This window comes from Heterodontus francisci, chromosome X (genome assembly GCF_036365525.1).
Source record: "Heterodontus francisci isolate sHetFra1 chromosome X, sHetFra1.hap1, whole genome shotgun sequence".
Lineage (NCBI taxonomy): Eukaryota > Metazoa > Chordata > Chondrichthyes > Heterodontiformes > Heterodontidae > Heterodontus > Heterodontus francisci.
Genome location: NC_090421.1, coordinates 20,411,719 through 20,988,434, shown reverse-complemented (window position 1 = coordinate 20,988,434; position 576,716 = coordinate 20,411,719). Strand labels below are relative to the sequence as shown.

The window sequence follows — 576,716 nt, the reverse complement described above, 5'->3', positions numbered from 1 at the left end:
GCTGCTAAATTTGATAGATAAGAAAGCAAATTGTGAGGCGGACACAAAGTGTCTGCAAAGGTCTAGGTTAATTGAGTGGGCAAAATTTTGGCAGATGGAGTACAATGTGCAAGGTTATCCACTTTGGTAGGAATAGAAAAGCAGATTATTTCCATGTAGAGACTACAGAATGCTACGGTACAGAGGGCTTTGGGCGTCCTTGTACATCAATTACAAAAAGTTAGCATACAGGTAGAGTACGTAATTAGAAAGGCAAATGGAATGTTGGCCTTTATTGTGAGGGAGGGAATGGACTATAAAAGTAGGGAAGTTTTGCTACAACTGTACGGGTGTTGTTGAGACCACACCTAGAGTACTACATATAGTTCTGGTCTCCTTATTTAAGGATGGATATACTTTCATTGAAGGCAGTTCAGAGAAGGTTCACTAGGTTGATTCATGTAATGAAGGGTCTGCTTTATGAGGAAAGGTTGGGCCTATACTCATTGGAGTTAAGAGAAATGAGAGGGGATCTTATTGAAACAAGATTATGAGGGGGCTTGATAGGATAGATGAGAGGATGTTTCCCCTCGTGGGGGAATCTAGAACTAGGGGGCACAGTTTCAGAATAAGGGGTCGCCTATATAAGACGGAGATGAGGAGGAATTTCTTCTGAGGGTTGTGAATCTTTTGAATTCTCTAACTCAGAGAGCAGTGGAGGCTGGATCAAGGTTAAGATGAACAGATTTTTCAATGATAGGGGGAGTCGAGGGTTATGGGGAACAGGCAGGAAAATGGAATTGAGGCCAAGATCAGATCAGCCATGAACTTACTGAATGGCGGAGCAGGCTCAATGGACCATACGGCCGACTCCTGCTCCTATTTCTCATGCCCATACGTACTCCAGCCTAACCAGATGGAATAAGATATTAGTCCTGGGTAGGGTGAACTCAAAGGGTTAGTGTTCACCACCACTCCTTCCTCCACCAACCATTTCAAAAGCTCCCCATTATAGGTACCATCCTGACTATTTACACATCTGAACATCGCATCTTTACGTTCCTCTGGGCAGGCAAGAAGCGGTGAATACTCACAAGCAAGGGAAAACTCAGCCTCCCAAATTTCAGAGATGATCACCAGGCAGCCAGACCCAAGCAATTGCAGCCTGGCCCCTAGCGCCCAACATAAATCAGTGGCTAGGAATGGAAGGCAGGAAACCTGATTCCCAACACTACCTTCCCACCACTGGCACAACCTACCATTCATACACTCTAAAGCAACCAATAGAAAGCCAAAGCATCCCATCACTGCAACTCTCAGCCTCCAGCCAGATCTGTGCTTTCCTAAAGATCTCACTGGGTCATTCAGCCCCTCCTCAATATCATATACTGAGCAACACTCAACTGCTCACACCAGCTGGATGCAGAACCTAGCTCAAGAGAAAAGTAGTACCAGACTAAGTCAGCTAGTACATCAAGGCCAGATTATACTCTTACACCAATTAGCGACACATTTCACCTCAAACATGACTGGTATCGTCACCTTCAAAACCCATCAATACTTTGCAGATTTCAACATAAGTGAACTCCTCCCTTCACTCCCACTCAGAACTTTTCCTCCACTTCCCAGCAGCCTCCTGAGGCTGCATAGTCCAGATTTGCATTGAACTCCACCACCAAGGATAGAACAGAAAACCTGAGGGAAGCTTGGAAATGAGACTTAGGCCAGTCATTAAGAGACGACAAGTAGCAAGAAGCAGAAGTCACGTTCTAAACACCAGCACTTGCAGAACATACAAAATTGATGGGCAAGAAAGAAAAACAGCTAGTCCATCAAGCCTGTATAACACTCCATGATGGCAAGAGCATCATGATGAGACACTTGCTATGATTATACACCCAAGATTAAAATAATCTCTCAAATATCTATGTGAATGTACCCTTTATTGTACAATGGTTCATGAAATGTGTGAACGTACACCTGTATTATAGCTTCATAAAATGTGAATGCACTTTGGGAACAAGAAAAGTTTCAGCATCACAACATACTATACATATGAATGCATAACTCAGCTTCAGATTCTGCCCCATGGATTAGTTTACATACAAACTAACAGGCATTTAGGTTCTGGATTTTAGACCCTCGTGAACCTCTTCACTCAGGAAGAGTGTGCATTGCTGGGTTGAAGTTGAATCTATTCCAATGAGCTGGCTTCATCTCTTTTGTGAGACGTGCTGTTTACGGAATACAGGTTATATACTCCGTGTTGGTCTCAATACGTACTATTGCTCAATTTGTCAGTTGTCTTCCTCTGTTTGATCTATATGTATTTAAGGTACTAGAGAAACTCCAGTGTTACTGCTTACAATGAGTCAAAGGATAAGGTAGAACTTTAGAGATGTGAAGACACTGAAATGTATACTGGTTTTTTTTTTAAATGCCAGCAGCTCCCAGAGAAACACAAGATATTTTCATACATTATTTTGGTGAGCTGGGTGATATGTGCAAAAATCTATCTAAAATCTACACTAAAAGATATTAGTGTGCATGCCCCTGTAAAAGGATGGCACTTGTGTTAAGTGAATATAAAGGCTCATTGTGCTTCATGTGAAGTTCTTTGAATGTTGTTTAGGTTCACTGTCCTTGTACTGATGAAATGCAGAACAAAGGGGACCAGAACATATTTCCCACATCAACACTACATAACTTGAGGCAAGTGTCAAGATTCTTCCAAATTATTCTGCAGCCAATTCTTACAATTTAAGAGGAGACTTTTATCCAAATTAGTGTGGGTATGGTAGCATTGTTACTGGACAAGTAATCCAGAGACCAATAATCTGGAGACAAGTTCAATTCCAACCATGGCAGCTGAGGAATTTAAATGTAGTTAATTAAATAAATCTGAAATAAAAAGCTAGTCTCAGTAATGGCGACCTTGAAAGCTACCAGATTGTTGTAAAAAAAACATCTGGTTCACTAATATCCTTTAGGGAAGGAAATCTGTTATGCTTACTTGGTCTGGCCTCTGTGCGACTCCAGACCCACAGCAAGGTGGTTGACTCTTAACTGCCCTCTGAAATGACCTAAAAAGTCACTAAGATGGCTCTCAAGGGCAATGAGGAGATGTGCAATAAATGCTGACCTTTCCAGTGATGCACATCCTGTGAATGAATTAAAGAGAGATTCAACTTCATATCCTCCAGGTTGTATATTCTGATACACTGCCACCCACTCCCAGTTTTCGCTCCTTCCTCTTCCACATTTTAAAACCATTTCAAAATTTTTAACTCTCGAATTTTATTATATTTCCACAGGGCAGATTACACAAACAGTTTTACACCAGGCCCAGATTACAAGGCTCTTGAACTATGGTACAAATTAAACAATTTTAAGGGAATCAAAATTTTGTCCTCATTTACTCAATTTCCAGACAGAACCCTGACAATCACAAACTAGAGACAACTAGAAAATTAAAATCACAATTTAGTATCATTAATTCAACATAGGGAATTGTACATTTTGCAGATTATACATTTATAGAAAAAAATTACGTTACAGGTAGTGATGGGCAACACGTCGCCATATCACATTAAGTTGTACAATACATAAACAAGCTGGCCATTTCGTCTTTCACTTAGCTTTTTTGTTACACATTTTGTAATCTATTTGCATAGGAAAAACATGTAAAAAAAATTGTCACAACATATTTGTATTGCGACGCCATTACATGAAATGTCACATTAATAAAAAGGACATTTGCCATCACCAGACTGCTTTCTTCCCCAATGCCTCTCTGGAAATTCTACATGTTCCAATTAAATCTGATGCCTTATTCAGGGTCTGCAAACACACAGTAGCTATGACTGAAATGGCATCATTTCATATCATTAATTCTACACTGTTGCAACTAGTCTACAAGATCCTCTTCACCTCAATCCACAATATAAGCAAAGATATTGTTAAGATAGTCTGTGACACCCCACAGAGCCTAAGGTAAAACTATTTTTTGGAAAAATAATCTAATTTCTTCAACATTTTGAAGGTTTGATTAAATAATATACTTGCATATGAACTAAAGTGTGAACTGAAGAGAGTTCAACTGCACTGAACTAAGCTGCTTCCCTCATTATCCACTCCCTTAACCCCCTGTAACAATAAGTCCCTACGTTAGTTTTACTCCACAAGTGGGCAGGGCAGGTTGATCAGAAACTTTAGTTCAATCCTCGAGGGGCCCTCAGCATTTCCACTGCTGATGCATTCCCTTAAATTCCTTTACAGAAAACCAATTGGACTCTTAAAAGACACCGATAATTGTCACTGGCTGAGAAGGCAACTGGCTGACCCTAAAAAGTGTATAATCAGACGTTTGTACTTAAATATTCCCCAATCCCAATTGATACCACTCCCAGAGGCCAAGTGTCACCAACCTCTTTTATAAAATAGCTGAGGGAGCTTAGTTAGGCAGCTGTGCTTGAGGGTAAGGAATGTCGAAACATTCTCTGGTTGGAGATGCTTCCATTGATAATCTCCACTCCTTTTAACATTATGGGGTCTCACCATTGTAGGTTTCCTCCTCTGCAAGGAATTTCACTGACAACTCATTGGAACCATACTAGCAAGGAACTCAAAAGTCCCATAGATAAGCATGGATGCGAACAAAATTCAGCATTAGTCCAATGGAATCCTCAGTGCGAACTTTAGTGGAGACTGAAAGATTGTAATTCTTTACAGGGTTGATTTAGATTTAGAGATACAGCACTGAAACAGGCCCTTCAGCCCACCCAGTCTGTGCCGACCATTAACCACCCATTTATACTAATCCTACACTAATCCCGTATTTCTACCACATCCTCACCTGTCCCTATATTTCCCTACCACCTACCTATACTAGGGGCAATTTATAATGGCCAATTCACCTATCAACCTGCAAGTCTTTTGGCTGTGGGAGGAAACCGGAGCACCCGGAGGAAACCCACGCAGACACAGGGAGAACTTGCAAACTCCACACAGGCAGGACCCAGAATTGAACCCGGGTCGCTGGAGCTGTGAGGCTGCGGCGCTAACCACTGCGCCACTGTGCCGAATTAAAGAAACTTCTCCCATCTGGCAGAAGTGTCTTCCGGAAGACAGCAGATTTTTCCATTGTAAATGCTTCATTGGATTAGCTTAGATCGGTGTATTGGACTTATGTTTCTACACTGTTACAACCACATGTGAGATAGGATGTAGGGTAGCACTTCACTGAATAATGATAGGAGCACCTAATTTATGTACCATCCAACGTCTTGGACAAACTAGATTCATTTAAGTGTTCAAATTAAAGTTCAAGAGCACATTGATATGCAAGCTTCAATATTGCTAGTATTGTTGAGAACCAGTCTGATTTTACATACCGCAGAAGCCATTTTAACTTGTTTTACTAGCTTATCGCCTTCGCACTTGTATTGAATTTTCACTTGGCAGGGTTGGACTATACAGAGCACTAACTATTATCACAAGTTTCCATCAACGTTGCTCTATAAATGATCAACATTAACTACATATATAATGAGACAGGCCAGACCATCCCTGGAATTAGTGGAAGTGTACAACTGGCTGGTTGGGAGAGGCATGAGGAGACAAGAAAGCGAATGCAAGAGATGTCATTCCACCCATTAGCTCCGATCTTCAAAACTCACTGATCCACAAGCAGCTGACTTTGAATGGCAGTCAGGATTAGGATCTCAACTGGAATCCAACATCCAGTTAAAGGACTATTGCACTGCTTGAATATGAAACTTTTCTCAACTGATATCCAAAAACATTCTGCTTAAAAATCTTTTCGAAATTTTGCACACAACCAACTTGACAACTGCAACCTCATATGTACAAGGATATGACTTGGATGAAATGGCAAAATGCTGGAATAATTTATTTGGTATGGGTGTGGGTGCCATCACTTCATTATGTTACACACTTTTAAGTATACGTGCATGAGAGACACACATACGAAACTTCCAAGTATAGTCCGAGTAAATAAATAAGTTATGAACTTAATCCGCTATTTCAGTAGAAGCAATGTACCCAAAGAAGATTTCAATCATTCCAGAATTGTACAAAAGCTTGGGCCAGATCACTATGGACTGAAAATTAGGTGATCTGACAGACTATGGGGTGATTCAAAAAATGTGCAATACATGACCATACAAATATGCACCTCAAGTGGAACTTGGAAGCAGGCTAAACCAGATAAAATGCATACCTGAACTAGTTTCCACCCATGGCACTAAAGATGGCACACAAAAAGAAGTGATGTAAAAATCAAGAATGAAGAACAACCAGTAGATTTGTTAAGCTCTGAGCAGCCCATTCTTTCTTCCAATCAAGAACAGCAGTGAATACACTTTTAATACATGGTCATCAGGAGCAATTTTCTATTATAGCTAAACAGCGCACATTCAATTTCTGACAGAAACACATACTCGCAAATTTTCTTCTTTTCCTCCCTACCCACTCCCTCACCCCCAATTGTCAGTGAGAATTTGCTTCAACAAATGTTAGTCACTTGTGTCAGGCTGCTGAACGATGTATACAATCCCATTGAGATTCCTCCTGCACTACGAAGACAGGCAGCAACATCCTTTTATCTTTTTAAGGGGCTGTAAATATTTTGCTCCCGAGAGTAGGAGCCACAACTTAGGGGTAAAGTCATTCACTGAAGACACTATCCACGGAAATTACTCACTTGAGGATTATGTGGTAACTGTCACTGCCCTCAGCTGTAGGAAAGAAATGGAAAAGTAAAGATGGTGAAACAAAAATTAGCACAATCTACCCCTCTCCAAAAAGGTAGATTTACTATTTCCATTTTCCTGAGGGAAAATTTTCAGAATGAACAAGCAAAAATAATTGCAATGGGGTTATACAACAACTTTATTTCTTAGATGGGATACTTCAGAAACGATCAGTATACATGGACATAATTCATACACGTATAATGGTCACCAACACTGAGGGAAAGGGGGAAAACAAAAAGGAATCTCCAGGATAAGGGCTGTGGCAGTTACTGAGCTGTTTGAAGGAAGAGGAAAGTCATGGAGGGAAACTTAAGTTGCTGGAGCTACCTACAAACAATTAGCTGAAGTATCTTCATGTATTTGGCTTGCTATAATGATCTTATATTGAACAAATAAGAAGGCGAACAATTTTTGAAAACTTGACAACCTGGGTACAGTAGCATAATGGTTATGTTACTGGACTAGCAATACTGATCTGGAGACATGAGTTCAATTCCCACCCCAGCAACAGGGGGGGGGGGGTTGAAAAAGAATAAATCTGGAATTAAAAGCTAGTCATCAGTAATGGTCACCATGAACCTACCAGATTGTGGTTCAAACCCATCTGGCTGACTAATGTTCTTAAATAGGGGAAATCTGCTGTCCTTACCTGGTCTGGCCAATGTGTGACACCAGACCCACAGCAATGTGGTTGACTCTTATCTGCCCTCTGAAATGGCCGAGCAAGTCACTCAATTGTATTCAAGGCCCGCGGCGGCTCTCCACCACCTTCTCACAAGGGCAATAAATGCTGACATTGCCAACGATGCAATACAACCCATGAACAAAAAATACCAATATACCTTGCATACAATTATTTTCTTATTCAAGAGAGCATGAGCAGTACAGCTGTAAAAACAATTTTACAGAAATTCTATGAAGTCTTCAAAGATGAGTGAAGCAGCTCAGACTATTCAATAAGCAGTTATAATTGAATTTGACCTCCCATTTTTTCCCAGCATGTGCTTGGGAGAATTGGTTATTAATTGAACTATACGGTACTATCTGAAACTGACATGGTTAAGATCTGGAACTAATTGCATGGGGATTAGCACGATGCAAGATATATGTAAGTCTTTTTCCTCGGATGGTGATGGCAAACACGAGGGGACATAGCTTTAAGTTGAGGGGTGATAGATATAGGACAGATGTCAGAGGTAGTTTCTTTACTCAGAGAGTAGTAGGGGCGTGGAACGCCCTGCCTGCAACAGTAGTAGACTCGCCAACTTTAAGGGCATTTAAGTGGTCATCGGATAAACATATGGATGAAAATGGAATAGTGTAGGTCAGATGGTTTCACAGGTCGGCGCAACATCGAGGGCCGAAGGGCCTGTACTGCGCTGTAATATTCTAATTCTAATATACACACCTCGCTGTAGCGAGACATATCTAGAGGTCTAGAGATAAAGGCCGAAGGGCCTGTACTGCGCTGTAATGTTCTATGTTCTAAATGTATGAAACTTCAGAATTGAGTTTGTAAACAGATTTATAAAGCTCAGGAGGGCTGAACAAACTGAACTAGAAAAGATTGGATTTTACCTTTTAATGTGTCTAGAACAAAACAACATTCATCCTGGAAGTTTTGGATCATCTGAAAAAGAAAAATCAGTAAAATAGTCCAAACTACACAGAAGATTTTCCCTTGATGAAAGACCAAAATCACATGAGCAATGAGAGATTACCTACCTGCTTCACGAATGCAGATGATCTAATGATCTGCATCCTCCAAACATTGTACTATAGCCTAGCTTGATAGGTTCTGAGAAACCACAATGAGCATACACATGATTCATTACTCCTGCCTTGTAAACAGAGAATCATTAGCACCATACTAATTAACTTTGACCTAAAGCTAAACTGAAACCAACCATCAACCTTTCCAAAAGTCAAACCTTCCACTGTCAAACCTTCAAGAATGGGATGGTGGCATGTGTAGGATGCACATCATTTGAAAGAATAAAAACTCAACAGATAAGGTCATTTATGTTTCACATCCACCACAGATAGTAAAAGTATATCATAGCATTAATTTAGGAGTGGGAGGTCTCTGCACAGCAGCCACAACAATCAGAATGATCTGTAAAGATGCTGCACACTGCAGTTTAAATCCAGATGGCAATATTTAGTGCACATGAGGATTGTGGCAGTGACGTACGTGCTATCAATTAGAACCTGATTGAAATATGTCTAGCAAACATCCTAAGTGCAGAACAAATGGAGTGGCACTATCCACAAAACGCAGGACACATCCAATCCGGCCAATTACCACCCCATCAGTCTGCTCTCAATCATCAGCAAAGTGATGGAAGGTGTTGTCGACAGTGCTATCAAGCAGCACCTGCTCACCGATGCTCAGTTTGGGTTCCACCAGGGCCACTTTGCTCCAGACTTCCTGCAGATTCCTGTTCTTTTCCCTTTCCCTCAGATGGCCAAACATGGACAGAAGAGCTGAACTCAGGATGTGAGGTGAGAGTGACTGCCCTCAAAATCAAGGCAGCATTTGACAGAGTGTGGCATCAAGGAGCCCTAGCCAAATTGAAGTCAACAGGAATCGGGGGGAAAACTCTCCACTGGTTGGAGTCATACTTGGCATAAAAGGAAGGTGGTGGTGGTTGTTGGGGGCCAATCGCTCAGCCCTATTACATCACTGCAGGAGTTCCTCAGGGTCGCGTCCTAGGCCCAACCATCTTCAACTACTTCATCAATGACCTTCCTTTCATCATAAGGTCAGAAGTGAGGATGTTCAGTGATGATTGCACAATGTTCAGTACCATTCGCAACTCTTCAGATACTGAAGCCTGCATGCAGCAAGACGTCCAGGCTTGGGCTGATGAGTGGCAAGTAACATTTGTGCCACACAAATACCAGGCAGTGACCATCTCCTATTGACATTCAATGGCATTACCATCGCTGAATCCCCCACCTTCAACATCCTGGTGGCTACCAATGACTACAACTTAACTAGACAATAAATACTGTGGCTACAAGAGCAGGTCAGAGGCTGGGAATTCTCACATCCTGTCTCCCCAAAGCCTGTCCACCATCTACAAGGCACAAGTCAGAGTGTAATGAAATACTGTCTACTTGCTTGGATGAGTGCAGCACCAACAATATTCAAGAAGCTCAAGACCATCCAAGGTGAAGCAACCTGCTTGATTGGCACCACATCCACCATCTTAAACATTCACTCCCTTCACCAATGGCACACAGTGGCTGAAGTGTGTACCATCTACAAAATGCACAACAGCAACTTGCCAAGGCTCCTTCGACAGCACCTTTCAAACCTGTAACCTCTACCACCTAGGGGAACAGCAAGTGCATTGAAACACCACCTGTAAGTTACTCACCATTGTCATGCACACAAGTGCGACGATACAAAAATTATGGACAAAATCTGAAGAGTTATAAAAACTGACTCTTTAAAAAATAGACCTTTCTTTTAAAAATGAAAAATGCTCCATAATGGCTACAGAAGGACAAAGGACTTGGCCTTTGTACATTGTTATGACCAGGTGAGGAAGGGGTCTAGGGCTCCCCGCTCAGCTTTTTCCTGGTTTGACCATAGCAGGGTTTAACTTTTAAAAGTGTTTTTAGCTTCCCCTCAGTGAGGGGAAGTTGCTCACTGTTCTCTAATTGTAATTGTAAAGGAATCAACCAGACGGGTTTTCTCAGATTTAAGCAAGTAAGGTGCAAGTTTATTAACTTTAATACTAACTCAGCTAAAACTACTAAAAATACATGACAATGCTACCATGCATAAATAAACACACGCAAATAGAGACAGAGGAGGAGAAAGAGTTAAAGGGGAAAGGTTTGAAGTAATAGACGGAGTTCAGTTACTCGTTTTGGGTTAGATGTAAAGTCGTTGATTGAAGTTAAGTCTTGCAGTTCTCGTTGGGGCCCAGTGCACACTTCCAAACCTGTGTAGCTGGTACAAGGCGGCTGCAGGAGTCATTTGCCTTGAGTTACTTCCGTGGGTCCCTGGAACAGAGCGCGAGAGAGACCTTCCTCCTTGACGTTCAATTGCAGTCTCAGCTAAAAGACTGTTCTGTGAGCACAATTCAATTAACTCCAGGTTGGTCAGCAGGTTAGTCATGTGACTAGCTTTTGCTTGAGACAGCCTCACCTGCGAGGTTTGTGGATTCCTTACGGCGTACCAAACACACAGTGGGGGGATGGAATGCTGGCTCTTACACAGTGACTCGCAATGTCTCTTGATCATTACTATTGACAAAACCCATCTGGCTAATTGAATCCAGGAGTACTCCCATTGTCTCTCCATGCCGCTGCCTTTTAAAATGCAAATGTGCAGCCATGTTTTCAGCCACTGTTCTGTGGTCTTTTTAAAAGAAGTTATGCTCAATGTCCAGTAACAGTTCAAAAATAATGTCCCATGTGACAATATTAATTTGTTTCATTTTGACAGGTGTGGTCTCCGTCAATATTCAAACTGTCTGACAGGGCCAAAGTAAAACACTCAAAGCTATGAGTTGTCAATTGCACCCATCCTACATTGTATGCTAAAATATTACAGCATTGAATGGGTTCTTCTGAAACAATGAAGGTGTGAAGCAGTCACATCCTGGGCTATTGTGAGATCACCATGGAGGAAGAAACCAAAGTGTCTCCTATCTGGAGGCGAGATTTAACCCCTTAAAAAGCAGCCTAGAGAGTGGCACCCAAAAAGCAGCATCCCAGAAGCTTGTTTCCAGCAAACCAGAAGGCATGCACCCTGCTGTAGAATTCAACAGCTACACTTATACAGCAGTGAACAAGAAGTGATCCACTATCTTCAACTGAACTTTCAACCAAGAGAGAAATCTACAAACACCGCAGGCCTGCAACCAACAAGAACTTGACTTCCAAGAGAATTCAACAGGTTTACCGTGACTCCCACCGCCACCCACCAAAACCTCCCCTCCTCTTATAATTGCTTACCCCTTTTTTCGTCACTATCTCTTCATGTGCGCATGTGCACACAAGTGAATGCATGAGTGGATGCGGTTGCGACAGTTTCAGGATAAGGCATATTGATCAATAAATTTATTTTCTGTTTTAAACCCACAAGAAAACCTGTCGCGGTCTGTTATTTGACAAGTATAGCACCAAGGGGTTAAACCCTAATAATAAAATACTCACTTGCTGCGATCAGGTGGGAGTTGAACAGTGGGAACCACCCATGACACAATCCTGATTTGGAACTATAGACATTGATTCAGTATCACTGGGTCAAAAACCTTGAACTCCCTCCCTAACAGCACTGTGGGTGTACTTACACCACATGGACTGCAGCGGTTCAGAAAGGTGGCCACCACCACCTGCTCGAGGGCAATTCAGGATTTATAATGCTCCTGTGAAGCACCATGGGATGTTTTATTAAAGATGCGGTATAAAAATAAGCTGTTGTTGTTAACGGACAGCAAGTGCTGGCCTTGCAAGCGATGCCCACATCGCATGAATAACTTTAAAAAGAAATTGTACCTAATGGCTATGACAGCAGCAGTGCAACATGCCCTTAGCCATCCATTTGGCCATCTGCTGTTTAGACACCAGTCTCCTTTGGGTCTTTGAAGCACAGGAAACCAGTCAGGATTTCATAAACTACTCTGTGACAAAGTTCAACGAACACTAGCATAGTGGAAATCACATTCCAGTACAGACTTGTGGCAGTAGGGCAAGTAAACAGGCAAGAGGTAAGGAAAATGAATTACAGGTGGTGATCAAAGCTTTTGAAGATTAGGAAAGATGCAGAAAATGGGCACATGAAAAGAATTCTGGAAAGCAGCAGCATAACAGCAAAGGCTTTGCCACTAATGAAGGAGCTGCAAAGGAGGCAAAACTATCAAATTGAATTGGAGGAGCAAAAGTGTGAGTGAGGACACAGTGCTAGAGAAGGTTGCAGAGAATCAGGAGTGAAATTAGCAAACAGTTCTACACACAAAGGGTGGTAGAGGTGTGGAACTCTTCCACAAATGGCAATTGATGCTAGATCAATTGTTAATTTTAAATCGGAAATTGATAATATCTTTGTTAACAAAAATCTAAGATATGGGGCAATGTTGCATCATGCTCAAGGGGTTAAATGGCCTCCTCCTGTTCCTAGCAGGGTAGTGCAAGGCCATCAAGCAATTTACAAATAAGAATGAGGATTTTGAAATCAACGTACTGGGGACAAGGAGACAGTGGAGGTTCAAGATGGGTAGAATAGGTGAGTGGAACTTAGTAAGGGAGGGGATGCAAGCAACTGAGTTGTAATTTATGTGAAGTGCAGGAGACGAGCAATAAAATAACTGGAGAAATTTAGCCTGCAAGAAACAAAGTTGAGGCCGAAACACAAAGAAGAAATGCTGGAAATACTCAGCAGGTCTGGCAGCATCTGTGGAGAGAGAAGCAGAGTTAACGGTTTAGGTCAATGACCCTTCTTCAGAACAAGTTGAGGCCGTCTGTGGCAGTGGGGGCAGAGTTGGGACAGGGATATGAGATATTAATGGAGACAGAAATAGGTGGTGCTCGTGGACCGTATGTGTTGGGGGTGAAGCTCAAGAAGCTCAGCTCAGGGCCATCCAGCTCAGCCTCAGCAGCCAGGACGACAGATGGAATCAAGGTGCGAATAGCTTTGGTCCTGCTGCCTTCAGCAACGTACTGGAAAAAGGGGATTAGGGAGGGGGCCCCCCAGAGAAGGGCTGGAACAAGGAATGTTCCACATATCCTACAAAAAGGCAGGCATAACTAGGACCCATGTGGGTACCCATAGCAACACCTTTTATATGGAGGAAGTGAGTGGAGTTAAAGGACAAGTGATTCAATGTGAGAACGAGTTTAGCCAGGTTGGGCCTCTGTTCAAGGTAAAAGTGGAGAGCCCTCAGACGGTCCTGGTGGGTGATGGAGGTGTAGAGAAATTGGACGTCCATGGTGAAAAGGAGCCAGTTAGGGCCAGGAAATTGGAAATGGTTAAAGTGACACAAGGCATCAGAAGAGTCATGGATGTAGGTGGGAAGAGATTGGACAAGGAAAAATAAGAGTTGAGATGGAAGAAATCAGTTCAATGGGGCAGGCGCAGGCTGGAACAATGGGTCCACCAGGGCAGTCCTGTTTGTGGATCTTGGGAAGGAGGTAGAAGCAGGCTGTATGGGGTTGGGGGTCTATGAGGTTGGAGGCTGTGGAGGGAAGATCTCCAGAGGAGAAAATTCTTCTTGGCAGGTAATGGGATCCCACCTGACCTGGTCAGAGAACTACAGTTTGTGAAGCCACCAAACAAGTCAACCAGGATAGCTTTTGCTCCTTGTGTGCGCATATGTTTTAGTCATCAGGGAAAATTTAGGAAATGTGCAAATAAACCTTAATGTCCCTAGTTGAAAGATTGTTCAGCCTCCATGCTGACATGGCCTCAGGTGAGGATGTGTGAACTGGTGCACATCTAGTGAGGCAAGCAGGTCTATTTCCTGGTGCCTGCAAATCCTGAATATTTCTTCAATTATTGATGATGGTTTTTCCATTCATGAGGTTGAATCATGTGAGGAGAGTGTATGCAATTCTTGTCTATCCCAACTAAGTACTGAGCACAGAGTATTGACATGTGATTCAGGCAGCACCAGGCCAGAGTGAACCTCGACAATGGATCGCAAGCGAGTCTTCCCCGCTGGTTGGTGTAGGACAGGGAAGTCCTGTCTGGCTGTCTGTATACCAATTTGCTCATAAAGTCTATAAATGCTTTACATGCAGCTTTACTGCGAGGTAGCAAAGCAGTTGGACTGTTCTATTGTTTACCTGCCCAGATTTCAGTCTCCTTATATGTGGGAATATATAATAAAGGTGCATGATATTGGTCACTGACTGGTGTCATCACATCCTGGACAATACCCATCCTGAGAGTGGCCATGTACATCAAGCTTGGCAATTTTCAATTCTGTTGTTTTCCTCCAATTGTCAATATTAGGACATTTTCACATGTGCTCTGAGCATATGGCTTCTGAAGATCAAAATCAAGCTAGGTTACACTCCTTTGATATGTGAAGGATTAAGCGCTCCGTAGGTATCACTACTATTTTCTTCACAACTTTGGGCGGCACAGTGGAGAGCACCGCAGCCTCACAGCTCCAGCGACCTGGGTTCAATTCTGGGTACTGCCTGTGTGGAGTTTGCAAGTTCTCCCTGTGACTGCGTGGGTTTTCTCCGGGTGCTCCGGTTTCCTCCCACAGCCAAAAGACTTGCAGGTTGATTGGTAAATTGGCCATTATAAATTGCCCCTAGTATAGGTAGGTGGTAGGGGAATATAGGGACAGGTGGGGATGTGGTAGGAATATGGGATTAGTGTAGGATTAGCATAAATGGGTGGTTAATGGTCGGCACAGACTCGGTGGGCCGAAGGGCCTGTTTCAGTGCTGTATCTGTAATCAAATTAAATCCATTAGGTATTTACCTCATCGCTCACAAGCACGTGAATACCCGTGGGTCCCTGTTTGTAGATCTGATGAATTTGACGAGGAGAAATATTGAAAAGTTGAGCAATCTTCTCAGTCATTTCAATTGCTGTTAATTCTTCCAAATAGATTGCATGGTACACTGAAATAGAGGAATCCACTAAGTGTTACAGTTTTAAATTGACCTTTTTTGTATTAGACTAGCTAATAACAGACTTCAACATGCAGCTCTTCTCATTTACGTTTAACCACAACGAATAGCACTAACACAAATAATAAAGTAAATCACTGGAAATGGAAGACACTGAAAACTTCCAGTCACCAGACTGCACAGGTCACAGTCAGCATTGCAGTGTTAAAGCCCCTCTGTGATCTATACTCCCTTTGATTACAGCTCCCTGCTGACAGCATGAGACTTGTGAATTTATCCTCTAGTTTCCCAACTGCTCCTTGCAAGAAACCCATATTTGCCAATTTGAGATTTTAGAGAACATAGACACGGAGATGACAAAATTTCATCCAATTCTATTCCCTCCCCCCACTCCAACATTTACAGCAACTTCTAGAAGCAGGGAGAATTGACCTTTTCCAAGTCATCCCAATACAGCCTTCTATTGGGGAATAAGTGGGAACAGGATACTGAATTAGACAATCAGCCATGATCTTTTTTTGAATGGCGGAGCAGGCCCGAAGGGCCGAATGGCCTAGTCCTTTTTCTATAACAGATCAACCACATGACAGTTAAGTTTTCAGAACTGAAGTAGTTGGGAATATACGACTCAAAAATGCAAGATGCAGCTACAAAGCTGCAAGAAAAATGAAGGACTTAGGAAAACAACCAATCCAGATTGCAGATGCCCAAAATAAGCTTTTGAAACAAAACAAAAATATCAAAAAACTATACATTGCACAATTACATTTGCCCACTGAATGGTCTTGTGTTTTATGATGGCTTCACTGAGGTTTTTCCTTCAAGGCTGTGGATAGCTGAGAGATGAGTGGCGACATAATTGAGGGGTGGGGATAATAATCTGAACGTGTGCAACAATAGTCCAGGCCCTATTATCGTGGGCCCCCTCACTTGGAATGCAGTCAAACCCCAACAACACGCAAAGAGCAACAGACTTAGACAGTCCTCAGATGTTCCCAGAACACCATTTCCAGTTACCCAGGCTCCTCTCAGACCACCTCCGGCCAATATTTATAAACCACCAGCCCACTCGGCTGCAGCTCCCATGGCCAACTTCCCTACCTTCTCTGGATAGAAAGCAAGACTAACCCTTTTTTCTGAGGCTCCACCCACAGCATAGGGCCTTGATGGCCATGGGTAGAGGTCAGAAAATTAGGCCCTTGACCTCAAGCCCAATTTTCTGACAGATAAGTTGGAGTAAGAAAATTAAGGATGTATTACTGTTATGCAGAGGCCTGATTTACATTTAAGTCATGTTGAAAACCATCCCCACACAATCTAAAACTTGAGACTTGCCAATGGTCAAGTCATCATCTTAATGTGCGATTTCTGCTGATAGTACAAGTCTGTTGTTTTGCAACTTCAAATGATGTCTTGCTTCATGTATTAGTTGGTTTGGTTGGGTAATTGCCATTTTCTGGATTTTTCTTGACAATACTAACCATCATTGCGCTCAGCTGCTGGTGGCATTTAAATTGCACTGAAGCATGAGGATGGGCATTCCAAATACCCGCTTGATTTACAGGAGAAATAGGACTTCTGAGGGGATGAATGTAGTTACAGCAACACCAGATGACTTTGTTTTCATCCATCACTACTATAGTACCTTCATTTAAAGACTCCACAACACAAGACAGAGGTGATCATTCCTCTCTGCCTCTATTTCCCAAGATAGGTCTGTCAGTACTCTATCTTTTGCTACGGGATCATGGCTCTTGCCATAGAAATGGAGTTAATCCAGCACGTTTTACATCCGATCAGATCCCTCCAAAATACTCGAGCATACCTGCCAACGACAGCCTGCAATGCACTGCACAGCAAGATCCACAAACCGCAATGAGATGAAAGACCTCTTAATCTGTTTATGATCCTGGTTGAGGGAGAAATGTTGGCCAGGGCATGGGAAGAATTCTCTGTTCTATGATTAGTGTCTCATGCACCCGCAAAGGCAGACGGGGTCCTCAGTTTATAACATTAAAGAACAAAGAACAGTACAGCACAGGAACAGGTCATTCGGCCCTCCAAGCCTGCGCCGATCTTGATGCCTGCCTAAACTAAAACCTTCTGCACTTCCGGGGACCGTATCCCTCTATTCCCATCCTATTCATGTATTTGTCAAGATGCCTCTTAAATGTCATTATCGTACCTGCTTCCACCACCTCCCCCAGCAGCAAGTTCCAGGCACTCACCACCCTCTGTGTAAAGAACTTGTCTCGCACATCCCCTCTAAACTTTGCCCCTCGCACCTTAAACCTATGTCCCCTAGTAACTGACTCTTCCACCCTGGGAAAAAGCTTCTGACTATCCACTCTGTCCATGCCACTCATAACTTTGTAAACCTCTATCATGTCGCCCCTCCACCTCTGTTGTTCCAGTGAAAACAATCCGAGTTTATCCAACCTCTCCTCATAGCTAATACCCTCCAGACCAGGCAACATCCTGGTAAACCTCCTCTGTACCCTCTCCAAAGCCTCCACGTCCTTCTGGTAGTGTGGCGACCAGAATTGCACGCAATATTCTAAGTGTGGCCTAACTAAAGTTCTGTACAGCTGCAGCATGACTTGCCTATTTCTATACTCTATGCCCCGACCGATGAAGGGAAGCATGCCGTATGCCTTCTTGACTACCTTATCCACCTGCGTTGCTACTTTCAGTGACCTGTGGACCTGTACACCCATATCTCTCTGCCTGTCAATACTCCTAAGGGTTCTGTCATTTACTGTATACTTCCCACCTGTATTAGACTTTCCAAAATGCATTACCTCACATTTGTCCGAATTAAACTCCATCTGCCATTTCTCCGCCCAAGTCTCCAACCGATCTATATCCTGCTGTATCCTCTGACAATCCTCATCATTATCCGCAACTCCACGAACCTTTGTGTCGTCCGCAAACTTACTAAACAGACTTACTAATTAGAAGGACATCACCCCAACAACGAGCAATCTCTCAGTGCCTCAGTGGAGTGTCATCCTAAATTGTGTTATGTTCGGAAGTGGACACTAAAGGCTCGCTTTAAACATAAGCACATTGAAGATGGTTTTGTTTGTGATGTGTCGGAACAGAATATGCGTTGTCCAACACCAACGAATCACCCACTCCACGGGATTGGGTAGGCAAGTGATGACAGGCAGGGCGGGGCAGGGCAAGGAGGGGAGGCGGGGCAGGGGAAGGAGGGGAGGCGGGGCAGGGGAAGGAGGGGAGGCGGGGCAGGGGAAGGAGGGGAGGCGGGGCAGGGGAAGGAGGGGAAGAGGAGAGAGTGGGTGGGGGGGCGGAGAGAGAGAAGAGGAGGAGAGAGTGGGTGGGGGGGGAGGGGTGGAGGAAGAGGAGAGAGTGGGTGGGGGGGGGGGGAGAAGAGAGGAGAGAGTGGGTGGTGGGGGAGAGGAAGAGGAGAGAGTGGGTGGTGGGGGGGAGGAAGAGGAGAGAGTGGGTGGTGGGGGGGAGGAAGAGGAGAGAGTGGGTGGTGGGGGAGAGGAAGAGGAGTGAGTGGGTGGTGGGGGGAGGGGGAGAGAGGAAGAGGAGAGAGTGGGGGGGGGGGAGGAGAGGAAGAGGAGTGAGCGGGTGGGGGGGGAGGAGAGGAAGAGGAGTGAGCGGGTGGGGGGGGGGGGGAAAAGGAGAGGAAGAGGAGAGAGCGGGTGGGGGGGGGGGGAGGAGAGGAAGAGGAGAGAGCGGGTGGGGGGTGGGGAAGGAGAGGAAGAGGAGAGAGCGGGTGGGGGGTGGGGAAGGAGAGGAAGAGGAGAGAGCGGGTGGGGGGTGGGGAAGGAGAGGAAGAGGAGAGAGCGGGTGGGGGGGGGAAGGAGAGGAAGAGGAGAGAGCGGGTGGGGGGGGGAAGGAGAGGAAGAGGAGAGAGTGGGTGGGGGGGGGGGGAAGAGAAGAGGAGAGAGTGGGCGGGCGGGGGGGGGGGGGGAAGAGAAGAGGAGAGAGGGGGTGGGGGGGGGGGGGAGAGGAGAGGGTGGGGAGAGGAAGAAGAGAGAGTGGGTGGGGGAGAGGAAGAGGAGAGAGAGTGGGTGGGGGAGAGGAAGAGGAGAGAGTGGGTGGGGGGTGGGGGAGAGGAAGAGGAGAGAGTGGGTGGGGGGTGGGGGAGAGGAAGAGGAGAGAGAGTGGGTGGGGGAGAGGAAGAGGAGAGAGTGGGTGGGGGGTGGGGGAGAGGAGGAGGAGAGAGTGGGTGGGGGGTGGGGGAGAGGAAGAGGAGAGAGTGGGTGGGGGGTGGGGGAGAGGAAGAGGAGAGAGTGGGTGGGGGGTGGGGGAGAGGAAGAGGAGAGAGTGGGTGGGGGGTGGGGGAGAGGAAGAGGAGAGAGTGGGTGGGGGGTGGGGGAGAGGAAGAGGAGAGAGAGGGTGGGGGGGTGGGGGAAGGGAGGGAAGTAGGGGTATGCACATGCACGCATGCACTAGAGAAAAGAGGGGTGAATTCTTCCCATTTATCGAGAATGGCTGAATGAGCATGCACATAACGCAGCAAATAAAATTGGTTTCAAAGTAGTAGTCTGGCACACTGGTTTACTTACCATAGAAAGAACTGTTTACAGAATCACCATTTTCGTGTTTCTGCTGTTGCTGTTCTCGGAGTTGCTGCGATTCCTGACAAACATAAATGGTTAGCCTTGGTCTGACCATCCTAAATGCAGAAGGGGAAAATATGAATTATATTCCAATGTAACAAGTATATGAAGAACCATCAAAAAAAGTTCACAATCAAAAACCTGAAAAGCTTTTCACAGGATTTGTTCAATTCAGCATGTTGATTCCCAAGTTACTCATCACAAGATCTACACCCAAATCAAAGGCGAACATTAACAGGAACAGGAATAGGCCATGCAGCCCTGAGCATCTTCCACCGTTCAATTAGTTCATGGCTGATCTGCATCTCAACTCCATCTACCCACCTTGGTTCTGCAATCCCAATACTCTTACAAACACCTCAGTTTTGAAATTTTCAATTCACCCCCAGCCTCAACCAACTTTTTTTTTTGTGGGGGGTGGGGAAATGAGGAGGAGAAAGTGTTCTCGATTTCCACTACCATGTGTGTATAAAAATGATTCCCGACATCACTCCTGAACAGCCGTCTACTTTTTTATGCCCATTGTTCTGGACTCCCCCACCCAGAGGGTCGATATAAACTACTTCCTATCAATTCCTTTAATCATCTTAAACACCTCAATCAGATCATCTCAATCTATATTCAAGGGAAAACAAGCTCATCTATGCAACCAGCCCTCAATTTAACCCTTTAACTCCCAGTATCATTCTGGTCAATCTATGCTGCACCCCCTCCAAGGCCAATACATCCTTCCTGAGGTGCGATGCCCAGAACTGAATACAGTTACTCCACATTGGGTCTAACCAAGGCTCTGTACAGCTTAAGTATCACTTCCTTCCTCCCTTTGTATTCCAGCCCTCTTGAGAGGAAGGCCAACATCCCATAAGCCTTTTAAATTTTTTTTGTACCTACCCATTACTTTTTTGAAATTTCTTTTTTTCTACATGGACCCCAAAACCTCTCTGCTCCTCCAGTTCTGAGCAGCTTACCATTTAGAAATATCCAAACCATCTTTCCTAGGTCTAAAGCAGATGAGCTTTCATTTCCTACACTGAAATCCATCTGCCAGAGTTTTAACCACTCACTTATGTAACTTTCTGTGCCCATCTACACTGCTTTCCTACAACACCACAGTGACTACACTTCAAAAGTACTTCACTGGCTGTAAAGCACTTTGGGACATTGAGGTCATGAAAGGTGCTATAATAAATGCAAATATTTCTTTCTTACTTACTGTGCCACCTAGTACATACCCATTATCCCTGTTCTGCCTCCTATATTCTTACCAATTCCCTCTCTCCATGTCAAAAGGTTGCCTCCAATTCCACATGCTTTCAGTTTTACTAACTTCACAAACACAACTCCAGTGTCACTATCTTTCAAAAAGGGGAAAGAAAAAGTCCAAGTACAATCCTACACAGAAGTATACTCAGCTCAGTATTATCTGCATATAAAGTACTTCTGTCTGCAAACCATTTAAAACAAGAATGGATTAGAAAGGGTGAATTCATATTGATGGTAAAAGAGTGACACAAATGCTATCTTACTCAGGCTTTCGCCCTCGCTCTGTAAAGCATCTTGAACTTTTAACTTCATGGGGCAAGATTTGGGGTTTTTGTGTAGAGAACAGTCACCCAGCAGTGATTCTCCCCGAATTGGCCAATTAGTGGCCAGAAGGTGGGCTTGCCATCCAATTAATTTTGGTCGATAGGCTCTCGAAGCTGGAGGGCCAACAGGAGGCCCTCCAGCTCAGAAAAAGCAGCAGCCTGCAGTTCAGGTTACAGGGAGAGAGGGCGCCACAAGATGGAGGTACCCTCAGTAACTTTCAAAAGCTCTAAATTTTTTTAAATGCCCTCAGCAGCCAGGCCACCATTTATGGAGGGAAAACTCTTCCACAGGGTAGCCTATGGCTGCAGCTGTGGACAGGGAGGGCCTCAAAGCCTGGCTGAAGCATGGCATATTTAAGCTTAGTAATGCAAGATTGTTCCACTTGCAACATGTTTACCATAGCTATTACTGGTCGGGATAAGCTGCAGCAGTGGTCAGGGACAGGAGAGTGTGGCTGCAGCTGAGGCAGGTAAGGGGACCCAGAGGGCAGGAGTGCAGGAGCCTCAGCCTTTGCGATTGTGCAACAGGTTTGAGGTTCTTTCAGCTTGTTTGGATGAGAGTGGGGGCTGCAGGGTGGATGAGCAACCTGACCATGGCACCATGGTACAGGAAGCCATTCAAGTGGAGGGAGAAAAAAAGGAATGTAGTGGTAGTAGGGGACAGTATAGTTAGGGGGAATGACACTGTTCCCTGTAGCAAAGAGTGAGTCCAGATAGCTGTGTTGCCTGCCCGGTGCCAGGGTCCAGGACATCTGCTCTGGGCTGTAGAGGAACCATTCGTCATGGTCCATGCAGGTACCAACGACAGAGGCAGGACAAGGAAAGAGGTGCTGCACAGTCAGTATGAGGAATTAGGTGCTAAATTAAGAATCAGAACCTCAACGGTAATAATCTCTGGATTGCCACCTGACCACATGCAAATTGGCATAGGGCAAATAAGATTAGAGAAATTAATGCGTGGTTCAAAAACTGGTGTGGTAGAAGTGGGTTCCGGTTTGTGGGGTGGTGGCACCAGTAATGGGGAAAGTGTGGCTTTACTGTTGGGATGGGTGGCACCAGAACCATGCTGGGACCAGTGTTCTAGCGAGCCGCATAACTAGGGAAGTAGAGAGGGTTTTAAACTGAATAGCGGGGGCAAGGGATCAAATTTGGGAAGATATGGTAAATCAAGAAGTCGAGACAAGGTATTAATATGGTACAAAAAAAGGTATTAATATGGGAAATGATAAACAGACTGTGACAGGAAGGGACAGAACTTACAAATTTAAGAGTAAATCAACAGATATGACTAGAGGTTACAAAAATAATAAAAGGACAAAACTAAAGGCTCTGTATCTGAATGCATGTAGCATTCAAAACAAAACAGATGAACAGAGAGCACAAATAGAAATAAATAAGAACGATCTGATAGTCATTACAGAGACATGGCTGCAGGATGACATAGATTGGGACCTAAATATTGAAGGGTACGTGGCATTTAGGAAGGACATGAAGCTCGGAAAAGGCAGAAGGGAAGCTCTGTTAATTAATGATGCTATTAGCGCAATAGAGAGGGATGATATAAGTTCAGGAGACCAGGATGTAGAAGCAGTTTGGGTAGAGATGGGAAATCATAAAGGCAAGAAGTCACTTGTGGGAGTGGTGTATAGGCCACCTAACATTAACCACACTGTAGGACAGGGTATAAAGGAAGAAGTAATGGCAGCTTGTCAGAAAGGTACAGCGATAACTATGGGGGATTTTAATTGACAGATAGACTGGAAAATAACAGATGGGCAGAGCTAGCCTAGACGAGGAGTTCATAGAATGTTTTCAGGATAATTTCTTGGAACAATAAGTTCTGGAGCCAACCAGAGAGCAGGCTATACAAGACCTGTTATTGTAAAAAGAGATAGGATTAATTAATGACTTCACAGTTAAGGCGCCCCTAGGTAGCAGCGATCATAAGATGATTGAATTTTACATGCAGTTTGAGGGAAAGAGTCGGTCCAAGACTAGTATTTTAAACTGAAATAGGACAATTATGAGGGCATGAAAGCAGAGTGCGCTAAAGTGAACTGGCAAATCAGGTTAAGGAATAGGTCAATAGAGATGCAGTGACATACATTTAAGGGGATATTTCAGAATATACAGAATAGATATATTCCAACGAGAAAGAAAAATTCCAAGGGTGGGACCGACCATCCGTGGTTAACTAAAACAGTTAAAGATAATATCAAACTTAAAGAAAAAGCCTATAATTGCGCAAAGATGGGAGGCAGGTCAGAAGATTGGACAGAATATAAAAAACAGCAAAAAATGACTAAAAGATACGGAAAGTAAAATTAGAGTACGAGTGAAAGCAAGCTAGAAATATAAAGACAGATAGTAAATGTTTCTATAGATATTAAAAAAGAAAAGTGAACAAAGTGAGCATTGGCCCTATAAAAAGTGAGTCTGGGGAATTAATAATGGATAATAAAGAGATGGCAGATGAATTGAACAGATATTTTGCATCGGTCTTCACTATTGAGGATAAAAGTAACGTTCCAGTATTAGCTGTAAGTCAGGAAATGGAAGGGAGGGAGGAACTCAAGAAAATTACAATCACGAGGGAAGTGGTACTGAACAAACTGTTGGAGCTGTGGGCTGACAAGTCCCCGGGTCCTGATGGACTTCATCCTAGAGTGTTAAAAGTGGCTAGTGAGATAGTTGATGCGTTAGTTTTAAATTAGATTCAGGGAAGGTTCCGTTAGATTGGAAAATAGCGAATGTAACTCCTTCATTCAAAAAGGATGGGAGACAGAAAGCAGGAAACGACAGGCCAGTTAGCTTAGCATCTGTCATAGGCAAAATATTAGAAGCTATTATTTAGGATTTTATAGCAGGGCATTTAGAAAAATTCAAGGTAATCGGGCAGAGTCAACATGGTTTTATGAAAGGGAAATCATGTTTAACCAATTTATTGGAGTTCTTTGAAGTAGTAACATGTGGCGGCACAGTGGCGCAGTGGTTTGCACCGCAGCCTCACAGCTCCAGGGACCCGGGTTCGATTCCGGGTACTGCCTGTGTGGAGTTTGCAAGTTCTCCCTGTGTCTGCTTGGGTTTCCTCCGGGTGCTCCGGTTTCCTCCCACAGCCAAAAGACTTGCAGGTTGATCGGTAAATTGGCCATTATAAATTGCCCCTAGTATAGGTGGGTGGTAGGGAAATATAGGGAAAGGTGGGGATGTGGTAGGAATATGGGATTAGTGTAGGATTAGTATAAATGGGTGGTTGATAGTCGGCACAGACTCGGTGGGCCGAAGGGCCTGTTTCAGTGCTGTATCACTAAATAAATAAATAAAAAATAAATAAATCGGCGGGCTGTCTTCCGTGGAAAGATTGGACAGGCTAGGGGCTTGTATGCACTGGAATTTAGAAGAGTAAGAGGCAACTTGATTGAAATATATAAGATCCTGAGGGGTCTTGACAGGGTGGATGTGGAAAGGATGTTTCCCCTTGTGGGAGAATCTAGAACAAGGGTCACTGTTTAAAAATAAGGAGTCGCCCATTTAAGACAGAGATGAGAAGAATTTTTTTCTCTGAGGGTCCTAAATCTATGGAATTCTCTTCCTCAAAGGCTGTGGAAGCAGAGTCTTTCAATATTTTTAAGGCAGAAGTAAATAGATTCTTGATAAGCAAGGGGGTGGAAGGTTATTGGGGTAGGTGGAAATATGGAGTAATCAGATCAGCCATGAACTTACTGAATGGCGGAGCAGGCTCGAATGGCCGAGTTTTATTTTTTATTCATTCATTCATGGGATGTGGGGGTCACTGGCTAGGCCAGCATTTATTGCCCATCCCTAAATGCCCTTGAGAAGGTGGTGGTGCGCTGCCTTCTTGAACATAAGAACATTAGAACTAGGAGCAGGAGTAGGCAATTCAGCCCCTTGAGCCTGCTCCGCCATTCAATACGATCATGGCTGATCTCATCGCGGCCTCAACTCCACTTTCCTGCCTGTTCTCCATAACCCTTCAACCCTTTACTAATTAAAAATCTGTCTATCTCCTCCTTAAATTTACCCAATGTCCCGGCATCCACCGCACCCTGGGGTAGTGAACTCCACAGACTCACGACCCTTTGAGAGAAGTAATTCCTCCTCATCTCTCTTTTAAATCTGCTACCCCTTATCCTAAAACTATGACCCCTCGTTCTGGATTGTCCCACCAGAGGATATTCCTCAATTAGATCTCCTCTCATTCTTCTAAACTCCAGACAGTAAAGGCCTAAACTGCTCAATCTCTCTTCATAAGACAAGCCCCTCATCTCTGGAATCAATCTAGTGAACCTCCTCTGAACCGCCTCCAATGCAACTACATCCCGCCTCAAGTAAGGGGACCAAAACTGTACACAATACTCCAGGTGCAGTCTCACTAATGCCTTGTACAGTTGCAGCAACACTTCCCTACTTTTATACTATATTCCTCTAGAATAAATGCCAAAATTCCATTTGCCTTCCTTATTACCTGCCGTACCTGCATACTAGTTTTCTGCGATTCATGCACGAGGACACCCAGATCCCTCTGCACCGAAGCACTCTGAAGTTTCTCTCCATTTAGATAATAATTTGCCTTTCTATTCTTCCGACCAAAATGGATAACCTCACACATATCCACGTTAAACTCCATCTGCCAAATTTTGGCTCATTCACCTAATCTATCCATAGCCATTTGTAGATTTCTTATTTCTTTATTGCAACTTACTATCCCACCTATTTTAGTGTCATCTGCAAATTTGGCTTATAATACCTTCTATCCCTGCATCCAAGTCATTCATATAGATTGTAAATAGTTGGGGCCCGAGGACTGAACCCTGTGGCACCCCACTAGTTACATCTTGCCAACCAGAAAAAGACCCATTTATCCCGACTGTTTTCTGCCAATCCTCTATCCAAGCCAATAAATTGCCCCTAACCCCATGTGATCTTAGCTTGTGTATTAACCTTTTGTGCAGCACCTTATCAAATGCCTTCTGGAAGTCCAGATATACTACATCTACAGGATCCCCATTATCCACTTTACTTGTTACATCTTCAAACAACTCTAGCAAATTAGTCAAACACAATTTACCCTGCATAAAACCATGCTGACTCTGATGGATTGCGTTTTGACTTTCTAAATGTCCTGTTATTACTTCCTTAATAATGGATTCTAACAATTTCCCAATGACAGATGTTAAACTAACTGGTCTATAGTTTCCTACTTTCTGCCTCCCTCCCTTTTTGAATAAGGGTGTTACATTAGCTTTTTTTCCAATCCACTGGAACCTTTCCCGTATCCAGAGAATTTTGGAATATTATGACCAATGGATCCACTATCTCCGCTGCCACTTCCTTTAAGACCCTAGGATGTAGGCCATCAGGCCCTGGGCACTTGTCTGCCTTCAATCCCAATAGTTTGCTCAATACTTTTTCCCTAGTGATAACGATTGCTCTAAGTTTCTCCCTTTCTATAACCTCTGCATTACCTGGTACTATTGGGATGGTACTAGTGTCCTCCACCGTGGAAACTGAGGCAAAATACTGATTTAGTGTCTCTGCCATTTCTGTGTTCCCCACTACAAAGCAGACAAATTGCTCCACCAACTAAGAACGGCCATGCACCACCACCCACAGAATCAAGAAAGAGCCATCAATCGGTCAATCCTTTCAGTGTCCAGGCCGGGTGAGGTTTCTCGTGCTGGGTGAGGTTTCCCGTGCTGAGTCAAATTAAGCCGCAGGCTCCACTCCTGGTGGTGCCTTTCCGTCAATTCCTTTAAGTTTCAGCTTTGCAACCATACTCCCCCCGGAACCCAAAGACTTTGGTTTCCCGGAAGCTGCTCGGCGGGTCATGGGAATAACGCCGCCGGATCGCTGGTCGGCATCGTTTATGGTCGAAACTGCAACGGTATCTGATCATCTTTGAACCTCCGACTAGCGTTCTTGATTAATGAAAACATTCTTGGAAAATGCTTTCGCTTTTGTTGGTCTTGTGCCGGTCCAAGAATTTCACCTCTTGCGGCACAATACGAATGCCCCCGGCTGTCCCTCTTAACCATGGCCCCAGTTCCGAAAACCAACAAAATAGAACCGGGGACAAAAACAAGAAATGCTGGAATCACTCAGCAGGTCTGGCAGCATCTGTGGAAAGAGCAGAGTTAACGTTTCGGGTCAGTGACCCTTCTTCGGAATAGAACCGGGGTCCTATTCCATTATTCCTAGCTGGAGTATTCAGGCGACCAGCCTGCTTTGAACACTCTAATTTTTTCAAAGTAAGCGCTTTGGACCCCCAGGACACTCAGCTAAGAGCATCAAGGGAGCGCCGAGAGGCAGGGGCTGGGACAGGCGGTAGCTCGCCTCGCGGCGGACCGCCAGCTCGATCGGGGTGGCACAGTGATTAGCACCGCAGCCTCACAGCTCCAGCGACCCGGGTTCGGTTCTGGGTACTGCCTGTGCGGAGTTTGCAAGTTCTCCCTGTGACCGCGTGGGTTTCCGCCGGGTGCTCCGGTTTCCTCCCACAGTCAAAGACTTGCAGGTTGATAGGTAAGTTGGCCATTATAAATTTCCCCTAGTGTAGGTAGGTGGTAGGAGAATACAGGGAAGGTGGGGATGTGGTAGAGAATATGGGACTAATGTAGGATTAGTATAAATGGGTGGTTGATGGTCGGCACAGACTCGGTGGGCCGCAGGGCCTGTTTCAGTGCTGCATCACTCCATGACTATGACTATTAACTCCCCAGTCACATCCAAGGGACCAACATTCACTTTAGCTACTCTCTTCCCTTTTATATACTTATAGAAGCTTTTGCTATCTGTTTTTATATTTTGCGCTAGTTTTCTTTCATAATTTACCTTTGCTCTTTTTATTACTTTTATCATAACCCTTTGTTGATCTTTAAAAGTTGCCCAATCTTCCAGCCTGCCACTGGCCTTTGCAATATGGAATGCCTTAGTTTTTGTCTTTATGTTATCGTTAACTTCCTTGCTTAGCCATGGATGTTGTTTCCTCCTCTTACAATCTTTCTTCCTCTCTGGAATATATTTCAGTTGGGAGGAACTGAATATCTCCTTAAACATCTGCCACTGCTCATCAACTGTCCTACCTTTGTCTTCCTGCCCAGTGCACTAGGGTCAAATCTGTCCTCATGCCTATCTAATTACCTTTGTATAACTCCAGAACGCTAGTGTGGGACTCCAGTTTCTCGCCCTCAAACTGAATATGAAATTCTAGCATGCCACGTTCACTCTTCCCTCGAGGATCCTTAACGGAGATCATTTATTAATCCCACCTCATTACATAATACCAAATCTAGAATAGCCTGCTCCCTGGTTGGTTCCACAACATATTGCTCCAAAAAACAATCTCTAATACATTCAATGAACTCTCCCACGAGGCTACCCTTGCCAATTTGATTAATCCAGTCTACATGCATATTAAACTCACCCATAATTATTGCCGAACCTTTCTTACAAGCCCCCAGTATTTCCTGGCTTATACTGCGCCCCACTGTGGAACTACTGTATGGGGACCTATAGATTACTCCTACCAGGGACTTCTTTCCTTTGCTATTTCTTATTTCTACCCAGACTGATTCTACGTCTTGATCTCCAGTGCCTGAACCGCTGCAGTCAATGTGAGGTAGGTACACCTACAGTGCTGTTAGGAAGGGAGTCCCAGGATTTTGACCCAATGACAGTGAAGGAATGGCGATATAGTTCCAAGTCAGGATGGTGTGTGACTTGGAGGGGAACTTGCAGGTGGTGGTGTTTTCATGCATTTGCTGCCCTTGTCCTTCTAGTTGGTAGAGGTTGCGAGTTTGGAAGGTGCTGATGAAGGAACCTTGATGCGTTGCTGCAGCGCATCTTGTAGATGGTACACACTGCTGCCACTGTGCGTCGGTGATGAAGGGAGTGAATGTTTGTATACGGGTCGCCAATCAAGCAGGCAGCTGTGTCCTGGATGGTGTTGAGCTTCACCCATCCAGGCATGTGGAGAGTATTCCATCACACTCCTGACTTGTGCCTTGTAGATGGTGGACGGGCTTTGGGGAGTCAGGAGGTGAGTTACTTATCACAGGATTTCCAGCCTCTGACCTGCTCCTGTAGCCACGGTATTTATATGGCTACTCCAGTTCCGTATCTGGTCAATGGTAACCCCTATGACGTTAATAGTGGGGGATTCAGCAATGGTAATGCCATTGAATGTCAAGAGGAGATGGTTAGATTCTCTCTTGTTGGCTATGGTCATTGCCTGGCACTTGTGTGGCGCAAAGGTTACTTGCCACTTACTTGGATATTGTCCAAGTCTTACTGAAGCAGTCCGTGTAGAAATGCAGCATGAGGAGTCGCAAATGGTGCTGAACATTGTGCAATCATCAGCGAACATCCCCACTTCTGATCTTATGATTGAAGGAAGGTCATTGATGAAACAGCTGAAGATGATTGAGCCTAGGACACTACCCTGAGGAACTCCTGGAGCTGAGATGATTAATCTCCAACAACCACAACCATCTTCCTTTGCGCTAAGTATCACTCCAACCAACAGAGAGTTTTCCCCCTGATCCCCATCGACTCCAGTTTTGCTAGGGCTCCTTGATGCCATACTTGGTCAAATGCTGCCTGGATGTCAAGGGCAGTCACTCTCACCTCACCTCTTGAGTTCAGCTCTTTTGTCCATGTTTGAACCATGTAATGAGGTCAGGAGCTGAGTGGCCCTGGCGGAACCCAAACTGATCGTGATTGAGCAGGTTATTGCTAAGCAAGTGCCGCTTGATAGCACGGTCGATGACACCTTCCATCACTTTACTGATGATTAAGAATAGACTGATGGGGTGGTAATTGGCCGGTTTGCATTTGCCCTGCTTTTTGTGTACAGCACATACCTGGGCAATTTTTCACATTGCTGGGTAGATGCCAGTGTTGTAACTATACTGGAACAGCTTGGCTAGGGGTGTGGCAAGTTCTGCAGCACAGGTCTTCAGTACTATTGCCAGAATATTGTCAGGGCCCATAGCCTTTGCAGTATCCAGTGCCTTCAGTCGTTTCTTGATATCACGCAGAGTGAATTGAATTGGCTGAAGTCTCGCATCTGTGATGCTGAGGACTTCAGGAGGAGGCCGAGATGGATCATCAACTCGGGACTTCTGGCTGAAGATTGCTGCAAATGCTTCAGCCTCATCTTTCATACTGATGTACTGGGCTCCCCCATCATTGAGGATGGGGATATTTGTGGAGCCACCTCCTCCAGTTAGTTGTTGAATTGTCCATCACCATTCACGGCTGGATGTGGCAGGACTGCAGAGCTTAGACCTGATCCATTTGTTATGGGATCGCTTAGCTCTGCCTATTGCATGCTGCTTACGCAGTTTGGCACGCAGATAGTCCTGTGTTGTAGCTTCACCAGGTTGACACCTCATTTTGAAGTATGCCTGGTGCTGCTCCTGGCATGCCCTCGTACACTCTTCATTGAACCAGGGTTGGTCTCCTGGCTTGATAGTAACAGTAGTGGGGAATATGCCGGGCCATGAGGTTACAGATGGTGGTTGAGTACAATTCTGCTGCTGCTGATGGCCCACAGCGCCTCATGGATGCCCAGTTTTGCATCGCTAGATCTGTTCGAAATCTGTCTCATTTAGCATGGTGGTAGTGCCACACAACACGATGGAGGATATCCTCAATGTGAAGGTGGGACATCGTCTCCACAAGGACTGTACGGTGGTCACTCCTACCAATAACGTCATGGACAGATGCATCTGCAGCAGACAGATTGGTGAGGATGAGGTCAAGTATGTTTTTCCCACTTGTTGGTTCCTGCACCACCTGCTGCAGACCCAGTCTAGCAGCTATGTCCTTTAGTACTCGTCCAGCTTGGTCAGTAGTGGTGCTACCGAGCCACTCTTGGTGATGGGCATTGAAGTCCCCCACCCAGAGTACATCCTGCACCCTTGCCTCCCTCAGTGCTTCTTCCAAGTGGTGTTCAACATCAGCTGAGGGAGGGCAGTAGGTTACCTTGCCCATGTTTGACTTGATGCCATGAGACTTCATGGGGTTGGGAGTTGATGTTGAGGACTCCCAGGGCAACTCCCTCCCAACTGTGTACCACTGTGCCACTACCTCTGGTGGGTCTGTCCTGCCGGTGGGACAGGACATAACCGTGGATGGTGACGGCAGTGTCTGGGACATTATCTGTAAGGTATGATTCCGTGCGTATGACTATGTCAGGCTGTTACTTGACTAGTCTGTGGGACAGTACTCCCAACTTTGGCACAAGCCCCCAGATGTTAGTAAGGAGGACTTTGCAGGGTCGACAGGGCTGGGTTTGCCGTTGTTGTTTCTGGTGCCTAGGTCGGTGCCGGGTTGTCTGTCAGGTTTCATTCCTTTTTATTGACTTTGTAGCAGTTAGATACAACTGAGTGACTTGCTGGGCCATTTCAGAGGAATTTAAGAGTCAACCACATTGCTGTGGGTCTGAAGTCACATGTAGGCCAGACCAGGTAAGGATAGCAGATTTCCTTCCTTAAAGGCCATTCGTGAACCAGATGGGTTTTTGCGGCAATCGACAATGGTTTCATGGCCATCATTAGACTAGCTTTTTTTTTTTAAATCCAGATTTATTCATTGAATTCAAATTCCACCTTCTGCTGCGGTGGGATTCAAACCCACGTCCCCAGAGCAATACCCTGGGTCTCTGGGTTACTAGTCCAGTGACAATACCACTAGGTCACTGCTTACTCCTGCTCCTAATTCGTATGTTCGTACAGAATTGCTGTAGTATTTGAGAGTTACAGTACTTACCAAAATAGTGTGTAGTATTTTATATGGTTGTGAGTGGATTGTGGAGGAAGGGAGTCATGTCAAAATTCTTAAAAGATCTAATAATTTTGAAGAGTTGAGTAAACCACCTTGTAAACAGGTTACCTGCCCATTTCTTTCCACTTGGTGTGTTTGAGGGGGGCGGGGGAAGAAAGGTCATTTAAGTTATTTTGGCATTGCCACACACCCATTGTTTCCTGGTATAGCAGCTTCCTCAACTTAAGCACATGTCTAGCCCCCTTCCAACACAGATGGAAGGTCTGCTTTAAGTCATTGACGATTTGAAAATAGGTATGCAATTGGAACAGGCCTAGATTTACTTTAATTACATTTCTAGCAACAATATAGAAGTGGGGATTAAAGCCTGGCCACCCGACCTGAACCCGACTAGACCCAATTACGTGTTGGGTTCGGGTCAGGTTGAAATTCCGAGTCCAGCATTCGGGCTCGGGTCGGGTCGGGCTGGACAGTGCTGCTTCCGGGAAGTCACGGGATCATGCTGACCCACAATTCCCCACAACTCCAACTGCAGGAATAGCCTGCTGCCGTAACAGATGAAGGGTCGGGTCAGGCGTGAAAAAAAAATTGAAGGGCACAGGCTCGAGTCGGATTCGGGTTGGCTGTGGTCGGGTTTTAATTTTATACCCGAGCCAGGCTTTAGTGGGGATAAGATTGTCATTGCTGATAATTCCCGCATATAATCAGTAAAACAGATTAACCCGTCATTTATTGCACTGCTGTGCATGGAACTTTGCTGTGCGCAAATTGGTCTACAAAATAAAAGTGACTGCACTTCCAAAATAATTGTTTGGGTGTGAAGCACTTGGGAAGGTCCCAAGGGCATGGCAGGCATTGCATAAATACAAGTTCTGCTGTTCCGAAGAAGGGTCACTGACCCGAAACGTTAACTCTGCTTCTCTTTCCACAGATGCTGCCAGACCTGCTGAGTGATTCCAGCATTTCTTGTTTTTATTTCAGATTTCCAGCATCCGCAGTATTTTGCTTTTCTTTTTATTTCTCCTTGGTTTAGTAGACTGGCATAACCTGAAGCAGGTTAGTCTCTTATAGGTTGTTTAATACCTTGTCAACTTTGAGAAGGACCCCAGTCTCCTCCTTTAAAGACTGAAAAGAGCCTCAATTTCTCTAGTCTCAATCCTTTCGAGACAAAGGATCAGCCTCATGCAAAAGATCCTGCAGGAAGTACTTGAAGAGCAGCGAGTGTCTCCAGTTACAATAACAGAATATGCTCAATATGATTTTATGGTTTTACACCACATAAGTTTGCTCTGAAAAAAAGAGCATTCCCCCTGAAAAAGGGAAAACTGGCCCTCGACTTTTCAGACGTCATATTCTGGGTGGGAACAATAGGTTTATATGTGGGGGAGAATGGGAATGTGGGCAGGATCTTACCGCTGATAAGTCATTATATGTTTTTGTTCTTGCTGCTATTCGTCAGCCAATCGTGTTCCGTGATAGGTCAGTACTTGCTACTGATTGGTCAGCTATTTGTCTCATGGTAAGTCAATACAATCACAGAACGTTTACAGCACAAACTTGGCCCATCGTGTCTACGCGGCCAAAAAACGCACCACTGAGTCTAACCCCACCTTCCAGTATTTGGTCCACAGCCCTGTAGGTTACGGCACTTGAGGTGCATAACCTGACACCTTTTAAATAAGTTGAGGGTTTCTGCCTCTACTAGAACAAAGAAAATTACAGTACAGGAACAGGCCATTCGGCCCTCCAAGCCTGCGCCGATCCAGATCCTCTATCTAAACATGTCGCCTATTTTCTAAGGGTCTGTATCTCTTTAAAGAACAAAGACCCTTTCAGGCAGTGAGTTCCAGACCCCCCACTACCCTCTGGGTGAAAATCTTTTTCCTCATCTCCCCTCTAGTCTTTCTACCAACCACTTTAAATCCGTGCCCCCTAGTCACTGACCTCTCTGCTAAGGTAAACAGGCCCTTCACATCCACTTTATCCAGGCCCCTCACAATTTTGCACATTTCAATCAAATCTCCCCTCAGGAGAACCCCAGTCTATCCAATCTTTCCACATAGCTGCAATTTTCCAGTCCCGGCAACATCCTCGCAAATCGCCTCTGTACTCTCTCCAGCGGATACCATTTGTTCTCGTCGGGGTATGTTGGCTGCAGAGCTGATTATGTGTTTCTGAGTAGGGGTAGGCAGATATCACTGATAAGCAGTCCACTGTGTTGGGAAACAGACTGGTGTTTGTAGATCTCCATAGCCTCCCTGGCGTGTCTTGTATGCCAGTGTGTAATGGATGAGTTTGGAATTGGACCAATGTGGTGGTTATTGAATTGAGCATGCTTGACAATGGCTGACTTGTCCCTTCACTGTGTTTGAAGCAGGCTTGGTGTTTCCTCGACTCTAGTGTGTAGGTTGCAACCTGTTTTTCCAATGTAGGCGAGTCCACAGTCGCGGGATATGCTGCAAATTCCTGGTGTGTTGCTAGATGGCTTCTTGGCTTTGCGGGTATGAAGGATAGCATGGAACTTCTTGGATGATTTATGTCGGATTTCTACATCCGCCAAGTTAAGTACGCGCTGTAGTCTGTGAGGTGGAGCCTATGTATGGGAGGCCTACTCTTGTCTTGGTTGAAGTAGTTGTTGCAGTGCAAGTAACAAGTGGACATGTGTTGATCTTATGGGAAGGAAATCCACTGAGTTGAAGTACAAACTTGATGTATTGCAGTTCTTGTGGTTCTTCTTATCGCTAATGGAGTAGGCCCTTCTGAGAGTGTTGGAGACTGGGTGAAGAGTGGAGGGATGATGAAAAGAACGATAGTTCAGGTATCTATCAGTATGAGTGGGCTTGCGGTAGACTTGGTATGCCGCCATTATGAGACTTGGTGTGCTCGTATGCCGTTATCAGACTTGGTAATGAGATCAAGAAATGGTATGGAAAGTTCCTCTGTCCCCATGGTGAAATTAATGTCCGGATGCTGGTTATTAAGGCGTCATAGAAAACGAAGATCCAAGTGGGGGAGTCCAGAACCAGGGGTCATAGTCTAAGGATATGGGGTAAACCCTTCAGGACTGAGATGAGGAGAAATTTCTTCACCCAGAGAGTGGTGAGCCTGTGGAATTCGCTACCACAGAAAGCAGTTGAGGCCAAAACATTGTATGTTTTCAAGAAGGAGTTAGATATTGCTCTTGGGTCTGAAGGGATCAAAGGGTATGGGGCAAAAGTGGGAACAGGTTACTGAGTTGGATGATCAGCCATCATAATGAAAGGAGGAGCAGGCTCGAAGGGCCAAATGGCCTACTCCTGCTCTTATTTTCTATGTTTCTATCCTATCATGTTCCCATATGACGAAAATGTCATCGACATATCGGTTGACTAATGTGAACAAATGTGAATAAAATCATTTGAAAAATGTGGAAGTGAAATTTCCTGTTCTGCCTGCCCCAGGATTCTCTCAGATCTGGTGCTGTTATAGCTAAGTATTTAAATTGTGACACAGCAATTGTACTGTCTTTTCCAAAGAGCTCAAGATGAAGTTCAGGCCAAAGCCTTGTACAAGATAGGGGAAGACAGCACACAAATTTCTTAAATGTAGAGTATCACTGCATCATTCCTCCCTCCTCCACAATTCCCTGCTTCCCCCCGCCCCCCCCCCCCCCCAATCCCTGCCCATCTACAGTTACATGTGAAGGTTGAAGTTATTTGAAAATATAAATGCTACTAACCTTCAAATGCTTAGAATAATAGATTTGAAGCTGAACTGAAACGCACACTTACCTTCCTTTTAGAGCGTTGAAGAGTCTGATTCCATCTGCAGGGCCACAGATCTGGATAACATCATCTCTAGTCAGCTTTAACAGATCTCCACCTGTGGATGGAGGCAATAGAAGTTCAAAACTTCCTGGTGGTGTAGCAAAATGGAAGAAATTTGCAGAGAACTACTGGTCACATGAAGCTCCAGTGGGACAGTCATAGTTTTGACATTAACTGAAGGTGTGGAAGAATTACTTAATAGTCAGAATACAGAATTACAGCATGTTTGGCTGTCTCATGAACCAGCGTATGTAGGATTATCTTTCTGCTCATCCAGTTCAAGCCTGCAGAATCTTTCTTTCAATCAAATGCTTATTAAAAACTGCCACTTTAAACACCTTCCTGTTTTATATTAAAAAACTAACATTCTCATCTAAATATATAAATTCTATTCCTCAAAGTCCACATAGATCCATGATGTTTTAATACCAGTTTGAGGCTATACTTGCCCTGAACACATCATTATTGAATTTCCTTGTACAAACATACAAAAAGATGAATAGAAAAAGACTGGCTGGTCCATCAATTATGAACCAGGCAGTCTTCTTGTAACAACCTCCACTCCACCCATCAGCAGCCACGAAACCTCCTAGGAAAGGCCAAAACAAAAAACTTCGACAATTTAGGGGAAACAAAATCTGAAATATTCATCTCCAACCCTTGAGGGTGACCAAAAACTAAGTTGCAGGAAATAGATCACAAGGTACATTACCCAACAACCAATACAGTTCTACGTGAGTGACTACAATGTTACAAATTAAATCTCAAAAATTCTCTGCTCCAAGCTGGAATACAAACCAAATTTCACCTAAATTGTCTCCAAAAGATACTTTGATACAAGTTTAAATTTCCATTTTCTGTGATTCCTTTCCAGTAGAACAAAGTTCCAAAGATAAACAGTAACTTACATACAAGTTTATTTAGCTGCTCAGAAGACAAAAGGATGAGAAGAAGGATCAAGAGCTGTTCACATTGCTCTCATTTAATTGAGCAAAGGGGAAAGGAGAGAAAAGTAAAGGCTGAAAACCTTGTCATATTTAATATGTTCAGACTGGCAAAAAACAAAAGCAGCTTATATTTATAAAGCATCTCATCATATTCTCAGGATGTTGCAAAGCACTTCATAACCAATGAATTAATTTTGAAGTGCAGTTAATGTTGCTATACAGGCAAATGCAGCAGTCAATTTGCGCACAGCAAAGTCACACAGCAAGTGAACTGAGCAATCTGTTTCTGGTGATGTTGGTTTGAGGCAAGAATATTGGCCAGGACACAGGGAAATCTCTCTGTTCTTCCAATAGTGTCATAGTATATTTTACACACACCTGAACAAGCAGATAGAGCCTTGGTCTGGCATCTCTTCTGAAAGACTGCACCTCTTAAAAAAAAAAATGCTGCACTTACCCAGAACTAGACCAAAAGGTCAATTGAGATTATGCACTCATGCCCCAGAGTGGGGGTTAAACCCACGGCTTTCTGACTCAGGGGAGTGTACTAATGGGACCAAATAGACCCTATTGCTCGATTTATTTCAAAAACAGGTGCATCACATGCACTCAAGAGTATCACTGTCAAATTGCAGCTTTCTGAAACCTACCACAAGCTCTCAGCTGAGCTGATGGGGATATGCCATGACTCTGCAAACCTTTGAGTGTTCCTTGGCCAAGAAGATAAGAGTGAATTTACATTAATATAGCGCCTTATCACATACTGAGGACAGCCCAAAGTGTTTTACCACCAATGATGCACTTTTGAAGTGCAATTATTATGTAAGCAAATGCTGCAGCCAATTTGCGCATGGCAAACTCTTAAAAACAGCAATTAAACAAACAACCAGATAATCATGTTTTAGTGGTGCTGGTTGATGGGTGAAGGTTACCCAGGCCACTGGGGAGAACACACTCACCCTCAAATAGTGCCATTGAATCTTTTATGCCCACCTGAGCTGGCAGTCAAGACATCATTTAACATCCCACCTGAAAGGTGGCATAAGACAACATAACATACCACTTTAATACCGCACTGAAAAGTGGCAGTTTAAGTTATGTGCTCAAGTCCTTGATTGGAGCTTGAACTCATAACTTATTGACTTTGGCAAGAATGCTGACAATAGGGCCAAGCTGACCCAAAATGCTTGAACGAGCTCCATAGGAACTTAATTTTAAAAGATAGATCACTTGGGCAGCATATGCAAAGTGGTTCATTACTGAAGAGTAGTTTCCTGAGCCTCCTACCTCCCCCAACCCCTGGCAGTACCAGAGAGCTTTGCCAAAACATCAGAAACCTTTTGAGTTTCCTGGCCCAGATGGAAAGAACTGGAATTTATATAGCACCTAAATTACATATTCAGCAGATCCAACAAAGTACTTTTGAAGTGCAGTCACTCATGCGGGCAAAGTTAACAGCCAATTTGCGCACATTTGCGTACAGCAGGTGCCACAAAACAAAATGAATGAGCAATAGCAAAAACTTCTTGACAGTGTTAACTGAAGGAGCAATCTTGGCAAGGATAGTGGACAACTTCCTGCTCTTCTTCTAATACCATGGGAGCATTACTGACCACCTGAGCAGGCAGAAAAGGCCTAATCATAATGTCTCTTCTGAAGGAGGGCCTCCAGACATTACTGCACGCAAGTGTCAATCGAGGTTTGTGCCCAAATAGGTAACAGGACTGAACCCACAGCCTTTTGATCCAGAAGCAAGCGTAAGACAAACTCAGCCAAGCTGACAGTTAGGATGGCCTGGTGGCCAGATGAGTTCATAGCAAATTCTTGCTACTTGTTTTGCCAAAGGCTCTCCACTGTATTTCCAATGTTTTACATAGTTTTACGTAGTATGTATAGCATGTACAGGCCATTCATCCCAACTAGTCAATGTCAGTGCTTATGTTCCACACGAGCCTCCTCCCACCCCTCTCATCTAGCCCCAACAGCATAACCTATTCCATTCCCCTTCATGTGTTGCTATAGATTCCCCTTTAATGCATCTATGCTATTTGCCTCAACCACCCATGTGGTAGCAAATTCCATATTCTACCCACTCTCTGGGTAAAGAAGTTTCTCCTAGGATCATAGAATGACACAGTACAGAAGTCTGCCATTTAGCCCATGCTTTGGAAGAGTAATCCAATTAGGCCCACTCCCCTGAATTTCCAATTGGTTTTATTCGTGCCTATCTCATTTTTATGGTTCCCTAGTTTTAAATTCCTCCACAACTGGAAACATCTCTATGTCTTCCCCAAACACCTTCATAATATTCAAGATATCTATCATGTCACCCCTCAACAGTCTCTTTTCTCGAGTATAAAGTCCCAGTTTGTTCAAAGTTTCCTGATGATGGCTATAACCTCAGTTCTGATATCCTTATAAATTTTCTTGGCACCTTCTCCATATCCTGCCCCATATCCTTCTTATAACTTTTTTTGCATTTATGTATTTTTTTCCGACATTGTCTTTCTGCAAAGAAATAACTCTGTCGTTCAAATTAAACTTAGTTTCCCCCCCTACCCTAGTGTTATATAATCCCCTTTCCCTAATCATTTTATAAAGCAATTATTCTCACATCAAGCCTCTCAGTCCCCATCTCAAACTTTCTGCTCTCTCAATCAATGTTACGATGGTCAGTATTGTTTGAAGTATTCCTCTTGTTCCTGCTCAACTCCTAATACACCACGCTCCTTGCACCGTCTCCTCTCGGACTTACAAGCTTGAAATCAAAATTTATCCCATCATCTACTCGAACTCTTTCTTTCCAAGGTTCACTTTAAAATTGAAATTCTTTCCCGCTAAAATCAATAGTTTAAAAGTGAGTTTGGTATTAGCGATTAACTACATCTCTCTCCTGTTCTTTTCAATCTCATTGGTAGCGTGCACTACAGGGTTTGGCCCTTCATTTGGGTTTCTCTTTTCTTAAAAAAACTCATGTGTTGCTAAGGCCGGTAAACATGGGTGCTTTCTCCATACAATCTTGACCTTAGTCTCAGATAAACACCCCTATTAAAGTGCAACATGTCCATTTCCCACACCAGCCACACTCAAAATCTCATTTAGTGACTTCCGATTTAACATCAAACTATGAGAAAATAGATTTACGTTGTGGACATGCTGCTACTAGGAGCTTTGCAAACATTCTGAACATAGTTCACCTAGGATCACTACAGCATGCCAAGACTTAATCCTTCTGGCCCAAATGAATCAAACCTAGGTCCTGGAGATGGAAGGAATGTGTTGCAATCCATTCCGACATCCCAGGTAATTTTGACAAATATTTTCATCCAAATAAGTTAATAAGCAAAAGGTACCAGAAAAATTTGCGAAGAGCCTGCAGTATGGAGAAAATCGATTTCTGTGCAACCACTGTTGAGCGTCCTGAGGTGTGGCTGTTGGTAACAGATTCTGCAAAAATAAAGTTCCAAGTCAATTCTTAGATATTAGCCCTGAAAGGTACACACAGATACAATGACCCAAGAGCACACTATGCAGTCAGTCATTTACAGCACAGGAAGTGGCCATTCAGCCAGAGTCCATGCCGGCTCTTCACGGAGCTATTCAGTCGGTCCCGCTCCATCCCCACAGCCCTGAAAGTTTATTTCCTTCAAGTGCCCATCCAATTTCCATTTGAAATCATTGTCTTCGCTTCCACCATCCTCGTAGGCAGGAACTTTCAGGTCACTACTACTCGCTGTGTAAAAAATGTTCTTCCTCACATTCCCCCTGCATCTCTTGCCCAAAACCTTCAACCGGTGTCCCCTAGTCCTGGTACCATCAGTTAACGGGAACAGTTTTTCCTTGTCTAACTTATCTAAGCCTGTCATAATCTTGTACACCTCTATGAAATCTCCCCTCAATCTCCTTTGCTCCAAGGAGAACAACCCCAGCTTCTCCAAACTAACCTTTTAACTAAAATCCTTCATCTCTGGAACCATTCTGGTAAATCTCCTCTGCACCCTTTCAAGGACCCTCACATCCTTCCTAAAGTGTGGTGACCAGAACTGGACACAATACTGTGGCCTAACCAGAGCTTTATAAAGGTTCAGTATAACCTCTATGCTTTTGTACTCAATACCTCTATTTATGAATTCCAAGATCCCATATGCTTTGCTAATACACTCTCAATATATGTCCTGCCACCTTCAAAGATCTATGTACATGAACCTCCAGGTCCCTCTGTTCCTGTACACTCTTTAGAACTGTGCCATTAAGTCTATATTGCCTCATCTTATACCTTCTGCCAAAATGCATCACCTCACATTTCTCTGTATTAAATTCCATCTGTCACTTGTCTGCCCATTCTGCTGGCCCATGTCCTGCTGTAGGCGACTGGCATCATTCTCACGGTTTGCCGCTTCTCCAAGTTTGGTATCACGGTAAATTTTGAAATTTTACTCTGTATTCCAAGATACAAATCATATATATAGCAAAAAAAAGCAGTGACCCTTGGGGAACACCATTTACCACCCTCCAGTCTGAAAAATAACCATTTATGACTTGCTGCTTTCTGTTCTTAAGCTAATACTTTTTATCTAATTGGACAATGACCCTCCTATTTCAAGCCTCAATATTGTTAACCAGCCTTTTATGTGGTACTTTATCAAAAGCTCTATTAAAATCCAGAAAGAAAACATCCACCGTCTTCCCCTAATCAAAGTTCTGTGTTGCTTCATCAATAAATTCCATTAGATTAGTCACGGTTAGATTAGAAGCTGGCTTAGATGAGTGCAAACACCCTGGAGTCAATCACTCAATCCCACAAACCAATGGGTGTCAGTGACTTTCCTCAGTCCGAAGTCTTCCTCAGTCTTTTGGAAGACAAACCGACTAGGGAAAAAAAATGACTCTCCTTATTGCTCCATAGAAAGTATACTACCACATCAACTATTTCACGCCAAATAAAAATTCAAGGAAAAGGACTAGAATTCTTGGCTTTAATGATAAATGGATAAAGATGGTATTTAAATCTAACAATTTAACTTATAAAAATGATTTATGGCTATTTCTGTTTGTGAAGTTTTTTTTCTGGTCACGCTGTCAGTTTGTGTTAAATTATTCAAAATTATGGGAAGTCAAAAGGTTTTGCTCTAACTTCCTAGGAGTCCTCGTGGGTTTTTAAACAAAACAAAATGCCTCTCAAGACATCGAGAGCGTCAGCACCTTTACAACAAAAGCCCCTACCTGATTTTCGGAGACGGGATACACGGACAGTTCCCGACAAACCCACTTTCGAAAGGATCCCAGTGTCTAATAAGAAAAAGTTACTCGTGAACTTCTGTAAAAATCTAAAAGTGCTTTTCACTTTGGATACATGTACAAATGCATGTACAGTTTCCATCGCATACAATTTGAAAGAAACCAAAAGTCTGATGAGGCAAAAATCACTTACCAAATCTAGTGAAAATCCAACAGAATTACTGAGCTGAAATTGTACAGAAGCATGAAGAGGTCAAATGTGAATTTTCAGGAAGAATCCAATAGCCATTGAGAAGTTGATTATGTTTATGCAAATTTAGATTTCAATTGTTAGAGGTGAGAAATTAAAAGTAATTGGACAAATGGATGGATAACCAGTTCAATAATTCTCCCTCCTCCCATGAGCAGGATAATAATTATCAACTCAGTGCAGACTTTCTGTAGTACCCATACAAAATAGAAACACTGCAGGATCAGAGTCTCTGGATTAGAGCTATATTATAATCAGGTCAGGGACAGAGAAAAAAAGTTGCAGTTTTTTGGCACCTTGCATATCCTGAGGACATGTCAATGAATTACTTTTTAAATACAGATAGGTGAATACAGCAGCCAATTTGCGCTCAGCAAGATACCACAAGCAGCAAATACAATGAATGTTCAGACAGTTTTGATGGTGTTGGTTGAGGGATAAATATTAGTCAGGACACCAGGAGAACTCTCTGCTCTTCAAATAGTGCCATGGGATCTTTTACACCCACTTGCACAGGGAGATAGGGCATCAGTTTAAGCTCTCAACTGAAAGAGGGCACTCCGACAGAATTACACTGAAGTGTCGGCCGATATTATGTGCTTCCAAGTCCTGGAATGGGGCTTCAACCCACAACCTACAGATTCAGAAGCAAGAATGCTACCACTGAACGAACCAGTAACTATGACACAGTAAAGATACCTATACAACTAGTTGCAAAGCAAATTAAAAAATCAGTACTCACTGCTTTAATGATCAGTGCAAAGCAACCAGCATATGTACACCTCACACAAAAACAAGATTTGTATTTATACAGAACCTTATTACAGCTCAATGCTTTACATACAATGAAATACTCTGAAGCGCAACAACCGTTCTGTAGGTGAAGGTTGCAGCCATTTTGCACAAAACGGCTCCCAAACAGTAAATGAATAAATAACCAGGACAACTCCATGTTGTTCTTTGAACAGTACCATAGGCTCTTCAAATCTACCCGAACAGGCAGACAAGGGCTTGGCTGAACAGTTCATCTGACAATGTTGCACCCCCCCATCCCCCTTAAATCTGCAGTGGACAATCAGCCCAGATTATGTGCTCAAGTCCTAAAGTGAGGCTTAAACCCACAATCTACTGACTTGGAAGAGCAAAGCTAACATTATGCCTCAACCCTCCTGTTATGAACACTGGACCTTGTAACATGATTATGTTTCTAAAATTGCGACTGTTAAAAGTTCAAGATGGAGTCCAGAAGGTCAGGTGATCTCACATCCACTCTGCAAAAGGACAAGACAGAAGTCCTGGTTACCACGACAACAGAGAACACAGATCAAATACTTTATTTTGAAAAACAGAGACTGCAAGGGTAACACCTGAAGAACAATCGTTTTGCCCTCCCAGACATTCAGGTCATAAAACAAGGAGTCAGTGATTCTCAAGATGCAAATGTACCAGCAGCTGTTAACACCTCGAACAATGGAAGGCCCAGGTGGCTCTGTGAAACCAGACTTCTGGACTTTGCATATTGGAAAAGGGCAATAACTATTGACTTTTGGGTCCAAATAAATGTAACAGATTTTCTGGAGGAAGACAGGCTGTAAGAAGGGAACCTAGCAGTTGCAGCCTCAGAGCAGGCTGTAAGGAAGACAATCAGCAGTGGCAGCTCAAGAGACAGAGGGAGGGAGGGAACATTTGCTCTCAGAAGCCTGATACAGCAAAAGACTGTGAAGACTTGAACCTATTTTGAAAGTCGAAGTTTGTAGAGAAGACGACGACCAGCAGGATCACCAGGAAGCGCCTTATTCACGGATATCCAGGTCGGAAGTGTTCAGAGAAGTGAGCAAAGAGGACAATGATTTGTGAAAAGGTCTGGAAGATCCAACCCATTGCAACTGGGAGGAGCTTGAGATTTTCAACCGCAAAGATTTCACCATCAAAAAAGACTGTGCAACGTACAAGTGTGGTTTGAGGTTTTCAAGTGTTTTAAGAAGTAAAGAAAATACCTATGTAATTTGGGGTATCAGCGACTTACAAAGTACTGTTCAGTTAATTGGGGATTTTTTTAGTTTAGTTATAATAAAAGTCAAAACATGAAATCTTGTATAATTCTCTAAATTGGTCTGGGGGTTCATATCTTGTTTTTTTTTTCACGTTAACGATCTCACTGAGGTCATAACACCATCTTATGATGACAACAGATTTCTCTCATCACAATAGACAAAAGGAAATCTGGAACTCAAGTACAGATCTGAAAATACTAATCCCTACCCCACTGTATTGTATTTACTGAACATTCCAGGGCCATTGTGCAGTAGTGCAAATGAGCAGACCAGATTTGACAGCTTTGTTTCGTTAGAGGAGTGACTAGTACATGGAAATCATCAACAATGTTCAAGTTTCCAAACCACGCCACTGAAATTGCCACAGATAAAGTTTATTTTCACAAAGGGCCACATCCCACTTACAGAAGTTCAAAAAACAAAAGCCCAGGTTTAAGGATTCCAAAGTATGAGCACACATACTGTAATAGTTTAACATGCTTACGAAGTACAGAGCACTAATCTGCTTCTCATTGCTTATCCAACCAGAATTATCCTACTAGTTACAGCATCAATTTTCGGAGTTATCCCAGACCCCGTGGCAGGATTCCCATTTCCGGTCCCATTAATAAGCCAGGCTGGTTGGTCAATCACAAAAAATGCCCTGTAGTACTGCAGACCTGCTTGCTTGGATATGTGATTGAGTGGACTGCAGCAGGTTGACTTAGCACTAATTTCCATTGCCGGGCATATCATCTTGAAATCACCTTGACCCTTAACTTGTACTGCTTTATCTAGTGTGACACATTGCTAACGGTTTGCAGAGGATGGAACCATGAAATGAACAGCAGAATTAGGAACAGAAGGACCATAACGCCTGCAATGCTGTTTTTGTTAGCCATGGCAGTTGGTGTTTCCTCTATATCCTTTAAAACCTATGAACAGATGACTATCTATATCATTTTTGAACACCTTCGTGATTTTGAATTTTGTTTCTATCACCTTCTACAGCAGCACATTACACATGATCAAATCCGTGAAGAGTGCTTCCTTAAGAATTCATATTTTAATTGGCTTAGCTTGATTTCCAAGATTATTCTGGATTCCTTGGCTGTATTCCCGCCCAAGGAGACGCTCCTGTCTGAAATAACTGAAAAGTTTGGGACGGGGCAATAGCAGCCCTTGCCTTCTTCCCAAATGTTCACTTTCAGCCTCTCCGATATTCAACAGGATACAACACTGAAGTGTATTACATACACACATATTTATAAGAAAAAATCAAGAGGTCAGAGCTGAGAATAAGCATAATCTGAAAGGTACGAACAGCACAGTTCAGTACCAACCTCCACAAAACATACCTGAAATCACACAGAGCTGAATCTAAAGTAATATATGCTCTCTGTTGCAATTGGAAAGCAAACCACAAACCGGGGTGGGCATAGTCATTTTTAAATAGATCATTGTAATGTTAAGCAGTCCCTTGTTTAGATTTTGAATTCCATTCACAAATCTACACTGTAAATCTAAAATCAAAGCCAATTAGTGTGGGGCACCTGGATCAAGGCTCAACTTTTTTTTAAATTTGTTTTATGGGATGTGGGCATCACAGGCTGGGCCAGCATTTACTGCCCATCTCTAACTGCCCTTGAGCTGCTTTCCTGAACTGCTGCAGTCCATGTGGGGTAGCTACACCCACAGTGCTGTTAGGAAGAGAGCTCCAGGATTTTGACCCAGCGACAGTGAAGGAACGGCGATATAGTTCCAAGTCAGTATGGTGTGTGGCTTGGAGGGGAACTTGCAGGTGGTGGTGTTCCCATGCATCTGCTGCCCTTGTCCTTCGAAGTGGCAGAGGTCGCGGGTTTGGAAGGTGCTGTCCAAGGAGTCTTGGTGCGTTTCTGCAGTGCATCTTGTAGATGGTACACACTGCTGCCACTGTACGTCGGTGCTGGAGGGAGTGAATGTTCGTGGATGGGGTGCCAAACAAGCGGGCTGCTTTGTCCTGGATGGTGTCGAGCTTCTTGAATGTTGTTGGAGCTGCACCCATCCAGGCAAGTGGAGAGTATTCCATCACACTCCTGACTTGTGCCTTGTAGATGGTGGACAGGCTTTGGGGAGTCAGGAGGTGAGTTACTCGCTGCAAGATTCCTATCCTCTGACCTGCTCATGCAGCCATAGTATTTATATGGCTGATCCAGTTCTGCATCTGGTCAATGGTAACCCCCAGGATGTTGATAGTGGAGGATTCAGCAATGGTAATGCCATTGAATGTCAAGGGCAGATGGCTAGATTCTCTCGATGATGATCAGTGCCTGGCACTTAACTGGCAAGTAATATTTGTGCCACACATCAGCTCAAGCCTGGATATTGTCCAGGTCTTGCTGCATTTCTACACGGACTGCTTCAGTATCTGAGGAGTTGCAAATGGTGCTGAACATTGTGCAATCATCAGTGAAGATCCCCACTTCTGACCTTATGATTGAAGGAAGGTCATTGATGAAGCAGCTGAAGATGGTTGGGCCTGGGACACTACCCTGAGGAACTCCTGCAGTGATGTCCTGGAGCTCAGATGATTGACCTCCAACAACCACAACCATCTTCCTTTGCGCTGGGTATGACTCCAGCCAGCGGAGGGTTTCCCCCCGGATTACCATTGACTCCAGTTTTGCTGGAGCTCCTTGATGCCATACTCAGTCAAATGCTGCCTTGATGTCAAAGGTAGTCACTCTCACCTCTTGAGTTCAGCTCTTTTGTGCATGTTTGAACCAAGGCTGTAATGAGGTCAGGAATTGAGTGGCCCTGGTGGAACCCAAACTGAGCATCACTGAGCAGGTTATTGCTAAGCAACTGCTGCTTGATGTCATTATTGACAACACTTTCCATCACTTTACTGATGACTGAGAGACTGATGGGGCGGTACTGGAGTGCTGACTTGGGTTGCATTAGAGTGCTACAGTGGAAGTTTGGTAACTGAGGATAATTAAAGGTTAATTTTATCTTAAATCTAATCTGTCTTTTATTTAGCAGATTAACTTAACAGTTGCTGTTAGGGTTGCAGAAGGTGAGTTTTAGACCAACTTTAAACAGGGTTCACTCAGGCTCTGCTTGCAGCTGCACCCTGTTAATTAGAGAATTGGCTTAAACCAGTTTTCAGGGGGCGAGAGTCAGTCAGTATAAAAGTGAGCCATCTTACAGTGCTGACTTTGTTTGCATTGGAGTGCTACAGTGGAAGTTTGGTAACTGAGGAAGTTCGGTGAGGAGGGAGCGAGGAGCTCCTTTCATTTCCTACCTGTCCTCAGTGAGGGGAGCCGAGAGCTTTCAAAGACCACAGCTGACTGGGAGAAGACTCGGAGGGTGGCATTCTGGACCGGTAAGTGTAAAAAACTTAACTCTGGTTAAAAAAAAACTGAAAGTGACGTCACAGGAAAGCTGTGACCTGATTGACAGGTGGGGAATTTCTTTTACTGAATTTGAAAATAAAATATTGATAAAAATTGATTAAAACCCTAATTAACTAATTAATAAGTAGAGTAACTAAACCAGAGGAAGGCGATTACTGTATTCAGTTAGCATTTAATATTTATAGTAGGAATCTAGCACGAGGGACCATATAGTTAATAACAATTTAGGAAGGATTTAATAAGTATTTATTTATTTGAAATTAATTTATAAATAAGTACTAGAAATGTCAGTTGGAGGGGTGAAGTGCTTCACCTGTGAGATGTGGGAGGTCCGTGACGCTTCCAGCGTTCCGGACGACTACATCTGCAGGAAGTGCACCCAGTTGCAGCTCCTCACAGACCGCATGGATCAGTTGGAGCGGCAACTGGATGCACTTAGGAGCATGCAGGTGGCAGAAAGCGTCATAGACAGGAGTTTTAGAGAAGTGGTTTCACCCAAGGTGCAGGCAGATAGATGGTGACCGCGAGAAGGTGCAGGCAGTCAATGTAGGAATCCCCTGTGGCTATCCCCCTCTCTAACAAGTATACCGTTTTGGATACTGTTGGGGGGGTGCCTATCAGGGGAAAACAGCAGCAGCCAGAGCAGTGGCACCACGGCTGGCACTGTTGTTCAGCAGTGAGGGACAAAGTGCAGAAGAGCAATACTTATAGGGGACTCTATAGTCAGGGGCACAGATAGGCGCTTCTGTGGACGTGAAAGAGACTCCAGGATGGTATGTTGCCTCCATGGTGCCAGGGTCAAGGATGTCTCTGAACGGACAGGGGGCATTCTGAAGGGGGAGGGTGAACAGCCAGAGGTTGTGGTACACATCGGTACCAATGACAATGACATCGGCAGGAAGAGTGACGAGGTCCTGCAGGGGGCGTTCAGGGAGTTAGGTAGAAAGTTAAAAGACAGGACCTCCAGGGTTATAATCTCGGGATTACTCCCTGTGCCATGTGCCAGTGAGGCTAGAAATAGGAAGATAGTGCAGCTAAACACGTGGCTGAACAGCTGGTGGAGAAGGGAGGGTTTCAGATATCTGGACCATTGGGATCTCTTCAGGGACAGATGGGACCTGTACAAGAAGGACAGGTTGCATCTAAACTGGAAGGGCACTAATATCCTGGCTGCATGGTTTGCTAGCATCACTCGGGAGGGTTTAAACTAGTGTGGCAGGGGGGTGGGAACCAGAGCAGTAGGACGCAAGTGAAATAAATGAGGGGGAACTAGTAAATAAGGCCAGTAGGACTAAGAGGAAGAGCAGGCAGGGAGATGTTGCTGAGCACAGCGGGACTGGTGGTCTGAAGTGCATTTGTTTCAATGCAAGAAGTATAACAGGTAAGGCAGATGAACTTCGAGCTTGGATTAGTACTTGGAACTATGATGTTGTTGCTATTACAGAGACTTGGTTGAGGGAAGGACAGGATTGGCAGCTAAATGTTCCAGGATTTAGAAGCTTCAGGTGGGATAGAGGGGGATGTAAAAGGGGTGGGGAAGTTGCATTACTTGTTAAGGAGAATGTCACAGCTAGACTGCAGGAGGACACCTCGGAGGGGTCATGCAGCGAGGCAACATGGGTGGAGCTCAGGAATAGGAAGGGTGCAGTCATGATGTTGGGGGTTTACTACAGGCCTCCCAACAGCCAGCGGGAGGTAGAGGAGCATATATGTAGACAGATTTTGGAAAGATGTAAAGGTAACAGGGTTGTAGTGGTGGGTGATTTTAACTTCCCCTATATTGACTGGGACTCACTTAGTGCTAGGGGCTTGGATGGGGCAGAATTTGAAAGGAGCATCCAGGAGGGCTTTTTGAAACAATATGTAGATAGTCCAACTAGGGATGGGGCCGTACTGGACCTGGTATTGGGGAATGAGCCCGGCCAGGTGGTCGAAGTTTCAGTAGAGGAGCATTGCGGGAACAGTGACCATAATTCCATAAGTTTTAAGGTACTTGTGGATAAGGATAAGAGTAGTCCTCGGGTGAAGGTGCTAAATTGGGGGAAGGCTATTTATAACAATATTAGGCAGGAACTGAAGAATTTAGATTGGGGGCGGCTGTTTGAGGGTAAATCAACATCTGACATGTGGGAGTCTTTCAAATGTCAGTTGATTGGAATCTAGGACCGGCATGTTCCTGTGAGGAAGAAGGATAAGTTTGGAAAGTTTCGGGAACCTTGGATAACGCGGGATATTGTGAGCCTAGTCAAAAAGAAAAAGGAAGCATTTGTAAGGGCTGGAAGGCTTGGAACAGACGAATCCCTTGAGGAATATAAAGACAGTAGGAAGGAACTTAAGCAAGGAGTCAGGAGGGCTAAAAGTGGTCATGAAAAGTCATTGGCAAACAGGACTAATGAAAATACCAAGGCTTTTTATACATATATAAAGAGCAAGAGGGTAACCAGGGAAAGGGTTGGCCCACTCAAGGACAGAGATGGGAATCTATGTGTGGAGCCAGAGGAAATGGGTGAGGTACTAAATGAGTACTTTGCATCAGTATTCACCAAAGAGAAGGACTTGGTGGATGATGAGCCTAGGGAAGGGAGTGCAGATAGTCTCAGTCATCTCATTATCAAAAAGGAGGTGGTGTTGGGTGTCTTGCAAAGCATTAAAGTAGATAAGTCCCCAGGGCCTGATGGGATCTACCCCAGAATACTGAGGGAGGCAAGGGAAGAAATTGCTGGGGCCTTGACAGAAATCTTTGCATCCTCATTGGCTACAGGTGAGGTCCCAGAGGACTGGAGAATAGCCAATGTTGTTCCTTTGTTTAAGAAGGGTAGCAAGGATAATCCAGGAAATTATAGGCCAGTGAGCCTTACGTCAGTGGTAGGGAAATTATTAGAGAGGATTCTTCAGGACAGGATTTACTCCCATTTGGAAACAAATGAACTTATTAGCGAGAGGCAGCATGGTTTTGTGAAGGGGAGGTCGTGTCTCTCTAATTTGATTGAGTTTTTTGAGGAAGTGACAAAGATTGATGAAGGAAGGGCAGTGGATGTTATCTTTATGGACTTCAGTAAAGCCTTTGACAAGGTCCCTCATGGCAGACTGATACAAAAGGCGAAGTCACACGGGATCAGATGTGAGCTGGCAAGATGGATACAGAACTGGCTCAGTCATAGAAGACAGAGGGTAGCAGTGGAAGGGTACTTTTCTGAACGGAGGGATGTGACGGGTGGTGTTCCGCAGGGATCAGTGCTGGGATCTTTGCTCTTTGAAGCATATATAAATGATTTGGAGGAAAATGTAGCTGGTCTGATTAGTAAATTTGCGGACGACAAAGGTTGGTGGAGTTGCGGATAGTGATGAGGATTGTCAGGATACAGCAGGATATACATCGGTTGGAGACTTGGGCGGAGAAATGGCAGATGGCGTTTAATCCGGACAAATGTGAGGTAATGCATTTTGGAAGGTCTAATGCAGGTGGGAAGTATACAGTAAATGGCAGAACCCTTAGGAGTATTGACCGGCAGAGAGATCTGGGTGTACAGGTCCACAGGTCACAAAGTGACAACGCAGGTGGATAAGGTAGTCAAGAAGGCATACGGCATGCTTCCCTTCATCGGTCGGGGCATAGAATATAAAAATTGGCAAGTCATGCTGCAGCTGTGCAGAAGTTTAGTTAGGCCACACTTAGAATATTGCGTGCAATTCTGGTCACCACACTACCAGAAGGACGTGGAGGCTTTGGAGAGGGTACAGAGGAGGTTTACCAGGATGTTGCCTGGTCTGGAGGGCATTAGCTATGAGGAGAGGTTGGAAAAACTCGGATTGTTTTCACTGAAACGTTGGAGGTGGAGGGGCGACATGATAGAGGTTTACAAAGTTATGAGTGGCATGGACAGAGTGGATAGTCAGAAGCTTTTTCCCAGGTGGAAGAGTCAGTTACTGGCAGACATAGGTTTAAGGTGAGAGGGGCAAAGTTTAGAGGGGATGTGCGAGGCAAGTTCTTTACACAAAGGGTGGTGAGTGCCTGGAACTTGCTGCCAGGGGAGGTGCTGGAAGCAGGTACGATAGCGATGTTTAAGAGGCATCTTGACAAATATATGAATAGGATGGAAATAGAGGGATACGGTCCCCGGAAGTGCAGAAGGTTTTAGTTTAGGCAGGCATCAAGATCGGCGCAGGCTTGGAGGGCCGAATGGCCTGTTCCTGTGCTGTACTGTTCTTTGTTCTTAATTGGCCGGGTTGGACTTGCCCTGCTTTGTGTGTACAGGACATACCTGGGCAATTTTCCACATTGCCTGGTCGATGCCAGTGTTGTAGCTGTACTGGAACAGCTTGGCTCGGGATGCAGCAAGTTCTGGAGTACAGGTCATCAGTACGTTTGCCAGAATGTCGTCAGGGCCCATAGCCTTTGCAACATCCAGTGCCTTCAGTCGTTACTTGATATCATGCAGAGTGAATCAAATTGGCTGAAGTCTGATATCTGGGGATGCTGGGGACTGCAGGAGGCAGCAGGGATGGATCATGCACTCGGCACTTCTGGCTGAAGATTGTTGCAAATGCTCCAGCCTTATCTTTTGCACCGATGTTCTGGACTCTCCCATCATTGAGGATGGGAATATTTGTGGAGCCATTTCCTCCAGTTCGTTGTTTAATTGCCCACCACCATTCACAACTGGATGTGGCAGGAGCTTGGATCTGATCTGTTGGTTAGGGGATCACTTAGCTCTGCTTACACTGTCTGGCATGCAAATAGTCCTGTGTTGTATCTTCACCAGGTTGACACCTCATTTTGAGGTATGCCCTCCTGCACTCTTCACTGAAGCAGGGTTGGTCACCTGGCTTGATGGTAATGATATAATGGGGTTATGCCAGGCCATGAGGTTACAGATTGTGGTTGAGTACAATTCTGCTGCTGCTGATGGCCCACAGCACCTCATGGATGCCCAGTTTTGCATTGCTAGATCTGTTCGAAATCTATTCCATTTAGCATGGTGATAGTGCCACACAACACGATGGACGGTATCCTCAATGTGAAGACTGGACTTTGTCTCCACAAGGACTGTGCAGTGGTCACTCCTACCAATACAGTCATGGACAGATGCATCTGCGGCAGGTATACTGGTGAGGACGAGATAAAGTACATTTTTCCCTCTTGTTGGTTCCCTCACCTCCTGCCGCAGACCCAGTCTCTCAGCTTTGTCCTTTAGGACATGGCCAGCTTGGTCAGTAGTGGTGCTACTGAGGCACTCTTGGTGATGGACATTGAAGTCCCCCACCCAGAGTACATTCTGTGCCCTTGCTGCCCTCAGTGCTTCCTCCAAGTGGTGTTCAACATGGAGGAGTACTGACTCATCAGCTGAGTGAGGGCAGCAGGTAGTAAGCAGCAGGTTTCCTTGTCCATGTTTGACCTGATGCCATGAGACTTCATGGGGTCCAGAGTCAATGGTGAGGACTTTCATGGTAACTCCCTCCCGATTGACTATACACCACTGTGCCACCACCTCTACTGGGTCTGTCCTGCTGATGGGACAGGACATACCCTGGGATGGCGATGGCCATGTCTGGGACATTGTCTGTAAGTCATGATTCAGAGAGTATGACTGTCAGGTTGTTGCTTGACTAGTCTGTGGGACAGCTCTCCCACCTTTGGCACAAGGCCCCAGATGTTAGTAGGGAGGACTTTGCAGGGTCAACGGGGCTCAGTTTGCCGTTGTCATTTCTGGTGCCTAAGTCAATGCTGGTCCGTCTGGTTTCATTCCTTATTGACTTTGTAGCGGTTAGGTAAAACTGAATGGCTTGTTTGGCCATTTCAGAGGCATTTAAGAGTCAACCACATTGCTATGGATCTGGAGTCACATGTAGGCCAGACCAAATAAGGACAGCAGATGTCCTTCTCTAAAGGCCATCAGTGAACCAGATGAGTTTTTATAACAACTGACAATGGTTTCATGACCATGAGACTAGCTTTTTTTAAATTCCAGATTTATTAATTGAATTCAAATTCCACCTTCTGCCATGGTGGGATGCGAACCCATGTCCCCCGAGCAATACTCTGGGTTACTAATCCAGTGACAATACCACTATGCCACTGCCTCCCCGAAGTCATCTATTGATCAACTGGTTCAAGCTGGTTGGCTCTGCATTAGATACAAAAGCCTCACATATTGAATCATTTTATTTCAAAGACTCTATTTATTTTGCTGAATGTGCACAATCAGAAAACCAATCTTCCTATTGTTTTACACAACTGGTCCATCTGTGATTTAATGGCTTTATTTTCTCACTCCCATCTCGTACAAAAATTATGCATTCAGCTTTGTCGGTATCTTTATAAATATTTGTCTCTCTGACAACAATACAATGCTCAAGATTTCATTTTACCTTTTAAAAAGCCTTTCCGACATTAGAGGTTGAGCAAGTGATCTATACCCAGACCTCGTCTCAGCTTCTTTTACAATACTCAAAGTCTACAACAGAGTTGCTCGACTTCCTGTGTCCCTCAGACATCAGTCCATTTGTGTAATCGGGATTCAATACTTGTCATGAAGAATCAGGGCCCAAACTTGCATTATGCTGGGACTCAAAGTCCATCTCCCTCTCATCCCTTTGTAAAATGAAACCCTACATTGCTTCAACTAGATTACTTAAATTCTGTTCTTCTTGCCCAATACTGCTTTGAAATAAACTTAGCGAAGTGAAACTGTTGCACGTTTCAGGCAGGTTTGCCCCATCCACAGATATATTCTCAACTTGATGAGGTGAAGACACACCCCAAAATGTCCTCAGTAAAATATCCCTCCCCCAACCCAAACTAAAACTTCAAAACCTTATTTTCAGAGGTGTGTTTTTGAAGACAAAAACACTTATACAAAACCTTTTGATGCTACAAATCACTATGGTGGTTCTGGGTTAAGCAACCGGACAGAAAAAAGACTAGAGAGGCTATCATGATCGAGTGTGCCGACTTGCTTACCTGCGATGGTTAAACAAATGGCCAATGCCTAGGCTCTAATACATAAAGAGCTGCCAAATGAGTGAGTGTAGGAAGCACCTGTAAAACCACAACTGAACAACCAGCATCAAATGGAGTGCTTTGGTGGGGGAGGGGGGAATTCAATTTCAATAACAATGCTCATTAACACTTCAGTTACACCATACAGTTACAGCTTCACAAGAAAGACATCTGCCAGTGCCCAGCCAAATAATTCATTGGTCATCTGGACAGGTAGGGAGAAGAGGAAGAAAAAACAAAACAAGGAAAGACAGCTGCCCAGGAGGCAGATGACTTTTGGGCATGCAAAAGTTAAATGTCTAAACTGCTCTAGGACACAAATTGAAGTCAGAGTTAGAACTGGGTGCATTTCAGACCCTCTCTCCACCAATTTAGAACAGTTTACACACTAAAACTGAAATCACTGGGATAACAACGCATCCCTGTATGGAACACTGAATGACTAAATGTTAGGGGCACAGACAGGAGTTTCTTCAACTACAATTCCTGAACAGTATGTTGCCTCCCTGATGCCAGGGTAAAGTATATCGCCGATGGGGTGCAGGATATTCTGCAAGGATGGGGAAATAGCTAGAAATCATGGTCTGTATTTGAACCAATGATATAGGCAGAAAAAGTGTTGAGGTTCTTTAGGCAGGGTTTCAAGCGCTAGGAAAAAAGATTTTTTTTTTTTTTAAAACAAAAGGACTTCAAATAAGGTAGTAATCTCAAGATTACTCCCTGTGCCGCATACTAGTGAGTATAGAAACAGGAGGATAATGCAGGTAAATGTGTGGGAGAAGTGCTGCAGGAGTCAGTCATTACAGCACCAGGAGGCCACCATTCAGCCCATTGAGTCTATGCCGGCTCTCTGTACAGCTATTCAGTCAGTCCCATTCCCCTGCTCTATCCCCATAGCCCTTCCAGTTTATTTCCCTCAAGTGCTCATCCAATTTCCTTTTGAACTCATTGATCGTCTCTGCTGCCACCACCCTCGTAGGCAACGAGTACCAGGTCATTACCACTCGCTGCATAAAAAAGTTCTTCCTCACATCCCCCTGAATCTCCTGCCCATAACCTTAAATCTGTGTCCCCTAGTCCTTGTACCATCAGCTAATGGGAACAACTTTTGCCTACCTGATCTAAATCGGTCATAATTTTGTACACCTCTATCAAATCTCCCTCAACCTCCTTTGCTCCAAGGAGAACAACCCCAGTGTCTCCAAACTAACCTTGTAACTAAAATCCTGGCTTTGTTCAGATGCAATGCTCTGAGGTTAACTGGTACTGTTGGGAGGGTTTAAACTAATTTGGCTGGGGAAGAGGAACCAGAAAATAGCAAAAGCAGAAATGAGATCAGTGGAGAGGGGGATATAAACAGCAATTAAATTAGAAATATCCCAAAAGTTGCAGGGATCAGATTGAGGAAATCGCAAAAGTGACAAAAGAGGTATTAAATTCTACGCTAGTGAGCTGCAGGCACAAATGTAATACTCCTGGTTATCAAGCATTCAGGAATGCTAGAGAAGGAAAGAAGAGGGGGCATGGTGATATTGATTAAGGATGAAGGTTCAGTTCTAAAGAGAAAGGATTCACTAGCCGGTTCTAGGACTGAATCTATTTGGTTTGAGTTGAGGAACAGAGGGGGAGCGGTTACACTGTTCAGAGTTTTTAAATAGAGCTCTAAACAGGGAGAAAGAGATATGAGAAAATTTGTCAGCAAATTTCAAAGGTGTGCAGTAAAAACAGTAACAGTAGGAGACTTTAATTACTTGAATACAGAATGGAAAAAGGAGTGCTCAGGGTAGGAACTTCTGATGTGAACATAACACTTTCAATCAATAGGTCTCCAGTCCAAAAAGGAAAAAAAAAAAAGAGTGCTGGTTCTGGGAAATTAAGTAGGGCAAGTGGACTGTGTTACAATAGGAGATCATCAAGTTAACAGTGACCACAACATAATTCGGTTTAGAGTAATTATGGAATGAGACCAGAAAACATCAAAAGGTAACAACGGTCAACTGGGGAACAGCTAATTTATGGAGGGACCTAGCACAGGTAGATTGGAAAGGTAATTGCAGGGTAATGCACTAATGGAGGCCATTCAGGGAAGAGACTGTTCAGGTACAGTTTAAACATATTCCTTTGAAAGGAAAAGGTAGAGCATCCAAATCCAATGCAATGGGCATGACCAGGAAATAAAAGCTAAAATAAAACAAACATGAGGCTTAAGACAAATGTCATGCTAAATTCAGTTAAATTGTATATCAATTATGTTTAATAATATCCAGGTGAAAGGTGTTAATTAGGGTTTTACTTGAGCACAGATAAGGAGACACATGAAACAGAGTGGAGGTTTGAGTAAGGAGCTACATGGTGTACCTTTTTACTCGAAAATAAATGCAAGACTAAGTAAAGACTGGCTCCAGCATCACCGTTCAACAAGCTTTCTGGAATAGGAAATTAATAACCAGGAAGATAATGGAAAGTACAAGAGGGAATTGAAAAGGTTAATACAGGAGACAAAAAGCGAGGTTATGAGAAAGGATTAGCAGGCCACATTAAATTGAACCCTAAAACATTTTATAAATATATAAAGTGTAAGCATTTGCTGGGGAAAATCCTTATTAAAAAGGACCCAAAGCAAAATCTTCAGGTAGAGGCAGAGGCTATGGTAAAAGTATTAATGAGTACTTTGTATCTATCTTTACAAAGGGAGTGGATGGTGTGAAGGCTACACTAAGAGGAAAGTTATGGACAGTATAATAGAGGTGTACTAAAAAGATTACTTAAAGTTGTCAAGTCACCTGGTCCAGGTGGAATGCATCCTAGGTTACTGAGAAGCAAAAAGGCAGCAATAGCAGAGGCATTGGTCATAATCTTTCAATCCTCATTGGATACAGGAGTAGTGCTGGAGAACTGGACGATTGTTATCATATCACTATTCAAGAAAAGGGAGAGGGATAAACCAGGAAACTACAGGCCAGTCAACCTGAAGTTATTTGAAATTATCAGGGACAAAATAAACTTTCATTTGGTAAGGCATGGGTTAATCAAGGAGAGCCAGCAATTTTTTAAAAAATTCTTTCACGGGATGTGAGCGTCGCTGGCTAGGCCAGCATTTATTGCCCATCCCTAACTGCTCGAGGTGGTGGTGGTGAGCTGCCTTCTTGAACCGCTGCAGTCCATGTGGTGTAATCACACCCACAGTGCTGCTAGGAAGGGAGTTCCAAGATTTTGATCCAGCGACAGTGAAGGAACAGCGATATAGTTCCAAGTCAGTATGATGGGTGGCTTGGAGGGGAACTTGCAGGTGGTGGTGTTCCCATGCGTCTGCTGCCCTTGTCCTTCTAGTTGGTACTCACCACAAAATTCCCAGCCTCTGACCTGCTCTTGTAGCCACAGTACTTATAAGGCCTGTCCAGTTCATTTTCTAGTCAACTGTAATCCCCAGGATGTTGATTGTGGGGGATTCAGCAATAGTAATGCCATTGAATGTCGAGGGGAGATGGTTGGATTCTCTCTTGTTTGAGATGGTCACTGCCTGGCACTTGTGTGATGCGAATGTAGCTTGCCACTTATCATCCCAAGCCTGAATGTTTCCAGATTTTGCTGCATATGGACACAAATTGCTTCAGTATCTGAGGAGCCGCGAATGGTGAACACTGCCCAATCAGCGAACATCCCCACTTCAGACCTTTGATGGAAGGAAGGTCATTGATGAAGCAGCTGAAGATGGTTGGGCCTAGGACACAACCCTGAGGAATGCCTGCAGTGATGTCCTGGGACTGAGATGATTAACCTCCAACAAACCATCTTCCTTTGTGCTAGGTGTAACTCCAACCTGTGGAGAGTTTTCCCCCTGATTTCCATTGGATTTCAAATTGTGTCTAACTAACTTGATTGAATTCTTTGATGAGGTAACAAAGTTGATCAAAGTAGAGCAGTAGGTGTTGTATATATGGATGTTCGGATGGCATTTGCCAAAGTGCCACACAGGAGGCTTATTAAGAAGATGGAAGCCCATGGAATTAAGGGGAAAATGGAAGTAGGGATACAAAATTGGCTCAATGACAGGAAGCAGAGGGTGGTGGTGGATGGATGTTTTTCAGACTGGGAGGTGGTTGCAGTAGTGTCCTCCAAGGGTCAGTTTTGGGTCCATTACTGTTTTCAACTTTAATGAATAGCCCATATTTGGGTGTAGAAAGCAGTGTTATGATACAAAGCTTGGCAAAGTGGAACATAATGAGAATAGCTGTAATCTTCAGGATGACAGACAAGATGGTGAAATGGGCAGAAGCACGGCAGATCAAGTTCAGTGCAGAGAATTGCGAAGAGATGCATTTTTGGAGGACTAGTATGGAAAGAGTACACTATAGGGGAGGTGGCGGCGTAGTGGTAATGTCACTGGACTTGGAATGCAGAAACCCAGGCTAATGCTCTGGGGATAAAAACAAGAAATGCTGAAACCACTCAGCAGGTCTGGCAGCACCTGTGAAAAGAGAAGCAGAGTTAACGTTTCGGGTCAGTGACCCTTCTTCGGAACTGATGCTCTGGGGACATGGGTTCAAATCCCACCACAGCAGAAGGTGGGATTTGAATTCAATTAATAAATCTGGAATTAAAACGCTAGTCTAGTGGTGACCACAAAACCATTGTCGAATGTTGTAAAAACCCATCTGGTTCACTAATGTCCTTTAGGGAAGGAAATCTGCTGTCCTTACCTGCTCTGGCCTACATGTGACTCCAGACCCACAGCAATGTGGCTGACTCTTAACTGCCCTCTGAAATAGCCTAACAAGCCACTCGGTTCAAGGGCAATTAGGGCACTAAATGCTGACCTAGCCAGCAACGCCCACATCCAAAAGAAAACAAATGGCAAGATTCTGAAAAGTGTCGATGAGCAGAGAGAGACCTTGGTGTCCGTATACACAAATCCTTAAAAGGTGGCAGTTGATAAGGTGGTTAACAAAAGCATGAGTTACTTGGGTTGAGAAAGTGGAATGTAATATAAAAGCAAAGGGATTATGTTAGAATTTTAAAAATTACTGGTTAGGCCTCAGCTGGAGTATTGTGGACAATGAAACCATTGTCGATTGTTGTAAAAATCCATCTGACTCACTAATGTCCTTTAGGGAAGGAAATCTGCTGTCTTTACCTGTTCTGGTCTACATATGACTCCAGACCCACAGCAATGTGGTTAACTCATAAATGCCCTCCGGGATGGTGTAGCAAGCCAATCAGTTCAAGGGCAATTAGGGATGGACAATAAATGCTGGCCTATGCACTCAAAAAAAAAAAAAATGCTGGGCACCACACTGCAGGAAAGATACAAAGACATTCAAAAGGGCATAAGGGACTTGAGTTATGAGGAGAGGTTCAAAAAAAAGTTAGGATTGTTCTTGGAACATAAAGTGACCTAATAGAGGTTTTCAAGATCATGGAAGGTTTTGATAGAGTAAAGAGAGAAAATATATTCCTTCTGAAAAGTGGGTCAATAACTAGAGTTCATAGATTCAAAAATCATTGGAAAAAGATTTAGAGGGGAGATGAGAAATTTTCTCAGTTGTTGGAATCTGGAACACTATCTAAATAACTAAAAAAAAAATCTGAAAATGTGGTGGAAGCGCATTCCATAAATAATTTTAAAAAGGAGTTGGACAGGTACTCCAGGATGAGGAACTTACAGGGTGATAGACAAAGAGCAGGGATGTGGGACTAAGCATGACTGCTCTTTCAAAGAGCCAGCACAACGGGCTCCTCCTCCTCCACAGTAAGTTTCTATGATTCTATCACACACAATATTCGCATGCGACCACATTGATCAGGTTAGATTTATGGAATGCTGGAAGACGCCACTTACATCAGTGGTTGCAGGAACTGGGTCAGGCTGATGATGAGGGGATCCATTTCTGAAATTAGATCAATAATTTCTATTAACAATAAGCTCAAATGCTACAAATTACGGGAAGAAAATAGCATTGAGACCCACCCTTCAGCAATAGTAAAACTGCTGTGTGAACTGCTGTGTGAACTGCTAAATCCAGGAGATGCTGTATTGTTAACATAGGAGATGTCTGGCCAGGGAGAACACTAGATGGAGAAAAAAGTCAAACACTTATGAATTATGTGATGACAACTTCTCCAAATTATGCAAAACTATATGTACTATATTCATCTAAAGTATTAAAGAAGATTCCTTCTGGTTGCTACATAGCTTTCCCACAGTCTATTCTGCACTGAAGTTTACACATCTTTTAATCACATTGGTCTCTTAGTTAATTCATGGCAGTTTTTGCTGAATACTGCAAATTACTTCACAAATAATCCGTAGAATACTTTCTCCCCCAAAATGAAACAAAACAGAAATCAAAATGAAGTATCATAAGCCAGTTTTTTTCTCTTCCCCTATACTCCAATTTAGTAGTTTACATCAAAACATTACACAAGCTTACCAAAAAAAACAGATCTAGCAGACTTAAGAAAACAAATGCCAGATCTCAAACATTTGTTAGAGTGCAGTCTTACCTCTGTGAGAATGGTTGTATCATAAGAAGGCTGATACTTTTCCTTCTCTTGAGGAGTTCGTTTTTCCATCTTTTCTCTATCTGTTTTCTGTTTTCTATCAGCACCTTTTGGCTGCAAACAAATCAAAAAACAAATCATATGCAACAATGAAAAACACAGCATTGTGTATGTTGTCGCATGCTATTGCCCACAGCCTGTAATACATGAATGAGAATTCAACAATACATTTGGTGAGACTAAGAAAAATATTACTTTCCTACTTTAGGATTGGGAGCTGGGAAGTACTCCAGTCTTTATTTTCCAATAGTACAATCACCATATCATTAATGCCCAGTTCTCTTAAGATTGAGAAATGACCAAAATAAAGTAGGGGTCATCCACAGTTGGGACTACAAAGTGAACGGAGTGGATTCAAAAAGGAAGAAAGGCCAATGCTGCCCAAGGAAAAAATTTCCCATGACTGAATAATTTATGAATGCCCCAAACTCATTGAAGACAGACAGTTCTCACTCTCTCCTCTGCATACTGTAAGTAAGCATTTAACACTTCATTCAGGGAAGCAGTGCGCACCTTCAATTACAGAGAGAGGAGAGAGCCAAAGATGAATGAATAGTTGCATGGATGCTGCTTGTATTTCTGGCCTACTACTGGGTGTACAAAAGATGTGAAATGGAAAGGGGGATCCTTCCAAGCCAGTTCTCTTCTCCCTGGATAGTCAGTCAAGAACAGAAGGCAAAGTGCACAAGATATCAAATCAGGCTTACAACCAATGTCTCCAAGTTGAATGCTCTAATATTTCAACAATAGGTTTGCAAAACTGAAGGTTTAGTGGCACCGTATGAGCCTCCGTTTCATCCCCATTACTACTCAGTACCTTGCTGCTAACAAAAGTCATGCCCTCGGTCACCAGGACAAAATGGTTACTGCTTTTACACGTTATAGTGCAGCCAACAGACATGAAAGGAGTTTACTTGCACACTAAGTCAGATGGCAAGCTGTACAATCTATCAAGGCTGAAAGCAAAGACAAAAACACATCACATCCTGATCAGAGAACTCCTCTACGCTGATGCTGCACTAGTCGCTCACACGGAAACTCTGCTACAAAGACTCATGGACTGTACTTCCCGTGCTTGTAACTTGTTCTCCTTATGAGAAGCATCAAGGAAACCATAGTTATGGTGTTCCATCTCTGCCCCTGATCACACTGAACACTAAGCGGTTAGCAAATTCTTCTACCTTAGGTTCACAATGAGACAATCTGTCTCTTGACGTAGAGCTCAATACACACATAGGGAAAGCAGCTACCACTTTTGGCCGACTTGCTAAACATGCATGGAACACCACCAAGCTGATGGTTTATAAGGCCTGTGTTCACAGCACCTTGCTGTATGGCTGTGAAACATGGGTGACTTAAAGCTACCAGGAAAAGAAGCTCAATAATTTCCATCTTCACTATCTGCGGTGCATTATGGGTATATCCTGGCAGGACAAAATCACAAATGCAGCAGTCCTCTCAAAGGCAGAGCTCCCAAATATGTTGGCACTAATCAAACAGAGGTGGATCGGACACGTCCGCAGGATGGAAGACAGTCACATACCCAAGGATCTTCTGTATGGTGAAGTAGCTGAGGTCAGATGACCAGAAAGACGGCCAAAGCTCCACTTCAAGGATCCTTGCAAGCATGACATGAAGGCCCTAAATGTCAACAATCGCACCTGGGAGTCACTAGTTGGCGAATGAGGGAAATGGCGACACATCCTGTGGACTGGTGTGCACTACCAGTTAACTGCCAACAAGAAACCATTATGAACTCAATCCAGAAAACTTGCCAATAAGAAGGGGCAAAAAAAGTGAAGCAGCTGAATTGTACAAAATGCTTTTAAAAAATATTGCACCTTTTTAACCTCAGTAACTGAAATTTGTTGTCCAAAATAAGGCTTGTAGCATAACATTTAAAATTGCATATTTCACATAATTAAGCACAACATTTTTCTGTGTCTAAGTATCTTTATGCTCTCTCAGAAGCCTGTGGCTAGGCTTGATTTTTTTTTTTTTTACGCAAAGCAGTGGCAGACAGTTCCTGCAGTTACCATGTGCAGAATGTGCAATTTCCATCTATCAGAAACATCTAGGTGTACATGGTCCCACTGTACCATTCACAGAATAGGTTCATACAACTGTTTTAGAAAGTGTAAAATTCCAATCATTTGCAGTTGTGTGGAAAACTGCAGAATCTGTGCGACGTAATTAAAAAAATATTAATTCTCAGGATGTGGGTGTAGCTGGCAAGGTTAGCATTTATCGCCCATCCCGAGGAGTTCCAAGTTTAAAGCGAGGCCACTTCAGAGGGCATTAAGGAGTAAACTACATTAGTGTGGAAACGGAGTAACATACAGGCCAGCCCCTGTAAAGACGGCAGGTTTCCTTCGCTAAAAAGGACATGAATGCACTAGTTGGGTTTTTAAACAATCTGACAGATTCATGGTTATGTTTGCTTTATAACTAAAACTGATGGCATTTTATTTCCAGATTTTTTACTTGGTGCTCACTAATTTATAATTCATACCCACATTTACCAGTACTCCTTGCTTAGATTTTACATGTCAGCCTTTAAAAAAAGTGGTTTTCCCTTGATTTAATTGTTCATACCTTTCAAAATACACATTTTCCCTCATTGTCATTTACCCAGATACATTGTATAACAAAAAGGGAACAATGTAACATTTCACTCTTCAGTAACACTACAGGAGACTTGTGCCTTTCCAGAATGAAGGCACACATGAATACAAGAATTGGTTGCTGACCTATAGCTTTAACAAAAGTGAACAGTTGTGGAATTCAATCCTCAAATCAGAATAAAAATTTCAGAAAGTCACGGAAGAAAAAAAATGACTCATTTGATCACAGTAAATCAGTGCACCCCCCAGCTCCCCCAAAACACATGGTGCATTACACAATTATAAACTTCAAGTGAAGGCATGATCAGGCTCAGTTGGGATGACCCCTCTCGGTTCCCATTTACAACCACTTTAATTGATACCTGGGAGCTAGCAGCCCTCCAGTATAACTGTACAGCAGAAAATCAGCCCTTTCAAGCAGTGAAGTGAATCTTCATTAAGTCAGTCACAATGTAGCCAATTTTCTGCTTCTGCACAAGTGGAATGTTTTGCTCCAAATTGATTTTCTAGCATCTTCAGTCACCATACTCAAACTCTCCCAAATGTTGTTGATCTCTCCAATCTCATTCCAGCAACAACAAAAATTGAGACAGCTGCCATGTATCTCACTCACACCTACATGTCCTAAAAATAAAGATCATCCCCACTGCTTCCACAAACAGGCCAACACAGCCCACTGGGGATGAACACCCTCGACTCCAGGTGCACTTGCTTAGTTGACTCTCCATATTCAGAGATCTTTCGACTACAATTCTAAAGGACCAGCAATACCAGGGCTCCAACACAAGCAAAAGAACAAGCTTCTTTCTTCATTTAAAAAGACTAGTTCAACCTCCACTAGCAATGTCTGGAACTTACTAACTGGCTTACAGTTTTTAAAATGCAATTACCTTTTGATTGATACTGGTTCTAAACATCCATTTTAAAAATAAAACTTCCGATGCAAATGAAACATTGGTATTTTGGATTTAACAAGGGGGTACATAATAGGCATATTTCTAGAGGAGGTGCCGCCCACTACACCAGATTGTATCCAGCAGGCAGCCCAAACCCAATCATTCATGGAGATTTATTTTTAAACATCCTGACACCTGCCATAACATACATATAACAGCTTTTCTGTGGAAAGAAATGAATATTCACTGCACTGTTGCAAATTATTTTAAATTAAGGGTTTTTTTGCATCTTAATCTCAGTGTCAACTTCAGTGAAAATTCACCACTTCCAACTCTGACCACTTCAAAATTAGACAATATGGCAGATTAGATTAATATGCCAGAAGGGCTGCTGGCAGCAGTACAGTGGTTCTGGTATCTCCAAGGCAGCACTGCCAGATGCTACAGAATATGTACAAGTGGCTGTGGAGTAACAGGCAACTGTTACAAATTTGATTAAATTTTTCAAGGTATGTAGATGAGGGTAAAGCAGTTGATGTAGTCTATATGAACTTCAGTAAGGCTTTTGATAAGGTCCCGCATGGGAGATCGGTTAAGAAGGCAAGAGCCCATGGGATCCAGGGCAATTTGGATCCAAAATTGGCTTAGTGACAGGAGGCAGAGGGTAATGGTCAAGGGTTGTTTTTACGATTGGAAGCCTGTGACTAGTGGTGTACCGCAGGGATCTGTGCTGGGACCCTTGCTGTAGTGTACATTAATGATTTAGACGTGAATATAGGAGGTATGATCAGCAAGTTCGCAGATGACACGGAAACTGGTGGTGTTGTAAATAGTGAGGAGGAAAGCCTTAGATTACAGGACGATATAGATGGGCTGGTAAGATGGGCAGAGCAGTGGCAAATGGAAATTAATCCTGAGAAGTGTGAGGTGATGTATTTTGGGAGGACTAACAAGGAAAGGGAATATACAATGGATGGTAGGACCCTCAGAAGTAGAGGGTCAGAGGGACTTTGGTGTGCTGACTGAAGGCAGCAGCACAGGTAGATAAGGTGGTTAGGAAGGCATATGGGATACTTGCCTTTATTAGCTGAGGCATAGAATATAAGAGCAGGGAGGTTATGATGGAGCTGTATAAAACACTAGTTAGGCCACAGCTGGAGTACTGTGCACAGTTCTGGTCACCACACTATAGGAAGGATGTGATTGCACTGGAGAGGGTGAAGAGGAGATTCACCAGGATGTTGCCTGGGCTGGAGCATTTCAGCTATGAAGAGAGACTGAAAAGGCCAGGGTTGTTTTCCTTAGAGCAGAGAAGGCTAAGGGGAGATATGATTGAGTTATACAAAATTATGAAGGGCATATATCCTTCCTATAGTGTGGCGACCAGAACTGTACACAGTACTCCAGCTGTGGCCTAACTAGTGTTTTATACAGCTCCATCATAACCTCCCTGCTCTTATATTCTATGCCTCGGCTAATAAAGTATAGCTAGGAAGAAATGTTTTCCCTTAGTGGAGGGGTCAATAACCAGGGGGCATAGATTTAAGGTAAGGGGCAGGAGGTTTAGAGGGAACTTGAGGGAAAAAAATTTCCCCCAGAGGGTGGTTGGAATCTGGAACACACTGCCTGAAGGGGTGGTAGAGACAGGAACCCTCACAACATTTAAAAGGTATTCAGATGAACACTTAAAATGCCATAGCATACAAGGCTACAGGCCAAGTGCTAGAAAATGGGATTAGAATAGATAGGCTTGATGGCCAGAATGGACACAGTGGGCCGAAGGGCCTGTTTTTGTGCTGTATAACTATGACACTAACTCAAACAGTGGATATGTAGCGCAATGAAGCTGCTGACCATGGTGGAAGTGGGGTGGGGTGGAGAAAAGAGAGAGAAGGGAGGAGCAGGACAGGAGACAATTTATTAGAGCAGGCTCCTCCTACTGCCACAAGCAACCAAAGGTGGTAGCAGAGGAGACTTCTCCTGAATGGCAAAGCAGCTGCAAAGTACTAACTTTGAGACCTTTCCCAGCACCACTATCTTATGTGGAGACCAACAGTGTCCTTCTGTCAAGGGTATACATTTAATCCTAGAGGAGCAGAAACAGAAAGAACAAGGGCTGGTGAAAGGAAGATCAAAGCTAAAACAGCTCACAAATTTGAAAACAATTACCAACAAGTTCAGCTGATACAGTTTATCAGTCACTCCCATATGCTGCGTCAGATCATGGCTGACATTACCCTGTGTGAGTGAAGTGGAAAGCAAGTAAAGAGTGTATGGAAGGAGGGTAGAAGGTCGCAGCTCTGGCACATGTGCTGGCAGATCATGGATTTTTTTGTGCATTTTTCAGGGTCCACATTATTAAACATATCCTCCAACACATGGAGCAAATTCCACAGTATTATAATCAATCTCATCTAAATCTATGCATAAAACGATCTTATTGGTGGGAGGGTGCAAACACAGCATGACAATTGTACATTGGAGTTTCCATTAAAACTGAAGATGCAAGAATTTACATTGTAAAAATAAAAGTGAATGGACAGAATGTATGATTTCAAAATTTGGACTAAGTTACATCTGCGCGCCCTGGTCAAATTTTCCCTCGCCCTCCAACTTTACTTCACCTGAATACACTTGGTTTTGACTGACATCTAGGAGATCAACTAGTCTATATTTAAAACTCAAGTCTGTGTGTATTTCCTGTCTCAAAAACTCGACTTCCTGTCAGGATTTTTGATTAATGGTTTATGTCAACATTTATAATGGAAAATCCCTATCTACCTCAGTCAACAATGGGTTGTCACGATTCTGGATTCCATCTAGTAGGTGGCACTGTGGCAGCTCCTCTGTCCGTCTCCAAGCAGATTAGGTTTTAGTACCGACACCTAGGAAGTTCCTCCGTTCTGCTCCAGTCTCTGCTTTTGAAGTTCCTGCAAGTTTTCAATTTTTGGAACCATTTTTTGAAGGTTGTGACTAATATATATTTTTAAAATATATTTACATTTGCCTCCTTCAACTTTTCCTCCTTTCATTTTGAACTCTAATCTTCACCCAGGCCTTACTCTAAGTACTGTGGGAAACACTACAGGAGATATGCCAGCATATATATAACTCCAATTCCTTCACAAAAGGGTGTTACTAATTCAAAACAACATTACAAGTGCTCCCATTACTTTCTTGCTTGCTCCACAGAAGACACTCTCAGCCTCTTACAACAATCACAGCTAAAAGTATACCATTTCCTCTGCTAACTGTGATAAACACCACAGGATGCATCTGAAAATACTTCAACATTTGGTGCCGAGTTCAAAGTCTGACAAAGTAAAGCAGCTACTCAATCAGGGAAACATTTTAATCTAATTTTAAACCTCATTACAGAGTGTAAATGTGACTGATGTGATTGCAAGCTATAAAACCAGTGTACCATGACAGTCTGGCTTAAACCTTAAAAATACAAGATCGCTATGAAGAATTATTGATAGTTCAATGGTTGTCTTTGGATCTAAGCTACCTATTGAGCGCAATGAATACCAATTAAAATTATTGGTTCAACAATTTTGGTGAAGGGCAAGAACAACTGAAGACCAGGACAGTAGTTGCATTTTTCCTCTTTTTGGGTCCCACATTGCATTATGTGCAAATAAATATATCTCTTACTTCATTTTCATGATATCTGTCCTGAAACTACACACAGTATTCAGAATTGCCAGCAATATATGGCAAGAAATCAGGTGCACTGATCTGGGCAGCGTATCCTAGGACACAGAAGACAGATGAGAGCTAGTATTGAACCAGGTGGAGTGGCAGGGGGTGAACAGGAGAAGAGAGAATAGAATTGACTAAAGTCCCCAAGTGGGGGTGGGGGAGAGTAAAGAGAATGCCCCGAGGCACACCTCTCAGCTGAAGTGGCTGGTGTGCAGCATAACTTACAGCATGGCCCTATTGGGCCAAATGGCCTGTTTTTGCACTTTAGATACTATGTAATGTGAAGTGAAAAGATAGCTAGAGGCGGAGGAGTTTGTGGGGTATGGAGGGGGAGTGGGGACATGAGAAAAAGGGGAGGGAATGAGCTGAAAAGAAACAAGTGCCTTCTTCCCGCCCCCCCCCCCCGTCTCAAACAATTGGTGCACCTCAACCAAGAAATTTGCATATTGGTTTCCAGCAAAGCATAGTTCAGTATTACACTGCAAAAAATTATTTATATAGGACAGGGCATTTATAAAAAAAAGAATGTAGGTCATGATGCTGGATTGCCACCCTGCATACACCTACAGACAATAATCTAGCATTGAAAAATGGGATTTTTTGATTTTTTCTGCAGATACATTTTCAGAGCAAAATTGACCCTGAAACAGGAGGAGAAATCAATTTAAAAGGGTGCCCCCTGAAAATCAGTACCATATCTATTATGCTAACTAGTCACAACAATTAGACAAAGATTTTTATTCAGCAGTGGCCATTTTGAAAATGCTGCAGAAGAAACTTTTTTTTGACACCAAAACACCATATACTTCTGTCCCAAATTCACGGTCACTGACATTAGACACTTGATAGTACGCTGCTCTTTAAATGCAAATAGTTGATTATTTGGGGGGTGGGGGGGGGGGGGGGGTGTGGGGAAGGAAGAAAAAGAGAGGAGTAGAAGCAGCAGAGATGCTGACTGGGAACTGAGTTAATTTACTTTAGATCGGTCTCATGCCTTCCGAGTGTACTGTTTTGTTTATATGGGAGACGTGGTGCCAGTAACTAATCTACCTTTCACGTTTTTGACATGTTAAACCCTACAGACTCAAGATTGCAGAACACTACCACATTCAAAGAAATGCGCCAGTCTCCAAATCACAATGCATAATCAACTTTGCTGTAAAATCATTTATTACAAAACTTGGTAGGTTTGGTTTCCAATCCTTTAAGTGCCATCAGTCTTGACATTCAGGAAGAATTCAGTAGCTTAGTAAGATCCTGGTTCCTTTGGGACATGGGCTAACTTATCAGTGGCCTTGAGACCATAAGCTGAATTAAAGAGAAAGAAGTTTGTTCAGATTCTCCAAGGAATGAGAAAAATGTCCATGTTAACTAGATTTTGTACTTGTTCTGGTTACAGACAGGCCGCATTATATAACTATGTTGGTTACTGCATAAAATGTTTTTTTTTACATAAAAATAAGCTTGACCACAGACAAAAACCAGTCCAAAGCAACAATGTGTCATTCGGTCCTGCTGTGCCACTTGAGACAAGGTTCAATGGTCAGAATCTGCCGCTGTCAAGCGCATTAAAAGAATATCCATTTTTGGGAGCTGTTTATGACTTCTGTTCCACAATGGTAGCTTTACTATTCACATCAGGTTTCTTTTTTGATAAAATCTTAAGCTTTGAATTCAAGCCTTCAGAAATAAAAGTACTTTGCAAGCTGTTTTGTTAGTTACACTTTAAAGCAGAAACATTCTTTAGCAGATTTCCATTTAGGTTCACCCCATAGTTCATATGGGCAAAGGCAGTTTACAGTAATAGTGAGCCATAGTGACCAGGAAGGTCTCCCGGCTGTACAGTGATACGCAACTGGCACTACAACTAGTAATGTCCAATCCTCCTGATCACTGTCAAAAGACTATAAGGACAAGAGTAAGCTCTTGTCAAACAGACAACCAATGCTCACCATCTGCTCAAATACATAGAATGGCTAACCAGACCAAGTATTAATGGACTACTGGATCCTGTACCAGCCAGGACATTGCTTTGCAGGGCCATCTGCAGCCAAGAGGGTAGAAACCCAGTCTCCAGCAATAGGTCTGTTCCTCTGGGTCCTGTTTATGACCAATACCTTATTTGTAGGATTGAAAGCAAAGTTAAGTTTAGCCACAAATAACGCTAGATATATTTTCAAGTTCAGTGTTCTTACAGATGTACATCTGCTACTTAAGAGTGCGCAGAAACTTTAAAAGAAAGACATTGCCTGGGCTATTTAGATCAGTTTTAAACTGTGAGTAATCAAATAAATGCAGGTGTAAGGCTTAAGCAAAAAGAAGGGGATGATCAATTTTAGATCAAACAATTCATCAAACAAATCAAACACATTTCAGACACCAAGAGTTGAAATAATGGTCACTCAGCAGAACAATCCAGCCTTTTCTCCTTACCTTGAACACTTTGATTTGGCAGCTAGCTGAATGAAGATGCTCTGTATATTCACCGTTTTCATTCTCTTTGAATGTATCTATTTGAATTCGGAAAGGCACACCTTTTTCTCCTCCATGTTTCCTCGTTGTGAATTCTGTACTAATACAATGCACCTAATGAAACAAGCAGGTATATGTCAAGAGAAAAAGGAAACACCACAATATAGAGGTACAAAATATCGGAAGCTTTTTCTAAGAAATTTCCTCTGGAAACATCTATTTAATATTTTCTGACTGAGATATCGGAACAATCAAATGGTTTATTACCAACAAATATCTGCTGGAAAAAGCAAATGTCAGTAACAATGAATCTAAAACCACATTGTGTTTGTTTTTTTTTTTAATTCATTTGAGGGAAAGCATTGCTGGCAAGGCCAACATTTACTGCCCATGCCCAATTGCCCTGGAGAAAGTGGTAGTCAGAGCGCGCACCCGAGAGTGTCATTACAGCACAGAATGCAGCCACTTGGGACCATAATATCCATGCCAGCTCTCTGCAGAGCAATCCAATTAGGCCTATTAGCTCACTCTGGCTACATAGCCCTGCAAGTTTATTTCTCTCAAGTACCCATCCTTTACAAATCATTCATACTCTCCGCTTCCACCCCCACCCTCATAGGCAGCCAGTTCCAGTGAGCTGTGTTCTAGAACCGCTGCAGTCCGTGTGGTATGGGTACACCAACAGTGCTGTTCGGAAGGGAGATCCAGGATTTTGACATAGCAACAGTGAAGGAACGGCGACAGAGTTACACAGCACAGAAACAGGCCCTTTAGCCCATCATGTCCATGCCAGCCATCAAGCACCTATCTATTCTAATCCCATTTTCCAGCACTTGGCATGCTATGGCGTTTCAAGTGCTCATCTGAATACTGCTTAAATATTCTGAGGGTTCCTACCTCTACCACAACCTTCAGGCAGTGTGTTCCAGATTCCAATCACCCTCTCTTACCTTAAATCTATGCCCCCTGGTTACTGATCCCTCCGCTAAGGGAAACAGTTTCTTCCTATCTATCCTATCAATGCCCCTCATAATTTTGTATATCTCAATTAGCCTTCTCTGCTCCAATGGAAACAACCCTGGCCTTTTCCGTCTCTCTTAACAGAAATGCTCCAGCCCAGGCAACATCCTGGTGAATCTCCTCTGCACCCTCTCCAGTGCAATCACATCCTTCCTATAGTGTGGTGACCAGAACTGTACACAGTACTTCAGCTGTGACCTAACTAGTGTTTTATACAGCTCCGTCATAACCTCCCTGCTCTTATATTCTATGCCTCGGCTAATAAAGGCAAGTATCCCATATGCCTTCCTAACCTTATCTACCTGTGCTGCTGCCTTCAGTGATCTATAGACAAGTACACCAAGGTCCCTCTGACCTTCTCTACTTCCTAGGGTCCTACCATCCATTGTATATTCCCTTGCCTTGTTAGTCCTCTCAAAATGCATCACCTCACACTTCAGGATTAGATTCCATTTGCCACTGTTCAGCCCATCTTACCAGCCCATCTATATCGTCCTGTAATCTAAGGCTTTCCTCCTCACTATTTACAACACCACCAATTTTCGTGTCATCTGCGAACTTACTGATCATACCTCCTATATTCACGTCTAAATCATTAATGTACACTACAAACAGCAAGGGTCCCAGCACCGATCCCTGCGGTACACCACTAGTCACAGGCTTCCACTCGCAAAAACAACCCTCGACCATCACCCTCTGCCTTCTGTCACTAAGCTAATTTTGGATCCAATTTACCAAATTGCCCTGGATCCCATGGGCTCTTACCTTCTTAACCAATCTCCCAAGCGGGACCTCATCAAAAGCCTTACTGAAGTCCATGTAGACTACATCAACTGCTTTACCCTCATCTACACATCTAGTCACCTCCTCGAAAAATTTAATCAAGTTTGTTAGACACAATCTCCCCCTGACAAAGCCATGCTGACTATCCCTGATTAATCCCTGCCTCTCCAAGTGGAGATTAATCCTGTCCCTAAGAAATTTTTCCAATAGTTTCCCTACCACTGATGTTAGATTCACTGGCCTGTAATTACCAGGTTTGTCCCTGCTACCCTTCTTGAATAATGGTACCACATTCGCTGTCCTCCAGTACCTCTCCTGTGGCCAGAGAGCATTTGAAAATTTGTGTCAGAGCCCCTGCTATCTCCTCCCTTGCCTCACTTAACAGCCTGGGCTACATCTCATTTGGACCTGGGGATTTATCCACTTTTAAGCCCACTAAGACAGCTAATACCTCGTCCCTTTCAATGCTAATATGTTCAAGTATATCACAATCCCCCTCCCTGATCTCTACACCTACATCGTCCTTCTCCATAGTGAACACAGATGAAAAGTAATCATTAAAAACCTCACCTATGTCCTCCGGCTCCACACACAGATTGCCACTTTGGTCCCTAATGGGCCCTACTCTTTCCCTGGTTATCCTCTTGCCCTTAATATACTTATAAAACACCTTGGGATTTTCCTTTATCTTGTCCGCCAGTGTTTTTTCATGTCCCCTCTTAGCTCTCCTAATTACTTTTTTTTTTTGAAGTACCCACCTTACACTTTCTATACTCCTCTAGTGCCTCCACTGTTTTCAGTGCTTTGAATCTGCCATAAGCCTCCTTTATTTTCCCTTATCCAATCCTCTATATCCCTTGACATCCAGAATTCCCTGGATTTATTGGCCCTACTTTTCACCTTTACGGGAACATGTTGGCCCTGAACTCTCACTATTTCCTTTTTGAATGACTCCCACTGGTCTGATGTAGACTTTCCTACAAGTAGCTGCTCCCAGTTCACTTTGGCCAGATCCTGTTTTATCATATTGAAATCAGCCTTCCCCCAATTCAGTACTTTTATTTCCAGTCCCCCTCTGTCTTTTTCCATAACTACCTTAAATCTTATAGATTTATGGTCACTATCCCCACTGACACTTCTATCACTTGTCCAGCTTCATTCCCGAGCATTAGGTCCAGTACTGCCCCTTCTCTTGTAGGACTTTCTACGTACTGGCTCAAAAAGCTCTCCTGTATGCATTTTAGGAATTCCGCCCCCTTTAAGCCTTTTGCACTAAGACTATCCCAGTTGATATTGGGGAAGTTGAAATCCCCTACTAATATTACCCTATTATTTTTACACCTCTCTGAGATTTGCCTACATACCTGCTCCTCTATCTCTCCCTGACTGTTTGGAGGCCTGTAGTACACTCCGAGCCAAGTGACTGCCCCCTTTTTGTTTTCAAGTTCTACCCATATGGCCTCATTTGAGGAACCTTCTAAGATATCATCCCTTCTTACTGCAGTAATTGACTCCTTGACCAACAGTGCAATGCCAGCTCCTCTTTTAAACCCTCCCCTGTCATGCCTGAAGATTCCATACCCTGGAATATTGAGCTGCCAGTCCTGCCCTTCCCTCAACCATGTCTCTGTGATAGCAACAATATCATGTGTGAATCAACGCCCTCAATTCATCTGCCTTACTGGTAAGACTCCTTGCGTTAAGAAATGCAATCTAGCCTTGCATTGTTCGCTTGTGCCTTAATAGGTCTATATTTGCTCTGCCTTCCAGACTGACTCAATTTCTCTTCTACATTTGACTGTACATCACCCCTTACTGTATGTACCACCACGCTGTATCCCATCCCCCTACCAAATTAGTTTTAGTTTAGTTTAGAGATACAGCACTGAAACAGGCCCTTCGTCCCACCGAGTCTGTGCCGACCATCAACCTCCCATTTTTTATACTAATCCTACACTAATTCCATATTCCTACCACATCCCCACCTGTCCCTATATTTCCCTACCACCTACCTATACTGGGGGCAAATTACAATGGCCAATTTACCTACCAACTTGCACGTCTTTTGGCTGTGGGAGGAAACCGGAGCACCCAGAGAAAACCCACGTTGTCACAGGGAGAACTTGCAAACTCCACACAGGCAGTACCCAGAATTGAACCCGGGTCGCTGGAGCTGTGAGGCTGCGGTGCTAACCACTGCGCCACTGTGTTTAAACTCCCCCCAACAGCACAGCAAACCTCCCAGCAAGGATGTTCATCCCGTTCCGGTCAGGTGCAACTCGTCCAACTTGTACAGGTCCCAGTTTCGCCAGAAACAGACCCGTTGATGTGGATATGCTGTACATAGTTTTAAGATTTTCTTTGCACTTTTAAATTTCCACTATGGGTAGGTAGAGGTTTTTAATCACCATTCTCACTGACGATGTGCCCTCCCTCCTGTACCACCTCCTCAGCCACGCATTCATCTGTTCTATCCTCCTATTCCTATACTCACTAGCACATGGCACTGGAAGTAATCCAGAAATTACAACCTTTGAGGTCCTGCTTTTTAATCTGCGACCTAGCTCCCTAAATTCTTGTTGCAGGACCTCATCCCTCCTTCTACCTATGTCGTTGGTACCAATGTGTACCATGACCTCTTACGGTTCACCCTCCCCCTTCAGAATGTTCTGAGGTCGCTCTGTGACATCCTTGACCCTAGCACCAGGGAGGCAACATACCATCCTGGAGTCACATTTGCGGCCACAGAAACGCCTATCTGTACCTCTTACAATAGAATCCCCTATCACTATAGCCGTGCCACTCTTCTTCCTCCCCTCCTGTGCAGCTGACCCACCCATGGTGCCATGAACTTGGCTCTTGCTACTTTCCCCTGAGCCATCTGCCCCAACAATATCCAAAGCAGTATATCTGTTTGGGGGGTGGGGGGGCGTGGGAAAGAGATGGCCAAGAGATGGTCACAGGGGACTCATGCGCTACCTGCCTTCCTCTACCTTGCCTGGTGGTAACCCATTCCCTTCTTGCCTTTGCATGTAGTGACATCTCATGCACCTGCTACCCTTGTCCTTGTCGAGGTCTCGGGTTTGGAAGGTTCTGTCTAAGGAGCCTTGGTGAGTTGCTGCAGTGCATTTTGTAGATGGTACACACTGCTGCCACTGTGTGTCGGTGGTGAAGGAAGTGAATGTTTAAGGTGGTTAATGGGGTGCCGATCAAGTGGGCTGCTTTGTCCTGGATGTTGTCGAAGCTGCACTCATCCAGGCAAGTGGAGAGTATTGGATTATATTACCGATTGTGCCTTGTAGATGGTAGAAAGGCTCTGGGGAGATGGGAGGTGATTAAGAACTGCAGAATTCCCAGCCTCTGACCTGCTCTTGGAGCCACAGTATTTATATGGCTGGTCCAGTGAAATTTTTGGCCAATGGTGACCCCCAGGATGTTGATGCTAAGGGATTCTGCAATGGATCAAAGGGAGATGGCTAGATTTTCTCTTGTTGCAGATAGTCATTGCCTGGCACTTGTGTGGCAGGAATGTTACTTGCCACTCAGCAGTCCAAGCCTGGATGTTGTCCAGGTCTTGCTGCATGGAGGCATGGACTGCTTCATAGGAACATAGGAAATAGGAGCAGGAATAAGCCATTCAGCCCTTCGAGCCTGCTCTGCCATTCAACTCGATCATGGCTGATCTTCTACCTCAATGCCATTTTCCCAGACTACCCCCATATCCATTGATGCCTTCAATATCTAGAAACTTATCAATCTCTGCCTTGAACACACTCAATGACTAAGCTTCCACAGAATTCTGAGGTAGAAAATTCCACAGATTCACCACCCTCTGAAGAAATTCCTCCTCATCTCGGTCTTAAATGGCCTGTCTCATATTCTGAGACTGTGCCCCCTGGTTCTGGACGCCCCAGCCAGGTGAAACATCCTATCTACATCCACCCTGTCAGGCCCTGTAAGAATGTTGTATGCTTCAATGAGATCACCTCTCATTCTTCTAAGTTCTAGAGAATACAGGCCCAGTCTCCTACCAATGTTTGCTGCCCCTTGCTGTTTCTTAGCTCCACCCAAACTGATTCCATATCTTGATCCTTCAATCCAAGATCCTCTCACTAATGTACTGATCTGATCCTTTATTAACAGCTCTACCTCACCTCCTTTTCCTTTTTGCCTATCCTTCCAAAATGTCAAGTACCCGAGATCATACCTGTTTATTTCTATTTGTGCTGTCAATTCATCTACCTTGTTGTGAATGCTGTGTGCATTCAGATAGAGTGCCTTAAATTATTTTTTATTATTTTCACAACCTCTAGCATTATCTGCTGATGCACTCTTAAGTTTGTATGCTCTGTCTCTTCCTGCCACACTTTGATTATTACCCTTATTGCTGTCTTGCTTCTCTCAATTATCACATCTTCCCTCACTTGATCACTCACCCCCACTATTTAGTTTAAAGCCCTCTCTACTGCCCTAATTATATGACTCGCCAGAACACTGGTCCCAGCACGGTTCAGGTAAAGAACGTCCCAACGGTACAGCTCCCACTTTTCCCCAGTACTGATGGTCCCATGAATCAAAACCCATTTCTCCCACACCAATCTTTCAGCCATGCATTTAATCCAGAAATTATTACCTTTAAAGTTATGCTTTTTAAACTTAGCTCCATTTTACTCATAATCCCCAAGCAGAACGTCCTTCCTCGTCCTTTCTATGCGTTGGTATCCACGTGGAGCATGACAACTGGATCCTCCCCCTCCTACTGCAAGTTCCTCTCAGCCTTGAGCAGATGTCCCAAATCCTGGCACCAGACTGGCAACACAGCCTTCAGGGCTCTCACTCTTGGCCACAAAGAACTGTGTCTACCCCCCCTGACTATACTATCTCCTACTACCACTACATTCCTATTTACTCTCCCTGCTTGCATGGCGTCCTGTACCACGGTGCCATGGTCAGCTTGCTCATCCACCCTGCAGCCCTCACTTTCATCCAGAAAAGCTGCAAGAACCTCAGACCTGTTGGACAGTTGCAGGGGCTGAGGCTCCTCCACTTCTGCCTTCTCTATCCCCTTAACTGCCTCACTCGCAATCACACCCTCCTGTCCCTGACCACTGACCAAATCAAAAGACCCTATCCTAAGGGGTGTGACTGCCTTCTGGAACAAAGTGTCCAGGTAACTTTTCCCTCCCTGATGTATCACAGGGTCTGTAGCTCAGCCTCCAGCTCATCTACTCTCAGCCAAAGCTCCTCGAGCCAGACACTTACTGCAGACCTGTTTGCCGTGGATCATACTGGTGTCCACCAGCTCCTACATATTGCAGCCTCAACACATCACCTGCCCTGCCATCTCTATTGTGTGTTAATTATAAATTAATTTTAAAAATAAATTAATAAACCCCACTACCAAGCCCCACCACTACTAATAAGCTTTACTACTGCTAGTAAACCTTCCTACTAATAAAACCTTACTAATAAGTAACTGAGTTTCAAAAGATTATTTCAATTAATGTCATACTGACCCCAATTAAATTTCCTTAGTTCAGGTAAAAGAAACAGAAAATGTTCGCCATTACCTTCTTTGCTCTAAAGTCAAACGCCAATTTTCTTTGGAATGCTCTGAACCCACAGAGCAGAGGCCTGCTACCTGACCCGAACCTGACAACGTGTCGGGTTCGGGTCAGGTCAAGTCCAGATCGAGTCGGGTCAGGTTGGGCCAAAACACGCGGTTAGTGTGCTGCTGGTAAATATTTTTTAAAAATTTTAAAACTTACTTGAGCTGGGAGTCCGGGAGGAAACTGAGACTGCGCAGTGAGCAAGGGACGTCACTATGACGTCTCGCGCATGTGCTGCAACTTTTTAGAGGTTCGATGTCAGGAAGGTAAGTAAATGGAAGTTCGGGTCCAGTTGTGGCGGGTTCGGGCCGGGGCGGACTCGGGGAAAAAATAGGAGGGACTCGGGCTGGGTCCGGCTCGGGTTCTTTTTCTCGACCTAAAGCAGGCCTCTACCACAGAGTCACCACCCTAGCTCTTCAAACTCTTGCCGCTGTTTCTAGATTAACTGTTATTTCTGGGAAGCAACTTGCGTATTCTACAGTTACAGAAGGCTGAAAAAGGCACACCTCTTTCCCCCTCTGCACCAAATTCCCAACGACACACAGTGTCAACGTCTCACTCAGACAAACTGCCCTCTCCACGTGCCCCCTACTCTGTGCTGTTTGAAAATGTGACTGCTTCTGATGAGTCACTAGCTAGCTAAGCTTCTTGTTACAGTGACTAACACCTCTTGAACCAATTACCTCCAGACGATGGACCGGACAGTTGCCACTGCTAGGCAGCTCCCTGTTTAACAAGGTAATTTAACTAACTTGAAGTCTGAAATTTCTACTTCAGAGCCTGAGGCTTATTCTAAATTGAAACTTGAGAAAAACGTACGTGAACCAAATTCCCACCTTCACTAAAATAAAAGCAAAATACTGCGGATGCTGGAAATCTGAAATAAAAACAAGAAATGCTGGAACCACTCAGCAGGTCTGGCAGCATCTGTGAAAAGAGAAGCAGAGTTAACGTTTCGGATCAGTGACCCTTCTTCGGAACTAGCAAATATTAGAAATGTCACAGGTTATAAGCAAGTGAGCCGGGGGTGGGGCAAGAGATAACAAAGGAGAAGGTGTAGATTGGACAAGGCCACATAGCTGACCAAGAGGTCATGGAGCAAAGGCAAACAATATGTTAATGGTGTGTTGAAAGACAAAGCATGAGTACAGATAGGGTGTTAACGAACTGAAGATTGAACAGCAGCAAGTACAAACATGAAAAAAAAAGTGGGTAAGCCTCTACCAAACGCATATTCCCCTCCCTTCCCCTGTCAGCATTCCGAAGGGATCGTTCCCTCCGCGACACCCTGGTCCACTCCTCCATTACCCCCACCACCTCGTCCCCGTCCCATGGCACCTTCCCCTGCAATTACAGGAGGTGGAATACCTGCCCATTTACCTCCTCTCTCCTCACTATCCCAGGCCCCAAACACTCCTTTCAGGTGAAGCAGCGATTTACTTGTACTTCTTTCAATGTAGTACACATACTGTATTCGCTGCTCACAATGTGGTCTCCTCTACATTGGGGAGACCAAACGCAGACTGGGTGACCGCTTTGCAGAACACCTCCGCTCAGTCCGCAAGCAGGACCCTGATCTTCTGGTTGCTTGCCATTTCAACACTCACCCCTGCTCTCATGCTCACATCTCTATCCTGGGCTTGCTGCAGTGTTCCACTGAACATCAACGCAAGCTCGAGGAAGAGCATCTCATTTTCCAATTTGGCACACATAAGCCTGCCGGACTGAACATTGAATTCACTAATTTCAGAGCATGACAGGCCCCCCATTTTACTTTTGTTTTTAGTTATTTTTTCTTTTTTCCATTTTTTTTTACAATGCTTTTTTTCTTTTGTTTCTTTCATTTCATCGTAATTTGTTCAGTTTGCTTACCCACTGTTTTTTTTTTCATGTTTGTACTTGCTGCTGTTCAATCTTCCGTTTGTTAACACCCTATCTGTACTCATGCTTTGTCTTTCAACACACTATTAACATATTGTTTGCCTTTGCTCCATGACCTCTTGGTCAGCTATGTGGCCTTGTCCAAACTACACCTTCTCCTTTGTTATCTCTTGCCCCACCCCCGGCTCACTTGCTTATAACCTTTGACATTTCTAATATTTGCTAGTTCCGAAGAAGGGTCACTGACCCGAAACGTTAACTCTGCTTCTCTTTCCACAGATGCTGCCAGACCTGCTGAGTGATTCCAGCATTTCTTGTTTTTATCCCACCTTCACTACGTGTCTCAGGTGAAATCACCTCTCCATGCGCCCCTTACTCGCTTCAGCATCTGAGGAGTTGCGAATGGTACTGAACATTGTGCAATCAACAAACATCCCCACTTCTGACCTTATGATGGGGGGAAAAGGTCATTGATGAAACAGCTGAAGATGGTTGGGCCTAGGACACTATGGTGAGGAACTCCTACACAGCTGTCCTAAGGCTGAGATGATTGGCCTCCAACAACCTTCCTTTGTGCTGGGTATGACTTCAACGAGTGGCGTGTTCCTCCCTATCCCCCCTTGGAGCAAAGGAGATTGAGGGAGATTTGATAGAGATGCACAAGATTATGACAGGTTTAGATAAGGTAGACAAAGAAAAGCTGTTCCCATTAGCTGATGGTACAAAGAAGAGGGGACACAGATTTAAGGTTTTGGGCAAAAGATGTTGGGGGGGCAGGAGGAGAATGTGAGGAAGAACTTTTTGTTTTAAAACGCAAAAACTGGTAATGAAACCCATGGAGTCTCATGGTCTCAGGTGAAACATGAGCAAGGAAACCACCAATTGCACTCCCTCAGCTGATGAACCAATGCTCCTCCATGTTGAAAACCATTTGGAAGAAGCACTGAGGGTAGCAAAGGCACAGAATATACTCTGGGTGGGGGAGTCAGTTATACAGCACAGAAACAGGCCCTTCAGCCCATCGTGTCTGTGCCGGCCATCAAGCACCTAACTATTCGAATCCCATATTCCTGCACTTGGCCCGTAGCCTTGTATGCTATGACATTTCAAGTGCTCATCTAAATACTTCCTAAATGTTGAGGGTTCCTGCCTCTACCACCCCATCAGGCAATGCGTTCCAGATTCCAACCACCCTCTGGGTGAAAAAATTTTTCCTCAAATACCCCCTAAACTTCCTGCCCCTTGCCCTAATTCTATGCCCCCCTGGTTATTGATCCCTCCGCTAAAGGAAAAAGCTTCTTCCTATCTAACCTATCAATGCCCCTCATAATCTTGTATAACTCAATCATGTCTCCCCTCAGCCTTCTCTGCTCTAAGGAAAACAACCCTAGCCTATCCAGTCTCTCTTCATAGCTGAAATACTCCAGCCCAGGCAACATCCTGGTGAATCTCCTCTGCACCCTCTCCAGTGCAATCACATCCTTCCTATAGTGTGGTAACCAGGACTGTACACCGTACTCCAGCTGTGGCTTAACTAGCGTTTTATACAGCTCCATCGTAACCTCCCTGCTCTTATATTCTATGCCTCAGCTAATAAAGGCAAGTATCCCATCTGCCTTCCTAACCACCTTATCTACCTGTGCTGCTGCCTTCAGTGATCTATCGACAAGTACACCAAGGTCCCTCTGAATTTCTGTACTTCCTAGGGTCCTACCTTGGCTAGAATAGGTCCTACCTAGACTGAGTGAGACTGGCAGAGTTTAAAAGTGCAGCGGCAGCGGGAAGGAACGAGACTGAGTGAGACCGGCACAGTTTAAAAGTGTAGCGGCAGCGGGAAGGAGCGAGACTGAGTGAGACCGGCACGGTTTAAAAGTGTAGCAGCAGCGCGCCAGAGTTTTGAAAAAACCGCCAACAGTGACGTCACAGGAGAGCTGCAAGATGATTGGTTGGTGAGTCACTGCTGTTAGGGAATAGCTCTAAATAGCTGGGTAAGTATCTCAGGTAAGAAAAGTTTAAAGTTTATTTCAAATATAGTAAGTGGTGTTTTTTTTTTAGGGAGTTCTGTAGTAACGAGGACCAGGGAAGAAGGGCCCTAGAGTAACTGATATTATTGGACATCAAGATCTTCCAGAAGGTTTAATTTAATTTAAAGGGTTAAGACACGGCAGGAGAGCTCAAAGCTGTGGTGTGCTCCTCGTGCTCCATGTCGGAAGCCGGGAACATTTCCAGTGCCCGGGACCAGCATGTGTGCAGGAAATGTGTCCAGCTGCAGCTCCTGGAAGCCCGGGTTTTGGAGCTGGAGCAGCAGCTGGGGACACTGTGGAGCTTCCACGAGGCGGAGAGTATCGTGGATAGCACGTATAGAGAGGTGGTCACACTGCAGGCTCAGACCCCACAGGCGAGGGGAATAGGTGACCACCAGGCAGAGCAAGAGGACGAGGCAGGCAGTTCAGGAATCTCCTGTGGCTATTCCCCTGCAAAACAGATATACTGCTTTGGATACTGTTGGGGGGAATGGCCTCTGAGGGGAAAGCAGCAACAGTCCAGTTCGTTGCACCACAGTTGGCTCTGCTCCACAGGGGAGGAGTAAAAAGTGTGGGAATGCAATAGGTATAGAGGATTCAATAGTAAGGGGAGTAGATGGGCGTTTCTGTGGCCGCAAAAGAAACTCCAGGATGGTATGTTGCCTCCATGGTGCTAGGGTCAAGGATATCTCAACGCAGTTACAAGACATTCTGAAGAGGGATGGTGAACAGCCAGTGGTCGTGGTACACATTGGTATAAATGGCAGAGGTAAAAAAAAAAAGGATAAGGTCCTAAAAGCAGAATATAGGGAGCTAGGAAGCAAGTTGAAAAGTAGGACCTCAAAGGTAGTGATCTCAGGATTACTACTAGTGCCACATGCTAGTCAGAGTAGAAATAGCAGGATATATCGGATGAATACGTGGCTGAAGAGATGGTGCGAGAGGGAGGGTTTTAGATTCCTGGGGCATTGGAACCGGTTCGGGGGGGGAGGTGGGACCAGTACAAACTGGACAGGTTACACCTGGGCAGGACCGGGACTGATGTCCTCGGGGGAGTATTTGCTATAGTGGTTGGGGAGGGTTTAAACTAAAATGGCAGAGGGGTGGGAACCTTTGCAAGGAGTCAGAGGAGGGGGGGGGGTCAAAGACAAGAACAAAAGACAGTAAGAGGAATAAGAAAAGTGATAGGCAGAGAAATCAAGGGCCAGAATCAAACAGGGCCACAGTAAAAAAAATAGTGGGAAGGGGACAAGTAATGTTAAAAAGACAAGCCTTAAGGCTTTGTGCCTTAATGCGCAGAGCATTCACAATAAAATGGATGAATTAATCGCGCAAATAGATGTAAACGGATATGATGTAGTCGGGATTATGGAGACATGGCTGCAAGGTGACCAGGGATGTGAAACGAACATCCAGGGATATTCAGTATTTAGGAAGGACAGACAAAAAGCAAAAGGCGATGGAGTCGCATTGCTGGTTAAAGAGGAAATTAACGTAATAGTGAGGAAAGATATTAGCTCCGACGATGTGGAATCTGTATGGGTAGAGCTGAGAAACACTAAGGGGCAAAAAACATTAGTGGGGGTTGTATATAGACCCCTAAACTGTAGTGGTGATGTTGGGAATGGCATTAAAACAGGAAATTAGAGATGCATGAGATAAAGGAACATCAGTAATTATGGGTGATTTTAATCTGCATATAGATTGGGCAAATCAAATTAGTCACAATACCGTAGAGAAGGAATTCTTGGAGTGTATACGGGATGGTTTTCTGGACCAATACGTTGAGGAACCAACTAGAGAACAGGCCATCCTAGACTGGGCATTGTGTAATGAGAGAGGAATAACTGACAATCTAGTGGTGCGAGACCCCTTAGGGACGAGTGACCATAATATGATAGAATTCTTCATCAAGATGGAGAGTGACGTCGTTGATTCTGAGACAAGGGTCCTGAATCTTAGTAAATGAAACTACGAAGGTATGAGGCACGAGTTGGCCATGACGGATTAGGAAACGTTACTTAAAGGGATGATGGATAGGCAATGGCAAACATTTAAAGAGCGCATGAATGAACTGCAACAATTGTTTATCCCTGTCTGACGCAAAAGTAAAACGGGAAAGGTAGCCAAATTATGGCTTACAAGGGAAATTAGAGATAGCATTAGATCCAAGGAAGAGGCATATAAATTTGCCAGGGAAAACAACAGACCTGAGGATTGGGAGCAGTTTAGAATTCAGCAAAGGAGGACCAAGGGATTGATTAAGAAGGGGAAAATAGAGTACGAGAGCAAGCTTGCAGGGAACATAAAAACTAACTGTAAATGTTTCTATAGGTATGTGAAGAGAAAAAGATTGGTGAAGACAAAAATAGGTCCACAGGGCTGAGTGAGAGAGAGGAATTGAAAGAAATCAGTATTAGTAGAGAAATGGTGTTGGGGAAATTGATGGGATTGAAGTTCGATAAATCCCCAGGGCCTGATAGTATGCATCCCAGAGTACTCAAGGAAGTTGCCCTAGATATAGTAGATGCATTGGGCGTCATCTTTTAAGATTCTATAGACTCTGGAACAGTTCTTACAGATTGGAGGGTAGCTAATGTAACCCCACTATTTAAAAAGGGAAATAAAAGCAAAATACTGCGGATGCTGGAAATCTGAAATAAAAACAAGAAATGCTGGAAATACTCAGCAGGTCTGGCAGCATCTGTGAAGAGAGAAGCAGAGTTCTGAAGAAGGGTCACTGACCTGAAACGTTAACTCTGCTTCTCTCTCCACTGATGCTGACAGACCTGCTGAGTATTTCCAGCATTTCTTGTTTTTATTTAAAAAGGGAGGTAGAGAGAAAGCAGGAAATTATAGACCAGTCAGCCTGACGTCGATAGTGGGGAAAATTCTAGAGTCCATTATCAAAGATTTTATAGCAGAACACTTGGAGAACAGTGGTAGAATCGGACAGAGTCAGCATGGATTTATGAAAGGGAAATCATGCTCGACAAACCTACCAGAATTCTTCGAGGATGTAACTAGGAGAGTTGATGAGGGGAGCCAGTGGATGTGGTTTATTTGGACTTTCTGGAGGCTTTCGACAAAGTCCCACATAACAGATTAGCGTGTAAAATTAAAGCACATGGGATTGGGGTAGTGTATTGCGATGGATAGAAAATTGGTTGGCAGACAGGAAACAAAGAGTAGGGATAAATGGGTCTTTTTCCAAATGGCAGGCAGTGACTAGTGGGGTACCGAAGGGATCGGTGCTAGGACCCCAGCTATTCACAATATATATTAATGATTTAGATGAGGGAACTAAATGTAATATCTCCAAATTTGCAGATGACACAAAACTGGGTGGGAGGGCGAGTTGTGAGGAGGAAGCAGAGAGGCTTCAGGGTGATTTGGACAAGTTGACTGAGTGGGCTAATGCATGGCAGATGCAGTAAAATGTGGATAAATGCGAGGTTATCCACTTTGGTAACAAAAATAGGAAGGCAGATTATCTGAACGGCTATTAACAGAGAGAGGGGAATATGCAGCGAGACCTGGGTGTTCTCATACACCAGTTGCTGAAGGTAAGCATGCAGGTGCAACAGGCGGTAAAAAAGGCAAATGGTACGTTGGCCTTCATAGCGAGAGGATTTGAGTAAAGGAGCAGGGATGTCTTGCTGCAATTATACAGGGCCTTGGTGAGGCCACACCTGGAATATTGTGTGCAGTTTTGGTCTCCTTATCTGAGGAAGTATGTTCTTGCTATACAGGGAGTGCAGCGAAGGTTTACCAGACTGATTCCTGGGATGGCGGGACTGACATATGAGGAGAAATTGAGTCGGTTAGGATTATATTCGCTGGAGTTCAGAAGAGCGAGGAGGAATCTCATAGAAACCTATAAAATTCTAACAGGACTTGACAGGGTAGATGCAGGAAGGATGTTCCCGATGGTGGGGGAGTGCAGAACCAGGGGTCATAGTCTAAGGATACGGGGTAAACCTTTCAGGACTGAGATGAGGAGAAATTTCTTCACCCAGAGAGTGGTGAGCCTGTGGAATTCGCTACCACAGAAAGCAATTGAGGCCAAAACATTGTATGTTTTCAAGAAGGAGTTAGATATAGCTCTTGGGTCTGAAGGGATCAAAGGGTATGGGGGGAAAGTGGGAACAGGTTACTGAGTTGGATGATCAGCCATGATCATGATGAATGGTGGAGCAGGCTCGAAGGGCCGTTGGGCCTACTGTGCTCCTATTTCTAAGTTACCATCCATTGTATATTCCCTTGCCTTGTTAGTCCTCCCAAAATGCATCACCTCACACTTTTCAGGATTAAATTCCATTTGCCACTGCTCCGCCCATTTTACCAGCCCATCTATATTGTCCTGTAATCCAAGGCTTTCCCCCTCACTATTTACAACACGACCAATTTTCGTGTCATCTGCGAACTGACTTATCATAATTCCTATATTCACGTCTAAATTATTAATGTACACTACAAACAGCAAGGGTCCCAGCACCGATCCCTGTGATACACCACTGGTCACAGGCTTCCAATCGCAAAAACAACCCTCGATTATCACCCTCTGGCTCCTGCCACGAAGCCAATTTTGGATCCAATTTGCCAAATTGCCCTGGATCCCATGGGCTCTTACCTTCTTAACCAATCTCCCATGCAGGACCTTATCAAAAGCCTTACTGAAATCCATGTAGACTACATCAACAGCTTTACCCTCATTGACACATCTCGTCACCACCTCGAAAATTCAATCAGGTTAGTTGGATAGGATCTCCCCCTGACAAAGCCATGCTGACTATGATTAATCCCTGCCTCTCCAAGTGGAGATAATCCTGTCCCTCAGAATTTTTTCCAATAGTTTCCCAACCACTGATGTTAGGCTCACCAGCCCGTAATTACCTGGTTTATCTCTTCTACTCTTTTTGAATAATGGTACCACATTCGCTGTCCTCCAGTCCCTCTCCTGTGGCCAGAGAAGATTTGAAAATTTGTGTGTCAGAGCCCCTGCTATCTCCTCCCTTGCCTCACATAACAGCCTGGGAAACATCTCATCTGGGCCTTAGGATTTACCCACTTTTAAGCCTGCAAAAACAGCTAATACTTCCTCCCTTTCAATGCTAATATGTTCAAGTATATCACAATCCCCCTCCCTGATCTCTACACCTACATCGTCCTTCTCCATAGTGAACACCGATGAAAAGTAATCATTTAAAACCTCACCCATGTCCTCCGGCTCCACACACAGATTGCCACTTTGGTCCCTAATGGGCCCTACTCTTTCCCTGGTTATCCTCTTACCCTTAATATACTTCGGATTTTCCTTTATTTTGCCCGCACGGTACTTGTGGAGACAAAGTCCCGTCTTCATACGGAGGATACCCACCATCATGTGTGGCACTACCACTGTGCTAAAAATGAGGTGTCAGCCTGGTGAAGCTATAACACAGGACTACCTGCATGCCAAACAACATAAGCAGCATGCAACAGACAGAGCTAAGCAATCCCACAACCAACAGATCAGATCTAAGCTCTGCAGTCCTGCCATATCCAGTCGTGAATGGTGGTGGACAATTATACAATTAACAGGAGGCGGCTCCACAAACATCCCCATCCTCAACCATGGTAGAGCCCAGCACATCAGTGCAAAAGATAAGGCTGAAGCATTTGCATCCATCTTCAGCCAGAAATATTGAGTGGATGTACCATCTCGGTCTCCTCCTGAAGTCCCCAGCATTACAGATGCCAGACTTCAGCCAATCCAATTCACTTCATGTGATATCAAGAAACAGCTGAAGGCACTGGATACTGCAAAGGCTATGGGCCCTGACAACATTCCGGCAATAGTACTGAAGACCTGTGCTCCAGAACTAGCTGCGCTTCTCGCCAAGCTGTTCCATTATAGCTACAACACTGGCATCTACCCTGCAATGTGGAAAATTGCCCAGGTATGTCCTGTGCACAAAAAGCAGGACAAATCCGATCCAGCCAGTTACCACCCTATCAGTCTACTCTCAATCATCAATAAAGTGATGGGAGGGGTTGTCGACTGTGCTATCAAGCGGCACTTACTTAGCAATAACCTGCTCAGTGATGCTCAGTTTGGGTTTCGCCAGGGCCACTCAGCTCCTGACCTCATTACAGCCTTGGTCCAAACATGGACAAAAGAGCTAAACTCCAGAGGCGAGACGAGAGTGACTGCCCTTGACATCAAGGCAGTTACGTTGGGCGGGCCACGTTGTCCACATGCCTGATACAAGACTCCCAAAACAGGTTTTCTACTCCGAGCTCCATCATGGCAAGAGGCTGCCAGGAGGGCAGAGGAAATCCTTCAAGGATTTCCCTTAAGCCTCCCTGAAAAAATGTGACATCTCCACTGATTCGTGGGAATCTCTTGACTGAGACCGCTCAAAATGAAGAAACATCCACGAAGGTGCCAGCCAGTTTGAATGTCGACATTCTCAGGCAGCAACCAAGTGCAAACGGCAGAAGGAGCATTTGGAAATTTGAGCATCCTATTCACTTGCCTCACCAAACACCACCTGCCCCACCTGTGTCAGAGTGTGCGGATCAAGAATTGGACTATTGTCACCTAAGGACCCACAACCTTGGAGTGGAAGAAAGTCATCCTTGTTCCCGAGGAGCCCTAGCAAAACTGGAGTCAATGGGGATCAGGAGAAAAGTCTCCGCTGGTTGGAGTCATACCTAGCACAAAGGAAGATGGCTGTAGTAATTGGAGATCAATCATCTCAGTCCCAGGACATTACAGCAGGAGCTCCTCAGGGGTAGTGTCCTGGGCCCAACCATCTTCAGCTGCTTCATCAATGACTAGCTGGGTGGCTAGTTTTTTCAGACAGTGCCGGCATGATGGGCTGAAAGGCCTCCTTCTGTGCTGTAATTTTTCTATGGTTCTATGGACCTCCCCTCCATCATAAGGTCAAAAGTGGGGATGTTCACTGGTGATTGCACAATGCTCAGCACCATTCGTGACTCCTCAGATACTGAAGCAGCCCTGCTTCAAAGAAGGGCAGGACTGGATGCTAAATGTTCTTGGATACAAGGCACTCAGAAAAGATAGGAAAGGGAAAAAAATGGGGAGGGGTGGCTGTATTGATTAAGGAGAGCATTGCAGTGCTGGAGAAAAAGGATGTCCCAGAGGGGTCGAGGACAGAATCAATTTGGCTGGAGCTAAAGAACAAAAAAGGTGCAGTTACATTGCTCGGTGTTGTCTATAGGCCACCAACTAGTGGGAAGGACGTGGGAGGAACAAATCTGTAAGGAAATTACAGAGGTGCAAAAATAAGAGGGTAGCTATAATGGGGGATTTTAATTATCAAATCATAGACTGGGATAATAGTCACGTAAAGGGCAGAGAGGGGCAAGACTTCCTAGTGTGTGTCCACGAAAGTTTTCTGCAACATTATGTTTCTAGTCCAACGAGAAAGGAGGCACTGCTGGACCTGGTTCTTGGGAATGAGGTGGGCCAAGTGGATCAAGTATCAGTAAGAGAGCATTTAGGGGAGAGTGATCATTGTATCATAAGGTTTAGGCTGACTATGGAAAAGGACAAAGAGCAATCCAGGGTAAGAATAATTAACTGGAGGAAAGCCAACTTCAATGGGGTAAGAATGGAGCTGGGGTGAATAAACTGGAGTCAAAAGCTGGCAGGAAAACCAGTAGCTGAACAATGGGCTACCTTCAAAGAAGAGATAGTTCGGACACAGTCAGGGTATGTTCCCTCGAAGGGGAAAAGTAGGGCAAATAAATCCAGAGCTTACGGATGACAAAAGAGATTAAGATAAAGAAGAAAAAGTGTGCTTATGACAGATGCCAGGTAGAAAATACTATTGAGAAACAGGCTGAATATTAGGGGTAGGCGGTGGCGTAGTGGTATTGTCACTGGACTAGTAACCCAGAGACCCAGGGTATTTCTCTGGGGACATGGGTTCGAATCCCACCACAGCAGAAGGTGGAATTTGAATTTAATTAATAAATCTGGAATTAAAAGCTAGTCTAATGATGGCCATGAAACCATTGTCGATTGTTGTAAAAACCCATCTGGTTCACTAATGTCCTTTAGGGAAGGAAATCTGCTGTCCTTACTCTTACATGTCCTCTGAAATGGCCTAGCAAGCCACTCAGTTGTACCTAACCTGAAATTCCTCATCCCTGGAACCAGCCTCGTGAATCTTTTCTGTACTCTCTTCAATGCCCTCACGTCTTTCCTAAAGTGCGGAGACCAGAACTAGACGCAAATACTCCAGCTGAGGCTCAACCAGTGTCTTATGCAAGTTCAACATAACTTCCTTGCTCTTGTACTCTATGCCCCTATTAATAAAGCCCAGGATATTGTATGCTTTATTAACCACTCTCTCAACCTGTCCTGCCACCTCCAATAACTTATGCACATATATACCTCGGTCCCTATGCTCCTGCACCCCCTTTGGAATTGTATCCTTTATTTTATATTGTCTCTCCATGTTCTTCCTACAAAGTCAATAAAAAAAGAATGAATACCTACCCCAAATGGACTGCAGTGGTTCAAGGCAGCAGCTCACCACCACCTTCTCAAGGGCAATTAGGGATGGGCAGTAAATGCTGGCCTGGCCAGTGATGCCCACATCCCATGAATGAATAATGAAAAAAAAGGTCCGGAGGGGAAGTGAAAAAGCAATTAAGAGAAGCAAAGAGAGAGCATATAAAGAGACTGGTAGCTAGCATTAAAGGAAATCCCAAAGTTTTCTGTACACATATAAATAATAAAAGGGTGGTAAAAGGAGGAGTGGGGCCGATTAGGATCCATAAAGGGATTTACATGTAGAGGCAGAGGGCATAGCTGAGGTATTAAATGAATACTTTGCATCTGTCTTTACCAAGGAAGAAGATGCAAACCCAGGCAATGGTGAAAGAGGAGGCAAGTCAGACACTAGGGGGGTTTAAAATTGATAAAGAGGATGTATTAGATAGGCTGTCTGTACTTAAACTGGATAAAGCACCAGGGCCAGATGAGATGCATTCAAGGATACTGATGGAAATGAGGTTGGAAATTACAGACGCCCTGCCCATAATTTTCAAGTCTTCCTTAGACTCAGGGGTGGTACCAGAGGACTGGAGAATTGCAAACATTACACCCTTGTTCAAAAAAGGGTGTAAAGATAAGCTCAGCAACTACAGGCCAGTCAGTTTAACCTCAGTGGTGGGGAAACTTTTAGAAAAAATAATCCAGGACAAAATTAATAGTCACATGGACAAATGTGGGTTAATTCAGGAAAGCCAGCATGGATTTCTTAAGGGAAAATCATGTTTAACTAACTTGCTGGAGTTTTTTTTGAGGAGGTAACAGAGGGTTGATGAGGGCAATGCTGTTGATGTGGTGTACATGGACTTTTAAAAGGCGTTTGATACAGTGCCACACAACAGACTTGTGAGCAAACTTGTAGCTCAGGGAATAAAAGGGACGGTAGCAACATGGATATGAAATTGTGTAACAGCCCCGACAAACAAATTTTTCTGCAACACCTGTGGAAGAGTCTGTCACTCTAGAATTGGCCTTTCTAGCCACTCCAGGCGCTGCTCCACAAACCACTGACCACTTCCAGGTGCTTACCCATTGTCTCTTGAGATAAGGAGGCCAAAGAAGAAGAAGCAACATGGATATGAAATTGGCTGAGTGTCAGGAAACAAAGTGTAGTGGTTAACGGATGTTTTTCAGGCTGGAGGAATGTTTGTAGTAGAGTTCCCCAGGCATCAGTGTTGGGACCCTTGCTTTTCCTGATATATATTAATGACCTAGACCTTGGTGTACAGGGCACAATTTCAAAGTTGGCAGATGATAACAAACTTGGAAGCATTGTAAACTGTGAGGAGGACAGTGTAGAACTCCAAAAGGACATAGACAAGTTGGTGGAATGGGCAGACAGGTGGCAGATGAAGTTCAATGCAGAGAAATGTGAAGTGATTAATTTTGGTAGGAAGAACATGGAGACACAATATAAAATAAAGGATACAATTCTAAAGGGGGTGCAGGAGCAGAGGGACCTGGGTAAATATGTGCATAAGTTATTGAAGGTGGCAGGACAGGTTGAGAGAGTGGTTAATAAAGCATACAATATCCTGGGCTTTATTAATAGTGGCATAGAGTACAAGAGCAAGGAAGTTATGTTGAACTTGCATAAGACACTAGTTCGGGCTCAGCTGGAGTATTGCGTCCAGTTCTGGGCGCTGCACTTTAGGAAAGACGTGAGGGCATTGAAGAGAGTACAGAAAAGATTCACGAGAATGGTTCCAGGGATGAGGAATTTCAGTTATGAAGATAGATTGGAGAAGTTAGGACTGTTTTCCTTGAACAGAAGTCTGAGAAGTTATTTGATAGAGGTCTTCAAAATCATGAGGGGTCTGGATAGAGCAACAAATGCTGGCCTTGCCAGCAACACTCACATCCCATGATCAAATAAATAAAAATATGTTCGAGAATGGGTGAAAAATCAGGGACGCCTTGTTTCAGCAAAAGTGACAGATGTGATTGGATTGACAATGCCTCAAGGAGACATTTCAATGCCCACCCCCCACCCTTTTCCCTTAAATCAGTATAACCAAGCACCATGGATGCATAATGCTGTACTTCAGTGTAATACTGGACTGAATCGGAAACTGTTGGGGAAGTTAGCTACAAGGCAGTATAAATCAGTAGAATCGTCCCCCACCCATTACATGAAGACATATTTATTCAAACATGAATGAGAAATCTGGAGAATTTTTGATAAAATTAACAGACAATTCAGATTAAAACCTTTTTAATCCTCTCCACCCTGCAAAAAACAAACTTTTCACATTTTGTTTTGGTCTTTTTTGGGTGGGAAGTGGGTTTCAATTATTTTAAGTTTGAAATTCAGCAAGAAAGGTAACAGTGTACAGCTTAGCTGAACGTAGTGGGTAGGGGTAAAAGTATTCAAGAAAAGGTTAACCAGTTTTACCAGCAACACAAGCACTGAACTCCAGCCTTGCATACAAGTTTCAAACTGCACTGTTTGCATTTATATTTTTAAAAAATTCAGTTTTTCACTCCCCATCGCTTTTGAGTCTACAGGCTCATGCTGAGCACAATTCCAGGACCTTGTCTCAGTTTCCATCCTTCACATGACAGCCAGTGTATGGCAGCAGGCTACTGGACTGCAAGGCATCACAGCCAAGTCAAAGCCTGTTGTCATGCAGGCCCCCACCTGCCAAGAATGAGGCACATATATTTCACCACATGGACATTAAATTTCAAAATTGTTGCTGGGAAGAACAACAGGCCTATTACAAGGGGTTGCCAAGCCCTTGGCTGGAAAGACTTTTATTTCATACTAGCAGTGTTGGAACAAAGGAACCAGTCCCTGCCCCAATACACAGAAGAAACCTAGTGAAACCAGTCAGTCAAGTGACCACCTGCTGGCCAACTAGGGGAGTTTTAAATTGGAAAAACAGAATTTGAAGTCAGAAAGTTGTTTGCTCCTGGACTGAAAAGACCTTGCTCCCATGGCTGGCTTGCCACCCCTCTCCTGTCTGCTCTCATCTCTCTCACCAGCTTCTGAAACCATTGAAGACATATGAACCTCAAGAGCAAAAAGTCTCCGACAGTGAACAAGGTTCAAGAAGAATACTGGACCCCAACGAAAAGCAGGATCTACCTACAAGCAAGGACTCTACAGTGAGCTCGAAGCACAGTAACAAAAATCCCTCTTCAGAGATTGCCTCAAACCTCTCTACTTTATTTTTCTTCTGTTCTTTTCTGTCTCTATTTGCATGTGCGTATCGCGTATGCATCCTAGCATGGGGTGTAGCATATATCCGTAGGCGTTAACTGAACTAGAGTTTAGGTTTTAATAAATTTCACTTTTCTTCTTTACACCCAAGAAAGCCTGTTTGTGCTCATTTCTTTGCCTTATAATTGGAAAGTGGCGAACAAGGATTCACCAAGGGGGAGCTCAAAACACTGTTTAAAAATTAAATCCTGTTACAGTAAGACCAAGTGAAGGCTGAAAAGAGACCCCTAGACACCTTTCTCACCTGGTCACAACACTGTTCTCACCATACATCCAGATGTGCGCTTTTCAGTAGGGATCAGAACCATTTCAGTAGCAGAGACCCTGGCCGTTTTTAAACTGCCTAGTCCAGGGGCACTGATGCAGCCAAAGCTGAGATTAAACTCAGCACACATCAATAATCAACTCAGGACCTTTTGTTCTCTGTGGCCTCCTGCCTATTGGGTCATCAGGAGAGCTCTCAATTCTAATCTGGACTGGGATGTTCATATAAGCTTTCCCCTGCAGATGCCTGGTCTCAACTGGGTTTCTCACATAACCTACTGATCAAGGATTAGGTCATAGTGCAACTCCTTCCCATTTCAGCCAAGTTACTGAAATATCAGTATGTTGGGGCAGAAACAAAATCAGTGTAGAAGTAAAGGAATAAAAATTAAAAATTTACATACCAATGTTTTCTATTTCTATTACCTTCTCATAAAATTGGTACATACACAACATGGATGTGAGGAATATGCTTGAGAAGTAAATAATCAGGATGTACTAAACCCTGAATAATGGAAGAGACATCATACCTGTATAAATACAGAGGTTCTTTTTGAAGGGTCCCAAAGAAACTCCACTGTATTTAGTTGTGTTGGATTTGCTCTGGGGTCAACAATCCCTACTGACAAAGGAATATCTGGAAAATAAAAACAGGAATTATTGCAGCAACATGCTAATTCAATCTGAACTGCCAATCAAGGAATTATTATCTCAAGTATATTGCATTTGGTAACGCTATCCAGACAAAAAGCAGAAAATGTTGCATTTGTTGGCTCATCACTACCTTCTCAAGGACAAGTGGGGCTGGGCAATAAATGCTGGCCTTGCCAGCAATGCCAACATCCCATGAATGAATTAAAATCAAAAAGATCAGCAGCCACATGGATTACTCTTGAAGATAAAGTGCAGAGTTCGATAATGTGCAGCTTTACAAATCTTACTTTTGTGGGGACGGGGGTGCTGTAAATTTTGAATCTTGTATTCTTAGTCCCAACTGATTTTAGCTTTCCTGTAATTTGGGATAAAACAGGTCATTTTAAAAAATGCCTCAATTTACTAATATACAAACTAAGGACAATATTCTGCTCCACCGAAAACACATTAAATATTTCCAGTACAACCAAGGGGGGTTACCAAAAGGGCAACATTTACCATGTGCCTTCATTATTCCTCCAGACCCCAATGCTCTCAAAATATGATCTAGGCTTGGATATTGGGACATAGTAGCAACATTTATGGACCATGACAATAGTGAGTGTGGTTAATTTTGTAGAGAACTGTAGTGAGTCAGGAGTACATAAGGCATTACTAGACTGGGCAAATAGATGTCAGATGAAATTTAATGAGGAAAAATGAGATACATTTTGTCAGGCTGGGGTAGGAAGAATAAGGACAGAAAATATATAATAAATTGTAAAACTTTCGAAGGAACAGAGGAAGAGTAGAGGAACAGTGAAATTTAAGGGATTAAATACACAAATATTTACATGTAGGAAGACAAGTTAATAAAGCTGTAAAATAGAACACACAGGAATCTACATTTTATAAATGGGGCAAAGTACAAAGGCAATGTTATATCTACAAATTATTGGTTAGGCCACAGTGAGATTATGCTTAGCTTTGAATGCCCTTCTTTAGGAAAGATATCAAGTTATAGCAGATGAAGGAGGATTCACTAACAATAGCAGGGATGAGCAATTATAATTTAATTCTAAGCTATTAGAGAAACTGCAGCTCTTCCGGAAGTGAACATATATTAAAGAAAAAAATATAAACATGTATGGTGGAAAAAGAGTGAAAATTAAAATGAGACTAAATGGATAGCACTCTGAGAAAATAGGTACGATGGACCGAATAATTTCCTCCTGTGCTGTAATATTGTACAATTCTGCATGGTGGAAGATAAGATCATCTACGTTGAAACAGAGGGGTGAAGGACAAGGGATAGCACGGTGCAGTGGCAGTCGCAGGAGACATTAACTGAAGTATTCAGCGCTGGGACTTAGGTGGAAACCAAACTGAAAAATTAAAGGAAGTGATGGGCACAGAATTGAGAGATAGCAGCAAGTTTCTTGAATGGAAAAGAATGCTTAGAAGTGGGTGGTAGCTGGAGAAAATGGATGCAGTTGAAAGAGCAAAAAGGAACAATGCCTGGACAAAGGGAGAGGTTGACACTATCGAGTACTACTTAGCTGAGGAAAGAAAATGGAATTGGTGTGAACTTGGTCAGGTTGTCACAAGAGCTAGCGATGGGTTCCAGCCATGGTGATATCCGATGATGGCAGGCCAAAGTAGAGGCAAGAATAGAAGCATAAAAAGGTAGAGGATGCAGAGTGATGTGGGTTTTGGGAGGCAGAGGGACAGGGCAACAGAGTAGATAGCCTCAAATTTAAATCCAGAACTCCTCACAATTGATGTCAGAAGTGAGAACGACCACATGAGACTGTGATGAGGAAGAGTTTAAGATTATCCTTGCTCTACAAGATGAGCATTTATCAAGCATTTTGAATATGCAACATTTGGGGAAAATACAGCTTTTAAATCACAAGAGTTACTCCCCCTGCAGAAGGGCATATCCCTCATTTCACACTGGAACAATCTAGATACATCCTGGCCATTCAATCACAACATGCAAAAGTAACTCCAGTAATTCTATTCCAACAAAATGCAAGGCTCCTTCACAAGCAGTCAAACTGCCTGCGTCACAAGTCCCTCAGATTTGTAGATGGGAAAGGGACAAGAACAAAGATCTTGAAATCCAGGACAAATTTATATCTAGAACAGCAAAGTATAACTAAAGATTTTTTTTAAATAGATGTCTATTCTTGCTTCCCCTTTCCAATTTTAGGTCCTCAATGCCAAACACCATTCAGCAGCCCAGAGGGAAGCAGCTGGCCTGTTCTCAGACATTACAATCAGCTAGTGGGAGGAATGTGAATATAGCCAGGGAAAACCTGACTTCAAACATTTTATCCCAGGAAAAACACGCCTCGGTTCAACACATATTCCACTTGTGTGTGGGGAAACTGCAGCTACGCATACCTTGCCATACCACATTGGCACACTATTATGCACCAAGCCAGAATCACCACAAAAGTTTCCACTTTAGCATAGCGACATGTGTTAAGAGTAGTTCATTTGGCATTAAAGGCCTTCCACAGTTGATCAAGACTATAAGCAGCTCAGGTTCAGTGTTTAGTACAATCATTGAACTTTAATCCATTAAGTCAAACATTAGATTAAACACCGACTTGGTCTGAAGTACATAAAACAATGCGTGCATGTCTGAAAGTCTGCACTGCACTAAATGGACAAAGTACCCAAATCTAGGATCCTGTCTCCCGGCCGGTTCCACCTCCATCCCTCCAACTGTTGGTGTTCAGTGTACTGTAGACGCCGGTCATGAAATACCACTCTGATAATACTCTAGGGGGAAAAAAAGCAAAGCAGCGGTTTTAGAAACTATTAGCTCAATTGCACACACTTTTCCCAAATTTATATTTTCGTCAATATAATTGAAGTCAAAAATAAAGTAAATAACTAGGCTGTTTCACCATTGCAATGAGTTACAAGCATGGAGACTTATTTTTGAAGACACATGAGAATAATTGGGAAACATTTCCAACAAAAAAAAGTTTGAAAAGTCAATACAGCTCAAATAATTAGCCAGAAGCTAAATTTTCTCCTACGGTTAAAATGGTCTGTCTCGGTACTGTTTACAGGGTTAGTGACTCCACTCAACCAGTGCCTTTAATATCTGCATTAGTTTTAAATCAAAACATTTTATTTTATTGGATAACACTGAAAATGTGGTTTTGTGTAAAACTCCTATCTAGTTATGTTACTAGATGAAGTTGTACTGCAAGGCTCCACAAACAGACAGGAAAATGGAAAAACAAAATCTTGTAAATGCAAGAAATCTGAAATAAAACATGCAGAAGGTCCATCTGCATCTGAATGGTGGGCGGCGGGGGGGGGGGGGGAAAAGAGGAGCAGGGCAGAGAGACACACATCTCACTAAAAATGACGAATCAAGTTCCCATCCATGCTGCCCCAAAGGACATAAGTATACATTTGTCGACATTTATTTTTCTTAATGTTTTACTTTCCTTTAACACATTCACTATTTTAGGATGTTTCATTGTAGCACTGAACTCCAACACATCAAAACTAGCATCTGATCCAGTATTAGTGTTAACCAGTTCACCTGACAAATCCACCTCCACAATTGCTCTTTCTCTTCTTCAGATATTTCATCTTTCTGTGATGACCTAGTACGATTAACCAGGATGGGAGTAACACTCCCAACATACGATCGTTGATTTCAAGTTATTCCAGACCTACTCTGCTCAATATCTAAACCAATATATTGAAAAGCCCCACAAGCCTGACTTGCAATCTTAAATCTGACTCTAATCTTAACACAATTCTCAAATTCTGCAGCACCACCCCATAAGAAATTAACATGCGTCACAAAGATGCCTGAATGTTTTCCTTTATGGTAGCAATAAAGCATTGAAGGATTTGCTTTTAGTTGAACACAACCTATTTTCAGCAAAACAGATGAACAATTAAAAATGCCACACCCTGGAAGCATCATTCAGGTCATAGATGCATTTTAGTTTCCACAGTTTCCTTCTGCATCTGCTTTGGGTAGTTTCAAACATTTTTCTGAAAAGTATTGCTCTGTAGTACTTTTTTTTTAAATACAGTATTTCTAGTTATTCTTTCACCAAAGACTTGAACAAATTCAACCTTCTCACTCTGGAAAAAACTCTATAAAGCTGTCCATATGTAAAAACATGTCTAGGAATAGAAATACAAATTTTGTCAAAAGTCTGGCCTTGTGACCTGTTTATAGTCATAGAATATGAAAGGCTAATTGGGAACTGTTTTCTCCAGAGTAGAAAAGGCGGGTTTACATCTGATTTGTTCAATATTACTCAAGAAATAAAAATTATTTCCTTCAAATCTTCCAGTTATAATTTCAGCATCTATCATCAAAGGAAACAGCTTCCTAACTACCAATCTTGTTCCATGACAAAGTCCTTGTTTAATATGCACGTTTCGTAGCAACATTATAACAGCTCCTTCCTTGAGCCTAAGGCTGGAATTTAACGTTGAGGCAGCGACCCAGCCCGCTGGCTGAAAAGGGACGAGCCCCACTCCACGGGGATAATTTTGCGTGGTCCAGGCCCTTAATCAGTCTCCGTCGGGACTTCCGCCCCTCTGAGACAGGAAGTCGCCCACCCCCCCATCAGGACTGGCAGCATCTTAGCCCCAGCAGCGTCACTGGAAGAGGTGGCTACTTGAAACGCCAGAGCATACAAGACTATGGGCCAAGTGCTGGAAAATGGGATTAGAATAGTTAGGTGCTTGATGGCCGGCACAGACACGATGGGCCGAAGGGCCTGTTTCTGTGCTGTATAACTCTATGACTCTATTGGGACTGCACCCAGCAAGATGAGGACGATGGAAGTCACCCTTCAAAGAGGGGTCAGACCTCACTGAGGACAATCGGCTAGGCTCCGGCGTGGTGGGGGTGGGTTGGAGAGCAGGCCAAGGGGGGTAGTTTTAGCAGGGATGGCCCATGGCCGCTGGGGGCATTCCTTGGGGCACAGGATGCCCAGTCAGTAGGGCTCCCCCAAGCCAGCAAGGCCCCTTGTATTACTAGGTGGCCTCCTCAGGTGCCGAAGTGCCCGTCCGCTGATTTTAAAATACCAGCGGTGGCGGGAAGAGGCCCTTAAGTGGCAATTAATTGACCACATAAAGGCCTCAATTGGACTGGGGCGGCTGGGCTGTTTTACCAGCAGCAAGGGAGGTAGCAAAGAGCAACGGGCACAGCACAAATGCCTCCCACACGATTTTACAGCCCCCCCCCCACCCCGCCCATCTAGCCCACTCCTGGAGTCGGGAGGGGGTTGTTAAATTCCGACCTAAGTTTGGATGGTGGCATACCCTTTTGGTTTTTTTTGCCACACAACCAATTTCATCAGCTCACCCACCCCACCCCATGCCATCATCTCCCTCCCATACAATCCACATCCCATCCTTCCCAAACCACCATCTCCTTCCCATGCCACCCACATCCCATCCTACCCCTCTCATGCCACCCACAACGCATTTCATCCTTCCCATGCCATTCCCCTCCCTCCCATGCCATCCTCTCCCTCCCATACTACCCCTCTCATGCCATTTCTCCCATCCCACCCATCAAATCCATCCCACCCCTCACAGAAACAAACTCTCCAGCCAGGGTTACCACAAACCAAAGCTCACGGTGGCCATAAAATCTCATGCAAAACGTTTGTCACTGGGATTACAACATAATCTGACAAAGGACATGCAAGAATTTATTCACTTGAATAGTGAAAGGCAGTAGTACAATTATAGATTTTGTGCTTGCACACTTAGGTTAAGACCAATGAAACTGTGACGAAGGATGGGTGGTTATCATCTCTCAATGATTATATAACTAAAAAAAAAAGTTTAAATTATTCCCACTATTCATTCATGGAACGTAGATGTCGCTGGCTAGGCCAGCATTTGTTGCCCATCCCTAGTTTCCCTCGAGAAGGTGGTGGTGAGCTGCCTTCTTGAACAGCTGTAGTCCAGGTACACTCACAGTGCTGTTAAGAAGGGAGTTCCAGGATTTTGCAGTGACAGTGAAGGAACGGTGGTATATTTCCAAGTCAGGATGGTGTGTGACTTGGATGGGAACTTGCAGGTGGTGGTGTTTCCATGCATTTGCTGCCCTCGTCCTTCTCGTTGGTAGAGGTCGTGGGTTTGGAAGGTGCTGTCTAAGGAGTCTTGGTGCTTTCTGCAGTTCATCTTGTAGATGATACACACTGTTGCCACTGTGTGTCAGTGGTGGAGGAAGTGAATGTTTGTGGATGGGGTGCCAATCAAGCAGGCCGCTTTGTCCCAGACGGCATAGAGCTTCTTGAGTGTTGTTGGAGCTGCATCCATCCAGGCAAGTGGAGTGTATTCATCACACTCCTGACTTGTGCCTTGTAGATGGTGGACAGACATTGGGGAGTCACGACGCGAGTTACTCGCCACAGGATTCCGAGCCTCTGACCAGCTCTTGTAGCCACAGTATTTATATGGCTGCTCCAGTTCAGTTTCTGGTCAATGGTAACCCCCAGAATGTTGACAGTGGGGGATTCAGTGATTGTAATGCCGTTGAATGTCAAGGGGAGATGGTTAGATTCTCTCTTGTTGGACATGGTCATTGCCTGGCACTTGTGTGGTGTGAATGTTACTTGCCACTTATCAGCCTAAGCCTGGATATTGTACAGGACTTGCTACAGATGGACATGGGCTGCTTCAGTTTTAGTTTTAGTTTAGTTTAGAGATAACAGCACTGAAATAGGCCCTTCGGCCCACCGAGTCTGTGCCGACCATCAACCACCCACTTATACTAATCCTACACTAATTCCATATTCCTACCACATCCCCACCTGTCCCTATATTTCCCTACCACCTACCTATACTAGGGGCAATTTATAATGGCCAATTTACCTATCAACCTGCAAGTCTTTTGGCATGTGGGAGGAAACCGGAGCACCTGGAAGAAACCCACGCAGACACAGGGAGAACTTGCAAACTCCACACAGGCAGTACCCAGAATTGAACCCGGGTCGCTGGAACTGTGAGGCTGCGGTGCTAACCACTGCGCCGCCCAGTATCTGAGGAGTCGCAAATGGTGAACATTGCACAGTGAACATCCTCACTTCTGACCTCATGGAGGGAAGGTCATTGATGAAGCAGCTGAAGATGGTTGGGCCTAGGACACTACCCTAAGGAACTCCTGCATCGATGTCCTGGAGCTCAGATGATTGACCTCCAACAACCACAACCATCTTCCTTTGTGCTAGGTATGACACCAATCTTAATGACTCCCTCCTTAAATAAGGTGACCAAAACTCTACTTGAGGTGTGGTCTCACTAACCCCCCCTGTACAGTTGTAGCAAGACTTTCCTACTTTTATACTCCATCCCCCTTGCAATAAAGGCCAACATTCCATTTGCTTTCCCAATTACCTGCTGTAATTACAGTCAGTGTAATTTACAACACAGGAGACCATTCAGCCCATCGAGTCCATGCCAGCTCTTCACAGAGCTATCCAGTCAGTATCAGCTTGCATGCTAACCTTTTGGGATTCATGTCCAAAGACACCCAGATACCTCTGTACCGCAGCATTCTGCGGTCTCTCAATTTAAATAATATTCTGCTTTTCTATTCTTCCCACCAAAGTGAATGACCTCACATTTCCGACATTATACTCTATCTGCCAAATTTGTGACTACTCACTTAACCTATCTATATCCCTTTGCAGATTCTTTATATCCTCCTCACAACTTGCTTTCCTACCTATCTTTGTCGTCAGCAAATTCGGCTACAATCCATATCTGCTGAAGGTGCTTTCAACCTCATTCAGCCTGCCTTATATTAATAGTGTCCAGTATGTGGACCATTTTGAAACCTGGCAATCACGGAGTGTTCTATTTTTTGTATTATCGCAGAATGTCCCATTTGTTCCACCAAGGCTGAAGGGAATGGCCGTTTCCCCAGGAATTTGTTCAAGGCAGCAGATAGCCGATCCAACCGGGTCTCCCTCTCCAACAGCTGAAAACAGTTCGAACCAGGAGCCTGTCCATATGAGACATCTTAGCACAATCGAGCAATTGAAATGCTAGTACTATCCCAGGGATCCCCACATTGTATGGACGATTGATGAAATAAAGGCCATGATCTTTTCTTTCATGGAATGACCACCTATTTTCCAAAATCTATCCAAGTCTGACCATGCTACACAGGCATTTAACATATCTTTCTTATAGGATTTCATCCAATAACTAACAGAAGGTGCAAACCTCCATCATTATTCAACTGACGTCCATCCATCTCACAAAATACTTTACTTCTGCTTTTACTTCTTGTACAAAGCGACAAAGCCATATCTTGTTCCCTCTTTGATAGGGACGCAACCCCCATGTCCATATATCTACTTCATTCTTCCACTAGTCATATGGTTCAGACTTTAAGAACATCCGACCGTTTACACTTTTATAAGCATTTATTTCCAAAATTACGCATTATATTACAAGCATAGACCTCCTAACCCAACAACCACAGTTTCAGTCTGTGTCTATTTATAGGGGCACAAGTGAATCCTCAGTAAATGCCCACCACCTGAATACAATTAATATACAATTAACAATTTCCACCAAATGAAGTGTTTTTTGGGCTGTGCACAGTTGTTTACCATCACATTAGTATTGCCACTGGTTCTCGGAAATCTACTCCACAATGAAAGCGGGTTCCAGAGTATAGAAAGGCAGACCATTTCATAGCAGTCATACAATTAAAAACTCAATCAATGCTGGATTTATACAAGCCATTTGACTCAGTTGATGGAGGCTTGCAATTTTTATTCAACACAAATAAACTTAGAATGAGCAAAATGACACTAACAGGTAATCTGATCCCTCATCTTCAACAGACTGATATTCGAAAGGATAATTACTGAGCTTGCATTTATGCAGAGAATGAACATTAAAATCCATTGTTCATTAACAACGCCTTCCTTGCACCCTCCAAGGTGTAGAGGTTGAGTTACATATTGATGTATAGATACATTTTCAAACCTAATCTGTACATGTGAATTCGATCAAGCTTCCACAAAGAATGCCTGTCGCAGCATTTTTTTTATATGAGGGGATGCAATGCAGGGGAAGGGTCAAGGTGAAGAATTGCGCTGCCTATTATAATATGCAAAGCAGTGCTACTTTTTTTTTTTAAACCCTTAACTCCAAATAAGATTTTGCTGTCTTCAGGACTGCTGGTTCACAGTGATCTCAATCAATACACTAAAGATGGTGATAGATTCAGGAAACTACACATGATGCATCACACTAATTTTCCCAACATAATAAAAATGGCATTTTCATGTAGAACTTGCAACAAATGCAGCTCTGCTATTTTACCAATATTCTATTTTTCTCACCTTCACATATTTGCCATTGATTTCAGGCAATTCCCCAATTTTTCGATTGTCAAGCATCCGAATTTCATAAGACTGCCCTGAAAACAGAAAAAACCAGAACATTATACTAATTTTTAAAAATAAATCAAGAAAATAAAGTTTCCTTTGCTTAAAAATATCGGAAAGATCGCAAGAAACCAAAAGAGAATCCAGAGGTGAGCTGCATTTGAAGCATCACTGGCCACCAGTCATCTTGACTACAGCACAGAGTTTTGAAAATACGTAGTAACACCACTGGCCTAATGCAAAAAAAAATGAGCTGTTGTGCAGTCCTAAACCTTACCTTGATTAAGGTACGTAAGTGTTTCATCGTGAAGTTTTACAGCCGGAGAGGTAGCAGCACACAGGACATACTGAAAAGGGAGTAGTTTATTCTCGTTTTCTGGAGGCAAGTTGGACTCTTCCTGTTTGAAGATTGGCAGTGCAAGGACATCACTAAATTTGGAACAGAATTAAGATATTAAATACATCATCATGCGTTATGTACCCCAACAAAACCGAGATACATTTAAGTACTAATATTTGAACATCAAGACTCAATCAATAGGCAGCACATTTTCCATGGACATGAACAGCAGAGCCAAGAATTTCTGCTTTGGGTAGTCATCCAGGTGCAAATTACACTAGTTTTAAGTGGGTTTTTTTGCTCAAATCTCTGCTCACTTATTTGCATAATCACAAACCTTCCAAACACTCGCGCAATCGGTCTGCATCTTAGAATGGAATTTTCTTTTTCAAAAATGCATTAATAGATATATTTAACAGTGGTAACTAGGTGCAGTTTATTAACATGGCCAAAATGGGTTTGTCACAAAAAAAATAAGCATTTAATCAGAGTATCTAATCCACTAGCGAGTTACTCAATTTTAAGTAACTGCGCAGAATTGGCCAATTTTGAGCGAATTGCACCGAAAAAAAAACAGCACAACCGAGCTGAAACTCCACCTGCAGATTTGCACAAACTGCAAACCACACAACAGTGACAGCACAAGTCTATTTTTTTTTGCACTGTGCACTTGTAGGTACATTGTACCAGTAAGTGTACTTGTATACACTCAACATTTTCCAGCTCTTGCACTTTGAAAAGTTTACTACATCTGGTTTCAGGGAAGCCTTGGGAAACTACCGTTTGTGCTTCCAATTTAATAAGAAACTTGCTTTATAACCCATCTTGCAGGTTGTGCTTGCAACCAGCCAAAACTGAAGCCAAGCTCTCTTTTAGACACCAGTCCCTTTCTTTAAAAAAACATTCCATCCTCTGCCTTCCTTTTCATTGCTTCATCCACCTCTGCATATGACACTGGCCTGGTGCTGACATCTTTCTCTGCGTATTTTATGAAATATAACCATCGTACACAACTAGACATATTAAGTTCAGTACATGGCACATATGGTACATAAGCTTTGATGTACCGTGTCACCACTGTAGATGATGCTGTAATGGGTATTTTTCAATGTTAAATGGGTCATGCTTCCCCATCACAAAGCAGCTATTTGAGGGTGAGCGACAGACACAGAGAAAAACAGTTTTCTTTATATCGAAGAGGAGCACTAAATCTTCTGGGTTGTATAACTGTGTCCTCAATCCAGTTCCCAGTAGGCAGGTGACAAAATTGCCCCCAATGTAACGGAAATCACACCTGCCAAATGGAAACATATTAATTCTGTCATATGGGACACTGCTTGAAACTTTTTACTGGACATTGCAAATAACATTAAAAAGCAGAACAGCTGAAAAAAATGGTCGCATATTTGCATTCTGAGAAAACAAGGCCTGGCTGACAGACAGATGAAGAGACAATGGGGGTGCTCCTTGATTCAATTAGCAAGACTGGTCTTGGCAATAGTGGTGATCAACACCCTCTGACTTTGTAGGAGTCAAACTCGATCCCCCACCGGAGTATGTCTGAAAAAGACTGAAATTACAACAACCCTCCAAGAAGTTGCTGTTTCAAACAAAGAGGGTCACATGACCTACCTGTTGGTTTAAGACTGGGGGGCTTTTGAATTGCGCCACACAAAGTAAAAAAGACTGCAATTCTCAAGAGGAAGACATCTCTCCCTCTGCAGCCAAGTCCCAGGGAAACCACAGTGGCAGCTTCTACACTTCAAGACGACAGACAAAGCCTCTCGTTGGCCTACCGGTACCAGAGAATCAAGCCTGAAATTGTGCACGTGGCCCCAGCAAAGACTCGAAGACCTTCGCTTCAATCAAGGACACTACATCAAGGACAGTATCTGCATTTCATTTCTTACAGGCGCTACTTCAACCTAACTTTGTTCCCCTCTGTATCTATTTGTATGTGTGTGTATGCACGCACGCGCCTCTCGTATGCCAATGAGCTTGGTCTCACCAAGGCCTTGTATAATTGCAGCAAGACAACCTTGCTCCTGTACTCTAATCCTCTCGCTATGAAGGCCAACATACCATTTGCCTTAACTGCCTGCTGCACCTGCATACTTACTTTCAGCAACTGGTGCACAAGGACACCCAAGTATCGCTGCACCTCCCCCTTTCCCAATCTATCGCCATTCAGACATTATACTGTATCTGCCATGTATTTGCCAATTCACTCAACTTGTCCAAATCACACTGGTGCTTCTCTACATCCTCCTCACAGCTCACACTCCCACCCAGCTTTGTGTCGTCTGCAAACTTGGATATATTACATTTAATTCCCTCATCTATATCATTAATATATATTGTGAAAAGCTGGGGTCCTGGCACTGATCCCTGCGGTACTCCACTAGTCACTGTAGCCTCCTTCGCACCATCAGCTGAGAAATTTCATTAATAGGAAAAAGTCATCAAGTCCAAAACGTCCACCCTGTTTTTCCAGAGATCAACCCTACCTGCTAACCATATCCCTTAACTCTCCTCCCTTGAGAAATATACCCATTGCTACAAACTCAATTATAGTGTACGTTTGAGGAATCTACACTGGCAAATTACTCCACATTTGGGGTAATTATCAGACTTCCCTAGTTACCCCTAACTACCCAAGGGGAGGCAGTGGCATAGTGGTACTGTCACTGGAATAGTAACACAGAGACCCAGGGTATTGCTCTGGGAACTTGGGTTCAAATCCCACCACAGCAGAAGGTGGAATTAATAAATCTAAAATTAAAAGCTAGTCTAAATGATGGCCATGAAACTATTGTCGATTGTTGTAAAAACCCATCTGGTTCACTAATGTCCTTGAGGGAAGGAAATCTGCTGTCCTTACCTGATCTGGCCTACATGTGACTCCAGACCCACAGCAATGTGGTTGACTCTTACATGCCCTCTGAAATGGCCTAGTAAGCCACTCAGTTGTACCTAACCGCTACGAAGTCAATAAAAAGGAATGAAACCGGACGGACCACCCGGCATCGACCTAAGCACTGGAAACGACAACGGCAAACCCAGCCCTGTCGACCCTGCAAAGTCGTTATGACTAACATCTGGGGGCTTGTTCCCAAGCTGGGAGAACTGTCCCACAGACCAGTCAAGCAACAGCCTGACAGTCATACTCACAGAATCATACCTGACAGACAATGTTCCAGACACTGCCATCACCATCCCCGGGTATGTCCTGACCCACCAGCAGGATAGACCCACCAGAGGTGGTGGCACAGTGGCAGTCGGGAGGGAGTTGCCCTGGGAGTCCTCAAAATCGACTCCGGACCCCATGAAGTCTCATGGCATCAGGTCAAACATGGACAAGGAAACCTCCTGCTGATTACCGCCTACCACCCTTCCTCAGCTGATGAGTCAGTACTCCTCCATGTTGAACACCACTTAGGGAAACAGTAAGGGTGGCAAGGACACAAAATGAAGTCCCCCACCCAGAGTACAATGTCCATCACCAAGTGGCATGGCAGCACCACTACTTACCGAGCTGGCAGAGTCCTAAAGGACATAGCTGCTAGACTAGGTGGCGAGGGAACCAACAAGAGGGAAAAACATACTTGATGTCGTCCTCACCAATCTGCCTGCCGCAGACATCCATGACAGTATTGGTAGGAGTGACCACCGCACAGTCCTTGTGGGGACGGCGTCCTACCATCATTGAGGATACCCTCCATCGTGTTGTGTGGCACTATCACCGTGCTAAATGAGATAGATTTCAAACAGATCTAGCAACGCAAAACTGGGCATCTTGAGGAGCTGTGGGCCATCAGCAGCAGAATTGTACTCGACCACAATCTGTAACCTCATGGCCTGGCATATCCCCCACTCCACCATTACCATCAAGCCAGGAGACCAACCCTGGTTCAATGAAGAGTTCAGGAGGGCATGCCAGGAGCAGCACCAGGCATACCTCAAAATGAGGTGTCAACCTGGTGAAGCTACAACATAGGACTATCTGCGTGCCAAACTGCATAAGCAGCATGTGATAGACAGAGCTGAGCGATTCCATAACCAACGAATCAGATTTAAGCTCTGCAGTCCTACCACATCTAGCCATGAATGGTGGTGGACAATTAAACAACTAACTGGAGGAGGTGGCTCCACAAATATCCCCATCCTCAATGATGGGGGAGCCCACTCATCAGTATGAAAGATAAGGCTGAAGCATTTGCTACAATCTTCAGCCAGAGGTGCCGAGTTGATGATCCATCTCGGCCTCCTCCTGAAGTCCCCAGCATCATAGATGCCAGACATCAGCCAATTCGATTACTCTGCATGATAGCAAGAAACAACTGAAGGCACTGGATACTGTAAAGGCTATAGGCCCTGACAATATTCCAGCAATAGTACTTAAGACCTGTGCTCCAGAACTTGCTGCGCCCCTAGCCAAGCTGTTCCAGTATAGCTACAACACTGGCATCTACCAGGCAATGTGGAAAATTGCCCAGATATGTCCTGTACACAAAAGGCAGGACAAGTCCGACCCAGCCAATTACCGCCCCATCAGTCTACTCTCAATCATCAGTAAAGTGATGGAAGGGGTCAACAGTGCCATCAAGCGGCACTTGCTTAGCAATAACCTGCTCAGTCACGCTCAGTTTGGGTTCCACCACGGCCACTCAGCTCCTGACCTCATTACAGCCTTGGTTCAAACATGGACAAAAGAACTGAACTCAAGAAGTGAGGTGACAGTGACTGCCCTTGACATCAAGGCAGTATTTGACCGAGTATACCATCAAGGAGCCCTAGCAAAACTGAGGTCAATGGGAATAAAGGGGAAAACTCTCTGCTGGTTGGAGTCATACCTAGTGCAAAGGAAGATGGTTGTGGTTGTTGGAGGTCAATCATCTGAGCTCCAGGACATCACTGCAGGATTTCCTCAGGGTAGTGTCCTAGGCCCAACCATCTTCAGCTGCTTCATCAATGACCTTCCCTCAATCATATGTCAGAAGTGGGGATGGTCGCTGATGATTGCACAATGTTCAGCACCATTCACGACTCGTCAGATACTGAAGCAGTCCGTGTAGAAATGCAGCAAGACTTGGACAATATCCAGGCTTGGGCTGATAAGTGACAAGTAACATTCACACCACACAAGTGCCGGGCAATGGCCATCTCCAACAAAAGAGAATCTAACCATATCCCCTTGACATTCAATGGCATTACCATCGCTGAATCCCCCACTATCAACATCCTTGGGGCTACCATTGACCAGAAACTGAACTGGACAGGCCTGAATAGTACTGTGGCTACAAGAGCAGGTCAGAGGCTAGGAATCCTGTGGCGAGTAACTCATCTCCTGACTCCCCAAAACTGTCCACCATCTACAAGGCACAAGTCAGGAGTGTGATGGAACACACTCCACTTGCCTGGATGGGTGCAGCTCCAACAACACTCAAGAAGCTCGACACCATCCAGGACAAAGCAGCACGCTTGATTGGCACCCCATCTACAAACATTCACTCCCTCCACCACCGACACACAGTGGCAGCAGTGTGTACCATCTACAAGATGCACTGCAGCAATGCACCAAGGCTCCTTAGACAGCACCTTCCAAACCCACGAACTCTACCACATAGAAGGACAAGGGCGGCAAATACATGGGAACACCATCACCTGCAAGTTCCCCTCCAAGTCACACACCATCCTGACTTGGAACTTCACTGTCGCTGGGTCAAAATCCTGCACCTCTCTTCCTAACAGCACTGTGGGTGTACCTACCCCACATGGATTGCAGCGGTTCTAGAAGGCAGCTCACCACTCAAGGGCAATTAAGGATGGGCAATAAATGCTGGCCTGGCCAGCGTCGCCCACACCCATGAATTAAAAAGTGTTTTTTTTAAATCATGCCAGTTACCCAAACCCTTTCCAAAAAAGTTCAATTCATAGCCAAGGTGCTGGGATCATTGCAACTAAACCCTGCATTACAGAAATCAAAGACTCCTTTAACAGCAAGAAGGATGAAAGACGTGCAAAAATTATGATTTAAATTGCATGGTATGGCGCAGCAGTTACCTGTACTCAAGACATCGCAAAGAGGTAGCTGAAAAACTCACTGCTTCTAGCTCTGGCTGTGAACAAAAAACCTTTCCAAACTATGTTTGCTTGAAACAATTTAGTCAATGTGAAAACTACAACCAAGGCACCTCAAATTCCAATTTTCAAAGAAAACATGCCCAATTTCCTTAGCCTCCCTTGTAACTTAAACTGAAAAGTTATCTTTGTTGCTTGCTTCTGTAACTTCAAGGACAATACCCTGGTTACGATTAGGTAACTAGAACAGTAGAGTTTTGATGATGAGATATGACCAACACCATATACAATAACAATCTGTTCTAGTTCTCTGCAGATGCATGCATTTGCTTTTTAAAAAATAATCTGCAGCTAAGCACTGTGCAGACGAACAAGGTTCAACCTGGTGCAGTTTCGCAGGTGTAGAACCTTGAAGCCAACCACCTGGCCGATGTATGGAGTCCTCACCAGTGCAGCTGGCTATGCGGAGTGTAGTGTATTTGGAGCCTGCACACAGAATGTGCACGAGGCTCATAAGAGCCAATGGATTAAGTGCTCCCACTTTCATCAGAAGCTGGAACAGACAGCTTCAATTGAAGAGCAAGCAGTGCCACAGGCATGATGGCAAAAGTTTCCTCCTGGAGTTACAAATTCCAAGGATTCTATAATCAATAATTTTTTTTTATTGAGGTAATAACATTGTTCTGATCCAAACATTTGAGTGATTACACAAACATTAGACAAAACAATCAGAAGTCACCAAGGTTTTTTTTTTGAGAAAGCCACTAAAAAAGTAAACATTCTATAAAACAAACTGCTCCTAGGCAAATACATTCACTGAAGACTGACGTTGCAGTCCCACCCTTTTTCAGCATTGAAATAGCTTGTTTGCTAATCACAGCCATCAACATTTTCAGCACTGGAAAGACAGATGGGATCCATGCTGTAGCTTTCTTTGTGGAGCACAGGTGTACTGCAGCAACCCCACCCCAAAACGTACAGTGAATGAATTCACATTTCAGAAATCAGAAAAAAGGCACATCCAAAAGGAAAGGGAGGAGGGCAAGATACAGGGAACCACAGTGCCGCTTCTTTAACTGGAACAAGCACGTGGACCACACACGATTCATTCACTGCTCCAGTGCACTCGTTACTTACATTCCCTGTTGCGAGCAAAAAATTTTCCATGTTATTATTTTCTAACACTTAACACCCTCCTACATTTATTAAACTGACTTGCCAAATTTTATCTATGGCAAGCTGCAGCCAGCAAGAATCATTCAGGCAATTTTAATAGGTTTAATAATTTAGCAACTCAATGGCCTGTACTACAAATATTTTCCAACTGGCTGTTTTTAATGTGGGGTTTACAGCAGTACATTCCTTGAAGCATAGTTACACAGTTATCAGTAGTTATGTTGCAATTTTAATGAGCTTTCCTTTATTTGCAAGGTTATATTTTATAGTCTCAATTACTTCTCAACCAAATTACTCTAATTTTAAATAAGTTCTAAACCAACTGACCCATTTCAGGAGCCTGTGGACTGGTGGTAGCATAGTAATATTTTACACTCATTATAGTTTTTAAACTGAAATTTCAATTTGCATGTCTTTTTTTGCCTGATCCGATGTCAGGCCAATTTGTGCAAACGTAGGAGTGAAAACCAGGAATAGGTCCCAGTCTCCAGCACTCCCTGCCTTTTAAAACTTGAAAACCCAATACTTTTGTCACCTCTCCTAACATGCATTAACACTCAACAACTGCTCCTTTATTCCTGCGATGCAATGCAGCTTGTGTTTGGTTTGAAACAGCCCCCGACTTGAAATTGAAACTCAAGATTTCCAAGTTTGGGGAATCAAACCCAGGTTAGACAAAAACAATCAATCCTGTCACTGAGAACAAACAGCTTTTTTTTTTAAACCTAAGCCATGTGACTGGAGGTTTTAGTTTCAGTTTTGTCAAGAAAACTCTGTTAAGCCAGCTAAAAGGAGAGCGGGGGGGTTTTTTTTTTAATTCATTCATGGGATGTGGGCGTCGCTGGACAGGCCAGCATTTATTGCCCATCCCTAATTGCCCTGGAGAAGGTGGTGGTGAGCTGCTTTCTTGAACCCCTGCAGTCCATTTGGGGTAGGTACACCCACAGTGCTGTTAGTAAGGGAGTTCCAGGATTTTAACCCAGCGACAGTGAAGGAACGGCAATATAGTTCCAAGTCAGGATGGTGTGTGACTTGGATGGGAACTTGCAGGTGATGGTGTTCCCATGCATTTGCTGCCCTTGTCCTTCCAGTTGGTAAAGGTCGTGGGTTTGGAAGGTGCTGTCTAAGCAGCCATGGTGCATTGCTGCAGTGCATCTTGTAGATGGTACACACTGCTGCCACTGTGCGTCGGTGGTGGAGGGAGTGAATGTTTGTGGATGGGGTGCCAATCAAGCGGGAAGCTTTGTCCTGGATGGTGTCGAGCTTCTTGAGTGTTGTTGGAGCTGCACCCATCCAGGCAATTGGAGAGTATTCCATCACACTCCTCACTTGTGCCTTGTAGATGGTGGACAGGCTTTGGGGAGTCAGGAGGTGAGTTACTCGCCACAGGATTCCTAGCCTCTGACCTGCTGTTGTAGCCACAGTATTTATATGGCTACTCCAGCTCAGTTTCTGGTCAATGGTGGCCCCCTCGGATGTTAATAGTGGGGGATTCAGCGATGGTAATGCCGTTGAATGTCAAGGGGAGATGGTTAGATTCTCTCTTGTTGGAGATGGTCATTGCCTGGCACTTGTGTGGCGCGAATGTTACTTGCCACTTATCAGCCCAAGCCTGGATATTGTCCAGGTCTTGCTGCATTTCTACACGGACTGCTTCAGTATCTGAGGAGTCACGAATGGTGAACATTGCACCATCAGCGAACATCCCCCCTTCTGACCTTATGATTGAAGGAAGGTCATTGATGAAGCAGCTGTAGATGGTTGGGCCTAGGACACTACCCTGAGGAACTCCTGCAGTGATGTCCTGGAGCTCAGATGATTGACCTCCAACAACCACATCCATCTTCCTTGGTGCTAGTTATGACTCCAGCCAGCGGAGGGTATTCCCCCCAATTCCCATTGACCTCAGTTTGGCTAGGGCTCCTTGATATCATACTCGGTCAAATGCTGCCTTGATGTCAAGGGCAGTCACTCTCACCTCACCTCGAGTTCAGCTCTTTTGTCCATGTTTGAATGAAGGCTGTAACGAGGTCAGGAGCTGAGTGGCCCTGGCGGAACCCAAACTGGGTAGCACTGAGCAGGTTATTGCTAAGCAAGTGCCGCTTGATGGCACTGTTGATGACACCTTCCAACACTTTACTGATGATTGAGAGTAGGCTGATGGGGCGGTAATTGGCCGGGTTGGACTTGTCCTACTTTTTGTGTACAGGACATACCTGGGCAATTTTCCACATTGCCGGGTAGATGCCAGTGTTATAGCTGTACTGGAACAGCTTGGCTGGGGGCGTGGCAAGTTCTGGAGCACAGGTCTTCAGTACTATTGCCGGAATATTGTCAGGGCCCATAGCCTTTGCAGTATCCAGTGCCTTCAGTCGTTTCTTGATATCACGCAGAGTGTATTGAATTGGCTGAAGTCTCGCATCTGTGATGCTGAGGACTTCAGGAGGAGGCCGAGGTGGATCATCAACTCGGGACTTCAGGCTGAAGATTGCTGCAAATGCTTCAGCCTGATCTTTCACAACTGATGTGCTGGGCTCCCCCATCATTGAGGATGGGGATATTTGTGGAGCCACCTCCTCCAGTTAGTTGTTTAATTGTCCACCACCATTCACGGCTGGATGTGGCAGGATTGCAGAGCTCAGATCTGATTCGTTGGTTATGGGATCGCTTAGCTCTGTCTATCGCATGCTGTTTACGCAGTTTGGCACGAAGATTGTCCTGTGTTGTAGCTTCACCAGGTTGACACCTCATTTTGAGGTATGCCTGGTGCTGCTCCTGGCATGCCCTCCTGCACTCTTCATTGAACCAGGGCTGGTCTCCTGGCTTGATGGTAATGGTAGAGTGGGGGATATGCCTGGCCAGGAGGTTACAGATTGTGGTCGAGTACAATTCTGCTGTTGCTGATGGCCCACAGCGCCTCATGGATGCCCAGTTTTGCATTGCTAGATCTGTTCGAAATCTATCCCATTTGGCACGGTGGTAGTGCCGCACAACATAATGGACGGTATCCTCATTGTGAAGGCGGGACTTCGTCTCCAGAAGGACTGTGCAGTGGTCACTCCTACCAATACAGTCATGGACAGAAGCATCTGCGGCAGGCAGATTGGTGAGGACGAGGTCAAGTATGTTTTTCCCTCGTGTTGGTACCCCCACCACCTGCCACAGACCCAGTCTAGCAGCTATGTCCTTTAGTACTCGGCCAGCTCGGTCAGTAGTGGTGCTACCGAGCCACTCTTGGTGATGGACATTGAAGTCCCCCACCCAGAGTACATTCTGTGCCCTTGCCACCCTCAGTGCTTCCTCCAAGTGGTGTTCAACATGGAGGAGGACTGAGTCAACAGCTGAGGGACGGTGGTAGGTGATAATCAGTAGGAGGTTACCTTGCCCATGTTTGACCTGATGCCATGAGACTTCATGGGGTCCGGAGTCGATGTTGAGGACTCCCAGGGCAACTCCCTCCCTCCTGTAGACCACTGTCCCACCACCTCTGCTGGGTCTGTCCTGCCAGTGGGACAGGACATACCACGGGATAGTGATTGCAGTGTCTGGGACAGTATTACTATGTCAGGCTGTTGCTTGACTAGTCTGTGGGACAGTACTCCCAACTTTGGCACAAGCCCCCAGATGTTAGTAAGGAGGACTTTGCAGGGTCGACAGGGCTGGGTTCGCCGTTGTCATTTCCGGTGCCTAGGTCGATGCCGGGTAGTCCGTCCGGTTTCATTCCTTATTGGCTTCTTAGTGGTTAGGTACAACTGAGTGGCTTACTAGGCCATTTCAGAGGGCATGTAAGAGTCAACCACATTGCTGTGGGTCTGGAGTCACATGTAGGCCAGACCAGGTAAAGACAGCAGATTTCCTTCCCTCAAGGACATCAGTGAACCAGATGGGTTTTTACAACAATCGACAATGGTTTCACGGCCATCATTAGACTAGCTTTTTAATTCCAGATTTATTAAATTCAAATTCCACCTTCTGCTGTGGTGGGATTCGGACCCATGTCTCCAGGGAAATATCCTGGGTCTCTGGGTTACTAGTCCAGTGATAATACCACTACGCCACCACCTCCCCATTGTTGCTTTACCAGAAGTTTTTTGAAAAAGATGGAAGCCAGCTGCGAGGTTGCTTTGTGTTTTGTAAAAAGACCACTTTTGGAGAGTTGAGGACTCTGCAGTGGATGGAAAAATCAGCCAGTTTGTTTTGAGAAGACAGGTTGAGAGCTTCAAGTTTCTGGGCTTCGAGAGCATGAGAATACAAGGCAGCTGGTTGAAACAGTTTGGCTGCTGGCAAAGAAGCCTGAACTGAAGGCTAACCACTGGCGAATGACTTATGGCAGCTGTCTTCAGTGACTGAAAAGTTATCAGGTGATACCACGCCATCAAGACAATAGTGGGCAAGGTCGGGGTGGTTCAAGAGATGACAAGACTGAACTGTTAAAGGGAAGATTGCATCGCTCGCTATTGATGGAACCTCGTTCCTTCTGTATTTCCATCCTGGAGGACAGAACTTGAACGACCTAAGGAAGATCCTGATTTTATTTTACCGTGGGACTGTTCAGCAACACTTTGCTGAAAAGACTATTCTGACAATCCGTAAGGACTACCTTTGATGTTTCTGCTAATTATTCTGTAACCTTTAAGATTATATATAATCGGCCAGGAGTTAACTAGTAGTTGTTTAATTTATGTTGGTTTTGGTTTGAATGTTGGTTTGCTAAATTGAGATCAGTCGGTGGATTCGATTCTTTTCATTTGTTGGTGGTCTCCACAGGGATCATAATTCCTTTTGTCGTTTTTATAAAGCAGACATCTTCTACAAAAAATGCACTATATAAATACAAGTTGCTGTTCCAAGAAGATATTTGCCCCCTCATTGAAAAAGGTAAAAACAAAACCTTTTCAAGGTGTAGTATTATACTTGGTGCATTTCAAAGCAAAATGGCTAACATATTGTATGGGGAGATTGGCCTATGGGGATCATGGGATACTTGGCATAAAATTTAGGCCCCTGAAACTTGAGAAAAGCTTGTCTGTGAGATCCTGAGAACCACATGAATAACTTAATCAAGAGGTTGACTAGGTGAATAATATGATCCAGGAAGGATGATCAAGGAAAGAGGAGATCAGGGAAGAGAGCAAGATGGGGAGGTGATGTAATTAAAGAAACAGCTTGTTAAGTAAACCTCCTGCAACTGTATAAAATGACTGCTCAAACATTGTAATCGTAGAACCCCTATGATCATTCGGGAGAGTAGGACTTCTCCTTGCATGCTCGTAATAAAGATCGCTCGATTGGACAAGACATTCGACTCTTGAGGCGTTTTCGGGTACCAGGGCAAGCCCTCACCCCGTACAATATGCTCAGTACAATAAGCTGAAAATATTTTTCCTTCAGTGCACATGATCCTTGCACATACACCAATACAAGTACTCAGATTATAAAACGCCACTCCACAACTATACAATTTGCTCACCACAAGAGTTGAAGTAGAAGCTACTGTTATACTATTCAGCAGATACCAACACAACTCATGTTCTTGGACCGTGGGAAGTAGCAATCAATGCATGCTTCACTGCTGCAAGTCGCCTTCTTTTGCCTCCTTCTCTGGCTGATCATTTGACACACATCATCCATCCTGTCTCCTGAAGCAGCTCAGTCAATGCTTCAGATTTTTACAGCACTGTGGTTTCCTATATTACAACAGTGACTACACTTCAAAATGACTTCATTGGCTGTAAAGTGCTTTGGGACATCCTGAGATTGTGAAAGGTGCTTTATAAATGCAAGCTGTTTCTTTCTTTACTGTTCACTAGTCAGCTATCAAGCAAGATCACAGAAAAACAGAAACTTGAGGGGTGGGCATGACAAAGAGGGAAAAAGGCACTTAGTACAAGAATATTTTGACATCAGTCAACTGCTACTATTGCCCTTCCCTGTGCCTCCTCCACTTTGGAGGTTGGATATCAGCAGTGCATACTTGGATCTCTGTACAAATTGACTGCATCACATCACATTCCCTATGTCTCAAACTGCCATCAACTTATCCAGACAGTAATAAACCCACAACAGCCCTTGCAATTTCAAGTAATCGTCACCTTTCTCATCCCAATCAGCCTCTCTACTACTTTCTTTACATGCACAGGTTCAAGGATCGCTTTCCAGAAAATGTCCAACATGTCTAACACCACAATGTAAAAACCTCTGTTCAAGCTCCAAATTTACTTGTCTATAGAGTGTTGTTCACCACATAACACATTCTACTTAAATTGTAGTTCCCAGTTGCACAGAAATCCCTTGATGTTGCTGAATGCCTCACTGAACTTTGTTGTTACTTCAGCCATCAGATGTTATGAAACTATCCATTTTTTTTAAAAAACCTACTTGCTCCATTTCTATATTGACTCGAAGGGCAATTTTTTTGGGGGGGGCGGGGGGGGAAAAGAGAAGAGTCACCTTCCTTCACTAGTGAGTCTTTTCAGCTTTAATTTTCAATGCATATTTAAAGTGGTCTAAATCTATATTCAGAGCGACCTCTTGTAATATCTCTCATACCTGCCATTGGTACTGTATCAGAATTCAATAACTTGTATTTATTTATATAGAGCCTTTAAAGTAATAAAACAACCCAAGGCGCTTCACAGGAAGTTATCCATTTTCCGTTAATACGGAAGTCAACTTGGAAGTTCTTCTATCATATTGAGAACATGAGGTGATTTAACACATCCTGTTTTATTCCTCTTCTGATCTCACCCATTTTGTTAAATCAAATCACCTGCTCAATACCAAACAAGCTTAGGGCACAGAAATGGGCTGTTCGACTCGATATGTTTGTGCCAGCTTTTTGCTCGAGCAATCCAAAGCGAATTCCATTGCCCAGCTCTGGATACTTATCCACTTTACCCGAAAAGATACAATGGTTTCTGCAAAGATACTAATAACTTTCATGTCTTCCCCATCTCCATATTCTTAATCTTTTGTGCTTCACCCTGTGAAACATGTCTCAATTTATGAAACACATCTATGTTTTCACATTCTAATATTATTAAAAACCCATGTTCAATTAATTGCTTCGAAAACTAGCACAATAATTCACAATTACAAAATACCAGGTTTTTTTTGGGGGGGGGGGGGGAGAAAGGTTTTGCTTCCTTTTTCAGTTGCTCCCTTACCAATTTCCCAGAATTTTTCCCCCCAGAATTAGCCTCATATTTTTGCCTCTCCAATGATTGAGGGTGACTGTGTAAGATAGTAATGAGGGTTATAATGCAGTTGCACCCATCTGCTATCGCTGTATGTTTGAAAGCAATCCCCTCGCTGTATTTGCCAAGCAATTCATTACAAAACTAAGACAATCACAGGGTTATACAAGGCTTTGGTACAACTTCAGTTGGAGTACTGCAATCAGTTTTGGTCCTCTCACCTTAGAGAGGATTGTGTGACTCAGGAGAAGTTGCAGAGAGGAGCAGCAGATGATTCTTGGCCTGAGATCATTGATTTTTGAAGCTGACTTAATGACTTGGGTTTGTCCTATGAGACGACAAGAGCCTGGGGGGTGGGGTTGGAGAAGACCTGGTATTTAAAAAGTATAAAAAGCAAACATCATGAAAGTAAATACTGCGTTTGAGATGATGGGGCAAGGTAGAAGTAGAGATCACCAGTATAAATGATGCAAACTAGGGGAATGGATGGTTTGAGTGAGTCTGGATAGCAAACAATCTGTGGAACAGGACTCCAGAGGTGTGACTGGAAATGTCAGAGAGATACAGCACCGAAACAGGCCCTTCGGCCCATCGAGTCCGTGCCGACCATCAACCACCCATTTATACTAATCCTACATTAATCCCATTTTTTCCTCTCACATCCCCACAATTCTCAGGTTTGCACTGGAGTGCTGAATTGGGTTGCATTAGAGTGCTACAGTGGAAGTTTGGTAACTGAGGAAGCTCCTTTCATTTCCTACCTGCCCTCAGAGTGAGGGGAGCTGAGAGCTTCCAAAGAGCACAGCTGACTGGGAGAAGACTCGGAGGGTGGAGTTCTGGTCCAGTAAGTGTAAAAAACTTACATCTGGTAAAAAAAACTGCAAATGATGTCACAGGAAAGCTGTGACCTGATTGGCTGGTAGGGATTTTTTTTTACTGAATTTGAAAATAAAACATTGATAAAAATTGATTAAAACCCTAATTAACTAATTAATAAATAGAGTAACTAAACCAGAGGGAGGAGATTACTGTATTTAGTTAGCATTTAATATTTATAGTGGGAATCTAGCACTAGGGACCATAGAGTTAATTATAACAATTTACTAAGGATTTAATAAGTATTTATTTATTTTAAATTAATTAGTGCTAGAAATGTCAGTTAGAGGGGTGAAGTGCTTCACCTGTGAGATGTCTGACGCTTCCAGCGTTCTGGATGACTACATCTGCAGGAAGTGTACCCAGTTGCAGCTCCTCACCGACTGCATGGATCGGTTGGAGCGGCAACCGGATGCATTTAGGAGCATGCAGGTGGCAGAAAGCATCATGGACAGGACTTTTAGAGAACTGGTTACACACAAGCAGCAGGCAGATAGATGGGTGACCGCTAGAAGGGGCAGGCAGTCAGTGCAGGAATCCCCTGTGGCTATCCCCCTCTCTAACAAGTATACCGTTTTGGATACTGTTGGGGGGGATGGCCTATCAGGGGAAATCAGCAGCAGCCAGAGCAGTGGCACCATGGCTGGCACTGTTGTTCAGCAGGGAGGGACAAAGTGCAGAAGAGCAATAGTTATAGGGGACTCTATAGTCAGTGGCACAGATGTGTTCTGTGGATGTGAAAGAGACTCCAGGAAGGTATGTTGCCTCCCTGGTGCCAGGGTCAAGGATGTCTCTGAACGGACAGGGGGCATTCTGAAGGGGGAGGGTGAACAGCCAGAGGTTGTGGTACACATCGGTACCAACGACATAGGCAGGAAGAGTGACGAGGTCCTGCAGGGGGAGTTTAGGGAGTTAGGTAGAAAGTTAAAAGACAGGACCTCCAGGGTTGTAATCTCGGTATTACTCCCTGTGCCATGTGCCAGTGAGGCTAGAAATAGGAAGATAGTGCAGCTAAACATGTGGCTCTACAGCTGGTGGAGAAGGGAGGGTTTCAGATATCAGGACCATTGGGATCTCTTCAGGGACAGATGGGGCCTGTACAAGGAGGAGTTGCATCTAAACTGGAGGGGCACAAATATCCTGGCTGCGAGGTTTGCTAGTGTCACTCGGGAGGGTTTAAACTAGTGTGGCGGGGGTGGGAACCAGAGCAGTAGGACAGCGTGAAATAAATGAGTGGGAACGAGTAAATAAGGCCAGTAAGACTAAGAGGAAGAGCAGGTAGGAAGATGTTGCGGAGCACAGCGGGACTGGTGGTCTGAAGTGCATTTGTTTCAATGCAAGAAGCATAACCGGTAAGGCAGATGAATTTAGAGCTTGGATTAGTACTTGGAACTATGATGTTGTTTCTATTACAGAGACTTGGTTGAGGGAAGGACAGGATTGGCAGCTAAATGTTCCAGGATTTAGAAGCTTCAGGCAGGATAGAGGGGGATGTAAAAGGGGTGGGAGAGTTGCATTACTGGTTAAGGAGAATATCACAGCTGTACTGCGGGAGGACACCTGAGGAGTCGTGCAGCGAGGCAATATGGGTGGAGCTCAGGAATAGGAAGGGTGCAGTCACTATGTTGGGGGTTTACTACAGGTCTCTCAACAGCCAGCGGGAGGTAGAGGAGCAGATATGTAGACAGATTTTGGAAAGATGGAAAGGTAACAGGGTTGTAGTGGTGGCTGATTTTAACTTCCCCTATATTGACTGGGACTCACTTAGTGCTAGGGGCTTGGATGGGGCAGAATTTGTAAGGAACATCCAGGAGGGCTTCTTGAAACAATATGTAGATAGTCCAACTAGGTATGGGGCCGTACTGGACCTGGTATTGGGGAATGAGCCCGGCCAGGTGGTCGAAGTTTCAGTAGGGGAGTATTTCGGGAACAGTGACCATAATTCCATAAGTTTTAAGGTACTTGTGGATAAGGATAAGAGTAGTCCTCGGGTGAAGGTGCTAAATTGGGGGAAGGTTAAAGAATCCAGGAACAGCACATTCCTGTGAGGAAGAAGGATAAGTTTGGCAAGTTTTGGGAACCTTGCGGCGGCACAGTGGTTGGGCGGCACAGTGGCGCAGTGGTTAGCACCGCAGCCTCACAGCTCCAGTGACCTGGGCTCAATTCTGAAGAAGGGTCACTGACCCGAAACGTTAACTCTGCTTCTCTTTCCACAGATGCTGCCAGACCTGCTGAGTGATTCCAGCATTTCTCGTTTTTGTTTCAATTCTGGGTCCTGCCTGTGTGGGGTTTGCAAGTTCTCCCTGTGTTTGCGTGGGTTTCCTCCGGGTGCTCCGGTTTCCTCCCACATGCCAAAGACTTGCAGGTTGATAGGTAAATTGGCCATTAGCAATTGCCCCTAGTGTAGGTAGGTGGTCGGGAAATATAGGGACAGGTGGGAATGTGGTAGGAATATGGGATGAGTGTAGCATTGGTATAAATGGGTGGCTGATGGTCGGCACAGACTCGGTGGGCCGAAGGGCCTGTTTCAGTGCTGTATCTCGAAACTACACTAAACCTTGGATAATGTGGGATAGTGTGAGCCTCGTCAAAAAGAAAAAGGAAGCAGTTGTAAGGGCTGGAAGGCTAGGAACAGACAAATCCCTTGAGGAATATAAAGACAGTAGGAAGGAACTTAAGCAAGGAGTCAGGAGGGCTAAAAGGGGTCACGAAAAGTCATTGGCAAACAGGATTAAGGAAAATACCAAGGCTTTTTATACGTATATAAAGAGCAAGAGGGTAATCAGGAAAGGGTTGGCCCACTCAAGGACAGAGAAGGGAATCTCTGTGGAGCCAGAAGAAATGGGTGAGGTACTAAATGAGTACTTTGCATCAGTATTCACCAAAGAGAAGGACTTGGTGGATGATGAGCCTAGGGAAGGGAGTGTAGATAGTCTCAGTCATCTCATTATCAAAAAGGAGGTGGTGTTGGGTGTCTTGCAAAGCATTAAAGTAGATAAGTCCCCAGGACCTGATGGGATCTACCCCAGAATACTGAGGGAGGCAAGGGAAGAAATTGCTGGGGCCTTGACAGAAATCTTTGCATCCTCATTGGCTACAGGTAAGGTCCCAGAGGACTGGAGAATAGCCAATGTTGTTTCTTTGTTTAAGAAGAGTAACAAGGATAATCCAGGAAATTATAGGCCGGTGAGCCTTGTGTCAGTGGTAGGGCAACTATTAGAGAGGATTCTTCGGGACAGGATTTACTCCCATTTGGAAACAAACAAACTTATTAGCGAGAGGCAGCATGGTTTTGTGAATGGGAGGTCGTGTCTCACTAATTTGATTGAGTTTTTTGAGGAAGTGACAAAGATGATTGAAGGAAGGGCAGTGGATGTTATCTATATGGACTTCAGCAAAGCCTTTGACAAGGTCCCTCATGGCAGACTGGTACAAAAGGTGAAGTCACATGGGATCAGAGGTGAGCTGGCAAGATGGATACAGAACTGGCTCTGTCATAGAAGACAGAGGGTAGCAGTGGAAGGGTGCTTTTCTGAATGGAGGGATGTGACTAGTGGTGTTCCGCAGGGATCAGTGCTGGGACCTTTGCTGTTTGTAGTATATATAAATGATTTGGAGGAAAATGTAGCTGGTCTGATTAGTAAGTTTGCGGACGACACAAAGGTTCGTGGAGTTGCGGATAATGGTGAGGATTGTCAGAGGATACAGCAGGATATAGATCGGTTGGAGACTTGGGCGGAGAAATGGCAGATGGAGTTTAATCCGGACAAATGTGAGGTAATGCATTTTGGAAGGTCTAATGCAGGGGGGAGGTATACAGTAAATGGCAGAACCCTTAGGAGTATTGACAGGCAGAGAGATCTGGGCGTACAGGTCCACAGGTCACTGAAAGTAGCAATGCAGGTGGATAAGGTAGTCAAGAAGGCATTCGGTATGCTTGCCTTCATCGGTCAGGGCATAGAGTATAAAAATTGGCAAGTCATGTTGCAGCTGTCCAGAACCTTAGTTAGGCCACACTTAGAATATTGTGTGCAATTCTGCTAGCCACACTACCAGAAGGACGTGGAGGCTTTGGAGAGGGTACAGAGGAGGTTTACTAGGATGTTGCCTGGTCTGGAGGGCATTAGCCAGGAGGAGAGGTTGGAAAAACTCGGATTGTTTTCACTGGAACGACGGAGGTGGAGGGGCGACATGATAGAGGTTTACAAAGTTATGAGTGGCATGGACAGAGTGGATAGTCAGAAGCTTTTTCCCAGGGTGGAAGAGTCAGTTACTAGGGGGCATAGGTTTAAGGTGTGAGGGGAAAAGTTTAGAGGGGATGTGCGAGGCAAGTTCTTTACACAGGGTGGCGAGTGCCTGCAACCTGCTGCCGGGGGAGGTGGTGGAAGCAGGTACAATAGTGACGTTTAAAAGGTTTCTTGACAAATACATGAATAGGATGGGAATTGAGGGATATGGTCCCCAGAGGTGCAGAAGATTTTGGTTTAGGCAGGCATCAAGATCGGCGCAGGCTTGGAGGGCCGAATGGCCTGTCCCTGTGCTGTACTGTTCTTTGTTCTTCTATCACCTACCTACACTCGGGGCAATTTTTACAATGGCCAATTTACCTATCAACCCACAAGTCTTTGGCATGTGGGAGGAAACCCACACGGTCACAGGGAGAACTTGCAAAACTTGCAAACTCCGCACAGGCAGTACCCAGAACCGAACCCGGGTTGCTGGAGCTGTGAGGCTCTTTACCATCTCTTCAAGAAGGCATCAGGTGAATACCTCATCTTTTTCAGGAAATCATGGCATATGGAGAAGTAAATTATTTCTAAATGTCAGTCTGGACCTTCTGTAGTGTTAACAAGATGCCAGTGAATTTTTTTTTTTGCCAGAGGGGACCTTCTGAAATAGCTCCAGATCTTAGGTTTTTTGCTTCACCTGAAGGATTTTTTTCTCGGGATGGAGAAAATAGAATGGACGGTTGGTGCACGAGATGAACAAATCAGTCAAAACAAAGATAGGGCTGAGAGCATTTGAGTCCGATGTCTTTTTCTTGCCTGGATTTATAATAGGCATACAAAGTTCCTATGTCTATTACTTTTAAAAAAAAATGGAGCTGCTCATTTTTTTTTTAAAGTTTCACACAAGCATGTTGGTTATTAATACTGTACAATACAATTTCAGTTCACAAGTATCTACTGACTAGTAGTCTTTGAAATCTGGTGAAAAATTGCTCAGCCTCTGTTCTACCAGAGAAGTTGAAAAAGTGTGTAAAACAGCAGCATTATTCATTACCCTAGGCTGAGAGCAAGAATGGGTTGGTAATACTGTAACTTCTCAGGTTATGAATGCTGAGACAGCATCAATCGGTCAAATGGTCTCCTATGCTGTAAATGACTGACTCCTTAAAAAAAAACTCAAACAAGTGTCTTAAGCCTGCAGTCAATGGAGTTGTGTATCAACATCTTTAATGCTGCAAAAGCAACTGAACAACTAAAGGCTTGTTTCTGATGCTGAAAGTGACATCATTCAGCATAAAAGTGCTAAAATTTTCAAACATTCTATAATTGCTTGACATTGGTGCTGGCAGGAGAGTGTGACAAGGTTTGATTTTCTGACTTCTAAAAATTGCCAATGCACCATGAACTGCAAATTATAAGACTTCATGCATAGCAGCTTTGATGGATATTCTAAAATGCTCAAACACACGATAAAAAAAATCCATATTTCAAGAAACTATCTTGAAAGCATTCTATGAACTCCTATTCCAGGCTACTATTGCCAATCTGATTTTTCCAGTTTATATGTAGATTAAAATCACCCATTATTAGAATCATAGAGATACAGCACTGAAACAGGCCCTTCGGCCCACCGAGTCTGTGCTGACCAACAACCACCCATTGATACTAATCTTACATCGCCACCTTCCCTCAATTCTCCTACCACCTACACTAGAAGCAATTGCTAATTGCCAATTTACCTATCAACCTGCAAGTCTTTGACTGTGGGAGGAAACTGGAGCACCCGGCGGAAACCCACGCGGTCACAGGGAGAACTTGCAAACTCCACACAGGCAGTACCCAGAACCGAACCCAGGTCACTGGAGCTGTGAAGCTGCGGTGCTCACAAGCAGCCAATATTTCTTCTTGGATACTTCATCCTACTTTGTTGTTACTGTTAGGGGGCCTGTAGACCACTCCTACTAGTGACTTCTTTCCCCTACTATTCCTCATCTCCACCCAAATAGATTCTACATCCTCATCTCCTGAACCAAGGTCATCACCAACTTTTGCACCAATGCCATCCTTAACAGCGCTACCCTTCCACCTTTACCTAGCTTCCTATCCTTCCTGAATGTTTTATACCCCTCAATATTGAGGACCCAATCCTGGTCATCCTGCAGCCACATCTCTGTAATGGCTATCAGAACGCACATTGAAGTAAATAAATACGATATCCGTTTGTCTACTTTGTTATGAACGCTACGTGCATTCAGATACAGAGCCTTCAGTTTTATCTTTGTTATCTTTGGAACATCTGGTCTTGACTATTGGGATGTTCTTAGGGTTTTTTTCTCTGTCCCTTCCTTCCATTCTCTGATCTTTTCCCATATTACTATTCTGCTCTCCTGCCTTGACTCTACCCCTTGATTTACTACATCTAAGCATGCTTGATCCCTCTCCCTACTTGTTTAGTTTAAAGCCCTCTCTACTTCCCTAGTTATAAGTTTTGCTAGAAGACTGGTCCCAGTGCAGGCCATCCCAACAGTACAGCCCCCACTTTCCCCGGTACTGGTGCCAGTGCCCCACAAACCGAAACCCACTTTGCCCACACCAGTCTTTGAGCCACATATTCATTTCACTCATCTTATGTGCCCTCTGCCAATTGACACATGGCTCATGTAATAGGCAACAAATTGAATTATTGGATTAACTCCTCACACTGTCTAAGCAGAACTTCTTTCCAAGTCCTACCAGTACATTGATACAGACATGGGCCATGACAACAGGATCCTCCCCCCTCCCACTCCAAGTTCCTGTCCAGCCCTGAGCAGATGCACCAAACCCTGGCACCAGGCAGGCAACACAGCCTTCTGGACTCACGCTCTCAGCTGCACAGAAGTGTTGATCCCCCTACTACCACTACATTTCTTTTTGCTCCCACCACTTGAATGGCTTCCTGTACCACAGTGCCATGTCCAGTCTGCTCATCCACCTTACAGACCTCGTTTTCATCCACACAAGTTGAGAGCACCTCAATTGCAAAGTCTGAGGCTCCTCCACTACTGTCTACTTGGTCCCTTTACCTGCCTCATTCATGGTCACATCCTCCTGTCCCTCACTGCTGACCAAAACTGCTGACCCTGTTCTAAGACGTGTGACCATCCTCCAGAACAAAATGCCCATATATTCTCCCCCTCCTGAGATCCCACAGACCACACTGCAACGTAACACCTGTCCTGCCATTGTTACTTATGCTATTAATTTACTTTAATTACTTAATTAACTTAGAATTTACTGTGCTTATTAAATGAGAGTACCACCTTCAACTAAAGATATACTTTTCTTGATTACACAGATATGGAGACCTTCCTACTGGTAATAGACCTTATCAATGCTAATAAAGCTTTGCCAATACTAATAAACCTTAGCACTATTCGTAAACCTTACAAATACTGACAAACGCTGATAAGACTTAATATAGCTTATGTATTAAGTTAGTGTGAGAAAAGATACAGGCAGCAGCGTTTTGGACAAGCTCAAGTTTATAAAGGGTGGAGAATGGAAGTATACCAGGAGTGTGCTGGAACAGTCAAGTCTGGAGGTAACAAAAGCATGGATGAGGGCATCAGCAGATACGACCATACGAATTAAGAGCAGAAGTAGGCTACTCAGACCCTCGAGCTGCTCCACCATTCAATAAGATCATGGCTGATCTGTTTGTCTCGCATTCCACACTCCCATCTACCCCCAATAATCTTTGATTCCCTTACCTAAGAACGTATCTACAATCCATTAACCTCCGCCTTAAAAATATTCAATGACCCCGCCTCCACCACCTTCTGAGGCAGAGAATTCCAAAGACCGACAACCCATTTCTCGACTCTGTCCTAAAAGGGCAACCCCTAGTTTTAAAACTGTGCCCCCTAGTTGTGGACTCACCCACAACACAAGAAATAGGAGAAGTAAACCATATGGCTCACCAAGCCTGCTCTACCATTCAGTACGATCATGGCTGATCTTGGGCTTGAACTCCACCTTTCTGCCCATGCCCTGTATCCCTCGATTCCCTGCGAGACCAAAAATCCATCTATCCCAGCCTTAAATGTATTCAATGATGGAGGATCCACAACTTTCTGGCGTAGAGAATTCCAAAGATTCACAACCCTTTGAGTGAAGTAATTTCTCCTCATCTCAGTCCTGAATGACCCTCCCCTTATCCTGAGACTGTGTCCCCGTGCTCCAGATTCCCTGACCAGCAGAAACAATCTCAGTGTCTATCTTATCAAGCCCCTTCATAATCTTGTATGTTTCAATTAGATTGCCTCTCATTCTTAACTCCAGAGAGTATAGACCCAATTTACTCGGCCTCTCATAGGACAATCCCCTCAACCCAGGGACCAATTTAGTAAATCTTCGCTGCACTGCCTCCAGTGCAAGTCTATCCTTTTCTTAAATGTCGAGACCAAAATTGCACACAGTATTCCAGGTGCGGTCTCACCAAAACCCTGTACAATTTTAGTTAGACTTCTTTATTCCGTTACTCCAATCCCCTTGCAATAAAGGCCAACATGACATTTGCCTTCCTAATAGCCTGCTTCACCTGCATATTAACTTTGCGCGTTCCTTGTACGAGTATTCACAATATATATTAATGATTTAGATGAGGGAACTAAATGTATTATCTCCAAATTTGCAGATGAGACAAAACTGGGTGGGAGGGTGAGTTGAGAGGAGGATGCAGAGAGGCTTCAGGGTGACTTGGACAAGTTGAGTGAGTGGGCTAATGCAGATAAATGTGAGGTTATCCACTTTGGTTGCAAAAACAGAAAGGCAGATTATCTGAACGGCTACAAACTGAGAAGGGAATATGCAGCGAGACCTGGGTGTTCTCGTACACCAGTCACTGAAGGTAAGCATGCAGGTGCAACAGGCAGTAAAAAAGACAAATGGTATGTTGGCCTTCATAGCGAGAGGATTCGAGTACAGGAGCAGGGATGTCTTGCTGCAATTATACAGGGCCTTGGTTAGGCCACACCTGGAATAGTGTGTGCAGTTTTGGTCTCCTTATGAGGAAGGATGTTCTTGCTATAGAGGGAGTGCAGTGAAGGTATACCAGACTGATTCCTGGGATGGCGGGACTGACGTATGAGGAGAGATTGAGTCGGTTAGGATTATATTCGCTGGAGTTAAGAAGAGTGCAAGGGGGGAATCTCAGAAACCTAGAAAATTCTAACAGGACTTGACAGGGTAGATGCAGGAAGGATGTTCCCGATGGTGGGGAGTCCAGAACCAGGGGTCATAGTCTAAGGATACAGGGTAAACCTTTCAGGTCTGAGATGAGGAGAAATTTCTTGACCCAGAGAGTGGTGAGCCTGTGGAATTCACTACCACAGAAAGCAGTTGAGGCCAAAGCATTGTATGTTTTCAAGAAGTAGTTAGATATCGCTCTTGGGTCTAAGGGGATCAAAGGGTATGGGGCGAAAGCAGGAACAGGTTACTGACTTGGATGATCAGCCATCATAATGAATAGCAGAGCAGGCTCGAAGGGCCGAATGGCCTACTCCTGCTCCTATTTTCTGTTTGAGTACCCCCAAGAGACTCTGAACATCAACACATACCAGTTTCACACCTTTTATTAAAAAAAATATTCTGCTTTTCTATTTTTACAATCAAAGTGAACAACTTCACATTTCCCTACATTATACTCCATTTGCCATCTTGTTGCCCACTCACTTAACCTGTCTACATCTCTTTGCCTGTCGAGATCGCTACATCCTCCCCTCGGCTTACTTTTCCACCTGGCTTTGTATCAAAAAACTTAGATACATTACTCTCCGTCACTTCCTCCAAGTCATTAATATAGTGTAAATAGCTGAGGCCCCAGCACTGATCCTTGTGGCACCCCACTATTAACTGCCAGCCTGTTTGTTAACCAATCCTCTATCCACGCTAATATATTACCTTATCTTGCATGTGGCACCTTATCAAATGCCTTTTGAAAATCTAGGTATACTACATCGATTGGTTCCCCTTACCTACCCAACCAGTTACATCCTCAAAAAACCTCAATTTGTCAAACAGGATCTCCCTTTAGTAAAACGATGTTGACTTGTTCTAATCATACTATGCTTTCCCAGATGCAATGATAAGACTTCTTTAATAGTTTCCAGCATTTTCCCAACGACTGATGTTCGGCTAACTGGCCTGCAGTTCACGATTTTCTCTACCTCCTTTCTTGAAAAGCAGTGTAACATTTGCCAACTAGGGGTAGGTGGTGGCGTACTAGTATTATCACTGGACTAGCAACCTAGAGACCCAGGGTATTTCTCTGGGGACATGGGTTCAAATCCTACTGTAGCAGAAGGTGGAATTTGAATTTAATTAATAAATCTAGAATTAAAAGCTTGTCTAATGATGGCCATGAAACCTTTGTCGAATGTTGTAAAAACCCATCTGGTTCACTAATGTCCTTGAGGGAAGGAAATCTGCTGTCCTTACCTGATCTGGCCTACATGTGACTCCAGACCCACAGCAATGTGGTTGACTCTTACATGCCCTCTGAAATGGCCTAGCAAGCCACTCAGTTGTACCTAACCACTACGAAGTCAATAAAAAGGAATGAAACCGGACGGACCACCCGGCATCGACCTAGGCACCGGAAACAACAGCAAACCCAGCCCTGTCGACCCTGCAAAGTCCTCCTTACTAACATCTGGGGGCTTGTGCCAAAGTTGGGAGTACTGTCCCACAGACTAGTCAAGCAACAGCCTGACGTAGTCATACTCACAGAATCATACCTTACAGACAATGTCCCAGACACTGCCATCACCATCCCCGGGTACGTCCTGTCCCACCGGCAGGACAGACCCAGCAGAGGTAGTGGCACAGTGGTATACAGTAGGGAGGGAGTTGCCCTGGGAGTCCTCAACATCGACTCTGGACCCCATGAAGTCTCATGGCATCAGGTCAAACATGGGCAAGGTAACCTCCTACTGATTATCGCCTACCGCCCTCCCTCAGCTGATGACTCAGTACTCCTCCATGTTGAACAGCACTTGGAGGAAGCACTGCGGGTGGGAAGGGCACAAAATATACTCCAGGTGGGGGACTTCAATGTCCATCACCAAGAGTGGCTCGGTAGCACCACTACTGACTGAGCTGGCCAAGTCCTAAAGGACATAACTGCTAGACTGGGTCTGCGGCAGGTGGTGGGGGAACCAACACGAGGGAAAAACATACTTGACCTCATCCTCACCAATCTGCCTGCCGCAGATGCTTCTGTCCACGACTGTATTGGTAGGAGTGACCACCGCACAGTCCTTGTGGAGACGAAGTCCCGCCTTCACATTGAGGATACCGTCCATCGTGTTGTGTGGCACTACCACCGTGCCAAATGGGATAGATTTCGAACAGAGCTAGCAATGCAAAACTGGGCATCGATGAGGCGCTATGGGCCATCATCAGCAGCAGAATTGTACTCAACCACAATCTGTAACCTTATGGTCCGGCATATCCCACACTCTACCATTACCATCAAGCCAGGAGACCAACCCTGGTTCAATGAAGAGTGCAGGAGGGCATGCCAGGAGCAACACCAGGCATACCTCAATGAGGTGTCAACCTGGTGAAGCTACAAGACAGGATTATCTGCGTGCCAAACTGCGTAAACAGCATGCGATAGACAGAGCTAAGCGATCCCATAGCCAATGTTTGAAGGTAAATCAACATCTGACATGTGGGAGTCTTTCAAACGTCAGCTGATTAGAATCCAGGACCAGCATGTTCCTGTGAGGAAGAAAGACAAGTTTGGCAAGTTTCGGAAAGCTTGGATAACATGGGATATTGTGAGCCTCGTCAAAAAGAAAAAGGAAGCATTTGTTAGGGCTGGAAGGCTGGGAACAGATGAAGCACTTGACGAATATAAAGACAGTAGGAAGGAACTTAAGCAAGGAGTTCGGAGGGCTAAAAGGGGTCATGAAAAGTCATTGGCAAACAGGATTAAGGAAAATACCAAGGCTTTTTATACGTATATAAAGAGCAAGAGGGTAACCAGGGAAAGGGTTGGCCCACTCAAGGACAGAGATGGGAATCTATGCGTGGAGCCAGAGGAAATGGGCGAGTTGCTAAATGAGTACTTTGCATCAGTATTCACCAAAGAGAAGGACTTGGTGGATGATAAGCGTAGGGAAAGGAGTGTAGATAGTCTCAGTCATCTCATTATCAAAAAGGAGGTGGCGTTGGGTGTCTTGCAAAGCATTAAGGCAGATAAGTCCCCAGGGCCTGATGGTATCTACCCTAGAATAGAGGGAGGCAAGGGAAGAAATTGCTGGGGCCTTGACAGAAATCTTTGCATCCTCATTGGCTACAGGTGAGGTCCCAGAGGACTGGAGAATAGCCAATGTTGTGCCTTTGTTTAAGAAGGGTGGCAAGGATAATCCAGGAAATTATAGGCCGGTGAGCCTTACGTCAGTGGTAGGGCAACTATTAGAGAGGATTCTTCGGGACAGGATTTACTCCCATTTGGAAACAAACAAACTTATTAGCGAGAGACAGCATGGTTTTGTGAAGGGGAGGTCATGTCTTACTAATTTGATTGAGTTTTTTGAGGAAGTGACGAAGATGACTGAGGGAAGGGCGGTGGATGTTGTCTGTATGGAGCTCAGTAAAGCCTTTGACAAGGTACCGCATGTCAGACTGGTGCAAAAGGTGAAGTCACACGGGATCAGAGGTGAGCTGGCAAGATGGATACAGAACTGGCTCGGTCATAGAAGACAGAGGGTAACAGTGGATGGGTGTTTTTCCTGAATGGAGGGATATGACTAGTGGTGTTCCGCAGGGATCAGTGCTGGGATCTTTGCTGTTTGTAGTATATATAAATGATTTGGAGGAAAATGTAGCTGGTCTGATTAGTAAGTTTGCGGACGACACAAAGGTTCGTGGAGTTGCGGATAATGGTCAGGATTGTCAGAGGATACAGCAGGATATAGATCGGTTGGAGACTTGGACGGAGAAATGGCAGATGGAGTTTAATCCGGACAAATGTGAGGTAATGCATTTTGGAAGGTCTAATGCAGGTGGGAGGTCTACAGTAAATGGCAGAACCCTTAGGAGTATTGACAGGTCGAGAGATCTGGGCGTACAGGTCCACAGGTCACTGTAAGTGGCAACGCAGGTAGATAAGGTAGTCAAGAAGGCATTCGGCATGCTTGCCTTCATCGGTCGGGGCATAGAGTATAAAAACTGGCAAGTCATGTTGCAGCTGTACAGAACTTTAGTTAGGCCTCACTTAGAATATTGCGTGCAATTCTGCTAGCCACACTACCAGAAGGACGTGGAGGCTTTGTAGAGGGTACAGAGGAGGTTTACCAGGATGTTGCCTGGTCTGGAGGGCATTAGCTATGAGGAGAGGTTGGAAAAACTCGGATTGTTTTCACTGGAACAACAGAGGTGGAGGGGCGACATGATAGAGGTTTACAAAGTTATGAGCGGCATGGACAGAGTGGATAGTCAAGCTTTTTCCCAGGGTGGAAGAGTCAGTTACTAGGGGACATAGGTTTAAGGTGCGAGGGGCAAAGTTTAGATGGGATGTGCGTGGCAAGTTTTTTTTTTTTTACACAGAGGGTGGTGAGTGCCTGGAACTTGCTGCCAGGGGAGGTGGTGGAAGCAGATGCGATAGCGACGTTTAAGAGACATCTTGACAAATATATGAATAGGAAGGGAATAGAGGGATATTAGAATTAGAATTTTTTAGAATTAGAACATTACAGCGCAGTACAGGCCCTTCGGCCCTCGATGTTGCGCCGTCCTGTGAAACCATCTGACCTACACTATTCCATTTTCATCCATATGTCTATCTAATGACCACTTAAATGCCCTTAAAGTTGGCGAGTCTACTACTGTTGCAGGCAGGGCGTTCCACGCCCCTACTACTCTCGGAGTAAAGAAACTACCTCTAACATCTGTCCTATATCTATCACTCCTCAACTTAAAGCTATGTCCCCTCGTGTTTGCCATCACCATCCGAGGAAAAAGACTCTCACTATCCACCCTATCCAACCCTCTGATTATCTTATATGTCTCTATTAAGTCACCTCTCCTCCTCCTTCTCTCTAACGAAAACAACCTCAAGTCCCTCAGCCTTTCCTCGTAAGACCTTCCCTCCATACCAGGCAACATCCTCGTAAATCTCCTCTGCACCCTTTCCATAGCTTCCACATCCTTCCTATAATGCGGTGACCAGAACTGCACGCATTGGATATGGGCCCCGGAAGTGCAGAAGGTGTTAGTTTCAGCAGGCATCAAGATCGGCGCAGGCTTGGAGGGCCGAATGGCCTGTTCCTGTGCTGTACTGTTCTTTGTTCAATGGATCAGATCTAAGCTCTGCAGTCCTGCCACATCCAGCCTTGAATGGTTGTGGACAATTAAACGAGTAACTGGAGGAGGTGGCTCCACAAATATCCCCATCCTCAATGATGGGGTAGCCCAACACATTAGTGCGAAAGATAAGGCTGAAGCATTTGTAACAATCTTCAGCCAGAAGTCCCGAGTTGATGATCCATCTTGGCATCTTCCTGAAGTCCCGAGCATCACAGATGCCAGACTTCAGCCAATTCTATTCACTCCACGTGATATCAAGAAACGACTGAAGGCACTGGATACTGCAAAAGCTATGGGCCCTGACAATATTCCGGCAATAGTACTGAAGACCTGTGCTCCAGAACTTGCCACGCCCCTAGCCAAGCTGTTCCAGTACAGCTACAACACTGGCATCTACCTGTCAATGTGGAAAATTGCCCAGGTATGTCCTGTACACAAAAAGCAGGACAAATCCAACCCGGCCAATTAACACCCCATCAGCCTACTCACAATCATCAGTAAAGTGATGGAAGGGGTCATCAACAGTGCCATCAAGCAACACTTGCTTAGCAATAACCTGCTCAGTGATGTTCAGTTTGGGTTCCGCCAGGGCCACTCAGCTCCTGACCTCATTACAGCCTTCATTCAAACATGGACAAAAGAGCTGAACTCAAGGTGAGGTGAGAGTGACTGCCCTTGACATCAAGGCAACATTTGACCGAATATGGCATCAAGGAGCCCAAGAAAAACTGAGGTCAATGGGAACCAGGGGGAAAACCTTCCGCTGGCTGGAGTCGTAACTAGCACCAAGGAAGATCGTTGTGGTTGTTGGGGGTCAATCATCTGAGCTCCAGGACATCACTGCAGGCGTTCCTCAGGGTAGTGTCCTTGGCCCAACCATCTTCAGCTGCTTCATCAATGACCTTCCTTCAATCATAAGGTCAGAAGTGGGGATGTTCGCTGATGATTGCACAATGTTCAGCACCATTCGTGACTCCTCAGATACTGAAGCAGTCCGTGTAAAAATGCAGCAAGACCTGGACAATATCCAGGCTTGGGCTGATAAGCGGCAAGTAATATTTGTGCCACACAAGTGCCAAGCAATGACCATCTCAAACAAGAGAGAATCTAACCATCTCCCCTTGACCTTCAACGGCATTACCATTGCTGAATCCCCCACCATCAACATCCTAGGGGCTACCATTGACCAGAAACTGAACTGGAGTAGCCATATAAATACCGTGGCTACAAGAGCAGGTCAGAGGCTCGGAATCCTGAGGCGAGTAACTCACCTCCTGACTCCCCAAAGCCTGTCCACCATCTCCAAGGCACAAGTGAGGTGTGTGATGGAATACTCTCCAATTGCCTGGATGGGTGCAGCTCCAACAACATTCAAGAAGCTCAACACCATCCAGGACAAAGCAGCCCGCTTGATTGGCACCTCATCCACAAATATTCACTCCCTCCACCACCGACGCACAGTGGCAGCAGTGTGTACCATCTACAAGATGCACTGCAGCAATGCACCAAGGCTCCTTCGACAACACCTTCCAAACCCGCGACCTCTATGAACTAGAAGGACAAGGGCAGCAAACACATGGGAACACCACCACCTGCAAGTTCCCTTCCAAGTCACACACCATCCTGACTTGGAACTATATCACCGTTCCTTCACTGTTGCTGGGTCAAAATCCTGGAACTGCTTTCCTAACAGCACTGTGGGTGTACCTACCCCAAATGGACTGCAGCGGTTCAAGAAGGCAGCTCACCACCACCTTCTCTAGGGAAATTAGGGATGGGCAATAAATGCTGGCCTGGCCAGTGATGCCCACATCCCATGAATGAATTTTTAAAAAAACTTCCAATCTGACAGGACCATTCCTGAATTTAAGGAATTCTGGAAAATCATAGCCAGCGCATCCACTATCTCTGTAGCTATCTCTTTTGGAACCCTAGGATGTCGGCCATCTAGTCCCAAGGACTTGTCAGATTTTAGTTCCTCACGTTTCCCCAATACTTTTTCTTGGCTGCTATCATTGTCCTTAATTTCCTCACTCTTTTTAGCCCCTAGGTTACTGCCTGTTTCTGGTATGAACTAGTGTTTTCTACTATAAAGACAGACACAAAATATTGGTTCAATGCCTCTGCCATTTCCTCATTCCCCATGATGATTTCTCCTGTCTCTGTCTCTAAGGGACCAACATTTACTTAAGCTACTCTGTTCCTTTTTATGTACTTATAAAAACAGATTGTAAGAGCTTTTATATTATTGGCTCGTTTACTCTCATTCCATTTTTTCCCTTATCAACTTTTTGGTGGTCCTTTGCTGGTTTCTAAAACACTCCCAATCCTCAGACTTCCTACATTTTTTGCAACATTGTAAACCTCTTCTTTTAGTCTAATACACTCAACTTCCTGAATGAGCGACGGATGGGTCTTTCTTGACGAGTTTTTGTTATTCAATAGAATGTACTTTTGTTGAATCCTTTGAATTGTTTCTTTAAATGTTGCCCACTGTTCACTTACCACCATCCCTTCCAGTCTATCTACCAATTAACCATAGCCAGTTCTCTCCTCATACCTTTGTAATTGGCTTGAAGTTTAACATTCTTGTTTGTGATTGAAATATGTCACTTTCAAACTTTTAACATGAAATTCAATCGTATTATGTTCACTATTTCCCAGGGATCTTTTACGATGACATTGCTTATTAACCCTGCTTCATTACACAATATGAGATCTAAGAGAGCTTTATCCCTAGTCGGTTCTACAACGTATTGCTCCAAGAAAGTGTCACAAAAGCATTCTACAAATTCATCTTTAGATTTAGAGATACAGCACTGAAACAGGCCCTTCGGCCCACCGAGTCTGTGCTGACCATTAACCACCCATTTATACTAATCCTACACTAATCCCACCACATCCCCACCTGTCCCTATATTTCCCTACCACCTACCTATACTAGTGGCAATTTATAATGGCCAATTTACCTCCCAACCTGCAAGTCTTTTGGCATGTGGGAGGAAACCGGAGCACCCGGAGGAAACCCACGCAGACACAGGGAGAACTTGCAAACTCCACACAGGCAGTACCCAGAATTGAACCCGGGTCGCTGGAGCGGTGAGGCTGCGGTGCTAGCCACTGTGCCGCCCCGCTCTTCTAGACCACTATTGCCAATTTGATTGCCCCAGTCTATATGCAGATTAAAGTCCCCCACAATTAATATATTCCCTTATTATATGCTCCAATTATTTCCCATTTAATGTTCTGTCCAATAATATAACTACTGTTAGGGGGCCTGTAAACTACTCCCACCAGTGTTTTTTGACTCCTTCTCTTCCTAATTTCCACCCAAACTGATTCTACTTCATGATCTTCTGATGCCAGATCCTTTATTAATATCCTTATGCCATCTTTTACGATCAGGGCGATTCCTCCTCCTTTGCCATTCTGTCTGTCTCAAAAATATAGTGTACCCTGCAATATTCGTTTCCCAACCTTGATCTTCTTTGCACATCCACCTTGCCAAGACTGTTCAGGATCTTTTAAACTTCAATCAAGTCTCCCCTCACTCTTAACTCCAGTGAAAACAAGCCCAGTCTGTCCAACCTTTCCTCATAAGACAGCCCGCTCATTCCAGGTATCAATCTAGTAAACCTCCTCTGAACCGCCTCCACCGCATTTACATCTTTCTTTAAATGAGGAGACCAAAACTGCACACAGTATTCGAAGTGTGGTCTCACCAATGCACTGTATAACCTGAAGCATAACATCCTTACTTTTATTTTCAATTCCTCTCTTAATAAAGGGTAGCATTCCATTAGTCTTCTTTATTACTTGCTGTACCTGCATACTAACTTTTTGTGACTCATGCACTCGAACACCTAGATCCCTCTGCACCACGGAATTCTGCAGTCGTTCCCTGTTTAAGAAATACTCTGCTTTTTAATTCTTCCTGCCAAAGTGAACTTCACATTTTCCCACATTGTACTCCATCTGCCAGATTTTTGCCCACTCACTCAACCTAGCTATAATGGTCTGCCATCTCATGTCCTCTTCACAACATACTTTCCGACCTATCTTTGTGTCATCTGCAAATTTAGCTACCATGTCATCGCTCCCCTCATCTTAGTCATTGATATAAATTGTAAAAAGTTGAGACCCCAGCACAGACCCCTGCAGGACTCCACTCGTCACATCCTGCCGATCAGAAAAGGACCCATTTATGCATACTCTGTTTTCTGCCAGACAGCCAATCTTCTATCCATGCTCATATGTTACCCTCTACACCATGAGCTCCTACCTTGCACAATAAGCTTTTATGCGACACCTTGTCAAATGTCTTCTGGAAATCTATGTACAGTACATCAACGGGCTCCTCTTTATCCATGGCACATGTTACTCCAACAAATTGGTTAAACACAATTTCCCTTTCAGAAAACCATGCTGAGTATTCCCAATTACTTTGAGCTTTTCTAAGTGCCCAGCTATAGTCTCCTTAATGATCGATTCCAACACCTTCCCCACGGCAGACATCAAGCTAACTGGCCTAGTTACCTGTTCTCTGCCTTTCCTACCACTCCCCACCCCACTACTTGAATAGAGGGGTTATATTTGCTACTTTCCAGTCTGATGGGACCTTTCCAGAATCTAGCAAATTTTGAAAAATTACCACCAACACATCTACCTCATGAGGCACCTTTTTTAAGACCAGAGGATGAAGCCCATCAGGACCCAGGGACTTGTCAGCCTGCAGCTCCACTAGTTTGCTCAGTACCACTTCCCTGGTTGTAATTTCTTCCTTCCACCTCCTGATTTACAGCTATTACTGGAATGTTTTTTGTATCCTCTATAGTGAAGACAGAAGCAAAATATTTGCTCCTTTCATCTGCCATTTCCTTATTATCTATTAACTCCCATTCTCACTCAAGAACCAACACTCACTTTACTTTTTTTCCTTTTTAAATATCTGTAGAAACTCTTGCTATCCATTTTTACATTTCTAGCTAGCTTCCTCTGATACTCTAATTTCTTTCTCCTGATTAACCTTTTAGTCAGTCTCTGCCATTCTTGATATTCTGACCAATCAGCTGACATGCCACTCATCTTTGCACAATTATATGCTTTTTCCTCAAGTTTGATGCTTTCCTCGATGAGCTGAGACGGAGCAGAGGTGGCCTTTCTGATGGACAGGATAAAAGGTCGGAAGCTCAGTTCAGATAGGACGGAGGTTGCAAGCACTTGGCTTCAGCCACACAGTAGCTGGGGTGGGGGATGGAGTTTGTGACAAAAGCGCAATGACTTCAGTCTTCACTTGCAGAAATTGTGGCTCATCTAGAACTGTACATCAAGACAAGCACTCTGACTATTTAGAAGCACTGGCAGGGTTGAGAGGGGTGGTGACGCAGTAGAGGTGTGAACTGTAGGTGTAGAATCTGATATGTCTACAGATGATGTCATGAAGGGTAGCATGCAAAAGAGGGAGACACGATCAAGGATATATCCGTGGGGAATCCAGAGGCAACACTGAAGAAGCAGGAGGAGAAACCATTGTTGGAGATGCTCTAGCTGCAATTAGACAGGCAAGAATGGAACCAAGCAAAGGCAGTCCCACTCAGCTGGGCAACAGAAGAGTTGGAAAAGGATGGTGTGGTCAACTGTGCCAAGAGCTACAGAGATGTCGATAAGGACGAGGGGAAATAGTGCAACACAGTCACAGTGGATCTCATTTTTGACTGATTTGAGCCGTTTGTGCTGTGGCGGGGCAGAAACATGAAAAATTTAAATATGGAATTGCAGGAAAAATACATAAAGATTTGAGGTGACATATTCCAGGCTGTTTGAGGAAAGAAAGGTTGGAGATGGGCCTGAACTTGGCAAAGACAAAGGGGTCAGCAGTGAGGTTTTTTTGAAGATGGGATAATGACCGTTTTGAAATTGAGGGGACAGTACCAGAGGACAGGGACCCATTTGCAATGTCAGCTAGCATGGGGGACAGGAAGAGAGGCTGGGTGGTCAGTAGTTTAGTGTGAATCAGGTCAAGGAAGCAGGAGGTGGGCATCCTGGACAAGATGAGCTCATGTGGAGATAGGACAAAAAGTAAAGACACAGGACCAGGACAGGAAGTAACAGAGAAAGTGGGGGAAGCATGGAAAGGGTTTTCAGGAGATAGTTGGTAATGGAGAAAAGCCCAAGGTTATCCTTGCTCGCCAGTATGCCCTGGAGAAGTCAGCATTTTTGGCAGAGGATAGAGAGGCCCAATCGCGCTTGATGGATTGTTAAACAAGTTGGGCACCAGATATGCACACATCTGCATCCCCATCTTTGCTTCCTCAAGTCTGGGACCGTACAAGGTCAGGAGAGGGAAACAGTTTTACTGGGGGCAAGGGCATCAGAAGTGGAAGCAAAGGAACAACTGAACAAAATGGCACCTGACAAAAAGGAGGGCTGAAGGTTACACAGTCAGGAGTTTAAAAGCGCAGTTGTAAGTGACACATCTGCAGTATTTTGCTTTTATTACACAAATGAGAGTTGCATTCCCTGGATTTTAGACAGTTAACGGATGATGTGATTGAAGTTTTCAAGATATTAAAGGGAATCGTTAGGGTAGAGAGGGAAACTATTTCTACTGTTTGGGAGTTTAGGACTGGAGGCATAATCTAAAAATTAGAGCAAGACCTTTCGGCAACAAAATTAGTAAACACTTCTACATACAAAAAGTGGTTGAAGTTTGGAAGTCTCTTCCACAAACAATTGACACAAGATCAATTATTATTTTTCAATCTGAGATTGATAGACTTTTGTTAACTAAAGATGTGAAGGGATATGAGCATAGGTGGGTTAGAACTATGGAAAAGTTATGGCACAGAAGGAGGACATTCAGCTATGGAGTTAGGTCACAGATCAACTATGATCTCATTGAATGGTGGAACAGACTCAGAGCCAAATATACTCATGTTCCTTTATTCCTATTTCCATCTAACAGTTTAGATTAAATTAATCAGGCTCCCATAGCACGAATAAATTTTACTTATTGACTTCAGGTTAGTTCTGTTCTCAGGGTTACAATCTTAATTCAACCACTTGGAGAGTTAGGTGGAAAGATGTCTACTACAAACATATAACTTGTCACTCTTCGGCTTAATCAATTCTAACAAATTTGTTCAATATTTTAAACTTAAAGTACAGTTTCATGTGATGCCAAGACCAGACTGAGAACTTAGAGGCTGAACATAGTCTTGGACATTTTGTCAAAAGCTTGCTAGATTCAAAGCAAGGATAGACACTCGACGGTATGAGGAGTTGGAATTCAATTGCAACTATAATTCATGGCAAGGTTAGAAAAACATTTCAAACTTAACTGACTTTGCCTTTATCGGTGTTATACACTGCACCAATTGATCATTGAAACACCCTACTACCAGCATCCCCCCAATGCAACTCCTGTGCTTTCACAGTATTGTTAATTGTACTTCTCCAGTCTCATCAGCTTGTATTTCACATCAACTGAGATTTACAATTTCTCAGTTCAATGGTGCAATTGACATCTCTATCTGATCCTTTTCTATTATTTGTAGCCCTTCTCCCCAAGTTCCACATCAGCAAACTCAGCTTTGTTTCACTGCCCCCTTAGAAATCATTTAAGTATTAAAATAATGGCTCTTACAGGAAGAAGCCCTACTAACCAACTCCTTCATTTCTGATATACATGGCACTCCAACTATTTCTTCAGATACTTTTCAATCCATTCCAAAAGACATGGTCATCCCTAATCCCAGTTTCTAGAGAATCCTTAAAAATGCCCACCACCTATTGACAAGTTAACCAATAAACCAAGGGATCCCATTGTAAACCGATACAAAGTAGTTAATATCTGCCATTCTCTGCCTTTATACTTGTCCAGTATATTGGTTTCTTTATCTGTTACATTTCCCTCCCCACCCATCCCACTAATAGAGATAGACACAAGTTGCTGTTGAATAAGATACTCTGTATTCTAAGCATTCCATTTATCCTCGCTACTTCTCTGTGCACCAGACTAGCTTACCGCTCTCATCCTCTCAAAATCCACTAGATTTAAGTTGAGAGTTTGTTACACCATTGACTTTGTGGTCATAGTTTTCAAAGGTGCACTAACCGCATTTTCTGTGGAACCTCTAATTCACTTTCAAGTTCATCCTTGCAGTTGATTGGACCCATCACCCCCCTTGTAGCCTTAAGTTAGTCTTTCTAGTTTTGCACTAGTAGTACATCTCTGATCACAATCATGCCTCTTGGACGCCTCTTTCCCCAAATGCATATCCTTCTAATTCCAGATGACGACTAATGGTCCTTGTATACGTACATAAGAATTTCAGCTCGCGCTTGAGCCTCATCCTAATCTTCTAGTTTCATTTTATTTGCATTCCTCTTTACCTTGATTGATAGTCATCTTCATTCTGTCCAGTTCAGGGGTCGCCAACTTTTTCCTGAACGAGATCTACTTCTGAAAAAGGAAAAGAACACATTCGCTGACGTCTCAGGCAGCTGCCAGTAATAAAGATGGCGCTGCACATTTTGGCACAAAAGGCCCTTTCTCCCAGAGCAGCTTCTCTTCGCTCCCACACCTGCACCTCCACTCCAGCCTGCTCGTTGCCCCCACCCAAACACACCCTCACCCCCTCATCATTTGCAGCATGATTTGAGAGCGATCAGGAGCATTGTGAACTACTTAAAGCTAACGGGAACCACCAGCAGCTCACAATCGATGTGTTGGCGACGCCTAGTCTAGTTTAATTTCAACTCCTCCACCCTGAACTCTGTTCAAATGAGTCCCAATACATCTATCATATTCTGCAACAGTTTACCTATCTCATATTATTCCATCCAGCTCATTCGTTTTTATTAACGTTTGTCTACTCAGATTCCAGCCACTGATTAAAAGTCAACTGCTCCTCATACACAGCATTTTGAAGTCTATTAAAGCTAACCATATACTCATGTTCTCAATATGGAAGCATAGATAGTCAGGTTTTGTTTGGGGGCTGGGGGGAGGGGAGAATGAGAGAGGTGGGAATTAAGTTGCCCAAAACAGAATGATTAGAATTTGCATTTCCTGATTTATAATGGAAGAGTACTAGTACTGGCTCCTCCATTATGCCTGAAGACAATTTTAAAAAAAGTTTTGGTTCAGAGATCTGGTTCAGCACAATGGTCAAAAACAATAGCTCTACACTGTTGCCTTTCCCAGCAAGTTACAGAGAAGGTGGTTTTGAAACTGAAGCTCAGAGCGGAGATGAATTCTGAAGGCAAAACTGCCAAGTACATTGTGCTAAAACTTGTTTAATATATTGCTCCAGAGGCAAAGCACAATACAATAACCTGTCAGAAGTAGCAATAGTACGAAAGAGAAAAGCAAAACAAAAAGAAAAAATCCACCAGCAAGTCTTTGGCCTCAAACAGACCAATTGGATTCCCAAGCTCCAAATTGCTAGAACATAAATGGGTCCATTAACCACCCCCCTTATGCAGTGAGAAGGCTGTGGGGGAGGGAGAGCCCTCACCTCCCTCGAATGAGGGTACACCCAACCCCATTCCGATCATCGTGCGACCATCGACGGCCAGAGACCAGGCCCTTGGGTCCCCAGCTACAGCCAGATTCTCACTCTCGCCTAACAACCAGGCAGTGGGTCTGAGCAGGTTAAGGTGGGACAGGAGGAACTTTATTTAAATAAGGCCCTGCCATTAAGATCACATCTCCTTCCTTTCCATCTCCCAGCCCTTTAATGCAATCACATCACCCCTTCCCACCTCCCTGCAAATATATTTAGTTAATGCTGGGAAACCAGCAATAAAAAAAGTGTTCTGACCTGGGCCAGAACCCCAAGTTTTTTAAAGATTCATTCATGGGATGTGGGCATCGCTGGCTAGGCCAGCATTTATTGCCCATTCCTAATTGCCCTCGTGGTGGTGGTGGTGAGCTGCCTTCTTGAACCGCTACAGTCCATGTGGGGTAGGTACACCCACAGTGCTGTTAGGAAGGCAGTTACAGGATTTTGACCCAGCGACAGTGAAGGAACAGCGATATAGTTCCAAGTCAGGATGGTATGTGACTTGGAGGTGAACCTGCAGGTGATGGTGTTCCCATGCATTTGCTGCCCTTGTCCTTCTAGTTGGTAGAGCTTGGTTTGGAAGGTGCTGTCTCAGGAGCCTTGGTGCGTTGTTGCAATGCATCTTGTAGATGGTACACACTGCTGCCACTGTGCGTCGGTGGTGGAAAGAGTGAATGGCACCCCATCCACAAAGAATCAAGCGGGCTGCTTTGTCCTGGATGGTGTCGAGCTTCTTGAGTGTTGTTGGAGCTGCACCCATCCAGGCAAGTGGAGAGTATCACACTCCTGACTTGTGCCTTGTAGATGGTGGACAGGCTTTGGGGAGTCAGGAGATGAGTTACTCGCCGCAGGATTCCTAGCCTCTGACCTGCTCTTGTAGCCATGGTATTTAATTTGATTTAGATATAGAGATACAGCACTGAAACAGGCCCTTCGGCCCACCGAGTCTGTGCCGACCATTAACCACCCATTTATACTAATCCTACACTAATCCCATATTCCTACCACATCCTCACCTGTCCCTATATTCCCCTACCACCTACCTATACTAGGGGCAATTTATAATGGCCAATTTACCTATCAACCTGCAAGTCTTTGGCATGTGGGAGGAAACCGGAGCACCTGGAGGAAACCCACGCAGACACAGGGAGAACTTGCAAACTCCACACAGGCAGTACCCGGAATCGAACCCGGGTCCCTGGAGCTGTGAGGCTGCGGTGCTAACCACTGCGCCACTTGTTGGAGATGGTCATTGCCTGGCACTTGTGTGGCTCATATGTTACTTGCCACTTATCAGCCCAAGCCTGGATATTGTCCAAGTCTTGCTGCATTCCTACACGGACTGCTTCAGTACCTGAGGAGTTGCGAATGGTGCTGAACATCGTGCAATCAGCGAACATCCCCACTTCTGACTTTATGATTGAAGGTCATTGATGAAGCAGCTGAAGATGGTTGGGCCTAGGACACTACCCTGAGGAACTCCTGCAGTGATGTCCTGGAGCTCAGATGATTGACCTCCAACAACTTCAACCATCTTCCTTTGCGCTAGGTATGAGTCCAGCCAGCGGAGGGTTTTCCCCCTGATTCCGATTGACCTGAGTTTTGTGAGGGCTCCTTGATGCCATACTCGGTCAAATGCTGCCTTGATGTCAAGGGCAGTCACTCTCACCTCACCTCTTGAGCTCAGCTCTTTTGTCCATGTTTGAACCAAGACTGTAATGAGGTCAGGAGCTGAGTGGCTCTGGCAGAACCCAAACAGAGCGAGACTGAGCAGGTTATTGCTAAGCAAGTGCCGCTTGATGGCACTGATGACACCTTCCATCACTTTACTGACTACTGAACGACAGGCCGGTGAGCCTAACATCAGTGGTGAGAAAGTTACTGGAAGGGATTGAGAGACAGGATTTGTATGCATTTGGAAAGGCAAGCTCTGATTAGGGATGGTCAACGTGGCTTTGTGCATGAGAAATCCTGTCTCTCTAATTTGATTGAGTTTTTTTTGAGGTGACCAAGAGAATTGACGAGGGCAGGGCGATGGACGTGGTCAATATGGACTTTAGCAAGCCCTTTGGCAAGGTCCAGCATGGTAGGCTGGTCCAGAAGGTTCGATCACATGGGATCCAGGGTGAGCTAGCAAATTGGATATAAAATTGGCTTGGTGATAGGAGGTGGTAGTGGAGGGTTGTTTTTCAGATTGGAGGCCGGTGACCAGTGGTGTGCCGCAGGGATCGGTGCTGGGCCCTCTGTTGTTTGTCATATATATTAATGACTTGGATGTGAATGTAAGGGGCATGATTAGTAAGTTTGCAGATGACACCAAAATTGGTGGTATAGTGGACAGTGAAGAAGGTTGTCTAAGGTTACAACAGGAGAGAGATCAAGTGGGCAAGGGATTGGCAAATGGAATTTAACGCAGACGAGTGCAAAATGATGCATTTTGGGAAGTTAAACCAGGGCAGGACATTTGCAGTGAATGGCCGGGCCCTGGGGAGTGTTCCTGAGCAGAGAGACCTAGGGATGCAAGTACATAGTTCTTGGAAAGTGGCAACACAGGCAGACAGGGTGGTGAAGGTGGCGTATGGTATGCTTGCCTTCATCAGCTGAGGCATTGAGTACAAGAGTTGGGACGTCATGTTACAGTTGTACATAACGTTGGTTAGGCTGCATTTGGAGTACTGTGTGCAATTCTGGTCACCTCACTACAGGAAAGATGTGATTAAGGTAGAGAGGGTGCAGAAAAGATTCACAAGGATGTTGCCTGGTTTGGAGGGCTTGAGTTATAAAGAGAGATTGGATAGGCTAGGCCTGTTTTCCCTGGAGCAAAAGGAGGCTGAGAGGGGACATGATGGAGGTATATAAAATTGAGAGGCATAGATAGGGTAGATAGCCAGAGTCTGTTTCCCATGGTAGGGGTGACTAAAACTAGAGGGTATAGATTTAAGCTAAGAGGGAGGAGGTTTAAAGGGGATCAAAGGGATAAATTTTTCACACAAAGAATAGTGGGTATCTGGAATGAGCTGGCAGAGGTGGTGGTGGAGGCAGGTACAGTAGCAACATTTTAAGAGGTATCTTGAATGAGCAAGGCATAGAGGGATATGGAATTAATGCAGGCAGGTGGGATTAGTATAAATAGGCATTATGGACGCAGTGGGCCAAAGGGCCTGTTGCTATGCTGTACGACTCTATGACTATGATTGAGAGCAGGCTGATGGGGCGGTAAATGGCTGGGTTGGATTTGTCCTGCTTTTTGTGTACAGGACATACCGAGGCAATTTTTTCTGGGGTGGCGCAGTGGTTAGCACCGCAGTCTCACAGCTCCAGTGACCCAGGTTCAGTTCTGGGTACTGCCTGTGCGGAGTTTGCAAGTTCTCCCTGTGACCGCGTGGGTTTCCGCTGGGTGCTCCAGATTCCTCCCACAGCCAAAGACTTGCAGGTTGATAGGTAAATTGGCCATTGTAAATTTTCCCCAGTGTAGGTAGTGGTAGGAGAATTGAGGGAAGGTGGGGATGTGGTAGGGAATATGGGATTCATGTAGGAGGGTATATGGTAGGGAATATGGGATTAATGTAGGATTAGTATAAATGGGCGGTCGATGGTCGGCACAGACTCGGTGGGCCGAAGGGCCTGTTTCAGTGCTGTATCACTATGACTCTAATTTTCCACATTGCAGGGTAGAGGTCAGTGTTGTAGTTGTACTGGAATAGCTTGGCTAGGGGCGCAGCAAGTTCTGGAGCACAGGTCTTCAGAACAATTGCCGGAATATTGTCAGGACCCATAGCCTTTGCAGTATCCAGTGCCTTCAGTCGTTTCTTGATATCATGCAGAGTGAATCGAATTGGCTGAAGACTGGCATCCGTGATGCTGGGGACCTCAGGAGGAGGCCGAGATGGATCATCAACTCGGGACTTCTGGCTGAAGATTGTTGCAAATGCTTCAGCCTTATCTTTCGCACTAATGTGTTGGGCTCCCCCATCATTGAGGATGAGGATATTTGTGGAGCCACCTCCTCCAGTTAGTCGTTTAATTGTCCACCACCATTCACGGCTGGATGTGGCAGGACTGCAGAGCTTAGATCTGATCCGTTGGTCATGGGATCGCTGAGGTGTGTCTATCGCATGCTGCTTATGCAGTTTGGCACGCAGATAATCCTGCGTTGTCACTTGGTTGACACCTCATTTTTAGGTATGCCTGGTGCTGCTCCTGGCATGCCCTCCTGCACTCTTCATTGAACCAGGGTTGATCCCCTGCTTGATGGTAATGGTAGAGTGGGGGATATGCCGGACCATAAGGTTACAGATTGTGGTCGAGTACAATTCTGCTGTTGCTGATGGCCCACAGCACCTCATGGATGCCCAGTTTTGCATTGCTAGATCTGTTCGAAATCTATCCTATTCAGCACGGTGGTAGTGCCACACAACACGATGGAGGGTATCATCAATGTGAAGGCAGGACTTAGTCTCCACAAGGACTGTGCAGTGGTCACTCCTACCAATACCTGTCATGGACAGATGCATCTGCGACAGGCAGATTGGTGAGGACAAGGTCAAGTATGTTTTTCCCTCGTGTTGGTTCCCCCACCACCTGCCGCAGACCCAGTCTAGCAGCTATGTCCTTTAGTACTCGGCCAGCAGTGGTGCTGCAGAGCCATTCTCTGTGATGGACACTGAAGTCCCCCACCCAGAGTACACTCTGTGTCCTTGCCACCCTCAGTGCTTCCTCCAAGTGCTGTTCAACATGGAGGAGTACTGAGTCAGCAGCTGAGGGAGGGTGGTACGTGGTAATCAGCAGGAGGTTTCCTTGTCCATGTTTGACCTGATGCCATGAGACTTCATGGGGTCCGGAGTCGATGTTGAGGACTCCCAAGGCAACTCCCTCCCGACTGCATACCACTGTGCCACCACCTCTGCTGGGTCTGTCCTGCTGGTGGGACAGGACATACCTGGGGATGGTGATGGCAGTGTCTGGGACATTGTCTGTAAGGTATGATTCTGTGATTATGACTACGTCAGGCTGTTGCTTGACTGGTCTGTGGGACAGCTCTCCCAGCTTGGGAACAAGCCCCCAGATGTTAGTAAGGAGGACTTTGCAGGGTCGACAGGGCTGGGTTTGCCATTGTCGTTTCCGGTGCTTAAGTCGATGCCGGGTGGTCCTTCCGGTTTCATTCTGAATCGGCTGATCTCAGAGCAAGCGAGCATCACCAACGGGAAGGGATTATTTAATGGTTCCCTTATAGCTGGCCATTCATGCATGTTAGATTAACAGTGGCTACTACAAGACGACCTTTTAAAGTATATAGAATAGGCTTAGCATCTGAGATGCGAAAGGGGCACTTCAGATGCATTATTTCCAAGAAGCAATTCTGGACATCTTACAATTCACTTTGGTCAGCTTGGTGAAAAAAAACAAATCTTAAATAAATCTACAAAGGATTTTGCATTTTTCTATCTTAAGCTGAAACTCAGTCAGAGCAAGCAGGTGAGGCAGTGACTCTGTGGTAGCATTTCACCATGCAGGAAGCAAGCATGTGTTTCATGATCAATTTTATGGCAAAGGTGAGCGCAGAAGTTTTTTTTATTTGAGAGATCAGCAATCTTTGAACCGGGTACTATTTATTAGGCCGTTTAATGTTAAATAAATTTTGTTTATAGCTTGAGCAAAGGTTGGCGTAGATTTTTGCACTTATTGCAATCAAGATTAAATGCAAACACAAAATGTGTCAGTAAGTTGGAGTGCAGTGGCAAGACCCTTGACTCCAGATCCATTCAATCAGATAGAAGGCAAGTAAAGGCACGCTCGAGCTCATAGCAAATAATATGAAGCAGTTTACAGGAGTGGTCACTGATCCCTGTCGCTCTTGGACACTGCACAGTTGAAAGTTATGCAAACTAATGAACTATGACTTGCTACGAAGTCTAGAAAATGCTGGTATGCCATCTGTCCTGTACAAAATTTTGCAAGAGAAAGAAATGAGCAGCTTACAATCAAGCCATCTTTACACTAAAAACGAAGGAGCAAATTAATTCATCCACTCAGTCCACAAGAATATTAGCAGGAAGGTATTTACTCCACCATCTCTTTTTAAAAGGCAATTTTACAGGCACCATCACCTTCAGATGCCATTCATGTGCAAACCTAGCCAGGTAAGGCCAACAAGCTAACCAACCACATGGGACATTACAGCAGTGTCTGGGGACAGAGAAGGGGATCTCTCTTGACAGATAGACATCTATCCAGACAGAGAGGGACACAGACAGATTTAATGAACTGTCTTAGAAACTTTGCCCACTAATGTTCTGGAATTGTACAAGCAGCTTGCAATTTCCTCAGTATGTACATCATTTGGCAAAAGAATTTCTCCCACCCCTGCAAACATCCACTTCTTGTGGACAATAACTTGAGAGCAGTCAAACTCTGTGGCTCATGTAACTTTTAAACAGGTATGACGAGAGCTTTCAGAGTTAATTCAACAACCAGTAGCACCTGATCACAGCCTCTGATGGTGTTCATTTTGCCACACAAGGTAATTTGCATATGCAGGACGTTCCCCCATTTCACACAGGCTTGCACTGGTTTTTTTTTTATTTCCAAAATATACATTCATACAAATCTGTAAAAATGACATTGCCAAACAGTTTCAAACAGCACCAAAAAATACAAACATTGCAAGGGAGATCAGTTTCCTTCAATACAATCATGAGTTTCTTCACAACCCTTCCACTTCATTTGTCATGCCATTAACATTTTTACATTTTACAGCAAATGAAAATTTTCCCGATACAGTTCGAGGGGTTTCCCATGGATCCAGCCCCTCCGTTCAGCTTGGTGGGGGGACCTTACACTGTGGTCTTTCCCCATTGAGCCTTTGCTGCGGCTGCCCCAAGCTTTAGTGCGTCCCTCAGCACGTAGTCCTGGACCTTGGAATGTGCCAGTCTGCAACATTCGGTGGTGGACAACTCTTTGCGCTGGAAGACCAGCAAGTTTCGGGCAGACCAAAGGGCGACTTTCACCGAATTGATAGTCCTCCAGCAGCAGTTGATGTTTGTCTCGGTGTGTGGCCCTGGGAACAGCCCGTGGAGCGCAGACTCCTGTGTTAGAGCTGCTTGGGATGAACCTCGACAAAAACCACTGCATCTCTTTCCACACCTGCTTTGCAAAGACACATTCCAGGAGGAAGTGGGCAACCGTCTCTTCCCCACCACAGCCACCGCGGGAGCATTGCGCGGAGGGGGCAAGACTTCGGGCATGCAGGAAGGATCTGACGGGGAGGGCCCTTCTCGCCACCAGCCAAGCTACATCTTGGTGCTTGTTTGAAAGTTCTGGTGATGAGGCATTCTGCCAAATGACTGACTGTCTGCTCGGGGGACCATCCGACAGGATCCACCGTCTCCTTTTCCCATAGGGCCTTGAGGACATTCCGTGCAGACCACTGCCTGATGGACCGGTGGTCAAAGGTGTTTTCACGCAGAAACTGCTCCACGAAGGATGAGTGGTACGGCTCGGTCCAACTGGATGGAGCGTTCCACGGCAATGTGACCAGGCCCATCCTTCGCAACACCGGGGACAGATAGAACCTCAGCACGTAGTGACACTTGTTACTGGAGGTCTACACAGAGCTTGATGCAGCCGCACACGAAGGTGGTCATCAGGATGAGGGCTACGTTGGGTACATTTTTCCCGCCCTTATCCAGAGGTTTGAACATCGTGTCCCTCCGGACCCGGTCCATTTTAGATCCCCAGATGAAGCGGAAAATGGCTCGGGTGACCGCCACAGCGCAGGAGTGGGGTATGGGCCAGACCTGCGCCACGTACAGCAACGTGAGCGCCTCGCACCTGATGACCAGGTTCTTAGCCACAATGGAGAGAGATCGCTGCCCCCACATGCTCAACTTTTGTTGTACCTTGGCTACTCGCTCCTCCCAGGTTTTGGTGCACGCCCCAGCCCTTCCAAACCATATCCCCAGCACCTTCAGGTAGTCAGGCCTGACGGTGAAGGGGACAAAGGATCGGTCAGCCCAGTTCCCAAAGAACATGGCCTCGCTCTTGCCGTGGTTAACTTTGGCTCCCGCGGCCAGTTCGAACTGGCCGCAGATGCTCATCAGTCTGCGCACAGACAGCGGATCCGAGCAGAAGACTGCGACGTCATCCATGCAGAGGGAGCTTTTAACCCGAGTGCCTCCACTGCCTGGGATTGTCACCCCTCTTATGGTCGCATCCTTCCTAATAGACTCAGCAAAGGGTTCAATACAGCAAACAAACAAGACTGGGGAGAGAGGACAGCCCTGTCTGACTCCAGATTGGATCGGGAAACTTTCCGATTCCCACCCATGGATTGAGACTGCACTACTGATGTTTGCGTAGAGCAGTTTGATCCAATTGCAGATTCCCTCTCCAAACCCCATTTTGGAAAGCACGTCCATCATGTAGGTGTGCGATATCCTGTCAAAAGCCTTCTCCTGGTCCAGGCTGATGAGGCAGGCGTCCACCCTCCTGCCCCGCACATAGGTGATCGTATCCCTGAGTAGCGCAAGACTATCAGATCTTCCTGCTGGGTACAGTACAGGTCTGATCGGGGTGGATCACCAACTCCAGAGCAGACTTGACTCGACTGGTTATGACTTTGGACAGAATCTTGTAATCAACATTAAGTAGTGAGATGGGCTGCCAATTTCTGATTTCTGCCCTCTCCCCCTTCCGCTTGTAGATGAGGGCGATGATGCCTTTCCTCATGGATTCTGACATGCTGCCGGCCAGGAGCATACTCTCGTATACTTCCAGCAGGTCCGAGTACAACTCGACCGGTAAGCCATCGCATCCGGGAGTTTTACTCATCTCCAAGGACTCGACGGCCTTTGTCAGCTCGTCCAGAGTTAGCGGCTTGTCCAGTCTCTCCCTCGTGCTGTCATCTGAGACCTCTGTGATAGATGACAGGAAGGACTGGGAGGCTCTGCTGTCTGTGGGCTTCGCGTCATGCAGCCCAGCATGAAAGGATTTGCTGATCCTTAGTGTGTCGGACTGCAAAGACGTTACCGAGCCATCCTCTTCCTTCAGGCTGCTGATAACAGAGCTCTCTCTGTGTACCTTTTGGAAGAAGTAACGCGAGCACGTCTCATCCTGCTCGATGGAGCGGACTCTGGACCGGAAGATGATCTTGGAGGCCTCCGTGGCAAAGAGCGAGGCCTGCTGGCTCTTCACCTCTTGGAGGTCCTCCTTGACCTCGACCCCCATTGACTGCAACCGGAGCAGATTTTGCATAATTTTCTGGAGTCGAGACATTTCCCTCTGTCTCTCTCTCGCCCTCTGAACACCTTTGTGGATGAAGAACCTCTTGATGTTCTCCTTGATCGCTTCCCACCAGTGAACTGGAGACTCAAAGAGGGGTTTCACGGTCCTCCAACCTTCGTAATCCCTTTTGAGTTCAACGTTCTCTGGGGTCAGCAGTGTAGCATTGAGCTTCCACGTTCCTCTGCCAACCCGCTGGTCGTCCTGTAAGTGACAGGCCAGTAAGAGGCAGTGGTCGGAGAAGAACACCGGCTTGACGTCGGTGGATCCGACCGTGACAGCACGGGACACAAACAGGAAGTCAATCCTGGAACGGGCAGACCCATCCAATCTTGACCATGTGTATCTGCGCTGCGCTCAGTCTGCAGGTTTGCTGAAGACGTCGTGCAGTTTGGCATCTTTAACTGTTTCTATTAGGAATCTGGACGTAGCGTCCAGTTTGCTGTCGTCACTGCCGGATCGTCCAGCCGCATCGATGATGCAGTTGAAGTCACTGCCTAGGATGACCGGCCTGGACGTCGCCAGCAGCAGTGGGAGCTGCTGGAAGACGGTCAGCCGCTCGCTGCGTTGTACCAGGGCGTACACGTTGATCAACCGGAGCGGAGCGTTGTTGTACATTACATCTGCTACGAGGAGGCGACCGCCCACCACCTCAACTTCAGAGATGAAGTTACCTCCCCGCAGCAGAATACCCAGGCCGGAGGAACAACAATCATTACCCCCCGACCAGATCGATGGCCAGTGGAACCACCATCGCGACCACTGCCTGTAGGTGCTGAGGTGTGGTATTCCACACTCCTGCAGAAACAGTAGGTCAGCTTTGACCTTGGCGAGGTAATCCAAGGTTGAAACACATCGCGTAGTAGATTTAATGCTACGCACATTAATGGAAGCAATCCTTGCACCCATTTTTGCATTGTTGAAAGCACATTCCTAGCTTTCACAGATGAGCTTAGATGTTCACTATTCCCAACCAAATGTTGTCAATTGTACTCTCCATCAAAGGCACAGAATGAAACCACCTCACAATAAGAGTTGTTAACTCATTAGCATGTTCATCATTGCAGGCTATCTTGTAGGGCAGATAGGAGTAAAACATACCTTCCAAGCAGTTACTATGTCGCATTTGCATCTACCCATTACATTATGGGATCAAAAAAGATTCACTTTACAAGACTGTAACTGTTTTGGTTGAAGTAATTCCTTTCACAACAATGTAATTTATGGCAATGATAATTAGTACAAGATTAAACATTTCTGGACAATTTCAGACCATTATCGAACTACTTTCTTTCGATATTAACTAAGCTATATGAAAAAGGAAGAATGTGCGGGGTTATGGGGAGAAGGCAGGGGAATGGAACTGAGGGAACTGCTCTTTGAGAGCGCCAGTATGGACACGTTGGGCCACATGGCTCCTTCTGTGCTGTAACAATTCTGTTATTCTGTAAGTCAACAGGAGGAAGTCTCCTAAATAGCCATGAATGCAACACACTGATTAGTTAGCCAACAGAAAAACTGTTGGCATATGAGGGAGTTCAGTTTTATTTTTTTTTCCTTGTTCAAGGGATGTGGGTGTCGCCTGCAAGGCTAGGCATTATCGCCCACTCCTAATTGCCCTTGAGAAGGTGGCGGTGAGCTGCCTTCTTGAACTGCTGCAGTCTATGTGGGGTAGGTACACCCACAGTGCTGTTAGGAAGGGAGTTCCAGGATTTTGACCCAGCGATAGTGAAGGAACGGCGATATAGTTCCAAGTCAGGATGGTGTGTGGCTTGGAGGGGAACTTGCAGGTGGTGGTGTTTTCATGTGTCTGCTGCCCTTGTCCTTCTAGGTGGTAGAGGTCTCCGGTTTGGAAGGTGCTGTCAAAGGAGCCTTGGTGAGTTGCTACAGTGCATCTTGTAGATGGTTATTGCCTGGCACTTATGTGGCGCGAATGGTACTTGCCACTTATCAGCTACAGTCTGAATGTTGTCCAGGTTTTGCTGCACGTGGGTAGGGACTGCTTCAGCATCTGAGGCGGTGCAAATGAAACTGAACATTGTGCAGTCATCAGCGAACATTCCCATTTCTGACCTTATGTTGGAGGGAAGGTCATTGATGAAGCAGCTGATGCCGGTTGGGCCTCGGACACTACCCTGAGGAACTCTACATGTGAAGAGACTAGAGAAGCCAGGATTGTTCTCCTTAGGAATAGGGAGAAACTGTTTCCAGTGGCAGGAGTGTCGGTAAGCAGAGGACAAAGATTAAAAATATGGCGGAAAGAACAGGGGAGTGGGACTAATTGGATAGATCACTCAAAGAACCAGCATAGACACAATGGGCTGAATGGCCTCCTGTGCTCTAAATTTATAAAAAATGATAGAAACACTCAGCCTGTCAGGCAACTGTACTGAAAGGAAAAATATTAAGCTTTAAGGTATAACCCTCCTCATCCTTCATCAACGCGGTTACACCTGAAACCTTGGCATTCTCCTGATGCTGCCTGACTTGCTGAATGTTTCCAGCATTTATGTTTCAGATTTCCAGGGCTTGATTTTTAGGTTCTGCTGGGGCTGGGATCGGAGGTTGGCAAGAGCTAAAAATAGCCAGTCAGCATGCTGGTTTCCTGGCTCCATTTCACCCTGGGCCTTTTTCCTGGAGGTGGTGATGGGGTTATGGCTACCCACCCACACGCGGTGTGTGGCCGTCACGGCTCATTAGGGGCCACTTAAGACCAATTAAAGGAGGCTGACTGGGATTTTCCAGTCAGTCTCCAGGCTCCCACAGGCAGCGGGGACCAGTTTAACTGCCTAGAGGCAGCCTCCCGGAGGCATACCAGAGGGCCAGTGCTCCAGGCCCACCCTGCTTGCCTGGGTGCTGAAGCAGCCACAGGCATCCTGTCGAGAGGCTCCCTCCACCCCACACAGTTGTGGCCTGACTGCAAACCCGTTTTTAGTTTAAATTTGAAAAGGTTTGAGAGAGAGTGCCTCCTTTTTGAAGCACCCTCTCCTTCACATTCCATTGCATCCTGCTGCTCCTTTCAAGCTGAAAGGCCTCTGATTGGCCCTCCAGCTGCGAGAACCCACCCGCCCGCCGCCCCTAATTGGATGGTGAACCTGCCTCTGGTCAGTAATTGGCTGCCCTGGGGAAAATCACAGTGAGTCACTGTTTTCCACACAGGGCTGGATTTTGTGTTGGAGGCGGGCGCCGAGCCAAAAAGGTGGGGGGGTATCCTGCCTCTGCATTTTCGTGACTCCCTGGAATGATCGTCCAGTGTTTTTCAATTAAAGTTTCAGAGGCGGGATGCCTCTGGAAAGACTTTAAAGAGACAGGACTCCTGCGTCCAAGAGCTGCTGGCCAATCAGAAGGCCAGCAGCTCAGCAGTATTGGCAGCACCACTGGGAGTGGTGGCCACTGCCGGTACTGCAGAGGCCTCGGACCCAGACCCAGTGGTGGAACCCCAGAGAAGAGGTAGGTGAGGTGGGGTCGCTGGGGCCCGTCTAGAAGGTCCCGGGAGGATGGTGGGGGGTGTGTGGTCATGAAGTCCAGGGGAGGGGGTTCCCGGTGGGTAAGTTGTTCCCGGTGGGGGTCCTCCGTGGGCCACAAATTGCCCACAGAGGAGGCACCCCGCCCCCCCCACCACAAGCCCACAGGGAGGGCACCTAATATAGCAAGGTGTCCTCCCCGCATGGCGGAGACCCCTTCCCCCCGCTGCTGGTAAGATCCCATTAAGAGGCTAGTTAAGGGCCTCAATTAGCCTTTGGGCAGGAAGGCTGTCATTGGCCTATCCCGTCCCCAGGAAGATCACTTGGCGACGGGGAGGTGACATCCCAGCACGCTTCACAATATTCTGTGCCCCCGCCTCAGGGGGGCCCATAAAATCCTGGCCACAGTGTGGGTTTCTGACACACATTTAAGCCTGGTGGTGGTGTTCAGAAGCCCGCAGTGAAAATCCAGCCCCGGTATCTGTACTATTTTGCTTTTGGTGAAATTTTTCTCTATTTTATGTTAATTAATTTTTTCAACAAATTTTCAAACATCTTTCAGTTAAAAGGAAATCACTTTGTTGGCTGGTAGGAGACTGGATTGATCCAGCAATCAGTAGGACCCAGGATTAAATCCCCTATTTGCTGTTAGGCACATTAAAAAAAGAAAATTAATTAAACTGGGGGAAGAGAAAACAGTTTTCAATAAAATTTAGCAGAAGTTTCTTCCTTTTTATATGAGAAATGCAGTAGCCATATCATTGTAGACGTCAAAATACTGGGAAATGGACCAAATAAAGTGCCCAGCATCCACCTTTCTTAGAGTGGGGGTTGTCCCCAAGACTGTTCTAGAAAACAATTCTTATGTCTGCTACATGTTTTATCCCCTTCAGGACTTAATTATGGTTTGTTTCATCCAATCCCAATGAGTGAAGTGCATACCTACAGGTTCAGCTACAACCCTATGTTCCATTGCACTTTCAGTGGCGCAGTGGTTAGCACCGCAGCCTCACAGTTCCAGCGACCTGGGTTCAATTCTGGGTACTGCCTGAGTGGCAAGTTCTCCCTGTGTCTGCGTGGGTTTTCTCCGGGTGCTCCGGTTTCCTCCCACAAGCCAAAAGACTTGCAGGTTGGTAGGTAAATTGGCCATTATAAATTGTCCCTAGTATAGGTAGGTGGTCGGGAAATATAGGGACAGGTGGGGATGTGGTAGGAATATGGAATTAGTGTAGGATTAGTATAAATGGGTGGCTGATGGTCGGCACAGACTCGCTGGGCCGAAGGGCCTGTTTCAGTGCTGTATCTCTAAACTAAACTAAACATATCCAATCAGCAGTACAACAGTCAGTGACTCAAAGATAGTTGGTACAACACTAACTGCCACTGCACATATCAAGAGATCATCTACAGAGCTGTTAAACAGTGACTGACTGTTTATACTGCATGGGATTATAGAATTTTTACATGTGTTTTGGGGATTGTATTCCATGATTCCATCCATCTTTGTGAAAACTGTTAAGGCAGCAGCCATGATCATTTATTTGCTCTGCATTCCCACAGGAACAAAGTGCCCTTAAGCAGAGCAGGACTGAGAAAGGGCTTTTCCAGCATTGGGGAAGTCTGGCAGTATTAGGGGTTACTAGGTTCCAGAGGGAGATGAGGACCCAAACTGCCTTCGACTCCTTTCAAACAGACTCGCACCCTGTTCCATTTGGCAGCATCTTCTCGACTTTGTTTGTAGCCTTTTCTGTGCCCTTGAGTATATCTGGCCCTCCCCCACCCCTCCTCTAAATCTTTATTCCCATTGTCAGATGCTCCCATCTTAAGGCACATGAGTAAATTGATGCTTTCTTAAAAATTAGTGGATGGAAAATCATGCACTGGGGGCTCATATTTTGCAATGTGCACTCTATGCATAGGCCTTGGCAACTTAGTATGTAGTTAAAAAAAATTCCATAAACAAAAATCACCTCAAAACACTCAACTTACAGTTTAAGCTTTTAATATCTATTTAAAAAATCCTTAAGCCTAAAGTGGTCCAGGAGAGTTTCTTTTGTTTCTCAAAATTAACTTTTCAAAGTCTTGTGCAAAAACCAAAAGCTTCTTACATGATGAGATGCACCTTTCTACTCTTCAAGTCACACTAATGACTGGATTACGTGCTGACACAGTCTACACGTGCTTAGAATGCATAGATACAATTAGACCTTCGCTCTAATCACTAAAGGTAAAATCTGCAATTGAAGCCAAAAGCTTCAGAGACTGCCTCTGGCCTCTAAGTAAAGTTTTATTGAAGTTATTAAAAGAAAGCAAGTAAAAAGTTAATTATGATGGAGATTATATATTTTAAGTAGTGTTTTCAGCGTTAGAAATTGCAATTACTAAGAGGTATTGATGCATTTTTCCCCCAAAATGTATTTTGAGCAATTCAATTGGTTTAGAAACAAACTGTGGTGGGAAGGTGTTTAGATAGGGGTTTGTCATTATGATGGTCAACATTTAAACATTGAAACTCCATATGCAAACATGCAGCTCAAAATTGACTAGTTAAGTTTGCAGGCAGGAAGTATGCATCAGACAATATATAGATTTAGATGTGGAAATCAATTTGATTCACAACAGTAATTCTTGGCTTTTCTTCTCCACCCTTCAGGAGAAAAAGTTGTACAGGTCACTATATTGGCTTGTTGGGGGAGGAGTATATATGTCAAGAATGGTGCCGAACTGGTTACCCTGGATTGGAAGTCGTAGGGATATCAATCAGAAAAAACAATGGGGAGGTTCTGAAGCCTGCTGGCAATGGAGTTCTTAATCATAAATCCAACACCTGAGGCGTTATTCATCTTCACCTTTCCCTTAGCAGAAAAGCATATAACCTGATCCATGCTCGGTCAATGATCCCTGCTCTGAAACGAGCTCCAGAGTGCTGTGATATCAATGTCTAGCCAGGTGTGTGAATATTCCAGGACCAGCAAGGCAGTTTCAAAATGTTTTGTTTTCATTTTTGCATTCATATTACTTTCTTTTGCAGCGCTGTAGGAGATGCCCATTGGCTACAGTAAGCCAAGCAAGTGATTTGAGACGAGCAATGTTTGGGCCACCTTTTCTAGGCCCGACTCCATTTGGAGCAAGCAGTGCTAGCCCCAGAGGAGGCCGCTTGGTGACTCGGGGCTGCCGGATGATGATGTTGCCTCAGGTCAACAGTCAAATGTCCCATACTATTTAGACAGTCGTACGCCGGACTGAAGCTGCAGCTGCCAGTGTCATTTTGTGCATGCCGTTTTCGTCTCTTCCTGCCATCACTGTCAGACTTTTCTTTCGATCTGTGCCAAGTCTGTTTAAAGTGGAAATCATTCGGTTAAGTGTTACACCACAGTTGCTCAGCAGACTGAACCGGTTGCAGCAACCGAAAAGCTGTAGGTGTTATTGCACCGGAAACGACAACAGCAAACCCAGCCCTGTCCACTCTGCAAAGTCCTCCTTACTAACATCTGGGGGCTTGTGCAATGGTGGTCCCACGGGCCATCGATCTTGTCAGGGGAAAATGATTCGCGTTCCTCTGACCTGGGTATTCTGCTGCGGAAAGGTAACTTCACCATCTCCGAGGTCGAGGAGGTGGTGGGCAGTCGCCTCCTCATAGCTGATGTAATGTATAACAATGCTCCGCTCTGTCTGATCAACGAGTACACCCCGGTTCAGTGCAGCGAGCGGCTGACCGTCTTCCAGCAGCTCCCACTGCTGCTGGCGATGTCCAGGCCGGTCATCCTAGGCAGTGACTTCAACTGCATCATCGATGCAGCTGGACGATCTGGCAGTGATGACAGCAAACTGCATACTACGTCCAGATTCCTAATAGAAACAGTTAAAGATGCCAAACTGTACGACATCTTCAGCAAACCTGCAGATGGAACGCATCATAGATACACCTAGTCAAGATCAGACGGGTCTGCCCATTCCAGGATTGACTTCCTGTTTTTGTCCTGTGCGGTCACTGTCAGATCCACCAACATCAAGCCGGTGTTCTTCTCTGACCACTGCCTCTTATTGGCTGACTGTCACTTACAGGACGACCAGCGGGTTGGCAGGGGGACATGGAAGCTCAATGCTACACTGCTAACCCCAGAGAACGTTGAGGATCTCAAACGGGATTACAAAGGTTGGAGGACCGTGAAACCCCTCAGTCTCCAATTCACTGGTGGGAGGCGATCAAGGACTTCAAGAGGTTCTTTATCTTCAAAAGGTGTTCAGAGGGCGAGAGAGAGACAGAGGGAAATGTCCCGACTCCAGAAAAGTATGCAAAATCTGCTCTGGCTGCAGTCAATGGGGGTCGAGGTCAAGGAGGACCTGCATGAGGTGAAGAGTCAGCAGGCCTCGTTCTTTGCAACGGAGGCCTCCAAGATCAAGGTCTAGAGTCCGCTCCCTCGAGCAGGATGAGACGTGCTGGTGTTACTACTTCCAAAAGGTACACAGAGAGCTCCGTGCTAAGCAGCCCGAAGGAAGAGGATGGCTCGGTAACGTCTTCACAGTCCGACATACTAAGGATCAGCAAATCCTTTTATGCTGGGCTGTATGATGCGAAGCCCACAGACAGCAGAACCTCCCAATCCTTCCGGTCATCTATCAGAGGTCTTAGATGACAGCACGAGGGAGAAACTGGACAAGCCGCTAACTCTGGACGAGCTGACAAAGGCCGTCAAGTCCTTAGAGATGAGTAAAACTCCCAGAAGCGACGGCTTACCGGTTGAGTTGTATTCAGACCTGTGGGACTGGGTCGGCCCGGACCTGCTAGAAGTATACGAGAGTATGCTCCTGGCCGGCAGCATGTCAGAATCCATGAGGAAAGGCATCATCACCCTCATCTACAAGCAGAAGGGGGAAGAGGGCAGAAATCAGAAATTGGCGGCCCAACTCCCTGCTTAATGTTGACTACAAGATTCTGTCAAAAGTCAGCCAGTCAAGTCTGCTCTGGAGTTGGTGATCCACCCCGATCAGACCTGCACTGTACCCGGCAGGAAGATCTCTGATAGTCTTGCGCTACTCAGGGATAGGATCGCCTATGTATGGGACAGGAGGGTGGACACCTGCCTCATCAGCCTGGACCAGGAGAAGGCTTTTGACAGGATATCGCACACCTACATGATGGACGTGCTTTCCAAAATGGGGTTTGGAGAGGGAATCTGCAATTGGATCAAACTGCTCTACACAAACATCAGTAGTGCAGTCTCCATCCATGGGTGGGAATCGGAAAGTTTCCCGATCCAATCTGGAGTCAGACAGGGCTGTCCTCTCTCCCCAGTCTTGTTTGTTTGCTGTATTGAACTCTTTGCTGAGTCTATTAGGAAGGATGCGAGCATAAGAGGGGTGACAATCCCAGGCAGTGGAGGCACTCGGGTTAAAAGCTCCCTCTGCATGGATGACGTCGCAGTCTTCTGCTCGGATCCACTGTCTGTGCGCAGACTGATGAGCATCTGCGGCCAGTTCGAACTGGCCTCGGGAGACAAAGTTAACCACTGCAAGAGCGAGGCCATGTTCTTCGGGAACTGGGCTGACCGATCCTTTGTCCCCTTCACAGTCAGGTCAGATTACCTGAAGGCGCTGGGGAGATGGTGCGTAAGGGCCGGGGCATGCACCAAAACCTGGAAGGAGCGAGCAGCCAGGGTACAACACAAGCTGAGCATGTGGGAGCAGTGATCTTTCCATTATGGCTAAGAACCTGGTCACGTTGTTGGCATACATGGCGCAGGTCTGGCCCAGACCCCACTCCTGCGCTGTGGCGGTCACCCGAGCCATTTTCCGCTTCATCTGGGGATCTAAAATGGACCGGGTCCAGAGGGACACTATGTTCAAACCTCTGGATAAGGGCGGGAAAAATGTACCCAACATCACCCTCATCCTGATGCTTACCTTCATGTGCGGCTGCATCAAGCCATGTGTAGACCTCCAGTACGCAAACTCCAAATGTCACTACGTGCTGAGGTTCTATCTGTCTCCGGTGTTAAGGATGGACCTGGTCACATTGCCGCAGAACGCTCCATCCAGTTGGACCGTGCCGTACCACCTATCCTTCATGGGAAAGTTTCTGCGGAAAAACACCTTTGACCACCAATCCATCAGGCAGTGGTCTGCACGGAATGTCCTCAAGGCCCCAGGGGAAAAGGAGATGGTGGATCCTGTCGGATGGTTCCCCGAACAGACTGCCAAAGTCATTTGGCGGAATGCCTCATCACCAGAATTTTCAAACAAGCACCAATATGTAGCTTGGCTGGTGGTGAGCAGAGCTCTCCAAGTCAGATCCTTCCTGCACGCCCGAAGTCTCACCCCCTCGAGGTGGCTGTGGTGGGGAAGAGACGGTTGCCCACCTCCTTCTGGAACGTGTCTTTGCAAAGCAGGTGTGGAAAGAGATGCAGTGGTTTTTGTCGAGGTTCATCCCAAGCAGCTCTAACACAGGAGTCTGCGCTCGACGGGCTGTTCCCAGGGACGCACACAGAGATAAACATCAACTGCTGCTGGAGGACTATCAATTCGGTGAAAGACGCCCTTTGGTCTGCCCGAAACTTGCTGGTCTTCCAGCGCAAAGAGTTGTCCACGACTGAATGTTACAGACCTGCACATTCCAAGGTCCAGGACTACGTGCTGAGGGACGCACTAAAGCTTGGGGCAGCCGCAGCAAAGGCTCAATGTGGAAAGACCACTGTGTAAGGTCCCCCCACCAAGCTGAACTGAGGGGATGGATCCATGGAAAACCCTTCGAACTTTATCTGGAAAATATTTGTTTGCTGTAAAATGTACATGGCATGCAAAATGAAATGGAAGGGTTGTGGGGCAACTCACTCCTGTATTGAAGGAAACTGATCTCCTTTGCACTGTTCGTATTGTTTCACTTGGTGCTGTTTGGAACTGTTTTGCAACGTTTTTTTTTAAAAACAGATTTTTGTGAATGAAGTATTTTTGGAAATTTAAAAAAAAAGGGGGCTTGTGCCAAAGTTGGGAGAGCTGTCCCGCAGACTAGTCAAGTAACAGCCTGACATAGTCATATTCACTAAGTCATGCCTTACAGACAATGTCCCAGACACTGCCATCGCCACCCCGGGTATGTCCTGTTCCACTGGGAAAACAGACCCAATAGAGGTGGTGGTACACAGTTGGGAGAGCGCTACCCTGGGACTCCTCAACATTGACTCCAGACCCCATGAAGTCTCAAAGCATCAGGTCAAACATGGGCAAGGAAACCTCCTGCTGATGGCCACCTACCACCCCCCACCTCCACCCTCGGCTGATGAACCCATACTCCATGTTGAACACCAACTGGAAGAAGCACTGAGGCTGGCAAGGGCGCAGAATGTACTTTGGGTGGGGGACTTCAATGTCCATCATCAACAGCAGCTTGGTAACACCACTACTAACCGAGCTGGCAGAGTCCTAAAGACATAGCTGCTAGACTGGGTCTGTGGCAGGTGGTGAGAGCCACAAGACGAAAAAAACCTACTTGACCTCACCAATTTACCTGTTGCAAATGTATCTGTCCATGACAGTACTGGTAGGAATGACCACCGCGCAGACCTTGTGGAGACAAAGTTCCGTCTTCACATTGAGGATACCCTCCATCGTGGTGTGTGGCACTACCACTGTGCTAAATGGGATAAGATCTAGCCTAGGTATGTCCTGTACACAAAAAGCAGGACAAATCCAACCCTGCCAATTCCCACCCAGTCTACTCTCGATCAGAAAAGTGATGAAGGTGTCGTCGACAGGGCTATCAAGCGGCACTTACTCAGCAATAACCTGCTCATTGACGCTCAATTTGGGTTCTGCCACAGCCACTCAGCTCCTGCCCTCATTACAGTCTTGGTCCAAACGTGGACAAAAGAGCTGAACTCAAGAGGTGAGGTGAGAATGACTGCCCTTGACATCAAGGCAGCATTTGACCGAGTATGGCATCAAAGAGCCCGAGCAAAACTGGAGTCAATGGGAATCAGGGGAAAAACTGGGCGGCGCAGTGGTTAGCACCGCAGCCTCACAGCTCCAGCGACCCAGGTTCAATTCTGGGTCCTGCCTGTGTGGAGTTTGCAAGTTCTCCCTGTGTCTGCACGGGTTTCCTCCCACATGCCAAAAGACTTGCAGGTTGATAGGTAAATTGGCCTTTACAAATTGCCCCTAGTGTAGGTGGTAGGGAAATATAGGGACAGGTGGGGATGTGGTAGGAATATGGGATTAGTGTAGGATTAGTATAAATGGGTGGTTGATGGTCGGCACAGACTCGGTGGGCCGAAGGGCCTGTTTCAGTGCTGTATCGCTAAATAATAAAATAAGTAAATAAAACTCTCCACTGGTTGGAGTCATACCTAGCGCAAAGGAAGATGCTTCTGGTTGTTGGAGGTCAATCATCTCAGTCCCAGGACATCACTGCAGGAGTTCCTCAGGGTAGTGTCCCAGGCCCAACCATCTTCAGTTCCTTCATCAATGACCTTCCTTCAATCACAAGGTCAGAAGTGGGGATATCCGCTGATGATTGCGCAATGTGCAGCACCAATCACGACAGCTCAGATACTGAAGCAGTCCATGTCCATATGTAGCAAGACCTGGAGAGCATTCAGGATTGGGCTGATAAGTGACAAGTAACATTCGCACCATGTAAGTGCCATGCAATGACCATCTCCAACAAGAGAGAATCCAACAACCTCCCCTTGACATTCAATGGTATGTGTTAAATCTCAAAGCTGGTTATGGAAGGATAATGCTGGAGCCTATATTTACTCAGTTTCACATTTATTGTGCAGAGTAACTGGATTAGAAACATGTAGCTTCTCATTCAAAACCCTCCACCAGTCTGAGTGAGTGTCTACTTATAAGTGCTCATCTGAGCCCCAAATTAACACCCTTCACCTGCATATAATCAAACCACTAATCCAATTAACAGATTAACATCCGGGAGGTTAGCACTGGCCAGAAACTGAACTGGAGCGGCCATATAAATACTGTGGCTTCAAGAGCAGGTCAGAGACTGGGAATTCCGTGGTGAGTAACTCACCTCGTCTCCCAAATGCCTGTCCACCATCTACAAGGCACATCAGGAGTGTGATGGAATACTCTCCACTTGCCTGGATGAGTGTAGCTCCAACAACACTCGAAGCTCGACACCATCCAGGACAAAGCAACCCACTTGACAGGCACCCCATCCACCACCTTCAACGTTCACTTCCTCCACCATCAACACACAGCGGCAGCAGTGTGTACCATCTACACGATGCACTGCAGCAACTCAAGGCTCTTGAGACAGCACCTTCCAACCCACGACCTTTACCACATAGAAGGAAAAAGGGCAGCAGATGCATTGGAACACCATCACCTGCAAGTTCCCCTCCAAGTCCCACGCCATCCTGACTTGGAACTATATCGCTGTTCCTTCACTGTTGCTGGGTCAAAATTCTAAAACTCCCTTCCTAACAGCACTGTGGGTGTAACCACCTCACATGGACTGCAGTGGTTCAAGAAGGCAACTCACCACCATCTTCAATGGCAATTAGGGATGGGCAATAAATGCTAGCCTAGCCAGCAACACCCACATCCTGTGAAAGAACAAAAAAAATTGGAACTGCACTGGGAATGTGGTGAGTGCATTCATAGAATTTTCCTCCTCCTCCTGTCCTCTGTTACCCGACTCAAAACACAGATGGGTGGGAAATAAACTGCCCTATTTAACTCACTTAAGTAGCTCCAACTGTTCCAATGGATTTCTCCATCGGTCTGGCTCTCGCAACAACCAAGAAATATGTAGTCAAGTATTATAGCGAAGTATCAGATGATCTGGAAAATCAAATCACACTTTTAACGGTTGACCTTTCCCTGTTGAGAAAGAAGTTTGATAGATCTGTGGCATCTGTTTTCACAAAATCTTTTCCAGCAAGTTTCCTCACTTCTTGTTTCTGTGGCCATCAAAATATCACCATCACTGTTGGGCAGAAACCACTGTAACAGTGATGGACCATATACAAAAGATACCAAATCACAAATAAATGATTTGTTTACTATTTGCATCACTACCATTGGGACTTAATCAGCTATTTCCTACATATCCCTCTTGTTATCACTTCTATTTGTGTATCTTAAGACAGAAATCAAACAATAGATTGCTCAGTAAAATAAAAGCAAAATACTGCGGATGCTGGAAAACTGAAATAAAAAGCAAGAAATGCTGGAAATACTCTGCAAATCTGGCAGCATCTGTGGAGAGAGAAGCAGAGTGAACACTTCAGGTCAGTGACCCACTGAACTAAAATGTTAACTCTGCTTCTCTCTCCACAGATGCTGCCAGACATGCAGAGTATTTCCAGCATTTCTTGTTTTTAATATAATCGATTGCTCAGGATGTCAAACCATAATGTTCTTAATTTTTATTCATTGGTACCACCACTGAAAATGTCTTTTATTTCCAAATCACTAATCAGCTTCTTGTCTACATATGGAGAAGGAAACTTATTTACATTAAATTAAAACAAAGCACGAGGTAGAAAAGCAGTCTCTCTCCAATTATTCTTTTATGCACCTTGGAATTGGACACTTACTGTCAAGGTGCACAAATTCTCAATGATAGAAAGATTACTGTCCTTTACTCTGTTAGGTTTAGTAGGGTGCTAGTGTCACAGGCTTCCAGCACATGGATTCCACAACTGGCAGCAACCAGGACAAAAAGGTCTTCAGGGCTCAGCAAATGCAACACGTTTACTCTGGGGCTGTTGCACAAGACACTCATGTCAGGAGTCGGCTGCACCAGCGCCTCGCCAAACACAATACATATATTTTTTAAAAAGAGCTTTAGATTGAATAGAGAAAGAGGCCCATTCACTCAGGAAAAACTTCTAAATGTGTAATAAACTACATAAACCAGGAGTCTCTTTACCTACAAGGGATTTTAAAACTGCAGCACATGAACCAATCTCCACACTAATTAATTTTAATATATAAATAACAAGCTTAAAGGACCTTTTATACCAGAATTTACTATTTGGTGACAATACAAAAGGCATTTGGAGTGAGCAAAGAAGTTAGATAAGGAAAACCATTAAAACTGCCCAAGTTTAAGCTGGTGAATGCAAGATTTAAAAAAAAAATTGGTATTACACACAGAATTCTATGATATCTACAATAAATTGTAAGCAGTATCAAACAGTAGGTTAGCTGAAGTACTCGTAAAGACTCAACAGTACTTTGCTATATCTAGATACTCAAGGAATGAGATTCAGAGACCAGATCTGTGTAAACAAGAGCATTAGATTCAAGATAAGCAGACAATTTGGATTTTGAAAAATGGGAACCCAGGTTATATGGGAATAAAGGAAATGATCAGATGATTCACACGCTCCCCTGCCACGCTAAGACTTTTGCAGTTGAAGAAAGAGCAGGCTTAAACCCAGGGCACCAGCATTCATTTTACTGACTGGACATTGAAATCAGATGCATTGTGAAATTCTGAAATGTTCACAACAACTTGCATTTACATAGCATCTTTGACACAATATAAAACAATGCAATGTGCTTCACAGGAGCGTTATCAAACAAAAACTGACACCAAGCCACAAAAGGAGATATCAGGGCAGAATAGGCAGGTTTTAAGGACCGTCTTAAAAGGAGGAAAAGAGGCAGAGGGGTTTAAGGAGAGAATTCCAGAGCTTAGGGACTAGGCAGCTGAAAGCACAGCCGCCAGTGGTGGAACGAGAAAAATCGGAGATACTCAAAAGGCCAGAATTGGAGGAACACATACCTGGGAGGGTTGTGGGGCTGGAGGAGATTACAGAAAGGGTGGGGGGGGGAGGGAGGCCATGGAGGTTTTGAAAAGGATAAGAATTTTAAAATCAAGGCATTGCTTAACCAGGAGCTAATGCAGGTCAGCAAGCACAGGGAAGATTGGGGAACAGGACTTGGTGCAATAAAAGCAAAATACTGCGGATGCTGGAACTGTTTATTTTTATTTATTGATTGATACAGCACTGAAACAGGCCCTTCGGCCCACCGAGTCTGTGCCGACCATCAACCACCCATTTTATACTAATCCTACACTAATCCCATATTCCTACCACATCCCCACCCATCTAACTATACTAGGGGCAATTTATAATGGCCAATTTACCCATCACCTGCAAGTCTTTGGCTGTGGGAGGAAACTGGAGCACCCGGCGAAAGCCCACGCGGTCACAGGGAGAACTTGCAAACTCCGCACAGGCAGTAACCAGAATTGAACGCAGGTCCCTGGAGCTGTGAGGCTGCAGTGCTAACCACTGCGCTGCCCAAATCTGAAATAAAAACAAGAAATGCTGGAAATACACAGCAGGTCTGGCAGCATCTGTGGAGAGAGAAGCAGAATTAACGTTTCAGGTCAGTGATCCTTCTTCAGAACTGGCAAATATTAGAAATGTGAAAGGTTTTAAGCAAGTAAAGCAGGGGTGGGGCAAAAGATAACAAAAGAGGTGCAGATAGGACAAGGTCACAGAGAATAACCGACCAGAAGGTCACGCAAAGGCAAACAATATGTTAGTAGTGTGTTGAACGACAAAGCATTAGTACGGAGAGGGTGTTAACGGACTGAAAACTGAACAGCAAGTACAAACATGAAAAAAAAAAGTGGGTAAGCAAACTGAACAAACTATGAAATAAAATAAAAACAAACAAAAAAATGTAAAAAAGAAAAAATAATTAATAAAAGTAAAATGGGGGCCCATCATGCCCTGAAATGATTGAACTCAATGTTCAGTCTGGCAGGCTGTAGTGTGCTTAATCAGTAAATGATATGCTGTTCCTCGAGCTTGCGTTGATGGTCACTGGAACACTGCAGCAATCCCAGACAGAGATGTGAGCATGAGAGCAGGGGGGAGTGTTGAAATGGCAAGCAACCGGAAGCTCAGGGTCCTGCTTTCGGACTGAGCGGAGGTGTTCCGCAAAGCTGTCACCCAGTCTGCGTTTGGTCTCCCCAATGTAGAGACCACCATATTGTGAGCAGCGAATACAGCGTACTACATTGAAAGAAGTACAAGTAGGACTCGGTGTAACACGGGCAGCAGAGTTTTGGATGACCAAGTTTACAAAGAGTAAAATGTGGAAGACCAGCCAGGGGTGCCTTGGAATAGTCAAGTTCAGAGGTAACAAAGGCATGGATGAGGGTTTTAGCAGATGAGCTGAGGCGGGGTAGATTCGGGCAACATTACAGAGGTGGGAATAGGTGATCTTAGTGATGGCTTAAACATGTGGTCGAAATCTCTTGGTCAAATGTGACGCCCAGGTTGCAAATTGTCGTTTAGTCTCAAGAGAGCTGCCAGAGGAATGGAGTCAGGAACAAGGGAATGGAGCTTGGCAGTAGGGACCAAAGACAATGGCTTCAGTCTTCCTAATACTTAGTTTGAAGGCATTTCAGTTCATCCACACTGGATGTCAGACAAGCAGTCTGACAGTATAGAGACAATGGAAGGGTTGACAGAAAGATGGTGGTGAGGTATAGCTGGTTCACATCCATTATTTCAAAGCAATTTAAATCTGATCAATGTGAGTGATATTTTCTCCACAATACCGTGGAAATGGTATTTCCTCTCCCCTGTAATAGAGCCATTTGTACTGAAGCATAGCTTGGTGGTCAGCAACAAATTCCCAACTAGCCATTCTTAATGCCTGAACACATATAGTGAGTTTTGGTACATTATTTAACCAGGGAGGGAGCAATCCCAACTAGATAACGTCCATACTGACATTACACACAAACATTTTTTCTCTAGCAAATATCACTGGATAACAATCTGCAGCAGCAGCAACAGCCCTCCCGAGCCTAGGGGCCACTTAAACCATTCATTTTGGTCGGAAAAACACGAAGAGACAATATAAAATAAAGGGTGAAATTCTAAAGGGGGTGCAGGAGCTGAGGGACTTGGGTATACATGTGCATAAATTATTGAAGATGACAGGACAGTTTGAGAGAGTGGTTAGAGTACACAGCATCCTAGGCTTCATTAATAGGGACAGTGTACAAAAGCAAACAAGTTATGTCGAACTTGTTTAGAACACCGGTTCAGCCTCAACTGAAGTACTGCGTCCAGTTCTGGGCACCAGACATTAGGAAAGATGTGAAGTTATTGGAGAGGGCGCAGAAAAGGTTTACGAGAATGGTTCCAGGATAAGGAATTTTATTTATGTGGATATTTTGGAGAAGCCGGGACGGTTTTCCTCAAAGAGAAGGTTGAGAGGAAATTTATTGAAACAGATGAATTAGGAGCAGGAGTAGGCCACTTGGGCCCTCTAGTCTGCTCCACCATTCAACAAGATCATGGCTGATCTGACTGTAACCTCGACTCCACATTCCTGCCTACCCCCGATAACCTTTCACCCCCTTGCCTATCAAGAATCTATCTACCTCTGCCTTAAAAATATTTAAAGACTCTGCTTCCACTGCCTTTTGAGGAAGAGAATTCCAAAGACTCTCAAACCTCAGAAAAAAATTCTCTCCATCCCTGTCTTTTTAAATAGTGACCCCCCTAGTTCTAGATTGTCCCACAGGGGAAACATCCTTTCCACACCCGGTCAAGACCCCTCAGGATCCTATATGTTTCAAATCAAGTCACCTCTTACTCTTCTAAACTCCAGCAGATACAAGTCTGTCCAACCTTTCCTCATAAGACAACCTGCGCATTCCAGGTATTAGTCTAGTGAACCTTCTCTGAACTGTTTCCGACGCATTTACATCCTTCCTTAAATAAGGAGACCAGAACTGTACACAGTACTCCAGATGTGGTCTCACCAATGCCCTGTATAACTGAAGCATAACCTCCCTACTTTTGTATTCAATTCCCCTTGCAATAAACTATAACATTCTATTAGCTGTACCTATATACTAACCTTTTGCGATTGATGCACCAGGACACCCAGATCCCTCTGCATCTCAGAGCTTTGCAATCTCTCACCATTTAGATAATATGCTTTTTTTTATTCTTCCTGCCAAAATGGACAATTTCACATTTGCCCACATGATACTCCATTTGTCAGATCTTTGCCCACTCACTTAACCTATCTATATCCCTTTGTAGCCTCATATCCATTCACAAGTACTTTCCTACCTATCTTTGTCATCAGCAAATTTAGCAACCATACCTTCAGCCCCTTCATCCAAGTCATTTATATAAATTGTAAAAAGTTGAGGCCCCAGCACTGATCCCTGCAGCACACCATTACCTCTTGCCAACCAAAAAATGGCCCATTTATGCCTACCCTGTTTCCTGTTAGCTAGACAAACTTCTATCCATGCCAATTTGTTACCCCCTATACAATGAGCTTTTATTTTCCACAATAAACTTTGATGTGGCACCTTATCAAATGCCTTCTGGAAATCTAAGTACAGTCCATCCACCGGCTCCCATTTATCCACAACACATGTTACTTCTTCAAAGAACTCCAGTGAATTGGCTAAACATGATTTCCCTTTCACAAAACTATATTGACTGCCTGATTATCTTGAATTTTTCTAAATGCCCTGCTATAACGTCTTTAATAACAGCTTCTAACATTTTCCCTTTGACAGATGTTAAGCTAACTGGCTGTAGTTCCCTGCTTTCTGCCTCCCTCCCTTTTTGATAGAGGTGTTCAAAATTATGAGGGGTTTGGATAGAGTAGATGAGGAGAAACTGTTCCCACTGGTGGAAAGATCATGCACCAGAAGACACAGATTTAAGGTGATTGGCAAAAGAAGCAATGGCGGCACGAGGAAAAACTTTTTCACAAAGCGAGTGGTTAGGATCTGGAATGCACTACCTGAGAATGTGGTAAAGGCAGATTCAAACCAAGGCATGCTGGATTGGTGAAAGGTTATTGGGGGTAAGCGGGAATGTGGAGTCGAGGTTACAATCAAGGGAGATTGTTATCTGAAAAGGAAGAATATGCAGGGTTATGGAGAGAAGGCAAGGTGAGTGGCACTAGGTAAACTGCTCTTTCAGAGAGCCAGCATATATGTGACATGCAAAATGGCCTCCTTCTGTGTTGTAGTGATTGTGAATTAGAATCCTCAGAGTAAAACTCTGGCAAGATCAGCAAACTCAGTGCAGACCAGAAATAGAACCTGGCTTCTATGGCCCATTATCACACAAGGTAATGCAATAATTTGCTGTTATGTTGCACTTGAATGTTGAACAGCAGTACAAATCATTTCATAAGAGATGGGGGCGGGAATACTAACTGAACCCTTAGGGAACATCAACGTTTGAAGCCAAGCATATTACGAACATGCAAGGTCTGTCTGAAGTAGCACGTTGACGATGTGTTTTGAAGTTTTGATGGATTTTGAGCAGGACCTTCTACTTGTGTAAATCCAGGTTAGTACCAATGGGAAACAGCTCAACACCGAGAGAGCAGATCGTACACTTGTTTTTTTGTACAGTGCTTCTACATGTATGTATATATAAAACAAGTACCTCATACTGTAGGCTCCCGCCCCCAATTCCTGGCCGATTCCAGACAAACTGGCATCGAAATCCTGCACCAGCCCAGATTCAATCGCCTCATCCGGCATCGGCATCTTCAGCGCCCAGGCCATGGCCGCACTCAATAAAAGGGTAACAATCCGGGCTGGAAAAAAGCTGCACTCCTCAAGAGGGGAAAACGCTCAGAGAAATCACCTTTCCCGGTGAGAGGTAATAAAGAAGCGAGAATGGCGCAGAGAGAGAGGGAAGATACCGTTCCCCCAGCTCACACACCCCGCACCATATTCTACCCATCAAAGATGGCGCCGCTGGGAGCTTTCCAGGAGACACTGCACTCTGATTGGCAGGCGAATTACTGTCAATCAAGCTCCGCTGCCCAATCGGGACCGGGGATCCTTGCTCCGTGTGGCGTCATTTACGAATCTACCAATCACAACCCGCGAGAGAGCGGGGCTTATTCCTCGCTATCAGGATAATGTGACGCGCAAGGAATGGGTTGTCCTTTTTTAAATTCAACAATTTGGTTCAACAGTGAAGTCCGCGCAATAGTTGGGGAAAAAAAGCAAACTCTTGTAATTTCCTCTGGACCAGTTCCCCCCCCCCCAAAGACGTTTTAACCCCTGGCTGCGCTTTCCTTCCAGTCCCTGGTATCTTTCCCAAAGGACTATTCACCTATCAGCCCAGTCAGTGCTGGGAGGCTAAACAGTCACCTGATGCCCACTGGTGCATTTTCCAGACTAGCAATTTTAAAACACTGCTACCCAACTTGTACTGAACATCAGGAGAGCAACACTGAGGCACTTGCATATGCAAAAAGACCCACAGTGCTGACAGAACAATAAGGTAAATATCCCCAAGAACTGATGAAGCATCTTCGCCACCTATTCAAAAGTATTTGCTCTGCGTGCCGACATTGCAACAAAAAAAAAGTTTCAAAAAACTTTGTCCCGAAAAATCAATACAGGTCTGCAGAAAATATACAAATTCTGTCATAGCTGTATACATATTCTAAAATTACTAGCAAATTACGAAATTCACTACAGCTAGATGAGCAGAAGGACAACATTGGATGAACTGTCGGGAACAGTTGTCAGATGTGACACCTTTCAAGCAAGATATTAAAGTGAGACCTTGTCTGACTATTCACGTGGCCATAAAAGATCCTGTGGCACTCCCTGATTTACAGCAAATTCATCTTGTTTATGTGATCTTGCTGTGCAAATATTGGGTGCCACATTTCCCAACAAAAAAGCAACCACTATATTTCAAAACTAATTCATTGCCTGTGAAGCATATGTCCCGTAAAGGTGAACAGTGCTGATATTAGTGCACAGATTTTCCAGAACTAAGGTGAAATAAAAGGTGGAAAACACTTTACATACTCTGGTCAGTGATTTTAAACTGTTAACATTCCTTCCAGGTCACATCCTGTAACTATTTTACACTGGCATAGCTAAATGTCAAATTTCACAATATAGGTGACAAATTTCAAAATATATTTTAGAGTCATAAAGAGTCATTCTGGCATAGAAGGAGGCCATTTGACTTACAAGCCTTTACACTGGCATCTACCCTGCAATGTGGAAAATTGCCCAGGTATGTCCTGTCCACAAATGCAGGACAAATCCAACCCAGCCAATTACCACCCCATCAGTCTACTCTCAATCATCAGAAAAGTGATGGAAGGTGTCATTGACAGTGCCATCAAGTGGCACCTAGCAATAACCTGCTCACTTATGCTCAGTTTGTGTTCTGCCAGAGCCACTCAGCTCCAGACCTCACTACAGCCTTGATTCAAACATGGACAAAAGAGATTAACTCCAGAGGTGAGGTGAGAGTGACTGCCCTTGACATCAAGGTAGCATTTGTCTGAGCGTGACATCATGGAGCCTAAGCAAAATTGTAGTCAATGGGAATCGGGGAGAGGGGGACAAACTCTCCACTGCAGCACAGTGGCGCAGTGGTTAGCACCGCAGCCTCACAGCTCTAGTGACCCAGGTTCAGTTCTGGGTACTGCCTGTGTGGAGTTTGCAAGTTCTCCCTGTGTCTGCGTGGGTTTCCTCCGGGTGCTCCGGTTTCCTCCCACATGCCAAAGACTTGCAGGTTGATAGGTAAATTGGCCATTAGCAATTGCCCCTAGTACAGGTAGGTGGTAGGGAAATATAGGGACATGTGGGAATGTGGTAGGAATATGGGATTAGTGTAGGATTAGTATAAATGGGTGGTTGATTGTCGGCACAGACTCAGTGAGCCGAAGGGCCTGTTTCAGTGCTGTATCTCTAAAAATAAATAAATAAATATCTAACATAATGGAAGATGGTTGTGGTTGTTGGAGGCCAGACATCTCAGCCCAGGACATTGCTGCTTCATCAATGACCTTCCTTCAATCATAAGGTCAGAGGTGGAAGATGGTCGCTGATGATTGCATAGTGCTCAGTTCCATTCGCGACTCCTCGTACTGAAACAGTCCGTTCCCACATGCAGCAAAACCTGGACAACATTAAGGGTTGGGCTGATAAGTGGCAAGTAACATTAGTGTCACACAGATGCCAGGCAATGACCATCTCAAACAAGAGATAATCTAACCATCTCCCCTTGATGTTCAATGGCATTGCTATCACTGAATCCCCCACAATCATCATCCTGGGGGTTACCATTGACTAGAAACTGAACTGGAATAGCCATATAAATACCGTGACTACAAGAGCAGGTCAGAGGCTAGGAATCCTGTGGCGAGTAACTCACCTCCTGACTCCCCAAAGCCTGTCCCATCTACAAGGCACGAGTCAGGAGTGTGATGAAATACTCTCCACTTGGCTGGATGAGTGCAGCTCCAACAACACTCAAGAAGCTCAACACTATTCAGGACAAAGAAGCCCACTTGATAGGCACCCCTTCCACCGCCTTAAACATTCACTCCCTCCACCATGTGTGCACAATGGCAGCAGTGTGTACCATCTAAAAAATGCACTGCAACAACTCACCAAGGCTCCTTTGACAGCACCTTCCAAACCCACGATCTCTACTTCCTCGAAAGACAAAGGCACATGGGAACACCACCACCTGTATGTTCAACCCCGAGTCACACAACAAGGCAGCTCACTACCAGCTCCTCAAGGGCAATTAGGGATGGGCAATAAATGCTTGCCTTGGCGACACCCACATCCCACGAATGAATAAAAAATATGCATAGTTGAGGTACTTGGTTAAGGACTCAAAATCCTGTTAGGGCAAGAGGTAGGTTTTAAGGAGCATCTTAAAGGAGGAGAGAGCGATAGGCAGGCAGAGAGGTTTAGGGAGGGATTCCAGAGATTAGGGCCCAGGCAGCTGAAGGCACGGCCACCAGTAGTGGTGTGATTAAAATCAGGGTTGAGCAAGAGGTCAGAGTTGGAGAAGTGCAAATATCTTGGAGAGTTGTGGGGCTGGAAGAGGTTATAGAGATAGGGAAGGGCAAGGCCATGGAGGCTTTGAAAATAAAGATGAGAATTTTAAAATCGACATGTTACTTAACAGGGAGCCAATGTAGGTCAGTAAGCACTGGGGTGATGAATGACTGGTGCGAGTGAGGATACGGGCAGTAGAGTTATGGATGAGCTCAAGTTTACGGAGTGTAGAATGTGGGTGGCTGGCCAGGAGTGCCTTGAAGTATTCAGGTGTAGAGGTAACAAAGGCATGAATGATGGTTTCAGCAGCAGATGAACTGAGGCAAGGGCAAAGTTGAGTGATGTTACAGAGATGGTAATAGGCGGTCCCAGTGATGGCATCGACGTATGGTTGGAAGTTCATCTCGGAGTCAAATATGACACCAAGCGTGCAACAGACTAGTTTAATCTCAGCCGATTGCAAGAGAAAGGATAGAGTTGATGGTGAGGCAGCGGAGTTTAATGATGGGGACCGAAGACAATTGCTTTGCCCTTCCCAATATTTTAGATGGTGAAAATTTCTGCTCATCCAATACTGGATGTTGGACAAGCTGTCTGATAATTTAACAACAGTGAAGAGGTCGAGAGATGCTCAGAATTGAATAGAATACTTCAGCTGAGGCCTACCATGTGATTTATAAAGGTTTAGCTATGAAAGGAGAAATTGTGGTGGTGATGGAAAGGTTACCAGTTGTTCACAATGGCACAGTGGGAACGTATAAGCAACATTTCTCCCTCTGGTGCTGAGGAGTTGGAGGTCCTGCTGTAAAAGAACTGGACCTCTATTAAAAGCACAAGTGCATGGATGCAGGTCATTGATTGAGTTAATGCACTCAGGTCCCTCATATCTGGCTCCCAATAAGGAGGAATTGCATTGGTATCAGAAGTGAGGCAAAGCAAGCTGTACTTGTTCATTTTGCTCAGACTTTGAGACCAGTCAACTGTGTCACAAACCTCATGGGAATTACTGGACTCTTTGGGAAGCACCATTGCAAGCTTTGCACACAATCATTGCCCTGTTGTGAACACTCTTTTATTGTGCCTAAGTTGCATGGCATATTTCTCTTTCAGGTGGAGGTGACAGCTGAGGAATTGCAAACAGATACGGAGGCATCCAGGCCGAGAATGGGCTTTCTCGAGGGATCAGCAGCCATGGATGCAGAGGGTAACCCTGATCACCAAAGGACTATCCACCCAATGTTTATTCTCTTTAAATAATATGGACATTTTGGGTACTGCCTAATGAAGACATGTGGCTGTTTTCTGGTTAACAGGCACTGATGTGAAAGATGTTTCTGGGGTGATATACCATTTAAACATTTATTTAGTGGAACACCTTCCTAATTATGAAGGGCAAGGACCTGAAGAGCTTCGATGCCCACATTGATACTGGATTCAACAAAGAACAAAGAACAAAGAAAATTACAGCACAGGAACAGGCCCTTCGGCCCTCCAAGCCTGCCCCGATCCAGATCCTCTATCTAAACATGTCACCTATTTTCTAAGGGTCTGTATCTCTTTACTTCCTGCCCATTCATGTATCTGTCTAGATACATCTTAAAAGACGCTATCGTGTTCGCATCTACCACCTCCGCTGGCAACGCGTTCCAGGCACCCACCACCCTCTGCGTAAAGAAATTTCCACGCATATCCCCCCTAAACTTTTCCCCTCTCACTTTGAACTCGTGACCCCTAGTAATTGAATCCCCCACTCTGGGAAAAAGCTTCTTGCTATCCATCCTGTCTATACCTCTCATGATTTTGTACACCTCAATCAGGTCCCCCCTCAACCTCCGTCTTTCTAATGCACTCGAGAGAACGCTGCCATCCAGTGAAAGCTGTGCATCCTGTCCACAGGAAAAGCGATGAAGGTTTTGTCCCTTTCAAATATAGCAGTTGTCACTTCCCTGACACATGGTGCATTGATGTGTCAGATCTCTCCTGCTGTGGCACGTGGCATGGAAGCTTAATGCTGTGGTAACCTTCATGCCAACAGGAAGGTCCGTTTCTGATGCAGGTGCTGTGTGCGGATCATTACAGCAAATGACATAACTCTGTTGCAGCCTGTCATGTGAAGCAGAGACTGAGGACAGGAATCCTGTGACATCTCCAGGCGCAAGTTCCAGGGGAATGATGGGTGTGGTCATATTGCTTCAGGGATGTTGCAACTGCATTTATTGACCCCTCGGGCACTTCTCTTCATCATTTCAATTACGTAACATGTTTGGGACCTCCAAAGGAATTCCCATCCTCACCTTTTTGCAAATTGTCATGTCAAAGGCAGCTGTACATGAGAATAATCTTTTGGGGGGGGTGGGAGGGAGAAAAGAAGAATCCAATAAATGGTGATCTTCCCAGAAAACTAATTAATATACTCAACAAAATGCAGTTGAGAGTACACAAAAATGCAAAAAAAAAAATTAAATATAATATATACATAAAATGAATGGGTTCACATTGTGGGTGGATCCTCGCCTGAAGCTGCATCTAAAGAGGGATTTTTAATATTTTAACAGGGCCATGAATCAACAAATGGAGCAACCACAGAGTTGCAGTTCACAGACTGAATGACTTGCACATTGCTGAATAAAAAATGGATGGATGATATAAAAGATCACCAGTGAGATGGAGAGTTGTAAGAAAAACAAAAAAATGTGCAAATAGTGAGAGGGTACAAAGAGGCAAGGCAATTACAACAAGGAGGAAATGGAGAAAGAGAGGGGAAAAATTGCTGCAAATGCATCAACTCCAACATTGAAACAGAAAATGCTGACAAAGCACAATGATTTTGAAAAGGAAAAAAAAATAGACAGGTCAATACCATAGGCTAAGACACCCATTACTAGTCTGTTTCGATGTACGATGGCTGAATTAAGAAGAACATAAGATAACGTAACATAAGGCGTTTAAGAGGGAATAGGATTGTTATCTGAAAAGGAAGAATGTGCAGGGCTATGGGGAGAAGGCGGGCGAGTGGCAGTAGGGAAATTGCTCTTTCAGAGAACCAGCACAGACGTGACAGGCCAAATGGTCTCCTTCTGTGCTGTAACAATTCTGTGATAAGAAATAGGAGCAGGAGTAGACCATATGGCCCGTCAAGCCTGCTCTGCCATTCAATATGATCTTGGACTTCAACTCCACTTTCCCGCCCACTCCCCATATCTCTTGATTCCCTGAGACACCAAAAATCTATCAGTCTCAAATATATTCAACGATGGAGCATCCACAACCCTCTGTGGTAGAGAATTCCAAAGATTCACATCCCTCCGAATGAAGTAATTTCTCCTCATCTCAGTCGCGAATGATCCCTTATCCTGAGAACTGTGCCCCTTGTTCTAAATTCCCCAGACAGGGGAAACAACCTCTCAGTATCTACCCTGTCAAACCCCTTCAGAGTCTTGTATGCTTCAATTAGATCACCTCTCATTCTTCTAAACTCCAGAGAATATAGGCCCAATTTACTCAGCCTCCCATCATAGGACAACCCTCTCATCCCAGGAACCAATCTCGTGAGCCTTTGCTGTACCACCTCCAGTGCAAGTATATCCTTCCTTAAATATGGAGACCAAGATTGCACACAGTATTCCAGGTGTGGTCTCACCAAAGCCCCGTACAATTGTAGCAAGACTTCCTTATTCTTGTACTCCAATCCCCTTGCAATAAAGGCCAACATGTCATTTGCTTTCCTAATTGCTTGCTGTACCTGCATGCTAATTTTCTGCATTCCTTGTACAAACACACCCAAGTTTCTCTGAAAATCAATATTTACAAGTTTCACTTCTTTTAAAACACATTCTGCCTTTCTATTCTTATCAAAGTGAATAACCTCACACTTCCCCACATTATACTCCGTCTGCCACCTTGTTGCCCACTCGGGAACAGAGTCGGTGGGGGGGGGGGGGGGGGGGTGGTGGGCCAAAAGTGCGCCGGCAATGTTAACCAGGGCAGCGGAAGGGTGGGACAGCGATCCCACTCTGCTCCTTATTGAGGCCAATTAAATTAGTTAAAAAGCTCGTTAAGATCTTATTGGAGGAGAGGGTGGAATATTTAAAGGATTGCAAAGGTGTCAGGAGCTGTCAGTTTCTGATCAGCTGAAGGGAGACAGGTACACAGTAAGGAGCCAGTCAAGGCTGCCCCGGGGCATTACCCCAGCCCCATAAGAGGGTCAGCGGGGCAAAAGGGGACTGGGCACTTGGTAAGGGGTGCGCTTGGCACTGCCCTGCACAAGTGACAGGGAGAATGCGCAATCAGCACCAGGACTTTGAACATGGTCGGCATCCCTCCGGCATCACGGGGGCAGAAGAGGAGGGGGAAAGGCTGTCAATCACAATTGGGCAGCCACGTGCTCAGAAGGAAGGCTCCAGCTGGCAATGAGAGCACGACTGTCAGATTCTGGGCCCAGTGGCGTTGAGGGGCAGCACCCTCTGCAGGAAGGACAGAACCCTGAGCAGCAGGAGGGTACGGGAGAGGAAAGGAGGGCAGGAAGGCAATGGAGGCCATACCCTCAACACAGGATTTACCGCTGAAGATGGAGCTACCTTGAGATGACCAAGACCCAGTGCTGCAGGAAACTGCAACTCTCCAGGCAGACATCTGTGACCTCGTCGCCGAAGGCCTTGCACCTCACAGCACTGGTTGTCATGTCCTGCCAGTAGCCATCAAAGTCATTGTGGCCTAGAACATCACTTCTGGCACCTTCCAAGGATCAGCTGCGGACCTTAGTGGCATCTCGCAATTGGCTGCACACCACTGCATCTCACAGGTCACTGATGTCTTCTTTGCCAGAGCTGAACAGTTCATTCAATTTCAGACAGATGAGGCCTCATAGGGACAGAGAGCATTGGGTTTCGCCACCATTGCTGGATTCCCCCAGGTGCAGGGCATCATCAATTTCACCCATGTGGCCATCAAGGCACCCAGTGAGATTCATCAACAGCTTCCACTCCCTCAACGTCCAACTGGTCTGCAACTCCACGTGCGTGCTCGCTTTCCTGGCTGCTGCCAAGACTCATCCATCCTGCCTCAGATCTTCACTCCAAACCCCAAAGTGCATGGATGGATCCTAGGGGACAAGGGATATCCCTTGAAGAGATGACTACTGACCCCTCTACAGGAACCACAGAGACACAAAGGTGAAACAACCAATGCCACCTGCTCAGCAAGACAACAATCGAACAGGCCATCAGGCTTCTGAAGATGCGATTCCAGTGCCTGGACCAGTCAGGTGGTGCTCTCCAATACCCTCCTGCAAGGGTCTCGGTCATTGTGGTGGTCTGCTGCACTCTCCATAACATGGCCTCCAGAGAGGTGTGGACTTTGAGGACGGTGAGGCCCTGGAAGGAGACAGCTCATTGCAGGAGAAATAGGAGCAGGAGGTGAGAGGAGGCGGAAGAGGAGGCAGAGGGAGATGACACTGAACTTAGAGGGGCCCCTGCTGCACGACGAGGTGGCCTCCTCCTGCCACCATCCGGGAAATGGACATCCCTCCTCTTCATCACAGCCTCCAGCATTAGATCCAGGTCATTATCAATGAAGCATGGGGGCTGCCTTGCTCCGAGTGCCAGGCCTCCAGCTCTCCTGTGAAGTCTCGCATCCCTCTGGTGCAGTGGAAGTATTTGGCACAATTAGCGAATCTCTCCCTTAGGACAACCAGCAGCCTCAGTGATGGCTACCACAGGGAGTCTAAATCAGTCCACACTTCATCTGACCCGTCTCCATTCCTGTCCCCACTGGCTCTAATTGGACAGGAAATCTCTCTCATCAATTAAGGGCTTCCGTACGTGAAAATCTTAACTTTAATCAGATTCCCACCGGAGGCAGGTTTCTGACCCGAAATCAATCCTGGCTCCTGTTTCCCACCTCCATGGTGAAAATTCAGCCCATGGTCTCCACCCCAAATGTCAACTATTTTGCCCTCCCCCAGGCACTCACAATCCACCTCAGATCACAAACATTCCTTGTTTTAAAGACAATGGGGAGAATAAAGCTAAGGTTTGAAGTCACTAAAAAACTAAAGGCTGCAGATTGCCCTACAGAAAGGGATAAGCAAAACCTTTTGAGTGCAGGCCTGGTGCGTGGAGCTCATGCCTGTCAGGTGGACACAATCCCTTGTATGGGACTGGAGATACATTTTATAATGCAGAGGAAATAGAATTTTCAGAGAGTGATGCTAACCAGGAGTCACCTGGTTAGGCTGCCACCCTGATCATGATATTAAGGCTTAAAGTATCAAGTTTAAGGTATTACATTAATGTTGAAAAATTTGTGGGAATTAAGTATAGAATGAATGGAATTGAATTAGCAAGGAAGACATTGAAAGAGTTGTTCCAAGTGCCATTCTATGACTGGACAATATGGAAAAGCAATTTTTTAAAAAGCAAATAGAATTTTTAACAAAAACAAAAAGTGCTGGAAATACTCAGCAGGTCTGGCAGCATCTGTGGAGAGAGAAGCAGAGTTAACACTTCAGGTCAGTGACCCTTCTTCAGAACTTTAAGTTGCCTAACAAGAACAACAGAGTGCAAGTGCACAGAGGTTATGCCAAGGCTTTGCAACGACTGAATTCAGTTTTGGTTACCATGCCAAAAAATGCACAATATTTGCATTAGAACAGACAGAGAAAAGAGAAGTAAGTTTGATTGCCAGTGTAAAGAGATGCATGGGGTAGAAATGTGTCTTAGGCAGGAAAAGAAAGCAGGCAGTAGTCAAAGCATCCACGCCACAGACCCCATCCATGCCACAGCCCCCATCCCAGTTATACCCCCCATCCCCGTTTTACCCCCATCCCAGTTACACACCCCCGTCCCCATTATACCCCCATCCCAGTTACACCCACCTGTCCCCATCATACCCCATCCCTGTTACCCCCCATGCCCATTATACCCCCATCCCAGTCACATCGCTCGCCCCCATTATGCTATCATCTCAGTTACACACCCCCATCCCAGTTACACCACCCCCTGTCCTCATTATCCACCCATCCCAGTTACACCTCTGCATCACCGTCATACCCCCATCCCAGTTACACACCCCCGTCCCCATTATACCCCCATCCCAGTTACACCCACCTGTCCCCATCATACCCCATCCCTGTTACCCCCCATGCCCATTATACCCCCATCCCAGTCACATCGCTCGCCCCCATTATGCTATCATCTCAGTTACACACCCCCATCCCAGTTACACCACCCCCTGTCCTCATTATCCACCCATCCCAGTTACACCTCTGCATCACCGTCATACCCCCATCCCAGTTACACCACCGGTCCCCATTATTCCCCCATTCCAGTTACCCCCCCCCGTCCCCATTATACCCCCATCCCCATTATACCCCCATCCCAGTTACAGCTCCCCGTCCCCATTATACCCCCATCCCAGTTAAACCCCATGTCCTCATTATCCGCCCATTCCAGTTACACACTCGTCCCCATTGTACCCCCATCGCATTTGCACCCCTCCCATCCCCGTTATACCTCCATTCCAGTTACACCCACCCGTCCCCGTCATACCCCCATGCCAGTTAACCCCCCGTCCCCATTATTCCCCCATCCCAGTTACAACCCCCTGTCCCCATTCTACGCCCATATCAGTTACACTCCCCGTCCCAATTACACCCCCATCCCAGTTACAACCCCCCGTCCCCGTTATACCCCCATCCCAGTTACACCCCCCCGTCCCCGTTCTCCCCCGTCCCAGTTACACTCACCGATCCCCGTTATAAGCCCATCCCAGTTACACAACCCTGTACACTTTATATACCCATCCGAGGAACACCGCCCCCCCCCGTACCCATTACACCCCCCATCCCAGTAACTCCCCATTGTCCCCATTATACCCCCATCCCAGTTACAGCACCCCCTGTCCCCGTTATACCCCCATCTCAGTAACACCCCCCCGTCCTCATTATACCCCCATCCCAGTTACACCCCATGTCCCCATGATACCCCCATTCCAGTTAAACCCCCTGTCCACATTATACTCCAATCCCAGATACACGCCAGTCCCCAGACTACCCCCATCTCAGTTACAACCCCCGTCCCCATTGTACACCCATCCCAATTACACCCCCCTTACCCCAGTATACCCCCATCCCAGTAACACCCCTCTGTCCCCATTATACCCCCATCCCCAATATAACCCCATCCCAGTTACACTCCCCTGTCCCCATTATATCCCCATCTCAGTCCCCATTGTACACCCATCCCAATTACACCCCCCTTACCCCATTATACCCCCATCCCAGTAACAGCCCTCTGTCCCCATTATACCCCCATCCCAGTTACTCCCCCGTCCCCAATATAACCCCATCCCAGTTACACTCCCCTGTCCCCATTATACCCCCATCCCAGGTCCACCCCCCTGTCCCCATTATACCCCCATCCCAGGTCCAGCCCCCCGTTCCCGTTACTCCCCATCCCAGTTCCACCCCCCTGTCCCCATTATACCCCCATCCCAGGTCCACCCCCCTGTCCCCATTATACCCCCATCCCAGGTCCACCCCCCCGTTCCCATTACTCCCCATCCCAGTTCCACCCCCCTGTCCCCATTATACCCCCATTCCACTTACACCCCCTGTCCCCGTAATACACCCATCCCAGTTACAACCCCGCCGTCCCCATTATACCCCCATCCCAGTAACAGCCCTCTGTCCCCATTATACCCCCATCCCAGTTACTCCCCCGTCCCCAATATAACCCCATCCCAGTTACACTCCCCTGTCCCCATTATACCCCCATCCCAGGTCCACCCCCCTGTCCCCATTATACCCCCATCCCAGGTCCACCCCCCCGTTCCCATTACTCCCCATCCCAGTTCCACCCCCCTGTCCCCATTATACCCCCATCCCAGGTCCACCCCCCTGTCCCCATTATACCCCCATCCCAGGTCCACCCCCCCGTTCCCATTACTCCCCATCCCAGTTCCACCCCCCTGTCCCCATTATACCCCCATTCCACTTACACCCCCTGTCCCCGTAATACACCCATCCCAGTTACAACCCCGCCGTCCCCATTATACCCTCATTCCAGTTACACCCCATGTCTCCATTATACTCCCATTCCAGTTACACCCCCCGTCCCCATTGTACCCTCATCCCAGTTATACCCCCCGTCCCCATTCAACCCTCATTCCAGTTACACCCCCCCGTCCCCATTATACCCCCATCCCAGTTGCACCCCCCGTTCCCGTTACTCCCCCATCCCAGTTCCACCCACCTGTCCCCATTATACCCCCATCCCAGTTACCCACCCGTCCCCGTTATACCTTCATCGCAGTTGCAACCCTTGTTCCCATTATAACCCCATCCCAGTTACACCCCAAGTCCCCATTACACCACCAACCCAGTTATACCCCCATCCCACTTAACCCCATGCCCCCATCATACCCCCATCACAGTTACACCCCCCATCCCCATTATACCCATAGTTACAACCCCCCGTCCCCATTATACCCCCATCCCAGTTCCAACCCCCCTGTCCCCGGTATACAATCATTCCAGTCACAACCCCGTCCTCCTTATACCCCCATTCCAGTTACACACTCCCCCCGTCCCCGTTCACCCCGTCCCAGTTACACTCACCCATCCCCATTATAACCCCATCCCAGTTACACCACCGCCGTACACTTTATAAACCGATCCCCGTTACACCACCCCCCCCGTTCCCGTTACTCCCCCATCCCAGTTCCACCCCCCTGTCCCCATTATACCCCCATCCCATTTACACCCCCTGTCCCCCTTATACCTCCATCCCAGTTACCCCTGTCCCCGTTATACCCCCATCCCAATTACACCCCATGTCCCCATTATACCCCCATTCCAGTTACACCCCCTGTCCCCATTATACCCCCATTCCAGTTACACCCCCTGTCCCCATTATACCGCCATCCCAGTTACACCCCCCCCCGTCCCCTTTATAGCCCTGTCCCAATTATACCCCCATCCCTGTTACACTCCACTGTCCGCGTTATCCGCCCATGCTAGTTGCACCCCACTGTTCCCGTTATACCCCCATCCTAGTTACACCTCCCGTCCCTGTTACACCCCCATTCCAGTTACACCTCCCCCGTCCCCATGATACCCCCATCCCAGTTATTCCCCACTGTCCCCATTAAAACTCCATCCCAGTTACACTCCCCCGTCCCCATTATACCGCCATCCCAGTTAGAACCCCTATCCCCAGTATACCCCCACTCCAGTTACACCCCCCTGTCGCCATTATACCCCCATCCCAGTTACAGGCCCCCGTCCCAGTTATACCCCCATCCCAGTTACACCCCCGTCCCCACTATATCCCCATCCCAGTTACACCCCCGTCCCCACTATATCCCCATCCCAGTTATACCTCACCCGTCCCCGTTATACCCCTCGTCCTAGTTACACACCCCATCCCCATTATACCCCCATCCCAGTTACCCCCGTCCCCGTTATACCCCCATCCCAGTTACAACCCCATTCCAGTTACAAACCACCGTTCCAATTATGCGCCCATCCCAGTTACACCCCCCCCCCCGTCCCCATTATACCCCCATCCCAGTTACAACCCATGTCCCCATTATACCCCCATCCCAGTTACACCCACTTTCCCCATTTACTCCAATCCCAGTTACACCCCCCGTCCCCATGCTACCCTCATCCGAGTTACACCCCCCGTCCCCATTATACCCGTATCCAATTTACCCCCCTGTCCCTGTTATACCCCATCCCAGTTGCACCACCCTATCGCCATGATACCCCCAATCCAGTTACACCTCGCTGTCCCCATTATATCCCCATCCCAGTTACACCCCCCTGTCCCCATTATACCCTCATCCCAGGTGCACCCCCTGTCCCCATTATACCCACATCCCAGTTAACCCCATGTTCCCATCATACCCCCATCACAGTTACACCCCCATCCCCATTATACCCCCAGCCAATTTACACACCCCTGTCCTTGTTATACCCTGATCCCAGCGAACCCCTCGTCCCCGTTATTTCCCCATCCCAGTTACACCCACCCTCATCCCCATTACCCCACCATCCCAGTTACACCCCAAGTCCCCATTATACCCCCATCCCACTTACACCCACCTGTCCCCGTTATACCCCCATCCCAGTTACAGCCCATGTCCCCATGATTCCCCCATCCCAGTTCCACCCCCTGTCCCCATTCTCCCGCATCCCAGTTACACTCACCCATCCCCATTATAACCCCATCCCAGTTACACCACCCCCGTACACTTTATATATCCATCCGAGGAACACCCCCGTTACACCCCACCATCCCAGTAACTCCCCACTGTCCCCATTATACCCCCATCCCAGTTACAGCACCTTCTGTCCCCGTTATACCCCCATTCCAGTTTCACCCGCAACCCATCCCAATTACAACCCCATGCCAGTTACACCTGCCCTCATCCCCATTATACCCTCATCCCAGTTACACCCCATGTCCACATTATACCAACATGCCAGTTATACCCACCCCCAACCCCGTTATACCCCCATCCCAGTTACAGCCCATGTCCCCATGATTCCCCCATCCCAGTTCCACCCCCTGTCCCCATTCTCCCGCATCCCAGTTACACTCACCCATCCCCATTATAACCCCATCCCAGTTACACCACCCCCGTACACTTTATATATCCATCCGAGGAACACCCCCGTTACACCCCACCATCCCAGTAACTCCCCACTGTCCCCATTATACCCCCATCCCAGTTACAGCACCTTCTGTCCCCGTTATACCCCCATTCCAGTTTCACCCGCAACCCATCCCAATTACAACCCCATGCCAGTTACACCTGCCCTCATCCCCATTATACCCTCATCCCAGTTACACCCCATGTCCACATTATACCAACATGCCAGTTATACCCACCCCCAACCCCGTTATACTCCCATCCCAGTTACACCCCATGTCCCCATTATACTCCAATCCCAGTTTCACGCCAGTCCCCAAACTATCCCCATCCCAGTTACAACGCCCGTCCCCATTGTACACCCATCCCAATTACACCCCTCTGTCCCCATTATACCCCCATCCCAGTAATACCTCTCTGTCCCCATTATACCCTCATCCCAGTTACTCCCCTGTCCCTAATATAACCCCATCCCAGTTACACTCCCCTGTCCCCATTATATCCCCATCCCAGTTACAGCTCCATGTCCCCATTATACCCCCATCCCATTTACACCCCCTGTCCCTGTTATAACCACATCCCAGTTACCCACCCGTCCCCGTTATACCTTCATCCCAGTTGCAACACGTCCCCATTATAACCCCATCCTGTGATACCCCCATTCCAGTTACACCCCCCAGTCCCCATTATACCCCAATCCCAGTTACACCCCCCGTCCCCAATATTCCCCCAACCCAGGTACACCCCCCGTCATCATTATACCCCCATCCCAGTTACAACCCCCTGTCCCCATTCTACGCCCATATCTGTTACACTCCCCGTCCCTATTACACCCCCATCCCAGTTACACCCCCTGTCCCCGTTATACCCTCAGTTACAAGACCCCGTCCCCATTACACCCCCAACCCAGTTATACCCAACCCATCCTCATTATCTCCCCATCCCAGTTAACCCCATGTCCCCATCACACCCCCATCACAGTTACAACCCCCTGTCCCCATTCTACACCCATATCAGTTACACCCTCCGTCCCTATTACACCCCCATCCCAGTTACACCCCCCGTCCCCCTTATACCCACAGTTACGACCCCCTGTCCCCATTATGCCCCCATCCCAGTTACAACCCCCCTGTCCCCATTATACCACCATTCCAGTTACAACCCCCGTCCTCCTTATACCCCCATTCCAGTTACACCCCCCTGTCCCCGTTCTCCCCCGTCCCAGTTACACTCACACATCCCCGTTATAACCCCATCCCAGTTACACCCCCTTCCCCCTTATACCCACAGTTACAACCGCCCCGTCACCATTATACCCCCATCCCAGTTACAACCCCCGTCCCCATTCTACGCCCATATCAGTTACACCCCCCTGTCCCTATTACACCCCCATCCCAGTTACACCCCCCGTCCCCCTTATACCCACAGTTACGACCCCCTGTCCCCATTATGCCCCCATCCCAGTTACAACCCCCCTGTCCCCATTATACCACCATTCCAGTTACAACCCACGTCCTCCTTATACCCCCATTCCAGTTACACCCCCTGTCCCCGTTCTCCCCCGTCCCAGTTACACTCACCCATCCCCGTTCTAACCCCATCCCAGTTACACCACCCCCGTACGCTTTATATACCCATCCGAGGAACATCCCCCCCCCTGTCCCCGTTACACCCCCCATCCCAGTAACTCCCCACTGTCCCCATTATACCACCATTCCAGTTACAACCCCCGTCCTCAATATTCCCCCAACCCAGGTACACCCCCCGTCATCATTATACCCCCATCCCAGTTACCCCCCCCTTTCCCGTTACTCCCCCATCCCAGTTACAACCCCCTGTCCCCATTCTACGCCCATATCAGTTACACTCCCCGTCTCTATTACACCCCCATCCCAGTTACAACCACCCTGTCCCCGTTACACCCCCATACCAGTTACACCCCCTTGTCCGCGTTCTCCCCTGTCCCAGTTACACTCACCCATCCCAGTTATAACCCCATCCCAGTTTCACCACCCCCCGTACAATTTATATCCCCATCTCAGGAACATTCCCTCTCATCCCCATTCCCGTTATACCCCCATCCGGGTTACACCCACCCGTCCCCATTATACCTCAATCCCAGTTACACCACCCCCCCCCCCGTCCTCATTATACCCCCAGTTACAACCCCCCTGTCCCAATATACCCCCATCCCAGTTACAACCACCCTGTCCCCGTTACACCCCCACTCCAGTTACAACCCCCGTCCTCCTTATACCCCCATTCCAGTTACACCCCCCCGTCTGCATTCTACCCTGTCCCAGTTACACTCATCCATCCCAGTTATAACCCCAACCCAGTTTCACCACCCCCGTACACTTTATATCCCCATCTCAGTTACACCCCGCCATCCCAGTTATAACCCCAACCCAGTTTCACCACCCCCGTACACTTTATATCCCCATCTCAGTTACACCCCGCCATCCCCGTTATACCCCCATCCCAGTTACAACCCCCCTCGTCCCCGTTGTAACCCCATCTCAGTTACACGCCCCCTGTCCCCATTATACCCCCATCCCAGTTACAGCTCCATGTCCCCATTATACCCCCATCCCAGTTACTCCCCGTCCCTAATATAACCCCATCCCAGTTACAGCTCCATGTCCCCATTATACCCCCATCCCAGTTACAGCTCCATGTCCCCATTATACCCCCATCCCAGTTACTCCCCGTCCCTAATATAACCCCATCCCAGTTACAGCTCCATGTCCCCATTATACCCCCATCCCAGTTACTCCCCCGTCCCTAATATAACCCCATCCCAGTTACACCTCCCTGTCCCCATTATATCCCCATCCCAGTTACACCTCCCTGTCCCCATTATATCCCCATCCCAGTTACACCTCACTGTCCCCATTATACCCCCATCCCAGTTACACCTCCCTGTCCCCATTATACCCCCATCCCAGTTACACCACCCTGTCCCCATTATACCCCCATTCCAGTTACACCCCATGTCCTCATTACACCCCCATCCCAGTTACCGCCCCTGTCCCCGTTATACCCCCATCGCAGTTACACCCCTCCCCGTCCTCATTATACCCCCATCCCAGTTACACCCCCCCGTCCCCATTATACCCCCATCCCAGTTACACCTCCCTGTCCCCATTATACCCCCATCCCAGTTACACCACCCTGTCCCCATTATACCCCCATTCCAGTTACACCCCATGTCCTCATTACACCCCCATCCCAGTTACCGCCCCTGTCCCCCTTATACCCCCATCCCAGTTTCACTCCCCCGTCCCCGTTATACCCCCATCCCAGTTACACCCCCCCCCGTCCCCATTATACCCCCATCGCAGTAACACCCCTCCCATCCCCATTAAACCCCCATCCCAGTTACATCCCCCCGTCCCCATTCTACCCCCATCCCAGTTACAACCCCCCATCCCCATTATACCCCCATCGCAGTTACACCCCACTGTCCCCGTTATAGCCCCATCTCAGTTACACCCCCATCCCCGTTACACCCCCATTCCAGTTACACCACCCCCGTCCCGATTATACCCCCATCCCAGTTACTCCCCACTGATTCATTCGAACCCCATCCCAGTTACACCTCCCTGGCCCCGTTATACCCCCATCCCAGTTATAACCCCTACCCCATTATACCCCCATCCCAGTTACACCCCCCGTCCCCATTATAACCCCAACCCAGTAACACCCCTCCGTCCCCATTATACCCCTATCCCAGTTACACACCCGTCCCGATTACACCCCATCCCAGTTACAACCCCCTGTCCCCATTATAACCACATCGCAATTACACCCCCCCTGACCCCGTGATACCCCCATCCCAGTTACACCCCCCCCCGTCCCCGTCAAACTCCCATCCCAGTTACACCCCCCCCGTCCCCGTTATACCCCCATCCCAGTTACACCCTCCCGTCCCCATTATTCCCCCATCGCAGTTACACCCTCCCGGCCCCATTATACCCCCATCCCAGTTACACCCCCTTGTCCCCATATACCCCCATCCCAGTTATGCCCCCCAGCCCCTTTATACCCCTATCCCAGTTACACCCCCATCCCCGTTATACTCCCATCCCATTTACATCCCACACCATCCCCATTATACCCCCATCCCCGTTACGCTCCTATCCCTATTTAACCCGATATTCAGTCGTAGTTTTGCACTCCCACCAAAAACAGTGTCTACCAAATGCAGTGTTAAAAAAAAGGCAGTTCACAACATTCCATTGAACTATGTAACCTATTATATGGTATAGATAACATAAACACAGATTATGGCTTCAAAGTATTCCAAAAAAGTAGGACCAGAGAATATAATTGGATATTAGTGTGTCGGAGAGTTAGGTCTGCTATCAGGAAAGCATAGTCACTCAACGAGTGAGAAATGTTACAAACCAGTTACCATGCAATTTATTAGAAGCATGATATTTGGGTATTTAAAATACCACGAGATACTGTAATGGGAGATTTATTTATTTTATTTATTGAGGGATGACCATAGATGGACTGAATGGCCTTTTCTTACCCCTGACTTTTCTTGTGCTCTTAGCACAGTGTGCCAACATGTTGTGCTAGGATTACAATTCTCTGAAAAGTAACTCAATCCAGACACAGTTTTTGAATTAGCTTTTCATACTGTACCTTGTCTGGCTTCTAAAAACAGAGAAATGTGTTCCACCTCCAGGTAGTCCTAGCAGTTCATGTTGAAAGCACATTCTATCCTTTCATCAAATTTTATCATTTGCCATTTATCAATTACAAGTCAGTACCAGCAAACTTCAGTTTTAGAAACATAGAAAATAGGAGCAGGAGTAGGCCATTCGGCCCTTTGGGCCTGCTCTGCCATTCAAAAAGATCATGGCTGATGGTCTAATTCAGTACCCTGTTCCCGCTTTCTGTCCATATCCCTTGATCCCTTTGGCATTAAGAAATATATCTATCTCCTTCTTGAATATATTTAATGACTTGGCCTCTACTGTCTTCTGTGGTAGAGAATGTCACAGGTTCACCACCCTCTGAGTGAAGAAATTTCTCCTCATCTCAGTTCTAAATGGCATACCCAGTATCTTGAGACTATGACCCGTGGTTCTGGACTCCCCAGCCATCAGGAACATCCTCCCTGCATCTAGCCTGGCTAGTCCTGTTCCAATTTTATAGGTTTCTATGAGATCCCCTCTCAGTCTTCTAAACTCTAGTGAAAAGAGACCAGGTCGACCCAATCTCTCCTCATATGTCAATCCTGCCATCCCAGGAATTCGCCTAGTAAATCTTCTTTACCCTCCCTCCATGGCAACAGCATCCTTCCTCAGATAAGGAAACCAAAACTGCACACAATACTCCAGATGTGGTCTCACCAAGGCCTGTATAACTGCAGTAAGACATCCTTGCTCCTGTACTCAAATCGTCTTGCAATGAAGGCCAACATACCATTTGCCTTCCTAACTGCTTGCTGCACCTGAATGCTTGCTTTCAGCGACTGGTGTACAAGGACATCCAGGTCTTGTTGCACCTCCCCCTTTCCCCATTCCCCCTATCACCATTCAGATAATAATCTGCTTTTCTGTTTCTACAATCAAAGTGGATAACCTCACATTTATCCACGTTATACTGCATCTGCCATGCATTTGCCCACACACCCAACTTGTCCAAATCACATTGGAGCCTCTTTGCATCCTCCTCACAGCTCACATTTCCCCCCAGCTTTGTGTCATCTGCAAACTTGGAAATGTTACATTTAGTTCCCTCACCCAAGTCATTAATATATATTGTGAATAGCTGGGGTCCTAGTACTGATCCTTGCGGTACCCTACTAGTCACTGCCTGCCACCCGGAAAAAGACCCATTTATTCCTACTCTCTGTTTCCTGTCTGTCAACCAATTCTCAATCCATTGGATTAAACCTTATTTTTCTATCAAATACTATTAAGTTGAATATTTTATTCCTAAAGTATGGGATATCAATAATCTTTTTGCCACATATGCCTTTAGCAATAATATGTCTGTACACTTTGCACTTCCATTAAACACTCAGCTTGTAGTCACAAGATATATACAGATGAGGAAGGCCATACGGCCCATTTTAGTACATCCATCTTAAAACAACCTTACACTTTCCTCACCCACACTGACCCACCCCCTACCGCCAACCTCACTGCTGCATCTAATTGTTTATTAAATGATTCCAGGGTTTTCACCTTCTTGATATCAGTTCTAAAGTGACCTTTTACTTGTTTGAACCTGTGTCCTCTTGTCCTACTCCCACTGTTTAATTTAAAATAATATTCCGGATTAATCTTTTCCATACTATTTACTATCCTATATCCCTCCATATTTTGACATCTCAGAGGCTTCATTTCCAGGCTGAGAAGCCCAAGTTTCTTCATCTTCCCTCTGGCACGAAGGGTTCAGCCTCCTGGCTCTTCTCTGCACTGTTTCCAGTGCTTGAATATCTCCCTGGTTTCTCATCAACTAGAACCAGACACACATTACTCAAGATGCAATCTGACCAAAGCCCTGTACAGTTTGATCATTACTTCCTCAGACCTGTATTCTACTGTTGTTCAAAATCCTATTGGCTTTGATGATTGCTGCTCTGCTTTGGTTGGGCATGTTGAGTATTGAGTCGACATAGTCGAAGGCATCTCCTTCAGCTTTATTCTTTGCTATTTCATCTGCATTGTTCAGCCATCTCATACATTTTGTTTTACTGATTCTGTAATTTCTAGGCTGCCTCCTTTAATTCCACTCTTCCTCTGAGTTTTGTACCATCTGCAAATTTGACAAATTTGGATTGAGTTTCCGAATCCAGGTTGTTGATGCAAATCAGAAATACTGAGCCCTGGGGCAACACACACACACTCCCTCCCTCCTACCTAGACACTGTTGCTCTAACTCTGAGGTGAGGTGAGGTGAGAGTGACTGCCCTTGACATCAAGGCAGCATTTGACCGAACATGGCATCAAGGAGCTCCAGCAAAACTGGAGTCAATGGGAATCAGGGGGAAAACTCTCCACTGGTTGGAGTCATACCAAGCACAAAGGAAGATGGTTGTGGTTGTTGGAGGTCAACCATCTCAGTCCCAGGACATCATTGCAGGAGTTCCTCAGGGTAGTGTCCTAGGCCTAGTGGGGGGGGAGTCCTCGGTTGAGGAAAAAGGAAGACATATCAGAAGCATTGTCGTGGAAGGTAGCATCATCAGAGCAGATGCGTTGGAGATGGAAAAACTGGGAGAATGGAATGTAGTCCTTACAGGAGGCAGGGTGTGAAGAAGTGTAGTCGAGGTAGCTGCGGGAGTCGGTGGGCTTATAATGAATATTAGTAGACAGCCTATCCCCAGAGTTGGAGACAGAGAAGTCGAGGAAGGGAAGGGAAGTGTCGGAGATGGACCATGTGAAGGTGAGAGAAGGGTGGAAATTAGAAGCAAAGGAGCAGGAAACGGCACCGATACAGTCATCAATGTACTGGAAAAAGAGTTGGGGGAGGGGGCCTGAGTAGGACTGATACAAGGAATGTTCGACATATCCTACAAAAAGACAGGCATAACTAGGACCCATGCGGGTACCCATAGCAACACCTTTTACTTGAAGGAGGTGAGTGGAGTTGAAGGAGAAGTTGTTGAATGTGAGAACAAATTCAGCCAGGTGCAGAAGGGTGGTGGTTGATGGGGACTGGTTGGGCCTCTTTTCAAGGAAGAAGCGGAGAGCCCTCAAACTGTCCTGGCGGGGGATGGAGGTGTACAGAGATTGGACGTCCATACTGAAGAGGAGGCGGTTAGAGCCAGGAAACTGGAAATTGTCAAAATGATGTAGAGCGTCAGAAGAGTCACGGATGTAAGTGGGAAGAGACTGGACCAGGGGAGAAAAGATAGAGTCAAGATAGGAAGAAATAAGTTCAGTGGGGCAGGAACATGCTGAAACAATGGGTCTGCAGGACAGTCCTGTTTGTGGATTTTAGGAAGGAGGTAGAAGCGGGCTGTCCGGGGTTGTGGGACTATGAGGTTGGAAGCTGTGGAGGGAAGATCTCCAGAGGAGATGAGGTCAGTGACAGTCCTGTGGACAGGAGCTTGATGTTCGGTGGTGGAGTCATGGTCCAGGGGAAGGTAGGAAGAAGTGTCTGAAAGTTGGCGCTGAGCCTCTGCAAGGTAGAGGTCAGTACGCCAGACAACAACAGCACCATCCTTGTCTGCAGGTTTGATGACAATGTCGAGGTTCAACCTGAGAGAATGGAGTGCAGCAAGTTCAGAGGGAGACAGGTTAGAGTAAGTGAGGGGGGGGGGCAGAGAAATTGAGATGGCCGATGTCTCGCCGACAGTTTTCAATGAAAAGATCAAGAGCGGGTAAGAGGCCAGAGGGAGGGGTCCAGGTGGAGGGAGAATGCTGGAGATGGGTGAATGGGTCTGCTGATCGGGGTGAGGACTCTTGGTCAAAGAAGTGAGCCCGGAGGCGGAGGCGACGGAAGAAGAGCTCAACGTCGTGCCAAGCACAAAATTCATTGAGGTGGTGGCGTAAGGGGATAAAACTGAGACCTTTGTTGAGTACAAAACGTTCAGCATCACAGAGGGGAAGGTCAGAGGGAAGTGAAGGGGAAGAAGGATCTGGATGGGGTATTAGTCCCCATCAGCTGCTGGAGCTTGCGTTCCTTAACACCTGAAAGGAAGAAAAAAAGTTTTTTGTTAATGCGTCAGATAAGACGAAGGATGAAATGAAACTGCTGAGTAGAACAGCTTTGAGATAAGGTGAGGTGGTGCTTCTGGAGAGAGAGGTCCAGTGTGTACATGTGGTGGCGCATGGCACTGAGTGTGGATCTCAGGATGCAGCGAGAACAGCAGTCTGAGGAACATTGTATCTCTCGGAGATACCTATAATCCTGGGTGGATTCAAAACATGAAGGATGAAACTTCAGTTGGAATCCACATGGAATAAGTCGGAGCCAGAGACAGTCAGTGAGAAAGGAGATGTGGCTGTGAAAACGAGTTTTGGTAGACACTTTATCAAACACCAGGAAGGAAATAGAAAGCAATGAAGGTGAGCAAGGTAAAAAAGACAAACGAAAATCCTGTCGGAGAGAAGAGCAGAACTTCTTCAAGGTAGGCAATCCTGGAAGAGAACTGGCAGTGAATTAAACACTAAAATAAAAGCAAAATACTGCAGATGCTGGAAATCTGAAATAAAAACAAGAAATGCTGGAAATACTCAGCAGGTCTGGCAGCATCTGTGGAGAGAGAATCAGAGTTAACGTTTCAGGTCAGTGACCCTTCTTCAGAACTGGCAAATATTAGAAGTGTTAGAGGTTTTAAGCAAGTAAAGCAGGGGGTGGGACAAGAGATAACAAAATAGAAGGTGTTGATAGGACAAGGTCACAGAGAATAGCTGACCAGAAGATCATGGGACAAAGGCAAATGGTATGTTAATGGTGTGCTGAAAGACAAAGCGTTAGTACAGAGAGAATGTGAATTGACTGTAAAGCACAAAGGACTCCAAGCACAAACATTAAAAAAAAATTTAAAAACAGAAACAGTGGGTAGGCACAGTAGAAACCATATAGCCATATAAGTACTGTGGCTACAAGAGCAGATCAGAGGCTGGGAATTCTGCGGCGAGTAACTCATCTCCTGACACCTCAAAGCCTGTCCACCATCTGCAAGGCACAAATCAGGAGTGTGATGGAATACTCTCCAGTTGCCTGGATGAGTGTAACTCCAACAACACTCAAGAAGCTCGACACCATCCAGGACAAAGCAGACCGCTTGACTGGCATCCCATCCACCACCTTAAACATTCACTCCCTCCACCACCGATGCATAGTGGTAGCAGTGTGTACCATCTAACAAATACAATGCAGCAACTCACCAAAGCACCTTCCAAACCCATGACCTCTACCAACTAGAAGGACAAGTGCAGCAGGCACATGAAAACACCATGACCTGCAAGTTCCCCTCCAAGCCACACACCATCCTGACTTGGAACTATATCGCCGTTCCTTCGCTGTCGCTGGGTCAAACTCCTGGAACTCCCTTCCTAACAGCACTGTGGGTGTACCTGCACCCCAAAGAAGACTGCAGCAGTTCAAGGAGGTGACTCACTACCACCTTCTCAAGGGGAATTAGGGATGGGCAACAAATGCTGGCTTAGCCAGCGACGCCCACATCCCATGAAAGAATAAAAAAAACAGTGCTCATTGTTTTCTGTTCAATAGCCAATTTCTTATCGAGAACCAAGTTTGGTCCTAGATCACAGCTTTGAATTTTATTAGAAACATTTTGTACACAACAACTTCGGGTTTACCACAGTCAACATGGTCTCCCACTGCCTCAAAGAAATTATGGAGGTTGGTCAGGCAGGAGTCTTCTCATCTAAACGGGTGCTGACTGCTGGTTACTAGGTTGTTATTGTACAGATAATCCTCACTTTTTAAAATTTTATATCTGATAAATGACTGGATAATCTGTTTTACTGATGTTGGTTGAGGGATTGGCCAGGATACTGGGCAGAGCTGTCCAGCTGTGAAATCTGCCAGAATTACATTATGGGGTGCATTCCACATCCTTGGTGGCAGCAGAGAAACGACTATGTAGGTACAGAATTTGTCCTGTATTTCTTGTCACCGGACCTCCCTGATGCTGGGTATCGGTCTGTATATCTGCAATTTGAAAAGTGCATCACTGTCTGTACAGCTGGGCTGAATGTTCAGTCTGTCCACAGACAGAAAAAGTGTTCAGCACTGCTGGAGGAATCCATTTGCTGTAAAACAACAGTAAAGGATACAATTTAAGCATTTGAAAGTGATGATTTTTTTAAACAGAGAGCAAAGTTGTTATTTGCTATTTTTTCTACTGTTAGACATTTGTCATTTACAGCTTTTTCTCTTTTAAAAGCAGCAATTATTTATTTTATGGACAAAACTGTCAAGTACAAACCATCTAATTTATTGAAAAGAATCAGGATGGAGTGGACTTACAGCAGCAACAACAACTTGCATTTCTTGGGCACAAAGGTCAAGAAAAAAGAGGGTGGAAACTTGTTACGTCAGATTCACACCATCTTTACTGCCCCAGGATTTCCAGAGCTTCACTAGCGGAGGGCAGGAAAGCAGAGCCTGCATCCTGCAATAGGTCCAAGCCCAATGGTGCCATGTTAGTGAGGTTGGTGGGGGTATTCGCAGCCCTCTCACCCAAATTACCTCTTCCCTCGTGGGTTGAGCGCCCACTTTCAAAGATACTTTGCACCAATGACTCTCTCCTACCAGGTGATCTGAAGAGACCTGACATCAAGGCTGGAAGGTGGGTGGCCAGGGGGGATTTCCAGCCCTGGAGACCTCCAGTTGTTGTTATCCAGGCCTCTCAGCTTGCCAGCTGTGCTTCAGTTTCTTATTCTCTTTTTGGCACTAGGTCCAGCCAGAGGTTGGACTGCACCAGGGATTCACCCAGGCCATGTTAATAGCACTGAGCAATGGATGGCAGCAGATGGCCACAGATAGACATGGACAGTGAGGAGCTCCCTAGGGAGCTGACTGCCCAGGAGAAATCTTGCAGAGTAAGTTTAAGTTCCCCTGATTCTGACAGTGGGTACATTTTTAGCCCAAACTTCAAGTTAACTGTTAATTTAAACGGCCTCCTACTGATGGTACAAACCCCATCCCCCGACCTTACCTTGTGAGCTCTGGTAAAGATCTGGGTAAGACCTGGATGTGGTTTTTCTCTCAAATCAGGATTCAAATTCCTGGCTTCACTGGACATCAAGATCATGCTTTTGTGCTGGACTAGATTGGAAAAACTGTAAGACTCTGCTTCTGTCTGTAATCTGCTGCCTTTTTTTTCTGATCTGTGAGCTGTGGAAAAGATCTGGAAAAATCTAGATCGTCTTTGAAATTTGACTTCAAATTTCTGGACTTATCTCAACATCAAGATGCTTTTGCTCTGGACTACACTGGTTATAACGCAAGACCCAACTTCTGTCTCTGAATTGCTGCTCTGTTGTAACATTTAAAGTAACTTTGATCAGTTTACTGTCCTTCCCCCACCACTGCTGTGATTGAGAGACTTCAGCCTCCTGTTGAGTCTGTGACCGACCACTGGTTATACTGGTTTTTCTGCTTCAACCTAATCCTGCCAGCTCCATGAAGGGTCGCGGGGAGCTCTTGTCACAGGAGCCCTTGGAGCAGGCTTTCAGCTACCCCTTCAAGAACACCCTGACACAGATCCACACGGCCTGCATCCGGGCTCGCCAGCTGGACATGCTGGCCACGTGTAACCTATTAGTCCCCGTTCGTGTAGCGGAGCCTGGTCTCCAATCGTCTCGGCCATCCCTACCATTGGACAAAGACCTTGTTTCGCTCGGACCACGTGGTAGTCAGTGTGCAATGGCCACCCCATGTTAAAAGAACTCACGCACAGGCATCTTCCACCCGCTCAAAATGAACTTCGGGACCTGGAGTATCGGGATTGGACGATTCAGTCACCTAAGGACCCACAACCCTGGAGTGGAAGAAAGTCATCCTCGTTCCCGAGGGACTGCCTGAGAAGAGGAAGTTAATAGCACAGCACAAGAAATTCAGGCACAGGGTAGGCTGTTCATGTCTAGCACCAATGTATTGCTGAGAGTTGGAAAGTTGGCCCTATTGTTTCTGAATGCATTAATGAGAGGAATGTACCATCCAACATATTTCACATCATTAATATCTTTAGCAATGCCGGCCATCAGGAACCCTTTAGTTTCTGTCATTCAGTGTTGTTCAGGTTTTCAGGGAATTTCAAAGTTAAAGGGCAACTGCACCAGGCAAGGTGGAAGATTTGAACACAAACTTTCATGGTATTTTTTCTGCCAGTTGAAAATTCATGCCTTATTAACCAATTTCTCAACCTGCTCTGCCACCTTCAACGATTTGTGCACATGTACCCCAGGTCCCTCTGCTCTTGTGCCCCCTTTAGAACTGTATCCTTTAGGTTATATTGCCTCTCCTCATTCTTCCTACCAAAATTAATCAGTTCACCCTTCTCTTCATTAAATTTCATCTGCCACTTGTCTGCCCATTCCACCAGCCTGTCTAAGTCCTCTTGAAGTTTATTGCTATCCTCCTCACAGTTCACAATACTTCCAAATTTTGTGTCATCTGCAAATTTTGAAATTGTGCACACCAAAGTCTAGGTCATTAATATATATCAAGAAAGGCAGGGGTCCTAATACTGACCCTTTGGAAACCCCACTGCATACCTTCTTCCTCCAGTCCGAGAAACAACCATTCACCATTACTCTCTGTTTTCCTGTCACTCAGCCAATTTTGTATCCATGTGGCTACTGTTCCTTTTTTCCAGTCACTTTGCTGACAAGCCTGTTATGTGACACTTTATCAAATGCCTTTTGGAAGTCCATGTGCACCACATCAACCGCATTACCCTCATCAACCCTCTCTGTGACCTCATCAAAAAACTCCAGCAAGTTAGTTAAACACAATTTGCCTTTAATAAATCACACTGGCTTTCCTTAATTAATCCACATTTGTCCAAGTGACTTAATCTTATCCCAGATTTTTGTTTCTAAATGCTTTCCCACCACTGATGATAAACTGACTGGTCTGTAGTTGCTGGGTTTATCCTTATGCCCTTTTTTGAACAGGGGTGTAACATTTGTAATTTTCCAGTCGTCTGGCACCATCCCTGTTACCTAAGCAGGATTAGAAGATTATGGTAAGTGCCTCTGAAATTTCCACCCTTACTTGCCTCAGTATCCTCAGATGCATCTGATCCAGTCCTGGTGATTTATCAACTTTAAGTACAGCCAGACTTCCTAATACCTCCTCTTTATCAATTGTAAGCCTATCCAGTGTCTCAACTGCCTCCTCTTTCACTATGACTTGGGCAGCATCGTCTTCCTTGGTAAGACCAGATGCAAAGTACTCATTTAGTACTAGTTACGTTGAAAGAGAAAGTGTAGTATAACAGATATAACTAAATGCAAAGCGTTAACTGACCTTAGTGAAAGAGAACAGCTGTCAAACCAAGCAGAGATGACTGCAGATGACGACGCTTGTTGAAGATGAACCTCTGAAACCAGAACCATCATGTCCCAGAGGACTACTGAATTGTTTCAAATCAGCTGCTAATCTGCCATCTGAGGAAAGAGGTTGTATATTTTTATAATAACATTACCCAAGTGACAGGCACTGGATGCCTGCCAGTGATATCATGCCTTATATACAATAACAACTAATCTTGCCAAACTTTAATCATGGAATCTGGATGTTATTTTGTTGCACTGTATTAGCTGGGTAATGTGCTGTTGCAATTCATAATCCAAATTATTTGCAGCCACTATGTTGATATTAATTTTACTTTTGTCGATGTAAAAGTGGTGAGAGGAAGTATGCTATAATTGTCAGTAATGCCTCACTATGTCCTGTCCAATCCTTGTTACTTCGCTGAGCCAAGAATTAAATGGCATTTCAACTGTGTTGTACTGCAGTTCTACCAGAGGTTGAACAGTGACTTAGCGAATGCTGACTGAATTGGTTCAGATGAAACACAAAACAACTTGGCACAAATGTAAATCCTGATCCATTTTTCCTAAACAATCCAAGCTTGATTGGTTATGTTCTACAGGTGGAATTTCCATGGTCCCAGGAGGGCAGGAATCAGTGTTTCACAGTGTATTCACTCCTCGATATTCATGCTCTTATAATCGTGCACCCCATTCTCAACTGGATATTTATTCAGCTTCTTTTTAAAAAGTGATCAACACAACATTAATTTTTTTTTGCTGGGAATCTAGTCTACAACCCTGTGGGCCAAAACAATTCTGTTACTTTTTAATTTCACCTGCCAATTTTTATACTTGGGTCCTGTAGTTTTATGAATGTCGAAGTTAAATAACCCATTTACATCCATTTTTAAAAATTCATTCATGGGATGTGGACGTCGCTGGCCAGGCCAGCATTTATTGCCCATCCCTAATTGCCCTTGAGAAGATGGTGGTGAGCTGCCTTCTTGAACCGCTGCAGTCCATGTGAGGTAGGTAAACCCACAGTGCTGTGAGGAAGGGAATTCCAGGATTGTGACCCAGCGACAGTGAAGGAACGGCGATATAGTTCCAAGTCAGGATGGTGTGTGACTTGGATGGGAACTTGCAGGTGGTGGTGTTCCCATGCATCTGCTGCTCTTGTCTTTCTAGTTGGTAGAGGTCGTGGGTTTGGAAGGTGCTGTCTCAGGAGCCTTGATGCATTGTTGCAGTGCATCTTGTAGATGGTACACACTGCTGCCACTGTGTGTCGGTGGTGGAGGGAGTGAATGTTTGTAGATGGGGTGCCAATCGAGCGGGCTGCTTTGTCCTGGATGGTGTCAAGCTTCTAGAATGTTGTTGGAGCTGCACCCATCCAGGCAAGTGGAGAGTATTCCATCACACTCCTGACTTGTGCCTTGTAGATGGTGGACAGGCTTTGGGGAGTCAGGAGGCGAGTTACTCGCCGCAGGATTCCTAGCCTCTGACCTGCTCTTGTAGCCATGGTATTTATATGGCTACTCCAGTTCAGTTTCTGGTCAATGGTAGTCCCTAGGATGTTGATAGTGGGGGATTCAGCGATGGTAATGCCATTGAATGTCAAGGGGAGATGGTTAGATTCTCTCTTGTTTGCCTGGCACTTGTGTGGCGTGAATGTTACTTGCCACTTATCGCCCAAGCCTGGATATTGTCCAAGTCTTGCTGCATTTCTAAATGGACTGCTTCAGTATTTGAGGAGTCGCAAATGGTGCTGAATATTGTGCAATCATCAGCGAACATCCCCACTTCTGACCTTATGATTGAAGGAAGGTCATTGATGAAGCAGCTGTAGATGGTTGGGCCTAGGACACTACCCTGAGGAACTCCTGCAGTGATGTCCTGGAGCTCAGATGATTGACCTCCAACAACCACATCCATCTTCCTTTGCGCCAGGTATGACTCTAACCATCAGGGAGTTTTCCCCCTGATTCCCATTGACTCCAGTTTTGCTTGGGCTCCTTGATGCCATACTCGGTCAAATGCTGCCTTGATGTCAAGGGTAGTCACTCTCACCTCACCTCTTGAGTTCAGCTCTTTTGTCCATGTTAGAACCAAGGCTGTAATGAGGTCAGGAGCTGAGTGGCCTTGGCGGAACCCAAACTGAGCATCACTGAGCAGGTTATTGCTGAGCAAGTGCTGCTTGATGGCACTGTTGATGATACCTTCCATCACTTTACTGATGATTGAGAGTAGGCTGATGGGGCGGTATTATCCGCTATACATTAAATACCTGCATATGTCAAAGCAACTATTCAAAGAAACCAAATTCAGTTATGTTAAGTCACTCATAACGTAATTCTTTTTGCCCTATATCATCCTTGAACCCTTTCTAATTCATTCATGCCTTTTTATAGGCCGCTGACCTGAAGTAAGATGCGCTGAGGGATCTAGCGATTTCTATAGTGAGAACTTTAACTCTCTCACCATGGAATTGTCTGTAGCAGAGTTTAATGGGGATTCCCAGCATGGAGCTGCAGTGATGTCATCAAGCTGTTCAAACAGCCAATAACATGAAAGAATTTTCTCAGATAGCCAACCAGGAAATGAAACGCACTAAAATCAAATCACTTTTTAAACATTTTACAGAGAGCAAAATAAAGATTGGGCATATACATGTGGTTAAAGTAGTAGATGAAAGATCATGAGCAAACTTAAAAAAAACTTTTTCAATTATTTAAAAAACCTAGTTTTAAAAAATCTAGTAATTCATCACAATGGAGACATGATAACAACATTCAATAAATCAATAATACTTGGTTTTTGTCTGTCCGGACTGTTTTGATTGGTCAGTGGGTTTATTTGGTGGGCGGAGCCGAGTGCACGTGGGGCGCGCGAAGGACTGCAGTAACTGATGCACGTGCAGCTGTGAACGGTTGGTGGCAGCGGTGGCAACAAAAACAGTGGAAGGTAAGGGTGTGACATGAGATGCTTAACAGTATTCTACAATACAGACAGGGATATAATTGGTATCTGGGGGTGTATTATCTTTAGACCAAATTAACATGCTGGGATCAATTCAATCTTACCTATAGTACAATACTGTGTTTGAGTGTTACACCAATTTAAATTATTCCCACTACTTATATAATCATTGAGAGATGATAACCACCCATCCTTCGTCACAGTTTCATTGGTCTTAACCTAAGTGTGCAAGCACAAAATCTATAATTGTACTACTGCCTTTCACTATTCAAGTGAATAAATTCTTGCATGTCCTTTGTCAGATTATGTTGTAATCCCAGTGACAAACGTTTTGCATGAGATTTTATGGCCATCGTGAGCTTTGGTTTGTGGTAACCCTGGCTGGAGAGTTTGTTTCTGTGAGGGGTGGGATGGATTTGATGGGAGGGATGGGAGAAATGGCATGAGAGGGGTAGCATGGGAGGGAGAGGATGGCATGGGATGGGGAGAGCATGGGAGGGAGGGGAATGGCATGGGAAAGATGAAATGGGATGTGGGTGGCATGAGAGGGGTAGGATGGGATGTGGGTGGCATGGGAAGGAGATGGTGGTTTGGGAAGGATGGGATGTGGATTGTATGGGAGGGAGATGATGGCATGGGGTGGGGTGGGTGAGCTGATGAAATTGGTTGTGTGGCAAAAAAAACCAAAAGGGTATGCCACCATACAAACTTAGGTCGGAATTTAACAACCCCCTCCCGACTCCAGGAGTGGGCTAGATGGGCGGGGGGGGGGGGGGGGCTGTAAAATCGTGTGGGAGGCATTTATGCTGTGCCCGTTGCTCTTTGCTACCTCCCTTGCTGCTGGTAAAACAGCCCAGCCGCCCCAGTCCAATTGAGGCCTTTATGTGGTCAATTAATTGCCACTTAAGGGCCTCTTCCCGCCACCGCTGGTATTTTAAAATCAGCGGACGGGCACTTCGGCACCTGAGGAGGCCACCTAGTAATACAAGGGGCCTTGCTGGCTTGGGGGAGCCCTACTGACTGGGCATCCTGTGCCCCAAGGAATGCCCCCAGCGGCCATGGGCCATCCCTGCTAAAACTACCCCCCTTGGCCTGCTCTCCAACCCACCCCCACCACGCCGGAGCCTAGCCAATTGTCCTCAGTGAGGTCTGACCCCTCTTTGAAGGGTGACTTCCATCGTCCTCAACTTGCTGGGTGCAGTCCCAATAGAGTCATAGAGTTATACAGCACAGAAACAGGCCCTTCGGCCCATCGTGTCTGTGCCGGCCATCAAGCACCTAATTATTCTAATCCCATTTTCCAGCACTTGGCCCATAGTCTTGTATGCTCTGGCGTTTCAAATAGCCACCTCTTCCAGTGACGCTGCTGGGGCTAAGATGCTGCCAGTCCTGATGGGGGGGTGGGGGACTTCCTGTCTCAGAGGGGCGGAAGTCCCGACGGAGACTGATTAAGGGCCTTGACCACGCAAAATTATCCCCGTGGAGTGGGGCTCGTCCCTTTTCAGCCAGCGGGCTGGGTCGCTGCCTCAACGTTAAATTCCAGCCTTAGGCTCAAGGAAGGAGCTGTTATAATGTTGCTACGAAACGTGCATATTAAACAAGGACTTTGTCATGGAACAAGATTGGTAGTTAGGAAGCTGTTTCCTTTGATGATAGATGCTGAAATTATAACTGGAAGATTTGAAGGAAATAATTTTTATTTCTTGAGTAATATTGAACAAATCAGATGTAAACCTGCCTTTTCTACTCTGGAGAAAACAGTTCCCAATTAGCCTTTCATATTCTATGACTATAAACAGGTCACAAGGCCAAGACTCTTGACAAAATTTGTATTTATATTCCTAGACATGTTTTTACACATGGGCAGCTTTATAGAGTTTTTTCCAGAGTGAGAAGGTTGAATTTGTTCAAGTCTTTGGTGAAAGAATAACTAGAAATGCTGTATTTAAAAAAAAGTACTGTTGCAATAAAAATACTAATTTGACCAGAAATGTTTTGCAGGTCTCTGCTAGTATAAAATTATTTCTTCAGGGCCAGATTGGTTGCTCAGCAATAGTTATTACTCAGGTCACTGTTAAAAGCCCAGTTACACCTGATTGAACAAGGCTTAACCTTTTATGGGGTTTCTAACAGTGATAAATCAGAAAAGGGGAAGTTCTCGCCAAACAATTAATTTCACTGATTGTCAGCTCTGGCAAGTAGAGGGTTTTAGAAGGGGGGGGTGGGGTTATGTTGACAGCTCACTATCAAAAACCCTGCAAATTCCAGGGCAATATTCATTCTCAGGATGTGGACAGTGTGAGCTTGCAGGCGGGTAGCCGTTCCACCCCCGATCCGGCCTCCAGCAAAATGGTTTGGGGGGAAGGATGGTGCGGCAAACTGGCACGCCAGTTGGCGGCTCAAAATGATGCACCTGCTCACCTCTGTTCCGACCGCCATATTCGGAAGAAAATTCTACCTAATGGTTCAGGTCCATGACCATTCATCAGAACAGGAAGAAGTTCTCTCCAGTAATCTTGTTGATATAACAGCTTCAGCTTGACTGGATACTTTGAGTAAACGGTTGACAATAATCAACAACCTTTGGTGATAGACAGCCTTTTGTTGGGTTAATCATCTGCAAAAACTGTCAGTACCAAAGTTGCTCTTGTAGAGGAAGGTAGAACATTTGTATTGCTCGGCCCTGACCCAAGGACATTGTTGTGAAAGAAAAAAAACTAAGAACAAATTTATCTGTGGGGTGGGGGAGAGGAGTAGTAGGATGTTTGTAGCCCTTGTAAATAGATTGACAGAGAATTTAATGCCAACATTTTTGATGACTTGGACTTCAGTAAAACCTTTGATGGACTTCAGTAAAGCCTTTGATGGACTTCAGTAAAGCCTTTGACAAGGTCCCTCATGTCAGACTGGTACAAAAGGTGAAGTCACATGGGATCAGAGGTGAGCTGGCAAGATGGATACAGAACTGGCTCTGTCATAGAAGACAGAGGGTAACAGTGGAAGGGTGCTTTTCTGAATGGAGGGATGTGACTAGTGGTGTTCCGCAGGGATCAGTGCTGGGACCTTTGCTGTTTGTAGTATATATAAATGATTTGGAGGAAAATGTAGCTGGTCTGATTAGTAAGTTTGCGGACGACACAAAGGTTCGTGGAGTTGCGGATAGTGTTGAGGATTGTCAGAGGATACAGCAGGATATAGATCGGTTGGAGACTTGGGCGGAGAAATGGCAGATGGAGTTTAATCCGGACAAATGTGAGGTAATGCATTTTGGAAGGTCTAATGCAGGTGGGAAGTATACAGTAAATGGCAGAACCCTGAGGAGTATTGACAGGTAGAGAGATCTGGGCGTACAGGTCCACAGGTCACTGAAAGTGGCAACGCAGGTGGATAAGGTTCCTTCCTACTGTCTTTATATTCCTCAAGGGATTCGTCTGTTCCTAGCCTTCCAGCCCTTACGAATGCTTCCTTTTTCTTTTTGACGAGGCTCACAATATCCCGCGTTATCCAAGGTTCCCGAAACTTGCCAAACTTATCCTTCTTCCTCACAGGAACATGCTGGTCCTGGATGCTAATCAACTGACATTTGAAAGACTCCCACATGTCAGATGTTGATTTACCCTCAAACAGCCGTCCCCAATCTAAATTCTTCAGTTCCTGCCTAATATTGCTATAATTAGCCTTCCCCCAATTTAGCACCTTCACCCGAGGACTACTCTTATCCTTATCCACAAGTACCTTAAAACTTATGGAATTATGGTCACTGTTCCCGAAATGCTCCCCTACTGAAACTTCGACCACCTGACCGGGCTCATTCCCCAATACCAGGTCCAGTATGGCCCCATCCCTAGTTGGACTATCTACGTATTGTTTGAAGAAGCCCTCCTGGAAGCTCCTTACAAATTCTGCCCCATCCAAGCCCCTAGCAGTAAGTGAGTCCCAATCAATATAGGGGAAGTTAAAATCACCCACCACTACAACCCTGTTACCTTTACATCTTTCCAAAATCTGTCTACATATCTGCTCCTCTACCTCCCGCTGGCTGTTGGGAGGCCTGTAGTAAACCCCCAACATCGTGACTGCACCCTTCCTATTCCTGAGCTCCACCCATATTGCCTCGCTGCATGACCCCTCCGAGGTGTCCTCCCGCAGTACAGCTATGATATTCTCCTTAACCAGTAATGCAACTCCCCCACCCATTTTACATCCCCCTCTATCCCGCCTGAAGCTTCTAAATCCTGGAACATTTAGCTGCCAATCCTATCCTTCCCTCAACCAAGTCTCTGTAATAGCAACAACATCATAGTTCCAAGTACTAATCCAAGCTCCATCTGCCTTACCTGTTATACTTCCTGCATTGATACAAATGCACTTCAGACCACCAGTCCCGCTGTGCTCCGCAGCATCTCCCTGCCTGCTCTTCCTCTTAGTCTTACTGGCCTTATTTACTAGTTCCCCTTCATTTATTTCACTAGCTGTCCTACTGCTCTGGTTCCCACCCCCGCCACACTAGTTTAAACCCTCCCGAGTGACGCTAGCAAACCTCTCAGCCAGGATATTTGTGCCCCTCCAGTTTAGATGCAACCCGTCCTTCTTGTACAGGTCCCATCTGTCCCTGAAGAGATCCCAATGGTCCAGATATCTGAAACCCTCCCTTCTACACCAGCTGTTCAGCCACGTGTTTAGCTGCACTATCTTCCTATTTCTAGCCTCACTGGCACATGGCACAGGGAGTAATCCCGAGATTACAACCCTGGAGGTCCTGTTTTTTTAACTTTCCACCTAACTCCCTAAACTCCCCCTGCAGGACCTCGTCACTCTTCCTGCCTATGTCATTGGTACCGATGTGTACCACAACCTCTGGCTGTTCACCCTCCTCCTTCAGAATGCCCCCTGTCCGTTCAGAGACATCCTTGACCCTGGCACCAGGGAGGCAACATACCTTCCTGGAGTCTCTTTCACGTCCACAGAAGCGCCTATCTGTGCCCCTGACTATAGAGTCCCCTATAACTATTGCTCTTCTGCGCTTTGTCCCTCCCTGCTGAACAACAGTGCCAGCCGTGGTGCCACTGCTCTGGCTGCTGCTGATTTCCCCTGATAGGCCATCCCCCCCAACAGTATCCGAAACAGTATACTTGTTAGAGAGGGGGATAGCCACAGGGGATTCCTACATTGACTGACTGCCCCTTCTAGCGGTCACCCATCTATCTGCCTGCACCTTGGGAGTAACCACTTCTCTAAAACTCCTGTCTATGACGCTTTCCGCCACCTGCATGCTCCTAAGTGCATCCAGTTGCTGCTCCAACCGATCCATGCGGTCTGTGAGGAGCTGCAACTGGGTACACTTTTTTTTTTAGAGATACAGCACTGAAACAGGCCCTTCGGCCCACCGAGTCTGTGCCGACCAACAACCATTTATACTCATCCTACATTAACCCCATATTCTCTACCACATCCCCACCATTCTCCTACCACCTACTTACACTAGGGGCAATTTACAATGGCCAATTTACCTATCAACCTGCAAGTCTTTGGAGGTGGGAGGAAACCGGAGCACCTGGCGAAAACCCACGCAGACACAGGGAGAACTTGCAAACTCCGCACAGGCAGTACCCAGAATCGAACCCGAGTCCCTGGAGCTGTGAGGCTGCGGTGCTAACCACTGCGCCACTGTGCCGCCCATTCCTGCAGATGTAGTCATCCGGAATGCTGGAAGCGTTACGGACTTCCCACATCTCACAGGTGAAGCACTTCACCCCTCTAACTGACATTTCTGGCACTAATTAGTTAATTAATATAAAATAAATAAATAATTATTAAATCCTGTTCTTTGTTCTTTGCATGCTAAGCAGTCGATGAAGGCTGAACATTCCTGGAATCAGTTGATGCCCCTATGAAGAGGGGTGAAGGTAGGGAAAGGCTCAAATCTATTAGTCAACTGCCTGTGTAGTGCTGATATTTATACTGCTTGTCCTGGACAAGAGGGGAAGTGAGTCGGACTTTGGGTTGGCCCAATGAGGAGAGGTGAAGAAAAAATCTTTCAGTTTCAGCGAGGGCATAAACCCGGCAGTAGCCGATCGGATGCTCGTTACACACCCTGCCCAACCTGATTCTGCCAGATTTATTTCCCCCAGCGCAGTTGAGGGTTCTGCCCTCTGTGTGATCTATCCCAGATATGTGAACTGCCTGGGCTGAGACGACCATGTCTCTGTGAGTTCTGTTGACTAAGTAAAGACCTACACCAGAATGTTCACTGGGAATTTTCCTCAAGGGCTTTCCCTAGTCGCTTCCGTAACTTTAGCCGAAGATTATCAGAAACCCCAGATTGACCTGGAAATGGGATTTTCGCCAATCTTCTGCGAAGCTATGGAGGCCAATTGGGAGAGCGTCAAAGAGAAGAAATTCTGGGCAATAATATTTATATCTCTTTGATGACTTTATATTCTCCAGGTCCTTTCCTCTCTCCTTTCCCCATTTCTTCAGGACATTGCATTGCCACACCAACTGACAGTCACAGCTTTATTAATGATCATCAAGCAGGCACAGCTGCACCTACTGTTGAGAGAACAAATTCATTGCAACATCTTATAATTCTCCCCTTCCTGTAATAATAACTAGTCACCTTGAGCCAATAAGTGGGGAGTAGGCCAGAATGACTGTCACACCTGCTCTTATTGAACTCTTAAGCTGTAAGCATAGGGTGAAATGCTACATTAATTGTCTCAACATCTTAACATCTCAATAATAGCATGCATACAGAATATAGATTGTTGGACCTAGTCTGTGGTTGTTGCCTCTAAAATGTACACTGAGGCTGTCTTTGCACCCTGAGGGAGTGGTCACATTGGCCATCGACGAATAGTTGACCATGAACATTAACAAATTATTACTCACAGGCTTAGCTCTTGCTAACTACAGCAGAGAAGGTTATCATCTCCATTGTATTGTCCTCCAGCTGCCCTCTTTAAGGGGGAACTCAGATTAGGGCACATATTTCTTTCAAGATAAAACAAGTGGTCTCCAATTCCACAGGGGAGTCAGTGGTGGTGTCTGACAATGTTTCATTTCTCTGCTCATGGATGGTGCCCCAATTTCTCCTATATAATTCCCATTGATACAGATAGATTCTTGGTTTTGGACTCAAAGTTGTCATTTCTGTAGTGATGGAAATTGTCAGGTTGGCAACCCTGAAGGTAGGTCCTAGTCTTCTGGATACTGTAAGGGACAATTAACATCCCAGACTTGTATATTGATTTTTGTGAGCTATATATACAATGGTCTCTGCAGACCTAGTCGGATTGCACCCCCGAATGACTGGTCTTGTGTATTAGTATGAGCACCGCACCACCCCCCCCACACCCCCACCCCAGAAAAACTCAGTAAAATCACCTGAGCCACCTCCAAGCTATTTCATTCTGCACTGAGGATGTTTCTATATTCTCTACACATCCTCCACTTTCTTGCCATCATTTCCCAGAGGGCCGATCCCTGATGGGAGATAATGCCAACGACTAAGGGTGAGCATCTTCAGCAGAAGACCCTATATTTCAGCCTCTCCAGAATCTCTGGGGAATTTGGATGGAAAATATTATGTAGCATAGTTGGTTCCAACAAGCAGTTGTGCTGGTTTAACTCTTTGCTGACTGCAACAAGGAAGATTCCATGTTTCATGCGTGCAGTGTCAGAGAATGCAGCTCCCGTTCCATCATCTCAAATAGCTGTATTTCAAACTAGGTTAACCTTTCACTCGTGGTCACCCAGTGCACAGGGCAAAAAGATTGTGGACCCCATGGTTGGTCTGTTGTTGGATGAGAATAAGTCCACTCTCCACTGATAGAGGATGTGCAAGATCATTGAGCAGGGCTCCATTGACCGTTTGCCAATGTTTGAATGTTAGCTTGTGCTACAATGACCCTTGAGTACAATTGAGGAGTGTTCACTCGGACGCCTTTTGTGCGTATCACAGCATGTAAAACCTCAGAGGTGAAATTCCTCCATTTGTTAGCCTTACCATTCCAATAATGCAAATGCTAATGATCATCAGTTTTATGAGTTTCAAAATAAAAACAGAAAATGCTGCAAATACACAGCAGATCCATCGGCTTCTGTGAAGGAAAAGGCCAGATTAGCTTTTCAGAGGTGGGCTCTTATCAGGTTGGCATCACAATTCACAAAGTATCCACACCTGAGATGTTAACCTGTAGATGGACGTGTCTATTTCCAGCATTTTGTGTTTTCATTTTAGATTTTCACCATTAGTACAATTTTATGCTCCGGCTGTAATGAATTATAATCATCTGCTTCTCAAATTTTTTCCTCACATAAGCCACTGTTGTGAACATTTATGAAAGTTGCTGGTTTAGCTTGCTATTTGCTTGTGAAAAGCTAGATAAGGTTTCTTCATTCCAGAATTCTGCAGCCTTTGACTTCTGAACAGTGTGGTCAGTTTGCACAATATAAATACTAGGTTACAGCAGAGGGAGTTAGTGCAGTTTGCAAATGGGACAGAGCAACTCACAGGTACAGAGGAGTTTTTTTTCATGCATCAAACAGCATTGTTGGACATTAAATGAGTGGGAGCAGGAACTGCAGAAGAGAGAGAGTTCAGAGGACATGACAGGCACACCAAAGGGACCGACAACAGAGTGAGCTCACAGAATATCAGTGCCTGAGGAGATTCCAACTCAGCAGGGGTTGCCAATGAGAGATGCAATCTGATAGGACAAGATATGTCGGCACAATGCAATGATGGTTACCTCAGTCCTCAACTTCAATGCCATGGCATCCTCCAGTTATCCACAACAGATTTACATCTGGAGTTGGCGAAATTGTCGCACAGTGTTAAATAAAATAGGTGTCCTATTTTGCCACAAAAATAACTACATCGACTTTGATATCAAGCAGCTGGATAGGCAGGCACATTATATTTCCACAGTTATGACTCTGCTAAGCTATGCCTTGTCTTTCTTGTCAAGAAAACCTGCTATGCCAAAGGAGGATTTTTTAATTCGTCAATTAGAAACCTACATTAAACTTAAAAAAGGAAACCTGGAATATTACATTAAATTTTTGCATTTGAACACCTTTCACATTCCAAGGCATCAAAGGGAGATGCACATCTGATTAGCCTTTACCCGACATAATGGCTTGCCCTATTGAGTGAACTACCTGAGATGGCTTTCATTAGCAAGACATTCAAAGCCATCCTGAGGTATCCATGAGTGGAGATGTCTCTCCAGGGGGTAAACAATGACAATGCCACCTGAGAGAGGCTTTGGGTTTTAGACTTTGGACCTCCCCAGACTCTGTAAAACTGGGAGTTTTGTTACACATGGGAGACAAGCTACTGAGACCTTGAAGCAGAGGCTTCATGTGCTAACCAGACAGAACCCCAGTGGGACTGTATGTCGTTCTCTCCCTCTCCCGATAACATCACAACTTTAAAAACCATCTGTGACTGTGGACCATCCAAGCCTACAGATTGTTACAGACAGAGACTCCAGGGGAAGAAAGCCACCTACAATTCAGTCTCCAAGAAAATCCTGAGCCAGCTGGGCCAGCCACAAAGTGCACTGCTACCAGCTAAAGACTTCAAGATTGCAACTTCAGCCAGAAGACAATGGAATCATCCAACCCCACAGACGGTGTATTAATTTTTACTTGTTCTGGACTCTAATCCAAACCAAACTATTTCTTATCACTCTGTACTCTATTTGTGTGTATGATTCTCGTGTGTGCGTGTGAGTGAAAGTGTAGTGTAATTTTATTATTTTTATCTAGATTGGGTTTAGTTTTTAAGTACAATAAACTCATCTCTTTCTTATTTAAACACAAGAAAATCTGTCCGATTGGTTCTTTACGATCACAGCAAAGGTAAAAGGTATACTGAAGTGGTAAGCACAACCACTGTTTTAAAAGAGAATAAACCCTGTTGCGGTCAAACCGGGAGGAGGACAAGAGGGGAGCCTTGTGACCCCTTCTCACCTGATCATAATAGACTGTACACATGTTGGCACTTGTGCACCCCTACACAATTCTGTCCTGCAGCGACAGGAAAGGTTATTCTTCTATGAACATGCAAATGGTATTTGACCACCTCAAGAGAGCTTACACACATCTTGGATGATCATGCATGCTCCAACTCTTTAAAGGATAGAGAAGATTGAAAAGCTGGCTTCTGGGAGAACATGCTGTAACACTACATATTTATCCACTGCCATTCCTTATCATGGCCAGGAGACATCAGACATACTCAAGCAACACTTCAGATATTCGAATCTGCTGCAGAAGTGGAGAAGCTAACCATGTCTCGGAGAAGGTTTTGGAATGATTGTCGTATGGCTATTTCTTTCGTGATAGAGGCTTTGTTGTAGATTTATCTGAGCAGCAGCAACAAGCCATGGATGATGATGACAATGAGGTGCAGGAGCCACTAGTAGCGAGACAGTAAGGAAAGCTGTTGTGTCAGTTTATCATTAACTATTTATTTCTTCCATGCCTGCCCCATGTGGCTCTTGCAACACTGAACAGATCCACTATCTTGTATCTTCTATTTGCCTTACCTTTCCTGTGTGACCCTGGCACTTCTGTTATCTAAGCATTTTGAGTGCTGTTGCCAACTTTTAAGAGCCCATTTACATGAAGTGATCCATTTTTATTTGTGCAACAGTGCATGCAAGGAATATAGCCACCCCAATGTGCTGAGGGAAAACACACATGGAGGTTGTATCTTGAATTTGTAACCCTAAGTTTAAGCATAAAGATCCATTACTCATATTTTCCTTTGTGGATTGGGTGGCCATCTTGAGATTTTACATATTACTGAGGTTGAGGATTAGCTGGAACTTATTGCCCTCTTGGAAGAAGTAACAAGGAGTCTAACTTAGCATGGTTGGCTCTAAGCAAATTATGTGCACCACCTATCTGCAATGTCATGACAAGATTTTCAGTGTGTGCAGCACATGGTTTCCATAGAGCCAATTATGCTACGCTAGACACTTGTACTGTATGAAGCTCCAGGATCTTCTCCATTGTGCCAGTTCATTAAGACCTGAAGCTAAATTCAAAATAGCTTCTCCAAATCTATACCCCAGCAGGGATGGATGGGTGTGTTCATGTATGTTGAGGATGCATATCATTTGAAGAATGAAAAAGACCTGACCAGAAGAGGTTAGTTATTAGTCTGTCTGTCTATCTGTTTGCATTCACCACGCATCATAGCAGCATATCAAAGTAATATAAATTTAGGTAGGGAAGGCCCCTGCATAGGAATCATAACACCAGCTGCTGCAACTGATTTGCCAAAGGTGTTGTTGTGTTCTGCATTTAAATCTAGACAATAATATGTGAGGATTATGACATATAGTAACCCTTGGATCATCTATAGGACCCACATGCATGTGTAGGACCCATCACACTGCTGGGAGTGTACTATAGGCCCCCAAACAGTCAGAGGGAGATTGAAGAGCAGATATGTAGGCAAATCTCTGAGAGGTGCAAGAACAATAGGGCAGTAATAGTAGGAGATTTGAACTACCCCAATATTAACTGGGATAGTTTTAGTGTGAAATGAATTGAGAGAGCAGAGTTCTTGAGGTGCATTCAGGAGAACTTTTTTGCCCAGTATGTAGCAAGTCCAACAAGAGAGGGCACCGTTTTAGACTTAGTTTTAGGAAATTAAGATGGGCAGGTGAAAGGGATGGCAGTGGGAGAACATTTTGGTGATAGTGATCATAATTCAGTCAGTTTTAACATAATTATAGAAAAGGACAGAGATAGAACAGTGGTTCGAGTTCTCAATTGGGGCAAAGCCAATTTTACTCAACTGAGGAGTGATTCAGCGGAAGTGGACTGGAAACAGCTACTTGAACGTAAATCAGTGTCAGAGCAGTGGGAGGCATTCAAAGGGGAGATTCAAGGGGTTCAGAGTAAACATGTTCCCACAAAGAAAAAGGGTGAGACGGCCAAATCGAGAGCCCCATGGATGTCAAGGAGCCTACAGGGTAAAATAAGGCAGAAAAGGAAAGCTTATGTCCCACACCGAGAACTCAGTACTATAGAAGGCGGAGAGGAGTATAGAAAGTGGAGGGGTGAAATCAAAAAGTAAATTAGGAAAGCAAAGAGAGGGCATGAAAGAATATTGGCAAGCAAAATCAAGGTGAATCCAAAGATGTTTTATCAATACTTTAAGAGTAAGAGGATAACCAAGGAGCCCATAAAAATCCAAAAAGGTAACCTATGTGTACGGGTGGAAGATGTTGGTATGGTTCTTAATGAATACTTTGCATCTGTCTTCACAAAAGAGGGAGATGATGCAGATATTGTAGTTAAGGAGGAGGAGTGTGAAGTATTGGATGTGATAAACATAGGGAGAGAGGAAGTATTAATGGGATTAGCATCCTTGAAAGTTGATAAATCACCAGGGCCAGATGACATGTACCCTAGGCTGTTAAAAGAAGCAACAGAGGAAATAGCAGAAGTTCTGACCATCATTTTCCAGTCCTCACTGGATACAGGTGTGGTGCCAGAGGATTGGAGAACTGCTAACGTTGTACCTCTGTTTGAAAAGGGAGTGAAGCATAGACTGAATAATTACAGACCAGTCAATCTAACCTCAGTAGTGGGCAAATTAGTGGAATCTATTCTGAGAGACAGGATAAACTGTCACTTAGAAAAGCACAGGCGAATCAAGGATAGTCAGCATGGATTTGTTAAGGGAAGATCTTGTTTGACCAACTTGATCGAATTTGTTGAAGACGTAATAAGGAAAATAGATGAGGGTAGTGCAGTTGATGTGGTCTACGTGGATTTTAACAAGGTTTTTGACAAGGTCCCACATGGCAGACTGGTTAGAAAAAATAAAATCCCATGGGATCCAGGGAAATGCAAGGTGGATACAAAATTGGTTCAGTGGCAAGAACCAAAGGATATTTGTTGATGGGTGTTTTAGGGACTGGAGGGCTGTTTCCAGTGGCATTCCGCAGGGCTCAGTACTGGGTCCCCTGCTTTTTGTGGTATATATTAACAATTTAGACGTATATGTAGGGGGCACGATCAAGAATTTTGCGGACAATGATTGGTCGTGTGGCAGATAGCGAGGAGGATAGCTGTAGGCTGCAGGAAGATATTGATGGTCTGGTCAGATGGGCAGAAAAGTGGCAAATGGAATTCAACCTGGAGAAGTGTAAGGTGATGCATTTGGGGAGGTCAAACAAGGCAAAGGAATACACAATAAATGGGAAAATACTGAGAAGTGTAGAGGAAGTGAGGGACCTTGGAGTGAATGTCCACAAATCCCTGAAGGTAGCAGGACAGGTCGATAAGATGGTTAAGAAGGCATATGGAATCCTTTCCTTTATTAGCCGAGGTATAGAATATCAGAGCAGGGAGGTTATGCTGGAACTGTATAACTCATTGGTTAGGCCACAGCTTGAGTACTGAGTGCAGTTCTGGTCACCTAATTACAGAAAGGATATAATTGCACTAGAGAGGGTACAGAGGAGATTTATGAGGATGTTGCTGGATCTGGAAAAATGCAGCTATGAGGAAAGATTGGATAGGCTGGGGTTGTTCTCCTTGGAACAGAGAAGGTTGTCGGGAGATCTGATTGAAATGTACAAAATTTTGAGGGACCTGGATAGAGTGGAGGTGGAGGGCCTATTCACCTTAGCAGAGAAGTCAGTGACTAGGGGGGCACAGATTTAAAGTGATTGGTAAAAAAATTAGAGGGGAGATGAGGAAAAACGTTTTCAGCCAGAGGGTGCTGGGGGTCTGGAACTCTGCCTGAAAGGGTAGTTGAGGCAGAGACCCTCAACTCACTCAAAAGGAGTCTGGATATGCACCTCAAGTGCCGTGATCTGCAGGGCTACGGACCAAATGCTGGAAGGTGGGATTAGAATATGTGGATCATTTTTCGGCCGGCACAGACATGATGGGCTAAATGGATAATAAAAGCAAAATACTGCAGATGCTGGAAATCTGAAATAAAAACAAGAAATGCTGGAACCACTCAGCAGGTCTGGCAGCATCTGTGGAAAGAGAAGCAAAGTTAACGTTTCGGGTCAGTGACCCTTCTTCGGAACTAGCAAATATTAGAAATGTCAAAGGTTATAAGCAAGTGAGGCGGGGGTGGGGCAAGAGATAACAAAGGAGAAGGTGTAGATTGGACAAGGCCACATAGCTGACCAAGAGGTCATGGAGCAAAGGCAAACAATATGTTAATGGTGTGTTGAAAGACAAAGCATTAGTACAGATAGGGTGTTAACGGACTGAAGATTAAGCAGCAGCAAGTACAAACATGAAAAAAAAACCATGGGTAAGCAAACTGAACAAACTACAATGAAATTAAATAAACAGAAGAAATTTTTTTTTTAAATGTAAAAAGGAAAAATAAAAAATAACTAAAAATAAAAGTAAAATGGGGGGCCCGTCATGCTCTGAAATGATTGAACTCAATGTTCAGGCCAGCAGGCTGCAGTGTGCCTAATCGGTAAATGAGATGCTGTTCCTCGAGCTTGCGTTGATGTTCACTGGAACACTGCAGCAATCCCAGGACAGAGATGTGAGCATGAGAGCAGGGGGGAGTGTTGAAATGGCCAGCAACCGGAAGCTCAGGGTCCTGCTTGCGGACTGAGCGGGCTGAATGGCCTCTTTCTGTGCCTTAAACTTTCTCTGATTTTATTCTATATATCCAGGGTGAAGCTTCCCCATCTGGCCACAAGTTCTTGTAGGAAGCCCCATACCCAGGTTCCAGGTGGGAGGGGGAACGTTCGACCAGTTATTAATGCAAGTCCTGAGGTTAACAAATCAACAGGAGGATCCAGTAGCTTCTGGCCATGATTATACCGAGAAAAGGGAATTCAGCTCATCCATCTAGTATTCTAACTCTCCCATTTCAGCATTGTTTTCTTTTTAAACTTCACCAATGTTCCTGCTGATATGAACGCACCCAATAGATTTTTCGAAACAATTCTCACCCTGGATTTTATGCCCTCCCCATGGTGAATTTGAAGTCGGGGAGGGATTTAATCAGGCAGGATGGTGGCGGGTGGGGACCCCGCCACCTTCCCGTCTCCACTCCAATTAAGTCTGTAGCAGGTAGGCCCGTGAACAGCCTTCCTGCCCCACCGCCAATTGAGGTCCTTAAGTGGGCAATTAATGCCCAATTAAGGGCCTCATTCCAGCGCCGCTGGTATTAACCCAGCAGGGGGTGGGCCTGTTGCCATGCGGGGAACACGACATGCAAACCTGTGCAGGTTGCTTGTGGTCTCCCAGGGGCGGGGGGAGGGGGTCCCTCGTTCAAAGGCACTTAGTGCCTGATTGAGGGACCTGGCAGCATGAAGTGGGGGCTCGCTGAGAGCCACCCCCCGCCCTTGCTGCCAACCCCCCACACCCCCTCTCCCATGACCCCTACCCCACGAAACCTCTCCCGCATCACTCACCTGTGGCCTGGGTCCATCGACTATCCTGGGCCTCAGGTGGTGCATTACTGGTAGCAGCCACTGCCTCCGCAGCGGCACTTAGTGAAAGAGCTGCCGGCCTCTGATTGAAGCTCTCAGCAGGTAGAATTTCTATCCCCAGGATTAAACCCCGCTGCTGCTCTCTGAAGTGCATGATTGGCACGTAATGCAGTGGGATATTCCAAAAAGAGGTGATGCAGGGCTCATGCCGGCTTTTCATTAAATAAATAGAAACACAGAAATTAGGAGCAGGACTAGGCCATTTAGCCCTTCGGGCCTGCTCCACCATTCAAAAAAGATCATGGCTGATCATCTAATTCAGTACCCTGTTCCCGCTTTCTCCCCATATCCCTTGATCCCTTTGGCATTAAATACTATCCATTGTGTAACAAGGTTGTCGCTTATTTCTGTATTCAATTTTTAATGTGACTTAGACTGATGCTATGAAAATGCATTAAAAGAAACAGAGGCCAGAATTTTACAGGGCCTTTGGAGATGGGCTCAGAGGTGGGAAGGCTGGCAAAATGGCACTGGAAGGCGTCGGGTGGCATGCCTCATGTCTTCCTGCCACCATGCCATTTTGCCAACGGCAGGAAAGCTGGCAGATGACCTGCCCACCTGCCCGGTACTCAATTGAGCTACATAAGTGGCCAATTAAGGGCCTCTTCCTGCCTCCCCTGACATTTTACCGCGGCGGGGGCGGGGGGGCGTCCTCTGCCACATGGGGACACCAACGGATAAATCCTGGCAGCCTCCCAGCGGGCTCCAGAGAGGCAGCCCTCCTTTTTGGGCACTCTTTAGTCCACAAAAGGGTCCCCCAGCGGCAATGGCTGCTCCCGCGACATCAGCGCTGCCTGCCCTCAGTGCCGCAGCCCCCCAATCCCCGCCCTCCCTCACTGGGACCTGCCTGACTAGACCCGGCGGTCTCAGACCCCATTTACTTACTTTGAGGGCACACGTCCATCAATGCGCTCTCGTCCTCCAGGTGCAGCCCCCGCAGTGGTCACCATTAGCGGAGGAGCTGCTGAGCTGGCAGCCCTCTGATTGGGCCGGCAGCTCTTGGGAGCGGACTGCCATCCTTAATTAGATGGCAGCCACTTAATTGGCTGCCGTCCATAAAATATGGCCCCTGGCCCTGCCACCCACCGACGCGCGGTTGCCCCCACCCCCCCTCCGCTTTCAGCCCCCATGGTCGGGCCCCTGCCGCCTCTGAAAAATCCCAGCTAGAAAATACAGAGCCGGTCTCAGTGAGGATACATTTTTAATAATGCTCAAAAAATTGCAATAAAGCACCAGAAAAATGACGTACTTTCCTGCTGCACCTGAAAATCTGGTCACAATTTGGACAGACCCCCTGAGCAAATGCAATTGCAGTAAACTCATCAAGTTACAAAGCCTTGTAACTTGGAGTAGGACCATTATTATGGGCAAAAATGCATTCAGGTGGATTGGGAGGGATCGACAGATGATCGTAAAAATCAAGGAGGTTTGGGCATATTGTCCTTATACACATAACTGACTTATGCCAACACTTCAGCAATCTTTGAGGCCGCACATATGTTTTGCGCTCTGATTGTGCGTGTCTCTGTGGCAAATAAGCAGGAAATTCCAGGCCCAGATACAATTTTTTGTACAAATGCAAAACCCTTTTTAAGAAAATTGATTTGGAGCCTGAAATTTGAAAATAGTTACAACTGCCCTTTAACCTCAGCAACAATTTACTCCCCTGGATTTACATACTTGGAGGAGTAACCTTAAAGACACAGGCCAGGTTGGCAACTAAACATCCACAACCTTGCTCCAGACTCTCTGTGAGCAATGCCCTGAGAGACAATAACCATTGTGTAACATGAGTGGCAGAAAAAAACCCAATAAAATATGATATTTTTTCACCATTGTGTGGGATCCTTTGAGCTCAGATATAACCACTGAAGTCAGTCAGCCAGCCAGCTAGGCCCAGGCCTGTTCAGATGCTGGTCAATGGAGATGTGACTGTGGGGAAAACCACCCAGGGACAGTGGAACATAAACAAGAGCTGCAACAAGAACTACATCTCCACCGTGAGAAGTAAAGGGGATATATTTTATAATCATGTAAATAATTGGAGAAAAAGGAAGAAGGGAGAAGAATAAACAAATAAAGTGCACTTGCATCCCAAAGAAACACTACAAATCCACTGGAGATGGATGGCAGAGCAAAAAAGGACATATTTTATAATATCATCTTGTTCGTCCTTCGATGTTGAAAAAGACAGAAGGAATATCATTTCATTTTTACGTTACTATATAAATAACTGGATGGTAATAAGAGGTTCTGAGGAGGGAGAAACAAAATTACTTAGAGTCATAGGGCTGAATTTTGCCTGTCAAGTCCCGTCACTGAGGTTGAAAACGCAAGGTGACTCCACTTCAGCGGGTGGTGGGAGGCAGGGGGGCATCTTGCCACTGGGGCCGCTGTCCAATTCAGGATGGCAGCCCACCCCTAAGAGCTGCATGCCCAATCAGACACTAGCAGCTCAGCAGTACCACTGCTAGTGGTGGCCATTGCTGAGGCTGCAGCTCCAGGAAGAGGGCAGCTCAATGATGGGGCACCCTCGAAGAGGGGAAGCCAGGGGCTGGAAGCCAGGTACCGACGATTGGGTTGGGTTGTGGATCACAGCAGAACCCTTGCCGCGAGGGCAGCCATTGCCGTTGAGGGGCCCCTCCATGGGATGGAGTTCCACCACCTCCCCCCCCTCCCCCGCCCCAGAGCCTGCGAGGAAGCCACCAAATTTGACTGGGCCGTCTCTCCATATGGCGGCAGGTCCTCCTGACACAGGCAAAATGCCTGTGGAGGCGGGAAATGGCCCTGAATTGGTCACTTAAGTGGCTCAATTGGCCCCCCGGCTGGCAGCTAAGCCACTAACATTCCTGCCACCTTGTCGTATTACCAGTGGTGGGAAAACATCAGGCTCCCCCCCGACACCTTCCCCCGCCATTTTGCCAGCCCTCCTGCCTCTCACCTGTCGCCAATGGGCCGGGAAAATTCAGCACCTGGAGTCATAGGATCATTATGGCACAGAAGGAAGCCATTCGGCCCATCGAGTCCATGCCAGCTCTCTGTAGCGCAATCCAGTCAGTCCCATTTGCCCGCTCTATCCCCATAGCCCCTGCAGGTTTGTTTCCCTCAAGTGTCCATCCAATTTCCTTTTGAAATCATTCATCGTCTCTGCTTTCACCACCCTCATGGGCAGCGAGTTCCAGGTCATTATCACTCGCTGCATAAAATAGTTCTTCTTCACATCCCTCCTGCATCTCTTGCCCAAAACCTTAAATCAATGTCCCCTATTCCTTGTACTATCAGCTAATTGGAACAGCTTTCCTTTGCCAACCTTAGCTAAACCAGTCATATCTTGTACACCTTTGTCAAATATTTTATATTTAGAGATACAGCACTGAAACAGGCCCTTCGGCCCACTGGGTCTGTACTGACCATCAACCACCCATTTATACTAATCCTATATTAATCCCATATTCCTACCACATCCCCTCAATTCCCCTACCACCTACCTACACTAGGGGCAATTTACAATGGCCAATTTACCTATCAACCTGCAAGTCTTTGGCTGTGGGAGGAAACCGGAGCACCCGGCGGAAACCCACGCGGTCACAGGGAGAACTTGCAAACTCCGCACAAGCAGTACCCAGAATCGAATCCGGGTCGCTGGAGCTGTGAGGCTGCAGTGCTAATCACTGCGCCGCCCCTCAATCTCCTTTGCTCCAAGGAGAACAACTCCAGCTTCTCCAACCTAACCTTGTAACTAAAACCCCCATCTCTGGAACCATTCTGGTAAATCTCCTCTGCACCCTCTCACATCCTTCCTGAAGTGTGGTGACCAGAAATGGACACAATACTCCAGTAGGGGCCTAACCAGAGCTTTATAAAGGTTCATGTAATATCTAAATGTAATATCTCCAAATTTGCAGATGACACAAAACTGGGTGGGAGGGTGAGTTGTGAGGAGGATGCAGAGAGGCTTCAGGGTGATTTGGACAGGTTGAGTGAGTGGGCTAATGCATGACAGATGCAGTATAATGTGGATAAATGTGAGGTTATCCACTTTGGTAGCAAAAACAGGAAGGCAGATTATTATCTGAATGGCTATAAACTGAGAGAGGGGAATATGCAACGAGACCTGGGTGTTCTCGTACACAAGTCGCTGAAGGTAAGCATGCAGGTGCAACAGGCGGTAAAAAAGGCAAATGGTATATTGGTCTTCATAGCGAGAGGATTAGAGTACAGGAGCAGGGATGTCTTGCTGCAATTATACAGGGCCTTGGTGAGGCCACACCTGGAATATTGTGTGCAGTTTTGGTCTCCTTATCTGAGGAAGGATGTTCTTGCTATACAGGGAGTGCAGTGAAGGTTTACCAGACTGATTCCTGGGATGGTGGGACTGACATATGAGGAGAGATTGAGTCGGTTAGGATTATATTCGCTGGAGTTCAGAAGAGTGAGGGGGGGATCTCATAGAAACCTATAAAATTCTAACAGGACTTGACAGGGTAGATGCAGGAAGGATGTTCCCGATGGTGGGGGAATCCAGAACCAGGGGTCATAGTCTAAGGATACGGGGTAAACCTTTCAGGACTGAGATGAGGAGAGATTTCTTCACCCAGAGAGTGGTGAGCCTGTGGAATTCACTACCACAGAAAGCAGTTGAGGCCAAAACATTGTATGTTTTCCAGAAGGAGTTAGATATAGCTCTTGGGTCTAAAGGGATCAAAGGGTATGGGGGGAAAGTGGGAACAGGTTACTGAGTTGGATGATCAGCCATGATCATAATGAATGGCGGAGCAGGCTCGAAGGGCCGAATGGCCTCCTCCTGCTCCTATTTTCTATGTTTCTATGAGACCGACATTAACATATGTAAATAAATTTAAATCACTGCATTAATTACCTATACGTCCCCGCCATCTGTCCGGGTCAGCATAACTTCCCTGCTTTTGTACTCAATGCCTCTATTTATGAAGACCAAGATCCCATATGTTTTCCTAACTACTCTCTCAATATGTCCTGCCACCTTCAAAGATCTATGCACATGAATCACCAGCTCCCTCTGTTCCTGCACACTCTTTAGAACTGTGCCATTAAGTCTACTTTGCCTCTCCCTATCTCTGCAAAAAAAAACTGCTTCACATTTCTCTGTATTAAATTCCATCTGCCACTTGTCTGCCCATTCTGCTAGCCTGTCTATGTCCTGTTACAGTTGATTTGTATCATCCTGATTGTCTGCCACACCTCCAAGTTTGGTATCATTGGCAAATTTTGAAATTCTACTCTGTATTCCAATATCTAAGTCATTTATATACAACAAAAAAAAGCATTGGTCCTGGCATTGATCCTTGGGGAATATCAGTGTTTACCATCCTCCAGTCTGAAAAAGCAACAATTTACCACGACTCGCTGTACTTGCATGTGATATTACATTGCACCTTATATTTCCCACATTACAGTAGTAACCACACTCCAATTTTGTTCACTGGATCACGCTTTGGGACGTCCTGAGGTCGTGAAATGCACAATCTAACTGCATTTCCTTTCTTCTCTGTGAAACAAGTTTATGAAATAACTGGTAAATAGTATAATAATCAGTATGTCAGTGAGGCCTGTATCTTTCAGTATCAGTAAGGTGTGTAATATTTTAATTTTGAATTAGTCATGTGATATATTATTTCAGTACATTTGCTGTATTATAGCGAGAGACAAAATGCTGTCCCATTAAGGATGCGGCAGAACTGCAGTAAGCATCAGGAACCACATTACAGATATTGGACAACACATGAGCAATACCAGGAGAGATCTACTACAATAACAACTTGTATTTGTATTGTATTTAACTCAGTAAAACGTCCCAAGCATTATCAAGCAAAATTTGACACTGAGCCACATAAGGAGACATGAGGTCAGATGGCCAAAAACTGGGTCAAAAAGGTAGGTTTTAAGGAGTGTCATAAAGGAGGAAAGCGAGGTGGAGAGGCAGAGAGGTATAGTGAGGGTATTCCAGAGCTTGGGGCCTAGGAAACTGAAGGCGCGGCCGCCAATGGTGGAGTGATGCAAATCAGGGATATGCAAGAGGCCAGAATTGGTGGAGCTTAGATATCTTGGAGAGTTGTGTGGGGCTGGAGGAGATTACTGAGATAGGGAGGGGCGAGGCCATGGAGGGATTTGAAAACAAGGATGAGAATTTTAAGATCAAGAGGTTGCCAGATTGGGAACACCAGTTAGGTCAGTGAGCACAGGAAGTGATAATGGGTGAATAGGACTTGAATAGGAGTTAAGATATGAGCAGCAGAGTTTTGGAAGAGTTTACATTTATGGAGGTACTGCTTAATATATTCTTTACCTCCATGAGTTCCTCTACTTCGGGGAACAACATTATTGGAGCCCCACTCTGCCATTGGAATTATAGCAGGGCAACTACCAGTACCAACTGAGAGAGCCATTTCCCTTGTTCCTAATCTCAGGGTCGGCTCATTTTAATAATTGGGGTGGGTAGTCTGCACCTGTAAAGGCACAACAGAGGCTCCTGCCCCAACTGCTGAGCGGAAAATCAGAGTGGCATCCTGATGCTATGGTTTTGTGAGTTGGCTGGTGAGCGGGCCTGCCAAAGGACCTTATCAGGCTGAAGGAGACAATAGAATTTTCTCCCTCATCCTCAAAGGGTAGCTGGGCCTACAATCAGCAGTAAATCAATCTCCAATGGGATGCTGCACAAACTATGGAAGCTCTTACTTTGTTTTGATGCAGGCAGGATATTGCGTGGATCAATGTCAAAGGGTGTACTGTATCACCATAGCCCTGCTGCAGCAGTGTTCTTGTGGTGTAAAATTCCAATCTATACCTTGTGAATATGCTCATTCTTGGCAGTTTTTGCCTGTTTTATTTGCTCTTTCTATTGCTGCCTGGGAGCCGTGGATTGGCCATTGGTGTTATTGTTGCAAAAATGAAGCTTATTTCTTTGTAGTTTTGTCTTGGCGGCAGTCCCTTTAAATCTAATCAATTCATAAGGAGTCAAAGAACCAGCTGCAGCCAGAATCTTGCACCAAGCTGTATTTGATAATAATATTGCAAGTTTTGTTTGATTCTCTGAAAGCTGCAGGGAGGAGCCAAGCTCCTTTCGAACACAGGCTGTGTTATTTGTTCAGTTACGTGTATGACAGCCAGTTATTTTAAAATATGGTCAGCAGTTACTTAAAATCTGGGAAGTTCTGATGTTTGGTTTCAGTGATATTCAATCTGGCTGTTTGAATCTTGAAGTCTGGAGTTCTCAAAGAGAATAGTGTGTGCTACTATCAGCTCCTGCAATGGTAAGGAATACAAGAAAATACTTTGTATATAAAAGTATTCTACAAATGAACAGCTGAGCATTAGATTGTAACACCTTTTATATGTTGTGTGGAGGATGTGGAATGAAGAAAAGTGACACATTGTCCTGAGAGACTTTGTTTGGGATCTTGGGACAAGTTTTTAAAGTTTTGGCATTCCTGACCTAGGCATCAGTGGTAACTGGCTCACACTCCATTACTGAGTGTGCCCTTGCTTCAGACTAATTCAGCGCAGGAGAAATGGTCTGTATGGGTTAGTATCATACCACACAGTGAACTATCCACTGAGACATAGTTTTAATTGGACATTTGCAAATAATTTCCATACATTTTGAGATAAAGTAAAGTAGAATGAACCTGGTGGCCAGGTGGTACCAATGCAGGAAACTCGATGCAGTCATTCCAAATCCGAACTTTATCTAGAACTGCAGAATGGAGGTAAGGAATTTACCCACAGATCGATTCAAGAGGATGGCCAGTTGCAGAGAAATATTGGAGAGATCTGAGAACAGATCATCGGCCAACCTTTCAGCCAGTAAATGGTGTGTGACCGGAAAGATAGGAGAGTTGAAAAGGCAATACATGCTGGGAATTGCCGTATTAATAACTGGATTTACTTTTTAATTTGATGCTCAAGTTTAGAACAGCTAAACTTGTATTTAGTGTACAGTGTTTTACAAAGGAAATTGCAATTTCAGTGTGATACTCACCCTTCAAAAGGAAACAGAGGGGAGGGTGAATGAAGTACATGGAGAAAAATCAAGCATAGTGCAGCTGCTTCCCCGGAGAAAGTGAAAACCATAAGTAGAATCATCCCATGCTGCTCATGTGGAGCTCCGAGCAGTTCGTTTCATCCTGTCGCTCCAACCTCTCAGATGCAAATGGTGTGGAGACCAGGGAAAAAGGTGCAAATAACTAGAAACTGAGGGAATCCTACCCTTACAAAAAGAAACAAGATAATGGACCATGGGAGCAGTACATGTCCTGTAGTCACCAACCTCAAATCTCAAAGCTGACTAGTTCCATGTAACTGTTGGAGTGCTACAGCAAGTATGTGATCCTCTTGTGCTCCAACATCTGCATTTAGCATCTTCCCCAAGTGTCTGCCTAGAGCTGCTGCACCGCATGAGGTTATATGTGTACTCCAGGCATGAAAAGAATTGAAGTTAGAGGCTCAGAGAGCTGCAAACAGATTGCTGGTTCCTGACCTAAGCTCTCAAAGGGAAAGACACCCCTCTGTCAGATAGGCCACAATAACCAAGGTCTATGGAGTATAACAAATGAAGAGCAATCTAGTTCAATGTAATCAGTTAACACAACACAAATGAAAACATATTTTATTCTGTACTGTTAAAATAATGCTTTATTATTTTTCTTAACAGCTTGTATTCACAAGTAATTAGTAGCAGACCATTATTCACAATTGTATACTGTTTGTTTGCAGACACAGTGGGATTTTCCGTTACTGATTTCCTCAACTTTTAATTACAATCTTAGAATTCAAACTCGGCAACAAAAATCACTACCACTAATAACAAAGAGCTCATGAACTTATTTCACCCTTTCGTGACAGGGAGCCATTTAAAAAAAAATCATCCATTCCAGCTTATTTCCAATATATTTTAAACCACATACATTTTTGAGTAAAGCAAAAATGGGATGGGGGAGGGGGGTGATGAAGTAAATTAAAGACTCCAGTTTTCAACAAACCGAATGCTGATGACTGCATTGCTTTCTTGAAGTCTGTTCGGAATACTGAGCAACAGAGTGTTAAAACATTTGTTGTTTTCAAACTCCATACCTCTGTTTATAATTTCAACTCGATAGAGATTGCATTCAGTCAGGTCAGAATGGCCATCGTGAAATGTGATCATCTGGAGTTTGTACTGAAATCTGAAGGAAATTACCATCACCTAGAAGGACAAGGGCAACAGACGCATGGGAACACCACCACCTGCAAGTTCCCCTCCAAATCACACACCATCCTGACTTGGAACTATCACTGTCGCTGGGTCAAAATCCTGGAACTCCCTTCCTAACAGCACTGTGGATGTACCTACACCCCAAGGATTGCAGCGGTTCAAGAAGGCGGTTCACCACCACCTTCTCAAGGGGAATTAGGGATGGGCAATAAATGCTGGCCTAGCCAGCAATGCTCACAGCCCATGAAAGAATAAAAAAAGGTTCACACCAGCCAGCTATGAGTTTGAATGCAGACAGTTTCACAGCTCTGAACAAACCCAGCAGTTTACAGGATGGGGTTTGCTACAGGTTGGAGCTGCATTATTGTTCTCTGGAGTGTTTGCGCCTATGGAATCTGATGCGTAGCGGCTGCCAGATTGCCTTCTTGTTCAAAGGTGTCTACCTTAATACAATCAACACTTTGCTGCCCCATGGAATTTTACAGCATGGGAGGCCATTCAGCCCATCTTTCCTGAACTAGCTCTCTGAGAGATGGGGATGCCAATGACCATTCATGCCACCCCTTATAAGAGACCAATTTCAAGTCTTGCAACCACACTCGTGACGGATCAACTGATCACTGCATTCCACCTCATATGCTGACCACAGTCCACATCAACCTTATGACTGACTGATCACATTCCTTCCACAACATTCTCATTACAGGCCGTGTCCCTCCACAATATGTTTTCTAACCTCTGCATTCCCTCTGACGACATGCTAAGTACTGACGACATGCTAACTCCTGTCCACATTCCCTTTGTAGCAAGCTGATTGCAGCCCCTTTCATGATTGGCTAATTACAATTCTTACCGCCACTCACCCTCCACTCTCCCCCACCAACGTACTGCTAATATTCCTTCTCATGACAGAATAATTACAAGCTGTACTATGACTAAAATGACATGATCAGGGATTAAAACCTCCAAATCCTCCAGTTTATTTACTTTTGAAGTATTTTCATTAATAAACCATGAAAATGCTTGTGATGACGTTTATAAATATATTTGAAAATTACAGCAAAATATTTTTCAGTACAGATGAAATTGCACCGAAGTAAGGATTCTGTAGCATTTTTTTGATGGTTCTTAGGATGTGGGCATCACTGGCTAGGCCAGAATTTGTTGCTCATCCCTAATTGCCCTTGAGAAGGTGGTGGTGAGCTGCCTTCTTGAACCGCTGCAGTCCCTGTGGGGTAGGTACACCCACAGTGCTGTTAGGAAGAGAGTTCCAGGATTTTGACCCAGTGACAGTGAAGGAACGGCGCTATAGTTCCAAGTCAGGATGGTGTGTGACTTGGAGGGGAACTTGCAGGTGGTGATGTTCCCATGTGTTTGCTGTCTTTGTCCTTCTAGGTGGTAGAGGTCGTGGGTTTGGAAGATGCTATCGAAGCAGCTTTGGCGAGTTCCTCCACAGCATTAAGATTAATGTACTTCAACAGTTTTGTGATTCAAAATCTCTCGCTTGTTTCCTGACACCACAGTAACAGAGGCTTGGTCTGGTCTAAACTTAGTTTATTAGATATTGAAATACCTTAAATTTTAATATACTAAAATAATCAGAAAAGAACCACCTCATGAATTTCACAATACAGGTTAGAAAAATAATGGATGGGAACAAGCCATTTCAAGGTTGTAGTTTCACCTTGAAGGTCAGAACTTGAACAAAATTAGATTTTAGAATCACTCCTGGGTATTTATCTTTCTCAAGGAGAATTTTTTCACCTAATTTTTCTCCGCTCCCTTGCCTTAGTGAGGTGGGAACTTGCCCCAAAAATGTGCATAAAGTCACAGTTTAGAGTTTTCCTTTTCTGTGGTTGCTGGCTTATGATTTTCCACTCTTGAAAGTGAATTGGCAGAAAATTGTGGCTTGGCGAGCACAGAAGCGGGAAACCCTAGCCTTAATGTTAGGAGGCTATTCAACATAGCACCATCATAGTCCATACCAATCCTGTTCTTATCCAACAACTGGATCTGTGCACATTCCAGCATAAGTTACTTGACCAGGAGCTTATGTTTTCTCGTTCTCGTCCCTCACCCAGCTGTTCCTCGTTCCCCCTGCTGTCTGGCTGGTGATTCAACCTAGAACCTTTGCGTCCATATGACTTTGAACAATGTTGTGCACTGCCTTTACCCAAAAGACCATTGGGGAACCTGCATGTCAGTTCACACCTCATTTAAAGCTCACCATTTATTGCTATTTCATAAAAGGGAATAAATTCATATAGCAATCAGAAACTTTCATTGCGCATAGCATGAAAAATATATAATTTGTCCAAAAACTGCAGGAACAAATAATTATGTGTAATCAAAACTTTGTACTAACTAATTATCAGGCTGCAACTCTGTTACTTTATTTAAGTACTAGTTTTAGGACATTACTTAAATGTATATTGTGCAGTTATTGAATAAAGTGCCCTACAATATAGGTTCTTTTATTTATAGATGGAGGAAGGGACTGCAATGATGTGAGTGACTGCACAGTTACGTCACTGCATCAGAGTATGTTTGTTGCCATTAAATTATTTTAATTAAAGGTAACATCAGGTCTCCAGATGGCTGAGTGAGCAGAGGCTTTGGCATGATACTAAGCAATACAAACCAGTCCTAGGTTTGACGACTGGTCTGTGCCAATCACTCAGTAGCCCATACACTATCATTTGTCTGAGAAATCATGTGTTAGAATACTAAACAATTGTTGTTCTTGACTACCATCAGTGACTCCTCCTGGTAAGTGTGCATATGTGGACATTTGAGTGAAATGGGATTGCGCTTGTCTATGATGCTCTCATGGTGAAAAGAACTGGCAACACTCCCTGTTTAGGTTCACACATGGGCAAGGGCCATTAGTACCTATGGAACTGTATCTCAACAAAAGCCAGTACCTTCAGAGGAGGTGCAGAAAATGGGACTCGGTGTTAACCCAGAGCACATCAAAAAGCACACCAGTACTGCAGCAGACTCCAGCAAAGAGACAAAGGCAGAGACACCTGCACAAATTAGCAGTCACCAAGCAGATAAAACCTCCAGTGACAAAAGGTGGTTGGAGAGACCAGTGAGGGGTTTTAGAAGTACAAGGGTTATATGTGAGAAGATCATGACATACACACTTTCAGTATATATTCCATACCTGCAAAGCACCCATTTTGTTTTAAAGGCCACTTTTGTTTGTATCCCCATTGTTGCATATATTTCTGACTGGCATCGACAATAGTAAGTTTAAGCAGTGGGAATGGTTGCTGGGGTAACAAAAGGAGAATAGGTTTGGCTACTATTGATGATCAAGGCCACAGGTTTTCCACTCTTGCATGAAAAAATGGCTAAAATCACAGAATGCGAGTGGCATTTTGAATTTGGCATCAGGATCATTACTGTATCAAGAGCTGGCGACGTCTTTATTAACAGAAAAATACATAGTGTCAAGACCAACTGTAACCTGGCTCTGTGCTCGATCTTCAAGCCACTGCTGCTGCTTTGCTCTACTCTCTTTTCAGGGTGCTACTGCTTCTGTGTACATGTTCTCTGCGAATGCCACCACATTACAATCACCATTTATGGCGAATTTCTCTGCTGATGCACAAATTTGACACACTTGCCGCTTTGCTCCAGGAATGCTAATTTACTGTCAATGCTGATTTATTGTAAAGTCAGTGCCAGCAGGTTGAGCAGTGGGAACAATATAGTCAGCATTTACAGTAAGCGAGCATTACGGGAGCATAAGCAAAGCGGCAACAACATAACAAGGCTGGGAGTTGGCAATACAGTTGGCATTTTATTTCCATTTGCAAATTAATTCAGAAGTCTTGTGCTCCTACTGCTGCCCCTGCCAGACCTCTGTGATTCGGGCATCAAATTATCAGTTCCCTGCCCTGTTGTTATGGCTAGATACTGCTGCTACTTGCTTGCTTATGCTGCTTACTTGGCTTGCTGTTTGCTTGCTGCCGCTGCTTGCTTATGCTGCTTACTTGGCTTGCTGCTTGCTTGTTGCTTGCTTGCTGTTGCTTACTGGCTGGCAGCTTGCTGCTGTTGGACAGCTAGCTGGCTGCTCCTCATGGATAGCCAACTTCTACTAGAGCTCTCTATTTCCTGCTCTGCTGTTATTAATGTTTATCCAAAAATTATACCTTTTATATATAACTTTTGTAGCTGCTCCGAGTAACCATGGTCCTGTGGTGTTTGCCAGTGCTTTAGGGGTATTAAAATACCAAATAAACCCCACGAACTGGGGTGACCACAGATAGGTTAAAAAATTGAACAATGTTCCCAGTCACTGTGACCTGTGTGGTGTCTAGTGGGCAGTGTATATTCTTTCACTTGTTCCTAATCACCAGAGCATGTGTGGTTTTTAGGCTGTATATATGGGCTGCAATTTTCCTTCAGTGAGCTGGGAGGCGGGTGGTGGCCGGGGATGCTTGTTGTCTTCTCACCTCTGCTGTTATTTTACTAGTGGCGGGGGAGGTGGTGGGCGGCCCGCCAGCCTTTAGGTTAATTGAGGTCCTTAAGTGGTATTTTGCCAGCGGCGGATGAGCACTTCACCACCTGAGGAGGCTGCCCAGTAAAACTTGGCCTCCCTGCGGGCTTGCTGTGGGAGGGGGTGGGGGGCCGGGGGGTGGGCGTCCCTCCTGATCAGGCACACTGTGCCCCATGGAGGGTCCCACATGTGGCACAGGGCTGCCCCTGCTGGAAGACTGATTGGCTGGCAGCTCTTGGAGGCGGGACATCCTGCCTCATGGGAGCAGAAACCATGACCTCAGGCTGCCTGAGCCACACAAAATAGCTTTGTGGCTTCCAGGGTTGGTTAAGGTGGGCTAGCCCCCAACTTTCCAGCTGGTGGGTGGTGTCACCGCCTCGGTGTTAAAGCCTGCCCATGGGGTTTTATGATGCCAAACAATGCCCAAAGGAGTGTGGCGACTAGGAACAACTAAATATCTGTGCAATATTATATGTGTAACCGTACGACAGACATTCATTTTCAGAGCACCAGTACAATTCAGAATGTGATCTCCAATCGGCGGTAGAAATCCCATGTAACAAAAAACAAATTTGACTTATTCAGTCAATCAAATCCTAGTGATCCTGCTGATGATATATTCTATCTGTAATACATAAGTCTGCAAAATGATTCCTATGAGCGTAAGGTTGCTGTGATGGGCCAGAATTTGTGCCCTGCTATCAGACAGACCAGAATGACCGTTTTTTTGCCTTGACTTCACTTAATTTAAATGAGCGGCAATCACATTTTACCAAATCTCCCACTTGACCATCTCCTCATTTGGAAGGATGACAGCAGCTGATGGGTGACAAACTTAATTCCATACTAGTGGGTTCAGCAAAAAGATTGTTCTATTCGTGCCAACTGAGCTGAACTTGAGTAACAAGTTTGCAGGCCCCTCAAATATATGGAAATTACAATGTCATTTGCTTTAATTGCATACAGCCTCCATTTCCCTCCACTTAATGTACCTCACTGGTATTTTGACAATTTTGCCAAGCTGTTTCTAAAGTCGGAAACACAGTTGGAAACTTGTGTTCTCCATCCTCAAAGAAGGAATGATTTGTCAAGCCATGATGAAAATAACAACACCCCAAAATACAAGATTGTGTTTTTTCCCAAAGTCCAGTATTCCTATGCATCTGATCAACGGAACCTTCTCATAATAGACATTTAGTGGAGGAGCTGATGAGTTGCAGGTTCTTGCTTGTTACTTGAAACTGGTGATCTCAGCCTTAACATTCAGCAGATACAAAGCACTTCCCCATAGAGGGTGGGGGGGGGGAGGGGGATTCAAAGGAGAGCCATTATGGGTCAATCTTATACATATTCAGGGCTAGAGTGATTCTAAGGCAGCACTGGCAGAGGCCTGGTAGTGGATTACATTGCTCATCTATTGCTAGAAATGGTGGCAAGGATTTCTGCTTCTAAGCTTGCTAGTCTATGAGTTTTCTGGTCATTCTTCACTTTAATGGGCAGAAAATTATGAGCTAGTGAGCACAGAAATGGAAAACCTCAGCCAGTATGTATTTCAGACAAAATTAATATGATGTCTTTTTAAAAAGCCGAAGGACAGTTAGTCTATGAGACTATGGGCTGGATTTTACATTGGGCGGACGGGAGCTGGCCTAGCCTGGGGATCTGTCCTGCATTTCATGGGTGCCCGGGCTTTAATTGTCCCGAGGTGGGACTTCCGCCCGCTTGAGGGAGGAAGTCCCACCTCATTGGAGCTGCTGGCCAATCATCGGACCAGCAGCTCTTAGTCCCAGCAGCGCCACCGAGAGCGGTGGCCACTGCTGGGACTGCAGCCCAGCCGAGGTCATGGAGCCAGGAGTCCAGGTAAGTTTAGGTTGTCTCACCAGGGGTAATTAGGCCCCGACGAGGCAAGAGTGGTCATTTGGGGGGTAAGGGGGGCGTCTTGGGTCCTGGGTGTGGTTGGGGAAGCAGGGGCGACCCTCAATTGGGCACCCTGTGTCCGATTGTCAGGGCCCACCCCCGGGGCGTGGAGAAGCCACCAGCTTTTCCCGGGCGGCCTTTCCCAGCTCCAGGACTCCCGCTTGCCATGCGTAAAATCCACGTGGAGGCTGGCGAAGGCCCTTAAGTGGCCGTTAATTGGCAACTTAAGGGCCTTGATTGGCCTGGGGTGGGCGGCCTATTTTTCACTCCCCTCCCCTCGCCCGACGGAAAGTGGGGCGGAGGCGGGAGCGGGTCCGGAAGGCCTCCTGGAGCCTCCCGCTCCATTTTACACCACCCCACCGCCACCTTCCAGCTCATTGGGGTGGTGTAAAATTCCGGCCATTTACCTTCCCAGACTATAGGCAAATAGCAAGCAGCTTGACAGGAACATAACACTTTTTTCTGACGATGATTTTAAATATTCAGCTTTCTATTGATAAGATTTGATGCTAGTTTATTCAACCACTTGTTGTGCATAACCTAGCACTGATTTCCTTGTGGAATAATATGAATTCTTCTTCTGTAAAATGGTATGAGTACATTCAATCACTGTGCACATATACTATATGCTGTCCTGCATACACTTCAGCTTGTGTCATGTACATATTAAACCTAATTCTGAATGAGTGCACCAGGTCACTGGAGGACTTGCTAGACATTAGGTTGGGATGTAGGCTGGGCTCAGGTGTTTAGATGTTGGTGTCAAAGGCAACAGGGCACATGCTTTTCACAAAGGAACTATGATATTGGCTCACCTGAAGGTGAGTCACGGCAAGTTTATTTTATTTTTTATTTAGAGATACAGCACTGAAACAGGCCCTTCGGCCCACCGAGTCTGTGCCGACTATCAACCACCTATTTATACTAATCCTACACTAATCCCATACTCCTACCACATCCCCACCTGTCCCTATATTTCCCTACCACCTACCTATACTAGGGGCAATTTATAATGGCCAATTTACCTATCAACCTGCAAGTCTTTTGGCTGTGGGAGGAAACCGGAGTACCCGGAGGAAACCCACGCGGTCACAGGGAGAACTTGCAAACTCCACACAGGCAGTACCCAGAATTGAACCCAGGTCGCTGGAGCTGTGAGGCTGGGGTGCTCACCACTGCGCCGCCCGTGCGCCACTGTACCTTTACGAAATTGCACGCCAGGCCCAGATCCTTCCCTGCCAGAAGTGCATACTGAAAATGAGCACAAGCTCTCCATAACTTTGCACCAGGAGTGCAATTTTGTAAAACTACCCCTTATGAGTAAGTTGTAAATGGTGACCCCTGGTGTGGTGCAATGTGTAAATAGCATGGATTCCATAGCACCATTGGCAACAGGACATATAAAAATGGCTGGGGATGGTCCATACAAGCTAGGTATGTGGACCTCTACAGGCCAGGCTGAGTGCTCTTCATCAATGGTACCAGAACAAAAAACAGCAACTACTGGCAGACTGTTTTATTTTGCTGCCCTGGCATTGTTGGCTCTATAGTGTAGAAGAAAAGCACCTCAAGACGGTTCTTTGTGCTGCAGCAGGCTGCTGCTACGAGCAGCAGTGGCAGTTAAAGGTGGCATTACAGAAATGACTGACACCAGGAAAGGAGGCCTAATGCGAAATATATACTCTACAGGGAACTGAATTGAAGCCAGTGGTGTTATAGTGCATCATTCTCTAAAGGTTCGTGATTAATACCACAAAGCTATAGCTAAAGCAAAAAGGGTTCTTGGTTGTATTCACATGAAAACTCACAGCAAAACAAAGCATGCCATTTCATCCTTGTACAAGACCTTGGTCAGGCCTCAGTTAGAATACAGTGTCCAGTTTTAATCTCCTCACATGGTGGGTGTTACTGAGGCTTTAAAAGGGTGCAGAGGAAGGAAGATTAATTCTCAGTTTAAAGCACCTTAGGCTCAAAAGAGCTGGGTCTGTATACTTGAGAAAAGCATAGACTCAGGCGATTTGATCGAGGTCTATAGAATAATAAAGGGACGAGATTGTGTTTATGTGGACCAATTATTTCAACTTGTCAGGTTAGGGAGGCCCAGGGGACACATTTACAAACTATATATAAGGTCAGAACTAGATTGACTTTTAGGTGGTTCCTCTCTTCCCCAGAGAACAGTGAAACTGTAGAACAGGTTCTCGGCTTGGGCAGTGAACAGTGATTCACTGAGTTCCTTCAAGAGAGTTGGATCGGTTTCTGGCTGTAGTGGAGATCACCTTGTACAAGAGGTAGGTACCCTGCAATATAAATAAGGGTCAATGTGATCTCCTGGACTATGTTCGATTGCCTAGAGAGGTCAGACACAAATTTTCCAGACTTTCCGTAATTGGCCTGGAGTTTTACCTGGTTTTTCATCTCTCCCAGATTACGTGGCTTCAGATAGGCTGTACAGTGATGCATAGGGCATCACAACTATATGGGACAGGCTCGATGGACCAGTAGGTTTTTTTCATTCTGTTATTTTGTATATTTGTATGTCAGAAGTAAACTGCACCTCCCATTCCAAGCCATAACAACAAATCAGGGACTCCAGTCTCAGACTATATGGTTGATTCTTAATGCCTTCAGGGATGGGAAATTAATTTGACCTTGCTGGCATCACTCACTCCCCCAGAACAAATGAAAAAAGTCGTATTCGTACGTTTGTAAGTCACACATGTTTGGGTTGGAGGAAGTAGTTGTTACAGAATTCAGAAACAGATTTAACCAATGATGTATGCCAGAAAGCATATAAACATAAACCATACTGCCTAACTGAAGTCGGCCCTCAATCCCAGTTGGGCTTCCCAATGGAATTACTTGTTCCTCAAATGCAATCACCTCACAAGTCCTTAGTCATGTGTTTAATGTTGTGTTTATAGTGCAAACAACAAAAGTCAATCCTGCAATAGAGGCTTGGTGCTATGGCATTGCCCTGTTCAGATTACGCCACAGAAAGTGCACATGCTGAATGTGTTTCTAAAAATTCCCAATTTGTGACTTTGCTGAAAAAGGTATGCGATAGTGTAAAATGGCAATAGCCAGTTGGCAGCCTGACGTCAGTAGAAATAAAAAACTGGAAGAGCTGCCAACTCGCTATCACACAAAGTCAAGATCAACGCCAATGAGTGTAAAACATTCCACCAGTCTGTACAGTTGCTGAACCAGAAAACCATTGTTTATGGAATCAGAGCAGCACTGTCTCCAGATATGCCTGCAGACAATACCTCTTGCTGAGTCTCAGAGCCATTAGATGCAGCAAGACTGTTTTTGTTATTTTAACACTATGAGCCCGAGTGTTGTCCACCAGCTTGTAACAAATATGTTTCTATTTTGGGCCAGGCCAGTAACAGTGATTCTTCATCTGTAAGTGGAACATCTCACAACAGAGGAGGAAATAAACAGACACGTGGCACCATCTCACCTTACAGCAAATTAGAGAAGCTAATGCCTCACCTTCCCTCCCAGTTCAGGAAGGCTTGTTTGGAGGATACACTTGAACAGGAAAGATGAACGTAAGCTATCCTATGATGATATCTAGAACAAACTTAGACATTAGTACTCTGTTTAGAGAAGAACATTTGATTTTAGTCAGAGCTGAGAGATGTATCTTTCAATGTGTCAGATATCAATGCCATGATTTTGAAATAAAATTTGAAACTTTTTGAAAAGTTGTTAGTTTTACAGAATGCTCCTCATCTTAAAATCTTGGGAGGCAATATTTTTCAACAATTAAACTATCATATCGATTAAAATATTCCTAAAAATTAATTCATATTCTGTATACTTTAACCCTCATCACTCACACATGCTCAAGGATGCTGCTGAATGCAGCAGAAGATATACATGAGAGATTACAAAGTGAAATCCAAACAAGGAATAAAAGTGGCTTCGCAATTTTCTCCCGTCCTTTCCTGAAAATGCTAACTGCTTGTTGGTGTACAGTTTCATGTGACCCTTCCATACCTCATTCAAGTGGCAATTCTTCATGCGAGTCTTGACACTTAGGCCCCGATTTTTACCCAGAGACAGGAATAGTGGTGTGTAGGGTGGAAGATGGCAACGAGGCCACAGCATTGCTTCCACGACATGGAAGCAAACTGGCCAGGCATAAGTTAAATAAAGCTTTTGAGTTCCTCATCATGGTGATGTGTCTGTGGATGTGACATCCACCCACATGATGCAATTTTTTGGTCACTACTTTACAGGCTTAGTCCATCTCAAGGTTTGGATCCAGTGTAGGAAATGGTTGAATGACCTGACTAGGTCAGGAAAGGTCAGCACATGTCCTTCTTTACCCATCTCCTGCAATTTCACTCCATTGTCCCCCCTACACCATTCACACCAATCCTTGACCCTGTATCAATTTCCTTAGCATCAAGCAGAATGGTACACTGCACCAGCTCTCACCTTCACTCCATACACATGCTCACCTCCCTTTACTGCTGCCAATAGCCCCATCTCATCCAATCTCAGCTGCTCGACCTGCACCTATTCCCACTTATATAGTGCCTTTCACGACCTCAGGGTATCCCAAAGAGCTTTACAGCTTTTGAAGTGTAGTCACTGTTGTAATGTAGGGAGACCTGACAGCCAATTTGCATACCGTAGCCACTATACGTAACCACATGACATCCCCACTCCTATGACATCTTTTGAATCTCGCTTTCACTTTATGCACAACATCCACAGGAAGCAAACATCCTCGCTAGCCATTAATACCCCCTCTTGCAGGAGAAGAGAGTGAAGAATTCAAGGAAGAGGACCAAGTCCGAAGTAGGACAATATCCTCACATTGGTGGCACAGTGGTTAGCACCGCAGCCTCACAGCTCCAGCGACCCGGGTTCGGTTCTGGGTACTGCCTGTGCGGAGTTTGCAAGTTCTCCCTGTGACTGCGTGGGTTTTCGCCGGGTGCTCCGGTTTCCTCCCACAGCCAAGGATTTGCAGGTTGATTGGTAAATTGGCCATTGTAAATTGCTCCTAGTGTAGGTAGGGGAAGGTGGGGATGTTGTAGGGAATATGGGATTAATGTAGGATTAGTATAAATGGGTGGTTGATGGTCGGCAGACTCGGTGGGCCGAAGGGCCTGTTTCAGTGCTGTATCTCTAAATAAAATAATAAGATGACTGATTTCAATTTACACAACCAACTGCACAATCAGCCTACTTCAACATATCAACCAGTAAGGTGCTTCATGTGGACATTTACATTTTCTTACTGCCATAACTAAATCTTTCCCCTTTCTTCCTCCCTCCAGGGACCTCATATCAACATCACTGACCTCAGCCCTCAGAGGATGAAGACTGCTTGGAGGAAATCATTCCTCCTGAAAGTGCACCATCACTTAATACATGTGTTACAGGCACCAGAGCATAGACTGGCACATCGAATTGGTGTCTTGGTGAGATAGATGGGCCAGATAAGCCTCATTAGCACAAGTGAGACAATCTGAGTATCCTCAGAAAGCTCAAGGAAGTTAAGCATCAGTGTGAAGACCACTGAGTGGGTCAGTCCCGCTGCACACATTCCCCTCCTGCAGCTCCTTCATCACACCTTTGCTGCTGCTGCTGCTGCTCCTCCCCATCACTCCAACAGAATGCAACTAGACTCGGAGCATCACCCATAATCAGCTTCTCCAATGTTTTGGTAAACACCCTCCAAAACAAAATCCAAAGCAAACAGTGATCACTAAATCACAGCCCACAATGAACTGAAAGAGCAGCTGTGAATGTTGCAGCTTTATTCAGATTGGATTCCTTTCAGTTTCAGTAGACTGATCAGCCAGCACCCAATCCCGCCAGGGTTGCCTGAGTGACCTCGTCGACCTGTGTGAAACCCATGATGCACCAGTTAAAATTACATTGGGGTCCAAATTGCATAATAGGACCCCAATTTACAGATATACATGGGCCTCCCACCCCTCCACAGTGGAAGACTTGTCGATCCCAATACCCACCACCATTAATATCGTGGTGGCTTGGGGGCAGGATTGCCATTTCTGGAATTTTATCACTTCCCACAACCCTTTTCTGCCCATCTGGTGGGGAGGGATTAAAATGCAGGCCTGAGTGTCAGACCACAGCTGAGCTTAGTTTCTCACCTGACTTCTACATATGCACACTACCAGCATGGGTCATTGTACAGTGATCAGGAGCAGGATCCCTGGCCATTTTTAATCTCCCCACCTCTTTCTCAACTCCAGGATTTTCAGGCCCATTGTAATGCCCCCTACAGCTGTCCTAGTTGACGTCAGGTAACCTGGCACAGACCAAAGATCAAACCTAGTCTGTATGAATCAGCTACTCACAAGATAAATTTGCTGAGCCCTTGGGAAAGCTGCATTAAAATCCTTAACCTCCTCCGATGTATTATTTTATAGAGTATACATCCCTAAAGGTAAAATTTGAACAGCTGCATTTTGTGCTGATAGATATCAAAGATGCTCAGTGTGGTCACAAGGTCGAAGTGACACGATACAGGAGGAAGGGCATTATAACTGATTGTGACATTTAACCTCAAGGATTGTGGGTGCTACAAAATTAATTATGCAGCAGTTTATGTACGACTCATTATTATAATTAGCTATAATGGCTCCATCCAAGTGGCTATATACCACAATATGCCTTAGTAGACAGAATGGATGCAGTGATCTATGGATCTCTACTTTTCTCTGCTTGGCCCTTACCCTGTAAATGATCCTCATAGTACTATTTGTAGAAACGTTGGAACGACTCACTGAAAGAATCTTCTGCAGATCAACCCGTTCCAGCAATGTTTACTGTGGAATCCGATAATCGGTCAACTGATCCTGTCGAGTCGTTCTGCTGCAGTCGCTTGATAGTGTTTTTTAAAGTTTGCCTCTTGTTGCAGAACCACACCCTAACCACCTCTCGGTCGTAGTTCAGCTGCTCAGCTATCTCTGTCATTTCCTGACCTGTGGGGTGGGTGTTTTTCTCAAAGTGGACGTTAAGGATTTCCAGGGCCTGTGGTGTGAAAGATGTGCGCCGTTTGCGTTTCTTTGAAGGCTCACTACCAACGAACTCAGTGAGGTTCTGTATGCCCGCACGGTGTCGTATTTCTGCTTCTGTCAGCCATCTTTCTAGAACTGGCTTGATCTTCTGTGCACTTTTAGGAGTGATGTCCAATTTCTCAAACCTAACAGGACACAAAACCGTGCTATAATTGTTGGCCTACAGACAACTAATTGTACATCTCTAAAGAAACTTAAATACTTAATGTTCCTTTTCTATTCTGATCACCTGTTTTTGGTGCTCAGGAGACTGCTGAATAGTGGGATTGGCAGAATGAAATGGTGGGGTTTAGGTATCTTATTTCTTCCTGTTACTTCAGCCTGCCAGAAAGACATGATTCACAAGTTTTGCCTCTGTTCCCCAGACGATCCAGCAAAAACTGGTGATTTTGTAAACAATTTAGTGTTACCTTCACTCGGATTTTAATTTGTTTCTCAGTCTGGAGTCCTAGCTATTATAGCTGCTGCACTGCTTTAATGGACTTTTTTTAAGAGTGGGCTATAGCAAATAAAAGTTGAGTCAAAGAGTAATTTTGGTCTATGTTTGGCATTTAAGATTTCCCTCTCCCCAAAAGATAATTTCTTATCAAATATTTCTTTAGCTTCCCCCTTACCAGTTGTGGCTCAGTTGGTAGCACTCTCATCTCTTAGTCAGAAGACTGGGTTTAAGTCCCACTCCAGCAACTTGGAAACAAAATCTAGTGGAGTATTGAGGGATGGAGAAAATCTTTAGGAGGAATGGTAGCATAGTGGTTATGTTACTGGACCTAGTAATCCAGAGGCGTGGAATTAACGATCTGGAGACATGAGTTCAAGTCCTACTCTAGAAGCTCGGAAATTTAAATTCAGTTAACTGAATAAAAAGCCAGTATGAAACTACTGGATTATCAAAAAAACCTATTTGGTTTACTAATGTCCTTTATGGAAGGAAATTTGCTGCCTATGTGTGATTCCAGACCCACAGCAAATGACTCTTAACTGCCCTCTGAAACAGCCTAGCAAGCCACTCAGATATATTCAAGAAGGCAGCTCACCAACACTTTCCCAAGGGCAATTAATGCTGGCCTTACCAGCGATGCCCAGCCCGAGGATAAGTCTGTTTCTTTATGAGCAGGTCCTAGATTCCATTCTGTGCCTCTCCAAATCAGCACTGTTCAGCAACTCAGCACAGACAGCAAGAGTAGTTACAGCTTCAAAGTGTTGCACCACCCAAACATGTTTGCCTTTTGAAGATAGGAACAGTTGTTGTGTCAGTGACAATCTGTGTGCATTGGTTCATGGGTTGTAATGGACCAGAATAAGGGATGGAGACCCATAACACTGAGTTTCCACCCCATGTGTAGGTGATGTGCATTACTTCTAGGCCTCCAGTGGAAGCTTTGTGATAGTATGCAAATTAAGTGGGTGTGATGTTAATGCCTCCCATGTCTTTTCACCAGTACAGCTCTACTTCCAAATCACACCCACATATAATGGCTATTCAGGGTTGTTGGAGCATCAAACTGAAAATGAAAGTTCATTTAAAGAGAATGGTAGGACTAAATGGGGTATTTTTTGTGCTAATTTCTGTTAATGAAGTTTTCACAAGCCTTTTGTAGTAATAGCTTTTATTTTTACTCTTCCAGTTCAATTAGTCCCAATGGAAATGTTGATATATGTGAGCTTCTTGGAGAAGAAAGAGGAAAAACCACCAGACAGCTACCAGATGGGTCAGGCTGCACAAAAGGTATTCAGCATTCACTTGCAGGTACCCTCACACCCACATCTACAGGCAGTGGTGCACATACCTCTTTTTGGCAGATGATTAGTGCATACAAAAGGCTCCAACTCTCAAGGTAAGCTGTGACAACAGTCCTGGTGAAGGCCTGACCAGCCCTTAGCTCTTCAGAAGCACTCCAATAACAGCAAGTCATACCTTCAGTGATATTGCATGAAATGGTGATCAAGAGCCAGCAAGATCTGATTGGTCACAACACCCAAAGTACCATCAACTGTATCTGCAGGCAGCGTCACACCTACCTGTCTTCACATTGTGTCAGCAGTGAGCCAGGTACAGAGATGCTGCAAGGACACCTACTGCTAAAGTGTACTATAGGGGCTGGCAAATCCAGTGACAGAACCAGACATCAAGCCTACTTCCAACTCCTTCTAGACATGCTGCAATGATTGTCGATGGAGATGTTGCCTTTGAGTGGCCACACTCCTTGTGACAGGAAGCAGAGAGTAGTGGTGAATGGTTGTTTTCTAGACTGGAGGAAAGTATACGGTGGGATTCCCCAGGGGTCGGTAATAGGATCACTACTTTTCTTGCTCTATAATAATGATCTAGACTGAGGTAGATCATGGGGCAAGATACAATTTCAAAATTTGCAGATGACACAAAACTTAGAAGTATTATGAAGGATAATAGTGATAGACTTCAAGAGGACATAGACAGGCTGGTGGAATGGGCAGACATGTGGCAGATGAAATTTAATGCAAAGTATGAAGTGATACATTTTGGTAGGAAAAACGAGGAGAGGCGATATAAAAAAAAGGGTGCAATTCTAAAGTAGGTGCAGGAGCAGGGGGACCTGGGGGTAGATGTACACAAATCATTCAAGGTGGCAGGTCAGGTTGAGAAAACGGTTAAAAAGGCGTACTGGATCCTGGGGTTCAAAAATAGAGGCATAGAGTACAAAAGCAAAGAAATTATGATAAAACTTTATAAAACACTGGTTCGGCCTCAACTGGAGTATTGTGTCCAATTCTGGGCACCGTACTTTAAGAAGGGTATGAAGGCTTTAGAGAGGGTGCAGAAAAAAATTACAAGAATGGTTCCAGGGATGAGGGACTTCAGTTATGTAGATAGATTGGAGAAGCTGGGACTGTTCTCCTTAGAGAAAAGAAGATAAGAGGAGATTTGACAGAGGTGTTCAAAATCACGAGGGGTCTGGACAGAGTAGATAGAGAGAAACTCCTCCCATTGGTAGAAGGGTCAAGAACCAGAGGACACCGATTTAAGGTGATTGGTAAAAGAACCAACAGTGACATGAGGAAAAACCTTTTCACACAGCGAGTGGTTAGGATCTAGAATGCACTGCCTGAGAGTCTGGTGGAGGCAGATTCAATCAGGGCTTTGAAATGAAAATTGGATAAACACCTGAAGTGGAGTGGGACTAGATGACTTGCTCTTCCAGAGAGCCAACACGAACGCGATGGACCGAATGACCTCCTCTGTGCTGCAACCATTCTATGATCCTATGGTTCTAACCACCTTGTGCAGCACCACCTCCACCTCAGCAACAATCAAACAGAGGGGTGGAGGTGGGCTGGCATCAACTGCCTGCAGATTTGTGTCAGCACCTCTTCATTTTTGCCAGTGACCTCTTAGCTCGCTCTCCCCTTTTCACCTTGGTAAAAGCTGCCAATGGCCCGGAAATTCTTGGGGTCCAAGAGCAGGATTGCTGTCTACCCCAGCCCAGGACCGAGACCCTAAGCCCAAATCGTGTGAACGGGTTCATTTGCATGGTTGGGGCAGGCCACCAGCACCTGCAACATCACATCAGCAGCACTCTGCCTGAGGCTTAATGCTTTTTTTTGTCTTTTTGTCTCCCACTGGAGCCACCCTGCTGCCAGAGAATGTAATCAACCCCCTCTGTCGAGCAGTGCTGTCTTTGTTTGATTGAGAGCCAGCTTGCCTTTTAGGGGGTGGAAACTTGTATATGGCTGCAGTAATTAAAAACCTGCAAGAAATTAAAGGGAATAGCATGCAAGAAATTCTTTTTGCAGCTTAACTGTAAATGATGCCACCTGAGAATATCAGTGACATATGCAGACAGGAAGAGAGGCCCCTGGTCCAGCAAGCAAGCTGCGGATGTGCTTCTTCACAAAGTTATGGAAAGGGGGGGCTGCAGTGTTTCAGTGAAACAGATACAGGCCCCAAAGGAGAACAACACAGCAGCAGATGGTGTTCAGGGTACAGTAACTCAGTGCTGCGCATCAATTAATACCATGTCCAGGACAGACAAGAAATCATCAGCACCTTGCAAAAATAAATGATATACAGGCTCCACCTTGCACTCTGTGTTAGAGTGAATGAATTGCTCATCATTTATGTCCAGAAGACAGCATTTTGCTGTTACACCTCAGCTGTGATCTGAAAAGTATTGCTTCACTCGTAGCTTTACATGTAACCACACCACTAAAAGTCTCAAAACTTTAAGGCCACAAAATTCAGTTGCGTAGCACCTGTATTTTTGGTGCTATGGGCGCAGTTTCAGGTCCAAGATGATGTTTGCACTTTAGACGTACACTTCTGGCGTTGGCCATGCTGGATGCCATTTTGGTGATGTCGTTAACACGTGTGCACCCAAAGTATGTAGAATAGGCAGATCGTGACATCAGTCAGCATGTATGGCAGCATAGTGGTAACTCTACTACACTAGTAATTAAGAGACGTGCACTAACAATCCAGAGATATGAGTTCAAATCCCACCATGGCAGTTGGGGAATTTAAATTCAGTAAAATAAATAAATCTGGAGTAAAAAGCTAAACTTTTTAAGTAATGGTGACCATGAAACAACCAGATAGTTGTAAAAACTGATCTGGTTCACTAATGTCCTTTAGTGAAGGAAATCTGCCGTCCTTACCTGGTCTGGCCGACATGTGACTCCAGACCCACAGCAATGTGGCTGACTCAACTGCTCTTTGAAATGACCTAGCAAGCCACTCAGTTGTATCAAACCACGACAGAAAAGTCAAATAAGAATGAAACTGGATGGACCATTGACCAATCAGCATCAACCTAGACACTGGCTCATCAGCTGCTTCATCAATGACCTTCCTTCAATCATAAGGTCAGAAGTGGGGATGTTCGCTGATGATTGCACAATGTTCAGCACCATTCGTGACTCCTCAGATACTGAAGTAGTCCGTGTAGAAATGCAGAAGACCTGAACGAAATCCAGGCTTGGGCTGATAAGTGGCAAGTAACATTCATGCCACACAAGTGCCAGGCAATGACCGTCTCCAACAAGAGAGAATCCAACCATCTCCCCTTGACATTCAATGGCATTACCATCGCTGAATCCCCCACTATCAACATCCTAGGGGCTACCGTTGACCAGAAACTGAACTGGAGTAGCCTTATAAATGCCGTGGCTACAAGAGCAGGTCAGAGGCTAGGAGACCTGTGGTGAGTAACTCACCTCCTGACTCCCCAAAGCCTGTCCACAATCTACAAGGCACAAGTCAGGAGTGTGATAGAATACTCTCCACTTGCCTGGATGGGTGCAGCTCCAACAACACTCAAGAAGCCCGACACCATCCAGGACAAAGCAGCCCACTTGACTGGCACCTGATTCACAAACATTCACTCCCTCCACCACCGACGCACAGTGTGTACCATCTACAAGATGCACTGAAGCAACGCACCAAGGCTCCTTAGACAGCACCTTCCAAACCAGCGACCTCTACCACCTAGAAGGACAAGGGAAGCAGATGCACGGGAACACCACCACCTGCAAGTTCCCCTCCAAGTCACACACCACCCTGACTTGGAACTATATCACCATTCCTTCACTGTTGCTGCGTCAAAATCCTGGAACTCCCTTCCTAACAGCACTGTAGGTGTACCTACCCCACATGGGCTGCAGCAGTTCAAGAAGGCAGCTCACCAACACCTTCTCAAGGGCAATTTGGAATGGGCAATAAATGCTGGCCTAGCCAGCGACACTCACATGCCATAAACAAATGAAAATAAATGGTGATTTGGCTCTAGCGGTGCCATTTTCAACCTCAATGTTCCAGTTAACGCAGTCTCTGAATTTTTCACAGCTGAACATGTGTTCAGCAGCAGGAAGGACACCCCGCCCCTCCACCCCACCAGTGCTATTTAAAGGGATCAACAACTACTTTCAGGTTAATTGCTGATTAATTTCCACTGGCTATTGCTAAGTTAGTAGAAGTGTTTGGTGGTTTGTGGGTAAGAACCTGGTCATCAGGTGCGAGGCGCTCACGTTGTTGCTCTACGTGGCGCAGGTCTGGCCCATACCCCACTCCTGCGCCGTGGCAGTCACCCGAGCCATTTTCCGCTTCGTCTGGGGATCTAAAATGGACCAGGTCCGGAGGGACACGATGTTCAAATCTCTGGACAAGGGCGGGAAAAATGTACCCAACGTGGCCCTCATCCTGATGACCACCTTCGTGTGCGGCTGCATCAAGCTGTGTGTAGACCTCCAGTAACAAGTGTCACTACGTGCTGAGTTTCTATCTGTCCCCGGTGTTGCGAAGGATGGGCCTGGGCACATTGCCGTGGAACGCTCCATGCAGTTGGGCCGTGCCGTACCACCTATCCTTCGTGGAGCAGTTTGTGCGGGAAAACACCTTTGACCACCGGTCCATCAGGCAGTGGCCTGCACGGAATGTCCTCAAGGCCCTACGGGAAAAGGAGACGGTGGATCCTGTCGGATGGTTCCCCGAGCAGACCGTCAGTCATTTGGCGGAATGCCTCATCACCAGAACTTTCAAACAAGCACCAAGACGTAGCTTGGCTGGTGGTGAGAAGGGCCCTCCCTGTCAGATCCTTCATGCACACCCGAAGTCTCGCCCCCTCCGCACCGTGCCCCCGCGTTGGCTGTGGTGGGGAAGAGATTGTTGCCCACCTCCTCCTGGAATGTGTCTTTGCAAAGTAGGTGTGGAAAGAGATGCAGTGGTTTTTGTCGAGGTTCATCCCAAGCAGCTCTGTAACACAGGAGTCTGTGCTCTACGGGCTGTTCCCAGGGACGCACACCGAGACAAACATCAACTGCTGCTGGAGGACTATCAATTCGGTGAAAGACGCCCTTTGGTCTGCCCGAAACTTGCTGGTCTTCCAGCGCAAAGAGTTGTCCACCACCGAATGTTGCAGACTGGCACATTCCAAGGTCCAGGACTACGTGCTGAGGGACGCACTAAAGCTTGGTGCAGCCGCAGCAAAGGCTCAATGGGGAAAGACCACAGTGTAAGGTCCCCCCACCAAGCTGAACTGAGGGGCTGGATCCATGGGAAACCCCTCGAACTGTATCGTTGATATTTTCATTTGCTGTAAATGTGAAACTGTAATTGGCATGACAATAGTGAAATGGAAGGGTTGTGAAGAAACTCATGATAGTATTGAAGGAAACTGATCTCCCTTGCAATGTTTGTATTTTTTGATGCTGTTTGAAACTGTTTGGCAATGTAATTTTTGCAGATTTTTATGAATAAAGTATATTTTGGGAAAAAAAAAACCCCAGATGTTTGCCCCTCTGGTTGGTAGAATGTTGGCACGCTGGACTGCCTTTAGAATGAACACATTGTGGCAATTTCCAGAAGAGTGAGCATTCAATTGCATATGATGCAGTGCTGCTTGTTGCAAAGAAGTCCTTTATATTGACATAGGTGGTGACATAGAGTTCAGTGGCCACACGGGTTCAATCCCCTTGGTAAACTTGGCAAATTTGCAGTGCCCTGTCATGCCACTGTTAATTGTCAATGAGTAAGCTCCAGCACAATCTTTGATTTGCTTAATGTGCCTGTACACAGTTGACTGGCCTTTTTAAAAAAAAGTATTTTGTTTGCAGGATGTGCTTGACACTAGCAAAGCCACTTTTGTCCTTCCCTCGTCACCCTAAGAAGGGGCTGCCTTCATAGGGATTGTTTGTAACAACTGACTGGCACTTCAGAGGGCATTAAAAGCCAGCCATGTAGTATGGGACTAGAGTCACATGTAAGCCAGACTGGGTAGGGGTGGCATGTTCCTTCCCTGGATGATGTTAGTGAACCAACATTCCGGCGGCTTTTGTAGTTATTTCATGTGGTACTAATGTTACTGATGTTTCCAGTGGAAATGTTTAGGATTGTTGTGATCCTTCTACGGTGTTCATGGTGGAATTGAGCTGTAGTATCTGACCTGTCACTCACGGCTGCCTATGTGAAGGGTAGCCTCTGCAAGAACTGTTACTGGATCAACTGAAACTAAGAGCACCTTGCTCTATATTTCTGAAGTGGGGATACTGGTGGGTGGTTGCCACACACCTTTTGTGCTGCCTGACCACCTTGGCTTCCTTCCATTGCCCCTTGACTTGCTCCCGAAAAACAGATATAGGGGTATTCCCATGTTGTCGCCTTTAGAATGGGAGGGAGGGATAAGTAATGAGGGCTCCATAGCAAAACGCAGATGGTGAAGAAGTTGACAGCAGCAGAAAAAACAACAAATACAGAAAATGACAAAAGTTGAATGAGAAATAAGCTTTCTGTGAAAGTAGGCCCGTTAAATCCACTTCCATCTATAACTGCAGCACCGATCAACACTGGATGCTGAGAATAGGTGAGAGTGTTCCTGGAAAGTCTGGCCTGGTATGTAGTAATCAATTCCATCTCTGATCCCTTCTTAGCTTTATATAACTTCAACATATAACAAACAGGATATAGTAGCAGAGTGGTTATGTTAGTTAGTGGTTATGTTACTGGACTAGTAAACCAGAGGCCCAGTCTAATGATCCAGAAACATAGGTTCAAATTCCACTATGGCAGCTGGAAGCTTACATTCAGTTAATTAAAGAAATCTACAATAAAAAGCTAGTATCAGTAATGGCGACCATTAAACTACTGGATTGTTGTAAAAACCCATCTGGTTCATTAATGTCCTTTAGGGAAGGAAATCTGCTGTCCTTACCTGGTCTGGCCTACATGTGACTCCAGACCCACAGCAATGTGGCTGACTCTTAACTGCCCTCTGAAATGGCCTAGCCAGCCACTCAGATTTATTTGGGAAGACAGTTCACTACCACCTCTCAAGGACAATTTGGGATGGACAATTGGGGATGCTCACATCTCAAGAATGAATTAAGAAAGTCTATTTTGCTACGTTCTTTGGCCTCCTTATCTCGAGAGACAATGGGTAAGCGCCTGGAGGTGGTCAGTGGTTTATGAAGCAGCGCCTGGAGTGGCTATAAAGGCCAATTCTAGAGTGACAGGCTCTTCCACAGGTGCTGCAGAAAAATTTGTTTGTCGGGGCTGTTACACAGTTGGCTCTCCCCTTGCGCCTCTGTCTTTTCTCCTGCCAACTGCTAAGTCTCTTCGACTCGCCACACTTTAGCCCCGCCTTTATGGTTGCCCGCCAGCTCTGGCGACCACTGGCAACTGACTCCCACGACTTGTGATCAATGTCACAGGACTTCGTGTCGCGTTTGCAGACGTCTTTAAAGCGGAAACATGGACGGCCGGTGGGTCTGATACCAGTGGCGAGCTCGCTGTACAATGTGTCTTTGGGGATCCTGCCATCTTCCATGCGGCTCACATGGCCAAGCCATCTCAAGCGCCGCTGACTCAGTAGTGTGTACAAACTGGGGATGTTGGCCGCCTCGAGGACTTCTGCTACCACCATTTTATAAAAGTGCACATTAAAGGACAAATTAAATATGGAGAAGTACTTTCAATGTATGGGGGAAAATAAAACTTTTTACTCCTTTGCCCAACTTTTTCCTCCTCTCCTGTTCCAGGATACAAGTCCACAGATTGTGGTTACCTTTCTGTGTCTCACTCAGTGGTCATTTTTTATCTGATCCCAGTGAGTAAGGGTAGACAATTCACCTTGATATTGGGGTGGCACAGTGGCGCAGTGGTTAGCACCGCAGCCTCACAGCTCCAGGGACCCGGGTTCGATTCTGGGTACTGCCTGTGCGGAGTTTGCAAGTTCTCCCTGTGTCTGCGTGGGTTTCCTCCGGGTGCTCCGGTTTCCTCCCACATGCCAAAGACTTGCAGGTTGATAGGTTAATTGGCCATTATAAATTGCCCCTAGTATAGGTAGGTGGTAGGGAAATATATAGGGACAGGTGGGGATGTGGTAGGAATATGGGATGAGTGTAGGATTAGTATAAATGGGTGGTTGATGGTCGGCACAGACTCGGTGGGCCGAAGGGCCTGTTTCAATGCTGCATCTCTAAATAATGGCCACTTAAGGCCAATTGTCAGAGGCTGACTGGGATTTTACAGTTGGCGGACCGGGAGGCCAGTACGCCAGCAGGCTTAGAGGCCTTTCCTGCCTGCCTGGTTTCAGCTGCAGCCAAAGGCCGCCCTGTGGAAGGGTTCTGTTTGGGATAGAAATGCGATACTGTACCAATGTACCTCCTGGCTTGCTGTAGTCATGTGACCTCTGTCATGAGGCACTCTGACTGTAAGCAGCCATCTCAGTCAGATTCATTAAAGACAGAGTACCCACCAGACTGGTGTCCTGTGAGCTCGTAACATGGGGCTCAATTTTACCGGCCCCTCAATGCTGCGGGTTGCAGGGTGGGGGCCAGTGAAATGTTGCGTGGAGAGGCCCGTTTCGACCTGCAACGTCAAGAAGGGCCCGCCACATATTACTGGCGGCAGGGGGACCTTGGTGCGGCCTCCCCGCCGCCTGGCGGCGGGCTTTCATCTGCATATTTAAATCAACAGTAATTATATTCAAATTAACTTACTTGCTGTCCTACACTGATTTTACGGTATTCATTCAGCCTTTGCGCGCCTTCAGAACTCCACACGGAGTTCCGAAACGAGAACCTGGTGGGGAAGTGGGAAGTCATAAAAATTTCAGGGCAAGAGGGGTGGAGGAGCAGGGAAATCAATTTTTGTTAGATGTGGGGATGGTGGGAAGGGGTTATAGGCCAGATGTTATAAGTTTAGGGGGTAAAGTTCGGGTAGGGAAAAAGGAATGTGTTGGTCATTTCAGGCATTGAAATGATCATTGGGGGGTTGGGTCATCCATATACTTTTTATTGTTTAATAAAAATTTCATACTGCTGCCCATTTAAAAATTTAAAGCAATTCTCAGGGCTTAAAGCCCTTTAAAAATGGTGCCACGCCTGCGCGGTAGTGCCGGGCGCCGGGGATGCAGACGCTACACATCATCGGGGGCGGGTGCTCCGCCCCCACTATTTAAATTAGCCCTCATGCGAAATATCGCAGGGGCTCCTCGGCAGCCGCTGAATGCGGGCACCACGCTGAGTTTAAAGGGTGCTGCTGCGGAGCGCGGCCCGAATAAAATTCAGCCCATGGTGTTAGAGTGCAGCTGAGACAGAGTGGTGAAGAAGCACAGCTACAGAACAAAGGCCACAGAAATGGTCACAACTGCTAAAAGCAGGAAGCCACAGAAAAGGAACAAAGAAACGGCTGAAAGCACAGGGTAAGACAATGGCTGCAAATTTTCCTCTGCCTGCGCCGGTCGAAATGAAAGGTGATATGGAACACAACTGGCAGTTTTTCCGCTCGCAATGGCAAAATTATGAAATTGCGACAGATTTAATTAACAAATCAGAGCAGCTACGAGTGGCTACACTTTTATCACTGTCGGGGAGAGACTGTTACAAAGTGTATTCCACCCTAAATCTCTCTGAAGGGCAAAAACAAACAGACAGCAGAAAATTTGAAAGCCTTGAAGGCGCGCTCTAAACCCCAAGTGAATGTAACCTATGAACGGTTTGTGTTCAATATTAGGGCCCAAGGTGAAAAAGAGTCCAATGATCAATATATGACTGCATTAACACAGCTTGCAGAATCCTGTGAATGGGACCATCCACAGTGAGGGCAAAGCCTCTCGGCACATGTGCTTCCTTCATTGACGGTAAGTGATTAGATGTTCCAGATTGTATCTACTATGTATGTGTTGGCACAAGTATCTCAAACTCCCTTCCATGCCATGCCTGGGTCAGAGGGGTTCAACTGAAACGTTTCTGAGTCAGGAGCTCCCTGGTATTCATGACATCCAGATGAGCCCTTCAGCTCGTTGTACAGTTGGGGTATCTCTCTGTTCAGTATCATCTCCCTCCACTCCCTCTTCCCCCTCTCTCACTCCTGCTCCTTCCCAGATGAGATGTCTCCTTCTCGGGCCTCACCATCCTCAGGGTCCACATCTCTCTGGAGGGCCACGTTATGGAGAGCATACCACACCAAGATAATGACCAAGACCCTTGCAGGAGGGTATTGGAGGGCGCCACCCGACTGGTCCAGACACAGGAATTGCATCTTCAGAAGCCCGATGGCCTGCTCGATGGTTGTCCTAGTCAGCAAGTGGCATTGGCCATGTCACCTCTGCCTCTGTTTGGGGCTCCCGTAGAGGGGTGAGTAGCCATGTCTTCAAGGGATATCCCTTGTCCCCGAAGATCTATCCACACACTTTGGCGTTTCGAGTGAAGATCTTAGGCAACATGGATTGGCGCAGGATGGATGAGGCTTGGCAGTTGCCAGGAAAAAGCACACAAACGGAGGAAGCTCTTGTTGTGGTCACAGACCAGTTGGACGTTAAGGGAGTGGAAGCTCTTCCTGTTGATGGATCTCACTGGCCAGTCACTGGGTGCCTTGATGGCTACATGGGTGCAACTGATGATGCCCTGCACCTGGGGGAATCCAGCAATCGCGGCGAAACCCAATGCTCTCTGTGCCTGCGAGGTCATGTCTGTCATTAAGTGCAATGATGTGCAGCCGCTTGAGAAATGCCACGGAAGTCCGCAGCAGATCCTTGGAAGGAGCCAGAAACAAAGAAGTTCAAGGCCACAGTGACTTTGACGGCTACTGGCAGGGCATGGTGACCAGTGCTGCGAGGTGCAAGGTTTTTGGTGATGAAATCTGTGACCATCTGCCTGGAGAGTCGCAGTCTCCTGCAGCATTGGGTCTCGGTCATCTCCAGGTAGCTCCATCTTCAGCGGTAAATCCTGAGTTAAGGGTATGGCCTCTGTTTCCTTTCTGCCCCTCTTTCCTCTCCCGTACCCTCCTGCTGCTCGGGGTGCCACCCTTCCTACAGAGCTGCTGCCCCTCATCAGCACTGGGCCCAATATCTGACAGTCGTGCTCCCATTGCCAGTTGGAGCCTTCCTTCTGAGCAGGTAGCCACCCAATTGTCCTTGGCAGCCTTGCCAACTGCTCTTCTACCTCTCTGACGCCGGGAGTGCCAACCATGTTCAAATCCCGGGCACTGAGTACCCACTCTCCCTGCCAGCTGTGCAGTGCCAAGGGCCCCCCCTTACCAACAGCCCCCTGTGCCCCACTGGCCAGGGTGATGTCCTGGGGTAGCCACGACTGGCACCCCAATCTGTACGCACCACGCTTCTGCTGATCTGCAACAGACACCTGCTGAAAATGTGCGCCCCCTTCAAAACTCCACCTTCCACTTCCAACAAGCATTTAACAAGCTTTTAAACTACTTGAATTGGCCTCAATAGGGAGGAAGCAGGATCCCTGTCTCGGCCTCCCCTCACCCTCGTCTCCCTTCCCGATTTCAGGGGGACCTGTGAATTCAGCCCATAGTGTGGCCTTCTGACCCCCATTTGAGCCTGACGGCAGGGTTCAGAAGCCCACAGAGAAAATCATGTCCCAGGAATCAAACTTAAGGGGTTGAATTTTGGTTTGAAGATAGGGGTCCTGGCAGTGAGGCAGAAGGCGGGGGGCCGTGCAGTAACAAAGAGTCTGGTGATGGGGTGGGGGTGGTCTTCCCAGGCGGGCGGCAATTGCCCCTCCAGGGGCCCTGAATTGCCCCCAAAGGAGAGACGACCCCCCCCTCCCTGATCCCACTAGGAGGACACCAGGCTTTACCTGGCGTCGTCTCCCCACGGCAGTGGGTCCCTCTGCCTTTGACAAAATTGAGGCGGAGGTGGGAAGAGGCACTTAAGTGGTCATTATTTGGCCATTTAAGGGCTTCAATTGGCCTGGGGCAGAAAGGCCGTACTCGGCTTTCCCTACCCCGGACTAAATTGGAAGGTGTCAGGAATGTGATGGGCATTCCGCCCCCTGCCTTCCAATGAAATTTTATGGGCCCCCATCTCTGTTCCAGTCCCGAGGGGGCCCATAAAATACAGCCCGAGATATTTCTTGCCCGTACATCTCAGCTACTCACTGGCCTAACCAAGTGAACTATTAAGAGGTCCGAAGTCTCCAATCATTTAGCAAATTCTTTAAATCAAATATAATGTCCTCTGCTCTGTGGAGAACATGAAGCTTAACATTGAGAATTGCAAAGGATGCTGATCTGCACTGTTTTCTATGGAGCCTAGTGGATGGGGCCCATTGTTGACCTCAGTTCAGTGATGTGTATGCTGCTTTGAAGTGGCTGATTGAAACAGGGAAGTTATATTCATTTTAAAGTATCTCTAGTTCTGATGAAGAAAACCAACTGAAAAGTTAACCTTTTGCTTGTTTTCAGATGAATGACCTGCTGTGCATTTACAGCACTTTCTGGTTTTATTTCAAATTTCCAACTTTTGTGATATTTTCTTTTGATCCTAGCATTGAAATTATTGCTCCCTACACTTGCTTTCTCCTGTTAAGTATTACTTCACATACCACCTGCTTAGTTCGAAATACCACCTTAGTGGTTGTGTTACCTGCAGATGGCTGATTGGCTGTACGCTGGTCCCTCTGCAGCACTCAGTGCCTGTCCAACCTGTGTCTGCGTCAGTCCAAGAGACAGTCGACGTATCTTAAAATTCTTTGCAAATTCACGAATCTCTTCCAGGTTTATTCCATCCACTTCAGTGGGTGCATTTTGAGGCTCTAAAATAGCAAAAGATAATATTCCAGATCGGATTCTTTTGTCAGAAAACAATTAGATTTGTTGCATAACCGGGATTCTTTGAGATTACTTCAACCACAACAATTACTTTGACATTGTTAGCAGCAGCCAGATTCCTCGGGTGCAATTTTAACCCTGCCCGCCTGACAGACACTTGGTAGGCGAGCAGTTAAAATAGGCCAGATAGTCACCCACCGATCCTGCAGGCTATGATTATGATCTGCCATCTGCCAGAACCAGTTGGGTCCTTCTCTAAATGTGCAACTCGGACTCCCAATGAAGTCATCGCAGCCAGACTGCAATTTTAACTGTGGGCCTGGGCAGAGATGCGGCTGCAACTTTTCCATCTGGTTAATCTAATGGGAAGAGGAGTTAGAGCTAGAAGAGGCCAAAAAAGGGAAGTCTTTTTACATTTTTTGACTCCAAGCCCCACAAAGTTTAAGCCTCTCCTGCCTCAGACATCCCCTCCCTTGGCTAACTCACCCAAATGCTGGGACTATTTCTCCTGCCGCCTGACCTTGCATTCCTGTCTGCCAGCCAACTGCAGCTACTTGCTGGTTTTGGGCAGGAAACTGACTGGGGACATGCACATGAGGCCTGGGAGTTAAATCTCACTGGCCTCACGCTGCTGTGGTCAGGACGGTTTGCCACCTGCCATTGCTCACTGAAAGTTAAAATCAAAGCTTTACAGACCAAAACTTTTAACACCTGTGGGTTTCTTATTTCAAGGTCAGACATAGAAATTTCCTCAAACTGAAACAACAGTGTAAGTATGGCTTAATGGTGAATTTCAGCATAAATGATCAAGGAAATTCAGGCGTAAATGACTTACCCTGGTTTGTACGCTACAAACCCTCTGTCGCTCATTGACAGAGCTCTGCCTTCAAGCAAGACAGTAGCCCACACAAATTTCCTGGATTTACGCTGGTTTTCTGGTGGCTGAGAAATCCAGGCATAGCAGGGCCCCAGGTCACCTGATACCAGCATGATTTAATGACTCTTAAGCTCAGAGGAATTTACAAACTTTGAAGATTCATCTCTGGAGTTCTGTAGTGACGTTCTTTCACATCTTTTCATTTGTTTCTTTCTGACATCTGCAGTTTTCCTGACCAGAGTCCCATGAGTTTCTAAACTGAGAATTTTGGGACCTCCATCCCTCTCAAAGCATTCAGAAGGGTTGCAATGGCCTTTCCAATGGCCATTCCTGTATTCAGTTTTTTTAAGGAAGATGGAGAGAAGCAGTAGAGGCTGGAGGCCCAGCACGTCAGGCACCATGCCAGGAGACTGCACTATTACCCTCTCCAGAGTGTGGACAGAACAGGAAGGTTGTACCAGGATCTGTCAAAAGAGCAGTGCATGTGGAGATGGAGCCTTATGAGAGAAGCAACTGGCTACCAGTGTGAAATTCTGCAGGAAGACCTAAAGTCACAGTCCACTTCCCACAGGGTGTCAGCAGTGGAAATAAAGATCATCCAATCGTCCACAGACGATCATTGCAATAGCAGCCAGGGAGTTGTCAGGGCCTGCGTTTTATAGGTAACCAATGCCTAGTTCCAAAGTGCACTTGACTTCATTCAAATGGTACATCTGCTACTCAGCAAAGAGACATCAACTTCTACCAGCTTGGTGCTATAGAATGAATCCACGACGCTTAAAGCTTCAGTTGCATTCTGTTAACACGAGGGGATTCCACCTGTTAAACATGTAGATTGTCTGCAATGCCTGCAAAGGATACTGCATGTCAATGCAGAGCATCCAGGAAGCTGCCTTTATCCTCCATCATCACTCTCTTATTCAGCGAGGAGGGACAAATAGATGGATCGTGGAGGACAATTCTACCCCCTGAAGCTATGACTGATGACCCCATTCTGTGTCAACCACGACACAGCACAGGGACACTCCACAAAAGCAAAATACTGCAGATGCTGGAAATCTGAAATAAAAACAGAATATGCTAGAAATATTCAGCAGGTCTGGCAGCATCTGTGGAGAGAGGAACAGTGTTAACGTTTCAGGTTTGTGACTTTCATCAGAACTGGGAAAAGTTAGAAATGTAATAGGTTTTAAATGAGTGAAAGGACAAGTGTTGCATCTCCTCTTGCCTCACTGTCCAAGGCCACAAACACTCCTTCCAGGTGAAACAGTGATTTAGTATACTGTATTCGATTCTCACAATATATACTGTATTCGCTGCCCTACACTGGGGAGACCAAACACTAGATGGGTGACCACTTTGTGGAACACCTTGGTTCAGTCCGCAAGTGTGACCCTGGGTTTCCAGTTGCCTGTCATTTTAATTCTCCACCTTGCTCTCACACTGACCTCTCTGTCCTCCTGCAGTGTTCCAATGAAACTCAACGTAAGCTCCAGGAACAGCAGCTGATCTTTCAATTAGGCACTTTACAGCCTTCCAGACTCAACACTGATTTCAACAATTTGAGACCGTAATTCTACACCCATTTGTTTCCTTAGCAGGTTTTGGTTTTTCTCTTTTTTTGCTTTTGGACAGCAGCTGTTCATCATTCTGCCATTCCCACCTCCTCTAGACACATTTTTATTTCCTTATCCCATGACCACTCCCTTTGGCTCTGCTCCACCAACTCTTCTGCCATTTAATCTCTCCTGACCTCCACCCAATCACATACCTTCCCTTTTGTTCTTTTTCCACCCTTCTCACTTTCACTTGCTTAAAACTTATTACATTTCTAACTTTTTCCAGTTCTGATGAAAGGTCATTGATCTGAAATGTTAACTCTGTTTCTCTCTCCACAGATGCTGCCTGACATGCTTCCAGCATTTTCTGTTTTTATTACAGGAACATTCCAATCATACACACGCAGAGACCTGGCAGGTGGTAAAGACTGCCATTAATAGGGTCCTGAAAGCTCATGTCAGGTGCCTGGATAGGTTGGGAGCGTAGCACGTACTGCACAGGATGGCAAGGATTGTGGCCTGCTGTGCACTGCACATATTTTGACATACAGGAAAGACTCAGCCTGGAAACGGCAGCTGAAGAACCTGTGGAAACAGTGTCCCAAGCTGGACATCCTGGAGCCCGGTGGCGGGGGGAGATGGCCGCTCAGAGGAGTCAATGCTTAGAGCTGCCAGGGAAGTCAGAGGGTAGTGCCTAGCAGAGATGTTCAGCAGCTGCTTGCCCCAGCTATAGAACCCCTCCCCATAACAAAGCAATCTGGCATCAGCAACTGTGAACCACTTGTGTGTAGTCTGCTCCCTGTGGGGCTGTGAATGCAAAGCCTAGACAATGTAAGAAACAGTTGAACCTTTATTCAGCAAATGATGTTGCACAAAGACGCTTCAATTAGAAATTGAAAACGCAGGTGGCAAGGTGTAGACCGTTCGACATTGCTGAGCAGCAAAAGAAAAGGTGGACCATCCCAGTTCTGACATTCAGTGCAATATATAAACATTCTCTATAGAACGTTAGTTCAATGTGAACCTTAGCAAAGATGTTGCCATTGACAAAAGGCCAGGATAAGTGACACAGTGCAGAGGTAGTTGTCTTAATCTGTAAAAGGTACTGCAACTTTCAAAACATTTTTTTGTAAATACTGTCTCAGTGTTTGTTCATCCCTAATAAATAACTTTCAGTAAGAAAACAGGGACCAATGACTTACAGCAGACTGATAACATTGTCCAACAGTTCACAGTAATCGGAGGTAAAAACAAAACATTGATTTTCCTGCGATGGTGAGATCGACAACTTAAACTGCACATTTAGTGGTCAAGCACGTCGATAAATTCCTCCATATTTTCCTTTATTTGAAATTAGAATATGCTGCAGCAAAAATGGTAGCGGATTGGAAGCAGCATGGCCAAAATATCCCAGTGAGTCCACGAATACATCAACTGGGATCCCATCTTTTAATGTAATTCCACCTGTCCAATCTCTTCTTGGTGGAATTGGTTAGTTTGCTTCCTTATGGAGCCTGTTCTACAGGCTCAGACCATTTTTAACTGTTTGAAGGATTTATTTTTATAACTTATAAAACACACCACTGCCAGACTACCAATGCAATTATTTTCAAGTCTAAGTGACAGCAGTGTTAAAAATGGTGAGAATCCAGCAAAATTGAGATTGCCATTGTTTTCAGTGGGTGGAGTAATGAAAATTAGCTTTCAACTGTTATTGCCATGCAATAGAGCGATACAAAAGTCACAGGAGAACATGGAGCGCTATAATTAATTGGCATGAGTCACTTACTCCATAATTTCCTCATTCATCTGCACTGATCAAGGGTCCCTATGCCTATTACAATGGCACAATCCACAGGGAAGTCTGGGTCAATATCACTGGAACTGTCACAAAGCAATAAGAAAAATTGTACAGTAATAGTCAAAAACAAAGAGGCCAGAATAAGCAACTCAGCATAGAAACAGATAACAGTAAATTGGCCATGTAGTTCTGGCACAGTGTAATGAAACCCTGGAGAGTGAGAAGGAGCAGGAGGTGGACTGAGCAAGCAGATGCTCACCCTAATCCTTTGAAGCACTGCGCCTCCCCCAGTGCCAAACAAGCCTTTCGGCCAAATACCCTGCTCCTGCATCTGACAGTTTCATTGGGAGGAGTCCACAATGTTGACATAATTCACGGCAATGTCCTGTGCGGCCACCGCTGTAAGCTGCTGCAACTGGCTGACAATGGTCTCCAAAATCCAGAAGTACTTGTGATTCTCCTGCAGCATTCATCATTTAAGGGTAAGACCCCCAAAATATGGGTCATATGCCTCTGCACTCCTTGGATCTCATCTACCCAATGTCAATGAAGAGGTGGGCTCAACTTGCCCCATTTTTGACTCCCTGGTCCCCCAAACTGTCAGTCATTCAGGTAGCTTACTAGGCCTTGTCACAGTGACTGTAGCACAGAATCCAGCTCCATGGAGAACTGTTTCGGCAGAGTACTTAACACGGAATTTGGTGAGGGAATTTTAAGGGTTGACCGCTTTCTAAAATCTAGTCAAGTTTTGCATTTAGCATTTAACTTAACTTTAACCTTAACTTGTAGTTTCTTTCACAGTCTTAGTCAGTGGTCAACATGCTGCCTGCTAGTGGCAGCTGCAAAGTTAGTTAATTAGGTGGCTAGTTAGAACTGGTGACCTGGTCAGCAAGGGCTGACTCAGGTCTTTGCAACTTTTGCGAGTATAAATATAGGAAGCTTTTGCTTATGCATGAAGTAAGTAGCGCAAAGACCAGCTTGACAGATTACTGCTTCAACAGAGTATTTAACTCGGGGAATTTGGTGAGTGAGGGAAGAGGTGTTGTCCTGGTCTTTTAGAAAACAAGGAGCGGTCTGAAAGAGCGGGAGACAGCAAGACCTGGTGAGTGGCTGCTAAGTATTTTCCGATAATAGTCTAGAAAGTAAAGACAAGGCAGGGAACCTCAGTTCCGTGGAATGCACATCCTGTGCCATGTGGGAAATCCTGGATGCTTCTCGGGGCCTGGATGACCACGTGCAAGAAGTGTCGCCAGCGAGAGCAGCTCGAGTTCCGGGTTTCAGAGCTTGAGCGCTGGCTGGAGTCACTACGGGGCATTCGCAAGGCTGAGAGCTTCGGGGGTAGCATGTTTCTGGAGGTGGTCAACCCACGGCTTAAAAGTGTGCAGGCAGAGAGGGAATGGGTGACTGCCAGAAGGACAAGGAGGACCAGGCAGGTAGGGCAGGGATCCTATCAGTGTATCTCGCTCTCCAGCTGGTATTCAGTTCTGAATACTGGTGACAGTGATGGCTCCTCTGGGGAGTACAGGCAGAGCCAAGTCCACAGTACCATGGGTGAGTCGACTGCAAAGTGGGGGAGGAAGAAGAGTGGAAGAGCAATAGTGGTGGGGGATTCGACAGTGAGGAGAACAATAGGTGCTTCTGCAGCTGCAGACGTGACTCCAGGGTGGTATGAGCGGCTGCAGGTCATTCTGAGGAGGGAGGGTGAACAGCCAGAGGTGGTTGTCCATATCGGCACCAATGACATAGGCGGAAAGAGGGATGAGGTCCTGAAGGCAGAGTTTAGGGAGCTAGGAGAAAGATTGAAAAGCAGGACCTCAAAGGTAGTAATCTCCGGATTACTCCTGATGCCATGTGCTAGTGAGTACAGAAATAGGAAAACAGAGTTGATGAATACGTGGCTGGAGAGTTGGTGCAGGGGGGAGGGCTTTAGATTCCTGAGGCATTGGGACCGCTTCTGGGGGAGGTGGTACCTGTACAAGCCGGACAGGTTCTACCTCAACAGGACTGGGACCAATATCCTCGCTAATGCTGTTGGGGAGGGTTTAAACTAGCTTGGCTGGGGGATGGGAACCTGAGAGTAGATTCAGAAGGGAGAGAAGAAAAGTTGGAAATGGAAGCCAGAAAATTAGTACACATGTTTGGAAGGCAGAGGAAACAAAAGCTAGAAAACAGACAACAAGGGAGTTTGGCAATGCTAAATAGTAGATACCTCAATGCAAGAAGTTTAGGGAATAAGGCAGATGTGTTGAAAGCACAGATTGACATGTGGGAGTATGATATATTATTGCTATTACTGACACATGGCTGAAAGAAAGGCATACGAACATATGAATTAGGAGCAGGAGTAGGCCACTCGGCCCCTCGAGCCTGCTCTGCCTTTAATAAGATCATGGCTGATCTGATTGTAACCTCAACTCCACATTCCCACCAACCCCTGGATAACCTTCCACCCACTTGCTTATCAAGGATCGATCTACCTCTGCCTGAAAAATATTTAAAGACTCTGCTTCCACTGCCTTTTAAGGAAGAGAATTCCAAAGACTCACAACCCTTTGAGATAAAAAATGTCACCTCATCTCTGTCTTAAATGAGTGACCTCTTATTTTTAAACAGTGACCCCTAGTTCTAGATTCTCCCACAAGGGGAAACATCCTTTCCACATCCACCCTGTCAAGACCCCACAGGATCTTACATGTTTCAATCAAGTTGCCTCTTACGCTTCTAAACTCCAGCGGATACAAGCCGAGCCGGTCCAACCTTTCCTCATAAGACAACTCGCCCATTCCAGGTATTATCTGGTAAATATTCTCTGAACTGCTTCCAACGCATTTACATCCTTCCTTAAATAAGGAGACCAATACTGTACAAAAGGCCCTGTATAACTGAAGCATAAACTCACTACTTTTGTATTCAATTCCACTGTACATAACCTTTTGCGATCTATGCACTAGGACACACTGATCGCTCTGCATCTCAGAGCTCTGCAATGTCTCACCATTTAGATAATATGCTTTTTTATTCTTCCTGCTAAAATGGACAACTTAAATTTTCCCATATTATATTTGCCAGATCTTTGCCCACTCACTTAACCTATCTATAGCTCTTTGTAGCCTCCTTATGTCCTCTTCACAAGTACTTTCCCACCTATCTTTGTGTCATCAGCAAATTTATCAACCATACCTTCGGTCCCTTCATTCAAGTCATTTATATAAATTGTAAAAACATGAGGTCACAACACATCCCTGTGGCACACCACTCATTACATCTTGCCAACCAGAAAATTACCCATTTCTGCCTACTCTCTGTTTCCTGTTAGCTAGCCAATCTTCTATCCATGCCACTATGTTACCCCCTACACCATGAGCTTTTATTTTCCGCAATAATCTTTGATGTGGCAACGTATCAAATGCCTTCTGGAAATCTGAGTACAGTACATCCACCGGTTCCCCTTTATCTACAACACATGTAAATCCCTCAAAGAACTCCAATAAATTGGTTAAACATGATTTCCCTTTCACAAAACCATGTTGACTCTGCCTGATTACCTTGAATTTTTCTAAGTGCCCTGCTACAACGTCTTTCATAACAGTTTCTAACATTTTCCCCAAGACAGGTGTTAAGCTAACTGTAGTTTCCTGCTTTCTGTCTCCCTCCCTTTTTGAATAAAGGAGTTACATTTGCTATTTTCCAATCTCATGGAACCTTCCCCGAATCTGGGGAATTTTGGAAAATTAAAACCAGTGCATCAACTATCTCACTAGCCACTTCTTTTAAGACCCTAGGATGAAGTCCATTAGGACCCGGGGACTTGTCAGCCCACAGCTCCAACAATTTACTCAGTACCACTTCCCTGGTGATTGTAATTTTCTTGAGTTCCTTCCTACCTTCCATTTCCTGATTTACAGCTATTTCCGGGATGTTACTTGCATCCTCCATGGTAAAGACCGATGCAAAATACCTGTTCACTTCATCTGCCATCTCTTTATTTTCCTTTATTAATTCCCCAGACTCACTTTCTATAGGACAACGCTAACTTTGTTAACTCTTTTCTTCTTTAAGTACCTATAGAAACTCTTATTATCTGTTTTTATATTTCGAGCAAGCTTTCTCTCGTACTCTAATTTTTCCCTCCTTATCAATCTCTTAGTCATTATTTGCTGTTTTCTGTATTGTGTCCAATCGTCTGACCTGGCACCCATCTTTGCGCAATTATATGCTTTTTCTTTAAGTTTGATACTATCTTTAACATTTTTAGTTGAGACTTTTTTAGTTGGTCCTCCCCTTGGAATTTTTCTTTTTCATTTGAATGTACCTATTCTATGTATTCTGAAATATCCCCTTAATTATCTGCTGCTGTATCTCTATTGACCTATCCCTTAACTTACTTTGCCAGTTCAATTTTGCTAGCTCTGTTTTTATGCCCTCATAATTGCCCTTATTTAAGTTTAAATACTAGTCTTGGACTATTCTTCTCTCCCTCAAACTGAATGTAAAATTCAAACATATTATGATCGCTGCTACCTAGGGATGCCTTCACTATGAGGTCATTAATTAATCCTATCTTGTTGCACAATAGCAGGTCTAGTATAGCCAGCTCTCGGGTTGGCTCAGAACTCAGTCGGCTTAGAACGTGCTGTTCTAAGAAACAATCCTGGAAATATTCTATGAATTCCTCAAATGGGCTACCTTTGCCCACCTGATTTTTCCAGTCTATATGTAGATTAAAATTCCCCATGATTATCACTGTACCTTTCTGACAAGCTTCCATTATTTTTTCCTTTATACTCTGTCCTACCATGTGGTTACTGTTAGGTGCCTGTACACCACGCCCATGAGTGGCTTCTTGCCTTTATCATTTCTCATCTCTAACCAGACCACTTCTACATCCTGGTTTCCAGAATTTAGGTCATCCCTCTCTAATTAACATCATTAATTAGCAGAGCCAGCCTTCCACCTTTTTCTAGCTTCATGTCCTTCCTAAATGTCATGTACCCTTCAATATTCAGGTCCCAAACTATGCCATCCTGCAGCGGTATCTCTGTAATGGCTATCAGATCATACTTATTTATTTCTATTTGTTCATCTGTTTTGTTTCGAATGCTACGTGCATTCAGATACAGAGCCTTTAGTTTTGTCCTTTTATTATTTTTGTAACGTCAAGCCCTGACTGCTAATTTACTCTTAGATTTGTCCTCTCTATCCCTTCCTGTCATGGTTTAAATGGTTTATCATTTCCCATATTAATACCTTTCTCTCTTGCCTTGTCTCTACTCTACATCTTCCTAAATTTGATCCCTTGCCCCCACTATTTAGTTTAAAACCCTCTCTACTTCCCTAGTTATGCGGCTCGCTAGAAAACCAGCCCCAGCACGGTTCCGGTGTAGACCATCCCAACGGTACAGACCCCACTTTCCCCAGTACTGCTGTCAGTGCCCCTCGAACCAGAACCCACTTCTCCCACACCAGTCTTCAAGCCATGCATTCATTTCTCTAATCTTATTTGCCCTATGCCAATTTGTACGTGATTCAGATCATAATCCAGAGATTATTACCTTTGAATTTCTGCTTCTTAATTTGGTGCCCAGCTCCTCATACTGACTATGCAGAACCTCTTTCCTTGTCTTGCCTATGTCATTGGTACCTACATGGACCACGACGACTGGATCCTCCCCCTCCCATTGTAAGTTCCTCTCCAGCCCTGAGCAGTTGTCCTGAACCCTGTCACCGGGCAGGCAACACAGCCTTCTGGACTCTCACTCTTTGCTGCAGAGAACAGTGTCAATCCCCCTCACTATACTGTCCCCTACTACCGTGACATTCCTTTTCGCTACTCCCACTTGAATGGCTTCCTGTACCACAGTGCCATGGTCAGGTTGCTCATCCACCCTGCAGCCCCCACTCTCATCCAAACAAGCTGAAAGAACCTCAGACCTGTTGGACAATCGCAAAAGCTGACGCTCCTGCACTCCTGCCCTCTGGGTCCCCTTACCTGCCTCAGCTGCAGCCACACTCTCCTGTCCCTGACCCTGACCACTGCTGCAGCTTATCCTGACCAGTATAGCTATGGTAAACATGTTGCAAGTGGAACAATCTTGCATTACTAAGCTTAGTGGCGGATTTCAACTACCCTAATACTAACTGAGATAGAATTAGTGTGAAAGGCACAGAGGGGGCAGAATTCTTAAAATGCTTCAGTACGTAGCAAGCTCAACAAAAGAGAGGGGGTGATTCTGGATTTAATTTTAGGGAATGAAGCTGGGCAGGTGGAAGGGGTATCAGTTGGGAGCACTTTGGTGGAAGTGATTGTAATTCAGTTAGATTTAAGGTAGATATGAAAAAGGACAAAGATAGACCAGGAATAAAAGTTCTCAATTGGGGAAATGCTAATTTCACTAAGCTGAGATGTGATTTAGAAGTGGACTGGAAACAGCAATTTGAAGGTAAATCAGTGCCAGATCAGTGGGAAAAATTCAAGGAAGAGATAGTGAGGGTTCAGAGCAAGTATATTCCCTTAAAGAAAAAGGGTGGGACTAACAAATCCAGAACCCCCTGGATGTTAAGAGGCTTAAAGGAGAGGATAAAGAAAAAGGGAAGCTCAGGACAGATACCGAAGGCTCAATACTGCAGAAAACCTAGAGTATAAAAAGTGTAAGAGTGAATTATAAAGGAAATTAGAAAAGCAAAAAGAGGGCATGAAACAATATTGGCAAGTAAAATCAAGGAAAAACCCAAAGATTTATTATAAATACATAAAGAACATGAGGATAACTAAAGAAAGAGTAGGGCCTAATAGGGACCATAAGAGTAACTTGTGTGTGGAGGCGGAGGATGTTGGTATTGTTCTTAATGAATACTTTGTGTCTGTTTTCACAAAAGAGAGGGACAATACAGACATTGCAATCAGGGAGGAAGAGTGAAATATTAGATGAAATTAACATAGTGAGAGAGGAAGTATTAAGGGGTTTAACATCTTTGAAAGTGGATAAATCCTCAGGCCCAGACGAAATGTATCCTAGGCTGTTAAGGGAAGAAAGAGAAGAAATAGCTGAGGCTCTGAGCATCATTTTCCAATCCTCTCTATCTACAGGTGTGGTGCCAGAGAACTGGAGGACAGTTAATGTTGTACCATTGTTTAAAAAGGGAGAAAGGCATAGATCGAGTAATTACAGGCCAGTCAGCCTAACCTCGGTGGTGGGAAAATTATTGGAAAAAATTCTGAGGTACAGAATAAATCTTCATTTGGAAAAACACAGATTAATCAAAGACAGTCAGCACGGATTTGTTGAAGGAAGATCGTGTCTGACTAACATGATCGAATATTTTGAGGAGGTAACAACGAGTGTCGATGAGGGTAGTGCCTTTGATATACTCTATATGGATTTTAGCCAGCGGCGCTTGAGATGGCTTGGCCATGTGAGCCGCATGGAAGATGGCAAGATCCCCAAAGACACATTGTACAGCGAGCTCGCCACTGGTATCAGACCCACCGGCCGTCCATGTCTCCGCTTTAAAGACGTCCGAAAATGCGACATGAAGTCCTGTGACATTGATCACAAGTCGTGGGAGTCAGTTGCCAGCGATCGCCAGAGCTGGCGGGCAGCCATAAAGGCGGGGCTAAAGTGTGGCGAGTCGAAGAGACTTAGCAGTTGGCAGGAAAAAAGACAGAGGCGCAAGGAGAGAGCCAACTGTGTAACAGCCCCGACAAACAAATTTTTCTGCAGCACCTGTGGAAGAGCCTGTCACTCTAGAATTGGCCTTTATAGCCACTCCAGGCGCTGCTTCACAAACCACTGACCACCTCCAGGCGCTTATCCATTGTCTCTCGAGGTAAGGAGGCCAAAGAGAAGAGAAGGAGAAATTTTAGCAAAGCTTTGATAAGATCTCCCATGGCAGACTGGTCATGAAAGCAAAAGCCCATGGGATCCAAGACAAAGTGGCAAGTTGGATCCAAAATTGGCTCAGAGGCTGGAAGCAAAAGGTAATGGTCGATGGGTGTTTTTGTGACTGGAAGGCTGTTTCCAGTGGGATTCTGCAGGGCTCAGTATTAGCTCCCTTGCTTTGTGTGGTATATATCAATGATCTGGACTTGAATGTAGGGGGTATGATTAAGAAGTTTGCCGATGATACAAAAATCAGCTGTGTGGTTGATGATAAAGAAGAAAGCTGTAGACTGCAGGAAGATGTCAATGAACTAGTCAGGTGGGTGGAACAGTGGCAAATGGAGTTCAACCCAGAGAAGTGTGAGGCAATGCATTTGGGGAAGGCTAACAAGACAAGGGAATACACAATAAATGGTAGGATACTGAGAAGTGTAGAGGAACAGAGGGACCTTGTAGTGCATGTTCACAGATCCCTGAAGGTGGCTGGACAGGTAGATAATGTGGTCAAGAAGGCATATGGGATACTTGCCTTTATTAGCTGAGGCATAGAATATAAGAGTTAGGAGGTTATACTGGAACTGTATAAAACACTAGTTAGGACACAGCTGGAGTACTGTGTACAGTTCTGGTCACCGCACTATGGGAATGTGATTGCACTAGAGAGGGTACAGAGGAGATTTATGAGGATGCTGCTGGACTGGAGAATTTGAGTTATGAGGAAAGTTTGGATAGGCTCGGATTGTTTTCTTTGGAACAGAGGAGGCTGAGGGAAGACCTACTTGAAGTGCCTAAAATTATGAGGGGTCTAGACAGAGTGGATAGGAAGGCCCAATTCCCCTGGTTGAGGAGTCCATAATCAGGGGGCATGGAAATAGGAGGTTTAGAGGGGATTCGAGGGGAAATTCTTTTACCCAGAAGTTGGTGGGGATCTGGAACTCACTGACTGAAAGGGCGGTAGAGGCAGAAAGCCTGATCACATTTAAAAAGTACTTGTATATGCACATGAAGTGCTGTAACCTGCAAGGCTACGGACCAAGAGCTGCAAAGTGGGATTAGGCTGGATTGCTACTTGTCAGCTGGCACGGACACGATGGGCCAAAAGGCCTCCTTCCGTGCTGTTAATTTCTATGCTTCTGTGATTCTTCCCCCGGTGCCTGTGTACACACTGATACCTGTGACAAGGGAGTGAATGATGTTGCTGTGGAGCCAGGGGAGGAGAGGAGACTGGTTCTCTCGCCCCTTCCACATCAGCATCCTCACAGAGGTGTGCAGGGATGAGAAGGCATGAGCTGCTTTTCACCACTTCTCCCTGGAGCTGTTCCTCTTTCTTGTGCTCCACCTCTTACAGGCTTTACTGGACCTGTGGGAAAAGACATATGATCAGAATCGTTGAGCATATGCTTCAGGGTGCATCCTCCTTTTCAGAGGGGGAGAGGCTGGCTTTGTGTTTTTTAGTTTTTTTAGTTTAGTTATACAGCACTGAAACAGGCCCTTCGGCCCACCGAGTCTGTGCCGACCATCAACCACCCATTTATACTAACCCTACACTAATCCCATATTCCTACCACATCCCCACCTGTCCCTATATTTCCCTGCCACCTACCTATACTAGGGGCAATTTATAATGGCCAATTTACCTACCAACCTGCAAGTCTTTTGGCTGTGGGAGGAAACCGGAGCACCCGGAGAAAGCCCATGCAGACACAGGGAGAACTTGCAAACTCCACACAGGCAGTACCCAGAATTGAACCTGGGTCGCTGGAGCTGTGAGGCTGCTGTGCTAACCACTGCGCCACCCTAATGCGGTACCTAATGCTGCCGTGGTGTGAGTCCAGGGGTGTAGGAACTCATCTCGCTGAGGCTCAATGACGCCAACCTCAGCTCATATCATAGGAAATGCCTACCTGGAAGCACAGGAGCTGGAGGGTCTTCTCGTCATGAGGGTCAAGTTCTCAGGCTCCCCCCAACCCTCATCTCCTGTGCATTGTGCGCCAACTTGCCCTGAAAAGATTGTTATGACCGAGGCAGGAAGAGTACACTGTTTATTCTAGTTCCACTTCTCCACAGGTCACAACATATATTTATATTTTTTCCCCACTTACCGATAAGGTCAATCATAGACTCTATTTTTATCCCAGAATAAAACACACCAACCAGGTTTCTTTAATAAACAACAAAATTATTAGTTTATTATAAAACAAGTCTTAACCAGAAATAAAGTAAAGCATAAACACACAGATTGAAATATTAAAGTTCCCTTTTTACCTTAGCCACACACACACACACACACCGGTTAACTGGAAAAATAAAGGGATTTTTGTTTTTAGAGCTCTATTACAGACAAAAAAAACCACTTGGGCTGAATACTTGCTCATTCTTGAAGGAACAGTATATGATATATATTGTGTTCCAAAACTGGCATACAGTCTATCCTCCAAGTACTCATAGACAGGTCACTGGGATCTTTTAGAACAGTTCATCTCGGGCAGCGTTGAGAATTAATTTAGCAGGCTTTCCTTCAAAGACAGGTGACAAGATGAGTTGACACAGTGGATTTCTCAGGGTCCTTTACAGAAGTGCTGGAAAGCTGAGCTGGGTTGTGGTCTTCTCTCCTTCCTTGGGAATTCTCCTCTCTTCTTGGAAGTTCTCTGCCTTTTTATACAGTTCAACCCCAACTCAAAACAATTCAAAAGCGAAACCGACAACAGTCTTGACGTGTCATGTCTTTGTAAACAACTTCTCCAGGTGTCCAAAGTTCTCTGTTGCTTATTGAGCTGGAAGTCAGGTGGTTTCCTGGAAAGGCTAGTTTTCCTCACAAGATTTCTCAGTGACCCTTTTAAAAAACATTTCCAGGGACTGTTTTTCAAAGTCAAGTGGCCTTTACATGACCCCCTTTGAAAACCCCAAAGTTTAACATTTCTTCAATCTTTCAGAAATGATTGCTCAAAAAAATATATTTAATAAATCACAGAGGCACTTTCGTAACAAGATAAAAAGAGAATGTAAGTCAGGCTTCGTTTGCTGACTTGGTGTGGGAGAAGTGCAGGTGTTATGGGGCCATCATCTTTGAAGTTTGTGCTAGTGAGTTGCTGTGTTAGTAGACAGCTTTGCAAGAGTACACACTACAGAATCTGCTGATGTAGCCTTGAGCTGGGTTTTCTCATCGCAGCTTACTGCTGCCTGACTGACTTTCGGGTTCCACAGTCCCACTTTTAAAAACCTCATTCTATCCGACCAACAGAGTAAATGTGTTTGTCAACAGCAAGGCACCAAGTGTCTTCCTGAGTAAACACATAGAAAACACACAATGGTTTGTGCTGCCAAATGGCCCATCCCACATTTTAAAGACCTGTCATCTGCCTCTGCAGGTACAACTCAGAGGGAGGCTGCCCTGAAAGGCTAACACTTTTTAGGCAGCTGTTAAGCAGAGAACACGTTAAAATTACTTATGTCCAAGTCTGTCCTCTGGAGGAACAGCATGGTGAGTTTCTTATCTTGCCAACAAATCTTTTTACAACAGTGGTGTGTGGCGGGGAGTTGGTGAGGGGGAGGGGGGGTCAAAAAATTTGCACTGAAAGCCAGTGCCACCTCCTTCCAGGCACCCTGTCTGACTTTATGAGGTAGCTTGGCTTTCCTGCTGTCAAACATTATGTCCCTCCTCAGCTCAGTCTCCTCTGAGAGGACCTGCAGGCCTCCCTCCCTCTTCCTAGCTGCTCTCTCCGCTTCCTAGCTGCCCTCTCCTCAGTGAGCATCTCTGTGAAAGTGGAGATGCTGTTGAGACACTGGAAACAACTTATAATGTAATTTTTATCAAAAATGATCAAAGGGAGAAAATCATACTCCATTTACTTGCAACTTCAAAGGCTCACTCTGAGGAATGACGTCGGTTCTGACCCTTTTATAGTGCTGCCCATGTTTTGTGTGGCCCTATAATACCTATGTCACTTCCAAACTGTCTATATGTTCCAGTGTATGCTCAGGAGATTCTCAGGAAATTTTGCTGTAAATTGCAGCTGGCAAGATTTGTGTGGAGACTGGTATAAAGTTTGGAGTAAGAAAAGATTTCTTTTTGTGCATACATTCTTGGGGAATGTATAATATATAATATATAGATGGCCAATCAAAATGAATAAGAGTATTTGTTAAACAGTGAGATACACAGAATGATGTTACAATTTTCAGAGAACACAGCACTGAAACCAGATGAAGCTCTCAACCTTGATGTGTTAAGAAGATGGAATTTGGTTCTGTGCTTATGGTAGAAGAGCAGTTTTCTGTAGAGAACAGCACATTAACTGAGGTTGCAAGCTTGGTAGTCTTAATCTTTTCCTAGCAGTGATGTTCAAGATAGAAAAATTCCCAATAAAACTGGGCAGTTCAGAAGTATGGTCAGACTTTACAAGTCTGGAGGGTTATTAGTACATCAGTTTCATCTTAGAGCTACAGTAATGCAATTAATTCACCACACTCGGTATGGTGTCACTTTGCCCAATGCCCACACACACGTTCACAATTAAGGCTGCAAAGAGAACTCCACCATGAGGACTCTTCATTAATGAATTAGTTGTCTAGTTTATAAAGAGGAAGCTTAAACCAATTCCCCTTTGTGAAGGAAGAATAGATGCAAACTGGGGACAATATTGGATACCAGTTCAGAGCAAACTTAAACTGAAGATATATTAGCAGTGCCATTCAACTCAGTTGTAATTCACGGAAGAATAATAAATACATTCGTAGAAAAAGAAAAATCATGAAAAAATCAAAAAAGAATTTGGTGTATTCACTCTCCATAACGTTAAGATGGTGGCCCTGAAAATATATTGTGCTTAATGTAGCATAACATTCCTATCGTTCGAGAACAGCATATTCTCCAACTCACTGCGATCAACTGCACAGGATATCTGCTAATAATTTCAAATACTTTGCTGAGTATTTATTTCGACTAATATAGCTCCCTCCCCCACCACCCCCGCCCCCAACCCATTGCAATCTGACAGGACCTCAAACCCTGAGGCAAACCTCCGCACCTCAAAATGTTAAAAGCTACGTTCCTCGCAGTTGTGGGAGGGTTGTCAACCTTCCAGAGCTGTCCTGGAGTCTACAGCAATTAAAGAATTAAACCAGGAGAAAAATCATAAGGTCATTCAAATGTTTTTTCTAAATTTCTTTGAACATTTTTCTTTATTAGTTATATTGGAGATGGGAAAAACAATTATTTGACCAGACAGGGTGGTTGGAGGCAGGAGGACTTGTGATGAAACCTCCAAGAATATGTTCAACCAGAGTTGGCAACCCCATGTTGTGGCTGCAAGTTCTTCAGTGCTTTCATTGGGGAGGTAGTAAACAAGATCGCTGTATCTCTGAGGGAAGTGGAAGAACAGTGCCACCTAACTTGGAGATGCAATTAGGAGGTCTCTGGGGTAAGCAAGCAACAGCACAAGCTACTCTGAACACCAAGTTTGAAGGACTTAATCAAAGTAAGTAAAATGTGTAAGCAAGCCTAACCATGCCAGAAAAGTGACAGATAGGCATCACAGAATGATGTAATTAGGTGTTACTACTTAGAGATAACAGAATGGCAGTAGAAATGAGAATGGAACTTGTGAAAATAAACTGGAAACATTTACTGACAAAGAACTAGAACAGCAGTGAGAAACATTTAAAATGGGGATCATTAGAGTCCAGGAGCAATATCTCCCACTAAAAAGCAACAAACCAGCTGGGAATGACACACCAAGAATGAATAAAGAAATAAGGGTAAAATTGAAACAAAAGAAAAAGGCATACACTGAGTACACAAAGGAAAGGATAACAAAGGGGAATGCAAAAAGGTTAGGAAAGAAGTCAAAAATCAATTCTGAAAGCAAAGAGAAACTGCAAAATTAAATTATCAAGAATATGAAAAGAAACAGTAAAGTGTTCTACAGGCACATAAATAACAAATGAAAAATCAGGATAGGGATAGGGCCACTCAGGTATACACACGATAAACTAACAGGTAATGGCAGCAAAATGGCAGAAATATTAAATAATAACTTGACCTTGGTATTTATCAGGGAAACTAACATGATGCACATGACATCAGAAGAAGTGGGAGAGATAATTAATAAACTAATCAAACTTGGTGAGGATAAAACCCCTGGTTGGCTGGATTACATCTGTACATCAAAAAAACAAAAGTTAGAGCAGAGGCAATATCAAACATATACAACAATTCATTAGAAGAGGCAATACTGCCAGAGGACTGGCAGACAACTAATGTGATTCCTATATTTAACAAGGGAGATAGAACAAGTCCAGAGGCTGAATTTTTGGGGCCCCCTGAAGTCAGGAACGGAGGCGTGGGGGGGGGGTGGGTGGGGGGAGGGCGAAAATGCCAAAGCTGGCTGCCGTCTCAATTTCAAGACGCTGTTCTGGTGCTGGCAATAATCACCAGGGCAGGGGGAGGGCAGGACAGGAATCCCACTCTCCTCCCAATTCAGGCCAATTAACCATGGTTAAAAGCTCGTTACAAGCTTGTCAAGGCTTTAGGTTTAAATTTTTAAAGGGGCAGACAGGTTACCCACACCATCAGAAACAGATCAGCTGAGGGGAGGTGGGTACACAGTGGGGAGCCAGTCAAGGCTGCCCCAGGGCATCATCCCGGCCCCATAAGGTCAGCAGTGCAAAGGCGGATTGGACACTTGGCGCTGCACAGGTGGCAAGGAGAGTGGGCACTCAGTGCCTGGGCTTTGAATGGGGTTGGTACCCCCGGCATAGCAGTAGCAGAAGAGCAGGGGGCAAGGCTGCCGAAAGCAACTGGGTGGCCACCTTCCCAGAAGGAAGGCTCCAGCTGGCAATGAGGGCACAACTGTCAGATTCTGGGCCCAGTGACAATGAGGGGCAATACCCACTGCAAGAAGGGAAGAACCCCAGGCTACAGGTGAACACAAGAGAGGAAAGAGGGGCAGGAAGGCAATGGAGGCAAAACCCTCAACACAGGATATAGTGCTGAAGACAGAGCTACTTGGAGATGACCGTGAACCAGTGCCACGGGAGGCTGTGACCCTCCAGGCAGATGGTCATAGAGATCTGTGCCCTCATCACAGAAGACCTCACACCATGCAACGCTGGTCGCCATGCCCTGCCAGTAGCCATCAAAGTCATTGTGGCCTAGAACTTCACTTCTGGCACCTTCCAAGGATCAGCTGCGGACCTTAGTGGCATCTCGCAATTGGCTGCACACCACTGCATCTCACAGGTCACTGATGTCTTCTTTGCCAGAGCTGAACAGTTCATTCAATTTCAGACAGATGAGGCCTCATAGGGACAGAGAGCATTGGGTTTCGCCACCATTGCTGGATTCCCCCAGGTGCAGGGCATCATCAATTTCACCCATGTGGCCATCAAGGCACCCAGTGAGATTCATCAACAGCTTCCACTCCCTCAACGTCCAACTGGTCTGCAACTCCACGTGCGTGCTCGCTTTCCTGGCTGCTGCCAAGACTCATCCATCCTGCCTCAGATCTTCACTCCAAACCCCAAAGTGCATGGATGGATCCTAGGGGACAAGGGATATCCCTTGAAGAGATGACTACTGACCCCTCTACAGGAACCACAGAGACACAAAGGTGAAACAACCAATGCCACCTGCTCAGCAAGACAACAATCGAACAGGCCATCAGGTTTCTGAAGATGCGATTCCAGTGCCTGGACCAGTCAGGTGGTGCTCTCCAATACCCTCCTGCAAGGGTCTCGGTCATTGTGGTGGTCTGCTGCGCTCTCCATAACATGGCCTCCAGAGAGGTGTGGACTTTGAGGACGGTGAGGCCCTGGAAGGAGACAGCTCGTCTTGGGAAGAGCAGGGGCAGGAGGTGAGAGAGGAGGAAAAGGAGGTGGAGGGAGGTGACGCTGAACAGAGAGGGGCCCCTGCTGCATGAGGTGGCCTCCTCCTGCCACCCTCTGCGAAGTGGACCTTCTTCCTCTCCCTCACAGCCTCCAGCATTAGATCCAGGTCGGCATTGATAAAGCAAAGGGGCTGCCTTGCCCCTTGAGCCAGCCCTCTGGCTCCTCTCTGACATCTTGCTTTCCTCTGGTGCAGTAGTAGACTTTGGCACAATCAGCAAATTTCTCCCTTAGGACAACCAGCAGCCTCAGTGATGGCTACCATGGGGAGTCTAAATGAGTCCCACACTTCATCTGACCCATCTCCATACCAATTAAGGGCTTCCCCACATGAAAATCTTAACTTTAATCAGTTTCCCACTGGAGGCGGGTTTCTGACCTGCAAACAAACCCGGCAATCTACAGACTAGCTAGCTTAACGTCAGTGGTAGGGAAGATAATGGAATCCTTACTCAAAGATGGAATAGAAAGATATCTAGAAGCTGTAAATATAATGAAGAGTAGTCAGCACGAACTGTAAAAAGGAAATTCATGCTTGACCAACCTTATTGAATTCCGTGAAGAAGTAACAGAAAGAGTAGATAAGGGTAATACAATAGTGTTCTATTTTTAAAAAGCCTTTAATAAGGCACCGGGTAGTAGACTCATGACTAAGGTCAGAATGTGGAGTCAGGACAAGTAGCCGAATGGATAGCAAGCTGACTTCAAAACAGAAAACAGAGAGTAGGGGTTAAAGGCAGCTACTCAGATTGGCAAAAAATGGGAAGTGGTGTTCTACAGGGATCAGTGCTGGAACCACTGTTGTTCACCATTTACATAAATGATTTGGACTCAGGAATCGGAAGTACAATTTCAAAATTTGCAGATGCCACCAAATTGGAGGACTACGACAAAATACAGGAAGACATTAATAAATTTGCAGAATGGGCGTGCAATTGTCAAATGAATTTCAATATAGGTAAGTGCGAGGTAGCACATTTTGGTAGGAAGAATAAGGAAGTCACATACTCCTTGGAAAATAAGTGTCTAAATGGGGTAGAGGAACAGAGGCATCGGGGAGGGGGGAGGGGAAACAGATACACAGATCACTAAAAGTAGCAACACAAATTAATAAGGCCACAAAAACAGCAAACAAAGCACTGGGGTTTATTTTTAGAGCTATAGAATTGAAAAGTGTAGAAGTTATGTTAAACTTGTATAGAATCTGGCTTAGACCATACTTGGGGTACTGTGAACAGTTCTGGTCTCCAATTTATAAAAAAGGACATAAAGACACCGACGAAGGTGCAGAAATGATTTCCTAGCATGATATCAAAACTGAGAGGTTATATCTATCGGAAAAGACTGAACAAGCTGGGGCTCTTTTCTCTAGAAAAGGGAAGACTGCGGGTGACCTGATAGAGGTCTTTAAAATTATGAAAGGATTTGGTAGGATAAGCATAGAGAAAATGCTTCCACTTGTGGGTGAGACCAGAACTCGGGACCTTAAACATAATTTTGTCACTAATAAATCCCATAAGGAATTCAGGAGAAACTCCTTTACCCAGAGAGCGGACAGAATGTGCAACTCACTACTACAAGGCGTAGTTGAGGTAAATAGCATAGATGCATTGAAGGGGAAGCTGCATAAACACATGAGGGAAAAAGGACAAGGGATATGTCAATGGGGTGAGATGAAGAGGGATTGAAGAGGAGGCTCCTGTGGAGCATAAACACTAGCACGGATCTGTGGGTTGAGTGGCCTATTTCAGTGCTATAAATACTTTGTAATACTATGTAACACCTGCATGCATACACAAGACTTATCAATTGTACTGTTTATAGGTATATGGATGGTTAATACAGAGATTCAGTAACAACGAGTGAAACACAGTAATTCATCAATTAAGCAACTGTGTACATTTACTACCAGATAATATTTTTCATGGTTTTTGTCCAATACGTACTGCTGACTAGTTGCCCAACACTGGCAGTGGAGGGAGTGTTGCTTGGTGTAATGGGTTCAGTTGGTGCAGTGGCTGTGGTTGGTGTCACACTGGGTTGCGTAACAGCAGCCATTGTCTGGAAAGTTTGTACCTTAGAGAAAAGGAGAGGAAATAAAGTTCAGGAATGCTGAATGTGATTTCCATTTAGAACATATTGGTCCAGCACCAGAGACACACTGCTGAAACACCCATGGGTTGTCTTGAAGAAAATTGGATTTGAACTCTCAGTGCCACCAGATCTTTTAAAACATAACCAAGAACATTTGAGGTTTCAACATGAGCTGAGTTGTGTTAAACATTGCAGAGGTCTTTCAAGTATGTGGTTTTTAATCAAGATTTCTATGTCTATGTTACGTTGCATAAGGACTAAGAGAGTGCAAGAAAATTGCCATTGATGCCTCTTATCCAACCAGGCTGCCAAACCGATCAATAAGTTGATGAAATAGCAGATTTTGTTTCAACATATTTTCCTGTGCCCAACTTTGTAACACTCAGCTCCTGACAGCAGACGGCACTCTATACGATACCATCTGATCATCAATGTGAGGGAATATTGGGTAGCTTACATACAACTAGTTGCGGGAGTCAGTTAGCTCAGTTGGCTAGATGGCTAGTGTGTGATGTAAAAAGACACCAACAGTGTGGGTTCAATCTCTGTACCGGCTGTGGTAGTTCACGGAGGCCTGCCTCCTTGCCTTGCCCCATGCTTGTGTGGTGGTGACCCTGAAGCTATACATCACCAACTGTCTCTCTCTAATGAGAGAGATGCCTATGGTCCTTTGGGACTGTGGCTACAACAACAATATACAACTATCCTTTCTACAGGCAAACTTTTTGCAACTAATACAAAGTGCCAAAAGGTTCATGAATGTGCATTCAGTGGTCCTCTACATAACCACCATGCATGCAAATCACTTTCAACTAAGTACAGATACAATTTTAAGGCTGCACAAAAAATGACTCAGTGATCCACATTATCCACTCTGGCCCTCACTCTTCAACTGCTCACGGAATAACTACATAGCCAAGACAAACCTCATCATGTAACCATCCGAATATTTGAAATCTTGGGTTTTATAGAAAATAGTTATCAGGCATATCTAAGTTGTGTTCCTGTGTCAATGACATAGCACAGCTCCTTTAAATTCCCACTCCAGCCTTCACAACTTGTTTTGGAAACTACTTTTGTCTCTGAGGAGAAGTAAGGGCATCTTTTAGTATGCATATTGATGCTGAGCTAGAACACTGTGGACCAGTTCAAGGCAAAGGATCATCTGTTCAATTGACACTTGACAATGGGAAAGTGCCTGGTACCATTCGGTCCCTCGAGCCTGCTCCACCATTCAATATTCATGGCTGATCTTCTACCTCAACTCCACTTCCCCATCCGCTCCCCATATCCCCTGACTGCCTGAGAGATCTGGGGCCTGATTTTCAAAAAGCCACATTGTCAGGGCCCAGTACGGGCACGATTTCAAAATCACGTTCCCGGAGATCGTCTCAGAATGGTGACACCACCGGGATAGTTTGTAATTTTGAAAGGGCCAGTGAGGTGGCAGGGAATGGGAAACCTGCTTGCCACCAATTAACAGTCCCTTAAGCTCCTTATGGAGCTTGTTAAGGGGCCTGCCTGGTGCAGAATGAAATTTTTAATCTTTATTTCAGTGAACCTGAACAGTCTGGTGCACGTTAGTACACAGCTGTTGGGTTTGCCATGGGGCCAAATATTACTCTTAGTCTTGAGATTGTTTTCTAATGTGCCTCCTTGTGCCAGTGTGAGCCCTGGACCTTCATTTCTCCTTCTGGACCCCTGCCATCTCCGGGGAAGCTGCTGGCCCGATTAGCAGCTGCCTGCTCTCAACCCCCAACATGGCTGCTGTCTGCCTTTGCTGCTGGCACCAGGCAGGCAGCTCCTGCCTCCTGTAGGCACTCGGCACCACTAATTGGGTGCCAAGCTCGCCTCTGGCCCAATCAGGGCATTTACATTTAAAAATGGCGTTGTGAGAGCCATGCAGCTGAGGCATTGGTCGGAATTTTACGTCAGGGCAAAGGCCCCGCCCACCGCCAAGTTCACCTCCTGCCCAATTAAGGCATTTACATTTAAAAATGGCATCACGAGAGTGATGCAGCTGAAACGCTGGGTCGGGACCCAGAATTCATCCGGGCATCAGGTTCCCAACCCCGATTTGAAAATCCAGCCCCAAAAATCTATCGATCTTAGCCTTGAATATACTCAATGATGGAGCATCCACAACACTCTGGGGTGGACAATTCCAAAGATTCCAATCCTCAGAGTGAAGTAATTTCTCCTCATCTCAGTCCCAAATGATCGCCCCCTTATCCTGAGACTGTGCCCCTTGTTCTAAATTCGCCAGCCAGGGGAAACAACCTCTCAGTGTCTACCCTGTCAAGATCCTTCAGAATCATGTATGTTTTGACGAGATCACTTCTCATTCTTCTAAACTCCAGAGAATATAGGCCCAATTTACTCAGCTTCTCATCATAGGAACCAATGTAGTGAATATTCACTGTACTGCCCCCAATGCAAGTATATCTTTCCTTAAATATGGAGACCAAAACTGCACACAGTATTCCAGGTGTGGTCTCACCAAAGCCTTGTACAATTGTAGCAAGACTTCCTTATTCCTGTACTCCAATCCCCTTGCAATAAAGACCAACATGCCATTTGACTTCCTAATTGCTTGTTGTACCTGCATGCTAACTTTGTGTTCCTTGTACAAGTACACCCAAGTCCCTCTAAACATCAACGTTTAAAAGTTTCATACCTTTTAAAAAATTCTCTTCTTTTCTATTCTTATTACCAAAATGAATAACCTCACACTTCCCCACATTATACTCCATCTGCCACCTTGTTGCCCACTCACTTAACCTGTCTATATCTCTTTGCAGCCTCTTTGTGTGCTCCCCATAGCTTACATTCCCACCTAGATTTGTATCGTGAGCAAACTTAGATACATTACTCTCAGTCTCTTTGTCTCAGTCATTAATATAGATTGTAAATAGCTGAGGCCCCAGCATCAATCCTTGCGGCACTCCACTAGTCACAGCCTGCCAACTTGAAACTGCCCTGTCTATCGCTACTCTTTGCTTCCTGTCCGTTAACCATCCTTTATGCATGCTAAGATATCACCCCAACTCCATGAGCTCATATCTTGAGCCCATTAACCTTTTGTGTGGCACCTTACTAAATGCCTTTTGGAAATCCAGGTATACTATATCTTTATCTACCCTACTAGTTACATCCTCAAAAAACTCCAATAAATTTGTCAAACACAATTTCCCTTTCATGGAACCATGTTGACTTTGTCTGATTATACTATGATTTTCTAAGTGCATTATTATGACTTCCTTAACAATAGATTCCAGCATTTTCCTTACAACTGATGTCAGGCTAATTGACCTGTCGTTCCCTGTTTTCTCTCTCCTTCCTTTCTCGAACAGCCGAGTTACATTTGCTAACTTCCAATCCGCTGGGACCATTCCAGAATCTGGAGAATTTTGGAAAATTATAACCAGCACATCCACTATCTCTGTAGTTACCTCTTTTAGAACCCTAGGATGTAGGCCATCAGGTTCTGGGGATTTGACAGCTTTTAGTCCCTTAAGTTTCTCCAATACTTTTCTCAGCTGATATTAATTACCTTAATTTCCTCACTGTTATTAGCCCCTTGGTTACCCTTTATTTCTGATATGTAATCTGTGTCTTCTACTGTAAAGGCAGAAACAAAATATTTGCTCAATCTCTCTGTCATTTCCCTTGATAATTTCTCCCATCTCTGCCTCTAAGGGACCAATGGTTACTTCAGCTACTCTCCTTTTTACATACTTGTAAAAGCTCTTGCAATCTGTTTTTATATGCCTATAAAATTTTAGTTTTGTTTTGGTTCCGGTGCAGAGGGTGAAGCGGGTAATTTCCTCAGTGCGGGGAGGGGGAGAGTGGGGTCAAACTAATATCATTGGTCTAGGGGGTTGTGGGAAGGGTTAAAGATTAAAGTTTGTGAACTTTGGTGGAGGGGGGAGGTCAGGTGCACAAGGTAAGTATTTTGGGGGGGAGGGGGAGGGCAAGGAATGAATTATTTAGTCATTGGGGGGAGGGGAAAGGGGCTTGAAACTTTTATTAATTTTTTCAATTTATCATGCCGATAACTTTAAAAATGTAAATTAAATGTAAAGGGCTTGAAGCCCTTTAAAAATGGCGTCGGCACCTGCGCAGTAACACCGGACGCCATTGCTGGGGACGGACCGCCCCCCGCCCCCCCACATCATCAGGGGGGAGCAGTCCACCACAGGCATATAAATGAGTGCGCCGTATCCGTGGAGTAAAGCCCATGCATGCAGGCTGCCATTGTGTACATAAAATCCAGGCCAATGTGTGACACACCAAATATGTATGTCATAGTCTGAGGGCTGAATTTTTGGGCACCCCGAAATCAGGAACAGAGGTGGGCGGGCCCCAAAATTACTGGCACCATGTGGCATTTCAGTTTCAAGATGCCATTCCCGGCGCCGGCAATGCTCATCAGGGCGGGACAGGAATCCCACTCTCCTCCCAACTCGTTAAGATCTTGTTAAAGTTGAAGGTGGGATTTTTAAAGGGGTGCACGGGTTACACATGCCTTCAGAAACAGATCAGCTGAAGGGAGGCAGGTACAGTGGCGCAGTGGTTAGCACTGCAGCCTCACAGCTCCAGCGACCCGGGTTCAATTCTGGGTACTGCCTGTGTGGAGTTTGCAAGTTCTCCCTGTGTCTGCGTGGGTTTCCTCCGGGTGCTCCGGTTTCCTCCCACATGCCAAAGACTTGCAGGTTGGTAGGTAAATTGGCCATTAGCAATTGCCCCTAGTATAGAGAGGGAAATATAGGGACAGGTGGGGATGTGGTAGGAATATGGAATTAGTGTAGGATTAGTATAAATGGATGGTTGATGAAGGGAACAGACTCGGTGGGCCGAAGGGCCTGTTTCAGTGCTGTATCTCTAAAACTAAAACTAAAAACTAAAGAGTGGGAAGTCAGTTGTGGCTACCCCAGGGCATCACCCAGGTCCCATAAGAGGGTCAGCAGTGCAAAGGGGGACTCAGCACTTGGTAAAGGGGTGCACTTGGTGCTGCACAGGTGGCAAGGAGAGGGGACACTTGGTACCCAGGCACTGAACAGGGTTGGCATCCCCCACCCCCGGGATCAGGGGGCAGAGGAACAGGAGGCAAGGCTGTCAATCACAATTGGGCAGCCACCTGCCCAGAAGGAAGGCTCCAGCTGGTAATGGGGACACAATTGTCAGATTTTGGGCCCAGTGGCGATGAGGGGCTGCACCCTCCGCAGGAAGGATGGAACCCCAGCCGCCAGGCAGGCACAGAAGAGGAAAGAGGGGCAGGAAGGACACGGAGGCTATACCCTTAACTCAGGATCTATCTCTGAAGACGGAGCTACCTGGAGACAGCCAAGACCCAGTGCCGCAGGAGACTGCGACTGTCCAGGCAGATGTTCATAGACATCTGTGACCTCGTCACCGAAGACCTCGTACCTTGAGGCACTGGTTGTCATGTCCTGCCAGTAGCTGTCAAAGTCACTGTGGCCTAGAACTTCTTTGCTTCTGGCTCCTTCCAAGGTTCAGCTGTGGACCTAAGTGGCATTTCGTAAGCAGCTGCACACCACTGCATCTCGCTGGTCACTGATGCCCCCTTTGTTAGGGCTGGACAGTACATTCACTTAACAACAGACACGGTCTCACAGGCACAGAGGGCACTGGGTTTCACCTCCATCGCTGGATTCCCCCAGGTGCAGGGCATCATCAATTTCACCCATGTGGCCATCAAGGCATTGACTGTCCGCCCAGTGAAATTCTTCAATAGGAAGGTCTTCCACTCCCTCAATGTCCAACTGGTCTGCAACCACAATAAGAGCATCCTCTAAATTTGCACTTGCTTTCCTGGCAGCTGCCAAGACTCATCCATCCTCCACCAATCCAGGCTGCCTCAGATCTTCAATCCAGGCTGCCTCAGATCTTCAATCCAACACTTGAAATGCATAGATGGATCCTAGGGGACAGAGGCAATACCACCAATGCCACCTGCTGACTAGGGCAACCACTGAGCAGGCCATCAGCCTTCTTAAGATGCAATTCCAGTGCCCAGACCGGGCGGGTGGCACCCGCCAATACGCTCCTGCAAGGGTCTCGGTCATTGTGGTGGTCTGCAGTGTTACGACCGAGGCGGGAGTAATGCACTGTCAATTCAGTCCCAATACTCCACAGGTCGCAGCATATTATTAAAGTTTTCCCACCTAACTGGAAATCAGCCAAATTAAACACTTCATTAACCCCCAGAATAAAATACACCAAACCAAGTATCTTTAAACAACAACAAATTAACTATTGATTAAAAAACTAAATCTTAACACTGTTAAGATAAATTTATGTCTAAAGACCTTATAACTTCTTATTTAACCCAAGCCTCCCCATGCACGCACATACATTCAAAAACTAACAATGGTTAATCGGTTTTTAAAAATAGTGTTTCTTAGGAATAAAATTAGTAGCTGGGTTCTAAATCCTGGTGAGTTACGTTCCTGGTTGGGGGGGTGTCCCAGATTAGAACAATCAGATCCCACTCGAGTTTTCAGGCGAATTCGACGAAACAGTCTTTCAACAGATAGGCAATCAAAGCACTTTGTTTGCAGCAGGCTTCACACAGTTCTTTTAACAAGGCTTTTTAACAAGGCCACAGGCTGACTTGGATTCTAAAGTTGGTAGTTTTTCAGTAGAAATTTTACTGAGAATTCCAGCAAACACAAAAAAATGACAGAGTCACTCTTGAAGACAAATGTTCCTTTTTTCCAGAGTTTTTTTTTCTTTCCTTAGGCAAAGATAAATGTAGATTTTCCTGCTAATAGAGTGGGATCCTTCCTTTCAGTGAAGCAGGCTTCGCTGGACTCCAGTTCAGAATGGTTGAAGCTCGTCTTTATCCACAGTGAAGTCACAGTACACCATGTGACCTTCTCTTTCTCTTGCTGTGGCCCAGGAAACTGGTGCAGCTGCTGGAACACTGTGCTCAGTCTTAAAGGCACACTGTTTTAAACACAGGAGAAAAAAAGTTCCGTGACAGCTGTGCTCTCCATAACATTACGCAGAGGGTGGTGGGCACCTGGAACGCATTGCCAGCGGAGGTGGTAGATGCGGGCACGATGGAGTCTTTTAAGATGTATCTAGACAGATACATGAATGGGCAGGAAGAAAAGAGATACAGAACCTTAGAAAATAGGCGACATGTTTAGAGAGAGGATCTGGATCGGCGCAGGCTTGGAGGGCCGAAGGGCCTGTTCCTGTGCTGTAATTATCTTTGTTCTTTGTTCTTTGTGGCCCTCCAGAGAGATGTGGGCATGAGGATGGTGAGGCCTTGGGGAGGAGAAGGAGTGAGAGAGGAGGAAGTGGAGGTGGAGGGAGATGATGATGAACAGAGAGGCACCCTAGCTGTACAATGAGGTGGCTGGGCATGGCTCAGGCCGCAAAGGGCTTGTGTGGATGCCATTAATATCAGGGAGTTCCTGATTCAGGAACGTTTCAGTTGAGCCCCTCTGGCCCAGGCATGGCATGGAAGGGAGTCTGAGATACCTGCGCCAACACGTACATGGAAGATACAGCCTGGAACATCTAATCACTTACCGCCAATGAAGGAAGCACATGTGCCGAGAGGCTTTGCCCTCACCATGGAGTATCCCATGATCTCTTTCACCACCTCATACCAGTTTTCCTGTCAGCACAGCAAAAAAAGGAGTCCCAGATATGTGCCTTAACATGTCATTATTTATAAAGTGCACAGAGAGGAAGGAAATCAGTTCACAGACAGGAAAATACCCAGTGAGCCACTTAGTGTTCCTCTTTGCTCAGCCACTCCTACGCTATGCTCCCCTTGTGGCCTCAGAGGAAGTGGAGGCAGCCTGCTCACTCATTTCAGCTTGCAACTGAGATGCACGTGGCAGTCGTCCTTGTCATGGAGGTGCCGGAGGCTGCTATACCCGCATCATTGCAGGGGCAGCCTCCATCACTTGGCCCTGATGCACAGATGGTCCCTCAGTCAGAGGGGCAAAGGGGGCCAAGGAGGTAGAGGATGATGAGGGTGACCTGTGGGGGGTGGCACCCTCATCCTCCTCCATGACATCCTCAGCCCTTGCTGGGCGTGCTGGATGCCTGGTGGAGGACACTAGCTGGGGCGCAGCTGGCATCCTATCCAAAGATCTCTGCGCCACAAGCACCATTGACCAGTCCATGCTAACCAGCGTCTCATGGTCCCGTGGACTTCAGTGCGCAGTTCCGGCATCCAGAGTGATGCTGCATATGGCTCTCCAAGAGGTTGGCCACTCTCTCTATGGAGGAGGTCAGGTGCTCATAGCCCCGAGCCATTGCGGCACACATGAGCTGGATGGACTCCTCCATCCTCTGCCCATGACCCTGCACAGCCTCAGGGAACTCTGACATGTGGGAGCACATGCTGCTGCTGTTCCAGGTAGAGCCTCCTTTCCAGTGATTCCTGAGGCCCTGCACCTGTGCCCAGCTGAGCAGGGCAATGTCTGTCCTCCCCCCTCCGAGAGGGGCTGCTCATCGCTCCCTCTACCATTGGCCCTCCTGCTGCCTACTGGTGCTGTGATCATCACCCAGTGTCAACCTATCTAAACGTGTGTGAGGACCCAACGAGGTGTAAGTATCTGCACTAGTGGAGTCTGTGCTTCTTCTTCGTGCTGTTCTGGGCCCACGTAGGGACAGGGTTGTTTTTTATTCATTCATGGGATGTGGGCATCGCTGGCCAGGCCAGCATTTATTGCCCATCCCTAATTGCCCTTGAGAAGGTGTTGGTGAGCTGCCTTCTTGAACCACTGCAGTCCATGTGGGGTAGGTACACCCACAGTGTTGTTAGGAAGGGAGTTCCAGGATTTTAACCCAGCGACAGTGAAGGAACGGAGTTCAAGCGGGCTGCTTTGTCCTGGATGGTGTCGAGCTTCTTGAGTGTTGTTGGAGCTGCACCCATCCAGGCAAGTGGACAGTATTCCATCACACTCCTGACTTGTGCCTTGTAGATGGTGGACAGGCTTTGAGGAGTCAGGAGGTGAGTTACTCACTGCAGGATTCCTCGCCTCTGACCTGCTCTTGTAGCCACGGTATTTGTATGGCTACTCCAGTTCAGTTTCTGGTCAATGGTAGCCCCTAGGATGATGATAGTGGGGGATTCAGCAATGGTAATGCCATTGAATGTCAAGGGGAGATGGTTAGATTCTCTCTTGTTGGAGATGGTCATTGCCTGGCACTTGTGTGGCATGAATGTTACTTGCCACTTATCAGCCGAAGCCTGGATATTGTCCAGGTCTTGCTGCATTTCTACACGGACTGCTTCAGTATCTGAGGAGTCACAAATGGTGCTGAACACATCAACGAACATCCCCACTTCTGACCTTATGATTGAAGGAAGGTCATTGATGAAGCAGCTGAAGATGGTGGGGCCTAGGACACTACCCTGAGGAACTCCTGCAGTGATGTCCTGGAGCTCAGATGATTGACCTCCAACAACCACATCCATCTTCCTTTGCGCTAGGTATGACTCCAACCAGCAGAGAGTTTTCCCCCTGATTCCCATTGACTTCAGTTTTGCTAGGGCTCCTTGATGCCATACTCGGTCAAATGCTGCCTTGATGTCAAGGGCAGTCACTCTCACCTCATCTCTTGAATTCAGCTCTGTTGTCCATTTTTGAACCAAGGCTGTAATGAGGTCAGGAGCTGAGTGGCCCTGACAGAACACAAACTGAGTGTCACTGAGCAGGTTATTGCTAAGCAAGTGCCGCTTGATGGCACTGTTGATGACACCTTCCATCACTTTACTGATGATTGAGAGGAGGCTAATGGGGCAGTAAATGGCGAGGTTGGACTTGTCCTGCTTTTTGTGTACTGACATAGGGTGCCCTGGGTTGTACGTCTGCACCTGTGGGAGACACACTAAGAGCTGATGAGAGCTGGCCTACGAGAGTAGAAACTCTGCAGTGCTAAAGCTACCCAAAATTACTCAGTGCGTGACACACTATCAGACGGGGTGAACTGCACTGCACCGCCTTAATGACTACTTTGCCCTCTGCAATCACCAGGTGCACCAGGAGCTCTGGTTTCGCCAGGCCCGACTGCATCCTCTCCCACTATCCTGGCTATCTCCATTGCCGTCTGCTCCATGGGGGTTATTCGATAGAGGAAGGGCTCACCACCTCCTTCTATCTGGGCCCTCTCCCAGACATTGTGTGCATGTTTCTCCTGCAAGGACAAAAGACAGCGTGATAAAGCACTGCTGTCCTCTGTGTCCAATGTCATTTTTTTTTTTAGAGATACAGCACTGAAACAGGCCCTTCGGCCCACCGAGTTTGTGCCGACCATTAACCACCCATTTATACTAATCCTACACTAATCCCATATTCCTACCACATCCTCACCTGTCCCGATATTCCCCTACCACCTACCTATACTAGGGGCAATTTATAATGGCCAATTTACCTATCAACCTGCAAGTCTTTTGGCTGTGGGAGGAAACTGGAGCACCCGGAGAAAACCCACGCAGACACAGGGAGAACTTGCAAACTCCACACAGGCAGTACCCAGAGCAGAACACGGGTCGCTGGAGCTGTGAGGCTGTGGTGCTAACCACTGCACCACTGTGCCGCCCACTGTGCCGTCATCTTCCCCTATCCATTAGGAGCTGCATGTATCAGTGATGACAGGTCCTCAGCAGATCTTTGGCTGTGAGCCATTCTGAGGGGTCAGTAATTGTCCTGGCCACACACCCCTCCCATGTTCAAGAGCAGCATGTGCCCTGACGCTCCACAGGTGGTGTGTCTGTTGGAGGGTGGAAGCCCTGAAACTTGCCTGGAGTGCTCGGGGTCACACTCGCCTTACCAGAACGGATGCGGTTGTTGAACCTTTTTCGGCACTGGATCCAAGTCCTCTTTGTCTCACTCTGCTGCTCACGGTGGCAGCAATCTGGAGCCAGGCCTGCCTGGTCTCAGCTGGTGGCCTCCTCTGGCCACTCTCCGGGAAAAAGACTTCCCTCCACTCCCTCATGGCCTCCAACATTAAGATTCTGGTCCGCATCACTGAAGCGAGAGGCAGCCTTGCCCCAGGGGCTAGTCCTTTTGCTCTCTTGAGTCATCTCACCTCCCCTTCGATTGGAAGGCTTTGGCACGATACACAGTTCTGTTCTTCAGGACAACCAGCAGCCTCAGTGATGGCTGCCATGGGGAGGCTAAATCAGTCCCACACTTCATCTGACCCGTCTCCATTCCTGTCCCCACTGGCTCTAATTGGACAGGAAACACACTTCCATATCAATTAAGGGCTCATCCCCGTGAAAATCTTAATTTTAATCACTTTCCCACCGGAGGCGGGTTTCTGACCTGTTTCCTGCCTCTGAAGCAAAAATTTAGCCCTGAGTGTCACACATAATACAAAAACTTGTTTGGTTTGATGGTAGTGGATGGTGGTGCTGGGCTGAATTTTATCAGCATGCTGCGCTCCGCGGCGGCGCGCTGTGAAGTCGGCGACATGGAAGTGCCCCCGCAGAGCCCTCGTGATATTACGCGTGGGGGCTCATTTAAATGGAGGGGGGCGGAACGGCTGCCTCCGATGATGTTGAGGGGGCGGCCGCCGCGTCCCCAGCAACGGTGTTCGGCGCCACCGCCCAGGCATCATTTCTAAAGGGTTTCAAGCCCTTCAGGTACTATCAAATTTTTAAAGGTGCAGGCTGCTGGAAATTACAAATAAAATGTCAGGAAAACATTCCATCCCCTTTCCAACGCCCCCACTGAGTTATCAATTAATAAAAATAACCCATCTCCCTGAAAAAACAATTTGTAAAATTACGAACTTCCAACCCACCGAACTTCAATATCTTTGATTCTCAACCCCTTCCCACCATCCCCACACCCAATAGGAATAGTTTTGCCCCCTCTCCCCCACCTCCCACCCTGATAATTTTATTCCTCCCCCTCTCCACCAGTGTCTCGCCTTGGACCTCCAATGGAGTTCCGAAGGCGTGTGAGTTGCAGCCGCTTGGCCGTAAAATTGGCGTGGGATGGCCGTCGTCGGCAGGTAAGTTCATCTGCATTTTAATTATCCTCATTTTAATATTTTAATTAAGACCGCGCCGCCAAGCGGCTGGGGGGGTGGGGGCCGCACTGAGGCCTCGCCGCCGCCACTAATATCCGGTGGGGCCTTCTCGATGTCATGGGTTGTGGTGGGCCTCTCCCGCTCGCATTTTATGGGCCTCCCCTCCACGACCCACGCCGTCGAGGGGCTGGTAAAATTCAGCCCAAAGTGTAGGAGAGCAGGAAGGTTGGGGGGAGGGGAGATGGGCACTTGGTTGCAATGCTGAAGAAGTGAATGGCAAGAAGCAGGAAGGCATTAATGATGGGAGCTACAAATGATGTTAGAGTGGAAAAGTGGGCAAGTTGGGTGCTTCGGTTAGAAGGGAGTGGCGAGTGGGAAGGAGGAATAGGAATTCAGGGTGAGTAGCAAAAGATGGTACAACAACATGAGAAAGTTTGGGTGCTCATGGTGACTGCTGAGATGCGTTCAGAGGAAAAGGGTGGGAATGCTGGGTGTATGGGAGGTAGGAGGCGGTACAATACTCTCCACTTGCCTGGATGACTCCAACAACACTCAAGAAGCTCAACACTATCCAGGACAAAGCAGCCCGCTTGATCAACACCCCATCTACCACCTTAAAGATTCACGCTCTTCACCACCGACACACAGTGGCAGCAGTGTGTATCATCTACAAGATGCACTGCAGCAATGCACCAAGGCTCCTCAGACAGTATGTTCCAAACCTGTGACCTCTACCAACTAGAAGGACAAAGGGCAGCAAATGCATGGGAATACCACCACCTGCAAGTTCCCTTCCAAGTCACACACCATCCTGACTTGGAACTATATCACCGTTCCTTCACTGTCACTGGGTCAAAATCCTGGAACTCCCTTCCTAACAGCACTGTGGGTGTAACTACCTCACATGGACTGCAGTGGGTCAAGAAGGCAGCTCACCACCACCTTCTCAAGGGCAATTAGGGATGGGCAATAAATGATGGCCTTCCCAGCGACGCCCACATCCCGTGAAAGAGTAAAAGAAAAGTGAGCTGGAGAGGGTGAGGAGGTACCCATGAATGCTATGTAGAATGAAAAACTGAGGGACAAAGTTATGCATGTTTGGGGTGCTTGGGAGGGGTGGTAGAAGGAAGTGGGAAAAGGCAAGGGACAGGAAGGGATAGGTATTTGGGCAGGACAAGGGATTGGGAGTCTTAAATTCCCCTTCCAGACTAAGATTAGGGGAACACCCTGTTAATTAAAATATTTCCAGCCTAGATAATATGAGTTTACCATCCAAGGCCCCAAATAGCCCTTCAAGGTGAAACAGTGATTTACATGTACTTTCAATTTGGTATACTGTATTCGCTGCTCACAATGTGGTCTCCTCTACACTGGGGAGACCAAACGCAGACTGGGTGACTGGCTTTGCGGAACATCTCCCATCAGTCTGCAAGTGTGACCCTGAGTTTCCAGGGTCCTGTCATTTTAATTCTCCACCTTGCACTCACACTGACCTCTCCGTCCTCGGCTTCCTGCAGTATTCCAGTGAAGCTCAGCACAAGCTTGAGGAACAGCACCTCATCTTTCGATTAAATACTTTATGGCCTTCAGGACTCAGCACCGAGTTCAGCAATTTCAGACCACAATCTCTGCCCCGATAATTTTTCCTTTTCTCGACATCTTTTGTTTCATTACTTGTCCCTTTGCACCACCAACCTTTTTGTCATTTAATCTCTCCTGTCTTCCACCCTATCACAAACCTTCCCTTTTGTTTTTTTCCCATCCTCTCCCACCCCTTTCACTTGCTTAAAACCTATGACATTTCTAACTTTTTCAAGTTCTGATGAAAGGTCACAGACATGAAACGTTAACTCTGTTTCTCTCTCCACAGATGCTGCCAGACCTGCATTTTCTGTTTTTATTTCAGATTTCCAGCATCCACAGTATTTTGCTTTTACATTGGACATGTTCAACCTGCACAATTTTAATGCAGTTAACAGGATCACAGCTCTGGACAAAAATATCAAGTCCATGAGACCAGCAAAAAGGGGATTTACACATGGAGGCAGGGGGCATAGTTGAGGTATTAAATGAATACTTTGCATCTGTCTTTACCAAGGAAGATGCTCGGCAGGTCATGATGAAAGAGGAGGTAAGTCAAACACTTGAAGGATTTAAAATTGATAAGGAGGTGGTATTGGATAGGCTGTCTGTACTTAAAAGCTGATAAGGCACCAGGGCTGGATCAAATGCATCCAAGGATACTGAGGGAAATGAAAGTGGAAATTGCGGAGACACTGGCCATAATTTTTCAGTCTTCCTTAGATTTAGGGGTGGTGCCAGAGGACTGGAGAATTGCAAATGTTACACCCTTGTTCAAAAAAGGGTCTGAACATCAGCCCAGCAATTACAGGCTAGTTAGTTTAACTTTGGTGGTGGGGAAGCTTCTAGAAACGTTAATTCAGGACAAAATTAATAGGCACTTGGGCAAATGCGGGTTAATTAGGGAAAACCAGCATGGATTTGTGAAGGGCAAATCGTGTTTAACTAACTTGCTGAAATTATCTGATGAGGTAACACAGAAGGTTGATCAGGGCAATGCTGTCGATGTGGTGTACATAGACTTTCAAAAAGCATTTAATAAAGTGCCGCAAAACAGACTTGTGAGCAAAGTTATAGCTCGTGGAATAAAAGGGACAGTAGCAACATGGATACAAAATTGGCTGAATGACAGGAAACAGAGTCGTGGTTAATGGATGTTTTTTGGACTGGAGGAACATTTGTAGTGGAGTTCCCCAAAGATTGGTATTGGGACCCTTGCTCTTCCTAATATATATTAATGACCTAGAGCTTGGTGTACAGGACACAATTTCAAAATTAGTGGATTATACAAAACTTGGAAGCATTGTGAACTGTGAAGAGGATAGTGTAGAACTTCAAAAGGACAGAGACAGGTTGGTGGAATGGGCGGACAAGTGGCAGATGAAATTTATTGTAGAGAAATGTGAAGTGATTTAATTTGGTAGGAAAAACATGCAGAGACAATATAAAATAACGGGTACAATTCTAAAGGGGGTGCCGGAGCAGAGGGACTTGGCTTTATATGTGCATAAGTCATTGAAGGTGGCAGGATAGGTTGAGAGAGCCATTAATGGAGAGTACAGTATCCTAGGCTTCATTAATAGGGGCATAGAGTACAAAAAGCAAGGAAGTTATGTTAAACTTGTACAGAACACTGGTTCAGCCTCAACTGGATTATTGTGTCCAGTTCTGGGCACCACCCTTTAGGAAAGATGTGAAGGCATTGGAGAGATGCAGAAAAGATTCATGAGAATGGTTCCAGAGATGAGACACTTCAGTTACTTGGATAGATTGGAGAAGTTGGGACTGTTTTCCTTGAAGTGAAGGTTTTTTTTATTCATTCATGGGATTTGGGCATCGGTGGCTAGGCCAGCATTTATTGTCCATCCCTAATTCCCCTTGAGAAGGTGGTGGTGAGCTGCCTTCTTGAACCGCTGCAGTCCATGTGAGGTAGGTACACCCACAGTGCTGTTAAGAAGGAAGTTCCAGGATTTTGACCCAGTGACAGTGAAGGAACAGCGATATAGTTCCAAGTCAGGATGGTGTGTGACTTGGAAGGGAACTTGCAGGTGGTGGTGTTCCCATGCATTTGCTGCCCTTGTCCTTCTAGTTGGTAGAAGTTGCGGGTTTGGAAGGTGCGAAGGAGCCTTGGTGCGTTGCTGCAGTGCATCTTGTAGATGGTACACTGTGCGTCGGTGGTGGAGGGAGTGAATGTTTGTGGATGGTGTGCCAATCAAGCGGGCTGCTTTGTCCTGGATGGTGTTGAGCTTCTTGAGTTGCTGGAGCTGCACCCATCCAGGCAAGTGGAGAGTATTCCATCACAATGCTGACTTGTGCCTTGTAGATGGTGGACAGGCTTTGAGGAGTCAGGAGGTGAGTTACTCACCATAGGATTCCTAGCCTCTGACCTACTCTTGTAGCCACAGTATTTATATGGCTACTCCAGTTCAGTTTCTGGTTGAGAGGAGATTTAATAGAGGTGTTCAAAATCAAGAGGGGTCTGGACAGAGTAGATAGAGAGAAACTGTTCCCATTAGTGGAAAGATCGAGAACTAGTTGGCACAGATTTAAAGTGATTGGCAAAAGAAGGACATGAGGAAAAACCTTTTCGCACAGCAAGTGGTTAGGATCTGGAATGCACTGCCTGAGAATGTGGTGGAGGCAGGTTCAATCGAGGCATTCAAGAGGGAATTGAAAGGGAAGAAGTATTAGCTGTTTCAGCGGGCTTAAAAGTGGATAAATCCTCAGGCCCAGATGAGATGTATCCCAGGCTGTTATGTGAGGCAAGGGAGGAGATAGCAGGGGCTTTGACACAAATTTTCAAATCCTCTCTGGCCACAGGAGAGGTACCAGAGGACTGGAGGACAGCGAATGTGATACCATTATTCAAGAAGGGTAGCAGGGATAAACCAGGTAATTACAGGCCGGTGAGTCGAACATCAGTGGTAGGGAAACTATTGGAAAAAATTCTGAGGGACAGGATTAATCTCCACTTGGAGAGGCAGAGATTAATCAGGGATAGTCAGCATGGCTTTGTCAGGGGGAGATCGTGTCTAACTAACTTGATCGAATTTTTCGAGGCGGTGTCCAGATGTGTAGATGAGGGTAAAGCAGTTGATGTAGTCTACATGGACTTCAGTAAGGCTTTCGATAATGTCCCGCATGGAAGATTGGTTAAGAAGGTAAGAGCCCATGGGATCCAGGGCAATTTGGCAAATTGGATTCAAAATTGGCTTAGTGGCAGGTGATGGTTGTTTTTGCAAGTGGAAGCCTGTGACCAGTGGTGTATCGCAGGGATCGGTGCTGGGACCCTTGCTGTTTGTAGTGTACATTAATGATTTAGACGTGAATATAGGAGGTATGATATGTAAGTTCGCAGATGACATGAAAATTGGTGGTGTAGCAAATAGTAAGGAGGAAAGCCTTAGATTACATGATGATATAGATGGGCTGGTAAGATGGGCAGAGCAGTGGCAAATGGAATTTAATCCTGAGAAGTGTGAGGTGATGCATTTTGGGGGGACAAACAAGGCAAGGGAATATACAATGGATGGTAGGACCCTAGGAAGTACAGAAGGTCAGAGGGACCTTGGTGTCCTTGTCCATAGATCACTGAAGGCAGCAGCACAGGTAGATAAGGTGGTTAGGAAGGCATATGGGATACTTGCCTTTATTAGCTGAGGCATAGAATATAAGAGCAGGGAGGTTATGATGGAGCTGTATAAAACGCTAGTTAGGCCACAGCTGGCACCACACTATAGGAAGGATGTGATTGCACTGGAGAGGGTGCAGAGGAGATTCACCAGGACGTTGCCTGGGCTGGAGCATTTCAGCTATGAAGAGAGACTGAAAAGGCTAGGGTTGTTTTCCTTAGAGCACAGAAGGCTGGGGGGGGACCTGATTGAGGTATGCAAAATTATGAGGGGCATTGATAGGTTAGATAGGAAGAAACTTTTTCCCTTAGCGGAGGGGTCAATAACCAGGGGGCACAAATTTAAGGTAAGAGGCAGGAGGTTTAGAGGGGATTTGAGGAAAATGTTTTTTACCCAGAGGGTGGTTGGAATCTGGAACACACTGCCTGAAAGAGGTGGTAGAGGCAGTAACCCTCACAATATTTAAGAAGTATTTAGATGAACACTTGAAACGCCATAACATACAAGGCTACGGGCCAAGTGCTGGAAAATGGGATTAGAATAGATAGGTGCTTGATGGCCGGCATGGACATAATGGGCTGAAGGGCCTGTTTCTGTGCTGTATAACTCTATGACTCTAACAATTCTGTGATTCTGTGATGTCCAGGCATTTGGGAAAGGCTGAATGGCTTTTAAGTAAAAACTTTAATAGAGGCAATAAAAACAAACTAATACGTTAAATCATGTTATTATAATATGTATGTTATCGATTTTTTAAAAATTACTTAAACTCCTATCTTGGCCATTCGAAATTCTAACTGGTGAGAAAAAATCGGTTGATGAAAAATTTTGAGGAAGCATCTTGAACGGTTTGTTGGGAAAGGATAATACAGCACCACCAAATGGCCAAAGTCCATAACTGCAATGAAATTCAATGCAGTTTTTCCAATAATTCTCCATGACAAATCCAGCGTTACATCTCAGATTAACATGGGATATCCTATTAGAGCACCACCTACTGCTGGCAAAGGCAAAGGTTATGGCAAGCTTAAAGAATAGCTGTGAGCACACTTAACATAGGGAAAGTTCATTACAAGACATTTACATAGGACTTTTCAATGGAACACGCAGCAAACATATCAGTTTTAATAGATTACGGCAATAAATATTAAATGTTTTTATGCTTGAGGTAAAATCTTAAAGAGCAGTTGTCTCAGGGGCTACAGAACACTCTGGTGATACACAGGAACAGAAGTAGGCCATTAAGCCCCTCAAGCCTGTTCTGCTGTTCACTGAGATTTTTTGTAAAAATCTATCGAACTCAGACTTAAAATGATTAAATGAGCTAACTTCTATTGTTTTTTGTGGGAGAGAGATCCACACTTCTACCAACTGTTCCATGAAGAAGTGTTTCCTAACTTCTCTCTTGGATGGCCTGGCTCTATTTTTCACCCACCAATGGAAAAGATTTCTCTCTATCTACCCTCTCAATTCCTTTCAAAATCCTAAAAAACCTCAATCAAATCACCCCTTAACCTGATATATTTCAGGGAATACAAGCCTAGTTTATGTAATCTTGCTTCCTAAACAAACCCTTGGATACCTCAGGTGCAGTTCGAAAGTTCACAGTTCACTGATTTGTTTTAGAGTCATTACGGCATAGAAGGAGGCCATTTGGCCCATCGAGTCCATGCCAGCTCTCCCTAGAGCAATCCAGTCAGTTCCATTCCCCCGCTCTATCCCCGTGGCCCTCCAAGTTTATTTCCAACAAATGCCCATCCAATTCCCTTTTGAAATCATTCATCAACTCCGCTTCCACCATCCTTATCGGCAGCGAGTTCCAGGTCTTTACCATTCACTGCATAAAAAAGTTCTTCCTCACATTCCCCCTGCATCTTTTACCCAAAACCTTAAATCTGTATCCCCTAGTCATTGCATCATCAGCTAATGAGAACAGCTTTTCTTTGTCTACCCTATACAAACCTGTCATAATCTTGTACACCTCTATCTAATCTCCCCTCAATCTCCTCTGCTCAAGGAGAACAACCCCAGCTTCTCCAACCTAACCTTGTAACTAAAATCCCTCATCTCCAGAACCATTCTGGTAAATCTCCTCTGCACCCGTTCAAGGAACCTCACATTCTTCCTAAAATGTGGTGACCAGAACTGAGCACAATACTCCAGCAGTGGCCAAACCAGAGCTTCATAAAGGTTCAGCAAAACCTCCCAGCAGTGGCCAAACCAGAGCTTCATAAAGGTTCAGCAAAACCTCCCTGCTTTTGTACCCAATACCTCTATTTATGAAGTCCAAGATCCCATATTCTTTGCTAACCACTCTCTCAATATGTCCTGCCAACTTCAAAGATCAATGCACACGGAGCCCCAGGTCCCTCTGTTCCTGCACACTCTTTAGAACGGTGCCATTAAGTTTATATTGCCTCTCCCTATCCTTTTTGCCAAAATGCATCACCTGACACTTTTCTGTATTAAATTCCATTTGTCATTTGTCTGCCCATTCTGCTAGCCTATCTATGTCTTGTTGCAGACGACTGACATCATCCTCACTGTTTGCCACTCCTCCAAGTTTGGTATCATCGGCAAATTTTGAAATTTTACTCTGTATTCCAAGATCCAAGTCACATATATAGCAAGAAAAAAAGTAGTGATCCGAGCACTGACCCTTGGGGAACACAGTTTACCATCCTCCAGTCTGAAAAATAACCATTTATGACTTGCTGCTTTCTGTCCTTCAGTTAATTTTTTTGATCCAATTGGATACTGACCCTCCTATTCTGAGCCTCAAATTTGTTAACTGGCCTTTTATGTGGTACTTTATCAAAAACTTTCTTAAAATCCATATAGACAATATCCACCCCATCCCCTTCATCAACCTTCTCTGTTATTTCATCAATAAATTCCATTAGATTAGCCACGGTTAGATTAGAAGCTGGCTTAGATGAGTGCAAACTCCCTGGAGTCAATCACTCAATCCTACAAACCAATGGGTGTCAGTGACTTTCCTCAGTCCTCCTGAACTGAACCATTTAGAGGACTAAACTGGGAAAAAATGACTCTCCATATTGCTCCATAGAAAGTATACCACACATTAACTATTTCACCCCAAATAAAAATTCATCCGACATTCACCAAAGCTCCTTCAACATAACCTTCCAAACCCGCTATCTCTACCACCTAGAAGGACAAGGGCAGCAAATACATGGGAACATCACCACCTGCAAGTTCCCCTCCAAGCCACACAGGCAGTTCTAAAGAGTGTGCAGGGACAGAGGGACCTGGGGGTGCATGTGAGTCAATCTTTGAAGGTGGCAGGACATATCGACAGAGTAGTTAGCAAAGTATATGGGATCTTGGGCTTCATAAATAGAGGTATAGAGTACAAAAGTCAGGAAGTTATGTTGAACCTTTATAAAGCTCTGGTTAGGCTCCAACTAAAGTACTGGGTCCAGTCTGGTCATCACACTTCAGGAAGGATGTGAGGGTCGTTGAGAGGGTGCAGAGGATATTTACCAGAATGGTTCCAGAGATGGGGGATTTTAGTCACAGGTTGGAGAAGCTGCGGTTGTTCTCCTTGGGTTCAGTTCTGGGTACTGCCTGTGTGGAGTTTGCAAGTTCTCCCTGTGTCTGCGTGGGTTTCCGCCGGGTGCTCCGGTTTCCTCCCACAGCCAAAGACTTGCAAGTTGATAGGTAAATTGGCCATTGTAAATTGCCCCTAGTGTAGGTCGGTAGTAGGAGAATGGTGGGGATGTGGTAGAGAATATGGGATTAATGTAGGATTAGTACAAATGGGTGGTTGTTGGTCGGCACAGACTCGGTGGGCCGAAGGGCCTGTTTCAGTGCTGTATCTCTAAATAAATAAATAAATAAAGAAGATTGAGGAAGATTTGATAGAGGTGTACAATATTATGAGAGGCTTAGATAAGTTAGACAAGAAAAAGCTGTTCCTATTTGCTGATAGTACACTAGAGGACACAGATTTAAGATTTTGGGCAACAGATGCAGGGGAAATGTGAGGAAGAACCTTTTTACGCAGAGAGTGGTAATGACCTGGAACTCACAGCCTATGAGGGTGGTGGACGTGGAGATGATGAAAGATTTCAAAAGGCAATTGTATCAGCACATAAAGGAAATAAACTTGTAGGGCTACGGGGATTGAGCGGGGGAGTGGGACTGACTGGATTGCTCTGTGGAGAGCTGGCATGGATTCGATGGGCCAATGTCCTCCTTCTATGCCGTACATAAATTACTCTAATATGGTATTACTTTTTTCTCTAGTACTATCCAACACTCTTGCTTCTTTATGTACCTTATTCCTCTTTTCTACTTCTATATGCTGGTGTCCATCCCGCTGCCAATTTAGTTTAAACCCTCCCCAACCACACTAGTGAACCCCCCATGAGGACATTGGTCCCAGTTCTGTTGAGGTGCAATCCGTCCCTTTTGAATAGATGCCTCCTGCCCAGAAGTGGTTCCAATGACCCAAGAATCTGAAGCCCTCCCTCCTGCACCATGCCTCAAGCCATGCATTGATCCTCCCTATCTTCCTATTTCTACTCTTGCTTGTGTGTGGCACTGGGAGCAATCCAGAGATTGCTACCTTTGAGATCCTGCTTTTTAACTTCCTCCTCTTTGCTGAAATTCTGACCCTAGGACCTCAATACCTACCCTCTGTATGTTGTTGGTACTGACATGAACTGCAACTTCTGGCTCACTCCCTTCCCCCTGCAGTATATTCTCCACCCTGTCCGTCATGTCCTTTAGCCTGGCACCAGGGAGGCAACACACCGTGCGGGACTCACAATGATGGTTACAGAAACGCCCGCCTGTCCCCCTAACGACTGCATTTCTACTCTTTGCTGTTCCCTCCTGTGCAGTCCCTTGCCCATTGGTGCCATGGCCTGGACTGCATTCCTTCAAGATGTCATCACTCCCAGCAGTCTCCAATGCTGTGCACTGGTTTGAGAGTGGCACACACCCTGAAGATTCCTGCATCTCCTGCCTCTTCCAACTCTTCTGGATGGCCACCCATCTATTATCCTGAACTCTCACTGCCTGTGGAGTGATCTCCTCCTGGAACACAAGATGCAAGAAACTTTTATCCTCCCTGATGCTCTGCAGTGACTCCAGCTGCCCCTCAAACTTGGAAATCCTTAGCTTGAGCTCAAGCAGCTAGAGACACTTCCTACACACATGGTCCCCCAAGACACATGAAGTATCCCTAAGTGCCCACATGGTGCAGAAATTGCAAGCAACAGGTCTCAGTTGCCCATCCATGATCTAAGAAAAATATCTCTCTTGAAAAAAATACCAAAAATAAATCACAGCTCCATTCAAAGTATTCACTAGTCCTATTAATGGCTTCCTTGGGCTTGAGTGCCATTTTTCCTTTCCCATCACAGGATAGGACAAGGCAGCAAAGAAAGAACTTGCATTATACCCTCAGGATCTCCCAAAATGTTTTACAACCAATGGATTACTTTTGAAGTGGACAGAAAATCCTGCAGCTCCTCTGCAGAGGCGTACTTAAGTTTAGCGAGGAAGTGATCCTGGGGGAGGCTTAGATATCAGGCAGGTTGATATTTGTGAAGCCTGACCCCACAAAAAAACCTACCTGCCTTGTTTCTGGAGGGGCCTCCAGCAGTCCCTTCAAGGACCACTGGTTAGGTTTCTCTATGTCCAGTACCACTGGGCACAGCATGCACTCCACCCACTGGTACTTGCAAATTGATTCACATCATATAAGGATCCTGTCCCCTTCCTGTGGGAGCCTTGGCCATCTATTTGAAGGCCGCAATCAAAATGGCAGCGGGTGGAACTTCTCTCATAGGTTTCTTGTGACATGCAAAATGTCTTGGAGATCGTGACAATATAGGAGATTTCAGTGGCAACAAGGCACTACAGGAGGTTCTAAGAACATGGGTGGCTTCCAGAGTGGCAGTTGCCGCGAAGCAATAGATGTTTCCCATTCAGTCTGTAATATAATGATCAGTAGCATTTTTGAGGTTGTGCCCTGCAACAGTGGGCTGAAAGGAATAATAATAGATATTGTGTCTCATGATAATGATAGTGTGTCTTCACCAATGTCAGCACCTGAGGGAGCTTCAGACAAGGAGTTGGCCACTCCTTGATAATAGAAAAGAATGCCACTTGAAAGCTGGTCTCTCCGGTCACTTCAGCTCTTGAAGATTCCAGAGGAATTTTCCTGTAGGACCTCTCAACTGCGCATCACTCAGGGAGCACCTTGCAGAAATAATAGATTAGCAGCTGCAGCAAGTAAGGTAGCTGGCGCAAACAGTAAAAACACCAATTTTACTGTCCCAGCATCACCTGAAAATGGGGTGGCAGGTGGAAAGATGGAACACTGAACCTAAAAAATAGACTGCAGTAAGCACTAACGTCTTGAAAAGTTAACATTTACCAGTAATACCCACAGACAAATGATGATTTGGCACAGCTTTCAGTGAAAATTTCCAGGGCTAATCATCATTTAATCATAACCAATTAAACAATTAAAAAAACAATCATGCTGACCCAGGTTTCAGGACTGCTAGATTACTGATGAGTTCAAAAAGACTTGCCTTTGGATCACAGTCAATTTCCACAACAGCAACATCAGACCATATAACAGCAATTATTAGCAGAGAGGAGATCATGGAGATTAAGAACTAGTTATTGAGAGAGATATTGATTTACAGATTAGAGATACAGCACTGAAACAGGCCCTTCGGCCCACCGAGTCTGTGCCGAACTACAACCACCCATTTATACTAATCCTACACTAATCCCATATTCCTACCAAACATCCCCCACCTGTCCCTATATTTCCCTACCACCTACCTATACTAGTGACAATTTATAATGGCCAATTTACCTATCAACCTGCAAGTCTTTTGGCTTGATGGATTTCCAACTGGTTGTGAGGCTTCCCAGTGTCATACAGCTCTGGAGCAGCTCCAAGGTCAATCTATAGTCAAATAAAATAACAATGAGTATCTAATTTTTGATACTGTCATGCTTGGAAGGAGCTGTGATGAAATAAACAATGAACTGGAGAAATTATGAAATAGAAGTCAACTATTGAACTGAACCAGAAGAAAATGGGCACATTTGTACCACAGACAAAAGGGAGGTCAGGCGACCCCTCCTGTACTGTCAATAAACACATCCGTCTGTTGAGGATGAAACTCGTTAACTTCGTCTGAATTCGCTCTGGAAAGAACCCACTGAAATTGAAAGGAGTCCATTACATATTGATGATTCCTATCTACAGAAATGAATTAACAAAGGTCCAGTTGACAGATTGACTCCACAGCCCAAACCAAGATGAACAGATGTGAAGTAGCACCATTGTAACTGAATGGTCCCCATCCAGATGCCAACAGATAACAATGGTTTTCATACCCTGGACCATTGTGTGGTCACACCTGGGGAGAGGTCCCTTTGTCACCTGACAGAGACTCAACTGTGATGGACTTGTACTTTAAAAGGTAGCTCTCTGGAGAGAGAGGGGAGATCAACCAAAGACCACAGAAAGCCAGTTCCAGCCAGAGGCTGGGAGCTATAGTCCAGCTAAGCAGAAGAATCCTGCTGAATAACAACTTGAACAACCACTGCAGTAGAGAAATTACAATGTGACTTTGAGACTCTCCATTTGTGAAAGTAAACCAGATTTACACCACCGACTTTGGGCTAAGTTTTAACCACAGAAGACTACAACACTTCAGCAACATTCAGGCCTGCAACACCGTTAAAATAAGAATTAGGAGCAGGAGCAGGAGTAGGCCACTCAGCCCCTCAAGCCTGCTCCCCCATTCAATAAGTTCATGGCTGAACTGATTACTCCACATTTCGACCTACCCCCGATAACCTTCCATCCCCTTGCTTATCAGGAATCTATCTACCTCTGCCTTAAAAATATTCAGACTCTGCTTCCACCGCCTTTTGAGGAAGAGAATTCCAAAGACTCACAACCCTCTGAGAGAGAAAAATTCTCCTCATCTCTGTCTCAAATGGACGCCCCCTTATTTTTAACAGTGACCCCTAGTTCTAGATTCTCCCACAAGGGGAAACATCCTTTCCACATCCACCCTGTCAAGACCCCTCAGGATCTTAAAAAATAGTTATCTATCATTTTTAAAAACCTACAAGGAAACCTGTTGTTTGAATGCTCATTTGACCATAAAAACAGTCAGGGACTAACACATGATTTGTAACACTTACTTTCCTTCTGTCTCCAAGAGTTTGATTTCATCTTTATTGCCAAACACTTCATTTTGGGCTCAATGACTCTTATCTCTCTATAAAGCCCAAATCTGTCCAATACTGAAAATACTTCTTCCTTACCTGCCGAACCTCTCCTAAAACCTTGTCCACACACCTGCACAGAATATAAGGAAAAGCTTGTTGGTTGATCGGTCATATCTCAGCTCCAACTTTTCCTGTCTCTATATTTTATGGTCGTTTCTCTAAACGGTCCTCCCTTGTTCCATCTCTGCTTCAAATGTACACACTCTTCCTCCTTCCCAATTCTCACAGTATTAACTAGTTGCACTGACTCTTAAGTTATTTCACACTCCTCCCAAGACCGCAAAACTGTGGAAATTTTTACCTCTGTCTTCCCTTCCTCCTACAAAGGCTTTCAAAGCCAAACCTACCGCTAATATTTAATTAATTTAGTCTTCTTTACAATTCCTTTCAACCTGCACCAGAGACGGTCACCTAGGTTCCTCGATTTTTTTTTGGGATGGGAATAGGGAGGGGAAGATTCCATTTTCTGGTTGCTACTAGTAAAATTACATTACAAATGTAATTACAAACAGTAAGCTGTCCCAACTGAGCCTCTGCACAATATAGGATGGCCCCTGACCATCACTGCCAACAAGTAAGTTGCACACTGAGAGCACAACAGTGAAATACTTATAGTTAGGGAGAACAGGGTGGGAATAACTGGAAATAATCGAAGGGAATGAAGTAAGGAAGGTTGGGCCTAAAATTCAGCTTTAGTGGGGGTGCAAAACAAGTGGTTGCCAATTGGCTGCTTATTAGAACTTTCCCAATTAGCCACTCATACGTCCTGCCCAATTGGCCGCTCATTATGCATCCTGCTCAATTAGCCGCTCATTATGCATCCTGCTCAATTAGCCGCTCATTATACATCCTGCTCAATTGGTCGCTCATTATACATCCTGCCTAATTGGCGCTCATTATACATCCCGCTCAATTAGCCGCTCATTATACATCCCGCTCAATTAGCCGCTCATTATACATTTTGCCCAATTGGCGCTCATTATACATCCTGCTCAATTAGCCGCTCATTATACATTTGCCCAATTGGCGCTCATTATACATCCTGCTCAATTAGCCGCTCATTATACATTTGCCCAATTGGCGCTCATTATACATCCTGCTCAATTAGCCGCTCATTATACATCCTCCCCAACTGGCGCTCATTATACATCCTGCTCAATTAGCCGCTCATTATATATCCCGCTCAATCAGCCGCTCATTATGCATCCCGCTCAATTAGCCGCTCATTATACATCCTGCCCAATTGGCGCTCATTATACATCCTGCTCAATTAGCCGCTCATTATACATTTGCCCAATTGGCGCTCATTATACATCCTGCTCAATTAGCCGCTCATTATACATCCTGCCCAACTGGCGCTCATTATACATCCTGCCCAATTGGCGCTCATTATACATCCTGCTCAATTAGCCGCTCATTATACATTTGCCCAATTGGCGCTCATTATACATCCTGCTCAATTAGCCGCTCATTATACATCCTGCCCAATTGGCCGCTCATTATACATCCCGCTCAATTAGCCGCTCATTATACATCCCGCTCAATTAGCCGCTCATTATACATCCTGCCCAATTGGCGCTCATTATGCATCCTGCTCAATTAGCCGCTCATTATGCATCCTGCTCAATTAGCCGCTCATTATACATCCTGCCCAATTGGCACTCATTATGCATCCCGCTCAATTAGCCGCTCATTATACATCCCGCTCAATTAGCCGCTCATTATACATCCTGCCCAATTGGCCGCTCATTATACATCCCGCTCAATTAGCCGCTCATTATACATTTCGCCCAATTGGCCGCTCATTATACATCCTGCCCAATTGGCCGCTCATTATACATCCTGCCCAATTGGCCGCTCATTATACATCCCGCTCAATTGGCCGCTCATTATACATCCCGCTCAATTAGCCGCTCATTATACATCCTGCTCAATTGGCCTCTCATTATACATCCTGCTCAATTGGCCTCTCATTATACATCCTGCTCAATTGGCCTCTCATTATACATCCTGCTCAATTGGCCTCTCATTATACATCCTGCTCAATTGGCCGCTCATTATACATCCTGCCCAATTGGCCGCTCATTATACATCCCGCTCAATTGGCCGCTCATTATACATCCCGCTCAATTAGCCGCTCATTATACATCCTGCTCAATTGGCCTCTCATTATACATCCTGCTCAATTGGCCTCTCATTATACATCCTGCTCAATTGGCCTCTCATTATACATCCTGCTCAATTGGCCTCTCATTATACATCCTGCTCAATTGGCCGCTCATTATACATCCTGCCCAATTGGCCGCTCATTATACATCCCGCTCAATTGGCCGCTCATTATACATCCCGCTCAATTAGCCGCTCATTATACATCCTGCTCAATTGGCCTCTCATTATACATCCTGCTCAATTGGCCTCTCATTATACATCCTGCTCAATTGGCCTCTCATTATACATCCTGCTCAATTGGCCTCTCATTATACATCCTGCTCAATTGGCCGCTCATTATACATTTCGCTCAATTAGCCACTCATTATACATTTCGCCCAATCGGACGCTCATTACACATTCTGCCCAATTTGCCGCTCATTATACATTTGCCCAATTGGTCGCTCATTATACATCCTGCTCAATTGGCCGCTCATTATACATCTCGCCCAATTAGCCGCTATTTATACATCCTGCTAAATTTGCCGCTCATTATACATTTGCCCAATTGCTCGCTCATTGTACATTTGCCCAATTGCTCGCTCATTATACATCCTGCTCAATTGGCCGCTGATTATATGTTTCCCCCAATTAGCCGCTCATTCTTCATTTTGCCCAATTGGCCGCTCAGAATACATTTTGCCCAATTCGGCGCTCATTATACATTTCGCCCAACTGGCCGCTCATTATACATTTCACCCAACTGGTTGCTCATTATACATCCTGCTCAATTAGCCGCTCATTATACATTTTCCCAAATGGCCGCTCATTATACATTTCACCCAATTGGCCGCTCAGGAAACATTTTGCCCAATTGGCCACTCATTATGCATTTCGCCCAATTGATCGCTCATTATACTTCCCGCTCAATTTGCCACTCATGATACATCCCGCTCAATTGGCCGCTCATTATACATTGGCCCAATTGGCCGCTCATTATACATTTCGCCGAATTTGTCGCTCATTATACATCCTGCTCAATTAGCCGCTTACTATACATTTCACCCAATTGGCCGCTTATTATACATTTCGCCCAACTGGCCACTCATTATACATTTCGCCCAACTGGCCGCTCATTATACATCCTGCTCAATTGGCCGCTCATTATACATCCTGCCGAATTGGCAGCGCATTATAGATTTCTGCCAACTGGCCGCTCATTATACATCCTGCTCAATTGGCCGCTCATTATACATCCTGCTCAATTGGCCGCTCATTATAAATCCTGCCCAATTAGCCGCTCATTTTGCATTTCGCTCAGTTAGCTGCTCATTGCACATCATGGCCAATTAGCCGCTCCTTATACATTTCACCGAATTTGTCGCTCATTATACATCCTGCTCAATTAGCCGCTCCTTATACATTTCACCGAATTTGTCGCTCATTATACATCCCGCTCAATTGGTCGCTCATTATACATTTCGCCCAATTGGCCGCTCATTGTACAGCCTGCCCAATTAACCGCTGATTATACATTTCGCTCAATTAGCCGCTCATTATACATTTCGGCCAACTGGTGCTCATTATAAATGTCGCCCAATTGGCCGCTCATTGTACAGCCTGCCCAATTAACCGCTGATTATACATTTTGCCCAATTAGCCGCTCATTATACATTTCGCCCAATTGGCCGCTCATTGTGCAGCCTGCCCAATTAACCGCTGATTATACATTTTGCCCAATTAGCCGCTCATTATACATTTCGCCCAATTGGCCGCTCATTATACAACCCGTTCAACTGGTCGCTCATTATACATCCTGCTCAAGCAGCCTTTCAATAACATCCTGCTCAATCAGCCGCTCAATATACATTTCGCCCAATTGGCCACTCATTGTACAGCCTGCTCAATTGGTCGCTCATTATACATCCTGCCGAATTGGCAGCTCATTATAGATTTCCCCCAACTGGTGCTCATTCTACAACCCGTTCAACTGGTCGTTTATTATACATCCCGCTCAATTAGCCGCTCATTATACATTTCGCCCAACTGGTGCTCATTATAAATGTCGCCCAATTAGTCGCTCATTATACAGCCTGCTCAATTGGCCGCTCATTATACATCCTGCCGAATTGGCAGCTCATTATAGATTTCCCCCAACTGGTGCTCATTCTACAACCCGTTCAACTGGTCGTTTATTATACATCCCGCTCAATTAGCCGCTCATTATACATTTCGCCCAACTGGTGCTCATTATAAATGTCGCCCAATTAGTCGCTCATTATACAGCCTGCTCAATTGGCCGCTCATTATACATCCTGCCGAATTGGCAGCTCATTATAGATTTCCCCCAACTGGTGCTCATTCTACAACCCGTTCAACTGGTCGTTTATTATACATCCCGCTCAATTAGCCGCTCATTATACATTTCGCCCAACTGGTGCTCATTATAAATGTCGCCCAATTAGTCGCTCATTATACATCCCGCCCAATTAGCCGCTCATTATACATTTCGCCCAACAGGCCGCTCATTATACATTTCGCCCAATTGGCCGCTCATTATGCATCCCGATCAATTGGTCGCTCATTATATAACCTGCCCGATTGGCCACTCATTATACATCCTGCCCAATTGGTCGCTCATTAAAGATTTCGCCCAATTGGCTGCTCATTCGGCATCCTGCTCAATTAGCCACTTACTATCCATTTCGCCCAATTAGCCGCTCATTCTACATTTCGCCCCATTAGTCGCTCATTATAAATCCCGCTCAATTGGCCGCTCATTATACAACCCGTTCAACTGGCCGTTCATTATACATCCTGCTCAAGCAGCCTTTCAATAACATCCTGCTCAATCAGCCGCTCAATATACATTTTGCCCAATTGGCCGCTCATTATAGATTTCCCCCAACTGGTGCTCATTATACAACCCGTTCAACTGGTCGTTTATTATAAATCCCGCTCAATTAGCCGCTCATTCGACATTTCGCCCAATTGGCCGCTCATTATACAACCCGCTCAATTGGTCGCTCATTATACATCCTGTTCAATCAGCCTCTCAATAAACATCCTGATCAATCAGCCGCTCAATATACCTTTCGCTCAATTAGCCGCTCATTATACATTTCCCCCAATTAGCCACTCATTATACATTTCGTCCAATTGGCCGCTCATTATACATTTCGTCCAATTGGCCGCTCAGTATACATTTCGCCCAATTGGCCGCTCAGTATACATTTCGCCCAATTAGCCGCTCATTATACATTTCGCCCAATTAGCCGCTCATTATACATTTCGCCCAATTAGCCGCTCATTATACATTTCGTCCAATTGGCCGCTCAGTATACATTTCGCCCAATTGGCCGCTCAGTATACATTTCGCCCAATTAGCCGCTCATTATACATTTCGTCCAATTGGCCGCTCAGTATACATTTCGCCCAATTAGCCGCTCATTATACATTTCGCCCAATTAGTCGCTCATTATACATTTCGCCCAATTAGCCGCTCATTATACATTTCGCCCAATTGGCCGCTCATTATACAGCAGCCCAATTGGTCGCTCATTACACATCCTGCCCAATTAGCCGCTCATTATACATCCCACTCAATTGGCCGCTCAGTATACATTTCGCCCAATTGGCCGCTCAGTATACATTTCGCCCAATTGGCCGCTCATTATGCATACTGCTCAATTAGTCGCTCATTATTCATTTCGCCCAATTGGCCGCTCAGTATACATTTCGCCCAATTGGCCGCTCAGTATACATTTCGCCCAATTGGCCGCTCATTATGCATACTGCTCAATTAGTCGCTCATTATACATTTCCCCCAATTAGCCGCTCATTATACATTTCGCCCAATTGGCCGCTCATTATACATTTTGCCCAATTGGCCGCTCAGTATACATCCTGCTCAATTCGCCGCTCATTATACATTTCCCCCAATTAGCCGCTCATTATACATTTTGCCCAATTGGCCGCTCATTATGCATACTGCTCAATTAGTCGCTCATTATTCATTTCGCCCAATTGGCCGCTCATTATACCTCCTACTCAATTGGCCGCTCATTAAACATCCCGCTAAATTTACCGCTCATTATACACTTCGCCCAACTGGCCGCTCATTATACATCCTGCTCAATTGGCCGCTCATTATACATCCTGCTCAATTGGCCGCTCATTATAAATCCTGCCCAATTAGCCGCTCATTTTGCATTTCGCTCAGTTAGCTGCTCATTGCACATCATGGCCAATTAGCCGCTCCTTATACATTTCACCGAATTTGTCGCTCATTATACATCCTGCTCAATTAGCCGCTCCTTATACATTTCACCGAATTTGTCGCTCATTATACATCCCGCTCAATTGGTCGCTCATTATACATTTCGCCCAATTGGCCGCTCATTGTACAGCCTGCCCAATTAACCGCTGATTATACATTTCGCTCAATTAGCCGCTCATTATACATTTCGGCCAACTGGTGCTCATTATAAATGTCGCCCAATTGGCCGCTCATTGTACAGCCTGCCCAATTAACCGCTGATTATACATTTTGCCCAACTGCCGCTCATTATACATTTCGCCCAATTGGCCGCTCATTGTGCAGCCTGCCCAATTAACCGCTGATTATACATTTTGCCCAATTAGCCGCTCATTATACGTTTCCCCCAATTGGCCGCTCATTATACAACCCGTTCAACTGGTCGCTCATTATACATCCTGCTCAAGCAGCCTTTCAATAACATCCTGCTCAATCAGCCGCTCAATATACATTTCGCCCAATTGGCCACTCATTGTACAGCCTGCTCAATTGGTCGCTCATTATACATCCTGCCGAATTGGCAGCTCATTATAGATTTCCCCCAACTGGTGCTCATTCTACAACCCGTTCAACTAGTCGTTTATTATACATCCCGCTCAATTAGCCGCTCATTATACATTTCGCCCAACTGGTGCTCATTATAAATGTCGCCCAATTAGTCGCTCATTATACAGCCTGCTCAATTGGCCGCTCATTATACATCCTGCCGAATTGGCAGCTCATTATAGATTTCCCCCAACTGGTGCTCATTCTACAACCCGTTCAACTGGTCGTTTATTATACATCCCGCTCAATTAGCCGCTCATTATACATTTCGCCCAACTGGTGCTCATTATAAATGTCGCCCAATTAGTCGCTCATTATACAGCCTGCTCAATTGGCCGCTCATTATACATCCTGCCGAATTGGCAGCTCATTATAGATTTCCCCCAACTGGTGCTCATTCTACAACCCGTTCAACTGGTCGTTTATTATACATCCCGCTCAATTAGCCGCTCATTATACATTTCGCCCAACTGGTGCTCATTATAAATGTCGCCCAATTAGTCGCTCATTATACATCCTGCTCAATTAGCCGCTCATTATACATTTCGCCCAACTGGTGCTCATTATAAATGTCGCCCAATTAGCCGCTCATTATACATCCCGCCCAATTAGCCGCTCATTATACATTTCGCCCAATTGGCCGCTCATTATGCATCCCGATCAATTGGTCGCTCATTATATAACCTGCCCGATTGGCCACTCATTATACATCCTGCCCAATTGGTCGCTCATTAAAGATTTCGCCCAATTGGCTGCTCATTCGGCATCCTGCTCAATTAGCCACTTACTATCCATTTCGCCCAATTAGCCGCTCATTCTACATTTCGCCCCATTAGTCGCTCATTATAAATCCCGCTCAATTGGCCGCTCATTATACAACCCGTTCAACTGGCCGTTCATTATACATCCTGCTCAAGCAGCCTTTCAATAACATCCTGCTCAATCAGCCGCTCAATATACATTTTGCCCAATTGGCCGCTCATTATAGATTTCCCCCAACTGGTGCTCATTATACAACCCGTTCAACTGGTCGTTTATTATAAATCCCGCTCAATTAGCCGCTCATTCGACATTTCGCCCAATTGGCCGCTCATTATACAACCCGCTCAATTGGTCGCTCATTATACATCCTGTTCAATCAGCCTCTCAATAAACATCCTGATCAATCAGCCGCTCAATATACCTTTCGCTCAATTAGCCGCTCAGTATACATTTCCCCCAATTAGCCACTCATTATACATTTCGTCCAATTGGCCGCTCATTATACATTTCGTCCAATTGGCCGCTCAGTATACATTTCGCCCAATTGGCCGCTCAGTATACATTTCGCCCAATTGGCCGCTCATTATACATTTCGCCCAATTAGCCGCTCATTATACATTTCGTCCAATTGGCCGCTCAGTATACATTTCGCCCAATTAGCCGCTCATTATACATTTCGCCCAATTAGTCGCTCATTATACATTTCGCCCAATTAGCCGCTCATTATACATTTCGTCCAATTGGCCGCTCAGTATACATTTCGCCCAATTAGCCGCTCATTATACATTTCGCCCAATTAGTCGCTCATTATACATTTCGCCCAATTAGCCGCTCATTATACATTTCGTCCAATTGGCCGCTCATTATACATTTCGCCCAATTGGCCGCTCATTATACAGCAGCCCAATTGGTCGCTCATTACACATCCTGCCCAATTAGCCGCTCATTATACATCCCACTCAATTGGTCGCTCAGTATACATTTCGCCCAATTGGCCGCTCAGTATACATTTCGCCCAATTGGCCGCTCATTATGCATACTGCTCAATTAGTCGCTCATTATTCATTTCGCCCAATTGGCCGCTCAGTATACATTTCGCCCAATTGGCCGCTCAGTATACATTTCGCCCAATTGGCCGCTCATTATGCATACTGCTCAATTAGTCGCTCATTATACATTTCCCCCAATTAGCCGCTCATTATACATTTCCCCCAATTAGCCGCTCATTATACATTTCGCCCAATTGGCCGCTCATTATACAGCTGCCCAATTGGCCGCTCAGTATACATCCTGCTCAATTAGCCGCTCATTATACATTTTGCCCAATTGGCCGCTCATTATGCATACTGCTCAATTAGTCGCTCATTATTCATTTCGCCCAATTGGCCGCTCATTATACCTCCTACTCAATTGGCCGCTCATTAAACATCCCGCTAAATTTACCGCTCATTATACATTTCGCCCAATTGGCCGCTCATTTTACATCCTGCACAACTGGTCGCTCATTATACAAATATATTATATTATAAATTATATATAAGATGAAATGGCATGCTTTGTTTTGCTGTGAGTTTTCATGTGAATACAACCAAGAACCCTTTTTGCTTTAGCTATAGCTTTGTGGTATTAATCACGAACCTTTAGAGAATGATGCACTATAACACCACTGGCTTCAATTCAGTTCCCTGTAGAGTATATATTTCGCATTAGGCCTCCTTTCCTGGTGTCAGTCATTTCTGTAATGCCACCTTTAACTGCCACTGCTGCTCGTAGCAGCAGCCTGCTGCAGCACAAAGAACCGTCTTGAGGTGCTTTTCTTCTACACTATAGAGCCAACAATGCCAGGGCAGCAAAATAAAACAGTCTGCCAGTAGTTGCTGTTTTTTGTTCTGGTACCATTGAGGAAGAGCACTCAGCCTGGCCTGTAGAGGTCCACATACCTGGCTTGTATGGACCATCCCCAGCCATTTTTATATGTCCTGTTGCCAATGGTGCTATGGAATCCATGCTATTTACACATTGCACCACACCAGGGGTCACCATTTACAACTTACTCATAAGGGGTAGTTTTACAAAATTGCACTCCTGGTGCAAAGTTATGGAGAGCTTGTGCTCATTTTCAGTATGCACTTCTGGCAGGGAAGGATCTGGGCCTGGCGTGCAATTTCGTAAAGGTACAGTGGCGCACGGGCGGCGCAGTGGTGAGCACCCCAGCCTCACAGCTCCAGCGACCTGGGTTCAATTCTGGGTACTGCCTGTGTGGAGTTTGCAAGTTCTCCCTGTGACCGCGTGGGTTTCCTCCGGGTACTCCGGTTTCCTCCCACAGCCAAAAGACTTGCAGGTTGATAGGTAAATTGGCCATTATAAATTGCCCCTAGTATAGGTAGGTGGTAGGGAAATATAGGGACAGGTGGGGATGTGGTAGGAGTATGGGATTAGTGTAGGATTAGTATAAATAGGTTGTTGATAGTCGGCACAGACTCGGTGGGCCGAAGGGACTGTTTCAGTGCTGTATCTCTAAATAAAAATAAAAATAAAATAAAAAAATTTCGCTCAACTGGTGCTCATTATAAATGTCGCCCAATTGGTCGCTCATTATACATTTCGCCCAATGGGCCGCTCATTATACATCCCGTTCAATTGGTCGCTCATTAAACATCTCGCCCAATTGGCTGCTCATTAGGCATCCAGCTCAATTAGCCACTTACTATACATTTCGCCCAATTGGCCGCTCATTATAAATCCCGCTCAATTAGCCGCTCATTCGACATTTCTCCCAATTGGCCGCTCATTATACAACCCGCTCAATTGGTCGCTCATTATACATCCTGCTCAAGCAGCCTCTCAATATACCTTTCGGTCAATTAGCCGCTCATTATACATTTCGCCCAATTGGCCGCTCAGTATACATTTTGCCCAATTGGCCGCTCATTTTACATCATGCCCAATTGGCCGCTCATTATACATCCTGCCCAATTAGCCACTCATTATACATTTTGCCCAATCGGACACTCATTATACATTTCGCCCAACTGGTGCTCATTATACATTTCGCCCAATTGGCCGCTCATTATGTATCCTGCTCAATTAGTCGCTCATTATTCATTTCGCCCAATTAGCCGCTCATTATACATTTCGCCCAATTGGCCGCTCATTATACATCCTGCTCAATTGGCCGCTCATTAAACATTTCGCCCAACTGGTGCTCAGTGTACATTTCGCCCAATTGGCTGCTCATTATGCATCCTGCTCAATTAGTCGCTCATTATTCATTTCGCCCAATTAGCCGCTTATTATACATTTCGCCCAATTGGCCGCTCAGTATACATTTCGCCCAATTAGGCGCTCACTATAGATTTCGCCCAATTGGCCGCTCAGTATACATTTCGCCCAATTGGCCGCTCATTATACATTTCGCCCAATTGGCCGTTCATTATACATCCTGCCCAACTGGTCGCTCATTATACATTTCGCCCAATTGGCCGTTCATTATACATCCTGCCCAACTGGTCGCTCATTATACATTTCGCCCAACTGGTGCTCATTATAAATGTCGCCCAATTGGCCGCTCATTCTACATCCCGCCCAATTAGCCGCTCATTATGCATCCTGCCCAATTCGCCGCTCATTATACATTTCACCCAACTGGCCGCTCATTATAGATTTCGACCAATTGGCCACTCAGTATACATTTCGCCCAATTGGCCACTCAGTATACATTTCGCTCAATTGGCCGCTCATTATACATTTGCCCAATTGGCCGCTCATTATAAATCCCGCTCAATTAGCCGCTCAATCTACATTTCGCCCAATTGGCCGCTCATTATACAACCCGCTCAATTGGCCGCTCATTTTACATCCTGCCCAATTGGCCGCTCATTGTACATTTCGCTCAGATTAGCCACTCATTATACATTTCGCCGAATTGGCAGCTCAGTACACATCCTGCTCAATTGGCCGCTCATTATGTTTCCCCCAATTAGCCGCTCATTATACATTTCGCCCAATTGGTCGCTCATTATGGGCGGCACAGTGGCGCAGTGGTTAGCACCGCAGCCTCACAGCTCCAGGGACCCGGGTTCGATTCTGGGTACTGCCTGTGCGGAGTTTGCAAGTTCTCCCTGTGTCTGCGTGGGTTTTCGCCGGGTGCTCCGGTTTCCTCCCACATCCAAAGACTTGCAGGTGATAGGTAAATTGGCCATTGTAAATTGCCCCTAGTGTAGGGAGGTGATGGGGAATATGGGATTGCTGTAGGGTTAGTATAAATGGGTGGTTGTTGGTCGGCACAGACTCGGTGGGCCGAAGGGCCTGTTTCAGTGCTGTATCTCCAAAATAAATAAAAAAATAAATAAATTATACAACCCGCTCAATTAGCCACTCATTATACATCCTGCTCAAGCAGCCTCTCAATAAACATCCTGCTCAATCAGCCGCTCAATATACCTTTCGCTCAATTAGCCGCTCATTATACATCCTGCTCAATTAGTCGCTCACTATATATTTCCCCCAATTAGCCGCTCATTATACATTTCGCCCAATTAGGCGCTCACTATACATTTCACTCAACTGGCCGCTCATTATATATCCCGCTCAATTAGTCGCTCATTATACATTTCGCCCAATTAGGCGCTCATTATACATTTCACTCAACTGGCCGCTCATTATACATCCTGCTCAATTAGTCGCTCATTATACATTTCCCCCAATTAGCTGCTCATTATACATTTCCCCCAATTAGCCGCTCATTATACATCCTGCTCAATTAGTCGCTCATTATACATTTCCCCCAATTAGCCGCTCATTATACATTTCGCCCAATTGGCCGCTCAGTATACATTTCGCCCAATTGGTCGCTCATTATACATCCTGCTCAATTGGCCGCTCATTAAACATCCCGCTAAATTTGCCACTCATTATACATTTCGCCCAACTGGTGCTCAGTATAAATGTCGCCCAATTGGTCGCTCATTATACATCCCGCTCAATTAGTCGCTCATTATACATTTCGCCCAATTGGCCGCTCAGTATACATTTCACCCAACTGGCCGCTCATTATACATTTCGCCCAATTGGTCGCTCATTAAACATCCCGCTAAATTTGCCACTCATTATACATTTCGCCCAACTGGTGCTCAGTATAAATGTCGCCCAATTGGTCGCTCATTATACATCCTGCTCAATTGGCCGCTCATTAAACATCCCGCTAAATTTGCCACTCATTATACATTTCCCCCAATTAGCCGCTCAGTATACATTTCGCCCAATTGGCCGCTCAGTATACATTTCGCCCAACTGGTGCTCAGTATAAATGTCGCCCAATTGGTCGCTCATTATACATCCCTCCCAATTAGCCGCTCATTATACATTTCGCCCAACTGGTGCTCATTATAAATGTCGCCCAATTGGCCGCTCATTCTACATCCCGCCCAATTAGCCGCTCATTATACATTTCGCCCAACTGGTGCTCATTATAAATGTCGCCCAATTGGCCGCTCATTCTACATCCCGCCCAATTAGCCGCTCATTATACATTTTGCCCAATTGGCCGCTCAGTTTTCATCCCGCTCAACTGGCCGCTCATTACACATTATGCCCAATTTGCCGCTCATTATACATTTCGCCCAATTGGCCGTTCATTCTACATCCCGCCCAATTGGCCGCTCAGTATACATTTCGCCCAACTGGTGCTCAGTATAAATGTCGCCCAATTGGTCGCTCATTATACATCCCTCCCAATTAGCCGCTCATTATACATTTCGCCCAACTGGTGCTCATTATAAATGTCGCCCAATTGGCCGCTCATTCTACATCCCGCCCAATTAGCCGCTCATTATACATTTCGCCCAACTGGTGCTCATTATAAATGTCGCCCAATTGGCCGCTCATTCTACATCCCGCCCAATTAGCCGCTCATTATACATTTTGCCCAATTGGCCGCTCAGTTTTCATCCCGCTCAACTGGCCGCTCATTACACATTATGCCCAATTTGCCGCTCATTATACATTTCGCCCAATTGGCCGTTCATTATACATCCTGCCCAACTGGCCGCTCATTACACATTTCACCCAACTGGCCGCTCATTATAGATTTCGACCAATTGGCCACTCAGTATACATTTCACCCAATTGGCCGCTCAGTATACATTTCGCCCAATTGGCCGCTCATTAAGCATCCAGCCCAATTCGCTGCTCATTATAGATTTCGCCCAATTCGCCGCTAATTATACATTTTGCCCAATTGGCCGCTCATTATACGTCCCGCTCAATTGGCCGCTCATTATACATTTCGCCCAATTGGCCGCTCATTATACATCCCGCTCAATTGGCCGCTCATTATACATTTCGCCCAATTGGCCGCTCATTATACATCCCGCTCAATTGGCCGCTCATCATACATCCTGCTCAATTGGCCGCTCATTATACATTTCGCCCAATTGGCCGCTCATTATACATCCTACTCAAAGGGGGCTCACTATACATCCTGCCCAATTGGCCGCTAATTATACATTTGCCCAATTGCTCCCTCATTATACATCCTGCTCAACTAGCCGCTCATTATATATTTCCCCCATTTAGCCACTCATTCTTCATTTCGCCCAATTGGCCGCTCATTATACATTTGCCCAATTCGAAGCTCATTATACATCCCGCTCAATTGGCCGCTCATTATACATTTCGCCCAATTGGCCGCTCATTATACATTTGCCCAATTCGAAGCTCATTATACATCCCGCTCAATTGGCTGCTCATGATACATTTCGCCCAATTAGCCGCTTATTATACATTTCGCCCAATTGGTCGCTCAGTATACATTTCGCCCAATTGGTCGCTCAGTATACATTTCGCCCAATTGGTCGCTCATTATACATCCTGCTCAATTTGCCACTCATTATACATTTCGCCCAACTGGTGCTCAGTATACATTTCGCCCAATTGGCCGCTCATTAAGCATCCAGCCCAATTCGCTGCTCATTATAAATCCCGCTCAATTAGCCGCTCACTCTACATTTCGCCCAATTGGCCGCTCATTATACGTCCCGCTCAATTGGCCGCTCATTATATATTTGCCCAATTGGTCGCTCATTATAAATCCCGCTCAATTAGCCGCTCACTCTACATTTCGCCCAATTGGCCGCTCATTATACGTCCCGCTCAATTAGCCGCTCATTCTACATTTCGCCCAATTGGCCGCACATTATACATCCCGCTCAATTAGCCGCTCATTCTACATTTCGCCCAATTGGCCGTTCATTATACATTTCATCCAATTGGCCGCTCATCATACATCCTGCCCAATTGGCCGCTAATTATACATTTGCCCAATTGCTCGCTCATTATACATCCTGCTCAATTAGCCGCTCATTATATGTTTCCCCCATTTAGCCACTCATTCTTCATTTCGCCCAATTGGCCGCTCATTATAAATTTCGCCCAATTAGCCGCTCATTAAACATCCCGCTCAATTGGCCGCTCATTATACATTTCACCCAACTGGCCGCTCATTATAGATTTCGCCCAATTGGCCACTCAGTATACATTTCACCCAATTGGCTGCTCATGATACATCCCGCTCAATTGGCTGCTCATGATACATCCCGCTCAATTGGCCGCTCATTATACATCCCGCTCAATTGGCCGCTCATTATACATTTGCCCAATTGGCCGCTCATTATGTTCCCCCCAATTAGCCGCTCATTATACATTTCGCCCAATTAGCCGCTATTTATACATTTCGCCCAATTAGGCGCTCACTATACATTTCGCTCAACTGGCCGCTCATTATACATTTGCCCAATTGGCCGCTCATTATACATCCCGCTCAATTGGCCACTCATTATACATCCCGCTCAATTGGCCGCTCATTATACATTTGCCCAATTGGCCGCTCATTATGTTCCCCCCAATTAGCCGCTCATTATACATTTCGCTCAATTAGCCGCTCATTATACATTTCGCCCAATTAGTCGCTCACTATACATTTCGCTCAACTGGCCGCTCATTATACATTTGCCCAATTGGTCGCTCATTATACATCTCGCTCAATTAGCCGCTCATTATACATTTCACCCAATTAGGCGCTCATTATACATTTCACCCAATTAGGCGCTCACTATACATTTCGCTCAACTGGCCGCTCATTATACATTTGCCCAATTGGTCGCTCATTATACATCTCGCTCAATTAGCCGCTCATTATACATTTCACCCAATTAGGCGCTCATTATACATTTCACCCAATTAGGCGCTCACTATACATTTCGCCCAATTGGCCGCTCATTATACATCCTGCTCAATTGGCCGCTCATTATACATTTGCCCAATTGGCCGCTCATTATACATTTGCTCAATTGGCCGCTCATTATACATTTGCCCAATTGGTCGCTCATTATACATCCTGCTCAATTGGCCGCTCATTATACATCCCGCTCAATTGGCCGCTCATTATACATTTGCTCAATTGGCCGCTCATTATACATTTGCCCAATTGGCCGCTCATTATACATTTGCCCAATTGGCCGCTCATTATACATTTGCTCAATTGGCCGCTCATTATACATTTGCCCAATTGGTCGCTCATTATACATTTGCCCAATTGGTCGCTCATTATACATTTGCCCAATTGACCGCTCATTATACATCCTGTTCAATTGGCCGCTCATTATACATTTGCCCAATTGGTCGCTCATTATACATTTGCCCAATTGACCGCTCATTATACATCCTGTTCAATTGGCCGCTCATTATACATTTGCCCAATTGGTCGCTCATTATACATTTGCCCAATTGGTCGCTCATTATACATTTGCCCAATTGACCGCTCATTATACATTTGCTCAATTGGCCGCTCATTATACATTTGCCCAATTGGTCGCTCATTATACATCCTGTTCAATTGGCCGCTCATCATACATCCTGCTCAATTGGCCGCTCATTATACATCCTGCCCAATTGGCCGCTCATTATACATTTGCCCAATTGGCCGCTCATTATACATCCTGCTCAATTGGCCGCTCATTATACATTTGCCCAATTGGTTGCTCATTATACATCCTGTTCAATTGGCCGCTCAATATACATTTGCCCAATTGGCCGCTCATTAAACATCCCGCTCAATTGGCCGCTCATTATACATTTGCCCAATTGGCCGCTCATTATACATCCTGCTCAATTGGCTGCTCATTATACATTTGCCCAATTGACCGCTCATTATACATCCCGCTCAATTGGCCGCTCATTATACATCCTGTTCAATTGGCCGCTCATTATACATTTGCCCAATTGGCTGCTCATTATACATCCTGCTCAATTGGCCGCTCATTATACATTTGCCCAATTGGTCGCTCATTATACATCCTGCTCAATTGGCTGCTCATTATACATCCCGCTCAATTGGCCGCTCATTATACATCTGCCCAATTGGTCGCTCATTATACATTTGCCCAATTGGCCGCTCATTATACATCCTGCTCAATTGGCTGCTCATTATACATCCCGCTCAATTGGCCGCTCATTATACATCTGCCCAATTGGTCGCTCATTATACACCCTGTTCAATTGGCCGCTCATTATACATTTGCCCAATTGGTCGCTCATTATACACCCTGTTCAATTGGTCGCTCATTATACATCCTGCTCAATTGGCCGCTCATTATACACCCTGTTCAATTGGCCGCTCATTATACATTTGCCCAATTGGTCGCTCATTATACATCCTGCTCAATTGGCCGCTCATTATACATCCTGCTCAATTGGCCGCTCATTATACATCTGCCCAATTGGTCGCTCATTATACACCCTGTTCAATTGGTCGCTCATTATACATCCTGCTCAATTGGCCGCTCATTATACATCTGCCCAATTGGTCGCTCATTATACACCCTGTTCAATTGGTCGCTCATTATACACCCTGTTCAATTGGTCGCTCATTATACATCCTGCTCAATTGGCCGCTCATTATACATCCCGCTCAATTGGCCGCTCATTATACATCTGCCCAATTGGTCGCTCATTATACACCCTGTTCAATTGGTCGCTCATTATACATCCTGCTCAATTGGCCGCTCATTATACACCCTGTTCAATTGGCCGCTCATTATACATTTGCCCAATTGGTCGCTCATTATACATCCTGCTCAATTGGCCGCTCATTATACATCCTGCTCAATTGGCCGCTCATTATACATCCCGCTCAATTGGCCGCTCATTATACATTTGCCCAATTGGCCGCTCATTATACATCCTGCTCAATTGGCGGCTCAATATACATTTGCCCAATTGGCCACTCATTATACATCCTGCTCAATTAGCCGCTCATTATACATTTCACCCAATTAGGCGCTCACTATACATTTCGCTCAACTGGCCGCTCATTCTACATTTCGCCCAACTGGACGCTCATTCTGCATTTCACCCAACTGGTCGCTCATTATACATCCTGCTCAATTGGCCGCTCATTATACATTTGCCCAATTGGCCGCTCATTGTACATCCTGCTCAATTGGCCGCTCATTATACATTTGCCCAATTGGCCGCTCATTATACATCCTGCTCAATTGGCCGCTCATTATACATTTGCCCAATTGGCCGCTCATTATACATCCTGCTCAATTGGCCGCTCATTATACATTTGCCCAATTGGCCGCTCATTATACATCCTGCTCAATTAGCCGCTCGTTATACATTTCGCCCATCCTGCTCAATTAGCTGCTGATCACAAATTTGCTCAATTGGCCGCTCATTATGTTTCCCCCAATTAGCCGCTCATTATACATTTCGCCCAATTGGCCGCTCGTTATACATTTCGTCCAATTGGCCGCTCGTTATACATCTCGCCCAATTGGCCGCTCATTATACATTTCGCCAAATTGGCTGCTCATTATACATTTCGCCCCATTACTCGCTCATTATACATCCTGCACAATTAGCCGCTCATTCTACATTTCGCCCAATTGGCCGCTCATTATACATTTCGCCCAATTGGCTGCTCATTATACATTTCGCCCCATTACTCGCTCATTATACATCCTGCTCAATTGGCCGCTCATTATACATCCTGCTCAATTGGCTGCTCATTATACATCCTGCTCAATTGGCCGCTCATTATACATCCTGCCCAATTGGCCGCTCATTATATGTTTCCCCCAATTAGCCGCTCATTATACATTTCGCCCAATTAGGCGCTCACTATACATTTCGCCCAATTAGGCGCTCACTATACATTTCACCCAATTAGGCGCTCACTATACATTTCGCTCAACTGGCCGCTCATTATACATTTGCCCAATTGGTCGTTCATTATACATCCTGCTCAATTAGCCGCTCATTATACATTTCACCCAATTAGGCGCTCACTATACATTTCACCCAATTAGGCGCTCACTATACATTTCGCTCAACTGGCCGCTCATTCTACATTTCGCCCAACTGGACGCTCATTCTGCATTTCACCCAACTGGTCGCTCATTATACATCCTGCTCAATTAGCCGCTCATTATACATTTCACCCAATTAGGCGCTCATTATACATTTCACCCAATTAGGCGCTCACTATACATTTCACCCAATTAGGCGCTCACTATACATTTCGCTCAACTGGCCGCTCATTCTACATTTCGCCCAACTGGACGCTCATTATGCATTTCACCCAACTGGTCGCTCATTATACAACCCGCTCAATCAGCCTCTCATTATACATTTCGCCCAATTGGCCGCTCATTATACATCCCGCTCAATTAGCCGCACATTATACATTTCCTCCAATTAGCCGCTCATTGTACATCCTGCTCAATTAGCCGCTCGTTATACATTTCGCCCATCCTGCTCAATTAGCTGCTGATCATACATTTGCTCAATTGGCCGCTCATTATCCATCCTGCTCAATGGGCGCTCATTATACATCCTGCTCAATTGGCCGCTCATTATACATCCTGCTCAATTGGCCGCTCATCATACATCCTGCTCAATTGGCCGCTCATTATATGTTTCCCCAAATTGGCTGCTCATTATACATCCTGCTCAATTGGTCGCTCATTATACATCCTGCTCAATTGGCCGCTCATTATACATCCTGCTCAATTGGCCGCTCATTATACATCCTGCTCAATTGGCCGCTCATTATACATCCTGCTCAATTGGCTGTTCATTATACATCCTGCTCAATGGGCGCTCATTATACATCCTGCTCAATTGGCCGCTCATTATACATCCTGCTCAATTGGCCGCTCATTTTGCATCCTGCTCAATTGGCCGCTCATTATACATCCTGCTCAATTGGCTGCTCATTATACATCCTGCTCAATGGGCGCTCATTATACATCCTGCTCAATTGGCCGCTCATTATACATCCTGCTCAATTGGCCGCTCATTTTACATCCTGCTCAATGGGCGCTCATTATACATCCTGCTCAATTGGCCGTTCATTATATGTTTCCCCCAATTGGCCGCTCATTATCCATCCTGCTCAATGGGCGCTCATTATACATCCTGCCCAATTAGCCGCTCATTCTTCATTTTGCCCAATTGGCCGCTCATTATACATTTCACCCAACTGGCCGCTCAGAAGACATTTCGCTCAATTAGCCGCTCATTATACATTTCGTCCAATTGGCCGCCCATTATACATCCTGCTCAATTAGCCGCTTACTGTACATTTCGCCCAATTAGCCGCTCATTATACATTTCGCTCAATTGGCTGCTCATTGTACATCCTGCCCAATTGGCTGCTCATTATACATTTCGCCCCATTAGTCGCTCATTATACATCATGCCCAATTGGCCGCTCATTATAGATTTCGCCCAATTGGCCGCTCATTGTACATCTCGCCCAATTGGCCACTCAGTATACATTTCGCCCAATTGCCCGCTCATTGTACATCTCGCCCAATTGGCCTCTCAGTATACATTTCGCCCAATTGGCCGCTCGTTATACATTTCGTCCAATTGTCCGCTCGTTATACATCTCGCCCAATTGGCCGCTCATTATACATTTCGCCAAATTGGCCGCTCATTATACATTTCGCCCAATTGGCTGCTCATTATACATTTCGCCCCATTACTCGCTCATTATACATCCTGCACAATTAGCCGCTCATTCTACATTTCGCCCAATTGGCCGCTCATTATACATCCTGCTCAATTGGCCGCTCATTATACATCCTGCTCAATTGGCTGCTCATTATACATCCTGCTCAATTGGCCGCTCATTATACATCCTGCCCAATTGGCCGCTCATTATATGTTTCCCCCAATTAGCCGCTCATTATACATTTCGCCCAAATAGGCGCTCACTATACATTTCGCCCAATTAGGCGCTCACTCTACATTTCGCTCAATTGGCCTCTCATTATGCAGCAAGGTTAGACTCAGACCAAAAAAGTTGCATCATTCCAAGCAGAAGGGCCACCCGCGCATCAACACGAGCAGAATTTCTCACCCACAGCTGTTACAAAAATTTCTAAATTCACTTGTAACAGCCCTTCAAAACACTCCCACAGGGGATGCTGCGAGCAAGTGGGCCCACATCAGAGACGCCATCTGTGAGTCAGCTTTGACCACCTACGGCAAAAGTGCGAAGAGAAATGCAGACTGGTTTCAATCTCAGAATGAAGAGCTGGAACCTGTCATAGCCGCTAAGCGCATTGCACTGTTGAACTACAAGAAAGCCCCAGCAATTTAACATCCACAGCACTTAAAGCAGCCAGAAGCACTGCACAAAGAACAGCCAGGCGCTGCGCAAACGACTACTGGCAACACCTATGCAGTCATATTCAGCTGGCCTCAAACACCGGAAACATCAGAGGAATGTATGATGGCATGAAGAGAGCTCTTGGGCCAACCATCAAGAAGATCGCCCCCCTCAAATCTAAATCAGGGGACATAATCACTGACCAACACAAACAAATGGACCGCTGGGTTAAGCACTACCTAGAACTGTACTCCAGGGAGAATGCTGTTACTGAGACTGCCCTCAATGCAGCCCAGCCTCTACCAGTCATGGATGAGCTGGACATACAGCCAACCAAATCGGAACTCAGTGATGCCATTGATTCTCTAGCCAGCGGAAAAGCCCCTGGGAAGGACAGTATTACCCCTGAAATAATCAAGAGTTCCAAGCCTGCTATACTCTCAGCACTCCACAAACTGCTTTGCCTGTGCTGGGACGAGGGAGCAGTACCATAGGACATGCACGATGCCAAAATCATCACCCGCTATAAGAACAAGGGTGACCGCGGTGACTGCAACAACTACCGTGGAATCTCCCTGCTCAGCATAGTGGGGAATGGTTTTGCTCGAGTCGCTCTAAACAGGCTCCAGAAGCTGGCCGAGCGCGTCTACCCTGAGGCACAGTGTGGCTTTCGTGCAAAGAGATCGACCGTTCACATGCTGTTCTCCCTTCATCAGATACAGGAGAAATGCCGTGAACAACAGATGCCCCTCTACATTGCTTTCATTGATCTCACCAAAGCCTTTGACCTTGTCAGCAGACGTGGTCTCTTCAGACGACTCGAAAAGATTGGATGCCCACCAAAGCTACTAAGTATCATCACCTCATTCCATGACAATATGAAAGGCACAATTCAACATGCTCGTTCTTCATCAGAGCCTTTTCCTATCCTGAGTGGCGTGAAACAGGGCTGTGTTCTCACACCCACACTTTTTGGGATTTTCTTCTCCCTGCTGCTTTCACATGCGTTCAAGTCCAATGAAGAAGGAATTTTCCTCCACACAAGATCAGGGGGCAGGTTATTCAACCTTGCCCGTCTAAGAGCGAAGACCAAAGTACGGAAAGTCCTCATCAGGGAACTCCTCTTTGCTGACGATGCAGCTTTAACATCTCACACTGAAGAGTGCCTGCAGAGTCTCATCGACAGGTTTGCGGCTGCCTGCAATGAATTTGGCCGAACCATCAGCCTCAAGAAAATGAACATCATGGGGCAGGACGTCAGAAATGCTCCATCCAACAATATTGGCGACCACGCTCTGGAAGTGGTTCAAGAGTTCACCTACCTAGGCTCAACTATCACCAGTAACCTGTCTCTAGATGCAGAAATCAACAAGCGCATGGGAAAGGCTTCCACTGCTATGTCCAGACTGGCCAAGAGAGTGTGGGAAAATGGCGCACTGACACGGAACACAAAAGTCCGAGTGTATCAGGCCTGTGTCCTCAGTACCTTGCTCTATGGCAGCGAGGCCTGAACAACGTATGTCAGCCAAGAGCGACGTCTCAATTCATTCCATCTTCGCTGCCTCCGGAGAATACTTGGCATCAGGTGGCAGGACCGTATCTCCAACACAGAAGTCCTCGAGGCGGCCAACATCCCCAACTTGTACACACTACTGAGTCAGCGGCGCTTGAGATGGCTTGGCCATGTGAGCCGCATGGAAGATGGCAGGATCCCCAAAGACACATTGTACAGCGAGCTCGCCACTGGTATCAGACCCATCGGCCGTCCATGTCTCCGCTTTAAAGACGTCTGCAAACACGACATGAAATCCTGTGACATTGATCACAAGTCGTGAGAGTCAGTTGCCAGCGCTCGCCAGAGCTGGCGGGCAGCCATAAAGACGGGGCTAAAATGTGGCGAGTCGAAGAGACTTAGTAGTTGGCAGGAAAAAAGACAGAGGCGCAAGGGGAGAGCCAACTGTGCAACAGCCCCGACAAACAAATTTCTCTGCAGCGCCTGTGGAAGAGCCTGTCACTCTAGAATTGGCCTTTATAGCCACTCCAGGCGCTGCTTTACAAACCACTGGCCATCTCCAGGCGCGTATCCATTGTCTCTCGAGATAAGGAGGCCAAAGAAGATACATTTCGCTCAATTGGCTGCTCATTATACATTTTGCCCCATTAGTCACTCATTATCCATCCTGCCCAATTGGCCGCTCATTATACATCCCGCTCAATTAGCCGCTCATTATACATCCCGCTCAATTAGCCGCTCATTATACATCCCGCTCAATTAGCCGCTTATGATACATTTTGCTTAATTGGGCGCTCATTATACATTTGCCCAATTGGCCGCTCATTGTCCATCCTGCCCAATTGGCTCTCATTATACATCCCGCTCAATTGGCAACTCATTATACATTTGCCCAATTGGCCGCTCATTATACATCCTGCACAATTAGCCGCTCATTATACATTTCGCCCAATTGGCTCTCATTATACATCCCGCTCAATTGGCAACTCATTATACATTTGCCCAATTGGCCGCTCATTATACATCCTGCACAATTAGCCGCTCATTATACATTTCGCCCAATTGGCCGCTCATTATACATCCTGCCCAATTGGCCGCTGATTATACATTTGCCCAATTGCTCGCTCATTATACATCCTGCTCAATTGGCCGCTCATTATATGTTTCCCCCAATTAGCCGCTCATTCTTCATTTTGCCCAATTGGCCGCTCAGAATACATTTTGCCCAATTGGCCGCTCAATATACATCCCGCTCAATTGGCCGCTCATTATACATTTCACCCAACTGGCCGCTCAGAAGACATTTCGCTCAATTAGCCGCTCATTATACATTTCGTCCAATTGGCCGCCCATTAGGCATCCTGCTCAATTAGCCGCTTACTGTACATTTCGCCCAATTAGCCGCTCATTGTACATTTCGCTCAATTGGCTGCTCATTGTACATCCTGCCCAATTGGCTGCTCATTATACATTTCGCCCCATTAGTCGCTCATTATACATCTCGCCCAATTGGCCACTCATTATACATTTCGCCCAATTGGCTGCTCATTGTACATCCTGCCCAATTGGCTGCTCATTATACATTTCGCCCCATTAGTCGCTCATTATACATCCTGCCCAATTGGCTGCTCATTATACATTTCGCCCCATTAGTCGCTCATTATACATCTCGCCCAATTGGCTGCTCATTATACATTTCGCCCCATGACTCGCTCATTATACATTTGCCCAATTGGCGCTCATTAAACACCTGCTCAATTGGCCACTCATTAAACACCTGCTCAATTGGCCGCTCATTATACATCCTGCCCAATTGGCTGCTCATTATACATCCTGCCCAATTGGCTGCTCATTATACATCCTGCCCAATTGGCCGCTCATTGTACATCCTGCCCAATTTGCGCTCATTAAACACCTGCTCAATTGGCGCTCATTGAAGATCCTGCCCATTTGGCCGCTCATTATACATCCTGCTCAATTAGCCGCTCATTGTACATTTCGCCCAATTAGCCGCTCATTACACATTTTGCCCAATTGGCGCTCACTATACATTTGCCCAATTGGCCGCTCATTATACGTTTCCCCAATTAGCGGCTCATTCGACATTCCGCCCAATTGGCGCTCATTATACATTTGCCCAATTGGTCACTCATTATACATCCTGCCCAATTAACCGCTCATTATACATTTTGCCCAATTGGCCACTCAATATAAATCCCGCTCAATTAGCCGCTCATTCGAAATTGCCCCTAGTATAGGTAGGTGGTAGGGAAATATATAGGGACAGGTGGGGATGTGGTAGGAATATGGGATTAGTGTAGGATTAGTATAAATGGGTGGTTGATGGTCGGCACAGACTCGGTGGGCCGAAGGGCCTGTTTCAGTGCTGTATCTCTAAACTAAACTAAACATTTCGCCCAACTGGCCGCTCATTATACAACCCGCCCAATTGGCCGCTCATTATACATCCCGCTCAATTGGCCGCTCATTATACATTTGCCCAATTGGTCGCTCATTATACATTTTGCCCAATTGGCCACTCATTATAAATCCCGCTCAATTAGCCGCTCATTCGACACTTCGCCCAATTGGCCGCTCATTATACAACCCGCTCAACTGGTCGCTCATTATACATCCTGCTCAATTAGCCGCTCAATTACCCTTTCGCTCAATTAGCCGCTCATTATACATTTCACCCAATCGGCCGCTCATTATACATCCCGCTCAATTAGCCGCTCATTATACATTTCGTCCAATTGGCCGCTCATTATACATTTCACCCCTTTAGTCGCTCATTATACATTTCGCCCAATTGGCCGCTCATTTTACATTTCGCTCAATTAGCCGCTCATTATACATTTCGCCCAATTGGCCGCTCATTATACATCCCGCTCAATTAGCCGCTCATTATACATTTCACCCCTTTAGTCGCTCATTATACATTTCGCCCAATTGGCCGCTCATTATACATCCCGCTCAATTGGCCGCTCATTATACATTTCGCCCAATTGGCCGCTCATTATACATCCCGCTCAATTAGCCGCTCATTATACATTTCACCCCTTTAGTCGCTCATTATACATTTCGCCCAATTGGCCGCTCATTATACATTTCGCCCAATTGGCCGCTCATTATACATTTCGCCCAATTGGCCGCTCATTATACATCCCGCTCAATTAGCCGCTCATTATACATTTCGCCCAATTGGCCGCTCATTATACATTTCGCTCAATTAGCCGCTCATTATACATTTCGCCCAATTGGCCGCTCATTATACATTTCGCTCAATTAGCCGCTCATTATACATTTCGCCCAATTGGCCGCTCATTATACATTTCGCTCAATTAGCCGCTCATTATACATTTCACCCCTTTAGCCGCTCATTATACATTTCGCCCAATTGGCCGCTCATTATACATCCCGCTCAATTAGCCGCTCATTATACATTTCGCCCAATTGGCCGCTCATTATACATTTCGCCCAATTGGCCGCTCATTATACATTTCGCTCAATTGGCCGCTCATTATACATTTCACCCCTTTAGCCGCTCATTATACATTTCGCCCAACTGGCCGCTCATTATACATTTCGCCCAATTGGCCGCTCATTATACATTTCGCTCAATTAGCCGCTCATTATACATTTCGCCCAATTGGCCGCTCATTATACATTTCGCTCAATTAGCCGCTCATTATACATTTCGCCCAATTAGCCGCTCATTATACATTTCGCTCAATTAGCCGCTCATTATACATTTCGCCCAATTAGCCGCTCATTATACATTTCGCCCAATTGGCCGCTCATTATACATTTCGCTCAATTAGCCGCTCATTATACATTTCGCCCAATTGGCCGCTCATTATACATTTCGCCCAATTGGCCGCTCATTATACATTTCACCCCTTTAGTCGCTCATTATACGTTTCGCCCAATTGGCCGCTCATTATACATTTCGCCCAATTGGCCGCTCATTATACATCCCGCTCAATTAGCCGCTCATTATACATTTCACCCCTTTAGTCGCTCATTATACGTTTCGCCCAATTGGCCGCTCATTATACATCCCGCTCAATTGGCCGCTCATTATACATTTCGCCCAATTGGCCGCTCATTATACATTTCGCCCAATTGGCCGCTCATTATACATCCCGCTCAATTAGCCGCTCATTATACATTTCACCCCTTTAGTCGCTCATTATACATTTCGCCCAATTGGCCGCTCATTATACATTTCGCCCAATTGGCCGCTCATTATACATTTCGCCCAATTGGCCGCTCATTATACATTTCGCCCAATTGGCCGCTCATTATACATTTCGCCCAATTGGCCGCTCATTATACATTTCGCTCAATTAGCCGCTCATTATACATTTCGCCCAATTAGCCGCTCATTATACATTTCGCCCAATTGGCCGCTCATTATACATTTCGCTCAATTAGCCGCTCATTATACATTTCGCCCAATTGGCCGCTCATTATACATTTCGCCCAATTGGCCGCTCATTATACATTTCACCCCTTTAGTCGCTCATTATACGTTTCGCCCAATTGGCCGCTCATTATACATTTCGCCCAATTGGCCGCTCATTATACATCCCGCTCAATTAGCCGCTCATTATACATTTCACCCCTTTAGTCGCTCATTATATGTTTCGCCCAATTGGCCGCTCATTATACATCCCGCTCAATTGGCCGCTCATTATACATTTCGCCCAATTGGCCGCTCATTATACATTTCGCCCAATTGGCCGCTCATTATACATCCCGCTCAATTAGCCGCTCATTATACATTTCACCCCTTTAGTCGCTCATTATACATTTCGCCCAATTGGCCGCTCATTATACATTTCGCCCAATTGGCCGCTCATTATACATTTCGCCCAATTGGCCGCTCATTATACATTTCGCCCAATTGGCCGCTCATTATACATCCCGCTCAATTAGCCGCTCATTATACATTTCACCCCTTTAGTCGCTCATTATACATTTCGCCCAATTGGCCGCTCATTATACATTTCGCCCAATTGGCCGCTCATTATACATCCCGCTCAATTGGCCGCTCATTATACATTTCGCCCCTTTAGTCGCTCATTATACATTTCGCCCAATTGGCTGGTCATTATATATCCTGCTCAATTAGCCACTCTTTATACGTTTTGCCCGCTTGGCCACTCATTTCTACATCCTGCCCATTGGCTGATCATTATACATTTTGCCTAATTTTCCCAACCTTTTGTTTCCAACAATGAATCCATTGTTTTGCACCCCTGCAGACATTGAATTACACCCCATTCGCTTCTTACAAATGATCTAATTTACTCCAGAGAAGTTGATTATCTCATAAAATCAAAGCTGCCAATTCATAGAAACAGTTTGGACTATGTAATATTCTGATATATATTCTATACTAAGCCGAATATTTAAGAAACCGATGGTTGAAATAACATTAGTTTATTGAACACGTCTTGCACCTATGATTTCCTCTACAACTCTCCACAAGGTTCTGTACGGGTTACATTACATCACTTCCTGTCATGATGCACATAGTCTAGTTACATAATCTACCCAGTCACAACCCAATGCCCACTATATTACATTATACTACATCTCCCCCCAAGTCTCTGACTTCTCTTTTCAGATTGTTAACCACCGTGGCATTTTTACAAGCCGGTCATAACGAGTTCTTCTTCCTTTCAAAGGGGTTTGAGGTTTTGAGTCTTCTAATTCATCCTTCTGACTCTGCCGTGCTTGAGTAGAACTAGTGGATGACTCAATTCTTCATTCGGGTTGTCCTCTGAGTTGATGGCTGATTGCAACCTCACTGGTTCATCAAACCTTTGGGATGATTGGTATTGGCTGCTTCTTTGGTATCACCACGAATGACCTTCTGTTTTTTCTGATCATCCCTTGGTCAATTTGGACATCGTATGATCGTGGATGTGGTGATTGCTCGAAGACTCCTCCATACTGATTTTGGTCTCGAACCCAAACTGATTCCCCTGGTTGGATCTCTGATAAGTTTCTTGTTCTATGACGTTTATCATAATTTTCTGATTGATTTGAACAATCTCTATCCTCTCTCACCCACACTTTTTCCAAGTCTTCTCATGTACAGGGCAGCACAGTGGCGCAGTGGTTAGCACCGCAGCCTCACAGCTCCAGGGACCCGGGTTCGATTCTGGGTACTGCCTGTGCGGACTTTGCAAGTTCTCCCTGTGTCTGCGTGGGTTTTCGCCGGGTGCTCCGGTTTCCTCCCACCTCCAAAGACTTGCAGGTTGATAGGTAAATTGGCCATTGTAAATTGCCCCGAGTGTAAGTAGGTGGTAGGAGAATGGTGGGGATGTGGTAGAGAATATGGGGTTAATGTAGGATTAGTGTAAATGGGTGGTTGTTGGTCGGCACAGACTCGGTGGGCCGAAGAGCCTGTTTCAGTGCTGTATCTCTAAATAAATAAAAAAGTAATTGTGGCTTGAGTGTACTTGTGAGAGTAGGAAGTTGGGTCTTCAACCTTCTTCCCATTAACAATTCACATGGGGCTAAACCATTCTGAAGTGGTGTCGATCAATAACTTAGAAGTGCCAGTTGAAGATCTTCATTCTTTTTTAACAATACCTTCACAGTCCTTACACCACTTTCTGCTTCACCATTAGCCTGAGGGTACTTGGGCAAACTAGTGACATGGACAAAACTGCATACTTATATAAACTCTCTGAAGCATTCATTTGCAAATTGCAGCCCAATATCAGATATTACAATATCTGGAATTCCATGCGTAGCAAAAATTTCTCTCAAGGATGTGAACTTTGAACTTGTGGCTGTTTAACCTTGAATAATAATCAACTACTATTAGGAACATTTTACTTCTATGCTCAAAAAGATTCATTCCTAGATGCTCCCATGGTCTGGACCAGGGATGTCCAACCTTCTCGTACGGGGGGACCGCATTATAATTTTTGTCCTATATAGGGGGCCGGTGAGCAAATTTCGGAAAGATAAAGGTATTAGAAATTTATTTTACTAAAAATCAAAACCACAGAACATGTGCATTTTTGTGAACAAGCTTTAAATGAGAAAACTAATTTACTAACTTACTTTCTCATTACCATGTTGAACACTGATTTAGTGAGATACCTGGCATTGTTTTTGCTTGCAGAAGTAGACAATGTCTGCCCGCATGCTTGATGTAGCGATGCACAGTATTCCGGAGGAAAGTCCATTTGTCAGGAATGATCTTAATCGTTCTCTGTCCCCCTCTCTGTGTCTTGGTCTGTGTCTCTCTCTGTCACTCTGTCTGTGTCTCTCTGTGTCTCTGTCTCTCCCTCTGTCTATATGTTCCTGTTTCTGTGTCTCTCTGTCTGCGTCTCTGTGTTTCTCTCTCCCTCTCCAATGCCACCCCCAGTGTCAACTTCACCCCACCCCTCCCCACAACCCTCTGCTCCCAGGGCCCAGTTAACACAGCACCCTGTCCCTAGGGCCTGGGCCTGGGCCCTGCTGACTCCTGAGGTGGTTCCTCCTCGGTGATGGTGGCAGAGATGAAGAGCCCGGGGCCCGAAGCCCGGGCCGGGTCCGTACACAGGCAGAACCAGTGCTGGGCTGGGGCAACAGCTCAAGGACAGGAAGGCCATACTGGGAATGGAGTTCGGGCGGGGAGCGCCGGCAGACATGCAGGTCAGCCCCCATGCCGCCTATCTTACTAAAGGAGCCAGAACGTAAGGTACTGAAGAGCATCAGCCATCTTCGTAAAGGAGGACATGCGCAGTGAGGCATCTCCATCATGTCAGCAAAGGAGCTGCAGCCATTGTCAGTCACATTGACAGCCATTGGCAGGCTGGAAGAAGCCAATGGCGGATTTCCAGCGGAAATTTCGCATCCTTGGTGGGCCGGATGGAAACCTTTGGCGGGCCGGATTCTGGCCCGCGGGCCGTATGTTGGACAACCCAGGTGTAGACGGAAAAGAAGATGACATGAGTGGCTCTTTCATCTCATTACGATTGATAGCGCACATGATGCATCTCGATATCATCTCTTCAATTTCTTTCAATATACCAAGCCACCATACTGAATGTCTTGCCCTTGCTCTACACTTTGTAACACCCAGATGACCTTGGTGCAATCTCTCCAAGATGTCTAATCTCACAACTCTAGGGATAACTAAAGAGAGATAAGTAAGTCATCAACTATGCTTAGAAGACCCCTCTGTTCGTAATACTATCTTCGAACAGAGTTACGTGGCATGTATGCTGGCTATCCACTCAAGCAATATTCCTTGATTTTCGCAAATACTTCGCCTGTTTTCTGCACATTCCTGATCTCACTCAGTTTCTGAGCTGTAGCAGGTAAAGGTGTTGTCATAGTCAAAGCAAAAACTTCTATTTCTTCGAGAAGCAAAATATCTCCTTTTTCTGGTCCTGCTGCTGAAGTACGTGATAAAGCGTCTGCTGTGATCTGCTGTTTCCCTGGAACGTATTCAGTTTTCGCATCAAATCTCAATCAATCTTAATCTAAACCTCTGTACTGTTGGAGGTAATTTCGCAAGCTCATTTGAGTTTAATAGAGTAACCAACGGCTTATGATCTGTTTTGATTTTGAATTGAAGTCCTAGGAAGTAATCTGAAAATTTTTCACATGCCCAAGTTGCTGCCAAAGCTTCCTTTTCTGTTACTGCGTGTCTTTGCTCTGTTTCTGTTAACAAATGAGAAGCAAAATATACAGGTCTGCGTCTGCCATCTTTCTGCACTTGAAACAGGACGGCTCCCAATCCCACAGATGATGCATCTGCAGCCATGATGGTGAATAGCTCCAGGTCATAATGGGCTAACACTTCCGATGATATTAACATTTTCTTGATTTTCTCGAATGATTCTTGCTGGGCTTCTTTCCAACACCAAGCTGTCGTTTTGCAACAACTGTCCTAATGGCTCATTGAACATGTCTAGGTGGAAATTTTCTTGTTTGATTACCATTCCCATAAACCTCTGAAGCTCTGTCACATTTTTAGGATCTGGGAATTCCCTTATCACTTTTGTCTTTTGTGGATCTGCTCTAATACTGGACCCACCTATCAAAAGTCCAAGAAATTTTACCATTATCTGCAAAAAAACACATTTTTCATTCAATGTGAAACCTGCCACTTCCAATCTTCATAGTCCTGCTCTCACTCGAGCATCATATTCTTTTTGATTGGCTATGGAATAGGACGTCAGCCATATAGCAAATAATTTGGTCCAATCCTTCCAGAATCTTCGACATTGTCCTTTCAAAGATCTCAGGTGTTGATGTTATTCCAAATGGTAATCTGTTGAAACAGAATCTTCCGAACAGTATTATAAATGTTGTTAAAAGCTTAGATGCCTCATCTAAGGTCAATTGCCAAAATCCGTTGCCTGCACCCAATTTGGTAAAGATTTTTTTAATCGTTTCATGGGATGAGGGCATCGCTGGCCAATTGCCCATCCCTAATTGCCCTTGAGAAGGTGGTGCTGAGCTCCCTTCTTGAACCGCTGCAGTCCATGTGGGGTAGGTACACCTACAGTGCTGTTAGGAAGGGAGCTCCAGGATCTTGATCCAGTGACAGTGAAGGAACGGCGATATAGTTCCAAGTCAGGATGGTGTATGACTTGGAGGGGAACTTGCAGGTGGTGGTGTTCCTATGCATCTGTTGCCCTTGTCCTTCTAGGTTGCGGGTTTGGAAGCTGCTGTCTCAGGAGCCTTGGTGTGTTGCTGCAGTGCATCCTGCTGCCACTGTGGATTGGTGGTGGAGGGAGTGAATGTTGTGGTGCCTATCAAACGGGCTGCTTTGTTCTGGATGGTGTCGAGCTTCTTGAGTGTTGTTGGAGCTGCACCCATCCAGGCAAGTGGAGAGTATTCCATCACACTCCTGACTTGTGCCTTGTAGATGGTGGACAGGCTTTGGGAAGTCAGGAGGCGCCGCAGGATTCCTAGCCTCTGACCTGCTCTTGTAGCCACGGTATTTATATGGCTACTCCAGTTTAGTTTAGTTTTAGTTTAGAGATACAGCACTGAAACAGGCCCTTCGGCCCACCAAGTCTGTGCCGACCATCAACCACCCATTTATAGTAATCCTACACTAATCCCATATTCCTACCACATCCCCACCTGTCCCTATATTTCCCTACCACCTACCTATACTAGTGGCAATTTATAATGGCCAATTTACCTATCAACCTGCAAGTCTTTTGGCTTGTGGGAGGAAACTGGAGCACCCGGAAAAACTCCACACAGGCAGTACCCAGAATTGAACCCGGGTCGCTGGAGCTGTGAGGCTGCGGTGCTAACCACTGCGCCACTGTGCCGCCCAGTTCAGTTTCTGATCAATGGTAACCCTCAGGATGTTGATAGCGGGGGATTCAGCGATCATAATGTCATTGAATGCCAAGGGGAGATGGTTAGATTCTCTCTTGTTGGAGATGGTCATTGCCTGGCACTTGTGTGGCGCGAATGTTACTTGCCACTTATCAGCCCAAGCTTGGATATTGTCCAGGTCTTGCTGAATTTCTACACGGACTGCTTCAGTATCTGAGGAGTCGTGAATGGTGCTGAACATTGTGCAATCATCAGCGAACATCCCCACTTCTGACCTTATGATTGAAGGAAGGTCATTGATGAAGCAGCTGAAGATGGATGGGCCTAGGACACTACACTGAGGAACTCCTGCAGTGATGTCCTGCAGCTCAGATGATTGACCTCCAACAATCATCTTCCTTTGTGCTTGGTACGATTCCAACCAGCATCAAGATTGAACTCCTCTCTAGTTTTGCCAAACTCTCATCTACTGATGACATTGGATATATTTCTCTTTCCACTGCCTTATTCAGTTGTGTGAGGTGAAAACAAATTCTAATTGCACCATTAGGTTTCTTCACTGGAACCATACCTGTGCACCATCCTATAGGTTTTGTTACAGGTGAAATGACTCTTTGTTTTGTCATTAATTCAATTTAGTTTTTTAACTTTTTCTAGAAGTGGACATGGGACCTCCTGAGGCGTATACAAACACTCTGCTTCCTTCCTTAGAGTAATATGGTATGCTATTTTTAACTTCCCCAATCCTCCAATCCACGCTCTGGAAGTGGTTCAAGAGTTCACCTACCTAGGCTCAACTATCACCAGTAACCTGTCTCTCAATGCAAAAATCAACAAGCGCATGGGAAAGGCATCGGCTGCTATGTCCAGACTGGCCAAGAGGATGTGGGAAAATGGCGCACTGACACGGAACACAAAAGTCCAAGTGCTTCAAGCCTGTGTCCTCCGTACCTTGCTCTACGTCAGCGAGGCGTGGACAACGTATGCCAGCCAAGAACGACGTCTCAACTCATTCCATCTTTGCTGCCTCCGGAGAATCCTTGGCATCAGGTGGCAGGACCGTAACTCCAACACAGAAGTCCTCGAGGTGGCCAACATCCCCAGCGTATACACCCTACTGAGTCAGCAGTGTTTGAGATGGCTTGACCATGTGAGCCGCATGGAAGATGGCAGGATCCCCAAGGATGCATTGTACAGCGAGCTCGTCACTGGTATCAGAACCACCGGCCGTCCATGTCTCCGCTTTAAAGACGTCTGAAAACGCGACATGAAGTCCTGTGACATTGATCACAAGTCGTGGGAGTCAGTTGCCAGTGATCGCCAGAGCTGGAGGACAGCCATAAAGGCAGGGCTAAAGAATGACGAGTCGAAGAGACTTAGCAGTTGACAGGAAAAAAGACAGAAGTGCAAGGAGAGAGCCAACTGCGTAACAGCCCCGACAACCAATTTTATCTGCAACGCCGGTGGAACAGTCTGTCACTCATAATTGGCCTTTATAGCCACTTCAGGCGCTGCTCCACAAACCACTGACCACCTCTAGGCGCTTACTCATTGTCTCTTGAGACAAGGAGGCCAAAGAAGAATCCTCTAAATAATTTTGGAAATTCGGCTCTAAAATTTCTGGGCTGGCCTTCCTTACATTTGAGCTCTTCCACTCTATATATAAAGTTGGTAAGTCTATGCAAGCCTTCCTACTTTGATTTTTAATTACAGAAGTTTCAGAAATTTCCTTTCCCTGGTAACCTTTTTTTCGAGGAAAAATTGTTTCACCCAGAGGGTGGTTGGAATCTGGAACGCACTGCCTGAAGAGGTGGTGGAGGCAGGAACCCTCACAACATTTAAAAAGTATTTAGATGAGCACTTGAAACGCCAGAGCATACAAGGCTATGGCCAAGTGCAGGAATATGGGATTAGAATAGTTGGGTGCTGGATGGCTGGCACAGACATGATGGGCCGAAGGGCCTGTTTCTGTGCTGTATAACTCTATGACTCTTTAACCTAATGTTGTCTTTAACTCTCCCATTAACTTCGACTCAATGCCTCCAGGCCCATATAATTTTTTACCTGGTGGTTTGAGAATTTTCTTTTTTCAGCCACACTTCTGTGTCTGACAGTACTGAAATTGCTGCTCCTGTGTCCAGTTTAAAATTAGACTTGTTGCCTTCCACGAGAATTTCTGTCATCCAGCTACTCTCACTTGTTCCTTGGATTTCCCCTAAAAAGGTATTTCCACACTTTGTACATCATGCACTTCATTAACTTTTTGTTCTCTCGGGATTTTCCTTTAATTGCATTCAGCGCTGGCTTTTTACTGCGACACACTGACTGAAAGTGTCCCTCCTTGTTGAATGAAAAACACTCTGCTTTTCTGGCTGGGCAGTTTCCCTGCTTGTGCCTCTCTCAGCCACGCCTATTACAATTAGTTGCTGCTACCTCTAGATGCTCTTTTGGCCTTTCTTGTCTTTTACTGCCATTTTTCCCTTTTATTTTCTTAACAAATTCAATGGAGTCTGCTACTCTTGAAATCGGACTCTCCCCTGTCCCTTCGAACAACAAATCGGTTAAACCTTCTAACCTCTTGTCTAGTCAACTGAATTGCTTTCGTTAACATGAGATCATCCATCAACTGTGGATGATCCGAAAGGACGTCGTTTAATACACCGACTATAATCCTGTCTATAGTCAGCTCTTCCCTTAAGCTGCTATATTCACAATCCTCAGCGAGTTTGTATAAATCATTGATAGGTGAATCAGTGCTCTCCCCTTTCTGCTGAGTACACTTACTAAATTTGGCATGATCCATGATGACATTTTTCCTTACATTAAAGTAAGTCTCGAGTGCCTTAATAACTTCTTCATTTGTAGCCTTCTTTCATCTATGCCTTGAGAACTGAGGATGTTGTCTGCACACTCCCCCATTGCATACAATAGCGTACTGATATGCTCCTTGTCTGACTTCTGTGTGAGACCGATGCAGTACGATACCTTGCAAACTTCCAGAATCATATCAGCCATGCCTCGGCTTGGTTCAGTCCAGCTACTTTTTCGAAGTCCTCCAGTAAAGGCAAAGATTTCTCCATCTTCTTTTGAGTTTACCGCTGCCACCATATAAATATTCTGATAATTATTTGGCTTAGTACAGAATATATAAAAGACGAATGGCTGAAATAACATGAGTTTATTGAACATGTTTTGCACATATGGTTTCCTCTACAACTCTCCACGAGGTTCTGTACAGATCACATTGCATCACTTTCTGTGATGATGCACACAGTCTATTTAAATAATCTGCCCAGTAACAACACAATGCCCACTATATTACATTACACTCAGACTATAGGTTGTATAGTTTCAAACTTTTCAGTGGCAAGAATCCACCCCCCACCTCCTCTCCGTAAATATTAACAATACTCCCTGTGATCCCGCCTCCTAGCTTCCCTAACAATTATTATTGCAGCACAGACACAATGGGCCAAATGGCCACCTTCTGTGCCTTAAATGCTTCTATATGCTATGTTTCTATGTGGTAGAGATTAATCCTCATCCCACCTATTTTCCATTTAAGTGCTCTCTGGCTTTACACTCCTTGTAATTTTCCCTCTCCATGTTGTCGCTCCAGCCTCAATTCTGGGACTTCACTTCAAGCGCTGCCAGAGGGCCCGATATTCTTACTAAAATGCACAAACTATCTGTGGAGGTGCGACAAATACCAAAAGTTCACACATAAAGTGTGAATGTGGTCTGTCAGCATGTCGCTGGCTATGGACTTGAAAACGAGCCACAATCAATTTCCACACCAAAGTTTTTTTTTAAGAAACAATGTGACAGTGTGTCAAAGATGAGAACACCACAGAATACGGAATTCTTCAGGCACTGTAGGCACAGCACAGGGTTTGCCCAGATCCAGATCTATTCCAATTGATGACGACCTTTTGATGACAAGCTTGCAACCAGTTACCTAACCAGCATAATAACTGGCTGAGAACTGCATGTGACTTAAGATTTTCCAAAAGCCATCTATGCAGCAATTTTTCAAAGGGATTGTTCCAAAACTACTACCTCTCCCACATTCTTCAGAATTCTGAAGCACCTCGTCATAGAGTCATAGATAATAATAATAATAATCAAGATGATTTCTGCAGTTACTCCTAGTGTATCAATTTTAAGAGCACCCCTATCCAGCACCACTGGCACTGCAGCATCATCTCTGTAGTACAAAGAGAAGCAAATTAATCATTCAGGAATTCACCTATACTCAAACCTTCATATCTAACCCATGCTGCTAAATCTCCCAAAGGACCTATGTGGGAGGGGGAATTTTAACTGGAAGTGGGTTTTGGCAAGCTTCAAGCTCCATGTCATTAATTTGAGGTTCATGCAATTTTAACACCCAGGCCTCATTTACATCTTCTTCCGAAGAAGAGTCATATCCAACTAGAAACGTTAACTCTGTTTCTCAGCATTTGCTGCCACAGATGCTGCCAGACCTGCTGAGTATTTGCAGCATTTTTTGTTTTTATTTCAGATTTCCAGCATCTGCAGTATTTTGCTCTCATTTACATCTCGCCAGCCAGCTGCCCGCCTGACAGAGACAGCTGGTCGTCTGCAGGCAAGTCAAAATCACAAGGCCTGGAGGCCGCCAGCCAGCACGGGGAGTGATCAGTCAGTAACTTCAGTTCTTGAGTAACTGCAGTATATATTATTGCCAGTTGAGATCAGTAGAATAATCCAGAAAAAAGGGCACTTAACTTATTGTATACAATCCAGATAAATCCATTAACTTGTTTCCACAAAACTCAATCTATACAGCAGCAATATAAGTGAAGATTTTTATACAATATCTGGTATAATTCCTACATAAGATAACTCCTAGACAGCAAGTCTGTTATTACACTGAAATATAGATCTGCCTAGCAACACATGAAGGGCTAATTTCAGCATATCCAGTCATTCAGGAACAGAATGCTGAGGCACACAGTGTGATCAGTAGAGTTTAAGTTTGAGTCTGTCATGCTGAAGCTGCCTTGGTTAAGCTGCACCTTGAAAACAGCGCCCAGTTCCCATCACCGAGGCAATGTGGAGATCAGCTACAAGGCTGATCCCTAATGTCAGGTGACTAGGTTCTGAGAAGAGGTCAGAAAAACTCATTCTTCGTCCATGAGCAGGAACCTTGCAGAGATGAATAAGAGACTAAATGGAATAGATCTATTAAGTTAACCATGACAGTAGGACAAGTGGGTATTAATACAAACTGGAAAAAGGCAAGTTCCGGACCAACATCGGGATGTAGTTCTTCACACAAAGAGTGATCAACACTTGGCATTGCTTCTGGGTAGGGGAGTGGGGTCAAAATCTTTGGAATCATTCAAGAGGCACTTAGATGCAGGATGTGGTTGGGGGAACTGTGGATTTCCAAGGAAGATGAAGTACATGGGTCAAATAGCCTCCCTCATGTACTTGAAGAGGACTAGTTTACAGGATTATGGGGACAAAATTGAGGTGTGGGACTAAATGGACTGTGCTTTCAAAGAGCTGGCACAAGCACAACAGAGCGAATGGCTTCCTTCTGTGTTGTTCACCATGATGAGGATTTCAGTGCTGGAGAACAGAACTCAGGCACCAAATATTAGCAGCCACATCAGGTATAGCACATCTAGATGCAAAGTAAAGCTCCCTCTACTTTGCACAATATGCCCGAACCCAACTGTTTGAAGAACATTTTTTAATTTTTTGATACCAACCTTCCTTAGGCCTGCCTGTGTGACATTGCCAATTAGGACCACTTTTGTGTTGTAGGCTCATGCCTATTGGGAACTCATTTCACATAGGACCCGTATATCCAGCGGATAGAGGAAAACTTTTTTTGAACAGACAACATGTCCCTACTCCTGCTCCTAATTCATATGTGCGTATGCCCCACAATTCATACATTGTTTGTAGTAGAGATATTGGAGGGTTTACTTCAAAGCACACCGCAGGGGAATTGCATACATACATTGTACAAACGTTACTGAAACTAAAATGGTTGAGTACAATATTTGCTCCACCAGGAAAGGAAACTGGGATTACAAATGAGAAAGTGAATTGTACCCTTCAAAATTGAATAAACATGACATTCAGCTTCATCTGTAGTGTTCTATTTTTATAACTGTATGTGGTATAGTTAAAATATTCCAAAGAAACATCTGTGTCAGGAACTTATGACTGGGAGATTGTTCTGATGTTTATGTTTTCTCCCCCTTGTGGTGAGGAATGGTGTGTAATGGCAATTCCAAAAATACTCAGGGATAGTTACTGTAGTGCTTGTGGTATCATTGGTCACTTTGGTCATTGAGCAGGATACAGGGGTAGGGGATGCACATGTACTGGTTATTGGTAGATGGTTTTGGTCGGGAGGTTTGTTTGATTTTGTTGGTATTTGAAAACTGTGTAACTTTTATGTTGACCCATCTGTGCAGCACCAAATGAGCCAGAGCAGCTTTTCTTTGTTATAAAAGCAAAATACTGCGGATGCTGGAAATCTGAAATAAAAACAAGAAATGCTGGAATCACTCAGCAGGTCTGGCAGCATTTGTGGAAAGAGAAGCAGAGTTAACGTTTCGGGTCAGTGACCCTTCATCGGACCCTTCAGCTTTTCTTTGTATTGTTATTCTAGAATGCTAAGAGGTAGCAATGTCTGGTGCTTGCTTACAGTGAGAGGTGGTGAAGCTCCTTTATTTTCAAAATGCAGATTGCTTGTGGAAATGCCGTTTCTGTTGGATTGTCTTGAACCTCCCATACAATATGTAATAAATGCATTTTTAAAACAAAAGCATTGGAAACAGCTAATAACTTAAATACACTTCACAAAAGGAATGGTATATACAGTACAGCATTAATCAATATCAAGGTCAAATAGAATATTTGCTTGGGCATAAAGGCAAGTCATTTTTCTGCTTTCTGAAATTGTAATTTCAATATATGATGCTCCCATTAAACAGAATCTATGGTATTTAAAACAAACCTAGGAGACATTACCTGCTGCGTTGTCTTTACAGGTGAGAGAGGGGCTCCTTGTCGGCTCAAAACTGGCACAAACTGGTTGCTGATCACAGTTGCAATCACCTGACCTTGGGAGTTCAGCAGCATCTGTGGTGTAACTGCTTGCACTTGTAGGCTTTGTGCTGATACTGCTGTCACTGGATTGGTTGTTGCTATTGTTGTTGGATTCATGACTAAGGGAACGGTTCCTATGATCTGTATTTGAGAATGACAATATCAGTGACAGGATACAAAGAAATACAAAAATGACCACAGTTGCCAAAATCAGAACATTGACATTGTGAGATCTTATGAGCATAGTGAATTTGGATGCCTTATTAGGACATTTCACTTAGATACTTACAGCAGCCTATTTTGAACAATGAGCTGAACAGAAAGAGGTCACTAATTTCTACACTTTGATTGCACAGTATTTTGGGGAGAGTAGGGTGGGTACGATAAGTTTCTTTACATGGCTGCCTTGTGCTGAAAGCAATGTGTTTTTAAAGGCTGCTCCTGGGAGGTGATTTGGGTGTTGGACATGAGTTGCAGCCAAGTGAGCCTCCATTCATACCCATACAGTTTTATTTGGGAAATAACGTTAAGACCAGCATAACAACCTTTATCAGGCTATAGAATGAATGCAACAAAATCAAAAATAAGCCTATTAGAAGCAACAATACTGTATATAATTACTTAAATAATATATCTGCGACAGCATTTTAACCATCAGCATGATTTTAAAATGATGTGGGGTATTCCTTCTTCCCCATTCTGTAAGCAGGAGGAAATCAGCAACAGAAATAAAGCTTCCACATCCCACAGATTTTGCCTGTTTCAGCACATCAGATAAACATTAAGAGGTTGAGCCTGGGCCAGCAGTGACCTACAGTACTTTTGTGAAGCCAAGAGGAGTACTCCTGGTTTCATAAAACAGAACCTAGAAATTTTTCTGGGCTGCTTTTTGGAGCAGTCAGCAGTTGTTCCTTTAGATTAGGCTGGTTAGGTCACTCGATACCAGGTCACATGGGCGCAGGACGCGTGGTGCACACTCCATCCATGTGCCCCTTAAATTGGATTGGGGTCCTAACTACATCATAGGACCCTGATTTGCATAAGCAAGAGGTTTACTGCCTCAAACAAACAGGTTCTCCAGCTGCTCATGGGAAGGCCTCTTTAAAAATGGCAGTGGCTAGAATGGTGGTGTTAACGAGGCAGTAAGTCTATGATCCAATTTTGAAGCTGTTACTGCTGTGTTAATGCTGATTTGGCCAGATGACAATTGACCCTGAAGTATCTATTGTTCTTGCTGCAGAGGTTCAGGGTTAGCCTGATTTTCTGCAAAGGGATGCAGAAACTACTCAGCTCCTACTTCAGAGGTGTTGCACCAAATAGCTCCTTGTTCCCTCAAGACTGGGGTGGTTACCAAGAATGGCTTTTGCACATTAAGGCTGACTTCCCAATCAGCCACTCCTGGCAAAGTGTGCTGCTCACAGGGAGCATGGGCTAGGAAACATCAGGCCGGCAGAGTACAATTGAAGGGTGAAGAAGAATTTGTTTCCATCTCATGTTTGAAGGTCTCCCACTGCTACCTGATATCCTGTTTGGTAACTTTACTGCCCAGTTCATTTGGGCCAGATCCTTTCTTATCTCACTGAATGTTATCTTTTCTCAGTCCAGATCCCTTCTCTTTGACTCTTCCATCATCTTTATCTATTTGGACTGGAAGGAGGGCTTATACTTCACATAATGTGAGACTGTCCAATCAGACAGTTTGGAAAAAACAGGCTCAGCAGATAAGGATGTTTCTTGGACCATGTCGCAAGAATCCACAGACTTGTATGCGTTGGGTGAACTGGGAAATGGACAAGCAGAGAGAGAATTTTACAAACACAGATACATTAATAAATAAACTGGGAATAGCTGTCAGGTTGTGGACTGAGCTTCAAAGAGTGAGTCACAGCACCAAAGGAGAAGTCATATTTTGCATGTATAAAGGGAGAACGGGTAGACCTGCAGACAATTTAAACAGTTATCAGAAGATAAAACCATGAACACCTGCCTCATCACCACTCACTATAACTTGCACTGGCAACTCTTCTAGCCAGAGTAATATTACCTTGCATCCCAATATTTAACTTGCAGATTTGACTAATTTCTACAGGCCAAATCTGTAACCTAAGCTGTTGATCATATATGTATTACATGCAAATACAAGAAGCAGGCATTATTTATGAGAGTGGGGAGCAAAGAGTGATCTGGGAACAGAGTGCTTTGTGAACCATATACTAAGTGGAGAATTTGGTGCAAGTAGGATCTCTCTGGGAAGTACTTCGAAAGCTGTAATTTAGATTAACAGTCAGACTCTGACTTAGAACTTTAAAACTGCAAGCTAGGTAAGATACCTAATTAACAGAAACTGCCTGGCAGTGGCAGTTAACTGCCAATCAACTGAAAGTGGCTGCTACTAGAAAAAGTGACCATTTTACAGTTGAATTAAATTTGAATGTGACATATTCCAGTCACAAACACGAATCTTCAACTTAAACAAAGCTAATTACTTAGGTACGAGGGGAGAGCTGGCTAAGGTTGATTGGCTAAATAGACTAAAAGGTATGGCAGTAAATAAACAGTGGGAAACATTTAAAGAAACAATTCAAAATGTTCAACAAAAACTTAGCAGAAAGATCCATCCGTGGCTTACCAAGGAAGTTAAGGATAGTATTAGATTAAAAGAAGAGGCTTATAATGTTGCAAGGAACAGTAATGAGTCTGAGGATTGGGAGTGTTTTAGAAACCAGCAAAGGGCCACCAAAAGGTTGATTAAAAAAGGAAAAAATAGAATGAGAGTAAACTAGCCAGTAATATAAAAACAGATTGTAAGAGCTTTTACAAGTATATAAAAAGGAGAGTAACTAAAATTGGTCCCTTAGATGTGACAGGAAAAATTATTATGGGGAATGAGGAAATGGCAGAGACATTGAACAAATAAATATTTTGTGTCTGTCTTCACAATAGAAAACATAAGTTACATACCAGAAATAGGCAGTAACCTAGGGGCTAATAAGAGTGAGGAAATTAAGGTAATTAATATCAGCAGAGAAAAAGTATTGGCGTAACTTCAGGGACTAAAATCCAACAAATCCTCAGGACCTGATGGCCTACATCCTAGGGTTCTAAAAGAGATAGCTGCAGAGATAGTGGATGCACTGTCTATGATTTTCTAAAATTCCCTGGATTCGGGAATGGTCCCAGCAAATGTAACACCACTATTCAAGAAAGGAGGAAGAGTGAAAACGGGGAACTACAGGTCAGTTAGCCTGACATCAATCGTCGAGAAAATGTTGGAATCTATTATTAAGGAAGTCTATACCATGATTTTTTAAGTGCATTGTTTAATCAGACAAAGTCAACATGGTTTAACAAAAGGGAAATCCTGTTTGACAAATTTCTTAGAGTTTTTTGAGGATGTAACTAGTAGGGTAGATAAAAGGGAACCAGTAAATGTAGTATACCTGGATTTCCAAAAGGCATTCCATAAGATCCCACACAAAAGGTTAATATGCAAGATAAGGGCTCATGGAGTTGAGGATGATATATTAGCATGGATAGAAGATTGGTTAATGGACAGGAAGCAAAGAGTAGCGATAGACAGGGCAGTTTCAAGTTGGCAGGCTGTGACTAGTGGAGTGCCACAAGGATCAGTGCTGGGGCCTCAGCTATTTACAATCTATATTAATGACATAGACGAAGAGACAGAGAGTAATGTATCTATGTTTGCTCACGATACAAATCTAGGTGGGAATGTAAGTTGTGAGGAGGACACAAAGAGGCTGCAGAGAGATATAGACAGGTTAAGTGAGTGGGCAACAAGGTGGCAGATGGAGTATAATGTGGGGAAGTGTGAGGTTATTCACTTTGGTAATAAGAATAGAAAAGCAACATTTTTTTTTAAAGGCATGAAACTTTTAAATGTTGATATTTAGAGAGACTAGTGTGTACTTGTACAAGGAACACAGAAAGTTAACATGCAAGTACAGCAAGCAATTAGGAAGACAAATGGCATGCTGGCCTTTATTGCAAGGGGATTGGAGTACAAGAATAAAGAAGTCTTGCTACAATTGTACAGGGCTTTGGTGACATCATACCTGGAATACTGTGTGCAATTTTGTTCTCCATATTTAAGGAAGGATATACTTGCATTGGAGGTGGTACAGCAAAGGTTCAGTATATTGGTTCCTGGGATGAGAGCGTTGTCCTATGATGGGAGGCTGAGTAAATTGGGCCTATATTCGCTGGAGTTTAGAAGAATGAGAGGTGATCTCATTGAAGCATACAAGACTCTGAAGGGATTTCACACGGTAGACACTGAGAGGTTGTTTCCCCTGTCTGGGGAAATTGGAACAAGGGGCACAGTTCTCAGGATCACAGAATAATACAGTACAGAAGAGGTCCTTCGGCCCATCGAGTCTGCACTGATGCATTAAAACACCTGACCTGTCTATCTAATCCCATTTGCCAGCACTTGGCTCATAGCCTTGAATGTTATGACATGCCAAGTGCTCACCCAGGTACTTTTTAAAGGATGTGAGGCTACCTGCCTCTACCACCCTCCCAGGCAGGGCATTCCAGACCGTCACCACCCTCTGGGTAAAAAAGTTCTTCCTCAAATCCCCCTTAAACCTCCCACCCCTCAGCTTAAACTTGTGACCCCTCGTAACTGACCCTTCAACTAAGGGGAACAACTGCTCCCTATCCACCCTGTCCATGCCCCTCATAATCTTGTACACCTCGATCAGGTCACCCCAGTCTTCTCTGCTCCAGTGAAAACAATCCAAGCCTATCCAACCTCTCTTCATAGCTTAAATGTTCCATCCCAGGCAACATCCTGGTGAATCGCCTCTGCACCCCCTCCAATGCAATCACATCCTTCCTATAATGTGGCGACCAGAATTGCACACAGTACACCAGCTGTGGCCTTACCAAAGTTCTGTACAACTCCAACATGACCTCCCTGCTTTTGTAATCTATGCCTCGATTGATAAAGGCAAGTGTCCCATATGCCTTTTTCACCACCCTATTAACCTGCCCTTCTGCCTTCAGATATCTATGGACAAACACGCCAAGGTCCCTTTGTTCCTCGGAACTTCCCAGTGTCAGGCCATTCATTGAATACTTCCGTGTCACATTACTCCTTCCAAAGTGTATCACCTCACACTTTTCAGGGTTAAATTCCATCTGCCACTTTTCTGCCCATTTGACCATCCCGTCTATATCTTCCTGTAACCCAAGACACTCCACCTCACTGTTAACCACTCGGCCAATCTTTGTGTCATCCGCGAACTTACTGATCCTACCCCCCACATAGTCATCTATGTCGTTTATATAAATGACAAACAATAGGGGACCCAGCACAGATCCCTGTGGTATGCCACTGGACACTGGCTTCCAGTCACTAAAACAGCCGTCTGTCATCGCTCTCTGTCTCCTACAGCTAAGCCAATTTTGAATCCACCTTATCAAGTTACCTTGTATCCCATGTGCATTTGCTTTCTTGATAAGTCTCCCATGTGGGATAAGGGATCATTTGGGACTGAGGTGAGGAGAAATTACTTCACTCGGAGGGATGTGAATCTTTGGAATTCTCTACCCCAGAGGGTTGTGGATGCTCCATGGTTGAATATATTTAAGGCTGGGATAGACAGATTTTTGGTCTCGCAGGAAATCAAGGAATATGGGGAGTGGGCGGGAAAGTGGAGTTGAAGCAAAAGATCAGCATTGATCATATTGAATGGCAGAGCAGGTTCAATGGGTCGTATAGTCTACTCCGGCTCCTATTTCTTATGTTCTTACATTCTCACGTTTTGTTTTTGTGGCCTTGATGGCTCAACAGGTTGTGCAGTCTCCTGAACACAGGTGACTTTTACTGCTGGTACCACACACTGTGATTGGACAAAAATGATGGTCAGAACGTTAAGATATCATGTTCAACTCTCCTATGCAACAAATAAATGTTTATAACCATGCAAACAAATTTAATAAGCTTCAGACCTAGAGTAAACCTACCTGTCCTTGTGCATTAGTTATGATCTGACTTGTAATTCCCTGGAAGCTGGGCACAGCATTTGCAATAACCGGAGTAGCAGTCAAAGAGCCCACAAGTGAAGTTTGACTACCGAGCTATCGGGGGAAGAAAAAAAAAGCTGTCCTAATATGAAAAACACAGTGATAATGTCATCAGTAGAATCAAAATATGCAAGGTATGCACAAAATGTCAGAGAAATCAACTTCAGATTCTTTATTTATCCTTTCCCCCTTTCAGATGCTAATTGCCCTGATGTGTATTCCCAGCATTTAGAATCACAAGGAGGTATAAAGGAGACCTAGCAGCAAACCTCTGTATCTACTCTTTCCACTAGGGGCCTCATTTAGTAGTAGTATGCAACATAGACATACAATAGAATTATACCTTAACACAAGGCGATAGCATAGCAGCATATTGTACTGTGCAAAATAGACTCACAGAGAAAATCAGGTTAATTAAAAAAAAACATGTATTTGTAATATTCTTAATTCTGTACTTTGGATTGCTATAAGGATCCTGTGCAGGTCTGAAGAAAAAGAAATCCTTGAAGATTGCTTGACGCATCTGTCCTGCTTTGGGCACTGGCTGCTGTTACAGATGATTAATTTTCTACCTCTTGCAGGGGCCTGTATTGTTGCTGCATCTTCGCAAGCATCTTTGTCTCTTTCAATTACAATACGGTGCAACATGCAACAAACTACGATCATTCTGTCAATTCTCTCTGGAGCCTACTGTGAGGCACCCTTTGAGTGGTCCAAAGATTGGAATTGTTCTTTTAAGAGCCAAAAGAAATACTCCATATGTTTCTGCCTTGTGAATTTGTGTCATCAAGCATCCAACAGCCAAGGCTGCATTTTACTTTTTTCATGGAAGAGTTGGGGAAAATTTGATCACATCAAGCTGTATGCGTCATGAGCATGCCACTGAAAATGAGCATTAACTTTGATAATTCTGTGCCTTTAGTTTCATACCATCAGCACATTAATGGAGCAGTAACCCTTTCTGTTGATAAAAGGAAGGGCATTACCTGCAGGTGCACAAATGGGAATGCGGATGTAATCAATTGTGCTGTGTACCCTAGGAATATCAAATCTCAAAAAATTAAGTCTGTCTCACCAGTTGCTGAATGGGATAATGGCTGGCTCTACTGGTGCTTCCTGGCAGTTGTTGCAAAGAAGCAATGATTTTTAATTTTAGTCTATTCAATCCCAATAGTCGTGGCATCAGGAGTCTGCTTTTTGGCCAATTCCAAGAGATGACACAGATTACTGACTGTGTCCCTTGTAAGGCACAGCCTCTGGAAACACTGTTCCTCACTAAGACTAGATAGCTGACAGATATACGATACTCATGTTACACTGGGTATCAGTGGATCTTAATGGTTTTCCTCCTATGCCTTTGAAACTCTTTGATTATCCTCTCCTAGTTACAGCGCCTCATCTTCCAATAGATCCTGTCATTCAAGACTTGATGCCGCGCACCTGCTGTTGTGTGTTGTACAAGAATTTTTGCATTCACTCCTTGAACTCCAGTGTTTTAACTTCAATTTGGGATAATTAACATGATGCTTGCAAAATTCCCTTTATTGGCAAGGCCTTGAGCAGCAAAAAAAATTTGGTGTCGAGTATTCATATAACATGAATAACAATGAAAGCACAAGCAACTTCAGGGGGAGGAGTGACTGATTGCATTCCTAATATTAACATACACAATTGCTAACTGGTCATATTCATTTTCCAGTTCTTTACGTTCATCAGTCAGTTTGTGCTTTGCATATAAAACATGAGCACACTTAGGGGTGGGTTTTCTTTGAGTTATTAGATGATTGCTAAATTGCTCTTTTATTTTCTGTGCTTTAGAATCTATGAGCTAGTTATGCATCCTAGTTGCAATAAAGGACGGATATAAATAGTTCCCTTCAGGCTCAGGAAATCACAAAATTTCTTCTTTGAATAAGCTGCTTTAATGGCAATGAGCTGTCTCCTCCATAGACTTCTCATGATTCTAAACCAGGGATATCCAACCTTTTCACTGCGCAGGGTGGGGGGGACATTACAATTTTTGTCTGACGGGGGGCCGGTGAACAAATTTCGGAAAGATAAAGGCAGGTGTCTCTCTTCCCCCACCTCTCCCTCCCCCATCTCCCTCAACCCCCACCATCTCTCTCTCCCCTCCCTTCCCGTCTCTCTCTCCCTCCCACCCCCTCTCTTTCTTTCTCCCTCTCTCCCTTCCGCACCTTCCCTTTCTCTCTTCCCCCACACCCCCATCCTCCCTCCCTCGCTTTCTCTCTCACCCTCCCCCACCCACAATCCCCTTCTCCCTCCCTCCCCCTTTCTCCCTCACTCCCCCATCCTCCCTCCCGCACCCTCCCTTTCTCTCTCCCTCTTTCACCCTCCCCCACCCACAATCCAATTCTCCCTCCCTTTTCCCCTCTCACACCCTCCCTCACTCCCCCCAACCTCCCTTTCTTCCTCGTCCCCTCCCCCCGCCTCCTCCCTCGTCCCCTCCCCCCGCCTCCTCCCTCCCTCACCCCTTCCCCCTCCCTACCCATCCTCCCTGCCTCCGCCCTCCCCCACTCTTTCTCCCTCTCTCCCCCACCCTCCTCTTCTCCCCCCCACGCCACCATCACTTTCTCCCACCCTCCCTTTCTCCCCTCCCCCACTCCCTGCCCATCTCTCTCTTCCCCCCCCCACCAACTTGGTCACTCTCTCTCTCTCCACCCCCCCCCCAACTTGGTCTCTCTCCCCACCACCCCCCACCCCAGGTCTCTCTTTCCCCCTGTACCCCCCCAATCTCTCTCTCTCTCCCCTCCCCCCCTCATCTCTCACTCTCTCCCCTCCCCCCACTTCATCTCTCTCTCTCCACCCCCCCGGTCTCTCTCTCTCTCTCCCACCACCTTCGTCTGTCTCTCTCTCTCCCTCCCCCCTTCCCCCTCCCTCCCCATCCTCCCTGTCTCCGCCCACCCCCACTCTTTCTCCCTCTCTCCTCCACCCTCCCTTTCTCCCCCACCTTCCCCTTCTCCCTCCACCCTCACTTTCTCCCCTCCCCCACGCTCCCCTTCTCCCTGCCCATCTTTCTTTCCACCCCCCACGGTCTCTCTTCCCCTGCACCCCCCCCCGACTTGGTCTCTCTTCCCCTGCACACCCCATCCCCCCCGGTCTCTCTTTCCCCCTGCAACCCCCCCCCCCCCCAATCTCTCTCTCTCCCCTCCCCCGCCTCGACTCTCTCTCTCTCCCCTACCCCCCTTCATCTCTCTCTCTCCCCTCCCCCGCTTCGTCTCTCTCTCTCTCTCTCCCCTCCCCCCCCTTCATCTCTCTCTCTCTCCCCTCCCCCCCTTCATCTCTCTCTCTCTCTCTATCCCTTCGTCTCTCCCCCCACCCCCCGGTCTCTCTCTCTCTCTCACCCCCCACCCCCGTCGCGTGTCTCTCTCTCCCCCCGCACCCCCCTGGTCTCGTTCTCTCTCTCCCACCACCTTCGTCTCTCTCTCTCTCCCTTTCTCCCCCCCCCCCCACCCCTCTGGACTCTCTCTCTCTCCCACCTTCGTCTCTCTCTCTCCCCACCATCTCTCTCCCTCTCCCCCGTCCTCCCACCCCGTCTCTCTCTCTCCTCCCTCCACCCCCCCACGTCTCTCTCTCCCTCCCCGCCCCCCCCCCCCCCCCCGTCATGGTCCCTCCCTCTCTCCCCCACCAGTCTCTCCCCTCCCCCCCTCGTCTCTCTCCCCCTCCCTTCATCTCTTTCTCTCTTCCCCCCCCCCACCCCCGTCTCTCTCTTCTCCCTCTCGCCCCTCGTCTCTTTCTCTCCCCCCCCCTCGTCTGTTTCTCTCTTCCCCACACCCCCCCCCCCTTCGTCTCTCTCTCTCGCTCCATGCTCCCCACAGCAGCCATTCCCACAACCAGATAATAACCATGCCTTTTTTATTTAAGTTTGCAAGTGCAGGCTGGAATCCACCCAGTATGCAGAATACAGGATATTTACTGCACCGCGCGAAAGCAGCAGCAGCAGTCAGTCCCAAAGCACCTGCGCCATTCCACCAATCAGGCCAAGCCATCCCGGGCAGCCCATCAGTCACAGAGACTGACCAATCATAGACAAGGCTACCCCACCCATCAGACACAGATCCCGCCTACCTCCTCTGCCTGACATGCAGGGGAGCCGTCAATCAGAGCCGAGTCACGGGCTGATTGGATAGCTGGAAGGAAACCTTCCTTTAGCAAAGTGGCAGTTAAGTTTTCTGCCATAATCAGTCAGGAAGCACTGACAAACATTAGTTATGGAAATAGATTTGTAGATATATCACTGCCACCCACAATGCTGAAGATACTCTGGTATCTGAGGCTAAAGCTTCAAACACAAAACAATCAAATATGATTTTGTACAAAAATAGAATGATTACAAATATTTTTGAAAGCAGAAACCTAAGAGCAGAAATGTATAAATCAAACTCTTTAAAAATTATATTAACATGTGCAAAAGTGAGTAAATAATCAAGAAAAAATCTACCTTTTTAGAATTCATCATAAGGCAAGTATACACTGCAGTAAAAAATATTGTTTTATGATTCCATCACCACTGGTCCCTCACCACATATAACAAGAGGCAGTATATATTGGAGTAACTCACTATTGTAGGGCTTAAAGTCAGGCCTTGTGCTGTGTGGATGGAAGTGATCTGGGTTTGTGGTTCTGGCTGTTTCAGAGGTACAGCAGATGTAGGAAGGGACTGTAGAGTGGGCGGAGGTTGTAAGGCCTGTTGAAGTTGTGCAGGCTGGAGTGCAGTATTCAACATTGATGCAGCTGCAAGAGAATTGTGGAAAAAAAATCTATTGTTCAGAATCAGGCACAAATTTTTAAAATCCAGAACTGTTCTGTTACGGATAACAGAGAAGCTTCTCACTCTTGGATTTACCGCAACCTCAGCCAATAATGCACATTGTCTATTGGCTCCTTATTAGCAGACATTATATTACATACTTAACTTATTATAGATAATAGGTACAGCTTCAAATGACAGTACGGTAGAAAGGTTTACCATTCAAAATGACTCTGCCATGTAATCTAGATTTCCTCACTTTGACAAGTTACAAATTATTTCAAAATGCTTACAGCTAGGGGAGGAGTTCACCAGAAACGTCAAGAAAAGGTTGGAGAGTTTCTCTGAACTGGATCTCTTAGGTGATGTGATGCCAGACATTAAACTGTCTTCCACGTTAACTGTTAGTCCAAGTCAACCACACATATTTTATGTTTATTTAAACAACACAAGATCCAAGGGTTAGAAGTCTAAATACCATGTGTTTTCACCTCTATTAGTTGAGGGATGATCCTTTTCCTGCTGTCAACACAGAAAGAGTTGAGAGTAGAAGCTATTCATTGTGTTAAAGTACATGTACACATTCAGCATTAATAGAGAATCATTTTTTACGCTCACATGAATCCAGCTTTTAAATGCAACTCATAGTGCAGAAAATCACTTCTTGGTGTTCTGTATGTAAGTTGGCGGCTTAGCTTTGACTTCGCTTGTCAAAAGCAAATTAAAGCTGTCTCATCCAAAACTAGCCAAAACATCCAAAAATCATTCATTTCACCAGAATTGCACAGGTTTCCAGCTTGATTAAATCTGGTGTTGCATCAGAAGAGACATTCAACATCATGCAGAAAAGTACATCTGGAAGAAAGAAACTGCACAAGGAAACTTGTTCAGAATCATGGATACAGGATGTATTGCCACATTTCCATATAAGGAGGGGAGAAACAGCAGGAGCAGGAGAGGGTGACCAGCTGGCATTGGAGGTACACCCATTGGATCCATCCATGCACCTGATGTTCCACCAGAGACAGAGAAACCTGAAACTCATAGGGGAGGGGGCTCTATTTTGGCAAGCTAGGTTACTGACGGGAGGAAATCATCAGGATATGCAGTCTCACTAGACAAGACCCAGAGGTGTAATCTCTAGTAATACCTTACTATTGGTAGCAATTAAAGTGACCATGTCCATGAACCTTTATCACCATCAGGTCATTCCAGGCAACTGCAGGAGATTTGTGTAGGAGCAGCTAGCTTGCAGCACATCTGGTTCCATGAAACAGATGGCATGCCAAAACCTATGTCCATTTCAACAAGGAGCAGAAACAGCAGATGAAGCGACAGACATATTTCTTCTGAAAAGACATATTTCTTCTGAAATTGTGTGTTCTCTAGTCCATGAAGCTACACTGACAATACTCATGTTACATTTAAAGCACCTGCAAGTAGAGTACTGTCCTACATCAACAGGAAGAGCTACAGCTTCGTGAATGTCCAAACAGTTTTGGATCATAGAACGAACGTCACTCATTGCAATCACACTTCACAAGCAACACGCATGGTATGCATATTTTCTGCTACTCAAATGTTCTAAATTCCTGCAAGAAGGAAGTTTGCACAATTGGCTCCGTGAACAATGGATATGTGCAGGAATGTGATTCTTAACAGCTTTCCAACATTCCCATACAACAGTGCCGCATAATTACAACGAGGCACATGGTCATGGCAGTGAGACGTCAATTGGCTTGTTCAGGGAAATATTCTGAAATGTAGGTCAGAAGGGAAAAATCATTCCGGTGTGGTGTATGTTCCACATCATTGAAACAGATCGCTGCGGAAAAAAGTTTTTCCTCATGTTGCCTTTGGTTCTGTTGCCAATTACCTTAAATCAGTGTCCTCTGGTTCTCAACCTTCCGCCAATGGGAATGGTTTCTCTCTATCTACTGTGTCTAGACCCCTCATGATTTTGAACGTCTCTATCAAATCTCCTCTCAATCCTCTCTTCTCTAAGGAGAACAGCCCCAGCTTCTCCAATCTATCCATGTAACTGAAGTTCCTCATCCCTGGAACCATTCTTACAAAGCTTTTCTATAGTCATACAGGGACATCAGCACAGGCTCCCATGGAAGAGGCCAGTTTTTGCATCACTCAGGAATGTTCAGACTGCTGCCACCCAGACCTTAAGCTTCATTGTATCCTCTTCGTTGAAGAGGCTTGGAGATCACACAGAGACAGCCATTGATAGGAGCTTCACTAATCTCAATGCTGTCATTAGGTCTGCTAATATGCAGATAAATGGGCATGTTAAAACAACAGGCAGATGTGGAACGGCCATGGATGATACTGTCTCTCAGGATGACAACACATCCCCAGCCCCTGCAATATCTGCACACGTGGCTGTTGCGTTTCCTACATTACAACAGTGACTACACTTCAGAAAGTACTTAATTGGCTGTAAAGCACTTTGGGATGTCCTGAGGTCATGAAAGGCATTATATAAATGTAAGTTTTTTTCTTTATTTAAGAAAGCAGATCGGGCCAGGCTATCCTAGCAGCTACCCCCGTACAGAGGTTAAGGACCATTTCAATTTCAGGTTGTACTGTAGAACACCCCCTGCTCTTTCAAGGCATTGCAATCTTTGCTTCACCATTCCGGTGATATGTTCAATAATGTTTCCCATGGATGCAGGTACCTCAACATACGTAGTTGCCACTGAGTGTTTATAAGCCAGGGCTACAACTGTCTCGTATGAGCCAACCTTGCATCAGATGGACTGCCTTAAAATAAAAGGTAGCATGATGACTACTGTCATGCAGGCCCCCACCTGCCAAGATTGAGGCACATGGACATTAAATTTCAAATTGTTGCTGGAAAGAAGAGAAGGCCTATTACAAGGGCTGCCAGACTGGCTGGAAAGACATTTTTGTATATTACCAGACAGTACTTGAAAGGACAAAGGGGCTATTCCCTGCTCCAATTTAACCCACAATAGACCTTTGATCACCAGGTATTGTGTGCAGAGGAGACATTCCAAGGTCTGCTAGGACAAGACAATCTACAAGGGCCAGGACTGGTTAGGCCAGCTGGTCACATGACTAACTGGCTGTTGCAGGTTTTTTTGAACTCGCCACAGAGAATTTGAACTCAGAAAGCCATTTGCTCCTGGATTGAAAAGATCTCTCGTGGCTGACTCACCGCAGCCTCTCCTGTCTGCTCCCATCTCTTTCTCACCAGTTTCGGAATCCATTGAAGCCACATGAACCCCAGAGAGAAAAGTCTCCTACAGTGAACAAGATTTAAGAAGAATATTGGGCCCCAACAAAAAGCAGGATCTACCTACAAACAAGGACTCTACAGTGAGCTCAAAGCACAGTAACAAAAAATCCTCTTCAGATATTGCCTCAAACCTGTCCACGTTATTTTTCTTCTGCTCTTTTCTGTCTCTATTTGCATGTGTGTATCGCCTATGCATGATAGCATGGGCACGTCGTGTTTCCGTAGACGTCAACTGAATTAGAGTTTTTAGTTTAAGTTTAACAAAATTCACTTTTCTTCTTTAAACCTAAGAAAGCCTGTTTGTGCTCATTTCTTTGCCTTATAATTGGAAAGCGGTGAACAAGGATTCACCATGGAGGAGCTCAAAACACGGTGTGTTTAAAATCAAACCCTGTTACAGTAAGACCAGGTGAAGGCTGAGAGGGACCCCTAGACACCTTTCTCACCTTATCGTAACACTATCTTGGTCGTCGGTTTTCACCTACATGGTCCTTTGCAGATCAAGACAGGCAAACTGGAGATTGAATGGAGATGGTGGTGCAGTGGTAATATCACTGGATTAGTAATCCAGAGGCCCCCGATTAATGCCCTGGAACATGAGTTCAAATCCCATCATGCCAACTGGTGGAATTTAAATCCCATTAATTAATAAAAAAAATCTAAAATTATAAGCTAGTCTAGTCTCAGTAATGGCGACCATGAAACTACTGGATTGTTGTAAAAACCCATCTGGTTCACTAGTTCCCTTTAGGGAAGAAAATCTGACGTCCTTACCCGATCTGACCTACATGTGCCTCCAGACCCACAGCAATGTGGTTGACTCTTAAATGCCCTCTGAAATGGCCTGGCAAGACACTCAGTTGTATCTAACCGCTACAGAAAAATCAAAAAAGAATAAAACAGGACAGACGACCTGGCATTGACCAAGGCACCGGAAAGGACAACAGCACACACTATGGGCGGCACAGTGGCGCACAGTGGCGCAGTGGTTAGCACCGCAGCCTCACAGCTCCAGGGACCCGGGTTCGATTCTGGGTACTGCCTGTGCGGAGTTTGCAAGTTCTCCCTGTGTCTGCGTGAGTTTCCTCCGGGTGCTCCGGTTTCCTCCCACATGCCAAAGACTTGCAGGTTGATAGGTAAATTGGCCATTATAAATTGCCCCTAGTATAGGTAGGTGGTAGGGAAATATATAGGGACAGGTGGGAATGTGATAGGGAAATGGGATTAGTGTAGGATTAGTATAAATGGGTGGTTGATGGTCGGCACAGACTCGGTGGGCCGAAGGGCCTGTTTCAGTGCTGTATCTCTAAACTAAACTATTCAGTCAACCCTGCAAACTCCTTCTTACTGACATCTAGGGACTTGTGCCAAAATTGGGAGAGCTGTCCAACAGACTAGTTAAGCAACAGCCAGAGTCATACTCACAGAATCAAACCTGACAGACAAGGTCCCAGACTCCGCCATCACCATCCCAGGTGGCACAGTGATATAAAGTTGCCCTGGGAGTCGTCAACATTGACTCCAGACCCTATGAAGTCTCATGGCATCAGATCAAATACAGGCAAGGAAACCTCCTGCTGATTACCACCTACCGTCCTCCCTCAGCTGATGAATCAGTACTCCTCCATGTTGAATACCACTTGGAAGAAGCACTGAGGCTGTACTCTGGGTGGGGGACTTCAATGTCCATCACCAAGAGTGGCTCGGTAGCACCACTGCAGGCTGAGTCCTGAAGGACATATCTGCCAGACTGGGCCTGCAACAGGTGGGGAGCGAACCAACAAGAGGGAAGACCTTCTTGACCTGGCCTTCACCAATCAACTGTCGCAGATGCACCTGTCCATGACAGTATTGGTAGCAGTGACCACTGCACAGTCCTTGTGGAGAGAAATTCCTGTCTAAGGATAGGGTCCATCGTGTTGTGTGACACTACCAACGTGCTAAAATAGATTTGGAACAAATCGAGTGGCTCAGAACTGAGCATCCATGAGGCGCTGTGGGTCATCAGCAGCAGCAGAATTGTACTCAACCACAATCTGTAACCTCATGGCCCGGCATATCCATCACTCTACCATTACCATCAAACCATTCTGGTTCAATGAGGAGTGCAGGAGAGCATGCTCGGAGCAGCACCAGGCATACCTAAAAATGAGGCGCCAACCTGGTGAAGCTACAACACAGGAGTATATGCATACTAAACAGTGAAAGAGCATGCGATAGAGTTAAGCAATCCCACAATCAACAGATCAGATCAAAGCTCTGCAGTCCTGCCACATCCAGTCATGAATGGTGGTGGACAATTAAACAACTAACAGAAGGAGGAGGCTCCAAAAATATCCCCATGCTCCTTATTTCTGTTACAACCCATACAGCTTAGTCTTCTTCACAAAGGCTTATTTATATGGCCTACCCTAGCCTGTTAAAGGCTTGTTCAGGGAATTAAGTGGCTAACAACAGCTGTTTCAAACAGACTGTTCAGGTCTGCTTTACTTCAAACAAATGCAAATCACACCTATGGAAATCACAAAAAAAGTCTTTGAAGAAGGTCTATACTCTTAATTGCGATCTCAAGGTCTTGTTTTATATTTATAAGCTCACCTTTCATTGCAGCTTGATCATGCAACATATCTGTCTTTGACAATAAATATTATCAAAACTATCTCACAATGTAGTTCTCAAATCTTTCTCAGTTGAGCCCCTCTTGCTAAGGATACTGGTACTAAGTCTGCAAAAAAGTATCACTCTCTTCCTCTTCCTTTATTTGTGTCTCTTTCTCTTCTTCCATCTCTCTTGCCCACACCACTTCTGTTTTTCTCCTTTCACTTCTTACATTATTGCTCACTCTCCCCTTCCTTCTTCATTTATTGATCATTATTTCTCAGTCTCCTCCTTCATTCCTCGCTCTTTTGTTCCACCTCTGTTCCGTTTTCCTTCACATATCACTCTTTCACTTTCCTCTCTCTTCCGTTACTTCTTGTTTGGCTTTGCTCTCTCCCTTGAATTCCCCACTTTCACTCGAGAATTCTCTTTGTTCTTTTTCACTTCTGGTTCTCACTTGTTCCCCGCCTTTGCTTCCAGCAATTTTTGACCTCCTTTGCCCCTCATTTTCATTCATTCTCAGTCAGAGGCTAGCAATCCTGCAGCGAGTAACTCACCTCCTGACTCCCCAATGCCTGTCCACCATCTATAAGTCACAAGTTGGGAGTGTGATGGAATACTCTCCAGTTGCCTGGATGGGTGCAGCTCCAACAACACTCAAGAAGCTCAACACCATCCAGGACAAAGCAGCCTGCTTGATTGGCACCCCATCTACTACCTTCAACATTCACTCCCTCCACCACCGATGCACAGTGGCAGCAGTGTGCACCATCTACAAGATGCACTGCAGCAACTCACCAAGACTTCTGAGACCTCGACCACCTAGAAGGACTAGGGCAGCAAACGCTTGGGATCACCACCTGCAAGTTCCCCTCCAAGTCACACACCATCCTGACTTGGAGCTATATCACCGTTCCTTCACTGTCGCTGGGTCAAAATCCTGGAACTCCCTTCCTAACAGCACTGTGGGTGTCCCCACCCCACATGGACTACAGCAGTTCAAGAAGGCAACTCACCACCACTTTCTCAAGGGCAATTAGGGATGGGCAGTAAATGCTGGCCTAGCCAGAGACGCTCACATCCCATGAACAAATAAAAAAAAAGTCACTTCTTCCTACTTCCATTCTCCTCCCTCATTTCAATTTTTCACTTTCCTTTCGAGCAGGAAGCAGTTGGAGTGGGTTGAGGTGCACTGTGACCAGACTGGCTACAAAGTACTTGAGCAGGGTGGATGGGTGAGCTGCTTAGCTGGTAAGCACTTAGATCAAGAATGCAGGTGAGCAAGCTGGTTGAGAAACACCCAGGGCTAGGCTAGCAAGTGAGCGAGCTGTTTTAAATGCCCGCACTATACATGCTGACTATACTTGTTTATACTGTAAAGGTGGAAGTGACAAATGGGATTTTGAGTTTTATAGTCAAGGACACTGAATGCAAAAGAAAGGAAATTTAGCTGTATATATACAACACATTAAATAGGCAACAGCTGGAGTTTTGGGCACCCCACTATAGGGAGGATATTAGAGCCATGGAAAGAGTACAGCAAAAATTTATAAAAATGAGAGATTTTTGTTCTGAAGAAAGGGGCATTTTTCACTGAAACAGAGAAGGATGAGGCATGATCCAACAGAGTTCTTTAAAAAAAAGATTTTGAGAGGGTAGTGAACTAGGTTGATGAATCAGTAACAAGGGACAGGAAGCCAAAATTGTCAAGACATATTTTTCCACAGAGAGTTACGAGAACATGGCATACTTTACAGAGACTGTAACATCATTAAAACAGAAATTCAAGAAGTATTTGAAAACAAATATAAAAGGATACAGGGAAAGAGGATTAGAGTAGAAAGCTCCAGTCTAAGAGCTAGCACTGGCACAGACACAATGCCTCTTTCTGTGCCGCATTTCTTTACAATTCTATGTCATTCGTGCTGTGTGCGGCACAGCCTTACAAGTACAGCATGGGAGCCAAAACCATTGACAGCACTGGCATACAACAGAAAACCAGCAAGTTTATCTGTGGTGGATACAGTTTGGGGCAGGGATGATTTGGAGTGGTCCATGCTGGGCAGAGAAGAACGCAGGGTGGGCTGGGCCGGGAAGTACTTGGTGCAAGGTAAGGTGAGTTGGGCTGCAAAGGATGCCACAAAAAAGAGCACAGAGCTTGGTTCAGGCCAGATTACTGAAAGAGGCATAGTGATCAAATCCAGTTAGGCCACAGAATGGGAGCACATGGATCAGGTTGTCAGCAAATTGCCAAGGCTCCTTCAACAGCACCTTCCAAAACGGCAACCTCTACCACCTAGAAGGACAAGGGCAGTGGATGCATGGGAATACCACTACCTGCAAGTTCCCCTCCAAACCACACACCATCCTGACTTGGAACTATATCAATATAAAAGCAAAATGCTGAGGATGCTGGATATCTGAAATAAAAACAAGAAATGCTGGAAACACTCAGCAGGTCTGGCAGCATCTGTGGAGAGAGAAGCAGAGTTAACGTTTCAGGTCAGTGACCCTTCTTCAGAATTGGCAAATATTAGAAATGTGAAAGGTTATAAGCAAGTAAAGTGGGGGGGGGGGGCAAGAGATAACAAAGGAGAAGGTGTAGATAGGACAAGGTCACAGAATAGCTGACCAGCAGGTCATGGAGCAAAGGTAAATAATATGTTAATGGTGTGTTGAAAGACAAAGCATTAGTACAGATAGGGTGTTAACAGGCTGAAAATTGAACAGCCACAAGTACAAACATGGAAAAAAAACAGTGGGTAAGCAAACTGAACAAACTAAGATGAAATAAAATAAAATAAACACAAAAAAACATAAATAAATAAATAAGAAAAAATAAACTAAAAATAAAAGTAAAATGGGGGACCCGTCATACTCAACGTTCAGTCCAGCAGGCTGTTGTGTGCCTAATCGGTAAATGAGATGCTGTTCCTCGAGCTTGCGTTGATGTTCACTGGAACACTGCAGCAATCCCAGACAGAGATGTGAACATGAGAGCAGGGGGGAGTGTTGAAATGGCAAGCAACCGGAAGCTCAGGGTCCTGCTTGCGGACTGAGTGGAGGTGTTTCGCAAAGCGATCGCCCAATCTGCGTTTGGTCTCCCCAATGTAGAGGAAATCACAGCGAATACAGTATACTACATTAAAAGAAGTACAAGAAAATCACTGCTTCACCTGAAAGGAGTGTTTGGGGCCTGGGATAGTGAGGAGAGAGGAGGTAAATGGGCAGGTATTACACCTCCTGTAATTGCAGGGGAAGGTGCCATGGGACGGTGACGAGGTGGTGGGGGTAATTGAGGAGTGGACCAGGGTGTCGCGGAGGGAACGATCCCTTCGGAATGCTGACAGGGGAAGGGAGGGGAAGATGCGTTTGGTAGTGGCATCACGCTGGAGGTGGCGGAAATGGCGGAGGATGATCCTCTGGATAGGGAGGCTGATGGGGTGGAAAGTGAGGACAAGGGGAACCCTGTCACGGTTCTGGGAGGGAGGGGAAGGGGTGAGGGTAGAGATGCAGGAAATGGGCCGGACACGGTTGAAGGCCCTGTCAACCACAGTGGGGGGGAATCCTCGGTTGAGGAAAAAGGAAGTCATATCAGAAGCACTGTCATGGAAGGTAGCATCAGAGCAGATGCATCGGAGACGGAGAAACTGGGAGAATGGAACGGAGTCCTTACAGGAGGTAGGGTGTGAAGAAGTGTAGTTGAGGTAGCTGTGGGAGTCGGTGGGCTTATAATGGATATTAGTAGACAACCTATCCCCAGAGATGGAGACAGAGAAGTCGAGGAAGGGAAGGGAAGTATCGGAGATGGACCATGTAAAGGTGAGAGAAGGGTGGAAATTAGAAGCAAAGTTGATAAAGTTTTCCAGTTTGGGGCGGGAGCAGGAAACGGCACCAATACAGCCATCAATGTGCCGGAAAAAGAGTTGGGGGAGGGGGCCAGAGTAGGACTGGAACAAGGAATGTTCGACATATCCCACAAAAAGACAGGCATAATTAGGACCCATGCGGGTACCCACAGCAACACCTTTTACTTGAAGGAAGTGACTGGAGTTGAAGGAGAAGTTGTTCAATGTGAGAACAAGTTCAGCCAGGCGGAGGAGGGTGGTGTAGGAATGGGGCTGGTTGGGCCTCTGTTCAAGGAAGAAGCGGAGAGCCCTCAAACTGTCCTGGTGGGGGATGGAGGTGTAGCGAGATTGGACGTCCATAGTGGAGAGGAGGTGGTTGGGGCCAGGAAACTGGAAATTGTCAAAATGATGTAGGGCGTCAGAAGAGTCATGGATGTAGGTGGGAAGAGACTCGACCAGGGGAGAAAAGATAGAGTCAAGATAGGAAGAAATAAGTTCAGTGGGGCAGGAGCAGGCTGACACAATGGGTTTGCCGGGACAGTCCTGTTTGTGGATTTTGGGAAGGAGGTAGAAGCGGGCTGTCCAGGGTTGTGGGACTATGAGGTTGGAAGCTGTAGAGGGAAGATCGCCAGAGGAGATGAGGTCAGTGACAGTCCTGTGGACAGGAGCTTGATGTTCGGTGGTGGGGTCATGGTCCAGAGGGAGGTAGGAAGAAGTGTCTGAGAGTTGGCGCTGAGCCTCTGCAAGGTGGAGGTCGGTACGCCATGCAGCAACAAGGGCAATCAGGGATGGGCAACAAATGTTGGCCTTGTCAGCGACGCTCACATCCCAAAAACAAATAAAAAGAACTTCAACAGAAGCAATGACGCAAAAAAGAGGTATTATTGCTACCTTCCATCAAGTTGAAAATTGGACAAGGGTTGGGCCAAGGTTTTAGACAGGAAGCTGTGCACCTAGACAGAAGCGGGGCTAATAAATCTTTTTATAATACAGAACAGGCTATAATATCATATGTATAAAATAAGAAGTTGTACAATACACTGAGATATCAGGTCCTGTAATTGAATATAAATGCATAAATGACCCCAACTATATTTCAGCATAGCATATATATCTCACCCTATACTATAGGGTTGCTTCCAACAACAAGAGCACCTTCAGAGGCAGCACTGGAGCTGAAGTTCTGACCATCAAATGTTGTCCAACTCTTCTCAAGCAAACATTTTTCTGGATGCCTCAGATGAAAGGTTCACAAGCTAACGAGGAAGGCTATTCGGCCAACTTTAGTTCATCCATCCAGAAAGATCCTGAAGTTCCTGCACTGCAGCATCCAATTGATTCCAGGGTTGCTGACTCCACTACTCTATATAGGAGTCCATTCAGTGTATTGATCATTGTTTCTTTGAAAAAGAACTTCCAGCTACCACTCCTAAAATTTACCTTTTACTAGTCCGAACCAGTGCCAATTTTACTTTTCAGATTTACCTTTTCCATATTGTTTACTATCTTATATACTTCCAGAAGATCACTTCTCAGGTGCCTCCAATCAAGACTGAAAAACTTGTTCCGTTTCTTCTCATAACTCAGACCTTTAACTCTATGAGTCAGCCTCCAATCTCTTTTCTGCAATGCCTCTAACATTGGAGTGTCACCAGAACTGGACAAAGACTCAAGGTCTGACTAGAACATTATACAGTTTGACCATGGCTAACTCCAATTTGTATTTTACTGCTTTGGCTGGTCAGCATTTTATTGGAATAAAAGCAAAATGCTGCATATGCTGGAAATCTGAAATATAAACAAGAAATGCTGGAAATACTCAGCAGGTCTGGTGGCATCTGTGGAGAGGGAAACAGAATTAATGTTTCAGGTCTAATGAAAGGTCACTGACCTGAAACGTTAACTCTGCTTCTCTCTCCACAGATGCTGCCAGATCTGCAGAGTATTTCCAGCAGTTCTTGTTTTTATTTCAGCATTTTATTGGATTGGCTGATTTCTGCTTTGAATTGATTGGTAAAAGTCCAATTGTCCTAGGTTTCTCTCAGCTTCATCCTTAACTTTGTAACACCATTCAAAGAGTAAGTGCATTACCCATTTTTCCTTCTTAAGTACCTTACACTTGCCATTGTTCTGTTCATTTACATATTTTGTCCAACTCATTCTGTAATTTCTGAGCTAGAAAGTGAGATAGAGAGAAGCAGGGGAGAGAGCATGAGAACCAGGAGAGAAAAAGACAGAGAGAAATTGGAGTAAGCAAGAGAAGCGGGGGGGGCAAGAAATAGAAGACAGAAGCAGGAGAGAGGAATTAGAGGATCAGAATACGAGGAAAATGAACCAGAAAAGGAGTAAACCAGAAAGGTGGGGGGAGGGGAGAGAAAGAGAGGATAAGAGGGAGAAAGAAGGAAAGGAGGATAAAAACACAGGAAGAAAAGATGATAAAGACAGAAGGGAAGGAGGCCAGAGAGGCAAGGGAAGGAGAGAGAGAGAGAGAAGAATAAAAGGGAAAGTGTGCCAGAAATCAATGAAGAGAGAATATTTTTATGTTTGCCAGAATCAGTACCCTTAATTACAAGGCATAAGAGTTTCTTTGTGGAATCGGCTGTGAAACATAAAAGTTTTGGGAACTACTGAATTAGGTTGTTTTATATTAGACTTTTTGTCAAGGTGACCTTACATGAGTAAGATGAAAGCAAATGTAGCCTTATTAAAAGATATAGAAATTAAGTATCATTTTGCCCAAGATTCAAGATTTTGCTCGAGCAGAATTAGGTGCGTCCAGCCATTGCACTTTATTTAGTACAGTGAAGAAACTGCCAGCAAGAAGTTTCACACATGTCTATTGAAATTATAATACAGTACAATCTCCATAGAATTAAACCTCCATGTTGCTCAGTGCGAGCAGGCACTTTTAAACAGCAGATTAATCAATTGCTCACCTTCTCCTCTTAACATCACATTTATTATCAGCTGATTTTAATATTCTGCTCAGCTGTTACCAGTTACTGCTGAGCAATGTTCCATTCAAGAGTGCCTGTTTGGAACTAAATGAATCAAGGACATGAAAATCAGCATGTTTAATATCTGCTGTTGATCAGAGAGGTTGAGCAGCTGATTAATCAGCTGTTTGATGCTAAGTAGCTCTGCCGGGTATTATAGGTGTCCAGCCAAGCAGGTCAATACAGCCAATGGAAAACCTGCACATTTTATACAAATTGGTTTTGCAACCAGGACTGAGACTTTTAGAAGTAATTTCATGATCCTGCTCTTCCAGCAGGGAGCCTCACAGGTAGGGAGCACATGTCGGAAACGTGGAATTACAATACAATGATCACACATGGACTGGGACAGAGCTGGCTTGATGAGCCAAAAGGCCCTTTTCTCACTCCAGACTTTGTGGGGAGATCCTCCTTTGCCTTGTGCTTGGGAAATCAACATTCTCTAGACACAGGGAAGAGGAAAAGCACAGGAGAGACCTGTAACATCAGGTCTCTGATCTCAATGCACTCCCCTAGGATTTCCTGAACAACTCCCGATAGCTTGTAACAGACACAGATCTAGCAAACCTAATTGAATAAGGCAGGAGGGGCGTTCCCAGACTCCTGCCTCATTTTCCATCTCCTGCACTTGTTGGGCGCTTGATTGTCAGGGCACCTAAAGAAAATTGATGCAATCATCTACACGTGGACTCCCATGAACTGCAGGGTCTGAAGATTATGTAAGCAAGTAGTGATTGTTGCTAAAAATTTGCCACAGATGAAGTGAAGCACTTAGGTCCTTCTAGTTGCTGCTCTCCAATAGCAGCTGAAAGACCCAGATCTTGGAAGCTCAAAATCTGGGAGATGCTGGGATTTTCAGCCCAACTTTTAGATGCACAACCCAGTCACTTGATGGGCCTGTCCCTGGAGTTCCCCTAGGCCGTGCAAATGGCCCAAAGGAGAACAAACATGGGAAGCTGCTTTCGCTCAGGTGTAGGACACCTCAGTTGCATAGCACCGATAGAGGAAAATGTCCCCTTACATTCCATGACTACAGATATATTTTAATAACTAAAGATGTACATTCTTCAGCATAATCGGAATAGGCACTTGATACATGCAATAATGTATGGCAAACAAGATGCACTTACTTTACAAAAGAGCTTGTACAACAATTTTTCTAGAATTCTGTGTGCACAGTATATGATGTGTGACTTACCCTGCAAGTTCGCCAGAGGAAGCTTGAGGATGCCTCCTGCACCAGTGGCAGAAGTAAGTCCTGGGAGAGAAGCAAGAGTTGCTGTGGGAATAGTCAATACGAGTCCATGTTGCGCAGTTACTGGACTGGCCATGTTAAGAGGGATAAGAAGAGGTTGGTTCAATGGGACACTTCCTGTTGAAGAAATTACCACTGTCGCAAGGTTTTCTGAAGTCAAGATCTGCAGAAAGAAACATTTCAAGGATTAGTAGATCACATATACCTGCACCTTGATTTTTTTTAAATTAAACTTTGTGGAAATTAGTGTTGTTTCCCTGATTTGTCTTAACAAAGTGTTTCTGTCTCAGTCGACAACATTCAGTGTTCCAGCCAAACCTGGTAATTAAGAAAGATCTAGCTCTGCATTGAGAATTGGGCAGTGAGGCCATGTGTACCATTCCAATTAGTGCCTTTGTTTATTTCTGTTACTTTATTTTAAAAACTCAACGAATTCGAGTTGATGTGATGGTCATCTTTGACTATGAAGGACAACCACAGCAGAAGGTGGAATTTGAATTTAATTAATAAATCTGGAATTAAAAGCTTGTCTAATGATGGCCATGAAACCTTTGTCGAATGTTGTAAAAACCCATCTGGTTCACTAATGTCCTTTAGGGAAGGAAATCTGCTGTCCTTACCTGATCTGGCCTACATGTGACTCCAGACCCACAGCAATGTGGTTGACTCTTACATGCCCTCTGAAATGGCCGAGCAAGCCACTCAGTTGTACCTAACCACTATGAAGCCAATAAAAAGGAATGAAACCGGACGGACCACCCAGCATCGACCTAGGCACCGGAAACAACAACGGCAAACCCAGCCCTGTCGACCCTGCAAAGTCCTCCTTACTAACATCTGGGGGCTTGTGCCAAAGTTGGGAGAGCTGTCCCACAGACTAGTCAAGCAACAGCCTGACATAGTCATAATCACAGAATCATACCTTACAGACAATGTCCCAGACACTGCCATCCATCCCTGGGTATGTCCTGTCCCACCGGCAGGACAGACCCACCAGAGGTAGTGGCACAGTGGTATACAGTACAGAGGGAGTTTCCCTGGGAGTCCTCAACATCGACTCCGGACCCCATGAAGTCTCATGGCATCAGGTCAAACATGGGCAAGGTAACCTCCCACTGATTACCATCTACCGCCCTCCCTCAGCTGATGACTCAGTACTCCTCCATGTTGAACACCACTTGGAGCAAGCACTGAGAGTGGCAAGGGCACAAAATGTACTCTGGGTGGGGGACTTCAATGTCCATCACCAAGAGTGGCTCGGTAGCACCACTACTGACCGAGCTGGCCGAGTCCTAAAGGACATAGCTGCTAGACTGGGTCTGCGGCAGGTGGTGAGGGAACCAACAAGAGGGAAAAACACACTTGACCTTGTCCTCACCAATCTGCCTGCCGCAGATGCATCTGTCCATGACTGTATTGGTAGGAGTGACCACCACACAGTCCTTGTGGAGACGAAGTCCCGCCTTCACATTGAGGATACCCTCCATCATGTTGTGTGGCACTATCATCGTGCTAAATGGGATAGATTTCGAACAAATCTAGCAATGCAAAACTGGGCATCAAAGAGGCGCTGTGGGCCATCAGCAGCAGCAGAATTGTACTCAACCACAATCTGTAACCTCATGGCCTGGCATATCCCCCACTCTACCATTACCATCAAGCCAGGAGACCAACCCTGGTTCAATGAAGAGTGCAGGAGGGCATGCCAGGAGCAACACCAGGCATACCTCAAAATGAGGTGTCAACCTGATGAAGCTACAACACAGGACTATCTGCGTGCCAAACTGCTTAAGCAGCATGCGATAGACAGAGCTAAGCGATCCCATAACCAACGGATCAGATCTAAGCTCTGCAGTCCTGCCACATCCAGCCATGAATGGTGGTGGACAATTAAACAACTAACTGGAGGAGGTGGCTCCACAAATATCCCCATCCTCAGTGATGGGGGAGCCCAGCACACCAGTGCAAAAGATAAGGCTGAAGTGCCAAGTTGATGATCCATCTCGGCCTCCTCCTGAAATCCCCAGCATCACAGATGCCAGTCTTCAGCCAATTTGATTCACTCCACGTGATATGGCTGAAGGCACTGGATACTGTAAAGGCTATGGAACCTGACAACATTTGGGCAATAGTACTGAAGAACTGTGCTCCAGAACTTGCCGCGCCCCTAGCCAAGCTGTTCCAGTACAGCTACAACACTGGCATCTACCCTGCAATGTGGAAAATTGCCCAGGTATGTCCTGTACACAAAAAGCAGGACAGGTCCAACCCGGCCAATTACCGCCCCATCAGCCTACTCTCAATCATCAGTAAAGTAATGAAAGGTGTCATCAACGGTGCCATCAAGCGGCACTTGCTTAGCAATAACCTGCTCAGTGACGCTCAGTTTGAGTTCCGCCAGAGCCACTCAGCTCCTGACCCCATTACAGCCTTGGTCCAAACATAGACAGAAGAGCTGAATTCCAGAGGTGAGGTGAGAGTGACTGCCCTTGACATCAAGGCAGCATTTGACCAAGTATGGCATCAAGGAGCCTAGCAAAACTGAGGTCAATGGGAATCAGGGGGAAAACCCTCCGCTGGCTAGAGTCATACCTAGCGCAAAGGAAGATGGTTGTGGTTGTTGGGGGTCAATCATCTCAGCTCCAGGACATCACTGCAGGAGTTCCTCAGGGTAGTGTCCTAGGCCCAACCATCTTCAGCTGCTTCATCAATGACCTTCCTTCAATCATAAGGTCAGAAGGGGGGATGTTCGTTGATGATTGCACAATGTTCAGCACCATTCGTGACTCCTCAGATACTGAAGCAGTCCGTGTAGAAATGCAGCAAGACCTGGATAACATTCAGGCTTGGGCTGATAAGTGGCAAGTAACATTCGTGCCACACAAGTGCCAGGCAATGACCATCTCCAACAGAAGAGAATCTAACCATCTCCCCTTGACATTTAATGGCATTACCATTGCTGAATCCCCCACGATCAACATCCTCGGGCCTACCATTGACCAGAAACTGAACTGGAGTAGCCATATAAATACCGTGGCTACAAGAGCAGGTCAGAGGCTAGGAATCCTGAGGCGAGTAACTCACCTCCTGACTCCCCAAAGCCTGTCCACCATCTACAAGGCACAAGTTAGGAGTGTGATGGAATACTCTCCACTTGCCTGGATGGGTGCAGCTCCAACAACACTCAAGAAGCTCGACACCATCCAAGACAAAGCAGCACGCTTGATTGGCACGCCATCTACAAACATTCACTCCCTCCACCACCGACGCACAGTGGCAGCAGTATGTACCATGTACAAGATGCACTGCAGCAATGCGCCAAGGCTCCTTAGACAGCACCTTCCAAACCCGCGACCTCTACCAACAAGAAGGACTAGGGCAGCAAATACATGGGAACATCACCACCTGCAAGTTCCCATCCAAGTCACACATCCTCCTGACTTGGAACTATATCGCCGTTCCTTCACTGTCGCTGGGTCAAAATCCTGGAACTCCCTTCCTAACAGCACTGTGGGTATAACTACCCCAAATGGACTACAGCAGTTCAAGAAGGCAACTCACCACGACCTTCTCAAGGGCAATTAGGGATGGGCAATAAATGCTGGCCTGGCCAGTGACGCCCACATCCCATGAATGAATAAAAAAAAACATTATGCCAATCCTCTTGCAATAAAGGCCCACATGCCATTTGCCTTCCTATTTGCTAGTTGTACCTGCAAGATGCACTGCAGCAACTTGCCAAGGCTCCTTAGACAGCACCTTCCAAACCCATGACCTCTGCCACCTAAAAGGACAAGGACAGCAGATGCATGGGAACACCACCACCTGCAAGTTCCCCCCCAAATCACATACCATCCTGATTTGGAACTATACCACCGCTCCTTCACTGTTGCTGGATCAAAATCCTAGAACTCCCTTCCTAACAGCAGTGTGGGTGTATCTACCCCACAGGGACTGCTGTGGTTCAAGAAGGTGGAAAACCACCACCTTCTCAAGAGCAATTAGTGATGGACAATAAATGCTGGCCTTCCCAGCCACGCCTGCATCCCAAGAACAAACAAATGAAAATACGAGCTTTCTGTGTTCCTTGTCCGGGCTGGATTTTGTGGAGGAGGCGGGGCTCCTGGCACTGGGCCGAAAAGACAGAGGGAGCCCCACCTTGGCATTTTCGCTCCCCCCCAGTGCGATCCTCCATTGTTCTGGAGGTGATGTTTCCAGCGCCGGGATCTTTATCCCTTTAAAGATGGGGATGCTGCCTCCAAGAGCTGCCGGCCAATCACAGAGCCGGCAGCTCAGCAGCGCCACCGGGAGTGGTACTGCAGAGGCCTTGGACCCAGGCCCAGCGCTGCAACACTGGACCTCAGGTAACTGAGGGGGCATCGCCGGAAGCCTTCGGCGACAGAGGTTGCGGGGGTGGGGGGTGGTTGTAAAGTCCAGGGGGATGGGGGTCCTGCGAAGTGCATTGTTTTCCAGCCGGCGCCCGCCTTAGGCCACAGATTGCCCATGGAGGAGGACACCCGCACACCCCACAACCCAAGACCGCAGGGAGAGTGCCTTGTTTTTCCCTGCATGGCGGAGGCCACCCCACCTGCCAAACGCTGGCTGGATCCCAGCGGCGGGGGGAGGAGGCCCGTAAGTGGCTGTTAATAGACCACTTAAGGGCCTGAATTGACCTTTGGGCGGGAAGGCCATGATTGGCCTATCCCGCCCCCAGAAAAATCGCTTGGCAATAGGGCGGCGACAAGCCCTCCGCCTCCCCGCCACCGTTTCAATTCCATGGGACCCCGCCTCCTACCCTGCCTCGAGGGGCCCATGAAATCCAGCCCTATGAGTACACCCAAGTCTCTCTCGACATCAATATTTCACACCTTTTAAAAAATATTGTTTTTCTGTTCTTAATATCAAAGCGAATAACCTGACACTTCCCCACATTATATTCCATCTGCCACCTTGCTGTCCACTCACTTAACCTGTTGATATCTCTTTGCAGCCTCTTTGTGTCCTCCTCACAGTTTACATTCCCACCTAGCTTTGTATCATCAGCAAACTTGGATCTATGACTCTCTGTCTCTTCATCTAAGTCATTAATCTTTTTCTTCTCTTCTTTGGCCTCCTTATCTCGAGAGACAATGGGTAAGCACCTGGAGGTGGTCAGTGGTTTGTGAAGCAGTGCCTGGAGTGGCTATAAAGGCCAATTCTAGAGTGACAGGCTCTTCCACAGGTGCTGCAGATAAAGTTGGTTGACGGGGCTGTTACACAGTTGGCTCTCTCCTTGCGCTTCTGTCTTTTTTCCTGCCAACTGCTGAGTCTCTTCGACTCGTCACACTTTAGCCCCGCCTTTATGGTTGCCCGCCAGCTCCGGCGATCGCTGGCAACTGACTCCCACGACTTGTGATCAATGTCACAGGACTTCATGTCGCGTTTGCAGACGTCTTTAAAGCGGAGACATGGACGGCCGGTGGGTCTGGTACCAGTGACGAGCTCGCAGTACAATGTGTCCTTGGGGATCCTGCCAGCTTCCATGCAGCTCACATGGCCAAGTCATCTCAGGCGCGACTGGCTTAGTAGGGTGTATATGCTGGGGATGTTGGCCGCCTAGAGGACTTCTGTGTTGGTAGTACGGTCCTGCTACCTGGTGCCAAGGATTCTCCGGAGGCAGCGAAGATGGAATGAATTGAGACGTCGCTCTTGGCTGACGTACGTTGTCCAGGCCTCGCTGCCGCAGAGCAAGGTACTGAGGACACAGGCTTGATACACTTGGACTTTTGTGTTCTGTGTCAGTGCGCCATTTTCCCACACTCTCTTGGCCAGTCTGGACATCGCAGAGGAAGCCTTTCCCATGCTCTTGTTTAATTCTGCATCGAGAGACAGGTTACTGGTGATAGTCGAGCCTAGGTAGGTGAACACTTGAACCACTTTGAGAGTGTGGTCGCCGATATTGATAGATGGGGCATTTCTGACGTCCTGTCCCATGATGTTCGTTTTCTTGAGGCTGATGGTTAGGCCAAATTCATTGCAGGCAGCCGCAAACCTGTCGATGAGTCTCTGCAGACACTCTTCAGTGTGAGATGTTAATGCAGCATCATCAGCAAAGAGGAGTTTCCTGATGAGGACTTTCCGTACTTTGGTCTTCGCTTTTAGACGGGCAAGGTTGAACAACCTGCCACCTGATCTTGTGTGGAGGAAAATTCCTTCTTCTGAAGACTTAAATGCATGTGAGAGCAGCAGGGGGAAGAAAATTCCCAACAGTGTAGGTGCAAGAACACAGCCCTGTTTCACACCGCTCAGGATTGGGAAGGGGTCTGATGAGGCGCCACTATGCTGAATTGTGCCTTTCATATTGTCATGAAATGAGGTGATGATACTTCGTAGCTTTGGTGGGCATCCGATGTTTTCTAGTAGTCTGAAGAGACCACGTCTGCTGACGAGGTCAAAGGCTTTGGTGAGATCAATGAAAGCAACGTAGAGGGGCATTTGTTGTTCATGGCATTTCTCCTGTAGCTGGCGAAGGGAGAACAGCATGTCAATGGTGGATCTCTCTGCTCGAAAGCCACACTGTGCCTCAGGGTAGACACGCTTAGCCAGCTTCTGGAGCCTGTTTAAAGCGACTCGAGCAAAGACTTTCCCCACTATGCTGAGCAGGGAGATTCCACGGTAGTTGTTGCAGTCACCGCGGTCACCCTTGTTCTTATAGAGGGTGATGATATTGGCATCGCGCATGTCCTGTGGTACTGCTCCCTCATCCCAGCACAGGCAAAGCAGGTCGTGCAGAGCTGAAAGTATAGCAGGCTTGGCACTCTTGATGATTTCAGGGGTAATGCCGTCCTTCCCAGGGGCTTTTCCACTGGCTAGAGAATCAATGGCATCACTGAGTTCCGATTTTGTTGGCTGTACGTCCAGCTCATCCATGACTGGCAGAGACAGGGTTGCATTGAGGGCGGTCTCAGTGACAACATTTTCCCTGGAGTACAGTTCCAGGTAGTGCTCCACCCAGCGGTCCATTTACTTGCGTTGGTCAGTGATTGTGTCCCCTGATTTAGATTTGAGGGGGGCAATCTTCCTGATGGTTGGCCCAAAAGCTCTCTTAATGCCATCATACATCCCTCTGATATTTCCTGTGTCAGAGGCCAGCTGAATATGACTGCATAGGTGTTGCCAATAGTCATTTGCACAGCGCCTGGCTGTTCTTTGTGCAGCGCTTCTGGCTGCTTTAAGTGCTACGGATGTTAACTCGCTGGGGGCTTTCTTGTAGTTCAGCAGTGCAATGCGCTTAGCGGCTATGACAGGTTCCAGCTCTTCAATGTGAGATTGAAACCAGTCTGCATTCCGCTTCACACAATTTCCATAGGTGGTCATTGCTGAGTCATAGATGGCATCTCTAATGTGGGCCCACTTGGTCTCTGCATCCCCTGTGGGAGTGTTTTGAAGGGCTTTTTCAAGTGAATTTAGAAACTTGCGTGACAGCTGTGGATGAGAAATTCTGCTAGTGTTGATGCGCGGGCGGCCCTTCTGCTTGGTGTGATACAGCTTCTTTGGTTTAGGCCAACCTTGCTGCACACCAGGGAGTGGTCGGTGTCGCAGTCCGCACTGTGGAAGCTGCATGTGATTTGAACGCTGTTTAAAGAGGCTCGCCTTGTGACGATGAGGTCGAGCTGGTGGCAACGACGTGATCTTGTGTGCCTCCAAGAAACCTGGTGACAGGGTTTAGTGTGAAAGAATGAGTTGGTGATGCAGAGGTTATGATAGGTACACAACTCAAGCAGTCTCTGTCCATTCTCATTCATCCTTCCAATGCCATAGCGCCCAAGGCAGGAGGGCCATGAGTCATGGTCGGCCCCAACCCTGGAATTAAAGTCCCCCAGCAGGAATAGGTGTTCGGTGTTGGGGATGCTACTAATGATATTATGGAGTTCCTCATAGAACTGGTCTTTAGCTTCAGGTGGGGAGCAGAGTGTTGGAGCATAGATGCTGAGTAGGTGTACTAGATCAGAGGCGGTGAGCAGTCGGATGGACAGTATGCGTTCCGAGCCATTTCAGGGTGGCTCTATCATGATGAGCAAAGAGTTTCTGATGGCGAAGCCCACTCCATGCTGTCTTGGTTCTTCAGGATCCCTACCCTGCCAGAAGGTGTAGTCTTGCTCTCTTAGAGATCCGCTTGCAGGGAGGCGTGTCTCCTGAAGTGCTGCAATGTCCACATCGAGTCTACTGAGCTCGTTACTGTCTCTTCATCTAAGTCATTAATATAGACTGCAAATAGCTGAGGCCTCAGCACTAATCCTTGCAGCACTCCACGAGTCACAGCCTGCCAATTTGAAAATGTCCTGTTTTCCCTACTCTCTGCTTCCTATCTGTTAACCAATCCTCCATCCATGCTAATATATTACCCTCAAATCCATGAGCCCTTATTTTGCATATTAACATTTTGTGTGACATCTTATCGAATGTCTTTTGGAAATCCAAGTAGACTATATCTATTGGCTCCCCTTTATCTACCCCATTAGTTACATCCTCAAAAAAATTTAATAAATTTGTCAAACGCGATTTCCCTTTCGTAAAATCATGTTGACTTTGTCTGATCGTACTATGGTTTAAGTACATTGCTAAGACTTCCTTAATAATAGATTCCAGCATTTTCCAGCCAACTGGCAAACTGTAACGAGAGGGATGCCACAGGGATCGGCGCTGGTTTTGAAGTGATTTATGACTTTAACCCCTTATAGGGACTAAACCAAATCAGGAGTACATCCCTATGAATCTCCTTTAATTAAGTTCAAACCAGACAAATTCTTAGACACTTGTTTGGGTCCAAAGAATTGAACCAGTTTTCCCTCAAAGAAAGAAAACTAACAGAGACTATTACCATCTTTCAGATAGCCTATTTTTTAATAATCATGGTTAAGTCATAAATATCCCAGATATGAAAAGGGTCTGGGAAACACTCTTCAATATGTATCCCTCCACTTAAAGAGACACAGAGAGGGGGTTTTTGTAGTTACGTACAGAATGCTACATGAGACGATTTATTAACTTTTATATATTTATTCAAGAACATAACATGCAATACACTTTTAAGTATACAATATCAAAGATTACTAAGAGATGTAAAACAATCTTATTTCTAAAATAGAATCCAAAAGTTCAACCTTGACAACGTTACCGCAAAATATCTTAGAATAGCCATCAAAATTCAAAGTAAACTGTTACTTAAATTCCCCGAGTAAGCCTCCTGCTTAACAAGACAAAACACTCAGTTAAGGGCAGAATTTACTTGTCATGCAGTCAGCCATTCTTGTCATAGGTTGAGAAGTATTGATGAGGAACTTCAATACCCCAGATTTTTCGAGTCAAAACTTGCACGTTTATACTGTTTATAATCTATTAACTCATCTTCTGGAATGTAGGTGTTACCTTTCTGTGCGTGTTTTTCCCACTTTCATAATCCATATATGGTAATATTATTAGCTACTTACTCCCAATTAATTATCTGCTGAGAATTCCCTTCTCATGAAGTTGTGAGCTTTTATCTCAGTTTAGTTTAGTTTAGTTTAGAGATACAGCACTGAAACAGGCCCTTCGGCCCACCGAATCCCATATCCCTACCTGTCCCTATATTTCCCTACCACCTACCTATACTAGTGGCAATTTATAATGGCCAATTCACCTATCAACCTGCAAGTCTTTTGGCTGTGGGAGGAAACCGGAGCACCCGGAGGAAACCCACGCAGACACAGGGAGAACTTGCAAACTCCACACAGGCAGTACCCAGAATTGAACCCGGGTCGCTGGATCTGTGAGGCTGCGGTGCTAACCACTGCGCCACTGTGCCGCCCCCAAATGGTCAAAATGTTTGTAGTGTTTTGTAGTCACACTAAAATTTAACTTTATAAATGTGTTTTATACTTAATTAAATTTGTGCAGTAACTGTTTTTTCGTTTTTGAGTTAAAGTGGGTTTATGTGGCATCTGTTTTTTGTAGGTAATGTTCCATTTTGTGATTGATCATCTGTGATGGTACCTTGTACCATATCCTTAAGTCAGTCTGTCTATATCATTAACATTTTCAACTAATTAGGATTATAGTTATCAGTATGGACCATGTATAGCCTTTCTTAAAAAGCATTTCTGGTAACATTCCAGTGCAACAGGGATGTTCATGGATTTTTAACCCTGCCTTAAAGGCAATTTCAGTGAGTCTTGAAAACTGACCATTTATTCAATCTTTAATTCTAAAAGGTGAGATTCCACGGCAGTTGTTGCAGTCACCACGGTCACCCTTGTTCTTATAGAGGGTGATGATATTGGCATCGCGCATGTCCTGTGGTACTGCTCCCTCGTCCCAGCACAGACAAAGCAGTTTGGACAGTGCTGAAAGTATAGCAGGCTTGGCACTCTTGATGATTTCAGGGGTAATGCCGTCCTCCCCAGGGGCTTTTCCACTGGCTAGAGAATCAATGGCATCACTGAGTTCCGATTTTGTTGGCTGTACGTCCAGCTCATCCATGACTGGCAGAGACTGGGCTGCATTGAGGGCGGTCTCAGTGACAACATTTTCCTTGGAGTACAGTTCTAGGTAGTGTTCCACCCAGCGGTCCATTTGCTTGCGTTGGTCAGTGATTGCATCCCCTGATTTAGATTTGAGGGGGGCAATCTTCCTGATGGTTGGCCCAAAAGCTCTCTTAATGCCATCATACATTTCTCTGATGTTTCCGGTGTCAGAGGCCAGCTGAATACGACTGCATAGGTGTTACCAGTAGTCATTTGTGCAGCGCCTGGCTGCTTTAGGTGCTACGGATGTTAACTCTCTGGGGGCTTTCTTGTAGTTCAGCAGTGCAATGCGCTTAGCGGCTATGACAGGTTCCAGCTCTTCAATGTGAGATTGAAACCAGTCTGCATTCCGCTTCACAAAATTTCCATAGGTGGTCATTGCTGAGTCATAGATGGCATCTCTAATGTGGGCCCACTTGGTCTCTGCATCCCCTGTGGGAGTGTTTTGAAGGGCTTTTTCAAGTGAATTTAGAAACTTGCGTACCAGCTGTAGATGAGAAATTCTGTTAGTGCTGATGCGCGGGCGGCCCTTCTGCTTGGAGTGATGCAGCTTCTTTGGTTTGAGTCTAACCTTGCTGCACACCAGGGAGTGGTTGGTGTCGCAGTCCGCACTGTGGAAGCTGCATGTGATTTGAACGCTGTTTAATGAGGCTCGCCTTGTGACGATGAGGTCGAGCTGGTGGCAACGACGTGATCTTGGGTGCCTCCAAGAAACCTGGTGAGAGGGTTTAGTGTGAAAGAAAGAGTTGATGATGCAGAGGTCATGATAGGTACACAAATCAAGCAGTCTCTGTCCATTCTCATTCATCCTACCAATGCCATAGTGCCCAAGGCAGGAGGGCCATGAGTCATGGTCGGCCCCAACCCTGGAATTAAAGTCCCCCAGCAGGAACAGGTGTTCGGTGTTGGTGATGCTACTAATGATATTATGGAGTTCCTCGTAGAACTGGTCTTTAGCTTCAGGTGGAGAACAGAGTGTTGGAGCATAGATGCTGAGTAGGTGTACTAGATCAGAGGCGGTGAACAGTCGGATGGACAGTATGCGATCCGAGCCATTTCAGGGTGGCTCTATCATGCTGAGCAAAGAGTTTCTGATGGCGAAGCCCACTCCATGCTGTCTTGGTTCTTCAGGATCCCTACCCTGCCAGAATAAGGTGTTGTCTTGCTCTCTTAGAGATCCGCTTGCAGGGAGGTGTGTCTCCTGAAGTGCTGCAATGTCCACATTGAGTCTACTGAGCTCGTTGTTAATGATGACAATCTTCCGAGAATCGTTGATTTGTGTAAGGTCTCCCGACAGGCCAGGACACATAGTTCTGACATTCCAGCTTGCAAAACGAAGGGCTGGTACCTTCTTTCCTTTTTTGGTTGTGCTGCTTGGTGCGGTGTTACAGTCCACTTGTCGGGCAATGACCCTGAGCTCCAAGCACCCATTGAAGCAGGTGGATTGTGGCGGGACAGAATCTTACTGACCGGGGGCTGCCCGGTTTGAGGTGGGCGGTAGCAGCCCAGTGAGATGCGATGACCTCTCCCACCGACAAAGGCGACCCGTGGCGCCCAATCTCTACGCCAATTGAGCTGGACTTATAACCCGTAACTGCTGCCTTCCGTGTTGATTTGGTCGCTGTGAGGCGACTATGGAGTGACCTCTCCATGGCGCATGCCTGGGCGGATGTATGGAGATTGTGAGTTGCCCAAGCGTCAAAACCCCCCCTCTCGCCCTTCCTGGTGGGGTCCAAAGGAGTGCAGAGCACAACGTTTGGCACCGGTATGGCTGCAGGAAATGCCAGAAACGTGCCAAAGGTGACACATGACCGCCTTCGGGGTTCCGCTCCGGATTTTCTGTTAGGGTTTACTCCCTTAGCCTTGGTCTCTCCCGAGACGCCCACAAGGCAGTGGGGTTGTTAGGGCCCCTATACAGGGGTAGGTGGATGCTGGTGGGAGGAGGTGGGGGGAAGGGGTGGGTGGAAGGGGGAAGGGGGGGGGGGGGTGTGGAGGGGGTGCAACAACTACCGTGGAATCTCCCTGCTCAGCATAGTGGGGAAAATCTTCGCTCGAGTCGCTTTCAACAGGCTCCAGAAGCTGGCTGAGCGTGTCTACCCTGAGGCACAGTGTGGCTTTCGAGCAGAGAGATCCACCATTAACATGCTGTTCTCCCTTCGCCAGCTACAGGAGAAATGCTGAGAACAACAAATGCCCCTCTACATTGCTTTCATTGATCTCACCAAAGCCTTTGACCTCGTCAGCAGACGTGGTCTCTTCAGACTACTAGAAAACATCGGATGCCCACCAAAGCTACTAAGTATCATCACCTCATTCCATGACAATATGAAAGGCACAATTCAGCAATTCAGCATAGCGGCGCCTCATCAGACCCCTTTCCTATCCTGAGTGGTGTGAAACAGGGCTGTGTTCTCGCACCCACACTTTTTGGGATCTTCTTCTCCCTGCTGCTTTCACATGCGTTCAAGTCTTCAGAAGAAGGAATTTTCCTCCACACAAGATCAGGGGCAGGTTGTTCAACCTTGCCCGTCTAAGAGCGAAGACCAAAGTACGGAAAGTCCTCATTAGGGAACTCCTCTTTGCTGACGATGCTGCATTAACATCTCACACTGAAGAGGGTCTGCAGAGACTCATCGACAGGATTGCGGCTGCCTGCACCGAATTTGGCCTAACCATCAGCCTCAAGAAAACGAACATCATGGGACAGGACGTCAGAAATGCCCCATCCATAAATATCGGCGACCACACTCTGGAAGTGGTTCAAGAGTTCACCTACATCGGCTCAACTGTCACCAGTAACCTGTCTCTCGATGCAGAAAGGCTTCCTCTGCTATGTCCAGACTGGACAAGAGTGTGTGGGAAAATGGCACACTGACACGGAACACAAAAGTCCGAGTGTATTAAGCCTGTGTCCTCAGTACCTTGCTCTACGGCAGCGAGGCCGGGACAACGTATGTCAGCCAAGAGCGACTTCTCAATTCATTCCATCTTCGCTGCCTCCGGAGAATCCATGGCATCAGGTGGCAGGACCGTATCTCCAACACAGAAGTCCTCGAGGCGGCCAACATCCCCAGCATATACACCCTACTGAGCCAGCGACGCTTGAGATGGCTTGGCCATGCAAGCCGCATGGAAGATGGCAGGATCCCCAAGGATACATTGTACAGCAAGCTCGTCACTGGTAACAGACCCACCGGCCGTCCTTGTCTCCGCTTTAAAGACGTCTGCAAACGCGACATGAAGTCCTGTGACATTGATCACAAGTCGTGGGAGTCAGTTGCCAGCGATCGCCAGAGCTGGCGGGCAGCCATAAAGGCGGGGCTAAAGCGTGGCGAGTCGAAGAGACTTAGCAGTTGGCAGGAAAAAAGACAGAAGCGCAAGGAGAGAGCCAACTGTGTAACAGCCCCGACAACCAATTTTATCTGCAGCACCTGTGGAAGAGTCTGTCACTCTAGAATTGACCTTTATAGCCACTCCAAGCGCTGCTTCGCAAACCACTGACCACCTCCAGGCGCATACCCACTGTCTCTCGAGACGAGGAGGCCAAAGAGAAGAGAATTCTAAAAGGTATAATGTATTCGTTATATCTAAATTCTACCTAATTAAGCCTATTATACCTATATTTCATCACAGTGCATCAACTATTTACAATCTATATTAATGTCTTGGATGTAAGGACCGAGTGTACTGTCGCCAAATTTGCGGATGATACAAAGATAGGTAGGAAAGCAAGTGAATAGGAGAATACAAAGATTCTGCAAAGGGTTATAGATAGGTTATGTGAGTTGGCAAAAGTTCTGCAAAAGAAATTGTGAGGTTGTCCACTTTGGTAGGAAGAATAGAAAAGCAAAATATTATGTTCATGGAGAGAGACTGCAGAATGCTGCAGTACAGAGGGATCAAGGTGTCCTCGTACATGAATCTTGAAAAGTTCGCATGCAGGTACAGCAGGTAATTAGGAAGGCAAATGGAATGTTGGCCTTTATTGCAAGGGGGTGGAGTATAAAAGTAGGGAAGTCTTGTTAAAACTGTACAGGGTGATGGTGAGACCACACCTAGGGCACTGCGTACAGTTTTGGTCTCCTTATTTAAGGAAGAACATACTTGCATTGGAAGCAGTTTAGGGAAGGTTCACTAGGCTGATTCCTGAAATGATGGGTTTGTCTTCGAAGGAAAGGTTGAGAAGATTGGGCCTATACTCATTGGAGTTTAGAAAAATGAGAGGCGATCTTATTGAAATATATAAGATTCTGAGGGGGCTTGACAGGGTAGATGCTGAGAGGATGTTTCCCCTCATGGGGGAATCTAGAACTAGGGGGCACATTTTAAAAATAAGGGACCTCCCATTTAAGATGGAAATGAGGAGGGTTGTGAATCTTTGGAATTCTCTACCCCAATGAGCAGTGGAGGCTGAGCCATTAAATATATTCCAGGCTGGTTGGACAGATTTTTAACTATAACGGAGTCAAGGGTTATGGGGAACAGGCAGGAAAGTGGTGTTGAGGCCACGATCAGATCAGCCATGATCTTACTGAATGGCAGTGCAGGCTCGAGGGGCTGAATGGCCTACTCCTGCTCCTATTTCTTCTGCTCTTATATTCTTATCCAGGGATGCAAACAAGTTCAGGCACCCCTCATATCTCAAATACTTTTTGAACTACCTGAGGATGAATTGTGAGACATTTCCAAGCACTTGCCTCTATGTATCCCAGCTAAGCACCAAACTGAGAGTATTCCCTCAAATTTAAAGCACCAGTCGACCAGGTGGACTGCATCCCTGCAGATGAATTGCTAGTATGTTCCTCTCTGCTTGCTGACATAGTGAACTACTGCAGTACTGTCCATCCATTTTCAAACCAATTTATCCTGTACTAAGATCTGGAAATTCTCCACAATCAAGCTTGTCAGTCACAATTCAAAGTGGCTCATGCGTCAGGTAAACTGTCCATGGATGCCTTTGACAGAGGTGCGCCCACAGAATAGAGTGGAGAGTGGGACAATTCCTGGATGGGTTGGAATGGAAAATGTAGCAAGCCAGGGGGAGACGGGTGGAAGAGGAGATACAGCTAGTGGTGAAGGGGGGTGTGGGATACTTACTTTCAAGTGGGAGTAGGGAGATTTTGGAATCATTTTCCTTTGCCAAAACTTGGACGTCCTCTGGTGCTTCAGTGATTCTTGATACTCTTCAACTATCTGGACTTTCTGTCTTCCGGGCGGCATAGTGGCGCAGTGGTTAGCACCGCAGCCTCACAGCTCCAGTGACCCGGGTTCAATTCTGGGTACTGCCTGTGTGGAGTTTGCAAGTTCTCCCTGTGTCTGCGTGGGTTTCCTCCGGGTGCTCCGGTTTCCTCCCACATGCCAAAAGACTTGCAGGTTGGTAGGTTAATTGGCCATTATAAATTGCCGCTAGTATAGGTAGGTGGTAGGGAAATATAGGGACAGGTGGGGATGTGGTAGGAATATGGAATTAGTGTAGGATTAGTATAAATGGGTGGTTGATGGTCGGCACAGACTTGGTGGGCCGAAGGGCCTGTTTCAGTGCTGTATCTCTAAACTAAACTTCCAGTCGTCATCCTCGAAGAACTTTTGAGGGGACTCAGTTTCTGATTCTTCTTCAGTTTGTGTTTGGGGCTTGTCTTGATATATGCTCAGTGGTGGAGGAAGAGGTTGAAATTTTGCCTATGAGGGGAACTGAAATCTCACGCAATTGGGGTTCTGGGGGGATGTGGGTGAAAGAGCCCAATACGTGCTCATCAGCATGAAGACCGTCATTCTAGAGTCATAGATTCATACAGCACAGAACCAGGCCCTTCGGCCCACCTTCGGCCATCAAGCACCTACCTATTCTAATCCCATTTTCCAGCACTTGGCCCGTAGCTTTGTATGCTATTGCGTTTCAAGTGCTCATCTAAATACTTCTTAAATGTTGTGAGGGTTCCTGCCTCTACCACCTCTTCAGGCAGTGTGTTCCAGATTCCAACTACCCTCTGGGGTAAACCTCCTGCCCCTTACCTTAAATCTATGCCCCCTAGTTATTGATCCCTCGGCTAAGGGAAAAAGTCTCTTCCTATCTAATCTATCAATGCCCCTCATAATTTTGGATACCTCAATCATGTCCCCCCTCAGCCTTCTGTGCTCTAAGAAAAACAACCCTAGCCTTTTCAGTCTCTCTTCATAGCTGAAATGCTCCAGCCCAGGCAACATCCTGGTGAATCTCCTCTGCACCCTCTCCAGTGCAATCACATCCTTCCTATAGTGTGGTGCCCAGAACTGTACACAGTACTCCAGCTGCGGCCTAACTAGCATTTTATATAGCTCCATCATAACCTCCCTGCTCTTATATTCTATGCCTCGGCTAATAAAGGCAAGTATCCCATATGCCTTCCTAACCACCTTATCTACCTGTGCTACTGCCTTCAGTGATCTATGGACAAGTACACCAAGGTCCCTCTGACCTACTGAACAGGTGCTGTTGCTTGCCTTCAGTGCTTTAGTCTGTTTACACTAGTTTGGGGATTTCTAATGATAAGAGTCTACAATCAGCTCATTTCCTTATTGGAAATCTACTGCTTTTCACATCATCTCTGTAACCTTCAGCCTACAACCTTACTCCAAACTCTTCTTTCCTCTGGCTCTGACATTTTGTGTATTCCCCACAACCATCCCCTTCCCCCAACCCTCAACCCACTTCAGCTGTTTAGGCCCCATGTTCTGGAATTCTCCCCCTAAACCCCTCCACCACCCTCCCTTCCATGAAGACCCTCCTCAAAATTCACTCTTTTGACCAAGCTTTTGGTCACCCCTCCTAATATCTTATTCTTTGGCTCAGCATCCATTTTTGTTTGATTGTGCCTCCATGAAGCACCTTGGAATGTTTATCTATGTTAAAGGTATTATATAAACGCAAGCTGTTGTTGTTCTATACTTTCCCATCAGGCCATTGTTCCTTTCCATGCATCAATATATTTCCCATCTGCTTCCACTTCTCCAGATTTCTTTCCTCCATGGACTGCATTCCTTCAGGCAATCGCAATTTATCACAAACCTTTTTTTAAAAACATTTTCCTTTGCATTTAAATACTTAACACATTACAACCATCTTTGCAGATTAAATATACTACCTGCTTCATTTGATCTTTCTTTGATGACACAGATGCTGATTCCTTTCTGGGGTGAATACATGTGATTTAGTCAGAGTGCCGTTTCTACTGTTACAAAATGTTAGGTGGTGCCACACTTTTTAATTCATCATGTCGTGTTACATGGTTCCATTTACAGCATCACCTACTGGTGCAGTACCTTTAGTATCCTGAGACCACTCACCATTTTTAATATGTAATAGATGATGCAAGCACTCATTGCATAATCTTCAAACACAAGCCTGAAATAGGTGGCAAGGATCCAGTGGCAGTCATATATTATGGAGTATGAAATCCCAATCTGTGTAAAGAACACATTCTTACTGGCTGAGTTACCTGAGACACTGTGGGTGTTACGATCGGCACAGTCTGTTGTGCTTGAAGATGTAGCTGTTGTGCTTGCACTTCATTCACTGATGTTGGGGCAGATGGTGGTGTTGCCTCCATTTGTTCTGAAATATACAGCAGTGAGAAACTATAAAATTAACATGGCTTTAGAAACAATATTCCTCATGAGCAGAGCACAATAGTGGAATGCAGTTTTGATTCTCCACTCCAAATTTATTCAATGCTACTTTCAAACCTCTTCTGCTTTCCAAACTAAATTTTAGCCTTCCCTTCATGCACCACCTTAATACACACAGATATCTGATAAAGATCTAGAAACTACAGACTCATAACTGAACAGCTGGAAAATATAAATCAGCAAGTTTTATATTAGTTGCCAGGAAAACCTTTGAAGGTAAACATTTTGGGAGATAATAATTTGTTACATGATAGTACCACGAATTTAGAAAGGGGAGATCAATGCTGGTGTTTTTTTCTGAAGACATTACTGACATGATGAGCAGGAATGAAGCTAATTTAAATATTTTTGACAGGCTTCCTGCCTGCAGCAGTCGAGCAGAGCTGTCTGCTTTATGCTAGCTGAAGCAGTCCCTTTACTTCTAAAGAAAATACATTTTGCAGAGTCCCAGAATGCAATTCATTGACCTACATTCACTCCTGAAGGTTTTTTTTTAACAAATTTAAATCCCGTCACCCACTATAGCATTGTTGGAGGCCAATAACACGCTGGCACCCCTTGAGTCCAGCATCACAATGATGATACTGAGCAAAATACAATACATAATGGCATTACTGCCCACTTTCAATGCACTCAGCCATATTTCAGCAGACATATTCAACAGCCACAGTCACTGAGTGGAAATCCCAGGGGGGTGATCAGCAGAACGTACCCTCAGATGATGTTTCGCCCTAGATCTACTCGAAAGGCGGTGAAATGGGGCCAGAAGATCTTGCTTATTGCTTCAGCCAACATTTTAATATCTCCACTCTCACTTCTATTTTACTGTACACACCAAAGCATTGTTTGATGGAAGCAGAAACCAGTGAGATTAGTACTTAGCCCAAGAGGTAATGTTACACACCAGATTTCCAGGTAGAATCATAGAATGGTTACAGCATGTAAGGAGGCCAATTGGCCTGTCGTGTCCATGCCGGCTCTCTGTAAGAGCTACTTAGCTTGTCCCACTCCCCCACCTTTTCCCCTAACCCTGCAAATCTTTTTTCTTCAGGTGCTTAAAATAAAGCTTGCTCACCAGTAGACCCGTGGCGGTGGTTCTCCTGCACAGAACTTCTGGGAACATTTCGTGCCTCAATAGAAACGTTGTTTTCATTGTTTCCCTCACCCACTACCGCTGCAGGGAGAACAATTCCTTGAGGTTCCACATCACCCCCTGCTTTGGACGAGACATCCGCTTTCCTTGATGAAACTTTTATGATTTCTTGCCCAGTCATCACTGTAGCCTGTAAATACATTAAATAAGAATCAAATGTCAAAGCTGCATCTTGTCCCTCAGTTCTGGTCCTATGTCTGGTAGTTCAGCATTTAATTTCCAGGGCTGGTATGAGTTTTGAGATACTGAAGTAGAGAGCTGGATTCTCCGTGGGTGCAAAAGTAGGTTTTTTTTCAAGCTTAAAGGCACACATTTAACATTTGACCTGTGAAATGCCTTTTTTTAAAAAAAAGCAGCATCAATTTCTAATATTAAACATGCAAATATGGCTTCCTTGGCAGCACAATGGGTAAATACACAACACAGCGTGAGCCATACAGGCCTGGACGAATCCAAGTTCAATCTATGGTCTGTGTAGTCAGCTCATATTAGCCAGGAATAGGTAGATCATTACAATTGACCTGTGTACCCCGCGGTAGGAAAAAGGAGTGGGGGGGGGGGGGTGCGGAGGTCAATCAAAAAGAGTTCCTAATCTTGCCTGATTCAGTGATTCCTGCTGGAATTCCTACTGGACAAGGACTTAACTATGATACATTAATCATAAAAATAGAAACAGCCTGTTAACGCTCACTATACAGCTCCCAGTATTTGGTGTGTAGCTAAAATTGCTTCAACAGATGTAACTGCAGAACTGGCTTTGGCTAAGATTAATGTGCTTAAAACTGATAATGCTGCAGAACTTTATGCCTTTTACGTCAAGAGTGCTAAGGGAGATGGGGGAGACTGTATGTGAGCCACAAACTGATATATTCAATATCTCATGGAGGTACAGGTTGACTCCTATGGATTGGAAAGTGTCTCATATGGACCCATTAAGAAGTAGAAACAAACATAAGAATGTAAGAAATAGGAGAAGGAGTAGGCCATTCGGCCCCTCATGCCTACCCCGCCATTCAATAAAGGTCATGGCTGATCTGCCCCGGATCTCAACTCCTCTTTCGTGCCAGCTCCTCATAGCCCTCAACTCCCCGATATTTCAAAAATCTATCTACCTCCTCTTTAAAAACTTGCTGTGATCTAGCCTCCACAACTCTCTAGGATAGAGAATTCCAGACACTCACTACCTTCTGAGAGAAGAAATTCCTTCGCATCTCAGTTTTAAATGAGTGTCCCCTTATTCTGTAACTATGTCCCCTAGTTTGAGATTCCCCCACTAGTGGAAACATCTTCTCAACATGTACCCTGTCAAGCCCCCTCAGAATCTTGTACGTTTCGATAAGATCACCCCTCATTCTTCCAAACTCTAATGAATAAAGGCCTAACCTGTTTAGCCATTCTTGATAATTCAACCCCTTCATCCCAGGAATCAGCCTAGTGAATCTCTTTTGAACTGCCTCCAATGCCAGTATATCCTTTCTTAAATATGGGGACCAAAACTGTCCAGAGTACCCCAGGTGTGGCCTCACCAACACCCTGTACAGTTGTAACAAGACTTCCCTATTTTTAAACTCCAATGTCCTAGCAATAAAGGTCAAAATTCCATTTGTCTTCTTAATTACTTGCTGCACCTGCATGCTAACTTTTTATGTTCCATGCACAAGAACACCCAGATCCCTCTGTGCTGCAGTATTTTGGAGTCTCTCTCCATTTAAAGAATAGTCTGCCTTTGATTCTTCCTACCAAAGTGCATGACCTCACACTTTCCTACATTAAACTCCATCTGCCAAGTTTTTGCCCACTCACTCAACCGATCTATATCCCCTTGCAGATTTCTTATGTCCACATCACAACATGCCCTGCCAACTATTTTTGTATCATCAGCAAATTCGGATATATTACACTCTGCCCCCTCCTGCAAGTCATTAATATAGATAGTAAATTATTGAGGCCCTGGGACTGATCCTTGTGGCACTCCACTAGTTACATCTTTCCAACCTGAAAAAGACTCTCCGTCTTCTGTGAGTTAACCAATCCTCAATCCATGCTAATACATTACCCCCAATACCGTGAGCTCCTACCTTGTGCAATAATCTTTTATGTGGCACCTTATCGAATGTCTTCTGGAAATCTAAATACACTACATCTACCGGTTCCCCTTTATCAACTCTGCTTGTTATATCCTCAAAGAACTCTAGCAAATTTGTCAAACACGATTTCCCTTTCACAAAACCATGTTGACTCTGTTTGATTGCGTTAAGCTTAACTAAATGTCCTACTATTTCTTCCTTAATAATAGACTGTAGCATTTGCCCAACGACCGACATTAGGCTGACTGGCCTATAAGTTTCCTGCTTTTTGTCTCCCTCCCTTCTCGAACAGGGGCGTCACATTAGCAGTTTTCCAATCCGCTGGGACCTTCCCGGAACCCAGTGAGTTCTGGAATGTTTCGACCAATGCCTCCACTATCTCTGCAGTCACTTCCTTTAAAACTCTTGGATGTAGGCCATCAGGTCCTGGCGACTTTTCTGCCTTTAGTCCCATTAGTGTGTCAAATACTTTGTCCCTCGTGATAGAGACTGTTACAACATCTTTCCTCCCATTAGCTCCTTGCTTATCTGATATCTGTGGGATGTTTATAGTGTCCTCCACCGTGAAGACCGATGCAAAATATTGGTTTCAATTATCTGCCATCTCCCTGTTCCCCGTTATCAATTCGCCAGTCGCATCCTCCAAGGGTCCCACGCTCACTTTAGCTACTCTCTTTTTATATACCCGTCGAAGCTCTTGCTGTTTGTTTTTATATTTCTTGCCAATTTACTTTCATAATCAATTTTTTTCCTCTTTATTAGCTTTTTAGTCATCCGCTGCTGGTTCCTAAAAAATTCCCAATTCTCTGGCCTACCACTATTTTTTGCTGCTTTGTATGCCTTAGTTTTTGAATGGACACTCTCCTTGACTGCCTTTGTTAACCACGGGTGGTTCATCCTTCTCATCGAGTCCTTCTTTTTGACCGGGATAAATTTTTGCTGAGCGTTATAAAATATCTGCTTAAATGTCTGCCACTGCTCATCCACTGACCCTCCCCTTAGTCCATCTTCCCAGCCTGCTTTAGACAACTCTTTCTTCATACCTCTGTAATTGCCCTTGTTTAAGTTGAGGACTTAAGTTGAGACCCGAGTTGCTCGCCCTCAAACTGAATTTGAAATTCTACCATGTTGTGATCGCTACCCCCTAGAGGATCCTAAACTATGATATCTCTTATAATGCTACCTCATTACACATTACTAGATCTAAAATAACCTGTTTCCGGGTAGGTTCTGCAATGTATTGCTCTAAGTAACAATCCCTGATGCACTGTACAAATTCGTCTTCCATGTTACCTCTGGCAATCTGATTTGTCCAGTCAATATACAGATTATAATCACCCACGACAACTGTAGCACCCCTCTTACACACCTCTGTTATTTCCCAATTTATACTTTGTCCTACAGTGAGGCAACTTTTCAGGGGCCTATAGACGACTCCCACCCGTGACTTCTTCCCCTCCCTATTCCTTATTTCCATCCAAACTGATTCCACATCACGATCTATTGCACCTAGATCACTACTCACCACTGCACGGATACCTTCCTTTATTGACAAAGCTACCCCACCTCCTTTTCCTTTTTGCCTATTTTTCCAGAACGTTGAATACCCTTTAATATTGAGTTCCCAGTCTTGGTCATCCTGCAACCACATCTCTATAATAGCTGCCAAGTCATATTCATTTATTTCTATTTGTGCCGTCAACTCATCTATCTTGTTACAAATGCTGCGTGCATTCAGATAAAGAGCCTTAAGCTTTGACTTTTTGCCATTATTACTCATTCTGGTTCTAATTTCTGCTGCACTCTTCTGCTTATATTTTCTGCCCCTTCCGGTCATACTTTGATTGCCATTCATCTCTTCACTACCCTGCACCTCTGCTCTCATTTCTTTTTGATTTTTTAAACTTCCCTTCAATTGAACCCTCTCCCCCACTAATTGGTTTAATGGCCTATCTACAACCTTAGTTATACAATTTGCCAGGACACTGGTCCCAGCATGGTTCAAATGAAGCCCGTCCCAATGGAACAGCTCTCTCCTTCCCCAGTACTGGTGCCAATGCCCCATGAATTGGAACCCATTTCTGCCACAACAATCTTCGAGCCACACGTTTACCTCTCTAATCTTATTTACCCTAAGCCAATTTGCACGTGGCTCAGGTAGTAATCCGGAGATTATTCCCATTGTGGTTCTGCTTTTAAATTTTGCCCCAAGCTGCTGATAGTCCCCGAGCAGAACCTCTTTCCTAGACCTACCTATGATGTTGGTACCTACGTGGACCACGACAACTGAATGCTTCCTCTCCCACTCCAAGTTCCCCTCCAGCCCAGAAGAGATGACCTTAACCTTGGCACCAGGGGTAGGCAACACAGCCTTCGGGTCTCCTTGTCTTTGCTGTAGAGAACAGTATCTATTCCCCTAACTATGCTATCCCCTATTACTACAACATTTCTCTTTTCTCCCCCCACTTGAATGGTGCTCTGCACCACAGTGCTGTTGTCAGTTCGCTCATCCTCCCTGCAGTCTGTGCCTTCGTCTACATCGGGAGCAAGAACCTCGTACCTATTGGATAAGGGCACTGGCTGAGCCTCCTCCAAAGCTAAATTCTGGATCCCCATACCTGCCTCACTCGCAGTCACACCCTCCTGTCCCTGACCACGGTCCAGATTTGATGTAATTAATCTAAGGGGTGTGACTGACTCCTGAAACACGGTGTCCAGGTAACTCACCCCTCCCTGAGGTAATTAATTTTATGCCTGTGAGTTTCATGTCAGTTGTAGGAAAGCTAGTGGAAAACATTATATGGAATGTAAGTTACGATCAGCTGGAGAGTTTGGTGGTCATTAGGAAACGTAGTTCCTGCCTTAGCAACTTGATAAGAGTTCATCGAAAAAATTCCCAGAATGGTGGATAAAGATAAAAATGGTGTTGTATTCTTTGGCACTGAAATTCCTCAAAGGTTCTGTAAGAACAACAATAACTTGTATTTATTGTCCTTTCATGTCGACGTAGGTAGCCTTATTAAGGACAAAGAGGGTGATATATGCTTACAGGCACAGGGCAAGGCTAGAATACTTAATGAGTACTTTGTATCGATATTTACTCAGGAAGAGAATGCTGACAAAACATCGGTAAAAGCAGAGATGTGGAGGAAATGGATGTGATGAAAATTGATAGGCAGGATACACTGGAAAGACTGGTTATGCTGCGAGTGGATAAGTCACCTGGTCCGGATGGCTTGCATCCCAGGCTGCTAAAGGAAGTGGGAGTGGAGATAGCGGAAGGGCTTGCCATAATCTTCCAATTTTCCCTAGATACAGGAGAGAAATGGAGTGGTAAATATGACACCCTTATTCAAGGAAGGGTGGAAGGACAGTCCTAGTAAACACAGGTGGGTCAGTTATTTGTAGTGGGTAAGGTTTTAGACACAAAAATCAGTTAAAAAAATGAACAAGCACATGGAAAGGTTTGAGTTAATTATAGTCATAGAGAGATACAGCACTGAAACAGGCCCTTCGGCCCACCGAGTCTGTGCCGACCAACAACCACCCATTTATACTAATCCCATATTCTCTACCACATCCCCACCTACTTATCACCCACTTATCACCACCTACCTACGCTAGGGGCAATTTACAATGGCCAATTTACCTATCAACCTGCAAGTCTTTGGCTGTCGGAGGAAACTGGAGCACCCGGCAGAAACCCACGTGGTCACAGGGAGAACTTGCAAACTCCGCACAGGCAGTACCCAGAACCGAACCCGGGTCACTGGAGCTTTGAGGCTGCAGTGCTAACCACTGCGCCACTGTGCCACCCTTATGGAGAACGAGCATTGATTTGTAAAAGGCAGATCGTGCTTGATTAACCAAATTGAATTTTTTTGATGGGGTAACAGAGAAGGTTGATGAAGGGAATGCAATGGATGTTTTCTATATAGACTTTAAAAAAGTGTTTGACAAAGTACCACATAAAAGGCTGGTTAACAAAAATAGAGGCTCAAGGAATAGAAAGGTCAGTGTCAGCTTGGAAAAAAATTGGCTTTAGGACAGAAAACAGCGAGTTGTGGTAAGTGGCTGTTTTTCAGACTGGAGGATGGTAGAGAGTGGTGTTCCTCAAGGGTCAGTGCTAGGACCGCTATTTTTTAAAATATTTATAAATGACTTCGATATTGGAATAGACAGTCTTATTTCAAAATTTGCTGATGGATACCTAACTTGGCAGTATGGCAAACAGTGCGGATGAGGGAGCACAGATTTAAGGTTTTGGGCAAGAGATGCAGTGGGGATGTGAGGAAGAACTTTTTTATGCAGCGAGCGGTAATGACCTGGAACTCGCTGCCTACGAGGGTGATGGAAGCGGAGATGATGAATGATCTCAAGTGGAACTGGGATGGGCACTTGAAGGAAATAAACTTGCAGGGCTACGAGGATAAAGAGGGGGAATTGGACTGATTGGATTGCTCTCGGGGGAGTCACAGAGTCATATACGGGACAGAAGGCGACTATTCGGCCTACTGAGTCCATGCCAGCTCTCCACGGAGCTATGATGTCAGTCCCACTCCCCAGTTCAATCCCCGTAGCCGTGCATGTCTACTTCTCTCAGGTGGCCACCCAACTTCCTCTTGATGCCATTGATTGTCTCCGCTTCCACCACCTTTGTGAGTAGCAAGTTCCAGGTGATTACCAGCCGCTGCATAAAAAGTGCTTCCTCATATTCCCCCTGCATCTTTCAATTCTGTGGTACTCCGCCTTGCCATTTGCAGTTGGGCCAAAATGACAAAACGAAGAGTGGCTGATGATTCAAGGGTGCAACCCACGCATTTGTGGGCAGCATGTACAGAAATCCATGCTGCCACACAAAATGTGATAGAGCAGACCATTTGGAGTGCTTAAAAAATGCTTCTGTTGCATGGACCGATCTGGAGGAACCCGGCAGCACTTGGCATAGACTTGATGGGCCGAATGGCCTCCTTCTGTGCCATAAATGACTATGAACTGAAGACACAGATGGTCCTACACGTTGAATCGCCCCTTGTTATCATCCCCAACTCCAAAAATCCTCACAATACATGCACGTGTTAATATACCAGCAAACAAAACAATTAAGTGCGAACAGTGTAATACTCCTCCCCTGGATGAGATTATTGAAGAGGTGAATGGTATAATTTCTTTTCCCAAAGTTGGACCTGAAATCTGGGGATCACTGTCTCCAGCTTAATAAGGAGGACTGCTGTATTACATGTATTGGTCTGAAGCAATACAAAAAGCTAACTTTATATATATCTTCAGCAGCAGAGGCATCTCAATGTATCATTCAAAGAAGTATTGAAGAAAGTCCAGGCATCTTGGATGTCGGTGATGATAGTCTGATATGTGCACTGAATCAAGCAGAACATGATGCATGCTCAAAATCATTGTTTTCTACCACCCTCCCAAATACGATAAAAATGTTATCACCAAGATATCTTCACTGCTTTCCTCCCTCAGTTTCTGCACCGAACAGCTTCTCATCCTCAGTGATTTCAACCTCCATCTCAACTTAGGGCGGCACAGTGGCGCAGTGGTTAGCACTGCAGCCTCACAGCTCCAGGGACCCAGGTTCGATTCCGGGTACTGCCTGTGTGGAGTTTGCAAGTTCTCCCTGTGTCTGCGTGGGTTTTCTCCGAGTGCTCCGGTTTCCTCCCACAAGCCAAAAGACTTGCAGGTTGATAGGTAAATTGGCCATTATAAATTGCCCCTAGTATAGGTAGGTGGTAGGGAAATATAGGGACAGGGTGGGGATGTGGTAGGAATATGGAATTAGTGGAGGATTAGAACAAATGGGTGGTTCATGGTCGGCACAGACTCGGTGGGCCAAAGGGCCTGTTTCAGTGCTGTATCTCTAAACTAAACACTGGATACTGCAAAGGCTATGGACCCTGACAACATTCCGGCAATAGTACTAAAGACCTGTGCTCCAGAACTTGCCGCACCCCTAGCCAAGCTATTCCAGTATAGCTACAACACTGGCATCTACCCGGCAATGTGGAAAATTGCCCAGGTATGTCCCGTACAAAAAAAGCAGGACAGATCCAAATTGGCCATTTACCGCCCCATCAGTCTACTCTCGATCGTCAGTAAAGTGATGGAAGGTGTCATCGACAATGCTATCAAGCAGTACTTGCTGTGCAATAACCTGCTCAGTGACGCTCAGTTTGGGTTCCGCCAGGGCCACTCAACTCCTGACCTCATTGCTGCCTTGGTTGAAACATGGACAAAAGAGCTGAACTCAAGAGGTGAGGTGAGAGTGACTGCCCTTGACATCAAGGCACCATTTGACAAGAGTATGGCATCAAGGAGCCCTAACAAAACTGGAGTCAATGGGAATCAGGGGGAAATCTCTCCGTGGTTGGAGTCATACCCAGCGCAAAGGAAGATGGTTGTGGTTGTTGGAGGTCAATCATCTCAGCTCCAGGACATCACTGCAGGAGTTCCTCAGGGTAGTGTCCTAGGCCCAACCATTTTTAGCTGCTTCATTAATGACCTTCCTTCAGTCATAAGGTCAGAAGTGGGGATGTTCACTGATGATTGCACAATGTTCAGCACCATTCGCAACTCCTCAGATACTGAAGCAGTCCATGTAGAAATGCAGCATGACCTGGACAACATCCAGGCTTGGGCTGATAAGTGGCAAGTAACATTCGTGCCACACAAGTGCCAGGCAATGATCATCTCCAACAAGAGAGAATCTAACCATCTCCCCTTGACATTCAATGGTATGACCATCACTGAATCCCCCACTATCAACATCCTGGGGGTTACCATTGACCAGAAACTGAACTGGACCAACCATATAAATACCATGGTTACAAGAGCAGGTCAGCGGGTTGACTGCTTGTCCTTTGTCCCACCTCAGTAAAACAGTTGGTGAGCTGGAGCCAGCTTTTTGACACACTCGGAATTTTTCCCCATTTATCCCTCCACCTGCATCTCATCCCACCCGCTCACTCATGTTAAAATTCCCCCCAGTGAATCATAAAATTAGTACAGCACAGAAGCAGGCCAATCAGCCCATTGAGTCTGCGACAGCTCTTAAAAAAGCAATCGTGATTTCAAGAAATGTCTGAAGGCACTGGATACAGCAAAGTCTCTGGGCCCGGACAACATCCCTGCTGTAGTACTGAAGACTCGTGCTGCAGAACTAGCTGCACCCCTAGCCAAGCTGTTCCAGTACAGCAACAACACTGGCATCTACCCGACAATGTGGAAAATTGCCCAGGTATGTCCTGTACACAAAAAGCAGAACAAATCCAATCCGTTCACTTACCGCCCCATCAGTCTAGTCTCGATCATCAGCAAAGTGATGGAAGGTGCTGTCAACAGTGCAATCAAGCGGCACTTACTTAGCAATAACCTGCTCAGTTTGGGTTCTGCCAGGGTCGCTCAGCTCCTGACCTCATTACAGCCTTGGTCCAAACATGGACCAAAGAGCTGTACTCCAGGGGTGAGGTGAGACTGATTGCCCTTGACATCAAGGCAGCATTTCACCGGGTATGTCATCAAGGAGCCCTAGCAAAACTGAGGTCAATGGGAATCAGGGTGAAAACCCTCCATTGATTGGCGTCATACCTAGCACAAAGGAAGATGGCTGCGGTTGTTGGAGGTCAATCATCTGAGCTCCAGGACATCACTGCAGGAGTTCCTTAGGGCGTGTCCTGGGCCCAACCATCTTCAGTTCCTTCATCAATGACCTTCTCTCCAACATAAGGTCAGAAGTGGGGATGTTCGCTGATGATTGCACAATGTTCAGCACCATTCGCAACTCCTCAGATACTGAAGCAGTCTGTGCCCACATGCAGTGAGACCTGGACAACATTCAGGCTTGGGCTGATAAGTGGCAAGTAACATTTGCGCCACACAAGTGCCAGGCAATGATCATCTCCAACAAGAGAGAATCTAACCATCTCACCTTGATGTTCAATGGCATTACCACCCCCCACCACCAACATCCTAGGAGTTACCATTGACCAGAAACTTAACTGGATCAGCCATATAACTACTGTCACTACAAGACCAGATCAAAGGCTGGGTTACCAGTGGCAGGGGAGGTGGCTAACGGCCCACCCGCCCCAGTCCAATTGGGGCCCTTAATAGGCCAATTAATTGCCACTTACGGGCCTCCTCTCGCCGCCGTTGGTATTTTACCAGCAGTGGATGTACACTTCAGCACCTGAGGAGGCCGCCCAGTAATACCTGGTGGCCTCCTTCCAGGCTGGGGTGTGGGGCCATGCTGATGGGGCACCCTGTGCCCCTCGGAGGGCCCCCCCAGCAGAATGGGCTGCCCCCACTAAAACTGCCCCCTGTCCTGCTTTCTGACCACTCCCCCCCCTCCCCGGGTCCTAGCCAATTGTCCCTGGCAAGGCCTTATCCCCACTTACCTTTTTGAAGGGCGACATCCATTGTCTTCTTCTTGCTGGGTGCAGTCCCAGCACTGGCCACCGCTTCCGGTGCTGCTGCTAGGACTGCATATTTTCCGGCCCTCTGATTGGCTGGCAGCTCTTCCTGCCTCAGGGGGGCGGACGTCCCGACCGAGGCCAAAGTAGAAGCATGGCTTCCAGGCCCGGTGGAGGTGGGCTTGCCCCTGACTTTTCAGCCAGTGGGCGGTGCCTATATCTCTGTTCTTGCTCCCGCTTTAAAACTGTACCATTTCACATGTATCGTCTCTCCTCATTTTTCTTACCAAAATGTATCACCTCATACTTTTCTGTGTTGAATTTTATTTGCCATGTGTCAGCTCATTCCACCAGCCTGTCTCCATGCTATCTTACTCACTGTTTAATACAATTGCAAGTGTATCATCTGCAAATTTTGAAGTTGTGCCCTGTACCCCCAAGTCCAAGTCATTAATGTATATTTAAAACAGCACTGGCTCGAATACTGAATCCTGGGGAATATCAGTGTCTAACTCCCTCTAGTCTGAAAAACAGCACAACAGCTTTCTACCCCTTAGTCAATTTTATATTCATGCTGTTATTGCCCCTTTTATCCCATGGGTTTCAGTTTTGCTAACAAGCCTAATATGTAACACTTTATCAAATGCTATTTGAAAGTCCATATACACCGCATCAACTGTACTGTCCTCATCTACCTTCACTGTTATCTCATTACCAAATTCGATCAAGTTAGTTGAACATGATTGTTCCTTAACATATCTATGCTGGCTCTCCTTTATTAGTTCATGCGTGTATAAATGGTTGTTAATTTTCTCCCAGATTATTGTTTCTAAAAGCTTCCTCACCACTGAGGTTAAACTGGCCTGTAATTGCTGGGTTTATCCTTCTCCTGTTTTTCTGAATGAGGGTGTAACATTTGCAATTCTCCAGTCCTTTGATACCACCCCTGTATCTAAGGAGGATTGGGGCCAGCATTTCCGTAATTTCCACCCTTACTTCCCTCAGCATTCTAGAATGCACCCCATTGGGATCGGGTGACTTATCCACTTTAAGCACAAGGATCCGTTCTCATACCTCGTCTTTATTTTTATCTCCTCCGGCACCCCGACAAATTCTAGTTTATCATAGCTTTGGCAAAGTCCTCTCTTCCTTGGTCGGCACTGAAGTAATACTTATACGGAATCGACCGAGTCTAAAAGCAGAAGTTATACAATCAACAGTGGATTAAACTGCTTACTTTGAGGGAGAGAGAAACTTTATAACTTGCAGTTAACTAACTAAGTTAGAAATGGGTTATGAGGATTCTTTCCCATAGGTGAGATAAAAGATGCAGAAATAATTTACAGTAAAATAAAGGAGTTTGAGTTATTGGGGGAGATTTTATTTGATGACACACCAGGAGGGGTGGGGGGGGGGGGGGGCAGTGGTTGGAAACCAGTAACACGCAGGAATCCTGGTTTTATCTCTACAGTATGCAGCTTTTGGCCCTGATAGGTTCCCCACCTGGAAGTGATACTGACTGACAAGTTTGGCTTCCAGTTGAGTGGGGAACACTCCAGGTAAATAAAAGCAAAATACTGCGGATGCTGGAAATCTGAAACACGAAATGCTGGATTCACTCAGCAGGTCTGGCAGCATCTGTGGAAAGAGAAGCAGAGTTAACGTTTCGGGTCAGTGACCCTTCTTCGGAACTGACAAATATTAGAAAAGTCACAGATTATAAACAAGTGAGGTGGGGGTTGGGCAAGAGATAACAAAGGAGAAGGTGCAGATTGGACCAGGCCACATAGCTGACCAAAAGGTCACAGAGCAAAGGCAAACAATATGTTAATGGTGTTTTGAAAGACAAAGCATTAGTACAGATTAGGTGTGAATATACTGAATATAGAACATCAGCAAGTGCAAACCTGAAGAAAAACAACCTGAAATAACACTCCAGGTAGGTGGGGGGAGGGGGATTCCAATCCCCGATCGCAGTTTGGCCCGGGGGGGGGGGGTGAAAGAGTCTGATTCCGGTTGCGGTTTTGTTTTTTGTTTTTGGGGAGGGGGGAGCTTAGGGGGCCAGGAGGAAACACTGCTGTTCCTCCTGCTCCACAAGGAGTGTTGTGAAAGCATTTGTTTGGTTAAGTCCAAGTTTTCTAGCCGCATTATCATATTTACAAAGCCAACCTGCCTCCTAAAAGCAGCTTGGCTGCTCTTGTCTCGCCTCAGTGAAACCCGGAAGTCAATGAGTTGGAGCCGGCTTCCTGATGCACTCAGAAGTTTTGCCCATTTACCCTGCACATGCACCCAATCCCACCTGTTTACTCATTTTAAAACCTCTCCATGGTGTTTATTTAGCCTTAAGAGGGCTTCAGTATCACTTCAGTAACCCCAATGTGTTATGTATCTTATCTCCTAACAGAAGTGACTATCCTTTAGTGGGGTTCGAAGCACAATCTCTAAATATCACTTCCTTCAGAAATAAATCATGGAACTCCTCTGAATATATAGTTAGGTATTTCCTAAACACTATAATCTCTCCAAGCAAGTTATAAGTATGTTAATATTGGTCTAAAGTACCTGAACAAAGGCCATTACACCAGGAACTGGGAAAGGAGTGGTAGTTCTGGTCACAATGTTGTCACACAAGATGATAAATTCTATCACCCTAATTTGAAATATATAATGAAAATAATTTGTATAAGATAGAACAAATTGGCAGTCAAACAAGCAGAGACACTGACAGAACATCAAAATTCAAAATGCCTCACAAACTATGACACAATTACACAGCTTCAGTTAACACGTTTCACATCCCTGATCTCAGCAGTGCTTGTCCAAATGCTTTATGTTTCAAATTTTTATCTGTTGCCCAAAACTTATTTTAGCTCTCAATTAAGGGTATGTTTCAGTAACTTAGAAGTAAATAAGTAAGTAGGTTTTCAGTGCATGTTTGTGAACACACAGAGTGTGGTACATAAGGTTGATCAGCCGCAGATGCAAATAGCCATGTGGGAATATGACGTTGTGGCGATAACAGAAACCTAGCTCAGAAAAGGGCTGGGGACATAGTTACAGAATAAGGGGACACTCATTTAAAACTGAGATGCGAAGGAATTTCTTCTCTCAGAGGGTAGTGAATGTCTGGAATTCTCTACCCTAGAGAGTTGTGGAGGCTAGATCACAAAGTATTTAAAGAGGAGATAGATAGATTTTTGAAATATTGGGGAGTTGAGGGCTATGAGGAGCTGGCACGAAAGAGGAGATGAGGTCTGGGGCAGATGATCTTATTGAATTGTGGGGCAGACTTGAGGGGCCGAATGGCCTACTCCTGCTCCTATTTCTTATGTTCTAATAATAGACTGGGATAGTAATAGTGTAAAGGGCAGAGAGGGGAAGAGAGTTTCTAAAGTGTGTTCAGGAGAATTTTCCAGATAAGTATGATTCCAGTCCAACGAGGAAGGAGGCATCGCTGGATCCAGTTCTGGGGAATGAGGTGGGTCAACTGGATCAAGTGTCAGTAGAACATTTAAGGGACAGTGATCATAGTATCATAAGGTTTAGTTTAGCTATGGAAAAGGACAACGAGCAATCCAGAGCAAAAATAATTAATTGGGCAAGAACCAACTTCAATGGGATGAGAATGGATCTCGTCCAGGCAGGCAAAACTGTAATTGAACAATGGGCTGCCTTTAAATAGGAAATACTTGGGGTACAGTCGCGGTACATTCCCACAAGGGGGAAAGGTAGGACAAACAAATCCAGAGCTCCCTGGATGACGAAAGACATAGAGAGCAAGATGAAGCAGGAAAAAGGTGCACATGACAGATGTCAGGTTGATAATACAAGTGACAACCAGGCTGAATATAAAAAGTTCAGAGGGGATATAAATGGTAAAAAGGTGGTAAAATGAGGAGCGGAGCCAATTAGGGACCAAAAAGGGAATTTAAGCATGGAGGTAGAGGGCATTGCTAGGTAGTAAATGTAGAAAGGTGAAGGATGATACTGGAGTCAATCTCTACTCAGTCTTATATTTATTTACAGAGTGAAACAATACAAGCATATACTTCCAAACTCAACCACACACTGTTTCAGTAAATGTCTCTTTATATGTGCTGAAATGAAATCCCAAATAATGCCATCCACCTGCATATAATTAAACACAACTGATATACAAGTAACCGTAAATGAGTACTTTGCATCTGTATTTACCAAGAAGATGCTGCCAAAGTCCCAGTGAAAGAGGTGGTATTGTGACACTGGATGGGCTAAAAAAATTGATAAAGAGGAGGTACTATAACAGCTAGCTGTACCTAAAGTTGATGAAGTCACCAGGACTGGATAGATGCATCTGAGGATACGGAGGGAAGCAAGGGTGGAAATTGCAGAGGCAGTGGCCATAATCGTCCAATCCTGCTTAGATACAGAAGTAGTGCCAGAGGACTGGAGAATTGCAAATGTTACATCCTTGTTCAAAAAAGGCTGTCAGGATTAACCCAGCAACTACAGGCCAGTGATTTTAACCTTGGCGGTGGGAAAGCTTTTAGAAATTATAATTCAGGACAAAAATAAAAGTCACCTGGACAAATGTGGATTAACTAATGAAAGTCAGCATGGATTTTTTTTAAGGGCAAATAGTGTTTAACTAACTTGATTGAGTTTTTCAATGAAGTAACAGAGAGGTTTGATGAGGATAATGTGGTTAATGTGGTGTACTTGGACTTCCAAAAGGTGTTGGTTAAAGTGCCACGTAACAGGCTTGTCAGCAAAGTTGAAACCCATGGAATAAAAGTGACAGTGGCAGCATGGATACAATATTGGCTGATTGACAGGAAAAAGAGGGTAGTGTTGAACAGTTGTCTTTTTGGACTCGAAGAAGGTTCCCAGGGGTCAGTATTAGGACCACAACTTTTCTTGATCCATATTAATGATCTAGACTTGGGTGTACATGGCACAATTTCAAAATTTGCAGATGACACAAAACTTAGAAGTATTGTGAATTGTGAGGAGGATAGTGATAAACTTCAAGAGGAGACAGACAGGCTGGTGGAATGGGGAGGTGGGGGAAGACACATGACAGATGAATTTAATGCAGAGAAGCTTGAAGTGATATATTTTGAAAGGAAGAACAAGGAAAGACAATATAAAATAAAAGATACAATTCTAAAAGGGGTGCAGGAGCAGAAGGACCTGTGGGTATATGTGCGCAAATCGTTGAAGGTGGCAGGACATGTCCGGGGACAGCCTTGTAATTTAATCACCCTCTGTCCTATCAAACATCTTTCCCTTTGTTCTCTCGCCCACACCCCCCTCCCCTTCACTTGCTTAACACACAATTCTTTTCGAACCTTTGCCAGTTCTGATGAAAGGTCACAGACCTGAAACGTGAACTCTGCTTCTCTCTCCACTGATGCTGCCAGACCTACTGAGTATTTCCAGCACTTTTTGTTTATGTTCAGGATAGTACTGGATTAAAAGAAGAGGCTTATAATGTTGCAAAGAATAGTAGTGAGCCTGAGGATTGTGAGTTTTTTAGAAACCAGCAAAGGGCCACCAAAAAGTTGATTAAAAGGGAAAAAAGAAAATATGAGAGTAAAGTAGCCAGGAATTTAAAAACAAGTATATAAAAAAGGGAGTAGCTAAAATAAATGTTGATCCCTTAGAGGCGGAGGCAGGAGAAATTATCATGGAGAACGAGGAAATGGCAGAGACGCTTTACAGATATTTTCTTTCGGTCTTCACAACAGAAGACATAAATTACACACCAGAAATAGAGAGTAACCAAGGGGCTAATAAGAGTGAGAAACTTAAGGTAATTGATATCAGCTGAGAAAAGTATTGGAGAAACTTAAGGGACTAAAAGCTGTCAAATCCCCAGAACCTGATGGCCTACATCCTAGGGTTCTAAAAGAGGTAACTACAGCGATAGTGGATGTGCTGGTTATAATTTTCCAAAATTCTCCAGATTCTGGAATGGTCCCAGCCGATTGGAAGTTAGCAAATGTAACTCGGCTATTCGAGAAAGGAAATAGAGAGAATAGAGAGAAAACAGGGAACTACAGGTCAGTTAGCCTGACATCAGTAATCGGGAAAATGCCTATTATTAAGGAAGTCTTAATAATGCGCTTAGAAAATCATAGTATGATCAAACAAAGTCAACATGGTTTTACAAAAGGGAAATCGTGTTTGACAAATTTATTGGAGTCTTTTGAGGATGTAACTAGTAGGGTAGATAAAGGGGAACCAGCAGATGTAGTATACTTGAATTTCCAAAAGGTATTCGATAAGGTGCCACACAAAAGGCTAATATGAAAGATAAGGGCTCATGGAGTTGGGGGTGCTATATTAGCAAGGATAGAAGATTGGTTAATGGACAGGAAGCAAAGAGTAGGGATAAATGGGACATTTTCAAGTTGGCAGGCTGTAACTAGTGGAGTGCCACAAGGATCAGTGCTGGGGCCTCAGCTATTTACAATCCATATTAATGACTGAGACAAAGAGACTGAGAGTAAGGTATCTACGTTTGCTCACGATACAAATCTAGGTGGGAATGGAAGGTGTGAGGGGGACACAGAGAGGCTGCGAAGAGATATAGACAGGTTAAGTGAGTGGGCAACAAGGTGACAGATGGAGTATAATGTGGGGAAGTGTGAGGTTATTCACTTTGGTAGTAAGAACAGAAAAGCAGAATATTTTTTAAAAGGCATGAAACATCTAAAACAAAAACAAGAAATGCTGGAATCACTCAGCAGGTCTGGCAGCATCTGTGGAAAGAGAAGCAGAGTTAACGTTTCGGGTCAGTGACCCTTCTTCGGAACATCTAAATGTTGATGTTCAGAGAGACTAGGTGTATTTATACAAGGAACACAGACAGTTAACATGCAGGTACAGCAAGCAATTAGGAAAGCAAATGGCATGTTGGCCTTCATTATAGGGGGATTTGAGTAAAAGAATAAGGAAGTCTTGCGACAATTGCACAGGGCTTTGGTGAGACCACGCCCTGGAATACTGTGTGCAGTTTTGGTCTCCATATTTAAGGAAGGATATACTTGCATTGGAGGTGGTACAGTGAAGGCTCACTAGATTGGTTCCTGGGATGAGAGGGTTGTCCTCTGATGGGAGGCTGAGTAAAGTGGGCCTGTATTCTCTGGAGTTTAGAAGAATGAGAGGTGACCTCATTGAAAGAAGCAAAATTCTGAAGGGGCTTGACAGGGTAGTTACTGAGAGGTTTCCCCTAGCTGGGGAATTTAGAACAAGGAGGCAATGTCTCAGGATAAGGGCCCAATCATTTAGGATTGAGATGAGGAGAACCTTCTTCACTCAGAGGGATGTGAATCTTTGGAATTCTCTACCCTAGAGGGTTGTGGATGCTCCACCGTTGAATATATTTAAGGCTGGGATAGACAGAATTTTGGTCTCTCAGGGAATCTATGGACATGGGGAGTGGGCGGTAAAGTGAAGGTGAGGCAGAAGATCAGCCACGATCGTACTGAATGGCGGAGCAGGCTGAAGGGGCCAAATGGTCTACTCCTGCTACTATTTCTTATGTTTTTACCGTGTTGGCCATCATAATGGAGAAAGGTTTGCCTTGTAATAAATATGTATTGTCATGAGTCTGGAATTGTCCTTCAACAATCCTCTTAATTGGGCCTAATTAGCATATCAAAATAAGATTCATTATAACTACTTTCCCCATGATTAAAAACTGTAGGTTGAATGATACTTGGATGAATATTTGTTCTGCTGCAAGTAACAACATCCGACTGAATTATACCAATTAATCCTAATTTCCACATGAAAATTACATTAGTTATAAAATAGTCTTCTTTAATCTAAAATAAATATTTCAGATTTCCAGCATCTGCAGTATTTTGCTTTTATTTACTTCTTTAATCTAATCAGTCCTAATTCTACAGCAACAATAACTTTACAATAAGGTTCACTACATTCTGCTCAGAAGAAAAGGAATTTTGCGGTAAACTCATTCTGGTTCCAACAAATATAGGGCTGCGAAAACAAGGGGGACCACACGTCGTGGAGCCGCCGCATTATTCAGCGTGGCGGCTCATTTAAATAGCTGGGGCGGACCGCCCCCCCACCCCCCCAACCTCCCCTCGATGACGTGGAGGGGGCAGGCTGTCCGTCTCCAGCAATGGCGTCAGATGCCTGTGTGTAGGTGCTGATGCCATTTTTATAGGGCTTCGAGTCCTGAATTTCAATTTACATATTTAAAGACAAATTTAATAAGAAAAATTAAATTCATTTATTCTTGCCCTCTCCCCCACCCCCCCACAAAACACTACCCTTGCACACCTGACCTTTCCCCCACCCCAAAGTACATAAACTTTACACTATAACCCTTCCCACCACCCCGCTTCCCGCACTGAGAAACTTACCTGCTCCCCCATCCCCACCAGTGTTATGCCTTGGTGCCCCGGACGGGGATCCGAGGCGCGGAAGTGCCAGCCACCGGCACAAATGTCAGACCCGGACAGATGGCGGGGACGTATAGGTAATTAATGCAGTGATTTAAATTTATTTACATATGTTAATGACGGTCTCATAGAAACATAGAAAATAGGAGCAGGAGGAGGCCATTCGGCCCTTCGAGCCTGCTCCGCCATTCATTATGATCATGGCTGATCATCCAACTCAGTAACCTGTTCCCACTTTCCCCCCATACCCTTTGATCCATTTAGACCCAAGAGCTATATCTAACTACTTCTTGAAAACATACAAAGTTTCGGCCTCAACTGCTTTCTGTGGTAGTGAATTCCACAGGCTCACCACTCTCTGGGTGAAGACATTTCTCATCTCAGTCCTGAAAGGTTTACCCCGTATCCTTAGACTATGACCCCTGGTTCTGGACTCCCCCACCATCGGGAACATCCTTCCTGCATCTACCCTGTCAAGTCCGGTTAGAATTTTATAGGTTTCTATGAGATCCCCCCCTCACTCTTCTGAACTCCAGTGAATATAATCCTAACCGACTCAATCTCTCCTCATACGTCAGTCCTGCCATCCCAGGAATCAGTCTGGTAAACCTTCGCTGCACACCCTCTATAGCAAGAGCATCCTTCCTCAGATAAGGAGACCAAAACTGCACACAATATTCTAGGTGTGGCCTCACCAAGGCCCTGTATAATTGCAGCAAGACATCCCTGCTCCTGTACTCGAATCCTCTCGCTATGAAGGCCAACATACCATTTGCCTTTTTTACCGCCTGTTGGACCTGCATGCTTACCTTCAGCGACTGGTGTACGAGAACACCCAGGTCTCGCTGTATATTCCCCTCTCTCAGTTTATAGCCGTTCAGATAATAATCTGCCTTCCTGTTTTAACTACCAAAGTGGATAACCTCACATTTATCCACATTATACTGCATCTGCCATGCATTAGCCCACTCACTCAACTTGTCCAAAGCACCCTGAAGCCTCTCTGCATCCTGCTCAAAACTCGCCCTCCCACTCAGTTTTGTGTCATCTGCAAATTTGGAGATATTACATTTAGTTCCCTCATCTAAATCATTAATATATATTGTAAATAGCTGGGGTCCTAGCACCGATCCCTGCGGTACCTTACTAGTTACTGCCTGCCATTCGGAAAAAGACCCATTTATCCCTACTCTTTGTTTCCTGTCTGCCAACCAATTTTCTATCCATCGCAATACACTACCCCAATCCCATGCGCTTTAATTTTACACGCTAATCTCTTATGTGGGACTTTGTCAAAAGCCTTCTGAAAGTCCAAATAAACCACATCCACTGGCTCCCCCTCATCAACTCTATGAGTTACATCCTTGAAGAATTCTAGTAGATTTGTCAAGCATGATTTCCCTTTCGTAAATCCATACTGACTCTGCCCGATTCTACCACTGTTCTCCAAGTGCTCTGCTATAAAATCTTTGATAATGGACTCTAGAATTTTCCCCACTACTGACGTCAGACTAACTGGTCTATAATTCCCTGCTTTCTCTCTACCTCCTTTTTCAAATAGTGGGGTTACATTAGCTACCCTCCAATCTGTAGGAACTGTTCCAGAGTTTATAGAATCTTGGAAGATGACCACCAATGCATCCACTATTTCTAGGGCCACTTCCTTAAGTACTCTGGGATGCATACCATCAGGCCCTGGGGATTTTGCGGCCTTCAATCCCGTCAATTTCCCCAACACCATTTCTCGACTAATACTGATTTCCTTCAGTTCCTCTCTCTCACTGAGCCCTGTGTTCTCCAACATTTCTGGTATGATATTTGTGTCCTCCTTCGTGAAGATAGAACCAAAGTATGCATTTAGTTGGTCAGCCATTTCTTTGTTCCCCATCATAAATTCCCCTGTTTCTGACTGTAAGGTGCCTACATTTGTCTTCACCAATCTTTTTCTCTCCAATCTTTTTCTCTTCACATACCGATAGAAACTTTTACAGTCAGTTTTTATGTTCCCCACAAACTTGCTCTCGTACTCTATTTTCCCCTTCTTAATCAATCCCTTGGTCCTCCTTTGCTGAATTCTCAACTGCTCCCGATCCTCAGGTCTGTTGTGTTTTCTGGCAGATTTATATGCCTCTTCCTTGGATCTAATGCTATCTCTAATTTCCCTTGTAAGCCATGGTTTAGCTACCTTTCCCCGTTTTACTTTTGTGCCAGACAGGGATAAACAATTGTTGCACTTCATCCATGTGCTCTTTAAACGTTTGCCATTGCCTATCTACCGTCAACCCTTTAAGTAAAGTTTCCCAATCCGTCACAGCCAACTCACGCCTCATACCTTCATAGTTTCCTTTACTAAGATTCAGGACCCTAGTCTCAGAATCAACTACGTCACTCTCCATCTTGATGAAGAATTCTATCATATTATGGTCGCTCATCCCCAAGGAGTCTCGCACCACTAGACTGTCAATTATTCCTCTCTCATTACACAATATCCAGTCTAGGATGGCCTGTTCTCTAGTTGGTTCCTCAATGTATTGGTCCAGAAAACCATCCCGTATACACTCCAGGAATTCCTCCTCTACGATATTGTGACTAATTTGATTTGCCCAATCTATATGCAGATTAAAATCACCCATAATTACAGATGTTCCTTTATCGCATGCGTCTCTAATTTCCTGTTTAATGCCATTCCCAACATCACCACTACAGCTTGGGGGTCTATATACAACCCACACTAATGTTTTTTGACCCTTAGTGTTTCTCAGCTCTATCCATACAGATTCCGCATCGTCAGAGCTAATATCTTTCCTCACTATTGCGTTAATTTCTTCTTTAACCAGCAATGCGACTCCATCGCCTTTTGCTTTTTGTCTGTCCTTCCTAAATACTGAATACCCCTGGATGTTCATTTCCCATCCCTGGTCACCTTGCAGCCACGTCTCTGTAATCCCGACTATATCATACCCGTTTACGTCCCATCGCCGACCAGCGGGTGGGGGGAGGGGGGACACCACGAGGCCTCGCTGCTGCTGGCAATATCGGGCCGGACCCTCACAACGTCAGGGCGTGTGGCCACCCTCTCCCGGAGGCATTTTCCCCTGACGTCGAGGGTCTGTAAAATTCAACCCAGAGTTTTTCTTCTGATTATAGTAGCCATATCTTCCTATCTGAGACCACATAACTCAGCACAGACCAGGAATTAAAATGGGGACCTTCTGATGTGTATATATTAGTGCTGTACAGGGCAGTACCATTACCCATTGAGCCACCCACCAGAACTGCTCCTAATTCGAAGTTTTAACATAAATAGCGCAAATAAACTTTCCAAGTTCACCACTTCCATAAATATCTCCTTCTCTAATCTCCATTGGGGTTGCCTTATCTGAGCTGTGTTTCCGCCCCCCACCCCAATATTTTTTAAAAACAACTTTTCTACCCTCAAAAATCAAAAAAACTTGCAGCTTTACAGTATTTTAAGCAGGACATCACATTTCCATTCAATTAATTACTTTTTGAAGTGCAGTCACTGTTGTTATGTAAGCAGATGCTGAATCATGCTGCAGTGAGGTTCAGTGGACAGTGGGAGCCCTCCCTCCCTGTACTTTGCCAAAGTGGCCATTCTTTATGTGAGAGTTTGGACATTGTTCATGAGTGATCACTGATAAACTACGCAACCACGGGAGGAGCTGATCCTGACATATATATTTTGGAGAGGGATCAGAGAAGGTAAATGAGGACAATCCTGGAACTTAAAAATTTAGGAGCAGGGCCAATGGAAAACTACAGAAGATTGTGCATTTCTTCCCTCATTTCTTCTGCAGAATTTGCACGCCTTGTAGATCACTATTGGTACTGTCCCTTACCTTCTCTCCAGCTCACTTAGGAACAGGAGTATGCCATTCAGCCCATCAAGCCTGCTCCACCATTATTTAACCATGGTAGCTCTACCTTTTTAATTAGAATACCTTGCACTTTCTCCACCTGCCTGACTATCTTTCCTTTCCAAGTGAGTATCTATCTCCCTTTTAAAGGTGTGAATTGACTGTGCACTGCTGACCTTCTGGGACAGTCAGTTCCATAATTTCACTACTCTGTCAATTCAAGTCTAGTTCTAATTCTAAGATTCTGTCTGGATTCCCCTTCTAGAGGGACGAGTCATTCCCTACTGACCCCATCAATTCCCTTCATTAGTTTAACACCTCATTTAGATCACCACTTAATCTCATCTCCAAAGAATACAACTTAAATTTATCAATACTTGAGCCCCAATAGTCTCTTGTCTCTTCATCCTAATGAATCATCGCTCGACTTTCTCCAAGGCCAGGACTGTACATACTTCGTGAGGTGGGGCACCAAACCAAACCATAATATCCCAACTGAAGTCAAACCAGCATTCTTTATAAATGCAGTAGCCTTTATAAATCACTCACTCTTCTCCTTTATCCCCTTCCCCCATGTTCAAACGGGCACACTGACCCCCCCATCCCCTCAATTCACACTAGCCAGTTCACACTAACAGCCTTCAGCCTTCATTCCCCAATCAATGCCAGCACTCATCTCCCCATCCCAAAATTGGGAACAGCATTCTTTTCTCTCCTCACAGCTCATACTATTACTCTCTTTCCCTCCCACCCCCAGCCCCCACTTCCCATTTTGTGCATTTCACTGAATCAGTTTTTCCTCAACTAGCTATTCATAGTCACTCCAGCTCCTACCTGATGCTACTATTGTTCTGGGCAATTGAACAGAGCTGTACACTGTGCATGGGCATTCCTGATCAAGCAAAACTACTGAGAGATCAGAAATTCCTGCTTACAGCAGCATTCAATCCCCTGTAGCAGCAGCAGCATTAAGAAGGAACTGAAAGCAATGGTAATAGGTCAGACAGCAGAGCAGGACAATTTTCACAGAGCATTTTAATTTTTGCAGGTTCCATGATAAAAAAGCAACCATGATTTTCCATTGGCTCTGGTTGAGGGAAGGCTCACAAAAAGATACTTGGTTTCACTGGCAAATAGAATAAGAATTGACGTAATCCAAGCTTTTAAAATGCCGAACAGCACAGATAATGTGGAATGTAATTATTTAGTAAAACTGGAACTTCAGGACCACAGGGCAACAGAAAATCAGACATCCAGATGTGTGATTAAAGAACAGAAGATATGTGGAGGATTCTCCAAACAAAGTAGTTCACGTTATATTTACCAACCGTTCATTCAAAAAGAGCTGGAGATGATTAATGAATATCTGGTTTAGAATGGCTATGAAGCTTACATGGATAACTATAAATGTAGATGATCAATTATTTACAGAATTGTATGGCTCTGCCATGCTGGGACAATGTAAATATAATTTGTGGAATGCAACAAGCCAGGCTTGAACAATTGAGATTGAAATGCATTGAATTCAAAATCCTTATCGTCATTTATAAGTCCTTGTATGGATTTGTCTCCTGCAGTCTTACACATCGGCTTGTAGTGTCAACTTTTTCAACTCTGGTCTTCTTTGCATTCCCTCCATTCCATCACCTGGGCCATATACTTTGGCACCAGGCATACCTCAAAATGAGGTGTCAACCTGGTGAAGCTACAACACAGGACTATCTGCGTGCCAAACTGCGTAAGCAGCATGTGACAGACAGAGCTAAGTGATCCCATAATCAACGGATCAGATCTAAGCTCTGCAGTCCTGCCACATCCAGCTGTGAAAGGTGGTGGACAATTAAACAACTAACTGGAGGCGGTGGCTCCACAAATATCCCCATCCTCAATGATGGGGGAGCCCAGCACATCAGTGCGAAAGATAAGGCTGAAGCATTTGCAACAATCTTCAGCCAGAAGTGCCAAGTTGATGATCCATCTCGGCCTCCTCCTGAAATCCCCAGCATCACAGATGCCAGTCTTCAGCCAATTTGATTCACTCCACGTGATATGGCTGAAGGCACTGGATACTGTAAAGGCTATGGACCCTGACAACATTTGGGCAATAGTACTGAAGACCTGTGCTCCAGAACTTGCTGCGCCCCTAGCCAAGCTGTTCCAGTACAGCGACAACACTGGCATCTACCCGGCAATGTGGAAAATTGCCCAGGTGTGTCCTGTACAGAAAATGCAGGACAAGTCCAACCCGGCCAATTACCGCCCCATCAGCCTACTCTCAATCATCAGTAAAGTGATGGAAGGTGTCATCAACAGTGCCATCAAGCGGCACTTGCTCAGCAATAACCTGCTCAGTGACGCTCAGTTTGGGTTCCGCCAGGGCCACTCAGCTCCTGACCTCATTACAGCCTTGGTTCAAACATGGACAAAAGAGCTGAACTCAAGAGATGAGGTGAGAGTGACTGCCCTCGACATCAAGGCAGCATTTGACCGAGTATGGCATCAAGGAGCCCGAGCAAAACTGAGGTCAATGGGAATCGGGGAAAAACCCTCCGCTGGCTGGAGTCATACCCAGCTCAAAGGAAGATGGTTGTGGTTGTTGGAGGTCAATCATCTCAGCTCCAGGACATCACTGCAGGAGTTCCTCAGGGTAGTGTCCTAGGCCCAACCATCTTCAGCTGCTTCATCAATGACCTTCCTTCAATCATAAGGTCAGAAGTGGGGATGTTCGCTGATGATTGCACAATGTTCAGCACCATTCGTGACTCCTCATATACTGAAGCAGTCCGTGTAGAAATGCAGCAAAACCTGGACAATATCCAGGCTGGGGCTGATAAGTAGCAAGTAACATTCATGCCACATAAGTGCCAGGCAATGACCATCTCCAACAAGAGAGAATCTAACCATCTCCCCTTGCCATTCAATGGCATTACCATCGCTGAATCCCCCACTATCAACATCCTAGGGGCTACCACTGACCAGAAACTGAACTGGAGTAGCCATATAAATACCGTGGCTACAAGAGCAGGTCAGAGGCTTGGAATCCTGAAGCGAGTAACTCACCTCCTGACTCCCCAAAGTCTGTCCACCATCTACAAGGCACAAGTCAGAAGTGTGATGGAATACTCTCCAATCGCCTGGATGGGTGCAGCTCCAACAACACTCAAGAAGCTCGACACCATCCAGGACAAAGCAGCCCGCTTGATTGGCACCCCATCGACAAACATTCACTCCCTCCACCACCTGCGCACAGTGGCAGCAGTGTGTACCATCTGCAAGCTGCACTGCAGCAAGCACCAAGGCTCCTTAGACAGCACCTTCCAAACCCGCGACCTCTACCAACTAGAAGGACAAGAGCAGCAAATGCATGGGAACACCACCATCTGCAAGTTCTCCTCCAAGTCACACACCATCCTGACTTGGAACTATATCGCCGTTCCTTCACTGTCGCTGGGTCAAAATCCTGGAATTCCCTTCCTAACAGCACTGTGGGACTACCTACCCCAAATGGACTGCAGCGGTTCAAGAAGGCAGCTCACCACCACCTTCTCAAGGACAATTAGGGATGGGCAATAAATGCTGGCCTGGCCAGCGATGCCCACATCCCATGAACAAATAAAAAAAATCTCTCTCCAAAACCTCTTCCCCATGACTACCTTCTCCCCCAAATTTAAAAGCCTTCTCAAAAACCTCGCTCTGTGACCATGCCAGCAGTTGTCATACAGCACAGAAACAGGCCCTTTGGCCCATCGTGTCTGTTCCGGCCATCAAGCACCTAACAATTCTCATCCCTTTTTCCAGCACTTGGCCCGTAGCCTTGTATGCAATGACGTTTCAAGTGCTCATCTAGATACTTCTTAAATGTTGTGAGGGTTCCTGCCTCTTCAGGCAGTGCATTCTGGATTCCAACCACCCTCTGGGTGAAATTTTTTTTCCTCAAATCCCCTCCAAACCTCCTTCCCTTTACCTTAAATCTATGCCCCCTGGTTATTGACCCCTCCGCGAAGGGTAAAGTCTCTTCCCATCTAACCTATCAATGCCCCTCATAATTTTGTTTACCTCAATCAGGTCCCCCCTCAGCTTTCTCTGCTCTGAGGAAAACAACCCTAGCCTTTTCAGTCTCCCTTCATAGCTGAAATGCTCCAGCCCAGGCAACATCCTGGTGAATCTCCTCTGCACCCTCTCCAGTGCAATCACATCCTTCCAATAGTGTGGTGCCCAGAACTGTACACCGTACTCCAGCTGTGGCCTAATTAGTGTTTTATACAGTTCCATCATAACCTCCCTGCTCTTATATTCTATGCCTTGGCTAATAAAGGCAAGTATCTCATATGCTTTCCTAACCACCTTATCTACCTGTGCTGCTGCCTTCAGTGATCTATGGACAAGTACACCAAGGTCCCTCTGACCCTCTGTACTTCCTAGGGTCCTACCATCCATTGTATATTCCATTGCCTTGTTGCTCCTCCCAAAATGCATCACCTCACACTTCTCAGGATTAAATTCCATTTGCCACAGCTCTTCCCATCTTTCCAGCCCATCTATATCGTCCTGTAATCTAAGGCTTTCCTCCTCACTATTTACGACATCACCAATTTTCGTGTCATCTGTGAACTGACTTATCATACCTCCTATATTCACGTCTAAATCATTAATGTACACTACAAACAGCAAGGGTCCCAGCACCAATCCCTGTGGTACACCACTGGTCACAGGCTTCCACTCGCAAAAACAACCCTCGACGATTACCCTCTGCCTCCTGCCACGAAGCCAATTTTGGATCCAATTTGCCAAATTGCCCTGGATCCCATGGGTTCTTACCTTCTTAACCGTTCTCCCATGCGGACCTTATCAAAAGCCTTACTGAAGTCCATGTAGACTACATCAACTGTTTTACCCTCATCTACACATCTAGTCACCTCCTCGAAAAATTCAATCAAGCTAGTTAGACACGATCTCCCCCTGACAAAGCCGTGCTGACTATCCCTGATTAATCCCTGCCTCTCTAAGTGGAGATTAATCCTGTCCCTCAGAATTTTTTCCAATAGTTTCCCTACCACTGATGTTCGACTCACCGGCCTGTAATTATCTGGTCTATCCCTGCTACCCTTCTTGAATAATGGTACCACATTTGCTGTCCTCCAGTCCTCTGGCACCTCTCCCGTGGCCAGAGAGGATCTGAAAATTTGTGTCAGAGCCCCTGCTATCTCCTCCCTTGCATCACATAACAGCCTGGGATACATCTCATCTGGGCCTGGGGATTTATCCACTTTTAAGCCCGCTAAAACATCTAATACCTCCTCCCTTTCAACGTTAATATGTTCAAGTATATCGCAGTCCCGCTCCCTGATCTCTACACCTGCATCGTCCTTCTCAATAGTGAACACAGATGAAAAGTAATGATTTAAAACATCACCTATGTCCTCCGGCTCCACACACAGATTGCCACTTTGGTCCTTAATGGGCCCTACTCTTTCCCTGGTTATCCTCTTGCCCTTAATATACTTATAAAACGCCTTAGGATTTTCCTTTATCTTGCCTGCCAATGTTTTTTCATGTCCCCTCTTTGCTCTCCTAATTACTTTTTTAAGTACCCCCCTGCACTTTCTATACTCCTCTAGTGCCTCCGCTGTTTTCAGCGCTCCGAATCTGACATAAGCCTCCTTTTTTTCCTGATCCAATATTCTATATCCCTTGACATCCAGGGTTCCCTGGACTTGTTCGTCCTACCCTTCACCTTAACGGGTACATGTTGGCTCTGAACCCTCACTATTTCCTCTTTGAATGACTCCCACTGGTCTGATGTAGACTTTCCTACAAGTAGCTGCTCCCAGTCCACTTTGGCCAGATCCTGTTTTATCAGATTGAAATTGGCCTTCCCCAATTCAGTACGTTTATTTCCGGCCTGTCTTTGTCCTTTTCCATAACTACCTTAAATCTTGTAGAGTTATGGTCACTATCCCCAAAATGCTCCCCCACTGACACTTCTACCACTTGTCTGGCTTCATTCCCTAGGATTAGGTCCAGTACTGCCCCTTCTCTTGCAGGATTTTCTACGTACTGGCTCAAAAGGCTCTCCTGTATGCATTTTAAGAATTCCGCCCCCTTTAAGCCTTTTACACTAAGACTATCCCAGTTGATATTCGGTAACCATGTCTTTGTGACAGCAATAATATCATAATCCCATGTGCTAATTAATGCCCTTAATTCATCTGCCTTATTAGTAAGACTCCTTGTATTAAGATAAATGCAATCCAGCCTTGCATTTTTCACTTGTGCCTTAACAGGTCTATATTTGCTCTCCCTTCCAGACTGACTCAGTTTCTCTTCTATATTTGACTGTGCATCAGCCCCCTACTGTACCTCCACTCTGTATCCCATTCCCCTGCCAAATTAGTTTAAACCCCCCCAAAAGCTCTCGCAAACCTCGCAGCAAGGATGTTGATCCCATTCCGGTTTAGGTGCAACCTGTCCAACTTGTACAGGTCCCACCTTTGCCAGAAACAGACCCAATGACCCAGGAAACAAAAGCCCTCCCTCCTGCACCATCTCCTCAGCCACGCATTCATCTGCTCTATCCTCCTATTCCTATACTCACTAGCACATGGCACTGGGAGTAATCCAGAGATTACAACCTTTGAGGTCCTGCTTTTTAATCTGCTACCTAGTTCCCTAAATTCTTGTTGCAGGACCTCATACCTCTTTCTACCTATGTCGTTGGTACCAATGTGGACCACGACCTCTGACTGCTCACCTTCCCCCTTCAGAATGTCCTGCAGCCACTCCATGACATCCTTGACCCTAGCACCAGGGAGGCAACATACCATCCTGGAGTCATGTTTGTGGCCACACAAACGCCTATCTGTACACCTTACGATAGAATCCCCTATCACTATAGCTCTTCAACCCCTTTTCCTGCCCTGCTGTGCAGTAGAGCCGTCCGTGGTGCCACGAACTTGGTTGTTGCTGCTTTCCCCTGGGAGGCCATCCCCCCCAACAGTATCCAAAGCGGTATATCTGTTTGAGAGGGGGATGGCCACAGGGGACTCCTGCACTAACTGCCTGCACCTACTACTCCATCTGGTGGTCACCCATCACTTTTCTGCCTGTGCAGCCATTACCTGAGGTGTGACCACCTCGCTAAAGGTTCTATCCATGACGTCCTCAGCATCGTGGATGCTCCACAGTGAATCCACCCACAGCTCCGTAATGCGGGTAGCCAGTAGCTGCAGATGGATACACTTCCTGCACACATGGTCAGGGACACTGGAAACGTCCCTAATTTCCCACATCGCGCAGGAGGAGCATATCACCGGTGCGAGCCATGACTTGCCTTTAGATTAAGTAGTTACTCCCTTTAAAAAAATACCATTTACACTTGGGTCTTGTTCTACTCCAAACACTACCCACTACAATCTAAATTACACTAATTTAAAAAAAAACACTAGTAGTACTCACTTTATCACTTGAGGTCTTTTTTAAAAAAAAACAACTTTCCCCTTTTTCTAAGCTACTTAAATGCACTAACAGCTGTTACTTACCCAATCAATCACCTTGCAGATTTCCCATGATGTCACTGTAAGTCTTTTTTTCCTCTTTCGAGTTTCAGCGCGCGCCAGCACAGAGAGAGAGAGAGAAAGACCCAGCTGCCGCTCCTGTCTTCAGACAGCCGCCGCTCCTGTCCCCAAACTCTTCTCAATATCTGTTTCCAACTATGAAACAACTTACAGTCATGGGGGGAATTTTATGCTCTCCCCGCAGCAGGGAGAGCATATAATCGGATGGGGTGGGGGGGCTCACCACCTTCCCGCCTCAGCTGAAATTAAGTCCGGGGCGGGTACACCGTTCCCGCCGTCAATTGTGACCCTTAGCTGGGCAATTAATGCAAGGGAAGCATGGCAGGAAAAACCATGCAGGCTGCTTTCTGCCTCCGGAGTGGGGGTGGGAGGTCCCTCGTTAAAAGGCACTTGGTGCCTGAAAGAGGGACCCAGCATCGCGAAGAGGGGGCCCACTGAGAGCCACCCCCCTGCCCTTGCTGCTGACCCCCCTACACCCCCCTCCCGCACGACTCACACCCAAGACCCCACAGGGTTCTCTTGATCTCCCACCACAACTTCAGAAGATCAGAGAAAAGCTGGAGAAAGCTCGTAAATGGCCTTTTTTTGCTGTTTTTCTAGGGGTCTTGTCCAGGTCCCCTATGGAAATGTCAGGCATATATGAATGCAATCCTGTTTCTGACACCTTTTCTGGGAGGGATGTAGTTCCACAAAATGTTCTTGTAAATTTTATGTGTGATTATTCACTTCCTGTAAAGATCGAATAAGCAAAAGAGCTCACGGTGTTGGGGGTGATATATCAGTTAGCCAGTCCTCTATCCGTGCTAACAGGAAACAGAGAGTCGGGGTAAATGAGTCATTTTCAGGTTGGCAAACTGTAACTAGTGGGGTGCCTCAAGGATCAGTGCTGGGGCCTCAACTATTTATGATCTATATTAAGGACTTGGATGAACGGATCGACTGTATTGTAGCCAAATTTGTTGACGTTATGAAGCAAATTGTGAGGAGGATACAAAAAGAGTCTGCAAAGGGATATAGATAGGTTAAGTGAGTGGACAAAAATTTGGCAGATGGAGTATAATGTGGGAAAATGTGAGGTTGTTCACTTTGCCAGGAAGAATAAAAAAGCAGAATATTATTTACACGGAGAGAGACTGCAGAATGCTGCAGTGCAGTGGGATCTGAGCGTCCTTGTACATGAATCACAAAGGTTAGCATGCATTTACAGCAAGTAATCAGGAAGGCAAATGGAATGGTGGGATTTATTGCAAGGGGGATGGAGTATAAAAGTAGGGAAGTCCTGCTGCAACGGTACGGGCATTAGTGAGAACACACCTATAATTTTGGTCTACTTATTTAAGGAGGGATATACTTAAATTGGAGGCAGTTCAGAGAAGGTTCACTGGATGAAGGGATTGTCTTATGAGGAAAGGTTGAGCCTATACTCATTGGAGTTTAGAAGAATGAGAGATGATCTTAGAACATAAGAAATAGGAGCAGGAATAGGCCATTAGGTCGCTCGAGCCGACTCCACCGTTCAATACGATCATGGTTGATCTGATTGTGGCCTCAACTTCACTTTCCTGCCTGTGCCCCATAACCCTGGACTCGCTTGTAGATCAAACATCTATCTAACTCAGCCTTGAATATATTCACTGACACAGCTTCCACTGCTCTCTGGAGTAGAGAATTCCAAAGGTTAACAACTCTGTAAGAGAAGAAATTGCTCCTCATCTCTGTCTTAAATGGGAGACCCCTTATTCTGAAAATGCCCCCTCGTTCTAGATTCTGAGGGGGCTTGACAGGGTAAATGCTGAAAGGATGTTTCCCCTCATAGGGGAACCTAGAACTAGATGGCACAGAGTTGTTTAAAAATAAGGAGACTTCATCACAAATTTCAGTAACATTTCAAAGCAGTTCAGGCACAATGGCTGGGATTTTATCCAGGCGACGGGAATGTCGACCTCCAGCAAAAGTGCCAGCAAGACCCCCACGTCATCTCTTCTGTGGGAGGCCCGCCAAATCAAGTGCCAATTAGGCACTTAACTGGACAGCAGCAGACCTTCCATGGGATCCAGGACCCCAACGATGTAAGTCCTGCCCTATCAGAGGCTGGCAACTCTAACTTTTTTTTTTATTTCCAAAATATACTTTATTCATAAAAATCTGTAAAAAAAATACATTACCAAACAGTTTAAAACAGCACCAAGTCAAAAAAAACAAACAGTGCAAGGGTGATCAGTTTCCTTCAATACAATCATGAGTTGCCTCACAACTCTTCCATTTCATTTTTCATGCCATATACATTTTTACGTTTTACAGCACACAAAATTTTCCACATACAGTTCGAGGGGTTTCCCACAGATTCAGCCCCACCGTTCAGCTTGGTGGGGGGGACCTTCCACAGTGGTCTTTCCCCATTGAGTCTTTGCTGCGGCTGCCCCAAGCTGTAGTGCGTCCCTCAGCACGTAGTCCTGGACCTTGGAATGTGCCAGTCTACAACATTCGGTCGTGGACAACTCTTTGCGCTGGAAGACCAGCAAGTTTCGGGCAGACCAAAGGGCGTCTTTCACCGAATTGATAGTCCTCCAGCAGCAGTTGATGTTTATCTCAGTGTGCATCTCTGGGAACAGCCCGTAGAGCACAGACTCCTGTGTTACAGAGCTGCATGGGATGAACCTCGACAAAAACCACTGCATCTCTTTCCACACCTGCTTTGCAAAGACACATTCCAGAAGGAGGTGGGCAACCGTCTCTTCCCCACCAGAGCCACCGCGGGGGCATTGTGCGAAGGGGGTGAGACTTCGGGCGTGCAGGAAGGATCTGACGGGGAGGGCCCTTCTCACCACCAGCCAAGCTACATCTTGGTGCTTGTTTGAAAGTTCTGGTGATGAGGCATTCCGCCAAATGACTGACGGTCTGCTCAGGGAACCATCCGACAGGATCCACCGTCTCCTTTTCCCGTAGGGCCTTGAGGACATTCCGTGCAGACCACTGCCTGATGGACCGGTGGTCAAAGGTGTTTTTCCGCAGAAACTGCTCCACGAAGGATAGGTGGTACGGCACGGTCCAACTGGATGGAGCGTTCCGCGGCAATGTGACCAGGCCCATCCTTCGCAACACCGGGGACAGATAGAACCTCAGCACGTAATGACACTTGGCGTTTGCGTACTGGAGGTCTACACACAGCTTGATGCAGCCGCACATGAAGGTAGTCATCAGGATGAGGGCGACGTTGGGTACATTTTTCCCGCCCTTATCCAGGGGTTTGAACATCGTGTCCCTCCGGACCCGGTCCATTTTGGATCCCCAGATGAAGCGGAAAATGGCTCGGGTGACCGCCACGGCACAGGAGTGGGGTATGGGCCAGACCTGCGCCACGTACAGCAACAACGTGAGCGCCTCGCACCTGATGACCAGGTTCTTGCCCACAATGCAGAGATATCGCTGCCCCCACGTGCTCAGCTTGTGTTGTACCCTGGCTACTCACTCCTTCCAGGTTTTGGTGCACGCCTCGGCCCTTCCAAACCATATCCCCAGCACCTTCAGGTAGTCTGACCTGACGGTGAAGGGAACAAAGGATCGGTCAGCCCAGTTCCCAAAGAACATGGCCTCGTTCTTGCCGTGATTAACTTTGGCTCCCGCGGCCAGTTCGAACTGGTTGCAGATGCTCATCAGTCTGCGAACGGACAGCGGATCCAAGCAGAAGACGGCGACGTCATCCATGTACAGGGAGGTTTTAACCCGAGTGCCTCCACTGCCTGGGATTGTCACCCTTCTTATGCTCGCATCCTTCCTAATAGACTCAGCAAAGGGTTCAATACAGCAAACAAACAAGACCGGGGAGAGAGGACAGCCCTGTCTGACTCCAGATTGGATCGGGAAACTTTCTGATTCCCACCCATTGATTGAGACTGCGCCTCTGATGTTTGTGTAGAGCAGTTTGATCCAATTGCAGATTCCCTCCCCAAACCCCATTTTGGAAAGCACGTCCATCATGTAGGTGTGCGATATCCTGTCAAAAGCCTTCTCCTGGTCCAGGCTGATGAGGCAGGTGTCCACCCTCCTGTCCCGCACATAGGTGATCGTATCCCTGAGTAGCGCGAGGCTATCGGAGATCTTCCTGCCGGGTACAGTACAGGTCTGATCAGGGTGGATCACCAACTCCAGAGCAGACTTGACTCGAATGGCTATGACTTTGGACAGAATCTTGTAGTCAACGTTAAGCAGTGAGATGGGCCGCCAATTTCTGATTTCTGCCCTCTCCCCCTTCCGCTTGTAGATGAAGGTGATGATGCCTTTCCTCATGGATTCTGACATGCTGCCGGCCAGGAGCATACTCTCGTATACTTCCAGCAGGTCTGGCCGACCCAGTCCCACAGGGCCGAATACAACCCAACCGGTAAGCCATCGCTTCCGGGAGTTTTACTCGTCTCGAAGGACTCGACGGCCTTTGTCAGCGGCTTGTCCAGTCTCTCCCTCGTGCTGTCATCTGAGACCTCTGTGATAGATGACAGGAAGGACTGGGAGGCTCTGCTGTCTGTGGGCTTCGCGTCATACAGCCCAGCATAAAAGGATTTGCTGATCCTTAGTATGTCGGACTGCGAAGACGTTACCGAGCCATCCTCTTCCTTCAGACTGCTGATAACAGAGTTCTCTCGGTGTACCTTTTGGAAGAAGTAACGCGAGCACGTCTCATCCTGCTCAATGGAGCGGACACTGGACCGGAAGATGATCTTGGAGGCCTCTGTGGCAAAGAGCGAGGCCTGCTGGCTCTTCACCTCATGGAGGTACTCCTTGACCTCGACCCCCATCGACTGCAGCCGGAGCAGATTTTGCATTCTTTTCTAGAGTCCGGACATTTCCCTCTGTCTCTCTCTCGCCCTCTGAACACCTTTGAGGATAAAGAACCTCCTTGATCGCTTCCCACCAGTGAACTGGAGACTCAAAGAGGGGTTTCATGGTCCTCCAACCTTTGTAATCCTTTTTGAGTTCCTCAACGTTCTCTGGGGTTAGCAGTGTAGCATTGAGCTTCCACGTCCCCCTGCCAACCCGCTGGTTGTCCTGTAAGTGACAGTCAGCCAGTAAGAGGCAGTGTTTGGAGAAGAACACTGGCTTGACGTCGGTGGATCCGACCGTGACAGCACGGGACACAAATAGGAAGTCAATCCTGGAACGGGCAGACCCGTCCGATCTTGACCATGTGTATCTACGCTGCGTTCCACATCTGCAGGTTTGCTGAAGATGTCGTGCAGTTTGGCATCTTTAACTGTTTCTATTAGGAATCTGGACGTAGCGTCCAGTTTGCTGTCGTCACTGCCGGATCGTCCAGCTGCATCGATGATGCAGTTGAAGTCACCGCCTAGGATGACCGGCCTAGACGTCGCCAGCAACAGTGGGAGCTGCTGGAAGACGGTCAGCCGCTAGCTGCACTGAACCGGGGTGTGCACGTTGATCAACCGGAGCGGAGCGTTGTTGTACATTACATCTGCTACGAGGAGGCGACTGCCCACCACCTCCTTAACTTCGGAGATGGTGAAGTTACCTCCCCGCAGCAGAATACCCAGGCCGGAGGAACGGCAATCATTACCCCCTGACCAGATCGATGGCCCGTGGGACCACCATCGCGACCACTGCCTGTAGGTGCTGAGGTGTGGTATTCCACACTCCTGCAGAAACAGTAAGTTGGCTTTGACCTTGGCGAGGTAATCCAAGGTTGAAATGCATCGCGTAGTGGATTTAATGCTACGCACATTAATGGAAGCAATCCTTGCACCCATTTTTTAAAAGTTAGTTGTTGCTTCCCATACCATTTATCCTTGTTAGTCCCAGTCCTTCGGGATGTTCCTGCATACCCATCGTGTGAGCAAGCTGTTTCACATTTGTTGGGCTCAGAAACCCCTCCTGGTTTTCCATGCAGGGTTTGTTCTGCTGGGGTGACATCGAGGTGGGGTCTTGTAGGCAGCAAGGATTGGGTTGTCCTCTGCTGTTCCCCTCTGTTCCTCCTCGAAAACATCACTGCTCCCGGCTTCCCGGAGCTGAGGTGCGCCAGACGTGTCTGTGCTCTCAGTGTCCCGGAGCTGGGAGGCGCTGGCCATGTCGTTAGGTGTGGCGCTTTGGGATTGGGGCATGCTGGGCCCATCACAGCTTCCAGTGCCCCGGAGCTGGGGGGCTTCATCTTCCAGCTCCTTTGAATTCTGCCGCCTCTTTTGAAGGGGCCGTCGTTCCAGCACTTCCTCGTCCAGTGAGGAGGAGCTGCTGTAGTCTGTCTCAGACGGTAACCTCCTCTTGCCACTGGTCTGGGTGGGGGCCTGTTCCGCTTTTGGAGGTCTTTTCTTTGTGGTTCTCTTTTGTACCACTTGCCACTGACCTGTTTGTCCATCTGCTGCCTCCTCCTCCATTGATTCTGTCTGTGGAGGAGGGGTTTCCGGGTGCAGGGTAGGTACTGGGTCGCTGGTTTCAGCTGCCTCCCCTTTCTTCTCCTTCTCAGGTATACTTTCCTCGCTGCGGAGAAGGTTGCCTGTCTCCTTTCGAGCACTGGACGCCTTCATTGTACCTTCTCCCGGCCTTTCCTTGGACCTTGCCACCTGAGCATAACTGAGGCAGCGTCTGGGGCAGGTTTTGCAGAGGTGGCCTGCTGCACCGCACAAGTTGCAACACTTAGTCTGCTTACAGTCCTCGGTCTGATGGCCTTCCTCCTTGCAGTTCTTGCAGACAACCGTGCTGCAGTTAGCTGCCACGTGACCAGATTTGCCACAGGCGCAACAAACTCTGGGCTGCCCAGCGTAGACCAAGAAGCCTCGAGTTCCCCCGATAGCGAAGCTGGAGGGAGGGTGGATGATGGCTCCATTAGCATCGACCTTCAAGGTCACCTTGACCTGCCGCTTGCTGGTCCAAATCCCAAATGTGTCCTTGACATCAGTGCTGCTGCCAGCCCCCTCGACGTACCTGGCGAGAAAGGCGTGTACATCCACCACAGGAACATGGGGGTTGTAGAGGTGAATCGTCACCACCCGGTCACGTTGGGACGGAAGCGTGAAGAGTGGCTCCACTGTGAGGATCGACAGTGGCGCCCGGTCTCCTTTCTCCTTGAACACCTTCAGGAACTTGATGCATCCCGCCACATTCTTGAACGTCACATCGAAATATCCACTGCTGGGGAAATCCTGCAGGCAGAAGATGTCCGTAGCTTGAAATCCACAGCAATCGATGAGGAATTTCTTGATGAAGAAGGTGCGATCGACCGGTGCATCTCCTTCCTTGTCCTTCACCACCACCCGAACGGTGTTCCGCGCTCCCTGGCCTGAAGCTCGAAGATTGGTTATAGCCATTTTACTCAAAGCCTACTCAGGATCAAAAGTCAATGATCATGGTCTCTTCTCTGCCAAGTAAGTACTGATAAGAACAGATACTACACTTGATCTTAGCCAAAAGGCCGAGAAGCGATGCTCTTTAACTGAGCTGCACTAATGCAGAGGCAGTGGCTGCTGCCAGTGGAGCACCCACCCGAGGCCCAGAAGTAGCACTGGACCCAGGCCACAGGTAGGTCAGGGCGGGAGGGGTCTCGCAGGGGAGGGGGGGTGTAGGGGGGTCAGTAGCAAGGGCAGGGGTGTGGCTCTCAGCGCACCCCCGCCCCCGATGCCGAGTCCCTCGTTTAGACACTAATTTTGAAAAAAAAAGACCTGCACTCAGAACGGGGATCTGCAGGTGACAGCAGCAGGTTGTTTGTAATTGAAGCGGGCTTTGACATGGCTCTTTAACTCAGCCATGGTATTAGTATCCTGCTGCCAGAACCAATCACAGAGGGTGGGCGAGATGATGTGCCAATCTGTCAAAGGAAGGATTTCTAGTTAAAGGGATCCCAGCAGGGGTTGGAATGGCAGAAATGTACATTGATTCCTGTGGCTTCAGCAACCAAAGGAATAGAAAGGAGACCTGGGAAGGCTGCTCCCCACCTCTAGGTCTTGGATTCTTACCTGGAGATCCTGCTGCAGGATCTGAGGAACTGCAATGCGATGATGCTTGCCAAGGACAGGAGGAAGAGGCCAGCCTCTTAAACGAAGTAGCTGTGGATGGAAGTGATCAAGGAAGTCAGCAGCAGAAGTGTGATCCCTGTGGAGACAGTGGCCCAAGAGGTTCAAGGACTTCAGGAAGGCAGGAAAGGTGAGTGGCATAACACTCTGAGGTGCCAAGCCCCACACTCTGACTTCCGCAGCATTGTCCTGCACAGCACTCCTCAGACCAATGCGCCTTGAAGCTCGTAAAAGCCTAATTAATACGAGCTGGAGTAGGCCATTTTGTTCTTCTAGTCTGCGCTGCCATTCAATATGATCATGGCTGATTTTCTACCTCAACTCCTCCTTCCCACACTATCCCCATATCCCTTAATTCCCTCAGTATCCAAAAAATCTATCGATCTCAGTCTTGAATATACTCAACAACTGAGCATCCATAGCCCTCCAGGATAGAGAATTCCAAAGATTCACAATCGTCTGAGTGAAGTGGGTTTTGATTCATGGGCACTGGCACCAGCACTGAGGAAAGTGGGAGCTGTACCGATGGGATGGTCTTCAACTGAACCAGGCTGGGACCAGTGTCCTGGTGAGTTGTATAACTAGGGCTGTAGAGAGGGCTTTAAACTCAATAGAGGGGAGGAGGATTCACATCTGGGGAGATTTGGAAAGTTAAAGAGAAAGGACAAAGCAATAGTGCAGGGTAGCGATACAAGTATTGATAACCAGAGAGAGAGAGGAAGGGACAAGGCGTACAAACATAACAGTGCACCAGCAAATATGGTCAGAGTAGAGAACAAAATGGCTTTAAACTAACAGAGGAAGAGGTGGGTTCAGGTGAAGGGAGATTTAGAGATCTAAAGATAAAGGTTAAGCCAATAGAAAAGTATATCGATGTTGAGTAAAGATGAGCTGAGTGGGACAGAAGGGAGGCCAGAATTTTATGTTGGGGCAATGGCCCCACCCACCGGCTCAAAAGTTGGGAGGGGGAGAGCCCGCCTCCACCAGGCCTGGAAGCCACACAGCAATTTTGCCTGGCCCAGGCCCTCAATTGGCCTTGGTGGGGACTGCTGCCCCTCTGAGGAGGGAAGTCCCACCTCCAAGAGGTGCTGGCCAATCAGAGGGTTGACAGCTCCTCAGTCTCAGCAGTGCCACGAAGAACGGTGGCCACTGCTGGGACTGCACCCAGCAAGAAGAGGAACGATGGACGTTGCCCTTCATAAATGTCAGTGGGTTTCGGACCCGTCAGGGTCAATCGGCTAGGCCCAAGTGAGGGGAGTGAGGGTTGGAGTGTAGGGCGGGGGTGTAGTTTCAGCAGGGGTGGCACATAGAACAGCACAGCACAGTACAGGCCCTTCGGCCCACGATGTTGTGCCGACCCTTCAACCTACTCTAAGATCAAACTACCTACATACCCTTCATTCTACTATCATCCATGTACCTATCCAAGAGTCGCTTAAATGTCCCTAATGTATCTGCTTCTACTACCACCACTGGCAGTGCATTCCACGCACCCACCACTCTCTGTGTAAAGAACCTACCTCTGACATCTCCCCGAAACCTTCCTCAATCACCTTAAAATTATGCCCCCTGGTGATAGTCCTTTCCGCCCTGGGAAAAAGTCTCTGACTATCCACTCTATCTATGCCTCTCATCATCTTGTACCCCTCTATCAAGTCACCTCTCATCCTTCTTCGCTCCAATGAGAAAAGCCCTAGCTCCCTCAACCTTTCTTCGTAAGACATGCCCTCCAGTCCAGGCAGCATCCTGGTAAATCTCCTCTGCACCCTCTCTAAAGCTTCCACATCCTTCCTATAATGAGGCGACCAGAACTGAACACAATATTCCAAGTGTGGTCTAACCAGGGCTTTATAGAGCTGCAGCATAACCTCGCGGCTCTTAAACTCAATCCCCCTGTTAATGAAAGCCAACACCCCATACGCCTTCTTAACAACCCTATCAACTTGGGTGGCAACTTTGAGGGATCTATGGACGTGGACCCCAAGATCCCTCTGTTCCTCCACACTGCCAAGAATCCTGTCTTTAAGCGTGTATTCTGCATTCAAATTCGACCTTCCAAAATGAATCACTTCACAGTTTTCCAGGTTGAACTCCATCTGCCACTTCTCAGCCCAGCTCTGCATCCTGTCAATGTCCCGTTGCAACCTCCAACAGCCTTCCACACTATCCACAACTCCAGCAACCTTTGTGTCATCGGCAAACTTGCTAACCCAGCCTTCCACTTCCTCATCCAAGTCATTTATAAAAATCACAAAGAGCAGAGGTCCCAGAACAGATCCTTGTGGAACACCACTGGTCACCGAGCTCCAGGCTGAATACTTTCCATCTACTACCACCCTCTGTCTTCTATGGGCCAGCCAATTCTGTATCCAGACAGCCAAATTTCCCTGTATGCCATGCTTCCTTACTTTCTGAATGAGCCTACCATGGGGAACCTTATCAAACGCCTTGCTAAAATCCATATACACCACATCCACTGCTCTTCCTTCATCAATGTGTTTTGTCACATCTTCAAAGAATTCAATAAGGCTTGTGAGGCATGACCAGCCCCTCACAAAGCCATGCTGACTATCTCAAATCAAACTATGCTTTTCCAAATAATCATAAATCCTGTCTCTCAGAATCCTCTCCAATAATTTGCCCACCACCGACGTAAGACTGACTGGTCTGTAATTCCCAGGGTTATCCCTATTCCCTTTCTTGAACAAGGGAATAACATTTGCCACCCTCCAATCATCTGGTACTACTCCAGTGGACAGTGAGGACGCAAAGATCATCGCCAAAGGCGCGGCAATCTCTTCCCTCGCTTCCCGTAATAACCTTGGGCATATCCCGTCTGGCCCCGGGGACTTATCTATCCTCATGTCTTTCAAAATTTCCAGCACATCCTTCTTCTTAACATCAACCTGTTCGAGCATATCAGCCTGTTTCACGCTGTCCTCACAAACGACCAGGTCCCTCTCACTAGTGAATACTGAAGCAAAGTATTCATTAAGGACCTCCCCTACCTCCTCCGACTCCAGGCACAAGTTCCCTCCACTATCCCTGATCGGCCCTACCCTCACTCTGGCCATCCTCTTGTTCCTCACGTAAGTGTAGAACGCCTTGGAATTTTCCTTAATCCTACCCGCCAAGACTTCTTCATGTCCCCTTCTAGCTCTCCTAAGTCCATTCTTCAGTTCCTTCCTGGCTACCTTGTAACCCTCTCGAGCCCTGTCTGATCCTTGCTTCCTCAACCTTAAGTAAGCTTCCTTCTTCCTCTTGACTAGCTGTTCCACATCTCTTGTCATCCAAGGTTCCTTCACCCTAATATCCCTTCCTTGCCTCATCGGGACAAACATATCCAGCAGTCGCAGCAAGTGTTCCCTAAACAACCTCCACATTTCTGTCGTGCATTTCTCTGAGAACATCTGTTCCCAATTTAAGCTCCCCAGTTCCTGCCTAACAGCATTGTAATTCCCCCTCCCCCAATTAAATATTTTCCCATCCCGTCTGCTCCCGTCCCTCTCCATGACTATAGTAAAGGTCAGGGAGTTGTGATCACTATCACCGAAATGCTCTCCCTCCGAGAGATCTGCCACCTGGCCTGGTTCGTTGCCAAGCACCAAATCCAACATAGCCGCCCCTCTATAATAAAAGCAAAATACTGCGGATGCTGGAAATCTGAAACAAAAACAAGAAATGCTGGAATCACTCAGCAGGTCTGGCAGCATCTGTGGAAAGAGAAGCAGAGTTAACGTTTCGGGTCAGTGACCCTTCTTCGGAGCCTCCCCTCTAGTCGGCCTATCTACATATTGAGTCAGGAAACCTTCCTGGACACACCTGACAAAATCTGCTCCATCCAAACTATTTGCACTAAGGAGGTTCCAATCAATATTAGGGAAGTTGAATTCACCCATGACAACAACCCTGTTACTTCTGCACCTTTCCAATGCAGCCCATGCTGCTGGGGGGGCCCTCTGTGAGGCACAGTGTGATTGATCAGGAGGGCCCCCTCCCGCCCCCGAGCCTGCAAGGAGGCCGCCATATATTACTGGGTGGCCTCAAGTGCTGAAGTGCCCACGAGGAGGCCCTTAAGCAACAATTAATTGGCCATTTAAGGGCCTCAATTGGTCTGGGACGAGCGGGCCATTTGCCACCTCCCCTGCCGCTGGTAAAATAGCAGCAGGGGCAGGTAGGTGACAGGAATGGCGCCTCCCCACATCCCACTCGATTTTATGACCCCCGCCCCCCTCCTGCCTGCTCTCGGCATGGGGTGGGGGTAGTGGGGGTGCGACATGAAAGTTCCGGTCAGAGAATTTAACGGTTATAGTGCATCAGAGAGTATGGTCCATGCAGGGATTAGTATTAAATAAAAAGCTGAGGTCTCTTGATCTGAAAGCATGGAGCATCCCCAATAATATAGAACTAGTGGCACAAATAGAGATAAGTGGTTTAGATCTAATCGCCATTGCAGAGACAAGGTTACAAGGTGACCAAGGTTAGGAAATAAATAGTCCAGGGTACACAATATTTCGAAAAGAGAGTGTTACGACCAGGTGAGAAAGAGGTCTTGGGTTCCCTCTCAGCCCTCACCTGGTCTTACTGTAACAGGGCTTTATTTTTTAAACACACTGTGTTTTGAGCTCCCCCTTGTTCACTGTTTTCCAATTATAAGATAAAGAAACCAACACAAACAGGCTTTCTTAGGTTTAAAGAAGAAAGGTGAAATTTTATTCGACTTAAACTTTAATTCGGTTGACACCTACGGATACATGACGCGCCCACACGAGCATACATACATGATACATACATGCAAATAGAGACAGAAATGAGCAGAAGAAAAATAAAGTGGAAAAGTTTGAGGCAATATCTGAAGAGTAGTTGTTACAGTTCTTCAAGCTCACTGTAGAGTCCTTTTGTAGGTAGCTCTGGCTTTTCATTGGGGCCAGCATTCTTCCTAAACCTTGTTCACTGTCGGAGACTTTCCTCTCCTCGGGTTCATGTGTCTTCAGTGGATTTTTTGGAGTTCCGTGAGAAAGAGATGGGAGTAGACAGGAGAGGTTGTGGCAAGCCAGCCAGGAGAGGTCATTTCAATCCAGGAGCAAACAGCTTTCTGTGCATTCAAACTCTGTCTCTACAATTTAAAACTCACCAAGTTGACCAGCAGGGTAGTCACGTGACTGGTACAACCACCTCTGGCTTTGTGTATTGGGTGGGACAGGGTATGGTCCTTGGTCTACAAATACTTGTCTGTTAATATGCAAAAATGTTTTTCCAGCCAGGGGCCTGGCAACCCTTGTATCAGGCCTTCTCGTCTTCCCAGCAACAATTTGAAATTTAATGTCCATGTGCCAAAATTAATATGCCTCATTCTTGGCAGTTGGGGGCCTGTATGACAAGAATGGAAAAAGAGGAGGAGTAGCCTTTATTGTAAAGGATGACATAAGGACATCAGTGAGAAAGGATCTTGACTCAGAAAATCATGAAGTAGAATCAGTATAGGTGGAGATTAGGAATAGCAAGGGTCAGAAAATACTGCTGGGAGTATTTTAGTTATAACAGTATTTATAAACGTTGGACAGAACTTTGAACAAGAAATTATTGGAGCTTGTAACAAAGGCAATGTAGTAATTGTGGGGGATTTTAATTGTTATATAGACTGGACCAATCAAATTGGCAAAGGTGGCCTGGAAGATGAGTTTGTCGAATGCTTTCGTAACAGTTTCCTGGAACAATATGTTGTGGAACCAACGAGGGATAAAGCTATTTTAGATCTAGTATTGTGCATTGAGACAGTGTTAATTAGTAATGTCATTGTAAAAGATCCACTGGCAAATAGTGATCGTAATACAACTGAATTCCACATTAAGTTTGAAAACAGCATACTCCAATCACAAACAAGAGTCTTAGACTTAAACAAAGGCAATTACGTAGATATGAGGAGAGAGCTGGCTAAGGTTGATTGGGTAAACAGACTAAAAGGTGTGGAAGTAAATAAACAGTGGGAAACATTTAAAGAAACAATTCAAAATGTTCGACAAAAATACATTCCATTGAAAAAAAAACTCAGCAAGAAAGATCCATCCTTGGCTTATAAGAAGGTTAAGGATAGTATTAGATTAAAAGAAGAGATTTATAATGTTCCAAAGAATAGTAGCCAGTCTGAGGATTGGGAGATTTTTTAGAAACCAGCAAAGGGCCACCAAAAAGTTGATAAAAAGGGAATAAAATGAGAGTAAACTAGCCAGTAATCTAAAAACAGAATGCAAGCGCTTCTACAAGTATATAAAAAGGAAGAGAGTAGCTAAAGTAAACAAGTGTCCCTTAGAGGCAGAGACAGGAGAAATTATTCTGGCGAATAAAGAAATGGCAGAGACATTGAACAAATATTTTGTATCTGTCTTCACAGTAAAAGACACAAGTTACATCCCAGAAATAGAGGGTACTCTAGGGGCTAATAAGAGTGAGGAAATTAAGGTAATCAATATAAGCAGAGAAAAAGTATTGGAGAAACTCAAGGGACTAAAATGCAACAAATTCAGAGGACTTGATCGCCTATATCCTAGGGTTCTAAAAGAGATAGCTGCAGAGATAGTGGATGCGCTGGCTATGATTTTCCAAAATTCCCTAGATTCTGGAACAGTCCCAGCAGACTGAAAGTTAGCAAATGTAACACCGCTATTCAAGAAAGGAGGGAGAGAGAAAACGGAGAACTACAGGCCAGTTAGCTTGACATTAGTCATCGGGAAAGTGCTGGAATCTATTATTAAGGAAGTCTTAACAATACACCTAGAAAATCATAATATGATCAGACAAGTCAGCATGGTTTTACGAAAGGGAAATCGTGTTTGACAAATTTATTGGAGTTTTTTTGAGGATGCAACTAGTCGGGTAGATAAAGGGGAACCAGTAGATGTAGTACACTTGGATTTCCAAAAGGCATTCGATAAGGTGCCACACAAAAGGCAAAAATGCAAGATAAGGGCTCATGGAGTTGGGGGTGATATATTAGCATGGATAGAGCATTGGTTAATGGACAGGAAGCAAAGAGTCGGGATAAATGGGGCATTTTCAAGTTGGCAGGCTGTGACTAGTGGAGTGCCACAAGCATCAGTGCTGGGGCCTCAACTATTTACAATCTATATTAATGACATAGAGGAACAGACAGAGAGTAATGCATCCATGTTTGCTGCTGCTAGGTGGGAATGTGAGCTGGGAGAAGGACACAAAGAGGCTGCAAAGAGTTATAGACAGGTTAATTGAGTGGGCAACAAGGTGGCAGATGGAGGATAATGTGGGGAAGTGTGAGGTTATTCATTTTGGTAATATGAATAGAAAAGCAGATTGTTTTTTATAAAGCATGAAACTTGTAAATCTTGATGTTGAGAGAGACTTGGGTGTACTTGTACAAGGAACACAGAAAATTAGCATGCAGGTACAGCAAGCAATTAGGAAAGCAAATGACATGTTGGCCTTTATTGCAAGGGGATTGGAGTACAGGAATAAGGAAGTCTTGCTACAATTGTATGGGGCTTTGGTGAGACCACACCTGGAATACTGTGTGCAATCTTGGTCTCCATATTTAAGGAAGGATATACTTGCACTGGGGTAAGTACAACAAAGGCTCACGAGATTGATCCCTGGGATAAGAGAGTTGTCCTAAGGTGACAGGTTAAGTAAATTGGGCCTATACTCTCTGGAGGTTAGAAGAATGGGAGGTGAACTCATTGAAACATTCAAGATTATGAAGGGGCTTGACAGGGTAGATACTGAGACATTGTTTCCCTTGGCTGGGAAATCTAGAACACGGGGGCACAGTCTCAGGATAAGGGGCTGATCATGTAGGACTGAGATGAGGAGAAATTTCTTCACTCATTGGGTTGTGAATCGTTGGAATTCTCTACCCCAGAGGGTTGTGGATGCTTCATCTCAGAAATTTTTCCTCATCTCAGTCCTAAATAGCTGATCACTTATTCTGAGACAGTGACACCATGTTCTAGATTCCCCAGCCACTCATTTCTCTCTCTCAAGGCACCTCCTCACTTCCAGAAGAGATCACACAACTCCAGGGAAAGGCAGAGAACCAGAGCTGGGGGTGGGGGGGGGGGGTTGGTGGACTCCAGCGATAACCATCTTAATGCCCGTTGACAATGCGTGCCCACGCTAGTCCACTGAGATGGAGGTCAGTGTTATTTGTATATTAATTGTGTTTAATTGGATACAGGTGGTGGGCATTAACTAGGGATTCACTTAGGCTCCTATAAATAGGAGCAGACTGGAACTGGGGTTTGAGTTTAGGAGGTGCATGTTTGTAATGTGTATCTCTGAATAAATACTTATAAAAGTGTGAAGAGATTGGCTCCGGTTGTATCCTACACCACCTGGCTTTCCAGAATATAATATGGCAGCAGAGGACAGCTGCCTAAAGGTGAAGATTGGAAACTATGAAAAAAAGTTTTAGACCGGAAAACTAAAATCCTAATGGCCATTGTGGAAAATGACAGAAAGCAAGTGCAAATTGTGGGGAATGATTACCCTCTGATGTTCTCGGAGTCAGAGCCATACGACCAGCGGAAGAATGAAGAAGATAAGTGTACATGGGTTGCATCAGTACCAAAGAGCAAACAAGGCGAGGCCATTGAAACAAGTGGTCGGCCATTTAGGATTGAGATGAGGAAAAACGTCTTTACTCAGAGGGTTATGAAGCTTTTGTTACGGCCACGTGGTGGGACTTGGGTGGTTCCCACTGTTCAACTCCCCACCTGCCCGCAGCAAATGTATATGTATTAAGAGTTTAGCCCCTTTCTGTTTTATTTTTCAAATAAACAGACAGCGACAGGTTTTCTTGTAGGTTTTTAAAAACAGAAAGTCAATTATGCCTTATCCTGAAATTGTTGCAACCTCATCCACTCACGCATTCGCTTGCAAACATACAGAAGAAACAAATAGTGGAGGGAAAGAGGTAGGTGGGTTTTTGGTGGGGAGAAGGGTTGCGATAAACCTGTTCAACTCTCGAGACTCAAAGTCCAGGTAGTTGCAGGCCTGTGGTGATTGTAGATTTCTCTCTTGATTGAAGGTTCTGTTGAAGATGGTGGGTCACTTCTAGCTCTCTCTGTGCTGCATGATGTAGATGTCGGATTTTTTCCAGCAGGGCATGTGCTTTCTGGCTTTCTGGAATGCCATCAGTTACAAGTAGCTTCACCTTCTGGGTCAGTCTCTCTCGCTCTCTCTCTTTCTGGCTGTCTTTTTGTAAGCTAAAACTGTCACTTCTCATCTCCTGTTAGGAGACATTCTGGTGTATTTCCCATGGTGATCACACAATGCCCCAGGACATGGCTACTTCACACCTCCTTTGTTTTAGAAAAAGACATTTAATTCTGGAATGTTTCTATGATAGGTGTGAGATAGGTTTCATTATCACCTTTTGGCTTTGAAGATTTGTCCTTTGTCTTTGACAGACTATTTGAATAGACAAAAGGTTAATCCCCTTCTCTTTGGCAGCCATTTTGGACCATTGTTCACTTTTTAAAAATGAAGGCTCTTTTTTTTTTTAAAAGGAAAAAGTCAGTTTCTTCATAACTCTTCAGAGTTGCTCCATGAATGTTGTATCATTGTACCTCCAATGTGGGTGACACTTTGGAATTCTCTACCCCAGAGGGCTGTGGATGCTCAGTTGTTGAGTATATTCAAGATAGAGATCAATTGATTTTTGGATACTATGAGATATGGGGATAGTATGGGAAGGGGTAGCTGAGGTAGAAAATCAGCCATGGTCATACTGAATGATGGAGCAGGCTAGAAGAGCCAAATAGTCTACTCCAGCTCCTATTTCTTATGCTCTTATGAGCTTCAAGGTGCATTGGTCTGAGGAGTGTGTGTTCTACAGCAGCGTCTAGATTACACAATGTACAATGCAAAGGCAATTTCAAAACACTACAACACTACATGTGTTGTGCAGGACAATGTTGAGGAAGTCACAGCGTGGGGCTGAGCATCTGAGCGTGTTATGCACTCCTTTTCCTGCCCTCCTGAGGTCCTTGAACCTCTTGGACCACTGACTCCTACAAGAAATAAAAGCAGAAGTATTTTGTGATATGGGCAGCCATCAGTTGCCTAATGATGAAGGTCTGGGCCTCCTATTTCAGTTCTTGGATGAAATCTACAAGAGAGATTATGTGTTAAATGCCTTTGAGGCATGGTCAGAATTTGATAGATTGTGGAAAATAGATGGTCATTCCACGTAACAATATATCATGGACTTCAACAGATTGTATAAAAGATGAAGAAATGTAATTTGGGGATTCCTAGAACGGTATTAGCATTTAAATTACTTGATTGTGCAAAGGGTGCCTCATATGGACAGGCAACTGGTTTTAACTGTTAGATCAAATCTCTGCTGCCTTGAAACAATTCCTGGGGAACAGTCTTTTCCTTCAGCCTTCATCGAACAAATGACTCATTTTGTGGTGACACAACGAATAAAAGACCCAATGACTGCCATATTTTGAAATAGTCCAGATACCAAACACAGGTGTCACTACAACAGAAGAATTAAGGACAGGCAAAATGATGTTAAAAGCACCTGTAGCAGATCTGGCTATTATAGCAGAAGACAGAATTGGCACAGCAAAAATAGGCAAATGAATCCCAGGAGTGGCCAAAGAACAGTTAATAAGTCCTTCAGCTGTAACTCAAAGTATCATTATGCGGTGAACTGCCCACAGCGGAGAGACAGAGCCCTCAAAGGCCATGACACAGAGAATTCTGAGGAAGAGGATGAAGATAATGATGAATCTGAACAAATTATACTGGTCACAAGGGATTTTAGTCCTGCGACGAATGTCTTGGTCACGGATTTGTTTAACTGTGAATTGCTAGACAGTGCATGCACTTCAACAGTATGTGAAACGGATTGGTTAAAATGCTATCTTGATTCACTAAGTAGTGAGGATCGATGCAAGGTTAAGGAGTATAAAAGTATTACTTTGTCAGGCAAGCCTCCCACCTACCAAGAAGGAGGAAAATTAATTTTGCCACATGAACATTAAAACTTAAAATTGCAAGCCCCTGACTGGAGAGAGACATTAGCATATTAACAGACAAGTACTTCAAAGGACAAAGGAGCTATTCCCTGCTCCAATTTAATCCACAATGGACTTTTGATTACCAGATGTTGAAGGTGGAAAGGCTAGCATTCCAGGTTAACTGCTGAGATGGCCGAATACACAAACAGACATGCTCGGACCGGTTTGGTCACATGGCTGGCTGATTGTTGGAGTTTTTTTGAATTTGAACTCCCAACAAGGAATTTGAAATCAGAAGGCTGTTTTCTCCTGGACTGAGAACACCTCTCTCCTGTCTGCTGTCATCTCGCTCTCACCAGCTTCGGAAACCATTGAAGACATATGAACCCCAAGAGAGAAAAGTCTCTGCAGTGAGCAAGATTTAAGAAGAATACTGGGTCCCAACAAAAAGTAAGAGCTGTCTACAATCAAGGACTCTACGGCGAGCTGGAACCACAGAAACAGAAACAGTAACAAGAAACGCCCTTTTAGAGACTGCCTCAAACCTCTCCATTTTATTTTTTATGTCCTTATTTGCAGGTGTGTGTATTGCGTGTGCATGCTAGCGTAGGCACGTCGTATATCTGTAGGCGTTAACCGTATCAGAGTTTAAGTTTAAGATTTAATAAATTTCACTTTTCTTCTTTATACCCAAGAAAAACCTGGTGTGCTCATTTCTTTGCCTTATAATTGGAAAGCTGTGAACAAGGCTTCACTAAAGGGGAGCTCAAAACAAAGTGTGTTAAAGAAATAAAATCCTGTTCCAATAAGACCAGGTGAAGACAGTAAAAGATCCCCAGACACCTTTCTCACCTGGTCATAACAACTTGCTTTAAGTTTGGTGATGATAACTCATTGAGGTCACTAAAGAGAGTTGCATTTCCATGTAAAATAGCTGGAGTAAGCCATTTTATAAGTACTGATGTAGTCTCGAGTGAGATACCTATGCTGTTCAGTAAACCATCCATGAAAAAGGCACAAATGAAACTTGATATGGAAGATGATAAGGCAATTGTTTCTCGAAAGTCAGTGGATCTGCAGTTTACCCAGTCAGGACATTATTGTATCCCCTTAACAAAACCTGATATTTTTCATCAGAGTGTTGGGAAAGTATTCATGGCATCAGGTGATAAGAATCAGAGAGAAGAAAAGAAAATTGTCTTAAAGTTACATCAATGTGTTTGCTCTGCTTGTCTTAAGGTTAAAAACCCTGGTAAAGGAGGTAGATGTGTTTGATGAAGAGTATACAAGGATAATAGAAGAGATTAGTGAGAAGCGTGAAATTTGTAAAACATATTGGAGGACACCGCCGCTTCCTATTCTAAGTTTCCCATTGAAATGTGACTTTAACGAGGTAGTTGTCATGGATCTAAAGGTATGGGACAAAGACAGAAATATTTTCATTCTCCATTTTATGGACCTGGTGACCAGAATTAGTTTTTCTACAATAACACTTAGTAAGGACAAAATGGTTATTCTAGACAAATCATGGAGAAATGGTGAGGGACTGGTGGGCGCGAGACACCAGCAAAGTTTTTGACTGATAATGGAGGGGAATTTGCTAATGACGAGTTCAGAGACGTGTGAAAACATGAACATTGTGGTTATGAATACTGCAGCTGAAATTCCTTTCAGCAATGGACTCTGTGAAAGGAATCATGCAGTGATCGATGAAATGCTGCATAAAATTTTAACTGATCAACCAGACTGCAAGTTGACAATCACCCTGGCACAGAATTCACTCCAGATGGTTGGAGACGAGAGTCCCTGTCAATTAGTCTCTGGGCGAAATCCAAAATTGCCTTCTGTATTGTGCGATAGTCCTCCTGCTCTAGAGGCTACTACAATTAGTTCCATTGTTTCTGCACATTTGAATGCTTTACATGCAGGACACCAGGCTTTCTTCAAGGCTGAGCTCTCTCAGTAAATTCGGAGAGCTCTGAGGCATTGTATAAGACCATCTGAGGCAGAGTTAAATTCAGGAGATTTGGTGCATTATAAAAGGGAGGGTCTTAGGAAATGGAAAGGCCCTGGTAAGGTAATACATTGTGATGCAAAACAGCAGTTATCAAACATGGCAATCAAACTGTTAAGGTTCATTCCTCATGATTAATCAGAATTAATTACAAACTCTCGGACTCTGAGCAGCTGATAGAAGTAAACGAGGCACGTTGTACCTCAAATGATCATATGTTTTGTGATAAAGGTCCTGAGGAACAGAATATGGTCGATCAAGGATTGGATAGTGGTAATGTGAGTGATCATGACACACAGGACAGAGCCATCACATCGAAAGGCAAATTGCCCAGAGTGGGTACTCAGGTGACAGATATTCCACTAGTGAATGGAGGGCTATGACAATTGTGGGATGTGCAGGAAAAGCGAGTGCCCAGTTTAAATATTGGTTGAATGTTCAGGATGATGGCCAAGAAGCGAGGTCCATGGACTGGCAGAATGGGGTGAAAGATTGAAGGGTGAGAAAGCGCAATGCAGATACTGATAGTGGTCCAGAAGTGACTCTTCCGTCAGAAAATGATCACGTAATGAAGAAAGAACCTCTGATAGTGCAAGAGGGAGGCCTCGCAGTAGCAGTCCCAATAGACATAAAATTGCAAGTAAAAGCCTTGTCTTGAATAGATTAGACAATGAAATAAAGACCACGGAACAGTCTGGGAAGAGAACTAGAAGCAGAAGTCCTCATAATCGTGAAGTTTTGGTGGCCACCTATAAACTTGAGGATAAACTCATGAGAAAAAGAGACTTGCATTTTATATAGCCTTTCATGACCACCAGACGTTTCAAGGTGCTTTACAGCCAATGAAGTACTTTTGAAGTCTAGTGTCACACATACAAGAAGTGCAAATATGAAAAATTATGGACAAAAACTGAAGAGTTACAAAAATTGACTTTGTCTTGTAAAAAATGGATCTTTCTTTTAAAAAGTGAACAATATGCTCCAAAATGGCCAAAGTTAAAAGACTTGGCCTCTGTATATTCAAACTGTGTGACAGGCACAAAGGAATATCTTCAAAGCTGAAAGAGGTGTCAATTGCACCCATCCTACACCCATCCTGATATATTCCTGAATTTAATGGGCTTTTCTGAAACTAAGGCAGCATGAAGTGGAAACATCATAACTGTATTATTCTCATCCTGAACCCATCAATAGACACTTTTGAATTGAATGGGTTCTTCTGAAACAAAGAAGGTGTGAAGTAGCCATATCCTAGGCCACGGTCGATCACTACAGGGAAGAAAATACCTGTCTTCCGACAGAGGTGAGATGTAACACAGCTTTACCTTAAAAGGCAGCAGAGAGCGAGAGAGAGACCCAGAAAGCAGCATCCAAGAAGCTTGTTTCCAGCAAACCAGAAGGGACGTGTCCTGCTGTAGAATTCTATATCTGCACTTATACAGCAGTGAACTAAAAGTGATCCACTGTCTTCAACTGAACTTTCAACCAAGAGAGAAACCTACAAACACCTCAGGCCTGCAACCAATGAGAACTTGACCGCCAAGAGAATTCAACAGGTTTACTGTGACCACCACAACCAACATCAACACCCTCCAAAACCTATCCCCACTTAAACCCACTTACTCCTTTTCCTCTCTATATGTGTGTGTGTGTGTGTGAATAAGTGAATGGATGCGGTTGCGATAATTTTGGGATAAGGGACAAGAAAACCGGTCATGATCTATTCATTTGACAAAAAAACAAACCCGGATAACAAAATAAACTTGCTACGGTCAGGTGGGAGTTGAACAATGGGAACCACCCATGGCTGTAACACTAGTCACTGATGTAATGTAGGAAATATGGCAGCCAATTTGGGCACAGCAAGCTCCCACAGATAACAACGTGATAACGACCAGACAAACAGATTTTGTGATATTGTTTGAGGGATAAATATTGGCCAGGACAAAGGGGATAACTCCCCTGCTCTTCTTTCAAATAAGAGAGACAAAACAAAGTACATTAGATAGTTGAAAGACTTTGGAGTTTATTCTGAGATACCAACTATGGGGCAACCAGCTTCGTCATATAGATGGATTTGTAATGAAAAAGTCCTTCCAGATGGGGCTTAAAAGGCTAAAACAAGGCTAGTTGCGAGGGGTTTTGAAGTGCGACTGGGTGATACAGAGAGTGGTCTCTCCTACAGCTGGAAAAGTGATCTTGTAAATCTTTTTAGCTTTTTTAGCCACATTGTTATGGGAGTGTAGATCAATCAAAATAAAAGCCACATTTCTGCAAGGCGACACTTTTCAGAGAGAAGTGTTTCTGAAACGGCCCAAAGAGGCAGCAGATGTAGAAGGAAAACTATGGAAACTATACAGATGTGTATGTCCAGGGTCAGGCATTTTTCGGTGAGATCTATTTTGCTGAAAATAGGTTGTGTTTAACTAAAAGCAAATCCTGCAATGCTTTATTGGAATCATAAAGGAAAACTTTCAGGCATCTTCATGATGCATGCTGATAATTTCCTCTGAGGTGGTACGACAGAATTTGAGAAATGTGTTACTGATAAGATTAGAGTAGAATTTAAAATTGGATGGGTCAGGCTTATGGGCTTCCTTTTTTCCATTCATGGGATGTGAGCGTCGCTGGCAAAGCCAGCATTTATTGCCCATCCCTAATTGCCCTTGAGAAGGTAGTGGTGAGCTGCCTTCTTGAACCGCTGCAGTCCATGTGAGGTAGGTACACCCACAATGCTGTTAGGAAGGGAGTTCCAGGATATTGAACCAGCGACAGTGAAGGAAAGCCGATATAGTTCCAAGTCAGGATGGTGTGTGGCTTGGAGGGGAACTTGCAGGTGGTGGTGTTCCTATGCGCCTGCTGCTCTTGTCCTTCTAGTTGGCAGAGGTCGTGAGTTTGGAAGGTGCTATCTAAGGAGCCTTGGCGAGTTGCTGCAGTGCATCTTGTAGATGGTACACACTGCTGCCACTGTGCGTCGGTGGTGGAGGAAGTGAATGTTGAAGGTGGTGGATGGGGTGCTGATCAAGTGGGCTGCTTTATCCTGGATGATTTTAAGCTTTTTGACTGTTGTTGGAGCTGCACCCATCCAGGCAAGTGGAGAGTATTCCACCACAATCCTGATTTGTGCCTTGTAGATGGTGAACAGGCTTTGGAGAGACAGGAGGCGAGTGACTCACTGCAGAACTCCCATGCTCTGATGTGCTCTTTTTTTTTTCTTCATTCATGGATGTGGGCATCGCTGGCCAGGCCAGCATTTATTGCCCATCCCTAATTGCCCTCGAGAAGGTGGTGGTGAGCTGCTTTCTTGAACCGTTGCAGTCCTTGGGGTGTGGGTACGCCCACAGTGCTGTTAGGAAGGGAGTTCCATGACTTTGACCCAGCAACAGTGAAGGAATGGTGATTTAGTACCAACTCAGGAAGGTGTGTGGCTTGGAGGGGAACTTGCAGGTGGTGGTGTTCCCATGCATCTGTTGCCCTTGTCCTTCTATGCGGTAGAGGTCGTGGGTTTGGAAAGTGCTGTCGAAGGGGCCTTGGTGAGTTGCTGCAGTGCATCATGTAGTTGGTACACACTGTGCGTCGGTGGTGGAGGGAGTGAATGTTGAAGGTGGTGGATGGGGTGCCAATCAAGCGGGCTGCTTTGTCCTGGATGATGTCGAGCTTCTTGAGTGTTGTTGGAGCTGCACCCATCCAGGCAAGTGGAGAGTATTCCATCACACTCCTGACTTGTGCCTTGTAAATGGTGGACAGGCTTTGGGGAGTCAGGAGGTGAGTTGCTCGTCGCAGAAATCCCAGCCTCTGACCTGCTCTTGTAGTCACAGTATTTAAGTGGCTGTTCCCGTTCAGTTTATGGTCAATGGCAACCCCCAGGATGTTGATAGTGGGGAATTCAGCCATTGATCATCAATGGGAGATGGTTGATTCTCCTTTGTTGGAGGTGCTCATTGCCTGGCGTTTGTGTGGCATGAATGTTACTTGCCACTTATCAACCCAAGCCTGAATGTTGTTCATGTGGTCACGGACTGCTTCAGTATTAAGGAGACACGAATGGTGAACATTGTGCAATCATCAGCAAACATCCCCACTTATGTTGGAGGGAAGGTCATTTATGAAGTAGCTGAAGATGGTTGGGCCTAGGACAGTAACCTGAGCAACTCCTGCAGTGATGTCTTGGGGCTGAGATGATTGACCTCTAACAACCAGTGGAGAGTTTACCCCGTACTCCCATTGATTTCAATTTTGTGAGGGCTTCTTGATGCCACACTCGGTCAAATGCTGCCTTGATGTCAAGGGCAATAACTCTCACTTCACCTCTGGAATTCAGCTCTTCTGTCTATGTTTGGACCAAGGCTACAATGAGGGCTGGAGTCAAATGCCCCTGACAGAACCCAAACTGAGCATCAGTGAGCCGGTTGTTGTTGAGTGCCATTTCATAGCGCTGTCAAGAACATAACAACATAATAGGAGCAGCAGTCAACCATACGGCCCGTCAAGCCTGCTCCGCCATTCAATATGATCATGGCTGATCTTCGGTTTCAACTCCACTTTCCCGCCCGCTCCCCATATCCCCTGGTTCCAAGAGAGACCTTACATCTTGCTGATGATTGAGAGTAGACTGATGGGGTGGTAATTGGCCAGATTGGATTTATCCTGCTTTTTGTGGACAGGACATACCTGGGCAATTTTCCACATTGCCTGGTAGTTGCCAGTGTTGTAGCTGTACTGGAACAGCTTGGCTAGGGACGCGGCTAGATCTGGAGCACAAGTCTTCAGTACCACAGCCGGAATGTTGTCGGGGTCCATAGCCTTTGCTGCATCCAGAGCCTTCAGCCATTTCTTGGTGTGGAGTGAATCAAACTGGCTGAGGACTGGCATCTGTGATGGTGGGAACCTCAGGAGGAGGCCGAGATGGATCATCCACTCAGCACTCCTGGCTGACAATGACTATAAATGCTTCAGCCTTTTCTTTTATACTGACGTGCTGGGCTCCCCCATCATTGAGGATGGGGATGTTTGTGGAGCCTCTTCCTCTGATTAGTTGTTTAATTGTCCACCACCATTTACGAATGGATGTGGCAGAACTGCAGAGCTTTAATCTGATCCATTGGTTGTGGAATCGCTTAGCTTTATCTAGAGCATGCTGCTTACACTGTTTAGCCTGTGTAGTAGCTTCACCAGGTTGACACCACATTTTTAGGTATGCATGGTGCTACTCCTGGCATGCTTTTCTACAGTCCTCACTGAACCAGGGTTGGTCCCCTGGCTTGACGGTAATGGTAGAGTGGGGTATATGCCAGGCCGTGAGGTTACAGGTTGAATACAATTCTGCTGCTACTGATGACCCACAGCGCCTCATGGATGCCCAGTTTTGAGCCGATAGGTCTGTTCTAAATCTATCCTAATTAGCATGGTGGTAGTGCCACGCAACATGATGAAGACGATACTTCGTCTCCACAAGGACTGTGTGGTAGTCACTCCTACTAATGCTGTCTTGGTCAGATGCATCTGCAACAGGTAGATCGGTGAGAACAAGGTCAAGTAGATTTTTCCTTTGTGTTGGTTATCTCGCCACCTGCCACAGGCCCAGTCTGGCAGATATGCCCTTCAGGACTGTGCCAACCTGGTCAGCAGTGGTGCTACTGAGCCACTCTTGATGGTGGATATTCTGTGCCGTTGCTACCCTCAGTGCTTCTTCCAAGTGATGTTCAACATGAAGGAGTACTGAATCATCAGCTGAGGGAGGGTGGTAGGTGGTAATCAGCAGGAGGTTTCCTCACCCATGGGGTCTGGAGTCAATGTTGAGGACTCCCAGGGCTACTCCCTCCCAACTATATACCACGATGCTGCCCACTCTGGTCCATCTGTACTGCCGGTGGGACAAGGCATACTCAGGGATGATGGATGGAGGAGTTTTGGACATGATTCAGTAAGTATGATTATGCCAGGCTGTTGCTTAACTAGTCTGTGGGACGGTTCTCCCAATTTTGCCACAAGTCCCCAGATGTTAGTGAGGCGCACTTTGTAGGATTGACTGGGCAGGTGTGCCTTTGACTTTTCCAGTGCCTAGGTCAGTGCCCATTGTCGGTTTGATACAACTGAGTGGCTTGTTAGGCCATTTCAGAGTGCAGTTAAGAGTCAACCACATTTTAAATATATTGGTTTAGATATTAAGCAGGGTAGGTCTGGAATAACTTTAAATCAACAATCCTATTTAGAGAGCGTTACTCCCATCCCAGTTAATCGCACTAGGTCATCACAGTAAGATGATGTTATATCTCAAGAAGAGAGAGAGCAATTGTTAAGCATGATTAGTCAGTTGAACCGGTTGTGCACTCAGACCAGACCAGATGTTAGTTTTGATGTATTGGAGCCAAGCATTACAATGAAAGACCCTAAAGTAGAGCATGTTTTAAGGGCAAATAAAGCATTAAGAAAATACAGTCAAGAGAAATGTGCACTTAAGTTCCCATCCTTAGGTGACTCAACGAACATGAAACTAGCTATTTTAGTGATGCTTCACATGATAATCTTTCTGATGAGTACTCGAGTGCAGCTGGTTTCATAATATTTCAGATAGGTGAAAATGGGAATGTTGTCCTTTAGCTTAGGAAGCTAAGAAAATAAAAAAGGTTGTTAAAAGTACTTTAGCTGATGAAACACTGACTCTTGTGGAGGCAGTGGATATGGGGTTCTATTTGTCAAATATTTTAAGTGAGATTCTATACAATGGACATACTGAAGATAGTATACCCATTGAAAGTTATGTAGATAAATAATCGTTCATTGTAGGATAATGTACACTCTATGAAAAGTGAATGAGAAAAGATTACACTTTGCTGGCTTGAAACAAATGTTGGGGAGAAAGGAAATCTCTAGCATTAAATGGGTGGATGCAAGTCACCAACTGTCTGATTGCACATGTACTTTTGTTTTAGTGAAACAAAGAAATCGTTAGGGGTTGTAGAGAAGGGGCATCTCGCAATGTAATACTTTGTACAGAATATGGAAATCTTAATATAATTTGTTTTTTTGATTGTACATATTAAGTCTAATTTTTACTTCAAACATAGAAACATAGAAAAGTAGGAGCAGGAGTAGGCCATTCGGCCCTTCGAGCCTGCACCACCATTCAATACGATCATGGCTGATCATCCAAACTCAGTAACCTGTTCCCGCTTTCTCCCCGTATCTCTTGATCCCATTAGCCGTAAGAACGATATCTAACTCTTTCTTGAATATATTTAATGATTTGGCCTCAACTGCTTTCTGTGGTAGAGAATTCTACAGGTTCACCACTCTCTGGGTGAAGAAATCTCTCCTCATCTTAGTCCTAAATGGCTTACCCCTTATCCTTAGACTGTGACCCCTGGTCCGGGACTCCCCTGCCATTGGGAACATCCTTCCTGCATCTAGTCTGTCCAGTCCTGTTAGAATGTTGTAGGTTTCTATGAGATCCCCTCTCATTCTTCTAAACTCGAGCGAATACCAGCCTAATTGACCCAACCTCTCTTCATACGTCAGTCCTGCCATCCCAGGAATCAGTCTGGTGAACCTTCGCTGCACTCCCTCCATAGCAAGAGCATCCTTCCTCAGATAAGGAGACCAAAACTGCACACAATACCCCAGATGTGGAGAGAAGGGGATCTATTGTCTATATGGACTTTAGTAAAGCCTTTGACAAGGTCCCGCATGGCAGACTGGTACAAAAGGTGAAGTCACACGGGATCAGAGGTGAGCTGGCAAGATGGATACAGAACTGGCTCGGTCACAGAAGACAGAGGGTAACAGTGGATGGGTGTTTTTCTGAATGGAGGGATGTGACTAGTGCTGTTCTGCAGGGATCAGTGCTGGGACCTTTGCTGTTTGTAGTATATATAAATGATTTGGAGGAAAATGTAGCTGGTCTGATTAGTAAGTTTGCGGACGACACAAAGGTTGGTGGAGTTGCGGACAGTGATGAGGATTGTCAGAGGATACAGCAGGATATAGATCGGTTGGAGACTTGGGCGGAGAAATGGCAGATGGAGTTTAATCCGGACAAATGTGAGGTAATGCATTTTGGAAGGTCTAATGCAGGTGGGAGGTATACAGTAAATGGCAGAACCCTTAGGAGTATTGACAGGCAGAGAGATCTGGGCGTACAGTTCCACAGGTCACTGAAAGTGGCAACGCAGGTGGATAAGGTAGTCAAGAAGGCATACGGCATGCTTGCCTTCATCGGTCGGGGCATAGAGTATAAAAACTGGCAAGTCATGTTGCAGCTGTACAGAACATTAGTTAGGCCACACTTAGAATATTGCGTGCAATTCTGGTCGCCACACTACCAGAAGGACGTGGAGGCTCTGGAGAGGGTACAGAAGAGGTTTACCAGGATGTTGCCTGGTCTGGAGGGCATTAGCCAGGAGGAGAGGTTGGAAAAACTCGGATTGTTTTCACTGGAACGACGGAGGTGGAGGGGCGACATGATAGAGGTTTACAAAGTTATGAGCGGCATGGACAGAGTGGATAGTCAGAAGCTTTTTCCCAGGGTGGAAGAGTCAGTTACTAGGGGACATAGGTTTAAGGTGCGAGGGGCAAAGTTTAGAGGGGATGTGCGAGGCAAGTTTTTTTTACGGAGGGTGGTGAGTGCCTGGAACTTGCTGCCAGGGGAGGTGGTGGAAGCAGATACGATAGCGACGTTTAAGAGACATCTTGACGAAAAATGAATAGGAAGGGAATAGAGGGATATGGGCCCCGGAAGTGCAGAAGGTGTTAGTTTAGGCAGGCATCAAGATCGGCGCAGGCTTGGAGGGCCGAATGGCCTGTTCCTGTGCTGTACTGTTCTTTGTTCTTAATTGGATGCAGGTGGTGGGTATTAACTGGGATTCGCTTGGGCTCCTATCAATAGGAACAAACTGGAAGTGGATTTTGTGCTTAGGAGGTGGATATTTGTAATGTGTATCTCTGTGAATGAATGGTTATAAAAGTGTGTAAAGATTGGCTCTTATTTTATTCTTCAGCACCAGGCTTTCTGGAAACTAGCAGTTGTGTCCCAGCAGGCTGCGGATGTCACCAACGAGCTGCCATGAATGCCTTAGCCTCCTGAGGCATGGGTGCTCACACATAGAAACATAGAAAACAGGAGCAGGAGTAGGCCATTCGGCCCTTCGAGCCTGCTCCGCCATTCATTATGATCATGGCTGATCATCCAACTCAGTAACCTGTTCCCACTTTCTCCCCATATCCTTTGATCCCTTTCGCCCCAAGAGCTATATTTAACTCCTTTTTGAAAACATACAATGTTTTGGCCTTAACTGCTTTCTGTGATAGTGAATTCCACAGGCTCACCACTCTCTGGGTGAAGAAATTTCTCATCTCAGTCCTGAAAGGTTTACCCCGTATCCTTAGACTATGACCTCTGGTTCTGGACTCCCCCACCTTCGGGAACATCCTTCCTGCATCTACCCTGTCAAGTCCGGTTAGAATTTTATAGGTATCTATGAGATCCCCCCCTCACTCTTCTGAACTCCAGCAAATATAATCCTAACCGACTCAATCTCTCCTCATACGTCAGACCAGCCATGTTGAGAGCTGATCCTCTGCCTGTATACTGTGTGTTGGAGGGGGGGGGGGGGGGGGGGGCGGGGAGGTCTCACCTCCTTTGAGCTGGAGTTCTGTGTCCATTCCCTCTGCCCTGTGAAGTGGCATGTGGCTGTGGAGCAGGCAGCTGTTGCTGCTGTTGGTGTGGCTTCTGGTGCTGCTGGTGTTGTGGCTGCTCTTATTCCTCATCAGAGGTCCAAACCGAAGGTGCACAAGTTGCTCCCATGCTGCAGTGAAGGTTGACACCAGAGAATTTCAGATGAAGGGAAGTAAAATTCAAGGTAGGTGAGATGACTTCCAAAAAGTTGCACGTCATCTGTTAAGTTGGGTAATCATGCTCTCAGATCAAGTGCTGTGAACACAAGCCTTTCCCATAGGCACTGCTGCAGCAAGTCAGTTTCACTAGTTAAACAATTTCCAGGCTGACAGTTTCAATGAACAATGACTCCCTGTTGTGCTCTCGCCTTGTTGACCCTGGCGAGTTTCACACAGCTCGGGAAACCCATGCTCTGGCTGTAAAAGCCAGAATTCCAGGTTAAAAGCAGAATCAATTGCCTCATTGAATATTTTAATTACTTAGCAGACAGTTTCACGGTGGCTCCCTGCTCACCTCCAAACTCTCCCTGGTGTAATCCAAAAATGGGCAGGATCATGTTTGGCCTCTGAGCTGACGCCACGTTTTGGGGCTTTAACCTCATCCCCACCTGCACCTAAACCCACACCACCCCTGGGAGTTAAATTTCTGCCCATGTTTTTTTTAAAGAAGGAGATAATGCAGTTGTGCCCATCCAAATGCAGCCTTATGGTGATCTGCTATGCTGTGCAAACTACTCAATCTTGCTTGGATGACTTGGAGATTTAACTCCAGTTAATTTTCTCAGTTCCAGTGTTTCAGACCATTCCTGCAGGCAAACCTTCAGTCCTTACGAATCAGAGTGCCTTTACCTGCCCAATATTTAGGTAATTCGTAGCATTCTCAGGGGTCAAACAGAAAACTCTTATCACTATATTCGACTTACTAGTTAAAATCTGTGTTCTCACATGATCTTCCTTGACTTCAGAAGATGCATTAGACTGTGGATTAGGCTGTAAACTGTCAAACCAATGTACAATAATGTACGGTAGACATACAGCAGTTACTGGCTTAGCTAACCCTCCTTGGAGGTAAAAAAAAAGTGTAATCTGCTGCACTAAACTCCAACATTAACTGAACCTGGCTCAAAATCCTTAGCTTAACTACGAACGGCAGTTCATTGCTAACCTTCCACAGAGTCTCTTTGGCCTATGTATATCTTGCTGATTGTTTTGGGCAGACTGGTGAATTGGAAGACAGGCTAAAATACACTTACAAAATTTGACCAAGGCAAAATAAATTTAAATGTGTGTCTTAAACAGAACTCTTCAAACAAACTGATAAACTGCTTGTATTGAATGGCTTGGCCCCTGCCTCAGATACCTGTCACATGCTGTGGGGGGCTATTTTCCATCAAAACTAGCTGGGTCATTTTCTGTCAGTGAATCTGTTTTTTTCTAACCCAATATGAGGATGACAGAAAGAAAGAAGACAATAACAGAGTCATGGAGTCATTTGGCAGCTGGCTCTCCACGGAGCTATCCAATCAGTCCCACTCCTGGAACCTAGTTTAGACCACATTTAGGGTTCTGTGTACATACCACAAAAATGGTTATTGAAAGAATAGAAAACATTTACAAGTGTATTGCTAGAGTTGAGATGATACAACATGATACATCCAAAACAAAAATGCTTCACTGTTGGTGTACCTACACCACATGGACTGCAGCAGTTCAAGAAGGCAGCTAACCAACACCTTCTCAAGGGCAATTAGGGATGGACAATAAATGCTAGCCTTGCTAGCGATGCTCAAATCCCATGAAAGAACTTAAAAAAATTATAGACATATCTGGCAAGGTGCACTGTTGTGCATGGAAATCATCCTTCCTAGTCCTAGATGTTGATTTCCTGGTAACTCATTTGAATATTCAGTATTCACCAACTTCCCAGAATAATGTTCCTCTTTAATTTGTGGTTGAAGGCTCGTCTGGCAGCCAAGTGTTGCGTCGGGGTTGCTGGCCGTCTGGTTCGGCCTTGGACAGTTGGCAGGGAGAGAGATGGAGCAGAATATTTTTTTGGAGACTGAAGACAGTGGTTTTGGTCTTCCTGGTGTTTGATTGGAGGAAATTTCTGCTCATCCAGTGCTGGATGTCAGATAGACAGTTTGATGATTTGGAGACAGTGAAGGGTCAGGAAAGGTGGGGGTGGGATGGAGCTGGGTGTCGTCAATGTACACGTGTTTTGAATGATGTCACTGAGGGGCAGCATGTAGGTGAGGGGTGGGAGGGGGCCGGGGATGGAGCCTTGGAGGACACAGAGGTGGCTGCATGAGTGGGAAGAGAAGCCATATAAGATAGTTCTCTGGCTTTGATTGGATGGATAGTACTGGAACCGGGTGAGTGCGGTTCCACCCAGCTTGATGGCATTTGGAGAGGCATTGGAGGAGGTTGGTGTGATCGAGGGTGTCGGGGGCTGCAGACAGGTGGAGAGGGACAAGGAGGAATAGTTTTCCTTTGTCACGGTCACGCGGGATGTCATTTGTGTCTTTGATGAAAGCTGTTTTGGTTCGGTGGCAAGGGTGGAATCTTGATTGGAGGGATTCAAGAGTGGAGTTCCGGGAAGGGTGAACACTGATTTGGAAGGCAACAACACAACTCCCACCAATACTGTCATGGATAAATGCATCTGCAGCAAATAGGTTGGAAAACTCGAGAGCAAGTAGGCTTTTCCATCCTGTTGGTTTTCTCACCACCTGCCGCAGACCCATTCTGGCAGCCACGTCCTTCAGTGCTCTGTCAATAGCGGTGTGACTGAAGTACGCATGGTGTTGGACATTGTGGTTCCCCACTACCCCTCTTTTCCGCTCCGCCCCACCCTGCTACTGCCTTCCACCAGATTACATTCTGTGCTCTTGCTACTCAGGTGTTCCTTCCAAGAGGTGTTCAGCATGGAGTACTGATTCATCCATTGAGGGATGACAATAGGTGGTAATCAACGCAAGGTTTCTTTGCCCATGTTTGGCCATGAGAACTGAATATTCAAGGATATTCGACATTTTAGAAGGAACGGCAAAAAGGCAAAGGAGGTGGTGTTGCACTGATAATAAGGGATGGGATCAGTACATTAGTAAAGGAGGATCTCAGATCGGAAGAACAAAATGTGGAATCTGTTTGGGTGGAGCTAAGAAACAGCAAGGGGCGGCAAACACTGGTAGAAGTTGTTTATAGGCCACCAAACAGTACTGGTTGTGTGGGACATGGTATTAATCAGCAGATTAGAGAAGCATGTGGCATGGGTAATACAGTAATCATGGGTGAATTCAATCTGCATATAGACTGGGTAAACCTAATGAGCACTAATGCTGTGGAAAACGAGTTTCTGGAGTATAGTAGGGATGGTTTTCTAAGCAGTATGTTGAGGAACCGACTAGAGAACGGGCTATTTTAGATCTAGTATTATGTAATGAGAAAGGGCTAATTAATAATATTGTTGTAAAAAAACCTTTAGGGATGAGTGATCATAATATGATAGAATTTTACATTATGTTTGAAAGTGAGGTAGTTCAATCTGAAGCCAGGGTGTTAAATTTAAACAAGGAAATTATGAAGGTATGATGGGCAAATTGGCTGAGGTGGATTGGGAAAATACATTAAAAGGTATGACAGTACATAGGCAATGGATAGTCTTTAAAGAAATATTATATAGTTTACAGCAACTATACATTCCTTCAAGGCACAAAAACCCCAAAAGTAAAGGCAGTCAACCGTGACTAACAAAGGAAGTTAAGGATTGTATAAGATTAAAAGCAAAGGCCTATAAAGCTGCCAGAAATAGCAGTAAACCTGAGGATTGGGAGGATTTTAGAATAAAGCAAAGGAGAACCAAGAAACTGATAAAGAAAGGGAGAATAGAATATGAATGTAAGCCAGCAAAAAATATAAAGTCAGACTGTAAAAGCTTCTACAGGTACGTAAAAAGGAAACGTTTGACTAAGACCAATGTGGGTCCATTACAGGCAGAGTCAGGACAATTTATAATGGGGAAGAGAGAAATGGCAGAGAAGCTAAATGATTACTTTGTGTCTGTCTTCACTGAGGAAGATACAAGAAATCTCCCAGAATTAGTGATCCAAGGGCTTAGGGGGAATGAGGAATTGAAGGCAATTAGTATTAGTAAGAAGGTTGTATTGGAGAAATTAATGGGGCTGAAGGTTGATAAGTCCCTCGGACCTGATATTCTACATCCCAGAGTGTTGAAAGAGGTAGCTATGGAGATACTGGATGCATTGGTGATCGTCTTCCAAAATTCTATCGATTCTGGAGCGATTCCTGCAGATTGGAAGGTCACAAATGTCACCCCACTATTGAAGAAGGGAGGGAGAGAGAAAACAGGGAATTACAGACCTGTTAGCCTTACATCAGTTGTTGGGAAAATGCTGGAATCTATTCTAAAGGATGTGATAAATGGACACTTGGATAATAATGATCTGATTGGGCATAGTCAACATGGATTTATGAATGGGAAATCATGTTTGACGAACCTGTTGGGAGTTTTTTTTGAGGATTTTACTAACAGAACTGATAAAGGGGAGTTGGTGGATGTGGTATACTTGTATTTTCAGAAGGCTTTTGATAAAGTCCCCCACAGGAGATTGGTTAGCAAAATTAGGGCGGCACAGTAACGCAGTGGAGGGCGGCACAGTGGTTAGCACCACAGCCTCACAGCTCCAGCGACCCGGGTTCAGTTCTGGGTACTGTCTGTGCGGAGTTTGCAAGTTCTCCCTGTGACCGCATGGGTTTCCGCCGGGTGCTCCGGTTTCCTCCCACTGCCAAAGACTTGCAGGTTGATAGGTAAATTGGCCATTGTAAATTGCCCCTAGTGTAGGTAGTGGTAGGAGAATGGTGGGGATGTGATAGGGAATATGGGATTAATGTAGGATTAGTATAAATGGGTTGTTGTTGGTCGGCATAGACTCGGTGGGCCGAAGGGCCTGTTTCAGTGCTGTATCTCTAAATAAATAAAATAAAATAAAATAAATAAATAAAGCACATGGGATAAGAGGTAATATACTGGCATGGATTAAGGACTGGTTAACAGGCAGAAAGCAGAGAGTTGGAATAAACAGATCATGCTCGCGTTGGCAGGCTGTGACTAGTGGTGTACCGCAGGGATCAGTGCTTAGGCCCCAGCTGTTCACAATATATATCAATGATTTGGATGTGGGGACCAAATGTAGTATTTCCAAGATCGCGGATGACACAAAACTAGGTGGGAATGTGTGTTGTGAGGGAGATGCAAAGCGGCTTCAAGGGGATTTGGACAGACTTAGTGAGTGGGCAAGAATGTGACAGATGGAATATAATGTGGAAAAATGTGATGTTATCCACTTTGGTAGGAGGAATAAATGTGCAGATTATTTCTTAAATGGTAAGAGATTAGAACGTGTAGATGTACAAAGGGACCTGGGTGTCCTCGTCAATAAGTCACTGAAAGGTAACATGCAGGTGCAGCAAGCAATTCGGAAGGCTCATGGTATGTTGGCCTTTATCGCAAGAGGATTTGAGTACAGGAGTAGTGAAGTCTTGCTTCAAATGTATAGAACCTTGGTTGGACCACACTTGGAGTACTGTGTGCAGTTTTGGTCCCCTTACCTTAGGAAGGATATTATTGCCATACAGAGAGTGCAACGAAGATTCACCAGACTTGTTCCCGGGGTGGTGGGATTGTCCTATGAAGAGAGATTGGGGAAACTGGGCCTGTATTATGGGGATAGTGTGGGAAAAAGGCATCGAAGTGGATGATCAGCCATGATCATATCGAATGGCGGGGCAGGCTCGATGGGCTGAATGGCTTACTCCTGTTCCTATTTTCCGATGTTCACTGGTTGGGGTGATGCAGGTTCCTGAAAAGAGCATTATTTTGTTACCCGAGTCCAAAAGAACTCTTTTACGTATTCTGTAGAAACCCTCCTTAAACTTCTGACACTTGGAAGCGCGTTACTGCTTAAACCTTTTCACCAACCCAGTGGACCTGTCATAGCTTCAAAGCCCCTGGTTCAATGTTAAATGTACCTGCAGTAGACAGCTCTTCATTTCAGCTCCTGAATAATAGTACATGATATTTCATCAGATTTAAATTAAGCTTTCAAATTAAACAACTTGGATCCTTTCCAACAGCATTTAGCTTTCATGCCCACCCTCTTGTATCAAATGAATACAGACTATGCATGTTCAAATACATTTAAAACAAGTTAAATGTATAAAAATAATTTCAATCTTTAACCTGTAAAATCTTTTTGAATACACATTAGGAATTTGTATACAACAGGCTAAGTGAACAAAACCAAACCACACCACATCAATTACAAATTCATTGTAGCGAGGGAGTGAGCTGAGCATTTCTAATAAAGGAAATATATATGCAAACCTTCTTAAATGCTGGACATCATAGCAGAAAATGTGCACGAATTAGTATGCATGAGCTCAATTCAAAGATCCCTGTCATGCCTTTATGGAACTTGGAACGTATACTCATGTTATTAGGGCTAACATATTAATGAACTGTGCTAATTACACCTCACTTGTATAAGCAAATTAACATTAATTAGAAGAAATGTTTTCCTCTACAATATGCAAAGTATAAGTCCTTTATAAAACTTCAACAGTAATTGTAATGTCATGAGAGAACATATGATTTATACGAATTATTAAAAATTTCATATAGATATTAGCTTCGTTACAAAACAGGCTTTCTCCTATAATTCTAAAATGCCAAGTCTTTTCTTCATGAAACTTAGGGGTGTAATTGTTATTCACTAGAGAGGATGTATTAATGTATTATGCTAATACATTAAATTGAACCTAATTTACAAATGAGGTTAATTGCAAATCAACTTTTCCTGCAACTCAAAATCGAGAACTCCTGGCTTGAATTGTTGAGAATAGAGGTAAGGCCACAGTGGACCTAACTTTAGTGAATAGAATATAGTGGAATGCAACAGAAAGAAAAGAAACTGTTCAGTCATGTATGAACCATAGTTTATTGAATTAAAGGGTATAGTAGGGCAGCATGCTAGCCTATAATGTGGCTTCAGTGCCCTAGAAGTGCCAGTACCTATGCCATTTCGTCCTGTTATTTTATTCTAGTGTCGCCAAAAAATAGCTAGATCAACCACATAATAAGAACGTTATTCTTTGAAGGGGAATTTTTACCCCTCCATGACAAGGCCAGAGTTGCGGATTAAAATCGGAAAATTTGCGAAACCCAACCCCAGCCTGCCGCGAAAGTGCCAGTTTCCATTTTAACCACATTCAAGTAACCCGCTCTGTAGAGGTGGGTCCATATTTATATGTAAATAAAGTCCCATTCATGATATTTTGGCAGTGATTTAAATTTAACACTGGCCAGCCAGGTTTCCAAGGGCTCGGGAAATCTGGCAGCTAAAGGAAGGCGGGAGCAGCTGGATCCAGCAGGTAGGAATGTTTTCGCATTGCTTGTGGGCCAGGAAGAGCAACAGTACTTGCCCTTCCAACACCTCAAACAAATCTTCTGCCATGATTAACCGACCACACAACCCCCACCCCAAAACCTGCAATCTTTCTGAGCAGCAGTGAACCAGCTTGTCAATCTGCCAGCTGCTGGGCAGGAAACTGAGTAAAAAAGAAAATGAGGTCTCACCGTTGAATTGGCAAGTCATCCCCGTTCCCAGCATTTGCATGATTCCACCCCCCGCCCCCATCACTGCACCCCACACCCCAGAAATATCAGAGCTTTTGCTTGTCCCCTTCTTTTAACTGTCCAATTTGGAAAGTTTGATTAGCTCTTCTATGATTGCTTACAAACATTAACTGTTAATCCAAAAAATAGGTGAAAAATCACAAGTGTGTACAAACTTAACATAAAGATCATAAATGGTTATAATTTATAGTATAACTAAGGCCATGCAGGTGCTTTTCAAAAATAGTGTGTATGCCATAATTGTGTTTTGCTGGCACAAATATTTATTTATTAACCATTTCTCATTTAACTAATACACACGATAAATTAAATTAAATAGAACATGGAACTGTGGAGGTTATGCCCAGATAGTCACTAGGCTGAATTTAGTGAGTCTGCTGTCAATCCCAGCGGCAGGCCTGGAAAAGGGCATTGTTCCCGTCCGTCATGTGGGCGCCTACCCCATTGCGATAATGCAGTGTGCGGCCATTTTGCATAGGGGAGGCACGGGTCCCCCCAATCACATGGCGGGGAGTCATTGATTACGGCCTCAGATGACTCTAAAGCAGGTGCTGGTTTCATATTTAAAGGCCTGCCAGCCCTGCATTCATTCCTACCTTGGATTCATTGTCAGCTTGGTGCAGCCTACAACTTTGTCCGACTGGTTCTTGTACCCACCCCCGAAGAGGGCAGAAGACGACAGCCGAGGAAAGAAACAGGGTGGCCCCATAGTTCAGTGATGCCTCCCTGCAGATACTCCTCCAGGCTGCAAGGGAAGGGAGGGAGGTACTCTTCTCCCACGATGGCAAGAAGTCCTCCCGCCTGACCAAGCAAATCTGGGTGGAGATTGCAGAGGAGGTTAGCAGCCATGGGGTCCCCCAGTGCAACTGGGTCCAGTGCAGGAAGAGGGTCAAAGACCTCCTGCTTCCAAGGTGAGTGCTCCATACTAAATGCCTTTCTGAGCTTTGCATGTGACTATGTGGGAGGTTGCACAACATGGAGAGGCTAGCAGAGCTGCGGGGATGGCTGAACGGCCAGGGTTTCGCCTCTTCCTGACAGATGCATGGCTGTCTCTCGGCCACAGACCACCTTCCTTCAAAGCTCACCCTGCTTAACTCCCCTGATAGAGAGTGTCAGCATGAGACACATCAATTCCCCATGAGAGGATGTGGGGCTGTAATGAGCAGAATCTCCATCCTTCCTCTTGCAGGACAAGAGGGCCCATAATAGGAGGGAGACGGCTCAGATAGGCAGAGGACTCCTAGATCGATGTCCACTCACCTCCGCCGAGGAAGAGGCCTTGGAGCTGATGGGTACCCAGTGCGGCCGCGCAATATCGGATCGGGAGATTGGAGTCCCTGCGCAAGAGAGTGAGAATTGACTGCCGTCGGCATGTGTATCTACGTTGGAGACCCACATAACACTTGGTTGGCATCAGGAGATCTGCACAACCTAACCCACATGTGTTTGTGTTCTTTCATGCAGGTAGCCATTTGCAGGGGACCACAGCCACAGGGAGACAAGCGTCCACCTCTAAGGAGGAGGAGGTGGACCACTCAGAGAATGCATTGTCCCATGACTCTCCTGCACCCTCCACCAGCGCAGATACTTTCACCTCGGTGGGTAACCTTCCGGCATTAGAATCAGGGTCACAAGCTGGTGAGTGCACACTCGCGCCCAAGCAGCTGGCTGAGGATTTTTAAAAATTCGTTCATGGGATGTGGGCATCGCTGGCTAGGCCAGCATTTACTGCCCATCCCTAATTGCCCTTGAGAAAGTGGTGGTGAGTCGCCTTCTTGAACAGCTGCAGTCCATGTCGGAGTCCAGGCACGTGCTGAGCCCCAAAATGATGACGAGCCTCTAGTGTCAACAGCACAGGGCATGCTGGAGTTGCAGGGAGAGGGAAGGCAACATTTGGCAGATATGCCAGAGGTCATGCGCAGCCATGAGCGGGGGATGGGGGAGTCCGTCCATGTCATGACAGCTGCCATGTCTCAGGCTTATGGCGCTTGGCTTCCTCCACTGAGGTGGTTGGCAACCCTCAGGGAGAGCCAGATCCCACAGATCCATGAGCTCAACACAGCAGTGGCAAGGCAAGAGAAAGAACAGGAGTCCGGATGCTTCTCCAGCTCCTGGTCCTTCTCTGGTGAGCAGGGAGGCTCAAAAGAGCCTTCAAAAGGAGGAGGAGAGGCTGCTATCCACATCTGGTGGCTCCCGTCAGGGCGCTCTGAGCGTGGACACCAGCTCCTTAGCCCCTCCGCCAGTGAGCCCAGCTCCAGCGGCCGTGATGCCTGAGGAGAGTCCTGCACCAGTCCAGGACACCCACTAGGCAGCCAGGGCCTTCCAGGCCCCATGCAGCCAGAGGACACCTGCCAAAGTCATCACATGTCAAGCGGCAGCCTGATCAGCAGCTGTCGCCGGGATCACACCACGTAGGAGCACCCACAAACATATTAAGAGCACATTTTGGGTCTCACAAGTGTACCATATACATTTTGTGTTAATTAATTAAAGGTCCTTCGTTCAAATCATTAGGGTTCATTGTCTAAAAGCCATGTGCCATTAAGCCTTAATTGTGAGATCTTGGCCTCCCTCTTCCCCCTTAATGCAATGCCAATGTGATTACATGCCAATGTAATGAGGGCCCTTGTTAATATATGGTCTCCCATGGTCAGTAGCGCACATTGCATCTGCTCGCAAGACAGGGAACAGAAATGGAAAGGACGCAACAGAGTTCAGGCATAAAGATGAGCCTTTATTTTACTCTCTGTGAATGGACACCAGGATGGCTGTAAACGATTTGTTATGAGGTTGTCTCTTGCTTCCTTTGCGCGTTATTCTACCCGTCTAGCCTCCTGCCTTGGCCAGTTGTGTCGGCAGAGTCGCTGATGGTCATCAGAGCCCAACCTTGATAATGGTCCGCCCTCTGTTCCAGCAGTGTGAGCAGACAGACCTATCACACAGCGGTTTACCAACCCCATACTGACAACTCACCCCCGCACAAACCCACACTTCATCCCCATGTGGAGTCCCCAGTAACCCCGGGCCCCCTTGCGGAGACCCCGGAACCCCGGCTCCCCTTGCAGAGCCCCCGGTACCCAGGCACCCCGGGCCCCCTTGCAGAGCCCCCGGAACCCCTGGCCCCCTCGCGGAGCCCCCGAAACCCCTCACGGAGCCCCCGGAACCCCAGGCCCCCGGGCCCCCTTGCGGAGCCCTCAGTACCCCGGGTCCCCTTGCGGAGCCCCCGGAACTCCGGGCCCCCTCACGGAGCCCCCGGAACCCCGGGCCCCCTCGCGGAGCCCCCAGCACCCCGGGCCCCATTACCCCGGACCCCCTTGCATAGCATGCAGTAATGCAGTCCCACAATGGCCTCAAAACCCCCCTCTTCCCCTATGCAGCAATGCTCCAGGTCGTCAACCCGTCGCGGCACTGTGCGCTCTCACCTCAGTGCGACCAGGTTTTACTCGTCATGAGCTCGGATGCATGTCAGTGCCGCCCACCATTCACAGAATCGCTCACCCATCATTAAATCACTTTTCATTATATTGACAAACAGGTAAATTAGCATTTCAGCAATTTAAAATAGGTTCCCGTCGCGTTGTGCTTTCCCACCACTGACAAAACCCAGAACTGACATCACAGCACCGGATTTCTGGGTAGACGGTTGCATTGCAATTCTCCGTCCCCCCATGCCACTATACCCACCCTCAACAGCCGCGTTAAATCCAGCCCATTAAGTGCACAACTATCCTACCAGGACTCTATGGAAACTTCCACACTAAATGCTCAAAATTGCTCAGACAAATAAGAGGGAGATTTGATCCCAGTTAAATCAGGGCAAAGTGCTCAGACTCAGGATCTGCAGTCTCTGACAAGTATGAGGACAATGGTCGGTGTCCAACTGAGGAGCTGGATCAAACAGTACCTCATACTTTACCAATACAAAAAATGACAAAAAAGCTCCAGTTCAATAGCAAAAATATCAAGAAAAATATTATATGTTAAATGTATCTTAAACCTTTCCTTTTGCCTTTTACGGACAGCTTTACTAAGATTTACACAGTTTTCTTTTTTTTGAAGTTGAAGTTGCTGCACAGGCATACTTTTTAAACACTGTGTAGCTCCCAGGATTAAAATGGTGACATTTATACTTTAAATGAAGGACACGAGAGTAGCAGGTAAGCGAATTGTGGCTGTTAAAACACACGGTTGACAGCCAGTCTGGTCAGAGAGCTCTTTGTAATAAATGTTTTCAATCAAGTCACTTTTGATTGGGACTAAGACTTTGAGCATCAAGGGCAGGAAATGCAAGACTGGATCACACACAGTCCAAGGGCTGCAACAGAGGCTCACAAAGGCCACAGTTGGCTCGTAGGCTATATAACGAATACCCCTGCTGTAAACTTTCCTTCCCTTTTAAAGTATGTTCTGAAAAGACCTTGGTACATGAAATCCTTAAACTTAAAATTCTGCTTATTATCCTCCTGCCTCAGATCTCTTCTGATGCTGATCTTGAACCAACTGTGGAGGCCACATGACATAACCAGTATCCAAAACAGATGTTCCTTCCTCGATGGCACAACCGAGATTGGGAACTTATATGAGAATCACAGGGTAAAAAACACATCCCACCACTCAGTGTCACAACACATTCCAGCATCAACATGCTCAGTTGCTACACTTCTTCCTAATTGTGCTTATTAAATATATTCAACATCAAAAAGGTACAAAATAAAAAGGCTTTGACATTACCAGGGTGGGAAAGCAAGTGTGTTCCAAACGTTCCATTGGACATTTGAGAGCAAAATAACTGAAGTCAACACCAGCACATTAGCACAAATTTAGGAAAAATTGTAACTATCAAAAATAGATATTTGATACTTTATTTCATGTTTACTTGTTTCTCATTTAAATTAGAATAGGATTAAAGTATAATAAAGGGAGAAAGAGTACAAGTGTCGTACCTGCTTAGTGATAGACAAAGCGTCATCCTGCTCTGTCAGACCGCCAGTTTCCATTGTACATCACTGAAAGAAAAAGTTTGATCTGCCTTATCGCATACTGGGGAACAAAACACAAATAACAAATTTAGTTTGAAGAATATTAGTAACATAAAATTACTTTGGTTAGCCTTTAAATGTATAGCTCCAAAATGTATAGTTGCATAAATGATTTGTGTACCATTGTACTGAATATTTTGAAAATAGTCTCATGAATACAAATTCTCAACATATACTTGTCCACCAGTTGCTCAGTTGTCTTAGACAGTATGCTGCTGAACAACAGCTTATGTGAACAAGGCCTTCTGATACAAAACTTAATCTGAAGTGTGTTAAGGCATAAATTAGCGCCAGTGACTGAATTTAATTAGTGCAATACTTATGAAGCCGATTTTCCTGAAATTTTCCCCTGGGGAATGCCTATATCCCAGGCACAAGGGCCAGGAATATGGGGATGGAGACCCAGTATAATGGAGTATAGTAGGAGAATGGGATCTGAACAACCACTGGCCTCTTTTGACCCATCAAGCCCCAACCCCTACATGTTCCCGCTCATTATTCTCCCCACCCCTGCAAGCTCCTCTGTCTGCAGTCTCTTTTTTGACTTCAAGGTGCCACCATCACTACTTTCCCCAACATCATCCAGTTCCCATCTTTATGTTCTTAAAGCATTTAAGTACAAATTTTCTGCTTCTTAAAATTAGCGGGTGGAAAATTACAGGCTGGAGGTGCACAATTATCCTGATTATGTGTTCCCAGTGTGTGCCAGCACTTTTCCCCACCACAGATCTCAGATTAACTTTCCCATAAGTACTAATTTTTTGACTTTTTTTAAAAAAGGAACTACATTTGCCATCCTCCAGACCTTCTCCAGTACCAATGAAGCTCTCAGAAATATCAACAAAATCAATGCTAATTTCCTCCTCTAATTCCTTGGGAATTCCATAATGTAATCTGTCTGGTTCAGGAATGTTGTAGATATTTAATCCTTTCAGTTTATGCATTGCACTCTTTACCAACTTCTACATGTGCTTAACCCCATTTACTCTTTTTATGAGAACTGATGTGAAGAATCCATTCAGTATATCTGCTGTACCCTAATCATTTTACCTAATGTGTCCTTTAATTGATCTGCCTCTTCTTCTACCTGCCTTCTATTGAAGTAATTTTAAAACATTTTTGGGACCCTCCAGCTGCCCTCTGTAATTTGTCTATATGTTCTAGTACTTTAGTTCCTTAGTTAGAAAGAAAATTTGAATTTATATAGCACCTTTCACAACCTCATAACATCCCAAAGCACTTTACAACCAACAAAGAACTTCTGAAGCATAGTTACTATTAGAATGTAGGAAACACTGCTGCCAATTCGCACACAGCAAGATCCAAAAAACAGCACTGTGGTAACAACCAGATAATCTGTTTTAGGGTTGTTGTTTGAGGGTTAAATATTGGCCAAGACACCAGGGAGAACTCACTGCTCATCTCCAAAATAGTGCCATGGGATCTTTTACATCCAGCTGAGAGGGCAGAAAAGACCCCGGTTTAATGTCTGATCAAAATACAGCACCTCCAACAAGTGCAGCACTTGCTCAGAACTGCACTGAAGTGTCAACCTAGTATTGTGTGTTCAAACCTCTGGTGTGGGACTTGAACCCACACCCCTCTGACTCACAGATGAGAGCTACAGCCGACACTAATCCACCCCATTTTCTGTTTCCTTGTATTTATTTTGTAAACTATTTTACTTACTTTTATGCTTTTCTAATCTCCTTATAAAATCACTGCAATCTAGCTCTTACTATGTGTCTTTTCTAGAATTAATTTTCTTCCTTAGCGTGGAATTGCCTTAAACACATTTCATTTCCCTTCTGTTCTTTTTTGAAGTCTGGTTTCCTAATATTGCCTAAAACTTCTCATAAAATCTGATTTTCCTTAAATTTTCTCTTGGGATGTGAGTGATACTTACAAGTAAAGCCTGGCTACCCGACCCGAACCACTCTAGACCCGACTACATGTGTCGGGTTGGGTCTATATTCCGAGTCCAGCATTCGGGTTCGGGTCGGGTCGGGCTGGATTGTACTGCCTCTGGGAAGTAATCTTCTGTTCAACATTAAGGTCAAGGCAGGAAACGTGCAGTCCAGACTCTGCACTCTGCAGTGAGCGTCTCTATAACGTCATTGCGCTCAAGCTGTCGCTTCCATACATCCAAAGGTGATTCTACACTACAGTACACTATGGATGTAAAACGAATGCTGTCTACTGGAGAATGTTTAGCAGTGGAAAGTCCTGTAGTCGGAAAAGGTAACTCTTCCAATTGGAAACATTTCAATGCTGTTGTTTTCCGCAATAGTAAAAGTTCAAGTGGATTTGTACAATGCAAATCTTGCAAACTTCTACTAAAATATGACAGCAAAAAGACGGGAAATTCACCTTTGCAGCGGCACACTGAAAAAGATTGTACTCGACCTGCAGCAAGGACAAGTCAGTCATACCTAACTTTGTTTGTACAGACGAGCGAAAAAACCATACCCACTCACAAGAAATCAGAAATTACAGACAAATGCGTGAGTCTCTGTTGCACGGATATTCGACCTTTCCAAACTGTCTCTGGTGAAGGGTTTGTTGAACTAGCACAAGAGCTTATCGATGTGTGTGCTACATACGGTCGAGTATCAGCATCAAGTGTGTTACCAAATTCAACTACAGTTTCAAGAAAGTGTCGTGATGTGGCCAAAGTAAAGAGAAAACAACTAATTTCTCAGATTATTGACATACTGAAGGATGTGAATGTGGGAATGACAACTGACATGTGGACAGATGACTACCATAAAATCCATTATATGTCGATAACTTGTCATTACATCAGAGTATAAGCTGGGGGTGTTGGCCGCTTCAAGGACTTCTGTGTTGGAGATATAGTCCTGCCACCTGATGCCAAGTATTCTCCGAAGGCAGCGAAGATGGAATGAATTGAGACGTCGCTCTTGGCTGGCATACGTTGTCCAGGCCTCGCTGCCGTAGAGCAAGGTACTGAGGACACAGGCCTGATACACTCGGACTTTTGTGTTCCATGTCATGGCTTGGCTTGGCCATGTGAGCCGCATGGAAGATGGCAGGATCCCCAAAGACACATTGTACAGCGAGCTCGCCACTGGTATCAGACCCACCGGCCGTCCATGTCTCCACTATAAAGACGTCTGCAAACACGACATGAAATCGTGTGACATTGATCACAAGTCGTGGGAGTCAGTTGCCAGCATTCGCCAGAGCTGGCGGGCAGCCATAAAGACAGGGCTAAATTGTGGCGAGTCGAAGAGACTTAGTAGTTGGCAGGAAAAAAGACAGAGGCGCAAGGGGAGAGCCAACTGTGCAACAGCCCCGACAAACAAATTTCTCTGCAGCACCTGTGGAAGAGCCTGTCACTCCAGAATTGGCCTTTATAGCCACTCCAGGCGCTGCTTCACAAACCACTGACCACCTCCAGGCGCATATCCATTGTCTCTCGAGATAAGGAGGCCCAAAAGAACATCAGAGTAGATTTTAAACTTAATGCCAAAGTTTTAACAACAGCAATGTTTCCACCGGAGGACGCCAAAACTGGTGAAAACATCAGGCATGAGATTTTAAAGCTGCTAGTGAATACTTTTGGATTCGACCCAGCAGATTTAAATAAATTAGTCTAGGTGACAGATCAAGGCGCTAACATAGTGCTTGCTCTTAGACCATATCAACGTCTGGATTGTCAGGACCATGTATATAACACGCTCCTTCAACATTCACTTGATCCAAAGGAATTAGCTTCTGAAGCTCCGGATGTTGTAGAAACTATACATCATGCCAAAGCCTTGGTGACGTATGTCAAACAGTCTGGTCTTGCTGCACAGTTGTCTAAAACTTTAAATCCAATGGGAGAAACTAGATCCAGTACGGTGTATTTGACACTGAATTCAATTCAGGATATTTATCATGAGCTGCACGAGAAACTGGAACAACATGGGGAAAACTACAGGCTGGAAAACATTGCCCCCGATGTCTTGCAGTTTTTGGTTGATTTCCCCCGACCATTTTATGAAACTCAGAGGGAACTCGAGGGAGACCAGTATCCTACATTGAACCTGGTAATTCCGTGGTTTGAGAAACTTAAACGACTCTGTTTGCCACTTTCTTCAGATGCTCCAATGCAAGCAGTTGTCAAGCAACGGCACAGAGTGGCTTCTGAAGAAAGTTGAAGTAAATGACGTGCACAAGATTGCAACATTTCTCTGGCCTAAATTTAATCAGCTGCGAATGTTGTACAGCCATAAAGTTTGTTCTGAAGTGCACAGACTTATCAACAACTTTAAAACAAAAGAGCCTGTGAAGCAAACGAAAGTTGAACCTACAGCTGCCAAAAAAGCAGTGACCGAATATGCTGAATGGGAGAATGTTCATGAAGAAGTGGATACAAATGATGAAGTGCAGCAGTACACAGCACAGAGTCCTGCTGTGTTGGCAATAACAAAGAAGCGTGATCTGTTGGGCTGGTGGAAGGAACACAGTGTTGCATACCCAAAATTGGCCGGGCTGGCTAGAAGTATACTTTGCATTCTGGCGAGCAGTAGCAGCAGTGAGAGGAACCTCAGCGTAGCTGGAAGGACAATCGACCAGTGGAGGACTGCCCTTAAGCCTTCCACTGTTGACTCTATTCTTTTTTTACATGACAATTTATAAGACATTTTTTCTTTTTTTGGCTATGTCTGTAACTGAGACTACTAAATCAAATGTTCACCTAACTGCCTATTGAGTGCTTCGTTGGAGTAGACTATTTGTTTTCTTTTCAATCTACGGTTTGACGTGATTTGTTTCTGTTTTATCTGGTTATTATCACAGTGCTGTTTGTGGGAGCTGGCTGTGGGCAATGGCTGCTGTGTTTCCTACTTTACAACAGTGACTACAATTCACAAAGACCTTCATTGGGTGGAAAGTGGTTTGGGACGTCCTGAGGTTGTGAAAGGTGCTAGAGAAGAGCACGTCTTTCTTTGTAGAGAGAAAATGGATAATCTCATGAGAAGACTGCTTAAAAATCATGAGGGAGTCAAGACGTTGTTTGAAAGTCTCGGAAGAGACAGGCTGATATTTCTGACAGAAAAAGAGAAATACTGTGTGTATTTGAAAGTTATCTACAAAAACTTCGTTCGGCTCCTAGAGTTAGGATCTTTAATTTTATGTACTCAAGGAGTTGGAAGAAAGATGTTCAATAAATACAGAACTGTATTTGATCGCTGTTAGATTATTTGTTTTGCATTTTAATACTTCAAATCAATGCTTCTGGGATGCTTTATCTCTTCTAAGACTGAACTGTAATCTCATAGAGGAACAAGACAGTCCAGTGTGTAAAAGCAATTAACAAGCAGTGCTTGCTGATTGTATGTTTATCTGGCAGTGCTACAAAAACTAAGATCTCAAAGGATAGATGGACACTCTGAAAGCTTTGGAGGGTTGAGATTCACCCATGACATCAAACAAACAATCTAGGGTAAGAATATTTTTTTTAAAAAGTGATACTAATCTTTATGTAAAATTATATTAAATGTCAATGCTAGAAATTGTTCAACATACCTTGTCAACATTAACATATCTGGGTTTTTTTTGCTTTGTAGGCTATTCGAGGTGCTGGCCGTTATTTGTATGCAGATCAACCAGAAGACTTCAATCAAACAGTACTGCAAATCTGCAGTACTGTAGCCTAATAATCAGACAGCACTGGGAATCTGCAGTACTGTACATTAACAATCAAACAGCACTGGGAAAGCCTGCTATCTAATCTGCCATTTTTCCAATCAATCAATCAATTTAATTTCCAGTCCAATCTCTCTAATACTGATCCCAGATTTAAACCCTGGTCTGTATTGAATTCACTGAGCTTAGGAATAGCAGTAAGAAAATGATAATTGGCCTCGGTGTTGCTCATGTTCAAATCTCTCCATGGTCTTTGTTATGATCCTACTTTTTTTTTTAAATCTGCAGTGTGCCTTTAAGGCTGGAAAAGGATCAATACTGCTTTAAGAACAAGCAAGCCTCAGGAATTACTAAGAAGATGCATTTTGGTTGCTGTTGGACACAACCATGAAGAGGGAACCAACCAGCTTCAAAGAATGCATCCTGGTTACTTGGCAACAGCCATTTGGAGAACAAGGACAAAATATACAATGTTGCAATTACATTTTTTGAACTGGCTTTTGAGACAGTTAAAAGACACAGACACAGACAGCTGTTCTGCCAGCATATACTGAAGGAAATAAGAGCTCTCCCTCTGGCTGTTTAAACCCTATTTATTATACTCTCAGAATTCTGATGTCAAGCCAGATTAATTTCTTCCAAGAAAATAACCTTTAACTTTAACTACTGAACTGTAATTGCTGAATTCATCGCTAGAAGAGCATCACTTGAACTGCTGAACTGGACTACAGACTGTTCTACTGTTGAAAAACCTTTTTTTCACCCCAACGGACCGCTGCGAGGACTTCAAGCAACCTTGGATTTTTCCACATTGGAAGATTCCACTTCGGCAGGAGCGTAAATCTGCGAGGACACTAATCTTTTCTATTTTAAATACTGTTTATATCTTATTAGTGTTTAAGAATGTAGTTTTTCTAATTAAACAGTTAATTTGTTGATCTAAAGACACCTGGTTTGGTTAGCCTCATTCGGGGGTTAATAAGTGGTCAATTTGGCTGTGGTTTTCTTTAATTTGTAAAGTTTAACGTGATATGTTAGGCGACCTGTGGCATGGCGGGACTGATTTGACAGTGCATTGTTCCCACTGCAATCAGAATTATATATTTTGATTGGGGGCTTTGTCTTGAGCAGTTGGTCGTTACACCTTGTACACCCCCCTGCCCCCCACCACTCCAAATCGCTACAGCCCTACAACCCTCCGAAAACGGTGTTGGCGAAAAAAGGAGGGGGTAAGGAAATCACTAGGTTTGTACCCCTGATCACTATCCAATGAACTTGGCCACAAAGTGCTCATGTGTGAAAGTGGGGGTTGGTGGGAGAGGAGGGAGGGGTGTTGGTTCCTGGTGACAGGAATGTCTCAGCCTCACAATGATTCCCCACAAATCCATCTGCAGGAATAGCCCGCTACCAAACGGATAAACAGGATCACATATTAAGAATTACCATTTGGACAAGGTACCAGAGCAAAACATGTTTGATATCATTAAATTTATTGCAATATTCGGGTCGGGTTGGACATGAAAAAAAATTAAAGGACTCAGGCTCCAGTTGGGTTTGGTTTGTCTGTGGTCGGGTCAGGCTTTAATTTTATACCCGAGCAGGCCTTTACTCGCAAGGCCACAGTTATTGCCCATCCTAGTTGCCCTGAAAACTTTGTGTTTGGACCTTTTCCTTGAAACACTGTTGTCCTTGTACTGATGTTGCTCCCACGACTGGGTCGGGAATTGCAGGACACTGAACCAGCAACAATGAAGGAACTGTGACATACAACGAGGCAAGATGGTGTGTGACTTGGAGAGAACTTGGAGATGATGGTATCCCGATGGAGTCACTGCTCTTGTCTTTCTAGGTAGTAGAAGTCAAGGGGAAATAGGAGCTGCTGTCAAAATAAGCTTGGTGAGCTGCAGCAGTGCATCTACTCGATAGCACATACTGCAATGCAGAGGGAGGGGATGCCGACTCTAGTATTTGCAGGTGCTGATCCAGTGCACTACCCTGTCCTAAATGCTGCTGAGCATTACTGTAGTTGGACCCACCAGACAAGTGGTGGTGCCATGAGGTCAGTGGGAAGTGGTTGTCTTTTTTTTTTCTTGGACATGGTCATTGCCTGGCACTTGCATGACACAAACGTTATGTGCCACTTGTCACCCCAAGCCTGGATGCTGTCCAGGTCCTGTTGTAGGCTGGCATTATCTTCATCAGAGGAGGAGGAGTTATAAATGGAGCTCCAACCATAAGCAAACAATGACTCCTGACATAATGTCACAGGGAATATTACTGATGAAGCAGCTGAAAATAATTGGACTGAGGATGCTGCCCTGAGGAAGTCTTTTTGTGCATCAGGATGTCTTCAGCCACTGGAAGGTTTTACCTTGATATCACTATTGATGATTCATGCTGTCACTTTCCTCATGATTGGGACACAGCTCATTAACTGGATTACATTTGTTAAGTCTTTTTGGGGATAGGATATACCTGGAAAAATTTCCACATTGTCAAGTACATGCCAATGTCACAGCTGCACTGGAACAGTGGAGCTGGGAGTGGCTGGTTCAGGTACACATCTTAAGTACCGTAGCTAAAATGTTGTCAGGGTCTATTGTCGCAATACATGCAGCCTAGCAAAAATGAGGGCTAATCATTGCTTGGGAAATCTGAGACACAAAGAACGGACACGTCCTAGTATCGGTAGGTATTTCCAAATAACACTGTTGCTATAGCTTCAGAAAAGGTTAACAAGCTAGAAAGAACTTTAAATAGCTCCAATATGAGAAAAATAAATATCCATCGGATGGTGATTTAAGCACCAAGCGGGGAAAGGAGGGCAACACCTTATTGGAGTGCGATCCTTCATCAAACTAATTAAAATCTGACAATTATAGGTTCTGGCACGTTTTTCCAGTTGTGAGAACATTTCCAGTTACTTTATACAATCCTCAACATTTAAACTTACAATGGTACCAAAGAAAGAAAGAAAGAATTTCCCTTAAAGCAGTTAAGTAGAAATTTCATATCTCATCTGAAAGATGGCACCTCCAACAGTACTCTCTGTTCTATGTGGGGAGCGTAGGCCTGGATTATGTGCTCAAGTTTTTGGAGTGGGACTTCAATCTCTGATCTTCTGACACAAAGGTGAGAATGCTAGCACTGAGCCACATTATTTAAAAACATCTACTGTTGTTAATAAAGTAGTAATTAGTAAATGCATCTGTGTCCAACTTTTCAACTTGATGACTCTGGCAAGTAGGAGTTAATTACACTTCATTCAGTGTTGCGCTGCGGTCATGTTATGATTAAATGAGTGAATAATTTACAACACAACTTGCACTTGCGTCTTTAATGTAGAAAGACATCCCAAGGCTCTGAACAGAAGTGTAATCAGATTAAAAAAAGGATGCCCAGTGAAAGAATAAGATATTAGGAGAAGTGCCCAAATGTTTGGTTAAAGAGATAGGGGATTTGAAGGACAATCTTAAGGTGGGGGGGAGGGTAGAGAGATGGAGGGAATTCCAAAATTTGAAGCCTGTACAGTTGCAGCACATTTGCCAATATTGGGGCAAAAGGAGGGGATGCATAAAAAGCCAGAGTCAGAGGATTGGAGAGTTTGAGGTGGAGGTTGGAGGAGGTTACAGAGATAGGGAGGGGCAAGACCATGAAGAGATTTCAACTGAGGATGAGAATTTTAAACTGGAAGTATTGGGGAACTGTATTTCAATATAAGTCAGCAAGCACAGGGTGATGAGTAAATGTGATAGGATACAGGCAGCAGAGTTTTGGATGTGCTGTACTTTATAGAGGGTGGAGGATGGAAGCTCAGCCAAAAGAGCATTGGAATAGCAAGGTGACAAAGGCACGAATGAGGGCTTTAGCATCAGGCAGGGGGGCAGTCAAGCAATGTTACCAAGGTGGAAGAAGGCAGTCTTTTTGATGAACAGTATAAAGGTTCTGAAGCTAATTTCAGGACACCAAAATTATGGTCTGGTTCAGCCTGAGACAGAGGTTGGGGAGGGATTTCAATTGGTAGTGAGGGTACAGAGCTTGTGGCAGGGGCCAAAGACACTGGCTTCAATTTTCCCAATGTTTAACTGGAAGAAATTACAGACCATCCATGCCTACATATCAGACTAACAATTTGATATTAGAGGCAGTAGAGAGAGGTGGTGCAGAGCTGGGTGTTGTCAGCATACATGAGAAAGCTGATCCCATAACTGCAGAAGAAGATGTCAAAGATTGGCATGTAGACGAAGAAGAGGAAAAGCTCAAGAATGCATCCTTGGGGGACTCGAGGTAAGTGTGAGGGCGGGAAGAGAAGCCATTCCTGGAGATGTTTTGATCAGTTAATCAAGCAGAGGATAATTCCACCGAGCTGGATAATGGAAGAAATGTGTTGAAATAGGATGAGGTGGTCAACCATTTCGAAGACTGCAGAGAGGCTGAGGAAGCAGTACGGTCACTGCCACAGAGTATGTCTTTTCAGTATGTGGCAGGGATGGAAATCAAGGGCGAGAGTTTGCATTTGGGATCAGGAACCCCACATCGGAACCATTTCCGCATCCTGACCCTGCACAGGTGGGGCTAGGGAGGTTGGGGGGTAGAAGGAGGGAGGAGTAGTCACAGCCCTCGATTTTCCCCAAGGTAGGCTGCTAATTGAATGGAGGGCAGGTTTGGCAGCCAATTAGTGAATGACGGGCGTGGAATGGTGCAGATCATGTAAAATGTAGGCCTGATTTAAATGGCAGCCATTTTGCATCACTTATGGATGCTCGAGGTCAGCAGGAAGAGAGGCAGAAGCCTGGCACCCGTGGCAGGGCTGCACCACGGTTTTTTGATGCAGCCCTGGAGGTTCTGTCGGAGGCAGTAAGAGAGAGACGAGAGGTCTTGTTTCTGGAGGGTGGCAGGAGAAGGCCACCCAGCCAAACTAAGCAGGCCTGGCTGGAGGTGGCAGAACATGTCAGTAGCCGAAGTGTTGTTTGGCGGTCCTGGGTGCAGTGCCACAAGAGGTTTAATAACCCTCTTTGCTCTGGCAAGGTGAGTGCAGGGGCTATGACACAAATTTTCAATTCCTCTCTAGCCACAGGAGAGGTGCCAGAGGACTGGAAGACAGCGAATATGGTATCATTATTCAAGAAGGGTAGCAGGGACAAACCAGGTAATTACAGGCTAGTGAGTCTAACATCAGTGGTTGGGAAACTAATGGAAAAAATTCTGAGGGACAGGATTAATCTCCACTTGGAGAGGCAGGGATTAATCAGGGATAGATTAATCAGTCAGCATGGCTTTGTCAGGGGGAGATCGTGTCTAACTAACTTGATTGAATTTTTCGAGGTGACTAGGTATGTAGATGAGGGTAAAGCAATTGATGTAGTCTACATGGACTTCAGTAAGGCTTTTGATAAGGTCCCGCATGGAAGATTGGTTAAGAAGGTAACAGCCTATGGGATCCAGGGCAATTTGGCAAATTGGATCCAAATTTGGCTCAGTGACAGGAGGCAGAGGGTGATGGTAGAGGGTTGTTTTTGCGATTGGAAGCCTGTGACCAGTGGTGTACCACAGGGATCGGTGCTGGGACCCTTGCTGTTTGTAGTGTACATTAATGATTTAGACGTGAATATAGGAGGTATGATCAGTAAGTTCACAGATGACATGAAAATTGGTGGTGTCGTAAATAGTGAGGAGGAAAGCCTTAGATTACAGGACGATATAGATGGGCTGGTAAGATGGGCAGAGCAGTGGCAAATTAAATTCAATCCTGAGAAGTGTGAGGTGATGCATTTTGGGAGGACTATCAAGGCAAGATAATATACAATGGATGGTAGGACCCTAGGAAGTACAGAGGGACCTTGGAATGGAAATCGCCAGGGTGGCCCCACATGATCAAGTGGGTGATGGCGAGATGGGAATACTGGGGGAGAGAGTGAAAGGATATTGCTGTGTGTAGATGAAGGGGATGTCGTGCCCGTCTGAAAGCATGCCAAAGCCTCAGCTCGGCAGACGCTTCTGCTGTCACAGGCGAGCTCTCATGATCTCCTTGTGTCTCCCACAGGGTCAGTCGTGGAAGGGGAGCACGACAGTGCAGCAGCATCACCAGGGGCCTCTCAATAATCAAACCAGCAGAGTCAGCACCATCACATCATTCAGGCACACCCTCCACCAACACAGACACACTCACATTGGCGGTTCCTTGCACGTGATTAGAAAGGGTGACACTGGGTGAAGAGCACGGCATCAGTGAGCAGGAGGAGGTGAGAGAAACAGAGGCAGCTGTGGGCAGTCCCCCTCGCAGGATGGAGAACAGATACAGCCATGCTCAGCCAGGTGCAGATGCAGGGCCTCGCGAGTCACAAGCTGGGTGGCTCTGCTTTGACCAGCGGCGTGAGATGTGTACCCACATGTCAGAGTTCCCTGACGTAGTGCGGGGTCGATGGTCGTCCTTGCGAGCAGAAAGCTTTGATTGTAGCGCCTCTATGGCTCGGTCTCAGGGTCAGGTAGATGGATGAGTAGCCATCTCTCAAGGGATATCCCTTCTCCCGTGGTATCCATCCACAATGTTTGGGTGGCAGTATGAAGAGCTGTGGCACCTTGGACAGCCAGAGGATGAAGGGGGTCATGGCGGCTACCAGGAAAGTGAGTGCACAACATGCGTGAAGCTCTTGTTGGGGTCACAGACCAGCTGAACGTTGAGGGACCAGAAGCCTTTCCTGCTGATGAATCTGACTAGCCGCTCACTTGATGCCTTGATGGCCACAGGGGTGCAATCAATGATGCCCTGCACCTGCGGGAATCCAGCAATGGAGGCGAATCCCATTGCCCTTTGTGCCTGTGAGGTCCCATCTGTTTGACATTGTATGTACTGCCCTACTCTCACAAATAGGGCATCAGTGACCTTTTTTTATTATTCATTTCATGTGATGTAGGCATCACTGGCAAGGCCAGCATTTGTTTCCCATCCCTAATTGCCCTTGAGAAGGTGGTGGAGAGCTGCCATCTTGAATCGCTGCAGTTCATCTGGCGCGGGTACACCCACAGTTCTGATAGGGAGGGAGTTCCAGGATTATGATCCAACAGCAGTGAAGGAACGGTGATATACTTCCAAGTCAGTTTGGTGTGTGGTTTGGAGGGGAACTTGCAGATTGTGGTGGTGTTCCCATGCATCTGCTGCCCTTGTCCTGCAAGATGCAATTGTGTGCAGCCGCTTTCATGACACCAAGGTCCGCTGCTAATCTTTGGAAGAAGCCAGAGGCAAAGAAGTTCAAGGCCACAATGACTTTTACAGTTACCGGCAGGACATAGTGAGCACTACTGTGAGGTCTGAGGTCTTCCTCAACGAGGGCACAAATCGCAGTCACCATTTGTCTGGATAGGCGCAGTTTCCTGCAGCATTGATTCGCTGACATGTCCAGGTAGCTGTTTCTTTGACGGTACACTCGACGCTGAGGGTATGGCCACTGTTACCTTCCTGCCCCTCATTCCTCTCCTCTGCCCTCCACATGCCTGGGGCGTTGCATCTGCTCCTGAGGGTGTTGCTCCTCATTGCTACTCGTCCCTATCTCCAAGTACCTTAATCCCATCTCCAGCTGTTACCTGGCTTGCTGTCAGTTGCACTCACAATGCTTACTGGAACAACCCCCGCCACCCACCACCCCCCGATGGCCCTGCAATCCCTGGAGATTCACCGAAGGTCAGAACGGCGATGGCAAACTGGCACAGGGGCTGGTGGTGCTAAATTTCACACCCACTTGCCTCCGTACCCGCCCCCAACATGGGGGAACAAAAATTCAGCCTCATGTTTGACAGATTCAAATTTAGATTGAAATATATGGTCTACTCCGAGACTGTGCCAATTTTTTTTTATTCTTTCATGTGATGTGGGCATCGCTGGCAAGGCCAGCATTTGTTGCCCATCCCTAATTTCCCTTGACAACTGAGTGGCTTGTTAGCCCATTTCAGAGGGCAGTTAAGAGTCAACCACATTGCTGTGGATCTGGAGTCACATGTAGGCCAGACCAGGTAAGGACAGCAGATTTCCTTCCCTAAAAAGGACATTAGTGAGCCAGGTGGGTTTTTATGACAATGATAGTTTCATGTCACCATTACTGAGACAAGCTTTCAGATCCAGATTTTTTTATTAATTTATTGAATTTAAATTCCACCGGCTGCTGTGTCCGCGCTGGCCATCAAGCCTATCTATTCTAATCCCATTTTCCAGCACTTGCTCTGTAGCCTTGTATGCTAGTGGTCATCTAAATACTTCTGTGGTGAGATCTGAACCAATGTCATCAGGGCATTAGCCTGGGCCTCTGGTTCATATCAGGGCAGCACAGTGGCGCAGTGGTTAGCACCGCAGCCTCACAGCTCCAGCAACCCGGGTTCAATTCTGGGTACTGCCTGTGTGGAGTTTGCAAGTTCTCCCTGTGTCTGCGTGGGTTTCCTCCGGGTGCTCCGGTTTCCTCCCACAGCCAAAAGACTTGCAGGTTGATAGGTAAATTGGCCATTATAAATTGCCCCTAGTATAGGTAGGTGGTAGGGAAATATATAGGGACCGGTGGGGATGTGGTAGGAATATGGAATTAGTGTAGGATTAGTATAAATGGGTGGTTGATGGTCGGCACAGACTCGGTGGGCCGAAGGGCCTGTTTCAGTGCTGTATCTCTAAATAAAATAAATAAACAATAAAAATCAATGTTGCTGGAGACTGCGCCTATCTAAACATATGGTGACTGAGATTGATGCCCTTATTGAGGAAGATCTGGGGGAGATGGTGGTGTTGTGGTAATGTCACTGAACTAGCATTTATTTTCCATCCCTAATTGCCCTAGAGAAGATAATAGTGAGCTGCTTTCGTGAACCACTGCAGTTCATCTGGTGCGAGTACATCCACAGTGCTGTTACGAAGGGAGCTCCACATTTTTGACCCAGCGACAATGAAGGAACGGCGATATAGTTCCAAGTCAGGATGGTGTGTGGTTTGGAGGGGAACTTGCAGGTGGTGGTGTTCCCATGCGTCTGCTGCCCTTGTCCTTCTCGAGGTCGCAGGTTTGGAAGGCGTTATCAAAGCCACCTTGGTGAATTAATGCAGTGCATCTTGTAGATGGTTCATGACCACATGATGCCCTAAAGTGCTTTACAGCCAATGAAGTACTTTGAAATGTAGTTACTGTTGTAACGTCAGAAACACAGCAGCCAATTTGTACACAGCAAGCTCCCACAAACAGCAATGTGATAATGGCTAGTTTTTGTGATGTTGATTGAGGGATAGATATTGGCCAGGACAACGAGGATAACTCCCTTAACTCTTCTTCAAAATAGTGCCAATGGATCTTTTACATCCACCTAAGAGGGCAGAAGGGGTCTCAGTTTAACATCTCCTCCAAAAGATGGCACCTCCGACAATGCAGCACTCCCTCAATACTGCACTGGAGCGTGAGCCTTAATTTTTGCCTTCACGCCCTGCAGTGGGACTTAAACCCGTAACCTTCTGTTACGACCAGGTGAGAAAGGTGTCTAGGGGTCTCTCTCAGCCTTCACCTGGTCTTACCGTAACAGGGTTTAATTTTAAACAGTGTTTTTAGCTCCCCCTTAGTGAATCCTTGTTCATCGCTTTTCAATTATAAGGCAAAGAAACCAGCACAAACAGATTTTCTCAGGTTTAAAAAAGAAAAGTTGAAATTTATTAAACTTGAACTTAAACTCTAATTCGGTTGACGCCTATGGATACACGACGCACCCATGCTAGCACGCATATGCAATACACACATGCAAACAGAGACAGAAAAGAGAAGAAAAATAAAGTGAAAAGTTTGAGGCAATATCTGAAGAGTTGTTATTACAGTTCTTCGAGCTCACTGTAGAGTTCTTGATTGTAGGTAGATCTTGCTTTTCGTTGGGACCCAGTATTCTTCTTAAACCTTGTTCACTGTAGGAGACTTTTCTCTCTTGGGGTTCATGTGTCTTCAGTGGATTCAGAGGTTTGAGAGAAAGAGATGGGAGCAGACAGGAGAGAGATCTTCTCAGTCCAGGAGCAAACAGACTGAGTTCAAACTGTTTGTACAATTCAGAAAACCCCAGGTTGCCAAGCAGGTTAGTCATGTGACTAACTGATCTGACCATGTCTTGGATTGTATCACCTTAGTCTCTGGAATGCTCCTCTTACACACAATACCTGGTGATCAAGGTCCATTGTGGGTTGAATGGGTCAGGGAATGGTCCTTTGTCCTTCCAATCACCGTCTGTTAATATGCAAATGTCTTTTCCAGCCACGGTTGATTTGTTTAACAAGTCCTTTCTTCACTCCAGTAACAGTTTAAAATCAATGTTCATGACAAAATTAATGTGCCTCATTCTTGGCAGGGCCTAGCATGACACTTCTGATTCAGAGGCGAGAATGCTACCCACTGAGCTACGACTGACATGGTTAAGGTGGCGGATGGAGTGCTGTTCAAGCGGGCTGCTTTGTCCTGGATGGTGTCGAGCCTCTTGAGTGTTGTCGCAGCTGCGCCCATCTCGGCAAGTGGACAGTATTCCATCACGCTCCTGACTTGTGCCTTGTAGATGGTGGACAGGCTTTGGGGAGTCAGGAGGTAGGTTGCTCGCCACAGAATTCCCAGCCTCTGACTCTCTCTTGTAGCCACAGTATTTATGTGGCTGTTCTAGTTAAGTTTCTGGTCAATAGTAACCCCCAGGATGTTGATGGCAGGGGATTCAGCAATGGTAATGCCAAAAAATGTCAAGGGGAGATAGTTAAGAGTCTATCCGAAGAAGGGTCACTGACCCGAAACGTTAACTCTGCTTCTCTTTCCACAGATGCTGCCAGACCTGCTGAGTGATTCCAGCATTTCTTGTTTTTGTTTCAGATTTCCAGCATCCGCAGTATTTTGCTTTTATTATAGTTAAGAGTCTCTCTTGCTGGAGTTGGTCATTGCCTGGCACTTGTGTGGCATGAATGTTACTTGCAATTTAGCAGTCCAAACCTGAATGAATGTCTTGCTGCATGCAGGCATGGACTGTTTCAGTTTCTGAAGAGTTGCAAATGGAACTGAACATTGTGCAATCATCAGTGAACATACCCACTTCTGACCTTATGATAGAGGGAAGGTGAAGTACCTTAAGTAATTGGGGCCTAGGACACTGCCCTGAGGAACTCCTACAGTCCAAGCCTGATGAATATAGAAATAGAAGGATAGAGCAGATGAATGCGTGGCTGGAGAGATTGTGCAGGAGGGAGGACTATAGATTCTTGGGACATCGGAATCGATTCTGAGGGAGGTGGGACCTGTACAGGTCAGATGGTTTGCACTTCAACAGGGCTGGGATCAATGTCCTTGCAAGGCAATTTATTCATGCTTTAGAGGACAGTTTAATCCAACTTGGCAGGGGATGGGAACCAGGATGTAGCATTAGGAAGGATAAACAAGGTATACAATTGACTGGGAGGAACATGTAATACTAGAGTAAGAAATAATGAGGCATTAGGTAGGGTCAGAGTAAGAGGGAATGCAATAACACCTAAATTAGGTTTAAAGCGCATGTATGCGAACATACGAAGCGTGGTAAATTAAGGTTGGTGAGCTGCAGATGCAGATAGACACTTGGGCGTACAATGCTGTGGCGACGAAGGAGAACTGGCTCAAACAAGGGCAGGATTGGGTACAAAATATTCCTGGATACAAGTTGTTCAGGAAAGTTAGAGAAGGAAAGAAAGGAGGAGGGGTAGCAGTATTGAATAAGGAGAATATTTCAGTGCTGGAGAGAGAGGATGTCCTGGAGGGGTCAAGGACAGAATCTATTTGGTTAGAGCCAAGAAACAGTGGAGGTACCATTACACTACTGGGCATATTCTATCGGCAACCAACTAGCAGGAAAGACACAGAGGAACAAATTTGCAAGGAAGTTACTGAGAGGTACAAAAACTATAGAGCAGTTATAATGGGGGACTTTAATTATCTTAATATAGACTGGGATAGTAATAGTGTAAAGGGCAGAGAGAGGGAGCAGTTTCTGAAGTGTGTTCAGGAGAATTTTATAGATTAGTATGTTTCCAGTTCAATGCGGAAGGAGGCATCGCTGCATCTGGTTCTGGGGAATGAGGTGGGTCAAGCAGATAAAATGTCAGTAGGGGAACATTTAGAGAACAGTGATCATAGTATCACAAGGTTTAGGTTAGCTATGGAAAAGGACAAGGAGCAATCTAAAGTAAAAATACTAAATTGGAGGAGGGCCAATTTTGGTTGGGCTTGAATGGATTTGATCCAGGTAAACTGGAATCAAGGATTGGCAGGCAAAACTGTAATGAAACAATGGGCTACCTTTAAAGAGGAGGCGGCTCAGGTATAGTCATGGTACATTGCCCTTCTTTTCCTGCTTGAGGGCAACAAAGCCAGAGTTCCCGAGATGACAAAAGAGACAGAGAGTAAGAAGAACCAGAAAAAGGGTGCACAAGATAGTTGTCAGGTTGATAATAGAAGTGAGAACCAGGCTGAATCTAGAAAGTTCAGAGGGGAAGTGAAAAAAAGTAATGAAACAAGCAAAGACAGAGTATGAGAAGAGACTGGCAGCTAACATAAAAGGGAAGACAAAAGTCTTCTATTGGCATATAAATAGTAAAAGGCTAATAGAAAGGATGGGTTTGGTCAATTAGGGACAAAAAGGAGGATTAATGTACGGAGGCAGAGGACTGAAGTACTAAATGAGCACTTTGCATCGGTCTTTACCAAGGAAGAAGATGCTGACAAAGTCGTAGTGAAAGAGGAGGTAGTTGAGACACCGGATGAAAAGTAGGTATTAGAAAGACTGGCTGTACTTAAACCAGGCAGTCCAAGAGAAACAGGCAGGTAGTTCAGGAGTCCCCTGGGGTCCCGCTTGCAAATCGGTATTCCATTTTGGAGGCTGATGAGGCTGGTTCCTCCAGGGAGTGCGGACAGAGCCAAGCTTCTGGCACAACAAGCAGCCTGTCTGCACAGGAAGGGGGAAAGAGAGGAATAGTAATAGGGGATTCTATAGTCAGGGGAACAGATAGGCGCTACTGTGGCCGTCAACGTGACTCCAGGATGGTGTGTTGCCTCCCTGGTGCCAGGGTCCGGGATGTCACTGAACGGCTGCAGGGCATCCTGAAGGGGAGGGTGATAAGGCAGAGGTCATGGCACATGTTGGAACCAATGACATAGGTAGAAAGAGGGATGAGGTCTTGCATCAAGAATTTAGGCAGTAGACTAAAAAGCAGGACCTCTCGGGTTGTAATCTCTGGATTACGCCCAGTGCCACGTGCTAGCGAGTATAGAAATAGGAGAATAGCACAGATGAATGCGTGGCTTAAGAGTTGGTGCAGGAGGGAGGGTTTAAGATTCCTGGACCACTGGAACCATTTCTGGGGAAGATGGGACCCGTACAAGCGGGACGGTCTACATCTGAACCAGAGGGGGACTAACATCCTTGCTGTTGGGAGGAGTTTAAACTAATTTGGCAGGGGGAGGGGACTCCTAACAGAATAGGGACACAGCTAAACACAGGAAAGCAAACAAGTCAGAGGGAATACAGTGGAAGTAAGTTTCAAGGGAGTAAGACCAGGATGGATGGCCTCTAATGCCAGGAGTATTACAGGTAAAACAGATGAGTTAAGGGCAAGAATTGACACGTGGAATTGTGATATAGTAGCCATCACGGAGACATGGTTGAGGGAGGGGCAGGATTGGCAGCTCAATATCCCGGGATATAGAATCTTCAGGCGAGACAGAGGAAGGGGTAAAAGAGGAGGGGGCATTGCAATATTAGTTAAGGACTCAGTTACTGCAGTAAGGAGAGATGATATCTTGGAGGGGGCATCAAATGAAGCTTTATGGGTAGAGTTTAGGAATAAAAAAGGGACAGCCACATTGTTAGGTGTTTATTATAGACCCCCAGATAATCAGCGGGAAATTGAGGAGCAAATATGTGCGCAATTCGCAGAGGTGTGTAAAAATAATAATAGGGTAATTATATTAGGCGATTTCAACTTTCCCAACATTAATTGGGATAGTCATCGTGTTAAGGGTTGAGATGGAGTGGAGTTCTTAAAATGTATACCGGAGAACTTTTTAGCTCAATATGTAGAGGATCCAACAAGGGAGGGTGCAGTGCTGGACCTAATTCTGGGGAATGAAGCCGGACAGGTGGTTGATGTGTTGGTGGGGCAGCATTTTGGTGATAGTGACCACAACATGGTACAATTTAAGCTTGTTATGGAGAAAGAAATAGACAAATTGCAAAAAAAGGTTTTGGATTGGGAGAGAGCGAATTTTAGTAAAATAAGGCAGGATCTGGCCAAGGTAGACTGGAAAGAGTTACTTGTTGGGAAATCTACAGAAGAGCAGTGGGGGGCATTCAAAAAGGAAATGGGGAGGGTACAAGCCCAACATGTTCCCTCTAGTGTAATAGGTAGGAGCAACAAGCCCAGAGAACCATGGATGACCAGAAACATTCAGGGTACAATGAGAAGGAAAAGAGAGGCTTTTAGCAAATACAAGGAGAGCAAATCAATGGAAGCATTAGTGGAGTACAGAAAGTGTAGGATGGAGCTTAAGAAAGCAATTAGGAGAGCAAAGAGGGGATATGAGAAAGCTCTGGCTGGTAAAAGTAGGGAAAATCCCAAGATATTCTGTAAGTATATCAATGGGAAGAGGATAACCAGGGAAAGAGTAGGACCCATTAGGGACCAAGGGGGAAATCTGTGGGTGGAGCCAGAGGACATTGGTAGGGTGTTGAACGAATACTTCACATCTGTCTTCACCCAAGAGAATGAAGATGTAGATGTGGAACTCAGAGAGAGAGAGAGAGAGAGACTGTGAGGTTCTTGAGCAAATTGTCACAGGGAGTGACAAGGTATTGGAGGTTTTGGCAGGCTTAAAAAGTGGACAAATCTCCAGGTCCGGACGATTTGTGTCCCAGGATGCTGTGGGAGGCAAGGGTTCAGATTGCAGGGGCTCTGACCCAAATTTTTAATTCCTCTCTGGCCACGGGGGAGGTGCCAGAGGACTGGAGAACAGCTAATGTGGTCCCACTATTAAAGAAAGGTTGTAGAGATAAGCCAGGGAACTACAGACCAGTGAATCTCACGTCAGTGGTAGGGAAACTATTGGAGAAAATTCTGAAGGAGAGAATCTATCTCCACTTGGAGAGGCAAAATTTGATTAGGGATAGTCAGCATGACTTTGTCAGAGGGAGGTCATGCCAAACAAATTTGATTGAATTTTTTGAGCATGTGACTAGGTGTGTAGATGAGGGTAGTGCAGTTGATGTCGTTTACATGGATTTCAGCAAAGCCTTTGACAAGGTCCCACATGGGAGACTTATCAAGAAAGCAAATGCACATGGGATACGAGGTAACTTGATAAGGTGGATTCAAAATTGGCTTAGCTGTAGGAGACAGAGAGTGATGACAGACGGCTGTTTTAGTGACTGGAAGCCAGTGTCCAGTGGCGTACCACAGGGATCTGTGCTGGGTCCCCTATTGTTCGTCATTTATATAAACGACATAGATGACTATGTGGGGGGTAGGATCAGTAAGTTCGCGGATGACACAAAGATTGGCCGAGTGGTTAACAGTGAGGTTGAGTGTCTTGGGTTACAGGAAGATATAGACGGGATGGTCAAATGGGCAGAAAAGTGGCAGATGGAATTTAACCCTGAAAAGTGTGAGGTGATACACTTTGGATGGAGTAATGTGACACGGAAGTATTCAATGAATGGCCTGACACTGGGAAGTTCCGAGGAACAAAGGGACCTTGGCGTGTTTGTCCATAGATCTCTGAAGGCAGAAGGGCAGGTTAATAGGGTGGTGAAAAAGGCATATGGGACACTTGCCTTTATCAATCGAGGCATCGATTACAAAAGCAGGGAGGTCATGTTGGAGCTGTATAGAACTTTGGTAAGGCCACAGCTGGAGTACTGTGTGCAATTCTGGTCGCCACATTATAGGAAGGATGTGATTGCACTGGAGGGGGTGCAGAGGCGATTCACCAGGATGTTGCCTGGGATGGAACATTTAAGCTATGAAGAGAAGTTGGATAGGTTTGGGTTGTTTTCACTGGAGCACAGAAGACTGAGGGGTGACCTGTTCAAGGTGTACAAGATAATGAGGGGCATGGACAGGGTGGATAGGGAGCAGCTGTTCCCCTTAGTTGAAGGGTCAGTTACGAGGGGTCACAAGTTTAAGGGGGATTTGAGGAAGAACTTTTTTACCCAGAGGGTGGTGACGGTCTGGAATGCACTGCCTGGGAGGGTGGTAGAGGCGGTTTGCCTCACATCCTTTAAAAAGTACCTGGATGAGCACTTGGCACGTCATAACGTTCAAGGCTATGGGCCAAATGCTGGCAAATGGGATTAGGTAGACAGGTCAGGTGTCTTTAATGCATCGGTGCAGACTCGATGGGCCTCTTCTGCACTATATTATTCTGTGATCAGTCACCAGGACCGTTTGGGATGCATCTGAAGATACTCAAGGAAGTAAGGGAGAAAATAGCCAAGGCACTGGTCATAATCTTCCAAACCTCCTTAAATACAGGGGTGATGCCAGAGGACTGGAGAATTGCAAATGTTGCATTCTTGATCAAAAAAGGGTGTAAGGATAAGCCCAGCAACTACCGGCCAGTCAGTTTAACTTTGGTAGTGGGAAAGCTTTTAGAAAATATAATCCGGGATAAAATTTACAGTCACTTGGACAAATGTGGATTAATTAAGGAAAGCCAGCATGATTCATTAAAAGCAAATTGCGTTTAACTAACTTGACTGGGTTTTTCGATGAGGTAACAGAGAGGGCTGATGAGGGTAATGCAGTTGACAGCAAAGTTAAAGCCCATGGGATAAAACAGACAGTGGGAGCATGGATACGAAATTGGCTGAGTGACAGGAGACAGAGGGTGCTGGTTAATGGTTGTTTTTCGGACTGGAGGAAGGTACACAGTGGGGTTCCCCAGGCATTGGTACAAGGACCACTGCTTTTCTTGATCTATATTAATGACCTAGACTTGGGGTATATGGCACAATTTCAAAATTTGCAGATGACACAAAACTTGGAAACATTGTCAAGTGTGATGAGGATAGTGATAGACTTCAAAAGGACATAGACAGGCTGGTGGAATGGCAGACATGTGGCAGAAGAAATTTAATGCAGAGAAGTATGAAGTGTTACATTTTGGTAGGAAGATCAAGAAGAGGCAATATAAAATAAAAGGATACAGTTCTAAAGGGAGTGAAGAAGCAAGGAGACCTGAGGGTACATGTGCACAAGTCGTTGAAGGTGGCAGGGCAGGTTGACAAAGTGGTTAATAAAGCATATGGGATTCTGGGCTTTATATAAAGAGTCAAAGAACATAAAATCAAGAAAGTTATGGTTAATCTTTATAAAATATTGGTTTGACTTCAACTGGAGTATTATGTCTAATGCTGGGAACCACATTTTAAGAAGGATGTGAAGGCTTTAGAGAGGGTGCAGAAAAGATTTTCGAGAATGGTTCCAGGGATAAGGGACTTCAGTTACGTGAATAGATGGGAGAAGCTAAGTCTGTTTTCTTTAGAGAAGAGAAGGTTGACAGGAGATTTGATAGAGGTGTTCAAAATCATGAGAGGTCTCGACAGGGTAGATAGAGAGAAATTGTTCTCATTGGTGGAAGGGTCGCGAACCAGAGGACACTGATTTAAAGAGAATGGAAAAAGAACCAACGGTGACATGAGGAGATTTGTTTTTCTTTTTTCTCAGCGAATGGTTAGGATCTGGAATGCACTGCCTGAGAATATGGTGGGGCAGATTCAATTGTGGCTTTCAAAAAGGAATTATCTGAAGAGAAAAAATTTGCAAAACTATACGGAAAGGGCGGGGTGTGGGATTAGGTGAGTTGCTTTTGCAGATTGCTGGCATGGACACGACAGGCTGAATGGCCTCCATCTGTGCTGTAAACAATTCTATGTCCTGGACTGCACATGCTCAGAGTATGTGGATTCCTGTGCAGTCCACTGGCCTCATCAATTGTTTGGAAACAACAGTATTGGTGGTCTGGTTCAGAACAACTAGGTGCATTTCTGGACAGACAACATCATGGCTGTCTGGTATGTCAACAGGCTAGATCTGGATGTGATTCAACTTGCTCAGTAGCACCTGAACCTCAACAACACTTTTGATACATCAAGTAGCTAACACAACAGTGGATGCTCTTAACAGTCTTCGATGTAGATGAGGAAGCGATGGGCTGGGGGCAAGGATAAGTGAAAGATCCACATCTAGGTAGTCCAGGACGCTTACGGGACATGGGGTCACCCAAAGATCACAGGAACATCGGGACAGGAAAAGGCCTCCCCTTGTTCCACCATTCAATCAGATGATGGCTGATCTGTACCTCAACTAACTCCATGTAACCACTGTTACTCCATATCTTTTTTTATTCATTCATGGGATGTGGGCGTCGCTGGCTAGGCCAGTATTTATTGGCCATCCCTAATTGCCCTTGAGAAGGTGGTGGTGAGCTGCCTTCTTGAACCACTGCAGTCCATCTGAGGTCCTTTTTATTGACTTTGTAGCGGTTAGATACAACTGAGTGGCTTGCTAGGCCATTTCAGAGGGCATGTAAGAGTCAACCACATTGCTGTGGGTCCAGAGTCACATGTAGGCCGATTTCCTTCCCTAAAGGACAGTAGTGAACCAGATGGGTTTTTACAACAATCGACAATGGTTTCACGGCCATCATTAGACGAGCTTTTTTTTTAAATTCCAGATTTATTAATTGAATTCAAATTCCACCTTTTGCTGTGGTGGGATTCAAACCCATGTCGCTAGAGCAGTACCCTGGGTCTCTGGGTTACTAGTCCAGTAACAATACCACTACTCCTAAACCTCCCCCTTGATACCCTTACCCAAGAAGAAAACAACAAACTCAGTCTCAAATTTCAATCGAACCAGCACCCACAGCCTTCTGGCGAAAGAGTTGCAGATTTTCACTATCCTTTGTCTGAAAATGTGCTTCCTGATTTCATTCCTGAATGGACTAACTCTAATTTTAAACAATCAACAACTGATGCTTTTCTGCTGCAGCCCAATGACAAGCAGTTGAGGCCAAAACATTGAATGTTTTCAAAAAGGTATTAGATATAGCTCTTGTGTCTAAAGGGATCAACGGGTATGGGGCGAAAGCGGGAACAGGCTACTGAGTTGGATGATCAGCCATGATCATAATGAATGGTGGAGCAGGCTCGAAGGGCCAAATGGCCTACTCCTGCTCTCTATATTTCTATACATTCAAATCTTACTCGTGCAGTTATTCCTTGCTTACTTTGTCTGACATCAGTCAGCACTTTTGCTTTGCTTGATGCCTGTTTTGGTCAACATATATTTCAGGGGGTATCAATCAACTGCAGCGTTTGTTTGGAACCGACATAGAAAATAAGACATTAACTGAGACCCTTTATTAAAAACCTTTCAAAGATACTACATTGCTCAGTACCGAGTGGCACACTTCACAATATCTACATCTAGCCAAAAAGATTTTAAGCACGGTGTAAATTGCAGCACCATGACTGATGATTGTCGTCATTACTTATATTGTCTGCCATTTAAACTGCCCTGTTTTACACAGCAAGGAGAAATTTAATATTTATTAAGCATCCTGCAGAAAAAGATGGTTAAAAACAGCAGGCAAAAGTCTAAGAACACGACAGACCCCTCACCGCCACATTTAGGCTACCTCAGATTGTCCGAACGATCTGGTGCCATGTGATACTTGGGCCACATCATGCCTATTGCCAACTAAGCCAAAGACAGCAGATTCACTGCAGTACCATGCCATGTGCCAAGCCCTCTTGCACCCTCTGATGCAGTGTTAATCAGCCTCATCTGCAAAGGAATCATCCACACCCAAGTCATCAGTCAGCACGTTCCAAAGCTCAACTTCACTGTCAACTGAAACAGTATCTGAACTCTATTCAGTATTATCCCTTTTTCTTTGCCAGCCTCTTCATGAATCCAAGCTGCAGTGTCATGACACCATTTTGATGCTTGAGAAATATCTACACAGCTGTAATGAAGCATTCAAACCCACTTTGCCCAGAGTTCAGTATGGACCAGATTCAAAGCAGATTCCCGAAATGGATGGTTGAATACATCCTTTCTTCCACCTTTCTGGCAGGAACCCCAGTTGTCCCATAAAAGGTCATTCCATCTGCTTCATGGCTGCTGCTTCAGGATCCCTCCATCAAGTTTAATGGATTACATTTGTGAAGTCACTGTGTTTCCACTTAGAAGCTATTAGCAATATCATCTTTGGTCATTTTTTTAATATATTAGTTCATAGGCTGTGACCGTCACAGGCAAGGCCGGTATTTATTGCCAATCCCAAATTGCCCTCGAGAAGGTGGTGGTGAGCCTTTTTGAACTGCTGCAGTCCATGTGTTAGGGAGGGAGTTCCTCCCTGCAAAGACTCCCCGTCCTTCTAGTCTGAAGTACTACTGGGCGAGTCTTTAAGAATATACGGAAAATGCAAAATGAAGGTAGATTACTTATTTGTAGTAAAAAGCAAAATACTGCAGATGCTGGAAATCTGAAATAAAACTAAAAAGTGCTGGAAATACTCAGCGGATCTGGCAGCATCTGTGGAGAGAGAAGGAAAGTTAACGTTTCAGGTCAGTGACCTTTCATCAGAACTGGCAAAGGTTAGAAATGTAATAGGTTTTAAGCAAATAAAGTGGGAGTGGGGCAAAAGAGAACAAATGGAAAGGTGTTGATAGAACAGAGGGTCACAGAGAATAACTAACAAGGAGGTCATGGGGCAAAGGCAAAAACAAAGAGTGTGTTAATGGTGTGGTGAAAGACAAAGCGTTAGTTTTATTTAGAGATACAGCACTGAAACAGGCCCTTCAGCCCACCGAGTCTGTGCCGACTATCAACCACCCATGTTATACTAATCCTACACTAATTCCATATTCCTACCACATCCCCACCTGTCCCTATATTTACCTACCACCTACCTATACTAGGGGCAATTTATAATGGCCAATTTACCTATCAACCTGCAAATCTTTGGCATGTGGGAGGAAACCGGAGCACCCGGAGGAAACCCACGCAGACACAGGGAGAACTTGCAAACTCCACACAGGCAGTACCCAGAATTGAACCCAGGTTGCTGGAGCTGTGAGGCTGCGGTGCTAACCACTGCGCCACTGTGCTGTGTAGAGAGGGTGTTAAATGACAGAATAATGAAAGCCCTAGCCAAAAGCAAAAACATGAAAAAAAGTGGGCAGGGACATGGTTAAAAAAAATTGTAATGATGAAACAAACTAAAATAAAATGAAATAAAAATAAAAAATACAAAGTAAAACTAAAAAAAAGTGGGGGGGGCAGTCATGCTCTGAAATTATTGCATTCAATGTTCAGTCCGGTAGAAGTACTTGTACTTCTTTCAATTTAGTGTACTGTATTCGCTGCTCACAATGTGGTCTCCTCTGCATTGGAGAGACCCAACGTAGATTGGGTGACCGCTTTGCGGAACACCTCCTCTCAGTCTGAAAGCATGACCCTGAGCTTCCGGTTGCTTGCCATTTCAACACTCTCCCCTGCTCACATCTCTGTCCTGGGATTGCTGCAGTGTTCCAGTGAACATCAACGCAAGCTCGAGGAACAGCACCTCATTTACCGAATAGGCATGCTACAGCCTACCAGAGTTCAATAATTTCAGAGCATGACTTTTTAGTTTTACTTGGTATTTTTTATTTTTATTTCATTTTATTTTAGTTTGTTTCATCATTACACTTTTTTTTTGCCATATGCCTGCCCACTGTTTTTTTTTCATGTTTTTGCTTTCGGCTAGGGCTTTCATTATTCTGTCATTTAACACCCTCTCTGCACTAACGCTTTGTCTTTCACCACACTATTAACACACTCTTGGCCTTTGCCCCATGACCTTCTGGTCAGTTATTCTCTGTGACCCTCTGTCCTATCAACACCTTCCCATTTGTTCTCTTTTGCCTCACTCCCACTTTATTTGCTTAAAACCGATTACATTTCTAACCTTTGTCAGTTCTGATGAAAGGTCACTGACCTGAAACGCTAACTTAGCTTCTCTCTCCACAGATTCTGCCAGACTGCTGAGTATTTCCAGCACTTTTTGGTTTTATTACTTATTTGTAGGTTGTGTTCATTCTTCAACTGATATGCATCCTCCACATACAGTACTGCCGGCCAGCCATTTCCTTGGGCCTTGCAATGGGGTGCAAAAATTTAACTTGCTGCTGCTGTTAGAAGGTCAAAACAAAGAGCTGCCTCAAAATGTACAGATTTTTATAGTGCACAGTAACAGGGACTATCACATGGGTCAGCATTGTCCAACATCCATGAAAGCCAATACTGAAAATCTGTACTAGAGAGTTTCTAGTCTCTGCTTTTTCTGAGGAATCAATTCAAGGTTGTACAAAGCTCTAACAGTATATGGAGAATGCATCGCACTCAAAGAATAAAGACAGCCTGACAACATAGGTCATTTCTCCCAGACTCTTTTCTTATATTACTTTGGCTTCTTGTCCGTAATTCAGTCACATCAGCAGTTAATCTGACTCTTTGCGTCTGCCCTCATTCTTTGCCAGCATCATTTAAATCATTGCTTGAGCAGATTTATTTTCCTGTTAAAATAGTGGGCAGGATAAGAATGTTGCCTTACTAGTTTAAAGTACACATTTCTCTTCCTATCAGACAATACAGATCTTTAACAGTCTGTATGCCACATGAGATTTTTTAATTACTTCATGATATTATTTCACCAATACCCGTGGTAGGATGTTGTCACAGTAGTAAACAACTCATGAGCTACAAGGCAACGCTACAGAAATGACTATAGATACAATATTTTTGCTTTACAATCAACATTCTAACAATGAATCTGTCAAGTAAATTTAATTAGAATACCAGAGAGAACTTGATTCTTGTCTTCCAGCCCATTCATAACTTTACTGATTTACAGTTCAACATGGTGTTTGTGAGCAATGTGTGCACATATGAATCCAAGATATAGAATCATAGAAAGTTTACAGCACAGAAAGAGGCCACTAGGCCCATCGTGTCTGTGACGGCTGAAAAACGTTCCACCCATTCTAATCCCACCTTCCAGCATTTGGTTCGTAGCCCTGCAGATCACGGCACTTGAGGTGCATATCCAGACTTCTTTTGAATGAGTTGAGGGTTTCTGCCTCAACTACTTTTTCAGGCAGTGAGTTCCAGACCCCCACCACCCTCTGGGTGAAAAAAACTTTTCCTCATCTCCCCTCTAATCTTTCTACGAGTCACTTTAAATCTATGCCCACCCCCCCGCCCCCCCCCTAGTCACTGACCTCTCTGCTAAGGTATATAGATCCTTCACCTCCACTCTAACCAGGCCCCTCAAAATTTTGTACATTTCAATCAGATCTCCCCTCAGCCTTCTCTGTTCCAAAGAGAACAACCCCAGCCTATCCAATCTTTCCTCATAGCTGCATTTATCCAGTCCTGGCAACATCCTCATAAATCTCCTCTGTACCCTCTCTAGTGCAATTACATCCTTTCTGTAATGAGGTGACCAGAACTGCACTCAGTACTCAAGTTGTGTCCTAACCAATGATTTATACAGTTTCAGCATAACCTCCCTGTTCTTCTATTATATACCTTGGCTAATAAAGGAAAGGATTCTATATGCCTTCTTAACCACCTTATCGACCTGTCTTGCTACCTTCAGGGATCTGTGGACATTTACTCCAAGGTCCCTCACTTCCTCTACACTTCTCAGTATTTTCCCATTAATCGTGTATTCCTTTGCCTGGTTTGACCTCCCCAAATGCATCACCTCACACTTCTCCGGGTTGAATTCCATTTGTCACTTTTCTGCCCGTCTGACCAGACCATCAATATCTTCCTGCAGCCCACAGCTATCCTCCTCGCTATCTACCACACGGCCAATCTTTGTGTCGTTTGCAAACTTCTTGATCATGCCCCTCACATTTACATCCAAATCATTAATATATAAGCACAAAAAGCAGGAGACCCAGTACTGAGCCCTGCGGAACGCCACTGGAAACAGCCCCCCAGTCGCTAAAACAGCTGTCAACAACTACCCTTTGTTTCCTGCCACTGAGCCAATTTTGTATCCACCTTGCTGCATTTCCCTGGATCCCATGGGATTTTATTTTTTTAACCAGTCTGCCATGTGGGACCTTGTCAAAAGCCTTGCTAAAATCCATGTAGACCACATCAACTGCACTACCCTCATCTATCTTCCTTGTTACGTCTTCAAAAAATTCGATCAAGTTGGTCAGACAAGATCTTCCCTTAACAAATCCATGCTGACTATTCTTGATTAATCTGTGCCTTTCTAAGTGACAGTTTATCCTGTCTCTCAGAATAGATTCCAATAATTTGCAATATGTTCGCAATACAATGCAAACATTTTTTCCTCCAAAAGAAAATTGCTATGATTTAAAGGCTCCATCAACCAACCTTGGATGCGTAACAGGTTATTAGATTGAAAACCTCTCCCATGGAGAAAACATGTAAAGGGTGAAAGGAAAACTTTTTGGAAGGAAAAATGAAATACCTGCATTTCTTTTCTTTCCAGGCCGCCAATAAATGGTGGCTACTATGAGATCGAACATTTTTGTCCAGGGTTCGCAAACATAATAGGTCTTCACAGGACATTTCCTGTTGCTATTATACTGACAAAAATACTAACTTTGGCCAAACTGATTAGTATACTCCTTCACTCAAAATGAAAAAATAATTAAAATGCTTCAATGGATGCATCCTCAACATGCTGCTGAAATAATCCACATCAGGTCACCACTTACAGGGAAATGGATCATATAAAAAGGACAATGTTCCTTTTGTAATGCAGTGACATCAGAGATGTAGCTATGTGATGCTTCCCTTTCCCTTTTCTGTCAGTTTTTTTTTTCAAATGGCTCACAGCCTTACATGTTGTCAACCAGGGTTCCACCAGCTCTGTTTCCAACAGTATCAACCTGCCATGGATCAATACTGACCAATAGATAGTGCTGGCATTGTTCCTAGCTCTACAGCAGCCACTAAAGATAGCACAAGCGTTCCAAAAGCTGATGAGTAAAAGCAGGATTCTTTAGTTATTCTCTCCAGAGATATCAACATCAAAAGAGGATCAATGCTGATGCATCCTGCATCACAGATGAGAATATCTCACGTTAAACAACTTCTCAGTTGGAGGTCCTTGCTAAGACCTTCAATAACTGCTTCAGAAAGCAGTTTTTACCTTTGGTTGAAGATCTATTACAGCAAGAAGCCATTGATACCCTGGATACCAGACCACATGCTAGTTAAATATCTCAGGGTTTACCTTAGATCTACAGCTCCAGCTCTAGAATTGTTCTTCTTAATTACCTATATGGGATTGGAGTATGGGTCTGTCCAAATGAATGCAGCCTCACTTTAAACTGAGAGACATGTGATTTGAAATTTATGTGGAAGATTGCAATTCCTGTGGCCCTGCTTTCTACATGGCAGATTATTGAGATTCAAACACAAGGTATTGCGTATCCTTATCAAGTTTAGCATTTCCAAGTGGTTTATCTTTTTTAAACTAGGAAATCAGTTTTTGCCCAGTTAGAATCTAAGACTTCCTGACTGTGCTCAAGTTAAATAAATCAAGCAGAACTCTATGGTCTAGGTATTTGTCTCCTACAGTTTGAAAACAGATAAAATAATCATAAAGTTACAGCTTGTCCAATGGCATTGACATTATTGTCAATTTGCTGGTGTAAATCCCTAAAGTACAGAGAAAATCCATTCTATCTGATCTATCATATCTAGTACCTGGGCAGCACTGAAGCAAATTACCATTAATGGCATCTAATGAGAGATACTAATGGGGGTAACCCACATACATTTATTAAATGTTGTTAATGTTTCATTGAGCCAGAGTTTTCTCTGTCTTTGGGTATGTGATCTTATTAGCTGGAGTTACCGTGTTCACTTATCCTCTTCCTAATCTTGCATTACTTTGATAGACTGCATTTGTAAAGGATATATCTACTGAATACAGAGATTGGCTGCCTTTAATAGTCTTCATCTTTCTTCTAAAAAGCATCCTTCACATAGCTAACGCCACTCCAAATTTCCTTCCTGGTCTTACTGGGAAATTCTGTCCACTTTAATGGTGCTAGTGGTTTAAAACAAACTGACAGCAGGCTGACCCTTTTATGGTATCTTAAATATCGGAGCCATGATCCTTTTACTAATTAGTATGAATCCAGCACAGTTTACCCCAACAACATTTGGGGCGGGGGGGTGGTGGTGTATCTTTCACATACAGGAAACAAATTTCTCCTGCTCAGAACTTAAAGATGCTCAATTCAAATGATCAATGTTATTGCAGTAAATTCCTACTTTGTGTTATCTTACACCATGCAATTCAAATCATTGGATAATTCAACTTTTCTGTTAGTGCAAAAGACGATTTAAAATGATCGGTCGACTTAAAGTAACAAATCATAACAGACTTCTGTTTTTTTTAAAAAAGAACTATCTCGGGTTTGACTGTTGGAGCCGCCGCGCATGCGCAGCCACCCACTCGCCTGCGCGAGCTTTCGCTTTTGTCGAGCCGTTCATCAGACATTTATTTTATTTTTGTGTCTTTTTTTTTAAACTTTAGTGAATGAAAGGGGGACAAAAAACATGATTTAGTGCGCGTGCCTTGGCCGTCAAGAGGCGGCGCGCACTCCCGCTCCACCGGAAGACGCCAAGCGGCCGATTTGCTCGAGAAGATTCGGCGGCTTCTCTCTGGTGCCATAAATTTATAAATTATGCTAATGGCGGAGAAAATCCAAATGAGGCGACACAACCTCCATCCTCCTCCCCGCTACTTCTCACCTATTTATCTGAGATGTATATATATAAATATCTCGGAAAAAAGCCGCTCCCACCCACAGCTCCACCCAGTATTACCTGCATCTACTTACCGTTAGTTCTTCATCTTCCAGCTGCAGAAAGTACCTTGGAAACTGTCTTCTTTTCACCAGCTTGTTTCCCAACAATTTTTTTTTGTTTTAAGGAAGTTTTAGAAAAACAAAGTCGAGCTTTTTTTAAAATTAAGGCGAACAGCAGTCTACCAGTTAACGAAGGGACATTTGCATCGATAACACACGGGCCTTGAGAAATATCTCCATTTTTTTTTATTTCTTCACAGTTTTCACCAATGTTATGTGGAAACGTTTGGCGCTCCTAAACTCTTAAGGAAATTGCCTTGCCAAGCTTCCTTTGTAATTAAAGAGAAGGGACCAGCTTCGATAAACATTGCTCGTTAGCACTACGTTATGAACATAATTTATGCAAAGGCGAGTCTGCAGACGACAAAAAATATGTTGATGTTGCCTTTCCGATCCGCGGGGCCAGATGGCGCGCTTTCCTTCTTAAAGGGACACCGCCTCTGCAAGCAGCTTCAACTGGAAAGTAAAGCCTTGCAGCTCGGGCTACCATCAAGTCCAAAACTGACTCGCTGGGCGGGGTAGGAGGTGGGCAAACCGCTTCAGTTCTGAAATTTGCTTTGTTGATTTCAAATCTTAATGAGCATATAGGCTTATTATTAAGGTTTAGAATTTTATATATATTGCCTTTTAAAAAAATAATCAAAGGTGGCAGGACAGGTTGGTTAATAAAGCGTACAGTATCCTAGGCTTTATTAATAGGGGCATAGAGTACAAGAGCATGGAAGTTACGTTCAACTTAAATAATACACTAGTTCGACCTCAGCTGGAGTATTTACATCCAGTTCTAGGCACCACACTTGAGGAAAGACATGAGGGCATTGGAGACAGTACAGAAAAGTTTCACAAGGATGGTTCCAGGGATGAGGAATTTCAGTTATAAAGATAGATTGGAGAAATTAGGACTGTTTTCCTTGGAGAAGAGAAGACTGAGAGGAGATTTGATTGAGGTATTCAAAATCATGAGGGTTCTGGATAGAGTCGATAGAGAGAAAGTGTTCCCACTCGTGAAAGGCACAGATTTAAAGTATTTGATAAGAGAAGCAAAAGTGACATGAGGAAAAACTTTTTCATACAGCGAGTGGTTAAGGTCTGGAATGCGCTGCCTGAGAACGTGGTGGAGGCAGGTTCAATTGAAGCATTCAAAAGGGAATTAGACAGTTATATGAAAAGGAAGAATGTGCAGGGTTACGGGGAGAAGGCAATGGAATGGAACTGAGGGAATTGCTCTTTCAGAGAGCCAGTGTGGACACGATGGGCTGAATGGCCTCCTTCTGCACTGTAACAATTCTGTGAAATAAGGGTGACCGTTGTCCCAATATCATTATCAGGAAAACAAGTTTGCAGTTGCAGTCTTGTAAGGGGGCACAACAATCATTTCAGTATTAAATGCTAATTTGAATAAAAGGAAACTTACAATCAAAATCACAATGTTATTATTGGTGTCTATTAGACAATCTCATGTTTACATGGAGGGAGAGTTATTGGGAGGATAGGAGGTCAGAGGAGAGAAAGTGTGATGTTCATGGCTGGCAAAGACCTTGTTTACAAGTGAACGGACATTTTGGAGAGAGATGCGTCGAGGGGCGGTGAGAGCTGATCGGCTGGTAGAGTCCACAGGGTCAGCAGTGGGAGGGGGATATTGATGACATAGGTAGAGTGGATTCAGCATGAAGCATCAACGATTTGTTGTCTGAGTTCAGAGACAGGTATAGCAAGTGGAGTCCAGAAGCTGTTTGAGGGTAGAGTGTCGGAGGATGCACTGATGGAGGTATTTTCAGAGAATGAAGATCCAGGAGGTCTACAGAATGAGTTGCAGAATAAAAAGATGATGGAGAAGTTGGAGGACATCATAAAATCCAGCGAATTTAATCTTTAATAAAGTGTGATGGAAACCACACCTGCCAAAATGAAACATATTAATTTTGTCATATGGAATAATACCTTTGAACTGTTACTGAACATTGAACATAACTTGTTTTAAGAAGACCACAGAAAAGTGGCCAAAAACATGGCTGCACATTTGCATTCTAAAAGACAGTGACATGGATAGACAATGGGAGAACCCCTGGATTCAATTAGCCAGATGGGTTTTGTTAATAGTGATGATCAAAAGACATTGAGAGTCATTGAATGTGTAAGAGCATTCATTTCAAGCCCCACCCCCCACCCCACTGAGCGTCTGATAAGCATGGAGGAATCCACAAACCTCGCAGGTGAGGCTGCTCCAAACAAGGAGCCAGTCACATGACTAACCTGGTGGCCAACCTGGGGTTTTTTGATTGACACAGAACAGTTTTTGGAAGAGACTGCAAATGAACTTCAAAAGACAGCACTCCCTCTCTCTCTCAAACAAAGTTCCAGGGTCCCACAGAAGTAACACAGGCCTCAAGACAGAAGACTCCTTCAGCCTTCTGGTACCAGCTAAACAAGTTTGAACAAGGAGAACTGCAAGATTTAACTTAAATCAAAAACTTTACATCCAGCCCAGAACCAGTAACTGAATTCCATCTATTACTTAAAACCTTTCCCCCTTAATTCTTTCTCTTCCTCTGTCTCTATTTGTGTGTGTGTTTATTGCATATGCTTGTTAGCATGGTCGCGTCCCATATTCTTAGTAGTTTTAACTGAGTTAGAGTTTTAAGGTTAATAAACTTACACCTTTCTTGTTTAAGTCTGAGAAAACCTGTCTGGTTAATTTCTTTGCAATTACAATAGAGAGCAGTGAACAAGGGCTCACTGAGGGGAAGCTAAAAAAACAGTGTTTTAAAAGTTAAACCGTGTTACGGCCAAACCAGGAAAAGGCCGAGAGGGGAGCCCTAGACCCCTACCTCACCTAGTCGTAACAAAAGCCTTATTCTGTACCTATTACATCTCTGACATTTGTCTTTTTTCCTGGACCTTGTTTGAATATAATTTCAGCTGATGTGTTATTCTTTTACCCTGTAGAGAATTTCCATAACAATCATTCCACTAATTAGTGCCGGTATACATGGCTTGGGGGAAGAAGAGAAAAACAAAAGTACAACAAAAACAATACAACAGCAAAATACTGCAGATGTTGGAAATCTGAATTAAGCCTGCTGAGTATGTCCAGCATTTTCTGTTTTTAATACAACAATAACTTGCATTTTTATAGTGCTTTTAATGTAATAAAGTATTCCAAGGTGTTTCACAGGAGATTTAGCAAACAAAATTTGACGCTGAACCAAATAAGGAGATATTAGGGCAGATGACTGAAAGCTTGGTCAAAGAGGTAGGTATTAAGGAGTGCCTTAAAGGAGGAAAGAGAGGTGGAGAGGTTTAGGGAGGGTATTCCAGAGCCTAGGGCCTAGGCAGCTGGAGGCACAGCCACCAATGGCAGAGCAATTAAAATAGGGGCTGAGCAAGAGGGCAGAATTGGTTGTAGGACTGGACGCGATTACAGAGATAGGGAGGGGCGAGCATGAAGAAATTTGAAAACAAGGATGAGAATTTTAAAATCGAGGCGTTGCTTAACCAGAAGCCAAAGTAGGTCAGCGAGCACAGGGGTGATAGGTAAACAGGACTTAGTGCGAATTAGGACATGGGCAGCAGAGTTTTGAATGACCTCAAGATTAGGAAGGATGGAAGATGGGAGGCCGGCCAGGGGTGCTTTGGAATAGTCAAGTCTAGAGGTAACAAAGGCATGGATGAGGGTTTCAGCAGTTGATGAGCTGAGGGGATCAGGCGATGTTTTGGAGGTGAAAATAGGTGTAGTTAGTGATGGTGCAGATATGTGGTCAGAAACTCACATCTGGGTCAAATATGACAACGAGGTTGTGAACAGTGATTCAGCTTCAGACAGTAGCAAGAGAGAGATGTAGTCAGTGGCGAGGGAATGGAATTTGGCAGGGATTGAAGACAATGGCTTTGTCTTCCTGATATTTCGTTGCAGGAAATTTCTGTTCATCCAGTACTGAATGTCGGATAAGAAGTCCAATAATTTAGAGACAGTGGAGGGGTCAGATGAGGTGGTGGCAAGGGAGAGCTGGGTATCAATGTACATGTGGAAACTGATGCTGTGTTTTTGGATTGTGTCACCGAGGGGCAGCATGTAGATGTGAAATAGGACGGGGCCAAGGATAGACACTTGGGGGACACCAAAGGTAACCCTGTGGGAATGGGAAGATGAGCCATTGCAGTTGATTCTCTGGCTATGAATGGACAGATAAGATTGGAATCAGGTGTGTGCAGTCCCACCCAGCTGGACGACAGTGGAGAGGCATTGGAGGAGGATGGTGTGGTCAACCGTGTCAAAGGCAGACAGCTCGATAAAAGACGAGGAGGGATGGTTTAACAGGCTCATAGTCACATAGGATGTCATTTGTGACTTTAATAAGGGTTGTTGCAGTACTGTGACGGGGCAGAAACCTGATTGGAGGGATTCAAACATGGCGTGCAGTTGAATCTGATAAGGTAGCTCAAGAACTAATATGAGTTAAACAGTAAATGGTCAGGACAATGGCAAATGAAATTTAAGTGCAAAATAATACACAGAATAAAAACTCTCTGACAATAGTACTGCATGAGTGGTGTTAAAATATCTAAAGATGAAGTTGAGAGATATGGTGAATTTCCCCTCTGATGCAACAACATATCCAATCACTGCAGAGTAAAAGTCAAAAAAAGTTATGCTCAAAATGTATAGTATGCTGATCAATCTACACCATGCTCAATGCAGACCACTGAGACAAAAGAGAGGCATTCGAGCTCTTGAGACAGTTCAGAGAAGAGCCGTGAAACCAAAGTTATAAGAATGGGTTGGAGAAAACGGTTAAAAGGTGACATAGATATGCATAAGATAGTAAAGGTTATAAAAAATGTAAATCCAGAGCACTACTCAAAACTAAACTGTGACAAGGGGCACAGATTCAAAATAGGGAAAAACAATTAGTAGGTCCTTCACTCAAAGAGTGAACAACACATGGCATGGATTTCTGGGTAGACTAGTGGAAGCAAAAAACTTTTTTTTATACTTGTGATGTGGGTAGTACTGGTAAAGGAGCATTTGTTACCCATTGCTAGTTGCCCTGAGACCATTACATAGTGTGGGACTGGAGTCACATATAGACTAGGCCAGGTAGAAGTGGTGGCTTCCCTCCCTGAAGGACATTCGGGTTTTATGACAATTTGATAGCTTTAATGATCATAAATGATCAGATTAATTGAATTCAGTTTCATAACTTGCCAAGATAGGATTTGAACCCACAAGCACTGGATTGCTGGTCTAGTACCATGACCATTGATCACTCAGCAACTTTCTATACCCTGAGGCACATTGGAAGCTGTAGTTGGGCAGCCAACTTGGGCTTTTCTGGATGGACAAACCACAATGGTTTAGTTGACAGTTCTCATCTGTAACAATCTTGTGAAAAATATGTTGATGTGCTAATTCGTGATGTTTCTTATTCTATTTCAGAAGCAATGAGGCAGCAATAGCAGACTTAGGTATATTTAAATAGTGATGGGAGTGGTCAGGCTACACAATCTTTTTTTCTGGGGAGAATGGACTGGGGCAAGATAGGAAGTTTGGATTTCGAAGGTGTGATCCAGAACCAAATATGATGTATTGTTATAGCTGGTCATTGAGCTAGTTCTGTAACCCAGTATTAGCTTTTATAGCGTAAAATCATTATTTTAAAACAAATTCAGCATTTCCTATAAAATGCAATTGATGCAGGCTGTGACAGCAATTTAATTACTGCATTCATCATTCAGAGAGAATTTAAATGTTTAGTTATAAAAGGAATGGACTCTGCTATCCAATAGAGGAAATTTTGATCTCTGTTTTGAGCTGATCAGATAAGCTTTTACGTTATTAAACTTGCATGTTCGTGGAGAGACAACATGAGTGGACTAATAGCAATACAAAATAAATCTTCCTTTTACTGGAGGGTAGATTATTCATATTTTGTAGTCTAATTTACACATTTTGACATCATGTACACGAATGGTAACAATTCAAAAATAATGTAGTGTATCAAAATAGTTTGGTCAACCAACAATGTGGAAGCTACTACCAGTGTCAAATCATTCTTTAACAATTAAGGCAGGGCTGCCACTGGGGGCCTGAGCATATGTGTCTGGGTAAATTGGGATTTTCTCTGTTGATGTTCAGCCATTTTCTAGTACAGTTGCACACTGCTTAAAACCTTTGACATTTACACCAGTTAGGTGGCTTGTTAGCAGCTTGAGAATTGTCAAGAATAATTATTGCAGGTGCATCATTATTAATGAATATTTTTCATTACTGCCAAAGCAATTCTCAGGAATTGTACAGTTCAGTGTTCCTTCAATTCACAATTCCAGTCATTTGACAAAAAAACGTCATCTCATCCATTTTACAAAAAAAGGAACTTCACCCCCAAAGTAGCACACCAAAAACTTCCTATTATAATTTTGTATATTTTTATATCTTCTGACTCAGCAATCTAGCAGCAGTTCCCAAAAGCAGAGCAGATCCCATGCAAACCAGAAGCTGCATTTTTTTCTATGCACTGTTCTCATGGTGATTCACACCCAAGGGGTCAGTAATTACTCCACTTATAGCAAGCTATTAACAGGATTTAACATAATGGTGCACTACATTTCCAAACTCACTTCGAAATGACAGATATTATCACACAGACCTTATAGAGTTTACAGACAAAAGTAACGAATGCCCTCATTTGTAGTCAGGTGATAACATGAACTAAAATAATTGACAAATACTAACAGTTCTTCTTTGGCCTCCTTGTCTTGAGAGACAATGGGTAAGCGCCTAGGGTTGGTCAGTGGTTTGAGAAGCAGCGCCTGAAGTGGCTATAAAGGCCAATTCTGAAGTGACAGACTCTTCCACAGGCGCTAGTTGACTCTCCCCTTGCGCTTCTGTCTTTTTTCCTGGTAACTGCTAAGTCTCTTCGACTCGCCACACTTTAGCCCCGCCTTTATGGCTGCCTGCCAGCTCTGGCGATCACTGGCAACTGACTCCCACGACTTGTGATCAATGTCACAGGACTTCATGTCGCGTTTGCAGATGACTTTAAAGCGGAGATATGGACGGCCGGTGGGTCTGATACCAGTGAGGAACTCGCTGTACAATGTGTCCTTGGGGATCCTGCCATCTTCCATACGGCTCACATGGCCAAGCCATCTCAAGCGCCGCTGGCTCAGTAGGGTGTAAATGCTGGGGATGTTGGCCGCCTCGAGGACTTCTGTGTTGGAGATATGGTCCTGCCACCTGATGCCAAGGATTCTCCGGAGGCAGCAAAGATGGAATGAATTGAGACGTCGCTCTTGGCTGACATACATTGTCCAGGCCTCGCTGCCGTAGAGCAAGGTACTGAGGACACAGGCTTGATACACTCGGACTTTTGTGTTCCGTGTCAGTGCGCCATTTTCCCACACTCTCTTGGCCAGTCTGGACAAAGCAGTGGAAGCCTTTCCCATGCACTTGTTGATTTCTGCATCGAGAGACAGGTCACTGGTGATAGTTGAGCCTAGGTAGGTGAACTCTTGAACCACTTCCAGAGCGTGTTCGCCGATATTGATGGATGGAGCATTTCTGACGTCCTGTCCCATGATGTTCGTTTTCTTGAGGCTGATGGTTAGGCCAAATTCGTTGCAGGCAGCCGCAATCCTGTCAATGAATCTCTGCTGACACTCTTCAGTGTGAGATGTTAATGCATCATCGTCAGCAAAGAGGAGTTCCCTCTTGCGGACTTTCCGTACTTTGGTCTTCGCTCTTAGACGGGCAAGGTTGAACAACCTGCCACCTGATCTTGTGTGGAGGAAAATTCCTTCTTCTGAAGACTTGAACGCATGTGAGAGCAGCAGGGAGAAGAAGATCCCAAACAGTGTAGGTGCGAGAACACAGCCCTGTTTCACGCCACTCAGGATAGGAAAGGGCTCTGATGAGGTGCCACTATGCTGAATTGTGCCTTTCATATTGTCATGGAATGAGGTGATGATACTTTGTAGCTTTGGTGGACATCTGATCTTTTCTAGTAGTTTGAAGAGACCACGTCTGCTGACGAGGTCAAAGGCTTTGGTGAGATCTATGAAAGCAACGTAGAGGGGCATCTGTTGTTCACAGCATTTCTCCTGTTGCTGGCGAAGGGAGAACAGCATATCAATGGTGGATCTCTCTGCTCGAAAGCCTCACTGTGCCTCAGGGTAGACATGCTCAGCCAGCTTCTGGAGCCTGTTTAAAGCGACTCGAGCGAAGACTTTCCCCACTATGCTGAGCAGGGAGATTCCATGGTAGTTGTTGCAGTCACCACGGTCACCTTTGTTCTTATAGAGGGTGATGATATTGGCATCGCGCATGTCCTGTGGTACTGCTCCCTCATCCCAGCACAGGCAAAGCAGTTCATGGAGTGCTGAGAGTATAGCAGGCTTGGCACTCTTGATGATTTCAGGGGTAATGCCGTCCTTCCCAGGGGCTTTTCCGCTGGCTAGAGAATCAATGGCATCGCTGCGTTCCGATTTTGTTGGCTGTACATCCAGCTCATCCATTACTGGCAGAGACTGGGCTGCATTGAGGGCAGTCTCAGTGACAACATTTTCTCTGGAGTACAGTTCTAGGTAGTGCTCCACCCAGCGGTCCATTTGCGTTGGTCAGTGATTGTGTCCCCTGATTTAGACTTGAGGGGGGCGATCTTCTTGATGGTTGGCCCAAAAGCTCTCTTAATGCCATCATACATTCCTCTGATGTTTCCGGTGTTGGAGGCCAGCTGAATATGACTGCATAGGTGTTGCCAGTAGTCATTTGTGCAGCGCCTGTCTGCTTTAAGTGCTACGGCTGTTAACTCACTGGGGGCTTTCTTGTAGTTCAGCAGTGCAAAGCTTCACAGTGAGATTGAAACCAGTCTGCATTCTGCTTCACACGTTTGACATCGGTGGTCATTGCTGAGTCATCGATGGTATCTCTGATGTGGGCCCACTTGGTCTCTGTATCCTCTGCAGGAGTGTTCTGTTTTTCAAGTGAATTTAGAAACTTATGTAAGAGCTGTGGATAAGAAATTCTGCTAGTGTTGATGCGCGGGCGGCCCTTCTGCTTGGAACAGTACAACTTACAAAAAAGTGCTTAATGGATGAATTGACCTTCATTAGAATGGCTTCTAATTAAGTTAAAAGTTATTTGTCGATTGTAAGAGTTCTGTTTTTGAATAACACATTTAGTTGGTTTCATCTTCTCACAAATCTCTGTGCCAGCTTCTTCCTGGAGAAGGGAGTGAAACTCAATGCATACAGTATTACATTATTACCCATTAATTCACCATGGCAGTTATAGGTGAAATTAATATAAAGTAGTTTGAACCCAATTCCTACCAGAAGGACCCATACCACAAAACTGGTCATAATTATTCAGCATAATGTCAATAGAAATGAAAAAGATGATTGGTGAGCAAATCAAAATGTCATACTGATAAAATAAGGGCAGTCCTTTTAGGTTCAGGGCGGAACTGCATCTGGCCCATGCTGTTCTTCACCTGGAAATACTTGGGGCAGGATTTTGGGTTTTGGGTCGGGACCCTGACGTCGGGGTCAAATGGGGCTCACGACCCCGCACTGTGTGGGGAACAGTCACTTGGCAGTGATTTTCCCTGAACGAGCCAGTTAGTGGCCAGAGGTCAGGCTCGCCATCCAATTAAGGACAGCAGGCAATAGGAGGCCCTCCAGCTCGGAAGGAGCTGCAGCCTGCAGTTCAGGTAAGAGAGAGAGAAGGCGCCTCGATCTTGAGGCTCCCTCTCAGCAACTTTAAAAACAATTCCAATAAAAAATGGCCACAGCTGCCGAGCCACCATCCAGGAGGGGGAACCCGCAGCTGTGGCCAGATAGGCGGGAAGGGCCTAAAAGCATAGTTCCCGACGCCACGGGGGGCCCACAGGCCAAATGGAAAATTCCAGTCAGCTTCTGTAAATGGCCAATTAAGGCCAATTAACTTACCTTAACTGGAAAATTACCTGGTGGTGGGATGGTGCGGCGTGAATTTTTGCGCTTGCCCACCTCCGTACTCGCCCTTATGTAGGGGTGAAAATTCTGCCCCTTGTATACAGTGACCAAGGTCTAAAAATGTTCCTTCACATTGCTGTGCAGAAATGCTTACCAAAAATATAAAGCATACTAAAAAAAACACATTTTCCATTTAAACTCTCTCTACAATTGTGTTCACATTGCACAAAATACCCAAGCCCAATCAACAATTGAATTGTGTTGAATATAACTGTGAGGCATCCCTGATATTCTGGTGGAAGTTGGTACAAGCGGGACACCCAGGCAGGACCGGAACCGATGTCCTCGCAGGGGTGTTTACTAGTGCTGTTGGGGAGCATTTAAATTAGAATGGCAGGGAGATGGGAACCTGAGCGGGGAGACTGAGGAGGAGGAAACAAGGATAGAAACGAAAGACAGGAAACAAAAAGGCAAAAGTGGAAGGCATAGAAATCAAGGGCAAGAAACAAATAGGGCCATAGTGCGAAATAATGCTAAGATGACTAAGAATGTTAAAAAGACAAGCCTAAAGGCATTGTGTCTCAATGCGCGGAGTATTTGCAATGAGGTAGGTGAATTAACCGCGCAAATAGATGTAAATGGATATGATATAGTTGCGATTACGGAGACATGGCTGCAGGGTGACCAAGGGTGGGAACTGAACATCCAGGGGTATTCAATACTTAGGAAGGACAGGCAAAAAGGGAAAGGAGGTGGAGTAGCGTTGTTAGTAAAAGAGGAAATCAATACAATAGTGAGGAAGGATATTAGCTCAGAGAATCCTGGTGTGGAATCTGTATGGGGCGAGCTAAGAAACATCAAGGGGCAGAAAACATTGATGGGGGTTGTATATAGACCCCCAAACAGCAGTGCTGATGTAGAGGATAGCATTAAACAAGAAATTAGAGATGCATGCAATAAGGGTGCAACTGTAATTATGGGTGATTTTAATCTACATATAGATTGGGCAAACCAAATTAGCAATAATACTGTAGAGGAGGAATTCCTGGAGTGCGTATGTGATGGTTTTTTGGACCAATACCTTGAGGAACCAACTAGAGAACAGTCCGTCCTAGACTGGGTATTGTGTAATGAGAAAGGATTAGTTAACAATCTTGTTTTGCGGCATCCCTTGGGGAAGAGCGACCATAACATGATAGAATTTTTCATTAAGATGGAGAGTGAGAGAGTTGATTCCGAGGCTAGGGTCCTGAATCTAAATAAAGGAAACTATGAAGGTATGAGGCGCGAGTTGACTATGATAGATTGGAGAACGTTACCTAAAGGGTTGACAGTGGATAGGCAATGGCTAGCATTTAAAGAGCGCATGAATGAATTACAACAATTGTGTATTCCTGTCTGGCGCAAAAATAAAACAGGAAGGGTGGCTCAACCGTGGCTTACAAAAGAAATTAGGGATAGTATTAGATCCAAGGAGGAGAAATATAAAATGGCCAGAACAAGCAGCAAACCTGAGGATTGGGAGCAGTTTAGAATTCAGCAAAGGAGGACAAAGGGATTGATTAAGAAGGGGAAAATAGAGTATGAGAGTAAGCTTGCAGCGAACATAAAAACTATAGATATGTGAAGGGAAAAAGATTAGTGAAGACAAATGTGGGTCCCTTACAGTCAGAAATGGGGGAATTTATAATAGGGAACAAAGAAATGGTAGACTAATTAAATACATACTTTGGTTCTGTCTTCACAAAGGAGGACACAAATTACCTCCCAGAAATGTTGGGGAACACAGGGTCTAGTGAGAAGGAGGAACTGTATGAAATCAGTATTAGTAGGGAAATGGTGTTGGGGAAATTGATGGGATTGAAGGCCGATAAGTCCCCAGGGCCTGATAATCTACATCCCAAAGTACTTAAGGAAGTAGCCCTTGAAATAGTAGATGCATTGCTGGTCATTTTAAAAAATTCTATAGACTCTGGAACAGTTCCAGCGGATTGGAGGGCAGCTAATGTAACCCCACTATTTAAAAAAGGAGGCAGAGAGAAAATAGGGAATTATTGATCGGTTAGTCTGACATCAGTAGTGGGGAAAATGCTGGAGTCCATTATAAAAGATGTAATGGCAGAGCACTTGGAAAACAATGACATGATCGGACAAAGTCAACATGGATTTACGAAAGGGAAATCATGCTTGACAAATCTACTGGAATTATTTGAGGATGTAACTAGTATAACAGATAAAGGAGAACCAGTGGATGTGGTGTATTTGGACTTTCAGAAGGCTTTCGATAAGGTACCACATAAGAGATTAGCGTGCAAAATCAAAGCACATGGGATTTGGGGTAAGGTACTAGCATGGATAGGTTGCCAGACAGGAAACAAAGAGTAGGAATAAATGGGTCTTTTTCCGAGTGGCAGGCAGTGACTAGTGGGGTACTGCAGGGATCAGTACTAGGACCCCAGTTATTCACAATATATATTAATGATATAGATGAGGGAATTACATGTAATATATCCAAGTTTGCAGATGACACAAAGCTGGGTGGGAGTGTGAGCTGTGAGGAGGATGCAGAGAAGCTCCAGTGTGATTTGGACAGGTTGAGTGAGTGGGCAAATACATAGCAGATGCAGTATAATGTGGATAAATGTGAGGTTATCCACTTTGGTGGCAAAACAGAAAGGCAGATTATTATCTGAATGGCGATAGATTGGGAACGGGGGAGGTGCAGCGAGAGCTGGGTGTCCTTGTGCACCAGTTGCTGAAAGTAAGCATGCAGGTACAGCAGGCAGTTAAGAAGGCAAATGGTATGTTGGCCTTCATAGCGAGAGGATTTGCGTACAGGATGTCTTGCTGCAATTATACAAGGCCTTGGTGAGACCACATCTGGAATATTGTGTGCAGTTTTGGTCTGCTTATCTGAGGAAGGATGTTCTTTCTATAGAGGGAGTGCAGCGCAGGTTTACCAGACTGATTCCTGGGATGGCAGGCCTGACGTAGGAAGAGAGATTGGGTCGATTAGGCTTGTATTCACTGGAGTTTGGAAGAATGAGAGGGGATCTTTAGATTTAGATTTAGAGATACAGCACTGAAACAGGCCCTTCGGCCCACCGAGTCTGTGCCGACCATTAACCACCCATTTATACTAATCCCATATTCCTACCACATCCTCACCTGTCCCTATATTGATGGGTGGTTGTTGGTCGGCACAGACTCGGTGGGCCGAAGGGCCTGTTTCAGTGCTGTATCTCTAAATAAAATAAAATAAAAAAAGGGCCAAGGCCTATAATGCAAGACACCACTAAGGTTGAAAAGAGCAGGCTAAAAGAGACAAAGGTAGATCAGGAGATAGTGGTTGAATGATGCCAAGCTTGGATCTTAAGAGTCTCTAAATTGTAGAAATAGGGTAAGACTGAAATGGAAAAGAAGTTCCATAAGTTTGATGTCCTAGGAAAGGATGAGAATAGGGCAATGGGTCTCAATTTCAATAGTTTTAAACACTTTCAATGGGATGAAATCATTCAATCATGAGTGGGCTGAGTATGAATTAAGCAGATATAACTTATGTCACAGGTTTATATATTGATGGGGATGAAGGAAATTACATTTTGCTTCAGAAATTAGAGCCAGTATTTATGAAGTCCCATTATTAGCTTCATCATCAGTTTCAATATGGGAGTCAAGAGGAGGACTGTGAGGCTAACTTCTCGCTCGGAGGGCTGAGTTCTGAGAAAAGATTGTTTTTACTTTTTGGAAAGGAGAGTTGTGGGGAGGCGGGTGGGGGGCGGTTGGAATTGTTGCTTGTAGAACGTCTTTAAGATTTTCACAGGTATGAAGAATTTGGAGCTAGCAAAGTCCTCTGTAAAGCACAGGATTCAAGGACCAGGGAACACAGTTTAATGTTAATCATGTCAAAGGAAAATAGGACATTTTAGCAACTTTATTTAAAAGAGGGTGACAGGATTGTGGAACAGATTCCCAGCAAGAGTAGCAGAACAGAAAATATATGACAGATTTTTTTTTTAAAATGACTCAGTGAGTTCCTATCAGGAAAGAGATATAGGGCTATTAATTCCAGAACCACATTAAGGAACCTGATGGGAGGTTTGGAAAGATAGGCTAGATGGGACAATGGTCTTCTCCTGCCCATAATATTACCATATTGCTATGCATTTATATACATCCAATGTGCTTTGATATTACCACATGGAAAACAAACTCAGCATCCACTGAATCTATAATTTGTATGGCTGCTCCTATGAGGTTGAGTTGAGGAGCATCTTTGGGATAGAAGGGAGATTTATTCTATATCTAACTGTGCTGTACCTAACTTGGAGAAATTGATACCGACACTGGAGTGTGGATTTTCTGATCTGTGTTGCTCTAATGCTGGCAGTAACTGCCAGTGTTAAGATGGATTGGAAAGTCCAGACTTGGTTCTTCAAGATGGGAAAGTGTTCCATTTCTTAGCACTTACATCTCTCACTTTAGTAAACATAACATTCACATCTTTTAAATGCCTTTGTTACCCAGACAAAAGGAATCATTCCAGAAAAAACAATTTCAAGATGAGAGGCCTGGACTAATGCTCCAGAGGCATGTGTTCAAATCCCACCACAGCAGCTGGGGGAATTTAAACTCAATTAATTCGTAATAAATTAATTCAATTAATTAATAAATCTGGAATAAAAAGCTAGTCTCATTAATAATTATCAGAAACCTACCGGATTGTAGTAAAAACCCATCTGGTTCACTAATGTTCTTCAGTGGAGGAAATTTGCTGTCACAGAATCACAGAATTGTTACAGTGCAGAAGGAGGCCATTCGGCCCATCCTGTCCGCACTGGTTCCCTGAAAGAGCAATTCCCTCAGTTCCATTCCCCTGCCTTCTCCCCGTAACCCTGTACATTTTTCCTTTTCATGTAACTGTCTAATTCCCTTTTGAATACTTCAATTGAACCTGCCTCCACCACACTCTCTGGCAGCGCATTATAGACCCGATGCGTGAAAAAGTTTTTTCTCATGTCACTTTTGCTTCTCTTACCCATTACTTTAATTCTGTGCCCTCTCATTCTCAATCCTTTCACAACTGGGAACAGTTTCTCCCTATCTACTCTGTCCAGACCCCTCATGATTTTGAACACCTCTATCAAATCACCTCTCAGTCTTCTCCTCTTCAAGGGAAACAGTCCTAACTTCTCCAATCTATCTTCATAACTGAAGTTCCTCATCCTGGGAACCATTCTTGTGAATCTTTTCTGTACTCTCTTCAATGTCCTCATGTCTTTCCTAAAGTGCAGCACCCAGAACTGGACGCAATACTCCAGCTGAGGCCAAATTAGCATCTTATATAAGTTCAACATAACTTCCTTGTTCTTGTATTCTCTGTCCCTACCCGGTCTGGCCTATATGTAACTCCAGACCCACATCAATGTGGTTGACTCTTAACTGTCCTCTGAAATGATCTATCAAGCCACTCAGTTGTATCAAAACGCTACAGAAAAGTCAAATAAGAATAAGACTGGACGGATCATCCGGCATTGACCTCGGCACCAGAAATGACAAAGGCACACACTGCCCAGTTGACCCTGCAAAGTCCTCTTCACTAACATCTGGGGACTTGTGCCAAAATTGGGAGAACTGTCCCACAGACTAGTCAAGCAACAGCCCGACATGGTCATACTCACCGAATCATACCTTCCAGTCAATGTCCCAGACGCCTCCATCGCCATCCTTGGGTATGTCCTGTCCCACCGGCAGGACAGACCCAGCATAGTGGTGTAAAGTTGAGAGGGAGTGGTTCTGGGAGTCCTCAATATTGACTCCAAGCCCCATGAAGTCTCATGACATCAGGTCAAATATGGGCAAGGAACCTCCTGCTGATTACCACCTACCGCACCCCACCCCCACCCCTCAGCTGATGAATCAGTACTCTTCCATGTTGAACACCACTTGGAAGAAGCACTGAGGGTAGTAAGGGTGCAGAATGTACTCTAGGTGGGGAACTTCAATGTCCATCACCAAGACTGGCTTGGTAGCACCACTACTGACAGCGCTGGCCGAGTCCTAAACGACATGGACTGGGTCTGCGGCAGGTGGTGAGGGAACCATCAAGTGGGAGAAACATACTTGACCTCGTCCTTACCAATCTACCTGTTGCAAATGCATCTGTCCATGACAGTATTGGTGGAAGTGACCACCGCACAGTCCTTGTGGAGACAAAGTCCCATCCTCACACTGAGGACACTCTCCATCGTGTTGTGTGACACTACCACCGTGCTAAATGGGAAAGACTCAGAACAGATCTAGCAGCTCAAAGCTGGGCATCCATGAGGTGCCATCAGCAGCAGAATTGTATTCGACCACAATCTGTAACCTAATGGCCCCGCATATCCCTCACTCTACCATTACTCTCAAGCAGGGGTACCAAGCCTGGTTCAATGAAGAGTGTAGGAGAGCATGCCAGGAGCTTCACCAGGCATACTTAAAAATGAAGTGCAAACCTGGTGAAGCTGCAACACAGGACTACATGCATGCTACACAGTGGAAGCAGCATGCAATAGACAGAGCTAACCGATCCCACAACCAACAGATCACATCTAAGCTCTGCCATCCCGCCACATCCAGTTGTGAATTGTGGTGGACAATTAAACAGCTAACCAGAGGAGGAGGCTCCACAAACATCCTAATCCTCAACGATGGGGGAGCCCAGCACATCAGTGCAAAAGACAAAGCTAAAGCATTTACAACCATCTTCAGCCAGAAGTGGTTCACTCCACGTGATATCAAGAAACAGCTGAAGGCATTGGATACAACATCTCAGTTGTGGTACTGAAGACTTGTGCTCCAGAACTAGCCATGCCCTTAGCTAAGCTGTTCCAATACAGCGACAAAACAGGCATCTAGCCGGCAAAATGGAAAATTGCTCAGGTATGTCCTGTCCACAAAAAGCAGGACAAATCCAACCCGGCCAATTATCGCCCCATCAGTCTACACTCAATCATCAGCAAAATGACAGAAGGTGTCATTGACAGTGTTATCGAGCATCACTTACTCAGCAATAACCTACTCAGTGATGCTCAGTTTAGGTTCTGCCAGGGCCACTCAAGCTCCTGACCTCATTATAGCCTTCGTCCAAACATGGACAGAAGAGCTGAATTCCAGAGGTAAGGTCAGAGTGAGGCAGCATTTGACCGAGTTTGGCATCAAGGTGCTCTAGCAAAACTGGAGTTAATGGGAATCTCGGGGGTGGAGGGGTGGAGGAATTCTCCACTGGCTGGAGTCATACCTAGCACAAAGGAAGATGGTTGTGGTTGTTGGAGGCCGTTCATCTCAGCCCTTGGATATTGCTGCAGGAGTTCCTCAGTGTAGTATCCCAGGCCCAACCATCTTCAGCTGCTTCATCAATGACCTTCCCTCCATCAAAAAGTCAAAAGCGGGGATGTTTGCGGATGATTGCACAATGTTCAGCACCATTCGTGACTCCTCAGATACTGAAGCAGTCCATGCCTGCATGCAGCAAGACCTGGACAACATTCATGCTTGGGCTGATAAATGGCATGTGACATTTGTGCCACACAAGTGCCAGGAAATGACCATCTCCAACAAGTGAGACTCTAACCATTTCCCTTTTCCCTTTTACATTCTATGGCATTACCATCCCAGAATCTCTCAGCACCAATTTCCTGGGGGGTTTACCATTGTTCAGAAACTTAACTGGACCAGCCATAAAAATACTGTGGCTACAAGAGTAAGGCAGAGGCTGGGAATTTTTCAGCAAATAACTCACCTCCTGACTCCCCAAAGCCTGTCCACCATCTGCAAGGCACAAGTCAGGAATGTGATGGAATACTCTCTACTTGACTGGATGAGTGCAGCTCCAACAACACTTAAGCAGCTCAACACCATCCAGGACAAAGCAGTCCACTTGATCAGCACCCCATCCACCACCTTCAACATTCACTCCCTCCACCACCGACACACAGTGGCAGCAGTGTATACCATCTACGAGATGCACTGCAGCAATGTGCCAAAGCTCCTTTGACAGCACCTTCAAAACCCAGGATGTCTACCACCTAGAATGAAAAGGGCAGCACACACAAGAGCACCACCACCTGCAAGTTCCCCTCCAAGCCACAGAGCATCCTGACTTGGAACTATATCGCTGTTCCTTTACTGTTGCTGGGTCAAAATCCTGGAACTCCCTCCTGAACAGCATACCTACACCTTATGCACTGTGGTGGTTCAAGAAGGCGGCTCACCACCACCTTCTCAAGGGAAATTAGGGATGGGCAATAAATGCTGGCATTGCCAGTGATGCTCACATCCCAAAAACGAATTTAAAAATCTTTTTTTTTATTTTGTAATGCTGTTTGATACATCAAAGTAGTCTTCTTCTTAGAAAATGTAGGCATGTCAATATTTGTCTTCCAATCTGAAAACCCATGAGTAAAGTGGTACATGCTTTACTCATACAACATATGGTTATTCGGTTGTACTAGATTCAAATTGCTGTTATAGCTTTTTTAGTGCAGAGGGAAGATATTCTCTGCAGGTTTAGAACTAAGTACAGCCTGAGTCTGGAGATAGGTGCACCTGTGGTGTGGTGTAAACTTCCACTGCCTTTTTTATGATGATGTTCTTCCATTATGAGGACAAGGAACTTTCAAGTCTATAAAAGCAAAATACTGCAAATGCTGGAAATCTGAAACAAAGACAAAAAGTGCTGGAAATACTCAGCACTTCTGGCAGCATCTGTGGGGAGAGAAACAAAGTTAACGTTTCAGGTTCTTATGAAAGGTCTATGGTAGGTTCACTGATGAGAGTGACTCTTGATGCTGAACACAATCAACCTGGGTACCTTTTCTCACAGGTGAAAGCCCTGGAAACTAACTTCTTGTAAGCACTGCAGCAACTTGCCGAGGTTCCTTCGATAACACCGTCCAAACCCGCGACCTCTACCACGAAGAAGGACAAGGGCAGCAGATGCATCGGAACTCCATCACCTGCAAGTTCCCCTGCAAGCCACACACCATCCTGACTTGGAACTATATTTCTGTTAACTGTTGCTGGGTCAAAAGCCTGGAACTCCCTTCCTAACAGCACTGTGGGTGCACCTACCCCCTGGACTGCAGCAGTTCAAGAAGGCAGCTCACCACCACCTTCTCAAGGGCGGTTAGGGATGGACAATAAATGCTGGTCTTGCCAGTGACACCCACATCCCATGAATGAATTTAAAAAGGTCTTATGAGCTGAATTTAACTTAATATCAGAATTGTAATAAAATTACATCAAAATCCTTTTGAAAACAAATAGACAACATCAGGCAAACCTGCAGCAAGACTGAGGCACACATTATTGTGCCACATGAACAAAAACTTAAAATTGCAAGCCCTGACTGGAAGGACATTTGCATAGTACCAGACAATGTTGAAACAATGAGGACCCAGCAGTTGCTTCCCTAATACACAGAAGTGGTCAGACCAGTTTTAGTCACATGACTAGCTGGCTGTTGCAGAGAATTTGAACTTCCAACAAAGCAGTGTGATCATGGAGTAAAGAAGGCTGTGCTCCTGGAACTGAAGCAGAACTCTCTCTACCTGCCTCCATCTCCTTCCCACAGAACTGAATCTTGTGAAAACACGTGAAACTCAACGAGAGAAAGGTTTCCTACATGAACAAGGTTTTAAGACTACTGGGCCCCAACGAAATACAAGACCATATCTTCAATCAAGGACAACAGCAAGCTCGAGAAACAGTAACAAGATATTGCCTCAAACTGTTCTACTTTTCTTTTCTTCTGCTCTTTTCTGTCCCTATCTGCATGTTTATATCACGTGTGCATGCTAGCGTGGGTGCATCGTATATCCGTAGGCGTGAACCGTATTAGAGTTTAAGTTTAAGGTTTAATACATTTCATCTTTCTTCTTTAAACCACAGAAAGCCTGTTTGTGCTCATTTATTTGCCTTATAATTGGAAAGTTGTGAACAAGGATTCACAAAAGGGGGAGCTCAAAAAACAGTGTGTTTAAAATTAAACCCTGTTACAATAAGACCAGGTGAGGATAGTAACAGGCCCCTAGACATTGCTCACCTTGTTGTAACAACAAAAAATCTGAAACACCCAGAGATGTATAGTCAGTATTTTATACCATAATTACTATTTTGTGATCAGTCAGCAGGAGCCAATAAATGTTATTCGCTTTCCTGTAGGTCTTACTTGCTGCAGCCACAGTGCACCAGTGGTGGAAGGGTTGAATATTGAGTTTAGTAGCAGGGGTGATGATTAAGTGGATTACTTTGAGCTCTTTGAGCATTGTTCTGGCTGCACGCATCCAGGTGAATGGTGAGTGTTCTGTCACACTGCTGATTTGAGCTTTATATGTGCAGGGGGGCTTTGCAGGGTCAGGAAGTGAACTACTCATTGCAGAGTACCCAGCCTCTTCCCTGTTCTTGTAGCCATGGTATTGATATGGCTGGCCCAGTAAAGTTTCTTTTCGATGGTAACCTCCAAGATGTTGGTGGGGACTGAGTGATGGTGGTGCCATTGAAGATGCTGCCAATTGCAAATTATCAGTGTAACACCAAGCAAGTTCAAGATGATTGCTCTGTGACTAGATTTGAATCTAGCCATTTGTCCAAGTATTCAATGTTGACTTTGAAATAGGTATGAATAGAAAGGGTCAAAGGTGTACAAAGAGAGCAGTCCATAATTGTAACATTAAATGTGTACCAATGGTTCTGAGTAGGACCTTTTCATAAATACTGTACCATATTAAGGGTAGGCAGTGGCGTAGTGGTATTATCACTGGAGTAGTAACCCAGAGACCCAGGGTATTTCTCTGGGGACATGGGTTCGAATCCCACCACAGCAGAAGGTGGAATTTGAATTTAATTAATAAACCTGGAATTAAAAGCTAGTCTAATAATGATCATGAAACCATTGTCGATTGTTGTAAAAACCCATCTGGTTCACGAATGTCCTTCAGGGAAGGAAATCTGCTGTCCTTACCTGGTCTGGCCTACATGTGACTCTAGACCCACAGCAATGTGGTTAACTCTTACATGCCCTCTGAAATGGCCCAGCAAGCCACTCAGTTGTACCTAACCGCTACGAAGTCAATAAAAAGGAATGAAACCGGACGGACCACCCGGCATCGACCTAGGCACCGGAAACGACAACGGCAAACCCAGCCCTGTCGACCCTGCTAGGTCCTCCTTACTAACATCTGGGGGCTTGTGCCAAAGTTGGGAGAGCTGTCCCACAGACTAGTCAAGCAACAGCCTGACATAGTCATACTCACAGAATCATACCTTACAGACAATGTCCCAGAACCTGCCATCACCATCCCCGGGTATGTCCTGTCCCACCGGCAGGACAGACTCAGCAGAGGTGGTGGCACGGTGGTATACAGTAGGGAGGGAGTTGTCTTGGGAGTCCTCAACATCGACTCCGGACCCCATGAAGTCTCATGGCATCAGGTCAAACATGGGCAAGGTAACCTCCTACTGATTACCACCTACTGCCCTCCCTCAGCTGATGACTCAGTACTCCTCCATGTTGAACAGCACTTGGAGGAAGCACTGAGGGTGGCAAGGGCACAAAATGTACTCTGGGTGGGGGACTTCAATGTCCATCACCAAGAGTGGCTCGGTAGCACCACTAGTGACCGAGCTGGCCAAGTCCTAAAGGACATAGCTGCTAGACTGGGTCTGCGGCAGGTGCTGAGGGAACCAACACGAAGGAAAAACATACTTGACCTCGTCCTCACTAATCTGCCTGCCGTAGATGCTTCTGTCCATGACTGTATTGGTAGGAGTGACCACCGCACAGTCCTTGTGGAGACGAAGTCCCGCCTTCACATTGAGGATACCCTCCATCGTGTTGTGTGGCACTACCACCGTGCTAAATGGGATAGATTTCGAACAGATCTAGCAATGCAAAACTGGGCATCCATGAGGCGCTGTGGGACATCAGCAGAAGTAGAATTGTACTCAACCACAATCTGTAACCTCATGGCCCAGCATATTCCCCGCTCTACCATTACCATCAAGCCAGGAGACCAACCCTGGTTCAATGAAGAGTGCAGGAGGGCATGCCAGGTGCAGCACCAGGCATACCTCAAAATGAGGTGTCAACCTGGTGAAGCTACAACACAGGACAATCTGCGTGCCAAACTGCGTAAGCAGCATGCGATAGACACACCTCAGCGATCCCATGACCAATGGATCAGATCTACGCTCTGCAGTCCTGCCACATCCAGCCGTGAATGGTGGTGGACAATTAAACAACTAACTGGAGGAGGTGACTCCACAAATATCCCCATCCTCAATGATGGGGGAGCCCAGCACATCAGTGCGAAAGATAAGGCTGAAGCATTTGCAACAATCTTCAGCCAGAAGTGCCAAGTTGATGATCCATCTCGGCCTCCTCCTGAAGTCCCCAGCATCACAGATGCCAGACTTCAGCCAATTCAATTCACTCCGCGTGATATCAAGAAACGACTGAAGGCAGTGGATACAGCAAAAGCTATGGGCCCTGACAATATTCTGGCAATAGTACTGAAGACCTGTGCACCAGAACTTGCCGCGGCCCTGGCCAAGCTACTCCAGTACAGCTGCAACACTGGCATCTACCCTGCAATGTGGAAAATTGCCCAGGTATGTCCTGTACACAAGCCTAAAATATCCATTCTTAATTATGTTGTAGGTACTCAGGAGAGAACTGACCTATTTCACTGTAACAATAATATTGTGTGCAGAAATAGACATCTGCAGACATTCTTGCTCAGAGGCAGAGTGACACATCAATCCTGTGATTCTGCAGAAGCACCACAATCATTTGATGAAACTCTTGAGGTCAAAAATGAAAACCAAAGTAATTATTATAACCAAATTATTGTCAAACGTTCTTGTACCTCCAGTACTTCTGATTTTCAGAGGCAGAAATTTGGATGGGGTGATGGGGGAGGGGGCAGGTGGTGTTGCGTGCATCGACGACAGGTGGGTGAAGTTGTACAAATGTAGAAAGTTATCTGAGACAGGAGCTTTTTCTCTTTTTTTGAAGAAACTCAGTGAACTATTAAGTAAGTGACATCAATGTGGATGAAGGCAAAACATGGTACCGTTACTGACATGAAACAAATTCTCCAGTGTCAAAAAAGTCCCTTATATATTCAGATTTGGCATTTTTGGAGTTAAAGTGCTCATTATTTTAACAGTAAATATCCTTCATTTTATGAAGGAAGTATTTTAATTAAAAAGTACCCGATATGCACTCCTTTTAGTAGAAAGTTTTCCACAGAGTAAAAAAAAATCACAATTTCTACTTAGAATATAGACTGTGCTTCACGTGCAGTTGGTGTGTTTCCACCTACAATTGTAGTAACTTGTGCACAATGGACCTTGCTCATGCTACTTGATTTTTAAAATTTCTTTTTGAAAGTTAAAACAAAGAACATTGCATTTGTTTCACCTCATATTTGAATTTCAAGAAAAAAAAACAAGTTCCATATTATGTGAAAAGCCACAACCAAGAAGTCACAACTTACTATAATTACATAAGCATCCAATTTGTGGTTTAGAATTGTAGGGAAAAGTTACCAAGATTTTTATTTCTTGTTCATTGCATGTTACAGTTTGCATATTTAACTCAGTTATGCAGCTCACAAAATTTGTTAAATAGGGTCCTTGTAACAAAACATTATTTAATAGCTTTGAAGATATCATAATTCTGAGACCATCGCATTTTGAAGCAATGTCACAAGAGGCAGATGGCGTCTTCCCTCTGCCCAGACTGTTTTCAGTCCTTGTGACAATCTGGTTTCCTTTTCCCACAAAATTTGCTGATTTGAAGTTGTTTTTGGCGGGTTTGCCCATGTAAGAGAGTACAAAGAAAGAGGGAAACCAGGTATAGAGAGGTTTGAGAAGATTAAGGTTTGCCCTGCCTCTCATATAAAGGGGAAGACAACTCTGTGGGTAAGCTATTTCAGTATAAACTACTTAATGTAAGGCCATATCACTTTGACTTGATTAATAACTTGCTCACCTTTGAGTCAGGAGATTGTAGATTCAAGGTCTGTTACAGACATGAGCATATAATACAGGTTGATACTTCAGTACAGCGCTGAGGGAGTGTTATATTGTTGGAGGTGCTGTCTTTCAGATGAGAGAGCCCATCTGCCTATTCAGGTGCACATAAGGGACCCTGAAGTACTGTTGGAAGAAGAGCAGGGAGTTCTCCTGGTGTCCTGGCCATCATTCCTCCCTCAATCAATACCAAGAACATGTATCTGGTCATTCATTCATTCATTTGCCGTTCGTAGGAATTTAATATTTACAAATTAGTTGCTATGCTAGCCTACAAAACAACATTGACTGCACTTCAAAAGTAATCCATTAATTACAAAATGATTTCAGAACATGAAATGTGCTGTATAGGTGCAAGTTCTTTCTTTTACTTACCCAGTGATGTGTTCTTTGTACTGTTTTTTTTTTCAATTTTCTCCCAGGCTTTTCTAAAGGCAGTGATTCATCCTGGTTACAATTTTACTGTCACGGGCATCCCTCTGTTACGTCACCCAAGTAGCCAATAGGGATTTACTTTAAAGGGGAAAGAGTCTAGAGGGAGTAATTTTTGTTTAAAAGTTAAAATATTGGTTGATGACTGACTGTGAGAAAATGCACAGCTGTCTAGGTACACTGTATACTTTGCTGGTAGCATGTTTTCCTGGAGTCACTCAACTCTGGATTGGGTCACAGGGATGTCCAAAGTTACGGCTTGTTAAAATGAATGGAGCTACTCAGAGAAGCACAGGACCATCAGTATGAGGAAGCCTGACTCTGAACACTCTGGTGATGTTATTCATGAGGAAAAAAAAAACTTTTATAAGTTTATTTTTCAATATATCCAGTGCAGGGACAAAAAGTGCACACACACTTTCATTTCCCTTCCCTTGAAGGGCACAGAAAATATGACTGTGATGTAAAAATCTCTCAGACCTGATAGAATGCCCAAACATTCTGGAACTGTGTCGCACAGTTTGGGCCCTTCAGCAAATATTCCATCACATTTATTATATTCTTTTATTTGCTTGCGTGACTTTGTCCTAACATTGACAATAATTTTCACTCACAATAAATGAATTCAAGAACCAAATGGCCAAAGGCTCGACATAGCAAACAACAGCTGGTTGTATCTATTTTATTTATCTTATTTATACCTGCATGACTATGACATTCATTTTAGTGAAAACGGGAAAGAAATACACAGCGAGAACTGGAAACATAGGTTAATGTATTGACTGATGGCCCAGCATTCTGAAGAGTTTGGGTCCAACCTGAACTATGAATCTGCCCTTTCTCTTTGTAGATGCTAATAGGGCTGCTAGATATTTCCAGCGTTTTCTGTTTTTATTTCGGATTTCTATCATTTACAGCTTTTAAAAATCCCTGTAGTGAGAGACAGTTGATTGTAGGGGCATCGGTTTACAATCAATCTCTCTTCAACAGATAAAAATAGACAGAGTAGTTTAACTTTGGGTGATGGTATAAAATGGGCAATATTGAATTCACTGCCCATTATACACAACATCTGATCTTTTTTTCTATTAAGGTCAATGGAAGGGGAAATTGGATCAGGGACAAGTACACCAAGGTCCCTCTGACCTTCTGTACATCCTAGGGTCCTACCATCCATTGTATATTCCCTTGCCTTGTTAGTCCTCCCAAAATGCATCACTTCACACTTCTCAGGATTAAATTCCATTTGCCACTGCTCTGCCCATCTGACCAGCCCATCTATATCATCCTGTAATCTAAGGCTTTCCTCCTCACTATTTACGACACCACCAATTTTCGTGTCTGCTGCAAACTTACTGATCATAACTCCTATATTCATGTCTAAATCATTAATGTACACTACAAACAGCAAGGGCCCCAGCACTGATCCCTGCGGTACACCACTGGTCACAGGCTTCCAATCGCAAAAACAACCCTCGACCATCACCCTCTGCCTCCTGCCACTAAGCCAATTTTGGATCCAATTTGCCAAATTGCCCTGGATCCCGTGGGCTACTTACCTTCTTAACCAATCTCCCATGTGGGACCTTATCAAAATCCTGACTGAAGTCCATGTAGACTACATCAACTGCTTTACCCTCTTCTACACACCTAGACACCTCCTTGAAAAATTTAATTAAGTTTTAATCCTGTCCCTCAGAATTTTTTTCAATAGTTTCCCAACCACTGATGTTACACTCACTGGCCTGTAATTACCTGGTTTGTCCCTGCTACCCTTCTTGAATAATGGTACCACATTCGCTGTCCTCCAGTCCTCTGGCACCTCTCCTGTGGCCAGAGAGGATTTGAAAATTTGTGTCAGAGCCCCTGCTATCTCCTTCCTTGCCTCACAGAACAGCCTGGGATACATCTCATCTGGGCTTGGGGATTTATCCACTCTTAAGCCCACTAAAACCGCTAATACCTCCTCCCTTTCAATACTAATTTGTTCAAGTATATCACAATCTCCCTCCCTAATCTCTACACTTATATCGTCCTTCTCCATAGTGAACACCAATGAAAAGTAATCATTTAAAACCTCACCTACGTCATCCTTCTATCAGTGTCCTCTGGTTCTCAACTTTTCCACAAATGGGAACAGTTTCTCTCCATCTACTCTGTCTAGACCTCTCATGATTTTGAACACTTTGATCAAATCTCCTCTTAACCTTCTCTTCTCTGAGGAGAACAGCTCCAGCTTCTCCAATCTATCCATGTAATTGAAGTTCCTCATCTCTGGAACCGTTTTCGTAAATCTTTTCTGCACCCTCTGTAAAACCTTCACATCCTTCCGAAAGTGTGGTGTCCAGAGGACACAATACTCCAGTTGAGGCTGAACCAGTGTTTTATAAAGGCTCATCATAACTTTCATGCTTTTGTACTCGATGCCTCTATTTATAAAGTCCAGAATCCCGTATGCCTTTTTAACCATTTTCTCAACCTGCCCTTCCACCTTCAATGATTTGTGCACATATACCCCCAGGTATCTTTGCTTCCCCTTTAGAATTTTACCTTTTATTTTGTATTGCCTCTCCTCATTTTTCCTGCCAAAATATATCACTTCACACTTCTCTGCATTAAATTTCAATATCTTCTTCTTTTTCTTTGGCCTCCTTGTCTCGAGAGACAATGGGTAAGTGCCTGGAGGTGGTCAGTGGTTTGTGAAGCAGCGCCTGGAGTGGCTATAAAGGCCAATTCTAGAGTGACAGACTCTTCCACAGGCACTGCAGATAAAATTGGTTGTCGGGGCTGTTACACAGTTGGCTCTCTCCTTGCGCTTCTGTCTTTTTTCCTGCCAACTGCGAAGTCTCTTCGACTCGCCACTCTTAAGCCCCGCCTTTATGGCTGCCCGCCAGCTGTGGCGATCACAGGCAACTGACTCCCACGACTTGTGATCAATGTCACAGGACTTCATGTCACGTTTGCAGACGTCTTTAAAGCGGAGACATGGACGGCCAGTGGGTCTGATACCAGTGAGGAACTCGCTGTACAATGTGTCCTTGGGGATCCTGCCATCTTCCATACGGCTCACATGGCCAAGCCATCTCAAGCGCCGCTGGCTCAGTAGGGTGTATATGCTGGGGATGTTGGCCGCCTTGAGGACTTCTGCATTGGAGATATAGTCCTACCACCTGATGCCAAGGATTCTCCGGAGGCAGCAAAGATGGAATGAATTGAGACGTCGCTCTTGGCTGACATACGTTGTCCAGGCCTCGCTGCCATAGAGCAAGGTACTGAGGACACAGGCTTAATACACTCGGACTTTTGTGTTCCGTGTCAGTACGCCATTTTCCCACACTCTCTTGGCCAGTCTGGACAAAGCAGTGGAAGCCTTTCCCATGCACTTGTTGATTTCTGCATCGAGAGACAGGTTACTGGTGATAGTTGAGCCTAGGTAGGTGAACTCTTGAACCACTTCCAGAGCGTGGTCACCAATATTGATGGATGGAGCATTTCTGACGTCCTGTCCCATGATGTTCGCTTTCTTGAGGCTGATGGTTAGGCCAAATTCGCTGCAGGCAGCTGCAATCCTGTCGATGAGTCTCTGCAGCCACTAGTCATAGAGTCATAGAGTCGTACAGCATAGAAACAGGCCCTTCGGCCCACTCTTCTGTGTGGGATGTTACTGCAGCATCGTCAGCAAAGAGGAGTTCCCTGATGAGGACTTTCCGTACTTTGGTCTTCGCTCTTAGACGGGCAAGGTTGAACAACCTGCCATCTGATCTTGTGTGGAGGAAAATTCCTTCTTCTGAAGACTTGAACACATGTGAGAGCAGCAGGGAGAAGAAGATCCCAAACAGTGTAGGTGCGAGAACACAGCCCTGTTTCACACCACTCAGGATAGGAAAGGGGTCTGATGAGGCGCCACTATGCTGAATTGTGCCTTTCATATTGTCATGGAATGAGGTGATGATACTTAGTAGCTTTGGTGGACATCCAATCTTTGCTAGTAGTTTGAAGAGACCACGTCTGCTGACGAGGTCAAAGGCTTTGGTGAGATCTATGAAAGCAACGTAGAGGGGCATCTGTTGTTCACAGCATTTCTCCTGTAGCTGGCGAAGGGAGAACAGCATGTCAATGGTGGATCTCTCTGCTCGAAAGCCACACTGTGCCTCAGGGTAGACATGCTCAGCCAGCTTCTGGAGCCTGTTTAAAACGACTCAAGCGAAGACTTTCCCCACTATGCTGAACAGGGAGATTCCACGGTAGTTGTTGCAGTCACTGCGGTCACCCTTGTTCTTATAGAGGGTGATGATATTGGCATCGCGCATGTCCTGTGGTACTGCTCCCTCAACCCAGCACAGGCAAAGCAGTTCATGGAGTGCTGAGAGTATAGCAGGCTTGGCACTCTTGATTATTTCAGGGGTAATGCCGTCCTTCCCAGGGGCTTTTCCATGGGCTGGAGAATCAATGGCATCACTGAGTTCCGATTTTGTTGGCTGTTCGTCCAGCTCATCCATGACTGGCAGAGACCGGGCTGCGTTGAGGGCGGTCTCAGTGACAACATTTTCCCTGGAGTACAGTTCTAGGTAGTGCTTCATCCAGCGGTCCATTTGCTTGCGTTGGTCAGTGATTGTGTCCCCTGATTTAGATTTGAGGGGGGCAATCTTCTTGATGGTTAGCCCAAAAGCTCTCTTAATGCCATCATACATTCCTCTGATGTTTCCAGTGTCGGAGGCCAGCTGAATACGACTGCATAGGTGTTGCCAGTAGTCATTTGCGTAGCGCCTGGCTGTTCTTTGTGCAGCGCTTCTGGCTGCTTTAAGTGCTACGGATGTTAATTCGCTGGGGGCTTTCTTGTAGTTCAGCAGTGCAATGCGCTTAGCGGCTATGACAGGTTCCAGCTCTTCAAAATGAGATTGAAACCAGTCTGCATTCTGCTTCTCACGTTTGCCATAGGTGGTCATTGCTGAGTCATAGATGGCGTCTCTGATGTGGGCCCACTTGGTCTCTGCATCCTCTGCAGGAATGTTTTGAAGGGCTTTTTCAAGTGAATTTAGAAAGTTATGTAACAGCTGTGGATAAGAAATTCTGTTAGTGTTGATGCGCGGGCGGCCCTTCTGCTTGGAGTGATGCAGCTTCTTTGGTTTGAGTGTAATCTTGCAGCACATCAGGGAGTGGTCGGTGTCGCAGTCCGCACTGTGGAAGCTGCATGTGATTTGAATGCTGTTTAAAGAGGCTCGTCTTGTGACAATGAGGTCCAGCTGGTGCCAACAACGTAATCTTGGGTGCCTCCATGAAACCTGGTGACAGGTTTAGTATGAAAGAACGAGTTGGTGATGCAGAGGTTGTGACAGGTACACAACTCAAGCAGTCTCTGTCCATTCTCATTCATCCTTCCAATGCCATAGTGCCCAAGGCAGGAGGGCCATGAGTCATGGTTAGCCTAAACCCTGGCGTTAAAGTCCCCCAGCAGGAACAAATGCTCGGTATTAGGAATGCTACGAATGATATTATGGAGTTCCTCGTAGAACTGGTCTTTAACTTCAGGTAGGGAGCAGAGTGTTGGAACATAGATACTGAGTAGGTGTACTGGACCAGAGGGGGTGAGCAGTCGGATGGACAGTATGCGTTCTGAGCCATTTGAAGGTGACTCTATCATGCTGAGCAAAGAGTTTCTGATGGCGAAGCCCACTCTATGCTGTCTTGGTTCTTCAGGATCCCTATCCTGCCAGAAGAAGGTGTAGTCTTGCTCTCTTAGAGATCCGCTCGCTGGGAGGCGTGTCTCCTGAAGTGCTGCAACGTCCGAATTGAGCCGACTGAGCTCGTTGTTAATGATGGCGGGCTTCTGAGAATCGTTGATTTGACAGGCCAGGACACACAGTTCTGATGTTCCAGCTTGCAAAACGAAGGGCTGGTACCTTCTTTCCTTTTTTTGTCGTGCTGTTTGGTGCGGTGTTACAGTCCGCTTGTCAGGCAATGACCCTGAGCTCCAAGCACCCATTGAAGCAGGTGGACTGTGGCGGGACGGAACCTTACTGACTGGGGGCTGCCCGGTTTGAGGCGGGCGGTAGCTGTCCAGTGAGATGCGATGACCTCTCCCACCGACAAAGGCAACCGGTGGTGCCCAATCTCTACACCAATTGAGCTGGACTTATAACCCGTAACTGCTGCCTTCCGTGTTGTTTTGGTCGCTGTGAGGCGACTATGGATTGACCTCTGCATAGCGCATGCCTGGGCAGATGTATGGAGGTTGTGAGTTGCCCAAGCGTCAAAACCCCCCTCTGGTGGGGTCCAAAGGAGTGCAGAGCATGACGTTTGGCACCGGTATGGCTGCAGTAACTGGCGGAAGCATGCCAAAGGTGACACATGACCGCCTTCGAGGTTCCGCTCCGGATTTTCTGTTAGGGTTTAGTCCCTTAGCCTTGGCCTCTCCCGAGACGCCCACAAGGCAGTGAGGTTGTTAGCTCCTACCCCTGAGCTGGGGCCCTAACAAGTAAGCTGTGTGATTTCATCGAGGGAGACGGAAGGGGGGACGGGGTGCGGGGGGAAGTGGGTGCGGTGGATGCCGGGGGGAGGAGGTGAGGGTAAGGGGGTGTGAGGGGGGAGGGGGTACAAGGGGGGAGGGGGTGCGAGGGGGAGACGTGCGGGGGGGGGGTGGTGGGGGGAAGGGGGTGCGAGGGGGGGCTGAGAAGGAGGGTGCAGGGGGGTAGGGAAGGGGGTGCGAGGGGAAGATGTGAGAGGGGGAGAGGGTGCGGGGAAGGGGGTGAGAGGGGGAGCTGGGAAGGGGGTGCAACGGGGTGGGGGAAGGTGGTGCGAGGGGGGTGAGCTGAGAGGGGGGTGAGCTGGGAGGGGGTGCGGGGGGGAGGGGGTGGGGGAAAGGGGTGTGAGGGGGGAGCTGGGAAGTGGGTGTGAGGGGGAGGGGGTGGGGGGAAGGGGGTTCAGGGTGAAGGGGGTGAGCTGGGAAGGGGGTGCTAGTGGGGGGGAAGGGAAAGGCGTCCGGCGGGGGTCGCGACCCTGGCGAGCGGGCCAGCCCACAGCCTGCACGGCCTCCTTGATATCAGCGTCCTCCGGGCTGACGCTGCGCTCATGGTCGCCATCCAGCTCACGGTGGAGCTTTTGTCCCGGCTCTCAGCAGTGACGGCGGAAGGACGACCGAGGCCGGATTGAGGCCCTGAGCCTCGACGACCGCCTCATGGGCACTCGGGCCGCCTTTCACATCCCTGGCCAGCGCCTTCCAGGTGCGCGCGTCATTCACATAGTGGCTGCACCAGTTTTGATGTAGGCTCTTTCAATAGGTGAAAGAAGTTTTCACTACAAAATCCCAAATCAGGTCCCCTTAAAAAGCAGTAAACAAAGCGGTAATGCTGTTAGTACAAGAGACATTAAATTTCAATATAGCATGTGTCCATTCCATCAGCCTGTTTATGTCCTCTTTGCTGTCTATGCTATCCAATGAAGCGTGCAGAAGAGCATGCCAGGAACAGCACCAGGCATACCTAAAAATTAGATGTTAACCTGGTGTAGCTACAACACAGGACTACTTGCATGCCAAACAGCGGAAGCAGCATGCAATAGACAGAGCTAACCGATTCCAAGACCAATGAATCAGGTCTAAGCTCTGCAGTCCTGCCACGTCCAGTCATGAATGGTGGTGGACAATTAAACAACTATCTGGAGGAAGTGGCTCCACAAATATCCCCATCTTGAATGATGGGGGAGCCCAGCACATCAGTGCAAAAGATAAGACATTTGCAACAATCTTCAGCCAGAAGTGCCGAGTGGATGATCCATCTCGGCCTCCTCCTGAAATCCCCAGCATCACAGATGCCAGTCTTCAGCCAATTTGATTCACTCCACGTGATATGGCTGAAGGCACTGGATACTGTCACGGCTATGGACCCTGACAACATTTGGGCAATAGTACTGAAGACTTGTGCTCCAGAACTGGCTGCGCCCCTAGCCAAGCTGTTCCAGTACAGCTACAACACTGGCATCTACCCGACAATGTGGAAAATTGACCAGGTATGTCCTGTGCACAAAATGCAGGACAAATCCAATCCAGCCAATTACCGCTCCATCTGTCTACTCTCCATCATCAGCACAATAACCTGCTCATTGATACTCAGTTTGGGTTCCGCTCGCGCCACTCATCTCCTGACCTCAATACAACCTTGGTCCAAACATGGACAAAAGAACTGAACTCAGGAAGTGAGGTGAGAGTGACTGGCCTTGACATCAAGGCAGGATTTGACCGAGTATGGCATCAAGGAGCCCAAGTAAAACTGGAGTCAATGGGAATCAGGGGGAAAAATCTCCTCTGGTTGGAGTCATACCCAGCACAAAGGCAGATGGTTGTGGTTGATGGAGATCAATCATCTCAGCTCAAGAACATCACTGTAGGAGTTCCTCAGGGTAGTGTCCTAGGCCCAACCATCTTCAGCTGCTTCATCAATGACCTTCCTTCAATCATAAGGTCAGAAGTGGGGATGTTTGCTGATTGCGCAATGTTCAGCACCATTCACAACTCCTCAGATACTGAAGCAGTCCGTGTAGAAATACCAAAATGGATAACCTCACATTTATCCACATTATACTGCATCTGCCATGCATTTGCCCACTCACTCAACTTGTCCAAATCACCCTGAAGCCTCTCTGCATCCTGCGCACAACTCACCCTCCCACCCAGTTTTGTGTCATCTGCAAATTTGTAGATATTACATGTAGTTCCCTCATCTAAATCATTAATATATATTGTGAATAGCTGGGGTCCTAGCAGTACCCCACTAGTCACTGCCTGCCATTCGGAAAAGGACACATTTATCCCTACTCTTTGTTTCCTGTCTGCCAACCAATTTTCTATCCATCGCAATACACTACCCCCAATCCCATGCGCTTTAATTTTACATGCTAATCTCTTATGTGAGACTTTGTCGAAAGCCTTCTGAAAGTCCAAATAAACCACATCCACTGGCTCCCCCTCATCAACTCTACTAGTTACATCCTTGAAGAATTCTAGTAGATTTGTCAAGCATAATTTCCCTTTCGTAAATCCATACTGACTCTGTCCGATTCTACCACTGTTCTCCAAGTGCTCTGCTGTAAAATCTTTGATAATGGAGTCTAGAATTTTCCCCACTACCGATGTCAGGCTGACTGGTCTATAATTCCCTGCTTTCTCTCTACCTCCCTTTTTAAATAGTGGGGTTACATTAGCTACCCTCCAATCTGTAGGAACTGTTTCAGAGTTTATAGAATCTTGGAAGATGACCACCAATGCATCCACTATTTCTAGGGCCACTTCCTTAAGTACTCTGGGATGCAGACCATCAGGCCCTGGGGATTTATCGGCCTTCAATCCCATCAATTTCCCCAACACCATTTCTCTACTAATACTGATTTCCTTCAGTTCCTCTCTCTCACGAAGCCCTGTGTTCCCCAACATTTCTGGTATGATATTTGTGTCCTCCTTTGTAAAGACAGAACCAAAGTATGCATTTAGTTGGTCAGCCATTTCTTTGTTCCCCATAATAAATTCTCCTGTTTCTGACTGCAAGGGACCTACATATGTCTTCACTAATCAGTGTGTTTCCATCAGTGCCAAGGAGAGGCGAATTTCCAGAAGCCTGCTGATCGTAGATTGTCTTCAGAGCATCATAGAAGTGTTTAGTATTGTTTCTGTCTGTGTATGATTGTATTGCTCCTGCCTTTTTGCTTAGCCAGCGATGTTGCATCTTTCTAAGCTTTGATTGGATGGTTTTACGGATGTTGTTGAAGGCGGCTTTCTTTGAAGCAAATGAACGGTCGTTGTGGTAAGCTCTAAGCAGATGGTGTTTTTCATCCAACGGGGTCCGAATCTCCTCATTGTTTTCATCACGGGTGGTGGGTCCCAGACATTCTAGAGCAGTAGAGTGCACCAGGTCTCTGAAGGCTATCCAGTCATCCTTCACATTGTGAGAGATAAATTTAAGACCATCTAGCTGGCAGTCCAAATCTTCTCAGAAGTTTTTCTCACAGTATCCATTTTGAATCTTGAGATGTTGAGTCTCTTATTGAATTTCTTTCCCTGGGAGTGTCTCTTGGGCTGGATACGGATGTTGAGCTTTGAGACAATGAGTTTATGGTCAGTCCAATAATCTGCTCCACACGTGGCTTTGGTCACTCTAACATCCTGCCTGTCCTTCCTTCTGACAATAATGTAGTCAGTTATATGCCAGTGTTTCGAGTGAGGGTGCATACAGGATATTTTGTTTCGGTTTGGCAGACGGAATACGGTGTTGGTAATGAGGAGGTTATGCTCTGAACATGTCTTCAGCAGAAGAAGGCCATTGCTGTTACCAACTCCATGGCCGGAATTTTTCATTGGGTGGGAGGCCCCGTCCACCAGCCGAAAAGTCGGTGGCCAGCCCACCTCTGCCGATCCTGGGGAACTAGACTGGGATTTTCCGTTCCCCAGGCCTTTAATTGGTCTTGGGCGGTACTTCCTCCTCCTTGAGCCAGGCAGTCCCACCTAATGGAGCTGCCAGCCAATCAGCGGGCTGGCAGCTCTTAGTCCCAGCAGTACCACGCTGCTGGGACTTCACCCAACTTCAGCAGGAAGAGGAAGGACAGCCTTAGAAAAAAAAGCTAAGTTTTTAGGGCCTCGCCGGGGACAATCAGTTGGTCCCCGACAAGGCAAGGGTAGTTGGTTAGGGAGTGGGGGGCGAGTGTTGTGCATCAGGGCTTTGGGGGCATCCCTCCGTGGGGTACAGGGTGCCTGATCAGGAGGGCCCCCGACCAGCCCGCATGAAGGCCGCCTGGTTTCACCAGGTGGGCTTTTTGAGGTCTCAGCCGCCTGCTAGCCAAGGGTAAAATACCCACAATAGCGGGTGGGAGCCCTTAAGTGCCAGTTAATTGGCCACTTAAGGACCTTGATTGGCCTGGGGGGGGGGGTTGTTTCTTGCCACCGCCGTCCTGTGTAAATTTGCAACGGGTGTGGGAGGGGAGGTGGGGAATGCCACATCCCTCACCAGCCTATTCGTTTGAGGGGTGTAAAATTCTGGCCCATGTTTCCCTCTAACTCCCTCCCAGGTCTGATAGTATGTGCCAATTCTGGCATTTAAGAGTTTGCCTGACCTTGGCACTGCAGTTAAAAATTTAACATTTATCTTACAACTCTTAAGGATTTGGCATTGTTGGTGCATCAGTACTGACAATGGTGGTATGATTTGTTTTCCCCTGTGAAGGAAAGGCGCAATATCAAGGTTGAGAGACCATGGAGCTCAATTTGGAACCTTTCTATCTGTCTAAATTCAATAGCACAAAGGATGAATCCAGGAGTTTAAAAAAAAAATAATGGTCGTGTTAAATAGAATGGTTTAACAGGGTCAATTCCTCTTTAAGAGTCTGGTTTCGTTTCCTTGAGTGACATAACGCTGCTGCAACGTAACCCGAACAAGGAAGTAAGTGCGAAGCGGAGAGCGAAGCAACCAACTATCCGATCGAACCCAATCCGAGCTTGAACAAACCGACATCCGGTAGTTCACATTGCATTCTGCAGCACGATGAGTAAGAAAGGTAAGGCCGGCTTCTTGTTCAGGTTAATGCTGGGGAGTGTTTGGAATCTGTGCTCGTCGCATTTACAGCGATCCTACGCAGCTCAACCTAAGAGCTACTCTTTGATTGATGGTTCGAAGGGGCAAACGGGAGCTCCGTGTTGTTTAATGGTGAGAGAAGGCGGCCAATCCAGCTGGGACCATTGGCGAGGCTGGAAAGTAGACTTTCCACTGGGTAAATCGGATTACTTGCTCGAAGCAATAAACCAACCCCGATTTACACAAACACTGCTAATTGTTTTCATTTATCTTTGTGATTGGTCGCTTATCTGGCAGGATGTTCGTCCAAGATTTTTTTCACCCTTTTGAGCGAAATTCTTGTGTTCCCACCCGGTTGTAAAGGTATTTTCCAGTATCTCACCCTGTTGCCAAGGCCAAGCTACTTGGCCATAGAGAGGGTAATTCTGCCAATTCTGATCACACACTCACACGCTTGCCAGAAGGGCGTCACTGAAATGATCAGGAATGGCAGCCCTGCCTTTCTTCGATTTTTTTTTTCTGCAATCTTTTAATAAACAATAGACTAAGCTTGCTGTCAGAGGTGGCAATACTCGTGTTCACTGGGGTGGGCCCAGTCTATATAAAAAAAAGGAAAGAAAGCTGATACTATATCAAAGTAACACTGGCTGATTATTGCAAGTTTGATAAAATGTCCGATTGTGCTCAAGGTTTTGCCTAGAGCTTCCTGTCAGATATATTGTTTGACAGCCAGAATACCCTTTCTCTACAATTGAGCTGGTTTAAAAAGGGTTAGTTAATATCAGAAAAACTGTAAATTGTTGTTTATAACGTTGGGAGATTTCACTCTGGTGTGTGTAGTTACTGTGTGTCCCTTGTGGATAACGAGCTCAGCCTGTTGATGGTGTTTTTAAAAAATCATTATTGTCTGCAAAGAAAGAACTTGCATTTATATAGTGCTTTTCACAAACTTGGGATGTCCCAAAGTGCTTTACAACAAAGTGTTTTCTCTGTTGCAATGTAGGAGCACACAGAGTGTTAGTGTGATTTGTTGGTCACTTAATTCTGTAAGTGGAGCATTGAGTACTGCCATATCAGGTGTTCAGCTCAAGAGTTAATGTGAGACCCTTTACGCATGGTGATGTTGAACTGGAGAAGAGCTTTTAGATAATTTTCCTAACATCATTTCACAGGGTGCATATCCTGTTAGTACTTTGGCACCACAATGCTGCTCTGCTAGGTCAGATTTACACACAGCTTTCCTTGACCAGTTGTCTTATTTTTAAGATTTTTAATTCTTGGGATATGGGCATCGATGGTATTTATTCCTCATCCCTAGCAGCTTTTTAGAAATTGGTGGGCCTTGAACCACTGCAGTCCATGTGGTGAAGATGCTGCTATGATGCTGTTAGATGGGGAGTTCCAGGATTTTCACCCAGTAACAATGATGGAAGGGCTGATAGATGTCCAAATCAGGATGGTATATGACTTGAACTTGGAATAATTGTATTCCCATGTACCTCAGACTTGAGGGTGTTGCTGAAGAAGCCTTGGTGAGCTTCTGCAGTGCACCCTATAGATAGTACACACTGAAGTCACAACACCAGGACTGCTTTGTTCTGGATGGTGTGTTGTTGGAGCTGCACCCATCCAGGCAAGTGGAGAGTATTCCATCACACTTCTGACTTGGGCCTTGTAGATGGCGGACAGGCTTTGGGGAGTCAGGAGGTGTGTTACACACCACAGAATTCCCAGCCTCTGACCTGCTCTTGTAGCGACAGTATTTATATGCCTGGAGCAGTTAAGTTTTGGTCAATGGTAACCCCCAGTACGCTGATGGTGGGGGATTCAGTGATGGTAATGCTGTTGAATGTCATGGGGAGGTGGTTAAATTCTCTCTTATTGGAGACAGTCGTTGTCTGGCACTTATGTGCCACAAATGTTACTTGCCACTGATCAATCCAAGCCTCAATGTTGTCAGGTTGTCTGCATGTGGGCATAGACTGCTTCACTGGCCCGGATTTACAGTCAGCGGCGAAACAAAGGAGCTCGACACTCGCCTTGAAAGCTGCCCACAAAGATCTAGCGACCTCTGGCGGGATTTCACTTTTACTGATATCCGTTTGAATCTGGTGCCAAGTCAATGGGATTTCCAGGCATCTGGTAGCAGTGATGTCATCAAGCAGGCTAAGAAACCAGTCACATAGATGAGTTCTCACAGACAGCAAACGAGGAAGTAAAAACCACTGAATCCCTTCACTTATAATTTACATTTTACAGATAATGAAATAAATGATTAATCCCATGTGTATGGCCCAAGGTAGAAGTTAAAATATTCTAAACAAACTTTAAAAATGTGAATTTTTTTTATCATAATGGAGAAATTTGTCATTCCACAAATATAGTTTTTCAGGGCCAGTGAGGCTGTTGAGCAGTAATTCTGAATTTAGTACGCCATTAAAAATCCAGTTACACCTTGTTCATGAAGGTGTAACATTTCAAGGCTTTTACAGTGAGACGAATAGCGTAGGTCGCTTAGGAGAGAACTCAACACAGGCAAGTGATTTTCTGGCCAGGAACAGGTTGAAGCAGAAAAACCAGTATAACCAGTGGTCGGTCACAGACTCAACAGGAGGCTGAAGTCTCTCAATCACAGCAGTGGTGGGGGAAGGACAGTAAACTGATCAAAGTTACTTTAAATGTTACAACAGAGCAGCAATTCAGAGACAGAAGTTGGGTCTTGCGTTATAACCAGTGTAGTCCAGAGCAAAAGCATCTTGATGTTGAGATAAGTCCAGAAATTTGAAGTCAAATTTCAAAGACGATCTAGATTTTTCCAGATCTTTTCCACAGCTCACAGATCAGAAAAAAAAGGCAGCAGATTACAGACAGAAGCAGAGTCTTACAGTTTTTCCAATCTAGTCCAGCACAAAAGCATGATCTTGATGTCCAGTGAAGCCAGGAATTTGAATCCTGATTTGAGAGAAAAACCACATCCAGGTCTTACCTAGATCTTTACCAGAGCTCACAAGGTAAGGTCAGGGGATGGGGTTTGTACCATCAGTAGGAGGCCGTTTAAACTAACAGTTAACTTGAAGTTTGGGCTAAAATGCACCCACTGATAGAATCAGGGGAACTTAAACAGCAGAAGACAGGATTTAGTGGAGAGAAAGAGCAATGGATGGCAGCAGATGGCCACGGATAGATGTGAACAATGAGGAGCTCCCTAGGGAGCTGACTGCCCAAGGCCATTTTGGTCATTTTCCTAAGCGACTTACAGTCATTTCAGACTGATCACCTGAGGGCGTAGTAGCTGGAGGGTTCGGGGGCTGGAGGTGGCAACCTCAGGGGAAGCAGTGACCTGCAGCTGCTCCCGTCGCACACCAAGAGGACAAGATCACACCTACTTTTGTGCCAATCTGGACTCTGCCGGTCAGTGCCTTCAACATTAACAACAACATCAAGAGCTAATGGCTAAGGGAGTAACCCTGACAAAATCTGGAGTGGAGTCCATTAGGTGCTTGGTGTTTCCCTCAAGTTAGCACCTTCCAGCTACTCCTGCAACTGAATAGGCCCCTGACGTCTTTCCTCTGGACACCAGCCTACGAGATGGAGATGGGGGTACAGATGTGAGGCAAGTCTGCACCTCCTAAAACCATGCCTAGGCTAAGAAAGAAAGATAACCTTTCAGCTTGGAAGCTGGAATGTGAGGACCATGTGTCCTGGAATAAACAACGACCCACATTTCGCAACAAGTGAATGCAAGACAGCCCTGATTGACCGTGAGCTACACAAACTCAGTATCGACATTGCCGCTCTACAAGAAACCAGATTAGCCGACACAGGCTCTATTCGAGAGACTAATTAAACTTTCTACTGGCATGGAAAGAGCACTGAAGATCACCGTGAGCATGGTGTCGGCTTCACAGTGAGCAACCGGCTGACACAGTCAATTGAGCCACCAGTAGCAACCTCGGAGTGCCTCATCACCCTGCGGTTATCATCTGATGGAGGCACATTCAATATCATATGTGTCGACGCACCAACTCTGAACGCCAGCATCTCAGATAAAGACCATTTCTTTGACTCCCTAGGTGATGTTCTGAGGAACATCCCAAATGGCGAGAGGCTATTCATCCTGGGTGACTTCAGCGCACATGTTGGGCCAGACAGTGATTCATGGCCAATGTGCCTCGGTAATCATGGGGTGGGCAAGTTCAATGATAACGGACAATACCTTCTTGAGCTTTGTAGCTTTGTGCCCTGAATGAACTCTGCGTCACCAACACCTTCTTCCAGGGCAGACATTGCCAAAACGTATCATGGCATCACCCATGGTCTGGTCATTGGCACTAACTAGATCTAGTCATCACGAGGAGGCATGATCTGCCCATTGTTCTTCACACCCGCATCTACCAGAGTGCAGATTGTGACACCGACCACTCCCTTATCAGCAGCAGAGTGAAGGTGCACACCCGAATGTTCCACAGCTCCAAACACGATGGCCCACTACACAACAACATCCCTTGCATAAGCAATGATGCCAAATACCAGCACTTTGCACTGTCGCTAGAATGCTTTCTACCCATCAAAGCCTTAATGGGAAGCACATGAAGCTTGGAAGTCACAATGCTCGATCATCTATGAAGCAGCAGAAGCATCATTTGGTAAAGGCGGAACCCGCAACAAGGGCTGGTTTGAGACCTCAGTTGAGATGATATCTGTCATTGATGCAAAAAACAAAGCCAAATGATGCACTACATCAAACCCAACAGCTAATACACTGCGCGACCTGAAAGTAGCCAAGACAGCCCTGAAAAGGAGGGGGAGGTACTGCACAAACAAACACTGGATCAACTTCTGTCAAGAAATCTAAACTGCATGCGACAAAGGAAATCTACGAACTACGTACGGAGGGGTCAAAAGGGTGCTTGGCCCTGCCATCACCAAAGTTGCTCCCCTGAAGTCGGTAGATGAAGTACTCACAGACAGAAGTAAACAGATCTCCTGCTGGGCTGAACACTACTGTGAGCTGTACTCCTGTGAGTTGGACATTTCCCAGTCTGCGCTTGATGCTCTCCCGCAACTTCCTGTCCTGGATGAGTTAGATGAAGAACCCTCATCACTGGAGCTCGAGAAGGCCATAGACTGCTGAGCGAGCAGGGCATTGGGCAAGGATGGAATCCCTGCCGAACTGCTCAAGCACGGAAAGTCCCATCTATTGCTGCACCTTTATGACCTTCTCCTTCTTTGCTGGAAAGTAGGCTCTGTTCCACAGGAGATCCATGATGCCAAAATCATCATCACCTGTGCTCCAGAACTTGCCACGCCCCTAGCCAAGCTGTTCCAGTACAGCTACAACACTGGCATCTACCCTACAATGTGGAAAATTGCCCAGGTATGTCCTGTACGCAAAAAACAGGACACGTCCAACCCGGCCAATTACCGCCCCATCAGTCAACTGTCAATCATCAGTAAAGTGATGCAAGGTGTCATCAACAGTGCGATCAAGCGGCACTTGCTCAGCAATAATCTGCTCGGCGACGCTCAGTTTGGGTTCCGCCAGGGTCACTCAGCTCCTGACCTCATCACAGCCTTGGTTCAAACATGGACAAAAGAACTGAACTCAAGAGGTGAGGTGAGAGTGACTGCCCTTGACATCAAGGCAGCATTTGACCGAGTACATCATCAAGGAGCCCTAGCAAAACTGGAGTCAGTGGGATTCAGCGGGAAAACCCTCCACTGGCTGGAGTTATACCTAGCGCAAAAGAAGATGGTTGTGGTGGTTGGAGGTCAATCATCTGAGCTCCAGGACATCACTGCAGGATTTCCTCAGGGTAGTGTCCTAGGCCCAACCATCTTCAGCTGCTTCATCAATGACCTTCCTTCAATCATAAGGTCAGAAATGGGGATGTTCGCTGATGATTGCACAATGTTCCGCACCATTCGTGACTCCTCAGATAATGAATCAATCCGTGTAGAACTGCAGCAAGACCTGGACGATATCCAGGCTTGGGTTGATAAGTGGCAAGTAACATTCATGCCACACAAGTGCCAGGCAATGACCATTTCCAACAAGAGAGAATCTAACCATCTCCCCTTGCCATTCAATGGCATTACCATCGCTGAATCCCCCACTATCAACATCCTAGGGGCTACCATCGACCAGAAACTGAACTGGAGTAGCCATATAAATACCGTGGCTAAAAGAGCAGGTCAGAGGCTAGGAATCCTGAAGCGAGTAACTCACCTCCTGACTCCCCAAAGCCTGTCCACCATCTACAAGGCACAAGTCAGGAGTGTGATGGAATACTCTCCACTTGCCTGGATGGGTGCAGCTCCAACAACACTCAAGAAGCTCGACACCATCCAGGACAAAGCAGCCCGCTTGATTGGTACCCCATTCACAAACATTCACTCCCTCCACCACCGACACACAGCGGCAGCAGTGTGTACCATCTACAAGATGCACTGCAGCAACACACCAAGGCTCCTTAGACAGCACCTTCCAAACCCGCGACCTCTACCAACTACAAGGACAGGGGCAGCAAATGCGTGGGAACACCACCACCTGCAAGTTCTCTCCAAGTCACGCACCAACCTGACTTGGAATGATATTGCTGTTCTTTCACTGTCGCTAGGTCAAAATCCTGGAACTCCCTTCCTAACAGCACTCTGGATGTACCTACCTCCCATGGACTGCAGTGGTTCAAGGAGGCAGCTCACCACCACCTTCTCGAGGGCAATTAGGGATGGGCAATAAATGCTGGCCTAGTCAGCGATGCCCACATCCCATGAATGAATGAAAAAACTGTACAAAAACAAGGCAACAGAGGAGACTGCAACAACTACAGGGGCATCTCACTCCTTAGCATCACGGGGAAGGCCTTTGCTAGGGTCATACTTAAAAGACTGCACTTACTTGCAGACCGAGTGTACCCGAAAACACAGTGTGGTTTCCGTGCCAGCAGATCTACTGTGGATATGATCTTCTCCATACGTCAGCTGCAAGAGAAGTGTAGGTAACAGACTATACCCCTTGACCTTACTTTTGTTGATCTCGCTAAGGCATTCTACACCGTCAGCAGAGCAGGGCCATACAAGATTTTGGGAAAAATTGGCTGTTAGTCGAAGCTCCTCAGTCTCATCCTCTCCTTCCATGTCCCCATGCACTGCCCTGTACAGTTTGACGGCTCCACATCTGACAGTTTCGGAATGAGGAGTGGAGTGAAACAGGGTTGTGTCCCAGATCCCGCTCTGTTTGACATCTTCTCCATGCTCCTGACCTTCACCTTCCCTGCAGATATGGAAGGAGTTTACTTGCACACTAGGTCAGACGGCAAACTCTACAATCTATCAAGGCTGAAAGCAAAGACAAAAACACATCACATCCTGATCAGAGAACTCCTCTACGCTGATGATGCTGCACTAGTCGCTCACACGGACACTCAGCTACAAAGACTCGTGGACTGTCTCTCCCGTGCCTATAACTTGTTCTCCTTGACTATAAGTTCACGAAAACCCTGGTCATGGGACAACGTGTTGTGTCTCTGCCCCTGATCACACTAAATAACACTCCACTGGAAGTGGTTCGCAAATTCTGCTACCTTGGGTCCACGGTGACCGGCAATCTGTCCCTTGATGAACGCTTAGGGAAAACAGCTACCACCTTTGGCCGACTTGCTAAACATGCATGGAATAACACCAAGCTGATCTTTGGGGCCAAGCTGATGGTTTATAAGGCCTGTGTTCCCAGCACCTTGCTGTATGGCTGTGAAACATGGGTGACAAGGAAAAGAATCTCAATAATTTTCATCTTCACTGTCTGCGGCGCATTGCGCGTATACCTGGGCAAAATCACAAATGCAGCAGTCCTCTCAAAGGCAGAGCTCCCAAGTGTGTTGGCACTAATCAAACAGAGGCAGCTCCAGTGGATTGGACACGTCTGCAGGATGGAAGACGGTTGCATGCCCAAGGGCCTTCTGTATAGTGAAGTAGCCGGGGCCAAACGACCAGTGGGATGCCTAAAGCTCCGCTCCAAGGATGCTTACAAACGTGACATGAAGGCTCTAAATGTCGACGATCGCACTTGGGAGTCACTAGTTGGCGAAAGAGGGAAATGGCGACGCGTGCTGTGGACTGGTGTGCACTACCACCATGACCAGTTGCTACAGCAGCTTGGTAACAGGCGCCAACGTCAAAAACAACAACTCACGATGTCACTTGGCAGCTTCATGTGCGGCACTTGTGGCAGAACCTGTCTCTCAAGGATTGGCATTCATAGCCATCAGCAAAGGTGCATCAAGAGAAGACACCCCACCTAAATGGATTGTTTGCTGCCTGTCCATCATCTTTTGTAGATGGAAGGATACCAACCAATAGCGTAAAAGCGGAAGTTCTCGTCAGTTCAATGATTGATTTCTACTTGATTGCAGTCTGGTGGGACTTCAACAGTGCACCCTATGGAGAAGCGTAGACTCACTGACAGCAACTTCTGGATTTCCATGTCTAACTGTGCACGCGCAGACTCCAGAAGTTGCTGACTCTCGTTACTACTGCAAAATCCGGGCCATTATCTGAGGAATTGCAAATAAAGCATAACACTGTAATCATCAGCGAACAGGGAAAGTTATTGATGAAACAGCTGAGGATGGTTGGGCCTAGGACACTACTCTGAGGAACTCCTGCAGTGATATTTTGCGGCTAAGATGATTGGCTTCCAAAAACCACAACACCTTCCTTTTTGATAGATCTAAGTCTAGCCAGTGGAGAGTTTTTCCCCTGATTACCATTGACTTCAGTTTTGCTGGGCTCTTTGGTGCCACACTCGGTCAAATGCTGCCTTGGTGTCAAGGGTAGTCACTCTCTCCTCACGCTTAGAATTCCGCTCTTGTGTCCATGTTTGGACCAAGATTGTAATGAGGTCTGGAACTGCGTGGTCCTATTGGAACCCAAACTGAGCATCGGTGAGCAGGTTGTTGCTGGGTAAGTGTTGCTTGAAAGTACTCCTTCCATCACTTTGATTATTGGGAGTAGGCTGATTGGGTTCTAATTGGCCAGGTTGGATTTGTCTTGGTTTTGGTGGACAGGATATACCTGGTCAATTTTCCACATTTGTATTCAACAGTTTTATCTGTGTTAACCTCTAACTTTAAACATTTTTTTCCTGATTATTAAATATCTCGCCTACTCTGATTCAAATCTACTACTTTGGTGCAGTGAGCCATGAAGCAGTGGGGGATGTAGGTTTGCACCTGTGGTTCTTCAGCTGCTGACTTCCTGACCTTTGTTAGGCTGTTCCAGTTGATTAGAGGTCAGCTATTTCTCAACAGGGAAAGAAGGTGACCATACCCTGTTATAGCAATGTCTCTCTGCAGTCAAATTAGCAGAAGTTTGGGCTAAGTCAATCTTGAGGGGCTTAGGATATGTCTTGTAAGACAACAGTCCGATTTATAATCCTAAGGGAAAAGAGGAGTTTCACGCTGTTGAGCTCCTAGAAATAATGAGTTAGAGTAGAAGTTGATGCTTCTTGATTTAAACACTGGGAGAACACAGGAGGGAAGAAGAACATGTGCGAAGGTATTTTTGGAGATTCAAAAGGACAAGAAAGTGGGAACAATGACTTTGTAGTATGGACATAACACAGGCCAAGAGAGACAGAAGAGTTTGGAAACTAAAGACGAAGGATCACCTTTCATATAGTGAATTTTTTTCTGTATTCGATGAGCAAGGGGCCTGGAAGATCCTGTTGAAATGTGGTAACAGTATTTAAGGCTTGGTTGGGCTTGAGAAGCGTTGAGAGAAGGAGTTTGTGACGCAAAAGGGAGATGGATCTTTTTGAAGGTGACTTTAGTAATGGAGGAAATGTGGGTGTATTGGATTTGCAAACTGTCTTTTTGGATTTGTGACCTGGGCTTCAATCCAGCCCAGCTGAAAAGGATAACATTTTGCTCTCTGTGCTGGCTGTGAAGGTTGCTGGGTGAATCGGGGTTTGTGTTGTCTCAACCCAGTTGATTGTGTGATTTCACAGCACAAAACTCCTCCCTACTGGCTGTAGGTTGATTCTAAAATGTACCAATCCCGCTCAGGTTATAAAGTAGAATCATAGAAAGTTTACAGCACAGAAAGCGGCCACGTGGTCGCTCGGGTCTGCAGCAGCCAAAAAAACGAGCCACCCAGCATTTGGTTTGTAGCCCTGCAGATTATGGTACTTGAGGTGCATTATCGGTATGACTGCTCTGAGAAATAGAAATGTCACACTCGTAGCAGGAAATGCTGTTTTGAGGCTCAGGGTGATTTTCTTTGTGTGCTTTGTATAGCAAAATGGTAAACTGGATCATTATAAATGAGGTTGGTTTTGTCACATAGGGCACAGGTGATCTTTGCCTGTTGTTGGGCAGAGCTGAGGGTGCTTTTGCTTTGCTCCTTGCAACACACTATGCCTGATCTGGGGATACTGCATATTGGCTCAAAATGATATATTTTCCATTCATGAGTTATCCATTTTGTTTTTCTGCACCAAACAGTGAGTATACAGACTCCATCCAGTGGCCACGGCTTGTAGTTTCATTTCCCAGTGTTATGACCTCACCGAATAGCAGTTTTTTTTTAAACTCAGGAAATTCAGATGAAGGATCAAATGGCTTGAGAAGAGGACACCTGAAATGTTTAAAAAAATATAGGAAAACAAAGTTTTATATAAGAAACCATTATTTCCACAAAAGCCAAAAACAAAAATGCACACAAAAACAATAAATTTGAAAAAAATAAAAATTCTCTGTTAGTCATAGCTGCCAGCAAAATAGTTTAAATCTAATCAAATCTGGTTAGCTGCCCTCTTGACTAGTTTCAAATTTGCGGAGCTGTTCTCCTTCTGCGAGCCAATCGCATTGTAGCAGGGTGATTCCAGAAAACAGGAGACTTTGCCCTTTTATAGTTTGAACAATGCGATCAACGACACTAGAAAAAAAAGATATAAAAGAGCTTTAACCCCAGTCAGCATGCAGCAACATCGAGCTCTGTGATTTCTGCTGTCGAACTGTTTGGTAAGTGTTTATTGGCTGTATTTCAATACAGTCCTCCTGTAGGAGAGAGCAGGTTTGCTCCCAGTGGAGGACATGTGATGGAAAGTAACTGGTGCAAAAGATTGGTAGAAAAGACTGTTTGAATTTCAAAGCTTTAAATACTCGCCAGGCAGTCGAATGAGACATGAATGTCTAGTTCCATGCACAGAACTTTTCTCCCATCACTGAAATTTCAATGTTTTGAGAAAGGTTTGAAGTACTTGTGAGAAATTATTTTACAAAAGCCTAGTAAAATGTGATGTACTTGCTCTTGTTTAACTTTACTTAATAAACAGGATTTATAGTTTATAAGTCTGTTCGTGTTCGTCCATCCATTGAAAAGAATTAATGCAAGGTTGCTCATGCACTCGACCTCTCTCGCTGCTTATGCTATATTCAGCAAGCTTTGCCTTGTGCTGTATTCCTTGAGCTTAGTTTATCATCAATATAGTGGGTTCATTGTTCATCCCGCGTTACTTTGTGCATTTCACTCTGTAGCAGGCATGTGCTTGCTTGTGGAAGTGACTCTTTACTTGTGAGCAGAAGAAAGTCGATCTGGAGAGTACCTGAATTGTAACAAGGCATGGATGGGAAGGGCAGATCACCAAATAACTTGAAGTGTATTATTTCGTATTAAATAATACAAAGTGAATTCAAGATCTTACCCGCAAATAGCAAAGAGTACTGGGCGAGAGAACATGGTGCTCAAAAATATGTATGGCCCTGATTTTGCGGGTGTAATTAGTGAAACTGCCATTACAACTGTGAAACTGACCAGCAAATCTGGTGTCTGCACATGTGCAGTTAAACATGGAAATCCAGAAGTTGCTGTCACTGATTTTACTGCTTTTCCACAGGGTGCCACTATTGAAGTCCCCACAGATGGCAAATCTTTACAATTGACTTGAATAAAACTGAATTGATGAGAACTTCCCTTTTTATGCTATTAGTCTTGCTATAAAAGTCCTTGAAAATCTTGTTGAATGAGGTGTTTTTACAGCATACGAAGTTCATAATTACTGCTAAACTGCCTCACTGGCCCTGAAAGACTAATTTTATATTTATGAAATGTCAAATTTCTCCATTGTGATAACATTCACATTTTCAAAGTCATTTTTAGTGTATTTGATATTTTAGCTTCTACCTTAATCCCATGTGTACGCCCCAATCATTTATTTTGCTTTCTGTATAATTTAAAGTAAAAGTGAGGCTATTCAGAGATTTTTTTTAACTTCCTGGTTTGTTGTCTGGGAGAATACGTCAGTGTGATTGGTTGCTTACCTTGCTTGATGGCATCATTGCTGGACGCTTGGAGATCCCCTTGGCTTGGCACCGGATTCAAATTAACGGCGGGAAGGCACGAATCCACACCACAGAGATGGCTAGATCTTTGTGAGCATCTTTCTTCAATATCAGTGGTGAAAGCCATCGTTTAGACGCTGACTGTGAATTCTGGGCCATAGTGTGATTACTGGTGTTGGCTCCCGAGCAGAAATAATGGTCAGAATGTTGCTGGTCTGTAGTCAATCTCTATACTTCAAAATGATTGGCATTGGGCAGAAAAGCTGGATCCCTCTTTTTTTCTTCTTTTCACACTCAATCTGGGTAGGCAGGTGATGAGAAAGGATAGTGATGTATCTTTTAACAATGTGACACATGTTTGCTTGGTGTAACTGTGCCCATGTTTTCAGTTGGTCACAGCTGATGTGAAAATGTAGCATGCTCACTGAGATCTGCCCTTTCATACAGAAAATTGTTTCGTCTTTCTGTACAAATAGACAAATAATGACATTTCTGCGGTAAAACTATTGAGCAATGTGGGTGCTGGATGGAATGCAGACTATGATTACATTTAAATTTAAAATGAGTCTTCGAGGTGCTTTTTCAGCAAAACAAGGCTTTTGATGTTTCTCTGTAAAACTGACATGAAAGTGCTGATTCTTTCCTGATTTATAACCATTACCTGCCACAGTGATGGAAGTAAATTGAATGAGATCAACTAAAATGTTTTTGCAAGTTGATCAAGATCTGATATTTCCTTTTTGAAATGCAGTGATCCAATTTCACAATTATTACTCAGGATTAAAATAGGCCTTCATAGTTTTCTGAATTTTTCTGTGTTCTCCACTTGTCAGAAATTCAGCTATTTTTAGATTTCTCTGTTGGGTTTCATAACACATTGTTTGTTTTTCCTATTGGCTGGCATGGACTTCACTCCCAGCTTCCACAGCTGCTGATATGCCGCTTTGCTATCAGTTAGTGCGACACCTTATGTTACAACTGATGGTGTTGATTTGTAATTCTTGCTATTTTTTGAGAGACTAAATGTCCCCGCTGTATACACCCTAATTTCCCAGACATAGCTTTTCCCCAGGCCAACAACAAATTAATCGAATGGGTAGAGGTTGATAAGTCATCAGTATTGCTTTTTAAATGTAAAAGCATGGTGCTCTGAACTGAATGCCTTCATGTGTGTAATCTTTCATCTTCATTTACCTTTTAGGAGTGTATCCACAGCAACTAGGTTATCCTAAACAGCAGCCGGCTATGGCTCCGCCACACTATTTGCCCACTGCTCAGGTTTCTCAGGCACCACCTTACACAGAAGCTCCTCCATCTTATGCGGAGGTGAGTGAACCAGATTGCATCAACCTTTACACGGATCATGGAGTAAGGCACTTTGTACTGGCTTTTACAGGCCATTGCAATGTATGTGGTGTTTGCTGCCTTTAACCAATAGTACAGTGAATGCAGTATAGTTCAGAAACTTAACTACTTTCCTCCCAGCTAGGAGCAAATAGAGAGGCTGAGGTGAGAGGGAATGAAGGGGGGAGCTTGACTGCAGAGTAAAATTGGGCAATGAATGGGAATTGAGGAGTTGGTCCATGGGAATAATAATGCATTAATGGACGTATAATTAGCATAGAACAGTCAAACCTGTAGAGCATGATGAACAGCAATGAGAGTATGTGTGTAGATGTAAACACCCTAGTTCTCCAAGCCCCCAACCTCCTGAGCTGTCCCAGTCTGCACACCCACTTTTGAGTGCTCCCACCCTCCCACATTCATAGACAATAGCCACATTTTTCTCCTCCCTCCTCCTTCCCCTTATTCCAACGCCTTGCACCTCACCTTATGAGTACACCCATATCCTAGCTCCTCTCTGTCCCAGCCACCCATATGTCTTCCCAGGCACTAGAATACAATCCCACCTACTGATCCCCGACCCCATCACTCCCACACCCCATCCTCCTCAATAGCTCCCAGGGTTGAGCAGAGATTTCACGATCTAGCATGTGTGCATTCTGCACCAAGACGCAGGGGAGTGAGAGGTAAGCTAGTTATCATTTTGTCTCTTATTATGTGACTTGCATCTTTTAGTTATACAGGGAATTGTAATAGTTGGAAAACCTTTTGTGGTCTTGTTGAGGTTGTTGGACTGACAATGCTACTCGATTCTGAGCCTTTTGTATGTAAGGACCTTTCTGGGTTTCTGTCCTTGCTCACAGTATTTAGCCTTGGTATGCCACGGTATCCTTTTTGTGCTGACAGTGAACTGTGACTTTGGCTCGTTCCTCACCTGGATCAAAGAAAGAAATTGCATTTACATAGGGCCTTTTACATCCTTGGGATGTTCCAAAGTGCATCCCAGCTAGTAACTTACTTTTAAAGTAAAATTATATTGTTCTGTGGACAAATTTAGGAGCTAATTTGTGCATAGCAAGGTACCCCAAACAGCAATGAGATAAATGGCCAGTTAATGTGACTGCTGATGTGAAAACATTTTTCTTCCCTTCAGCTGAAAGTTAACCCTACAGGTTCAGCATCTTACCTGTTGAATACTTCCTGCTCTTTTGTTTTATTCGTTCATGTGATGTGGGTGTAGCTTGCAATGTCAGCATTTATTGCCCAACCCTAGAGTGGGATTAGGTTCGGTGGCTCCTGTTGGGAACACTGCAACCATTTCAGGTGTCAACCTCCTCACTGCACAACTGCAGAGTGTTTCAGGGTTTTATCCTCCTTCTCTGCTGTTTACCGGCCTACGACCGACATGTTGCCTGGTGTGCAGCATTTCAGCCTTTGGGATACTGCCAGTAACTGGGACTGGGGCTTTAGTCTGCGTCCAGTCATAGACCCAGCTGTCGTACTCAGTGAACAAAGTTCACTTGATTGTCATTCCAGGCCCCTGGACAAGGCTGACACGGCAGCCCCTTCCGACCCACCCCCAGTCTCAGCTCTGCCAATCACTTCCCAGTGACTCTGGGGCCTCTCGTTCCTTCTCTCGGGATTCTCAGTCAGTCTGAGGTCCTGGTAATCCAGTTATGTTTCCAGAGCTGCTTCAGCCCCAGCGCAAGCCCGGCTATCGCTTCCCAGTGTCTTGCTGTGTGATTCACCAGGCCCCAGGGCATGACACCGATCTACGTGGTGTGCAAGCTCTCCGCTTCCATAGTTACATATGTTGTTGCAACACACTCGATTTGTTGAGGTTGTCTATTTTTTTTTGTGGCTACCTCCTGGTTTCTGGTAGCATACTTGGGTACTTTGCTCCACTAGGTCTTGTATACATTGAACTGAGCCTCTAGCTTATTTAAGTGGGGCTCCGCCTGGGGGTTCTTTTGGTGAGGAATTGGGGTGGGGGGAGGCTATGAGAATTAGTTGGGACTTGCTGCAGGCTGGAATTAAGAGTAGCTCACAGCTGCTCCATGGTCAGGTTACAAAGCTGCACTGAATGGAGTTACTCTCTGGGGCTGAATGTTGCTGGGATTCATTTTTGGAGACAAAGGACCTCTTACCAGTACCTTCCATTGGTCCTGGTGGCATTCTATCAAGCAGTGCTGTGTTCTGATAGTGTCAGCTAATGAGGTCCCAATTTTAGAACAGAAAATGTTGGAAATGCTCAGCTGGTCAGGCAGCATCTGTGGAGAGAGAAACAGAGTTAACATTTCAGGCCATCTGATGAAGGGTCATTGACCTGAAATGTTAACTCTGTTTCTTGCTCCACAGATGCTGCCTGACCTGCTGAGTATTTCCAGCATTTTCTGTTTTTATTTCAGATTTCCACCAGTATCCTCAGTATTTTATTTTTGTAGAGGTGCCAATTTTTCTTTTTCCCTAGGGTGGTGGTGTGGTGGGGATGGGGAATGACTTTTTGGCTGTGATTTTTGACTTGTGAATAGGTTCTTTGAATTTTTCCCCCTTGCCCCCCACCCATTTTTAGAAAAAGTATACTTGTGTGGTCAAAACATAGTCTTGAATTCAATACCGCATGCTGTAAAATAAACTAAATTCCCTAGCATTTTGACTCTTCAATTTAAGATATTAATTTCAAGTCTACTCTTTTGTCCAATCTTTGCATAACAGTATATTCACTGATTGCAATGTGTAGGTTCTGGTTCCTTGCGCCATCATTACGAGGGACCTGATATTCCTCTCTTCGTGCAAAACAGAATAGCATGCTTTTCTTTGATATGAACAAACTAGTAATAAAATTGCAGGAGCTTATGTCTTTCAAATGTGATTTGCGAGAATATGATTGTTACTGTAACATGAAAACATAGTGAATTGCATTGCACCTGCATTAATCTTTTAACACTTGCCAAACCACTCGACCACTATAAATGTCAAAGTTCGATAACCCTGCTGGGTGCCTGCAACTATTAGAGACAATGTCTGAATGCTAATCGAGGAAAAAACTGATAAAACAACAAGATGCTGCAGTTTCTACTTAAGTACAGTAATGGGATGAGGCAAGCACATATTGAGCAGGTGGATATCTCCTTAGCATGCAAAGTAAGCATCATAATATGCTGGTATGGTTTAATACTGTCTCCTCCACTGAGATCTGGCATGAGATCCTGAAGAAGGTGCACAGCTTGAGTAAAAAGGTAAGGGATAAATATTACTGTAACATAGCAGTGCAGGACATGTACAGGCATGAAGCAAAGTAGCATTGTAGTTGTAAAAGGTAAATGCAAAACAGTCCAAAGAACTGTGAGCAAAGACATAACAAATATTAACAGTGAAAATAGTTGATTTATACAAATCGCTTTATCGGTGCTGTGATGGGAGAGAGAATCTACTGCAGAAAGGAATGTCTTTGGTCAGATTACTGTGTGTTAATTCTGCAGTACAGTATGGTGGCAGAGAGATCTCTGCCTTTTCTGTGCAATACGTTGTCATGAGCGTGCTGAGATGACCTCGTCTGACCTTTTGTGAGGTCAGGTCAATTTAAAATAATTTTTGACAGAATTACATGGAAATCACACCACAGAAACAGCCCTTCGAGATTAAAAAAAAACTGTCAGCCTTTCTAAAGATTGTGTGGTTTGGTGGCGGGGAAAGCTAACGCAACGTCAAGCATGAAATAAAGTCTGTGGGCAAGTGTCAGAGCAGCACCGTATCCCATCTTCTGTTTGATAAAGTGGATGTGCTGCTGCATGAAGTGGGTGCGAGGAAGGTTTGCCCTTTAGCATTCCAAGTCCCCCTTCTTAAATGATAGTGCACTGTGGCTGGCAGGAGATGGTGACCAGACTCTCTGTGTTCTGTACAGTAATACAGGACCTGAGAAAATGGCATACAGCGAATACAGCTCCAGTTTTTCAAGTATCTCAACCTGAGCCATCCTAATGAATCTACGTTGCACTTTTTCCATTGCTCGAATATCCATTCTACAGTGGAATACTCAAAACTGCCCACAGTACTCCCAGCTGTGACCCAACTAATGTCTGGTACAGATTCTTTGCCTCATTATCTTATCTATAAAACCCACATTTACTCTCCATTTGACCTTTTCCTCCTCTTCTAAAGAGCTGTGTGTCTGTAGCCCTAGACCCATTGTTGGAGGTGTCCCCCGGGCCCTTTCCCCATAACCCTGCAAATTTTTATCTTCAGGTGCTGATGCAATTCCCTTTTGAAAGCCACAATTGAATCTGCCTCCACCACACTCTCAGGCAGTGCATTCCAGATCCTAACTACTTGCTGCGTTTTAAAAAAAAAAAATGTTTTCCCACATGTCACTGTTGGTTCTTTTGCCAGTCACTGTAAATCTGTGTCCTCTGGTTCTCGATCCTTCCACCATGGGAATAGTTTCTCTCTATCTACTCATTTTAGACATGTCTATCAAATCTCCTCTCAACTTTCTCTTCTGTAAGGAACGCAGCCCCAGCTTCTCCAATCCATCCTTGTAACTGAAGCACCTCATTCCTGGAACCATTCTCATGAATCTTTTCTGCACCCCCGTAAAGCCTTCACATCCTTCGTAAAGTGTGGTACGCAGAATTGGACACAGTACTCCAGTTGAGGCCGAACCAGTGTTTTAGAAAGGTTCAGTATAGCCTCCTTGCTTTTGTACTCAATGCCTCTATTTATAAAGCCCAGGATCCCATATGCCTTTTTAACCACTTTCTCAACTTGCGCTGCACATTCAACGATTTGTGCAAATATACCCCCAGGTCTCTCTGCTCCTTTCTAATTTTGTCCCGGTTTGCCATCTCTGAAAGCTTTCCTACCACTGAGGTAAAACTGACTAGCCTGTAGTTGCTGGGTTTACCCTGACACACACTTTTTTGAACATTTTAACATTTGCAATTCTCCAGTCCTCTGGCACCACCCCTGTATCTAAGGAGGATTGGAAGATTATGGCCAGTTCCTCCGCAATTTCCACCCTTACTTCCCCCAGCATCCTCGGATGCATCTCATCGGATCATGGTGACTTATAAACTCTAAGTACAACCAGCCTTTCTAATACCTCCTTTTTATCAATTTTTTGCCCATCCAGTGTCTCAACTACCTCCTCTCTCACTATGACTTGGGCAGCATCGTCTTCCTTGGTAAAGGCACTCATTTAGTATCTCAGCCATGCCCTCTGCCTCCATGCGTAAATCCCCTTTTTGTCTCTAATCCCTCCACCCCTCCTCTTACTGTCCTTTTTACTGCGTATATGCCTATAGAAGACTTTTGGATTCCTTTTTATGTTAGTTGCCAGTCTCTTCTCGTACTCTCTCTTTACCCTTCTGAACTTTCCATATTCAGTCTGGTTTTCACTTGTATTGTTGACCTGACATTTGTCCCAAACCATCTTTTTAAATGCAGCCCATTGTTCGATTACAGTTTTGCCTGCCAATCTTCCATTCCAATTTACCTGGAAAGTTGGCCCTCCTCCAATTTAGTATTTTTTCTCTGGATAGCCCCCTGTCCCTTTCCATAGCTAACCTAAACCTTATCATAATATGATCACTGTTCCCTAAATATTCCCCTACTGACCCACTTAACACACCTCATTCCTCAGAACCAAATCTAGCAATGCCTCCTTCCTTGTTGGGCCAGAAACATACTGATGTAGAAAATTCTCCTGCGCGCACTTCAGAAACTCCTCCCCCTCTCCGTCCTTTAAACTATTACAATCCCAGTCTGTATTAGGATAATTAAAGTCCTCCATTATAACCATTCTATAGTTCTTGCACCCTTCTGTAATTTCCCAGCAAATTTGCTCCTCTGTATCTTTCCTACTAGTTGGTGGCCTATAGAATACACCAAGCAATGTAATGGTACCTCTGCTTTTGTTTTTTTTCCATTTTTTTTTAGGATTGGACTTTGCTGTCTCTCTCAAGGTCAGGAAAACCCAAAACCGGTGTTACACACAGCTGAATCCTCTGTGCCATTCCACCAGTTCTATTTTTTCACGAAGCTGAGTGAACGTAGCAGCTAACGATATGTTATAGCTCAGAGGTTCCCAAGCTTTATTTTGTTTCATGTCATATGTGCACCCCCCCTCTTTCAAAGAAACACTGAACTGAACTTTCATTTTCCACTAAAATAAAAGCAAAAGACTGAGGATGCTGGAAATCTGAAATAAAAACAAGAAATGCTAGAAATACTCAGCAGGTCTGGCAGCATCTGTGGAGAGAGGGATCTGTCATCAGAAGGGTCACTGACCTGAAATGTTAACTCTGCTTCTCTCCCCACAGATGCTGCCAGACCTGCTGAGTATTTCCAGTATTTCTTGTTTTTATTTCATTTCCCACAGTTGGACTTCACTGGAAAGATAAATTGGGCTGGATCTATAAAGGGTGGCTGATATCCTATGGCTATTTTGTGCTCCCATCAAAGTTGAAAGGCCAACCAGTATTTTTGCATGGAACAGGAGAGTTGCATTTTCTCAGCTAGTATTATAGCATGTGCTGTAATGAAGGTGCAAGTGTCAAACTGATGTCTGATTTTGGTGTTAAAAAACAGATAAGACTCAATCTGCCAGAGGTGTTTATTGCACAATAAAATGGACATATTAGTTAAAAAAGCCCCTCCTGTAATAAAGATTACCAAGACTTGGCCTGGAATCTAGGCTGTATATCTAACTGCGCCTGAGAAATATGCTGATGTTGATTATGACCATGTTCTGTGTGTCTTGAAACCATCCGGGTACTGAGTGGGCCCCAGCATCAGCTGCTGTAGCGAGAGCTGGGAGGGTTGTACTTACTGATACCACTGTGGTACAAATAAAGAAAAAGCTGATTCTCACCACCAAGTAGCAGGAGGAAAATACTCACCCAACACTTTGCCTAAAATGCATCAAGTCATTGTCAGACAGGCTCCCGAGCCAGGGGAAGGCAGGGCGCAAAGGCTCCCCAGCCGGGAGAAGGCAGGGCGCAAAGGCTCCCGAGCCGGGAGAAGGCAGGGCGCAAAGGCTCCCGAGCCGGGAGAAGGCAGGGCGCAAAGGCTCCCGAGCCGGGAGAAGGCAGGGCGCAAAGGCTCCCGAGCCGGGAGAAGGCAGGGCGCAAAGGCTCCCGAGCCGGGAGAAGGCAGGGCGCAAAGGCTCCCCAGCCGGGAGAAGGCAGGGCGCAAAGGCTCCCCAGCCGGGAGAAGGCAGGGCGCAAAGGCTCCCGAGCCGGGAGAAGGCAGGGCGCAAAGGCTCCCGAGCCGGGAGAAGGCAGGGCGCAAAGGCTCCCGAGCCGGGAGAAGGCAGGGCGCAAAGGCTCCCGAGCCGGGAGAAGGCAGGGCGCAAAGGCTCCCCAGCCGGGGGAAGGCAGGGCGCAAAGGCTCCCCAGCCAGGGGAAGGCAGGGCGCAAAGGCTCCCCAGCCGGGAGAAGGCAGGGCGCAAAGGCTCCCCAGCCAGGGGAAGGCAGGGCGCAAAGGCTCCCAGGGCGTGAACACTGTCCAAGTGCTAATATAAAGGTGATAACGTGTAGTGCTTGCAGTAAAGGAGCTAACACTGTGTTAACGCTAACACACAGATGGCCATTTGAAAGCGTGTGTGTAGTCTGCTGTCTGGAACAGGGCAACACGATTTCCTGTTTCTCCTCTTCATGAGAAGGGAGCTTTGCTGAAATGCGTTAAATTAGTCCCAACTGTTGCTGGTCAGTATTGGCACATTCCTGCGTTGAGAAAATATCTATGGTAGAATTTGCAGCAGGGTGGATAGGGCATTATCCTGCCATCTTGTGCATTTCAGGCACAATTCTTCAGGAAGCCTTAGCATGGCAACAACAACAACTTCCATTTATATAGCACTCTTAACATATTAAAACATCCCAAGCATTTTTAGCATACACTGAGAATCTCCTCTTCGGGCAGCCCAGCACGCGCTCGGCAGTGTCTTCGGGCGGCCTGGCGCATGCTCGGTGATGTGAACTGGATTGTTTTCAGGTTTATTGGGTAGAAAGTGTTGGGGTGGGGGCCACCTTTTACATTAGAGAACAGTGACGGTGTCTTCATTTCACCAATTTTTTTTGTTCAGTCCAATGACCTCACTTTTTGCGTGTGCATTGGGTCTTCCAAGAAATCAATTCACTGCCCTTCATGCTCCTGAGTGTGATCCAGCACTAAAGGTGCGGGAAGCAAGATGGTGATTGTTATCCTGGGCTAAGGGAAGAGGGGAGGGTACAGTGGGAGAACATAATACAGGTCTAGGGGGAGGTGACTCACATTCTCTCTGTGTTCAGTCCCCCCACCACCCCCCCCCCCCCCCCCCTTTAAGACCTGGACTATGTTCTCCCCTGCCTGCTCCCTCCAGGCTCCAGCATCTCTTTTTCCCCCTCTTTTGCCCTGTGCTGTTTTCCCTCCACCCTCTTGCACATACACAATTGGTGCCATGCAAGTATCTGGGCTGCAAGATCAGTCCGGACAGGATATGCACATCAGCAAAAACCAGAAGTTCCCATTTCCTGGCAATATTCACTCTCTGTTACTAAATGTACCAAACTCATTGTTTGCCCCGACCCACTTTCCCTCCCACTCCCCCCCCCCCCCCCCATCCCCCATGATCTAATTGCAATCCCAGTTTGGAAACCTCTGTTGCAGCTGACATCACGAAATGTGAATTTGGAGGTATACATGTTTTCTTCTGTCTTCCAGTTTGGTCCAAGTATCTTGACTACAAATACCAAAATACTTTGTCAAATAATTGGCTCAAAATGTTAATAGTTTTCTTCCCTGAGATTACTAAAGTGACTATAATTGTTGCAATGTCCTCAGACTTCAGTCTCTGTCAAGTTATCCACTTACTGTGTACTGTACTTTGCTTGGAGCCTCAGGGTTCTTATATTTTTTTTAGAGATACAGCACTGAAACAGGCCCTTCGGCCCACCGAGTCTGTGCCGACCATCAACCACCCATTTATACTAATCCTACACTAATCCCATATTCCTACCACATTCCCACCTGTCCCTATATTTCCCTACCACCTACCTATACTAGGGGCAACTAATAATGGCCAATTAACCTATCAACCTGCAAGTCTTTGGCATGTGGGAGGAAACCGGAGCACCTGGAGGAAACCCACGCAGACACAGGGAGAACTTGCAAACTCCACACAGGCAGTACCCAGAATTGAACCCGGGTCGCTGGAGCTGTGAGGCTGCAGTGCTAACCACTGCGCCACTGTGCCGCCCAAAATATTGAAAACATTTTGCTCTATGAGAACAACCTCTCCACAACACCACCCCCCACCCCACCGCACGCCCGCCCACCTCATCTACCAATGTTCCCAGAATTACCAGTTGCACCAAAAAGACAGAATTGGTCAATATAATTTAAATAGAAAATATTTTAATTTAGGGAATTGGTTATCAATTTTATTAATTTCCTGAAGTCAGAATACCTTTAATGAGAGAGACAGGGAATGGATGACTTAATTAATAATTTACAATTTTAGCAAAATGATATAAAGAATTGTGGACAGCTGGAAGTGAGGACTAATATTGTCATTTACTGTAGGGGTTCAGATGAGATTGGACCCAAGAGTGAAGCTTCAATGTCGCCCTGAGATCAATTACAGCCTTGTATCGTCCCTCTATAATTACAGTACTCCATTACTGCGTTATCAAAATGATAACTGTGCAGTTAAGTTACAGCTTCAATTACATTGATGACTCTCTTGGATGATAGACATATAGAGGAATTAAAGGTCTAAAGCAGAATTCTCGGAGAATGAATAGGGGGACGATCACCCATGCTGGAAACTTGAAGTACAAATAGAAAGTGCTGGACAGATCCATCTGCATTTGAAAAGAGGGAAGACGAGTTAACATTTTAGTTGTCGACCCTTCATAAGAAAGCATGGTCAGATCTGAAATTTGAACCTGTTTCTCTTTACAAATGTTGATGGGCCTGCTGTGTGTTTCCAGGATCATCTCTCTTTATTTCTAACAGCCTTAGACTGCATTGTACTGTGAACGTTATAAATTAACTGTAAAATGATAATTGAATTTGTTTGCATCCCAGCTTCACCAACAGCCAAGATATGTCCAGGCTCCACTTAACATGGGTGCTGGCTATCCAGGTACTTACTATGTGCCAGTCACAACCCAAATGCAAGTGGGTCCAACAGGCATACCCATACAGTACTATGCAGTGCCACAAGTCTTCTCTCCATCCTCAACTGTGGTCATGGACGGAGGGTTTGATGCAGGTGCCAGGTTTGGGGCAGGAGCTACTGCTAATCTCCCAGTAAGTATTCTGAACAACTGGTACTGTGTGCCACGCTATCATTCGTAACTATACCCAAAGCGCTATTTATTATTATTAAGTTTGAACTGATTGTATCTCAGATTGTTTTATAAGTTTTCAGTTTGTGTATTATGATGCTGAAGCAACTGCAGTGAAAAAACAACTAATATTTGAAGTAGCTTTAATACTGTAATAATTCTAAAATAAAATAATGAACTGAAGAAAAAAAACACATCAACTCTGCTTTCCCTCCTGTCCCTTTTCCCATTCCTTTTGTCCTATTTTCATTTTTTAAAGGACATTTTAAATCATTTCCGTTCTAACACACACAAAAATTAAATGCATACTTTGGTTCTGTCTTCACAAAGGAGGACACAAATATCAAACCAGAAATGTTGGGGAACACAGGGTTTAGTGAGAGAGAGGAACTGAAGGAAATCAGTATTAGTAGAGAAATGGTGTTGGGGAAATTGATGGGATTGAAGGCCGATAAATCCCCAGGGCCTGATGGTATGCATCCCAGAGTACCTAAGGAAGTGGCCCTAGAAATAGTGGGTGCATTGGTGGTCATCTTCCAAGATTCTATAGACTCTGGAACAGTTCCTACAGATTGGAGGGTAGCTAATGTAACCCCACTATTTAAAAAGGAGGTAGAGAGAAAGCAGGGAATTATAGACCAGTTAGTCTGACGTCAGTAGTGGGGAAAATTCTAGAGTCCATTATCAAAGATTTTATAGCAGAGCACTTAGAGAACAGTGGTAGAATCGGACAGAGTCAGCATGGATTTACGAAAGGGAAATCATGCTTGACAAATCTACTGGAATTCTTCGAGGGTGTAACGAGTATGAGGGGGAGCCAGTGGATGTGGTTTATTTGGACTTTCAGAAGGCTTTCGACAAAGTCTCACATAAGAGATTAGCGTGTAAAATTAAAGCGCATGGGATTGGGGATAGTGTATTGTGATGGAGAGAACATTGGTTGGCAGACAGGAAACAAAGAGCAGGAATAAACTTTCTCCGAATGGCAGGCAGTGACTAGTGAGGTACCACAGGGATCGGTGCTAGGACCCCAGCTATTCACAATATTAATGATTTAAATGAGGGAACTAAATGTATTATCTCCAAATTTGCAGATGACACAAAACTGGGTGGGAGGGTGAGTTGTGAGGAGGATGCAGAGAGGCTTCAGGGTGATTTGGACAGGTTGAGTGAGTGGGCTAATGCATGGCAGATGCAGTATAATGTGGATAAATGTGAGGTTATCCACTTTGGTAGCAAATACAGGAAGGCAGATTATTATCTGAATGGCTATAAACTGAGAGAGGGAAATATGCAACGAGACCTGGGTGTTCCCGTACACAAGTCGCTGAAGGTAAGCATGCAGGTGCAACAGGCGGTAAAAAAGGCAAATGGTATATTGGTCTTCATAGCGAGAGGATTTGAGTACAGGAGCAGGGATGTCTTGCTGCAATTATACAGGGCCTTGGTGAGGCCACACCTGGAATATTGTGTGCAGTTTTGGTCTCCTTATCTGAGGAAGGATGTTCTTGCTATAGAGGGAGTGCAGCGCAGGTTTACCAGACTGATTCCTGGGATGGTGGGACTGACTTATGAGGAGAGTTTGAGTCGGTTAGAATTATATTCGCTGGAGTTCAGAAGAATGAGGGGGGATCTCCTAGAAACCGATAAAATTCTAACAGGACTTGACAGGGTAGATGCAGGAAGGATGTTCCCGATGGTGGGGAGTCCAGAACCAGGGGTCATAGTCTAAGGATACGGGGTAAACCTTTCAGGACTGAGATGAGAAATTTCTTCACCCAGAGTGGTGAGCCTGTGGAATTTGCTACGACAGAAAGCAGTTGAGGCCAAAACATTGTATGTTTTCAAGAAGGAGTTATATATAGCTCTTGGGTCGAAAGGGATCAAAGGGTATTGGGTGAAAGCGGGAACAGGTTACTGAGTTGGATGATCAGCCATAATCATAATGAATGGCGGAGCAGGCTCGAAGGGCCGAATGGCCTACTCCTGCTCCTATTTTCTATGTTTCTATGAGACCACCAGGCCCATGAATACTGAGGTGATCCATTTTATGGAACAACCTTTTGCCTCGCCCTCTTTACTTGCTAGTTATGAGAACTCCTGGGGGAGGCAAAAAACTAAATGTGGGGGGAAAACCATGTGACCGATTTCAGAACCAGTTCTGAGAAATTCTTCCTTGATTTTCTAAGGCAATCTATCATGTTCCAGGAAACTGTGGTTACTCATGATACATCGTTAGATTTAATTAACTCGTTCCACCTTGCCAACCTGTATGTTCCTTTAGTGCCAGAGCTATACAGGACCGAAAACAACCATCTCCATCTATCGATTCCAAACCCCACTTTACCTCTGATGCCTTTCAATAGCCCTGTACAGCAAATATTTATTCAGCACCTCTTAAAAAATTTATTAACGTCCTCCATTTCCATTGTCTCCCTGGGTCGGTTAATTCACGTTTATTGTCCTCTGTGTAGAAGTTCTGACTTCACTGTATATTCACCTTTTTATTGGGCTAGAGCTTATCTTAGCATTGATCATTATGGAAACCAGATCATCTGTTCCCTTGAAGATCTTAAATATCTTCAAGTGCACTGCAACACACTTTTTTCCAATATAAACCTCCCTAGTAGTCCTAGTCTTTCCCCATTATTTAGGTGACCAATTCTGTTGGTTTAGCTGCTTCTTTGGCCATGATGTCCCTCTGCATTAGTTATGGACACCGTAAGTAGTACTCAAACTAGGGATGGACCAGTGCTTTGTATAAGCTAGCCATCATATCCTGGGATTTATGCTCTCTCCCTCGAGCTATACCTCCTATGACCATGTTTGCCTTTTTCGTGACTGCTGCACATTGTGCTAAAAAGCTAGCTTTCCTGCCTGTAGCATGTTTCATTTATTTTGTACTCCCACTGTTTGTTTCCTTTCCCCACATTTTTAGTGTACCATACACAAAAGTGATTGTCGACATGAGTAAACTGTTTGCAACCTGCAGAACAGTAATGTCCCTAGACAAGTATCGCCTCTGTGTTGTATGAATTTGTAGGATCAGTTTAACTGGCGGCACAGTGGCGCAGTGGTTAGCACCGCAGCCTCACAGCTCCAGGGACCCGGGTTCAATTCCGGGTACTGCCTGTGTGGAGTTTGCAAGTTCTCCCTGTGTCTGCGTGGGTTTTCTCCGGGTGCTCCGGTTTCCTCCCACAAGCCAAAAGACTTGCAGGTTGATAGGTAAATTGGCCATTATAAATTGTCACTAGTATAGGTAGGTGGTAGGGAAATATAGGGACAGGTGGGGATGTTTGGTAGGAATATGGGATTAGTGTAGGATTAGTATAAGTGGGTGGTTGATGTTCGGCACAGACTCGGTGGGCCGAAGGGCCTGTTTCAGTGCTGTATCTCTAATCTAATCTAATCTAATCTAAAAACTCCCATGATATTTATAAGCCCTTTACCTCGAAGGCCAGATCATAGGACAGCAGGCTAAGTGCACTGTGCTCTTGTGTTTGTTTAGGCTGAGTGCAGCAGGTCTCAGTATAGACTGGTTGCAAACCTAATCCTACCAATTGTGTGTCCACAAGTGTGGAAGTCCTGGTATCATGATATTAGAGCATGTGGTGAGCCTGCCACGTGCATCTGTATGCTGCCAAACTTGACGACCTGACCAATGATGCTGATTATCCAGCCTCTAATGGAGCCCACAAGGCCTGCACAAAAAAATTGAAAGTTCTCAAATTTGCTTCTTTTGGGTATCACTTTGTTTATAGTAACTGAAACCAAATCAACCAAAAGCCACTTTAAAATTGTTCTTTGGCCATTGGTTCCTTTAACATGGGTTTCTCATAGTCGATGATCACATTGCCGTAAACCTCGTAGACTTGATTCAGATTAGCAGTGAGGAAGATCCATTTTTAACTGGATTGTTACAATTTCCTGGCAGCCACAAGCCTTACCTGGGCAAATAAAGTGGCATCACATCAAAACAACTCATTTATCTCTTAAATAACCATGACATAATATCACGACGTGCCTACTCTGAGCAGAAACACTGGCCAAAGTGTCACCCTGTGGACATGCGGAATATTAGGACCTCTCCAGAAGACTGGCTGTAATTTACAAAGCTAAACACAAGCGAGTGGCTGAGTTGGCTTGCTGTCCCAAGACTTAAGTTTTTTTTCTCAACCCTTTGCTTCCCAACCCAGATTTAGTTCCCATTTGCCAATGAAAACAAAGGACTTGCCTGGTTGTCAATACTCTAAAGAGGAGGAAATTGGAGAGAGAAAAGAAGTGAAACTGAAACTTAATGTATACTGATTAAGCTGAAAGATGTGCTTGGGTTTTCTGCTTTTTAATCACGGGATTCAATTGTACCAAACAGTGTTGGTTAACCTTAAAAGCAACTTTTATTTTTCTCTTTTCTCTTTCGATTTAGCCTCCACCACCTGGTTGCCCTCCCAATGCAGCTCAAATTGCAGCCGTGCAGGGTGGCAACGTCATTGTGACCCAGAGAAAGGGCAACTGGCTTTCCGGTGGCTCAGATGGTGGTTACACAATCTGGTAATCAGACAAAAGCCTGAATGAGAACGTTTTCTGGAAGGAACCATTAACCTTACAGTTTGTTTAGACAAATAATGGATGTATCTTGGTAACTAAGCCTCTTAGCAGCTTTTAAAACATTTTTCTTCGAGCATTGAGTTTAAAGTTGTAGTGTACCTGTGCAGCAGGGGTAAATGCTCGTAAAAGAAAACTCAGTGAATTTAAAAAGAAAATGTAAAATGTTTTGGTTTGTGCCTTTTTAAGTTTCATTAGAATTAAGACAAAAAAACTAAACAATCAAGAAATCGGATTAAAGGGATTAGAAATTAACATTTACCAACCAAATAACACTTCAGGATCACAGGCTGTTTGCTGTGTCTCTGACCCTTTTCAGTACTGATTTGACCTTTGAAGCAAAGAAGTGCATGTATTTGAGTCTGCCACATAACCTCTGCATAAGTGATTTTTATGTATATTGCTGTTTAATATGAGAAATATACAAAGCCATCATATGTTTTTCATTTTAGTAAAAAAAAAATTGCAATTTTGGTGAATACTAATGCAGTTCTCAAAGGGTTAATTGTGCTAACTCTAAGATCTGTGCAGGGGAAAGTCTGAGTTTTTTCACTTGTTGCTGTATGCACTTAAGACCTCTCGAACTGTCTTTTTGCGCAAATATCTGTTTTTCTCTTGGAAGGAGAAGCATTTGTTTCTTTTCTACTGTGGTTATATTCTGAGGGATCACTTCCTGCTCTTTTGTTGTCTGATCTGTCCAGACCACCACAATTAATTTTTAAAAACTGTTTCTAGACCACTGATTTGTTAATGGCCATGGCACAGTGCTACAATCTGAATACCTAAAATGGTTAATTTCCAGACTGAATTATCACAGGCTCTGAATACCTTCATCCTATCTCTTGGCTCTGTCTGAAAATTTTAATTTGTGCTTCTAACCTAAGGAGGGCAGTATTTGCCAATCATTTCCAAGCCTCTGGAATGAATTACTGATTTGTATTTGCTATCAGAGTCAAAATGAGGATGAAAAAGGTTAATTTTGAATATTCCGTGGCCAACTTGTAGATGGGAAATGGCAACCTTAGCAAAAGGACCATAAGATCATGATGTTGAGTAATGTTACAATCCTGCCTACATTAGTCTGCCTGATGTTCATATGTCCTGGATAAGGTTAGACTTTTCTTTTGGCAAAATTATGTTGCCCACTAAGTTTCACCCCAGCTCACAAGAGGATGATTATATTCAACCTCAGCCTGGTCATTCTGTACTGTCAGTTAAACATTGGAAATGCCAAGTTTCCTGTGTTACAGAAATGTAAGTCTGAAGGATCAGACTGTTGGTACCCACAATGTAAGTTGTATTGGATAAATGTATTAAAAATGCACAACTTTAACATAGCATGGACTCTTGGTATTTAATAGTCTGACATAAACAAGGCCATTTGTTTTAAACTGGCCATTGGGCAGAAATTGCAGTGCTTTTTATTGGCAGCCAGTGCACAGTGTATCATTATTTGGCTTCTTGCGTAATTAGTTAAGTTTTTTAAAAAGTTTCTTTTGTAGTCTGTTTTATATAGTCCTTTTATTTTTAAGTTTTCTGACATAGCTAATCTATTTCACACTTTAAAAAAAAATCTGATTTTGACTCTCCTAAACAATTTGAATCTGTGAAAACAAAGCAGGAGAGTGTGTCCAGTAACATCAGAATTAGATCACTTAATAACATTTTAAAACTTAACCGTATACAGGGAAACTTGTATAAATGCACACTCCTAAAAGGCGGACAATTATTGAGACCCAAGTAGCGTGCAGAGTAAACTATACAAGAGGCTCTCTGAAACCACCGACCTTTGCAAATTTCAAACAACAGACATCTTTCAATGCACCAAGTCTTTTTACAACTTGAAACACTGGGCACACAGGTCAGTGCAAGGAGACAGCAGGTGAAAGAAATGGCTTTTGTGGAAAGGGGAATTGTTTACCTAGCATCCATAGTGGCAGAGAAACCGTTCTTTCTCTTGGATTGAATGCTTGCACTGTCCCAGGGATAAAGTGGTTTCTCTGCTGCTATGGATGCTGGGTAAAGAGCTCTCCATTCCACAAAAGCTGTCAACTCCATTCAGCAACATCACATCTCACTCCACTGATACGTCAGCCAACTCCCAGCACTTCAAACATTAGCAGCTGCAGCACACAGAGGGAGGGACTCCCAGACAGGAGTCTGCAGGACATTAATCCCCACCCAATGTGGCTGGGATTTCCCAAGCACTCTCGCCGTACAGCAACCACATCGCTCTGTTCAGGCTGCCAATGTAGCAGATCTCAGGATCAGGACATCCCTCAATGGAAAAGGATCCCAGGATGGCAACGAACTAGGAAACCCAATAAACAGAAAATTAAATGAAGTCACACCCCGCTGGCAGGGCTCCAGAATTCAACCTGATTACAGGTGAGGACGGAGAAAAAGGAAAAGAATGCTACAGGAGATACAGCCAATCCCAAAATATTTGTCTCATGTGGTTTATTTTCTGGGCCATTTCATTCACCAAACCCGCCACTGCCTTATGCAGAGCTGCATGCGCTGACCTCACCAGCCTCCTGAATCAGGGAAAGTGCATGCTAACAACAAGAGGGCTCTCCTTTCCTCTCTCATTGCTGTGTCCGTACATTCTTTCAGTGGCTGTTGGCAGCTGCATTCCTCCTGACCCTGCCATCGTCTTCTTTCCCTCGGCTTCTGATGATGGATCTGCTTCTTTGAGGAGCTTTGGTTTTGAGGAATGAAAGTGGATGGCTGTCCTGCGTGTCTGTCTCTCTGCTGCTCTATAGAGTGATGGACAGGCCTGTCAGTCATCCTACAGACTCACTGCTCAAACAGAAAACCGCACCTTCACTCATACATAATGGTCCTGCTGTATTTTCATCCTCCCAATGTTCTCAATTCATTCTAAGACTTGCCTTTGGAAGCTTCAATATGCTGGCACAATCCATCATCACAATTCCTCCCTTTGTTTTATTGTCTGTGATTGCCCTAATGCTGGTAAGTAGAACTGAGAAATAGGGTTCATTACTGAAGTTACACTCTGCTTGAAGTGAGAGTGGTTTCAAATGAAAGAGGGATTTAGACTACAAAAGTAAATGAACAGTGCTGAATGCTGGTGTCTTGGAGGGGGATTCTTAGCATTGCTGCAGCTGATTAGGTGCTGATCATAATATCAGCTGGTGCTTCATGATTGTTGGGAAAATGTATACAGTACATACAATAAACATTTTAAAATTAAGGACACCTGCAAAAGAACAATAGCTAATGCCAGCCCCTAAGGTGATGTGGCGTGAAACTGTAAATTACAAAGTAGTTACTACATAACTCTCTGTTCGGCAGTTTTGACTTTTTTGATCACACACAACAGAAAATATTGAATTAGTCAACCACACAATTGACCTCCGTGCCGCTGAGCAGTGGACAGGAAAAGATCGACCAGGATTTCCCATTCCTGATTTATTCCACAACCTTCTGCTGGAAAGTGTGTTATACACACGGACATCGATGAGGACAGAATCAGGCTTGGCTGTGAGAACCTCCACTGTGGAATAACCTGCTAAAACCAACTTGAACATAAAGAATGTCCATTTGGGTGAGGTATAGGAGAGTGCCACTACCTTTGAAACTTCATCCTGACAAGGATCAAGCAGAAGAGAAGTCTTTGCAATGCTCACATTAAACATGGAGTACTTTATGAAAACTACACTTTGCTGAAAGTTTATTGCAGAATAATTGGTAATTTAACATATTACAAAAGTATATCCTATGTAGAACAACTAACATTTTAATGGACTACAAGGAATAAACAAAAGTATGTTAAGATGAATAGTTTATGCATCTTTAACATGCCATGGGGGTAGATTTTCAACTTGGCAGTGGGCGTGATACTGGCATTATGAATCCATTATAGAAATGGCCTGATTTTCATTTCTGTTAATTTCAGTGGTTTATTCTACCATCTCTGGTTGAAAGAGCTCTGTCTCTATAAGACTCAGTGCTTCCTCTGCCTGAAAAGTTGCCAACATTTGAAATTCTGCTGTTAAATAGCCATTGCTGGCTTTTCCATAGAGTTTTGCCTTTGCGTTGATCAGTTTTGGGGAGGAAAAGATCCTGACTCTATTTAAAATGAATGCTGTCAGCTTAATTGGTCCTAATTAGTTGCCAGTATAATGGACAAAGGCAACATTAAAGAAATGGAATGTGCAGTCACTGGAGAAGCCTATGACCAAGAAGGATACAAGCAACATTTTGTCGCTAAGCCTGTAAGGTGGAGTTGTATCTACATCCATCAGTCTTAAAGTACAGTTTATTTTTCCCTGCCCACATTGAACACTATTTGTAGGTACTCCTTCGGGACCCTCGGCTCAGGAATTCTGGCCTGTCATGAAGACTAGAGTATATATATGGGTCACCTGCAGGCTGTAAATTGTTCCTACAGTTTAAAAAAAAATTTAAATCTTTTTCTTACTTTTGTCTCTTTTTCTTTCTCTTAATCCACTCTCTTTCTCTTTCTATCTCTACCCTAATTCCTTCTCTGTCATTCACTCTGTTTTGCTCTCCTTTTTTGTTTCATTATTTAAGGAGGTAGACCATTGCACCCAATGTTCATGAGGTCCCAGATGCCCCATTGACCTCGCTGTGTTGTTATTAATTCACAATTCCAACAATTTGTGGCACAAATCTAGCATGAGATAAAAAATCCAATTCACGTCGCTCACCACAAGATGTGCTATTTCAGCAATTTTGCAGCCAATATTTTGTAAAACACTATGGGGCACCAGAGGTTTAACATATGCATGACTCGCAGTTGCCATCTCACTAAGCCTGTCTGTGGCATTTTTCATTTAAAGTATTCACTGTTCAGTAACCCCATTTAGCTCCTTTTGCCTTGTACCATCATCCCTTTTGTCATTTGATCTCTCCTGCCTTCCACCCCACCACAGACCTTTCCCTGTGTTCTTTCCCCTCCTAACTTCCTTTCTCTGCCTCTGTACTTGCTTAAAACATTTTCTGTAACTTTTTCTCATTCTGAAGGAAGGTTATCGACCTGAAACATTAACTTTGTTTCTCTCTCCACAGATGTTGCCAGACCTGCTGAGTATTTTCAGCATTTTTTGTTTTTTATTGCAATAATACTTGATGGGCCATCCGAATTGAATACAGTACCAATACAGCCATTTAGATTTGTATTCAATCCCTCTAATACAATCTAGTATCTGCCTTTTTTCACTGTGTCTTTAACAGCCATCAGATTCAAATTGCTGCTCAGGGCTATTTGTAAAATATATGGTGAATCTAAAGGTCCTGTGAAATAATTTGCTTCAGTTGTTAGTGTCTCCTTAGTACTAAGGCAGCCTCCTCATAATTCCTATTGGCTCATTATTTGCTGTGGCAGGGCATCTAACAGTGTCTGCTGTTAGTTAGATTTACCCTTGCATATTCGGGTTTTTTAAATTTTTGCATGGCAAGTTGCTGAAAGTGTGAACCGATAACATTGGGGAAACTGGGCATCTGGGACCTGAGTGAACTGGACATGTAACTGTCAGTCAGATCAATCAGATAGAAGGATTACCAGTGTAGGAGTAAGAAGGAAATATTAATTAGAGTGGGTGAATTCAATGTCAAATCAGATACAGAGGGGAAAGAAAGATTGGATTATTAAAGAGAGAAAAAGATGAAGGAAAAGTAACAAAAAAAATTATTTTACAATTAAAACCTGCAAGAAAGTGACCCCCTACTTACAATAGTTAATTTTCAGTGCTAGAGAAGTTGGCAGTGGTTAACACATCACATTATTAAAACTATACTTGGACTGGAATAGATGAGAGTTAACTTTCTGTGGTGAGTTTATTCCATATCTACTGCGCAAATACAGCAATTTCACACATTTCAATAGTAAGGCAAACGGTGAGATATTGTTTTTATGAAGCGAAGGATGGAGCAGCACAACTTGGACAGCAGCTTTTGAATTTTTGAGTTTAACCATGCATTTGCTCCTCACTGAAGTTGCTGCACCCTTTGTGCTAAATGAGTGCAATTAACCTTATTGTTATTTTGACAGCAAAATCTGGGCCAATGTCTATACTGGGTCTAGCTGATGAACAGTCCAATACCCTGACCTCAACCACCTTTCCTGACAACCCATTTCAGCTGCTAATGATATACTTGCCATGCCCTTCAGAACCCTGAACGTGTACCCTCTTGTCCCGCTGCCTCGGAGTATCTGAAATGATTGTTTGCCATTTTTTGGTCGTCTTGTGCTGAACAAGGCATTTCAATGGACCAGTAGATATTTTGGCTGCTTCTCAATAAATGTATGGGGGGCAATTTTGGACAAATACTTTAGGCAGTAAAGAGCTGGCCTTAAGCTGCAATGCTGGTTTACCCCTTGTTCGGAGCAAGATGCTATCTTAGTAGAGGTATTGAAGCCAGCACTAGTAATGACTGCTCTGAGGATTGTTGAGGAGCTGATTGAGAATTAAATTGCCTGCTCGCATCCATCAAGGAGGCTGCATGGCGTTTTGGTGAATAATGCTTCATTTAATGCCCTCTCCTAATAGCGACCTGTTGAACTGAAGTAAACAAGTCATTGATGAGAATTTTGAGTGCTAATTAAAGGTATATCACCTTTTGGTCTCATTATCTGAGGAAGGATGTTCTTGCTATAGAGGGAGTGCAGTGAAGGTTTACCAGACTGATTCCTGGGATGGCAGGTCTGACGTATGAGGAGTGATTGAGTCGGTTAGGATTATATTTGCTGGAGTTCAGAAGAGTGAGGGGGGATCTCATAGAAACCTATAAAATTCTAACCGGACTTGACAGGGTAGATGCAGGAAGGATGTTCCCAATGGTGGGGGAGTCCAGAACCAGGGGTCATAGTTTAAGGATACGGGGTAAACCTTTCAGGACTGAGATGAGGAGAAATTTATTCACCCACAGAGTGGTGAGCCTGTGGAATTCGCTATCACAGTGCCCCCTAGTTCTGAACTCACCCACAAGAGGAAACATCCTTTCCACATCCCCCTTGTCAAGACCGTTCAGGATCTTATAAACTTCAATCAAGTCTCCCCTCACTCTTCTAAACTCCAGTGAAAACAAGCCCAGTCTGTCCAACCTTTTCTCATAAGACAACCTGCTCATTCCAGGTATCAATCTAGTAAACCTCCACTGAACCACCTCCAATGCATTTACATCCTTAAATAAGGAGACCAAAGACTGCACACAGTATTCGAGATGTGGTCTCACCAATGCCCTGTATAACTGAAGCATAACATCCTTAATTTTATTTTCAATTCCTCTCGTAATAAAGGATAACATTCCATCAGCCTTCTTGATTACTTGCTGTACCTGCTTACTAACTTTGTGACTCATGCACTAGAACATTATTAGAACTTATTCCCCTGCACCTTGGAATTCTGCAGTTGTTCTCCATTTAAGTAATACTCTGCACTTTTCTTCTTTCTGCTGTCTGTCATGCAGCTGTTAATGGTTGCTTGGATTTCTGTATGTTGGGAGTTTTGTAAAATCACAACTGTTATATGTCAGCTGTGCCTCATTGGGAAGCACTCTTGCCTTTGGACTAGAAAGTTTGGATTCAATTCCCACTCCAGGACTTGAACAGACAAATTAAGGCTGAGACTCAGTACAATGCTGAGGGAGTGACTTTCAGATGAGATATTACTGAGGTGTCACTCAGGTGGAAGTGAATCATAGACTGGTTATAGCACAGAAGGGAGGCCTGTCGAGTCTGCGGCAGTTCACTACAACAGCAATGCAGCTAGTCCCACTTCCCTGTTACCCTGCACATTTTTATCCTCAAGTGCTTATCCAATTCCCTTTTAAAAGCCACAATTGAATTTGCTTTCACCACACTCTCAGGCAGTGCATTCCAGATCCCAACCACTTGCTGCATAAAAAAATGTTCTCTCATGTAACCGTTGGTTTTTTTTCCATTCCCTTTAAATCGTGTCCTCTGTTTCTCGACCCCTCCACCAAAGGGAACAGTTTCTCTCTTTGTACTCTGTCCAGACCTATCATGATTTGTGCACAGAATGAGACACAATACTCCATTTGAGGCCGAACCTTGCTTCTTTGCTTTTGTACTCTATGCCTTGATTTATAAAGCCCAGGATCCCGCACGCCTTATTAACCGCTTTCTCAACCTGCCCTGCTACCGTCAATGATTTGTGCACATATACCCTGTTGCAATTGAGGTGGGGGGAGTGCACTGTTAATTCAGTCCCACTTCTCTGCAGGTCACAGCATATAGTTAAGTTTTCCCACTTACTGAAACAGTCAATCCGATACTCTACTTTTCCCCAGAATGAAGCACACCAATCAGGTTTCTTTAATAACAACAAAATTATCCGTTTATTATAAACCAAGCCTTAACCAATAATAAAGTAAACCTACATGTGAATTGAAATATTAAAGTCCCCTTATTTATCCTACATACATAACCGGTTAACCGGGGAAAAAAGGGATTTTTGTTTACAGCTGTTACAAAGAAATAGAAGGAATAAAAAAAACTTGGACTGAATAGAAGATATGGAAGTCCTTTGTTTTGGCGAAGTGTCCCAAAAGCTTATAGGCGGCAGCCACTAAGCATCTTCCTAGAATGGTTCTTTCCAGTCAATGTTGATGAACAGTCTGGGTAGGCTTTCCAGAAATGCAGCCACAGAAGGCTTCACAGAGGTCTTAGATCAGGTGTGCAGCAACCAAGGTTTCAATTCTCACACATTCGATGCAAAATTCTTTCAATGATGCAAAGGTTCTGCAAACATTCAGGATGTCTTCAATTACAGGAGGTGACAGTACAACTTGATGCAGACTTTTCTTTTCAAGAGAGAAGGGCTGGAAGGCTAGGAACAGATGAAGCACTTGAGGAATATAAAGACAGTAGGAAGGAACTTAAGCAAGGAGTTAGGAGGGCTAAAAGGGGTCATGAAAAGTCATTGGCAAATAGGCATAAGGAAAATCCCAAGGCTTTTTATACATATATAAAGAGCAAGAGGGTAACCAGGGAAAGGGTTGGCCCACTCAAGGACAGAGATGGGAATCTATGCGTGGAGCCAGAGGAAATGGGCGAGGTGCTAAATGAGTACTTTGCATCAGTATTCACCAAGGAGAAGGACTTGGTGGATGATGAGCCGAGGGAAGGGAGTGCAGATAGTCTCTGTCATCTCATTATCAAAAAGGAGGAGGTGTTGGGTGTCTTGCAAAGCATTAAAGTAGATAAGTCCCCAGGGCCTGATGGGATCTACCCCAGAATACTGAGGGAGGCAAGGGAAGAAATTGCTGGGGCCTTGACAGAAATCTTTGCATCCTCATTGGCTACAGGTGAGGTCCCAGAGGACTGGAGAATAGCCAATGTTGTTCCTTTGTTTAAGAAGGGTGGCAAGGATAATCCAGGAAATTATAGGCCGGTGAGCCTTACGTCAGTGGTAGGGAAACTATTAGAGAGGATTCTTCGGGACAGGATTTACTCCCATTTGGAAACAAATGAACTTATTAGCGAGAGACAGCATGGTTTTGTGAAGGGGAGGTCGTGTCTTACGAATTTGATTGAGTTTTTTGAGGAAGTGACGAAGATGATTGATGAGGGAAGGGCGGTGGATGTTGTCTATATGGACTTTACTAAAGCCTTTGACAAGGTCCGCATGGCAGACTGGTGCAAAAGGTGAAGTCACACGGGATCAGAGGTGAGCTGGCAAGATGGATACAGAACTGGCTCGGTCACAGAAGACAGAGGGTAGCAGTGGAAGGGTGTTTTTCTGAATGGAGGGATGTGACTAGTGGTGTTCTGCAGGGATCAGTGCTGGGACCTTTGCTGTTTGTAGTATATACAAATGATTTGGAGGAAAATGTAGCTGGTCTGATTAGTAAGTTTGCGGACGACACAAAGGTTGGTGGAGTTGCGGATAATGATCAGGATTGTCGGAGGATACAGCAGGATATAGATCGGTTGGAGACTTGGATGGAGTTTAATCTGGACAAACGTGAGGTAATGCATTTTGGAAGGCCTAATGCAGGTTGGAGGTATACAGTAAATGGCAGAACCCTTAGGAGTATTGACAGGCAGAGAGATCTGGGCGTACAGGTCCACAGGTCACTGAAAGTGGCAACGCAGGTGGATAAGGTAGTCAAGAAGGCATTCGGCATGCTTGCCTTCATTGGTCGGGGCATAGAGTATAAAAATTGGCAAGTCATGTTGCAGCTGTACAGAACCTTAGTTAGGCCACACTTCGAATATTGCGTGCAATTCTGGTGGCCACACTACCAGAAGGACGTGGAGGCTTTGGAGAGGGTACAGAGGAGGTTTACCAGGATGTTGCCTGGTCTGGAGGGCATTAGCTATGAGGAGAGGTTGGAAAAACTCGGAACGACGGAGGTGGAGGGGCGACATGATAGAGGTTTACAAAATTATGAACGGCATGGACAGAGTGGATAGTCAGAAGCTTTTTCCCAGGGTGGAAGAGTCAGTTACTAGGGGACATAGGTTTAAGGTGTGAGGGGCAAAGTTTAGAGGGGATGTGTGAGGCAAGTTTTTTACACAGAGGGTGGTGAGTGCCTGGAATTTGCTGCCAGGGGAGGTGGTGGAAGCAGATACGATAGCGACGTTTAAGAGACATCTTGACAAATACATGAATAGGAAGGGAATAGAGGGATATGGGCCCCGGAAGTGCAGAAGGTGTTAGTTTCGGCAGGCATCAAGATCGGCGCAGGCTTGGAGGGCCGAATGGCCTGTTCCTGTGCTGTACTGTTCTTTGTTCTTTGTTCTTGACGGACTGGCTGGATTTTCTATTCTCCTGGCAGGTCAATAGTCAAACACCAATCGCCTGTTTTTAGCCAAACCAATTGGCTTTTTTAACAGTTCAAAATGAAACCAACTTTTTCCAGAGGCAAGTCCTATGATAGCCATAAATCCTGACTTGTCAATAAGCAAATAGCTCTTCAGGTCAAAGCCTCTACTGGGTTCTTTACAAATGTGTGCCTTCCAGTAAAAACTTGTTTACTGGTCAACCTTCTGTTGACCTTCCTTTTAAGAAAAACACCTACAAAGTTCAGCAATTGCCAGATGATTCAATGTCCAAAATTCAACTATAATTTCTTAAAACATATTTTACAAATAAAAACAGAAGTGCTCACGTAACAACCCCCAGGTCCCTCTGCTCCTGCACCCCATTTAGAATTGCACCCTTTATTTTATATTGCCTCTCCTCATTCTTCCAACCAAAATTAATCATTTCACATTGATCTGCATTACATTTTATCTACCATTCCACTAGCCTGTCTATGTCCTCTTGAAGTCTATCACTATCCTCCTCACAGTTCACAATACTTCTAAGATTCATCATCTACAAATTTTCAATTTGCCCTGTACACCCATGTCTAGGTCATTAATATAGATCAAGAAAAGCAGTGGTCCTTGTACCAATCCCTGTGCAACCCCCATGTATACCTTCCTCGAGAATGAAAAACAACCATTCATCAGTACCCTCTCTTTCCTGTCACTCATCCTACTTAGAATCATAGAAAGTTTAAGGCACAGAAAGAGGCCACTTGGCCCATCATGTCTGTGCCAGCCAAAAAACGATCCACCTATTCTCATCCCAGCTTCCAGCATTTGGTCTGTAGCTCTGCAGATTACGGCACTTGAGGTGCATATCCAGACTTCCTTTTAAATGAGTTGAGGGTTTTTGCCGCAACTACCCTATGAGGCCGTGAGTTCCAGACCCCCATCACCCTCTGGGTGAAAACATTTTTCCTCATCTCCCCTCTAATTTTTCTACCAATCACTTTAAATCTATGCCCCCTTGTCACTGACCTCTCTGCTAAGGTGAATAGATCCTTCACCTCCACTCTATACAGGTCCCTCACAATTTTGTACATTTCAATCAGATCTCCCCTCAGCCTTCTCTGTTCCAAGGAGAACAACCCCAGCCTATCCAATCTTTCCTCATTGCTGCATTTTCCCAGTCCTGGCAACATCCTTGTAAATCTCCTCTGTACCCTCTCTAGTGCAATTACATCCTTTCTGTAATGAGGTGACCAGAACTGCACACAGTACTTCATATCCATGCTGCCACTGTCCTTTTTTCTCCCCATGGGCTTCAACTTTGTTGACAAGCCTGTTATGTGGCAGTTTATCAGACACCTTTTAGACATCCATGTACACCACATCAACCGCATTATCCTTATAAACCGTCCTGTGTACGTCATCAACAATCTCAATCAAGTTAATTAAACACTATTTACCCTTGAAAAATCCGTGCAGGCTTTTCTTAACTGAACCACCCTTGTCCAAGTGATTGTTAGTTTTGTCCTGGATTATGCCTCAAAGTTTTCCCACCACTGACGTTAAACTGACGGGCCTGTAGTTGCTGGGCTTATGCTTACACCCTTTTTTGAACAGGGGTGTAACATTTGCAATTCTCCAGTCCTCTGGCACCACCCCTGTATCTAAGGAGGTTTGGAAGATTATGACCAGTGCCTCAGTTCTTTCCACCCTTACTTCCCTCAGCTTCCCTGGTTGCATCCCATCCAGTCATGGTGACTTATCAACCTTTAAGTACAACCAGCCTATCTAATTCCTCTTTATCAATTTTTAGCCCCTCCAGTATCTCAACTACCTCCTCTTTCACTATGACTTTGGCAGCATCTTCTTCCTTTGTAAAGACAGATGCAAAGTGCTCATTTAATGCTTCAGCCATGCCCTCTACCTCCATGTGTAAATCCCCTTTTGGTCTCTAATCGTCTCCACTCGTCCTTTTACCACCCTTAGACGATTTATATGCCTATCAAAGACTTCTGGATTTCCCTTTATGTAAGTTGCCAGTCTCTTCTCATACTCTCTCTTTGCTTCTCTCATTTCCTTTTTCACTTCCCCTCTGAACTTTCTATATTCAGCTTGGTTCTTCCTTGTATTATCAACCTGACATCTGTCATATACACCCTTTTTCTGCTTCATCTTACTCTCTATCTCATCATCCAGAGAGCTCTGGCTTTGTTTGCCCTACCTTTTCCCCCCATCATGGGAATGTACCTTGACTCTACCCGAACTATCTCCTCGTTAAAGGCAGCCCATTGTTCCGTTACAGTTTTGCCTGTCAGTCTTTCATTCCAAGTTACCTGGGAAGATCCATTTTCACCTCACTGAAATTGTCCCTCCCCCAATTAATTACTTTTACTCTGGATTGCTCCTTGTCCTTTTCCATAGCTAACCTAAACCTTCTGATACTAGGATCAGTGTTTCCTAAATGTTCCCCTACTGAAACTTGATCCACGTGACCCATCTCATTCCCCAGAACCAGATCCAGCAATGCCTCCTTCCTCATTGGACTGGGAATTTACTGATCAATACAATTCTCCTGAACACACTTCAGAAACTCTTCCCCCTCTCTGCCCTTTACACTATTACTATCCCAGTCTATATTAGAATAATTAAAGTCCCCCATTATCACTACTCTATAGTTCTTGCACCTCTCTAATTTCCCAGCATATTTTCTTCCCTATATCTTTCCTACTAGTTTGGAGGCCTATAGAATACACCCAGTAGTGTAATGACACCTCTATTATTTCTTAACTCTGACCAAATAGATTCTGTCCTTGGCCCCTCCAGGGTATCCTCTCTCTCCAAAACTGTAATATTCTCCTCAATCAATCTTGCCACCCCTCCTTTCCTTCCTTATCTTTCCTGAACGACTTGTATCCAGGAATATTTAGTAGCCAATCCTGCCTTTTTTTGAGCCATTATCACCACAGCATCACATTCCCATGTGCCTGTTTGTGCCTGCAGCTCACCAACCTTATTTTCCACATTTCATACATTTCCATACATGCACTGTAAAGCTGAACTAGATCTTACTGTATTTCCTCTTATTCTGACCCCATCTAATACCTTACTATTTCTTACTCTAGTGTTATCTGTCTCAGCCGAATCTTTCTGCACCTTGTTTATCCATCCAAGCAGTTGAGGCCAAAACATTGTATGTTTTCAAGAAGGAGTTAGATATAGCTCTTGGGGTGAAAGGGATGAAAGGGTATGGGGCGAAAGTGGGAACAGGTTACTGAGTTGGATGATCAGCCATGATCATAATGAATGGCGGAGCAGGCTCGAAGGGCCGAATGGCCTACTGTGCTCCTATTTTCTATGTTTCTACGCTAATGCTCCATCCTGGTTCCCATCCTCCTGCCAAATTAGTTTAAGTCCTCCAAAATTGCACTAGTAAATCGCTTCACAAGGACATTGATCCTGGCTCTGTTCAGTGCAACCTGTCTGTCTTGTACAGGTCCCACCTCCCCTAGAACTGGTCTCAATGCCCCAGGAAACTGAAGCCCTCCCTCCTGCACCATCTCTCCAGCCACACATTCATCTGCTCTATCCTCCTATTTCTATATTCTCTAGCACGTGGGACTGGCAGTAGTCCAGAGATTACTACCTTTGAGGCCCTCCTAGCTAGTCTCTTTCCTAGCTCCCTAAGATCTGCCTGCAGGACCTCATCCCTCTTTCTACCTATGTTGTTGGTGCCGATATGGACCATGACCTCTGGCTGTTCACCTTGCCCCTTCAGAGTGCTCTGCAGCTGCTCAGTGACATCCTTGATGCTGGCATTAGGGAGGCAACCTACCACCCTGGATTCATATCTGCGACCACAAAAATACCTGTCTGTCCCTTAACTATAGAATCCCCTATCATTATTGCTTTCCCAATATTCCTCCTGGTCCCCTGTACAGCTGAGTCAGCCGTGGTGCTGTGGACTTGGCTCTGGCTGCACTCCCCAGAGGAACCATTACTCTCACCAGTATTCAGAACAGCATACTTGGTGAGTTAAGATGCACTCAGGGGACTCCTGCACTACCTGCCTGTTTCTTCTTGACTGACTG

General features: G+C 45.2%; 3 protein-coding genes and 1 pseudogene across 11 annotated transcripts; 1 reads left to right on the top strand and 3 right to left on the bottom strand.

Moving 5' to 3' along the window:
* Window positions 1-3,251: 3,251 nt before the first annotated feature.
* tfcp2 (transcription factor CP2) lies at window positions 3,252-174,060 on the bottom strand. Of its 2 annotated transcripts, XM_068024451.1 has the most exons (18): window positions 173,728-174,060; window positions 105,000-105,151; window positions 104,678-104,754; window positions 97,985-98,090; window positions 95,195-95,301; window positions 71,247-71,399; window positions 61,532-61,642; window positions 60,996-61,096; window positions 60,867-60,915; window positions 42,540-42,572; window positions 42,332-42,397; window positions 40,462-40,555; window positions 36,126-36,216; window positions 19,910-20,019; window positions 15,214-15,356; window positions 8,334-8,385; window positions 6,704-6,737; window positions 3,252-6,244 (listed from the first exon to the last, which is right to left on the bottom strand). In XM_068024451.1, exons 1-18 carry the CDS (start codon window positions 173,847-173,849, stop codon window positions 6,226-6,228), a joined length of 1,620 nt encoding a protein of 539 aa, XP_067880552.1. In that variant the 5' UTR covers window positions 173,850-174,060; the 3' UTR covers window positions 3,252-6,225. The 2 variants fall into 2 exon arrangements, with proteins under 2 accessions (XP_067880552.1, XP_067880553.1); XM_068024452.1 differs by lacking the exon at window positions 42,540-42,572.
* Window positions 174,061-199,020: 24,960 nt separating this feature from the next.
* pou6f1 (POU class 6 homeobox 1) lies at window positions 199,021-497,615 on the bottom strand. Of its 7 annotated transcripts, XR_010971226.1 has the most exons (14): window positions 497,178-497,615; window positions 464,466-464,562; window positions 403,798-403,885; window positions 390,639-390,846; window positions 389,374-389,489; window positions 371,298-371,517; window positions 357,198-357,370; window positions 352,559-352,672; window positions 346,490-346,708; window positions 280,478-280,607; window positions 258,346-258,514; window positions 243,641-244,110; window positions 202,758-202,897; window positions 199,021-199,531 (listed from the first exon to the last, which is right to left on the bottom strand). XR_010971226.1 is itself a non-coding variant. In XM_068024505.1 (12 exons), the coding sequence occupies exons 2-12, from the start codon at window positions 464,489-464,491 to the stop codon at window positions 243,711-243,713; spliced, it is 1,863 nt and encodes a 620-aa protein (XP_067880606.1). In that variant the 5' UTR covers window positions 464,492-464,562; window positions 497,178-497,615; the 3' UTR covers window positions 238,100-243,710. The 7 variants fall into 7 exon arrangements, 6 of the variants coding, with proteins under 6 accessions (XP_067880606.1, XP_067880607.1, XP_067880608.1 ...); XM_068024505.1 differs by lacking the exons at window positions 199,021-199,531; window positions 202,758-202,897 and having other exon boundaries at window positions 238,100-244,110; XM_068024506.1 differs by lacking the exons at window positions 199,021-199,531; window positions 202,758-202,897; window positions 403,798-403,885 and having other exon boundaries at window positions 238,100-244,110.
* Window positions 428,400-428,530, bottom strand: LOC137358748 (U2 spliceosomal RNA; annotated as a pseudogene).
* Window positions 497,616-533,067: 35,452 nt separating the features above from the next.
* Window positions 533,068-563,188, top strand: dazap2 (DAZ associated protein 2). Of its 2 annotated transcripts, none has more exons than XM_068024512.1 (4): window positions 533,068-533,207; window positions 546,770-546,894; window positions 556,984-557,208; window positions 561,673-563,188. In XM_068024512.1, the coding sequence occupies exons 1-4, from the start codon at window positions 533,195-533,197 to the stop codon at window positions 561,799-561,801; spliced, it is 492 nt and encodes a 163-aa protein (XP_067880613.1). In that variant the 5' UTR covers window positions 533,068-533,194; the 3' UTR covers window positions 561,802-563,188. The 2 variants fall into 2 exon arrangements, with proteins under 2 accessions (XP_067880613.1, XP_067880614.1); XM_068024513.1 differs by lacking the exon at window positions 533,068-533,207 and adding an exon at window positions 544,163-544,248.
* The last annotated feature ends 13,528 nt before the right edge of the window (window positions 563,189-576,716 follow it).

Bases quoted from the DNA above. Each gene is read 5' to 3' on its own strand.
- tfcp2 (XM_068024451.1), bottom strand. From the start codon at position 173,849: ATGGCCTGGGCGCTGAAGATGCCGATGCCGGATGAGGCGATTGAATCT. The intron at 42,573-60,866 runs GTAAGTGGCGTC...GTACAATTTCAG, and splicing joins CAGTTCCTGCAACCACTGAT to CTCAGTAATTCTGTTGGATT. The intron at 36,217-40,461 runs GTACCTTTTGCT...CTCCATCCACAG, and splicing joins GCTCTTCGCAAATTTTTCTG to GTGGAGATCTGTTAAAGCTG.
- pou6f1 (XM_068024505.1), bottom strand. From the start codon at position 464,491: ATGACGCTTTGTCTATCACTAAGCAG. The intron at 371,518-389,373 runs GTAACTCAGCCA...TTCTTTCTGCAG, and splicing joins TAACACCCACAGTGTCTCAG to ATCTTGACTTCAGAAAACCT. The intron at 346,709-352,558 runs GTAGGTTTACTC...TCTCAAATACAG, and splicing joins TAACTAATGCACAAGGACAG to ATCATAGGAACCGTTCCCTT.
- dazap2 (XM_068024512.1), top strand. The intron at 546,895-556,983 runs GTGAGTGAACCA...TTTGCATCCCAG, and splicing joins CTCCTCCATCTTATGCGGAG to CTTCACCAACAGCCAAGATA. The intron at 557,209-561,672 runs GTAAGTATTCTG...CTTTCGATTTAG, and splicing joins GAGCTACTGCTAATCTCCCA to CCTCCACCACCTGGTTGCCC.